General features: G+C 44.5%; 2 protein-coding genes, 1 long non-coding RNA gene and 2 other non-coding genes across 8 annotated transcripts; 1 reads left to right on the forward strand and 4 right to left on the reverse strand.

The window, feature by feature from the left end:
• Positions 1–40,908: 40,908 nt before the first annotated feature.
• CAMK1D (calcium/calmodulin dependent protein kinase ID) lies at positions 40,909–459,048 on the reverse strand. Of its 4 annotated transcripts, none has more exons than XM_049706161.1 (11): positions 458,931–459,048; positions 291,806–291,937; positions 198,643–198,717; positions 102,723–102,861; positions 98,230–98,356; positions 77,779–77,854; positions 55,905–56,017; positions 54,350–54,428; positions 49,452–49,539; positions 48,412–48,529; positions 40,909–46,780 (listed from the first exon to the last, which is right to left on the reverse strand). In XM_049706161.1, exons 1-11 carry the CDS (start codon positions 459,041–459,043, stop codon positions 46,662–46,664), a joined length of 1,179 nt encoding a protein of 392 aa, XP_049562118.1. In that variant the 5' UTR covers positions 459,044–459,048; the 3' UTR covers positions 40,909–46,661. The 4 variants fall into 4 exon arrangements, with proteins under 4 accessions (XP_049562118.1, XP_004275913.1, XP_049562116.1 ...); XM_004275865.3 differs by lacking the exon at positions 458,931–459,048 and adding an exon at positions 457,258–457,393; XM_049706159.1 differs by lacking the exon at positions 458,931–459,048 and adding an exon at positions 372,824–373,065.
• On the reverse strand, positions 66,432–67,168 carry LOC117203681 (adenosine 5'-monophosphoramidase HINT1-like). The gene has a single exon (XM_033439232.2). The coding sequence runs from the start codon at positions 67,095–67,097 to the stop codon at positions 66,585–66,587; it is 513 nt and encodes a 170-aa protein (XP_033295123.2). The 5' UTR covers positions 67,098–67,168; the 3' UTR covers positions 66,432–66,584.
• LOC117203699 (U6atac minor spliceosomal RNA) lies at positions 373,694–373,824 on the reverse strand. Its single transcript, XR_004486566.1, has one exon. It is a non-coding gene; the product is annotated as a U6atac minor spliceosomal RNA (small nuclear RNA).
• LOC117203683 (uncharacterized) lies at positions 387,515–390,292 on the forward strand. The gene is made up of 3 exons (XR_004486542.2): positions 387,515–387,797; positions 389,152–389,216; positions 389,813–390,292. It is a non-coding gene; the product is annotated as an uncharacterized LOC117203683 (long non-coding RNA).
• Positions 459,049–527,407: 68,359 nt separating the features above from the next.
• Positions 527,408–527,480, reverse strand: TRNAG-UCC (transfer RNA glycine (anticodon UCC)). The gene has a single exon. It is a non-coding gene; the product is annotated as a tRNA-Gly (tRNA).
• Positions 527,481–529,253: the final 1,773 nt, after the last annotated feature.

Consider the following 529,253-nt stretch of genomic DNA (forward strand, 5'->3'; position numbering starts at 1 on the left):
TTAGAAATGAATTACAGGGGAAAAAACATAAAAAACACAAACACATGTAGGCTTAATACTACGTTACTAAATAACCAAGAGATCACTGAAGAAATCAAAGAGGAAATTTAAAAATACCTAGAAACAAATGACAATGAAAACATGACAATCCAAAACCTATGGGATGCAGCAAAAGCGGTTCTAAGAGGGAAGTATATAGCTATACAAGCCTACCTCAAGAAACAAGAAAAATCTCAAATAAATAATCTAACCTTATACCTAAAGGAACTAGAGAAAGAAGAACAAACAAAACCCAAAATTAGCAGAAGGAAAGAAATCATAAAGATCAGAGCAGAAATAAATGAAATAGAAACAAAGAAAACAATAGCAAAGATCAATAAAACTAAAAGCTGATTCTTTGAGAAGATAAAATTGATAAACCATTAGCCAGACTCATCAAGAAAAAGAGGGAGAGGACTCAAATCAATAAAATTAGAAATGAAAAAGGAGAAGTTACAACAGACACTGCAGAAATACAAAGCATCCTAAGAGACTACTACCAGCAACTCTATGCCAATAAAATGGGCAAACTGGAAGAAATGGACAAATTCTTAGAAAGGTATAACCTTCCAAGAACCAGAAAGAAATAGAAAATATGAACAGAACAATCACAAGTAATGAAATTGAAACTGTGATTAAAAATCTTCCAACAAACAAAAGTCCAGGACCAGATGACTTCACAGGTGAATTCTGTCAAATATTTAGAGAAGAGCTAACACCCATCCTTCTCAAACTGTTCTAAAATACTGTGGAGGAAGGAACACTCCCAAACTCATTCTATGAGGCCACCATCACCCTGATACGAAAACCAGACAAAGATACTACAAAAAAAGAAAATTACAGACCAATATCACTGATGAATATAGATGCAAAAATCCTCAACAAAATATTAGCAAACAGAATCCAGCAACACATTAAAAGGATCATACACCAATACTAAGTGGGATTTATCCCAGGGATGCAAGGATTCTTCAATATAGGCTAATTAGTCAATGTGATAAACCATACTAATAAATTAAAGAATGAAAACCATATGATCATCTGAATAGATGCAGAAAAAGCTTTTGACAAAATTCAACACCAATTTACGATAAAAACGCTACAGAAAACAGGCATAGAGGGAACCTACCTCAACATAATAAAGGCCATATATGACAAACCCACAGCAAACATCATCCTCAATGGTGAAAAACTGAAAGCATTTCCTCTAAGATCAGGAACGAGACAAGGATGTCCACTCTCACCACTATTATTCAACATAGTTTTGGAAGTCCTAGCCATGGCATCAGAGAAGAAAAGGAAATAAAAGAAATACAAATTGGAAAAGAAGAAGTAAAACTGTCACTGTTTGCAGATGACATGACACTATACACAGAGAATCCTAAAAATGCCACCAGACAACTACTAGAGCTAATCAACAATGAATTTGGTAAAGTTGCAGGATACAAAATTAATGCACAGAAATCTCTTGCATTCCTACACACTAATGATGAAAAATCTGAAAGAGAAATTATGGAAACACTCCCATTTACCACTGTAACAAAAAGAATAAAATACCTAGGAATAAACCCACCTAGGGAGACAAAAGATCTGTATGCAGAAAACTGTAAGACACTGATGAAAGAAATTAAAGATGATACAAACAGATGGAGAGATATACCATGTTCTTGGATTGGAAGAATCAATATTGTGAAAATGACTATACTACCCAAAGCAATCTACAGATTCAATGCAATCCCTATCAAATTACCAATGGCATTTTTTACAGAACTAGAACAAAAAATCTTAAAATTTGTATGGAGACACAAAGGACCCCAAATAGCCAAAGCTGTCTTGAGGGAAAAAAACGGAGCTGGAGGAATCAGACTCCCTGACTTCAGAGTATACTACAAAGCTACAGTAATCAAAACAATATGGTACTGGCACCAAAAACAGAAACACAGATCAATGGAACAAGATAGAAAGCCCAGAGATAAACCCACATACCTATGGCCAACTAATCTATGACAAAGGAGGCAAAGATATACAATGGAGAAAAGACAGTCTCTTCAATAAGTGATGCTGGGAAAACTAGACAGCTACATGTAAAAGAATGAAATTAGAACACTCCCTAACACCATACAAAAAAATAAACTCAAACTGGATTAGAGATCTAAATGTAAGACCGGACACTATAAAACTCTTAGAGGAAAACATAGGAAGAACACTCTTTGACATAAATCACAGCAAGATCGTTTTGATCCACCTCCTGGAGTAATGGAAATAAAAACAAAATAAACAAATGGGACCTAATGAAACTTAAAAGCTATTGCACAGCAAAGGAAACCATAAACAAGACGAAAAGACAACCCTCAGAATGGGAGAAAATATTTGCAGATGAATCAACGGACATAGGATTAATCTCCAAAATATATAAACAGCTCATGCAGCTCAATATTAAAGAAACAAACAACCCAATCCAAAAATGGGCAGAAGACCTAAATAGACATTTCTCCAAAGACATACAGATGGCCAAGAAGCACATGAAAAGCTGCTCAACATCACTAATTATTAGAGAAATGCAAATCAAAACTACAATGAGGTATCACCTCACACCAGTTAGAATGGGCATCATCAGAAAATCTACAAACAACAAATGCTGGAGAGGGTGTGGAGAAAAGGGAACCCTCTTGCACTGTTGGTGGGAATATAAATTGATACAGCCACTATGGAGAACAGTATGGAGGTTCCTTAAAAAACTAAAAATAGTATTCCATATGATCCAGCAATTCCACTACTGGGCATATACCCAGAGAAAACCATAATTCAAAAAGACACACGCACCCCAATGTTCATTGCAGCACTATTTACAATAGCCAGGACATAGAAACAACCTAAATATCCATCGACAGATGAATGGATAAAGAAGATGTGGTACATATACACAATGGAATAATACTCAGCCATAAAAAGGAACGAAATTGAGTCATTTGTTGAGACGTGGATGGACCTAGAGTCTGTCATACAGAGTGAAGTAAGTCAGAAAGAGAAAAACAAATATCGTGTATTAACGCATGTATGTGGAACCTAGAAAAATGGTACAGATGAACCAGTTTGCAGGGCAGAAGTTGAGACACAGATGTAGAGAACAAACGTATGGATACCAAGGGGGGAAAACCGCGGTGGGGTTGGGATGGTGGTGTGCTGAATTGGGCATTTGGGATTGACATGTGTACACTGATGTGTATAAAATTGATGACTAATAAGAACCTGCAGTATAAAAAAAAAAACAACTAGTAGTAAACTTTCTTTGGGTTATTTGTATGCAAATATGTTAACATAAATGGGTCAGACATTACATGAAATTTCTAAAAATCTTATATGTTCTGGTATAACGTTATAAGTCATAATTCTAGTTATTACTTTAAAATGTATATCTCAGAAATAACTAAATTTCCTTGTCAATTGCAAAAAAAAAAGAAGTTTGTTATATTTGATGCTATTGTAAAGGTTTTTTTTTTAAATTTCTTTTTTGGATAGTTTGTTGTTATTATATAGAAACACAATTGGTTTTTGTATGCTGATTCTGTATCCTGCAACTTTACTGAATTCATTTATTAGTTCCAACTGTTTTTTAGTGGAGTCTTTGTGTTTACTATATTTAAGATCATGTCATCTGGAAACAGAGACAATTTTATCTTTTCCTATTTGGATATCTTTTATGTCTTTTTTTTTCCTATGCCTATGACTTCCAATACAATGTTAGGTGTGAGAGTGGGAATACTCCTCTTTTTTCTGATCCTAGAAGAAAAGCTTTCAGTTCTTAGTGTTGAGTATAATGTTAGCTGTGGGCTGGTCATATGTGGCCTTTATTATGTCCTACTGACACATTTTTTTCACTGTTTCCACCATTTCCATGGCTGGGTATTTTTATGAAGGACAACTGGTAACCTTGGAAGTAGCTGAAAGTCACAGAAGCACTGAAAACACATTTATTGTCCGTTGATGTTATCCAACATCCAACAAAGAATCTGTAAGATTCCATTAAAAGCACATAGAAATCCAGGGTAAAAGGGAACTTAAGATTCTGGAGGTCAACTCCATATTCAGAACCCTTCTTTAGCTCTCTCTTACTTGGGCCTATAATAGCAGAATACTACAGACTATGGGGCTTAAACAACAAACTTTTTCTTTTCACAGTTCTAAGAAGCGCAGAAGTCCAAGTTTGAGGCCCTGGCAGATCTTGTGTCTGATGAGGACCCTTTTTCTGGATTGCAGATGGCTGTCTTCTCATATCCTCAAGTGACAGAGAGCAAAGAGAGAGGAAGCAAGCTCTCTGTGTAACTTATTACAAGGGTACTAGTTCCCTCATGAGGGCTCCACCCTCATGAACTAATAACCTCCCCAAGACCCCATCTGCAAATACCATCACAGTGGGGATCAGAGTTTCAACATATGAATTTGGCGGGGACACAAACATTCAGTCTATAGCATTCTCCACTGCTGTCCAGGATCCACGGGCAAACTTCCAATGATGGAGAGAATGCTTCCCAAGCAGAAGGCCATCGTTGTGAGAGGCAAACCACAATGCTGAGGTTAATTCTTGTTCCTCATAAATGCTTTCTCTACGATGTTGTGGAGATGATTCAGCTTCTCTGTACTAGTGTCCCCATCAGTAAATTTAAAAATCAATCTATCTATTATCCTTATATCTATTATTTGCTCTCCAGCATAGCCACTGGAAAATACATCAAGACGACTGTTTTTTTTTACACTTGCTCAAGTACATGGATCTCTTCCAAAGAGCAGTTCTACCTACACCCCACCTTGCCGTCTGCAGGCAGCACTTAAAACAGGCTTTCTTCATTAAGTGTGACTTTCCTTTGGATCCCCCAAGGCAGTTTTTTACTTAGAGTTTATGTCAATAAAATAGACCCAAGTGTTTAGTTTGGAAGATGGAGGTTATTGTAAATCTCTGGGTTACCGAATCCAAGGCCAAGTGCAAAGTTTTTCTAAGCATCAGATGGAGGGAGGGGACCCTAGCCCTTCCATTGACAGCCCTTCCATTGACAGGTAACCCCTGTCAATGTCCCAGAGGCATAAGCCTTTACACCCACCCAGTCTGCCTGCTTGCCAAGAAGTGTACATCACGGGGACTTTGGAGAAGAAAACGACACATCAGTTTGAGAGACATGATTTTTTTTAAATCTCCATAAATTTTTTCTTGTTTTGGTCATGAGCATCAGTGATGATGAGTAGAATATTTGTCCTGCCGCCACGACAGAATGTTTATCCACCCATCATCCACCCCAGCAAGCAGTTTGAGGCTGGACCTTCAGCAGCCCTACCCTATCTGCACACCATGACGGATGGCCCACCAGTGGCACGGAGTGGGGTCACTGATGGGGGATAGGAGGCCTCAGGGGTGGGGGGAGCCACAACTGGCTTTCAGCTAAGAAAGAATGGGAGGATTCTCCCACAGTCTAACTCGCATCACCTACTTTTAAAATTGTTAGTTATGCTTATACATGTTTTCAACTCATGCTGTTCGTCACTTCTTAATTTTACTTTTTCACTGCGACCTTCAAGGGTTGGATTATTGTTCCTTTCTTTGGAAGGTGGTGGTGGGAAAAAGAGGGAAAATTATAACCCACAAAGTACGACAAACAAAAATTAACCACAGGGCATTTCACAAACAACTATTCTTACATCTCTGAAGAAAAGGCGCTGTTCTCAACTCATTTTTACCATTTTGGTGTCAAACACCAAGTGCCAACAAGCCAACAGGTTGTACACTTCAAGTGCTTCCCATTTTCTGGCTGTCAAATAATCAAGTATCAGCAAGGTTTTGGCTGGGAAGGTCACCAGCTCCTCTTTCCTAGAAACTCAGCCTGTGAAGATTTAAGCCCTCCCTTTCCTTATTTTCCCTTCCAAAATACCGCGATTGATATATGCAGGTGGTTCCAGCTCTTTCTCACTAACTGTTTAGTGAGAAAGAGATAGTTTTTCATCAGACTAAAAAGAGACATAAACAATATCTCAAAAGGAGAACAAATTCTAACATCTCCCTGAATAGATCATGATTTCTCTCACCCTATGAACTCTGACCTCCTCTAGAATAATGGAAAATTTTGACAGTTTTCCCTTTGCCTCCATGCCTCCCTATTGGCTAATTCACATGCATAAGTTCATACTCTTAAGAATACCCTTTAGGAACCCTCCTACACTGTTGGTGGGTCACATGGAAAACAGTATGGAGGTTCCTTAAAAAGCTAAAAATAGAGTGGCCATATGATCCAGCAATCCCATTCTTGGGCATGTATCTGGAGAAAACTCTAATTTGAAAATATACATGCACCCCAATGTTCATAGCAGTACTATTTACAATAGCCAAGACATGGAAGCAACCTAAATGTTCATTAACAGACGAATGGATAAAGATGTAGTACGTATATACAATGGAATATTACTTATCCATAAAAAAGAATGAAACAATGCCAACTGAAGCAACATGAATGGACCTAGAGATTATCATACTAAGGGAAGTAAATCAGAGAAATACAACTATCATATGACCTTGATTATATGTGGAATCTGAAATATGATACAAATGAACTTATTTACAAAACAAACAGACTCACAGACACAGAAAACAAACTTATGGTTACCAGGGGGGAAAGGGGGTGGGGGAGGGATAAATTCAGACTTTGGGATTAGCAGATACAAACTCCTATATATAAAACAGATAAACAATAAGGTCCTACTGTATAGCACAGGAAATATATCCGATATCTTAAAATAAATCATAATGGAAAAGAATATGAAAAAGAATCTATACATATGTAACTGAATCGGTTTGCCATACACCAGAAACTAACACAACATTGTAAATCAACTATACTTTAATTAAAAAGAAAAAGAATACCCTTTAGTTTAGATTAACAGAAGTCTATACCATTTCAGGTTCTCTTTATAATTTTTCTGTCACTTCTCTTCACTGTGTATTTTCCTTACTGGACCCACTGTCCCTTCTTCCCATCTCTCAATAGATTTGGAGGACAGACGTTGCTGGGAAACACAGAGCTCCGTGATATTTTCAGCCTCCTCCTTAGGAGGAGAGCTAGCACTTAGCTTCTCATTCCAGTCCCTCTCATAGAAGCTGGATACATGCTGCATTCCCAGAACTCTCCAGTGTGTTGGGATGGAACATAAAAATAACGTTTTCCCCTGCAGGGGACAGATCTTGATTAGAAATCTTGAAATATTTTCTCAATTTCGTTTTCCATGAAAGGGGCTAGACCTTAAACTCTGCAGCTGGCAAATAGCCAAATGGGTTTTCAGTGTGTAGGTCCTGACATCTCATGAGAACAATTCAAAATGCTCACAAAAATCTTTCGTTTCAGGAGCTTAGTTTAGGGAGTTGGAGCGGATCCACCCATTCCTGGGCCATGATCCTGCTAATAAGAGTGCACATGTCATCGTGCTCAGTGATTGATGCAAATGGAATCCAGCACCTAAAGGTGTTGGAATTCCGCCACATAGTTTTCCTTAGACCTGATTCATCTTGCATAACCGAAAGTTTATACCCACTGAATAGCAATTCCCCAGATCCCTTTCACCCTGCCCCTGGCAAATACCATTCTACTCTCTTCTTCTATGAGTCTGACTATTTTGTTAAGAGGGTAAATCTCATGTTAAATGTTTCTATCATAATAAACAAAATAAAACCCATTCCTTGTCTTGGACAGAGGGCTTGGTGATCTGGAGTAAGGCTACACCAGCCCATGCTTAGAGCATCAATTAATCCACTCATGGTATCTCAGGCAAGGGCAGCTTGTTCACTTCTTCGAGTATTTATTGAGCACCTATTATGTGCCAGGCACAGTGCTAGTTCTGGCTGAAAATGATGACCATGCAGGAAGGTTCCCTTCCATAACAGAGTCTAATTCTCTCTCCAGTGGAAGGGAGAAATAAATAATTTATTTTAGTTAATAATAAACTAAACATAAACTAATAATTATAAACGAATGATATGAATAAAATTAACAGTGTGGGGGATGAGCAAATACCGCAGTAGGGGTGGAAACCAAGTGAGGAGACCTATTTTAGATAGGGAGGCTAAAGAAGGTCTTTCTGAGAAGGTGCCTTTATCACGAGACCTGGAAAACAAGGAGTTAGAAGGAGTCTGAAAATGTATATGATCCCTCAGGAAAGGGAATTATTCATTGGAATGTGGTGATTGGCTATCAGTGTCTACTGAGAACCATCTCTATGCCTGCCTCCTCTTCCTGGCCCCTATACTTTGCTCCCTGTGGGTCTAGTGTCTCGTATTCGGCACAGAAATGAGAGGTTCATAGGCCCTACCTCAAACTTTCTCAATCAGAATTTTGGGGGTATGGGGACAGAAATCTGTTGTCTTATTTAAGCTTCTCTTATGGTTCTGATGCCACTGTTGGGGAGGCCAGCTTTGAAAGCGTGTCTGCAGAGTCACAGCCGCAGTGAAAACTTTATGTATCATGCAGATGAGTCCTGAACAAAAATTGTTGACATTTGTGTCTCTGAGTTACCCAGTGCTGACTGCATGTTAATTGTGTAAGTGAACATTGTGCCTTACTATTTCTTTAGAATATATAATAAAAGTTATTATATAACTGAAAAAAAAATCTAGAGACACTGAACTAGACTTAGAGGCAGGAGAGATGGGAACCACTGCAATTTCAAGGAGACACAATAACAACACACTTTATGTTGCTATGGACATTTCCTTCTATCTTTAGCCTCAACTTGCCCCTGAGCTCCAGACTCTCAGATCCAGCTGCATACATACTATTTCCATATGGCTGTCCAATGTACACCTCCAATCTCTCAGGTCTAAAACAGAACTCTTAATTTTCTGTCTGAGATTCTCTTACCTTGTAAATGACACCAACTCAGTAGCACAAGCCAAAAACACAGAGTTATTCTTGATTCTTTTCTTTTTCTCATTCCCTTCAGGCAATACATTAGCAAGACCCTATCACCAGTATATATCCAGAACCACCCACTTCTCTCCTCCAAGGCCACCATCATGGTACAAGGCCAACACCATGGTCCAAGTCCTCAGTGCCTGTACTGCTGCAACAGCCTCCTACAAGCTTCCTTGCTTCTATCATTGTTTCCTCTACAACTACTTTTCCACAGCATAGAGTGATTGTTGTAACATTAAACCAGGTCTTCTTAATCCCCTTAGTAAACCTTCCAAGGGCTTCTCATGGCCTTCATAATCCCTGAAAAGCCACTGATCCATGCCCTTCTCAGACCTACCTTAGACCATTCTCCTTGTTCCTGACACTCAGCTTTTCTCAGTCCTCTCCAGTCATACTGAGCTTTTTATTCTTTATTACTCAAGCTCATTCCAGCTCCAGGGCCTTTGCACATATTATTCCTTCTGCCTGGAGCCCTCGTCCTTCAGAACTTGGCATGGTCTTTCTTCTCCTGCTTTTCCCACTTCTCCTTTAAAACTTGGTTAAATCACCCCCTCAGGAGGCTCTTCCTTGGGTACACTCTCTAATATAGTCCCTAGCTGATTGCAGAACCTTGTTTAATCTAATTCATACAATATATTTCCACCTGCAGTTATCTTATTTTTTTTTTTTTTACTTGTCAATGGTCTCCCCCGACCCCCATTAGAATATTAGCTCCAAGAGTACAGGAACCCTCTTTTGTATACTGCTATACCACCCAGAAGGCTGGGTCCATCCTTCCTGCTTAGAACAGTGCCTGACACATAGTAGGGGTTCATTATACATTTGTTGGATGAATGCACAAATGAGTAAAATATACTGTAAAATATTTTTATGACAGTCTTAAAATATATATTAAGAAGACATTCTTATCCCCATTTTACAGATGAGGCTGAGAGACCCAGAGAGATTAAGTAATTTGATTAAAATCACACAGTGAGTCTGTAATGAGGCTGGGATTCAGACCCAAGTGGTCTGACTCTAGTAATCTTTTTTTCTCTTTAATAGCAAGTACATTTTATTTTTCTTAAAAATTTCTCAATCATTTTTATCAAGTTATAAATTACATATAATAAAATGTACCCATTTTAAGTATATAGTCCAGTAAGGTTTTTTTTTTTTTTTTTTTGCGGTACGTGGGCCTCTCACTGTTGTGGCCTCTCCCGTTGCAGAGCACAGGCTCCAGACGTGCAGGCTCAGTGGCCATGGCTCACAGGCCTAGCCGCTCTGCGGCATGTGGGATCTTCCCGAACCGGGGCACAAACCTGTGTCCCCTGCATCGGCAGGCGGACTCTCAACCACTGCGCCACCAGGGAAGCCCAGTCCAGTAAGTTTTGACAAATATAAACAATCTTGGAACCACCACTACCATATAAAACAAGATATAGAATATTTCTATCACCCCCAAAAGTTTCCCCTGTGGCCCTTTGCAGTCAGTCTCCACTGTCCTGGCATCGGGAACCCACTGATCTTCTTTCCATCGGTATGTGTGCTTTTGTTTTTTTTCCTGGTGCCTGAAGTACTTTTCACCACTAAGGTATATGGCCTCTCTAAGCTTTAGGCTTCTCGTTTGTATTATGTAGATGATGATAATGCAGTACCTTCCTCAGAGGTATACGTCAGAATAGTTGATGTATATAAAGTGCTTATAATGGTGTTAGATATTGTATTAGTCTGCTTAGGATGACACAGCAAAATACCACAGAGACTGGGCGGCTTAAACAACTGAAACTTATTTTCTCACAGTTATGGACACTAGGAGGTGCTAAAAGATTTATTTTCTGGTGAGGGCTCTCTTGTTGACTTGTAGAAGGCTGCCTCCTCACTGTGTCCTCACATGGCCTTACCTCTGTGCAAGCTTGAGGTGAGAGAGAGCTCTCTGGTGTCTCCTCCTCCTCTAAAAAGGACATCAATCCCATCAGATTAAGGCACCCATCCTTGACCTCATTTGGCCCTAATTACCTCCCAAAGGCCCCATCTTCAAATACCATCAGAGCTTCAACATACGAATTTGCGAAATGCGGGTGGGGGGACATAATTCGGTCCATGTAAGCTATTATTATCAGAGTCATACAACTAGTAAATTTCAGAGCTGAGACTTTTGCCCAGGGCCCTGGGGGCTTGCTTATTCCATTACTGTAGTCTTTCTACCTTTTAACCAAAACTATCAGAATGATATTAATAGTGACAATGGGAGATGCGTGATCTTAACTTGCAGAAGCGGTGACTTTCCTAGTAGCCCTGCATGGTTGTAGTCTCACCTTAATTCTAGAAGAAGGCAGACTAGAGTAACAGAAAGGGCAAGGCTTTGGGGACAGAGAGTCCTGGAATAGAATTTATGAGATGGGAATAATAATAGCTGCCCATAGCATTGCCTCAAGAGTCCATGAGTTCATGTATGTAAAGAACCTACCACATGCCTGACTTTTAGTAGGTACTCGGCCAATGATTTTAACCTTTTCAACAATACATTAAAAGGATCCTACACCATGATCAGGTGGGATTTATTCCAGGGATGCAAGGATGGTTCAATATCCACAAATCAGTCAATGTGATACACAACATTAACAAATTGAAGAATAAAAATCATACGATCATCTCAATAGATGCAGTTTTGACAAAATTCAACATCCATTTATGTTAAAAACTCTTAACAATGTGAATGCAGAGGGAATACACCTCAACATAATAAAAGCTATATATGACAAACCTACAACCAACAACATTCTCAATGGTGAAAAGCTGAAAGCATTTCCTCTGAGATCAGGAACAAGGATGCCCACTCTTGCACCTTTTATTCAACATAGTAGTGGAAGTGCTTACTACAGCAATCAGACAAGAAATAAAAGGAAATCGAATTGGAAAGAAAGAAGTAAAATTGTTACAGTTTGCAGATAACATGATACCAGATATAGAAAATTCTAAAGATGCCCCTAAAAAACTATTAGAACTACTAAATGAATTCAGTAAAGTTGCAGGATACAAAATTAATATACAGAAATCTGTTGTGTTTCTTTATACCAACAATGAACTATCAGAAAGAGAAATTAAGAAAACAATCCCAATTACATCAAGAAGAATAAAATACATAGGAATAAATTTAACCAAGGAAGCAAAAGACCTGTACACTGAACTATGTAAGACACTGATAATAGAAAATAAAGACACAAATAAGTGGAAAGATATTCTGTGCTCCTGGATTGGAAGAATATTGTTAAAATGTCCAACTATCCAAAGCAATCTACAGATTCAATGCAATCCCTACAATGGCATTTTTCATAGAAATAGAACAAACAATTCTAACATTTGTATGGAACCATAAAGACCACGAATAGCCAAAGCAATCTTGAGAAGGAACAAAGCTGGAGGCATCATGCTTCCTGATTTCAAACTATATTACAAAGCTCTAATAATCAAAACAGGATGGTACTGGCATAAAAACAGACACATAGATCGATGGACCAGAATAGAGAATCCAGAAATAAACATGTGCGTATTTGGTCAGTTAATTTATGCCAAAGGAGCCGAGTATATACAGCAAGGAAAGGATGGCCTCTTCAAAATACGGTGTTGGGAAAACTGGACAGTCAACATGTTAAAAGAATGAAACTAGATCACTATCTTATACCATACACAAAAATCAATTCAAAATGGATTAAAGATTTGAATGTAAGACCTGAAACCATAAAACTCCTAGAAGAAATCATGGGGTAAGCTCCTTGACATTGATGTTGGCAATAATTTTCTGGATTTGGCAACAAAAGCAAAGGCAAGAAAAACAAAAATAAAAATGTGGGACTACATCAAACTAAAAAGCTTCTTCATAGCAAAGAAAACCATCAACAAAATGAAAGGCAACCTATTGAATGGGAGAAAATATTTACAAATGATATATCTGATAAGGGGCTAATACCCCCCAAATACAAAGAATGCACACAACTCAATAGGAAAAAAAAAAAACCTCAAAAATATCCAGTTCAAAATGGGCAGAGGAACTGAATAGACATTTTTTCAAAGAAGACATACAAATGGCCAATAGGTACATGAAAAAGTGATCAACATTACTAATCATCAGGGAAATGCAAATCAAAACCACAAGAAGATATTACATCATACCTGTTAGAATGGCTGTTATCAAAAAGACAAGAAATAACAAGTATTGGAGAGGTTGTGGAGAAAACGGAACCCTTGTACACTGCTAGTGGGAATGTAAACTGGTGTAGCCACTATAGAAGTTCTTCCAAAAATTAAAAATAGAACTACCATAAGATCCAGCAGTTCCACGTATGGGTATTTCTCCAAAGGAAACAAAAAACCTCTCTGCACCCCCATGTTCATTGCAGCATTATTAACAATAGCCAAGACAATCAAAGTATCAAAGTATGGAAACAAACAATCTATCAACAGATGAATGGTTAAAGTAGATGTGATGTATGTATATGTGTGTATGTTTATTGTATAAAATTCAGCCATAAAAAAGAAGGAAATCCTGCCATTTGGGACAACACGGATGGACCTTGAAGAATTTATGCTAAGTGAAAGAAGTCGGACAGAGAAAGACAAATACTGTATCATCTCACTTATAGGTAGAATCTAAAAAGAAACTGAACTTAGAGAACAGATTGGTAATTGCCAGAGGCAGGGGGTGGGAGGTAGGCAAAATGGGTAAAGATGGTTAAAAAGTACAAAATTCTAGTTATGAGCTAAATAAGTCCTGGGGATGTAATGTACAGCATGGAGAAATAGTTAACAATGCAGTATTGTACATCTGAAAATTGCTGAGAGTAAATCTTAAAAGTTCTTATCACAAGAAAATAATTGTAACCATGTGTGGTAATGAATGTTAACGAAACTTACTGTGGTAATCACTGCACAATCTATACCTATATCAAATCATTATGCCTACACCTAAAATTAATACAGTCGACCCTTGAACAGCACAGATTTGAACAGTGCAGGTCTAATTTTAAGCAGATTTTTTCCATTAAATATATACTACATGATCTGCGGATGCAAAACACATGAACACATGAGTGCAGAACAAACCCACAAATGAGAAGCGCCAACTGTGAAGTTTCATGCAGATTTTCAACTGAGGGGAGGTTGATGCCCTCCATTAGGCATGTGGTGCCTAATCTCCATGTTGTTCAAGGTCAGCTGTACAATGTTTACGTCAAATATCTCTCAGTAAAAGAGAAAAGGTGTAGAGGTTCTTTTGTACCATTGAAATAGAGCCTAGGTTTCGATTATTGAATGAAAAAATGCAAGGTCTCATGAGTAGCCAACCTCAGGGCATGCAGAGGACAAAATGGTGCACTTTCAAAACACAAAACAAAAACTTCTCCAGGTATCAGAGAGCTCTTTGTAGACATTTTGTCCTTTTCAGTATAGAACCAAATTAAACGTTTAAATTTTCAATTTAGGTTGGGAAAGGGGGATGGGATGAATTGGGAGATTGGGACTGACATCTATACACTACTATATATAAAATAGATAACTAATGAGAACCTACTGTACAGAGCAGGGAATTCTACTCAGTGCTCTGTGGTGACCTCAGTGGGAAAGATATCTAAAAAAGAGGGATATATGTATATGTACAACTGATTCACTTTGCGTTACAGGAGAAACTAACACACCATTGTAAAGCAACTATACTCCAATAAAAATTAATTAAAAAAAAAAGAAAAGAAAATATGGGCCCTAGTCCTGTTGGCTTCTAATATTAACTAGATTTTTATTACTGGAAAGCAAGGTAGTCATCATTTAAAAAAACTATAATAAGTGATCATCAATAAAGATGTTAAAAAAAAGAAATGTCATCATAAAAAAAAGTGATCATTTATAGGACCTATAAAAATTTCCAAAGTGTTAAAATATAAAACCACTTATTTAACCTAACAACCCTGAGATAACCATTGTGAACATTTTTCTAAATTGATTTCCATTCTTACAATTATTCAAAAAATGTTTAAAAAATAAAATAAAATTTCAGTTTAGGACAGCTAGCCTCATTTGATACTGCCAAGTAGTTCTTCCCTTAAACGGTTATTGTGAGATGGAGAAAATGAAGGCTAGGCTATGGGGAGCATGGTTATAAATCCCATGTTATTAAAAAGAAGATGTTCAGCACCATTGAAGAGTTGCTATCTGAGTGTCAGACAACGGTCCTACGAATACAGAAGTATGCCTAATGGTTTGTGACCCACATGGAGAGGTCTTGCCAATGTGAGGACTTGGGCTGTTATTTAATCTGTACCAGACTCTGCGTTAAGTGCTTTTCTAGTCTCACTGAATCCACACAACCATCCTGGAGCAAGTACTTTACAAATATAAAATGGAACCTTATTTTACGGATGAGAAAAATAAAGGTCAGAAAGGCTAACTTCCTTCCACTTACAAAGCTAGCAAATGGAGTCAGGCTTGTGAACTTTGAGATATCTGACTTCCAGCGATCGTCTTAGCCATCAAGTGAATTGCAGAGTAGGAATACTAATAAGAGCTTCTATTTCAGGAGCCCTCACGTGTGCTAAGGCATTGCAACACACACTCTAGGCAAGCGGAGATTCCCACATGTTGGAAGACTGCAGAGGGATTGCATTCCCTCTCTGCCTAACTGAATGATCTGGGACATTGATGTTCTCCTGCCCTCAGCATTCCTGGTTTTCAGGGCTGCAGACCTGGACTGGAATCTTCACTATTACTCTCTTGCCATTGAACTACACCACTGGCTTTTCTGGGCCTTCAGCTTCCAGATGGCAGATCATGGGACTTTTCTGCCTCTGTAATCACTTGAGCCAATACCTTACAATAAATTCCTTTTTAAATAGATCTATCTAGAGCTATATAGAAAACTATATACAACAGCCAAGACATGGAAGCAACCTAAATGTCCATCAATGGAGGAATGGATAAAGAAGACGTGATGCATATATACAATGGAATATTACTCAGCCATAAAAAGAATCAAATAATGCCATTTGCAGCAACGTGGATGGACCTAGAGATTATCATACTAAGTGAAGTAAGTCAGAAACAGAAAGACAAATATCATGTGATATCACTCATATGTAGAATCTAATTTAAAAAACGATACAAATGAACTTATTTACAAAACAGAAACAGACTTACAGATATCGAAAACAAACTAATGGTTACCAAAGGGGAAACATGGGGAGGGGGATAAATCAGGAGCTTGGGATTAACATACACACGCTACTATATATAAGATAGAGAACCAACAAGGACCTATTGTATAGCACAGGCAACTCTACTCAATATTCTGTGATAACCTATATGAGAAAAGAATTAGAAAAAGAATGAATATATGTATATATGTATAACTGAATCACTTTGCTGTACCCCTGAAACTAACACAACATTGTAAATCAACTACACTCCAATAAAATTTTAAAAAATTAAAAAAATTTTTAAATGCTTTAGAAAAACTATATATCTATATACTGCGCTCTCTCTCTCTCCCTCCCTCCCTCCCTCCCTCCCTCCCTCCCTCTCTCTCTCTCTCTCTCTCTCTCCCCCCCCATCCATCTATCCATCCATCCATCCGTCCATCCTATTAGTTCCGTTTCTCTGGGGGACCCTGAGTAATACATTCACAAAGCCCACAGGCCCACTTCTTAGTCATTCTCATCTCCTAGTAGAACCCGTACTGCTAAGTTAAGAAAAAGAGGAATTCGCATATTTGTAAGTCTCCTTCTACCAAATACAGTTTAAATAAAATCCAAAAGAAAAAAAAATCAGGGAAAAAAATGCAGAGAATCCTGAAGTCCTAACTCTGTGGCTTAATTCTGAGTCAACCCTGATTTCTCTAAAACTCTGGCCACAAATTGCTCTCTCTTGGAATCACTTCTCTAGAAATGAAACAAGGTTTCACCCCAGATGCAAATTTCTGCATCAGGTTCACCAGAGCTTCACCAGCCTCAAGTTCCATTGGATCATCTCTGTGTGTCCCTCTAATTGCAAGATTTAGACTGAGAATCATGGCGCTCTTCCACCACCAGTTTATCTGATGCTTTGTTCCGCTGCGTAAAGATTTCGAGCTGGGCCTGCCAGCAGCACAGAGCGCCGGCCAAGTTCAGCAAACATTAAGGGCTTCAGGTTCTTTTCCATGTTCTCAGCTCCAACATGGCTGTGAAATCTCTAGTCCCCAAAGCCCACCAGGCACTCAGCCATTCCTGCCTTGTGTCTGGCTTGCTGATAAGCCCTGCATCCACCTTGACCCTGGCTGCCCTGTTTGGGACCAGGGCATTGCTTGCACCAGCCCTCTGGATGGCCTAACAGCTCATTTCAGCTCTGCTTCCCTCATTTTGCCCAAGTGGAAAAGGACTTGATTCCCCAGTTCAGTTACTGGAACTAGGGCAATTTGGGGGGAAAGGATCAGGGTCAAGAAATGTTGATGGAGATCTCCTCTGCCCCAGAATTTCAGTTAAAGGCTAAATATGGGAGAAAAAACAAAACGCTGTGCTATGTACCCTTTGTACTAGATAGAGCCATCCATAGTTAGGTACCACAACTTGGGACCAGTCACTCTTCAGTTCAGTTAACTAGGACATGTCCTTCCCTGGAAGATGAGCCCAATGGAAAGCAGAACTTTTGGTCTTCCTTTCTGGCTGGCACTCCATTCTTTGCTACTTGGCCTCTGTGAAGGGAGGGCACCCCTCTTCACCCCTATAGATAGTCCTCCCCCGTAAGCACGCCTTTTCCCACCAAGTTAACCACAACTTCCGTTTCTTCCTCTTCATTTCTCTTTCCATGGTGATAAGATATAGGTGAAGGGGGTGGAGGGGTATTTTGAATCAAAGCTTCAAGCACTGGAGGCTTTCTTTGTTTTAACTCTGGACCTCAGCTAAACTTCTGAGAGATGAGGAAAGCCTCACTCCGCATCCTGTTACACACGGGGACCTCAGGCCAGTGATGTGCTCAATTATGGAGTAGAGAGGATGCCTCCTCGCCCCCTCTCTCTGCTACCTAACAGTCTCCCACTATACCATCACCCGTGTCTCTGCTACCTAAGTCTCCCACTATACCATCACCTGCATCTCTGCTACCTAACAGTCTCCCACTATACCATCACCCGCGTCTCTGCTACCTAACAGTCTCCCACTATACCATCACCCGTGTCTCTGCTACCTAACAGTCTCCCACTATACCATCACCCGTGTCTGGACGCCCAGGTCCTGCCTGCTTCCATGCGTGGAGTAGTGCCCTGTTTTTTGACTCACATCCCTCTTTAAATGTCCTGTATCCCTGGTGTTTGCATTTTAACAAAGATCTGCTCCTAAGTTTAACAGAAAGAGTAGCTCCGAAGGTAAGAATTTTAGATGTAGTAACAGTTAAGGGCATGCATTTGTAGACAAGTTGGACTTTCAGTGTCTTCCCAATGCGGGACCACATAGGCAGTAACTACAGGTTGGTACAAACCCATTTGTCATTTACAGAGACCATCAGTCAACTAAGAGTGAGAAGAAAGCATCCCCCTTGTCCCTCTCCTTGTACCCTGTGGCTCCTGACTCCTGTGATATCTCATCGCAGAAAGTTGCTTATTGGGCAAGGCTCTCCCCTCCCACTGGAGGGCTTTCTCAGTGTTGACTGGTGTATAACTCACAAGGCACCAGGAACATATAAAGTAAGTACTAGGATTAGATCCCTGAAGTAGAAACATATTTGAATTGGATGGGAAGTTTCTCTGGCCTTCTGTGAAATCACTGTAGCTGCTTATTATGGGATTTGGGGTGATGAGCTGAGGATGAACACAGAAGCCGTGCAATGAGGATGGAGATCAAGTAGAGTGACCATTTATTTATCGTCCAAACTGGGACACTTCTGAGAGTGAAAAGGGACATTCTGACATAATTATGCTGGGACAACGGTTATCGGCTGGGACTGTCCCAGGTGAACCAAGACACAGGTCATCCTGCTTCCTACATGTTGCAACCATAATGCAGTAAGAACCTGCATGGCACAGGGGTCATAATCCTCACCACACCACTTTAGCAAGTCCAGGGCCCATTTTAGCCACTGGAAGGGGGCTGGCATCTGGTACTAGCATGTAAAGTTCAAAATCACCCACTAGGATGTTGTGGCAATGTTAACTTGCTGAAAACTTTCTAGATGCTTATACTCACTTTCTGTATTTTTCTCTCATCACAGACCACACTTTGAGTAGCACTGAAGGCTACTCATGTCATAGATTTGAGGGTCCTTATTATGCAAAGGAGAGCCCAAAGCCCTTTTTAGTAGGGATTGTAACTGGGAGAAGAGGCACGAGGGGTGAGCTGAGCCTGGGGCTCTTGGGAGTGAAGCGACTGAAATGGGACAGATACGTTGCTTTCAGAACGATAGAAGGATGAATAAGAACAAAGATACAGAAGCCAAAAATTGAGACAATTTTTAGTGGTCACACCAGTCCAATGGGACATGGAGTTGGCATGGAAGGAACAAATGGAAATATCCAAATGTAAAAGGAGAGAAAAGCTATGGATTGGGAACACAGGTGTCCAGGGGAGGCAGGGTCTGTGGACGTTCCCCTCTTCTCGACATGCCCATCACCCCCCTAACATGATCACTCTCCTCACACACGACTGTTCACTTCAGCAAATGATTCCCTTCAAGATTTGTGCCTCCCCCTCTACAATTTTTTTACAATATGGTTTTATTCTATTTAGGAGTAGATCTGTAATTTGAATAGCTCTAAGTCATCTAGAGACACTTTTCATGTCTCTTGTGAAATTCCCTCTTGTGAAATTCCCAGAACTGGAAAATTCTGTGAAAAATGGGTGAATCGACACCCAGTTTTCTAAGAATTCCCAGAGGAAGATCCTTGGGTCACTCATCTTCTGCTTCGCTCTGGGTGCCCAGGGCAGCTCAGCCACGTTCCTGCAGATGGGTCCAGCTCCCTGAGGTTCACATCACCGCTCACTGTCAACCCAGAGCCACTCCTCTGTCACACAAGGGGGGGTGTGGGGCAGGATTGGGTTCCCTGCCTCTTTTTCCTACTCTCTCCTCTCTATGTCTCTCCCCCAAATCTCACCCTGTCTGTTGGGGTCTTTCAGCACAACAGCGCCCAGCGTGGTGCTACAAGAAGGAATTCTCCTTGGTAGGTGAGAGGTCTGGGTCTTAAGGGTGCTCATGACTGAGGGGGCTCATGATGGAGGGACAGTCATGGTCCTTCTAAGATGGAACTAGCCATGGGTGGCCTAGACTTGGACACAGCAACAGAGGCAGATGGGGTCTGGGATCAGGTCAGGTGCACAGAAGGGACTAAGGGAAGGAGAATGAGCAAGAGACCAGGAAGAAATGGTTTCCGGGAGCCCATCTAAGAGGGCACTGTGCGTATAGAAGGTCACCTGAAGAGAGCAGTGATGGGGAGCCTTGCACTGTTCTCTGAACCCCCTGTGCGCCTAGCATCAGCCTGTCCTCCTTCTGGTGGGGTTTCAGCTGCCAGATTACAGCAACTAGCTCCGATTCTAGTGGACTTTAATATAGCAACTTTCTGCCCTTCTACCTGTTTATTCCACAAGGAGAGGGACTCCTGAGGCCACAAAGCACACAAAGGGACCCACTCCAGGGTGTTCCCATGCCCCTCGGTAAACCAGCCCCCCAATTCTCCACCTGTCCTCTCCTCCCTTCCTGTTGTCAGCAGTATTGGGGCATTAGATCTGGCCCCAGGGACAAGACAGTCTGCTCAGAAGAGGGAGCAGAGGGGAAGCTATGACAGATGTGGCACCGGAAACAGGAATCAGAGTCACTGGTGTGCTTTTCATTCCCGGGTGGCTGGACTGTTTCAGAGGATTCTGGCTTCTAGCTCACACCCTGAATGGTCTTTTAGGATGCACAAACACTTCTAGAAGGCTCCTAGGGTGGGGTGACATAGTTCTAAGCAGCCAGAGTTGACACATAGTCACTGATGGGCCACGGTGACCCCTGTCACCCCATCTATGAGCCTGTGAAGTTGGGTTTGCAAAACACGGAGTGCGTGCTCTCCACAATCTACACCAGTGTTCTCAGCCTTGGCGGCACCTTGAAGCTCCCTGGATGACCGTAACGTTGAGAACCCATGTTCTATACCTTCTCTTGTAGGTGGGCCGGCCCCATTCTCTAGTCTCTCTTCCCTTCGCCCAAGCAGCTTCATTTCCCTAGGCCCAAACTCAAATATCAGAAAAATTAAAACAAGAGTTCTGATGGCTCGCTATGCAACCAAAGGATGACGTTCACAGAACATGATGGGTATAACCTGCCTCAAGAGGTCCTTAGGTTTTTCATGGTTCCTGCTTTATGGAGCCTTTGGGGCTCTGATAGAACTCACCTGAGCTACTTCTGAGGGCCTGATATCCCCAAAGGGCTAGCAGAATCTGAGAAGGAAGTAAGAGCAGGTACAGGAAAGGAAGAAGAAAACTCACAAGGGGAAAGTGAGACCAGGGGTAGAGGCAGGATGAAGGCACCTTCCTGGTGATCTCTGAATGCTTCCACCAGGCAGCCTGGCTGAGGACCTGTGGAAAGACTGTTACTTGACAGACCTTCCCCCCTTCTTCCTTTCATTACTAGAACCCCTCAAGTTTTAGCTCCCCAACTAAAGACTACAATTCCCAGTGTCCCTTGCAAGAAGGTGTGACCATATGTCTAAGTTCTGTCTGATGGGATGAGTGCAAGTGATGTATGCAATTCTGGTTGGGCACTTACATGGGAGCTGTATGCCCATCACTCCTTTTCCCCACCTCTTATTGGCTGAGGGTGGTGGTGTTGAGCTCTTCCTGGCCATGCAGGTATTCAGAGCATTAGTGGGATGGTGAAGCAACAGAGTCAGCTTAGTGCTCTGATAAGAGACCCCAGAGAGCTCTCTCGCCCCTTCTGCCATGTGAACACACAGTGAGAAGATAGCTGTCTATGAAGTGGGCCCTCACCAGACACTGAATCTGCCAGTGCCTTGATCTTGGACTTCCCAGCCGCCAGAACTGTGAGAAATAAATGTCTGTTGTTTAAGCCACCCGGTCTGTAACAGTTTATTATGGCAGTTCAAGTGGGCTAGGACATATGTCTTTCTATTATATGATAATATTTTGCTTCCTTCTCTCTCTGTACCATTAGCCTTTAATGGGACCCAGCAGATGTAGAAGGGTATTCAAGACTTGCCATCTTCCAGTGTACTGTATTGGGTTACAGGAAGTTTCCAGCATCCAAGAGAAGGGAAGACACTGGCTAGAAAGAGTGGGCCCAGGACATTCACAACTATTGGAGGTTGGAGAGGAGAGTACAGGACCCCATACACAACCCATGCAGAATTTCCCCTCTTCTTCCTACCTCTTTAAGCCTCAGAGAAATGGAAAGAATCTCGACACTCCATCTTTAAATTAGAGCTCAGGATGAAGAGAAGAAAAGTGATTCCAGAGAGGGTTAAAGGCTGTTAACCAAAATTCATGAGCAGATCACAGTAAACAGAAAGCCTGTACTAAGGTGCCCATATTAACCATAAACAATATTTTGTTAATGGCATAGCAACTATCCTAATAAACTTCAAGGAAGAGATAAAAAATTCAAATGGGCCAAATAACATAAGGAGAGGTGCTCAAGCTCACTAGTAATTAGGAAAATGCAACTTAAAACCATAATGATATATAAGTGTACAATCACTCTTTTGGCAAAAATTTTAAAGTCTGGCAATTCCAAGGGATGGCAATGATATTGAGTAATAGCAATTCTCAAACAAAGCTGCTAGGGTTCTATGTAAATTGATACAAACATTTCAGGAAATTATCTGACATTAGTAACTATAATTGAACATTTGCATATACTATGACCTAACAATTTTCCTCCTGAGGGATGGATAGTTTATCCTTCAGAAATGTGAGTGCATATGTACCAGTACACACGTAAGAGAATACTCATCAACAAAAACTGGAAACCAACCAAAGGCCCATTTACTCTAGAATGGATAAATGCATTACAGTATATTCAGTGGCATCCTGGAAGATGTTTACAACAGTGGGGGAAAGCCCTGGTTTGCAGCATTTGCCAATGTCTGTGACGTAAATACTCCCATCGTGGCCAATTTCAGGCTCCCAACATGGTTATCAACCAACTCGCAAAATTCCTGAACATTCAACAGTGAGCTCTTGTGAGCCTGTACAAGTTGGTTCCAGCACATTATTGAGTAGATTCATACTTTGGAATACGAGACAGCAGTAAAAATGAATGAACTCTAGCTCCATGCACCAGCATGGATAAATCTCACAAATATAACATTGAGCAAAATAAACAAATCTCAAAAGAATGCATAGAGTATGATTCCATTTATATAAAGTTCAAAACAGGACAAATTAAATCAGAATGTTTAGGGATGTATGCTTAGGTGGTAAAAGTATAAAGAATAGCATGGGAGAGATCACCATAAAAGGGAGGATAAGGTTAACTCTCATGGGGAAGAAGAGATTATAAATGGGAAAGGACACGTGGTGGACTTCGGGGGTGCTGGCAATGTTTTATTTCCTGACCTTGCTGGAGTTACATGGCTATTCTCTAAAAGAATTTGTTAAATTATACGTATATGTTGTGTGCATCTTTATGTGTACAGGTTAACATCACTGCTGTGCTAGAGTCTGCTGGTCCTGCCTCCTCATACCAACTTGTGCTATTTCTTCCCAACTTCGCATTCAGTGATGCGTGTTGGTAGCTAGAAATCAGCCATTTCTGATTTCTGGGACTATTTACACCACTGTAACTGGCAAACAAGTCAGGGTTGGTTTTTTGTTTTTTTTTTAAGAACTGATTTAACAGTTCACTACTGGTTAAATATAATAATATATTTTAAAAAGTATCTCAAGATTGGTTTATTTAGGCAGATATTTATTTTTCCAAGTCTGAATACCCTCAACAATCTCAAGGCAAAACTGCATTAAAAAATAAAAACTAGGGCTTCCCTGGTGGTGCAGTGGTTGAGAGTCCACCTGCCAATGCAGGGGACACGGGTTCATGCCCCGGTCCGGGAAGATCCCACATGCCGCGGAGCGGCTGGGCCAGAACCATGGCCGCTGAGCCTGCGCGTCTGGAGCCTGTGCTCTGCAATGGGAGAGGCCACAGCAGTGAGAGGCCCGCGTACCGCAAAAATAAATAAATAAATAAATAAAAATAAAAACTAAACTAAACATGACAAGATCTCTGCAATGAAAAAAGGCTTCAGAGTTAAAGAGAATGAACTAAGAGAATTATAAAGTGTTTGGGACTGTTAATTACTTGATGTGTAACATCACACTGGTAGTAAAATTAAGGACGCTATCTAAGGACCCGCCATTTTTCCTTAAAGAAAACGTTCTTGATGAATACTCTGCAATATGGTGAAAGATACAGTGGATCAGGAACTTTTTCAGTCTGCCATTCAACTTCACTGTCTGAGTAAATATATACTAAAAGTGGCCCCAAATGTTATACTATACCAATTCTTTGACACTATTCTGGGCAGCTCTCCTTAGTAATTACCAGTCATAACTTGTATAGCAGTGAGAAAACACTGTTATTTTCTACATATTTATGTGAGTCTATGTTCTTAAAAATTTTATAAGCCTAATATAGGGTTATATGATATCACTTACTGTTTATTTCAGCTTTCCTGACAGTTAATGAGTTAAAATCTTATTTTACAGTAAAATAAGCCCAGATCTATTATGACGTAGAATAAGAAAAATTTCAGTGGTTTTCAAGGTTAAGTCATAGGTCTTCAGAGAAATTTGGGGCTTGTGAATGGCTTCTTTGGACAATGACTTCAAATCCCTCGGGAGGGTAGGACACAGAAACCCTATAATTGTATTTCAGTGGAAAGGTTTCCACTGTTAGAGAAGGAATCCAATGGGAAAAAATTTTTTAAAGTATTATCATCATTTCAGTTCAAGTATGAATCTGAAAATAACGGATTTGGTTAGACATTAATGTCCTCATGTATAAACCTGCAATGTGGAAACTTAGCAACTGGAAAATACGGTTTTTATTTGATGGGGGAGGGTGTCAGGAGCAGGGGTGGGAGAAGCCCCTGACTTCTTGAATGATTCTGATTCACTTGTTATCATTTAAGACCTAAGCATTGGGACCAGATAACCATTGAATTTAGTAATGTTCCCACTGATTCTGGAGAGGAGTGGTTTACCTTGAGCTGAGTGGGACGGGGATGGAGGAGACTTGGGTGTGGGAAGCTCTTCTGTGGTTGCTGTAGCTGCGACACCGGAATAAGTTTGGAGTCGACAGGTGGAATCTACTACACAGGTGAGTCAGAGTCCTGGGTTTTAGGTCTCTCATCCACGAGCTCTTACTCAACCCTTTCCTTTCCTATTCTGCCAGCCTGGCAATCCCACACTGAGCCCAGCTCATGGAGATTGTTCGATTTTATGCTTCCCGGGCCCCTCTTCTTTTTGACATTATTGGGCAGGATTTGATTCTTATTCATTGTAACATGAAGTAAAACAAACAGAGCATTCATTCATCCCCATATTTAATATCCATGTTGCCAATGGTAGTTCTATCCCCAGACTTCGTGGGGAAACATGTCACAACCTGTTTTTCAGGAGCCAGAGGAAAAAGAACTTTGAGTTCCACCCTCAAGCTCTGTCGGAACTAAAGCTAAATCATGGTAAGAAGGGGAACCTCCTTCAATTAAGGAACCACTTTTTCTAGAAATCTCCTTTTTGTGCTTACAAGAAAGTACTTCTAAATATAAGACTAGAATTGGTTAGTGACATGCAATTCCACTTGGCTGACATTTCTACTAAATTATTTCCAACACAATGGTGGTATACCATAGTGTGAAGATGTGTTGAAATCGAACCAGAGGCATTATTGCTCCAGACTTTGTGTGTGTGCGTGTATTTTATTTATTTATTTATTTATTTGGGGCTACGTTGGGTCTTTGTTGCTGTGTGCGGGCTTTCTCTAGTTGTGGTGAGTGGGGGCTACTCTTCGTTGCGGTGTGTGGGCTTCTCATTGCGGTGGCTTCTCCTGTTGTGGAGCATGGGCTCTAGGTGTATGGGCTTTAGTAGTTGTGGCACACGAGCTCAGCAGTTGTGGCTCGCAGGCTCTAGAGCGCAGGCTCAGTAGTTGTGGCGCACGGGCTTAGTTGCTCCGTGGCATGTGGGATCTTCCCTGACCGGGGCTCGAATCCGTGTTCCCTGCATTAGCAGGTGGATTCTTAACCACTGTACCACCGGGGAAGCCCCAGACTTAGTTGTGATATTCTAAGCCACAGAAGAGAATTCTTTCAGAACTATTTTCAGTTGAAGGCGGCTTGTGGGAAGAAGAGAGCAGTTTATCAGAATTACTGGTAGACTCTTCCAAAACCAAAATGTACATTCCAATTCAACCCACTATCCCCACCTTCTCAATCAGAATTTCCTAAAGCATGAGATAGGCAATTTTGTTTGAAAATGTTGATTCTGATATGCACTCCCTGATGGAGAGGTGTGTTAAATGGCAATGCTGGTTTATGAGAACTGGGGACGAGGATAATGGAGCCTTCTTCCCCATCTTTCTAGTAACTTAATACATCCAACAAAGCGCCACACTGGACCCAATGAAAGAAGAGAAGAAAGAATCTCTGCCTTCGAGAAGCTTATGCTCTAGCAGGACAGCCGAGAACTCAAACGCGAGTCCCATGAACAAAAAGCAGAAGTGGGCAACTCCTAAAGCTCTCCTGTTTCCTCTGGAGCATAATTAACCAGCACCCAAAGGGCCAGAGAATTTTCAGGTGTCAGCTTGGTAAGATTACTAAGGCATAGTGCAGTCAGAATGTTGTGGATGAGCCATTCAGACATCAGAAGTGGGTGTCTTCAACCATAGCAGATTGAAAGGTTTCCCACTTTCACGGCCATAAGGGTGCACAAAGCTGGAGGAAGGATGCGCCCAGCAAAGGCAGCACTGGCCCTCTGGCCCCCGCCCTAAGTGACACACTAAAGACCTTGCTACCATGTGATCCAGCAATCCCACTCCTGAGCATGTATCCAGAGAAAACCATACTTTGAAAATACATATGCACCCCACTGTTCATTGCAGCACTATTTACAATAGCCAAGACATGGAAGCAACGTAAATGTTCACTGACAGATAAATGGATAAAGAATATGTGAGATATATACATATATATGTATATATATACACACACACAATGGAATATTACTCAGCCATAAAAAAGAATGAAATAATGACATTTGCAGCAACATGGGTGGACCTGAAGATTATCATACTAAGTGAAGTAAGTTAGACAGAGAAAGGCAAATATCATATAATATGACTTATTTGTGGAATCTAATAAATGATACAAATGAACTTGTTTACAAAGCAGAAACGCTCACAGACTTAGAAAACAAACTTATGGTTACCAAAGGGGAAGAGTGGGCAGAAGGGATAAGTTAGGAGTTGGGATTAACATATACACACTACTATATATAAAACAGGTAATCAACAAGGACTTACTGTATAGCACAGGGAATTCTATTCAGTACTCTGTAATAACCTATATGGGAAAAGAATCTGAAAAAGAATAGATAAATGTATATGTATAACTGAATCATTCTGCTGTACACCTGAAACTAACACAACATTGTAAATCAACTATACTCCAATATAAAATAAAAATTTAAAAAAAAAGCCCTTGGTCTCTTCTTGATGCAGGAGACCTTGCTGGATGGCAGAGAGCTAGCAAGGTATGCATGCTCTCCTGCTAGAACAACTGAGCAGCTGTGAAGTTCACTTAGAGACCGTCAGAGAGTCGTCCACTCTTTCTGACCTCACAGCCATCCCAACTAATTCAGACCCTCTTTTCCTTAGGCAGCGGATGCTCACATTTGGGACGAGCAAGAAGTGAAGATGAGGTACATATATACAATGGAATATTACTCAGCCATAGAAAGGAACGAAATAATGCCATTTGCAGCAACATGGATGGACCTAGAGATTGTCATACAGAGTGAAGTAAGTCAGAAAGAGAGAGACAAATATCGTATAATATCGCTTATATGTGGAATCTAGAAAAATGGTACAGATAAGCTTATTTGCAAAGCAGAAACAGAATCACAGACTCTAGAAAACAAACTTACGGTTACCAAGGGGGGAAGGCGGGATGGGACAAATTGGGAGATTGGGATTGACATATATACACTACTATATATAAAATAGATAACTAATGAAAACCTACTGTATAGCACAGGGAACTCTACTCAATGCTCTGTGATGATCTAAATGGGAAGGGAACCTAAAAAAGAGTGGCTATATGTATAACTGATTCACTTTACTGTACAGCAGAAACTAATACAACACTGTAAAGCAACTATACTCCAATAAAAATTAATAAAATAAAGAAGAGCATTTGCTCTTTGCATGGAGTAGATGTATGCTTGCTCAAAATACTTTCCCTTGGAAAACCACTCATACCCCAGTCTATCGTAATGCGGATCAGTCTCTGTGATTTGGAGTGGGAATGACCACCCCTCTAGCCCCAGGGGTGGCCATGGATAAACACAACAGCAAACCCACTACTCAACTTTCTTGGCCACAGTGGTTCCGGGGTAGATGTGTGGCTCGAGCCACAAACATCAGCCTTGCCTGTTTCTACAGCACTCAGGAGAGACTTTCTCTTGCACTGGGATCACAAGCTGTTAGGACTATGCGAGGCCAGAGCCCCTAAGGGCCTTATTTCCCTCTATTTAGGAAGACCTGGATGGAGAAAAGAAGAGCTAAGAAGTACAAAGAGAGCTCCCTGGACACATCTAAGTACAGCCCCAACACATGCACTCTTCAGTTACCTAACCCATTAATTTAGTTTTTTGCTTGAATTAGTTTGAGTTGGGTTTTTGTCATCTGTCATAAAAAGAATTCCATTTATCTATTACATTCTTCCAATTTATAAAATAAAGATACAGGATGCCAACTTGAATTTGAATAATTTCTTAGTATAAGTATATCCCAGATATTGCATAGGGTATACTTACACTAAGAAAATTCAGTGTTTTCTGAAATTCAGATTTCACTGGGCATACTGTATCTTATCTGATATATAACGTGTGTCAAAAGGGTTTTTAAATCCTTTACTCAAAAGGGAGGAGACTGGTCACCTGGTGGATTTACCCTTAAAGAACATGGAGAGAAAATAAGGAAGGTTTCCACAGAAGCATCCAGATTTAATCTTTCTTCTCCAAGTCACCCCTGCTTTGTACTAAGCAGATGAGGGCAGTTCCAGCGTCAGACTATTTAATCCTCATCAGATCCAGAAATGCTTCAGCTGGGCCAGTAAAGTCCCCTTTCCCCAATACTTGAATCATCTGAGGGAGCTTTAAACATTTCCACTGCAGAGGTCATACCCCAGACCAATTACATCAGAATCAGCAAGACTCGCACAGGCGATTTCAATGTACCGCCATGTCCGAGAACCACTGAGCCAGGTCCTTAAGAAATTCAACCAAACTGTAAGAGTTCAAACAAGAAATGAGGAAGTTCATCCTGAAATGTCCCCACCCTTCCAGCCCCCAGCGACCCCCAGGAATGAACAAATCACCGCAGGTGGGAATCAGCCAACGTGGTAGCCTGAAGGCTCGGACACCGTGGAGCCTTTATTCCAGGCTTGCCCACGCCGGGCCATGTGCCAGCAGGTGTTTGGGCCACAGGAAAGCAGATAGGGCGGCCCAGCCTTGCTCGCAATCAGCTCCAGAATAAACAAAGCGCCTGACATAGAGTTTCATGCCTCGCTCACTCAGTGCCTGTTCCCCGAGGGGGAGGGAGCGGAGGGGCAGGCAGGGTGGCGGGTGGAGGTGCCCTAGATGAGTATCCGTGATAAACCGACAACAGCCTCCCTTTCCTGCCCTCCCCGTGTGCAGACAAGCCACCCCTCACATCGAGATCCCCCAGAGGGCGTCCCCTGGGCTCCAGGTCCTAAGCCATGACTTTCTATTCCTGTACCTCATTCTCAGAGGAGCAGACCTACCTCAGAGCCTCAAAATCAACAAGGCACCCGGGGAGGGGGCTCCTCGCTCACCTCCGAATCTGCGCAGCCATTCTTCAGCTGCCAACCCAGTCTCTGCCCATCATACCCCTCCACCTTTGAGGGAACCCTGTCTATTAAGAGTTTTGTAGAGTGGTTTTAGGTTTACAGCAAAAATGAGGGGAACGTACAGAGATTTCCTATATGCTCCCTGCCCCCAGACGTGCCTCATCTCCCCCAATATCGACATCCCCCGCCAGAGTGGAACAATTGTTACAACTTCTGGACCCGAAGCCCACAGTCTACATTGGGGTTCACTCTTGGTGTTGTACGTTCTACGGGTTTGGACAATATATAATGATATGTATCCATCATGATAGTATCATACAGAGTAGTTTCACTGCCCTAAAAATCCTCTGTGCTCCACCCTTTCATCCTTCCCTCCAGGCTAACCCCTGGCAAACACTGCTAAGCATGTCTATTGTTGATTAGGTCCTCAGAGCTCCTGGCGTTCTCCTAGGCATCCTGAATGCATCAGATACACACAATTGGCCAACTGAAAGGAAACATCTGGAACTGTCTGATTAAATTGACTCGGAACATTGCGCCTTCCAGCTGTTATGAATACCGCTAGAGGGCCAGGCTCAGTGAAAATTGAATCCTGGGTAAACATCCATCCTAGTGGTGGGATGACCCTAAGACAACACGGAGGTGACACCAGACGAGGTCTAGAGCAGGCTAGTGACTTGTGTCCCCAGTGGCTCCAGGTGTGTTCTGGCCACTTCCCAGAAGCCATTGCTGCACTGACATGCTAGGCTGGGATGCTCAGTTCTGAACCAATACCTTTTCAAGTTTAAAAATCCCTCAGCCTGGGCGCAGAGGGAAGAGAAACAAAGGGGATAAGGCAGTAGAGGAAGGTTTTCAACTCTATTCCAGTTGGGCTTCAAGGTAAATATGGCAAAGCTCTACCTTCTGATGGCTCCCACGAGCCAGTATGACAGTGGTGCCTGATGAGAGAGTCCTAAGACGAGGCTCCTCCTGCCTGTCCTCTGCAAGCAGGGAAGCAGAGCTAGCGTCCGGGCAGTTTCTAAGAGGAGCCTGAGCCTACCAGGCTAATAAACGGCCAGAGGGAGAGCAGCGTGGCCAAAGGGAAAATGAACCGGCACAGCTGAGACAGCCAGCGCCCAAACACGCGGGCTCCAGGTGGAAGGACCCAAGGTGAGCGGCGTGGCGGGACCACGTTTATTTACCCAGACGTGTAACTGGCAGAGAGGCTGACCTGCTAGTTCCATTTACTAAAGCAGAAATTTGGCGATTCATGAACTCGTCCAATATTTATTTAGTGCTGACCGGTGTCCTGGGGATGAGAAGGTGAGCAAACTAGTCCTGACCTTTGCCCTCAATCATTCAGATCCACCCTCCACTATCGCCATTTGTAACACAATAGCCAGGGGTCGGTAAGGGGAAGCAAGAGGCTCCGGCAGCTCATCCTAAATGGGGAAATCAGCCTTGTAGCCTCCTAAGACGATTGACTGGAAAGTCAGCTCCAAGTGTGAATCTCTGAGCAGATGCCTTTAAGAGCATCACAAGCTAATTCACAGTTACTTTAGGAAACTTTTGAAGAAAACCCGTCTCATTTCCTCTTGGAAAAACAGGGTTGCACACATTTACCTGGGGGGTTAGGGCACTTGCTTTTGCTTCAGCGAAGTCTAACAGCTTCTCTTGCTGCTGAGGAGGGGAGACCCAGCCAGAAAGCGGATGAATCTTTTATCTCCTCTCTTTGAAAGACTACAGCAGTTTCTTGCCACTTCACAGCAGTGTGTGGGCCAGGGTATTGCCTTAAAATCACAGAGGGTAGCTTCCTTCAGAAAAGGAGAGGCCGGGGAAGAGCCACAGTGGTCGCGACAGGAAGAAATGGCTGCCCCTGGGGCTCCTGGTCTTACCTTCGAGGTGTGGGTGATGGAACCAGTCCTGCCCAGCACGTGAGAGTTGGCTTATTCCCACTGGAGCTGCATCCCTGGTGCCTCAGGTCACAGGGGGACTTTCTACGAAGAGCTACCCTGGAAGGGTTTTGTGCAGACAGCTGGAGCAGAGATGTAGCCTCCCTTCCTCTGTCTTTAGCGCCATCTTTGGCTGCTCAGCTGCTGCCTCTTCCCCTAAAAAGCATCCTGTCTCCTGCTGGGGATCCCTCCCGCCAGCAGGGCACGCTGCGGTGCCCACCTGCAGGGCTCTTCCTTGCTTGACGGCTGCATCCGCTCCTTGGAGGGGGATGAGAATTGGGTTTAAAGAAGTTTAACCCAAAGGTGCCGCCTGATTGGACTGGAAGTAATACTGAGGTGTGGTTAGTTGGTTGGGCAGTCAACCTCCTGATAATTAGTTACTACCTTAGTTAGTTACTACCTGTAGCTTCTGAGCTTTACATATAGCCCACCAATGCCGGCCTCTATTGGATTCCACAACTGTTGGCTGCTGCCAGCTAACTGAGAAAGGCTCAGGAAAGACTGGACTCCCCTGTTGAAGAGCCATAGATGGTAGGGTCTCATTACTAAGGGTGTGGTCTTGGACCAGCAGCACCTGTGCCGCTTGGGAACTTGTTAGCAATTTAGACTCTCAGGGCCCATCCCAGGCCTATTGAATTGTAATCTGCACTTTAAGGGTATGCCCAGGTGTTTCATATGACCAGTTAACTTAGAGAACCCCTGCAGGAGGGCATGCCCTAGCATCTCAGACCACGGATGGTTCTCTTTCAGTGCAAGCATTTTAGCTGTATCCCTCTCTACTGTACCTTGTTTTTTGCTCCACAAGGTCACAAGTGTCACTCAGCACACTGATTGGAACTAGGATAGGACTTATAATTTCACAATGCCTGCTTTACCACAAAGCCCTTTGGTTAGTGTAAGGTTTGTCACATGTAATAGGCTTGGATTTTTAAGACAATCACTAAGAGGTCTGGATGTTTATTCCCAAGCGCTTTTCCTCCCTCTAGGGGAGTGTTTTCATGGGGGCTTGGCTGTGGTCGAGGACTGCAGTTGCAAGGTTGCCTAATTCCTTGCCTGTCGACCGATGAGATATGTCTCCTACATGTATTTACTATTGCTCAACAGACATAGATGCCACTTGAAATAATAAAATACAAATCCAGTTTTTACAGCTTTGTTGAGCTATAATTGGTTTACAAAGAACCGCACATATTTAGTGTGTACAATTTGATGAGTTTGGACATATGCAAAACAACCGTGATGCCATCCCTACAATCAAGGCAATAGAGAGACCCAGTACCTCGCAGGGTTTCCTTATGACCTTTTGGTTTTGTTCGTTTTGGTTTTGGTTTGGTAAGAACACTTACTATGAGATCTACTCTCTTACCAAGTTGTGACATGCACAAGATTTTATTGTAAACTATAGGCATGATGTGCATGGCAGATCTCTAGACAGAATATATTCATCCAGCATAATTGAAACTTTGTACACACTGAATAACAACTCTCCACTTCCCAGACTTCCAAGCCCCTGGAAACCACTGCTGTAGTCTTTTCTATGATTTTGACTATTTTAGATACCCTATACAAGTAGAATCGAACAGTATTTTTCCTTCTGAGACGGGCTTATTTCACTTAACATAATGTCCTTCTGGTTCATCCATGTTGTCACAAATGGCATGGCTTCCTTCTTTTCTAAGGCTGAATCATATTCCATTGAATGTAATACCACTTTTTTTTTTTTTGCAAATTCATTTTTAAAAGCTATTTGCACTATCTTTTCTTAGTCAATTCTACTTGCTAGTGTGCTGAGGTTCATGAAACTGGGCCACATTGTTTGGGGACCATTGCTCTAGTGGTCTGAAGCCCCAAGCTCCCTGGAGTGTCTTAATCAAAAGAAAGACATTAGTACCTATTTCCTTTCAGCTGTGAGTTTTCAAAAAATTTAAGTTTTTTTTTAAGAGTTAAATATAAACATTGACCTATTGTTCTACCAAAAAATAGGGTCTTTGGGGGAACTGTTTGTATCTGGATTATGGTTATATATTTGTGTAACATGATTTAGTGGGGTACAGGGTCTTTGGCAGGAAGGGTAACAAATCTGACGCCATGTTGGATCTGTTTCTTTCACTTTAATCTCTGTATTCTATTGCTTTTGCTACAAGGTCATCACTAAAGGGATGTTGCCTTTAGCTTAAAGTATACACAATGGCCCATCTCCAGGAACCCCGCCTCCCATGCCTGAGCTTAACTAAAATACCTTTGTTTAGCTTCCAGGAAACATACTGACCTGGCCCACCTGCCGGTGGCTGAAGGAAAGAAGATATTAACACTTCCCCTCCAGTGCATGGCCGAAACCAGGAAATAGCTGCAACAACTTAAGGCCTTTTTAACTTTACCTCCCCACCTCCCCACTTTGCTCTATAAAAGAAACTAGCATCCAAACCCAGGCGAGACGGTTCTTTGGGACACTAGTCCACCATCTTGGTCTGCTGGCTTTTGAAATAAAGTCGCTGTTCCTTGCCCCCACAACTTGTCTCTCAGTTTATTGGCCTGTCATGTGGCGAGCAGCACAAGCTTGGGCTCAGTAACATGGTAACACCACCTTCAGTCTTGTAAGTTTCCAATTTAGATTTGGTCAAGTCCTCAATTACAAGCCCTCCAACAATAGATGTCTTCCATTTAGATCTACATATTTTTGCATTGCAACTTTTTCAGTTACAACAGATCTTAGAGACCAAGAATTTAGACAAACTAGACTTGGAATTGGACTTTCAAATTGCTGTATTACAAAAACAAAACACCTACTAAATTACATTAATGTGACAAAGATAATGTGTTCGGCTGACAAGAGTTTGTCTTGATCTTGTTCTTTTAATTTTCTTCCCCTGTGTATATTTTATATGTTCATCTGTAGGTATAATATTACATGCCTATAATTTCCAAATATATATTCATATATTAGGAATGCTTGCATGCTCAAAAACATTTATCAAAAGGGTACAGAATTAAAACTGTTTGGAGATCAGTGAACTAGATTAATGATCTCTTGCTGTCTTTTGTCAACAGATGGATCAGAAAAGTCCTTTTATTGCCATTCTTTAAAGCCAGAATCATGCTACCACATTCTCTAGGCCTGAGTCATCCTTGTTAACATTCATATTTGAGCTTGTTCATTTAACACCAGACTTGGAAAGAACTGACAGGAAGTGTGGGTTTCAAAACCATTATAACAATTCTAACTCACGCTCTTTCTTGCCTCTGGGCTGGGCTCCAAAGCTAGAAGAGCCCGAAATTCACAGATTCAACTGAGACTCTTTCCCATGTTTCTCAGGAAGCAAACAGGGTAAGCTGGACATGGCAACACCCTTTTCTAGGCAAAGAGCAAAACCCAAAGAGAGGCGTTGGCCCCCAGCACAATTATAACAGGGGGATTCAGTGATGTATGGGTGTCAGAGGGTTCTAGAGCTGGAAGCTACCTTGGGTACCCATCATGGTGTAAGTGAAGACAGAAGGCAAAGGTCAGAATGATTCACCCAAGATTACACAGGTCGTTAAGAGGCACATCCAGGACCATGACCAAGTCTTTGGATTCCATCTGGGCTCTCGGACTCTATAATATCCCCTCAGGGTTGATGTGGGATGGGGGGATGCCAGGAGGAACATGGAGAATTGTTGCCCTCTGATGAGACACGGCCAGATAATGCCTGGCGTTCAGCGATCTCAGTCAGTGTTTTAACAGCCATCTCCCAGGCACGTGGCTCAGCACACCTGTGTGGGGTCCATCATGAGAGGACCGTGGGGGGCTCCCACTGGGAAAGGTCCCTCTGCACAGCCCTGCCCCTGGAGAGGAGAAAGCTTACCTGCTGCTTCTTCAACACTGGATGATGGACTCACAGCTCCAGCTCTTCTGACCATGCCTCCACCTCCAACACACACCGAGCGGCGGTGGAGAAATGAGAGTGGGGGGGGGGGGATGGAACCTTGAGGAGGGCAGAGGCCTGCGGAGTGTCACTCACGGCTGTATCCTCAGTGCTAGGACGTGCCTGGCACACAGGAGGCACTCGGGAAATTTTTGTTGAGTGAAAAAGGCCTCACCTGAGAGAGTGGGACAGGACAAGTGAGAGGACTGAGTTTTCAGCCCTGACCATGCTGGGCTTGTGGGTGGCCACAGAGGTGAGAGCTGGGAGTCCAGCCTGGAGACTAGGTCAGGAAGGACCCAAGAGACATCCCAGTCAGCCTCCTTCTCTTACACTTTGACCTGGTCGTGTTATACTGCCTGCCAGCCCAGGAGACCCCTCAGGCCCAACTGTGCCCCTTACACAACTCACGTCCTCCCTCTAAGTCTCAGTTCTCTCGTGTACGAGGCAGAGATCAGGACCATTCCCACTCGCCTCACAGGCTATTGTGAGGACTGAATGGTAATTCACCATCAAGTGCTTCAGTCACTGTGAACCCCTCTGCACATGCGCGTTGGCGTTAGAGAGAAGGGACCGCTGGTGGATTTTGCCCCAGAGCACGTTCCTGCTTATCTTCAGGTGAAGCGGAGCCACTTGAACTGGTCCAGAGGAAGAGCCCTATCCAGCCAGTCTCTGTGCCCAGGTTTAACCTCAGTCATGAGGACCAGCCGCTGTGGGCATGGCTTCATTTCCCACCTCCACAGGAAGCATCAGAACTCCTGAGCTCTTTAAGAAGGACCACGTTGACACCGACTGGTAGATGGGGTGCACCTGTGGATTTGAGGCATTTGGCCAAAGCTTACTTTTTTTCTCTGAAGAGTTAAAAACGTCTCCTCAGGACACAGGAAATGCTGTGTCTTGAGGCTTGCAGCTTTCCCAGGGCAGTTTGCTAATGCTTTGGTATTTTGTGCTACATTCTTACAGCAAATAAAAGATTTTAAAGACATTACTTGGACGCATGTCATTTTGAGAACATCTTGGTTCTTTCCAGCATCCAGGGGCTCTCTCCCCACACTGCCTCTCCCTCAGCATGTGGACTTGGGTCATGAATCACAGTCTAGCCTCACCCTCTCTCTCCGGTCAGCAAGGGTGGCTGAGTGGTCCCGAGTGTGCTGACAGAGGGACAATGCTGTGGGGTGCCCCCTGCGGTCCCCACGTCCCAGTAGTCACGGCCACGGGTAGTCCTCACTTCTAATGAATAGAATACGGCAGGAGCAGTGGGGCACCATTTCCAAGATTAGGTTACAAACAGATTGTGGTTTCCATGCTGGGTACTTTCATGTTGTCTCCCTGCCTGTCTCTCCCTCTAGCACCACTCACATTGTCAGCAGTCCTAGAAGAGGCCCACCTGTATGGCCAGGAATAAAGCCTTCAGTCCATGAGCGCACCTTTTCACCAGCGATCCTGGTGCAGTTGGCCTGGACATCAGCATTTCTGAAATGTTCCCCAGGTGATTTGAATGTGCAGGCAGGCGTGGCAGAAGCTGCTTAGGGTCCCTGTCCAGGGATCCGCGGCAGTGGCACCGCCTGGGAGCTTGTTAGAAACACAGCAGCTCTGGCCTCACCACGGACCTGCTGACTCAGAATCTGCGTTTTAGCAAGATCCCCGGGAGAAGGAGTGAGAAGCCCTGGGATGCAGCTATTGGAGCAGTGGCAGCCTGGGGACTGTTTGCCGGGAGCACAGCTGAGGGAGCAGGGCTCCCCTTTAGGGCAGTCTGACTTACCTGAGCCAGAAGTGATGCGAAGTCCTCCCCAGTCACGGTGCCCTTGAGACATTCCTTCACTGTAGGGGGATTACCATCCAGATACGAGTCAATTTGTTTAAAAGACTCACCCCGGAGTAAGCTTTCTCTCCTCCCCCAGGGGTGCCCTGTGACAAGCACCTTGTGCTAGGTGGGTACAAAAGCCAGCAGCTTTCCATGTTCTTGCTGGGGAACCACTGGCCCTCGTTAGAGGGGTCGGTCAGGACGCGCTTCTGCATGATTACAGCCAGGTTGGCTGGTGGCGCAGCATGCCGTGTGTTTTTCTCCACGAGCTGATGTAAAACAGCCTGACTCAGCAAGGCCCACAGAAATGAATCCTGATGCCCTCAAGACAAATATCGTGCTGAAGCTAAAACAATGTTATAGGGAGGGGGAAGAAGTGGCCTGAGATGTAGGAAAGAGAAAAAGGGTTCATAAGTTGACCAAGAACTGCGTTTTTCTGGCCCACTGAGTCTTTCTGGACAGAGTCCGTGCTTGCTGGTGGAAACATATTAGGAAGATGAGCTCATGATAAACACAGTTCCTCCCGGGAGAGGCTGGAAGAGAACCAGAGATCTGAGACACTGTCTTGAAAATAAATCAGAGGTTTTGAAGGCGATCTGGAGAAGAGTAGATGACAAGGAAGCCTGTGTGTCAGGGATGAAACTCCGTGTGTATGAACAGAACTTTCCAGAGATATTAATCAGAGAAAGAAAAGAGGCTAATCTAAAACAAAACACAAAACAAAAACCTGGCAGTGTTAGGACTACTGTCTGCATCTCTGATTCCAGATCAAATCCAGCTTCTGTGCCATTCCTCCTGAGACATGGAATAACAGAAGAGCAGAAAACACATGGGCTGATAACACAGTAACGTCTGGGTTCTCTCTGCCGTTCCTCATTTATTGAACTATGTGTAAGGCTAGGCCGAGCTGCTAAGAGAAATTTCTCTTGGAGATGAAGAATGGAGCTTAGGAATAGTCATGTCCCAAAATGTTAACTGATTTGATTGTGTCATTCAACTCAGTAATGATCAGGGGCCCCCAGTTACTTACTAAGTAAATGAAATCCAGATGGTGTAGTTTGGAATTCATAAAATTCCAAACTACATAAAATTACGAGAGGTAATACAGCGGGATGACCTTTGGTGTTGGTCCAGCTGAGTTTGAAACTCTGCTGCCAGTGGGTAAATCATTGAATCTTCCTGAACCCATTTAGGCAATAAGGGCACCTTCCTTGTTGAGCTAATGGTTAAATGAAACATTGAATGGAATTCACTTAGCACAGTACCTAGAACACAGCAAACGGCTAATCCATGACATGATTGGTAGCAGTAGTTAATCGTTGCTGACAATAATAAGGCTATGGTTCTTTTCTGGGTGGACAGTTATCTATGCAGGAAGGCTTTTGTTTAATTCTTGGCTCCCTGAATGTGTTACGGCCAATGATAGATAATCCCAAGAGAATGTGTCAGACCAAAATTTATCTGAAAAATATAAGAAATGTGGGGTGAATTTCAATGCCTGTTGAACTTTGTTTGAGCCCCAGGGAGGTTTGGTGAATGTCTAAAGGATAGAGGTGCTGGCCTGGTCACTGTGACTGGAGCTCAGTCAAAAGTTTAGGTTTGACCTTAACATTTCAACTCTAAGGCCCTGATAAATCCCAGCTTTCTATTAGGAGCAGTTTTACACTTCTGTGCATCTGCTTTGGCTACATTTTCGGCCACAGTGGGGGAGACCTCTCTTTAATGACTCCTCACAAATAGTTTTCAGAAGTGGTTAGCTTACTAAAGTTCTTTTGTTCCGTAAAGTCTGCATTAAGTGTCACCTATGCACCCACTGAATGATCCCTTTGTTATGATATACTTCCTAACTAGGGTCTGGGTTGAGAGAAGCCTTGTCAGCTAAGAAAGGACTAGTCATCAGGTATCAGGTATTTCTTTGGGGCTCACTTATTTCCACTAAGGCCCATGCTGTTTTCACTTGATATTGGCTGTGTGGGATAGCGTTAATTCTACATTTCTACAACCCACGTCCAATTCATTTTTTCCCCTCTACTCAACAACTTACTATTTGGATTGGAGGAATTGTCTGGTGATCAGATCCAAACCCCACAATATATTTGATGAGGTATGAGCTGTAAGCACCCCCAACCAAAAACAAAAAGACACTATTCACTCTTCTGATTGAAACAGACAGGACCCTATGGTCCTTGTCCCCCACGTCCTCTGCCTGCATTTTGTTTGTAGAAAAACTTTAGCCAAAAAATAAGTTTAATCAGAGAAGTGAGAAAATGCAGAAACAAAGGAAAACAATCAAAGGAGACCAAATAATAATAGTTTAATCATTAAGCAAAGTCAAGGACCTTTGGTTCCTCCTCAAGGGCTATATTCTGAGCCATATCCCGTGAGCTGTCTTGTAGATACTGAAAACCCCACCAGGTGGAAGAAGTTAACTACACGATGACCAGACTGTAGCCATGACCTAAGCTGCCACAAGAACTGGCCTCAAGAAATGGGAACAAACTGACCTTGGAACTGAAGACTAACTGTACCTAAAAAAATCAAGATGATGCTGGTCAGACCACCGATGACCAATGTCAAGATGACAGTCAGAGCTGACTGTGCTGTTTCTACACGTAGCCCCCTCCCTCTGCCTGTAAAAGCTCTTGCCCCCCGATTGTCTGGGGCGGGGAGGTGTGGGAGTCGGGCTTTGGACAGGCGTCCCCTCCCCCCGCAACCCGGGTGCCAGCACCCAAAATGAAGCAAACTGTCCTTGCCACCAACCTTGCCTCTTTATTGGCTTTTGAGCGATGAGCAGCTGGACCCCACTTTTGGTAACGTGATCAGCGAAGAATCTTCCTTTGGGCATCGAGAATTCCAAGTGCTACTCAGAGACTTTTTCCTGGAAATCAGTGTTGGCTTTTCTTCCAAACAACTCAAGAATATCTAGTCAACATGATCTGGGTTTCTGGGTCTGCCTCTAGCCACCTTCTGCAGTGGCAAGGAAAAGGGCGGGGAGCCTGAGCGCCCACCACAAACCTCAATGCCACAATGTGCACGCCCTGCCCCCATCCCTGGCATCCCTGCCCATCGGGCTGGTGATAAAGTATTTAGGGGACTTTATGAGTTTCCAGGGGCTCAATTCAAACTCCTTCCTTCAAACCCAAACTTCAGAGAGAGGAGGAAAGAGCGAGCTGTTGAAACACCCCAGTCTTGCTTCTCATGGAGGAAACAAACCACATACATCTGAAGATGATTAATTGTCTTTATTGGAGGAAAACAAGAAGTCATCAATCTCATTGTCATTATGATAGAAATCTTGATATGTGTACATGATTGTCAAGGCAGAGAATCATTTGCTACACAGGCCCGTTAACAATTTTGCAGTGCCGCAAACCTACGTGGGGTAAATTTCTTGCAGAGTTTATTACATGCATGGAATAAATGCACAGTTTCCCTTCTTTTGGACAAGCATGGTTTTATGGAAAAATCAAACCAATTGCAAGCCTGGTAATACTAGACACAGGGACATTCCTGGGTTCGACGTCATAAGCTTTTGGAAAACGTGCTCACTGTTGGGAGAGCTGCAAGAAGGACTATGACATTATGTGTGGTGACCAGAGCCAATTTAGAAATTGTTCCAAATTCTATGCTGGACAGAATGTACCTTTCATGTCTTCCAACCTGATCGTGGGGCTAAGAGAAATGTCCTCTGAAACATGCCGCCTGTCTTGCAAAACAAAGATGCTGCAAGGTTGCCGCATTTTTGTCGCTGTCAAAATGTTTTTGTTTTTGTAAAATGTCCAAACCGCTGCCAGTCCTGCCCCAGCGCTCCTCTTCCCTCAAGTGCAAGGCTACCGTGAGGGCCCAGGAACCTCAGTCTGTCCAGATGAAGGTTTTCCTTTGAGAAGTAATTTATCTAGTGTTTGGGGCTTTTGAGTCCCTGGTCATACCTTATCCCTATGACTAAAGCCTCAAACACTCCTTTCATTTTCTTTTTTCCTGTCCATAAGAAAATAAAATCACCTCAAAGTAAACTAAGTTGGTAAATCATCAGAAGACATAATCATCGTATGAGAAGTTTTCTGGAGACCAAAAGATTCAAAATGGATGTGGCGAATGCAGAAGCGGCATTGGTACAAAGGGGGAAATGCAATAGTTAGTCCCTTTGGTGTAGAGAGATTCAGACACCGAGAAGCCATTCCACACTTTGTCCACGAAACCAGACCTGGCAGCCACATGCTGTGGGGCTGGCCGCCAAATGCACAGCCTTTGGATTTCCAGAAGCAGAGACCCCCGGAGTCACAAGCCCAGCTGCTCCTGCTGCAGGTGGCAGGGAAGGCGGGAAGGGCTGATGTTCCTTGCTGTCTGATTCGGCGCAGAGCAGGAGGCGGGCCAGGCCGTGGCCAGCACGCAGGGCCCACTTCACAGTGGGGCTGGGCTCCTGTGCCCATGCTCAGGCTGCAGATCACGATGCACTGGGACCACGACGAAGGGTGGGGCTGAAGGGGGCTTGGGCCTCTGTCTTCCTCTTTCTCCTCCCTGCCTGCTGTCCAGTGTAGAGGTTTCCAAGCTATCTCATCTGCAGACTAGTTTTCTTGGCATCTCTGTGAATTAAGTCCCCCTTTTAGAAATGTGCCCAATTTACCTTTCCTATCACGACATTTTCAATTCTGAAAACCAAAGGACTGGAACACTCTTTGGCCAATGTCAGGTACACCCGAAGCCCCAACCTACGGCCAGCCCCCTGCCCCCCGCAAAAAGTTGTGGGTTACATACAGGTATATACATTTTTCTTTAAACAAACTGAACAGTGTTTGGTCTGGAATGTGTTTACGGAAAAGGCCAACTCTGCAGAGTGTGAGTGGACAGAACGGGAAGCAGTATTGTTTCAGAAGAACATGCAAAGGTTTCGTGCATCGGTTGAATCGGAGGACTTTCATTCCTTTTGCCAGAAGTGACTGTGCAACCCTGGGAAAGAGTACATCTTATTTCTGTTTATGGAAATGGGAGGAGCTGCCCTTTGCTGCACTCTGCTGTTCCTTCTCACATCCAGAGGAAACCCAGCAGTGAGCTTGTGGAAATCATATGCAGTCGAGAAGTCATGAGTGCTGCAGGCAAAGCACAGAGGCCATGCCCTCCTTCTCCTGCCCTCAGCCCTGGAGTGATGGTTCCAGGGTGGCTTCTCCAGGGTGAAGAATCAACACAAGCCCAGGCTCTGGGTGGGCCAGGGGGCCACGGTGGCCAAAGCCTTAAAATGCAGAGTTATCTCCCCTGGGATACGCTCTTTTCTTTCTGTTTAAAATTGCTCACAAAATGTCAAACCCCAGGGCGTTCATCAGATTAAGCTGTCATTCCTCCAGAGAGAGGGTCAATCCCCCTTTTCAGGAGGGGTCACTTGGGTTCCCTCCCTTTGTCCCTGGTGTTTTTGGCCTTCGTTCTAAAGGGGGGAGGTCCTCCTCTCCCGATCACAATTCACCCAGGATCTGCTGGACGCCAAGGGAGACCAATGAACAGGATGAGGTTAGTGACAGGCAGGTAAACTGAGTCTGGGGCGCCAAATGCCAAATGCCTTTCTTCACCGGCTCATGCTCCCTAAGCGCCAGAGCCTTGCCTGGTTAACCCCAAGCCTGACCGCCCAGTTCCCTGGACGCTATGCTAAGAGCTGGCTGGAGAGCTGGGACCTTCTCAAAGGTCTGTTGGGGCCACATGCGGGTGCACGCTCTTTGTTTCAGACAAATGCTAGCCTCCCTGATGGCCTCACGGATGAGTTGAAGACCAGGGAAGTGAACGGGGACAGACAGGCAGCTGAGTGCAAGACCATTTGAGGACACTCTTTCAAATGACAGAAACAATCCACTTGCTCTGAGGATGTGAAGAGACCAAGCTGGGGGGCGGGGAGGTTGGAAGGCAGACTGTGCTGAAGTCCATGGTCCACTATTAGCCTCAGCTGCACACAGTGGCCTCCAGGGGGTGTGTAAGCTGGGGGCCCATATGAAATGCTCAGCTTCCTCGGTGGAATTTGACATCAGTGAGGGTCCTAGGACTTTGCCACTCCACTTGGCAGGCGTTACCAAAAGGCACATTCTGAGCTCTCTCCCCATGTTGTCATAAAGTGTAAATAATACTAAATACGGTTGAAAGAGAACCTCCATTCTTTTACCACTAAGGCTCTCTCAACAGAGCGTAAGTTCTACATGGGAGTTATCAGTATTTTCTCCTCCTCCTAAAACAATGGGAATACACACATCCAGACAGTAGAGACTCACTTGATGTCAAGTTCAACAGGGTCTACTTTTGGGCTGAAACAGTCACCATCTCCTGACGTGTTACAGGCCAACCATGCCAAGAGCAGACCCCCAACTGCAAAAAGGGGGTCCGGCCCATCTCTCAGCTCTTCTGCACTTTCCAGGTAAGACATACTTTCAAACTAATTGCATAGAACATGCACCCCACACATCAGCTCCAGAAAATAATTTATCATCAATAAATTTGGCTTCAGATGTTGCTTTCCAAGTGCAAATGACCGCATATAGCACACAGTACAAGGAGCTGATAACTATTCAGGCACACGTTCGAAGTATCAAAGTCAGGCAAATTATCACCCCTCCTCCAAAACATCTAGTTCCTTGTTTTCTTTTTTTTGTTTTTTGTTTTTGTTTTTTTTGGCCACGCCATGAGGCAGGTGGGATCTTAGTTCCCCGACCAGGGATCGAACCCATGCCCATGCATTGGAAGCACAGAGTCTTTACCACTGGACGGCCAGGGAAGTCCCTAGTTCCTTGTATTCTTATACTGTCTAAACTTGAATCTTCCATTACACTTGTTGGTAAGCAACATTCTAATAAACCCCTGGGAGAGATGCCTCAGTTTTCTGTTATTGTTTATAATATTCTTGCTACTGTCCTCCAACTCAGGTACCACTTGCTTCTTAACCGGGTCTACTGTCGTTTTATAGACATTTCCAGGCTTTTTACAAATTTTGAAGAGTAATAGCTTGATTTTCACTCTGGACGCTGGTGTGGCAGACACCAAGCGGGAATCCTGTCAAGGGGCTGAGTGCCTAGGACACGGTGGACACGGGGTAGACCAGATGCCTGTCTTTCTGGCTGCTCTCCTGCACACCTGCACTGCCCTCCTAAAGGAGGCAGAATGGAGTGCTGAGCCTCATAACACTGTGTGTGTGATGGGGGGCATTACTGAACATTCGGCCTGGACCTAGGCCAAGGTGCAGAAGTGACGAAGATGGCATGGCCTACAGGATCCACTGTGTCTGGTCAACTGTGGGAGAAGGGCATGAGGACAACAACCAGGAAAGTCACTGGACCATCAGGCAGATGAACGGGGACCCACTGCGGGCTCGAGGCTGACTGTGCGACGCAGACTCAAGGTATCACATGGGCACAAGGGCCGAGGGGGGGGTCTTCTGCAAAGTGGGCATTTGGAGCCACCTGCTCGCCTCTTCCAGACAGCATCCTTGAAGCCTCCTGGAGAAGCGCTTTTCCCTGGGTTTCATGCTGTGCTCACTCTATCCTGCACACCAATCCACCACGTGGGTGGACAATGTGGCCCAGTGGTTCCCGGACGTTGCTGGTTTGAAAGTCCGACATCCCAGGAAATCCTTCAGTCCTGGGCAAACTGGGACCTTTGGTGACCCCACCATCACAGGTCTTTGGTTTGGGGATTCCCTTGGTCAGAAGGATGGCGTTCAGCGCTGGCTGGGCCTGGCTGGGGTGGTCTCTGGCCGTCACTGCAGTGGCCACTGTCCTGCTTGCCGGGTCTCTGGCCATCACTGCAGTGGCCACTGTCCTGCTCTCCTTAACCAACCCAGATAAATGGAGTCTTTTCCAAGGCCATTTCCCTCTCCTCCCTTCTGGATCAGCCTCTAAGAACAGCGTAAACATTTGCAGAAACAACTGGTGTAAGCTGGAGGCCATTTTCAGTTGTAAGATTAGAAATGCATTTTTAAAAAACAGAGAGATTAATTTTAAAACTGCATAGCTGAGAGCAGGGCTTCCACGCTGTCACTCCCCTTGTGAGAAACGAGAGCTGTGTGGGAAATTCACTCCAAACAAAATGGCATTGTGCTCCTTCGGCCAGGGAGGCTCCTAGATCTTTGCTGGGGGAGCGGGGGCCCTCTCCTTCACAGCAAGTCTACCCTTTCGTCTTGGGAGAGCAGGCTTCTTCATTTCTGACCACTGATGGCAAGAGGCCCCAGGGTCTCCAGCTGGAGAGGGCTTTGCTGCAAGAGCTGCCGGGCAAGGTTTTCTGCAGGTTCCCTCCCACGGTGCCCGCACCCCCGGGGAGAAGACAGGCTGCAGAAGGGCTGAGTTGTCTTCTCAGAAAACTGCCCCTCCGAGGAAGAAGGGGAGAGAAGGAGAAGGAACTGAAGTAAAGTGCACTCTTCACCTCGGAAACAGATTCTTGATCGATCCTCTTATTAGAATTTTAAAAAGTACTTTTAAATCCCCTTCGGAAAAAAAAAAAAATCTCTTAAAGGTTAACATAAAAGTCTACTACTGACAAGCAAAAGGTACAGGGCACAGAAGTAAGAAGTATAGCTCAAAAGGACATATTTCTTAAAAGGAAAAAAAAACCCCTAATGCACAATATTTACCGATACTTAAATAATCCAGTTGAAACCTTTTTTTGTTATGAATGAAAAAATACAACATAGACGGTTACCTCTACTGAGAAGATCGGAAACGACAGGGCTGAGGGAGAGGAACTGAGAAAGTCCATTCTGTTAGGGCTTTGCAGACTCGTATGTACAGCACCAGATCCTATCAAATCCGCTCCCTTGAGCCAGTACACTTTGTGAGAAATGAACACTTCAGAATTGCAGTATAAAATATGGCCGTAAAAAACTTCTGTCTTCCAGTCCTGTGCAGGGAGGTGCACCGTGCAAGGTGGGATGGCTCTGGAGTGGCTGGTGGCGCTGGTGGCCCCTGGGGGCCCCCTTCCCTGGCCTCACCCCCTGGGCCCCACCTGTAGGGCCGGTCACTTGCTTCCAGAGTGCACTGTCGTCACAGTGGTGGGCCTCGGTCTCCGATCCGCTCCCATTCCTGAGACCCCTGATGAAGAGGACATGAAACTACAGAGCGTGGAGGGTGCCAGACCTGCAGGGGGATAGCAGACACGAGAAGTTCAAAGCTTCAGAAGGATCTACTCACTCCCTCTTCCCGCTGCAAGGGTTTGTTGCGGGGGACAAACTTTGATGCACTTGACTCCAAATTTTTCCCTATCCACGGGAAAACATTTGCAATGTATTCAAATTCTTCTTAGACCCAGGTCTTCCCTCCTTGTTTCATTATAATAATGATAACTGCTTTGTATTTGGATACAACGTGGTTTAGCCACCATAGTATGATGGGTTCCATTTACTGAGCACTTATTACATACTAGGCATTGGGCTAGGTATTGAATATATACCGTCCTCACAAGAACTGTTTATTTCTTACAATGGCAGTGAGAAGCAGGGATTTTAAGAGCGAATAAAGGATGTGATACCCCCTTCTGACCCCAGCTTGGTGTGTGGTCTGGACCCTTGGCTAAGAAGCATTTGTGACATAGGGCACATTGAAACGGGGCTGCTGATTGAGTCCTCTGTGAACTCGGCAGCCCCCTGGCCTAGAAAAATTCTTCACGGGCTGCACCTCCAATGCTCCCCAAGCAAATGTGTTGGCATCAGAACATTCTCACGTGGGATTATCTTCCTAGCTGCGGCAGTACACCCATCACCCCTGTCACTGTGAACTCCGTGGGCTCGAACATCGGGATAGCCATAAAGTAAATCACTAAGATGGCTTTGCTGTCAGAGCCACTGTCTGAATCTTCAAGTAAACGATAGATTGTGGGGTTTCCTTTGACCAGAGGGTGGAAATGATTTGCCCTGAGATGTAAATGTGGGCCTAAAGCAGCGTGCAGTTGTGTCAGGGGATGCTCATGGAGATTTCCCGGGAAAACTTAAGGGCTGGACATTCCGGAATGAGGTGGGAGGGCTATTTAAAGAGGAGGGGAAACTTTTTTGAGGCAAACAGGAAGGAGTGTGATGCTCAGAGTGAGACCAAACTGAAGGGTCTCAATGATTATGGAAATGAAGGCCTACCGGGACGATCAAGGCAACTTCTCTGCAGTGCAGAGGAGCCCATGGAAAGGCCTAGTATGAGATTAAGAGAAATATAGAGTGGAGAGTGGGAGAGAAAAATAAGGAGGGTGTGAGTGTGTCCCCCGTGACGTACTATCCCACGCACAGATGAAGGACAACGAAACATTAGTACTATTACTTTGATCCCAAAGCCAACGCACTTCGTATAAATTAGCTCAAATGATTATCAGAAAAAAAAAAAAATACATTTTAAAAGTCAATGAGATCAGACTGTCATATGAGTCTCTGCCATCCCTTCCTCAGTCCCTAAGGGTGATGCCCAATGAGAAGCAAATCAGAACATAAGGAGATGGATGAGGAAGTGTCGGGCTTTTGTCCACACACACGTGGCCGTGTGGGACTCGAGCCTCAGATGTCTTATAAATGGAAACAACAGTAGCTACGGTTGTAGAAATATGAAATAACTAAATTTAAAAAAATATTTAAAAAGTAGTGAATAGGATTGTTGGGAGTATTAAATAAGATCAAGTATTCACAGACCCGGACAAACAGTAGCTACTCAGCAAACGAGAGTCCCCCTCTCTCCCTACTAGATTTGTCTCCAACGCCAGTTGGAAAGTTCTGTTTTTGCTACATACGCACAATCTTTTTGGCTGGCCAGACTGAGGCTGCTCGAAACACTTGTATTTGAACTGTCCAGGCTGCTGCCAAGATGTAGTTTTCTCATATGTCTCACGACGGCCGTGGCATTAAACGCTTGCTGAAATTTAAGAAAGGGGAAAGGCAGACAAAATATTCCAGCTAATTAGAAAAGGCCGAGACTGTCTCCTATCATTTATCCTGTTACCCTAAGCAGGTCAAACTTCTGACAACGGTCTCATGATCCACTAGAAAGGAAACTGATGTTGCCTCTTCTTCCAAAAGTACATTCATCCTTTGACCCTCTCCCCCCAAGAAAATATATTTTGGAGATGAAAAGAGTATTTTTCTTCTGACATAATACCGTGGAATACAGAGTAAACGTAAGCCAATTCCCTCCATAATTTAAGAGAATGACTTCTAGAACAAAAGGTGTATTATAATAATAGAGTACCTTAAAATATATTTTAAGCGTTTTAATTTTCTGATTATTGGTGTTTTGTCCTAAATAAAGTAGGTCAGTGGAATTACTGTCTGTGTAGTCTCTAGTTGTTGGTTCTCATGCAAGAACAGCCAGCTCTCAATTACCCATGCTGTGAGAACACAGGGTAATGGATTAAATCCATCACATTTTTACCAGAATGTATTGATGAGTTCAACTGAAATTTCCTGGGTTTTTTTCCCCCTTTTTATGTCACTTTAATAATAGTCAATGCTTCAAGGTTCCAGCAAAGTGAAGGAAGACAACAGGGATTGTGTTCTTAAGAAACAGCAAATGAGGAAAAGCTGGCAATATTGCTATATTTTTGGATCACAGAGGGGAGATATTATTAAATCATACACTTTATCCCTCTCACACCACGATGCTCTCGTCAAGTCTTAATCCTCATTGGTTAAAATTAGCACACATTTGGGTGAGGCTATGGGGATTCTCATCAAACTTGGGGGATAGTAACACTTAGAAATAAAAAATGCTTGAACTGCAGGGCCAGTTTCGTTTGAGTGGTTAAGTTCACTGGGAATGTAGGAAACACAGGACTTACTCTCCACTTGCTTTTGGCGAAGTTCTTCCGGATCTGGGCGCTGACCGACTCGTGGATGTTTTTGCTGAGGGCTGTGTCACCAGCGATCCTGAAATGGAGGCAAAGATGCTTCTCAAGAGGGTTTCTTGGGGGGAGGGGGGTGTCTGACACTGGGTCCCAAGCTGCTTTCCTGGGGAAGCCATGTCCTGTCCCCTCCCACAGGTCTGCTGAGAGGATGGCGTGTCACTGCCCCTCCAGGCTGCTTATTTCAACGCACAGCTCTTGTCTGAACGTCCATGACCCACCACCACTGCACTCCAAGCCCGGTCCCACCTCCGTACCCTGCACCCCCTCCAGGATGGGTCAGCACCTTCATGGTGGGCCACTCTGCCCGGCTCCCCCTTCTTCCCCTTTTCACCCCCATTCCTGCAACATCAGAGTCCACAAGGACAACACAACCTGAATTCAGCTCTCCTCTTTCTCCCCTCCCCCAGCTTCCTACCCGCCGTGTCTCACCTCTGAGGTCTCAAGCGTGTCCCCCAACCTGGTCTGAGCACCAGACCCCTACCCAGGGTCTCCCCCCCAGCCCCTCTCTGGCATCCCCAGGATCTCTGGTCCATGGACCTGCTCACACCCGGGGCCCACTGCTCCCTTCTGGCTCCATCCCGGCTGACCTGAGCTCTGCCACGTTCTACTCCCCTCTCTCCCCCCGGGGCCCCTCACCTTCTCTGTGCTCAGTGACAGGGTTCCCAGCCTCAGCTCGGCCCTACTTCCGAGGCTACAGCTCGGCACACCTACTCCTGCATTTCCTAGAAAAGTTCTCAGAACCGCAAGAACCATGTCGCCGCTGCCTTCCACTGGGTCCTTTACAACACTGGGCAATCTTTTCTCTAGTTCTTGCTTGACCTTAGCCTTCTATTAGCAGGGAGGAAGGGAGGTTTAGCTTCGACCTCCTGTCCTCAGAGTCCCCCCTCATCCTATTACTTCCTCCCTCTGCTTTATCACACCTCTTCTCTCCCCCACCCCGCCCCGCCCCCCATTCGTTCTTACACCTCCCTCTTCTCTCTGGGCTTACAGTCGCCAGTCTCGTTGATGAGCTGGGGGTCCCTCCAGCCCTTTTTTTTTTTTTTTCCCCCAGCCCATTCTTCTCCCTCACATCCCTTCTCAACCTCAATGCCACCCTCGCTCTACATTTGACCGCTTGGCCTCCCCCAGTCTCACAGGAAGTTGCATTTTGCTCATTCTTTTCTGGGCTTGAAGCCATCCATCTTCCCTTTCCTTTAGCACCAAACTATTCAATTCTGAGCTGATGCCTGATGCCTCAGAAGTAATTTCTTGGATCTCGGAACTGTTAAGGGGCAGACAGATGCCGGGGACACTGACCATACTTTCTGGCTGGCAGAGCCCGTCAGGTCCCAGACTCCGAGGGCCCTGGACACAGACCAGACTGGGCACAGACTGCCGTGTTCAACCGATTTAGGACATGAGAGGAACAAGCTTGGGGCTTATTCAGATAGGAAACCAGCCCTGGATAAAAAATATGTTCCCACCACCAGCCTTTCCTTTTAGGAACCGAAAACATGGCTGGTGGACTCTGGAAGGTAAGTCTGTGCCAGGCTGGGCCTAAGTTTAGAATACCATAGAGTCTGCTATTCCCAGCTCAGAGCAAGACCCCCCCTAAATAGACTCCTCTAGTTTTCCCAGCAGGGCTGAAAATACACAGCTCAGAGGATACTCAGAAACGAACCAAGGCCAGGCAGGTTTCCATCTCCAACAACTGTCAATTGCCTGCTTTCCCCAGATGCACATCAGTGAAGAGAAACACGTGAATGAGCAAATCCACCTGAAAGCCCAGGCACGAGGAAGCTGGGGAGCAGATGTCGTTATTCAGCCTCTCCTCCTGGAGGCCTCACATGAGTGTTTCCTCCTGTTTGTAACAGCTGCATCCTCAGAAAAGGACGCCAGCTCCACCTCGGGGTGGTCAGCTCTTTCTTGGAAACCAGGGGGCAGAAGTGGTGGGAAGGATGGAATTCTCGGGCTGAGCACTGACGAGGGGGCAGAGCCCGCTCCAAACCCAACAGGCCGGCTGGCGGGGTGTCAGGGAGACCCCCTTCCCTGTGGGTGAGCAAAAGGCTGAGAGGGGAGGAAAATGCAAATTTTCAGTTATTCTAGGAACGTTCCGTGCTCACTTCCCACAGTGCCAGGGCGCGCTGCCGCTGGGTAAGGACCAAGCGGGGCACACGGTGGCCCGGAGGCCGCTGTTAAACACTCTTCTTGGAGGTAACGCCACCTCGGCTCACGATAGCTCACGACCTTCCTCACACAGGCAACTGCGTGGGGATACACGTATATGCAGAGCTGATTCACTTCGTTCTACAGCAGCAACTAACGCAACCATGTAAATTATGCTCCAGTAAAGGTGTTAAAAAAAAAGAAAGAAAAGAGAGAAAACAACTTAAACAAAAAAAAAATAGGCACCGCAACCACGCTGCTGCTCGCGTCGGCCAGGGATCACGTGGGACGCTCAGCGCCCCCAGGGTCAGCATCATTCACCCACAAGACCGGAGGCGTGGAGTCTCAGCACTGGAAGGGACCTTGGAGGTCACCCTGACTGTCCTAGGAACTGCACAACGCCCCTGAGACAGGAGACTTCCCTTATGAATCCGCACACACACACACCCCCGTTTCATCTGGGTCTCCCGACGCTCTCTCGCTTCCCTGTTGCTGCCTCTACACTAACAAAGGACGTGGCGTTTATATCAATTCCGCTCCATCAGGCCTGTCTGGCTCTTCTTCTCCACGCACACATCATTAAACTCTTCTCCTCGCCTTTGGGTGTTTTTGTGTTTTGTACACGGTCTGTTCTACCTGCACGGCTCTGGTTGTACACTTTTCTAGTCACTTGCTCAAAACACGCTTGGTGATGCCTGGTGTGTATCCCAAACTCCTGGGATCCATCCCAGTTCCTGTGGTCACCGCAGCTTGGCTGGCTGGAATCCGGGGAGGGGAGGGGTCTCCATGAACGCTGAGGAGGTGCAGAGTTGAAGCCCCCCTGGCTAGCCCAGCCTGGAATCCCCACCCTACCCTGGACGGCCCAGGGACAGCCTTCTCACAGCGCGAGGCTGGCATCTCCGTGAAGTCCTGCTTGACTCTGAGCCCACCTTGCCCCTCTGCCAGGCCCCTGACAGTGAAACTGACCTTTCTCTTCTTTGCTTTTTTTCAAAAATGTCTGGTGAAGGAGAGATGAGGTTTTAACTGGCCTTCCTGCCTTCCACAGAGTGAGGCTGGATCAGTGAACAAGTTCTAGGAAGCAAATCACTTCCCTTCTTTTGAGGTCATTTTCCTCCTCTCTAAGATAACCTCAAAAGCCTCCTACATGAAAGATAAATAAGTACTGGGGTTGTAATGTACAACCGGGTGACAATGGTTAACACTGCTTTATGGCATACTTGAAAGTTGTTACGAGTAAATCCTGAAAGTTCTCGCCACAAGGAAAATAATTTTTTGTAATTAACATATTAGGCAATGGATATTAAGTAAACTTATTGTGGTAGTCATTTTGCAACATATATGGATGCCAAGTTATTATGCTCTAACACCTTAAACTTATACAGTGCTGCATGCCAACTCTCTCTGTAAAACTGGGGAAAAAGTCTCATACAGCTGTAAAAGCCAACTGTTTATAAAATAAGAAAAACTTTCATATCTTCACTGTCACATACTTTGACCTATCATCCAAAGTGACTTATTAAAAAAATATCAGGCTGACACACAATCAAAACTGCCTCCTTTTCAGAAAATTCCTTCCTTCCCCTTTCCTTCTCCTGTCAGTTTGGGGTGAAGAGCATCATTTTGGAATCTGACAGTTCTGCCTGGAAACATTTCTGGCTTTGCTGTTAGCTAGTTGTGTCCTGTTGGCTAAGTTTCTTTATCTTTCTACATAGATTTCCTTATCTCAGAAATGGAGACAAAAATCTACCTTACAGGATTATCATAAAAGAAAAAATGCGGTGATATTTTAATATGATTAGCACAGGGCCTGGGACATCATAGATGATAAATGACGGCTGTTACTATACATTACAATACTGTGAAGCTGGTCAGGAAAGGACCTGGGGCAGGTCCCCTTTGGAAGGTTAATCAGCATATGAGCATCCGGAGAAAATGCTGCAGGAGACGGTGGAATCAACAGGGAACAGTGTTCTAGAGGACTGGTCGGGGCGGATGTCTCCTGAAGTCAAGGGTCTGCGCATTGTATCGGCTATTTTACTACTCTTGGCCTTTGTTTCAAAAAGGAGGCTCATGGTGCTTTAATAAGAGCTGAATGATGCAATTGCTACGTGCCAGATGCACTAAACCCTTTCTGTGTGTGCACGATCTCAGTCACTGCTTACTTCAATCCTGTAAACTAGGTACTGTTATGCTCACTTTAAAGATGAGAAAATTCAGGCTCAGAGAAGTATAAACCCAAAGTCACTGGGTTCAACCCTAGTAAGTGGCACAAAAACAAGGTGGCCTCGGGGCACCGCAGGAAATGTAGTCCAGGATGTCGTAAACTATCAACTCATCCCTCTGGAGGTGAAGAAACACTCACTTGAAAAGCATCTTAAAAGGAAAAGAACATGTGACCTCAATTCATTTACGGACTGAGTAATAAGTTCAAGGAATAAAACGCCACTCTTAATGCCTCCTTTGGGAATCACCCTCACTAAAAATGATCCTAAAATACTTCACATGAAGCAAAAAAGCTACAGCTATCTTTTGTGCATCTGCAATTAGTGCCTTCAGAAGACTGTGTCCTCGAGTGTTGGTTTGGGGAAAGGATGAAACCCATGGGCCAGACGGGATGCAAGCTTCACCCGTGGCTTTCACAACGAAGCCCCAGCTGACCGGCATCTCTAGTGGGTGATTCTTCTTACCACGGGTGCCGAGCTGCCTGCTCGCATGTGTATCTTTTATTTGGATCTTTCTCCATCAGGTTCCGAATGAAGTCTTTTGCTGTTCAAAAGGAAGGCACAAGAGGGGGAGTCAGTATGTGGCTTGAGATATGACAATACGATACCAGGGTGCCTCTGTGGGTATCAAGGTTACCATGGAAACATGAGACCAGCCTTCCACGGACACTCGGGACCTGGGACAAAAAGGCAGGTGGTACCAGCATCTGGGGAAAAGGGAAGACAAGGTTTGGGTTTCTGAGTGGTGACCCTGCCTTCCCAGCTCGAAGTCCCTTCCCGCCGGCAGCTAGTGGCGCCTTTGTTTCGGGGGAAAAGGTGAAATATCTTTGTCGCCAGGTGCCTCTCGCTCAGCTCACTGCTGCCTTAGGGAGCTGTTTTGCTGACGTCCTCACGTTAGGAGCTCACCGAGTCAACAAAGTCGCCCGAGTACCCACGGTGGATGCACAGCCCCCCAGAAGCCCCCTCTGCAGCCCCCGCGGATGACTACAACCAGCGAGCAGGAAATTATGGTGCAGGAGATGTGCCCCGGTGGGGAAGCAAAACTGCTTGGAGGCCCAGGACCAGGTATGACCCAGAGCAGGACACTGAGAACGGGAGAGGTTGGGACCCAGAACCAGAAGATGACACGTGCCAGGCGGGAAATCTGTCGCCCTGTGGCGTCCGGCAGCTCCCTGCCCACAGGGCTGGACTTCCGGGGGACAGCAGGGGCCCTTCCTGACTCAGGAGCAAACTACCCCCCATGTGGCTCTTTCCTGCAAGCCTTGGAGAACTACAGCCCGGTCCTAGGGTTTGGAAGATGGAGGAAGAAAGCAGGGCATTTCCAGTTAGGAGGAAATCACACAAATAATAAAATGGGATATTTTAATAGCTCATTCATTATTTCATGTGATCCTGACACCACCTACAAGGGTGGGAGTGGTATTATTACCATCTTCCTCTCGTCAGGGAGGAAACTGAGGCTGGAGACATTCCATCTGCTTACGTGGGCCTGGGGTTTGATTTTTATCCCTGAGGAGGAAATGGTGAACTTCCCTGGGAAGTAGCTGAGACTCGGGCTCTGGAGTGAGGGCGTGGGTTCAAACCCCAGCTCTGCCACTAACCAGCCGTTATTTCACCTTCTGGGGCCTCAGTTTCCTCATCTGTCAAATGGGGCTAATAGTAATCCCCACCTGATAGGCTGTCCTGAGGACTGGGTGGACTAGGCACACGTGCGGAGTTTAGAGTGCACAGCACACAGTAAGGAAGCCCAATAAACTCGAGCTAATACTGTCTCACTCCAGAGCACCCAGATCAGGGTACGGCCAGGAGTGGTGGAGAAGTGAGTCCCCATCTCTCAGCCTGGCTCGGGGCACGTGTCCCACACGTGTCCCAAGCCTCTCCTCGCTTCTCAAGTCAAGTCTAAGTGTGTAGCATCCTCAGGAGCCTCAGGACTGTTCTGAGCCCTCGGGGACCGCTGGAGACTCGGGTGGGCTGGGTGTCAGGGTCCCAGGAGCCACCCACAAGGAGCCGAGAGACCTACCGGAGTCGGAGATGTCGTCCCAGTAGGGGGAGTCGAACTCATATTCTGCCTTGAGAATCTGCTCAAAGAGCTTGGAGTCATTTTCATCATAGAAAGGAGGGTAGCCACAGAGCCTGGAAGACAAGAGGGTCTCTTGTGAGGATCTGAACCGGCTGAGGACCCAACACCACGTGGTGGCTTGACATCCTGCCTGGGAGGAAGAGCTGTCTTCCCTGGAGTGGAGGAAGCCTGCACCGTGTGCGCTACAGACACAATCTCAGCAAAGGACCCACACGTTCTCTGGGCACACGGGGCACAGAAGTAAAATCGTGACTTCACAGGTAGCTAAAAGGGTTAACCCTGGTGGCGACTGAGGGTCAACACATCTTAACGCTTTGCACGGTATTCACCAGAGTCCTGCACGCCCTGAACACCTACCAGGCCGCCCTCTGTGTATAAACGTTATTGATCTTACTGCCTGGGATATGGTCCCTAACAGATGATGGGTTAGTGAAACAAACAAAATATATGTTTGGTATACATTTCAAGACCTTTCCAGGTTCATTTTATTTAATAAATCATCAGAGGAAGAAAGGGAAATTTTATACACTTGAGTCACCAAATTGCCGCAAGTGGCCCCAGACTGCAGAGTATCACCTCCCGGGCCCGGTTCAGGTATCTGGAGGGTTACAGCTCTGCCCATTAATATGCAGTAAGCAGAAGTTGACATAAATCTTAATACCATGACCCTTTTTCCACTGAACTGTTTCAAAGTTGTTTTTTTTTTTTTTTTTTTTTTTGCGGTACGCAGGCCTCTCACTGTTGTGGCCTCTCCCGTTGCGGAGCACAGCCTCCGGACGCGCAGGCCCAGCGGCCATGGCCCACGGGCCCAGCCGCTCCGCAGCACGTGGGATCCTCCCGGACCGGGTCACGAACCGCGCCCCCTGCATCGGCAGGTGGACTCCCAACCACTGCGCCACCAGGGAAGCCCTCAAAGTTGATTTTTAAAAGATCATATGGGAATTCCCTGGTGGTCCAGTGGTTAGGATTCGGTGCTTTCATTGCCGAGGGCCTGGGTTTGATTCCCGGGTGGGGAACTTAGATCCTACAAGACGCATGGCACGGCCAAAAAGCATTTAAGAAAGAAAAAAAAAAGAGGATACTAGGATGTTGGTGCAAGAAACTTCTAGTTCTAGAGGTACTGACAGTCATAATAGAAGTAGGAATTTTTGTTAAATACCCCAAATACAATTCGTGCCATGAAACTGTGGGTTCTCACTCCCAGGTCTGCTCCGGGCTCTGAGGTGACCTTTACCATTAAAGGCCAATGATGCATTTTCTGGACAAAAATGTCCTCATCTAAACACGAAGAGGCCAGACTAGAAAATTCTTAATATTCTTTCTGGCTTTAAGATGCTGTGGGTCTATGCTTCCTCCCCCAATCTGTTTGGCCGGTCCACGCTTGAGGCCCATGGCGCGCAGGCAGGGGCAGCCTCTGGTTGGGACTGGACATCAGGGAGGGGTGAGATTGAGGCTGCGGCCATAAGTGACGGACAGAGTAGAAGGTAAGGCTGGATTCGGGAAGGCCAAGCACAAAGCTGGACGGCGCAGAACTTGGTTCCGGGCCCGAGACAACCCACAGGGCGGCAGCAGCCACAGTGAGAGAGTCCCGCCCCCAGACGAGCCCTGAATCTTCCCACGCAGCCCAACTTTGTTCAAAGCACAGCTACAGCCTAGAGACCAGTTTAATGAGAACAAGTGAACGGGAATCAACAGACTCCAGGCCTTCGAGGGATTTAGGCTGCCAGCAAGTAAGAAATTTAATGAAGGTTCAAAACACAGCTTTTAGTACAAATTTGCAGCCGCTCCTGCTGCCCTACACAGCATCACTGGTCGTGCTGCACAGGGGAACAGCCGATGACACTTTTAAAGGCTGTGAGACATTCTGTGGGCTGATAAGATTCAGAATCATCTATCTCTACAAGGTGGATTTAGGGGCTAAGTGCCTGGAAAATTTCATTTTTAAAGATTTGCTCCTTTTGGTGAAGTAAGAGCCAGTGCTTCTGAAACCACGAAGCACATATTTCACTACCCAGGAAAGCCTGCAGCTGAGAGATGGATATGGAAATGTTTCCCATAATGAGGATTTGGGCTACATGAAATGTGCATATTAGGAAAAGCAGACAGGGCAAAATGTTAGTTCATCTTGGAAAATAACGAAATTTTAGATGTGTGAGGTTTTTATTTATTAACTGTGTTTTACTTTACAGTTTGGCTTTCTTTTCAAGGAAAAAAAATCTTCAAGAAAATTCCAAGAAAGATTTAATCTTCTTGTGCCAATTTTCTTAAAGTAATCCTGATTTCTTCTGGTTTTAGCTCCTCTTTTGGGGGGGGAGGGGGAGTAAAGAACACTGTGTTTATGTGTCTGTACTGAGGATGGAAGGAAAGGAAACGGATGGAGTTTGGGGACTGAGTTAAAATGAAGAAAGAACATTTTTAAATAAGGGCTGAAACAGAACAGAAGGGCAAGGAGAAGTTGTAAAACCTTCCTCAGATCTAGAAGATTCGCAGAGTTCCCTGGTCAGGCTATTTCGTGAGCAGGTTTGTGTGGTGGGTTCGCCTAGGAGAGATGACTTTGAGTTGTTTCTATCTCCACATACAGAATGCTGACTTCCGTGGTCCTGGATCACCCATTTGCAGATTTCATCTCTGTGTTCATATTTCACGTTATCAAACCATTTAAATAATCTACAGATGATCTCACTGTGGGTGCTCAAAGACGATAAAGCCACTCCCAATTGTTCTAGGCCTAAAAGCCCATGGTTCAGAATAACATCTAAACTTGACAACCCAACAACAGATGGTCACGCCCAACACGGGCAACTCGCCTTCATGGGCTCATCCGTCACGTCCATCCCAGCCTCAGGATGGCCATCTGGGGAGAATGCTCCCACCTCCCTTCTTCCCTTTGCTGCTTAGTCTGCCATCTCATCTACCTTGGCACACTTACACAAACATACTACTAGATTCTAGTGTAGCTTCGACTGAGCACTTATTTGGGGTCAAAAACTCCACCAAGGCGCTTTGCTGTATTATCTCACTTAAACCTCACTCTCCCAGGCACTTCCTTGGCGGTCCAACGGTTGGGACTCTGCATTTCCATTGCAGGGGGCAGGGGTTCAATCCGTGGTCGGGGAACTAGATCCCGCATGCCGCGTGGTGCGTGGTGCGTGGTGCAGCCAAAAAAAAGGATTAAAAAAAATAAAATTAAAAAAATATCAAAAAAATGAAAACAAAAAACCCCTCACTCCCCCCGGAGGTGTGCTTCCCCAACACCTTCCCTGTGTCCTTCAGAGCCACCCTCCGCTCTGCTCTGTCCCCGGGAGGCTGACCTGTACGGAGGGTTGACTGAGGGTTGAACTCTCTGGCGTCTGGTAGGGGGTTGGCCAGTGGGGGCCCCAGGGGAGATGAGGGAGGAAGGAGGAAGTCAGGGCAGGGTGAGTGTTGCCCTGAGCCTTCCCATCCAGCGCTCAGGCTGGTTACAGCCCTGGGCTGAGGGCCAGGCTGCTCTCAAGGGAGGGGACTCTACCAGACTCCCTTGGGTGTGGTAACTGCTTTCTCCCTCCCCCAATCACCGAGGGTCTAAGGGTGCTTATGGCTCAGCTGCTATGAATCTCCAGGTCCCGGTGCTATTCCTTGTGGTCCCCTCACACCAGATCCGTGTATACAGTCCCTCATACAATCCTCATTTTAAAGGTAGAGAAACGGGGCTTCCCTGGTGGCGCAGTGGTTAAGAATCCGCCTGCCAAGGCAAGGGACATGGGTTCGAGCCCTGGTCCGGGAAGATCCCACATGCCGCGGAGCATCTAAGGCTGTGTGCCACACCTACTGAGCCTGAGTGCTACAACTACTGAAGCCCATGCTCCACAACAAGAGAAGTCACCGCAATGAGAAGCCCGCACACCGCAACTAAGAGCAGTCCATGCTCGTCACAACTAGAGAAACCCTCGCGCAGCAACGAAGTCCCAACACAGCCAAAATTAAATAAATAAATTTATATTAAAAAAATAAAGGCAGAGGAACTAACTTGCAGCAAAGTCAGGACGCCAGCCCTACCTGTCTGATTCCGGGTCTGTGTTCTTAACTGTTTTGCCTGTTCACTAAAGGGAAGGAGGCTTGAGAACTGAACCTTATGTTTCAGTCTTGACTTTGCATCCTCTCTGCAGGCCATTTCATTTGCCCACCGGTCCCTTCATCTGCAAACAGAACCTGGCGACTGAACGCTACTTCCCCAACCTCATTTCCCACACTCTGGGTCTAGTAGCTAAGATGCTTGGGGCTGGTTCGCTGCCCACTGGGCACTTTTTGTTTCTGGACCAAGGTAAAGGTATGCACTCTACCTGGGCTGCCCTCCCCTGGCCCCTTCCATCGACTCTGGCACACCCCTGGAGACCGGCTGCCGTGTTACTAGTAAGACCCAGTGCCCTGCTGCCAGGTGGGGTCGGTGCCCTGCTCTGTGTCCCCACGGCAGCGGACAGAGCTCCGTGGTGACACTTCCTACACTGCACGCTGCCCTGACCTGTCCACAAGCTCCTTAAGGCAGGACCGTGTCTTATGTCTTACTTTTGTCTTTGGATTTTCAGTGTCCAGCCCAGGGTCTACCCATGGCAGATCCTGGGTAAATGTTTGGATGAACAAAGATGCTCTTGAAAAAGAGGCTTCATCGTTGGCTGCTGAGCCCCCGGATGGGCTCTGAAACAGAGACATGGATGACGGATGAAGGATAGCCCACCACTGCCCAGCCCAGGTAGCTGTCGAAGTTCCCACCTACCCCGACTCCTCCCTCCTGTACCTCACCCCTCTCAGGAGGTGGCAAAAAAGCAATGCTCTGTGTCATTGACAGATGTTCCAGAAGAACCCAGTGTGCAGGGCCAGGTGCTGGGGGCAACCTGGCCTGTGTTTGTAGAGAGAATGCAATGGGTTATCTGAAATGCCACTTTCGTCTTGTGGACAAGGTTCATAAAGGAGAAGGTTTTCCATGAAGAGCACTTTTAACATAAATGAATGCGAAAATTGGCCATGGCCAACCACGGCTGATTCACCAGGGCACAGTTGTTCTTGGAAAATGAAATGCTGTGATAGCATAAGAGCTCCTGCTGAGAGGTCCTGAGACTTGACTGTGGTAATTACGCTACATTAAGGGACCTTCTTCCTCCTTGCTTGCCCTCAGCCATGTATATGCATCCCTATAAAAATGGACACCTGCTGAAAAGATTTGCAAATAATGATCAGTTGTTACCTCTTTTCCCCTTTTATGTAACTTTATTATAATTCACCTCAACCTTCTATGTTCTTGCATATTTCTTGGACCTTTGAATTACAGATTTAAGGTTCTGCCTTTCCTTACGGCTTTTGGTACCAGAGACAGACACAGAGAAGACGGGAAGGAGCTGGTATCAGAAGTGCTGGTAGGCGATGAGATGTCACCTGTTAGGACGGCTATTATCAGAAAAATAGAAGTTAACAAGTGTGGGGATGTGGAGAAAATGGAACTCCTGTGCACCGTTGGTGGGAATGCAAAATGGTGCAGCCAGTATGGAAAATGTTACGGAGGTTTCTCAAAAAATTAAAAATGGAACTACCATGTGATCCAGGAATCCCTCTTCTGGATATATTCCCAAAGGAAATGAAATCAGTGCCTTGAAGAGTTATGCATGCTCCCATGTTCACTGCAGCATTATTCATTATAGCCAAGACATGAAAACAATCTGTGTGTCCACTGATGGATAAATGGATAAAGGTGTAGACAGGGAAGCCATACAGGCAGGCGGCTGGCTTTGCAGCTATGAGGAAGGTGGCTCTGAGGCAGAAGACAAGTTAGCAGCTGTGCTCCGGCAAAGGAAGGACAGGACGGCGCAGGTGGTGGTAGTTGGATCGGGGGAACAGATTCTAAAAGAGTTTAGAGGGAAAGCCGGGAAGATTAGGTGATCAGCAGCCTGGAGAGGGAAGGCCAGGATGCCTCCCAGGTCCCCAGCATGGACATGGGGGCTGCCGTCAACCGTGGTGGAGAACACGGGGTAAGGGTGGGTCTGAGGGTGGCCCCGACACGTCACTGTGGCACCTGGCAATTAAAACTTCTCTTTTCGGTGGACACGGTCCCCCCCTTGGGGAAGCAGCTCTGGGAAGTCGTGTCCTTACAGTTAGAAAATCAACACCTAATGTTCCACCCCAGCCTGGCTTCTGGAAAGACAGATGGCAGGAGCATGCTTGGGACCACTGTGGCCTGTCGGTGGGAGAGAAGGATGGAGAAAAGTGAACCTGGGTCTCTACTCAACCAAGTCCGACTATGGTCACATCCAGTAGCCTTTGTTCAGCCCTTTGCTCCACCACAGAGCTGCAAGGGGATGCAGAGGATAGAAAATCTGCTGTCCAGACCCTGTGGAACTTGGTAGGGCTGGGCAGAAGTTCAGGCCTGCCTCACTGACCCAGAGTAACTGCAAAATCAAGTAACACGTGTAAGCAAGTTTTCTGACCACCTGAAATATGCATCTTAAGTGCCCAAACATATGCAAGTATTATACATAAAAAGCATCTGAGCGCAACCGTCCACACTGATGACTGAATCATCGTTAGGAAACAGCAACCCAGACCTTGCCCTTTAGTCTAACTGGAAGAAGGGCTCTGCAGGTGAAGAGAGAAGTGATTTTTCAAGGGAAGGTGTGTTGCTGTTCTCTGAGGACTGACTTTGCTTTCGGACGAGTTTCGTGATGTGGTTTCCTCAGCCTGGGATTTAGAGAAATAAAGACACAGATTCAAATCCTGGCTCCAGCAAGTCCTGGTGGAGTGACTTAGGGGAAATTATATAGTGTCTCCCGGTCGCAGGTTCCTTTGTGAAAGGAGGATAACAAGGCCCACCTTATACAGAGATATTATAACATATATGACATACACTATATACTAATCTATACTACATATAACACACACACATGGATTGATGGGTGGATACAGATAAAAGATATACCATTTGAAAGCGCCTGTCACACAACAATCACTATATCCCAGCTGTCCGCCCTTATCACCACTTCTTCTCTTTTCCATCCCACCAACTCCATCTCACTTTTCAGGCTCCTTCAGCTGAAATACTGTGCACTGGGACCCCGCTCAGCATCAGGAAGGCCAATGGGAGGGGGAGAGAACAGACGAGTCCTGAGGGACTCAGTTTACATTCTAAATGTGAAAACAAAGCAACATATTTTAAAATTTTGTAACTAGTCTCAGAATCACCCACGAATGACCACACATCCCGACCTAAACTTCTAAACTGCTCTAGAAGGGAAGGAGAGAGATGTTCCCTCTGGTCATGATTCTGTGCCCTGCGTGATGGATATGAGGACAGGATGTCCTGGAGACCTGCTTTTCAACCTTAATCTTTGTGGGCCGGTATTTCCAAGCATTTTGCCAAGGAGCCCTCAATTCTAGGAATAGCTCAAGCTTCCCTGAGAACACTTACTCAAAGGTATATTTGTGAAAAAATATTTTTATGCAATTGAGCAAAACAACAAACCTGCACGTATATTGCAAACCAGAGGAGCCACATAGGGCCCACCCAGGCCCAACGGGTCTCTGAAAAAGACAAAATCAATCAAATCTGGGCGTCCCTCCTCTGGATGCTAGTCTGTTGGCTATGTAACAACCACTGGACAGCCACCAGTTCACCCTTTGTCTTGGCTGTCAGTAGTTATTCAACAAGTGTGTATTGGATGAATGTCTGGGACCCCATACTAAGGAATCTGGGTTGTATTTGTCTTACTCTGGTTAATAGGACAGACTTTTAAAAATAATAAAATAAAGCAAAGCATTTTAAGCTGACAAATCTCTGGCAATTAGCTGCAAAGCCCAGCAAAATAGATTTCAGCGTATTATTTGGATTTATAGACCAGAATGACCAATGAGACCCTAATGTTTACAAAAATGTAATGCAATTACTTCAGCAACTAGAGATTGGATTATGTGCATGCTAGAGCTTTCCCCTTACAAACTTGGAAGAGACAAGGGAAGGTTCACGTATTAGAACCACATGCAGGCTGACTTCAGCAAGGCATCGCTGGTGAAATGCAATGGATAAATGTCCCACGTCACCCCTGAGATTTAGTTCATACGTTGAACGCTGAGAAGGAGGAAGCGGATCAGGCAAAGACCTAGAGGAGGAAGGAAAGGGACACTGGAAGGTAGATGGGAAACACATCCCTTAGAAAGTTTATACACACCAGAGCTGAAGATTGGGAGCCAGGCAGGAGGGGAAGAAGAACAAACACTTCCCCAAGCGTGAGAAGTTAGCAGCATACTCCACTTGGAGTAAAATAGTTTAAAAAAATTCTGTACACAGTAAAGGGTTAGGCTGGACAAGACATCATGCAAAGCTGCTGTGTTGTGATCCAGGGTTCTACTTCCAAGTGTATAACTTTTTGATTCTTGCATCAGCCAAACGGACAGCACCTCCAGGAAGTCTGGGGGATGAGCACAGAGGCCCCACGCCTCCTCCTGCAGGTGAGGTACAACTGAAGGAGGTTCGGACAAACCCACTCCCGACTCAGCTCCCGCTGACAGTGGGTCGGAGGGCTTGGTGGGGAGGAGAGGGTGAGTGAGGGGAGCATCCAACAGCTGGGATGTTGTGTTAGGAGAAACACAGTGAGACTTTCAGCAGAGTGATGGACCTGCACCAAGGGGTGCAGACATCCAGTCTGGAGGCGGTTAACACGCGCACTAACTGATGGTTCTGAACCCCGGCGGATTCCCAGCTCGACTTTTGCATCTAGACTTTGCTTTTTTTGTTGTGGGGCTCTTGCTCCCTCCCTCCCTCCTCCATCCCCCCAGTGCCCTTCTCTCTCACGTTCTGCTTGGGAAGCAGTTATGAATCTGTGCAGACTAACAGCCGTGCTTGGGAGATGCCTTGGTACCTCCATCCTGTTGGCCTTGGCTTTATTTTATTTTATTTTTTTTGGTTATCTACCTGATTTATTAGCAATAGTTTGACGAAATCAATGGGAAAGTCAATAAGCCTAAGGAAAGTAGACTCAACCCTTTTATATATAATATATAATCCCTCCAAAACTCCTTCCCCGCCCCAGACCTTCCCTCATAAAAAAGTCATAAAAATATGTAAAGCCATAAAGTATTAGGGGAAAATTTTTTTTTATAAATCCTCCTAGGGTGGGAAAGGCTCTTAAAAATATGAATTAAATTAAAAATTGATACATTAACTATATAAATATTTTAAACACCATAAACAATGTAAAAAAATGACAGTTGGAAAAAACTCACTTGTAAGACATATACAGCCAATTTCCCTAATCCACTCCCCCTGAATTTTTTAAATCACTAATAAAATGAAACATTTAGAAGAAAAACAATTTACAATAAAATGTGTCAAAATCTACTAAAATGGTCTTAGGGATTAAAAACGGAAGGAACCCATGAACATAAAGAGAACGAGAGAAGAGACAAAGCAGGCAAGAAGTATTAAATAAATTTTAGAAGCTGGAAAGTGCCTACGTGAAGGAAAGGAAAGAAGCAAAACTATTTGCCCTGTGCAACCTTAGAGAGGCTAGGGTGCATGACAAGACCAAAAAACAAAAAGGTTTGCTGTCAGCCTATATAAGAACTCAAACCCTGAGATCTCCCCCCAACTCTACACAGCCAGAGTCATGCATAACTTAAAAATTTTTGCTAGTGTGCACAGACACATTCACAACAATGAGTTTTCAATTTGGAGAGTTAATTCTAAATAATATATTTTCAAGTCTTTATAATCAATAGCTTTAGGTAACAAGGAAACACCATTGGATGGCTTCACATGGTCATCAAAGGTTCTGTGACAAATCTACTTTCATCCCTTCCACGCTACCCAGTAGTCCAGGGGAAACATGTGAGCTGGACAAAAAGCATTTTTGTTACACCTACAACTGTCACTTTCTGGATCAATCACATCACATGCTCCTTTGTTCTTAGAAAAGAACTGGACTAGAAAATCTTCTCCTGGACTAATATTTGACCCTAAAAGGATATTTCAAAGCTAAAGCTAAATTTATGAAAATTTTAAATTTGTCTTCAAAGATCAGTCACAGCATTATTGTCACGTACATATGCTGAGTCCTCCTCGGGGAGAAAAAACAAAAAGCTCCCAAATTATGAACTCCACCTTCAAACATTCCAACAAATATTTTAAAAAAAGAAGTCAGGGCTTCCCTGGTGGCGCAGTGGTTGAGAGTCCGCCTGCCGATGCAGGGGACAAGGGTTCGAGCCCTGGTCTGGGAAGATCCCACATGCCACGGAGCAACTAGGCCCGTGAGCCACAATTGCTGAGCCTGTGCGTCTGGAGCCTGTGCTCCGCAACAAGAGAGGCTGCAATAGTGAGAGGCCCGCGCACCGCGATGAAGAGTGGCCCCTGCTTGCCACAACTGGAGAAAGCCCTCACACAGAAGCGAAGACCCAACACAGCCATAAATAAATAAATTAATTAATTAAAAAAAAAGTCAAATACAGAATTCAGACCATGCAACAATGTCTTTTATTATGTATGGGTTTTTAAAATTATTTCTGCAATCTCTCCATACACAGGCAAAAAAAGTATTATTTTGCGTATTAGAACTTGCAGACCTGATCACTGTATATAGAGAAGGGAAAATTATCCCTACAACATGCTTAGCCAGGAGGCCAATTCATCTGCCAACCTCCAAGAACATGGAGATGAACATGACAGACAGACCGTCCCCCATCTGAACCTTCATTCACCACCACTCGATAATGCTTCTTCAGGCCCAGATCAGCAGCACATTTCTTGCCAAAAATCATTAAATGTCCAAGAAGACTTTCATCGTCATCTTCTGCCGAAGAAATCTGGGATATATGTTTCTTGGGTATCACCAGAAAATGTGTTGGTGCTTGAGGGGAAATGTCGTGGAAAGCAAGACACTGGTCATCCTCATAAATGATTCTGGCTGGGATTTCCTTACGAATGATCTTCCCGAAGATTGTGTTGCCACCAGGCCGGGCGGCCTGAGCCCTAGCGATCTCATCTGCCATCTCGGCCTCCCTCCCGCGTGGCTGGCTGGAGAGAAGCTGCTCTTGGCTTTTGACTGAACTTTTCACTTGTCCCCTGGCCTCCGATGGCTCTCTCCCAAGGCACTTCTGAGGATGATTAGAAACTGTTTTCATTCTCAGAGGGGCATCGCTGGAAGTGCATTGTGAGAGCACGGCAAGGTGATCGGAAGCCGGAAAGCGGTCTTGTGTGTTGCTCGACTCCGGTGCACCTGTACTTGGCACTGAATCATGGGTTCCTGGTCCCTCCATCCGAACCACCTCCACGAGTGTTTCCAGACTTGCTGGTGTGAACTGGTACCTCTCCCCTTCCCACCTCCATCTCTTCCCCTCCTGGGCACAAACCCTGCTCAGACTAAGTGGTCTGAATTCATGACTCTTGTTACTACAGCTCCTGGCAAGCTGGCCATTTCTCTCTCTGCACCCCTTTTGGTTTTTTAACTATCTCTGTACTGCCTCCCTTCTGTCTCTGTGCTGCGGTGCTACATTCCGACGGTAAATCTTTTAAAACATAATAAAAGCCTCTTTTGATTCTTTCATTTGCTCAGTGTGGTGCTAGACGAATTCAACATCCTGATATTCAGAGATTATATTTTTCCCATTACTAAGTGTTGGTGATATTTATTTATTTATTTATTTTTGGCTGCATTGGGTCTTCCTTGCTGCGCGCGGGCTTTCTCTAGTTGCGGTGAGCGGGGCTACTCTTCATTGTGGTGCGCGGGCTTCTCACTGTCGTGGCTTCTCTTGTCGTGGAGCACGGGCTTTAGGCGCACGGGCTTAGTTGCTCCGCGGCATGTGGGATCTTGCCGGACAAGGGCTTGAACCCATGTCCCCTACACTGGCAGGCGGATTCCTAACCACTGCGCCACCAGGGAAGTCCCAAGTGTTGGTAATATATAAGTTCAAAGCCGGATCAAACCTTCCAAGTTCTATTTTAAAAATTACATCTCAAATTGAATGGGACATCTTTTATCAAACACAGTAAGCACATCATCTCCTTAGCTAATTGGGTCTTGGAGGATAAACCATCGACCTCCCCTGCCTGACAGCCTTGCCGATATTTGAAGACAGTACTTCCAAGCCCAGATCACCGTACACTGCTCTTACGGAGCCTTCTTCAAGTCCCGGGCAGGGTTCACCTCTCTCCCCTGGGAACTCACCCTGCTCTTGCCCCCCATCTCCGTGACAGCCAGCAAGACTGGATTGTAAGTTATCTGTTTACTGTCTGTCGCCACAGTAGCGACTCTGTGGCCAGGCAGCAATGAATCCAGCTCAGCAGCCCCATGAGATTGCCGGGCACATATTAGGATCAATAAATGTTAGTTAAGTAAATATCCCGATGCATTTAGATACTTAAATGACAGTTTCCAGGAGATGATGCTTTACATGAAATGTTTTTCCATTTGGCCTGAGGCGGCACCATTCAGTGTGTAAAAGGAGCCATTCCCTTCCTGCTTCTCCCACTGGGTGCCCTCTCTACCTGGGGCTTTGCAAAGACAAAGGCACAGATACGGGTGGATTCCACCCTCCACGAGGTCATGGGAAGCTGCTCCCACCACCACGGAAGATGCAGAACGTCTTCACCTCAGTGACACGGCTTGTAAAGTTTCCTCCATCACCCTGTGCCTGTCCCCGCACTCACTCCCTGAAACCAGGGAGTATTTCATGTTGGGCTCTTTCCTAAGGGTTAGAGGTGAACCAACTGTCAACAGACAGCCAACCGTCTTTCTTCCAAAGCAGCGAAGAGAGGGTCACAGGCCCATCAGCAAAGCTGAAATATGGTCAAGCAGGACTTGTAAACAAAAGGCGTTTAGGCAGCCACAGGGTCCACTCAGTATAGACTATGGTGGGGGACGGGGCGAGAACCGGGTATCTTTCTGAAAACCCTGAGAAAGCAGCCACACTGAAGTGCAGTTGGCGAAGTAAAATCCGTGAACCCGTGAATTATAACCAATCATCAACGCCTGCTAAAACAAAAACGGTGAGGCTGGAATGACAAAGGAAGGGCGCAGGGTAGTGGCTGGTCTTCAAGGCAGGAGGAAGGAGCAGCCGGTGTACGAACTGTCTGCATGCACCACTCTGACCGGCCGATGCGCACACCTGTGCGCCTTGTCAGAAATCACCTTTGGGAGAGAAAGGTGACCCGGAGCCCATGACAGCCTTTATGGAAACACCCAAGGCCATCCAACTCCACCCAACTCCACCCAACTCCACTGCTCTGATCCCTCATTCACTAAAGAAATTCCCCATTTGAATTTGCTTTCTCCTGGAGATTTCTCCCGGAACTTGCTAGTTTGATGACGTGCATATCCTATGAACTCACAGGGCACGCCTCTCATTATGATTTAATAAATGGACACTCTAATTGTGTGTGTGTTTTTTTAATCTCTTTGGAGTCTGGCTAGTGTGAATCAGTTCACTGGGATCACCTGAGCAAGATGAAGCAACAGATCTGATTTCGTTTCTAAACGTCTAAAGCCAAAGTTCAGACCATGAACCCATGGTGGCCGGAATGCGGCTACGTGTCCCACGTTGCTGTAGCATATGAATATCAGATGACTGCTGCCTGCTGACAACGCCAGTTCATTATTCCTGTTAGTGTTAACCACCCTCATACTGAGAGTACTAGTAACAACCATCACAATACCCCAGGCCTGGATGTTCACTGGGGTTCAGTAATTACAACGCGTTCTCTCCTGCTGAAGCTTGGGTTCATGCCGCCTCCCTGGGACATATGTATCCATAAAGAGGCAGCTGTCAGTGGTTGAAAGAATGGGGACTACTTTGGTGACGAGCATCTATTGTCTCAGAAAATGGATGTAGCATGCGGGTTAAGCATTCTTAGTTCCATTCTTACAAAGCTAATTATGCTCTGGACCTTGGCCAATTTAGTTCTGTGACCTAGTTTAGAAAACTGAACCATGTAGGAGGCCAGTCAGAAAGTAAGGGTGTGACCAAAAGTATTTGCCTGGGATTTCCTCTAGGCAGAGAGGTCGCAGGTCACAGCACGGGTAAGTCCCCTCACCACCCACGGGAAGTCCACCCTAACCGTCCAGCCTGCCCTAACGCCCTAATCTCCTTAAGATCTCAGTGTTTATACCAGCAAACATTCACCATGTTTCTCCACAACATGCTGTATCCCTGGGCAGAATGTAGGCAAGTGATCATTCAACAATCTCCTTGAATTTGTCAGTAGAAAGGCAGCCTACACGGAATCACAAGATCGAGTGGACAACGAGATGCTGATTCTCATCTTGAGTGGGGAACTTCATTGCCTTGGGACTTGGGCTACCTTGGCTGAGCCAACCTCATCAGCCTGGACACCAGCACATTCATCACGGTGTCCAGCCCACTCCATCCTCAATCCTTCCCAGCAGCTTCGGCTACTCAGGCAAAGATGTGTTTTGCATGCCCTGATGCCCAAAGGAAGATTCCTGGGCAGGGTAAGGACCTATCAAAATGGTTTTAAAAACATGAGTCTCCTTGTTAGGAAAAGATATCTCTCCTGCCAAATGATGGATGACAGAAATGAGTGTGGGGATCCAAAGAGAACCAATTCATCAAGGACCTGCACTGACAAAATGAAGAATGTTTGCATGGCACACGGAGAGGAGAAAATGCGGTGTCTGTCACAGCCGCCGTTGCTGCAACCTGATATCTCAGTGTGACAGGTTTATCAAAGGAAAATAATACCGCTGCACCCCCCAAATGGCAGAGACTAATCTCTTTCTCATTACAGGTGATGTGAAGAATGAGGGGCTCTGCACGGATCCCCAGGGGATAGCCGGCTTCCCCTGTGTGCTTCCTATTGGTCACGACCCACTCAGCAGCCTTCCTCACCAGTCTTCAGATCCAGGATGGGATGGGAAGACCGGGCACAGAGAATCCGTGGGAAGTAGCCAGAGTCTGAGGCTGAGGTCCACGAGTTCTAGCTTCTGACACTAGTTCAACCTGGAGCCAGCCTTGTGCTGGGAACACCAACCCGGCCGGAGCCTTTCACAGAGTATATTCGTCAGTCCTCAAACATGCCTCAGGCATCCCTGTTCCTGTGCCTGCATCCCTCCCCTGGTTGGGATGCTAACCTCTAGCTTCTCTGCTTATGTTAGACTTTTCCAACCTTCTAGACATCATTGGAATAGTGGTGCCCCCTTCCTGAATACTCCCATCCTCCTCAATGGTGGCTTCATCCTAGAAACTCCTAGAGCTGTACACAAGCCTTGCTGTCACTCAGTCTACTTAGGAAACTACTTGTCCCGCCGTATACGTCGTTAGTACTCTGATGAGAGGCATCATGTCTTTGTCATCTTGATTATCTTTAGCACCTACTGCAGTACCTGGAATAGAGAATGTACTCAAGAAATGCCAGTTGTTGACACTGATAATGGATGATTTTTCTTTTTTCTTTTTGGTTGCACCGTGCAGCATGTGGAACTTCCCCAACCAGGGATCGAACCTGTGCCCCCTGCAGTGGAAGCGTGAGGTCTTAACCACTGGACCGCCAGGGAAGTCCAATGATAATGATGAATTTGAGACCAGTGGTTCTCCAGGCATAGACCTATTATGTAGCAATTTATATCTAGGATTTGGCCTTTCACTCATAAGGATCTGAACATCTTGGAAGGTACAGATGAGACGTCCAAAGTCCATTCATTCTCTGCTTGAGACTCTCAGAGCTCTGGAAGGCACCAAGGAAGACAAAAACCCAGGCTGCCATTTTGAAATCTGACACAATCATGAAATCAACCTGAGACTAATCCCTGGGGTAAAGCTACTGGTGACCAGGTAACCGTCAAGTTTATGCTTATCAAGTTTGTACTTAAAATAGAAATAAAGAAATACAGTATTTCTTTGCTTGATGCTCTACATGACCCCAACCAAATATTGTATTGTACACTGCAATGATAAGGATTTGGATGTCCTACTGCTCAGATCATACCCAGATTTATATCTCCACACATGCTTACACTAGTCAGTGGGTATCCCAAAGGCGTCTCAAGTTCAACATGCCCAAAACGAAATTCTTGATCTCACCTACCCCCTAAATTTGTTCCTACACCACTCTCCTAGCCATCTGCCCCAAACTTGGGTTTATCCTTGAAACATCCCTCTCCTTCATTCTTCACATCCGAAGTATATCTACCACTCCTCCTCCATCCCTGCCCCACTGGTAGAAGCAACCATTACCACTCATCTGACCTAAGCCTGTGAACCAGTCTCCACACTCCACTTCTGCTCTGTCCAATCCCTTGTTCACAGAGTAGCCAGAGTAACACTTGAGTGAAAATCAGATCATGTCACACCTCTGGTCAACCCTTCTTTGGCTTCCCACAACACTTGGGTTAAAACCTAAGCTTTCTTCCAGGTCTCTCCTTCCTCTGGCTCTTGCTGATATCCTCCTGTCTTGATACTCTAACCATGTTGGCCTTCTGACATTTTCCTACCTATGGGCCATGGCGGACATGGTTTGTTACCTACTGCAAATCCAATTCCTGCCTTCTTCCTCACTAGCAGCACTGTGATTTCATTCAAGGGTGCACTGCACTGTCATACGAACGTTTGATATCATTGTTATTATAAAGTGGGTGCCATGCCCAACCTGAAGCATCCATGTTTTAAGGGGAATTTGCTGTAATACTTTCACTAAGCTTCGGTCAACCAAACCATTTACTATGGACTGACTTCTGTAATCCAAATTCATATGCTGAAAGCCTACCCCCCCCAACATGATGGTGTTTGGAGATGCTCCTTTGAGAGGTAATTAGGTTTAGATGAGGTCATGGGGGTGGGGCCCTCATGATGGAATTAGTGCCCTTATAAGAAGAGATACCAGAGAGCTTTCTCTCTCTGTCTCTCTCTATACCATGTGAGGACACAGCAAGAAGGTGGCCATCTGCAAGCCAGGAAGAGGGTTCTCACCAAGAACCAAACCAGCTGGCACCCTGACCTTGGACTTCCAGCCTCCAGAACTGTGAGAAATAAATGTCAGTTAGTTAAGCCACCCAGTCTGTGGTATTTTGTTAGAGCAGCAGGAGCTGACTAAGGCACCACTGCTTGGTTTTAAACTGCTTATCCCAATAATGCAGTACACACCTCCTCAAAGGTGTACTGATATATCATACCCCGATGCCAAGACTTCAGGGAGATAATTATATACACAATTATAGAATACAAAGGGAATCTATAGACATTAGTACAGATCAGAGCAGTGGTTCAAGATTCAGGACAGACGTAATGGAACAAATAAGCAGAAGGCCAGATAAGGGCTATTTTGTTTTGCTTAGCCCCATGGAAGATTTCTGTAGATAACACCCGCTTTGGTGCTTTGCTAGAAGGGGACTGGCTTATCATTCATTTCTCTAAGTCTTTCACAGTCAAGTTGGGTGAGGATAAGAATTTTAGTCGAGGGTTTAGGGAGCCAGGTAAATAACACAGGGCCCACGGCCAGTATCTGCTCACCCAGGACCCTCCAATATGGTATGCAAATTGTGTGAGTGTGAATTTATTAGGGAAGAGGGTCCACAGCTTTCATTAGATTCTCAAAAGGGTCTGTAACCCACCTCCCCCCACAAAAAGGATGAAACCACTGCAGAAGATGGCCAACGTGACTTGGAACTGAAAGCATTCTCTAGGTGCAGTGTGTTAGTTTTGCAGCTCAGATGAACCTGGTTTTTACCTAATTCCATAAGTGGGAGCCCTACAGGCCAAATATATTATAATGGATAAATTCTCCTGTGATAATGACAAGAATCTACAGGAGCTGTCAGCTAAATCCTCACTCAACTATAAATGCTGCCCAGTTGAATGTATGCTGTAGAAAGACCATTTGCCTCTCAAATAATGAGACAAAGCCAATACAGGGGGGACGTTTCCAGCATTCCCTGAGGATGCCACTGTCAGACCTTTCTCCCATCACAATCCCTCATAGCCTTTTTTTTTTTTTAACATCTTTATTGGAGTATAATTGCTTTACAATGGTGTGTTAGTTTCTGCTTTATAACAAAGTGAATCAGTTATACATATACATATGTTCCCATATCTCTTCCCTCTTGCGTCTCCCTCCCTCCCACCCTCCCTATCCCACCCCTCCAGGTGGTCACAAAGTACTGAGCTGATCTCCCTGTGCTATGCGGCTGCTTCCCACTAGCTATCTACCTTACGTTTGGTAGTGTATATATGTCCATGCCACTCTCTCGCTTTGTCACAGCTTACCCTTCCCCCTCCCCATATCCTCAAGTCCATTTTCTAGTAGGTCTGTGTCTTTATTCCTGTCTTACCTCTAGGTTCTTCATGACATTTTTTTCCCCTTAAATTCCATATATATGTGTTAGCATACGGTATTTGTCTTTCTCTTTCTGACTTACTTCACTCTGTATGACAGACTCTAGGTCTATCCACCTCATTACAAACAGCTCAATTTCGTTTCTTTTTATGGCTGAGAAATATTCCATTGTATATATGTGCCACATCTTCTTTATCCATTCATCCGATGATGGACACTTAGGTTGTTTCCATCTCCGGGCTACTGTAAATAGAGCTGCAATGAACATTTCAGTACATGATTCTTTTTGAATTATGGTTTTCTCAGGGTATATGCCCAGTAGCGGGATTGCTGGGTCATATGGTAGTTCTATTTTTAGTTTCTTAAGGAACCTCCATACTGTTCTCCATAGTGGCTGTACCAATTCACATTCCCCCAGCAGTGCAAGAGTGTTCCCTTTTCTCCACACCCTCTCCAGCATTTATTGTTTCTAGATTTTTTGATGATGGCCATTCTGACTGGTGTGAAATGGTATCTCATTGTAGTTTTGATTTGCATTTCTCTAATGATTAATGATGTTGAGCATTCTTTCATGTGTTTGTTGGCAGTCTGTACATCTTTCTTTGGAGAAATGTCTATTTAGGTCTTCTGCCCATTTTTGGATTCGGTTGTTTGTTTTTTTGTTATTGAGCTGCATGAGCTGCTTGTAAATTTTGGAGATTAATCCTTTGTCAGTTGCTTCATTTGCAAATATCTTCTCCCATTCTGAGGGTTGTCTTTTGGTCTTATTTATGGTTTCCTTTGCTGTGCAAAAGCTTTTAAGTTTCATTAGGTCCCATTTGTTTATTTTTGTTTTTATTTCCATTTCTCTAGGAGGTGGGTCAAAAAGGATATTGCTGTGATTTACGCCATAGAGTGTTCTGCCTATGTTTTCCTCTAAAAGTTTGATAGTTTCTGGCCTTACATTTAGGTCTTTAATCCATTTTGAGCTTATTTTTGTGTATGGTGTTAGGGAATGATCTAATCTCATACTTTTACATGTACCTGTCCAGTTTTCCCAGCACCACTTATTGAAGAGGCTGTCCTTTCTCCACTGTACATTCCTGCCTCCTTTATCAAAGATAAGGTGACCATATGTGCGTGGGTTTATCTCTGGGCTTTCTATCCTGTTCCATTGATCTATCTTTCTGTTTCTGTGCCAGTACCATACTGTCTTGATTACTGTAGCTTTGTAGTATAGTCTGAAGTCAGGGAGCCTGATTCCTCCAGGTCCGGTTTTCGTTCTCAAGATTGCTTTGGCTATTCGGGGTCTTTTGTGTTTCCATACAAATTGTGAAATTTTTTGTTCTAGTTCTGTGAAAAATGCCAGTGGTAGTTTGATAGGGACTGCATTGAATCTGTAGATTGCTTTGGGTAGTAGAGTCATTTTCACAATGTTGATTCTTCCAATCCAAGAATATGGTATATGTCTCCATCTATTTGTATCATCTTTAATTTCTTTCATCAGTGTCTTATAATTTTCTGCATACAGGTCTTTTGTCTCCTTAGGTAGGTTTATTCCTAGATATTTTATTCTTTTTGTTGCAGTGGTAAATGGGAGTGTTTTCTCGATTTCAGATGTTTTCATCATTAGTGTATAGGAATGCCAGAGATTTCTGTGCATTAATTTTGTATCCTGCTACTTTACCAAATTCATTGATTAGCTCTAGTAGTTTTCTGGAAGCATCTTTAGGATTCTCTATGCATAGTATCATGTCATCTGCAAACAGTGACAGCTTTACTTCTTCTTTTCCGATTTGGATTCCTTTTATTTCCTTTTCTTCTCTGATTGCTGTGGCTAAAACTTCCAAAACTATGTTGAATAAGAGAGGTGAGAGTGGGCAACCTTGTCTTTTTCCTGATCTTAGTGGAAATGCTTTCAGTTTTTCACCACTGAGGACGATGTTGGCTGTGGGTTTGTCATATATGGCCTTTATTATGTTGAGGAAAGTTCCCTCATAACCTTTTGTTGTGTGCAGTGGGCTCAGTTGGCGAGAAAACATTCCCCTCCTTGGGGTTGCTAACGAGGAGAAACTCATTTCTGATCAATTTCAGAAACGCATTGGCCTAAACCTATCCTGAAAGTATGTTCCATAGTAAGTGTTTGAAAATATGACTACAAAAAGAAATGTGGCTTAAAAAGTAACTTTACAGTGGACTTAAGCAAATCAAAACATAAAAACCAAAATTGATCATCTTAAAATAACTGCAACAAGCCTATGACCATGGCATTTCCTGGGTCATGGAGATAAGGCACCTGAGAAGAAATGAGGAATTCCAAGGCTAAATTTTGGTTTTTTATCACATTTTTCTTATTGTGACTTCTGTTGGACATGCCCTAATATTTTCATAGTGGTTTGTATTCCCAGCAAAGCCAAGGTGGCGCACGAAAAGATGCCTAACACATCACCAGCTGTGAAAGAAATGCAAATCTAACCCACAAGTTACCACTTCACACCTCTTAGGACGGCTATTACAAAAAAATGGAAAATAAGTGTTTGCAAAGATGTAGAGAAACTACACCCTTGTGCATCACTGTTGGGAATGTAAAATGGTGGTGTTGCTTTGGAAAACATGATGGCAGCTCCTCAAGTAGTTCAACATAGAATTACCATATGATCCAGCAATTCCGCTTCTGAGTATACACCCCAAAGCATTGAAAGCAGGACTCGAACAGATATTTGCACACCTGTGTTCGTAACAGCCTTATTCACAACAGCCAAAAGGTGGAAACAACCCAAGTGTCCATTGATGGATGAATGGACAAACAAAATGTAGTATATACACAGAATGGAGTAATTCAGCCTCAAGAAAGAATGAAATTCTGACACATACTAACTACAACATAGATGAACCCTGAGGACACTATGCCAAGTGGAAAAAGAAAACAGACAAAAAATAACAAATATCTTATGATTCCACTTCCATGAGATACCTAGAGAAGGCAAATTCATAGAGACAGAAAGCAGAATGGTGGTTGCCAGGGGCTCGGGGGAAACGAATGGGAGTTAGTATTTAGTGGGTTTCAGTTTGGGAAGATGAAAAAGTTCTGGAGATGGTGGTGGTGATGGTTGTGCCATACTATGAACGTGCTGGATGCCATTGAATTGTACTCTTAAAAATGGTTAAGGAACTTCCCTGGTGGTGCAGTGGTTAAGAATCTGCCTGCCAATGCAGGGGACTCGGGTTCGATCCCTGGTCCAGGAAGATCCCACATGCCGCGGAGCAACTAAGCTCGTGCACCACAACTACTGGGCCTGTGCTCTAGAGCCCGTGCTCTGCAACAAGAGAAGCCACCGCAACGAGAAGCCCGCGCATCGCAACGAAGAGTAGCCCCTGCTCGCTGCAACTAGAGAAAGCCTGCACGCAGCAATGAAGACCCAACGCGGCCAAAAAAAAAAAAAAAAGGTTAAAATGGTGTACAAAATTAAATGTATATTTTGTCACAATTTTTTTTTTAAAAAAAGGAAAAAAGAAGCCAAGGTGGCAAGCCATACTTACAAGATATAGGCAATCACCCCAATGGACCAGCAGTCGACAGCTTTGCTGTAGGGTTTCTGTGCGAGGACCTCGGGAGCTGTGAAACAACAAAGGAGAGACACAAGCCTGACAATTTAAATGATTAGGACATAAGGCGGGTTTTAGGTGCTTTTTGCTCTTTTTGTCTGCTACTTGGGCCGAACTTTCTGTGATTCTAGAAACTGAGTAGGCAGACACTATCTGATATATTTGTTGGCTTTTGTAACTAGACAAAAGGGGAGCATTTGTGTGTGTGTACAACTGGAGGTTATCAATCAATCAATACATACTTGATAGGAGGTATTTTATGTCAGTGCTGGGCTAAGCACTATAGCTCAGACCAGACTGACAGAGAGGAGAGAATACTCAGTCTGGGGCCTGGGGTGTGATTCACCTCAAATCAGTTCAAGGAAGCATTTCTGGCCCCTGTGTAGGGCCTTTCTAGGTGCTGTGGGGACAGGCAGGTGAAGCCCCTTCCCCCTGCCTTCATGGGGCTTACAGTCAAGTTCAGACCTAAAACCTTCTCTCCATGTCCTGCCTCAGGCCTGCTCCTGATTCCTTCTCTAAGGTTTTGGGCGGGTTATCTGTCACTATACTGCCATCCTGTTTTCTCATCTGTGAAACAGGAAAAATGCTATTGAATCTCACTTCCTTGGTTCTAACCCACTCTTCATCAAGCATCACCAGTCCAGGGCCTTGGCTTATTTTGTACTATTCCCATACTTCCTGTTCCTGGCTGTGGCTACTGCCCAGTGTTGGATACCCACCCGGTGTCTGGCACTCAGCAGGGTCTGCCATACATATTTGTGCAAAGAGTAAATAAACACAGGAAAGGAAGTAAACCTTCTTCACAAGGAAAACCTCCTTTTTATGCAAATACATCTGATTGAAGTGTCTAGGATAAACTCTGCAGAAAGTTTAAGAAGGTAGAGAAAGTAAAAAGAGCTCTAGCTTACAAGGCACTTGTCAGGCTAAGCTGTGTGTTCTATGCATTGGGGATGCATTAACTCACCACAACCTTTCTTGGTGGGGAAGAGCTTAGTTATTATTATCCTTCTTCCCAAGCTACAGGTGAGGGTGCACGGGGACTCAGAGATCAAGCCACTTATCCCCAGGATCCAGCTGCCAAGAGGCCTCTACACCAACTCAGTCTAACCCGAATTAAGTGCCTGTGTGATCCGGGTCTCGTCCTCGTCATTCGTAGACATTCTCTACTGTAATCCCTTCAACAACTCTGCCAATTAGCCATTATCTGCCCCTGATCCATAAAGAAAATGAGCCTCAGAGATGTTCCTTTTCTGACGCCACACAGGAGATATAGACCAGTTGGGATCTGAACACAATTCAATCTCACCCTTGTCCCAGCTCTTTCCACTGGAATCTACTGACTGTCAAGGTGAGTCTTTCTTCCGTCTCTAAGCAAAGTCCTTTTGTAGAAAAATGAACAGGGAAACCCTCTCATCCTGTTGCAGATAAGCACCTTCCTGAGCAAGAAGAGGGAAGGACACAAACTTGCTGGATGTTTCTGGTTATGATGGTAAGAAATACAACCCACAGAGAATCCTCAAATCTAATTAGGTTTCAGCCTCAATTCCTCCAAACTTCTGATGAGACTTTTTTTTTAATTTAATAAGAGCTAAATAAATACGTTTGTACGGCTTTGCTGTGTTTACCCTCAATGCAGTAGCAGAAGCAGAGAGCGCTACAAAGCTGGGGAACTCACAGACTGGAGAAGCGGCCCTTAGATAATGGGGAGTGACTGAATCCATCCTTCCTCTTCCCCAGAACTGCTAAGAGCCTGTTTCTCAGATGCTTCTATTATGGCAACTGACAAAAGGGAGCCATTGCCCACAGCCAACGTCCTGCTGATCTAGGAGGACGGTGCTCTCAGAGCTGATGCTTTGGGCTGACAGCCACACGAGCACAGGTGGCGGGAGGGGACTGGTTCTGCAAGGAGCATGTTTCTGAGCCTCCAGGGCCATCCTCGTAGCCTGATGGAAAGTTCAAGAGAGGCAGAAAAGGCTCGCAGAGCTACATCTGACCTGGCCCCTCCTCCCGGCACAGCTGACAGCAGGCATCAGGAGCGCCGCATCAAGCAGGTGGGCAGAGGCCCTGGCTTCCATGTCACGGGGTCTGCAGGGCTCTTCAGAGAGCTGGCGAGACAGCCTGGCCCAAACGCTCCACGAAACCAGATGTCAACTGACGAGGGGATAAGACCCGGCCCCTAGAAAGCAGGGTTGACTCCTAGGAAGAGCTAGCCCTCTGTGTTCTCCTGACCACCTCTGTGGATGGGGCAGGAAGGATTCTTAAAAGAACAAATCCTCCTCCTCGTCATCATCTGTTAGAAAACAGCAAGCGGGCTTCCCTGGTGGCGCAGTGGTTGGGAGTCCGCCTGCCGGTGCAGGGGACACGGGTTCGTGCCCCGGTCCGGGAGGATCCCACATGCCGCGGAGCGGCTGGGCCCGTGAGCCATGGCCGCTGAGCCTGCGCTCCGCAACGGGAGAGGCCACAGCAGTGAGAGGCCCACGTACCGCAAAAAAAAAAAAAAAAAGAAAGAAAAGAAAACAGCAAGTACTGGCCACCATCCACTGTTCAGCAAACAAAGGAATAAAGAACACGGTTCCCCTCCTGAAATCCACACACCTGGCGGCACGTGCACATCAGGCCCTTTGCCTGCAGTCTGGCAAATGCTCCAGGGCTCTGGAGAATCGGGCAGTGCGCTGCAGAGACTTGAAAAGCAAGCGGCTGATTTTTATGCAAGTCGGAGCTTGGATGTTACTTGGGACGTTTAGATTCTTGAAACCACAGATGACACAAATTTCTTAAAATATGAGATTTTTGTTTAACTAGTAAACTTTATAACATCAAGTATATGCTTTTGTATAAAAAGACTTCTGATTTAGATCAACAGTATGGATGTTAGGGAAAAGTTCTAAATGATTAACAAATACCAGGGTATCTACATTGGTGGTGGAACTCTATGTGCTTGTGCCAAACATGTCTTGTCCTCTTTGGTGTTGTGTCTTATCTGGGTCACAGCAACTGCAATGAAATATACACATTTTTAACCAATTGGTGGCAGGTGAACCATTTGCCCTCTGGTGAGGTCCTTAATTGCACTTGAACCCAATCCAGAGAGTGAAGCCAGAAGTGTAACGTCATGATAAAAAAGACAAAGCAAACTGATTTGGAAATAAAATTCTCACCAACCTGAAACATTTTAAACTTGTACGATGGCACACACGTGAATGGCTTCAATTCTATTTTCCTTTGTGATATGATTCCTGGAAACAAATGTTCTTCGGGACACTGTTTGAACAAGCCCACCTAGCTTTAAATAGCTAACTTGTCATCTCATAGTAATTCTTGAAAAAAATAAATTCTCAGACAATATTCAAAACCCTCCTGACGATTTGATATGGTGAACAAATCATGAACCCCTGAGGTCAGGTGGGATATTTTCTCTCCCACTGTCCGTCTGCGTCCTGCAGTTGGCGCTATCGTTTTGCCAACCTGTTGTACTTATCTGGTTTTTGGTCCTCCTTCCATTCCCTTGATCCCTTTCAGCTGGAGTGCTGGGAGAATCCCCTTCTTTCTGATCTTTTCATAGACCCGTTTTCACTTTGAGAACCAGCCAAACTCCCTTGTGTTATCAATCTTATACCACTGGCAAGAATTCAGCTGTAATTCTAAAAAGTCACAGCATCCAACTTACAAACTTTGGGACGACAAATGAGCTCCCAGGCTGAGGAAGCCCAGATTTTCTCTCCTAATTGTACCCAGCATAATTCATGTGTCGTGGGAGGTTGGCAGTGACTCTGGCCAACCCCACACCTTCTAACAGAGGGAGGCTTTGAATCGAAGTAACTTAATTGGAGCTATTGACAGAGAAAGCAGTCATTAAGAGGCACCCTGACTTGTCGGTGATGCCATCAACCCCAGGCAGAGCAGGAAAGGGCTCAGTTTCCTGGCACAGCCATAGCAGAAGGGAAAGACTCCAGTGGGGTGGGCATACACGTTCCTCCAGTGCATTTCAAGGCCTGGGCCCTGGGGACTGTCAGTGGCTATCAGTGGCAGTAGAGAGACCCACCCACCCGGAAGTGCTGAAGGGACAGATCCAAGATAGGTGGCTGGTCCAACCTCCCGACTGCCTCTTAGGCTTGGCTGAAGTCAGCCTTTTAGGCCAGAAGGGAGTGGCATGATATATTTAAAGTGATGAAAGGGAAAAACCTACAAGAATACTCTCCCCAGCAAGGCTCTCATTCAGTTTCGACAGAGAAATCAAAAGCTTTACAGACAAGCAAAGGCTAAGAGAATTCAGCACCACCAAACCAGCTTTAAAACAAATGCTAAAGGAATTTCTCTAGGCGTGAAATACAAGAGAAGAAAAAGACCTACAAAAACAAACCAGAAACAATTAAGAAAATGGCAGTAGAAACATACATATCGACAATTACCTTAAATATAAATGGATTAAATGCTCCAACTAAAAGACACAGATTGGCTGAATGGATACAAAAACAACACCCATATATGCTGTCTACAAGAGCCCCACTTCAAACCTAGGGACACATACAGACTGAAAGTGAGGGATGGAAAAAGATACTCCATGCAAATGGAAATCAAAAGAAAGCTGGGGTAGCAATACTCATATCAGACAAAATAGACTTTAAAATAAACACTGTTACAAGAGACAAGGAAGGATACTATATAATGATCAAGGGATCAATCCAAGAAGACATAACAATTGTAAATATGCATGCATTCAACATAGGAGCACCTCAAGGCAAATGCTAAGAGCCACAATAGAGGTGGAGAGAACAGGGGTGGGGTGGAGGCAGCTCCACCTGGGTGACATGTGTTGGGCCATGACAGTTGGGTTCCCAGGTCTATTCATCAAAACCCTGTAACACACTAGCCTCTGGTAGGCTCCTACTATACCTTATCCATCCCTTTACTGCTGTGTGAATCACACTGTCAAGGTCCAGACTTCATGCTGCTGGAGAACATCTCTAGACTGTATTTTCAGGGCTTAGTACATTCTGGTAGTTCACCAAATGGTGATGCAACTGAACCCAACCTACTCAACACACACGCCATTATTTCTATAAGAAAATGTTTTCCAAACGCCAGACAACTGATTTACAAATAAACTTAGCTGCCTCAAATATTTTTGGTGAGTACCTACAGGAACAAAAAAATGAGAGGGTCACAAATAAATTTTGGATTGCAAGCAACTGTCGTTTGGGAAGTCCCTGTATTAGGTACAAGTAAGATAAACTGCTGAATACATGCCCTGTTTCTGACATGAATCTGGGAGATAAAAGAACCAGAATTAGCCCTAATTCTCTGTGGGTGTCTGTCATTCACGTTGCTCTCCTTTTAAAAGCTTTTCTCAAAGGGATTTCAGAATTATTAGTTCTAGGGCTAAATGGCAGAAAAGATAGTCTGTTAAATGATCTCTCAGAACCTCCTTCCTGGTCAGATCTTGGGGACTATCAATTCAGGTTTTTTGAGGCTACTGCCGATAGAAACAGTATCCCATCAGCTTAATTTACACCAGTCAATAGAAGTGAGTTCCATATAAACCACACAGCCTCAGCAGAGCATCCCACGAGCTACTGGAGAGATCTGTGGACAGATGTTCCCTCCTCTGAGCCCCAGGCTTAACCCACGCTCTTTAGTGAAACAGTACGTTCAAAATTTAAAATAATTGAATTTACTGCTGTGAGACTCACTACCAACGCACTGTGGAAAATTCCACTTGGTGGGAAACGTCTTCTATAAACCGAGCTGTTTTATATTGATTCAGAGCAAGGTTTCCTGGTAAAGGGAAGGACTCCAGAGATTTCAGAAAGAAAAAAAACAGAATTTCAGAAACTTTTCATGTTGTTTTTAAAACAACTAAGTTGCCCATTTTCCTTACTGAAAGAGAGAGAGGAAAAAAAGGCTTAACCAAGTGGAATTGGAAACGAGGACAGTGGCTTGTGAAGGTGGGGGCCACAGTCACCAGTCCTCAGGCTCTCATAAAACAGAAAAGGAATTTTCCCATTTCCTGCGTCCAAGGATGTGCTGAGAACCGTCTCTGCAGAGAGCGGGGAGAATGTGATCTCATCGTGTTACCACGTTCATGTTCAAGGTGATCTGTTCCCCTCCACGGATGTTTGAGGACCACTCCTCTTCGTACTTCAAATATGACCCCTTCTACTGGGATAAGGGTGGGGACACAAGCAGGAGGGGCAGCCCTGGGTGGCAGGAGCAGCCCTTGATGCTGGAAAAGGAGAGCTTGTGGTCCAGAACCATGGTGGTGGTGTTTCTCCTTATTCAATCATTTAATGGGCTGCATCCCACTTCAGGCACTAGCTTTATGGGTGACGAAAGCACACCTGGCCCCTGCCCTCACGGCACACCTGTTCTCCAGGGCACTGAGGGTAGACACAAGCCACAGACGTAGTGCCAGCCTCGGCCGCCCTCCTAAGGACGATGATCAGAGTCAGACAAGATCATGGCAAGATGGGAGAGGTGGTGTTGATTTTTAAGTTTAACTCAGTCAAAATCCAACCCTGAAAATACTGAACTTACTCTAAATAAAACTCAAAAATATCCAAGGAAAGAAAATATTACCTCCAATAGTCAAATGATGGGCAAGGTGCAAACAGAATGAGAAAGATACAGCCGGGGAAAGAAATCGCTGTGGCTAGTGGTGCTGTTAATAAAAGTATATATATGCACGTTGTTCATGTTGTTTTCCAAGAATAAAGTAATAGGCATAAAGATGAAAGAGTAGGAGGGGTCTGAAGGATGTGAAATGGTTGCCGGGATTTAGGTTCTTGTTACTTAAAATGACTTTAGTTGTCTGGATTTAAGAAGTTTTAAATGGTCGGGCACATTGGCTTTTCAGTGAAAGAAACCTAGGCTCCACCACTTACTACATGTGTGGACTTGGGTAAGTCCCTTAATCTTTCTCAGCCTCCATTTTGTTAGATGGGAACATTAAGAGAGCCCAACTCTTAGGATTGTTATGAGGCTTAAAGGAAATATGCAGCACATATGTACGGGTATAATTAGTAGTTGTTATGTAAGGAGGAAAAGTTGGAAAGATCATAGGAGCAAAAGGAATGTAGGTTTTATTACTCTCTAGAATTAAGGCTGAACGGATTCTTGATATCATTTGGTACTTTCCTTCGATTCTAGCGTAACATGAAATGATTCATAAATGAAGATTTCCACCCTTTTGATGAAAACCCTCAGAAGTCAGGACAGAGCTGGGCCCACACGCGATGGAAGGGCAGGTCAGGAGAACTTGAATCTTAGAGCTGGAAGGAGCCAGTTGGTCCCTTTGTTCATCTAGTTCTTGATCCTTGTGGTCACTTCATCACCAACACGTTTACATCATCATCCCCCCTTGGTCCAGGCACCAGCCTAGGCACGGCAGCAGGAGCAGGTTGTTCGTCATGGTTGACAGACAGCGCTGTGGGCATCAGGACCATTTGTCCCGATATTAGAGATCCATGTGATGGCCGAGGACCTCTGGCTGTGCGTGGCCCCTTCGTGGTTCTGCATTTATTGAGGGGAGAGGCTGTGCTCCTTCCACATTTCCTCTCCCTGCCCTGCCCCCCTCCTTCCCCCAGCCCCACCCTCTCCTACCTCCAGGCCAGGTGTCATCAAGATTCCCATCCCCATTGTCCTGAGCTCTCCCCATCCTTTAAGTAGCTACAAGGGTGCAATGCCCAGTTCTAACCAGTTCTTGTTTTCATTGGCCCCAATTATAATTCTTTTTTAAAGGGGTGTTTAAAGATTATTCTGGAAGACTGGTTATAAAAATGGGCATATCCTAATTTTCTCCCTAATTCTTTTTCTTTTTAAATGAAGTATAGTTGATTTACAGTGTTGTGTTAGTTTCTGGTGTACAGCAAAATGATTCAGTAATATGAAAAAGAATACATATATATATTCTTTTTCATATTCTTCTCCATTATGGTTTATTATAGGATATTGAATATAGTTTCCTGGGCTATACAGTAGGACCTTGTTGTATATCTATTTTATATATAATAGTGTGTATCTGCTAATCCCAAACTCCTAATTTATCCCTCCCCACCCCCTTTTCCCTTTGGTAACCATAAGTTTGTTTTCTATGTCTGAGTCTGTTTCTGTTTTATAAATAAGTTCATTTGTGTCATATTTTAGATTCCACATATAAGTGACATAATATGGTATTTATCTTTGTCTGGCTTACTTCACTTAGTATGATCATCTCTAGGTTCATCCGTGTTGCTGCAAATGGCATTATTTCATTCTTTTTCATGGTTGAGGAATATTCCATTGTGCGTGCGTGTGTGTGTGTGTATGTCACATCTTCTTTATCCATTCATCTTTATCCAATGTCGATGGACATTTAGGGTTGCTTCCATGTCTTGGCTGCTGTAAACAGTGCTGCTATGAACACTGGGGTGCATTCCCTAATTCTCTGGAGTGTGTACAACTGCTGCCATCTGTGCCACCTGCTGAAACAGAGCTGACAAGACACTCAGATCAGCACCTCTACCTGTCTTTGAACAAGCTTCTGTCTTTGAAAATGAACTTGAAACTTCTAACCTACTATGTAGCCTATGATGTCAGCAGACAGACACGCAGGCAGATGGGCAACCTGCCAGCCTACAGCTTAGTCTCAGGTTCATCTGTTGACCCTGCTGGCTGGCCTCGCCTCCCTGAGGAGGCCACGGAGAAAGGCATCTGACTTGAACTTAATGCATGCCATGGTGGGGAGGAAAAGGCTCTGAGACACGAACGCCAGTCATGGTCAGAGGGAGTAGAGTCTTCTTTTGATATCATGGCTTTTCCCAAGTCGCTCATGAAAGGAGGTCAGGAGGCCTAGGGGTCAGGGGGCCTGGATTCAAGTTCCATTCTGCTGGGCAGGCTGGCAACGTGATAGCATCTTTACAGGAAGGAGCCTAAGAGAGGAGTAGGTGGTCTCATGGGAGAGCACCGAACTTCCATGTGGGTTTTAAAATCAGATTGTGCACCTGTAGGCTGGTGCTAGCATCTGTCACCTCTGACCCAGTACTGACTCAGAGGACAGAATTAGAGGCTGGGCTCTGCACCAGTGTACCTCGAATTCATCATCTTTCTGTGCCTCAGTTTCCTGTCTTGAAGGGCACCTGCCAGTCTGTCCCAGTGTTAGGCCTTCATGGAAAAGAATCTGTGCTCACCCGTAGAGCTGCAGGTGTCCCCTCATTCTAAGGCATATAGTTGTCCCTCAGCATCTGTGGGGATGGGGGTCCAGGACCCTCTGTGGACACCAAGATCGGTGGATGCTGGAGTCCCATACATAAAAAAATGGCACAGTATTTGCATATTACCTACAACATCCTCCTGCGCACTTTACCTCTAGATGACCCGTAACACTTAACACAATGGTAACGCCGGGTAAGTCGTTGCCGGTAAGCAGCAAATTCAAGTTTTGTTTCTTGGAGTTTTCTGGCGATTTCTGAAAAATACTTTTGATCTGCAGTTGGTTGAATCTGAGGATGTGGAACCCGTGGATCCAGGCGGCCAACTGTACCGTTAGGGATTTGTGTCCAAGGACACTTGATCCAAGTTTTCCTGTCCCTAAGGGATTTCCACAGGTAGTGAGAAGGGACAGAGCTCCTCTGCTGGAGGATAAGTGGATAGTCTTAAATCGAACTGTAGTATAGTTCCAAAGAGTTAGTGACACTGCGTGTCATCATTGTGGTGAAAAGGATATCACTGAAACAGTGGGAGATGCACACTACTATGTATAATAGATAACCAACCAGGACCTACTGTATAGCACAGGGAACTCTACTCAATATCTTGTAATAATCTATAAGGGAACAGAGTCTGAAAAAGAATAGATATATACATATATGTCTATATAGATATAGATATGTATGACGGAATCACTTTGCTGTATGCCTGAAAGTAACACAACATTGTAAAAAAAAAACAGTGGGAGAGAGAGAGGACCTTTCCACCCAGCAGTGGACTGTTCAGAGACGGTAAATAAAATTCTGAGATCAAGGAAAGTAAGATTCAGGCATACAGCTCAGAGGAGCATCCAGTCTCAGTAAGAGCTGCATTACAACGAGGAGGTGGTACTGAACGGGTTAACTCAGGTCTGCTTCCCGCCAGTAGAACTTTCAGCAGGAGAGGTATTGAAAAAGAAAAAAAAAAGCGCTGAGGGGCTTTACCGTGAGCATCTTAATAAGCAGGTGTTGCTTCACCTAGGTTTAGAGGATTGCAGCCTGGATTGCTGGCAAATAAAAACACAGCTGAGATACAGAATCATTCCTCGCCGGTGGTCTGTCCTCAGCCCGGAGCTGCACGCGAGGAGCAGAAGCTTCTTGGGACAGCTCTGTTCTCTTTCTGGGGGTTATAGGTTCCTTGGCTCCTTCTCACCCTCCCCTAGAGCCGTAATTTACTAAGAATGCATCGCAGATGAGCAGCTCACTTGGATTTTCCTAGTAGCTTCTTGAATTTTACCACAGGCATGAAGAGTCCCCATTAAAGCACCATCTTGCTTTCTCATTACCAGTCTGATCGGAGCTGGGTTACTATTCAAATGCCGCCGAAGCCAAAATGTGGCTGATGGGTGGTGGGGAGAGACTACAGAACGGGAAGGGAGTGGAAAACGGGAGGGCAGCTGGTATCTGGTGTTTTCAAATGTGGGAGAGACCTGGAACTCAGTGCTACAGAGGAAGAAAAATGTTCTGAGTAAGGCGTTTTAGAGCAATGTGGCAACGGATAACCCCGTAATGTGTTCCTTGCCGGTTGTCCCAGGATTCCACCTCCGCCCTAACGGGTTTGTGAACCGCAACCGGATGGTTACTTTGCACTGAAGCCCTCCTCACTTCTGAAATCTGATGAGCTACACTTCAACGTGAAGAATACTGTTACGGTCATTCCAGTGTTTTGGTTCATAAACATTAAAAGAAAAAAAAAGAGTAAGTTACAAAATGCTGCAGTGCTTCTTCCCTCTCCACCACCGCAACATGGTACCAGTTTAGAAACCATGAAACTCCATCCCAGGATTCAGGTACTGAGAGAGGAGCCGTCAGGAGTTCCAGAAGGTTGGAGAGTGCTCTACAAATAGTCTTAAGAGGGATTTAGTGGGGTGGGGGCTTTTCCAGGGCAGGGCTGGGTTTACTTGGCACACGTTCTGATCACGAGCTTCTGCCGTCGTCCATATTCACTATGTCCAGGCTAATACCAGGCCCTACCAGTCTCCCCACGTGGGGAGGCGCTGTTCTCTCTGACACATGGGGTCTGGCTGCAAGCGCCCAGTGTGATGAAACGGTCGCTGCTGGTTGTCACTGAGTCGCTGCTGAGAGAGAAGGAACGAGAAAGTTCTGATGTGGGTCCCCCGCCTACTCATCTGTGCCCTGTGTGACAATTTATCAGTTACATAAAATCCTGTTTCAACGCTAACAGTCTGAGAGGGTGAGAACAATGATGTAATGCTCAGAGCCGTGTACTAAAATATGGTATTTAAGTGAACAACAAATAAAAACCGAGCTCTTTGGGAGAAAATGACCACACAGAAGAGTGAAGATTAAAGCAGCAGGAACAGAGGATCTACGAGGAAAGATAAAAGGAACCGCGTGACTTAGCCCGCTCAGGAGGACAGAGGTGGATGATGTCAAGTTAACTGAATTTTTTCTTGTCTGTTCTGAGTGAAGATGGGAAAGAATGACAGTCAATATCCTTGACACACGAATATTTATACACTTGAAGGCTACTAAGTCACACATCTGTAGAAATACAGAACAGCAGAACCAGAAAAAAAATCATGGAGGTCAATGCGTAAGCAGCTCTTGGCAGGAAAAACCTCTGCGGGAAAGAGCTCTTTGCAGAAGGTGCCCCTTTGCCTTGTCACTAACCTTAAACCAGGCGCCCCATGCTCTACTCATCTCCAGCCCGAGCACACCTTTCATATCTTTTGATCACACAATACTTTGCCTAACTTCTTGGTTCTTTCATAGACCAGAGAAGCAGGAATGAAAAGTAAGTAACTGACAGATGACCAGATCTCTTCCTTAGCTTCCCTTCAGTAATCTTGCAAACTGTGTGAACAAGGTGGGGTCTAAAGAAAGATCACGAGGACTCGACCAGCCTGCACCCAGCCTGCACACAGTGGGGATGGCGACAACTCTGACCCCCTACCTCAAAGATTCACCGAGATTACTTCCCTGTTTCCCTTTAAAAGCTTTCATGGTGGAGCAGAATCTTGGGAGGTAGTTTTGGGGGGACGCTGAGTCTACCATCTCCCCAGATTGCCGGCATTCAGATTAAAGGCAACCTTCCTTTCTGTCAACGTTTGTGAGTATTGATTTTGTAAGGGGTAAGCGGCAGGGCCCGATTTGATGACCGATCAGTTCAGCACGCTTATTTTACGTACGAGAAACTGAGAACCCAAGATTTTAAGGGAAGGGCTCAGGCCTTCCTTGCACGTAAGCAATGGCAGAGACAGAATCTCACAGTCAAGACCCACTGCTGTGACTGCCACCAGCTACAGGCTGGGTGGCTCTGAGAACAGTCCCTCATCCCCAAACGGAACCCTGGTTCCTGGAACCCCTGGTTTCCAAGGTCTCATCCTAACCTCAAGCCCGTTATCAAGCTTTAAAAATGCGATGATCCCATGAATTACAAGTATTCCTTTAATGGTGAAAAAATATGCTGAGAACGTTGAACCAACTGTTCTCCATTTCCACTTAGAGGAGAACACAACGAAACTTGTTTAAACTATTTTAGACAAGTTAAGCCAGGGCTAGACCAAAGACTTTGGCAATGTCTATGCAGGCAACTAAGCTGCGAGAAGAAACTGGAATGCCTCCTTCTTCACAGTTTAAGTAATATAACAATGAGCTACCTTGTAAAGAACCAAGATGTAGCTCTGCTTATAAACACAATGATGGATCAGACAGAAATGCACCTTCCTATCTTTGAGGCACATTAAATAATGAAAGAGTGGTTTCCAGTATGCACTCCAAATGGAATACTGCCAAGGGATGTATCATCACTCAAAAAGGCTCGATGAAAAAAGCAAGTCTCATGTTGCTCAAAGGCAAACATCACAAAGCAGTTAGGAGTCCTGCCACCCAGCACCACCCCAGCCTTCTTGCCCTTTTTAAAAGTGCAGTTTGCAATCCCTGAATAAGAAAGACTACTCTTTGGAAGAATAAGTAAGAGCACAGGCTTGCCTTCCTCTGCTGAGGCACTCTGTCACTTCATCTAGAGACAAAGGTTCCAAGTTCTTTTAGAAGAGTTTAATTTTCCCATAGAATCTGAGAAATCACATCGGTGTGCAAATAGCAACATCGAGAAATAAAACGACAGGCTTCCTTCTACAGAACAGAAGTACATTTGTCATCTTGTAGTGTCTTGTCAATTACATGACTGACATGGGTGCTTTCTGTGACTTACGGTTCCTATTTAGTGATTCAAGAGAGCCCGTTTGGATATTTTAATTAACGCAGTGGAGCAAGTTGCATAAATCATTTCACAAACTTTCTCAGCTCTGACTTTCATCTCTTATTGGCGATGCCAAGGGGAATGTTATATCTGACTCAATTAAATGGATTCTAAATCCAGGTCAATACCACATTAACGGTCACCATGTTACCCTGAGGAGCTGACTGCCACCAGACGGCCTTATCATTTCTCCTCAATTCTCTCCAAGAACTTATTTATGCATGCCCTCCCTCCCCAAGTGAGTCTGCTCATTTCCCCCAGGCCCTCCATACCAGAAGCCATTCATGACCTTACCTTCGTTCTCCTGCTCGCCTGCATCCGTAAGCCCTTCATCTTGGCCCGAGTCCCACCCTTCCTTCAAATCTTGCCTCCTCTGTGAGTTTTCCCCTGCTGGTTCTAGCCCTTACTGATCCGTCTCTCGCCTGTATCTGTGAGGCTGCTTCTGAACTATGTCAGTTACTTCATACTGCAAACACGATACCTTACGTGGATCCGTATCACCCACTGGCCATACTGCATCAGAGGAGCCCCAGGTGTTGACAGAGCCCTAGGCGCCGCCTGCAGCAGGAACGCAATACACCTGGATGGAGAGATGCCCGCCATCTCCTGTCATCAGTGACCTGACACTCAGCATGGGCCCTGGTTCCTTATACGGGGTGTGTAAGGACCAGGCAGCTGCTAAGGGTCAAGCGTGAAGTTCAAAAGGCTCAGATTTCTTTGCTTTCTCCCAGGGTACCTTGTGCCTTGGGACACTTAGGATAAACAGCCCTTTTCCCACTATTTCTTCATTATTAGAGAACTCATTTAAATTGAAGTAGTAACTTGAGGTTGGTGAAACTAACTATTCAGCTGAAGAGTCATTTAGGTCATAACTGACACAACAACAAAACAACTGCGCTCACCAATGGAAACCAACACTGCCTCGAAGGAATCTGAACTAAAGCCAACAGCCGTCCTCTGCTCCCAGCTTGGGCTCTTGGGACGTGTGGCCCCCAGGATGGGCAGCAGGGGAACAGTACTCCCTCCCTTCTCTCCCGTAGATGCCTAATGGCTCTGCCCTGTTCAAATGAAAAACTGCCCGGCAAAAAGGAGGCCGTGGCTTCTGTGTCCAAGGTCCCAAATAGTGTCCCCATCAGACTGCTGGGGCGGGGGGAGTGGGCAGGTGGACGGGGCTGTGTCCAGCCCCAGGCTGAGAGCACACTGGGGTCCTCTGATGAAGACCTGTTTCATCTTCCCTGCAGCATTACTCTGACTACCAGGCTCCCACAGAAATAATTAGTTGTTCGATTAATCTATAATTTAAGGTTCCCCAAGCCAGTGGTCCCCACTCAGTCTTTATCTTACCTGACTTCGTAGCCACAGCTGACACAAGGCACTTTATCCTCCTTGAAGTGCTGTCCAGATGTCACACACCCCCCCTGGTTCTCTTCCTACGTCACTCACTGTCCCTTCTCTGTCCCTCTGAGTCCCCGGGACTCAGCCCTGGGACCTTTCCTCTCCTCCATCTACACCCGCCCCCCACTTGATGATTCCATCCAGGTTCATGGCTTTACAATGCATCAGAGGGGACTTCCCTGGAGGTCCAGTGATTAGGACTCTGCGCTTCCACTGCAGGGGGCACGGGTTCGATAACCCTGGTCGGGGAACTAAGATCCCCCATGCCGCGTGGTGAGGCCAAACAAAACAAAAACAAAAAACCCCAAACAACAAAAAAAAAACAAATAAAATGCACCAGAGGCTATCAGTTCCCAAATACCGTCCATCCCCACAGCTCAAGGATCCACATTTGAGATCTGCCTACTCGCTAAAATTCATTTGCAGCCCCCAAATCAATACTTGGGATGCTTTTGCGGTCGTTTGTAGACCTGCCCAGAGTGGGCAGGGAGTCACCCGAGTGCTCGCTCCCAGCTGAGGGCGAACACCGCAATGCTCTGCCCTCTTGTTTTGTCTCTCACAGTGATAAGAACTATAGTCTTTATGGTCCAGTTAGTGCCACATTTTCCCACACTTTTGTGCATTCTGTTGATTTCACTATTAAAAACGGCCCCCAGGGCTTCCCTGGTGGCGCAGTGGTGGAGAGTCCGCCTGCCGATGCAGGGGACACGGGTCTGTGGCCCGGCCCGGGAGGATCCCACGTGCCGCGGAGCGGCTGGGCCCGTGAGCCATGGCCGCTGAGCCTGCGCGTCCGGAGCCTGTGCTCCGCAATGGGAGAGGCCACAACAGTGAGAGGCCCGCGTACTGCAAAAAAAAAAAAAAAAACGGCCCCCAGGTGTCAGTGCCGAGGTGCTGTCCAGTGCTCCCAAACACAAGAAGGCTGCGCCTTACAGAGAAAACACATGTCCGATAAGCTTCACTTAGGCGTGAGTTACAGTGTTGTCAGCCTAAGCTCAACGGTAATGAATCAGCAACAATATTAAATAAAGTGACACTGGACAGAGATACACACATAACAAGGTCAAGTATCGACCAGCTGATGACAGTGCTGGGACTAGAGACCCGCAGGAACCCAGCCCTGTATTTCCCCTGGGAGTGGGGCTCAGGGTCTGCCCGTTCAGTGCTCACAGTGACTTTATAGGACAGAACTGCTGTGCAAAACAAGAGTCTCCCCTCAAGACCTGACTCCTATTCTAGCTGCCTTCCGGACCTCACAGATGTTATCAAATCCAAACCTGAACCCCTGGTGATACTTCTGCAACGTTCTCCCCCCACATCTTAATTAAAGGCAACTGCACCCTTCCAAGGACTCAGGCCAAAACCCTTGGAATTACCCTTGATGTCTCTCTCTTTCAAACCCTACTTCTGGGTTTTCAGAAAATCTTGATGACATCACCTGCACATCACATTCGGAATCCCACAGCATCTCATCACTTCCACTCTGCCAACCTGACCCAGCCCCGACCATTTCTCGCCTGGACGACTCCAGAGCCTTCTAGCTGGTCTCCTTCCTTCCACCCTGGCCCTGTCCCCCCTGCCACCTCTCCTTATCCCAGCCTGTCCCCCACAGGGATCTTGGTGAAAGTTGGATCATGTCACCCGTTACCTCAGATCCCTCCAGCGACTTCCAGCCACCCGTGGTCGTGACAGCGACTTCTAAGTCCTGGTCTGCACATGCCCTGCCCTCTGCTTCTCTGACTTCCTCCTTTCTCACCCTGCTCCTGTTGCTCCACCCACACTCCTGCCCCAGGGCCTTTGAACCATCCTTGGAATGCTCTTCCTCCCAATAACGGCATGGCTGGCTCCTTCACTGCAATCATATCTTTACCCCACTGTCACCTTCTTACTGAGGGCTGTCTTGATCAGTGTAGTTAAAATGACAACCCCCCTACACACACATACACAGACACAGACACACACACACTTCCTATTGTCTTTCCTGCCTTATTTTTCTGCATAGCACGCATGTCCATCTAAGATGCTAATTAATATATTTAGCTGTTTGCTTATAGCCCGTTTCCCTCTCACTCAGATGTAAGTACCACGAGGTTGAGGATTTTTATCTGTTGTTTTTTCTTTCTACTGATGCATCCCCAGTGCCTAGCACAGAAGGTAGGCACTAAATAAATAATTCTTGAATGAGGCATAATGTAGCACATTATTCAATTTACCTGTTAGCCCTCTCTCTCACAATACTGTGAACATTTTGAGGTCAGAGACTCTATCTAATTTGTATTTGTATTCCTAACACCAAACTCCTGTGCATGACACTTAACAGGAATTCAATAAACACATGCTGAATGAAGAGAAGGGGAGCAGAGAAATAAAAAATCGCTCATGTTTACGAAGCTTAGGTTTTTATTGAATTCAACAAGCATCTGTGCAAAGATGAGTAAGCCAGAGCCCCTGCTCTAGTGGAGAGGGGGAGAGACACGGATAAATATGGAAGCTGATGAAATGTGGTAAGAAAAGGAAAATAACCAGGATGACAAAGGAGAGGATGGATGTTGGGAAAGCAGTCAAAAGAGGGTCGTGTAGGGCTTCCCTGGTGGTGCAGTGGTTAAGAATCTGCCTGCCAATGCAGGGCACATGGGTTCGAGCCCTGGTCCGGGAAGATCCCACATGCCGCGGAGCAGCTAAGCCCGTGCGCCACAACTACTGAGCCTGCGTTCTAGAGCCCACAAGCCACAACTACTGAGCCCTCGTGCCACAACTACGGAAGCCCACGCGCCTAGAGCCCATGCTGTGCGACAAGAGAAGCCACGACAATGAGAAGCCCGCGCCCCACAATGAAGAGTAGCCCCTGCTCGCCGTAACTAGAGAAAGACTGTGCACAGCAACGAAGACCCAACACAGCCAAAAATAAAAACAAATAAATAAATTTAAAATAAAAACAAAAAAAGGGTCACGTAAGCTGGGCTTTAATGGTCGAATAGGAGCTTGCCATGCAGACTGTTGGGGAGAAACAGCCTAAGCTCAGCTGCTCACTGCCCAAGGCATGTCTACGTAGACACAAGCTCCCCAGTGTTGCCCCTTTCTTACTCTAAAAGGTCCCCCAAGAATCTTGGTGCTCAATAAATGTGAACAAACAGAATTGCCATATTCCCATAGTCCTCCTTTCCCGCTCTTCACTCCAGGAAAACTCTGTATCTGACAACAGAATTACCCGACGGCTCCACTTGCCACCATTTAGGGTAAAAGAGCAAAGGCCACATCCAAACCCCAGTCCCGGTTCCCAGACTCATCAGCGACTGACATCTAAACACAACCAGACCACTAGGATGGCAGCCACTTAGAAACCCAGAGAAACTGCCATTCCACAAGCTCTGTCAAAATGGAAAAAAGCGAAAATCCATTTAGAAAGTGCTGGAGCTTTCCAACATCAGAGCCAAATACGAGAACAGTACGATGCCTATGTAAATATGCACATTCTCTGTCAGAGCCCACGTCCTGAAGCAGCAGCTGGGCGGCTACAGCATCCGCAGCTTCCTCGCCTGGCGTGGCCTGGGCAGCAGCCCCTGCGGAGCAGAGCAAAGCCATTCCAGCCGGGAGACGGGACCCCATGACCTCATAGGCCTGTCCATTTTCTGATGCCTATGACTCACCACGGTTGGAACCGGCTTTTTTCCTCCCTGTCTTTTAAGAGAAATGAGAATAAGCTTGTCTCATTCATTTTTATTTGCCGCTTGCCTGGTGGCTTGGACTGAACTGGAGAAATTCCACACACACACACATCACACACACACCGCACACGCTCACATTTCCACCCACGGCCCCCCCCTCAGGGCACACACGTGTCTACACGTGCATCTCACACCACAGCTGCTGGTCCAAGTCCTCCTGATGGAGTCCAAGCTCTTCCCGAAACCATGACTTTTCTCTCCTAGAACGGGGACTGCTCACCCTGCCATGCATCTCCATCAGATGTGCTGGCTTCGCAGACACGATCAGAACCATCTCCCCTTCTATATCTAGTGCATACACACAACCCAGGGACAAAATTCCTGGGTACTGTGACAGTCAAGCGCTAACAGGTACTGACCACATCTTTTCCTCCCCTCCCACATTTATACCATCTTGATCTCCTCCTAAATCTGTGGCTTCCTTCCCTTCCCCTCATTTTAGTCTCTATTCCCCTCAAGTCTGTTCTTTTCTCCTGAGTTCCTTTAAAAGTGCAACAGCTGTGACATTAACAGTGATGACTTAATGCCCATTATCATGCAAGCACTTGGAGGGCCCTGAATTGCCTCTGAGGTCTTTCGAAGTTTCTGACCATGCTCTGGGCCCCAGACCCATTTAGCTGAGGCCTGCTTCCCTCAGCCTGCCTGGGAAGGTCACGTGGTTGTATCCCCAAACAAACAGGAATACCATTGGTCATATAACATCACCTCCTCTCCTTCAGGGCAGGCTTACTGTTCTCATTAAGAAAAGCCATCATGGTCTGTATGATGAGAATTCAGCTTTGGTCTCCATTTTCTCAAAGTCTTTTCCAGTCTCAGTTCTTCCTGCTCTTAGACCTTCCTAGCTTGTACTCACTCTCTCCCTAGCACAAGCTGATGCCTCCACCTGGAACTCTGTCCCCTGACTTTCCCCTGGTTGGGGCTGCTTCTCGTCATGAAGGCTAATGCCTGAGTCTCCTCCTGTCCCCTTAACTGTCCCAACCCCTCTTCACACCTGTCATTCTATCATACACTCCCGTTTTGTCTTCTTCATAGCATGTAAGATCTGAAATGCCCCTGTTCCCCTGTTTCTTTTCTGCCTGTCTCTCCCAACTGAAAGGTCAGCTCCACAAGGGCAGGTGTTCCGTCTCATTCACTGTCTTCACCCCAGTGCCTAGAACAGCATCTGGTACATAGCAAGTACTTACACAGTCATGCAAATGGAAGCCTCGATAACTTCGTACACAGTTCTGATGGCCTTTCTCTGGGCCCCCAGAAGATGGAAGTTGAGTCTCAGTATGTGCTCAGATCTGCCATAGCATTTTCTGCATTCTGAGTGTCAGGGACAAAGGATCTCTGGGGTTCTGATTTTAGAAAAAACTTTAATTCTTGGCTTCTCCAGGACAGATCAGGATTGGCTAATTAAAGAGAGTGACTTGGTCAAGGTCTGAACCAGATTCCTCCTATCAATATTTTCTTTCTACGTGTTTCTATCTCAACATTTTGTTTTATGTGTGTTTGCACCTTATTGTCATCCCACATGTCACTGTAAATCATTTAAAAACATAGATACACATGACATATTTCTGGTCTTAGAACCTGGGAATTCACCCAAATCGATTCCTGGCCTCCACACAGGCCCACGCCCAAATCAAACGGGATTTCCACCCAATTATTAAAAGGTTTCAGGGGAAATCACTTCCCTTCAAACTCATCCCAGTGTCTCTCAATCTTTTTATTCCTCCCTCAAGGGAAACGAAGGCAGCTGTGATCACGTGCCAGGCTCGAATGCTTAAGACAAGCGATCAGGTTGACAAGTGGGAAAACACACACGCGCAGTCCTTACCGACATAGCCTGGGGTCCCACAGGCTGTGGACATCACGTCTCCTTTGCCCTCCATTTTGGACAATCCAAAGTCACTGATCATGATTTTGGACTCTTCATCCTGACTGTAGTACAATAGGTTCTCAGGCTAAAAAGAAATGTAAAAAAAAAATCTGTTTTAAAAGCTGGGTTACTTGTGGGAGCCTCACCAAACCACCAAAACTTAATGACAATGGAAGAACAGACTTGACCTTTAGACACAGTAAATGCCTTAAGAAAAGCAGTGTTTAGTGAAAACAATGCAGGGTGCCTTATATAGTATTGGGCATTTACGGATTTTCAATAAATGTGAGCCCCTTTCCCTTATTAGTATTTTCTCTACTTAAGAACCATGAACCATATATTGAGGCAACTAGAAAGCAGATGTCTCTCAGATTTGTCAATTCATTTCTTGGGTTAGGGGCACAGAGATTCCCAGAAAGAAAACTGTCTTTGCAGGTGCTATTCGGTTTCTTTTTTCTGACCCTTGTCAGCAACCTGTCTCCAACCTAAGGGTCTCTCTCCCCGCCCTAAGGGACGTCCCGTGTCCATAGCTTGGGCACATGCACTGCACTTCCCCCTTTCCTGGGCCAGCTGATATCCGAGCGCTCCGCTCCCTGGGAAACAGGGGGAGGTCATCACGGAATGAATCGGAGGCGGAAGATCTAGAGCTTTCTAGCCATGTGTCCTTAAAAGCTCTGTTTCTGTAGAAGACGGGTCAAGATGGTTCCTCGTTTGCTTCCCTGACTGTAAAATGAAATGTCAGAGCTCAGGCAGCAGTAATGCACGACATGCAGCAAAGGTCCGATTACAGCTCCCGTTTCCACTCTAAGTCTGTATACATCAGTGGCACCTCCATGGTGTCTACATGGGAGGGGCTTACGGATGGCAATCCTGGGGTAAACCAGGAGACAGCAAAGTTTCGTTTGTATGACATCTTGTGGAAAATTGGGGAATCTGGTTGTTTCTGGCAAAAAATGGGGGCGGGGCTTATGGAGACGGAGGGAGATGTTGAGCAAGCATCCCCCCACCCTTGCTGTCTCTCACAGTAATTTTCCATCCATGACCCCTCACTCTGCTCAACGGCTATACATCCCCATGTGTCCTTGCCACATGTGCAGCCCAATTCTCTCCCCTAATGCAATGCCCCTCTTGCAGGAGTCTTGAATAAAGCCTTCCTTACCATTTTAACATGTGTCAGAACCATTTTTTTCTTTAACTGAACCCCAAGGAAAAAAATACTACCCTTCACTCAAAATAACATGATACATCATTCACAGTGACTTTAACCCTGTGGATGAAGCATAAAATTAGAAGAAAATCCAATGTATGCTTGAGGATGCTTTCAATTCCTTTTAAACTAGAATAAAATGAGCCAATCAATAGTAGAAACAACAACACTTAGAAAGCAGAGGGAAATAATCTAACCAAACAGTGCACGTGGCTCATGGCTTCTCTGAATGTTTAGGGATTCGCCTTTGATGAACAGTAAGAATCCAATCATGGGTGCAAAGAGAATTTTTTTTTTAAAGTTTCTGATTTTATAACTTCCTGTCCCAGTACTTCTACAGCTGTAAAGTCAAGGATCTCATGCTCCTAGACAAGGCTGCATCCAGGCAGGAGACGGCCTAAGAGCCCCAAATCTCTCCTGATACCTTCCTCCTACAGGAGACGCATTTGGATCAATGAGCTGCTCTTCTGAAGGGCAATCGTCAAGGAGGGTTCAGTGGACTGGTCATTCTCAGCTTAGGTCAATACTTCTACTTACCTCCAGACTTAGTAAGCACAGCAGGGCTTTACTTGCGGGGAGGGGTGAACAGGGAAAAAGTGGGAGGGAAGATGGGCTCAGGGATGATGTGGGTGGAGGCCCCCACTAGGCAGTAGGAGGGCTGTGAGGGGTGGAGGGGCAGGAGGAGGGAGGCGATCTTACGATGCTTCCTGGGATCCTATGAGGCCCAGGACTCACCGAAAAATGATTTTTCTGTATTTTACGGCATCTTCGCAAGACAATTTGTGGCCAATACTTGACTTGGGATGTCAATTCCAACGCTTGTTCACATAACAATCTTCTAAAAGATCTGAATCAACACTTCCTGTAAAGTTCATGTTACCTATAGTCATACTCCTGATCCAGTGTTCTCAACTGGGGACAATTTCGCCCCCCAGGAGACATTCGGCAATGCCTAGAGACATTTTTTGGTGGTCAAAACTTCAGGACTGGTACAGGTATCTAGTGGGTAGAGACCAGGGACGCTACTGAACATGCACAGGGCAGCCTCGCACAGCAAAGCATGACCCAGCTCCAAAGGGCAACAGTGCCTAACGGGAGGAGGCAACAGTGCCTAACGGGAGGAGGCAACAGGGGACGTTTCGCCTGTTTTGAAAAAAAGACAACTGATCATCGTTAGCAGCTTCTGGGGCAAGAAGACACAAGAATACCTTTCTGAAGGGAGAAAGAGGTATAGCCACCTGTGGGGGTAGGGCAGCATCTCAAATTGTGCTCTAATCTTACATGAACCCAATCATGTTCTCTATTGCTCTGGCCTCTATCACAGAGTTTAGTTTTCTTAGAGGTTTATGAAAATTTAATTCCTGAACCCCAACTTCCTCCACATAGATCAGACTTCTTTGTGCCTCTGAAAAGAGACCACAGAAAGGTCCTAAAATGGTAACATTCTATCCACAATTACAAGCCTGGTGATCTTAAAGTTCTACAGGCTGGGAGCTGCATGTACTTCTCCAAAAGTGTTACCTGTGTGTAAAAAACATGATCTCCCATAAAGCCAATCCGTCCATGACCCCTCACTCTGCTCAACGGCTATACCTCCCCATGTGTCCTTGCCACATGTGCAGTGGAGCCCAATTCTCTCCCCTAATGCAATGCCCCTCGTGCAGGGGTCTTGAATAAAGCCTTCCTTACCATTTTCTAAGGGGGAAATAAACATTGCCCATCTAGGAAGTGGCTTACCTGCTTAGAAATGATTTCTAGTAAGTACACCACATCACATCTCTATGGTCACTAAACTAACTTGTTCAGGAAGAGCTAGCTGCCTGCTGTGGCCTGGAAGCACAGAACCGGCATTTCGTGAGGGCACAAGAGAGCAGAGAAGGCACGGCTGCCTGGTACAGAGGCGCCAGGTCACCTTACCTAGCCCTTACCTGGCCCTCTGAAGGACCTGCAAGTCCTGAAGATGAACTACTTGTGCTCACAGCCCATTTCACCCATCAGGAGGCTAGCAAAGGCTGTAAGAAGTCCATCAACGTCCTCAAATACCCTCGTCCAGCAGTTCTCCAAGTGTGGTTCCCAGGCCAACATCAACATCATCTGTAAACCCCTTAGAAATGCAAGTTCCCGGGCCCTGATGCAGACCTGCAGGATCAGAACCTCTGGGGTAGAGCCAGCAATCTGTTTTTACAAGCCATCCAGACAGTTCTGATGTAGGCTAACATTTGGGAGCCACTGCCCTAGTCAATGGAAAGTGATTAACATGGAGAAAAGCAAAAACTTCACAGTGAATTCCTATGAAAGGCAAAGCCACACCATTTTATACCTTGACAGCCAGCACCAGATGACGGCCGGATGTTAACATTCTGTTTTAACACACGTTTACCATTTATTCCCTAAATTGATTTAGATTGCCCGTAGTTGTGTATAGCATGGCTTCAGCACAATATAATCCCTGTGTTTCTGATAGGAGTGGTGAGTATGTGTGCTGGGGTGAGATGTCTATCTTGACTGGTGCCACGAGTTCTGGGGGCTGGACCTATAACTGCTGTAGAATGAAGCCACTTTATAGCCTCGGGTCAACAGCGCAGATTTTTTCCTATTCCTCAAATTGATATGTTCGATACCTACCCTTGGTACTATGATACCTACCCTTCGGCATCCACAGAGACCCTTGGGCCAAGGTGACCAAGGCCCAGATCCTTCAATGCTACTGGTGAAGGGTATTTCAAAACCTCATAGGGAAAAGATAAGAATGGAACCGACAGGACATTGGGAGAAGGCTGTAACTGTATGTCATTTAACCCATCTTTCTGGATAACCTTTTATTTCCTTTCTCCCTCACCTCACACCCTCTATCTACTGCTCCCTTTCTTTCATATGGTGGGTTGCACTGAAACAGGGCTGGAATTGGGAAAAGGCTGGAGAACTGCACTGGGCAATCTTCACGGCATCCAGGTCTTGAACAAAATTACCGTTTAGATAAGTTTGAAGCAATACACAACCTACCTCCCCATGGCCCTTTCGCTGTACAGTGGTTATTAAATGTCCCAAACAATGGCCAGCCCCGTTGACCTTCATCATCTTTCAAGCTACCTCTGGGTCCCAAAGACCCTGATGACTAACAGTACACAAAGCCCACCGTATCTACATCAAGGCAACCTCATCCCTCCTCTGGAGCCAATCTGCTCCGACAGGTGCATTGTGGGTTGGAAAGCAACTGGAGGGTGTTGCTAAGCGACAGCCTCACCTTGAGGTCCCTGTGGACAATGCCCATTCTATGGAGATAGTAGACAGCATCCAAAACCTGGCGGATCAGAGTGCTGGCATCTTTCTCTGTGTAAAATCCCTTCTCCACTATCCGGTCAAACAGCTCTCCACCAGATACACTGTTAGAAAAAAAAAAAGAGAGAGAACCAATCAGTATAAGTTAAAAAAGACGTGTTAAATTTTTCAGTGAAAACTACCAATAAGACCTTTCAATATGGTGAAAGACCCAGACTTTATTTCAAAAATTAATCCAGGGCTTCCCTGGTGGCACAGTGGTTGAGAGTCTGCCTGCCGATGCAGGGGATGCGGGTTCGTGCCCCGGTCCGGGAAGATCCCACGTGCCGCGGAGCGGCTGGGCCCGTCAGCCATGGCCGCTGAGCCTGAGCGTCCGGAGCCTGTGCTCCGCAACGGGAGAGGCCACAACAGTGAGAGGCCCGCGTAACGCAAAAAAAAAAAAAAAAAAATCAATTTTCAGATTTAAATGTTGCCCCCTTATTCCCCAGAAGCTATATCAGGGCAGTGTTTCTATGTCATGATGGTACAGATGGTCCAGGATGAAATAAAGTAAATAAAAATCAACCAGGATCCATGGACTGGCCAGGCCTGAGAAGTTTCTCTTGGCCTTTGCCTCCATCCTGCTGGGACAGCATTAACTCAGGATAACCTTTCAGAATATCAGCATCATCAGTTATAGGGCGATGACACTGGATAAGATGCCTCCTTTGCATGCGAGTATAGCCTTAAAGGTTTGGGCGGTGGGAGGGGTGCTGTGGGCAAAGCAGGAAGCAGCCAACAGGACGTCCGGGTTCTTGACCCAGTTCTGCTCCTAAGATGCTGAGAGGATGGGCACTCCTGGAATCTTTGCACCTCAGTCTTTTAATCTGTAAAATGAGGTAGTTAATCTAGTCAACCACTCCCTGAGAGGCGTCAGAGCCTTAAAGCCACTTGTGATTTACAAAAAGAGATAGAAGAATGACACTCCATTATTGTTTTACTTTGGTTTTTGTTGAGAATATTTCATTTCAATTTCTTTGAATTTCAGATTGCATTACCATTTTTTTTTTGTATTTATCAAAAGGGGACCTAGCTTGCTAAAGGTTTTTTAAAAAGCCTTGGTGGACAGAGACCCTTTCAGGTCTGAGATTTGATGTTGCTCTGAGTTGAACAAAGTAACAGAACTGTTAAATCCTGAATAGAAACAATTCAACTGATACCTTTGCCTTCAAATTCTTGGAGTACAGACTTCTCTAAGAAAAACAATGCTTTGTGCAAATAATTAAGCCATTCCTTGAAATTAGCTTCAAGGGATATATCAGCACTATTTTAATAAAAGTGAAAAAAATTTTCCAAAAACAAAATGAAAAGGTGTATGTGAAATATTAAGATCATAAAAGTTTCACAAACAACTTTTACATCTTTAAAAGACAGGCCCCAGGAGTAACACACACACATACACTAACACACAAAGCTATGATTCATTTTCTTCAAGTCAACGCAATTAATGTTCAGTAACTGAGCCACTGAAATGTTCTTTTCAAAAAAACTAATAAAACACAATTGCAGCTATAAAAGGCCTATGTATTAGAGTCTTTCCCATTACATATAATCATTCCAAGCCATACTGCGCTTGCATAATGTCTCATTTCCAAAGCAAACTGAGCAATCTAGATAAAAGAAGAAGGACGCTCAGGAGAAATAAAAAGCAATTCAAAGGGTGAAAAGAAGTACAAACAGGGGAGCAACTACATCCTGATGACCATGTTGTCTACATTAACCATCCTTAGGTAAGCCCAGATCCCAAGACATTCCCTCTCAGCAACTCACATCAAGTTCTCGCCACTCTTCATTTTTCTGGAAGCTTCTTCCAATGATTTCAATGGAAGAACTTTGCAGAGCTTGAGGATGTATTACAGGAGATGCACAGTTGCCAGGGGTAGGGAGAACCTGCGTGCATTCACTTGGAGGCATTCACTTCACTGAATCATTTATTCAATCATTCATTCCACGTGTACTGGGCGCCCATTAGGTGCCAGCCACCCTGTGCAGCTGGTGCCAATCAAGGTGGCATTAGCTGCACCGGAGGAAAACCCTGTCTTGATTGTGCCCCTCCTCATTCCCTACATCAGCCCACCTTCAATAATGGTACCACTTACTAGTGTTCCAGTGCTTTCTTACCGCTGCACTGCCTGCTACTCACATCCTCTGCAAGGTGCTGGAAGCCCTCGAGCAACAATGCTCACCCCTGGGACTTCCCTGGTGGTCTAACAGTTACGACTCCGACTCCGCATTCCCAATGCAGGAGCAATCCCTGGTACGATCCCTGGTCAGAGAACTAGATCCTGCATACCACAACTAAGACCCAGCACAGCCAAATAAATAAACAAACAAACAAATAAATAAAGCTCACCCCTTCCTCCACCTCCCACCCTTAGCACTCTGTGACCTGCACTTTGCCAGGTCCCTTCCCTCCCTCAAAACTGATCTTTCCTGCTTCCCATTCTCTCAAAGTCCACCTCTCTGCAATGTGATATAAGGTATTAATAGCCATTGAATAATATTTTCACTGTGATAGGTCAGCAATGCAATAAGAATTGAAGCATCAGAGTTGAAGTTTAAGATACTCCTGTCACATGTAGTGTCACAGTCTCAATTTTCTGCACATTTAGTATTTCACTTCTTAAATTCCAAACTGCACCAGGGATTTATCTTTCTGAACATTGCTCAGAAAGAATGTCATTTCCTTAGAAACCAAGGAACAGGGTGAAAGTTTAAAAAACTTGCCAATAAAAAATGTAACAATACTGATAAAAATACCTTCAAGTTTGTAAATCACTTTATACTTTCCAGAAATCTCCTTAAGCACACATTTCAAAAGGCCATTCTTACAGACTGAACGTTTGTGCGCCCCTGCCCCCCAATTCATATGTTGAAGCTCTAACTGTCCCCCTCCCCCAAACTGTGTGATGGTATTTGGAGGTGGGAATTTACGGAGGTAATTAGGTTTGGTTGAGGTCATGAGGGTGGGGCCCTGATGATGGAATTAGTGTCTCCATGAGAAGAATAAGGGACACCAGAGAGTTTTCTTTCTCTAAGCCATGTGAGGACCTAGTGAGAAGGTGGCCATCTGTAAGCCAGGAACAGAGGCCTAACAGGAACCAAATGTGCCAGCACCTTGATCTTAGACATCTCAGACTCCAGAACTGTGAGAAATACATCTCTGTCCTTTAAGCTGCCCAGTCGCTGGTATTTTGTTATGAGCCTGAGCTAAGACACCCAACCATTTTCAAAATCACTTGTGAACAACCAGAATCCCAGAATCACTGATAAGGAAATAAATTTAGAATTGTGGCAAGGGGCCTGTCTCATTTTCAGGCTGGCAGGACACGTGAAGGTTGGGGTGATGGGCTGCTGAGCTGACAGGTTGTTTGCTTGAGTCAATATCCTTCTACGGCAAGCTTCCAATGTGTGCGGTTTAAAGGTCCTCTTCAGAAATGGAGTTCCCTAATGAAAACACGCAAAGCATCAGAATGTAGTTGGAAGGATCAGGGGTCAGGTGATTGGAGAAAAGGAATAGGACCATAATAACAGGTCAATAAATAAAATTACTTAATGGCAGCTATGGGAGAGAGGTTCAGCTTTAGGGGGATGTAGCTGTATAGAAGGAAACTGGCTACCAAAGACTAAGGGAGCAGAAGACAGGAATATGGTTTGAAAAATTCTCTACTCCTCTCAATTTGAACTTGGACATTTATTTAGAATAACCTGCCTTTGCAGTGAACTTGGGTTTGCTCAGTCTCTGATCTTCCTTGCCTATTACACTGCACTGCTATCACTGTATGTGAATCTTAACTATGCAAAAACCAAATAGTTGGACGTAATGATCTCAATAAAATTTGTTTACTTGCAAAATTTTAAGTAATGCAAATCTCTTCAAATTAAAAAACAGTCAAGAAACAGAATTTCAGAGTCGCTGGATCAAGTAAACTAAGCTTTGATTCTATACTGTAATATATTCTGTAATGTACTATTATATACAACTTTGTCAGTGTACCATGCATCCACTGTTAATACTGGGCAAACCATGTTGTTTTTTACATGCACTTGAACTTCATCTGATTTTGGTAGATATTTTCCTCTTATTTTAAGATTTACTGCTAATTACAGTCTAAAATGTTTCATATCTTACATCACCCACACGTTCATTCAAAAATGGTACTTGTGCTAATGCTGAAAAATGGGCTCCAAAAATCTATTCCTCTAGGAGTTACATTTAATAAAATATGAAGAAGGCCAGTGGAAACCAGAATATGTCACCCTCAAATATGCCTCTTCGACATAAAATTATTTTGAACTGAAGGCAGTTAAGAAGCAAGTAAATGTAAGAGAAGCTCCCACTTTTCTGTCTGAAGGCAGGAAATAAATTCTCCTTTCACTGGAGACAGACTCTTATCAGCCCAGAGTGAAACTGGCAAGTAAACCATGTTCAACTAACCCTTATCATCTTCGTTACACGTCTTCACCATTTACTACCCTTATTACAAACTACTTTGTCTTGTCCATTCTTCACAAATTTATTGTTTGCCTAAAAGGTATAAAAGCTTCCTGCCCTGGTCACTTCTTGAGGTCTTCATTCCCTTGTGAAGCCTCCTGTGGATATGTAAAAATTCGATAAAATTTGTTTGCTTTTTTTCCTATTCATCTGTCTTTGTGAGTTTCATCTTCAGATGCAGCCAGGGACCATCTGAGGGTTAAAGAAAAAAACTTCTTCCTTCCCAAAAAGGCCAAATAGTATAGTGCTGTGCTATTAATATTAGAGACAGGAGTCTGAGAAGTATTAGTGCTGATACTGGGGATGATAAAAAGCAGTGTTACAGCAGATATGGCCCGAAATTCACAAGAATGTCAGATAATTAGGCAGCGCCAGTGTTCAAGACCCGGGAGGCGTGGCTACAGCAGCCACATGGCTTAATGTGCCCCAGAGCAAGGCTGGTTAAAAATGCCTGTTTTCTAAGAACATTTCCCCTATTTAATCCTAAGGGGAAAGCAGTCCTGAAACATACAGGTTGTGATTGAGAGGCTGCAGACAAAGCAGTTTTCAACTGTGAAACCCCAAGGCCCAGATGACAGAAATTTCTTTTTCACGCAGCCTGGAGAAAGATAAAGACCATCAGTCTTTGCCTCAATCGAGTCCCGACTTGGCAGCCCCTGGAACTTCCTTCCTCCCATGCAGGGCACCCGCTGTCTCTCTGTCCCCTGATCCTCACGACTTCATGTGTCTTTGGTGCCCTCACCCTCTGCTCCTGGGGGGACTCTCTCACCCACTCTGGGACGATTAAGGGTTTGTTTCATGAAAACGTTATCCTCAATATTTCCCTCCTTCAACAAATCCCACTTTAATAATCAAAATACCTTTATTCTCAGAATTCAGCTTCGCAACATCTTCCCAGCCTCAATCTGTTCAGAAATTTCCAACACACAAACACACACCTCTCCGTGGAATGGGGCAGAGAAATGTAACCCCTTGTGTGCCACTGCATTTTGATTCTGGCCCTTTTCCCTTCTCAGTGTCTGGGTGTTATGGACTGAATTGTGTCCCCCAGCCCCCAATTTTTTTATGTTGAAGTCCTAACAGCCGCCCACCGCCGCCCCCCACCCCCACCCGCCCCAGCCAAAGTACAACTCAGAATGTGACTGTACTTGGCGATGGGGCCTTTAAAGAGGTAATTAAAGTTAAATGAGGTCATACAGGTCTAGTGAGAGAAGACACCAGGGATGAACACAGAGGCTGGACCCCGTGAGGACACAGTGAGAAGGCAGCTGTCTGCACGCCACAGAGAGAGGCTCCAGGAGAAGCCAAACATGCCCACACTCTGATCTTGGACTTCCAGTCTCTAGAATGCTGAGGAAATAATTTCTGTTGTTTCGAGTCACCTAGTGCGTGGTACTTTGTGATGGCAGCCCAAGCAGACTGTCCATATTTGTGTACTGTATCTTTGAATGTATACTCTCTTTATATTTTTTTCAAGCTTTATTGGGGGAAAACATTTTTGCTACTTTACTTGCATCGTATGCCTTTTTATTCACCTAATCAAATAGTCTTGCATCAAGTGATAAAATACACTGTCCCTGTTTCCAAGGGGTACACAGGCCAGTGTGTATGGGGGGCAGGTGACCAAGATACACAGACAAGAAAAACACAGTACGGGTGTTCTGATGGTGAAGGGAGAGGGGGTGAAGGTGTTTTGGAAGACCACAGAAGGCCAGGGGACAGGGCAGGAAAAAGTGAATTGGAGCTGTCTTAAAGGAGGAGCAGTATTTAGTCAAGTGGAGAAAAGTCCAGTGGGCAGGCAGAGTCCAGTCATTTGAACGATCATGAAAGGAGTTTTTGCTGAATTAATTTTCAGGGAAATAGAATCAATGAAAGAAGCATTAAGTGAGCACCTTCTATAAGCCCACCACGTGGCATGCAGTTAGTCTCTATTTGGGGAGCTACAAATTAAGTTCAAGTTGACCATCAAGACCACTAGCAACTAATGACTTGCCAGGCTGTGATCCAGGCTGGTTGACCACAGGACGTCGTAGACAGGAGAAATCCATGGTTAGAGAAGGTTCCTGAAGGAGGTATCTGAACTTCCTTTGTGTCCTCAGTCTAGCACAGCACTCACTGAATGGCATAAAAGTGCTGGCTGATTCCTGAAGGAAGGCGTTAGGAGGAAGATCATGACAGGCAGGGAGAAGAGGGAGACGCAGGAACGGACAAGATATGCAAAGAAGCCGGACTTATCTGGAAGATGTGACCAGTGAGGATGAGTCAAATCACGAAGGATTCTGGAAACCACGCAGCAGAGACTGGATGGGCTGCATTGGACCGCACTTAATTCTAAGCTGCTTGTGATCCAAGGCAACCCACTTCTGAGAGAGATGCTACTGAGAGTGTGACCATCTGTGCATGTGGGCGTGGAGGGGAGGGACATCTTGGAACCAAAGTCCTTTTGCAGGGTGTGTACCCTGTCCTCCAAAGCAGGTCTGTCCCTGCCATCCTGGAGGCCTACTGCTTTTACAGTCTCGGTCCTGCAGGCTTCCTACCACCTTTAGGTGTGCTCACAAGAGCACATCTAAAATCCATTCCTCCGACTCCATGTCAACCAGCTCTGTAGTGTGCACTGATCTTCCATCCATCCAGGCAACAACTTTCACTGCCTTTGGTGGGGCCTCAGTGATTCCTAACAATCACCTCTCCCTGTTTTCCAGCTATGCCCCTCCAGCTCCCATCCAGCTGCCCCTCAAGGCTGGCCAGGAAAAATGTGGTCACAGCCAAAACAATGGGTAAGAAAGAAGTGAAGGTGTTTTAATTTTGTATATGAAACGTGCTTGCTGAGACTCTGATAGAGAAATTCTACTTTTGCATTACTCAAGAAAAGGATGAAAAGATTTGCTGAAAAAAATTATTAGCATGCTCAAGATTAAAACAGTTAATCTCTTCCATCACCTGTCCACATTCCAAAAAAAGATAAGTTAATTACAAAATCATTTTTATGGGCCCAGCACGCTTCCACTGCACTGCCCTGCTACAAATCATTTTTAGATTTTTGTATTCTAAGATGGCAAAGCGTGTCTTATCCATATTGAATCCCCAGGATTTATGACTTATATTCTAGTGAAGGAGGAAGAGAAAGGAAATAAATGAACAAATAGGTAAATGTGAAACATTCAGAGAGTTCAAAACGCTGTGGGGAGATAGAAACAAGCCTGAGATGAGTATGTGGTGGAGTCACTTTTATGTGGGCTCCGAGATGGCCCCACTGGATGACAGGGAAGAGCCAGCCCAGTGATGATCCGGGAGAGCTTCTGGGCAAAGGGGTGAGCTTGTCCTAAGACCCTTAGGACAGCACAGGTCTTTCTTAAGGTATTTGGGGACCAAAAGCAAAGTCATGGTGACTGGAATCTGGTGGGCAGAGTAGAGTGGTTGAGAGAGACGAAGGCTCAGGTCATGCAGGGCCATGTGTTATGGGTTGAATGTTTATGTTCCCCACCCACCCCCACCAAATTCATATGTTGACCTAACCCACAAAGTGATGGTATTAGGAGGTGGAGCTTTTGGGAGGTAATCAGGCCATGAGGGTGGAGCCCTCATGAATGGGATTAGTGCCCTCATCAGAGACCCCAGAGAACTAGCTGGCCCTACTTCCACATGAGAACACAAGAAGTTGGCAGAACCTGGAAGAGGGCTCTTACCAGAATGCAACCACACTGGCACTCTGATCTTGGACTTCCAGGCTCCAAAACTGTGAGAAACAAATTTCTGTTGTCTATAAGCCGCCTGATCTATGGTACTTTGTTATGGCAGCCCAAATGGAAAAAGAGGCCATGTAAACTAAGATTTAAACAGGGGGGTTATTCTACATCAGATGAGGTATCATTGGAGGGTTTTCAGCCAGGAGACAGGGGAACTGGTTTACAGTTTTCAAAAATCACTCTGGCTGCCTGCAGTGTGGACAATAGGTTATAGAGCAAGAGTGGAAGAAGGCAGATCATTGCGGAGCCACTGTAGTGATCCACGTGACAGAGGCTGGTGGCTCAGCTTGGGGAACACTGGAGTCTAAGAGAAGTATACAGACATGAGGTATGTTTTCGAGACACAGTAGACAAGACTAACTGATGAAGATGATATAAGGCATGCTGGAAGGAGAGGAATCAAGAACGTCTCCTAGATTTTTGACTTGAGGAACAGCTAGATTATTTGAAAAGGGGGTCCCTGGTGAAAGAGCAAATTTGGAGGGGTTAAAAACAACTAGGGCAGTATTGACCACCAGAACTTCCTGTGATGGTGGAAATGCTTTTTCTCTGCAATCTGATGTGGTGACCACCACTCACAGAGAGCTACGGTGCATCTGAAATGTGGCTAGTGCAACTGGAAAACTGACTTTTAAATCTTATTTAATTTTAATTAATGTATTAACTAATGTAAATAGCTCCATGGCACTACCATAGTGGATTGCATAGATCTTGAGCCTTGGGTAGGATATGGAAGTCTGAGATGCCTGTTGGATGGAGATGTCAAGCAGGTAGCCATAGATACGAGCCTGAAGGTCCTGGGGAGGATCAGGGCTAGAGTTCAAAACTAGCAAGTCATCAGCATGCAGATGGTCTTCAAAGCCAAGAGGGTAGACCTGATCCCCTGGGAGAGTGTAGCTGGGAAAGGGAAAGGCGTTTGAGTGCTGGGGATCCAACACTCACATAAGGATGAGCCAGCAAAGGACCAGACAGCAGGAGGAAGCAAAGGAGGCGTGTGGGGCCATGGAAATCAAGGAGAAGGGTCTAGTCATCCCTGACAGATGCTGCTGAGAGATGAGGGCAGAGAAATGTCCACTGTATTTACGAAGATGAAGATCAGGGCTGGAGGCGAAGAGCTGGGAGTCATCGGCATATGAGATGCTTCTAGACCTTGGGACTGGAGATGTCCGAGTACAGGATTGGCCTATCTGAGCCTCATTTTCTCAACTATACAAGGGGGAATTATGCCTGATCTAAGAATTAAGTGAGGGGACTTCCCTGGTGGTCCAGTGGGTAAGACTCTACGCTCCCAATGCAGGGACCCCAGTTTCAATCCCTGGTCCGGGAACTAGATCCCACATGCATGCCGCAACTAAGAAGTCCACATGCCGCAACTAAACATGCCGCAGCAAAGATCCTGCATGCCGGTGCAGGCAAAATAAATAAATAAATAAATAAATTTAAAAAAAGAAAAAGAATTAAGTGAGACAATGAAGGGAAAATCCCTAGGCGGACTCCTGGTGTGCTGCAGTGTTTTGTAAATATCGGTGCCCTTCTCCCTTTTCTGCAGGGGATCGGGGGCAGGAGCCAACCACTGACTGACAAGGGATCGGTGTGAAGGGAGCTGCTAGAAACAGGGAGTTGCAGTGTGAGGAGGGTGACATAGGGCTTCAGGCTGAACAGGCAGGAGAGTCCCCTGCTCTCTTCTCTGCTCCGTGCAGACAGGCTGGACTTTTTGAAGATATCCACGCACTTGATTAGGATGGAAATCTGTGACAATGTCAGCCTTCTTACGTAATCTTACAACGTTGTATTGTGACTTCTGTCTGTATTAATTAGATGCATTTCTATAACCTTCTATAATGAGGACTCGCAATGTGAGGGTCGCAATGTGACCTCCGATGGCACATTTCCTGAGATGTTCTAGGTTAATGAAATACTGATAGATGTGCCACAGCCCCAGGCAGTGACCTTGTGGTAGAACGTACACAGTATGGGCTTTATATTAACAGATGTTCTTGAATATATCAAATATAAGTTTTGGAAAAATTCTGTAATGAAATGTTTGTTACATACTGGCCTTCCCACCATTAGTTCCAATGAGGAAAATTTCACTTGGCAACAATTTTTTTTCTTTTGCAATTTTCTAGTATTAAAATAATTTTGCATTTCTTGAGTAGATAACAACTGGAAGAGATTGGAGACGGCTCTGGAATAGGTCTGGAGGATGGCGTGGTTACAGGTAGTCCGTAAAATTGCTAACTCCCATGTAGGGAATTGACAGTTGGCTGTTAAGCACAGCTTTGCCTGTCTTGGGTGAGTTTGCTCAAAACTAACGGAGAACAACTATGCAATTTTACATATGCTCAGAGATTCAGAATCTGAAGACAACTTGATGGGGTCCCAATTTTATGACAAGCCTAAAAAAATGCAGTTAATTCCTTTGTCCAGCTTTAATTTATTATATGTATTTATATTCATTCTAGTGTTTCTCAGCCAATCTGTACTGAAAATCTTACAGCAGATGCATGGGACAGCCCATGCTTTCAGGTAATATGAGAAAGGTCTAACAGTGCCTTCAAAAAAACACAACCAAAATAAAAATGGTCTACCTGTTGTTCAGACTTCATTAAGTCTGCGGAGTTCAAGTTCACTTTCTATCAATAGCACTGACAAATGTACAAGATCACAGCTGCCCACTGTAGGGTTCCCTGGCTCTGGGCCACCTTTGTACCTGTTGAATCCTCACATATTTTTGTCTTTCTAATTCCCACTCATCATTTAGATCCTAGCTTGAATATCACTACTTCAGAAAGTAGTGATAGGTCCTCCCTTCCCCCTGCCCCATTACATTCTCTCTCAGCATCTGTATTTCTGCCCAGCACTCATCAGGTAGAATCGACTGTTGGCATATTTGTCTGTGTAATGCTTGTCTTCCTACTCTGCCCCTGCCTTTTCCAGACTGTGACGTCCATGAAGGCAGAGGCAATGTCAACCTCTTCACTGACACTGTTTTACCCAGGGCCTGGCCAGGTACCTGGCACAGACAAAAAGCTAACCAAACAGATGTTGAATAAAGAAAGATTTTGCATACACATACACAAAAAAACAAAACAGTGAGTGGGATCTGGATGTAGCTGGGCATGGCATACACAAGCAGTTGTGCAAATCCTCAAAGCTCATGCCACGGAGGGCACAACAGAAGTGTTCTGAGGCCCACCTCATCCACCAACCCACCCAGCCATCCATCCACAAGTCTCCCAGGCACCTAAACTTGCTACTGGTTTGCATGCTCTACCTACGTCTCTCCAATCATATCTCCCCTTGACCTCTTCTGCTTTGCGTTTTGCTTTTTTTGCCTGGAAGAGGCACCCTCACTGAAGGATGTTCTAGGGCCCCCGACGCACCCAGTGAATGGTTCTCCCACCTGGCTGGTCCTGGCTTTGCCCAGGTACCCTGAGCAGATGAGACTTCGTAAATTCCCCTCAATAGAAGATTACCTAAAAGCAACTAAATAAGAGAACCCTTCAGCATATTTTTATAACCATCCGTTTAAAAATCATGTCAAAAATCCATTTAGAATGATTTGCTGAAGGGTGAGTTATGAGTGATATAGAGCAGGGTGTGGGGACACAGTGACCCCCAGGGTGTAAGTGCCTGTCTGGTACTGTCATGACCTAATCTGTGCCCCAAGTACTGGATGGGGCAGATCAAAACAGACCAAAGCCGTTTGCAGAACGACAGCAGTGAAGCCATCAAAGTTTGCTGTCATTTACGAATTCTGATTGATAACTGTTTTAAACATTCCCTTGTAATTGCGCAAATGTACATTATACACTGAAATGGCTTCTTCAGTTAATTTGCTCTTTTAGAATGAAGATAATGAAACAGACCAGGTTCCAGACATTTCACTTAAGTATCCACTATCGCTCTCTCTCACTCAGGCCAAATTCCTCCAAGTCTGAGAATATATAACAAAACCTCCACTCATAGACTCACATATTTCCCATGTGTTCTAGTCCCTTATTGGGCAAAAAGAATTCTTGCTGATGGACTTCCATTTTTTTCTAGCACCCATACATTTACCCTCCACATGTAGCAGAGTGAAATAAGATGTATCACGGCATTGAATGTGATCACTGCAACATATCTGAAGATAACATGTGACAACCTACAAAACCTCATTATGGTTGTATTAAGTATGAGCCTTAACATAAAAACAAAGCAAGGTTTTCTCCAAAGTGAATAGGGCTTCTACAGATGGATACCACTAACCCCAAGGAATGAAGAGCAGCCTTGTGAAAACCATCCTGAATCTGGGTGGTAATTTACTACCTCCGAGGCACCATGCCCGAAACGTAGGAGCTGCCATTAAACAAAGATTGACAGTCGAAGTGTGGATAACTGGTAAGACCTAAAGTTCCTGCTTTCACACCTGAAAGTATCTCCTTATAAAAACAAATTGTTTGTTAAAATAAGAGTATGAAACTTGAGTTGCAATCAAATTTAATAGAGGAAACAGAAGTCATGGAAAGGATTCGGGCCTCTTCAGGCCACTCCTCGCTCATCATCCACCACCGCTAATGAACACTTGGGGCCTCTCCCTGCTCCGTCTGCTGCCAGCAGGAGCTTCGAGACGTGGGCGCAGTAAACAGCCCTTTCTGGTGGTCTGTGTATATATAGCCGCTGTCCTTGTCACCAGAAAAATCACTCTGGTCAGCCAACGACCCCAGATCAGAAGCTTGTAGCAACTACCAGTGGTGTTTCAGGCTCCAAAGCGAAAACTCCTTCCAGGAACTCTCTTCCTTCCCTCTTCACGTCCTCAGGGGGGACTCTGAGCCACACACCCTGCCTGCCCGTCCCTTTCCTGACCCTGAACCCGAGTCCCTGGGTTCCCATGAGCCTCCTACATCTTCCCCGCTCCGCTCTCTCAATGTCTGGGCGTGGATGACTCTTCACTGCTGCAGCTCCACAGCGGACCTCTGACAGAATTATTCCTTTCTCAAGATTATTCTGAAAGACACACCCAGCATGCTTGCTTTTGAACTGTTTAAAAAATACATTTAACAAATAAGAGAAGTTTAAATATCATGAGCTGTGAGGAGTGAAGAGAGGAATTAAATTGCGTTGTCCTGGGCCAGACCAGAAGCCAGGATAACGTCTTAGCTTCCCTTTGCTGCATCTCTGACCGAGGTTTTGATGGCTGATTTTATTTGTCAGTTTGACTGGAACACAGGGTATCCAGGTATGTGGTCAAATGTTACGCTGGGTGTGTCTGTGAGGGTGTTTGGGGATGCGATTAACATTTGAGTTGATGAACTGAGGAAAGGACATTGCCCTCCGCAATGCGGATGGGCCTCAACCCATCGGTTGAAGGCCTACATAGAACAAAAAGGTTGAGAAAGAGGAAACTCCTCCTGCCTGAATTCCTTCTAGTTGAGCATTGGTATCTTTCCTGCCTTTGGACTTGAACCAAAATGTCGGCTCTACCCAGGTGTTGAGGTTTTGAACTACAACTACACCACTGGCCCTCCTGGACCTCCAGCCTGCTGACCCTCCCCTGCAGATCTTGGGACTTGTCAGCCTCTAACAAAGTGTGAGCCAGTTCCTTACAATAAATCTCATGTGTGTGCACATCCTGTTGGCTCTGTTTCTCTGCAGAACCCTCATGAATATATTAACTAATACAGGGACTTTCAGCTTCCGGGTCTCGGAAGCTTCTGGGAGTTTACAGGACTCCTTGGCTTAACCCCAATGCATGGCATCACCTGCTGTCTGTATTCAGGAAGATACATTCCTGGTCTCCAAATGTAGGGACCTTGGAAGCCAACAGGTCAACCCTCTCCTTTTACCAGTGAGGGAAGTGATGCTCTGAGCTATGGCGTGACTCACCTGTGGTCACACGGTTCACAGACGGCACAGCCCCTCGGCACTGCCTCATGGTGCCTCCTGTGAAAAGACCCCTTTCTCAGCCAGTCTAGTCACTAACCTCTAAGAGAAACTGGAGAGCAGAAAAGACAGTGTGGGAAAGACTGGGAAATGAAGATTAGAATCACAGAGGTGGCCCGGATAGGAAAACAAGAAAGAGAAAGTGGTTTCAGGAGTTGTCCATCTATTAAGAGATCCCCACTCAAACATTCTCCTGAGTGGGAATGGACAGTGTGGAAAACTCACATTTCTAAGTGATTTACCACTGTTCCAACTTCCCCCTCCATTTCCAGCAAGCTTTTCTAAGATATATGAGCCCCAAGTGGGCGGATCTGAGATACAGTACCTTATGTTTTTACTTTTACAGGTAACACAGGCATCGAGCCAAATTCCAAGTGTATCTTTGATGACAAAAATGCTGCAAAGCCAATTAGAAGTCTAAAACGCTGTCCAAGTGCCAAATGGGCCCTAGGACACACCTTCAACAAAGCTGCTGGTTTTGATTTGTGGTTTTCTTGAACAAGGTTCCTTCTCAGCCTAAATTTGGCAAAACAAAGACACCAACGAAAATCCACATACAGCAACACTAAAACCCCACAACTGCCTTAGGTAGAGACTCACTTTCTTATTGTCTTCAGTACATTCTGTTTCTAGTGTTTTCACCTGGTGTGCGTGTATGCATGTGCATGCCCGTGTATTCAGAAATGACTATGAGCTCTGGTCAATCCGGGTCTTACACATCAGCAGGTCCTCGTCAATGAGCGAGACCGGGATGGGCGCCCTCTTGGTCCCTCAAGGGTCCAGCCCCTCAGCAGCGGCGGCCCCCAAACCTACTCATGGAGCATATACAATGCGGCCTGGCAGGCACAGAACTGAGAGTCTCAAGCGTAGAACTCAGCTTTTGTTTTTAATGTTCACATTTCTTTGCCGCCAGCATTTTTTAAAATGTGACCTTCTGTTTCATACATGCTAAGATGGCTACCATTTTAAAAACAAACAAAACAAAAAGATGGAAAACAACAAGTGTTGGTGAGAATGTGAAGAAACTGGCATCCTCAGACATTGCTGATGGGGATATAATGTGGGGCAGCTGCTCTGGGGAAAACAGTTTGGTGACTCCTCAAAAATTAAACATAGAGTTACAATATGACCCAGCAATTTCATTCCTAGGTGAATGGCAAACATTTTTCATATTCATTTATGTTCACATAAACACTTGCACATAAATGTTCAGAGCAAAATTATTCATGACAGCCAAATTTCCATCAACTGATGATTAGATGAACAATAGTGGGATATCCATGTAAGTCATACAAGGAAATATTATTCAGCCATTAAAAGGAATGCAGTACTGATACACAGTACAGCACTGCAAACACAGTGAAGACATTACACTAAGGGAAAGAAACTGGACACAAAAGGCCACATATTGTATGATTTCACTTATACAAATTGTCCAGGATAGGCCATTCTACAGAGATGGAAAGTAGGTGAGTGGTTGCAAAGGCTGAGGGGAAGATGAAATGGGAAGTGACCACTAATGGGTACAGAGTTTATTATGTGATGAAAATGTTCTGGAATTACACAGTGGTGACAGTTGCACAATCTTGTGAGTATACTAAAACCCACTGAATTGTATTCCTTAAAAGGGTGAATTTATGGTATGTGAATTATATCTCATTAAAAAAATGCCTTCTTTTCTTTTTCTAGACTCATTATTGTATCAGTAGGATGACACATGTGCACAAGACATTTATACCAACCCTAGAAATAGCTTAGTTTTTTGCCTTGGCCATTTAACAGACAGAATTTTCCACTCTGTCTTCGTTTTCGGTTGTATCTTCTCCACATGTGGTCTTTCTCTCCTTTCTGATGACATACAAAGGTGGTCTCTCATTGGAGCTGCCTACCTCTTTTAGGACAGCCCTCCTCGTCGACTGCCTGCTGCCTACACACACCTATACCCACTTAAACCAACCCTCTGTCTCGAATACAGATTCTTCTCTTGAGGAATAAAGCAGAAGAACTATAAAGCACACACCTTTGTCAGATGTGTTATTCTTAGACAACCTTTGGGAATAAACCACATTCTCTGGAAACAGCCTTTAGTTAATTACATCTCCCAAGGTCTCCTATCACGTGACCTCAAATAACTTTAATGGTACCTCACTCACTCAAAGGAATATGAATTTCTTTTTCATTCCTATCAATAGATCCCTTCAGCTAAAAACTTAATTGCATTAAAACCTCACCAAAGTGATTTGCTTCAAAATATACCAGAAGTCATTTTTAAAAGGGAATATGCTAATTAGGGTAATAAAATATTCTAAAAGTGGATTAGAGTGATGGTTGTGTAACTTGGGTAAATTTATTAAAAATCACTGATTTGTACACTTAAAGTCAATGAATTTTCTGGTATATAATTATACTTCACTAAAGTTGTCAAGAAACAAAAAAATAAAGAAGGCAGGGTGGTAGAAGGCAGGGGGGTGGAGCGGGGGGAAGTGGGTAGAGGTAGAGGGAAAGCAAGGTGGCCCTTAGGCTGACAATTAGAGGAGGCTGGGTGATGGGTAAATGCAGCGGATACTGCTGGTGTTGCCTCGTGCGCCCCCTTCAGGCCACCCTAGTCCACAGTTCTCAGAACTGGCTGTTGAAACTGCCTTGCAACTAACTCCCCTCTTCCCTCTGCCCTGTCCTGCTTCCTTCACTCCTGGCAGATGCTGATCCCAACAGCTCTTCCCAGAAAATCACCTACCCCCAGAGCTCTGCTTCAGAACCTGTTTCCAGGGGACCAGACCTAAGACAGAGGCTTATTATACATTCTCTCTACAGTTTTAAGTGTTTAAAAATTTTCATAACAAGCAGTAAAGAACAAAACAAAAAACATACACCTAGAAGTTCCCCAAAGTGAAGTACTACAAACTCCAGGAAAATTACACCTGCTATTTCACAGATGCTGTAGCCAATACTAAATCTGTCATTCGATGAACTCTGAGTCAGAAACCTGCTGCCCCATTATCAGTGTCTTCCCTGCTCTTTCATAAAGGACCGTGCAATGCATTCACCCATCTGTCCAGAAGGATGTGTTGAACTCGGAAGGGCTCTTCTTACCCTGTCTGCACTAGTTCCAAGAGTGTCTGTCCTCGTCAAACATGAAGAAGGGAAAACAAGGAAATCTGAGAGTATGAGACCCTCAGAAAGGCAAAGAGATACAGGAAGGTCTTGATTTTAGAGTCCAATTTTCCCCTACGTTTAATATAATTGCACTCTGCTAGAAAGCCTGCAGGCAAGAGGATAATAAGATTTCGGTGATTAAATTATTTAAAGTCTCTGATATTGTAGCATTTTGGACAGCATTCCACATATTTTGTCTGTTATATCAAAAGGATGATCTGGAAAATCCCCTTTCCTTAGGGAATCCAGGAGCCACCAATTATCTGACATTGCTTTGCTTAAAAGAAATCCCAAGTATTAGAAAGTGTTTGTTGTCTTACCATTATTAAATCCCATTGGCCTATTACATGAATGCCAGCACTATACTAAACGTTCTCAAACAAAGAGATGTAAATTACTGATTTACATGTGCAGGAGGTTCAAATAATACCTAGCAACCTAGCACCATGGAGTGTGCTGTCTGATGCAAAAACAGATCTTTCCTAAGAAGGCAATGCCTTCCAAATTCTTGCAATTTGCTCCAGAACTGCCTCAGTTTACCTATTCGTGCCTTGTCCAGTGTCTCATCTTCTCCAGTTGTAACCTCACCTATCTTCATCAGCCCATCCTGCCTACCTCTGGTTCCAGCTTCTGCTTCTGATCTTGACATGGTACCTACATCATGGTACCGACATCAATGGATCATTCACTTACAACACAGTCCTCTCCTACATGTGAATTCCCCCCACAGGGGGGCCCTTGTGCAAGCTGTCCCACAACCCCAAACCAGGAGTGGCAGGAAGTGCTGCCCAAGTGGAAAGAGTTTTGGGGCACAGGCACAGAAATGCATAGGGAAAAATCAGGAAAATTAAACCCCAAATTATGTGATGAAATACCAAACCGCACTACTCTGCTACCATGCTATTATAAAATATTTTTACAAGTTAGGAAAAATATTTGGCATAAATAATACCACTTTTCAACTCTTAACCACTGTCGATCTTTATTTTTAAAAAATATTTGTGTAATCAAAATGGCAATATGTGTTTTCTACTGTCTTACCCCCAAAGAACCCCCAATCCCCCATACTGAGAGTGCCTTTGTGGAAGTCCAGGGGTCCAGAGGAGATGTTCCAGCACATCACTGGAGCAAAATAAGATCTGAGATTGTACCCAGTGAAAAGGCGAGAGGAATAGTTTCAATTTACCCATGTAAATCTCCCCAGGTCAGCACAGCTTAGGACGAAGAGAACTTCTCAGCCTGTGATTTCTCCCAGGTGGTAAAGTGAGACCATGTGAGTGAGTCCCTGGCTTCCCCAGCTGTGCAGGACACTGTCAGAGAGACCCACTTCTTTCTCACCCTATCCAGAAAACTGTGGTGTGCTGTATGACTGTAGGACAAGGAGAGGCTGCAGGGCTCTTGGAGGGCAAAAGGACATGGATTCTACCAATTGCTTTGCTGACTCTATCAGGAAACCCACCTATAAGCCACTGGGGATACGATGCCTGCAGATCCATCAGTTCAACCATGAGTACTACCAGTGCTCCATGTACCTCACCCACACACCGCCTTACCCTGTGGCTGGCTCCCACGGGTGCACATCCCCAATGGTGGAGACAGCAAGACTTCGCAGATGGCTGTGAGCCTGCATGGGAAGCTGGCCCAACGCTGTGAGATTGGGAGAGAGCATACAAGCTTGAGGTGCAGCACCACCCTAGGGGAAGCTCATGGGAGGCCGTCAGCACCCAGCAGGACTTTGCAGGATCAAGAGAAGGCGTGCAAAGTTGAGAGTTCTCCCGCAAGGGGAAACAAGAGGTGTGAGGCGGGAGTGTCCACAGAAAAGGCGTGAGAAAGCCTCAGAATCCCTATCAGGGCTGATGGGAGGTATTTCTCTCCTGAGGCCAGTCAGTAAAGGCTGGAAACGACGACCAATTCTTCAAACGTGAACACAGCAGTGCGAGACTTCAAGGAATATTAAAAAATAAAGGAAACACGACACCACCAAAAACATACGATAATTTTTCAATAACTGACCCCAAAGAAATGGAGAGCTGCAATTTCTCTGGTAAAGAATTCAAAATTGTTGTTTTAAGGGAGCTCAGAGAGCTATAAGAAAACAGACAGTTCAACAAAATCAGGAAAACCATACATGAGCAAAATGAGAAGTTTAACAGAGAAATGGAAATTGAAAGAATCAAATTCTGGAGCTGAATTTGAATGAATGAAATTTTTTTTTTTTTTTTTTTTTTTTTTTTTTTTTTTGCAGTACGTGGGCCTCTCACTGTTGTGGCCTCTCCCGTTGCGGAGCACAGGCTCCGGACGCACAGGCTCAGCAGCCATGGCTCACAGGTCCAGCCACTCCGCGGCATGTGGGATCTTCCCGGCCCAGGGCACGAACCCGTGTCCCCTGCACCGGCAGGCAGACTCTCAACCACTGCGCCACCAGGGAAGCCCTGAATGAAATATTTTAAATGTCACACAGAACATCAACAATAGACTGGATCAAGCAGAAGAATCTGTGAACTAGATCACAGGTCCCTTGAAATGACCCAGTCAGAGGAGAACAAAGGAAAAAAAGAATGAAAAAGAGTGAATAAAGCCTACATGAACTATGGAATACCTTTAAGAGAAATAATTTTCACATTATTGGAATCCACAAGGAGAAGAAAGGGAGAAAGGGGCAGAAAGCTTATTTAAAGAAATAATAGTGAAGAACTTCCCAAACCTGGGGAGAAATTTGAATATCCAAATTCATTAAACTTGTAAGTTCTCCCAAAATTTCAACCCAAAATGATACTTTTGAAGACACCTTATAATAAAACTGTCTAAAATCAGAGAGAATTTTAAAAGCAAGAAGAGGGAATGGAAGAGATCACGGGGCAAGCGCAATGAACGGCCACCAACCACACCAAAGGCCCGTCTTCATCCAAAGAAGGTGATGTTGTGTATATGGTGGGTTTGGAAGGCAGTCCTCTATTATGAGCTCCTTCCGGAGAACCAAATGATTCATTCCAACAAGAACTGCTCCCAATTAGACCAAATGAAAACAGCACTCGACAAAAACTGTACAGAATGAGTCAAGAGAAAACACATAATCTTCCATCAGGATAACACAAGACCACATGTTTCTCTGATGACCAGGCAAAAACTGTTAGAGCTTGGTTGGGAAGTTCTGATTCATCCACTGTATTCACCAGACATTGCACCTTTGGATTTCCATTTATTTAGGTCTTTACAAAATTCTCTTAATGGAAAAAATTTCAATTCCCTAGAAGATTGTAAAAGGCACCTGGACCAGTGCTTCACTCAAAAAGATAAAAAGTTTTGGGAAGATGGAATTATGAAGTTGCCTGAAAAAAAAATGGCAGAAGGTAGTGGAACAAAAGGGTGAATGTATTGTTCAATAAAGTTCTTGGTGAAAATGAAAAATGTGTCTTTTATTTTTACTTAAAAACCAAAGGACTATTTTGGCCCACAACACTACAAAGACCAGTATAGCGTTAAATTCTGAGCAGTCTACCACAGTAATACGGCCTATAACAGAGGATAAGAAAAGGGGAGGAGGGAGGAGAGGAGAAAAGGGAGAGCATGGTCCTCCTCATGGGGAAGAAACTCATGGGTTACTTGGAGCACTAGAGGCTCCACAGAAGCCCTGGCATTTGGCACCATGATCACACTCTCGGGATGAGAAGAGGGCACGTTTCAGGACTTGCTGCAGACCTGGTTGTCCTCCGTAACAGCTCCCCCGGCAGCACAGCCTTCCAACCACTGCCAAATCTACACAAAGGGACCCACAGCGCTCACTGGCTCAGCACGTCTTTAAAATTCCTCAGCGTGCAGACAGTGGAATTTCAATCAGAGTCAGCTCATCCTTCTTTCCCCCATCCCTCAACCCAATAGCAATGAAATACTGGGTGGGGAGGGTATGAAAAATGCTGGGTTTTTAAAAAGCAGACTTTCTTTTAGTTTTAGGTGCACAGCAAAACTGAGGGGAAGGGACAGAGATTTCCCATTTATCCCCACCCTCACACACGCACAGCCTCCCTCATTATCAACACATGCCACCATTTGTTACAACTGATGAACCTACAACAACACGTCATCATCACCCGAAATCCACAGTTTACGTTAGGGCTGACTCGTGGTGTTGTACGTTCTACGTGTTTGGACAAACGTATAATGACATGTATCTACCATTATAGGGTCGTACAGAGTATTTTCACTGCCCAAAAAATTATCTGTGCTTTGCTTATTCATCCCTCCCTCCTCCTTAACCCCAGGCAAACACTGATACTTTCACCATCTCCATATTTTCACCTTTTCCAGAATCTTAGTGTAATCATATGGTGCGTAGCCTTTTCAGGCTGATTTCTTTACTTTCTTAATATGTATTTAAGTTTCCTCCATGTTTTTTCAGGGCAAGTATAGTCTTTCATTTCATTTCTTTTTCTAAAGAAAGACACTGACCGACTATGCCGCCCCACAACCTGTTGGTATTAGAACCGGCCAGGCTGCCAGCTGCTCCTTGCTCCAAGGTCAGAGCAGAGTATTCTACATGAGGTTTGGTGACCTGGACCAAACGGTGCAGAGAGAGGGCCACAGATGGATGAGGGTGTCCAGCTCCTTCTACGCAGACACACTTCTGCCAGTGTTATCGTGTGGGTGGTACACTGCAGGACAGTGGTGAAGGTTCCAGGCGCTGGAGGTTGAATCCTTATTCCTCAACTTCCAGCTCCTTGAATTTAGGTATCATACTTTACCCTCTAGATCTCATATCTGTAAAATGGGTGTGATAACTGTGTTATTGTACAAGATCATTAGGGGGATTAAATAAGATAATGTATGAAAGACAGACACAGAGCAAGCACTCTAGAACTACTAGCCATTATTATTATTGTTGTTGTTACTATTATTATCATCATTTTATCATTATTAGAAAGCACTTCTAAGCAAATGCTTGGGATCATATCTTCGTGTCACAAATAGGACTGAGTAAAATCTAACTGCTGTCACAAATGCTTACTGAATGCCTATTTTGTAATAGGTACCCTGTGAGGTGTGGGGAAGGAGAGATCCAGAGCCCCAAATCCATCCTCCTATGGAACTACTGCTTACGCACAACCCATTCCAGACAGCAGGCTTCAAAGTCCTTAGAAAGGATGCAGGCAATACAGAAAGAGAAAGAATATTTAATATGAGAAAAACAAAGCCGAAGAAGAAAATAAAACAAAGATGAGGGGAGGGGAGAGGCAAGCACGGGAAAGCCACGAAGTTCTCTGCTCCCGGCGAAAGCGGTCACAGATGTGGCTCTAAGATTTTTCGACAACCAAGTCCAAGAGGTTTGTGTCTAGAATAACATGAACCAATTGCTCAAGGGAAGCACGAGACACGTTGGACCCGAATGGAGGCCACTGCTGGGGGCGTCATCGCAGAGAATCTTAAAGAGGCTTCAGATCTGATCTGCTCACCTTTGAACCTCTGGCCTTTCAAAAATTTTAATTTAGAAACGGATCATACATACAACAAACGTATATATGGCTATTTACGGTTTTGAAAGTCACAGTAAAATGAAGGTTTCAATGAGTTGGCTAAAAGCAAGTTCAATTCAGGAACCAAGAGCATTTGAGCCAAATGATTCCAAGAAACAAAGGCGACTGAACCTTAATGTAGCAAACGGCTGCTGCTACCTGAGAAGAGAAAGACCAACAGCCACGATGCTCTCAAATGGAGGCACAGGGTCTTACGTGAAGATTCGGGGCAAGGGAGTGACACTGTAATGATATTTTAAGTAATTACTACGTGCCAGGCACTGTGCTTAACATTTTATCATGTATACATTATCTTATTTGACCTTCATGACTTCCCAGTTTTTGGGGTATGTGCTATCGTTGTCTCCATGCAACAGGTGACGAAACTGAGAATGAGAGGGTTTAGTACTTGCCAGATAGTAAGGGGCAGAGATGAGATCTGAAATGAGGTGCATTTCGGCTCCAATGCCAACGTCTTACGTCCATCCTAAGACACAGATGATCTCGCCAGATGCTAGCACCATGGTCCCTCATTGTTGCTGTCAACTATCGGCTCCAGATCACTTCCCCCTTACTTTTCAATGATTTTATTAGCTCTTTGTTCACTGTCTTCTTCTCCAACACCACGAATGATTGGTCATTTCTCTATGCACAGATTGCCCTGCCCGTGCCTGAGTCTCTTGGGTTCTTGAATGGAGGGCCTCTCGGATCCTTCAATGATTTAGTCCTGCACCCTACCTCACATGCATTCATGCTCCTGGTCATACCCTGGACCTTGTCATTACTAATAACTGCAACCCCTCCATAATCTTAACATCAGGCATCCTCCTCTCTGATCTCCACCCTCAATCTTCCCAACCTACTCCTTCTAGTAGCCGGGACCCAGCAATCCTTCAACCTCACTGGACCTCCAATCCACCTTTTCTATCTGTCATCTTTTCACTGTCCCCAGTCACCTCCACACTCTCCCTTTCTCCTTTAACCAGCCTCAATTCCATAGCCAATCATTGTAATCACCCCCTTCCACACTCCCTTGCTCCTCTCCTGTCTCAGTTACTTGGCAAAGCCATGACTCTGGTTGATCCAACTCTACCTACTCTGTGCCTGTACCTGTGCAGCTGCACATGGTGGTGGAAGACACACGTGATAACTGGTCCCACTTTCAATTCCTGACCATGCCTGGCAACTGTATTCTATTTCCCTACATTCCATTCCAACAGACAATCATTTCACGACTTCTTTCCTCCATTCTCTGTTTTACAAGACTTTTAGTAGATAGGATCTGGGTGGTTTCTTCCTTCCCTGACAAAACCGAAACAATCAGAAGAGAATTTCCAGGGACTTTCACCACCTAAAGCATCTGTAACAAGTTATTCTGCCCTTTCCTAGTCAACTATGTCTCATCCTTCTAAAGCCAATCCTCCTTCCCGTTCACCAGATCTCATGCCCTGGTCCAAGGACCACATCTGAACAATTCTCCCTAGTTCCCTCCATAGGATCAACTTGTCCTCTCTCTGCTGGATCATCCTCACCGGAACACAAGGATTCTCATTAAAACAAACAAAACTCTCATCTTGATGTTGCTTCCCCTGCCAGCTACTGTCCCATTTCTCTCGTCTCCTTGGTAGCAAAGCAAAATACACTCTCTGCACTTAAATTTAAATCCTCTCCCCACAGTTCTCTCTGAACCCTTTACCTCCCATCAGGCTTTCGCCCTAGCACTTCACTAAGAATGCTTTCATCAAGATCACCAAGGTAGTGATTCTCCACTGCTCAACGTAGCCATGAAGTCTCAGTCCTCAACCTACTGGACCCGCCAGCAGCATTGGACACCAATGGCCATCGCTTTCTTCCTGAAACACTTTCTGGACTCACCTTCCAAGGTACTGCTCTGCCCAACTCAGTCACTTCTTCCCAGTCTCCTTCTCTGACTCTTCTTCTTGCAGCCCCTAAATGTTGGGGAGCCCCAGGCCTTGGTCTTCCATCTCCTTTCTGTCCACCCTCACTACCTTGGTGATCTCACCCTGGGTCATGGACAAATTCAAATCAAAATGCCAGTGACTCCCCAATGTCTGTCTACAGCCCAGACCTCTAGCTTAAACGTACTGACCTGCCTATTCCAACTCTCCACTTGGGTACATCTCAGACATTTCAGACTCGGTACATCCAGGAGTGAACTGACTTTCCCTCCCAATCGGCTCTAACCCCAGCCTTCCCCTTCTCGGCTGGTGGCAACTCCATCCTTCCAGTTACTCAGGGCAAAGATCCTGGCACCATTCCTGACACCTGTTTTTCTCTTCCTGGTATACATCCAACCAGGGAGTATCATTGACCCTCCAAATATTTCCAGAATCCGACCACATCTCCCTGTCTCCCTTGCAGACCATCCTGGCCTGAAGCCCATCCTAACTGGGTCACTGTGGTAGCCTCTTAATGATCACAATTCACCTCTGCTAAAAATCTCCCAAAGGTTCCACATTCTCCTCGGAGTCAACCCAAAGTCTAGTCGTCCACATATAGTTACAGAGCCCTATAGGACCCGGCCCCTAGTGCACCTAGACCCCATCTCCATCTCTGCTCTCCTGCCTCACGCACACCAGCCACACTGGCTTCTGCGATGTTCCGCGGCCACACCAGGCACACGCCAGCCTCAGATCTTTCCACTAACCTTTCCCTCTGCCCCTAAATATCCACTATGTTTACTCCCTTAACTCTTTTAAGTCTCTGCTCAGATGCCACCTGCTCAATGAGGTGTATACCTGACCACGCTTCTCCTCCTGGGCCCCTAAGCACCCTATACCACTTCATTTTTCTTGAGAATTCACCACCTTCTAACTTACTAAAGAATATACTTATTATGTTTTTTGGTACTCTCTGTGTCCTCTGCTCTATAGAGACAGACTGTATTGTCTGTTGTAACCTATAACCATCCTTGGCACTCAGCACATACTTAACATACAAGATTTGTTGAATGAAAAACACACACACAGAAGAACAGCTCTGTCCCTTGTTCCAAAGCTCCATTATTCTGGGAATTCTATTACACCCAACTGCAACGACACGCAGGCACAAAGGATGGCATCCGTCAGGATACTGATAACCTGAGTGAGGAAGGAAGGCCGATTTTAATTACTTTTAAGGTTTTCCATGTGTTGGATTACCTTTAAAATCTTCTTCTCTTTGTGTATAGAATCTGTAGTTGTTGTAATTGCCCATCATCAGCAGAGATAGATACTGCAAATCATCATCTCCAGTACTGTCATATCTTCTAGGCTTTTTTTGTAGGTAAACAACTGACCAAAGAGCAACTGAGGTCAGAAACACGCGTGTACACACACACGCACACACATCCATGCACGTGCACATGAAGAGCCGAACCACAGTGGCAACTTCTATAGAGTCACTGACTTTGGCAGCCAAAGCACACAGCTCTGCAGCATGAAAAGGCCAGGGGGTCCACGGGGAGGGTGAGTGAGTGGAGTTTTAAGGGCAGATAGAGAAACCAGCCTGCTTCATCTCACGCAGCCATCAACGGCACAGAGATCACATTTCTTTATAATGATTTTAGAAGCCAAGTCTCTGGCTCAGTCCTATTACCACACCGATAATGCAATACTGGAACGCTTCTTCCCAAAGACTAACTCATAGCCTCCGGTTGCTACATGCAGACCACGTCAGGCCACTTAACCCTGCTCTGATGCCAATTCCCATCACAGGCTGTCTCCACCCTGCAGTGGCTATTACCCTTGGACAAGGGCTCTCCTAACGGACTAAAATTATAACACAATCCCAATGTTTGTACAGGTACAACCAGTCCTGCCCAGGATCTATACAAGCGGCCAAGTGGGATGACAAAGCAGATAGGGCTGTCCCTGCAAGATGTCAGCACAAGATGGATTGCTAGAAAAACATGCAGTATTTCCTTAGATCCTGAATTTTAGAAACTGCAAATCTACCGTATTTAGTAAGACAGGCAATATCATGACCGTATAAGCCCACTAACAGGCGATACAAGTCTGGAATCGCAAGTCAGCGCTATGAAGGCAGCTCTCTGCTTTGCTCCCAGGGAGGCATTTAAGCACATCTTCCAGTTTAAAGGGCTCTGATTTACTTAGAAACATGCCACATTTAAAAAATTCTGTGGACCTTAGATACATCGTATGATATACAGTGATACACCAGAATCTGACCTTGCACATAATCAAACAAAAAAATAGGTCTCATTGCCGTGATGTTGAGAGTTGTGTTTAAGGCTGGGATGTATTTCAGGGGCCCCCACATGGTACGGAAGAGTGCGACCTCAAAACACCCTCATCCCAGTGTGTGTAACTTCTGCCTCTGAACGTTTTATCAACCCAGTGATTATGCTTGTTCTATAAAATACAATGGGCCATACACCTCGTACACAACCTCAGTACCAATCTCCAGATACAGATTGCTTAGACATTCACATGCTGTCAGTAAAAAAGCTACTTGAAGCAAGATTTTAAGAAATCTCGAATATCAGAACAGACTTGTGACAGCTTCTTTGTCCTCAATGATTACTTAACCTCAGATGACACACAGACCCTGGCTGGATGTTTTCCAGTCTTTATCTTCCTAACATTTCTGGGCTTGAAGGGGATTATTTTGAAAAGTCTGCAGAAGGCTTTAAGTTGTAGCCTACGGTAATCAGAACGAGCCTGATTTTTGCTTCCCTTCCTTGGGTAATAAGTTTTTACAAAACAGCAAAGCCCCAGATGCTGGTATTTTGGGCCCCATGACCCACAGCCTTTCGCACGCTACAGAGGCCCTGGGTAGAACGGCCAGAGGACTGCAGAGAAGGAGGGTATGGATGTGATCATAGGCAGGGCTGTCAGGGGCATGAATTTAACACAACTGCCCTTCACCTTGGCCTCAGGTGGTCAGAAGTACAGCCCAGAGGAAACTTGGTTCCAGTGGCCTTTCACCTGGATGCAAAAACAAGCGCAAAAAAGTTTTTTTTTTCCGCTATTCTGGTGGAAACAAAAGTGGGAACTGGGAACTCAAAACCTTCCCCTTTGTTGAAAACCAGTCATCGTAGGTAAAGCTTGGGACCTGGGAGACTGAGAACAAATCCAAGCTGTATCACTCAGGCAAGTCACGTTTCTCTCCAAGTCTCAGCTTCCCCAGCCATCGCAGAATGGGTGTGAGGATTTAGTGAATAATATAAAGTGTTTAGCACAGCTTTGCTCTGTAACAGGAGGTCTATAAATAATTAGTACTCTAATAGCATGCTCTGATTGTGGCTTCTGTAGAATTGTTTTTCAGGACACGTCTCTCTGAATTCTGCTGAACTGGATCTAATTAATGTTGACTGTATATAAGTCTATTTCTATTAGCCTTCAGTATTCCCTTTATGACATTAAATGTCATCAGTTCCATTTTATAAACTAAGTAAAAATCCTGAAGAACTATTTATTAGCTAGGAAAAGCATATAGCATGTGCATAGGGATGAAATACTGAAGACTTCCACCCCGAGAATTCCTTTCCAATGTATCTGCAATACATCTGTGGGCAGAGTAGAAAAATTACTATTTATTTTTTCTTGAAGATTTTAAGCATTGCCTGTAAATACGTTATGTAAACAATGGGATTTAAAGAAAAACAAATGTTAAGATTTTTGTGGGGGGAAAATCATTTTAAATATACACAACATCCAATTTCAAAATTTCATCCTGCTATGGTCAATGACTGCGGAACAAAATTGGAAATCCTCCATAGCAAATGTTATTTTGAGCACGTGTCTTTGATACTAAAAGTACTCAGAAGTACATTAAAATGGTTTTGACCTTGAACATGGGTGAATCAGGAATATTCCCTAAAAAGAGAAATGGTCTATACAAACACCATACTATTCGTCAGCGTCTAATCTGCTAGGAAAGCATGACCCGTTTTGAAATCCTTTCTATTCCTTCCCTCTCAGAACAGCTGTAGACATGTCTTATGATATTAATTTTACCTGCTAGACTCCAAGACGAGAAAAGACGAATACTGAGAAGACAAAGTATTAACTGACATTGCCAGCGGGCACTTATGACTTTTTAAGGGAGTAGTTAAAAGTTGTCTGATTACAAACTACTCTGGATGAATATCCTTTGAAAAAAAGTTTTAATTATGTTTGGGTTAATATACCTGAGTTGAGGTTACATTTTTACTCTTTTTTGCAGTTGTGCCTTTTTGTTATTGTATTTTATAAATGGAAAATTTTTCTAAATTCAAAAGATACTTCCATTGGAGTAAAAAAATTCCAGTACGAGTTATTATCCCTTTTTACTGAGAATAACAAAAAAGATCCCGTTTTTAAGGTAGTTTACTCCATCAACCAAGATACCTCCACAACAGTTGGCAATTTATCTGACACTTCAGTATATTAATTTATTATTGCCTCGTACGTATTTTTACAAATTTTACACTTAAGTATGAGGTAATTGTGAAATCATTTGTTTACCTCTTGATAAGCAATCTGGAAAGACATCAGAACACAGGAAGCATGATTTGCTCACTATATATTCCACTTTTTCATACTTAAGAAATTTTTTAAACAAGGAAAATTGAACATAAATTTCACAGTGTAGCTTCTAATTTCTTAAAAGGAAGCAAAGTTGAGAGGTCAAAATTAGCATTTGAATGTCAACACTGAGTCACTATCAGTTGACTTTGACAAAGTTATTTAATGTCATATTCTATTTTTTAAAGATGAACCTATCCGAATTATACATTCTATTTAAAATTAATTTCCTCTCTACAACTGATAGCATATTTTACAATTTTAAACCCTCTCTAGTTTCAAAGATGGTGAGATGAAGTTCCAAGTAAGTACTCTTTAAAGCTGTGTGTTATTTAAGAAAATGCCTTTAAAAAAAAAGAAAATGCCTTGTATTCAAGGGTCAGTATATTTTCGTTTCTGCAGCATTGTTAAGTCTTTACACAACTGCTCAAAGCATTTATACGTTCATATATTTTTGGTAGACTTTTTTGAACAAAAAGACATAGCCAAAGCTAGGATACACTGCAATACTCAATGTTGGTGTAGCATTATAATTTATGAGGTAATAATCAAATCATGAAATTTAGCTACTGTGAACAAGACCCTCTGGGCTCAGGCATTTTAAGTACCTTTTTTTTTTTTTTTTAACCAAACAATTTCTTTTTGTTTTTCGTTGCTCAGTAATGCACCATTATTTTTCTTCTCTTTACCTTTTGAATCCCTTCACCCATTTCTCCCATCCCTCATGCCCCCACCCCTGGCAACCACCAGCCTATGAGCTAGATCCACATATACCTGCGTTGAGGTTACATTTATTCTCTCTTTAAAATGACTACTTCATGTCCTTTTGTTTAGGAAGAAAACACCCTACTTTTTAAAAATTCACTTTAAGTATAGTTGATTTACAGTGTGTTCATTTCTGCTGTACAGCTAAGTAGTTCAGTTATACATATATATATTCTTTTTCATATTCTTTTCTATTATGGCTTATCACAGGATACTGACTATAGCTCCCTGTGCTACACAGTAGGACCTTGTTGTGAAAACACCCTAGTTTTGAGCTGAGATGTACAGGAGCTTTGAGATCCCATCACACAGGAACACACTAATGCCTTCCATTGGTGAGGATTTCCACAGTCCTGACCACAAAGTGCTCTCACATGCATTTCTTACTCAGCCCGCGGCAACCTGGTGGGGAGCCAGGACAGGCATCTGCAAGCTGATCTCACGGACAGAGGACTGTGGATCCGAGGGGCTGCCCCCCAACCACGTGGCTCAAAAGAAACACGGCAGGGACACTTTTCTACTGCAAACTGCTGGACAAATGTGCTTACTTATTATTCAACACATTTAAATCTTTAAGAAAGTTGTGATAGAGGGAAACATGCCTTTAATACTTCCACAATTACATCAAGCAACTCGGGTGGCAGAAGCTGGGACGCAGATGGAGCATATTAGTCACCTCTTAGACCCGAGGGAAGGTCCTGAGGAGTAAGACTGGGCAGGGCTTTGTTCCTTTTAAGGCAGAAGGAACATCTCCTAAAATCCCAGGTACCAAGCTCTTCAAAGTACTAACAGTTCCCCAAACGGCCTTTAAATATGCAAGAACTTCCCAGCGTCTGTGACCGTGTACTCAGCTGCCTTCTTTAAAGCGGACTGACAAAGTTCTGTTTTTGTCCAGCAACCACACTCCATTCTTATACCCGAAGATGCGGAGGTATAGCTGTAATACAGCTCAAGCAGAGGAAAACCCTGAAGAAGCCATGTGACTACTACAGAACCCTCTCAGAGACTCGAAAAACCCCAGAACACAAACACCGAACCATAGGGTCACTTCTCTGTATACATGGATGCCATTTTCCTTATACTTTTAAAGTAAAAGATGACCGAGGATAAAAAGGTACAAACCCAGAAATCCATTTTAAAACCTTGCTTGTGTGCATTAAGACTACCTCAAGGACACAAACATGGTAATATATGGTGTATTTTAGTAGAAAAAATTACTTTCAGTTTACGGAGCAGTTGTGCTGCCCATAGAACTCTTGCTTCTTAAACATACAGGCTGATAAAGGATGAGCTTAAACTGTACCAAAAGACACAGGTCCCCCTGTGCTATACAGTAAGTTCCCTACACTCGAACCTTCGAGTTGCAAACTTTCAAAGATGCGAACGTTTTCGTATGTCCAATCATGTAAGTTGGTTCACGTGTCTGGCATACACTGTCATGTGCGTGCATCCTGTACAAGTGCTTGTGCTTTTGTGTACTTTACTGTATAGTGCTGTATGGAGTACAGCAGTACAATACCTTTATTTCAAGCCCAGGACATCTGGGAGCAAGCATAAAAGCAACACTGATGTAGCTGGTACTACTGTACTTTTCAAGGTACTGTCGGGTAAGATCAAAAATGTTTTATTTTTTGTGTTTATTCTTTATGTATTATTTGTGTGAAAAGTATTATAAACCTATTACAGTACCGTACTATATAGCCAATTGTGTTAGTTGGGTACCTAGGCTAACTTTGTTGGACTTACGAACAAACTGGACTTACAAAGTGCTCTGGGAACTTGTTTGTATGTAGGGGACTTACTGTACTGCTATCACAGCATGCTCTTATGTAACTGATACCTCTGTTGGTATTTTTAATCATTTGTTTCCTTATGTAGATAACCTTCCCCTTCTTTCTGAGATACCCCAAAACTGATGCCTTTAATTAGTTCTGGGTCTGTCATTGACCAGCTGTGTGAGGTTAGGGAAGCTACTTAACCTCTCTGAGCTATAGGTGCCCCACCCTTTCCTTTTTAGAGCTAAAATTCTACAATTGTCCTGCTTAGACTGTTCAAACACCTAATAATTCTCTTTTCTTCTGAACTGTAGGCCATCTCTTTCCAAATAATCATAAACTCTAAATGAGTTAAGTGTGACTCAGTGAGATGGTTTCATTAAGAAGATGTGAGGGCACACACACGTGTAAACCCACAAGATGATGCCCCGGAAGCTTCAGCTTAAGTACATCCTGTACTTAAGCTTTTTCTCCCACCACAGACTTTACAACACTCTCCTTTCTACCTTTTCCCCATCCACAGTCTACTCAAGTTCCAGCCCACCCAGTTTTTCACCTGTCTCAAGAGCCCCTATTATATGGCCATTAGAGAAATGCTATTAAACTTCCAATAATTCTGTTACTATTAAATAATATTTATTGACTGTTTACTCTGTTTTCTAATTTTTCACTCTTGTTTCAAGTGGTCCCTGACAGACTGCATTCATTCCCATGATTACATTTCTTGTTTCTGCCATAATATTGGAAACTCAGTAAGGACAAGTATTTTTAACTTACAGCTTTGTCAATTTTAAATAAAACCCTTAGCGTGCACCTGGTCCAAATCCCTTGGCAGGCAGCGGGGGAGGAAACCACCATCTGTCAAATAGAATGGTTACCGTCTTAGTTCGCTAGCGCTGCAACAAGACACTGTAGCCCGGGTGCCTTAAACAACAAACATTTATCACAGTTTTGGACGTCCAAGATCACGGTGTTGCCAGATCTGATGCGTGGTGAGAGGCTGTTTCTTGGTTTTCAGGAAGCAGTCTTCTCACTGTGTCCGCATAAGGTGGAGAACAGAGAGAAAGGAAGCGAGCTCTCACCTGTCTCTTCTTATAGATTAAGAAGCACCAGTTCGTCCGTGGAGCTCCACCCTCATGACCTAATTACCTCCCCAAAGATCCTACAACCTAACACCATCACATTAGGAGTCAGGGTTCCAACGTGAGTCTGGGAGGACACAAATGTTCAGCCCGTAACGACTAAAACGTGCCAGGCCCTTGGCTATTCCTCACAACGCTTCTAGGAAGGGCCCTTTTCTCCACCTCCAGATGAGGGTAACGAAGAACACATTTCTGTTACTTCCAGGAGATGACTTTACAATCTGTGCTAATTTCAAACCTCTTTGGGATTACATTAAAATGCAACCCAGATGTCAGCGGCTCCTGCTACCTTCCATTTCCTGTGTCCCCTGATCAGGCTTTGTCATAGCCCATTGCCAGCCTGGACATGGAACTCAGCCCATCTTTGAATTTACCCAAAAGAGTCCAGCCACAGAAAAGCATCAGTGAGCAATGAGAATCACCTGAGGTTTTGAAGGACCCACAGAGGAGGGAGTGCACCTCTCGATCTGCTCAGACAACAATAAAGAAGCAACTCCTCACAAGACAGCTTTGTTGCCGCGCTGAAGTTCTCCCCCATCCCACCCGTCAGCAGAGGTCCTAGTCTTTCACCAGTTCCTCCTACTCACAGGCTTCCGGCCTCCAGGCTCCTCTCTCCTGCATTTCTCCCATTTCTCACTCCCTCTGCTGTACAGAGCAATTCACTCTGCTCTGCAACTGCTTCTCCAACAACTTCTTAATGCGCCTCTGAGATCAGTAAACCCGGGGTCTCTCCAGGTACACAACCCGTTGCACTTCGAGACCAGCAACAGGTTTAATTCACTCCTATAAAAACTTCTGGGGCTTCCCTGGTGGCGCAGTGGTTGAGAGTCCGCCTGCCGATGCAGGGGACACGGGTTCGTGCCCCAGTCTGCGAAGGTCCCACACGCCGCGGAGCGGCTGGGCCCGTGAGCCATGGCCGCTGAGACTGCGCGTCCGGAGCCTGTGCTCCGCAACAGGAGAGGCCACAACAGTGAGAGGCCCACATACAGCAAAACAAACAAACAAACAAACAAAAATAACAAAAAAAACCCCTTCTGTTACAGAATGTTAAGTCTACACTGGTACTTCTGACGTGCAGAGTTGAGTACTGTATCTATAACAATACAAGTGTTTGTCTGCAGGAAGGAAGTCTTGGGTTCACCCAAACCTACCATCTCCCACCATCATTTCCGATCAGATCTTCATAACACTCATCACTATCTACATGGACCTTGAACATTTATGTGTTGACTTGATTTCTGGGTTTCCCTCTACTAGATAAGAAGCTCTGCGAGTGCAGGGTCCTGTCTACTTTGTTCACTGCTGTATTCCTGATGCCTAGAAAGGGACTGTCACCTAGTAGATGCTCAGGAGACATTTTTCGATGAATGAATGAACAAATATATGAATGATTAGTGGCTAGAGAAGGCAACATTCAATTCTGAGCTCTGAGCCGTCAACACCACGGATCCCAGATTTTGACCTGCGAACAACAGTGCAATATTGAGTGATAAATGATCTTCCCTCTCACTCCTCTTCTGATGAATTGCATTCTTCCCCGTATAGAGTTCTAGAAGGTATTTTCATAACCTGGATGTGGAGGGAGACAGAAGCAGAGAGACTTCTCACTCGCAGTGAGGATGAGAAAATGTACTGTCCGAAAATGTATTGTGATTGGTCTCAAATTACTTATTGAGTGACTGAAATGTGCCAGAAGCCGGGGTAGGCAGTGAGGCTACATGCGTTGCAACGTGGTCTCTGTCCCCTGTGCATATGTGCATACTTCTCCAGACTTTTCCCTTGACTCTGAAGATCCCGGTGTGCCAGGCAAATTCACCCTCCTCCCAGGCTCTGCTCACCTGCACCTCCCCTGGCGACACCAGCTCCTCCATCATGGACGCTTCCCAAGCATACTGGGGATGGCCCAATGTCTGTTACTCACGTGATGTCATTTAACCAACCTGTAATTATTTGTGTACATACATCTATACCTCACCCAAACATAGCAAGCCCCATGAGTCAAGGCCTATGTTATATGATCTCACAGAGTCTCACCAAAGATCTCTGTTGAATGAATTAATAAATTCCAGAAGATAGGTGTGCTGCTGTTGGCTTCAGAGAACTACTCACAAGCATGGTTCGGAGTACATCTTTGGGCTGCAACTGATTCTAAGGCTGAAAATACTGAAGGATGACTGCACACACAATAGACTCCTCAGCGTAACCTGTCAAGAACCACCACCTTTCCACAGACATGAAAAGTCTTAGATATAAATCCTTATTGATTCTTCAGGGCCATTCAAGAGAAAAACCATTTTTCTCCATTGCAGCATTTCATTCTCAGAAATGAAGGCTTCTCAAAAAAAAAGGCTTGAAAGTCTCCCATTTCCATGTCAAATCCCTGTTAAGACAATCAGGGCTTTGTGCCAGCCAGTGGTTTGCGACAATGGATCTGTGTTTAGTTGAGATTAGAGAATTTGTCAGCAGTCACCTTATCTAAGGCATCACTTTTGGGTCTCATTGCCATTTAGTAATGGCTGCATTGAAAGATTAGTAAGAATGCCTTGAAATGACTGGTTAGAGGCAGCAGGTCACAGACTTGCCATGTTTCTCATCACTCATCCCGTCTCTCCATGTTCAACAACAGGCATCCATTCTTCTGTGTTATTAATGGGACCATGTCTTGAGATTTGTCTCAATCATCTTCTTCTAGGTATAAGTGAAGACAAAACCAGTAGGGGCATTCTCTAGGTGATGGTCCAGTGCCCTTCCTCTTCTCTCATTGAAACCCCAAGAGTTATTTTTTGCTAGGAATTCTGGAGATGGACCAAGTTGGGTTTCTTACACCCTAATTGAAGTCATAAGTCTCAAGTCACATACAATCATGCACGGTTCAGATTGCAAATGGTTTGCTGTAGCATCGCTCTGTTGTTCATCTTCAAAAGCATTTCTCCTTAGAGGTGACAACAACTGATATTAGAAGCGTGTTCTGGAAGGTCTTGCTACTCAAAGAGGAACCGTTGGAAGAGCAGCATCAGTATCACCCGGGAGTTCAATGAAATGCAAGTTCATGCCCCCTTTTCCCACCCAGGTTTACTGAATCAGAATCAGAATGAAGGTGGGGCCGAGAAATCTTTGTTTTAACAAAATCTCCAGGTGATTCCGATGTGCACTAAAATTTGAGATGTGCTTTAAAGCACTCCCATGTAGATTTCTCAGCCATACTTCCCAGAAGACTGGAATCAAAAGACTGGAACAGGTAATTATTTTCAGGTTCCTGTAAGCGCTAACAGAGTGTTATACACAGGTTTTGCCCTAGGATAACTGCAAGAGAGACTTGCTAAATAAAACCCGTTCACTGAAGAAGGAGGAGTAAGATTGACAGAGGAGGCAGAGGGTCAGTGCTAGTGGTTAGTTCTTTTTATGTTCCTAGTGTTTTCTGGCGAGTGGTTTTGGGTAATGTCAATACAAAGTAGTTCTAAACCTAAAAAGAAAAGAGGATTATGGATGAGTCCTCTTGCTCAATTCAGCCTGCTTACTCCTCCCTGCCTCACATCAGGTGATCACAGAAACATTAGGTGAACTTCTCCTCACGGATTTCTTCATTACTACGATCCGCACTGTGAGACCTTGCGTGGTGCATCTATGAAAAGAGTGAAACTCTCAACAGTTCTCAGGGTGAATCTTCAACGAGAAACTCTGGAGGAGATATTACAACTGATGGAACTGATGCCACAGAAGTAAAAAGGACCCTAAGAGACCACTATGAACAATTATACACCAACAAATTACAACAAACTAGTGAATAAAACAGAAAAAAGCAGACTCACAGATACAGAGAACAAACTAGTGGTTACCAGTGGGGAGAGGGAAGGGGGCAGGGGCAATGCAGGAGTAGGGGACCAAAAAAAGGGTTATTATGGGATTATATGAAACCATGTGTCTAAAACTTTTGAAAATTGTAAAGCACTATAGAATTTAAAAAAATCTTTCATTCAATTAAAAAAAAGTTAAAAAAAACAACACCATGACAAGTAAAAAAGAAAACCCATTGTGTTTCTATACACTAATAATGAACCATCCAAAAAGGAAGTTAAGAAAACAATCCCATTTACAATTGCATCAAAAAGAATAAAATACTTAGGAATAAACTTAACTAAGAAGGTGAAAGACTTGTATGCTAAAAACTACAAACTAGTGATGAAAGAAGTTAAAGAAAACACAATAGAAATACATCCTTCCAATCTTCATAGATTGGAAGACTTAATATTGTTAAAATGTCCATACTTCCCAAAGTCATCTACAGATTCAATGCAATTGCCATCAAAATCTCAATGGCACTTTTTTATAGGAAGAGAGAAAGCAAGCCTAAAATTCATACACTCACAACAGACCCTAAATAGCAAAAGCAATCGTGAGAAAGAAGAGCATAGCTAGAGGCGTCACATTTCCTGATTTCAAAATATATTACAAAGCTACAGTAATCAAAACAGCATGGTACTGGCATAAAGCTAGACATGTACATCAGTGGAAAGAATCAAGAACTCAAAAATAAACCCACATATATATGGCAAGTGATCTTCCACAAGGGTACCAAGAATACACAATGGGGAAAGGATAGTTTCTTTAACAAATGGATTGGAAAACTAGATATCCACATGCAAAAGAATGAAATTAGACAACTTATTTTACATCTTACACAAAAATCAACTGAAAATGAATTAAAGACTTACACTTAAGACTTGAAACTTAAAACTCCTAGAAGAAAACATAGGAGAAAACTCCTTGACAATGGTCTTGGCAATGATTTCCTGGATATAACACCAAAAGCACAGGCAACAAAAGCAAAAATAGGTAAGTGGGCCTACATCAAACTCAAAAGTTTCTGCACAGCAAAGGAAACAAGCAACAGAATGAAAAGGCAACATACGGAATGGGAGAAAATATTTGCAAACCATTTACTCGATAAGGGGTTAATATCCAAAATATATAAGGAATCCCTACAACTCAATAGGAAAAACACCAAATAACCAGATTTTTAAAATGGGCCAATGACTGGAACAGAAATTTCTTCAAAGAGGACATACAAATGGCCAACAGGTATATGAAAAGGTGCTCAACATCACTAATCCTCAGGGAAATGCAAATCAAAATCACAATAAGATATCACCTCATACCTGTTAGAATGGCTGTTATCAAAAAGCTAGAACTTATTCAGCTGAAGATCTGTTGTACAACGTTGTGCCTATAGTTAATGATACTCTACCGTGCACTGAAAAATTTAAGAGAGTAAATCACATGTTTAAGAGAGTAAATCACATGTTAACATGAAAAAAAAATCCCATTATCCCTTTCCCTTGACTCGTTTTGATTAAAGAATCTATCCCATCGGGTTTTGGAGTTCTTGGCAGATGTGAAACTGCCCAATTGTGAGGATTCTGGGAAGCAAGTAGGCAAGGTCAGCAGAGAATACTGATGTCAGATGAGCAACACAACTTCCGCATTCCACTTTGCGTGTGAACTCCAACATCTTCGGAAGGCTTAGGGCCAGTTATGAGAGCCTTAAGGCACCATACATTCAGAAGGGAAAAGGGAGAAAGAGAAACAAGCTATGAGGCATTTCAACTTTGAATGAAAAAAAAAATCAAAAAGAAAAGTCAATGAAGAAGATAAGTCACGATGCATGTGGTAAAACCATCTTGAGGATCTTGTATAATCATCCCCTGACAGCTCTACACACAGCATTTCAGCTTGAAACTATGAACACCTGCTCATATTGTGACTTTGGGGCATTATTCAAAATTTATGTAAGTCGTTTTTTCAGGGCAAGTCTATTTATTTACCCAAGTGGAGATTTAAAAACCTGAGGGAGCCATCTGGTGGCTTGTGTGCCGACTAATTAAAATCCATCTCCTGGGCACAAGATTGCTGCCCTGTGGGTATTGTCATTGGAGCAAATGGCACAAGACAAACAAGAGCTGACAAAAAGCATTCTTATGCTGTATAAAAGCCAAATAGTGTAATTTAGACACAAACGAACTAAATTAAGGGTGGGTATGCTTAAGAGTAATTCTTATATTATTTTCTCTACCTGCTCTGAAAAAGAAACCAAATAATGGCTATGAAAAATAAAAAGCTGTGTTTTGAACTTTATTTCAAGATTGTATTTTCACACAGAGTAAGGAGACAATTCAATAATTAAAAAACTAGAAATCAAACCAAAAAACAAATCAATGGCTTGCTGAAATGATGCACAGGTTTAATTAGCTTTACAGCTTGTTCTGACTTTGTAAGAGAAGCAGTAGTATAAGATGGGAAGATACAGGTCCTGCTCAGAAAAATTAAAAATTCAAGCCCTGAGCATCGTTAATGAAAATAATTTAGTATTTAATACACCCTTTCTTTCACATCTAGAATGTTATGGTTTCAGTGCAGTGTCTACCTCTTCAAATACTGGAAAATTCTTTCTCTGCAATACCTTTTCTTTCATGTTGAAAAAAGCGTACATATTATGCTCATTAGGAAGGAGAAAAGATGACTTCCAAATTTCAGATAATTGCCTTGACTAAGAGGTGGTTCTTCGATAACAATACACTTTATAAACTTTTCTTCTAAACCTTCCGTTACTTCAACTTGCCCAGCACCAAATAAGTTACTGGAAATGATTTTTTTTTTTTTTTGCATGAGGAAGACCCAGTTCCTTACACAAAAGACAAATTACAGTGATTTCACTGGCAACTGTGAAGAAGAAGCAGTTAAGAGTTTCTCATTACTGTTCATTGTTAAAGTATAAACTGGCTGTAGAAACGTACCAGAAAGTTGGCATAAATGTTGAAAATCAAAATGTAATTTTTCAAATTACTTATAAAACCAGTACAAAGGCTATTTAAAAAAAGATATCTCCTAACCTATAATTTAAACCAAATATATTAAAAGACTATGAAATATACATTGTCACTGGACTATTTCTAAATTAATAGCATTCTTTTTTTTCCTTGCTTAACATCTTTGTTTATTATTGTGGTTGTCTTGGATAAATTGAACACTTTCTGAGGTTCATAACTAGATATGTAAATTATATGCTTGCTAATTTAAAATACTTTAATTACATTAAATGTATGTTCCACATTTTATTGAACTGTTTTCTTTATATCAGTTTTAACTCCAATTGTTATTGCCATATGTCTTTATTTTCTATGGATATTAAATTGTATCCTGTTTTTATTTTTAATTCATCTTCACCTTTGTGTTGTATTCAACATGAAACAGTTCAGTTTTTAAAACCCAAATGATTCCTTCACATTTAAATCAGAAATTCATTATTTTAAATGTAATGAAACACAGCCATTTTTGCTATAACACTTGCTTTGAAAATATGAACTTGTTCCAACACGACTGATATATCACAAAATTTCCCATTTGCATATACGCAATTTTGCCTGTGAGAAACACTCAGTCAGTTCTAAATCAGGGCAATTTTGCCCCCCAGAGGCCATATGGCAATGTCCAAAGACGCTTCTGCCATGACTTGGGCGGGGGTTGCTACTGGCATCTAGCGCGTAGAGGTTAACGATACTGATGATTATCCTACAACGAGCAAGACAGTTCTCCCACCACAACACAGAATTATCCAGTACCAAATGTCAGTAGTGAAAAGCGTGAGGAACACTGCACTCAGTGAACGAAGAACTGAGCCGGGTAGGGATATGCAAAATGCACACAGGCACACCCTTCAAGCATCTACCAGCTACCCTGGATTTCCCTGTGTGATGAGTCCTTCTCATCCATGTTGCGGTTACAGCTTTCCATCTGATTACAGATCATCCTTCTACCACCTCTCAGTAACTCACAAGCTCCAACCCTTCTTACACCCACTTCCACAAGCACACTTCAGGTTGCTTTTAGGGTAACTATTCTTAACCATTTAACATGCATAAAACTGTGCTGTCTCTAGCAGGTTCCCACCTTTTCTGTATAACACATCACTGATGAACTTCTGGAGTGCCGCATGCATCACGCCACTTCTCCCATAAGCTCTGTGGTTTTTATTGTGTGATTTTTGCCTCGCACGGGGAGTCTTAGAAATACATACGATAGTATTATAGCAGAATGGAATGCATGTTTTTATTTCTGTGTTAAATACGTTATTCTCCTCTCCTCTCTGATTAAATACCTTAATTGTAAAATGTTTTCAAAACATGCTCCCCTGGTCTAAAGAGATTTTAAAATGACTTCAAAACGATGATTTGTAAGCATATGTAAGGGCGTGAGAGAGGGCGTGTTACCCTCGTTCTACCACTACTTAGAACTTGAAAACAGATGCCTAGCACGTTGCCTGATACCTAGCAGGCATTCACTATTTATTGAATTTACTAAAATAAGCAAAATGCCTTCCGCTCTCCCTCCCCCACAAGATCTAAGTATAATCTGACAGAGGGTATAAACAACCCTAACATTCCTACATTTAACTTTTAAAAATACATTATACTCTCATATAACATACGGTGACACGGCCTTTTGCATGCGAAAGATAGATGCTCACACAATTAATTTCAGCTTTGCATTGCGGCCATGACTTCTAGCCAAAGTCAAGTTTGAGTTGAATCACTATGTTTGTCTACTATAGAACGGTGTTTCGTTGTTGGAGTATCTTTGACACTTTCCTATTATTATTCACAAAAATAGATGTTAAATGATAAAATGCACCTGAAGCAACTAGTGATAAAAATGAAGATCTCACAATAGTAACACAGGTGAGATGAGACGAAGATGGTACCCGTTAAATGGAGCCAAAGTGGCCAACTGGCTGCTTATTGAACTCTAGCTTGTCCACTGTTTGGGTTTAGTTATGAAAGGAAACAACAAAAGTCAAAGAACTATATGGAACGCTAGTAATATAGCATCAGAAACTGTGACTAAAAGATTAGGTGTAATGAGGGATTTTGTATATTTTTATATACCTATTTATATAAATATTAATGTATTTTTAAATCTCCCTGGAATAGAAATATGTGCGTGTATGGATCAAGTTTTGCAAATAAGTACCATGTTTTGGGGAATCCAGTATGTAAGAAGATAGAGGTTTGTTTGTATTAATACTCTAAAGAAGAAACACACCTGTGAGGGTGAGTGTGGCGTCAATCAGCACGGGAAGTGTAAAGAAGAGCGCGCAGTGCCTCCCAGCCCTGTCAGGGGGGCACAGAGTCCTGGCCCACTGACCATGACCGTGGACTGAGGCAGGTATGTACCTGCAATGGAGGTGAAGAGTTCAGACTATCCATCACAGCTTGATGGTAGCAACCATTAAAATAAGCCCATTCCCACCTCTTGCTCTGATTCCAAGCAATCTCCTGATTAGAGTCTGCCTTTTCAGGTATTTTTGACTAAAGGGAAAGACTAGGATGCTCAGCAAACATAAGCTCACTGGATAATTACACATTTCTTTATAAATTAATAAAATTGGCTTTCTCCCTGTTGATTAATGGGATTATGTTCTGACCAAAAGACCTACTCTCACTGTGTTGAGAAATCAGGGGAGGTCTAGATGTTGGATTGCAAGGCACTGATTCATCCAGGTAAATGCCACTCCTTGAGGGTCACCTATGTGTGTGGCTGACCTTCCCCGGATCTTCCTCAAGCCTAATGAGCATCTGCACCGGCATGAAGGTCAAGCACGGGGGTGGTCCAACCATCCTCTCTTCCATTCTCTCTACTCTGATTCCTACAAACGTTGATCAAAGTCTACATTCCTTCCCTGGTTGTTTTTTTTTTTTTTTTTAAACCAACAAGATGCGTGTGTATCCGCTGTACCAACACAGAACATCCAGGCCTTAAATGTCATTGCTGTGAAAAGCCAGTTAGCAATGAGCACCCCTGGAATTCTTGAGAACAAAGTTAACCTAATGCTACACTTCAACCAACCTCTGGGTAAAAGACAATTAATTCATGGAAACCCCAAAGCCAAAACAAGACCCACAATAAACCTAAGGTGTATTCCACAAGTCTCCTACCATTTGATTTCCTAAAGGAGGCACCCACTTAACGGAAGCCCTAAGGAGAGCTGAGGTAGGTTCAGTGCCTCCAGGAGTTTCAAAAGGATCTTTTCCGTACAGAAATGTATTTTGTCATGTGATTATGCTTTGCTCTTTCCACAGAGAGTGATCTCTGAAGCTCTTCAAAATGTCAGCTTGACAATGTAGCCTGCTGCTGCTAAGCTCCGTGCCCTTCCTCTCTCTGCTTTGGTTTTCTCATCAGTAAAGGGTGTGTGTGTGTGTGTGTGTGGTGTGTGCTCACATGCACGTGCATTGGATCTCTCTCCGTGGCACTTCCTGAGGCTGGCTATGAATGATATTTACGTGCATGTCTACCCTGTCCCCTGTGCCCTGTCTTCCACTTAACTCTAAATACGCTAGAAACAAGGGCTGCACCTTAACGTCCCAGAATCTGTCACAGTTACTGCTACACTGTGATGCTTCAACAAACGTCCCTTCCTATTGGCTCTGAGGATCCCCAGGTAAAGAAGAGAGGGATGTTCCTCAAGGTGCAACTAAACGCGGGCTGTTGAACTTCCCGGTGACATTCTTAAAAGTATCTTCTTACATCTGCTGTGTCTCCTGTTCGTGGCACGATAGCAGATGCCCAAAAGATAGGTACTGACAAGATGCATAAATCAGCGAATAAACCCTACTTTGCCCCTAGAAAGTAAATGTAAACGAAGCTAAAGGAACAGCAGCTGATGTGTGGCCGAGTATATGAGAAACGTGATCAGATAGCATGGCGCACAGAATATTTCAAATCAGGTCTGTCCAAGAAAGATGTGTCACCTTTAAGGGAAGTATGTATTTCCCCCCAGTTTAATTGAGAAATAATTGGCATACATCACTGTGTAAGTTTAAGGTGTACAGCGTGATGGTTTGACTTACAGATACTGTGAAATGATTACCACAAAAGGTTTAGCTAACATCATTTTCTCATAGATATATAAAAAAATAGAAAATAAAGAGGAAATGGAACAATGCTTGGAAACATACAGCTTATCAAGACTGAATCAGGAAGAAGATAGAAATCTGAATCTGAAAAGACCAATTACTAGTGAGGAGATGGCATCAGTAATCAAAAACCTCCCAATGAAAAAAACCCAGGACCAGATGGCTTCTCTGGTGAATTTTACCTAACATTTGAAGAAGAAGTAACACCAATTCTTCTCAAATTCTTCCCAAAAATGAAAGAGGAGGGAATACTCCCAAGCTCATTTTACACGGCCAGTGTTATCCTGATACCAAAACCAGATACTAGGAAAGAAAACTACAGGCCAATATCCCTGATAAATACAGATGCAAAAATTCTCAATAAAACACTAGCAAACCAAATTCAACAGCACATTAAAAGGATCATTCGGGCTTCCCTGGTGGCGCAGTGGTTGAGAGTCCGCCTGCCGATGTAGGGGACACGGGTTCGTGCCCCGGTCCGGGAAGATCCCACATGCCGCGGAGCGGCTGGGCCCGTGAGCCATGGCCGCTGAGCCTGCGCGTCCGGAGCCTGTGCTCCGCAACGGGAGAGGCCACAACAGTGAGAGGCCCGCATACCGCAAAAAAAAAAAAAAAAAAGGATCATTCACCATGATCAAGAGGGATTTATCTCTGGGATGAAAGGATGGTTCAGTATCTGCAAAGCAATCGAATTAGGAAAACTAATATTTTACAAGGACGCCAAGAATATTCAATGGAGAAAAGGCAGTCTCTTCAATAAATGGTGCTGGGATTATTGGATACCCATATGTAAAAGAAAGAAACTGGATCCATATCTTATGCCACTCACAAAAATTAACTTGAAGTGGACTGAGGCCTGGTAGTGGCTTTGCTCTGGGAGCCATCAGTCTGCCTGCCTACCTCTTAGCTTGAATGTCGCTGAGGCACACAGCTTCCGGAAGTTGTCACCAGCATGTTTTTTTTTATCAGATGGGGCTGGAAGGCACCCTGCACAGCAGTGGGGCTGTGGCTCCACACCTTGCCTGGACATGGGCAAACCGGGCTCCGGGGCCAGCAGAACTCCTCATATGAGGACCCCGATCAGGCAGATCTTTACCGTCCAGTTTTCCTGGTCTGAGTGTGCCCCGACTTGGTTCTGCTGGTTAGGACTACCTGGGCTCTGCAGGTAGGAACTCCGTTTCCAAGATTCAAGTGCCCGGTGTTGCAAACCCCTCCCCGCTTCTCTGTCACGGTCACATTCCCAGGGGTTGAGCCCCACAGATTCCCCTGTGATTCCCATTGTGTGAGATCAGAATAGGGGCTCCACAAAGTGACCCACCATGCTGGGGGAGACTAGATGTCTCCCCGGGTTCTCTTTTCCTACTGGAGGAACCAGAGGCTCAGGTCAGGCCTCTCTGGCATGGGGAGGGGCAGTGCGGTCAGCATGTAGCTTCTCCTCTTACCCTTCCAGTGCAATCTGTCTTGGTCTCTGTGATGCAGGGGGTGCTTCAGCCTCACCCCTGTGTTCTACGATGCTCTCAGTAGTGTCCTGTTCTTGAATAGGTGTTAGCTGTTCTTGTGAAGGGAGTGAAATGACCTATGTCGCCATCTTGGCGACATCTTACTTATACTTCCAGAGATACTCTTGCGAAGTATCAACAGAAGAATTCTGGCAGAACTTTATTCTGGACCAACTCACTTTTCATGGCATCTGGAAAAACTAATGTTTGCTAATCTTCATTGTCAAAGTTCTCTTAATTCTAGACTAGCAGTGCTGTTTCTGCAGGAACAGATGGGTGGGTGCAGGTGGGCCACATATTTAGATCTGCTGGAGAGGACAGACATCAAATGGTGTGACAACTGTGGGTCAAGGCCAGGATGTCTTTCCCTGCCTCCTACGGACAGAGTTTGCAGGGGCATTCACTTTGTCTTATCAAGCCAAACAATATTTGTGCTGCATTGCTTTTTATTTGAAAATCAGTCAGCAGCAGCATTCAGCAGGAAGTGCTCTGGGGGACAATTTTAGGGTCTCCACACTCTAAAAATGAAAAAAATAAAGTAAATAAAAATATAAACTTTTGGAGTTCTGAGAACTCCAAAAGGTAGGAATGAAGGGAATTTGTCGGAACTCTTGCAAGGATGCATTCTCATGAATATTTATCCACAAGCGATCCTGATGAGTTCTTTGCTATCTATCCTGTGGGACGACCTCCCTTTTACTTTTCCTGTCTTTCCTGCCAAGCAAGGTTTGGATGCTTCTCCCTGTGTATGTTTCTCCCTCAGCCCTGCAGGTGGTGCCTCTGTTCCAGGGCGCTCCGGCTGCCCTGCTAGAAATAGATCCAGTTTCCTCAGAAGCAAGTACTCTCCACGTCACCTTATGTAACTAAAACGGGTAGTTTTCTATTTTGCTTTTAGCCAGAAACCAACTGTTCCTGGAATCACAGGGCCATTAGATTTTATAAAACTGAAATGAATACAAAGAGGCAGAGAATAAAAAAGAGAACAGGATTTCATGATCGGGAGTTCTAGCCAACAGCTTTATGTGGGAGATGGATTTTGATTTCAGGATGAATCAGACAAGCAATACATACAAAAGCATGGTCTACCAAACACAAATCCATCTTCTGGTCTCAACAAATTGATGGAAATTCCAACTATGATGGATCAAACGTCAGTCAAACACAACATGGATTTGTGTAACTTTTTGTGTGCCGGGTGTGCTGACGGCTGCCTTGGTGTACCCTTGCGGGGGACACATCCCTGAGAGGGCTCTGTTCTTCCCGGGTTTCTCTGTTGTACTAGTGGTGTGTTGTGTGACTGTCAGTATTTGCTTTAGTGGAATTTGGCATCATTCTTCACAAAATCTCCCTCTGCCTGGGTCCCGACTCCCAAAGTATTGTGTTTTCACTGGCTGAGGTTGGACAGTGCTCCAGGCAGCTGTAGGTGGGTTCGTCCGAGCATGGTGGCCACACACGAGTCCAGCCTCCAGTCCACAACTTGCAGGACCTGAGTCCTAAAAAAAGCCTGTGTCCCTGGTCTTTCCAGTCATCATCCAGAATGCTAACAACTTTCATGTAAAAACCAAAAGCTGTCACACTGCATCAGAAGTACTGCTTTGTTGTCTGTCTCCACTAAACTGCAGGCTCTTTATTTTTCATCCACAGCGAGTATAGGTCCTAGTCCATAACAGGTGCTCAATAAACATGAATGATACACAGTGGAGAAAAGACAGCCTCTTCAATAAGTGGTGCTGGGAAAACTGGACAGCTACATGTAAAAGAATGAAATTAGAACACTCCCTAACACCATACACAAAAATAAACTCAAAATGGATTAAAGACCTAAATGTAAGGCCAGACACTATCAAACTCTTAGAGGAAAACATAGGGAGAACACTCTATGATGTAAATCACAGCAAGATCCTTTATGACCCACCTCCTAGAGAAATGGAAATAAAAACAAAAATAAACAAATGGGACCTACTGAAACTTAAAACCTTTTGCACAGCAAAGGAAACCATAAGCAAGACCAAAAGACAACCCTCAGAATGGGAGAAAATATTTGCAAATGAAGCAACTGACAAAGGATTAATCTCCAAAATTTACAAGCAGCTCATGCAGCTCAATATCAAAAAAACAAACAACCCAATCCAAAAATGGGCAGAAGACCTAAATAGACATTTCTCCAAAGAAGATATACAGATTGCCAACAAACACATGAAAGAATGCTCAACATCATTAATCATTAGAGAAATGCAAATCAAAACTACAATGAGATATCATCTCACACCGGTCAGAATGGCCATCACCAAAAAATCTACAAACAACAAATGCTGGAGAGGGTGTGGAGAAAAGGGAACCCTCTTGCACTGCTGGTGGGAATGTAAATTGATACAGCCACTATGGAGAACAGTATGGAGGTTCCTTAAAAAACTACAAATAGAACTACCATATGACCCAGCAATCCCACTACTGGGCATATACCCTGAGAAAACCATAATTCAAAAGGAGTCATGTACCACAATGTTCATTGCAGCTCTATTTACAATAGCCTGGACATGGAAGCAACCTAAGTGTCCATCAACAGATGAATGGATAAAGAAGATGTGGCACATATATACAATGGAATATTATTCAGCCATAAAAGGAAACGAAATTGAGTTATTTGGAGTGAGGTGGATGGACCTAGAGTCTGTCATACAGAGTGAAGTAAGTCAGAAGGAGAAAAAGAAGTACTGTATGCTAACACATATATATGGAATCTAAAAAAAAAAAAAAGGTCATGAAGAACCTAGGGGCAAGATGGGAATAAAGACACAGACCTACTAGAGAATGGACTTGAGGATATGGGGAGGGGGAAGGGTAAGCTGTGACAAAGTGAGAGAGTGGCATGGACATATATACACTACCAAACGTAAGATAGATAGCTAGTGGGAAGCAGCCGCATAGCACAGGGAGATCAGCTCGGTGCTTTGTGACCACCTAGAGGGGTGGGATAGGGAGGGTGGGATAGGGAGGGTGGGAGGGAGGGAGACGCAAGAGGGAAGAGACATGGGAACATATGTATATGTATAACTGATTCACTTTTTTATAAAGCAAAAACTAACACACCATTGTAAAGCAATTATACTCCAATAAAGACGTTAAAAAAAATAAATAAAATAAAGTACAGTCTTAAAAAAAAAAAACATGAATGAAATGAATGGCAGGGTACAGCCCAACTACAGAAAATTGTCAATAGATTGTCCAAAGTATTCTGGTGGAGGAGGCATAACACTGTTATTTATAAACCAATGTCATCTCATCTGCACCCACCTACTGTACCTGTTTGCAGAGATGTAACTTGGGTTCGAAGTGGGGAAACATGACAATAGATAATATATCTTTGAAAAATTATGTGACAGATACTGTGTTAAGCACTTATATAGTATCTCATTTAATGCTCACACCAATCTCTGAGATAAATATTGTTATTACATATTAAAAAGAAAAAACTGAGGCACAGAGAAGGTAGGTGATTTGCTCAAGGTCACACAGTAAGCTGCAGAGTCAGGGTACAAACACATGCAGTCTGACTCGAGAGCTGGTTCTCTGAATCATCACACTGTCCTGCTTCCCTTTGCTGTGTTGTGTCTCCGATTCTCTTAATGGAAAGCCTAAAGCAGCCACCACACTAACATCAGTGACTTCTTGCTTGAAGGTGGGTGATGGGGGGAGGTAGGCCTTATTCAACCTTCTCAGTAGCTGATCATCGTGCAGTTCCTACACATACATCATCATCCACTAAGGGGAGTTTCTAGCCCCTTAGCTCAGAATTTCTGTCGTTCTTGGAATTTTCAAGTGCTTCTTGCAGATCCCATTCTCTAATTCGGAGGAATGAAATTACCTAATGAAATTATGATGTCTAGCTCTACTGGGACAAACAAAGCCCTAAATTGTACAATGGCTCCAAGGCAGTAGACATTCATTTCTTGTGCACACAAGTTCACGATCGCTGCTGTCCTCCTAGGAGTGACTCCTGGACCCCAGATCCTTCCTTCTGGTCATTCCACCTTCTCCAAGAGGAAGGGTGTGCATCTCCTTCCATCTAGCGACAGGAGAAACAGCACAAAGAGTTTTGCATGGAGGTTCTGATGGGCCAGGCCTGGAAGAGCACATATCACTTCTGCTCACGTTCCACGGGGCAGAACGTAGTCATGGGGCTGAATCCAACAGCAGGATGAACTAGGAACTCAATCGAGCCCTGCGCCCAGGAGGGAAAGGAAATGGGTTTGATCAACAGCTAGGCAGCTTCTGCCACACAGGCTAATCTTAGAATTAACAGAAGATGAAAACAATAAAATTTCAAACCCCTTCATTATTTCAGTATATCGTGTATACTTTTCTTCTTTCTTCCTTTTAAAAGAGAGAACCATGACGTTGGAACTTTCAGGCTCTTCATTTTGTGTAAATAGATCACCATCCCTCTCCAAACGGGATACACGCAATCCATGAGGGGCTTATACAAAATAAAACAAAGCAAGAACTTGGACCTTCTCAATTTCTAAGGTGTTTTCATCCCCAAGGAGATCACTGCTCATGTCCTTCCACTGCTTATAGGTTATGGCATGCGGGCAGGAGGATGCTGCACCAGCAATTACTGACTTCTGCTTCTGCATTACCATTATAAGGGACAGAACCAGTAGTTCATACCGTCCTCTGATGAGAACGTAACCACAAGTGACAGATGGCACAGAGGCAAAGTGCCGGTGGTGGCAGAAATCACAAAAAGATGAACGTATTCTGCGGAAGCAGGGATGCAGGACTGGCGCCCACCCACTGGGCTCCTTGCTAGGCCCTCTCTCGACCCCAGGCTCCTGGCGTATCTTAGGACTCTGGGGGGCAAATCTGAAAACTACTGTTTAGAAAGCCGCGTCACCTGCTGTACAGAGCTATGGAGGGACCGATAAAAAAAATCTATGCTAGTAACCCAGGAGTCAGTATTCCCACATCTACCTCTACAGCTGTGTTTTCCTAGTTAATAGCAACTATGTGACATTGAGGAGCCCCCTTTTTTCTTTATAAATTTATTTATTTTGTTTATTTATTTTTGGCTGCATTGGGTCTTTGTTGCTGTGTGCGGGCTTTCTCTAGTTGCGGCGAGCGGGGGCTACTCTTCATTGTGGTGTGCGGGCTTCTCACTGCGGTGGCTTCTCTTGTTGTGGAGCATGGGCTCTAGGTGTGCGGGCTTCAGTAGTTGTGGCTCGCAGGCTCACTAGTTGTGGCTCACAGGCTCAGTAGTTGTGGCTCGCAGGCTCTGGAGCGCAGGCTCAGTAGTTGTGGCGCACAGGCTTAGTTGCTCCATGGCAATGTGGGATCTTCCCGGACCAGGGCTCGAACCCGTGTCCCCCGCATCGGCAGGAGGACTCTCAACCACTGCGTCTCCAGGGAAGCCCAAGGAGCCCCCTTTTTTAAAGATAAACACTAGCTGAATAAAAAATGATTGATGGCTCTGTCTGGTCCTGTAAGCAGATCACCTTTCTATGCAACACTGGAGTCTTCTCAGGGCTTAGGCTCAGAGAAGCTCACAAGCCTTTGGACCAACCACCAGACACCAACTCCTATGTCACTTTCCACTGCAAAAAATGGGTGTCTTGCTGCCTCTGCCAGAAACCCTGAGATTACCTTTGCTCCTGCCCCCATCCCTTTCTAACTGACCAAACAAACTAATTAATTACGTAGGATCCCAATTGAGCCCATGTCTAAAATTGGATATACAGTGACTGGTAACGTAAGGCAGCAAAGAAACTGGACTAAGGCATTTCAATTATTTGTAAGCCTCTGTGATGAGTTAGCACCTTAAAGGATTTATCTTTTAGAGGATGTCCATATTCTAATTCCAGAAGACAGAATGTCATTGCACTAATCTGTTTCTATTTCCCCCCCTTTCAGGTTATAAGGATAATGATGCAATCATGCTCTCTTTTTTTAATCTTCAGCACCTCTCCTGGTGGTTGGCAGAGGTATTTAACAAAGAGTTGGGGAAGCAAGATGAAAATAAGGAATGAATGAACCAGAGTAGGAAGAGGGGGGAGGGGGAGAGAGGAGGCTGTTTCGTAATACAATCTGAAATACTCTTTAAAGCCTTGCTGGATTTTCGCAAGAAGATACAAAATCAGATGAGCAGATACCCCTTTGCCCTTGACCCATGGACAAAATGAACGTGAACCCAAGCCCTACAGACAGTAGCTTCCCCAGGCCTGGTTTAATGGCTTAAGTCCTTGATTAAGAACCAAGAGATGGGGATTGGAATTTGTCTTCTTTGCTAAATAGCTCAAAAGTTCTAGGCTCTGAATAGTGTACATCTCTTCTGGGCCTCATTTTCAACATTTTAAAATGAGAATGGGACTTCCTGTTCTTTCTCCCAGAGAGGAGGTGGAAAGTCAGGGCAGGGGCAGGCTGTCAACAGGCTACAGGATAAAAAAAGGGTAAACTAATTGGGAAAATGAAAGGACTCTACAAATGCAAAGTACTGCTGATGCAAATTCAAAATTTAACAGACATCGCCTATGACATTTTCATTTGCAATTTGCCAAATGCATTACTTTGGGTGTTCCAAGTTTTACTAAACCAAATAATATAGGTGTCTGCGTTTGCATTTGGAATGACACCTCAAAAAGACAACCAAAACCACTGATGTCCCTGAAATAGGGGCTGACAGTTTCACGGATGGGGAAACAAAGGCAACAAGTTACTAAGACCGTTTGGCTAGCCTCACAAATGATCAAGTGAACAGAGCCAGAAAATAATGACAATCCCAGCCACTGTGGGAGCAGTACCCATCAGACAGCATTCTTTTTCCCACTGGGTAATGAGGAGAAATCATCTGTGTACCCAAAATGATTAATTAATGAGCAGACTCAGAAAAGACCACAGTGTGTCAGCCAGCTCTTATCTTATGCCTGAGTCAATCAGAGGAGCTTCCCTTAATTCTTCTCGACAGACTCTCAGTGCTTTTGTTTTATTTTTTGGAGGTGCCCTGAGTGATCTCTGTGTAAGTATGACAGGCTTAAAAACAAAAACAAATTCCAAAAAAATGTAAATATGACACAACATTGTAAATCAACTAAATTTCAATTAAAAAAATTTTTTTTAATGTAAATATGGTCAACTGTTCTCATAACAAGAAATTCTGGGCATCTAGTCCACTTTCTTATATTCCTTTTCTACTGGCTTCCTATCAAAAGTAACCTTTCCTTCAAAATGTCCCAACTGCTGGCTATGCCTAAAGCCTACAAGCTACTAAAAAATTAAAAATAAAATTCAACTAAACAAAGTGGCAAAACTCAACAGAAATATTTTCAAGCTGATTGAATCACAAATTCGTCTAATGCCCTCCCCCCAAGGTACTGGGTAAATAGATGTTTTCATGGACGCTGCTACAGGGAGGAAACGGGATCACTCAGTTGTACAGCCACTGAAGAAGACGCTCGCTGTTTCTGAGTTAGCAGACTCTGAGCTCTGGGCTCCAAGCCTCCGTGCTAGATATTTTTATCCCCGTAAGATTTAAGAATGCAGTCAGTTCCTTCTATGCCTCATATTTTCACTTTCCCTCCACTGACTCTTAACTGCACTGCAAAGTCTTCTTTTTAGTTTGGTCGTTTCCACAATGGCCCAGGGGTGGCGAGAGCTGGTCCCTTCCGAGCCCACATCTCCCTTTACCAAGAAAAAACAAACCAGAAAAAACCCTCCGGCAATGGCCTTAGCACTCTCCCCACACTTTCTCAGCCACAATGTAGTCCATCTTTACAAACCCTCCATGTCTTTTTTTTTAAAAAAACTTTCCATTTATATCACTGTGGAGGCCTTCCCTGGGCCTCACCATCAGGTTCTCACCCGCCCCCAGACAGGGTGACTCACCCGGGAGAAAGGTCTGGGGTGGGAGGCGGGGCTGGGTGGCTACCCGCCCCAAAGAGCCCTCCCCACACTACAACTCAAGCCCCAGAGAGTCAGGGTCCCTCTCTTGGCCTTGCCGCCAACTGGGACACTGCTAAGAGGTGGTACCTCCTCGCCCACAGGTTCACATCTAAGGTCAGGCACGCTTCCAGAAGCCATCTTAGCAGTGTCTCGGGAACCCTCTGGGCTTCAGGCCTCTCAGGCTCCTTCCTTCTGGTTTTCAAATTTCTTTTAAGGATATGCAGACCTGGATTTGGATCGCCGTTCAGTTCAAACCTGCGGGGTTCCCGTGAGTTAAGCATCACCCCGCAGAACCCTCGAGTTAGACACCTGTGTCAGTGAATTACATCTCAGGCCCCAAAGCACCTGTCTCTGCCGCTTCCACTCCTACCTGACCTCACCTGTCGTTTTATTCTGCCTCGTACACAGGAGACCATCAGTATTTGCTCGCTTGAGGGCCCAGATGTTCGATTCTACACTGCGAGGCACGTGCGCTTCTGTTCCGTCTTTTCGTTCTCACAACAGTTGAGCGAGGCCGGGCAGGCGCTCACCAATTTTACAGAGTCGCAACCTCTGCCCAGAAGCCCTGTGATTTGCTCAAAGGGCCTCCGCTAGTAAAAAGTAGATTTTTTGGACTGTAATATTTTGAACTAATTTCAGGACACAAGCTGTCACTCACCGTCTGCCTGTGGGTGTTCAATTTGCTTCACGACTTAAGGGGGGCTGCTGCGGTGAGGAATTCCATCTAAGAATTTCACAGAATCCGCGAGCCATGAGCCAAGGACTTCTCCCCAGGGAGTTCACCAGCCTACCCCACAATCAGCATCTCAACTGGACATCAAGACCCAACTCACTTCAGTTTTACAACACAGGGTTTTTTTGAAGGAATGTGCATCTGTGTGTAGTTGTATAGAGAATGTACTTGTCTCACATATGTCCAAAAAATCAAATATTTGTGTGTGGGGATTTAACACTGCATGAGAAACTCCCACAGGAATGGAGAGGGATGGGGGGGAAATTAACTCTGGAGTATGGAGTGTGGATTCCAGCTCAGCTTCTTATTGGGTGACCTGAGGACCTCCGGACCCTAACATATAATCGGGATCATTTAAAGTAAGCTCATCATACATCATACAAGATGTCCATATTCAATCCCCAATAATATCCCAGATTAGTCAAATCAGATGCAGACTCACAATATTACAAAAATAAGAAGGAATGAACAGCCCATCTGCCTGCAAGGCTGTTTTGATTATACTGTCTTGGGAGTTAATAGCTGTAAAATGATGGAGGAAATCGGTGTCACTGAAGAAAATAGAGACACGCAAATTGTTTAAACGAGAGGCAAAGGAAACGATCACCAACTCTTTTGCTGAGGTGACCTAAAGACTTCAGAGAAACACGGAACAAAAGTGTATGACAGAGTTTAACACAAAACTGACTGCATTTATGCTACCTTGATCAGAGTTTTATTATTCTAAGTTGACATCCAACTGGGATCAGGAATCAGGCAGAAGAGAAGGGAAGTAAACATACAGAGTATCTCTCATCCTTCTTATGCTTTTCTGACGGCCAGATTGAGCTAAATTGCTTCGTCCTACGCCTCACTTCCCTACCACCAGCACCTCCCAAAGTCAGTATCAACAACAGCAACAGAGCGTGTAAATGCATCCATACAGCCCTGGGGCTTGAAGGACCTCCAGGCTCACACTGGGGGAGCAATGCCAGCTTGCATCACAGGTGGCAGCATGCAGACTGCACAGATGTGGAACTTTGGGTGGGTTATCAAAACCACAGTTAAAGGGACTTAACTATTTGTGCTACACTGACATTGCCTCTCTTGTACAGACCTAATCTGAATTTTAGAGAGAACAGGCTAAACTAACTACAATGTGTGCCCAACCATTGCAGTGACCATGTCACCTTGTAATTCCTAGTCAAAGACTAACATAGGATCATATATGGGGTGAGCGATGCGGGAAGAGGAAAACGGTTTACAGAGCATCTCCTATACCTCAGACTACCTGCTAAGCAGACATAAATCCTTAGGAATCCTCATAAGAAATGGCATGAAGAGAGTCTTTTCGTGGCTGATTTTACAGCTAAGGAAGCAGGCCCAAAGGGGCTCCAGATCTGGACCTGGAAGGCAGGTCTGCAAGAACCCCTGTGCTTTCTGAAATGCCTTCCTTCCTTAGAGCACTTACCTGTGCCCATCAGACTCGAAGAACAGGGAATCCACGAGAGGTCAGACGCAGGAAACCATAATTCTGAATAAACGGTATTGACCTTTGTCCTCTGTGTTCTGGAATTCCCGCATCTGGCCATCTCTTCCCCATCTCGCGTCTGCTGTGTAAGATGCCAGCAAACACTTCCTGTCTTCCTCTGAAGGCTTTGCCATTTTCTCTGCTACCCATGACCCATCACTCGTCCCCTTTTTAATAAACACTTTATTTATTTTTTAGAAACTATTTTATTTATTTATTTGGCTGTGCCGGGTCTTAGTTGCGACACGTGGGATCTTTGTTGCGGCATGCGGGATCTAGTTACCTGACAAGGGATCGAACCCGGGCCGCCTGCACTGGGAGTGCAGAATCTTAACCGCTGGACCACCAGGAAAGTCCCAATAAACACCTTAAATTCGTGTTGGGCAGAGGATACAAGATGTCTAATCCTGCAGAGCAAAGGGAAACATCCACAAAATAAAAAGACAACCTACGGAATGGGAGAAAATATTTGCAAATTATGCAACCGACAAGGGCTTAATTTCCAAAATATACAAACAGTTCATATAACTCAACACCAAAAAAACAAACAACCCAATCAAAAAAATGGGCAGAAGACTTAAATAGCCATTTCTCCAAAGAAGACATACAGATGGCCAACAGGCACATGAAAAGACACTCAACATCACTAATTTTTAGAGAAATGCAAATCAAAACCACAACGACGTATCACCTCACACCAGTCAGAATGGCCACCATCAAAAAGTCTACACATAATAAATGCTGGAGAGGGTGTGAGTAAAAGGGAACCCTCCTACACTGTTCGTAGGAATGTAAATTGGTACAGCCACTATGGAAAACAGTATGAAGGTTCCTTGAAAAACTAAAAGTAGAGTTACTATATGATTCTGCAATCCCACTCCTGAGCATATATTCCAAAAAGATGAAAACCCCAATTTGAAAACATACATGCCCTTCAATGTTCATAGCAGCATTATTTAGAATAGCCAAGACATGGAAACAACCCAAGTGCTCATCAACATATGATTGGTTTAAGAAGATGTGATACATATATCTTTTAAAATCAATCATATATATGTATACACACACACACACAACAGAATATTACTCAGCCATAAAAAAGAATAAAATAGTGCCATTTGCAGCAACATGGATGGGCCTAGAGAATAACATACTAAGTAAAGTAAGTCAGGCAGAGAAAGACAAATATTACGTGATATCACTTAGTTGTGGAATCTAAAAAATGATATGCATGAATCTATATACAAAACAGAAATAGACTTACAGACATAGTAAACAAAGTTATGGTTACCAAAAAGGGAAGGGGAGGGATAAATTAGGAGTATGGAATGAACAGATACAAACTACTATATGTAAAATAGATATGCAACAAGGATTTACTGTATAGCACAGGGAACTATGTTCAATATCTTGTAATAACCTATAATGTAAAATAATGTGAAAAATATATATATAAAAAACTGAATCACACCTGAAACTGACACAATATTGTAAATCAACTATATTTCAATTCTTAAAAAAAGATGCCAAATTGGAGTTCTAAGGGAGAACTCATAATCAGAATTATACAGATCCAATTCTACCCTAACCAAAACAACCAAACTAACAAAAACCACCCAAAAACCTCTGTTAATAGAATTAAAACAAAACACGTTATTATAATCCTGCTTTCTTATACACGAAAGCTACAGTGAAACCTTACTTAACCAGATCTCCCCTAACTGGTACTCTGAATAACTACAATTTTTTTTTCTGAATTCAGTTTTTAAGAGAATGAAGCAATTGATACTCAAAACACATCAAGTGCTGACTAAAGAAAACAAATACCAGGCTATGTTCTGGAGTCTGGCTGTCCCCGACCCACCCCTCTAAAACTTCTATCTTTCTGCAGCTGGAGAAGTCTTATTTGCCTGTCAAATTTTAATTCCAAGATTCTGTGAGGGGTAATGTCTTCCCAAACTACATGGTCAGTCCTTCCTCTGTTAACATCCCAGATAATTTTATACACACCTCTCTCTATTCTAGCAGTTACCATCCTGAATGGCTGTTGTGTATCTACACATCTGTCTCTGCCTCTGGACCAAGGGGCAAGGCCATCCTCTTCGGGTTCCCCAAACACAGTGCACAGTAGATGCTCAAAAATTGCTTGCATTCAAAAATAAATAAGAAAATGCACGAAAAATAGCTGCTTCCCATCTTCTCTATCCATATCTACATTGCTGCACTGTGGTTCTTTATGTCAGAATGACAATGCTGTAATTTCCTAAATCGATAAAGATGAAATGATGTTCGTGTAACTTACTGCTAAATAAGGATGCTTAAGCATTATAATGCATCTCATAAAGATGTTCGACTACTGATGAAATCAGGAGTTTCTCGTTAACACTACTTTTGGTTAATCTGACTGTTCAATTAATAAAAGCATTCTCATCCTGGAGGCACTCCAGCTAAAAAACTGCTATTCTTAGAGCAGCACAGACCCTACACCATGTTTGGATGAGACTAAAAGAAAGGATGTCTCAACCCTTGGCAAGAGAAATGAACAACTGAATTCTGGCTTAAGTCCTTGTTACAACGAAGACCTTCATTCCTGGTTTCATTTACCTTGAACAGAGGTAGCTGTCAAATGGAAATGGCCAGCCATAGTCACAGTCAAAGACCAGACGGTCTTCCTAAACCAGCCTATGTTATGAACACACGCATGTTCATGTAAATAAAACAAAAGTTGCATAAAACAATAGTTTCTTATTCTTACCTACATATGGTAACTATCATTTTCTATTCTGTTGTTTTCTTTTTGTAAATCCACCAAACTGAATTCAAGATCAGATGGTGGGTCAAGACCCGAGTATGAAGAAATCTAATCTATAGTCAAAACCCACCAATTAAGCAGCGCACAAGTCAGCAGCCCTAGTTTATCCCTGATCCCTACTGATCACAAAGGATGGTATAGAGGAGACAGCATACTCAGTGCCTCTAAATTTTGATTATGTCTAACGGTTTTCACCAAGTCTTATTTCACACTTCTAGAACCAATATTACTACCAACACCACCACTGCAAGGGGATAATTTACTAGAACTAGAAGAAAAATAAGTGATATTTAACTCATGTTATAAATATACACTAAAAGTAGACCTTCCACGGGAGATGTATTAAAATGAATACCATCAAATATTTAAAGGAATTATACAAACAATGCTTGTCACCTGACAAACTTCACATCCTACCCCGCCTCCTACCCACAAATTTACAGAATCCATTGTATTCCCAGCTGCCATTTTGTCAATTGTCAATCACCCAGAACATGTACTTCACTTGAATTTCCACTCTTGATGACTCATTTCTGGGGAAATATCTCTACTTTTTGAGTTATCACCTGAGGTAAAGAAAATAGAGACTCTTGAAAATGTGACATCTTTTGGGAAGTCTGGCTATGTGGACAAAGGTCTCAACTCAAAACTCCAAGGGCAGGTTACAGGGTCTGAGGACCCACATTTTTCATTTGTCCCTAGCCATTTTCACTCAGTGTTTCATACAAAACGAAGATAATGCTATAATTGGTATAATTAACTCATGTTTCTATTCCAGCAGCGGTGGGTGACTGCTAACTGTAATCAGCTACATTGATAGCATTTACTGATAACAGCAAGGGGCTTTATATAAATACTGTTCTATTTTTAAACCTTGCCCTAATGCAGCTGCTTCTTAAAATTATATTTAAAAGGTTAAAAAGGAGGATGAATATAGCACAGCTCTGGGCATACCTGGGCAAGAAGAGTTCATTAATATCACTAATGGGAGGGGCAGTTGTATCCCTTATCATCCCACACACATCTACACACACACACACTCACACACACACACACACACACTCTTCAAAACAGCCAGGAAATAAGTCAGAGAACAATACTGGTCTATTTTTGGCTCACCAAGAAGAATGAATCAAGTATCAAACCTTGGATGATTGATCTACGGAATCTATACCTTTGAATAAATATGAGAGTTTACTTTTTGACAGCATTTCACTTTTTTTTTAACATCTTCATTGGGGTATAATTGCTTTACAATGGTGTGTTAGTTTCTGCTGTAAAACGAAGTGAATCAGCTCTACATACACTATTGAACTCAGTTGTCTCACAAGGTAGCTGGGCAATGGAGGGAAGACAGCTGTTTGTCATTTCCAGGTGGCTGCTATGCAGGCACCTTTCCTCACAGGGACTTGAGTCACCAGGAGACAAGAGCACTGCAGGACTTGACTCCCACAGCCCGTGGGCCTGGTTTACTGCAAGTTATGGGTTCAAGTTCAGCAGTGTTCTAAGTATTTTGAGAGTGCAACGATGTTTCTTAAAATCAAGGACAAATGAAAGACCCTTGACACAGGAGCACGTCCTGCATCTCCACTGAGTTAGCCTCTGGCTTTGGTCTGGATTTTGGCCACTATTTGGGGAAAAATACCTCATTTTTGTGCTTTACATATTTAGTAAAGAAAATGAAAATACAAGTACGGTCAGTCCTCATCATTTGCGGCGCTCTTGTGTCTCCCTCCCTCCCACCCTATGGGAACATATGTATATGTATAATTGATTCCCTTTGTTATAAAGCAGAAACTAACACACCATTGTAAAGCAATTATACACCAATAAAGATGTAAAAAAAAAAAAATACTTGCAGCACTTCTGTGGCCATCTGGGGAGATGAACAGAAGGGAGAAAATTTAAGTCCCAACTTGCACATTCCCAGCTAAGGTTGAACAGAGAAAAGCTCTGCCTTCTTGTTGCAGCTCTGACTGTAAACCAGTATCCTTTTGTTGCAGTCGCTTTACTGCCATGGTTTCCACATCTTTGTTGCCGATTTTGCTGTTGAAAAAGGCCCCCAAGCATAGTGCTGAAATGCTGTCTAGTGTTTCTGAGCTCAAGAAGGCCGGGATGTGCCTTATGAAGGAAAGACACGTGTTAGATAAGCTTGTCCAAGCATGAGCTGTAGGGCTGTTGGCTGTGAACTCAATGTTAATGAACCAACACTACCTATGAAATGAGGTCTCTTTAAACAGAAGCACACAGAAACCAAGGGTACGTATTGATGGGTTCATGGAAATGTGACCAGAGGCTCACAGGCACCTAAGCCTCTTTCCCCCCAGGAGCAAGAGCTCAGGAATGACTAAATCAGTGTTCACAGTGACTTCATACATCCCAAGGGATAAATTTCAGGAGTATCTACTGTTTCTGCAATTGAGGCACACTTGAAAACTGTATCAATAGGGTACTATTTACAAAGTTACTGCCATGAGAAAAGAGCAGCCATTCCAAGGCCATCCAAACTTTCCTATCAAACCAGCAACTCTTGCCAAATAATCCAAATGGGTTTTGTGAGATTTAGCGGGTTTGGAAACGACCAGAGCCACTTCCTACAGATTGTCTGCAAAGCTACCCACCTTTCACACCACATGGCTGCCTCTGCCCCAAACCCTGGCCAAAACAATGACTGACCAAAACCCAGACCAGAGCCGGAGGCTCAGTGACATCAGTGGAAATGCAGAAAGTGTGCCTGTGTGGAGGGTCTGGTCTTTCCCTTGTCCTTGATTTTTAAAAGTATCATTGCATTCTCAAAAAATTTAGCAACACTGCTTAAGTTGAGCCCAGATTCCTATTCTTAATCTTTGCTGCCTTTCCTGTGGCAAGAGATTAGCAAGCAGGAGGTTAAAAAGTAGAGAATCGTTTCCTGGTCCCTAGAGAATCCCAAATTCTAGTTCCAGTTCTAGGACATATGAAAGGTAAAAACATTTCGAGAGGTTTTAGGACTATTTAACCCAAATCTGATTCCATAATTTCCTCTAAATTCTGTGTGAATAGGTGTATTATCCTTACCCCTTACTTTGGGTTGTACTTTACATTTACCCTGGGGTAGCCTGTTTTTACTGCCAATTATGTTGAGTTCAGCATCATTGTTTTTCCTTTCTAAGTTCAGTGAAAAGTAATATTAGTGTGACCACAAACAAACTGCTTAGCTGGGAACTCTGATCCATTCTGAAAAAATCCAGGCAGATAAATATCCTAGAATATTAATTAACACTGCCAAGATGGAACCATTTCTAACCCCGAGCTGTGTGCATTTATATAAAATTGACAGAGCTTCAAGGGCTGCTTTCTTGGAAAGCCCCATTTTCCCATGAAAGCAAGAATTCGAAATTTATTACTAGATCTACTTGTTCTACTGAGTAGAAGATTCTTATGTTTCCAAATATCATGAAGAACATCAAGAATTACAAGTAGTATTGACTCAGTAAATGACAGCTTGTAGAGAATGACGTTTTCATCTATTAAGACAATTACTGCTGAACATGAATATGAATATATAACTTAAGTAGATGGATATTTCTTCAGGCGTTCAGACTCCTGAGATAATTTTAAAGCAGTGATTTTCAAGCTTTTCCACCCCCAGGACAATGACTGAAAAATATCTGGGAAATATTCAAGCTCCATGTCTCTTTTATAAGTCAACAGTATGGCAGGATTTCCAAAGAGATGAAATATTCCTTTATTGTTTTTAATTGACTACATTGTTACACAGATTATATTGCACACCGTTAAATTTTAGAGCCAGGCAGGACCACAGTACCTCAATTGGGGGTAATCAAAACATGGCCATAACTAACAAGAAGGGCGTCCATCGAGTGGTCTGTAAGCCCTTCTGTGTGAACGACAAGGCATTCCATGGTAACTAAAGCATGGACCCTACTATCTGATGTGAAACATCCCCTTTTACTTACAATAATGAATAATGCCATTGTCATTGTCATAATGCCTTGGCCACAGGACCGTGGAGGAGAGGGGAGGGAGCTGGGAATGGGCAGAGATGAAGCTAAAGGGAGGAAGGCCCTGAGGATGGACGGAGGTGGAGGTAGTCAGAACAGTGGCTCTCCAAAGCTGTCCACATCCTCATCCCCGCAGCCCATGGGTCTGACCGGTTACATGGCAAAAGGGACTTTGCAGATGTGGTTAAACGAAGGATCTGGAGATGGGAAGATGAGCCTGGAATATGCAGGTGGGCCCAGTGTACTCACAAGGATCCTTAAAAGAGCCAGAGGGGATTCCCCGGTGGCCCAGTGGTTAGGACTCCACGCTTTCACTGCTGAGCGTCTGGGTTCAATCCCTCATCAGGGAACTAAGATCCTACAAGCTACATGGCACGGTAAAAAAAGAACACTTATTAAAAATAATAATAATAAAATTTCTCTTTAAAAAAAAAAAGAGCCAGGGAAGGAGCTATAAATGGTAGAGAGACGAAGATGTTATACTGATGGCTTTGAAAGTGGAGGAAGAGGCTGGGAACCAAGGAGGGCAGGTGGCCCCTAGGAGCTGGAAAAGGCAGGGAAGCAGATTCGCCCCTAGAGCCTCCAGGAGGAGTGCAGCCCAGCTGATGCCTTGATTTTAGCCTGGTGACCCCCCATTTTGGACTTCTCACCTCCAGAACTGTAAGATAATACATCTGTGTTGTTTTAAGCTACTTATGGTAATTTGTTACAGCAGCGACAAGAAACTAATACAGAAGCCAACATCTAAATGTCAGTGTCTAAGGGACTGAGATAGTGAGGTGGGTCAGGATGCAGGCTGTTGTCAGTACTCAAGGGGTCCAGGCTGGGTAAGTCAGGGACCCCACCCAGTTGGAAGTAGAATCTTAGTGACTGGGGAAGGGTTTTGTCTGAGTCTCTGGGAACAGAGGTTTGGCAAAGGCTAGGCAAGTTCAGGCCAGGACCCTCGTCCCAACAGGGATGCCACCACACTGGTGGAAACCACAGCGGCTGCTCTGCCCCAGTGCCTGGGCATTCAAGAGGGCGACTGAAGCGAGTTCCCGCCCTGCCTTCTGCTGGAACTTTCGAGAAAAAAGGAGAGTTGCTTCCACAGGGTGAAGAGGTGAGTCTAGGGCTGTCAGCTGGAAAAACTGCCTAAAAAATAAAGAACTCAAGAGGACACAGAACTAAATGATGGATACAGATTTGGACTGAAATCCAGCTGTGTCAAGAAGCAAGTTTTACCCCCATTGACTTTTAGTGTTGAAGCAATACTTTGTGCTTAATCCGCTGTGAATTGGATTGGGTTGTTAGCTGAATGAGTCCTGAATAACAACCCAATTAGAATTGGGTTGTTAGCTGAATGAGTCCTGAATAACACACAATCATTACAAAACTTCTCTCTTTTTCAAATAGAAGACATTAGCTCTCTGGCATTTTAATGAGGGCAAATAAATTCGGGGGGAAGCGGGGATGGAGAGGAGAATAAAGTCTGGAATATATGAGCCACGTCTTTAGTTCAGCCAGCCCAATACTTAAAAAAACTCTCTGAAATATTTTTAAAAATTAAATAACACATGGGAATTGTATAACTATAGACAAATATATAAAGAAGAAAACACATCTCCTATTATTATAGGAGTTTCAGAAGGGAATGGGCAAGGTAGGGCAAGCAGGTTTAGCATTGGCTAGTCTGAATAATTTCAGTGACAATTTTAGTTTGAACAACTTCTAGGGTGTAGGGGCTGTCTTAAATTGTCTAGCCCTGGGGGATGAGGGGTGAGAGGAGTATTGTTCCTGAGAGTAAGAGCCCCACAGAGGAGGTAGTTAGGGTGTGGGCTCTGGGTTGGCCGGTCTACATACAGAAGGTGTCATCACAGGTAAGCTGTGTACTATCTCTAGGAACTGGCTAACGCTGAGAACGGCAGTCCCTCCAGGGTTAGCAAGGCCCCAAGATATCAAAACTTCAGAAACACATGGTTAATACACTGTCATACTACCCTATAATACTTTACCGGTGAGCTATTTTCTTGTTTGTGTATTTATGTTCTGTTCATCTTCTGTTAGCCCCACTAGAATGTAAGCTCCTTAGGGCAGGATGCTTATCTGCCACGAGCACTGCTAATTCCCAGCACCTACACCAGCAGACGATGTTCAGTCCGTATGTATCGAGAGAACTAATGAATTTCTCTTCCTGGAATTGCTATTTCTGTCCCTTGCCCATTTTCCTATTTAAATGGCTTGTACTTCTCCTGTTGCTTTGCACTCTAATGAATACAAAAATTAAAGCTTGGTCAGTTATGTGTTTTGCAAATATTTTTTCCTGTTTCCCTTTTTTAAAAAACTGTTTTTAGCCATAAAGAAGTTCTATTTTTATTTTCATGTAGTCTCAAAGTTATTAATATTATTCTTTATGGCTTCTGAGTTTTAGGTCAAGTGTAGAAAGATTGAAAAAGTAGTATGATATTACTATTTTATTATTTCATTATTTATAATTATATCTTTGGGACCACTAGAATTGATTTTATATTTATATAAAGAAATAAGGCAGAGATCTATTTTTTTCCTAAATTACTAGCACTATGTATTAAATAATCTACCTTCCCCACTGGTCTGAAATATTTTCTTTAACACATACCAAACTCTGTGTGTGTGTGTGTGTGCACATGTGTGCGCGCGTGTGTGTGTCTGTGTGCGTATGCTTATACACAAATATGTTTGTAATTGGGTGGGGGGAATGTCTATTTTCTGAACTCTCTTCTCTGAGCCTTACTAGTCTTGCATCAGTATCACATATTACATAAAACACTATGTGCTAATAGCCTCTATTCTAACCAGCAAGAAACAGGCCACACTTTACCACCAGATCACTGAAGGGGCTGGTTTTGCAGCTGAAATGAACAGCTGTATCAAAATACAGAAAAAGCTGTGAAGGGGAAATAAAACTACCAACACGTGAAATCAAACAGATGCTTTGTTAATACGGCCCCTATGACGGAGGAAAAGAGTTCAACCATTTGGTTTAAATCACTTCACCTTTAAAAAGAAAAACAACAAGCAAACTAGGAGCTGCTAGGCCTGTCTCATCTCTCTCTGGAGTCAAAGGTAACGCTACCAAACTGTGTCAGTCCAGGGGCCAAAGTGAGCTAGACAGGAAAGCCAGGGGTGGGAGGGCCCCACAGCTACGGGGGAGTGGGCGTCACTTGCCTTCAATGTTTCTGACAATCTAAAAATTGACACTTACAGGATGTAAATGTTGGTTTGGTTATGGAAGGCTTCCCTCTCCTCCTCTTCAGTTTATTCACAGAACTTAATATTGTAGATTAAAATATAAAGCAGCTGAGCCCCATGCCAAATATTTAACCTCTCTGTCCAGAGTCTTTCCATCCCCATCCACAAATGCCCATTCACACTGTTGCTTATCACCTTCCCATCTGTTCAACTTCTCTGCTTCTAACACCTAGTTCATGCATCAGCCCAATTTCTGGAAGGCCCTTACCCACCCTGGCCCTTTGTCAGTTTCAAGCATCACTCTGAAGACGGGTTTCAAGAATCTGGGGGCAAGGAAAAGGAAGTATGCTGACACCCTCTGTGTTGTTTCAGGAATGAGGTCTTCAGCCATACATGTGTGTGGGGACCTCTTATCGGTGGGAGCTGCGACTTGAGTTGCCTTCAGCAATCAGCACTGAAATATTAAAGGAGTCAGGGCACTAACAGTGCGTGGAACAGTGGCTGGCACGGTAAGGGCTCAACACATGGGAGCTCATCAATATTTCTGCCAGTTCTCCGTGACTCTCGTCAAGTCTGTGGTCATGTGACATATGGTCATGGCAATGTTTGAGTGAAGCTGACAGGTCCAAATGGACATCAGAGAGAACCGACCAGTCCTCAGTGCATAGATTATGGGTCAGTGCTACTGTCAAGACCAAATCATAAACCAATATAAATATCTCTCAGCATCCATGATCCCTGAACATTGGAGAGCTCTCTGTGTGTTAATGTCTTGTTTACTTTTAATCCTTCGATGAAATTGTGAACCCCGGAATCAGAATGAACCATAAAAATGACAAAATCTAGGGACTTCCCTACTGGTCCAGTGGTTAAGACTCCATGCTCCCAATGCAGGGGGCCCGGGTTCGATCCCTGGACAGGAAACTAGATCCCAGATGCTGCAACTAAGAGCACACATGCCACAACTAAAAGATCCTGCGTGCTGCAACTAAGACCCAGTGCAGCCAAATAAATATTTTAAAAATTAAAAAAAATAAACAAAGACAGGATCAAACTACATATTTATTGTAAAAAAAAAAAAAGACATAATCTAAACCTTATTTTGTTTTCCATTTAATGAGAAACTGAATATAAAGACTTTTATAAATAGTAGGCTCAGCTCAAACCAATTTCTAATATCTACACTTTTGTGAGAAAACCAGTTTATCTATGCTTTTAACTGAGTTTCCTGTTCAACAGTACTTTAAATTTTAGATGAGGGGTGAGAAAGAAATGAAACCTCTTCATGAAGCAGGCTGTCCAACTGCCATGAGGAGAAATAGGTTGTTATTAAACAGTATACTTTGTTTAGTTAATGAGTCTATTTAACCAACTAATAGAGATTAAGCTCCGTTTGAAAGGGAAGGGAGCGGGGAGGGGAAGAAAATTGAGTGAGTTATGAAAGCTGGTTGCTATGGAAACCTCCCGCCGTGAAAAAATACAGTCACCCCATAGGGTGGTCATAATCTCTCTTCTTTTCAGTTTAATCCAAGTTGCAGGAAGCAGGAAGGCAATGGTGGGACATTAATCTCCCTCTTCTAGAGGCTTATATAAGACGGCTGAGAAGGGAACTCAGTACTTCCTTTCTCAGGAGCATAAACAGCCTTCTAAAAAGTCTGAAAGAATATAACTCATTGCACAGACGTCTGAGGATAAGTTAAAGCTGTAAGCGGTTTGGAAATTAAAGGAATTCTAGGCCCTTGAAGGATCTACACCACCTCACTGACTTGCAGATCCCAGGGATTCCGGATGAGTTTTCTACCCAAACATGGCAGGAAAAAACTGCCAATATTGTAACGGTAATATTAGGGCATGGAATCCTATTGAGTTGTTTGTAAGCCTTTAAATCTTTCTCTCCATGATTCATCTTTGAGAAGCTAAACAGAGGTTAGTAATTAGCAACTGGTTTGCATTTTTTCTTGTTTCAATCAATTACTGCTTCTTTACGGATGAAAGCAGACTTGTGTGGCCAGATGCCCTCACACTATGATTGAGTCATTCATACCAAATGAAGCTTTGCCAACTGAGCCACAGGCCACTCAACCACCTGGTGGCCAGGAGGGATGTCAGGCCTGGAAAGAGCTAAACAGCCCCTGAAAGGCTACTCTGGAAAACAAGAGGACACATGTCACAACGGTATCATCTAAACTTACAAAACAAAATTAGAACATGGAAATACTTTCTGAGCAGAGCTTGGATCGAAATAGTATTTCATTCATCTTAATCCCCGGCTGGTTTTCATCATGTCCACTTCTGGGGAGCAGGGATGATTTGTTTTCAACCAATTTGAACAGACCAGAGACCTGCACAGATATAGGTCATTAATCAAATGTATTTACAGCCATGCTCAAAGTCACAAAAGTCTCAAAATCACAAGAAGTGCAACACACCATTCTTGGGCTTCCAAGCTGAGATGTCCCTGAGATGCTGTCAGGGAAGAACGTGAGGGTAACTGGCAGAGAAGCACAGCCTGTTACAGCCACACAGTTCTTCAGGGGGAAAGCCACGCTTCCCAGCTACTGCAACCCTCATCTGCTGTGAACTTCAGTGTTCCCCTCTTTTTTATTTATCTCCAGAATTGAGAGAAGTGGTCTTTATTTCAGTCAACTGCTTGCTCTCTTGCTTGCACTATGGCAAACGTTGCCTCCTGTTCTAGCCTGATGCCTAAGCCTTTGGTTTGGACACTCCTATGCTGTACACACACAGAGGCCTTCAGTTGAGTTTAGTGATGTGATCATGAGAAAACGTAATTCTGCTGGGATTGAGGTACCAGTCCTGGTCACCCATCAACCATTTCACCTCACAACAACACGAGAAGCTCAAAAATTCACAAAGGTTCCATAATCATATATTAAACTCGCAATTAAACAGCACCTTTACTGCAAACGTACAACCCAGTAGGGAGAGAACAGATGTAAACATTTCTGGCATACAATTCTGGGGGCACAAGACAGGCAGCATTGGGTTGAAAGGCTCTTTGTCAAAACAGACTGGGCAATATTTTTTTCCTGAGCGTCGACTCAAAAAAATCAAAGGTTACGGGTGATCCTGAATCAACATGAATTGTTCAGTGAGATAATTAAAGGCCCAAATCATTAAGGACTCGGTAGGAAGGACGATAATAAAAATGAATCTGTTCTGAAAACGCACCACATCAGACCTTTTCTCATTTAGAGTCTGATATTACACATCAGTGGAACTACCTCTCTCTATCACATCTTCACTGAGGAACATTTAATCTCTGATTATGCCAGCAAAGTGGAATTCTGTGTCATATTGACAATTGACTCTCAATGCTTTGAAAATTATTGATGGAAGCAAAATAATTACTATTCAAGGTTGGCAGTGAAAGATCCAGTCTGCTGAAGGACCCAAAGGCTCTTAAAGATCTGGTAAACGGAGGACTTCCCTGGTGGCGCAGTGGTTAAGAATCTGCCGGCCAATGCAGGAGACAAGGGTTCTATCCCTGGTCTGGGAGGATCCCACGTTCCACGGGGCAACTAATCCTGTGCACCACAACTACTGAGCCTGCACTCTAGAGCCCGCGAGCCACAACTACTGAAGCCCACGCCTAGAGCCCATGCTCCACAACAAGAGAAGCCACCAAAGTGAGAGGCCCGTGTACTGCAATGAAGAGTAGCCCCCGCTCGCCGCAACTAGAGAAAGCCCACATGCAGCAACAAAGACCCAACGCAGCCAAAAAAAAAAAAAAAAAAAAAATCTGGTAAGTGATTTACAATGAAGGTTTAAAACCCTGGGTATAACTACAAATGGGGCCCCTTAACTTTTTAAAAAATACGGTTTAAAAAAAGAAAGTCTAATAGTATAAAAGGGTATATGTTAAAACTGCTTTCTTCCTATTCTAAATACTCATGCTTTCCTCCAAGAGTCAACTCTTGGAGGAAACTCTTCAGTTTTCTGAATATTCCTCCAGACAGTTCCTGTACATGTAAGCATATATGTGTCTGTATAACCTATATAACTTTGTTTAAAAACATAAATAAGACTACATGCTACATAATGTTATGCATGATGCTTATTCATTAACATCATATCTTCAAAACTCTTAAAGAAAAATATAGGAAAAACACTCTGACATAAACCACAGCAAGATCTTTTCTGACCCACCTCCTAGAGTAATGAAAATAAAAATAAACAAATGGGACCTAGTTAAACTTAAAAGCTTTTGCACAGCAAAGAAAACCATAAACAAGAAGAAAAAACCCTTAGAATGGGAGAAAATATTTGCAAATGAAGCAACGGACAAAGGATTAATCTCTGAAATATATAAACAGCTCATGGAGCTCAGTATCAAAAAAACAAACAACCCAATCAAAAAATGGGTGGAAGACCTAAACAGACATTTCTCCAAAGAAGACATACAGATGGCGAAGAGGAACATAAAAAGTTGCTCAACATCTGTAATGATTAGAGAAATGCAAATCAAAACTACAATGAGGTATCACCTCACACGGGTCAGAATGGCCATCATCAAAAAATCTACAAACAGTAAATTCTGGAGAGGGTGTGGAGAAAAGGGAACCCTCTTGCACTGTTGGTGGGAATGTAAATTGATACAGCCACTATGGAGAACAGTATGGAGGTTCCTTAAAAAACTAAAAATAGAACTACCATATGACCCAGCAATCCCACTACTGGGCATATACCCTGAGAAAACCATAATTCAAAAAGAGTCATGTACCACAATGTTCATTGCAGCTCTATTTACAATAGCCAGGAAGCAACCTAAGTGTCCATCAACAGATGAATGGATAAAGAAGATGTGGCACATATATACAATGGAATATTACTCAGCCATAAAAAGATTCAAAATTGAGTCATTTGTAGTGAGGTGGATGGACCTAGAGACTGTCATACAGAGTGAAGTAAGTCAGAAAGAGAAAACCAAATACCGTATGCTAACACATATATATGGAATCTAAAAAACAAAAAAAAATTGTCATGAAGAACCTAGGGGCAAGAGGCGAATAAAGACACAGACCTACTAGAGAATGGACTTCAGGGTACGGGGAATGGGAAGGGTAAGTTGGGACAAAGTGAGAGAGTGGCATGGACATATATACACTACCAAATGTAAAACAGATAGCTAGTGGGAAGCAGCCACATAGCACAGGGAGATCAGCTCAGTGCTTTGTGACCACCTAGAGGGGTGGGATAGGGAGGGAAGGTAGGAGGGAGACGCAAGAGGGAAGAGATATGGGGATATATGTATATGTATAACTGATTCACTTAGTTATAAAGCAGAAAGTAACACACCATTGTAAAGCAATTATACTCCAATAAAGATGTTAAAAAAAAAAACAACTTAAAATAGAACTACTATATGACCCAACAATCCCAATCCTGGGCATATACCCTGAGAAAACCATAATTCAAAATGACACATGTACCCCAATGTTCACTGCAGCACTATTTATAATAGCCAGGACATGGAAACAACCTAAATGTCCAACGACAGATGAATGGATAAAGATGATGTGGTACATATACACAATGGAATATTACTGAGCCATAAAAAGCAACAAAACTGGATCATTTGTAGAGATATGGATGGACCTAGAGTCTGTCATACAGAATGAAGTAAGTCAGAAAGAAAAAAACAAATACCGTATATTAACACATATATGTGGAATCTAGAAAAAGGGTGCAGATGAACTTATTTCCAGGGCAGGAATAGAGATGCAGACGTAGAGAATGGACATGTAGACACGGCTGGCGTGGGGGGAAGGGGAGGGACGAATAGGGAGATTAGGATTGACATATATACACTACGATGTGTAAAACAGATAGCTTGGGAACATGCTATAAAGCACAGGAAACTCAGCTCAGTGCTCTGTGATGACCTAGATGTGTGGGATGGGAGTAGGTGGGAGGGAGGTCCAAGAGGGAGGGGATATATGTGTACATATAGCTGATTCACTTCATTGTACAGCAGAAACTAACACAACATTGTAAAGCAATTATACTCCAATAAAAAAAATAAAAGTAAATAAATAAAATAAATGAAAAAAAAATCATATCTTCAAAAGCACCCCATATCAGCACATAGAAGTAACCGCATCTGGGGCATAATATTTCCACATATATATGGCATACATGATGGAACTTTCAAAGTGTGAACAATGTTGATTTCTAGATGCTGACCTGAGCATCTAGAACTTCAGAAACAAGATACTCCTGTGCAACTATGTTGTTTTACTTGCAGATGCCACTGCAGGGGTCTGGCTGTTACTCACTGTTACTCATTGTTACTGTAATCCAGAAAACTGTTTCCTTCTCTGCACAGTAGATGCATCAGCTCTCTGGGTCATATGCAGAGTGGGTGGGTAGCTGTAGCTGGGAGATGATGGAACAAAACAAGATACATTTGAAGGGCAGAAGCAGGCTAGCCTTCAAAATCTCCTGCAAAACTTCCCTAGAGTCCAAAATTCCCATTACTGTCCACTCAGTTGTTCTCAAGATGCAAGTCCATCCACCTCCGGGCACTCGCCAGTCCTTAATCTTCCATGACTTCGTTTGCACAACCCAGAAACACCATCTCCTCTCTCTCTCTATCAAACCTGGGATGACTGAGAACAGGAGACAGTGAGTCACCACCGACAGGGGCTGGGGATGACTTTTCTGAATATAAATATGCATAATTCTGTGGCTGGAGAACTATTCCTGGAAACGGATAATGAGCCACTCAGGCTCTTCATAAGGGGTCCAGGTCGATTTACTCAGTTAAGCAAACTGCGCTTCTCGGGAAGGTAGATAGTTGAGCAAAGTTAATACTGTAGTTATTATTGATTTATGGTGGCTCTTCCTAATATAAGGGGACAGTCCCTTAGCACTGAGTCCTTGTAAAAGATGCTAAAACTCAGGCTTGTCTGGTGTTTCTAAATAGTTCTAATACATATCTACACTAAAGGTCACAGCTCTGGTGCAGTGCAGTTGGCAATGACTATCGTTAGATATTGTTAGATAACGTTTGGAAGACAAGGCTTAACTCTTCAGGGGCCTCTGAAAAACACGATTCACTTGCAGTCCTTGCTGGAATCTCAGGAGGCAGCTACTCCATCCCCACTTCTATCTGGGATATTAAATATTAACCACCCTAGATGAATGTTTATTTTACAAAGTAAAAGGTAACCTATTTCAGGTTGTCTATTTGTAGCCCAGCTACAAAATATGGTTTATGAGAACAATCTCTATAAATCCTTTAGGACCTCTATCTATATTATAAATAAATACTCATATAAAGTTTGCCATTTTACAGTCTTAATTGAGTAGAATTCTTAACTGAATAGATTACACTGTTATAGAAATTATAAGATTATGAGGTTACATTTCTTCAATTATCCCTTATTTCTTGTTAACTATTTTAAAGACTGTGGAAAACTCCGTGGATATTGTCAAAATTTGGGTTTGGTTTCTGGTGTCTGTATGATAATAAATTTGTGGTATTACATGTGAAAACAAACAATCCCTATTTCCAGGGTTCAGAGCTCTTAACGCCAGAACCAAAAAACCCAAATAAATAAAAAGGATCATGACTGAAAAACTTTTTGCCCAATTCCCAATATCTTCTGAATATATTCTCTCTTAGTTTTTTCTTTTCATTATAAGTATTATAAGTGAGAATGATTTTTAAAATAAGCAGTCATTTAAACATTATTTTAGAACAATCCAATTATCTGCATGCTTTTTAGTATTTAGATACATGAATTAATAATCTCCTACTATCCTCAGGAATGGCTAAAAGATTTAGCTACCTCCTTCAAGGACCTTTACCGAGGGTTTATAACCTAAAATAGCTGGAGTCCTTTCTTTCAAATAACTTGGCATCCACTGGCAGGAAATGTTCTAGTTGGGACTTCCTCTGCACTGACCCCATGTCTGACCCAACACAGTTTATCCCCCTGCCCCGCCCCCATCCCATCTGAGCCTACAAAGATGCAGTTCGGACAGATGTCACTGATCCGTTGAAAGCCCCTGGCGACTCAAGGAACTCCACTCTTCCAGGGAGAATGATGGTTTCTTAAACCATCAAGATGTTAGAAAACACTTCCTGCTGCAGCCCGGTCCCTGCACGGGAGCCTCTCTGACTTCCCATAAGCCTTACAAATCGGCCTACGGGCTCTGTGGTTTGTGCCCCAGTGACATCTGTGTACACCACCCTCTCGCAGACAAGAAATTCCCCTTCTTTAATGATGCATCTTCCTGATGCTTCACTGGTTTGTTTTAAAGGAACCAGATGTCAAATCTGTATGCAATGCAACCTCATCCCTCTTAGAGGGCACTCCTGCATCCATTATGAGTGAAAACACCATGTGTAGCTGCCCTGAAATGTTTTCAGTCTCATGTGCTTGTCACTAGGGGTCTGAACAAATGGTTATTGGAGGGGAGATGAAAAGAAAGGTATGATGTTGAATGAAAATGCTTACGGACAGGTTACCTTATTAGAATGTTCTACAAAAAAAAAAAAATCCTAGATTCCTAAATTCATTTGCTTAATAATCATTATTACAGACCTATTAGGTTCCAGGCATTGGGATAAATCTTGAGGATGCACAAATAATAAGACAATGTTTTCAAGGCACTTCCAGTTAGAAGAGACAGATGTGTGGGCAAGTAAGAGCAGAAAGAGCACAATGAAATCATTTACAAGAAGTGGAAAAAGACAGGGAGGATTGGTTTAATTCCTGGAGAGAAGCAGGCTAGAAAGAGTATCACAGCTAGAACTACTGTATAATTTAGTATCTAACTAGCCTATTTAGAGAATGAAAGAAGCTACCGAAGTTAATAAAACCATACAATGTCTGAAATTTTTATTTATGGACTGACAATTGGTTTATCACATTGGTAGGCCTATGAAAATAATTTTAATAACTATTTTCAAAAATAAACTTATTTCCAAAAAATTAGAATAACCTACATCCATGTATGGAAACACTTTTAAAAACTTTTTTGTTGCTTGTCTGAATATCAGAAAATACTGTAAGTGGAATAATTACTCTTGGAACATAGTTACATATTTTAATCAATTGTTAATTCATATCTCTCTCCAAATCCATATCTGAAGAATTCATTTTCTCCAATGTGGATTTGTTATTTTTAATTTTTTCATAAAATCGCTCACAATCTTCTACACAGATTGCCAACAAACACATGAAAGGATGCTCAACATCACTAATCATTAGATAAATGCAAATCAAAACTACAATGAGGTATCACCTCACACCAGTCAGAATGGCCATCATCAAAAAATCTACAGACAATAAATGCCGGAGGGGGTGTGGAGAAAAGGGAACCCTCTTGCACTGTTGGTGGGGATGTAAATTGATACAGCCACTATGGAGAACAGGATGGAGGTTCCTTAAAAAACTACAAATAGAACTGCCATATGACCCAGAAATCCCACTACTGGGCATATACCCTGAGAAAACCATAATTCAGAAAGAGTCATGTACCACAATGTTCACTGCAGCTCTATTTACAATCGCCAGGACACGGAAGCAACCTAAGTGTCCATCTACAGATGAATGGATAAAGAAGATGTGGCACATATATACAATGGAATATTACTCAGCCATAAAAAGAAACGAAATTGAGTTATTTGTAGTGAGGTGGATGGACCTAGAGTCTGTCATACAGAGTGAAGTAAGTCAGAAAGAGAAAAACAAATACCGTATGCTAACACATATGCACGGAATCTAAAAAAAAAAAAAAATGGTCATGAAGAACCTAGGGGCAGGACAGGAATAAAGACACAGACATAGAGAATAGACTTGAGGACATGGGTGGGGTAAGGGTAAGCTGGGACGAAGTGAGAGAGTGGCATTCACATATATACACTACCAAATGTAAAATAGATAGCTAGTGGGAAGCAGCCGCATAGCACAGGGAGATCAGCTTGGTGCTTTGTGACCACCTAGAGGCGTGGGATAGGGAGGGTGGGAGGGAGACGCAAATGCGAGGAGATATGGGGATATATGTACATATATAGCTGATTCACTTTGTTATACAGCAGAAACTAACACACCGTTGTAAAGCAATTATACTCCAAATTAAAAAAAAAAATCGCTTACAGTCTTCAAAGTTGCAATTTACAATCACTACGTTTGAAACTGCGAACACCTCCAAGTGGATCTTCTCTATCAACCATAATATTTTTAACTTGGAAACCACTCTGTAAGTTGCTTTAATACCTAGTACATTCAGAGCAAATCCTGCTAAACAAAAACATTCTAAACTGTAAATTTTAAATCGAATATATAAATACTCCAGCTCAAGTATTTTTTTATAGTTACTGTCATTTTGCTACCTTTCTTGGACAAATACTACCTTTCTTTGATAAATACTACCTTTCTTTTAACAGACAAACCCTGTCAAGTAAACTGTCTCTATTGATGATTTTTACAATGTTTTTCTGCGTGTGAATGCTGCAAAACGGTCAGCCTTCCCAATCTCAATCCACTGCAGAACAGACAGAAAATTATCCAGTTGAAAATAGGAGCTCCACCAAGACACTGCCCACAGATTGAGTTATTCCAAAGAACAATCACAGAATTTCAAAACTCTTATACATTATTTGAGCTCTCATCAAGAATTTGTTCCATTTCTTTCTTTCACAGGGATGTGTTTCAAGTTTTGTTTTCAATAACTGCAATTTGCTAAAAACGTCAAAAGCTGCTGTTGTTTTGCACTTAAACTGTTGAACATTTTGATGAAAGATTTCCAACTGCTTTTCAACCAATGCAGCCAAACTCTGGGGGATTTGCTTACAGAGAAGTTCGATACCATTTTAGTATCCTTATGTTGATTTACAAAGTACCATCCTTAAAGGCTCAGACAGTTCTAATATCCAATCGTTGGAGCAGGTAGCTTAGAAGAGTGATAAACGTATAGAGTTAAGTGGAAAACAAGAGAATGGAAGAAGAATCTTGTCAGAATCACATGAAAGGAGAGCTGAGCAGTGCTGGGACTGGGCTGGGATTGGAGACCATTTAATTTTCAGCAGCTCCAAGCCACTCACATGTGTCCTATCCCCCAGCAGTACCCAGCAGCGCTGATGTAGGAACAGAGGATGCAGGCAGTTACAGTGATGTCGAGTTTTGCATCTGCAAGATGGATACAGCAGGCAAAGAAGGAAGGATGTTGACCGCGGGGATACTGAAAGGGTTTACACTGGGTAAGGAAGCCCAAGGAGGGAGGCGCTGGGGGGCTCTCCATAATGCCAAGGAAGAGACAAGAAATAAAAAAAATTGAGGGATTATTGTCAGCAAGGCTGAAAACAGACATAGAGTGGTGAAGATTAAGATTAAGATTAAGAGCTGAAGCAACTTCGGGGAACACCATTCTGGAAAGTGCCCAGGGGGTTGTGTGGTAGGAGAGGAGCTGGCTGAAAAACACTAAAGGTTTATCATGTGGGTTGTCCACAGGGACACTGAAGGTACCACACTGATCATCCCAAGCACAGACATTGGGGGAGGGGGTAGAAATCGATGGATCAGACACCAAAGTCTTCAATGTATAAAAGAAGGTTGGGTCAAACAGTACAGAGTTCCAGGTATAAGATAAATAAATACCGGGATGTAATGTACAACACGGTAAATACAATTAATGCTGCTGTGTGTTATGTATGAAAGCTGTTAGAGTAAATCCTAAGAGTTCTCATCACAAGAAAAAAATTTCTAGTTTTTAAATTTAAAAAATTTCTATTTTTTAAATTTTGTAAATGGTGGATGTTTACTAAACGTATTGCGATATCACTTCATGATATACATGAATCAAATCATTGTACTGTACACCTTCAACTTACACAGTGCTGTATGGCAATTCTATCTCAATAAAACTGGAAGAAAAAAAAAAGATGATGGGCAGCTGGGAGAAACAAGGATGGGTGGAGGAGAACAGAGCTTCAGAGTCTGAGCCAAAAAGGAGCAAGGATTTTTATTTCACGATGTAAAGTTTTCTCTTTCTGGCTTACTTCACTCTGTATGACAGTCTCTACGTCATCCACATCTCTACAAATGACCCAATTTCATTCCTTTTTATGGCTGAGTAATGTTCCACTGTATATATGTACCACATCTTCTTTACCCATTCCTTTGTTGATGGACATTTAGGTTGCTTCCATGTCCTGGCTATTGGAAGTAGTGCTGCAATGAACACTGGGGTGCATGTATCTTTTTGAAGTAAGTCAGAAAGAGAAAAACAAACATCACATATTAACTCATATATGTGGAATCTAGAAAAATGGTGCAGATGATCTTATTTGCAAAGCAGAAATAGAGACACAGATTAGAGAACAAATGTATGGATACCAAGGGGGAAAGAGGGTGGTGGGAGGAATTGGGAGACTGGGATTGACACATATACATTATTGATACTATGTATAAAATAGACAACTAATGAGAACATACTGCATAGCACAGGGAACTCTACTCAATGCTCTGTGGTTACCCAAATGGGAAGGAAATCCAAAACAGAGGGGATATATGTATATGTATAGCTGATTCATTTTGCTGTACAGTAGAAACTAACACAACATTGTAAAGCAACTATACTCCAATAAAAATTAATTTTAAAAAATGTAAAGTTAATCATCCAGATCTAGCAGAATTGTAAACGCCTGCTTCCAAAGAGCAACCTGAGAACATCTCCATAATCCCAGCCACTCCCATTCGCCCTGCCCTGTAAAACATCAAATTTCCTACATTCATCAGGGCTGCCGAACCAGCTTCATCACCAACATGCCTTATTTATAAAGCCCCATGGATTCAAAGAGATAAGACACGGTTTTAAAAATATCTGGGAAATGGAGTGGCTGGGCTAGCAAACGCAGAAAACCCAACTACAGTACTGGATTTCTAACGTCTGCACTTGTTTCATGGAGTTTTACACCGAGAAAATGGAAACAGCAAATGAAACAGACTACAGAACTTTAGACCTGAGACCTTAGGCTTGTCTAAAACAAGTAAACAAACAACAACAATAAGAACCCACCACTTTATAGACAGACCAGGGAGGGCAGGCGCTGGGGTGTCACAGGACTCGTCAGGGGCAGGAGGGAGCCTGGCACCCGTGCCTGCCAGCTCCGGCCCCGTGCTCTTTCCATTCGCAGCATCCCTAAATGAAGTCCTTAAATAAGCCCTGTGAGATCGCCCCCAAATCTCCTACCAGATGCCTGACAAAATCTCCCAATGGGACCGTGAGGGAGTTTACACCGAAGAGCCTCACCTTTCACCATGAAGTAATCTGAAAATCGTTTGAATTTCCACAATTCCAAGGAAGGGGCAGTGATTCCCTCAAAAGGACAGAAGTTGGGGTTGGATAAGATTATTTCCAAGGTTAGCTTAGGCTACATCCCATGACTCAATAGTCTCTGCCCTGCAGGGGCTCAGATTTAAATTGGCAAGTCAGGATATGATCACTGAATAGTAAATGCACCACAACGTCAGTAAACTGTGGAGTGTTCTAGAACTCCCCCCTTAGACTCTTCCCTGCTACCCCCTTCCTCCTCCTGAACCCAGGCCGCACTCAGCGTGGCCTCCCACTCCTCTCAGGGCCCTTCTGTTGAGTGGCTCACCTGCCCACTGGCTCTCCTCCGGCCTCTCAGGCCCCCTGATCTTCCTCCACCACAGGGCGCAGCTGCTCACCCCCATCCTGTGCCTGCGGTTGTGCTGCCAGGATGCTTTTTCTGACAGCCACACACAGGGCTGGCCACAGCATTTGCTGGGCCCGGTGCAAAATAAAACTGTACATCCCGTGTTCAAAAAACAGGAAAACCTTTTTTTTCCTTTCTTCTACTGTCTCGCACTCAACCTGTCATGGTGGGTTTTTTTAATCTGTTATTTAATGTCACACTCCTTCAGTCGCAGGGATACTCACCTGCGGGGTGAGTGCAGACCCTATAGCACCTGCGGTTCTGCCTACACTGGCGTGTGGGGTGCAAACATCTGAGCAGACCCCCCTGCTTATGCCCAGACCCCCACTGGGTGGGAACAAGGGACAAGGTGTCCGGTGGGAAGGTGACAGGACTTGGAAATTGATATGAGCCAATGCTCCAAGTCCCTCCAAGGGACTTCGCTTACAAAACACAAATTCAGAGTCAATTATTAAGAATTTTAAGATGGCAAGTGCAAAGCACTGAACCCCAAGAATGGGACCCTCCTGGGCATGGGGCTCTGTGTGCCCACACTGGGCACACACCCATGAAGTCAGGCCTAGCCACGAGGCTCATTACATCACTTTCTTCGGGTCTTTGCTCAAATGTCACCTTCTCAGAAAGGTCTCCCCTGACTGTATATAAAATAGCAAACCACTCACCCACCTTCCAGCATTCCACATGCCCCTGACTTTACTTTTCTCAATAAACTTTGCCACTGTCTGGTATATACTAACTTGTTTATGAAGTGAACTGTTTATCTGTTGTCCCTCTCTTCTGCTGTAATGTAAGCTCTCTAGGGGAAGGGAATTCGTTGTATTCATTGCTGTATCCCCATGGGTTAATAAAGCCAGACACATGTCAGAGGCTCCAGAAGTACTCGCTGAGTAAATGAATGAATGGTTATCATAATGCATAATGACCGGTACACATTTAAAATGTTACAGCATTTCAGGAAAGAGTGAATCTCTGTGGGCTGGTCCCCTGGGACCACAGGGGGTGCGCATCTTACATTGAAGAGGAGCAATTTTATACAATGATTTCTTTCTGCAAGGTTTGTGCAGAATGCTCTGGGGTCACAGGTCACTTCTAGTGGAGGTGACACCCTTGGGTGGAGTGTGATTAGGACTTAGCCAGATGGATGTGCTGGGCATGGGGTGGGCTGGGAGGCTGTACTCCAAGCTGAAGGGCTGGTACAAAAAGAGGCATTAAGGAGCCTGGGCAGGATAATGAGGGGTTTAGTCTGATGGTCTAAAAGAAAAGAGAGGGTCTAGATGCCTGAGAAGAGGAGAAAGAGCATTTTAGAAACTGGGAAGACATGAGAGAAATCCTAGGAAATTGGTTTGCCTGGAGTAGAGAGCCTATTTCTTTTAATAAGTCATCAGATAGAATTGTAATTCAGGGGCATTTTAAACCAGAATGTCTAATCTGATGTATTCAGAAATTTATTACTGCATATGCACACTTTTTACAAGCTCCAAATGTTTATATACTAGGGAATTAGAAGCAATGAAGTCCACAGTGCTATCTCTATTTTTTATTTTATAAGCTCCAATTGCTGACTCTACAGCATTACATGTATCCTTAAATCAAATAAATATGTGTACAACATGTAAGTTAATCAGCGGATAATTTCTGAAATTGATGTTTTATATTCTACACATGCTCTACTCTTTATGTACGTTTACGGATTCTCAAATTTGAGTATAGTGACCAGATGTTACCTACCAATTATTGTACAATTGTTCTATAACGTATGGGATTTTTAAATTGTGCATACTTTAAAGAACTCATTAGATTTCATGAAAGATGTTCAATTTCATTCAAATTGGATAAAATGGGTAAGATGTTGTTTAGAAAAGCACTATAAAAATCTTTACAACAAATGTGATTGCATTAAAAACATGGTTATAAAAAGCCAAAACTGTGAGAGGACCTTCAAGATGGCAGAGCAGTTAAGACGTGGAGATCACCTTCCTCCCCACAAATACATCAGAAATACATCTACATGTGGAACAACTCCTACAGAACACCTACTGAATGCTGGCAGAAGACCTCAGACTTCCCAAAAGGCAAGAAACTCCCACGTACTTGGGTAGGGCAAAAGAAAAAAGAAAAAACAAAGACAAAAGAATAGGGATGGGACCTTGCACCTCTGGGAGAGAGCTGTGAAGGAGGAAAAGTTTCCACACACTAGGAAGCCCCTTTGCTGGTGGAGACAGGGGTTGGGCTGGGGCGGGAAGCTTCAGAGCCATGGAGGAGAGCACAACAACAGGGGTGCAGAGGGCAAAGCAGAGAGATTCCCGCACAGAGGATCACTGCGACCAGCACTCACCAGCCCGAGAGGCTTGTCTGCCCACCTGCCGGGGCGGACGGGGGCTGGGAGCTGAGGCTCGGGCTTTGGCTTCGGAGGTCGGATCCCAGGGAGAGGACTGGTGTTGGCTGTGTGAACACAGCCTGAAGGGGGCTAGTGAGCCACTGCTAGCCGGGAGGGAGTCCAGGAAAAAGTCTGGAGCTGCCGAAGAGGCAAGGGACCATTGTTTCGGGGTGCTCGAGGAGAGAGGATTAAGAGCACCGCCTAAGTGAGCTCCAGAGACGGGCGCGAGCCGCGGCTAAAAGCGCAGACCCCAGAGACGGACATGAGACGCTAAGGCTGCTGCTGCCGCCACCAAGAAGCCTGTGTGCGAGCACAGGTCACTATCCACACCTCCCTTCTGGGGAGCCTGTGCAGCCCGCCACTGCCAGTGTCCCGTGATCCAGGGACAACTTCCCCAGGAGAACGCACAGCGTGCCTCAGGCTGCTACAGTGTCATGCTGGCCTCTGCCGCCGCAGGTTGGCCCCGCATCCGCACCCCTCCCTCCCCCCGGCCTGAGTGAGCCAGAGCCCCCGAATCAGCTGCTCCTTTAACCCCGTCCTGTCTGAGCGAAGAACAGACGCCCTTCGGCGACCTACACGCAGAGGCGGGGCCAAATCCAAACCTGAACCCCAGGAGCTGTGCGAACAAAGAAGATAAAAGGAAATCTCTCCCAGCGGCCTCAGGAGCAGCGGATTAAATCTCCACAATCAACTTGATGTACCCTGCATCCATGGAGTACCTGAATAGACAACGAATCATCCCAAACTTGAGATGGTGGACATGGGGAGTAACTGTACACTTGGGGTTTGCTGTATGCGACTGACTAGCTTCTGATTTTTATGCTTATCTTAGTACAGTTTTTAAGCACTTGCTATCATTGGTGGATCTGTTTATTGGTTTGGTTGCTCTATTCTTTTATTTTTTTTATTACTTAAAAATATTTTTATTTCAATAATTAAAAAAAAATTTATTTTATTTTTTAATTATTATTATTTTTTCTTTTTTTTCCTCCCTTTTCTTCTGAGCCATGTGGCTTACAGAGTCTTGGTGCTCTGGTTGGGTGTCAGGCCTGAGCCTCTGAGGTGGGAGAGCCGAGCTCAGGACACTGGGCCACCAGAGACCTCCTGGCCCCACATAATATCAGTCGGTGAGAGATCTGCCAGAGGTCTCCATCTCAATGCCAAGACTCCACTCCACTCAACGACCAGCAAGCTACAGTGCTGGACACCCTATGCCACACAACTAGCAAGACAGGAATACAACCGCACCCATTAGCAGAGAGGCTGCCTAAAATCATAATACAGACACCCCAAAAAACACTGCCAGACGTGGTCCTGCCCACCAGAAAGACAAGATCCAGCCTCTTCCACCAGAACACAGGCACAAGTCCCCTCCAGCAGGAAGCCTACACAAGCCACTGAACCAACTTTAGCCACTGGGGACAGACACCAAAAACAATAGGAACTATGAAACTGCAGCCTGTGAAAGGGAGCCCTCAAACACAGTAAGTTAAGCAAAATGAGAAGACAGAGAAATACACAGCAGATAAAGGAGCAAAGTAAAAATGCACCAGACCAAACAAATGAAGAGGAAACAGGCAGTCTACCTAAAAAAGAATTCAGAGTAATGATAGTAAAGATGATCCAATATCTTGGAAATAGAATGGAGAAAATACAAGAAACATTTGACAAGGACCTAGAAGAACTAAAGAGCAAACAAACAATGCTGAACAACACAATAAATGAAATTTAAAATTCTCTAGAAGGAATCAACAGCAGAATAACTGAGGGAGAAGAACGGATAAGTGACCTGGAAGGTAAAATAGTGGAAATAACTACCACAGAGCAGAATAAAGAAAAAAGAATGAAAAGAACTGAACACAGTCTCAGACACCTCTGGGACAACATTAAATGCGCCAACATTCCAATTAGAGGGGTCCCAAAGAAAGGGCATGAGAAAATATTTGAAGAGATTATAGTTGAAAACTTCCCTAATATGGGAAAGGAAATAGTCAATCAAGTCCAGGAAGCACAGAGAGTCCCATACAGGATAAATCCAAGGAGAAACATGCCAAGACACATATTAATGAAAATATCAAAACTTAAATACAAAGAAAAAATATTAAAAGCAGCAAGAGAAAAACAACAAAAAACATACAAGGGAATCCCCATAAGGTTAACAGCTGATCTTTCAGCAGAAACTCTGCAAGCCAGAAGGGAGTGGCAGGACATATTTAAAGTGATGAAACGGAAAAACCTACAACCAAGATTACTCTACCCAGCAAGGATCTCATTCAGATTCGATGGAGAAATTAAAACCTTTACAAACAAGCAAAAGTTAAGAGAATTCAGCATCACCAAACTAGCTTTACAAAAAATACTAAAGGAACTTCTCTAGGCGGGAAGCACAAGAGAAGGAAAAGACCTACAATAACAAACCCAAAACAATTAAGAAAATGGGAATAGGAACATACATATCGATAACTGCCTTAAATGTAAATGGATTAAATACTCCAACCAAAAGACACAGACTGGCTGAATGGATACAAAAACAAGACCCATATATATGCTATCTACAAGAGACCCACTTCAGACCTAGAGACACATACAGACTGAAAGTAAGGGGATGGAAAAAGATATTCCATGCAAATGGAAACCAAAAGAAAGCTGGAGTAGCAATTCTCATATCAGACAAAATAGACTTTAAAATAAGGACTATTAAAAGAGACAAAGAAGGACACTACATAATGATCAAGGGATCCATCCAAGAAAAAGATATAACACTTATAAATATTTATGCACCCAACATAGGAGCACCTCAGTACCTAAGGCAAATGCTAACAGCCATAAAAGGGGAAATCGACAGTAACACAATAATAGTAGGGGACTTTAACACCCACTTTCGCCAATGGAAAGATATCTGAAAGGAAAATAAATAAGGAAACACAAGCTTTAAATGACACATTAAACAAGATGGACTTAACTGATATTTATAGGACATTCCATCCAAAAACAACAGAATATACTTTCTTCTCAAGTGCTCATGGAATATTATCCAGGATAGATCATATCTTGGGTCACAAATCAAACCCTGGTAAATTTAAGAAAATTGAAATTGTATCAAGTATCTTTTCTGACCACAACACTATGAGTCTAGATATCAATTATAGGAAAAAATATGTAAAAAATACAAACACATGGAGGCTAAACAACACACTACTAAATAACCAAGAGACCACTGACGAAATCAAAGAGGAAATCAAAAAATACCCAGAAACAAATGACAATTAAAACATGATGACCCAAAACCTATGGGATGCAATAAAAGCAGTTCTAAGAGGGAACTTTATAGCAATACAATCCTACCTCAAGAAACAAGAGAAATCTCAAATAAACAACCCAACCTTACACCTAAAGCAATTAGAGAAAGAAGAACAACAACAAGAAAAAAAAAAACCCAAAGTTATCAAAAGGAAAGAAATCATAATGAGATCAGAAATAAATGAAAAAGAAATGAAGGAAACAATAGCAAAGATCAATAAAACTAAAAGCTGGTTCTTTGAGAAGATAAAATTGATAAACCACTAGCCAGACTCATCAAGAAAAAAAGGGAGAAGACTCAAATCGACAGAATTAGAAACGAAAAAGAAGTAACAACTGACACTGCAGAAATACAAAGGATCATGAGAGATTACTACAAGCAACTATATGCCAATAAAATGGACAACCTGGAAGAAATGGACAAATTCTTAGAAAAGCACAACCTTCCAAGACTGAACCAGGAAGAAACAGAAAATATAAACAGACCAATCACAGCACTAAAATTGAAACTGTAATTAAAAATCTTCCAACAGGGGCTTCCCTGGTGGCGCAGTGGTTGAGAGTCCGCCTGCCAACGCAGGGGACGCAGGTTCGTGCCCTGGTCCGGGAAGATCCCACATGCCGCGGAGCGGCTGGGCCTGTGAGCCATGGCCGCTGAGCCTGTGCGTCCGGAGCCTGTGCTCCGCAACGGGAGAGGCCACAGCAGTGAGAGGCCCGCATACTGCAAAAAAAAAAAAATCTTCCAACAAACAAAGGCCCAGGACCAGATGGATTCACAGGCGAATTCTATCAAACATTTAGAGAAGACCTAACACCTATCCTTCTCAAACTAATCCAAAACATAGCAGAGGGAGGAACACTCCCAAACTCATTCTACAAGGCCACCATCACTCTGATACCAAAATCAGACAAAGATGTCACTAAAAAAGAAAACTACAGGGCTTCCCTGGTGGCGCAGCGGTTGAGAATCCGCCTGCCGATGCTGGGGACACGGGTTTGTGCCCCGTTCCGGGAAGATCCCACATGCTGCGGAGCAGCTGGGCCCGTGAGCCATGGCCGCTGAGCCTGTGCGTCCAGAGCCTGTGCTCCACAACAGGAGAGGCCACAACAGTGAGAGGCCCGCGTACTGCAAAAAAAAAAAAAAAAAGACAAGAAAACTACAGGCCAATATCACTGATGAACATAGATGCGAATATCCTCAACAACATATTAGCAAACAGAATCCAACAGCACATTAAAAGGATCATAGGCCATGATTAAGTGGGGTTTAACCCAGGAATGAAAGGATTCTTCCATAAATGCAAATCAATCAATGTGATACACCATATTAACAAAGTGAAGGATAAAAACCATATGATAATCTCAACAGATGAAAGAAAAAGCTTTCAACAAAATTCAGCACCCATTTATGATAAAAACCCTCCAGAAAGTAGGCACAGAGGGAACTTACCTCAACCTAATAAGGGCCGTATATGACAAAACCACAGCCAACATCATTCTCCATGTTGAAAAACTGAAAGCATTTACACTAAGATCAGGAACAAGACAAGGTTGCCCACTCTCACCAGTATTATTCTACATAGTTTTGGGAGTTCTGGCCACAGCAATCAGAGAAGAAAAAGAAATAAAAGGAATCCAAATCGGAAAAGAAGAAGTAAAACTGTCACTGTTTGCAGACGACATGATGCTATACATAGAGAATCCTAAAGATGCTACCAGAAAACTACTAGAGCTAATCAATGAATCTGGTAAAATAGCAGGATACAAAATTAATGCACATAAATCTCTTGCATTCCTATACACTAATGATGAAAAATCTGAAAGAGAAATGAAGGAAACACTCCCATATACCACTGCAACAAAGAGAATAAAATACCTAGGAATAAACTTACCTAAGGAGACAAAAGACCTGTATGCAGAAAACTCTAAGACACTGATGAAAGAAATACCAACAGATGGAGAGATATACCATACTCTTTGATTGGAAGAATCAACATTGTGAAGATGACTATACTACCCAAAGCAATCTACAGATTCAATGCAATCCCTATTAAACTACCAATGGCATTTTTCACAGAATTTGAATAAAAAATTTCACAATTTGTTTGGAAACACAGAATAGCCAAAGCAATCTTGAGAAAGAAAAATGGAAGGGTTTCCCTGGTGGCGCAGTGGTTGGGGGTCCGCCTGCCGATGCAGGGGACATGGCTTCGTGCCCCGGTTTGGGAGGATCCCAAGTGCCGTGGAGCGGCTGGGCCCGTGAGTCATGGCCGCTGGGCCTGCGTGTCCGGAGCCTGTGCTCCATGGCGGGATAGGCCACAGCAGTGAGAGGTCCACATACCGCCAAAACAAAGAAACAAAAAAACATGGAGCTGGAGAAATCAGGCTCCCAGACTTCAGACTATACTACAAAGCTACAGTAATCAAGACAGTATGATACTGGCACAAAAACAGAAACATAGCTCAATGGAACAGAATAGAAAGCCCAGAGGTAAACCCACACACATATGGTCACCTTATCTTTGATAAAGGAGGCAAGAATATACAATGGAGAAAAGACAGCCTCTTCAATAAGTGGTGCTAGGAAAACTGGACAGCTATATGTAAAAGAATGAAATTAGAACACTCCCTAACACCATACACAAAAATAAACTCTAAATGGATTAAAGACCTAAATGTAAGGCCAGACACTAGAAAACTCTTAGAGGAAAACATAGGCAGAACACTCTATGACTTAAATCACAGCAAGATCCTTTTTGTCCCACCTCCTAGAGAAATGGAAATAAAAACAAAAATAAACAAATGGGACCTAATGAAACTTAAAAGCTTTTGCACAGCAAAGGAAACCATAAACAAGACGAAAAGATAACCCTCAGAATGGGAGAAAATACTTTACAAACAAATCAACGGACAAATGATTAATCTCCAAAATATACAAGCAGCTCATGCAGCTCAATATCAAAAAAACAAACAACCCAATCCAAAAATGGGCAGAAGACCTAAATAGATATTTCTCCAAAGAAGATATACAGATTGCCAACAAACACATGAAAGGATGCTTAACATCGCTAATCATTAGAGAAATGCAAATCAAAACTATAATGAGGTATCACCCCACGCTGGTCAGAATGGCCAACATCAAAAAATCTACAAACAATAAATGCTGGAGAGGGTGTGGAGAAAAGGGAACCCTCTTACACTGTTGGTGGGAGTGTAAATAGATACAGCCACTATGGAGAACAGTATGGAGGTTCCTTAAAAACTAAAAATAGAAATACCATACGACCCAGCAATCCCACTATTGGGTATAAACCTCAGAAAACCGTAATTCAAAAAGAGTCATGTACCACAATGTTCATTGCAGCTCTATTTACAATAGCCAGGACATGGAAGCAACCTAAGTGTCCACTGACAGATGAATGGATAAAGAAGATGTGGCACATATATACAATGGAATATTACTCAGACGTATAAAGAAATGAAACTGAGTTATTTGTAGTGAGGTGGATGGACCTAGAGTCTGTCATACAGAGTGAAGTAAGTCAGAAAGAGAAAAACAGATACCGTATGCTAACTATGGAATCAAAAAAAAAAATGTTTCTCATGAACCTAGGGGCAGGACAGGAATAAAGACACAGACATAGAGAATGGACTTGAGGACTTGGATTGGAGAAGGGTAAGCTGGGACCAAGTGAGAGAGTGGCATGGACATATATACACTACCAAATGTAAAACAGATAGCTAGTGGGAAGCAGCCGCATAGCAAAGGGAGATTAGCTCCGTGCTTTGTGACCACCTAGGGAAGTGGGATAGGGAAGGTGGGAAGGAGACGCAAGAGGGAGGGGACATGGGGTATATGTATACTTTTAGCTGATTCACTTTGTTACACAGCAGAAACTAACACAACATTGTAAAGCAATTATACTCCAAAAAAGATGTTAAAATAAAGTCAAAACTGTTGTAAGAAGCAAAGAAGGACATTATACATTGATAAAAGGATCCATTCACCAAGAAGATACACACATCAAACATGTATTACACATCAGAGCTCCAAAATATATGAAGCAAACATTGAAAGGATTGAAGGAAGAAACAGCTCTGTAAAAATAGGAGGAGACTTCAATATGCTACTCTCCATTATAGACGGAACAGCCAAACAGAACATCAATAAGGAAACAGAGGCCTTGAACTACAAGCCCATCGGATCAATAGACATACACAGAACAGAGCATCCAACAACAGCAGAATGCACATTTTTGTCAAGTTCATATGGAACATTCTCCAGGATGTTAGGCCACAAAACACAAAAAAACTGAATAAATTTTAAAAGATTGAAATCATACAAAGTATCTCTTCCTATCACAATGAAAGGAAAGTAGAAATCAACAGTGGGAGAAAAACTGGAAAATTCACAAATATGTAGAAATTCAACAACACACTCAAGCAGCCAATGGGTCAAAGAAGAAATCACAAGGGAAAGGAGAAAATATCTTGTGACAAATGAAAATAAAAACACAACATACTAAAACTTATGGGATTCAGGAAAAGCAGTGCTAACAGGAAAATTTACAGTTTTAAGTGCTTACATTAAAAAAGGAAGATCTAAAAAATGTGATTGTATGTTGGCAATTTCAAACAGCTGAACCTGGTAAAATTGGTTCATGATTATCTTGGACCTTGGCTTTTCTCTTTTCTTTTCCTCCTTAACTCTCTAGACTCTTTAACTCTCAGTAGGTTTTCCAGTGGCAGGATAAACAATAAAAGCATATTAAGTAATTAGCCTGGAGGATGACAAAGAAGCAGCAGCTGCAGTATTGGCTTTGCCTCTGCCCAGGTCTCCAGCCATATCTCCCACCAAGATGTCACACAGTCCCCCATCCTAGCCAGACTGAAACCCCACAGGACAAAACCGCATACAGGCTGAACCCCCAAAGGCAGACCCCAACAGATAGCACTTTACGGATGGTGCCCCTCAAAGACTGAACACTCCACAGACTGGACCTTCCACGGATTAAACTCCTCCCAGACTGGACCGCTCACAACAGACTGGATCCCCCATAAACTGAAACCCGCAAAGAACAGATCCCCACAGACTGGACCCCCCCCTACATTCTAAACCCCTCACAGATTGGACCCCTCGTAGACTGAACCCCTCACAGACTAAACCTCTCACAAACTGAAGTCCCCACAGACTGAGCCCCACACACCCCACCCAGGCTCCTTAAAGCCTCTCTGCGTGACAGCCCTTCAGCCTGGAGCATGGCTCCCCCCACCTACACCATGCCCAGCACAACCATCTGGCTACGTCCTAATCACCCTCCACCTGAGGCCGTTTCCTCCACTGAGGACTTCCTGGTGATCCAGAGCTCCCTGCGCAAACCTTGAGGGGTGCAGTGCTGGTGGGTTATGATTGCTCCTCCACAAAGAGAGTCATGGAATCCCCCGACTGCACCTCACGTGTGTCCCCCAAGCCCCTGCCCACCCACCCAATACTGAACAGAGGCCACAGGCCCTCTGGGCTCTCAATTAGTGCCTGTTGTGAACAGAGAGAAGATTTTGGTAAATTATATGTAAATATATGAAGGTGTCATAGTCAGAAACACTTCTGTCTTCATTATTATGCTTGGCTACTTACAAAAGACTTTCTGTTGGGAGTCATAATTTGTGTTCTAATTAAAACTGTTTCTGGGAACACACAGTATGAATTATGAATACAATATCCACATGAAATAACACTGGCAACCCACAAATAGGGAACTGTTCAAACAGATTCATGCACCAGCTAGTGGAGTAGATAAATCAGATTTTCTCTTGGAAGCTGCATATATTTTTGTGTCTTGGACTGCTCAGGAATCCAATTAACATTCTTGAAAGAACGTGTGTTTAATCATTAGTTTTCAGGCTCAGCGGGCCAACTAGTTGTACATATCTTAATGCTGTCCTGGAATAAAAGGACTATCAGAAATATTAGCAATCTCTCTGTCTCGCATGGAATATGCACAATGCAGCAAGTCACAATACTGGTAAAACACGTTCATCCATCCCTTCATTAGTTGAAAAAATTAAGCAAGAAACACAATCACTGCTGTGAATGAACTGAGGTTGGTTTAGTGACTTTCTGTGATATTATGCAGTAAATTTTATTCCCCTCACAAACCACTACAATATACAGGGCACTTTATAGTTAGCTAAGCATTTACGGAATCATAAGCAATACATTTTTCAAGGTAAACTGAACTATTCACATTAATATTACCTACAAGATTTTTTCCTAGAAAATGTCATCAGTGTATTGTATTACTTTCATTAAGTGTATTCACTGGGTCACTTGCTGGCTTGGATAAATGATCCAAGTTTTCTGCTCAGGTCCTTCATGTAAAATTGGGATAAGAGTTGCTCCTGAGGATTTCCATGGCAGTCCAGTGGTTAAGACTCTGCACTTCCAGTGCAGGGGGCATGGGTCTGATCCCTGGTCGGGGAACTAAGATCCCATATGCCACACGGCACGGCCAAAAAATTTTTTTAAATTAAAAAATATATATGCTGTATGCAGTTTAAGTTAAAAAAAAAAAAAAGAGAGAGTTGCTCCTGAGTTTGTGATAGGATTAAATGAGTGAATAAATAAGTGTTAACCACTATTCCTATTATATGTAATCATTAACGGAACAAATATTTCGTAAGTGCCTACCGTAATGTACCAGCATGCTTCTAGCAGAGAACAAAGCAGAGATACGTTTTCTGACGGTGACAAGTGCCACAGAGAAAAATCAAGCTGGGCAGGGGGCCAGGAATGAATGTGTGGCAAGAGACGGCAGGGAGAGGCGCTATTTCAGGGCGTTGGGGAATAATATCTCATTGAAACGGTGACATTTGGCAGAAATTCTAATATTTCTAATATTTCCATGATGGCATGAAGATATCAAAGAGACAGTGTTCCAAGCAGAACAAAGGTCCGTGGTGGCAAAGGCGTGGTGTGTCTGAGGACCAGCAAGGTGAATGAAATAATGAGAGAGGAGTGGGGGGGTGAGGTCAGAGAGGTGACCAGGGGGTCTGGACACGGAAGACCCTGGAGACTGCTGCAAGGACTTGGTCTTTGCACTTCCCTGGTGGTCCAGTGGTTAAGACTCCCCGCTTCCACTGCTTGTGGCTTGGGTCCAATCCCTGGTTGGGGAACTAAGATCCTGCATGCTACACGGTGCGGCCAAAAAAAAGGGACTTGGTCTTGTACTCTGAGATGGGAAGCCAGTAGGAGTTTTCAAGAGGCATGACAAGGTCTGGCTAACATGCTGAGAAAGACCAGTGCAGTGGGGAAAGGATGGGGGAAGAAAGATAAGTTTTATCCATGATGGTGGAGATGAAGAGAAAGTGGCTGGATTCTTGAGATAGTCTCGAGTTGGTGACCACAGGGTTTGCCAATGGATGGGACTGTAGGGCCTAAGAGAAAAAAGGTGAGTCAAGGAAGACTTTGGGTTTTGGCCTGAGCAACTGGAAGAAAGAAGTTTACCATTTGCTGGGATGAGACAGACAGCAGGAGAAAGCAGATTTTGTGAAACGTTCAGGAGTTTACTTCGGATCTGGTGAATATGATAACCTCAAGCCCAGCTTGTGGGCTAACACCCCACAAGCAAAGTCAGACCAGAAATAAACTTTAAACAAACTGACCTTTCTTCTGTAATTTACTTCAATGTCATTTTGATCTCACACTATCTAAGGAAGAATGTTCCCAAAAAGAACTATTCATTATGTTGTACACCTAAAATGAATAAAATGTTATAAGTCAATTATCTCTCAATAATAATAAAAAAGAACTGAAAAAAGAGAAGAATGCTCGAAAAAATAGCACTCTGGGGAAAAAAAGATATTTGTCCCAAACCCCGAATCAAATTTAAATATAGAACTCTATAAACAATCAAATTTCCTTTGCTGCAGTAGCGAAGGAACAAACATGCTACAGTACTCAGAGTCGAAATAGCAATTAGCTAAGTAATAAAATTACTACTGAGCATCCCCTATTATATCTGAGTGTCAGTGCCCAAGACGATGTTTCCTAGGAAACCAGAAACCTCCCAGGCACAAATACTGTGAACTAAAGTCCCTCTCAAATGCTGTGTTCTAGATCATCCCCAAGTATTTAGGAATCAAGGACTTTCTAAACTCTTAAAAAAAACAAACCAACCCATGTTCCGCTGACCCAGGCAGAAAAAATACAGGGGTCTCACAAGCGAAAACTATTGAGTCTTACTGACAAAAACTAAAACACAACAACAAAAATAACAATGAAGCCCACAAAATTCTCAAACCAGACCAAAGATTTTCTCAGGATTATATTTTGATCCATTAAGGGTCTCCTTCCTTCCTTCCTTCCTTCCTTCCTTCCTTCCTTCCTCCCTCCCTCCCTTTCTTTCTTTTTTGCCATTGCTTTTTTAAAAATCTCACTGATTAAGATAACGAATGGAGGAGAGGAAGGAATAAGAGGGAGGTCAATTTGAATTTTCAAAACATCTGACATAAAACATTTTAAAGGAGTATAATTACGACATTCAAATACACTTAATATTTAGGACTAAACTATCAGTGTTTTACCAAATAGAATTCCTTTGGGGACCAACCAGAATCAACGTAAATTGCAGATGACATGATTGTTTAGATAGAAAATGCTAAGAAATCCACAAAACAACTACTACAAACAATAAGTGAATTTAGCAAGATTGTAAGTTAAGGTACAAAAATCAACTGTATTTTTATAACAGAAGCAAGTCACTGGAAAAATGAAGTAAAAACCCATTTACAACAAGATCAAAAAAAATAGTTCAGAATAAATTCAACAAAGATATGGAAGACTTACACACTGAAAACAATAAAATAGTAAGAGAAATGTTCTAAAGTTCATTCCATTCTGGACACTTTCATGCTCTCCTGCCAACCTATCTTTATATACACTACTGCTCATAAGTATACGATCAAGTTGCTTAGAAAGGTAGAATTCAAATGTACTTGAACTTTATCTCATAAAATTAAAGACCATCTGCAGAGACAAACTGATAAAATAATTCCATAAAGAAAGTAGAAAGGCCCAGTTATTTGCTAAAGTTCACCCAGCCAGTAAGAGGCAGAGCTGAGACGTACATATTTGGGGTGTTTCCTCTTATTTAGTGACGGTTTCATAAACAGAGAACTTAAAGCAAGTGAATGCATATAGCTTTGGATTCAAGTATTAATATTTTGCTTTTTGCATTGCCAATAAAAAAGCACACATTTAAATGTACTACAGACATTTTGTGGGGCTTTTTCTTGTCCCCAAAATGTTCTGTTTTTCCTATTGGGCAGTCAATATTTGATGGGAAAGTGATTCACCTGCTTCTTTAAGAGTTGATTCTGCATAAAAGAAAGTCACATGAGTTTCTAGGAAGGATATCAGATCTGGGGGGAACTAGAAATGTGGTGAATCATAAAACGAACAGAATAGCAAGGAACTAGGAAAGATCGCACTTAGGATACTGAAAATTAACATGGAGTCACCAGTCACTGCCTAACGGCCGACGACGACACACAAACCTGTAAAACTGCTGGTCATCACCTAGGACTGTCATTTGTCAGAGAAAAACTGCCCACATGCTTCCAACTTGGACACTTTTGTAAGTGTTTAAAGTGTCATAAACTACTAAAAATACTTTAAAAATAATGAAAGATTAAATAAATGCATTGATGAAAACTTATTTGCATCCTAACATGATTCCAAGTTAATGTGTTGTTTAAACATTCATAAGAAAAAGGAAAATTGACGAAAAAGAAATTGTTAGCCTGACCCTCAAATCTTCTAAATACCTTTGGAAATTCAAAGTCTGAAAATCATTAATAAATAATGAAATTTAAGTATATATTCTGACCTTCAGCAAAAATCCTCTTTGGTCATTAAGCTCAATAACAAAGTGTTCCAGAATTTACTCAAGTCGCGGTGAACATGTAGCATTCTGATACAGCTTCCGTCACTTAATTATAACAAGTTTAGTCCTGGAATACTCCTACGAATTACATCACTTAGAATAAAGCATTTGTGTATGTGGGCAGGCTAATTTCACCTCACATAAAAAAACAAAAAACAAAAAAACACCTGTTCAAGTATAGCCTCTACCTAGATATTCGGCTTTCTTATTTCTTCCACCTTCTGGTAAGCTCCAGTTACTGGAATGCAGAAATATTCTAAAGGGGGACTATGCTAATGGCATAGTCCAACTCCAATTATACGTCTCGTATGTTTGGCATGAATCACATGTGCATTTATCTGCCAGCAGAAGAGGAGAAGGGAAGGGACAGAACACACAGCTACCATCTGCTGCCATCCCCCAGCCTCCCTAGAAATGAAGACAAGGGTGGGAGTTTCTCCTGGAGACAGGAGCAGAGTGTATTCACAGTGGGCCCACTGAAGTGCTTTCAGGAAGCAACATTTGGACCTTGCACATTAAAAAAGCAAAAGAGACATCATCCTAAATAGAGCGACCCTGCAACAGTAGCATTGGATTCCATTGTGAGGACTCCAGATTTTCGGTCTGATCCAGCAGCTGCAGATGAGATCAAGTGAGGTCTAAAGACCACTGTTCTTAGACAGACACATTCTTGCCCACTGCCCTACAGTTCTCACCACTCCCTGCTGTCTTGCCCCGCCCACTCCATTAATGTATTTTACCACCTGGCCCTTTAGGCATTTGAGTTTGCAACCCCTGGTCTGCACTCATCAATTAAATCAGGTACTTACAGCTGCATGACCAAGTACAAGTGATTTGGGCTTTCATAGATGTCCTCCAGGGCCACAATGTTTTCATGCTTAATCCTGAAAGAAAAAAAAAAAAGCACACACACAGAATGGTAAGTACGAGACATGCAAACTTTTTTTTAAAAAAAAAACAAACAGATGTCATTATAGCAAAAAATTCTAAGACAGAATCGAAACTCCTTAAGGTGACATTTTTAAGACACCTCTCCATCTTGTTCCCAAACTTTTTCCCAGACCCATCTCCCATGCTCTCTGCTCTTCTTCTTTCTGGAGGCTCTATGTCTTACAATGTAGCAATACTGGATTGACTATCACTGCTTCATGTGTATCCCACTCTCCTGGCATTTATTCATATGAATCCCAGGAATGGGCCAAAATCCTATTATCTTGCAGGGCCCAACTCAAATGGCTCAGCCCCCAAGGAGAATTTAATTGCTCCCTCTTCTGTAGTCTCACAACAGCCAGAACAGACTGGCCTGAATAGTCCACTGTATGCAAATCCATCCCCACAACAGATTGGAATCAATCACATGGGCACGAATATTTTCTTTCAGGGAACAGTTTCGTCCTCATGTTCCTGACTCCAGTGTAAGCAATGGAAAACCAGACTGAGCTCCTCACTGGGGCTCTAGTCACCATCGCCAACAAAGGTCAGTTCAATACCCCAAGCGAGCTAGACTGGTGCTACCCCAAGAGTGCTTCCCAAACAGGCGACACCAGCATCTCCTGGGAGATTGTGAGAAATGCAAATTCTCAGGCTGGGCCCCGTCATACAGAATCAGAATCCCTGAGGCTGGGGCCCAGGAATCTGCCTCAACAAGATCCTCAGATGATCATCCCGCACAACGTGGAGCTGGAGAAATTCTGTATCAAACCAGGGCTTCTCAAACCTCAGGGCCATGTGCACATGAATCACCCGGGGTCCTGGTTCCACTGCACACTCTGATTCAGTGGGTCCAGGACAGGGCCCGAGAGTCTGCATTGCTAACAAGCTCCCAGGAGATGCTGATGCTGCTGGTCTGCGGGCCACACTGAGAGCAGCAAAGTCCTAACGACTGAACAAAGGGAGAAGGAACCAGTCCAAGTCTAGCCCTTGGAAATACCGATTAGGAACAGCCTCTGCTCGGAATGTAAGGTTTGGTATTTGTTGAAAGCATTTGAGAGAAGAATCATTTCATTATGAGCTAGTTAGCTCTTACTACACACTTTTTCTCTGAAATGACTGCCGAGCCATTTAAAAGCAAGCACTGAATGGGCAGATTCCTGTGAACCCTTGAAAGCAGGGACTACATCTTACTCATTCTGTTTCCACTTAGTACCTAGCATAGAGCTGCTTGATAAAGGTTTGCTGAATGAATAAATGATACTTAAGGCTTTTGCTCCTGAACGGCAAGTCATTATTTATTTAGGGAAAATGGATGCAACTTTCCTAAGTGTGAGCTGTCTTCCCCTCAAAAGAAGTTTATAAGGAATATTATCTTCCCTTTGAGCAGATGAAAGAAGAGAACAGAAGAATTAACCAGGAGAGGTAATGTTTTGCTTTGATTGCTGCGGCTCTTATTAGCCAATGCAGTTGATGTGTAGGAAGTGAGAAGACAGAGTATCCCAAATTCACATTTCACCCGCTTCTAACGTGGAGAACCTGATTATTTGTTAGCAATGGTTTCTGTGGTGTCTGAGCAAAATAACATCAGGAACATATCATGTGAACCAACGAAACTATGCCACCAAGGAAACCATGAGAGATTAATTGGGAACTGCTGAGACCCTAGGTGTCTGTGGAAGTATCATTATTGGACACACCTGAAAGAATATGACAAAAACAGTATACAGCACGTGGATTTTCCCTCTTTTCAATTAAAAAAAGTTGCGATTGGAATCAATCACATGGGCACGAATATTTTCTTTCAGTTAAGTTAATTTAGGGGTTAATTAGCAGCTTAGATTCACGGGAACACGAAAAGAATGGGGTCTATATGGAGAGTTGCCAGATAAAATACAGGGCACCCAGTTAACGTCTGATTCTAGATAAACAATGAACACTTTTTAAATATAAGTGTGTCCCAAACATTGCATTGTTGTTTATCTGAAATTCAAATGTAACTGGGTGCTAGATTCGGCCACCCAAGTACATGAATCCCAGTCAATGAGCCTCCAAGCTGGGCTTAGGGGTTTGTACCTGGAGTCCCAGCTCCCCTCGGAGGTCCAGCCAAGAAGACAATCTGAGCCCTGGACTACAGCCATTAATATTCAACTATATACAAAGAATCAACTACGTACAAAGCACATGCCCGGCCAGCGTAGGAGACGCTAATAAATTAAGAACATAAATCCCTTCTTTGTATGCAGGGGCTAGAGAAATTAAAGTCTATTTAACCGTTATGTCTTACATGAGTTCTTACAGTGGCTGAAATGCTATTGCTACTGACTCTCCTTCTTAGCGGATGAATCAAGCAAGCGAGTCATTTCCTGACTTTCTGCTCTGTGTCTGATAGAAGAAAACTATAAAATAAGGTTTTTCCCTCCAAAATCTTATCACCTTGATGGGGAGACCCATGAAGCAATTAGGGAAGAATTAAACGTTACGCTCTGCAGAATTGTTAAATTCAGAGAAAGCAAGGCCCTGGGTCAGAGTTATGGGGAAGCTCTCAAAAAATGATGGAGGTTGAGCTGGGTTGGGTAATGTGTGAATAAGCATATTAGAAATTTCAAAGAAATCTTAAAATGGCCTCTTAAATGTCTCTTAAGAAAAGTGGTTTAATTCACTTGTAAATGTTAGAACGTGATCAAAGAAAACATCCTGATCCCTCAGAGCTGTTCTCAGGTACTTTATTCCACCCTCAGATTCCTTAAGATATACAAAAACCGAACTTAGGGCTTCCCTGGTGGCGCAGTGGTTGAGAGTCCGCCTGCCGATGCAGGAGACACGGGTTCGTGCCCCGGTCCGGGAAGATCCCACATGCTGCGGAGCGGCTAGGCCCCGTGAGCCATGGCCGCTGAGCCTGCGCGTCTGGAGCCTGTGCTCCACACGGGAGAGGCCACAACAGTGAGAGGCCCGCGTACGCAAAAAGATACACAAAAACTGAACTTAAATTTTTTACGTTATTTCAGTACGTTATTTCATACCTAGGTTATCTTCACAAAATGCCATGTGAATATCCATCCACACATCTCTGGGCGCCCACCATGTACCAGGCACATGACTAGGAATCACAGCAGCAACATCTCAGCCCTCACGGAGCTCTATCTTTCTTCTGTTTACCAGAAATCATCCTCGTCATAATTAGTATTGACTCCTGGGAGCCACACGGAACAAGCTTACATATCATATAAACTCGTCTCACGTATCTTGCAAATATTTGAGGGCTATAATTTCCCTACTTAGTTTACTCTTCCTATCATCGACCAATTTCCCTTCAGCATGGTTTATATTCCTACCATCATGTTATTGTCACTCTTGTTTGTCCAGACTAGAGCATTCAGAACTGAGAGTAATGATCCCAGTGTAAGATATAGCACCAAGAACAACATATTAAATAACAGAGTAGAACTATTAACCATCATGAGCTGGATATTATACTATTTGCAAATAAAGTCTAACATTCGGTTCACTTTTTCTAGGCAGCTGCACAACTGTTGGCATATGAAGAAGATAAGCTCCATGGGGGTAGGGATTTTTGACTATTTTGTTCACTACCATCTCCCCAATGGTAAGAAAAGGGCATGGCAGGTAGTACTTTCAATACATGTTAGAGTGAATTAATGAATGACTGGATGGATGAATGGAAGAATATAAAGTTTAGGGTCAATTAAATGACCAGATCATTTTTACCTGAACTTCTGCCAAACAAGATCTCCTTTCTTACTCAGGCTTGACCTTTTGAGCTTAACGTCTTCACTTTAGCTTCATTCGACTCAATCTTTTGGGTTCCGTGCAATGCTTCAAATGATCAGAAATATTCTGAATTTTGATTCTCTCTTCTGTTATAGTTACCACCCCTCTCCACTTTGGGCCATCTGCATATTTTGTTGGTACACATTCATACCGTATGTCTTCATCTACATTCCTAGTTAAAGTCTTAAGTGAGAGAGTTACATGCCAGAACTCCATGGTATTCCACCAGAGACCCCATCAAGAAAACCAAGACGTTAATCAGCTGGCTTCAATGGCTGCTGAGTTACAAACCCAGCAGTCTTAGCCCATATTTTACTGTACTAACCGTAAGTAGACAATTAGATTCTCGGCTGAAATGGCATTTCTCACTTTTACACAGCACATAATACTATTTGAAAGAGAAATGGAATGTTTGGGAAGTTTTGTTCTTAGTAAACCCATGGTGACTTCTAGCAACTACTACAGTCTTTACTAAATGATTATAAACCATATGCTTAATTTACTGTTCCAGAACTTTGCTGTGCATTGGAGCCAAATTTCCCCGTCTATACATCTCACAGTCTACCTTTTTCATATTTGGAAAATTTGCCGACATCTCTTATATTGTTTTCTCAAATATTTCAACTGTGACTTTTTTGCGATAAGTGCGATTTCCTTAGTCCCCTGGGATGTAACACATCTAAACCTAGTGAACTAATTTTATAACTTTCTTTAGGCCCCACTTACATAGCTGTTTTATACATACCATTTACTGAGTGTTAAGTCTGTGTCAAAACTATACTAAGTATTTTTAAGGATTTCATTTAATACAGCAATCCTACAAAGTAGCTATCATTCTCCCTATTTTTAAAAGAGGAAAACTAAGACCCCCAGGAGGCTAAGAAAGTGTTCCAAGGTCATACTACTAGTAACTGGAATTGCCAAGATTCTAACTCCCAAGACCCTGTTCAAGCACTTATGTTATAATTTCATATTAACTAGTAACTATGAGAATACCTAACAGTTCACATAAATTCAGTTATTTGCATATAATTACCACACCTAAAGCATTAAATTTCATAACTAACAATATGATAGCCACTTCTGAGGGGAGTGGGGCAGAGATTTGTTCTACTATCCTGAACTCTACTGGAAGCTCTCAAGATACTTGGTTATACACATCCAGACAGATGAAATCCCAGCGGGTCAAAGGGAACCAGAGGCAGAGATATTCAGAAGCAGAAGGAACAGTTAGGAGTCCAGAAATTACAATTAGGAAGAGCCTTGCATCAGCCTACATCTGCTGGTATCATCAGAAGGGGGAAGAAAATGGACAGAGAAAAGAGGTGGGGCATCTCAGCTACAAGCAAATGAAAACCAAGGTTCTGTTAACCTTGCATAGCTAAATACCTGTAGGTCAGTACTCGGTCTCTCCAAAACACGGCCAAGAGGACCTCCAAACATGAGGAATGTCCACCCCCAAACAGCAATCCTTTCTAAAATATGCATAATTCAAAAGAATAATGTCACTGAAAGCAACTCTGTGATGAAAAGAACCTCTTAATTTTTTTTTTTTTTTGTGGTACGTGGGCCTCTCACTGTTTTGGCCTCTCTCGTTGCGGAGCACAGGCTCCGGACTCGCAGGCTCAGCGGCCATGGCTCACGGGCCCAGCCGCCCCGCGGCACATGGCATCCTCCCAGACCGGGGCATGAACCCGCGTCCCCTGCATCGGCAGGCAGACTCCCAACAACTGTGCCACCGGGGAAGCCCCTCTCTTAATTTTAATCACTTATCTACCAGGCCCAAAGTAAGCACTGTCTGGTATATCTATGTACAGAGGGTAAATGGTTTAGGTGGTAATCTTCTCTAAAGTCTCCATAATCTACAATAATGGACAGAAGAGGTGGATAGAGGGAAGTGGGCCCAGGCAGAGAGAGGGAGAGAAAAGTTGAATGGGAAAACAGCATATGGGCACTGAGGCAGACTTCTGCCTGCATGGTAACTGACAGCCAAGCAAGAAAACCCTAGAAAGAGCCAGGAAAACATTTTAAAGTTAATTCATGCAAAAAATCATGCCAAATGCACAAGTAGGCCCCATTCCAAACCCCCAGGCTGGAGAGAACATCAGGACCCAAAGGACGGGCATCCTATTGACTACACATGCTCCTATGAAAATGATAGTGACATCATTTCTCCCTCTGGTCTAATTCTCCATGGTCCAAGGAGCCACACATTTTGAACTCCATATGAACTGAGGAAAGTTAGAAAAACACAAAAGAGAAGAGAAGAGAAAGGAAAATCCAACATTTTTTGCTTGTTTTCATCCTATCATGGTTCACTGATCTGGAGGGCGGGGGGGGGGGGCATGGGGTGGGAAGACCATGGCAGTAATTATGAGCACTAAGAGAATTATCAGAAGGAAAGGCAACAAAACACCTTTCCTTTGGGTGGTCCTTGGAAAAGGTCACTTATCTACTCAACTTAAAGAGGCCACAAGGAGGGTAAGAGATGGAAGGAAATATAATCAGAAGGGGCAGACAGGAGACACGGTGATTACCAGTGAAAGCAGAACAAATATGGTGGAGGAACCAATCTCGGCGCAGGTGCACAAGGCAGGAGTTACGTCAATGAGCCGCCACCAGCTTCCTGTCCTCCTCCCACAAGCACTTCCGGGTTAACAGTCCAGTCCAAGGAAGTTCTCCCTCAGGGGAAAAGCAGGTCCCTCTCAGGCAAAGACCTAAAGGACCAGGTCTTTCACCACCCACCACTCTTTATCTTTTTCTAAACAGCCCAGAAAGTTTAAATTTCATTCACAGAAAAGACGCTATGGTTCTCTGGCATGGCAAATGGCCTCAAAAATATTTGAAGATTTAAAAAATCACTCAAAATCCTTTCTTGGGTCAGATTTTTCTCTCCCTCTTGTTACAAGCAGTACAGGAAACAATGCTGAGAAAATCAGTATATTGTCAGTCACAAGGGAAAGTGATAAAGTTGAAATATTTGCCAGGTGGTATTAAAAAAATAATACCTTTCCTTTTTATAACTTAACAGGCGCATTCACAGATGTTATCGCATTTCATTCTCCCAACAACGCTATAAAGCAGGCATTATTATTCCTATTTTATTGATGATCACTCCTACTTTATAACCACTTAATCATTCTCCTGTGTTCCCTCCGGTCTGGCTCTCTTTCTAACCATCCTCCATGCTGTTTCCTGAGCCATCATTCCACAATATAGAGTTGATCAAATGTCTTAGAATGAAATTCATCAATGGCTCTCCACAGTCCAGAATAAAGTCCAAACGACTTGACATGACCTACAAGGTCCCATATTGCTTGGTCCTCACCCGTCCATTCCATCTCATCCTCCACCGCTGCCCCATACCAGAACTTTACTGGACCCAGGCAGTTCTCAAACACTAGTGCACACCTTCCTCTCTGGCCACATAGGTGTGCTCATTCCTCTCTTATCTTCTTATTAAACTACTCATCCTCCGAGACCCATCACTTCCACTGTGAATCCCTTGCTACCCCCTACCTCTTGCAGGACTGATTCCCTCTCCTCTGGGCCACCCCAGTTCTTTCATCCCTTGTCTTTGTACATACTGCATTGTATCCATCTGTTTGTATGCGTATGTGCGTACATAGTTAAATGGTTTTATTTGCAGAGAATGAAAGTCTAGAAGGATACATGTTAAACCAGTAAATGAGTACCTCAAAAAGTGTGCTATAGGATGGGAGGAAATTTTCACCCTCCAGTTTTTCTTAACTGAGGTTCTTCATCTGAACAGAACAGAGAAAACTGATTTGAGTGACTATTTTCTCAATTCTCCCAAGGATGGCACAGGGGAGAAAGTGAATTCACTATATACAATAAATGCTTTAGGGAATTAGGGCCTGATTCTCTCACTGAACCCAAGTAGAGAAAGGTTGATGGACTGTTGTACTGCCAGACTTTTACAAAGAGGTAATTTTTAAAAGGCTCTTGATCAAAATCATCAACACCTGATTCACCAAAATGTATCCATAATGCTGGACACAAAGAAACACATATTGATTAGTTCAAGCGCTCAAGCAATCAAGCGATAGGTTGGGTCTCAGCTCTGACACATTTAACTGCAAGATTCTGGACAAGCCTTTAAATACTTTCTGACTTGATTTCCTCATTTGTTAACTGAACATTAAATTATGTGGTTTCATTATCTATGTATACACACACATATATATACATGTATAGAAAAATATTATATATATATACATACATGTATCATGTTACATATATAGAGAGATCTTGTCTATTAAAAATATAGGGGGCTTCCCTGGTGGCGCAGTGGTTAAGAATCCGCCTGCCAATGCAGGGGACACAGGTTCGAGCCCTGGTCCGGGAAGATCCCACAAGCCGCAGAGCAACTAAGCCCGTGCCCCACAACTACTGAGCCTGCGCTCTAGAGCCCACGTGCCACAACTATTGAAGCCCAAGCACCTAGAGCCTGTGCTCCGCAACAAGAGAAGCCACTGCAATGAGAAGCCCACGCACCACAACGAAGAGTAGCCCCCGCGCACCGCAACTGGAGAAAGCCCGCACGCAGCAACAAAGACCCAACGCAGCCAATAAATAAATTAATTAATCAATTATTTAAAAAAGAATATAGACCCCTCCAGGAAAGGCGAGGATTCAAAATCCAAAGCTTCGAATCATCTTTTTTTGATGCCAGCAGATGACGCTGTAATCAACAGGACACCAAGAGGCAAAAGACTGGTATCTGAATCAACTACATCTTAAGAACGCAAGCCAATTTGTTTGTTTAAGGATTAAGTATCACATGTGATATCTCCTCATTTTGAAATGAGTTTTGCTTTGAATCCTTCAAAACAAACAAACAACAATTAAAACCTTGTGCACTGCTGACCACATGTTCAAAAAAGCATCTCAGGCATCCTTAGTACAATGCAGGCTACACAGGGTGGAGGCCTGGCCAGCATTTGTACAGAAGGAGGCAGGGCTGGAGCCTGTAATGGTACCACGGGAGGGGCGCTAACTAGGCTGGCTCTGTCTCTAGGGGAAAATGATGGACATTCTCTCTAGGACAGAAAATGGTATATGTCAGTCACATCATTTTCCAGAGTCTTAGTTTCCTCATCTAGAAATTAACTAGGCAAACAGGAGGCTCCCTCAGGTCCTTTCCAACTCTAACAATCAATGAATTCAAAATTAAGGAAGCAAAGCATATTGAGGTATAAAGGATCCCACAATGCTCGATTCTAAGCCAATATTCAGTGTACCAGAATACCGCTTGCTACACAGAAACCTGGATAACGAGTCATGCTTCAACAGGTTCTTTTGCGTGGGTAAGTTTGTCAGTTAGACGTGGAATAGAATTTATTGAGATAAGAATCCATTCACATGGAAAAGACCTTCTTTTCCCTCTCCCAAAGTCAGCTTCTACAAGGCCCTGAACCAACAGAGAAAGGACCAAGTGATTTGTTCACGTCTGGAATAACTCCAGAAGTTCCAACCAAGGCCTGGTTAGCTTTAGTCCAAAGGAGAAATGTTAGGTCCAAACCAGTGGGAAAAACCCAGTGCCTGGCACATACCAACACTCTGCGAGTATTGTAGAAGAACGGATAAATGAATGAACAATGAACTCCAGCCTTCCTCAAGTCTTACAGACCAAAGGCACTCAAAAGCTGGGCACCGGAATCAAAAAAGGTTAGAAGATTTGACTCTCTGTAATTCTTTCCTACTCCTATTACCACCCATGATAAATTACAGGTGGGTCTCAAAATCGGCTGTATGTTAGAATTACCAGAGGAGTTTTAAAATATATGACACCTGGATCTAGTCCCTGGACATTATGATTAAATTGGCTTGGGAAGTAGCCTAGGCTTCTGGATATTTTTGGGAAAAAAAAAAAAATCGAAGTGATTCAAATGTAAAGTTTGAGAACCACTGGTAAGTCTTTGAGTTAATGAAAACCTTAGATGGTGAGGAAGGATTTACCTTTAAATACTTGGCCGAATACGTTTATTTCATAATTGATCTGATTTAAAGGTAAGATTCAGGGTGTCCTGAGACTAAAGGTTCAAGGCAACTTGCCCAACGTATTAGTCGTCTGGGAAAAAGAATATGAAAAATTAACAATTTTCAACCGGTTAACCATAACATTTCTAGTATTTCTTAGTAAGGCTTTGAAACACTAACACATTTAAGGGAATGTTGTGGTTTCCTTCTCTGGATTTTTGGGTAACTTTCCATCAAAGGGTAATATACATTTCTCGGGATGTTTTAACATGAGAATAGATGCCTTGCACTCCTGGAGAACATAAGGCACACACCTGCCTGAAAACAGAGATAAAGTCTTGTAACTTTCTAGCTCCACTGATACGAAAACACAGTCTCCAGAGGCACCTTAGAAGGAGAATCTCAGAAAGCTCGTTCCAGGTTCACTGCAGGTAATTCCAAGGCGAATTCAGAAGCCACGCCCATGTGAGTTCCTGTGATGACCTATAACCAGGTGCCAATGGCCTGGGCTCCATCCTGCAGCTTCATCACAAACACCCTGTGCCCCAGACTGAAGACACTGGGCTTGCATTCAAGAAGCATCTTAGAGGCTTCTAGCTCTGAACACTTCCATTCACGTGCGTATAAAGGAAAGGGGACCAAGACAATGCACTGGAATCTTGGGAAAAGGCATCATATCCTTTTTCTTTCCTATCGTGAGAGCCCTGTGTTTTCTCTGTGCTGATACCCACAGCGAGGTCCTGTATTTCACAGCTTGAATCCAGGACTCTGCGAAGTCCGTAGGTGCCCAGAATGGCGCAGGGGCATGGCCCTGGCACAGCACAGCCTGCACGTGGACACAGAGCCCCGGGAGCACGGGTAAGAAACGAAGAGGCACAAGTCTGCTGCCTGTTCTCCTTGCAGATAATGAAGCATCAGGGCCACCCACGCGAGCACGATCCTGGGCAGCTCCCTCAATCTGCTGGAATATTGTGCTGTTTATTGATAAAGCGAGAAGCAAATTATAAAAGAAAAAGTTGGGATGAAAAAGGGTAAGAAGGAAAAAGGGAGATGGAGAGAAGTCTGCTCTGAACAACTGTCTCCCGTCAGCTCCATTTCAGACTTAGGAGGATGGAACTTAGGCTGTAAAACGCTCCTCACCGTTCCAGGAAAGTGCCCACGTTCAGAGACAACAAACACCAAACTAAGCGTTCTTTAGCTTTTGCACATCAGTAACTAAAGCCGTCACACAGCTCGCTTAGGTCAGCCCCAGGCTTCAGAAAATCAAGTGCATTCAATGGAAAAAAACAGTGTTCAGGCACTTACATGGTGGGAATTCATGAGGGTGTTTGTGGCTGGTTGTGTGCTATATATATATATATATATAATTTTTAAAAACACAGAGATAATCGCTATGAGTGTCTAATAACGGCAAATCTGTGTTCTTTCTTGAGAAAGCAAGAGCAAGTTTCTTCATACCTGAGATTAGAGGCACGATTAGAAAGAACAGCATGTTGGACTTCTCTAGTGGTCCAGTGGTTAAGATTCTGCGCTTCCACTGCAGGGGGTGCGGGTTCCATCCCTAGCCAGGGAAGTTCCGCATGCCGTGCAGTGCGGCCAAAAACAACAAAAAAGAAAAAAGAAAGAACAGCATGTTTTGCTTCGTCGATGATCTGTTAAGAGGATGTGTCTGATATATGCATCGCCTCTCCAGATCGCAGTTTTATGGTAGATGGGTGTGAAATGCCGAGACAGTTCGGAGTTTATAGTTATATGATGTCCTGCTAATAAAAGATGATGATGACCCAGGGGATGAGCGCCAGGGCTGTGAGCAAATTCTCAGGAATGATACTGTTCACAGATGGTGGCTCATAAACTAATCGCTATTCACCCAGTTTTCTATTCAGAGTTTAAAGGAGAATTAGGAAAGCAATTGTGCTGCGAGGGAGAAGGGGATGGGAGAAGTCCAGCCACACAGATTGTCCCTGACAGCTACACAAGGGTAGCCGGGGAGGGGAGGGGGGCCGTCCCTGGACTCCTCGGCTCAAGCAGAGCGGCTGAAGTGCTCAGGCGATGGCCACGGTCTGCGAGCCAAAGAGTGGGGAGGGTAGGCCAGGCTGAGGTCATACACAGCCCGCCGGGTGCATTTTAGGTGACTGCCTTTTTCAGAGCAAAGCCATGGAGACTTTTTTCCTCCAAACATCCAAGCATCTTAGTCCAACGGCCAGACTTCCTTGAGGTCACTTTGGACCCATGCTTTCCAATCTGGTTTCTCCCAAATCCTCCAGATTCTCAATAAATATCTTAGAAACCATCATGAAATACAACTTTCACAGATCCAACTCTAATAGATACCAAATGTGAACACAGTGGAAACTACCAGCACGTTCCCTCGTGTTCTCCTTGAAAGCCTCTGTAATAAATAAAAGTTATAAAATTGGACTTATGTCATGCTGGTGAAATACTATTATTTCTTACCTGTTTGTGTACTGGGGCTCTATACGTATAAGAAATTATTTTTTTATTTTTTTCTATATGTATAAGAATTTATTCTTTTTCGTTTTTTAAAAGAACTTATTTTTTTAAAAAAGAAGAAAAGAAAACGAAAAAGATAGGGAAAAAGGAAACCAGTGCACTAAATAATACGAAAGTGAATAAAAAAGTTTCTTCCCTACTCTACCTAGAGAAGACGAGTATTATGAATATATTTTCAGATACAAAGGGAAGACCTGTCCTCAGAAAGTCATTCCGCAAGATGCTAATATTCTTCCTGAATCGTTGGCCTCTTTAGAGTTATTTCTTTTAACTTACGTTAAAATCAGGAAGAAGCCAACCATGCAACAACAGACACAGGAAGGGGGTGAGGCGCTACGTACACACGTACGTGTACACGTGCACACAGGCATCCACGCACACGCACATGCATATACACACACATACATACATTGTGGGGCCACTCTCCTTAAGCCCAGTCTGAAGTCACACAGTGCTGGATCTAACAGCATTGCAGTTGCTATTCCACCAGAGGCTGGGGGGCAGTCAGCACTGTGGAAGACACTCTTGCAGGCACAGAGCCTGGCAGAATGATTTATCTCAGGGAAAGGATGCCAAGGACATCTGAGGGGTAAAGGAACAGAAAAAATAAGGGCCTGGGTGGAGGAAGTGCAAAGTGTGGTGCCTCTTGAAAAGCATGCACAAAACTGAGTCAGGATGATTTCCCACCCTGTGATGCCGAATCAGAAGGCAGAGGAAGCCCCGGTGTGGACGTGAGCTGGTTAATTCAGGAGCCTTAGGGGGAAGCAAACTCCAACGTGGGAATGCAGACTGTCAGTTCTAGGATCTTGCAATAAGGGTGTGGAGTCAGATGAACCATCTGGTAGTGCTCCCTCTTTCACGGTTTTTTTTTTTTTTTCTTCCCTCTTTTCTCTGCAGGGGGGTGAGGGATGGGGCTGGTGGCAAACGAAGCATCTGAAGCTCTAATGTGACCTGATGACAAAGAAACACCCAGAGGCCCAGCTTAACAAGACAGTCCATCAGCTGTCATGATGAACCCTGCACAAGAATGCCACCAACTGCACTGCAGGTGGGGCAGCAGGGGAAGGGAAGGGAAAAGCACGACCTCTTACTGTCACCGCCACTCTTCCTCAAAGTTCACTGCATACAAGAGCCCTTGGAAGAGCATCAGGGCACATTATTTCCAGAAAGCTTGCATAAAACTCACAGACCTAGACTCCATCAAACATCCAGAGAGTACCTATGGGTGCCAGACCTGAGGCCAAGCAGTGGGGTTAGAAAGATAAATAAAACAGAGTCCCTGAAACCCAGCGGCTCCCTCGCCAGCTCAGGAAGACAGGTGTGTATGTAAACATCAGGATACAGCACAGCCAACCTCCTGCCAGGGAGCCGGACGCGGATCATGGAAGCACAGCCTGCTCCCATGTCTTATTCTGCCCGGGCACTCAGCAGGGCTGCACCCAGGGAGCTGACACGTGCTCTGGGTTTTGGCAAGTTTGCCAGGCATAGAAAAACAAGGAAAAGGGCACTCCAGAGAGAGGGAACAGCATTTGCAAAGACACAGAAGAGTGATGTGGACATAAGGATACTCAGATGGATGGGGAAGAAATCGATGAGAGTAGATTGGGGAAAATTATGAGAGGCTTGCTTGCCAGGTTCAACAGAGTGGGTTTTATGCCAAAGGCACTAGGAAGCGGGATACACGTGTCAAACTCCAGCTCTGAAAAAAGTACATGTAGTGTTTTGTTTGGCAGGGATATTTAAATATAGCCAATATTTCATAATAACTATAAATGGAGTATTACCCCCTAAAAATTATGAATCACTATGTTGTACACCTGAAGCTTATAATATTGTAAATACCTCATTTTTTAAAAAGAGCAATACCAAAAAGAAACACATTAATTGCTTAACTAAGCCATGTGACGTAGTTCCTTACAAACCATGCCTGAAATCCTAACCCTCTCTCTCTCCTACTGATGTTGTCACTTTAAGCATGAAATTTCACTTTCTTCCGCTTTTAACCTCCCAGGTGGGAAGTTCATACGCACTTTTCTCTTTCGTCATAAACAAGTAGAAAAGTCAACTTGACCACAGTGTAAATGTCTAGATGTCCTTGGGGACCGAGGTCAATGCAAGAGCTCTTAGTAAGTAGTGATGGAAAGGTTGGAATCCTGCAAAATGTCAAGTTCATGACTCTTTTTACCAATAGTTTTTTTTTTTCTTCCTCTGAAAGAGAAGAGAATTGTGAGAAAGAAAACAATATTTGTCATGATCTGGGGTTTTGTTCTTCAGAGTCTTCCTACATCTCTAGGATCGGGATCCCACTGATGGAATATTTCTTATTATTTTCAAAACCACACTGTAGATGTTGGAAAGACCTTTTCCTCTTCATCAGCCACCAACACTTGCCAGCTACTTGATGGGATTTCTGGGCTCCACGAGCCCAGAACACAGTTTCTATGGGCTCCAACACACAGCCTCTGGTCATCTGTCAGGCCAGCCTCTCTCTCCTTTTAGAGACATACCTATCTGCTCTATTTTTCTTCTTAACTGTTGTTCAAACTTAGTACCTAATAATAACACAGAATGAAAGTCAAAGCGGCAGACCTCACAGCTGCCTCTCTGGATGAGTGTGAACTCAAACTTGGCAAAGCACAGATCTTAAGAGATACTGAATAGACACAGGGTTTCAAAGTGAACACTAGCCCCTCAACTCCAGATATATAGGACAAGACTCTGCTGTGAGATTAGATCAAATAAACAGACCAACACTGAAATCTGTCTCTGGGAGTGGTATGATCACCAAGACTCCCATGCAATATAAGCACGCACATTTGCAGCTCCTACCCAACTCCCCGAAAACACCATTACTAGGCTCGTGGAACCTGGGAATGATGTATATATTTGAAAGTTTCTGGCAACTCTGATGATTAGCCAAATTTGGGAGCCAGTGTCTCAGCCAGCCCTCCATTTACAGATGGGAAAATTAAATGACTACTTCACAAATGGTCAGCCGGTTATGACGACAGTATGTCCCAGGGTATAACTCCTTTATATTCTATGGGGAAACAACTTTTGCATAAATGAAGTTATAAATCAAAACAACACACTCTGAAATAACACTTGTTCTACCTCCTTCCAGATTTGAAGTTTGCATTCTGGGGCTCCTTTCACGGTGGTGGCGTGGGGAGGATTCCTGGGGTCAAAGTCTAGGGCACACACCCTGGGCAGGACATCTCCTAGGTCACGTGTCCTTGACCCTGCAGTCTCCCTCCCTCTCCATATAGGTATATATTCATATACATAAATATGTCCATACATTTTCACAGAGATGGATTTTCTACTAAGCATCGCCAAACAACATTTTTAAGGAAACTGCTATATGTTTCTAAAGTAAAAGAAATCAGCATGACAAAGGATAAAGAATTGCTAAAGTTTTAAAGTAATAATTTCCTACAATTCAGTTGGACTTTGATTTTTTTTTCCTTGTTCACTTCCATATTTTTTTGTAATAACTGTCATTTACTTAGAGCTTTCTATGTGCAGGACCCTGGGCTGATCACATTTCATTTCAATAACTGAAAATGCTAGGGGATGGACCTATTATCCTTATTTTATAAGAAAGGAAACTGAGATTTAAGGGGATTGGGCAATTGGCCCAAAATTAGTTCACTGGAATGTCCTGAATTCAAACCCATGACTGCCTTATTGGGAAGGAAAGTCTGGGTGTAGTCCCCTACATTTCTTTAAGATAAGTAAATTTTTCCAGAGAAAGAGAAGTCTTACTATTTCTGTAACATTATAACAATATTAGTTACATAACAAGATTTTTTTTTTCAAATTTCTATTACCTGTAATGGTGGTCAGAGAGGGTTCTTTAGAGATCCACAAGTCAGACAGGGAGAAACTCTGAACATTCAAATGAAACAATATTAAAAAATTCTCACTGATATTGCAGGAAATTACTCTCCTAATATCCTTGAAAAAAATCTTTGGAAATCAATTACAAGAATGCTTTACACTTCAGAGATCATCTCCCATACTGAGACTTGAGTTTTTACCCAGCTTCTGGATAAAAATAATTAACAGAATAAACCAGAGAGCAAGTAATTCTTCTCATAGAAATTTATTTTCTGTTTCATGTTAGACACGAAACAGAAACTATTTACAATGTTTCAATCACTTACTAAAAAGCTAGACATGTATAAAAAAATTACAGAAATTCTCCAAAAAGTATGAAAATGATTTAAATAAAGTCAGAAAGCCTCATGATGCAGATGGACAAATAAACATTTCCTTAGGAACGTTTACAACATAGGCAGCATTTTTAGATAAACTGCTCAGAAGTTATTTTTTGGAAACTCCGATGATGTCCATGTAACCCTCTTCCTTCGTGAAGTTCTTGAGTTTTCACTCGATCTACATCATTCCCACACAGCTTGTGCTTTGGGGAAGGTTAACTCTACCCCTGGCAGTAAGATTGGGGCATTTGGCTCAGACCTTGAACAAGGAAGCAACTGATCTCGAAGTTGCTGGCAGCCATCACGGGACCACAAGAAGGAACTAACAATAGGATGACATTGTGGAGAACAGAGCAAAGAAACTGATAGAAACCAAGGTCTTGATCTCAGTATCGTTTCACTGAATGAAGCCAAATGAAAGCCAGCCCTATCTTTGGAGAATCAGACACATCAACCAATTTCCCCCCTTGACTGTTTAAGCTAATTTCTAATACAAGCTTTGTTTTCTGTTGCTTGCGATCAAATGCATCCTAATGGATAGAGAGGGTCCAAAAAGTGAAGTTCATATATTTCTAACTTATGCCGTAAGTGTGAACAAAAATAGAAGTCTGTTTCATATCTAGGTTTAGCAATAAATTTGAAAATGATAGCATCGCCTTAATAACGAATATAACATTATTATTAGTCCTGACTAAAAATAGCAGGGGATAAATGGTTGCTCCTGTCAGAGTGTGGGAAAACGTTCACTGCTCTTCATATACTTCACAAAAATGTGCAACCACTTAAAAATGTGAAAAGAATAAGGAAGACAGAGAAGGATACAAACTTTGGAATGATTCTCAGAGATGTGAGACACATGGTAAAGGTCAGAGGTTAAGAAAACGAGAGTTTCACAAAAGAAAAGGAATGGATTTAAGCCATTTGTGAAGATTTTCTAACCTTCACACAATCCCACTTGGATTTCTGCGTATTTGAAATCCAATCCTAACATAGGAAATTTCTACAGGAGCCATTTGACACCCATCTCCACTTTCTTCAGAGATAAGGAAGAGGTCCCCTGAATGCAGCCTTAGAGGAATATTAACATGAAATTGGTATTAACTTGTAATGGCTTATGAAAAAATAATGAGGAAAGTCATTTCTCTGTGGAGTTACACAAGATATGAATCAGAGCTTTCAGTGCCTGTAAGGAAAAATGTGTAATTTAGCACAAAAGGCCTGGAGCCCCTTCGGAATCAGAGGGAAGACTGCACAATGAGGGGGTCACTAAAATTCCAGGGGAAGCTCCAAAGCTCTGATGGCTGAGAGCAGCCAGGAACCCCGAGGAAAAGGTGAGGGGAGCCGCGCACTGAGAAAGCAACAACCGAGAGAGGAAACGAAGGCAACATCTAAGAAGGTCATGGAGGTTTCCAGGGATGCGGCCAATGCTGTGGGTAAGGAAATATTCAATCTGGTGGCCTACTGAGATGAGATGGTGTTATCTGATTTGTCACAAACATGGAAGGAATTGAGTTTGGGTGTCAAAGGTTTGGTCATTTGGCACAGTCCTCTGTTTTGAGCTGTGTTTATTTTTTGACTCACACGAATGGAGAAGAGAGACATTTCTTGTTGTTGGGAAATTCAGAGAAGTAACTCTGTCCTGTTTTACTCAGGCAGCCCTAGGGCAAGAAGTAACAGGGTGAGAGCCTCCTGGCGGGGGGGACTTTAACACCCCAAAGAAGGCTAGGTCACACAGACCGCATTAAATATAAATATATAAATATATATCTGCATATAGTTTGGTGAGGAGAATAAATATGTTATGTCTAGTTTTTATAGTCATTTTGGGGAAAAGAAAAGAAAAAGAAGTTATGTAACTCAGTCTCTTCCAAGACTACTTTTGACTCTTTATTTTTATATTTTACCTCAAATATACTAGGAAAACTGTTAAGTTTTCTTCACAGAATATTCCCCTACACTCACTGGAAATGACTACACAGTCTTCTTCTACATTGTCAAGAGCCAATCATAACTCGAAACCCTAAAATAAACTAAAGAGAGTGGGTGGTAAAAGTAAATGAAAAGCATAAAAAACATGGGAAAAAAAAAACAAAAAGAAACCAGTGTTAGGGTAAATTTAATTTATTGTGTCATTTATTATTGGCAGAATTATTTTTGAATCTAGCTTCTGGCCATGTGTAAATTTAATTAGTATGCCTTCCATGTCCTCTTTCAAGCTATTTATTTTTCCAGTATTGGAAAGAATATGTTCTGAGCCAGCCCTGGGGAAAATCTCCAGCAATTTCCTTTCAGGTCTATATTTTCAACTGCCTTTGGGTGTGCCTCCTCGACCAATCATCTGTCCATTTAACTGTGGTATGATTTAGTTCACACTTTCCCATCTCACCTACAAGGATATGCATTAATTTATTCAACAAACGTTTATTGAAGCCTTATTATGTGCCAGTCCCTAACGCGCTGGACTAAATGACTCTTGGCTTCAAGGAAATCACAGTCTAGTCCATTGATGGGCCAGTGAATATTTACAACACACTCTGGATAACAGGTACAGCATCTCCAAGCACATGAGAGTTTGTCTGTGTCAAAATTTTGCTGAAAATCCTATGCTGACTCAAAGTGATTCCTGCTTCCTCTTCTTACGGTGTTCAAAGCCCATCTCTTCCATGGTATGTTTTCGAGTCTGTCCAGGATCAACTTATTCCTCATAGTCCTAGATTTACATGTTTTGATGATTTAAATATTGACTTTTTTATTTTAAGTCAAAATAGTTTATCAAAATTGTATTTTGGGCTTCCCTGGTGGCACAGTGGTTGAGAGTCCACCTGCTGATGCAGGGGACGCGGGTTCGTGCCCCGGTCCGGGAGGATCCCACATGCCGCGGAGTGGCTGAGCCAGTGAGCCGTGGCCGCTGAGCCTGCGCGTCCGGAGCCTGTGCTCCGCAGCGGGAGAGGCCACAACAGCGAGAGGCCCGCGTACCGAAAAAAAAAAAAAAATTGTATTTTAAGCCAAAGAATATCCATGATGATGGATAAATTATTCTTTAAAATCAGTTTGAAAGAATTTAGTTAGAATATGCAGTTTAGAGATTCCTGATCTTTTTCATGTCACCACAGGGTGAAAAAAAGATCATATTTGTAGAGCCCTGAAGTAAAGACAGATGTAGGTCACGAATGTACTTTTTACCAATTACAGAGAGATGCAAGTAGCCTGATTCCATCTCATGAAAGAAAAAATTTGTATCTGTTTATATCTATTTCTCACATCCTCATGGTTTCCACAGAGAAAACAAACTACTACTTGCTTTGTGAAATTTACTAGCTGATCTGTCCACAGGCTTACAAATAAGATCCCCCAATGTGGCTCAGTGCCACCCATACAACCTACACTTGAATCTAATACGTGGAAAGCTCTGTACTAGCTTCTTGAGGCCCCACCTGTGAGACAGACAGAAGAACCCCTATTTCTACAGTGAAGGAACCTGGGAATGGAGAGATGCCCTAACCTGCCAAATACCCTGGAGCTAGGTTTTCCTGATTCTAAAATCCTTTTCCTTTCCACCATCCCTACTGGCAAAACACGTAACTTTGGCAAAGCCTTGCTTAATTGCATGGGGTGAAGGCAAGCTGACAGCAAACAAAACCCCCAACTGGGAGAAATAGTCTCATGTGCAGAATAAATGAAAAGAGTTTTCTAGGAGTAGAAATTGCTGGGTCTAGGAACACAGATTCCTCCCAGTGAGAGGAAGGAACCGTTCTGCAGAATAATAATAAGGACATCTGTCGGTTTCTATCATCCAAAAGGGGAGTTTCACAAAATGTTATATTATAGGGTTCCTTCCCTCTTGTTAGAGTCTCAGAGTTTGAGGAACTGGCACTGTAAAAAAATCATCGATTATTCTAGTAGATCTACCAAGAGAGTTTTCCTGTAAAATTTCAGTTGCATAGAAGTCTCCAACTGAACAGTGGGAACATGGATAGACTCTCTAAAATAAGGAATATATATCCTTAACAATTTAACAATCAGTGGATCGTTAAATAGTAATCCTTTTCCAGAGAGCACTGCAATGAAAAATGCCTAGGGGCTTAGATGATCTGGTAATGAATGCAAGAGCATGCAAATCAATGTAACTGAACAAATAATAAACAGATGGACAGTGGAAAACACAATGTTAATTACAAAGTAAATAAACATTAGATCTCCTTTAGAGCAAGTTTTCACATGAATGTGTCCTAGAGAAAATGAAGATGAAAATTCTCCTGAGGTTTCCCTTCAGATGAAGGGCAGATGAACAAGATAGTTAACTCTTAGAGCACTTTCTGGTTCTGAAAAGCATGTTTTCCGTATTTGTAAGGCAAAAATGGGAGAGAGGATTTTCTGCTGCTGAAAGTCCCGTATGTGGCTGTCAACTGAATTAATTCATTCCTACAATTCAGCAGATAGGTACTGAATATTCTGTATGTCCCAGGAAGGAGCTACGTGGTAGAGCTAAAGAGGGAGCCAGAGGGATGAGGTCCCAGTGCTTGTGAAGAAAACAGTCCAGAGAGGGTGAAGAAGGACAGCAGACAAGTAAGATCATTTATGACTGTAACGAACACTGGAAGGGAGGTGGTGGGACAAGAGGAACAGTGATGGAGATGACAGTGGCCAGAGAACGTGTCCCTGAGGATGTGTTTTCTACCACAGCAGAGGGAAGGGAGACAGCTCACCTTCCTCCATCCTGCTCTTCTTCCACATTTACAGACTTGATGGTACAAAAAGAGGGATGGGCAGGGATGGCTGCACAGCCAGTGTGGGACAGAGTTCACCCGTTCCTTCATCAGACGTTTACTGAGCTCTGAGGATATTACTACGTGTGAGCTCCTCGGGTTTTCCAAGGAGACTCCAGCGAGCAGGCTGTTCTGATGCCGCATGTTATGTTAACATAGGGGTTATGGGATCACGCAGGAGGGGAGCCTGGCCAGTTGCAGGGGCTCAGAGAAGACTTCCTGACGGAAATGCATGTGGCAGATGAAGGATGAGGAGAATTCATCCAGGAAAAGTGGTGTGTGGGTGGGGGATAAAGGGGACAGAGTCTTCCAGGTAGAGAGAAGGGCCTTTGCAAAAGGCCCGAGGTGCCCGAGATCACAGTGCGTGGCGAGCAGCAAGGGTTTGCAATGGTCAGATTATAAAGGGCTGGGGGTGAGGATGGGGAAGGCTTGGTGGACGCAGTGGGATAAAGCCAAGAACAAAGGTTGGATCTTGGAGAGCAACCAGGCTAGGAGTTGGAACTTTATCCAGATGGCAATGCAAAGCCATTCAAAGCAGATCTGAGGAAGGTCACGGATGAGAGTTTTGGATCTGAGAATGAGAAAAAGTGAAACATTAGCTAGGAGCCTAGACTTCATCAATCCCCACCCCAACTTTGCAATGAACTTTCAGTCAATCAATGATGGAGGTACGTGAGTGTGTTTGTGTAGAGGGGGAGGGGAAGGAGAGGGAAAAGATGAGATGTAGAGGGGGGCAGGGGGGATGGAGAGATAGAGAGAGAGAGAGAGGAGGAAGAGAGACGGTTCCTGCAAACACAGCAGCACCCTCTTTCCCTGCCGTGAGGTCCTTCTCACCACAAGTATGTCTGGAACCCCACCCCACCATTCTGCTGCCTCTGGTCCCTGGAGGCACAGGCTGGGAGGAGCCGTGGGAGCGGGGAGGTGGAGAGGAGATATTATGAGGCTATGGGCTGGGATGCTGGGTGGCCTTCCCCTCCTCTCTAAGATTAGAAGCCAGCCTGTGCATCTGTGATGTCTTCCCTCTTGTTTGCATGTCAAACCAGAGAAGCAGCGCGTTTCTTTCCGTCTTGTGCCATATGGTTCATGTTCCCATCTGAGTGATACGCCTGAATATATAGCACCACAGCCTCACAAAGGGGAAAGGAACCGAGGACACTTTACCACTACCAAGGATGCTTCACCGCTAGCTCCTAACCGTGTTCTCCAACAGACTGCTTCTTCCAAGGATAAAAAAGATTGCCAACACTTGCGCGATTTTTGCAGCTGACATGGCTTCCCAACAACGAGGGCACCTGTATATCAGCAGGTCCAGTAGCACCAACATCGGGACTCTTCCTGGACCTTCTACAGTATTAATGTTGCCTCTACCTCCCTCTACACACGGGCCAGCCAGTGATGAGATTAAGAAGGAAACTTAAGTCATATGTCCATGTGTTTTCATAAAAGAAAGACACAAATGCCATCATCAATGGGCAGGAAGGTAATGTAACAATGAGATTCACTTCCTCCTATTAGAGTTAAAAAAACAACGCTTAACTTTTTAGAGGGGAGAATACTCTAAACAGAGGTATATGCAGTCATCACGTTTTAGGGATCCAAGTTTCCAAATCCTCTTCAAAGAGAGTATGGTGTTGATTTCTAGCTGCTTTTGCACACGCCTGTTGTGTTGGCGCTCACGTGTGCTGATCAGGAAGATTAGAGAACAAAGGAAACATGCCCAGTATTCTGGGAAAATGTGACCAGCGCTCTGACCTGTGCTGCAACAGTGACTGATGGAGGGGCAAGATGCCAGAACCAAAATTTCATACTGAAAATCACTGTGAAATAGTAGGAAAAAACTTGGCTTTGGAGAAACTTGGGTTCAAATTCCCATTCCAACATCTACTGACTGTATAATGTTAAACAAGGTACTTGACCTGTTTTCTTATCAGTAAAAACAGAGTACAGGCACACCTAGTTTAACTGCACTTCACTTTATTGAGCTCTGCTTTACTGCGCTTCACAGGTACTGCGGGGGTTATTTTTGGGTTTTTTTTTGTTTTTTACAAATTGAAGGTTTCTGGTAACTCTGTCAAGCAAATCTATCAGTGCCGTTTTTCCAACGGCATTTGCTCTCTTCACGTCTCTGTGTCACATTTTGGTAATTCTCACAATATTTCAAGCTTTTTCATTATTAGTATATTTGTGATGGTGGTCTGTGATCAGTGATCTTTGATGTCACTACTGCCAGAAGATTATGACTCGCTGAAGGCTAAGATGATGGTTAGCATTTTTTAGCAATGAAGTATTTTAAAATTAAGGTGTATACATTTCTTTTATACTTAATGCTACTGCACATTTAATAGTCTACAGTATAATGTGGACATAACTTTTATGTGCACTGGGAAACCAAAAAATTCATGTGACTCACTTTATTATGATATTCGCTTTATTGCAGGGGTCTAGAACCAAACCTGCCACATCTCCAAGGTATGTCTGTAAATAATATGCCTCTTATAGGATTATGGTGAGAATTAAATCAAATACAAATGTGATTACATATCAAGTATACGTTATACATTTTACATATATAAAATACCTAGTAATAGTGCCTTGACTAAATAAAATACACCTATCAGGGCTTCCCTGGTGGCGCAGTGGTTGAGAGTCCACCTGCCGATGCAGGAGACACAGGTTTGTGCCCCGGTCCGGGAAGATCCCACATGCCACGGAGCAGCTGGGCCCGTGAGCCATGGCCGCTGAGCCTGCACGTCCGGAGGCTGTGCTCCACAGCGGGAGAGGCCACAGCAGTGAGAGGCCCGCGTACCACACACACACACAAAGATACACCTATCAGCAAGGGAAGCTGTAAAAACTCCAGTCTGTCCTCAAAATGAAAAGAGGTCTGTAAGATGGACGGTGGTGCCGGCTGCACAGAAATGTGACGTACTTACTGCCACTGAATTATACACTTAAAATGGCGAAGATGGTAAATTTCATGTGCATTTTACCGCAACTTAAAAAACCTCCAAGGACAATTTGGAAAGTGTTTGAATGTCCAGATGGAGAAACTCACAGTGATCAAGAGGGAGATTTCTTCCACTTTAAATTGGTTGCTTTTCTTTCCAGCCCAGGGGATTGTTAAGTAGCGAATTGTTAGTAGTAAAAATGTTCAATGGGGCATCATTTAAATATAAAATGAAACACTGGGTTTTATCAGGAGTCACATATTTTAGAAAAGAAGAAAGAGAAAGAATTAACCCTTATAAGATAAAAGCTTTAGTTCTGCAGATCACTGCTCCCAATTTTAACTTAGATTTAACATTTATAAATAAAATCAGTTTTGCTGCATTAAAATATGGAGGCCTCATTTCCAGTAACTATGGACATTTGAAGGACCATGAACCAATAGATCTGAAATGCAGAGGGGCTTCCTGCATCCCTGGGAAGGTCCCCTGGGTTCCTCCTCTCTATCAAGGGTGCATTTATCCCTTCACCCACCCCCAGACTGGAGTTCCTTGAGGGCAGGACCTTGTCCTGTGCTCCTGGTCGATGCCATGGGCTCAGAGGGCACTCAGTAAACTTGTGAGTGAACACAACTTTATACTTCATCTACTCCAAATGGTGAAGTCTGAATAGTTTTACACTAAATCAGGTGTTTCACTGATTACAGGTCTTAAAGCAAACAAACAACTGAGAGAGGCTGTTGGGTTTCCGGAGAGAAGTGAAAAGCACCCACTTGACCTGGGCTGGAAGTCGCAGGAGGTGGTGGTTCTTGGTCTTCTGTCCAGCACAACCAGATGGACCAGGCCTGGATGGTCACGGAGCTGGGACAGCCTGGCACTCGGTCTGCGGCGCCCAAACCCTCACCCTCTCATCGTCCTCTCCCATATCCTTCACGGTGTGTATCCACTTCTGAAATTATGAGGTTCACTGTCTATGTCCCGTACCCTTTCCCCTCCAGTGTAAACTCCATCAAAATGGAGACTGCATCTGTCTTGGTTACTATTGTATCGTATCTCCTAGAACAGCATGTGACACATGCCAAATGAATGAATGAATGAATGAATGAACAGCTGCACAAAACAAATCCTAATCTCCTGCTTGTGCTGTCACCCAAGCCCTGCTGAACATGGCCAGAACCCTGGCCACCATCATGACCCCTGGCTCATGTCATCATGAGGTCCCCAACCAGGGAACCTTGAGATGTTGCCTCTTGGTGGCAGGGAAGGTGACAGGGAATGAGCTGGTAGGAAGAACAACCAAACTAGACTCTAGCTGCAAGGACAGGAAACAGCGGCAAAGAGTCAAGAATCATAGTGATGCTCAGTGGGGAAGTTGCAGGTGGCTCTGCAGGGCTGGCCAGAGTGTCCCTGAATGGAATCCACAGAAGAAAAGGGAGGTGCAGGGCCAGCAGGACAGGGGACACGAGTTCCTGGTCCCCATGCCACTGAGCTAGAGGAGGAGGTGAGAAATCTCCCACCCAGAGCTCTGCCCCTGTAGAAGGACAACTGACAGGACAAGAAGACGGTCACTGGGGGCTGTCTTACAGCTGAAAACAGCTGCCGGAGGGGAACCTGGGGGCATCTGTCTGTTTGGAGGCGTCTCCTGAAAAAGCAGATGGGTTTTTAGGTTACGTTTTATTTTTTCTCTCCCCAGCCAAGCAGCGCACATTCGACGCTGTGTGGCCAGAGGAGATGACAGTACAGTCGAGAAGGGGGATGCTAACGCACAAGGACCCATCAAGGAGTTACTTCAGCAACAGGGCAAACAACTGTTTCCAACCACGATGGGGTTGAAAATCATCCTTCAAGAAACAAAAAGCTCCTACTCGGACCCCAGGACAACCCAAGCCCGTCAGCAGCTGGCCTCAGGCTCTCCCAGTTCCCACAGTGCCACTGAGTGGCCCAGAAGGAATCCTCCATCCGAGGTCCAGTTGAGCCAAGCCTGAGAAATATTCTTTCTGTGCAGACTTCCAACTACCCAGATCAGGGCCTCGAGAGCCAAGTGAATGTAAAAGGTCAGGGTGTCCAGGACAAAAGCCTGTGCCCAGCCTTTTCGGAAGCATAGCTTTGACTTTTCACACAGTCTTAGGGACCAAGTTTCTACAATCACCCTGAGCGGCCTGTGTAGGTATCTGACAATGCTTACTGTTAGCAAGCTCGTGAGGCCACAACACCCTCTGTCACTACACTTGAAGTTGACCTTCTCCAGTTTAACCTTCTGCCGAGATGGAAGGAACTTGCCAGAAACCTCAGTTATTTGAGCATTACTGTTGCCTCTCAACTGCATTAACCTTCTCCCGTAAGATGACTAAGGCAGGCTTTGATCTATTTGCTTGTTCCTCTCAGGCACGGCTCCAATCTCCCCTCATTCTCCCGAAGTGTGGCGGCCAAGACAGAACACACCCCTGCAGGGATGGGACCCGTTGTAGGAAAGGAGTGACTTCTTAGCTCACACTCAGCTCCCAACACGCATGTTACTACCTTTTTATCTACCAGAGGAGGCCCGACTCACTCGCTGTGGGTCAGCCCCTTGGGGCCTGGCTAGAGGAGACCCACCAACTGGGAGACACCCCACCTTTTAGGCCAAGCACGAGACCACAGACAGAAAGAACTCCCAACGGGCCATCAGAAGGGCTGGGTTGGGCTTCCCTGGTGGTGCAGTGGTTAAGAATCCGCCTGCCAATGCAGGGGACACGGGATCAAGCCCTGGTCTGTGAAGATCCCACATGCTGCGGAGCAACTAAGCCCGTGTACCACAACTACTGAGCCTGCACTCTGGAGCCCGCGAGCCACAACTACTGAGCCTGTGTGCCACAACTACTGAAGCCCGTACGCCTAGAGCCCATGTTCCGCAACAAGAGAAGCCACCGCAATGAGAAGTCCGCATACCACAACCAAGAGTAGCCCCCGCTGGCCGCAACTAGAGAAAGCCCGTGCGCAGCAATGAAGACCCAATGCAGCCAAAAATAAATAAATTAATAAAAAAGAAAAGCCAGAAGGTCCAGAGGCAGAAATGAGCTTGCCAGTGAGAAGAGGATACTGGGGAGAAGAGGCGGTATTACAGTTATGTAAGAGATGACCAGGTGATAAACAGTGTCAAAGATCAGGGTGAGGAATTTGGGCTTAACTGTTAGAATCCTATACCCTTAGGGTTGGAAAGGGGTCATTAGTCCAAACTATACCCAAAAGCAAGATGAAAAGCCCATGTTGGAAGCATTAAAGCCCTTCTGGCCTGAGGTCCCTCCGAACTCACTAAAGATCAGGTGATCAGTACAGAGGGACACAGCCCCACCTCTATCCACCCTCATTCTATGACCATAATAACCCTGAACTCATAACCTTCTCAATAGACGGTCCCCTTCCTTCTGTACCTGGAGCCTCTCGCTTGAGAGGATGCTACCAGCAAACACTGGTTCAAGCCCAGAGAAATGGATCATCCTAACAAAATCGAGAACTCTAAAATTAAACAAATAAACAAAAAATGCCATTCGGCTCTTCTAAGAGTTACCATGTGGCACTTTTCTGCAAGATACTGTGGAGGTTGAAACAAAACCAGAGGTAGAGAATGTGTCCCGTCTCTAATGCCTATAATCAGATCTTCCCACACAAGGAGCTCCTCCCTTCCCAGCCACAAAGGCCTCTAACTTTGCTCCAGTGATGTGCTGACAATCTCGACATGGGATGCACACTAGAGTTCTGGCAGGAAGGACAAGTCTTTAGCTCTGTTTCTGTACTGCTTTTAATTTCTATTTATTTATTGTCATCTTGGGCTTTCAACACCTTGGAACAAGATGTTTCCACGGCAGCAGGTGGAGGGCAAAGTTGATTGCATAAAGTTATCATTTTCAAGATCATGATAAAATAAATCCCCTGGTAAATTAAACAAAATGGTAATATTTGTCATATGCTTTTTAAAAACTAACAAGCAAGAATTGAGCATCTAATAAAAACATCCCCTTTAAGTGCAGACCATTAATGCTCTGTTGTTTTATCTTTGCTCTGTAGCTTCATAACAGTTTTTAGAACAGACTAAATATTAAGGTGTTGAGACCAGGAAAGTTTGCTGCACCCCTGAGTATGATGCAAAGCCTTTTACTTTTTCCAAGGTTAACCACATTTCAGAGCAACGTCCCAACGCCAGTGGTGCTCAAATGAAGGAATGCATCAGAATCAAGGAGAGAGCTTCTACAAACACAAATCCCAGGACCCTGCCCCAGGCTTAATGAGTCAGAATCTCTGCAAGGGAATCACGGGTTTTCCTCAGTTACACCCACAGTTAAGACAATGAAATTACTTTCTAACTGTGAATTTTCTCCTTTAATAAGCTCTGTAAAGAAAAATGCAAAGTATGAAAACATTCTAGTATTCCTAGCATAGGTTTTATATATGAAGCTCTCTTTTCAGAACAGAAAAGATCCATCAATGCACTCCAAAGGGGAAGAAAGGGCCCAGACTCTCAGAAGGAAGGTGGGAGACTGTTACCTTTCCACAAGCATCTAGGTGAGTCCACATTAGCTAAACTGGGTTCATTTCATTTCTTCCAACAAAAGCTGCTCAGGACTTGTGCCTCAGTCTGGTTCTCTAACAACGAGTGGTGAGAACATTCCTCAGTATATCCCAAATAATCCATAGCACATGCCCTAAATCAAACAACATGTCCTGAATCAAACACAAGAGGAACAAACACTGAGCTGCCGGACCCCATACTCTGATTTGGTATTAAAGGGATGTAAGGGCTAAAAGAGCAGCGATTAAGGCTGACTTCCTGGATGTGAGTCAGAATAAAGTAAATTGGGGAGTGATTCTGAAGGGCTCTGAAGGTCAGGGAAAAGGACCTGAACATCTCTTAATTAACAAGCATGTAGCTGCCAAAGACTTCTGATCGTACAGAGTTTGGATTCGGAATTTCAGAGCCAGATTTCCAAGATTTGAATCCCAGCTCTACCGATTCCAGCTGTGGGACCTCGAGCAAGTGGCTCACCCTCTCTGGGCCTGAGCTTTCTCACCTATAAAATGGGGATAAAAATAGTACCTCTTCCACTGGGTTGTTCTGAGGACCAAATGACTTTGTGTATAGGAAACAGTATGTACTTGTTAAATTAAGTAGTTCTGGAAGATGCATTTAAGGGAGAAAAACTGGATGGAGAGAAAAACAGTGGGGAGGATACAGCAGGATCTGAGTCTATTGAACTGTATTTGGTTTTTAAAATGGCTTGAAGCATCAGCGGGCATCACCCTAATAAACTAGATTAAGGAGGAGCTTCAAGGGACCATGATGATCTCCTGTGATGTGACACCGAGGGAAAGGCTGTGATGACACCATTGGTCAAGGGAACGAAGGAGGGAATTGGGGGTGAAGGAGAAGAGCTTGGGCTGTGGATCCAGAGGCTGGGTTTGAATCCCAGCTGAGAGTTGTCGGGCAAATGACTTAACCTCTCTGGGTCTCACTTTTCTCAACCGTAAACATGGGAGCACTTTCAGGATGCCTCATGGAGCTGCTGTGAGGAGTAAATAAGCAAATATAAAGTTATGTGCTATAATAAGAATTGTATAATAGTAATATAATAGATATTGTCCATATAATCATGTCAAGCGCTTAGCAGGGATTCTGGCACAGAGTGAAAAGTCAGGAACACCGAGGTCATTGCTATGATGATGAAGAAAGTTAAATGTCTCCCAGGGTTTTAAAAAAGTCACAAAGGGTGAGAGGAAGCCAGCAACGTGGTTTTTTTTAATTTATCTTTTGCTCTCTCACTAAGTACTGTGGCAGGTGCTGGCGAGCCAGTGGTAAGTAAGCAAAGGAGAGCCGAACTTTGCCTTCACAAGAAACAAGTGATGCTCCAGGAAAGGTAGGATTGAACCTGGAAGGTTCTGGAAGGAAAGTTGCAGGGAGAATGTGTGACCTGGCTCTGAGCTAGCACATGGGTTTAGTCTTACAGACATTATAGATACAGACAAGATGTCATTATCACTGCTCTACACGTGGCCCATGTGATGCTTGAGAAGCTGGGCTGCCCTTGGCCACAATGCTGGAAAGCTCCATGCTGGACTCAGAACCTGAAACCAAGCAGAACCCTGCAGGGTTTTCCCAGGGACCGACGTTCCTCCCCCGCCCTCACCGTGCCATGTGCCCTGCCTCTTGCTTGTAGAAAAGCTTTAGCCTCCTAGGCCTTCCCAGTGTTCCAAAGAGCAAATTTAACCAGAGAAGTGAGAAAATACAGAAACAAAGGAAAATAGTCAAGCAAGACAAAATAATATTAGTTTAGCCATAAAACAAAGTCCAGGACCTTTAGCTCCTCCTCAAGGGCTACAGATAATATCCTGAGCCATATCCCTGACTTGTTTTGCAGATACTGAAAGCCTCACCAGGTGGAAGAAGTTAACTGTGTGTTGACCACCAACACACAGACCCCAGATTGGTTGGAGCCCGAAAGTTGATAACTGAGATTCCAGAAACATCACCCTGTTACCTCACCATTGACCAATCAGAGACCTGTGCATGAGCTGATCAGTCACCCTGCAACCCACAGGGTTAAGGAACCCTTAACCTTCCCTTTAAAACCCCTTCCCTGAAAGCAATCAGACAGTTCAGGTCTTTTGAGCCTGAGCTGCCCTTTCTCCTTGCTTGGCCCCATGCTGGGTGCCTTGCAATAAACGCTGTACTCTCCTTCACCACAACCCAGTAGACTGGCTTTGCTTCCCATTGGGCCAGTGGATACAAGTTTGGTTTGGTAACAATCCCAGTCCCTCCGCCCCGGCAGGCTGAGGCCACCTGCCCCACTCCAACCACCTCCTCATGCCTCCAACTCTGGGGCACCACATTCTCCCCAGGATCAGCCCCCGTGAGCCCTCCGTGCTGGAGGCCTGGAACCAGGTGGCAACCGCTGCTCACAGAGGCAGGCCTTCCACCGTCCAGAGATGTGAACGTGTTAGAAGTAGCTAAGTTAAAATGAGAACAATAAAAATCGACAATCAGAGGGGTCACAATGCTTAATAAGACCAGTTTGGGTCCTGTTCACTATGGTCCAGAGAAGAAATGCACTGAGCCTCTAACGGCCTCAGAAACAGAACACTTTGCTCCTCAAAGAAAAACACATCTCAGATCAGTCAGGTAAACAACACCTTAAGTCCTCCTCTCCAGGGGGAACGAGCAGTGTCCCTGCCGGAGCTCCCATGGGGCACCAGAGGTGTTCACAGCCCTTCACTGAGGACAGGATGACCTCTGCTTCATGAGGAGTTCGGGGATAGCGCACACATGGTCCAGTCAAAGCTGTTGGTGCCGCATGGAAAATTAGGACATGTTCCTATGCCGACCTGAGGACCTTTGGTCACAGTCCTATTCTCCCCCTTACTTAAAAAAAAATCCAGCATTTGTTTTTAATTAACCATTAACCATTTTATTTTATTTATTTATTTTTGGCCATGGCACGCGGCTTGTGGGATCTCAGTTCCCCGACCATGGACTGAACTCAGGCCATGGCAGTGAAACCCGGGAATCCTAACCATTAGGCCACCAGGGAACTCCCAAAGTCCAGCATTGTTATCAAAACTTACTACTGAGGGCTTCCCTGGTGGCGCAGTGGTTGAGAGTCCGCCTGCCGATGCAGGGGACATGGGTTCGTGCCCCGGTCTGGGAAGATCCCATATGCCGCGGAGCGGCTGGGCCCGTGAGCCATGGCCGCCGAGCCTGCACGTCCGGAGCCTGTGCTCTGCAACGGGAGAGGCCACAACAGTGAGAGGCCCGCGTACCGCAAAAAAAACAAAACAAAACAAAACAAAAAAAAACTTACTACTGAAAAAGTAAAGAATAATCATCTAATTGCAAATACTCTGCTTAAAATAATGCTCAGCCCTCCTGGGATCCTAATTTCCTCACTTGGAAAGTGAAAGGGACTCCAGAGCTTGTGGGAGTGTAAACTGCAACCAAGTTTTGGAAAATTAATCTGACAACGTCTATTAAAATGGAAAACATACGCAACTTTGATCCTGCAATCCCACTTGGGGGAATCTTTCTATCAAAATAAAAGAACCCAGTATGACAGGCTACATAGAGGAGGATGTTCAGGAGATGGAGGCAAAAGCAAAATAAAGACACAGAAACAACCCAAAAGTCCATCAACAGGGAAATGGTTCAGCAAGTCATGATAAAGAGGGCATCTGAGAGGGTGTGGTCCAAAAAAAAAGGACTGTCTCAAAGTTTAATATACCACCATCATATATTGTAAGTATTTACTGAATTAATATATGAGTGAATAAATGAATGAATGGGGGAAAAGTCATGATATATTCATATTATAGTATACGATGCAGATATTATAAAAAAAGAATGAGTTTCATTAGGCACAGCAGGAAGAAAAAGAGATTAGGAGGAAAAATGACTTAGGACAGGTTAACCTGTAACTGGCCTGACAGATCAGAAGACCCAAAATGTAAGCCTGAGGGTGGGATGGAGCGAGGGATGAGTAAAAAGCAAACAAAACCAGGGCTGCTTTGCATCTGAGCCCCAGAAGGCTCAGGAATTCAGGATGCCGGATATCTCAGGTTGGACGGATCAGACCCGCGATTCTCTCTCCTGCCCTTAGAGCAAACCCAGGGGGAAAGCCTGAGATTCACCCTGCAGACAGATTGAATCAGGCAGCCTCAGACGTGGCTGAGGGGTCAAAGAAGCACTTCAGAGAAGACAGGTGACTGAACAAAGGCCCTGCCTAGCTCAGCTCCAGAACACTGACAGCCAAGCTCTATCCCCACCCAGCAAAAGACACACAGAGGTTTACAGCAGCTTTATTCATCATTGCTGCAACCAGGAGGCAACTAAGATGTCCCTCAACAGATAAATGGACAAGCAAACTGTGGGACATCCAGGCAACGTAATGTTATTCAGCATGAACAAGAAATGAGCTATCGAGTCACAAAAAGTCATGGGGGAACTCTAACGGCATATTGCTAAGTGAAGAAGCCAACCTGGAAAGGCCTGATTTCCAAGCCTTCCAATCATGGACTGCGTGATTCCAACTCTATGACATCCTGGGAAAGGCAAAACTAGGGAGACAGTGAAAAGATCAGTGGTTGCTGGGGTGCGGGTGGAGGGAGGAAGGGGGGAGGGAGAGCTGAACAGGTGGAGATCAGGGCATTTTTAAGGCGGTGAAACTACTGTATATGATACTGTAATGTTGGATACATGTCATTACACATTTGTTATCGATAAAATCCATAGAATGTACAACACAAAGAGTAAACCCAATATAAACTATAGACTTTAGCTAATAATAATGTGTCACTATTGGTTTATCAATTGTAACAAATGTATCACACTGAGGCAAGATGTTAATAATAGGGGAAACCGAGGGCGAGGGTATATAGGAATTCTCTGTACCCTGCACTCAATTTTTCTGAAAACCTAAAACTGCTTAAATAAATAAGTAGCTAAATAACTAGATGAATAAAGTCGGTTAATTTTTTAAAAACCTGCAATGAATCATGCCTACACAAGCACTAAAATGGCTAAAATTGTAAAAATACTGACAGCACCAAACATTGACAAGCAGCTAGAATTCTCTTACATTACTGGAGGTAGTAAAAATGGTACAATCACTTTGGGAAACAGTTAAACACACTACCTATGAAATTACCCAGCAATGTCCCCCCTCAGTATTTACACAAGAGAAATGAAAACACACATCTACACAAAGACCTGAATACAAATGTTTATAACAGCTTTAACATAACAGCTGCAAACTGGAAAGAACTCAATTGTTCATCAATAGGTGAATGGATAAACACTTTGTATATGTTTATACAATGCAATACTTCGCAGGCGTGAAGAAGGACTAACATAGCAGCATAAATGGAGCTCAGTAACATGGTGCTGAGTGAAAGATAGCAAACAAAGATACCAGACATATTGGATGATTTCATTATGTGAAGTTCTAGTACAGGCAGAAATAATTATAGTGAAAAAAAATCAGATCAGTGATTGCCTGGGACAGAGTGGAAGGGATTAACTGGGAAAGGACATTGGAGGTTTTCTGAGCTATGGAAACGTTCTGTACCTTTATTGGGCTGGTGATTATCTGGATGTGTACACTACTCAAAAACTCATAGAACCATACATTTTAAATGGATGCATTTACTGTCTACAAGTTGAACTCCGATAAAGGACATTAAAATTTAAAAGAGAAACAAGGTACTTATTAAATCTAGGGAAAACCAAAAAGGTACAAGACAGAAAATGTAATCCTAATATACTTTATGATTGTGCTGTGAATGTTATTCACAGAGTAGCAATAAGCAATAATGTAAGCACTGATCTCTGATTTAATCATTTAAGATGTGTGTGTGTGTGTGTGTCTGTGTCTGTGTGTGTGTGTGTGCGTGTGTGTGTGTGAGAGAGAGAGAGAGAGAGAGAGAGAGAAAGAGAGAGAGAGAGAGCAAGCATATGTATGTTTGTGGGATTAGATAAAACAGCTGAATCCTCTAGTTGGTACAATGTCAATAAATGATGTTCTGAAACAAACGAATCAAGAAATAGTAATAGAGATATTTTGTTTAGAAACTTGGAAGCAAATACCAGAAGAAACAGTTCAAGGAGTTTAAAATGTATCCTCTTTGGAAGAGAAAATCAGAGTACTGGGGGAAAGGGACAAATGAAAACTATTATTCATTTTAAACCTAGTCTTACTATTTGATCTTTGAAACGACATAGAAGTATCCTGCTTTGATAAAAGTAAAGTTAAATTTAAAAATAAAGGGCTTCCCTGGTGCTGCAGTGGTTAAGAATCTGCCTGCCAACCCAGGGGACATGGGTTCGAGCCCTTGTCCAGTAAGATCCCACATGCCGCGGAGCAACTAAGCCCGTGCGCCACAACTACTGGGTCTGCGCTCTAGAGCCCGCGAGCCACAACTACTGAGCCCGTGTGCCACATCTACTGAAGCCTGCACGCCTAGAGCCTGTGCTCCGCAACAAGAGAAGCCACCGCAATAAGAAACTTGCGCACTGCACCGAAGAGTAGCCCCTGCTCGCCGCAACTAGAGAAAGCCCGCACACAGCAACGAAGACCCAATGCAGCCAAAAATAAATAAATAAATTTTTAAAAAAATAAATAAAAATAAAGACCCATAAAAATGTTCATGATGTACTACTAAGTACAGGAAGCTAGTTTCAGTGTAATGTGAATATGTTGTAGCTTTCATTTAAAACATAAAAACAAAAACTAAGCATATACGTATATGAAATTATGAGTGGAAAGAAAAGTGAAGACTGGTAAACGACAAAATTTTAACATTAGCTACACCAGAGGGAGAAATGAAAGATTATCAAGGTGATGCCATAGATATTAACTTTTTCCATATTGTACATTTCTATGTCACTTGATGTGTAATAATGAATGTATATTAATTTTTCTATTAAAAAAATTAACAAAAACAGCAAACACTGAATACAAGGGATTAAACAGGGTAACATCTACGGATCCTACAGGTCTAATATTGTAAGAGTGCATGACTCCTGCCCAACTTCTACTAGAAGTCCAGACGTCCCTGATTACCGTAATGTGACATGTATCTCAGATGCGGCCACATGCACTCTTGGCAAATCTTTTAAAACCTCAAGTGAAGACATCTATGGATTCTAATCCAATTTGACTGACCGTATACAAGCATGTAAAAAGCAACCGCCTTGGCTTCCCTGGTGGCGCAGTGGTTGGGAGTCCGCCTGCCAATGCAGGGGACGCGGGTTCATGCCCCGGTCTGGGAGGGTCCCGCATGCCGCGGAGCGGCTGGGCCCGTGAGCCATGGCCGCTGGGCCTGCGCGTCCGGAGCCTGTGCTCCGCGGCGGAAGAGGCCACGGCAGTGAGAGGCCCGCGTACCGCAAAAAAAATAAATAAATAAAAAAAGCAACCGCCTCCCAGATTTCCATGAGCTGAGAAACAGAGGGCTGCTACAGAGCAGACACCAGCACACAGTGAGCCGTGAATGAAGGGAAGGAAGGTTCTGGAAGCCAGGAAAACTAGGCACAGGTCATGTGCCCATGTAGGCATGGCCCTGGATACCCTACCTGCTATGCTAGTTAATTTTCACAACCATAAAGAGTGTGATGAAGGCTCAAAGGAGTTCGAGATAAGCAGGAAGCCCCCATCTCTGGCACTCTCTCCTCCAAGAGAATTCACTGCCAGCAGCATTGGCCTCCCCTGGATCAAGAGAGTCGGTTTTCTAAGCGAGATAAACTCCCCTGCACAAAAGGAAGGGAAGAAGGCAGGCACATTTTGGCTACTCCCATCTTGGGTTCATCATCTCTGAAGCAAGGAACATGCCAGCCTGACGGGCGCCCTGATGGTACCTGTCCCCTGCCACAGCCCTCACTGCTGTGGGCCAGGCTCTTTCCTGATCTTTCCAACACATCCCACTCCTGTGTCCTCACCTCTCGTCAGGCTAATGCAGGAAGAGAAAGCTCCTTCCTCCTTAGCTTTCCAAAACCTAAGTTTTCTGGCCAACTCAGGTTTAACTGACTTTACAAATGCCTCCCTGACCACTCTGGCCACACGGCTCTCCCTTCCTCTCTCCTTTTGGGGGTTAAGTACAAGGGCCCAGGAACCAAATCCAGCTCGCCACGTCCACTTGCAGGAAGATGGAGCAGACATACTTTTCCCTACCCCTCCTGCTGAGTATAACCAAAACCCCTGGACATCTGATAGAAAACGAACATCAGAAGATGCTGCAGCGGAGGGGGGATGCAGGCTGGAGAGGGACCTTGGGATCCAAGGAACATGATGGTGATGAACTCCCTGAGTTTTCTTTATGCCTCATCTATCCCAGATATAGAGCTGGAAAAGGTGGCAACTGGAAACGCCAACAGGTGCAAACTAAAAAGGCCCGAGGAAAGCCTGCTTTCTCTCTTGCCAGAGGACCAGGAAAGGGTCCTTGGCAAGACAAGACATGCAGACAACAGCCACGCAACTCCAGCAAAAAAGCACAGGATAAATGGTGGCCTACCATCGCCCACCCCAGCAAAAACCGAGTGAGGAGCCTGAACGTCCATCCTTGCAAGATTGTCCCAAGATGCCCCAATACATGAACCAGGTTGTGTCACAAAAGGCCAGGTGGGGAGTTGAAACTTTTGTCCCTGCTGGCCAGTAACAAGGCTTGTCCCCGCCAGCCTCCACCTTGGGCAGCTCAGTGGAGACCACGCAGGAGGCTACACTTTTCCCCCCACCTGGCAGTAAGGGCAGCCGCCTCCCAGGTGTCAGTGGAGGCCCAGTCCAACCTGGACTTCTCCCTACAACTGCCAATAGTCAGGCAGCACCCACCCCCTTCTCCTGCCAGAGCAGTGTCAGCAAAGCCATCTAAAACAGAAGGTTTAAATAAGATCCAAAGTCTCATAATATGAAAATGTCCAGTAATCTAAACAACCACCACAACAAAACAAACTTCTAGAACTCTAGGGAAGTTCAGCCAGGTCGCAGGATAAAAGAAATACTTGCAAAAATCAATTGTACATAGTCCTACTACCAGTGAATCCACGGGCACCAATAATTAAACTACAATACCATTCACAGTCACACACAAAATGAAATACTTAAGCATAAATCTAACAAAACATGCGCAGGGCTTGTATCGTGAAAACTACACAATGCTGATTAAAAAACTCAAAAAAGAGCTCAATACATGGAGAGACATACCATGTTCATGGGTTGAAAAGTCCACATGGTAAAGATGTCAATTCTCCCCAAACTGATACGCTGGTTAACACCGTGCCAAAATCCCAGCAAGATTTTTTGTAGATGGAAACAAGATTATTCTAAAATGTATATGAAAGGGAGCAAAGGGACTAGGATACAGCTAAAAACAATTTTGAAAAAGAAGAAGAAAGAGGGAGGAATAACACTTGATTTGAAGGCTTACTGTCTCGCTGCAGAATCAGAACGGTGTGATACAGGCGGCGCTGTAGGCACGCAGATCCACGGAGGACAGAGAATGCAGGGATAAACCCTCACAACTGATTGTTTTAAACAAAGGTCCAGAAGCAATTCAGTGGAGAAAGACAGTCATCTAAACACATGGCACTGGTGCAACGGAAGCGAAAAGCAAAAAAAAAATCGAAGCAAAAGGCAACAACAACAAGGTGAACCTTGAGCTGAGTCTCAACATTCTACAAAAATTAACTCAAAATGGATCATGGAGTTAAATGTGAAACTTAAAATAGAAAACTTATAGGAAAAAAAAAACAACAACAACAACAGGAGAAAAAACTTCAGGAGCTAAAGCTAGGGAAAGAGTTCTTAGACGTTACAGCAAGAGCATAATCCATAAAAAAAAAAAAAGAAAAAAAAATATAATTTAGACTTCAACAAAATTAAAAGGTTTTGCTCTGTGAAAGACAAGCTACAGAGTGGGAAAAAAACATCTGCAAACCACATATCCAACAAAGGACTACTATTGGGACTATACAAAGAACTTTCAAAACTCAACCAATCCATGGGGGTTTGGGATTAGCAGATGCAAACCAGTATATATAGAATGGATAAGCAACAAGGTCCTATTGTATAGCACAGGGAACTATATTCAATATCCTGTGATAAACCATTATGGAAAAGAATATGACATGAAAATATGAAAAGAATATATATATAACTGAATCACTTTGCCGTGTAGCAGAAATTAACACAGCATTGTAAATCAACTCTACTTCGATAAAATATTTAATAAGATTTCAAAAATTACTTCTTTCCTCAAAGTTAATGAACAGATCTCCCAGAAGCAAGAAACGCAAATTGCCATGCTGTGGTGTTCCTCATCTTCTGGCCATCACAGCCCCAAATCTGCCTATCACGCTAGCCGCTCAATCTCCTACTCCACTGAAAGGCTGTTGCTAATTAATATATTCTGGGGGAAAAAAAAAGGTGAATGGTAATATTTAACATAAATGATGCCAATGTCAACAGTGGGGATTTCTGGACAGGTGGGATGGTGAGTGTTTTTCTTCCTTTTGCTTATATACTTTTCCTAATTTGCTTTCTGTGAGCACAGATTGCTTTGGTCATTACAAAAAGAAATAAAACATTTCAAAACAAAACAATAGCACCAGTTAGTCCAAGGACTTAAAAATTATGTTTCCTTTGGTGCAAAAGTAACTTTACTGCAAAATACAAATATATTTTCAACTAATAACTTTATTCCAAATCCTACTGGCTCCATGTTGCCATTGAGGGAAAATATCTTCCAGTCACACCATGCTAATGAGAGGCTCGTGGTGAAATGCTTAGGTGACTATTACACACCTTGAACTCCTGTGACCAAACAGAGACAATTTTGAAAAAGCAATCCCCAGACTAAATGTCCTGCTCCCACCTCCCCTGCCCCACCCCCCAAACACTCATTCTATGTATTACTTAGAGGATTAAATGAGCTCATATGTGTACAGAGTTTAGACATTTCCAGTGTCTGCAGAACTGGAAGCATCATTAAACGATTATCGTCATTACTGTACAGGATAATTGAAGTGTTGTTATTCACTCAATTTTGAAACATTATGTAAGAAATACAATCTTTCAGTTTGCTCATAATCCCTACTTTGCTAATATGAAAACTAATTTCCCTTCTTCGTATCTCCTTACCAACTTTTAACTATATCGTGAACACACAAACACACATTTTTCTTCAGAGAATCCCCTTTCCAAAGAGGAGCAAAGAACTTGAAACATTTCCTTCTGGAAACCATACTTGACAGAATCAATTACTCAAATATATTTTCGTACTCAGATTGAGATGGAATACAAAAAGTGAAGAACCTCAATCAAGTGTCAAAAACAGTGAGTTGAGTTCCTTCTGCTTAAAACCATCGATGGCTCTGGTCACCTGAGGGCATCCTGCCCCATCCTCTTCTGCCTCTGCCCTCCCACCCTCCAGGGACACGCTCTCTTCGCTCTCAGGCGTCCTACAAGCCAGTCCTGCTCAGAACACCGTCTCTCAGTCCCCTCTCAGCTGCTTCTACGAACACTTAAAACCCACCTCAACCGCTGTCTCCCCCTGACCTCTTGCCTGAGAACCCCCGGGTCTGGGCCCTGCTGCACTGATGATTCGTCGGGAAGGCGTTGACCTCACTGCGCTGTGTTTTAATGATTTGGGCACATGCCTTTCTTTTGGTTGATTCTCCCTGGTCAGTAGTTTCCAACACAATAATGCCATGGCTGGCACTCGAAGACATGAGTCACACATGTCTTCCCGTATTATCAGAGCAGTAGCCCGAGAGCACGTCCATGTTGGTTTCTGCATGGGGAACGGGCCACGAGGGTGTGAGGACCACATAAGGTGGGGGGGGATGCAAGGTACCACTGCTTTATCACGGTCTCTATGTAGGCTAGGTTAAAGCTTACAAAGAGACTAGGATCTAACCTGTAGGGAAAAGCAGGTGCCCAGCTACCTTTATTCCTGCCAGCCATCAAGGACGGAGGCACCAATGCCACACACCATCCTAGTCAGGCCTCGAGACAGAAAGAGGGACACTCATTCTATATAGTAACCACATCCCCTAGAGATACCATCTCCAAAGATGAACTATTGTCATAGATTTGCCTTACAGGACTCACGTGGCCAAGACTAGACTAATTATAATTTTTTTTTAATGCAATGACACTAACCACAAAGAACCTCTATAAAAGTTTTCTTCTGTCAACAGAATCACGGAAATTTTAGGTCTATAGGTGTTTTGGAAATCAAACAGCTCCAGCCTTCCACTGCACAGGGGATGAACTAGCGTTCAAAGTAAATGGAGCTGCCCAAGGTGCTCCCACCATGTCCTGAACAGAAGAACCACCTTCCTCTCTCCGCCAAGGTCGTCGTCTTCTTCTACTAGGACGATGGGAGGAAAGCCAGCTGTCTCTTGCCCCTGATCCAGTGAACTTCCTGATACAGCCAGGGCATGATTAAACTCACAGGTTAAAACTCAACTTCAGGGCTTCCCTGGTGGCGCAGTGGTTGAGAGTCCATCTGCCGATGCAAGGGACACGGGTTCGTGCCCTGGTCCGGGAAGATCCCACATGCCGCGGAGCGGCTGGGGCCGTGAGCCATGGCCGCTGAGCCTGCGCGTCCGGAGCCTGTGCTCCGCAACAGGAGAGGCCACAACAGTGAGAGGCCTGTGTACCACAAAACAAAACAAAACAAAACAAAAACCAAAAAAACTCAACTTCAAACAGCAGACGTATGAACACACCAGGGGAGGCCAATCCTTCCCTCTGCCCAGAAGTTACTTCTGTTCCTCAATGAGGCTTCTCCATAACCCTTGAAGGTGCTTTGTCATCTCTTTTCCAGCTCAGAGTTTTGCAGTGGAAGCTCACTGAGAAGAGCTCACAGGGGCATCTATGTGAGGTCCAAGGAGGAGGGAACATGGAAGGCAAAAGGCCACCATCTTGTCACAAAGCATCGAAGAGCTAAGGAGAGTCTTAAGATGAATAACATCATTTTCACCACTGTATCCGAGTTCCCTTTTTATCAGCCTCTTAATGGTCCAGCCTCAGACATGAAGTGCCCAGTAAAGTGGGGAAACAAGGCATTATCAGGATAACCTGGGGCAAAAAGAAACTCAAATGACATTCTCTTGAAGCGTCCAGGGAATTGGGGGTGCAGGGAGAATGGGGTTCATTAGTTGGGCAGGTAGCAGAGATGTGTTCTCAGGGGCAGGGCTGAGCCTCCTCACCAGGAAGCAGACATGTGTGGCCAGAGTAATCACGGATTAGTTTCCAGAAACCAAAGAAACAGGTGAGGGCAGGGCAGCTGCAGGAGGGGGAATGGTAGAGCTTCAAAGTGGGAAGGAAGCTCTTCAAGGCCCCAGGAAGCCTCTGTTGCATTCCTTCCAGGGATGGGCAGAAGCCTGCGGCTAGTAGTTTAGATGGTATCTCCCAGGTTCTCTGCACTTGGATGGGGTCCAAGGGTCCAGGGCCTCATTCTCAGCTCTGGAATGCACCACTCAGCAGTCAGCAAATGGTAGTGGTTAGGACACTGGGAACCGATGCCTACATACCAACTTCTGGTCCTGATACCTGGACAAATTACTAAATATCTCTGTGCCTCAGTTTCCTCATCAGCAAAATGGAGATCTCGTAGGTTTGTTGTTTGGATTTATATACAAAGTACTTGTGAGAGTGTCCTGTATATATTAAGTGCCACGTAAATCTTTGCTCTTATTATCATTTCCCTCAGGGGTTCTCAGGTCTTGACTCCTATTAACCAAACTCACAGGAAACTGATGTATAAGCCAGAAAGTCAACACATAATTTTGAACTGAGACTTATAACCAAGGAGATGGAAAAAGTCAGATCAATTGGCTAGTATATTTTCATTCAAGTAAGAAAAGTCTACTTAAGAAACCAGATTAAGATTAAAAGGTTGCTTTCTGAGCCCAAAGTCAAATCATCCAACTGAGTGGTCAAGCAGAAAAGAAAGACTGAGTCACCTTTCCAGACCTGAGATGTCCTTGCCAAGAGGACTGACTCTTTACGCTCAAACTCCTCCTTTTTGATATTCCATTACATGTTAAGGATTGGGAAAGTTGGGGGTTCAGCTTATTCACAGTAAGATAGCAGATCTTTCTGACAGGAGATGACAGAAAAGGGGACTCCTCAGCACGGGGAAGAGAAAGCACCCAAGAACCAGGGGGGTGCCCACGGAGAAGGGGAGAACACCAAGATTCTCCAAGAGCAGCTGCACTGAGCACAGCACACATAGTGCCACACTGCTTACAGCAGTGCTACAGGAAGTTTGTGACCTTGAAACCGGAAGCCATCTGCCCATCTCCGCTTTGGCAGCTGGCCACCCTGCCATGACCCCTGAGGTCAGGCTGATGAGCTTCTCTTCCCAATCGGAATTCAGGGACCTCAAGTTGGTGGCTTTACATCAGCCGTGTTGGGAGTATCTACCCCACAGAAGTGGGTAAAGGCTACAAGAGAGCCGGTTGTTAAACACTGGCCAGCACACCACTGGGCTGCTTCACCACCACTTGCTGAAATAGCCCTTATGGAAGCCAAACGACTTCACTGTCACTAGATCCAAAGGATACCATCTAATCTTTATTTTTCTTGAACTCTCCAGCGTGTTGACAGTCAATCAATCACTTCCTCCCTCCCAAACCTCCTCTCCTCCTAGATTCTGAGACTCTCTGCTGACTTTTCTTTTGTTTCTAAGCACATTTTCTCAGGCTCTACAAGATTCCCTTCCCCCACCAGGCCCTGTCATGTTGGCGTTCCCACAGTTCTCTCCCTGGTCATTGCACTGTGTCCTTTAAGACACAGCTGGGCCATTGCTTCCTCCAGGAAGACCTCCCTGAGCGGTCTGGTCTGGGTGATGCCCATTTCTAGAACATTCCTGTCCTTTCCGCCATCACAGGTGAATGTCCGTCTACTTGTGTAATCCCTCCTGCTGGAGGGTAAGAACCTGGAGGACAAGGACTTGGAACCACAGCAAGAACAATAAAACCAATAATGACAAACGGCTGTTCCTGGCGTTCATGCTCTACCTGGCACCAGCCCAAGGGCTTTGCATAGATTATTCCATTGACTCTTTATGCCAACCCTATGATTTCTCCCAGGAGACACCTGACACGCGCAGAGTTGGAATAACTTGCCGAAGATTACACAGACCGATGAGAACCTTGACGGGCAGGCATGGAAGCCGATGTCCTCAACCATTGCCCCACGGTGGCTCTTCCAGTTGGTGCAGCCCAAGAATTTGATTCAACGTATGTATGAGGAACAAAGAGAAGAACGGAGAGGCAGGGGATCTGGTAAAAGTAAATGTCCTGTTATTTCAATACAAGTTTATGTTTATAACATTGTTGAATAAATGAAATGGCCCCTAACTCCAATTGACTTGGTTCTTTACAACTGCCATTTTTCAGGCCAATGGGGCTGGATTTTTATACAGTAAAACACAACCGATGGTTCCTTCTTATCACCGGCTTAGTGAAAGTATTAGTGCAGCATGGAAGAAGGAAAAATGTTACTGACAACATGATCTTAAATCTTTCGACACAAACAGCAAAACACTGTACACTACGAAAATGGGCTACGAATTCCATTGGTCCATTGTCTCCAGGTATTTTCTCTAGTGAGTCTGTTTTGTTCTGTTATTGAATCTCAGGTTACTCCCCCAAAAATAAAATAAATAGTGCCCTGTGGGTCTGAACTCCTGTTAGTTTTAAAAGCAAAAGCATCTTTGTGTTTGGGTAGGAAAGAGCCGTGATACACCAGAGCAATCTGCAAAACTGGACCTTGCTTCGGATCCTGGGGGTGACTACAGGCTGCCAGGCACTTGCCAGAAGGTTTGTGCTGTGTGTCTGCGGCGGAGGCAGCACGTGCTCCGGGCTGCTAAGAGAGCACACACAGCGCAGAGAGATGTGCCTGGGAAATTAACACAATGCTAAATGGCCCAGGAGGTTTTCCGAACTCCTCTCATTACAAAGCCCGCAATGTCTCTCAAGAGCAATCTTCCCTCTAAGGTGATGCTGTGGGATAGTTTACTAGAATGTGTACCATCAGCCCTGGAGTCTCCTCACCAATGGAGGGAACGGGACATGTGGGTGATGGGTTTTTACTTGGCTTTAAAGCCCAAGAGGAAATGGGGGGAAGGGAGAGAGGGAAGAGAGACAGAGAAGGAAGGAAGGGAGGGGAGGGAGGGAGGGAAGTGGAAGAGGAAGGAAGAAAGAAGGAAAGAGAGAGAGAGAGAAAGAGGAAGGAAGAAAAGGAGAAAAAAGAAAAAGGGAATGGAGAGAAAATAAAAGTCAAATCACTGGGAACGTCTACTCTGTCCAGGCTGAAGACCTTCCCACGCCAGCCTTGTGTTGGGTCCCAGGAATGGGGTCCCTGAGATGATCCCTAAAGTGTAATTCACCAGGGCCTTGACGTCAATCCCTTCCTTTAAGAAGAGAACGACTACACGCATCTCTTCTCACTGAGCACCACTTCACGCTCACTGAGAGCCGGGGTTTGTCTGTTTTTCCGTCTAACTGGGAAGACCCAGCTCACAGGGTTGCTCGACTCCCTGTGTCATACAGGTGAAGCATATTGAGTCACACTTCACGTGTGCGACGCGACCGAGGATGTGCTCTCGTATGGACAGCAACTCTAAGAAGTTCACTCCTCTGGCACCATCACCACCCGAATGAGAGTTAGTAGGTGCCAAGTGCTCTCTAAGCACTCCCGGGTTTTAGGGAACCAATACATAACATCTCTTCCTTCTCTTGCTAAGTTTAGAAACAAGAGAAAATGAGTCAGAGGAGACACACACCGAGGATGGAGATGAAAACGTGAGCTCTGTTCCTGAGAAGCGAACTGGACCTTGAAGGTGGCTAATACTGGCCCCTGAATTCTGCAGCCCAGCCCTCCGAGCACTGGCCCCAAAGCCCAGCGGCAGGCTCTGCTGAGGCAGGATCCAAATGCACGTCCCCTGAGGACGCATGAGGCCCAGATGGGGCCAGGCCAGCGCTCAGGCCCCCCCTCCCTCCGGGCTCTCCATCAGCCCCTCGGCTTCTTCTCCCAGTGGAAGGGCGTGGAGAGAGGCAGGGCAGAGCCTCAGGTGAGCAAGCCCCGGGGAGGCGTTTTCCCATGTCAACCTCAGAAACGCTCTACCAGGTAGGACTTCCAGATCTCCCTTTACTACTGACAGCAAGGCTTACAAAGGTGTGGACAAGGGTCCAAGGTCACTCAGGCAAGAAGGCAAGCAGGATCTGCACCAACCCTGCCCGACGTCAGCGCCTGTGCTGCCAGCCCTACCCCAGCAGTGAAACTGAGGCCCCAGTGATCAGATAGTTTGGCCAAACACCGCATATCCGTAGAAGGAAGAAGAGAAAAGACTAAATGCAATGCTATTTTCTGATCAATCATGTAGATCTTTTCACTTAATAGTTTCGTTTCTCTAACCTTCTATCATCCAAGGAGAAAAATGAGCCTTGACTCATCATTAAAGATTGCATTTGCAAAGTGATTCTGCCGTCATTAGAAACCATTCCACATAGCTGTGTATGACCTCTATGTATTTTCTCTCCCTCGGAGGTCAGGAGTTAGAGACTTGTCTGGGCCACAAAATTGTGAAAGGGCTCCCACACATCTAAACACACCTCAGAGTTTTCGGATTCCTCATTTTAAACTCCCCCAGACCTCCCTAAAAATGATCAGTTCACGAGATTTCACACTACTCTCCCCGTTGGCATAGGATGTCAGCAGAAGAGGTAGTGACTTTCTAGGACTATTGGAGAAGGTTTTGAAGGTAGAAACGTGGAAGGAGGGGGAAGAAAGATGAAGAATACACAGAAGATGGACCTAGAGATTGTCATACTGAGTGAAGTCAGACAGAGAAAGACAAATACCATACGATATCACTTACACGTGGAATCTAAAAAAATGGTAGAAATGAACCTATTTACAAAACAGAAATAGAGTCACAGGTATCGAAAACAGACTTATGGTTACCAGGGGGGAAAGGTGAGGAGGGATAAATTAGGAGATTGGGATTGACACATACACACTACTATATATAAAATAGATAACTGGTAAGCTACTGTATAGCACAGGGAACTCTACTCAGTACTCTGTAATGACCTATATGGGAAAAGAATCTAAAAAATAGTGGATATATGTATATGTATAACTGAGTCACTTTGCTGTACATCTGAAACTAACACAACATTGTAAATCAACTATACTCCAACGAAAATTAATTTTAAAAAAAAGAGTACACACAAAATGGAACTAATACAAAAAGGTAATTATTTGCTGAGCATATACCACAGGTCAAGTACTGTTGCTGCTGTTTTATGGGTATTAATTCACCTAATCTCACGCTAACCTTCGGGATAAGTGCTACTATTAGCCCATTTGTACAGATGGAGAAACTGAGGCACAGAGACGTGAAGTAATCTGATCGCTCGGTCTGTGAGTAGGTGAACCTGAATGTGCACCAGGCAGGCCTCAGGGCCTCCGCTCGACTACCAGGTCACACCATCCGACCACCAAGCACGGACACCCACCGGCCTTCAGAGGGGAAGACAGCCTCTTCCCTTAACCCTTCTTCCCACTCGTCTTCAAGGAAAGGAGGGCAAGTGAGATGGAAATTCACTGCCCTTAGTTGAGGAGTGAAGAGCAAGGCTCTACATTACTGCTAAGTTTCAGATATTTCTTCTCCCCTTTGTCAGTGGTCAGCTGGGTTACCAAGCCCTGGCCTGGCCATCAGATACATGAAAAGGTGCCCAACATCACTAATCACCAGGGAAATGCAAATCAAAATCACAATGAGATACCATCTCACACCTGTTAGGATGGCTATTATCAAAAAGACAAGAGATGACAAGTTCTGGAGAGGATGTGAAGAAAAGGGAACCCTCATACACTGTCGGTAGGAATGTAAATTGGACAGCCGCTGTGAAAATCAGTGTGAAGTCTTCTTAAAAAACTGAAACTAGAACCATCATATGATCCAACAACCCCACTCCTGGGCACGTACCCAAAAGAAGTGAAATCAGGATCTCGAAGAGCTATCTGCACCCCCCTGTCGACTGCAGCATTATTCACAACATCCAAGACATGGAAACAATCTAATGTCCATCCACGGAAGAATAGATAAAGAAAATATGGTAGATGTGTACAACGGAATATCATTCAGCCACTAAAAAAATAAGGAAATTCTGCCATTTGCAACAAGATGGATGCAACTTGAGGCCACTCTGCTAAGTGAAATAAGTCAGACAGAGAAAGACAAATGCTGTGTGACCTCACTTACCTGTGGAATCTAAGAAAAGCTGAACTCATAGAAGCAGAGACTACAATGGTGGTTGCCAGGGGCTGGGGGCAGGTGGCGGACATGGGGAGATGTTGGTCAAAGGGTAAAAACTCTCAGTTATAAGATGAATACATTTGGGGACCCAATGCACGGCACTGGAGTGTAAGTAAAAGGCTCTATTTAATAATACTCTATTATATACTTGAAAGTCGCTAAGGGAATAGATCTTAAATGTCCCCACTACAACAGCATAAAACCTGGTAACTACATGAGGTGATGGAGGTGTTAACTCACCTTATCGTGGTAATCACTGCACGATATATACGTGTATCGAATCACCACTCTGTACACCATCAACTTACACAATGCTATATGACAATTATATCTCAATAAAGCTGAAAAAACAAAGAACCGGCCCATCCCAAGAGTAAACGGGCATTCGGTCTCTGGGGTGGCAGGCAGGAGTCTGACTTACGGGGACAGCACTGGGCTTGAATGTTTGCAAAAGGAGCCTCAAGTTCCTCATCTTCAAAATGAGTGAGATATTATCTAACTCCCAGCATCCTTCCGGGGATGAAAAGAGCTCATTTATACAACGCGCTTAGTGCTCAGTACTTGACATGCTGCAGGGAATCGGTGAATGGGAGCCGTTATCATACAAACCGCAGGGATGACACAGAATGTGTGTATCCTCTGGGCTGGCTCGGGTCTAGGAGTAGATCAGGGGCTGGATGGGCAGGACGTTTCCCACACTCAAACATCGAGTTAAAACCCCTGCCTTCCAGCAGAAGCCTCGCCCTGGGAGGACCGACCACGGTTTTCACAAGTATCTGGAATTGGAGCCGAAGCCCTCAGCGACTGCTGTGCTGTCTTAAGAACCTCAGGGCGAGCTCAGCCAAGCACGTTAAGGGAAACGGGCAGAGCAGGGCAGTGTCGAGAAGAGCTGGTTTATTTATGAATTATCCCACATCCTAGTCTCTCTGAGACCCAGATCTGCCTCTGGATGCTCTTCTATTCGTGAGGCATCCCCGGGGTAGAGAGAAAGCAATGCGTGGGTCAGAGGACCCGGGATCCGAGGTCTAGTGGTCCCTTCCCTGCATGACCCTGGTTTAGTCACAACCTCTCTGCTCAGCTGTGAAATGAGGAGAAAGCACCTGCTTTCACTCGGAGTAAAGAGCTATTCTGGTTACTTTCCACTCCAAGTTGCACGGCTGAGAAACAGAGAAAGCGTTTCCGTTTGCCCTTTTCTCCACACTTCCATCTGCCCCTAGCAGTCAGGACTCCGGCTACCCCTGCGATGCCCACGTCTGCCCTGTGGCTCCCAGCCCCCTGCCTCTGCTCAGATCCCTGCAGGCTGGCCGAGCACAGCTGCTGGAATCAGCCCCTCCAGTCCTGGGCCCCAGGGAGAGGCCAGGCTGTTTTCTTTCGGTTTCCCAATAACTGCCGTTTCCAAGACTTCCCTGCCAAAGGGAGAGGGAGGGAGGCGGCCACAGAGAGCCATGGCCAAGGGCAGCCCAGGGCGGAGGCAGAACTGCGGGCCACAGGCCACGTGCTCTGCACCTCTGCCGGAGGGCCTCCCCACCTTCACCGCCGCCCTTCATCAGCTCCCTCCTGAGAGCTCCCTCATCTGAATCGCTCCTCTGAAGGCAGTGGACGGGAATCACATTTGAGAAGTTCTGCTTGGGACACAGCATCGGGGATGGACAAGAGCTGCTGGGCGTCAGAGGGGGCGCCCGTGAGTGGCCTAGAATCACCAGGTGCTGGAAAAGGAAGGGTGGCCGGGAGCAAAAGGATGTTGACAGGTGGGCAGGGTGAGCAGACACCAAGGCAAACACTACCTTTTGCCCGGGGCCAGTTCTGACCAAGGCACGTGTGTCTGTCCGCCTCTCTCTTATACACAGACACGCACACGCGCACACGCGCTCACACAGCTTCTTCCCACTCTCTCACCCTGCATTAGAAGCCACGTGGTTCACAGGGAGGGGCCCTGACCTACGAACCCAGGCACCTGGGTTCTGGCCCCAGGTCTACCACGTCCTGGTCCCATGGCCTTCATCTGTCCAGAGCTCAGGGCTCTTTTTCTCTGTAAAATAAAAACATTGCACCGGATCAGATCGGTGTTCTCCAGAGTGGAGCTCCATGTACACTAGTGTCCAGGAAAAAGGATTCTGAGATTGACGACGCTTGCAAGCCCCTCGCACTCCAGTACCGGGGCACCCCCTCCTGTTCCTGGAGAGTCACGCCCTTCACTTCCCTGTACCCCTGACACGTGATACGTGAATATACATTTGGACAGTTATTTAGAATCTGAATCCCTAGAAAGGCTCACCAGTTATAGGTGGCAAATTATTACTATTCTCAGGAATGAGTCACCTGGAGATCATTAAGACTGACGCTCAAATTCCTGATACCCCCTGAACAGCAACAAACAAGAGCTTCTAGAAAGTTCTCCCGAGAAGCTAACCACACAGATGATGTCACAGGTGAGGCAGAAATTCAGTTTCCCGTGTGCCAAGCACTCGGCTCACTAGTCAAATAGTCACTGTATGGTACATATTTTAGCTGATTACTGATTACTGTCCACCGTCCTCAAAGATACTGGCACTTGTACTATTCCCTGCACCCAATTTCCACCAGCCTCCGGGTTTTTACCCAAGTTGTCTGCACAACACCCATCTCATAGCATCTGTGTTGCTACATTCGTTCACCCTGAGAAACAATTCAGTACCAGACACTGGCTTGACCGGGTACGAGGACTTCAAAGATACGTGAAAAAGGATCCGGGACTCAGAAGGTGCACCTTCCACCTGAGGAGACAGGTAGGTAACTAGTACTCCTGACGGAACGTGATGGCTGGCAGGCACCTGAGGCACGCAAGGTGAACCGACGTGACTTAACGAGGTCAGTGATGCTGAGGGTGAAAAGAAAGCCCTTCTAATGCTTGAAAGTAGTGTTTATACCCTGTATCTTTGAGGACTGAATTAAGACTCCCAAGTAAGAAGTCACCTCACTGGGAATGTACATTGATGCAACCACTATGGAGAATAGCGTAGAGGTTCCTTAAAGAACTAAAAATGAGAGTTACCAAATGACCCAGCAATCCCACTCCTGGGCATATAACCGGAAAAGATGAAAACTCTAATTTGAAAAGATACATGCACCCCAATGTTCACAGCAGCATTACTTACAATTGTCAAGACATGGAAGCAACCTAAATGTCGATCGACAGATGAATGGATAAAGAGGATGTGGTATATATACACAATGGAATATTACTCAGCCACAAAATAGAATGAAATAATGCCATTTGCAGCAACATGGATGGACCTAGAGATTATCATACTAAGTGAAGTCAGACGGAGAAAGACAAATACCATACTATATCATTTATATGTGGAATCTAAAAAAATGATACAATTGAACTTATTTCCAAAACAGAAACAGACTCACAAACATAGAAAACAGTATTACGGTTACCAAAGGGGAAAGCAGGGGGAGGGATAAATTAGGAGTTTGGGATTAACAGATACATACTACTATATATAAAATAGATAATCAACAAGGACCTACTGTATACAGCACAGGGAACTAGATTCAGTATCTTGTAGTAACGTATAATGTAAAAGAATCTGAAAAAGAATATATATACGTATAACTGAATCACTTTGCTGTACCCTGAAATGAACACAACAACAACAATGTAAATCAACTATACATCAATACATTTTTTTTTAAAAAAAAGAAGTTACCTCACTCCACACACCTGCCAGGTCAGGGACACCATGAGATTTAGAGATTTAGAGTGTCACGTGTCATTGCCATGTGTTTTAAGATAAGGACAAACCAGAACAGAATGGGACAAAACTTGTCTTAAAAGAAAAACTTGCTCCCACTGTTTACAGGACACAGAATGCTTGTGGGCAGAAGTTCAGGCCACAAAAGACTGATAAAGGACTTAGAGATCTCTGAGCAAACAGCCCGTCTGGTCAAGTAAATGAGAGGGAAAATTCTTTCATTATCGGACATTTCAGTTGCTGAAAGAGAGACATGACCACACTTCACCAGATCAACATTTGGTAAACAAAGGAGCCTGGAATTTCCTAGGAAACAAAACACATGCTCACTGACCACTCCATATTCTGTTTAGAAAACAAAATAAAAATGTGAGTGGACTGCAGAGTATAGACTCTTTTGAGGTTTTGCCTGGAGTTAAACAAAGCATTTGAGTTAAAACGCAGGGGCCACTCTTTTGGTTGTTTGTTTCTGAAGTTGCCCTTGAGTGGAGGAAGTCTCAAAGAGCGTATTTAATCAGAACTGGGGACACCCACCCAGCCTCCCACTTAAGCAGCAGGAACTGGAGTCAAATCGACTTCAGTGAATAGTCCTCCTCTTTTTATTTTTCCAGTTGGGTATTTTTACAAATTTCTATTGTTCTGTTTGTTTGCAAAATAAGGTCACTTGTTCAAAACAGGCTTTTTGCCTAATGTATGCACAGCCAAGCATCCTCTCATTGGTAGTAAGAGATTTATACAATCCTGGAATTCGTCTCATCTCCAGAGGCTAACACTGGGGAAGCCCCAAGCCCTCCCACTAGAGCCCGTCGGGAAACTGTGTTAATACCTATGGGTGGGGGCATCATATGTCAGTGCCAAGAGCTCGCAAGTGCTCATAAAACACCAGCATCTCTCGGCTGGAGAGATGAGGCCAAAGTGTCAGGATTCTCCCAAATCTGATCATGTTCCTGTCTCTACCAAGTAATAGGCTTGTCATGAAAGGGACTCAGTGGGAGGGAACAGAGAAGCTTGCAAAGCAAAAAGGTTCCGTCTTTTCTTCTCATGCTCGGTCAGGATGACCGCTCCTTTGAGGCACTGCACCACCTACTCCCGTGATGCCAGCTGCGAACGATGAAGTCATGGAATCACCCAGGATCCAGGAAGCCAGACGTTCTCTCTTCTCTACACTCCACCCCACCCCCTCCAGGCTCCAGGAGTCCACAGTGGTTAAATAAGGACCTAGAGGCCTCAGCACCTTGCCTCCCTGAACTGACTGAATCTTCCCCCATCAACTCTCAAAATGCAGCAGGGACAGCGAGACCCTCCTATGTCCAACACTCTAACCCAAAACTTGACCCATAATTTTACAACGCAAGAAAACAGAACGACTGGTCCAAGTAATACCAAAAAGATACTAAATCGCTATCACTGCTCAATTAATAATGATGAGAAACACTTATTACCATGTGAACCCAGACAACCCCCAGACACATCTCTGGCCTTCCCTAATTTATGGGGAAATTGCCTCCCCTTTCTCAATTCTATGACTATCCACGCTTTTTTTTTTCCAATGTATTTTATTTATTTATTTTTGCCTGCGTTGGGTCTTTGTTGCTGCATGCAGGCTTTCTCTAGTTGCGGTGAGCAGGGCCTACTCTTCGTTGCAGTGCGCAGGCTTCTCATTGCGGTGCCTTCTCTTGCTGCAGAGCACGGGCTCTAGGTGCACGGGCTTCAGTAGTTGTGACACGCAGGCTCAGTAGTTGTGGTGCACAGGCTTAGTTGCTCTGCAGCATGTGGGATCTTCCCGGACCAGGGCTCGAACCCGTGTCCCCTGCATTGGCAGGCAGATTCTTAACCACTGTGCCACCAGGGAAGCCCTATCCACGCATTCTTTTGAATTACTAAACAGTGTACACATTTTTGCTAATTCCAAAGTAATTGTTTTCTCAATCCTCTCCCTATGCAACTGCCCCCCCTCAAATGCAGAGATTACAACACATCACACGTATTGAAATATTTTGGACTGTGTAGCCCTAATGAAAATAGATTTGATATATCCAGGCATCGCTCATAGAGCAGACAGCATGTCATTCACAAGACACTCAGGAAAAGATTAACCAGCCTCGGTTTACCTTGCTCCCACCCAGGGGCCATCTCTGGTCTACAGAGGTCCAATCAATCGACAACCTACATGCAAAGAAAGTTTCAGGAACCCATAGGTAACGAATCCTTCCATCTTGTCTTCGGCCCTATAGCCCAGACCATATTACAAAGATCGTTTGCATTCAGCATTGCTCTATGACAACAAGCATTTCGTAGACTATGGCAGAAGAGCACCCAGGGATTTAACTTCTCAGTGGGTTGTTCTAAAATCTGCAGGAACTAGACTATCCCCAAGCACATTCCATTTTCTTCTGAAAACGAGTTTGCTTCCTGAGATATGAAGAGGGTGCCGGGGACAGAGTCGGTACTCAATAAACCTTAGTTCAAACTACTTTGGATCTCAGGACGCTTCTGTTTCCTTTGGTCCCCTCTTTGGATAAAGCACACATTGATGCATCTTGGGAGGTCTTTATGGGCAGAATATCTGCATCATTCAAATGTGATCCTGCTGGAGAGCAGCTGTAGGAAATGAAACAAACAGGCTGAAGTGGGAGCCACACGGAATCACACGGTCCGAGCAGATGAGCTGCCATGATGGTAGACCACGGGTGCACATGAATAATGGAAAAGCAATCAAATATCCTGCAGTATTTTCATTTTCACAGCAGGGACCCAGGTTCAGCTATTGCTTTCATGTGGCAATACTGAGAATCAAAGCATGAATGAGGTCTTTCTGAAGCTAATAAGCAATTATCTTTCACCAAAGAAATGTGATTAGAGTGTCTGCATAGGAAGACGTTCTGTAACTTACAAATGCACGTGTTTCACAGCATCGTCTCTCTTAACGGGAGCTCTTCCTCGGCTCCTGGACTGCGCGGTGTTTCTCTTCTGCAGCATCTAGTACAGTGACATCCGCAGGTAGTGCTGGCAAGTACTTGTTGCTGTTGTTTGATAATGATGCCAACACCGGCATTACATCCAAGTAACCGTCCCAGGTGTTCTGATCACAGAACAGACCTCCCAGAGATCTGGTTGGAGTAGAGATAAGGCTACCCGGCTCACAACCACAAACATCAAGCTTTCTTTGTCTTTGGAGAGAGAAGAACAGCTGAAGGTAGATGGTGAACACAGACACTCCTCTGGGCAGCCCAGGAGAACAGGCAAATGGGTGCCAGAGAACTGGACAAGGATATGAATGAAGCAATCATCTAAAGCCAGAATGGCTACAATTTCCAGGAAGAATGTGGCTCTCTCCACATACCACCAATTAGGAAACACCTGGGCCATAGATGTGCCTCCCTGTCAGAAGAAAGGTACCCGTCTCTGCTTATGGTTTAGCTCATGACCACCTCCTTCCAGGGCAATAACTTCACAGCTTCCCCATCACTTACTGACGTGCCTCCCGGAAAGGGAAATGCTGCTCCCTCCAGATGGTAAATGCATCTGTGGGAGGAGATTTTAACCCCGGAAGGCCAACGACCTTGAGTTAGAAGAGCTGTGAACTCCAGGACACCCCCTCAAAAATGCCCTGGCCTCCATCCCTGAAAGTTCAACTTGAAGTTTCCACAGCTGGAACATCACTGCTGGATTCAGTTCTCAAGGGGGAGCCGCAGATGTCCCACCGACCATCAGGGCATTACAGAGTCAGCTCAGCGCCTTGTGTTCAAGAAATCAAACAGCAGTCACCACAGAACCCAAGTGTGATCTGCAAAACGGTTGTTTTGTTGTTTTCTTCCAAACAGACCCTGTTCCCCTGACTGCTTGAACCCTAGGGAGGAGAAGTGCTAAGCTTCCCCGCAAAGCTGTGAACTCCTATGGGGCAGGGGCTGTGTATTTATAATACAGTATCCCCGCAGATGGGCGCATGGCAGGGGCTCAATACATGTTGAATGAAGTCGACCCCAAACCCCACAGATAACTCAATAGCCTCATCTTAACTTAGCATTTATCTTCAACATCCTAGGTTCACTAGAGTACTCATAGGAAAGAAATAACTCTGTTTTCAGTCCCTTTACCAATGAGAGAGTTAATAAAGACAGATAAAACAGCGCCCCCCAAAAAATGCAGAAAACGAAAACGAAAATGCCAGATGTGAAAAAAATGTGGGTGGGACAGGCGGCCTCGAAAGCACAGGATGGGATACCAGCAGTGGATCTGAAACACATCTTAAATAAGGGCTCCAGAGAACCACCCCCCGCCTTTCAATGCTGGATCTCACAGGACTTCAGCACCACCATCTTTGAGGATAAGGGTCCGTAAATCCTGATTTTTAAACATGCTCACCTACTGCTTCCTAAGTTTGAACAACACTGATCTACACGTTACAGCGGGAGGCTACACCAAGGAACAGGTAGGTACCTAGGAGTAGCTCAAGGCAGGAGCTTTGGGGATGAATTCAACCCCTCCCCCAAATCTCCCCACACTCATCTCACCCCCTGTTCCCCTATCCCTGCGGCTTACTGGGTCATCTCCCTTTTTAGGACAGCTGGATCCCTCATCTCCACCCCTTCACAGGGTGTCTTATGCCCACCCAAGGGCGGAGCCCTCCAGACTATGTTTCCCAGACTCCCCCACGGCTGGCTCTCCTCCAGCAGCTGCAGGGGTGACAGAAGTGAGACAGAGGCTGCTACACACTGTCCTGAAGGTATCAGACTTAGCCACGGCCGGCTACACAATCTGCAGAGTCCACTGCAAAATAAAACTGCAGTGTACACACTGCTATATTTAAAATAAAGGGACTTCCCTGGTGTTCCAGTGGTGAAGACTCCGCACTCTCAATGCAGGGGGCCCGGGTTCGATCCTGATCAGGGAACTAGATCCCACATGTCGCAACTAAGACCTGGCGTGGCGAAATAAATAAATACATATTTTTAAAATACAATAGATAACCAACAAGGACCTACCATACAGCACAGGGAACTCTGCTCAATATTCTGTAATAACCTAAATGGGAAAAGAATTTGAAAAAGAATAGATACATGTATACGTATAACTGAATCAGTTTGCTGTACACCTGAAACTAACACAACATTGTTAATCAACTATACCTCAATATAAAATAAAATATTTTTTAGAATTTTTAAAATAAAAAAATAAAAATGCAGGGCTCCTTGCTCAGAAAAGCAGGGGGGGAGGTTTTCCCCTTGCTTCCACAGTCTCTTTCTCAATCGGACACAGCATTTTTTATTTGCTATTTAATGTCACGCTTTGTTTGGGCACAAAGATGCAAGGTCAGCACACCGTTCTACCCCCTCGGCAGCAGTCGCGACCCTCCGAGTATCCATGCCCGGGCCAGCACCAGGCTGAGGGTGGCACTGGTTGCTGGAAGCGGGGAGGGGCATGTGGCTAAGAACCCACCCTGGAGAGGTGGTCAGGCAGTGGGGACAGAAACTCATATGACCAGTCCCTCCCATCAAATCTCTTAGATAGCCTCATCCACCAGAGGGCAGACAGCAGAAGCAAGAAGAACTACAATCCTGCAGCCTGTGGAACAAAAACCACATTCACAGAAAGATAGACAAGATGAAAAGGCAGAGGGCTATATACCAGATGAAAGAACAAGATAAACCCCAGAAAAACAACTAAATGAAGAGGAGACAGGCAACCTTCCAGAAAAAGAATTCAAAATAATGATAGTGAAGATGATCCAGGACCTTGGAGAAACAATGGAGGCAAAGATTGAGAAGACGCAAGAAATGTTTAACAAAGACCTAGAAGAATTAAAGAACAAACAAACAGAGATGAACAACACAATAACTGAAATGAAAACTACACTAGAAGGAATCAATAGCAGAATAACTGAGGCAGAAGAACAGATAAGTGACCTGGAAGACAGAATGGTGATATTCACTGCTGTGGAACAGAATAAAGAAAAAAAGAATAAAAAGAAACGAACAGAATAAAAATAAAACAGAAATGAACAGAATAAAAAGTCCAGGACCAGATGGCTTCACAGGTGAATTCTATCAAACATTTAGAGAAGAACTAACACCCATCCTTCTCAAACTCTTCCAAAAAATTTCAGAGGAAGGAACACTCCCAAACTCATTCTACGAGGCCACCATCAGCCTGATACCAAAACCAGACAAAGATACTACAAAAAAAGAAAATTATAGACCAATATCACTGATGAATATAGATGCAAAAATCCTCAACAAAATACTAGGAAACAGAATCCAACAACGCATTAAAAGGATCATATACCATGATCAAGTGGGATTTATCCCAGGGATGCAAGGATTCTTCAGTATATGCAGATCAGTCAATGTGATACACCATATTAACAAATTGAAGAATAAAAACCATATGATCATCTCAGTAGATGCAGAAAAAGCTTTTGACAAAATTCAACACCAATTTATGATAAAAACTCTCCAGAAGGTGGGCATACAGGGAACCTACCTCAACATAATAAAGGCAATATACGACAAACCCACAGTAAACATCATTCTCAATGGTGAAAAATGGAAACCACTTCCTCTAAGATCAGGAACAAGACAAGGTTATCCACTCTCACCACTATTATTCAACGTAGTTTTGGAAGTCCTAGCCATGGCAATCAGAGAAGAAAAAGAAATAAAAGGAATATAAATTGGAAAAGAAGCAGCAAAACTGTCACTGTTTGCACATGACATGATACTATACATAGAGAATCCTAAAGATGCCACCAGAAAACTACTAGAGCTAATCAATGAATTTGGTAAATTTGCAGGACACAAAATTAATGCACAGAATTCTCTTGCATTCCTATACACTAATGATGAAAAATCTGAAAGTGAAATCAAGAAAACACTCCCATTTACCATTGCAACAAAAAGAATAAAATACCTAGGAATAAACCTACCTAGGGAAACAAAAGACCTGTATGCAGACACATAAGACACTGATGAAAGAAATTAAAGATGATACCAAGAGATGGAGAGATATACCATGTTCTTGGATTGGAAGAATCAATATTGTGAAAGTGACTATACTACCCAAAGCAAACAAATTCAATGCAATCCCTATCAAATTACCAATAGCATTTTTTACAGAACTAGAACAAATCATCTTAAAATTGTATGGAGACACAAAAGACCCCGAAGAGCCAAAGCAGTCTTGAGGGAAAAAAACGGAGCTGGAGGAATCAGACTCCCTGACTTCAGACTATACTACAAAGCTACAGTAATCAAGACAATATGGTACTGGCACAAAAACAGAAACATAGATCAATGGAACAAGATAGAAAGCCCAGAGGTAAACCCACGCACCTATGGTCAACTAATCAATGACAAAGGTGGCAAAGATATACAATGGAGAAAAGACAGTCTCTTCAATAAGTGGTGCTGGGAAAACTGGACAGCTACATGTAAAAGAATGAAATTAGAACACTCCCTAACACCATACACAAAAGTAAACTCAAAATGGATTCGAGACCTAACTGTAAGACTGGACTCTATAGAACTCTTAGAGGAAAACACAGGAAGAACACTCTTTGACATAAATCACAGCAAGATCCTTTTTGATCCACCTCCTAGAGTAATGGAAATAAAAGCAAAAATAAACAAATGGGACCTAATGAAACTTCAAAGCTTTTGCACAGCAAAGGAAACCATAAACAAGATGAAAAGACAACCCTCAGGATGGGAGAAAATATTCGCAAATGAATCAATGGACAAAGGATTAATCTCCAAAATATATAAACAGCTCGTGCAGCTCAATATTAAAGAAACAAACAGCCCAATCCAAAAATGGGCAGAAGACCTAAATAGACATTTCTCCAAAGAAGACATACAGATGGCCAAGAAGCACATGAAAAGCTGCTCAACATCACTAATTATTAGAGAAATGCAAATCAAAACTACAATGAGGGATCAAAACTACAATGATACCTCATTGGGCATCATCAGAAAATGAATGGGCATCATCAGAAAATCTACAAACAACAAATGCTGGAGAGGGTGTGGAGAAAAGGGAACCCTCTTGCACTGCTGGTGGGAATGTAAATTGATACAGCTACTATGGAGAACAATATGGAGGTTCCTTAAAAAACTAAAAATAGAATTACCATATGATCCAGCAATCCCACTACTGGGCATATACCCAGAGAAAACCATAATTCAAAAAGACACATGCACCTCAATGTTCACTGCAGCACTATTTACAATAGCCAGGTCATGGAAGCAACCTAAGTGTCCATCGACAGACGAATGGATAAAGAAGCTGTGGTACCTATATACAATGGAGTACTACTCAGCCATAAAAAGGAACGAAATTGGGTCATTTGTAGAGACGTGGTTGGATCTAGAGACTGTCATACAGACTGAAGTAAGTCAGAAAGAGAAAAACAAATATCATATATTAACGCATGTATGTGGAACCTAGAAAAATGGTACAGATGAACTGGTTTTCAGGGCAGAAGTTGAGACACAGATGTAGAGAACAAACGTACGGACCCCAAGGGGAGAAAGCTGCGGGGGGTGGGGATGGTGGTGTGATGAATTGGGCGATTGGGATTGACATGTATACACTGATGTGTATAAAATTGATGACTAATAAGAACCTGCAGTATAAAAAAACAAAGAAAAAAAAAAACAAAAACTCATATGAGCCAAGGTACCAAGTTCCTAGAACATGTTCATTGTACTGAACCTGCAAAACACAAATGCAAAAATAAAATGATTAAGAATTTTAAGATGGCCTGGATTTATCACCCACCAAGATGGCAGAGGTCCCAGGGAGCAGACCCTGGCTCATGTGTTTAGCGTCAGGAGGAAGGGCTTGATTGCACTGCCAGCAGCATCTCAGTGATCCCTCAGGTTGTGATCATTCTCCAAGTTCTGATCCTCCTCTACCTCCTGACCGTGGCGAAAGGGGAATCTTCTTGGAATCATTTTGAGAATCATTCCTGGCAGCCCTTCCAGTAACTGTGGCAGCACCCAAATCCCTCTGTTACGGGCTGTTTGTCTCCCTGCAAATTCATCTGTTGAAGCCTTAACTCCCAATGATGGTGTTTAGAGGTGGAGCCTTTGGGGGTGATTAAGTTTGGATGAGGACATGAGATTGGGGCCCTTATGATGGGATTAGTACCCCTGCAAGAAGAGGAAGAGAGACAAGAGCTCTCCACCATGTGAGGACACAATGAGAAGACAGCCATCTGCAAGACAGGAAGAAGAGCCCTCACCAGCCTCGGAATCTGCTGGCACCTTGACCTTGGAGTTTCAGCCTCCAGAACCATGAGAAATAAATATCTGTTGTTCAAGCCACAAAGTCTATAGTATTTTGTTAGGGCAGCCCCTGCTGACAAAGATGCCCTGGACTACTGACTTTGTGCTTAAAACAGGAGTTTCTGCAACTGAACCCTGACAGTAAACTCTGTTCTCCTACCCAGCCCTGGTCCTGGGCCCCTAGGCAAGCCTACACTGTGGCTTCTGTGCCTCAGTGAACCACGTCCTGGGACCTCTTCAACACCAGCAGGATGGAGCAGCCGAGAACCACAGGTTCAACCTTCTGGAAATAGATTTTTACCAGGAAAACATGTGTCTAAAAAATATACATATATTATGCATTTCCCCATAGAAACACTGCTAGTGACGTAAACTAGCCTTGAACTTCCCAATCATGAGAAACGTTTCTACATTTGAGACACTGAGAAATGCCTGAGTTCACTGACTCCCTGAAAATCCACTGCAGGAAATAAGAAAGGCAGAAAATGCAGTCTACCAGCATTGGCTCCGCTGGTGGGTGATTCCACATTCCTCCTGACTTATGGCTCTGTGGACTCTGAGAAGTGTTGACAGCCCCGACTACAAGCCATTTAAGAGGCAAGAAAAATACAACCAGGATCAGCACGTCCCAAACCATCACTTTGAAAGGAGACGCCTATAAAAACAAGGCTCACACCTATAGACTTAACTGTAGTTAAGCAAAACAAACTCATTTGGTATAAAAGAAACGACTACATCTTGAAATGCTTGGGGAAGGGTTGCTAGGTGGTGGCTGGGTTTTTTTTTCCTTGCCCCAAATCACGTTAATGACAATTTGACATGGCCAAGCATTCCTCCCTGTAATACGAATGTCATCAGGCTCTAAAATGAGCTCACCACTCCTAATGACACACACATAACTTCACTCCCATGTTTTAATGAGAAAAGAAGGGATCGCAAATTCCCATCTGACAACAACTGCCCGGCCAAAGATAGTTACCAACTGAGTGGCCCAAGCTTGGGAAGACAGTAAGTCCAGAAGGATCTAGATTGGGGAGAGGAGGAGGGGATAAAGGCCAAAGACCACTGAGGATTTTATTTTAAAGAAATATTCAGAGCTGGAAGATAAAAATGTTGGCAAACAAACTGAGGACAGTGGGAGAAGGCAGAAGGCAGACCTCAATGCCTATTGCATTTCCACCTCATTCATTCATTCATTCATTCAGTAAACATTTACTTAAGTGCCTGCTATATGCCGGCCCTAGGCTTGTCCGATAGATACAGAAAGACACCAATTAATCCCTGTATTTAACAAGCTTCAGTTCAGAGGAAGAGAGGTAAGAGACAATCACAAGATCACACTGTGGGGAAAAACTAGGGAGTAATCTAAAACAGAGGTTGGTAAATTACAGCCACAGGCCCACCACTTGTTTTTGTAAATAAAGTTTTACTGAAACATGGCCCACCCACTCATTTACATACTGCATTTGGCTGCCTTGGCATGACCACAGCAGACTTGAGTAGTCACCTGCATGGATGCAAAGTGTAAAATATTTACTACTGTATCCTTTAAGAAAATATTTACTGAGCCCTGGCCTAAGAGAATAAAATGCAAACCTTCATTTAGACTGAAGTTTAGGAAGGCTTCCTGGAGGAAGTGACATCTAAGAGGCACCTGAAAGATGAGGACGAAAGAGGCAGGCAGAAGGAAGAGAAAGGGGTCTTAAGCAGAGGGGGCTGTGTGGGTGAAGGCAGAGGTGGAAGAGAGCTTGGCAGGTTCAAGGACTATAAGGGGTGACGCAAGCAGGACAGAGAGATAGTAGCAGCTCCACAGATTCTATCTGATCGAAGCAGGAGTAACAGCAGCAGACACAGAGTATTATGGGCCAGGCTGTATTTTAAGCACTTTACACACATTAACTTTTTACTCCCTTAAGGAGCTTATGGAGCCAATATAATTAGAAATGAGGGGCTTGCAACTGTATTTGCATAACACTTCCCTTCATGTTGGGAAAATGCCAATTGCTCACATCAGAGAATCGGGAGGTAGGTGTGGGCTGACAGACACTCCAAGTGCCGCCGTGGCAGCGTCACTGTGCAGAGGGAAGTGACATACACGATAATTTCATCCTTTGAATTAAAGTGAATTATTAACATTCTAAAGAAGGATATCCCTGGCTGGTAAATTACCAACCTTATTGGTGGTTTCAGACCTTTAAATCTTTACTGAGAAATCCTGGAGAATAAGAAAAATACTGAGCTTCAAAATGAGAGAAAAGGATGGATTCCAGAAAAAGGAGAGATGATGCCTGACATCCTCCTCCTAGTGAAATTCTAGAGAGATTATGAAATGGAAATTTTATAAACATTCAGAAAACACTGAGGTGAGGACGCGGCGCCACGCTAAACTCCCGCCCTGTCTGGGTAGGTTTACGGGGCTGACAGGTCAGAAAAACGCCACAGAGTGTACGTTGATTTCAGCCAAGCAAATGACCAAGCCTTTCCCATATATTCTTTTGATAAAGGAGAGACAAATAGGCTTTTAAAAACCCCACGATGCAGATGTACAGCTGGCTGCACAATGAGAACCAGAGAGAACACTGAAGTAGGCAGGACTGGTCTTCTTTCTGGGTCTTCCTCCATGAGGGTAAAGCCCACGCAAATGACAACAGGTAAACATTATTTAATCAGAGCCAGCTAGAGCAAGGGAGTCACCCACCATCACTGGCATTGGGGAGAGACTCAAAGCAGGCAGAGTGGGAAAGTCTGTAGTGAAAAAAGGGAAGGTTTCAGGGATGCCCTGATTGGGGGCTGTCGGCATGGAGAAGCTATAGGCAAACTAGAAGCAGGGCATCCTCTGTGGCTGGTTTGGAGAATATACGGGGCTTTCTCAGGCTGGTCCTAAGACAAAAATTAGGGGAGTGTCAGTGACGAGTTAAGTCCTGGTCATTTAGGGCCAGCTGCCCCAGGGGTTACCGTTCGGCTCCCTGGGCTGGGTGTTTCAGATCAGAAGGCAAAGTTTTCATATTCTATGTGGTCTGGCCACTTTCTGTTTACATCATGTCTCCCACCCACCTCTGCTCTGCGTCCAACATGAGGAGAACAGGCAAACCATTCAAGTCAGTTTCCTTGAAAGTGGCATGAAGAAATTTTAGAAAGTAGACAGGGAAAACAAAGCAATTGATTAGCCCCAAATTCAGAGGAGATCAAATTAAAAATCAATTAAATATCTACCCCAAGGAAACTCAGGGGCACACAGAATGATGAAGCTTAAGTGTACTATAACAGGTGGCTCAAATAACTGTCAGCAATGTCAGTTTATATGTGGCTTATCAATGCCTGAGTAAGATGAATGGCTGATTCATCCACAGCTCTGCAACTCTGAGCAAGAAAGTCACTTGATCTCTATCAGCTGTAATTGTTCATCATCTGTAAAACAAATAGATTGAAATAAAATCACTCAGGTCCTTTATGGCTGTAAAATGTTATGGTTCTATGATTCCGGTCACTTGGAGAGTTCTTTTATTCCACATGCGGCAGCGTTATGTCTGCCCAGCTAGATATATTAATTCATCAGGAGCTGAGTTGGAAAAACAAAACAAATCACATCCATGTTTTGTAGAAGTGCAGCCACATTCAGCAATAATTACTGAACAGCAACTGTGAACGAAGCACTCTCCTAGGAGCCATGGGGGAAACAGAGTAGAAACAGAGACCCAGCACTAAGGGACTCTAGTTGAGAAGTGAAAACATGCCCAGAATTAACTCTAAATAAACAAAGTACTCAGTGCCCTAAAATGATACCAAAAGTGCTCTAGAAAATGACAAATACTCTGTACACTCTGAATGGCTTCCCTAAAGGTTGCAAAAAGAATGATTAGCTAGTGGTTGTTATCTTTTCATGCACACTGTAATTTGCATATTGTGACTTGCAAAATAATTTGTGTTTGCTTTAAGTTTCATTTGCTCTCATTCCTTTTCCCCTCGACTTTGGGGTTTGGCACATCAGAGTTATACTAGCTGGTCTCTACTGCAAAGGGCATTTAAAAGGAGGGTTTATGGCAGAATAATGGCAACTCTACATGTGACAAGATGTTCTGGCCAGAGAAAACCCAGTCTCAGAAATTACTAAATAACTGCAATGAAGGGGCAATGAAATGTTCCCATGAGGCCGGTTTTCTTCAAAGTCCCGTTCCTAGGAAGTGGTAAATATTGAAAATTACCATTTCCTGTTCCCCTCCACCCCTGCCTGAAAGTACTCGAAGTTGTGGGGGGGGGGGTACGGGTTTTTTAAAGATGCAGTTTCATAACATTAGAATGCCTTACATTTTCACTGGCAAGAGAGGGGCTAAGGGAGATTTTTCACTTGCCCTTTCTGGCTGGGAAGCCTGATCTTTAATGTCTGCAGCTCTGTTGCTGCCATCCAAAGACACTTCAATTTTCTCCAAATTAAGAGAAACATGCAAATCACAAAATAAAAAGTGCTCTCTGCCCAGGAAGTACAGCCACTGCCTGCAGGCACGCTTTTCAAACTGCCTCTGTAGTCTGCCACAGTAAACAAGTCAGCCTCTCTGACACACCGAACAATTCTTGGTTACATTTTACAGTCTGTTCCCTATGGAAAAAACAGACAAACAAACAAACAAAAAAAAACGCTGATACAAAAAGAGGCACTTCAGATGGACACAACTCTCTCAAGTTCAGTGCAGAGCATCCATTACTTTCTTGAATAGAAGTTGAGAATTGCAAATTGGTTATCTGTTTTGTTTTGTTTTTTTGGATGTCCAGTGCAATGGAAAGGCTTTCTTGTTCTATAACTTCCTCTCCAGGGTGAGAGACAGCCCTGAGCAGGTGCACTGCAGCGTGGAGAGAGATCTGAGGGCAGGACACAGGAAGTTCTTGGAGACCAGTGGCTCCTGGTTTGTCAATTACCAAAAGCAAGCACCCAAATACTGACTCAATATTTACTAAATCTGATGAGGGATCTGGAGGTCCCATCTGATGCTGACTGTATTTACTGCACATCCCCAAACAATCAGCAGGCACTTTCTGAAAGCAGGGTTTCTCTTTGTTTTCCTGCAAATTCTCCTGGGTGTGCCTCCTATTTAAATTCCGTGACGAAAAGCCCTGGAGGATGCTGCTAAGTGTGCAGTCAGCGTGTCTAATCGTTATTCTTAACAAGTTCCCCCTCTTCAGGTGGCCAAACCAACGATGGGATGCTCCCCACCCAGTCACTACGGCACGCATCTGGCAGAACCCTGTTTGCAAGCTGTCACCCACATACGAGATACAAAGGGACACAGAGCAGCTGCGGTCCCCAGGTGCCCTGCCAACTGCAATAAGTACACTGAACCACCCAAGCTTTTTCCCACCCCCTTGGGAATAGTCACTTCAGATTTGCTATAAACTGACTCATTTCAACACGACATAAATGTGTACTCCCTTACTTAATATTCACGTTCTCCTGCAAAGCTGCATGTAAATATACCCTTTAAAAACAACAACAAAGTCACTATTTAAAAGAGCTTGAAGGCAAAATTTTCAATGACTCATCCTTTCTACAGTACAGACGTTCCTTCATTTATCTCGGGTTTACTGATGACAGAGCCACACATCTAGAAAAAAATCTACGGAGATGCTAAGGCAAACCCAAATAGTCATTCTTTTTTTTTTTTTTTTTGCGGTACGTGGGCCTCTCACTGCTGTGGCCTCTCCCGTTGCGGAGCACAGGCTCCGGACGCGCAGGCTCAGCGGCCATGGCTCACGGGCCCGGCCGCTCCGCGGCATGTGGGATCTTCCCGGACCGGGAAACGAACCCGTGTCCCCTGGATCGGCAGGCGGACTCTCAACCACTGCGCCACCAGGGAAGCCCCCAAATATTCATTCTTGAGCATCGAATAAGAAAAGGAGGGTGAGCATACTTCTCTAAAATGATATGTAAAGGTGAATCGTCTTATTATAGAAACCATGTCACCTGCACTTTCCTATGGAGTCCTCGCTGCTCTGTCCTTCCTGCTGTATGTGTTACTCTGGTCTAAGGATTCTCAACCCTGGCTCCACATTAAGGGAGATTTGGCTGTTTTGTTTTGTTTTTACCATTTTTAAAAATTGAAGTATAGTTAATTTACAAGGTTGTGTTAGTTTCAGGTGTACAGCAAAGTGATTCGGTTAGACATATATATACAATCTATTCTCTTTCAGATGGGAGGTTTGCTTTTAAATACTCATGTCCAGACCCCAGTATGGACCCCAAAGATTCTGATTTAACTGATGTGGAATAGGGTCCAGTGGTTTTAACACACAGCCAGAGTCCAGGACCACAGGCTATAATCAAAGGCGGTAAGTCACTGCAATCCATCACCTAAGCCTGAAGAGATGTAGATGAGACAACCAGTATGCTGCTAGTTCCAAATCTCCCGGAATTCTGTATACAGGATATTATTAGAGGGACTTCCAAACTGTTGTTTGTGTCAGCCTATTTTGGAAATCAGAGCATATTTTAGGAAAGCGGTTGTGGGCTAGCTACTCCCCAGTTGTTGCTTATTAGTTTTAGGTTATATACTGTCAAACCTCTCCCAACATTGCAGAGAACTCTGTTTCCCTTTAAAAGAAAAGGAAACCATAATATCAGAACATGGTACTCAGAGATCATTTCCAACTAGACAATTAACAGAGGAGAAAAGTGAAATCAAGAGCGAATAAAATGAAAACCACTAACAGAAAGATGCCCAAGTCAGAGGGAACCAAGAAAACAAGACCACAGTCCAATTTTCTGGTAGGAGACAGGGTGAAGACCAGTCTCTGCTGCTGGGGACTCCTGTGCCCCTGTGCTAAGGACTCCTGCTCCTTACCAGTAAGAGAAGGCCCTGAGAACAGCTATTCTCAAAAGCTGCTCTCAGTACCAGAGTCAGGCACGTTCTCAGCTGTCAGTGATGGAATCAGAAAAATAGGTATAGGAAGGAGTGTTTGGGGAGTTTTGTTTTGTTTTTTATTCATTTATCTTATTTATTTTATTTTTGGCTGCATTGGGTCTTCGTTGCTGAGCGCAGGCTTTCTCTCTAGTTGCAGTGAGAAGGGGCTGCTCTTCGTTGTGGTGCCCGGGCTTCTCATTGCAGTGGCTTCTCTTGTTGTGGAGCACGGGCTCTAGGTGTGAAGGCTTCAGCAGTTGCGGCTCTGGGGTTCTAGAGTGCAGGCTCAGTAGTTGTGGCGCACGGGCTTAGCTGCTCCGTGGCATGTGGGATCTTCCCGGACCAGGGCTCGAACCCATGTCCCCTGCACTGGCAGGTGGATTCTCAACCACTGCACCACCAGGGAAGCCCGAGTTTTGGGTTTTTTTATTTAAAAGACTATTCTTTCTTCTGAGATGGTACCTTTCCTGTGCGTTTAGGCTATTAACTTTATTTCTTTTGCAAAATGATTTTTACAAAGGATTTAGTTGGTTCGGATGTGTGTATACAGAGTAGCTGCTCAATTAACGTTTCAGGAACAACTGAATTGAAAGCTCGTGTACACACAAGTAACTCCCTACTGTGTGAGGCCCTGAGTACATTTTTTTTAAGCAGCAAACGGGCAGATAATGCCCTTTGGCAATCAGCGTTAGATCAGTACTTCAAAGAAGAGAGGTATCTTTGTCTGATCCACAATAGATTTCAATGGTTATATCGGATCAATGATTCAACCTTAGGCAGTCGTGAAGGTGAGGCAGGGGAAAAAACACTTTTCCCACCAGACATGCAAATCTCTGTTGTATCAACGCTGTTGCTCCCCTTTTATGTTCTGGTACAGACACAACTATCGAAGACCGTGAGAAAATGGGCAGAGGTAAAAAGCCAAATCCTGCCTGAAAAGTGTGGCTGGGTTTTGGTGCCCATCCCCTGGGGCATGGGATGGCATCCTCCAGAGACAGGGAGTGGGATGGTGGGAGTGATCAGGGAAGGCAGAAGGGAAATCTGGATCTTTCTCTTTTGGCCTAGATGCCAACACCCAGCATTTTCCTTCTACCTGGCGAGTGAGAGATGGTGGAAGCAACCTGAGAACTAGGAAGGCAGATCCCCAAACGGACCCACACGGACTGGACAGAACCCCCTTGGGCTCTGGAGAGCAAAATACTGTGTGTCCCTTGAAGGACAGAAGCGTCTTGATTTATGGAAGCCTCCATGTTTGATTTGTCCTTTGTAATGCCCTAGCATTGAGAGTCTCAGGAGTGCCAGAGGTAAGCAAAGGAAGAGACACCAAAGAAAGCTTGTTTGCCTATGTCTGAGCCTGGGTGTAAAGGGACAGAAACAGGTGGTCACATTCCTCAGAATGAAACTCAGAGAAGGTGACTCTTGGGGCTGAGGGGAGGCTGGGGGGTCAGGCTCCCTCTCTTTACGGGGTCTCCCCTTGGAACTAACTTTGGAGAGCAGGTGTTGTCTTTAAGCAAGGAAGTCAGATTTCCTAACCACGTGAACTGTATCTTTACTGAATTCTTTCATTAGTAGATTTCATTTGCTATCTTACATAAACATCCTGACTTTTCAAATATATACTTGGTCTTACTTGAATTCTCTTGGGCTCTTTCCTTCTCCACTTGGAGTCTCAGAAGATGGCGCCCATCAGGGGCTTTCCCAGCTTCCCCTGGCCCCGTCCTCCCATTTCCTTCCCCTGGTTCCTAGGACCTGGATGATGGCTTTCTCAAATGGAGACCAGCCTCTAGCCTTGAGGAGGCCTGTGGCTCTCAGAAGAGCTCTAAGGGAGTTAGAAGCCAGGGGAGGGTAAGCACTCTATGAAAAGAGGGCAGAAAGGGGGCCATCTGGAGCCTGGGGACTTGCTGCAGCTCCTGCAAAGCAGAGCCCTGGACAACTCTGGGAGAACCACACTTCAGAAAGACGCGTCAAGGCCAGTATATTCAGGCCACGTGAGCGTCAGCTGTTTACGTGTGTATTTAACTCTGTTGGATGCAAAACTATCCAGGCATTTCACAAAGGATGAAAAACAGTTACAAACGAAAGCAAATCTTCCTTGCTAAAAGTCAGCCACCAGGATGCCCTGCATCTCTCTGGGGGCTCAGTCCCTCCTTACAAGGCACCCTGTAAGCTAACAGTGAGTTGAGGATTTAAAGTACAAAACAGGACAAGTTCTGGACGCCACTTCAGTGGTAAGAGAAACACTCCTCTTCTGAGGGCTAAAACCATGCATTTTTATTTTTTCTTTTTCTGTTTGGTAACTTGATTTTTTATTTATTTATTTATTCTTTATTGGAGTAAAATTGCTTTACAATGGTGTGTTAGTTTCTGCTGTATAACGAAGTGAATCAGCTATACATATACATATATCCCCATAGCCCCTCCCTCTTGCGTCTCCTTCCCACCCTCCCTATCCCACCCCTCTAGGTGGTCACAAAGCACTGAGCTGATCTCCCCGTGCTATGTGGCTGCTTCCCACTAGCTATCTATTTTACGTTTGGTAGTGTATATATGTCCATGCCACTCTCTCACATTGTCCCAGCTTACCCTCCCCCCACCCCGTGTCCTCAAGTCTATTCTCTACGTCTGCATCTTTATTTCTGTCCTGCCCCTAGGTTCTTGAGAACCACTTTTTTTTTAGATTCCATATACATGTGTTAGCATACAAAACCATGCATTTTTAATCCCCTGACTTCCATTTCAGTGTGAACACACCTTTGAGAAACCCATATGACAAACAAGTTAGGGTGGGGTGTTGGGTTCACAAGGATGCCCCCTCTTCTGGGCACAGCTATGAAAGCACCAACATGGGGCCCCCCAAGGGTCACGTTCATGCCGTGTGAGCCTGACCATATCTGTTTGATCCAAAGATAACTCTTGACCCCAGATAGGTCTATGCTATCCCTGGAATCGGACAGTTGGAAAAGAGAAGGGAGAGAGAGAGGAAGAGAGGGGGAGAGGGAGGGAGACAGACAGAAAGACACAGACAAACAGACATGGATGAGACTTGTCCAACAGACAAGGGAGGAGACTTGAGGTTGAATTACACCAATGGTTACACCCTAGAAAAAAGATCATGAATTCTTAAGATGACGTTTCAGGAACAGACCTGATTGCCTCTGCAGGAGAATCTTGGTTATTCATTTTTCCCTTGGATTAGCTCAGATAAACCAGTATTCTCATGATAAACATCATCTGCTTGAGCCAACTGGAGTTGGTTTTCTTTAGCTCATGCAGGACTTATAGGGATATGCTAGGCTGCTATTACTGAAAAACAGAGGAGGAACAATTCAAAGATATTTGAATATTTCTCAAAATGTTGTGCGAGACTTCATATAGGTTTGGTGGGAGAAACCCACTGAGTTCTTCATCCCTGTGGGCCGTCCATGAGCACTGGAGGCTATGAAGACTGTTCTGAAATGTGAGATCCATGAGACCACTCGTCAGAGCAGGGACCCTGGCAAAACCCCTCTGGTTTCAAAAAGCTAAAAGAAGCTGATGGTGGTTTACCCACCACAGCTGGTCCTCAGCGAAAACTTGCACAGTCATGCTTCAGAGCATCCCACTCAGTGAGGGAGAAACGCCCTCTTGAGCAGGATAGATGATGCATGCTGTCCCAAAGCCTCCCGCAGGCCCAGATGGCAAGTCACCGGAGACCAGCCTTAGCAGCCCGGGCTGACGTCAGAGCCCCCAAAGGCTCTGCACTTGGTCACCATGTTTGAGAAGCAATGGCAGGGTCAGAATGGAGCCCCTGGACTGAGCCAGCTGAGTCAGTGCTTTTCAAAGTGTGGTCTCTGGACCAGCAGGACCAGCATCATGGGATAACAGAAACATAAATCTGGGGCCCAGGATCTGGGCTGGCCCCCGCAGTCTGTGTTTTCCCAAGCCCCCTGCCCCAGGTGATTCTGATGCCTCTCAAATTTGGGGAACCACCAGCTAAAATCTCCAATGAGTTCCCAGAAAGACTGGCCGAGTTGTGAAGAATTTCTCAGCAAGGATTTATCCTCACTTTACATCTACGTAGGGAAAGCGGCATATTTGGTCTGAATATCAGCTCCCAGCCTAATGACCAAATCCAGCTACCCAAGAGGCCCCAAAATCTACCAGTAGTATTTTCAGGTTATCTGTGGTTTTCCTTGTTGGTTAGTCTTTTTGAATCCAGGAACTGTACTACGTGTTTGTATTAGGAGGCCATGTGATACACACACAAAAAAGGCTTAGATTCTAGAGAAACCTACATTTTAATCTCAGCTTTGGCCGCTACTGAAACTTTCTGAGTCTCAGTTTCCTCATCAAATGGAGATTCAATACCTGCATTACAGTGTTGTTATAAAGTCTGGAGATAAATATGCACAGCAGCAGGAATATGTGTGCTCAACAATGGACATGCTCATCCCCATCACCACCACCACCACCATCATCACCATCCTCCTCCTCATCACCATCATCATCCTCCTCATCACCATCATCACCATCATCACCATCACCACCACCATCATCACCATCCTCCTCCTCCTCCTCACCATCATCATCCTCCTCATCACCATCATCATCACCATCACCATCCTCCTCCTCCTCCTCACCATCATCATCCTCATCATCACCACCACCACCATCATCACCATCCTCCTCCTCATCACCATCATCACCATCTTCCTCCTCATCACCATCATCATCATCATCACCACCATCATCATCATCACCATCATCACCATCCTCCTCCTCATCACCATCATCATCATCATCATCACCATCATCACCACCATCATCACCACCATCATCACCATCATCACCACCATCACCATCCTCCTCCTCCTCACCATCATCATCCTCATCATCACCACCACCACCATCACCACCTTCCTCCTCATTATCACCACCACCATCATCACCATCCTCCTCATCATCACCATCCTCCTCATCATAGCCATCACCATCCTCCTCATCATAGCCATCCTCCTCATCCTCACCATCCTCCTCATCATAGCCATCCTCCTCATCATAGCCATCCTCCTCATCACAGCCATCATCCTCATCCTCACCATCCTCCTCCTCCTCTTCCTCATCACCACCACTACCATCATTATCATCTCCAAGTCCTTTCGCAGATATGGCTTACTTCTTGAACAACAGCCTCTATGGCTTTGGTGAAGAAAGTTCAATTTTTTTCTTCCGGTAGAATTGACATGTTACTCATCCTTAATACTCCCTTAAAATTTACTGCCACTTTTCCAAATGAGAGCAATATACCTAGTAGAAGCTTCTTCCCCCATTAGCTTTTTATTTACTTACATAAATCTTAGGGTTCAGCATCATTTTAAGAATCTACACTCACAAGGTATTAACCAGAACCTGAGCTATCTGAGCCCAGCTTTCCACTCTCCACACACACAAAGACAAAAAGGAAAATAGGTACTCCCGGGAGTGCAGACATTGTTTCCACTGAAATCACGTGGTCACTGTGCCTGAGTGCTGACAGCTACTTTGCCATCATAATGTTCTGATTACTCTAAATCTAGTTAGTACAATCACACTCATGCAGTCCTTGAAAAAATAAAAACTCAGGCTTCCCTGGTGGCACAGTGGTTGAGAATCTGCCTGCCAATGCAGGGGACACAGGTTCAAGCCCTGGTCCGGGAAGATCCCACATACCGCGGAGCAACTAGGCCCGTGAGCCACAACTACTGAGCCTGCGCGTCTGGAGCTTGTGCTCCGCAACAAGAGAGGCCGCGACAGTGAGAGGCCCGCGCACCGCGATGAAGAGTGGCCCCCGCTCACCGCAACTAGAGAAAGCCCTCGCACAGAAACGAAGACTCAACACAGCCAAATATTAATTAATTAATTAATTAATTAAAAAAAAAAAAAACTCAAAGTGGAAATGCTACCTGAAAGAAAGAGCAAAGCATGGAGTATATTAGAAATATGGAGATACTCAAAATGATTCACAACCATTGACAATGTCAGATAAAAATCTAAGTGTCTTATTGGGAAACAGCATCATCTTTGCTGTTTATCTTAAAACATGCCTGGCAATGGGATAGGCCATTTTCACAATGGCAAATATCAAACTGTATGTTTGCCAGAACAATTTCTCTTATATTAGATGCTAAAGAAAAACCAACTCATATAATTAGAGCCATCAAATTAAAGACATTGAGACATCAGCTCATCTATTCCCCCTCTAGGCAGAGCTATAACTGCCCCAGTGTAAACAGTATTTTCTAAGGTCTCCAGATAAGATACTGTAGTCCCACATTCCCATATTAGATAATCTTCCCCTAGCAAAAAATTGTTTTTATTTCATCTATGAAAAAATTTAAATTTCATCTATGAAAAAAAATTTCATCTATGACTTCTGAAGGAGTTCAGAACATGCTACCCCAAAATGTGTCATGTGGGCATACTGAATATTTTGAGTTAAAAACAACAAATACAAGAAAAACACTCCGACCCTCCTTGTTTTAGAACAGGAGATGAAATTCCCATTTGAAAGACATCTCCTCCCTGTAGCAGAAGGAAAGTAACATTCTTATCATTAAGGACTAGAAGTTGAAACTGAGAGCATTCTAAACAAACAGACCTTGTTGAAATAATTATTACCTTCCTTTAGTTTCCCCACATAGTCCCATCACTTTTCAACAACTGTCTTTTTTTGTTCAACCTCATATAAAAGCAAATCAATCGTTTTCACCATTGCTTTGGGGCTTCATTCCTTAGGAAGGTTCCCGTGTCATGTAAAACTTGCATTAAATCCATCTGTATGCTTTCCTCCTACTGACCTGTCTAAGGTCAGTTTAATTCTCAGGTCCAGCCCCAAAGAACCCTAAGAGAGTAAAGTAAAAGTCTGCCTCCGGTACACCCCTGTGTCCTCAAATCCCATGTCCTGATCTGTGCCCAGCCAACGGCAAGTGGAGAACTGCGGTACTTTAATTTCTCTGGGACTCATTATCTTCACTGTAAAATAAATGATATGGAATATTAGGGCTACATGTTATGATTCTAAATCTTCACGAACTTAAAAAAAAAGCACAGTGCCCTCACAGAATGCTAGCCACTCTCATACAATAATAAATATGTGTGAACGGATGCCAGTTGTCAAATTTGTCCCGGTAAAATAATACCAGTTGCTCCTGGCTCTCCTCCCAGAACCTAATTTCCAACCTCTGACCAATCCAGTGGCTCCTGGTGGAACCTTCCCAAGCACTCTCATATCCTTCCTTAGGTTGGTACCCAGATAAGGAGACACAGTATCCCATGACTCTTGTTTTCCTCTCCAGTGGGGCTTAAATGATACAGTCATTTTGTTATGATTTACATTCTACTTTTCAAGTACAAAGTGAAATCTCAGCTGGCTAACAAGCCCTGTTTGAACAGTAACGCTTCTGCATACAAAGTGCATTTCCCACCGTCATCTGAATCAGAGTTCTCAGAGGGCTTAATATGCAACTAATTCAACACTTGCAGAGTCACTAGCTTTGCACCCCAAATACTGTGACCTGGGAGGCAAGCGGCTGGCTCAGCAGGCTCCAGTCTTTCATTGACGCTATATATATATATATACATACATATATATATATATATGTATGTATCTCTACATATATAAAATATATATTTTAGTCTGACTACATTGATACATCCTAGATTTCCAACTCAGAAACATCTGTTAATTAAATTACTTACAGATCACACTGAAGAACAAACTGCAGCCTTAAGAAATATCTAGAGACAGGAGAGGTCTGGCTCATGCAGCCAGGTTTGGAGGACTAAACCTTCAGGATCCCCTTACTGGGGAATTTTGCCTCTGCCCAAAGACCCTCTGTGGTTTCACAGGGCAATCTCAGCCTCCACAGAAAAGATGGGATCGCTGGATGCTCTGCTTATGGAAAAAATGCCCAAGGGAAACACAGGATAAAAAGCTTAGAGCGGACACCTTTTTAAATGACTCTACCATGTGAAGACACAGCAAAAAGACGCTGCTGTGAACCAGGAAGCAGTGCCTTGATCTTGGACTTCCCAGCGTCCCGAACTGCGAGAAATAAATTTTCTGTCATTTATTAGCCACCCACCTGTATTATTTTTGTTACAGCAGCTGAACAGACTAAGACAGAAGGCAACTGTCATGTCATAATTAAGCTCTCTGAGAGTTTTAAGAAGACAGCATTGGTCAACAGGGTCTAGTGTTTCAGAAAAATTAAAGGGAATCTATACTTTGAAAAGGCTATGGTGTTTGGCAACTCAACATGAATTGGGGCTCTTTGAGGAAACAGCGTCAATATCACGGATGGGCGGAAGACGTGTTGTAAAGAGCTAGTAAGTGAGTTGATGAGGGAGGAAGTACAGCAGTCGATGTAGAAACACAATTTAAAGAAGTCTAGTAGGGGAAGAAGACAAGAGGAAGGAAAGAAAAGAAAACAGAAGAAGGAAGGAGAAAACGTGGGGCATTCTGAAACCATCAGAAGCTACAGGGTGAACCCACTGTTCTAAAAGTCAGAACTTCAGAGGAGAAATGATCCCACTATATGCTGTCAATAATATCAAGTGTTGGCTTCCTTTGGTCCATCTTAAAAACCCAGACTATAATTATGACCTACCTCAGGGGCCAGAATTTTTGTCCTAATGGGTTTATGCATCTCGACAGTACTAACCATCATACACCATCATGATATCCAGTCTCTTCATCTATGTAAATCAGCCCCTCATCAGGGTAAAAAAACGGTCCAAGGACGTCCTCTCTCTCTCTCCAACCCTGCCTTAGCCGTAGGCCATCACTCACTGAAACAAGCACCATTTTCTTTTTGTTTAGGGCTCCTCCCCTCTGGCGGGGACTTTCACAACCATACCCCAGATGGTCCTCGGTCTCTCTTCTGACATTGCTCTAATCCACCTTCATCCCCTGCAGCATCACAGGAATCATCCTTCATCTTCCCAACATTCCCTCCCTATCCTCCTCTATGCAGAAGTCTTTAGCAGTTACTCTGCCGCCCAGCAGATGAAGTACAAACCCTTTATCCTCCTAGGTAAGCACCTCTGTGCTCTGAGCCATGCCCCCACTCCTTCTCACCTGCATCTTCTCAAACGCTCCCAGCCACATTTCCAAACTCAGCCCCAACATCATCTCTTTCTGTCCACACCTGTTCCAGTTGTACCATCCACGGAGATGTTTTCCCTCCCCCCTGCTTCCCCACCCACGAAAAGCCTCCCCATCCTTCAAGGTCACTCCAACACCACCTGCTTCTGACTCGCCCAATGGCTATAATTGGTCCCCCTTCCAAACCCGTCTGCCAAGCATCTGTGCCTCTCCTACAGTACGCTCAGGCCACTCTTACGCACACTTGTTGGGTGCTCTGGGAAACCCCCTTGTCTCAACTCTCAGTTCCTGGAGGCGTGGACTGGATTTTGTTCAGTTTTGAAAGTGTGTATATAGCGATCAACAAGGTTCAAGAAATGAAATCTATTAATTCAGTGCAAAACTGTGCTAGTTTCTTTACGGAAGGTAGTTTAGTCATTGAAACGTTAGAGCCATTGATAGTATCTTTCCATATTTTAAATTTTGGAAAAGCTATAAACAGGAAAGGAAAATCTCAACCAGAATTATTTAAAACAATAGGGGTATGTCTTTGGTATGCCATTCAAACGTTTCCCTCTGCAGTCTCCATTTTAAAAGAGAGGATCGTGTGTTCCATCTGAAAAGAACTGACCGCAAAACTGGAAATTCTGTGCCAATTCTTCTAGGGATTTAACGTACTCTATCAAGCCTTTTTTTTTTAAGTTCTTAGTTTTTTAGTGATTTCCATCTTTGAAATGAATGCAAATTTGCCACTCTCAAAACATTTTGGTTAGGATACACGTGCTTATGTTTTCAAAATATTTGAAGATTCTCTTCACTGAAGGAAATAAAGCATTTTGATTTCTTTTTAAGAGGGAAGGGAATACGCATTGTCTTCTTCAATCTTCCCTCCTGTGACATTGGTATAATTCAATTCAATAAAACAGAGGAGTACAGAAGCAGGGAGTTTGCCAGGCACTAGAAATACATGAGGGTCTCAGCTCTCATCCCTATCCTCAAGGTGCTTTAAATGTAGCGGGAAAGGGCTTCCCTGGTGGCGCAGTGGTTGAGAGTCCGCCTGCCGATGCGGGGGACACGGGTTCGTGCCCCGGTCCGGGAAGATCCCACGTGCCGTGGAGTGGCTAGCCCGTGAGCCGTGGCCGCTGAGCCTGCGCATCCGGAGCCTGTGCTCCGCAACGAGAGAGGCCACAACAGTGAGAGGCCCGCGTACCGGGGCGGGGCGGGGCGGGGCGGGGCGGGGGGGGGGGGGGGGGGATGTAACGGGAAAGAAAGACCAGGAAATGGGCAATTACTCCATATTGTGATAAGTGGTACAATGGAGGAAAATACTCCATGTTACTGGAGCACACAGAAGGGGCAGCTATATCATCTTCTTTTCCAAAGGAAAGTTTCCTAGATCAGTGTTTCTCACAGGTAAATGTGCAAATGAACCACCTGAGGGTTCCGTTACACTGCACACTCTGATACAGTGGGTCCAGGGCAGGCCCTGAGAGTCTGCACTTCCAACAAGCTCCCTGGAGATGCTGCTGGTCTGTGGACCACACTCGGAGTAGCAAGGGTGCAGACCAGACCCCAGCGGAGGCGAGACCAGGCAGAGGAAATGATGCGAACACAGCCAGAGGGGAGACCACGACACAAACCTCTCAAAGAGGTAAGTGAATGGGGAAAAAGCAAATTTAAGACTAGGAAAATACCAACCATCCTGGAAGTGTGCTATGGCCTTCTTAAATAGATTTAAGAACTCTCCAACTCAGAGTAATTGTAAGAGGACAAATCTAAATATTTAAAAGCCTGAGCTGTAAAATATTTTGAAATGGACTTGAGTTATTTCGAGTTCCTGTAGAATCTTGAACTCACAGCTACACAGGATCACTGCCCCATCTACTTAGGTGAAAAGGTAATTACCAACATTTAGCACACTGGGGTCAACAACTGAAAAATATTCATTTTCCTAGCAAGCTTTTATAATACCTTCCTAAGAGTTTTTTATTGTCATATGCTCACCACACAATTTTTGAGAGTCGTAGAAAGGATGCATTTCAAATGGATCTGTATCCTGAGTAAGTCAAGTTCAGAATAGCAAGATTTTATATAATAAATGTAATAGATGATTGTCATTTTACAAAAAGATGCAATGAAAAAATGCTGAATGAAATATTGATATTATGGGTTATTTTGTTAAAAATTATAGTTTCTGCTAGTAAGTGAATGCAGCTTGTTACTGCAAAACAAAAGATTAAATGTACACACTAATTGAACCCTTGAGAACAGAGAATACAGAAGTCTGAAATCTCTACTCTGAAAAGTGTCACTGCCATCTGTTCATCCAACTCAGCACCAATATTGTGAAAATATTCAGGCATATTTCTTGTGTAAGTAGTTTTTGCAGAACAAAATTACCACTCAGAAGTTTGTACTATACTGCTTGACACTGTGGTCTTTATAAAGAAACAAAACCTCTCATTCTAAATTATTTTTTTAAAGAGGAATATCTTTTTGGAAAAATTACATTGACTGAAGAATAATACCAGACTGAATAATAATAATAACTTAATGACTGTCCCCTCACCACCTATATGAGCTAAAGCATCCAAGTCTGTGTAGTGAAATTCTGTGTCACTTAATTAAATGATGATGTTTTGGAAAGTGAAACCACTTGCCATATTCCTCCAGGTAATTATACCAATAAACAACTTTTCATTTCAGCTTTATTGAGATGTAAGTGACCAGAAGCAACTTCTGCATGGATAGTGTTCATGAGTTAAATTTAGCTTACTGACCTACTCCTACAAGCTTCATAAGGTTTTAAGAAAAAAAAAAAGGCACTCCAAACCAAAAAAAAAAAAAGGGAAACACAAAGGGAAGGAAGGAAGGGAGGAAGGGAGATGGCAGGAGGGAGGGAGGGAGGGACTCGCTCTGGGTAGAAGAACAAGTTAATCCAAGTTTCAACCATTCTACTTACATCTTTAAAGAATACCTGAGTAAAAGCAGGTGTGGGAGTTTCTAGGGCTCACTGACAATGTGCTGTGTTCTGAATCCAAGAGAAAAGGGGACCTTTACTGAGTTAAACAGAAAGATGCGCTCACAAACGGATTTGCCTCCCAAGTTTTAACGTTCTACAAGACATTGCTAACATTCAACCCAAGACTGGGCACTACCTGAATTTTTACTCTGCCATCCCTTTGGGTCACCTCCCAGGGGCTGTATCAAGCAGCTCTAGAATCAAGGTTGGATGTGTGGAAATACAATTCACACCAACCACCTCAACTCGACCCAGGGAAGCACTGGTTTTAAAGAAGTAGCGACATTATCCCTTACTCTCCAGCAAGGAGACTCACTAGAAAGGATATCTAATGCTGAGTAAATACTTCTTTCTGTAAGTTTACTTTTTATACCTAGAAAAAGTTACCTACTGATGTATAAAAACTTGCCATTGAGGAAAATTCTGTGGCTTTCTGAACTGGTGGGCTTATCCCGCCAACGGTACCTTTCCTCTGTGGTCAGCTCTTCAGCGGCCTCCCCTTCCCTGTGGCACTTACCCTGGGCCACCCGTAAGATGACCCATGTCCCTCAAACCCACTCTGATGTCCAGTCATGGTATGCAAGAAGCCACCCCTCTCTTTGTTTCTACAACATTCCAGAAAGGTACAGCGAGGGCAAAAGTTCCAACAGAGCAAAGCAGGAACAGGAGCGGGGCCTGGGTGTTCAGCACGCCTCCCTGGCCTGTGGCCAGACAGGGAGGGTGAAAAAGGCTTCCCAGATTACGTGCCCCCTGCCACAGCAGCACTCTGCATAGTTTCCAAATTATTCCACCGTCTGCAGCTGGCTTCTTCCTACTGCACTTCTGAGTAGTGGTATCGTCATTCTATTGCCAAGAAGCTGGCACAAAGGACGAAGGTCCTCAAACACACCTGAAATGGGAAGGAAGTATTCCTAGTGGTTCATCTTTAACACGGGCTCTGAGCTCCTTTCTAGCAAATTCCAGAGAACCAGAGACAGCTGGAGGCAGAACACGAGAGCAATCACGGCAGCCTGCGGCATCAGTGCATCACCACCAAGGAGGGGAGGCAGAAAGAACAGCACATCTAACTGAAATCAGCAGGCGGTTCTGGAACCAGATCCAATGTCCCACACTGGAATCTGGCCAAGCTACCGGGGCAGGGTCTTTAGTCCTTGCCAGACATACCATGGGGCTCTTTTTTTTTTAATAAATTTATTTATTTTATTCTTGGCTGCATTGTGTCTTCGTTGCTGTGCACAGGCTTTCTCTAGTTGCGGCAAGCGGGGGCTACTCTTGGTTGCGGTGCGCAGGCTTCTCATTGCAGTGGCTTCTCTTATTGTGGAGCACAGGCTCTAGGCGCGCGGGCTTCAGCAGTCGTGACACACAGGCTCAGCAGTTGTGGCTCGGGGGCTCTAGAGCGCAGGCTCAGTAGTTGTGGCGCATGGGCTTAGCTGCTCCGCGGCATGTGGGATCCTCCCAGACCAGGGCTCGAACCCGTGTCCCCGGCATTGGCAGGTGGATTCTTAACCACTGCGCCACCAAGGAAGCCCACCACGGGGCTCTTAAAGATGAGGAAGAGTCACTTGCTTGCACTCTACCAAAGGATGCTCTACAAGAGGGCCAGCGTGGTTATGTGGAAAGAGCTCTGAACGAGGAGGCCAGAAACCATCGCTCTGGCAGCACATCCGCGTAAGTCAGCTCTGTGACCTTGGGCCACTCACTTAACTTCTCTGGACCTGTTTCTCCATCTGGAGGTCAAGAGAACTGGACCAAGATCTCTAAGTTCTCTAAGATCTTCCAGTTCTAATGCCCGGTGACTCTCATGTTAGGGAAGCAGACAGTAAGACAAAGAGAGCAGCAGCTTTCAGAGTTTTTTTTCAGCAAGAGAAACAGTCAAGCTAATGCATTCCTAACAACTCTGCAACCACGCCGGGCATTAGCACTGTGGCACCTTCTCCGCTGGATGAGGGCAGCCACCTCCCTGCGGCTGCTCCCACGGGGAGGCCATACTTGTGTGATGTGATTTCCAGGAAGGCACCTCCTCCCCATTCCCGCTGTCTAGCAAGATGTCCCCCGTACACATAGTAATAACTAAACAGCAAACATTTGGAGAGCTCACATAACATGCCAGGCACTGTTCTAAGTGCTTTGCGTGCATCGGCTCTTTAATCCCTACGAGAAATATGTGAGGTAAGTACCAACAATATCCCCATTTTCCTGATTTTTCTTCCGGCCACACGGCGCGGCTTGTGGGATCTTAGTTCTCCAACCAGGGATCGAACCCGGGTCCCCCCGCCCCTCCCCAGCAGTGAAAGCGCCGAGTCCTAACCAATGAGCGGCCAGGAAGTTCCCCCCATTTTCCTGATGATGGAGGCAAAGAGTTGAAATCATTTGCCCAAGGTCACACAGCTTCTAAGTGGTATAGTCAGATGAAATCTCAGGCAGGCAGGTTCTCAGGTCTTCACCAATATTTTACACTGCCCCTCTGATGGCAGGATAAGATAGACAGAGATTATTTTCCTTCACTATTAATGAGCACCCCCATGCAGTGGGCTGTTGTCTACATCAAGAGTATGTGGCCCTGTCTTAAACAACGTGGAAACACCAGACGGATCAAATCATGATGGAAAAGACAGACAGACCCGGGTCTGACTTCCTGCTCTATCTACTTACGTGGTCTCCAGAAATTTCTTATTTAAGTCCCAGCTCAACTGTAAAACGTGAATAATAATAGACACTTCAGAGGTTGACTGTGAGGATTACAGAAAACAAGGCTCCTAGAAGTCCCAGCTAGTTTCTAAATTATGACAAAGTGAGAATAAGTATATTTAAAGTCTCAAGGGTAGCTACAAATGGCTCTAATTTTCAGGTTCTGGTTTTAGCGTTATCAGTCTATTAATTTAATTAATTGACATCTATTTCAATTAAACTATTTAGCATCTACTGACACCTATTATCTATTGAAATCTATTGCCATCTATTTCTTACTATTTGTTGGGAGTCATGAGACATTTTTTTTTTTTTTTGGCCACGTGGCTTGTTGGCTCTTAGCTCTCCGACCAGGGACCGAATCCAGGCCCTCGGCACTGAAAGCGTAGAGTCCTAACCACTGGACAGCCAGGGAATTTCCGGGAGTCATAAGACGTCTGATTCCTATAGGCTGTTTCTAGATTGAACGAAGTTCCCATAACAGTCTCCTAACAGAAGGGCAGGCTGTGGACCCTAAAAGATGGGGAACAGCTCCATAAGTGAGACTCTGCTGTCTCCCTAGCTCCATCACTCACCAAAATTATACCCTCTGCACCTCAGTTTCTCCTTCCACAAAATGGATACAATTTCTGCTCTTACCTCTTCCGCCAACATATTCTGAGCTCTTACAATAGCATGATGAGAGTGGTAATGCCTAACATTTACATAATCCCTAACACTGGAGCATTTCAATGTAATTTAAAAAGGCTTTTCATATGCCTTATGATCTTATTTAGGCACCCAGACAGCAGATTTTTGACAGCCTTGAGGGTATATTGACTAAATTAAGCAAAAAGAATTTTTTGCTCTTCAGTGGAAAGATATAAAAAAACTGAAATGTATTTTAAAATGTGTATATACATATGTGTATGTACATATGTGTCTACATATATGTGCATCTGTTCCCATTTATGCACATATACACACATATAAATGTATGCATTTAGCGCATCAGTTCTGTAGGCTTCAACAAGGACGAAAACACCGCAGCCATCACACCACTGTATTTGTTTACAAATATCCTTGCCTGTGTTTGGATTCCCCAATGATACCTACCTCATATCTGAATCCTATAGTCAACCCTATTTTTAAAATATTTATAAAAGAAAAATGTAAATGGCTAAAAAAATGAATATTAAATCCCATTTACCAAATTCCATATATATCACTATTTTAGAAAAGATTTCTTTCACTGTATATTTCCTAAAAACTTCAGACCAATCTCCTAAGACTCTGACCTCAATTTTTTTTTTCTTCTTTTTTTTTTTTGCGGTACGCGGGCCTCTCACTGTTGTGGCCTCTCCCGTTGCGGAGCACAGGCTCCGGATGCGCAGGCTCAGTGGCCATGGCTCACGGGCCCAGCCACTCCGCGGCATGTGGGATCCTACCGGACCAGGGCACGAACCCGTGTCCCCTGCATCGGCAGGTGGACTCTCAACCACTGCTCCACCAGGGAAGCCCTGACCTCAATTTTTAAGCTGACTTTCAGGACAAAAGTCAGTGATATGGCTTTAAAATGGTAAGTTTTTAAACCACCCAAGGATAACCCTGGACTTCAAATATGTAAAATAAAATCTATTCACCAAATTTTATAGAGTTTAAACTAGATAATGAGTCATAAATAAAACTTCACTGAAATCATTTATCTACCCATACAAACAATGCCAAAACCATGTCGAAAATAGAACTGACACAACCTAAAGTTTAACAGAAAAGAAACAGTGAACCTTTGGGGTATATTTATTTCTTTTTCTGTATTTGCCATCCTGGTCTATCCTAGGACTCCTTGTACTTAATCTTTCATGCTGTGAAATACCCTCCAATATAAGGCTATTCTGATTTTTTTGAAATATCAGACAAGAAATACATATACACACACACATATATATTCACATACACATAGAGAGATATATACAGATACAGATATCAACTCACACAATCTGCTGGAATCATTTAAATAAAATTTATATAAATCATTAGCTAAGTAAGTTTACTGAAGAAGGGAGAAAACATTTGCCAAGATATATTATTAGAGGAAATTAAACCACCAACTAATCCACACAAGGGCTGAACTGCCCAAACACAGAACCAGATTAGCTGACAGAGAGCTAGCAAACGGAAATAAGCGTGCAAATAACTAACACTAACACAATGTTTCTTCAACTACTCTAAATATCTACAGAGTAATACATACAGTATAAAAGGTGGTAGGAACAGCCAGACTGGATGAAGTCAGCCTTGTTGTTATAGGAGAATCATCTTCGCCTCTGCCTCGTTTTCCAGGATGCTCCCTGCCCCCATTGGCTGATGGACCCGTGTGCGCTGGGTCACGAAAGCCCACTAGAAGTCAGCAGAGATTTCTTCTTCGCCCTAATCTCTACTGAGTCAGCTCCTAAGCCCAGACTTCTAACTCCGTATTATCACCTGAATCTCCTCCACCCACTCCTCCCCTCCATGCTCCCCACCATGCCTTTAGCTCCAGGCTGGACTCAGGAAATCCACAGGAAGCGGACCTCACAGTCAGAGTCAGGAGGGATAGAGGTAAGCTTGGTGCCGTGGGGTCTCAGAGGGAAGGGCCCCCACCCCCAGCAGGGACAATGGAGGGGGGAATCCTGAAGGAGGGGGCATCTCAAACTGAGGCTTAGCCTACTGTAGCAGGAAGGAGAGGGAAGGTGAGGCAGAGGCCTGAATCATCTGTGCAGCAATCATCTGTTCGTTCTGGAAGAATGAAACTGAACTTGGGGGGTGAGGAGGTGAACGCTACACAGCAAGATGGCAAAGTGGAGGGGAGGGGCTGTTTACAACGGAGCTTGGATTCCATCAAGCAGGTGACTTCCCAGAATTAAGGTGGGGAGGGTCAAATCAGACATGCATTTAAAATCTCAGTTGCACAGTGTTACTGGAACAAGGCATGAAGAAAGGGAGTCAGTCTGATCATGAGAGCCATACTTCACATGATACTTGGGAAGCAGAAACCGCAGGCAGGGAGTGGCCCCAGAGGTTCACGGTCACTGGAAAGATAAGCCAACATGCCTGGTCAAACTAGTTTGAATATCCCTGTTTTGTACTAAGGGATACCACCAATTCCCTTTTCCTCCCATTCATGGCATTCTGTAAGCAATGCCCAAGAAATTGATAAAAACTCATAAAAGTGCATTGATTCTGGATCTCAAATCAAATTTTAAAAATGTGGCTGGATTATCAGCTATGGACAAAGCACCATGGGAAAGCCACTTGGAAGCATCAAATGTATCCTGTTTTGGCTGTAAAGTCACGTTGGCATGAGACCAGTTTTATTTCTTATACACATGCCCACTGTTAGGATGAAGTAAACAACGACCAGCAAATAGTGGTCTGAACAAAGCGGAGTTTACAGTCAGATCCACGGGGCTCAAAGAAATGGAGAGGCCGAGGTATAGCGCGAAAGAGGAGAAAGTCCACCAAATTCAGCAAGATTCCAAGGTCAAATCTCTGGTAGGGCCAGAGGGACGAGCGTCAGCTCGTGCGTGTGTCTGATGCTTTCACTGAGCCTGGCGTGAACAGGTCCAGGATGGGCTGTTGTCAATTTTCCAACAGGACTAGGGGCCTTCGGCAGATACACCCACCCGTGCATGCTCCAAGCCTGACAAGACTGTGACTTTAATCACACACACAGCACAATAACCACCACCAAATAACTTAACCGCATCCCTCAACCTGTTTTGCTCGAACTGCACATTTTTCCCAGAATTAAGGGAACTTTCAGCAAGGCTTTTCCAGGGGAGCGAAGGGTTCTAGGATCCTAACAGATAGACCTGCCTCCCTGTTTGTTATCACAGGGCCTCCAGCCATTCCTCTTCTTACTTCCTGCCTGTGTCCTTAATACCGACACTACCTTTCCAGACGAGAGGTCTCTCCATGTTGGAACATCATCTTCTAGGCAGATCAGATCCTTCAAAAGCTGAATTGGTGCCTGAGAAACTCAAGTATCAGCTTTACCAGCTCAGCCATTTTCAGTCATTGGAAAAGTGGTTTTGTTCGCCCTGAATCGATGAATTTCTATTGATGCGTCTGTTCCTCTAACACACACAATAAACTGTCACTTGGCAGTGATTTAAAGAAGCAAACGGGCCAGGCTGCCATCAGAACAAAGCTGCAGGAGCAGAAGCAAGCCAGATTTAAATGCGTTCATTTACAGAAAAGCCTTTCTCTGAAGGCTAATACTTAATTCAAAACCAGCTGTCCTCTCCTTTGGGGGCTCAAGCTGCCTGCCTTCCCTCTACTTAATCTGTACGAGAGAAACATGTCTGTCCAAGATAACCAGGGAATCAAGCTACTGTAAGAAGTGCCCAGGCCTCTGGAGCCCGGCTGTCCCCTGGTTGAGGTGCTGACTCACGCTCCCCCCAGAAGACCCAGCCCCACCGCCCTGCCCGAGATCCATCCTGACCTTGGCCTTAGCGGATCCTGGGCTTTGGCGTCTGCTGCCTTCGGCAGCCCTGACCCCCTTCAGATAGTGGCCTTGTCACTGAGTCCTGCTGACTTGACCAACCCCTACGCCAGCCTCTCCAGGCCAGGAATGGCCATCACTGCCCCTACCTACCCTGCTGCCCTCAAAAAGCCAGGTTCTCGCTCTTGAACCCAGCCAGTGGCTGGTGCCCACTCCCCACTGATGGGAGGATGGGGTCAAGTCAATTCCCCTCTCTTAGTATAAAACCCAGCTCTTCAAAAGGGACCACATTTGAGTTTGCTTCTCTAAATGAAGCCTCTCATCTAAAGGAAACGTCATCTGTGTGCGTGTGTGTGTGTATGTGAGTGGGTGAGTGTGCGCGCGCACACAAACACGTGTGTACACATCTTTCCCTACTCCTGGACACATGAAGAGCATCTCTACCCCGCTGGGAGGTGAGACCTTGAGGCCCTAGAGCAGCTGTTCTCAACACTGACTTGAATGCATGTAAGAATCCCGGGATGGAGAGGGGCTGCTTTTCAAAATTTCCCAACGGCCACCATAACCTCCAATTCTAACTCAATCGGTCTAGGATGGAGCCTGGGTGTCAGGATGTTCGGAAAAGCTTCCCAGGTGATTTCAATGTGCCACCAGGGTTGAAAACCACTGCTTTAGAGAGAAGGCGGCAGAGACCGTCAGCTGAGACTCCTCAGTGTATTCAAGATGGAGAACATGCAATTTAAAAGCAATCGCTACCCAGGCTCCTCCCCCAGGGAAGATCATCTCTGTAGCCGACAAAGTAACCATTACAACAGCGTGTGGAATCCTGGTGCCATGTTTCATAAGCACAGTAACTCTTTTACCAGTCTGAGCCTCGGTTACCCCAACTGTTAGGAAAAGGGCTACTCTAAATACATCTGTCCTGTTTCTTCCATCTCCCATATTCCAGCTTTATGCATCCCCTTCATCCCCCCATTTCAATACAGACTGTCTATATATTTGCCTTTCTACTTCTCCAAAAATACTTTATGTGTTGCCTTGAAATTGGATTTGGGTAGTGCCTGCCCTCTAAGTAAACAATACTACAGAAACGATAAACTCTATAATCCAGTGCAGGGGATGTAACACTGATGATGTGATATTCCATAATGCAGAGAACACTCCCTGCGTGGGACCTGAGCTAACCATTCCACCAGGGAAAGGTGGTGCTGCGCCACACAGACCCTGCCCCTGGCCAGTCAGACAGCGTCTCTCTCTGCTACATAGTAACTGTCTACCATGAAGCCAGCCTCTTTTTATTCCCTCTGAGCTTGGTTTAATATCCACTTTCAAGGAAGAGATTCATTTCGGAACTATTTTCAGAGCAAGAAAAAAGACATCCTTAAGGATATATTAGCTACATTACTTAAATCCAATGAAATATATAAATCTTTCACCCTGCAATAAACGCAACACGTAGGAGGGCAAGCAGTCTCCCAGATGGGCCTCCCTGGATGAAAAATAGCCTGGAAATATACAAACGACCAGGGTATATGACAGAATTTGGAATAATGCAGGCCTGTCTGGGACCCTATCTACAATGATTTAGCTGTGGAAAGTACCAAAGGATTTTTTAATATGTGTTTTCAGAAAATTTTAATATCCAGCAAGCCCAGATCACAGCTGAGCTGCTGAGCTCCAGACCTCCATGGTCAACGGGTCAACTCCACCCAGCCATTCCCAAGACCAGCATGTCTGAATCAGAACTCATCACCTGCCCTCCGGCTCCTGGATTTCTGATCTCAGCTAATGGGGTCGTTACCCACCCAGGTATCCAATCAGAAACCTGATAGTTATCCTAGAATCCACTCTCCCCTCAATCCTCCCCCCATTCTTCCTGAATCCCTAAGTCCTGGAGATTCCATTTTGCCCCTTGCATCCCAACACACACCTCCTGTTTCAATGCATTGCTTCCCCGACGCCTCCAAAGGCTGCCTAACTGCTCCCCCTAGAGTGAGTCTTGCCCGCCCCCCAATCTATCCTTCCAAGTTCAGCAACAATAATCTCTATGAAACAATCCTTCAAGGCTCCCCTCTGTCTAGAGGATAAACTGGGGTATACAGCGCCCCCCCGATCCAGCCTCCCCAACCTCGGGTCTCCCACACCTCGCCTTGAACCCTCCACCTGGTCCAGTGAGCTATGTGGAGTTCCCAGCACACCAGCCTGCCTCCCCATCTCCTTTCCTCTGTTTGCACTGCTCCTTCCTGGTTGGAATATCCCTCTGCCTTTCTGTCCTCAGCAAAATATATTCATTGTCCGGACCCACCTCCTCCAAGAAGCCTACCCTCACACCCCACCCCAAAGGGAAAACTGAGCCCCTGGTCAGACCTCTCACACAGTATCTGCGACGTTACTGCACTTATTTAGCTCCTGGAGGGCAAGGATTGTATCTTGTCTTTTCAACCTCGGTTCCAACTGATGCGTAGGAATTTACTAAACATCGGTGAAATGAATGAATGCTTCAATGGTGGCTTCTAACAGCAGGTTCAAAACTATCTTCTTTACAACTCACATACTTTGCTTCCGGCTGCTTATAACCTGGAACGGCTTCTTACTCCACTTATAAATCCTTTGCAGGGGACCGAAACAATAAATCAGTACAGGAGATACAGCACCTTTTATCCCCTGAAAAATCACTTCTTTGTTTTCCATTCCTGAAAAGAGGGTCACACTTCAAGGCACCCCAACAGCAGAGAGTGAGAACTATCAAAATAAGTGATTCCCAATCCCTGGTCCTCCCTTGCTTTTATTTCTTCTTAATTTTTATTTTTTATTGAAGTATAGTTGATATATTTATTTTTTAATTGTTTTTAATTGGCCACACCGCACAGCATGCGAGATCTTAGTTCCCCCACCAGGGACTGAACCCACGTCTCGTGCATTGGGAGCGTGGAGTCTTAACCACTGGACCGCCAGGGAAGTCCCCTCCCTTGCTTTTAAATGCCCTCTTGCTGGAAGTGTGTATTATTTGAATGAGGCACAGGGTGGAGACACTACTTAAAGCAGAGGAAACAAGGCATGAACGAAGACTGGCTTATGAAGTCTACACTGCTGCCCTTGCCCATGTAGGTGCAAGATAACACTGAGAATAAAACTGACTTCCCCGGCTTTGTGGCTTCTAAGCCCATAAGGGAGACACATGAAAATAAAGGCACCATCCTTGACTCAGCATCCAGCAGCCCCTGTGCCCCAAGGTAGGCCCTCTGGGGAAGCTCTGAGCCCACCCAGAATCCCATCTCAAATGCCAAATATCTGCAATGTGGCTACAACTTCATACACAGCCAATATCCTCTTCTCTGAGTGCCGATTTCATATTGGAAAATGAACAATTTAAATAAATGTTTCATTAACATACTGTTTTCCGGCCTGATGCTAATGTACTTAGAGTAATTTGTTTTCCCAAATTCTCCGCCACAGAATTATTTCATGCAGTCCTCACAGGACAACCTGAAACTCTTCAGGTCCCTAAGAGACAACCTAGAAACCAACCAAACAAATAACAGAAAACCCTTGGACTTAAAAGCCATCGAGACCCACTTGTTCTAGAACACACATCACACATGCTGCAGAACAGGAAGATCCGGACCACCTCAGTGGCGCTGGGTTTGTATTGACGGCAACAAAGCACTGTTCCGAGGGCACTGTTGGTCCCCAAGACACAGAAGTGGGAGACGTGGCTTACTCAGGAAGAATGCAGAGAGTGTGACATCTTGTTCTGAGGCCCTGTAAGGCTTGTTCCCATTTTTCTTTGCTTATCTGATTCTTACTTTGTGCTGATTCCAAACCCCCCAAATCTCAAGGATACTTTTAACATCTTTCACTAACAGGAGAGCTTAAAATCTTCACAGCACAATGCTCAGATACACCCCAATCACGCAAAAGCAGGTCCCATATAAAGGTTTGTTCCCCCAAACCTTGTGAGACACGGGGGAATGGCTCGATCATGAGGACATGGGAAGCAGCCTGGACACCACGCTAACGGGGGGCCATCTTTTGGGTGGATCCAGCCACATCAGAATGGTTCTCTGTGGCACCAGTGGGCTGGAGGCATGATTTTGATTTGATTCTGCGAAACTGTGATTTATGAGAAATATATATTTGGTCACTGAGATGACCAAAAAATATTTCTCATATATATATTTGGTCTTGTCCACAGTTCCTGACTCACGGCTCCCAAAAACCTTTGGAGTTTCCTAAGTGTTGAGAGAGACAGAAGTTTCTTTGTTATGTGAATGAGATGACTTTTAGAAGCACCTAAGCATGGGGGCTGGTTGCCAGGAGAACCAACCACGTGACTAGAGGGTTGGGACTTTCAGTTCCATCCCCCTGATTTCCGGGGAGGGGAGAGGGGCTGGAGGTTGAACCAATCACCAATGACCAACGATCTTTATCAATCACGACTATATAATGAAGCCTCCATAAAAAGCCCAAAGGACAAGTTTTTGTCCCTTTTTGCAGAGCTTCCACATTGGAGAACCAGAACGCTTCTGCATGCCACCGTGCTGCCCCACGGTCCCAGAGGACAGAAGCTCCCTTGTTCGGGACCCTGCCCTGTGTATCTCTTCCATCTAGCTGTTGGTTCGCATCCTTTAATATCCTTTCAGGATAATTCGGTAATCTAGTGAGTAAACGGGTTTTCCTGAGTTCTGTGAGCCATTCTAGCAAATTGATCGAACCCCAGGAGAGGGCCCTGGGAACCTCTGACTTATAACCAGTTGGTCAGAAGTACAGGTAACAACCCAAGCTTGAGACTGGAGCCTGAAGTGGGGAGCGGTCTCACGGGACTGAGCCCTTCCCCTGTGGGATCTGATTCTGTCTCCGGGTAGACAGTGTCAGGACTGAGGTGAACTCTCGGACACCCTGCTGGCAACAAAGAATTGTTTGTTGGTGTGGGAAAACCCTGAGCCACACACCTTGGAATTGGGTCCAGGAACCCCATCCAGGTTCTATTACACGGGAAGCAAAATCAGACTCAGTGAAGAGGTGAAGCAGGTAACCAGTGAGCTCTGGCACTCTCTGGGTGCCAGGTGCCAGGTGTGTGGCAGAGAGCAGGAGACCCACCAAAGACTGGAAATCACACTGGTGGGGCGGGGGAGGGGGGTTACCTCCCTGACTGTGCCACATCTGAGCTGCAAAGCGATGGACAAGTGACTTCCATTTCTGAGCTTCACCTCCTTCTTATAAAATAAAGCAACAACAAGAAGAAAACAATAATAGTAACTGGGGGCAGTGGCAGCGGCAGCTACCCTTTCACTGAGCACTTACTATGCAGCAGGTGCTGAACAAACACTTGCTAAGCGCCATCTCACTTAATCCTGAGGACACCTGGGAGGATATTGTTAACTCCAGTTTATGGAGGAGGCTCAGAGCTCAGGAACCAGCCCAAGGTCACCCAGCTGCAGGGGGTGGCGGGGTCTTGGTTCAAAACCGAGTCCATCTGACTGCCATGTTCTTTGGAAGGAATAACAACCTAAATGACTGGCACAGACATTAGGAAATGCTATATAATGTGAAAAGTGCTCTGGACGCCCTGCACGAAAGGCAGTCAGGGTTAACAAGCCCACCCCTCACTGCGGGCCAGCATCCTGGTCACCCTCTCCGACCACTGGGCAGCCAGCTCCGGGCAGCCTCCTCCCTCCTGTGGGCCAGAGGCCCGATCATCCTGGAGCATCATTCACTGGGCGGTGGGGGAAGGAGGCCGTCCCTCCTGGTACTTACTTTCTCAGGACCGCAATCTCATTCTCTATGCTGCTTTCTTTGCCCTTCAGTGCCTTCTTGGGGATACATTTCACCGCAAAGAGTTTTCCAGTTGCCTTCTCTTCAGCTAAGACCACTTCGGAAAATGCCCCGCTGTGAACAAAGAGGGAGAAAAAGAAGCGGCTTAGATTCAGGAGATCTGGGCATTCCCGACAGCTCCTCTGATCCCACTACCAAAATCTGAGTAACAACAAGAAGAACAATTCCCGGCATCACTGTGACTTTTTAACCAGCCACACTCCCAACCAAACTTCTTTGTGCAGAGGGTAGACAAAGGCAAGTGTGACCTCTTGCAAAGGGACACAGGAATGCCCACGTGGGTGTGGGCACCTGCCATCCTGCACAACAACCAAGCAGCAGTCACTTGGGAGCAACAGAAAAGCTCCAGAAAGGTTCCTGCGGGAAAGATCAGGTCCGTCTGAAGCTGTCAGCACCCACACACCCCCAAGCAGACGAGAGGATAACACCGAAATGTCTAGATTCCTCCCAGGCCCTTTCATTCCCAAGAAAATTTCAGAGCACTTGGCAAAGCCGTAATTAATTCTCACAGATAGGTACGGGTGTAATTAACGTGTGTGACGCATGGTACCCACACAGGTTAATTAAATTTCAAGGCCATGCAGGGCTGCAGCAAGCAGCTTGTTTCTTTTTTCAACCAAACAAATAAAAAGAAACATGATGCCCTGAGTGGGGAGAACTTCCTGCCGGAAAACAGAAATCTAACTCTGTGAGGCCACATCACCAAACTGAAAATGTAACCAGAACATTCGGGGCCAGAGATTACATTTCTTCAGAGAGGTGGTCTGCGAGCCCCAGACGCTGCATTGTCCCCCCACCTGACACCTTGTCTGTTTCCAGCAGACAATGCCTGGATGCTGCTCCTGTACTGGGGCACAACTTCTCTAACAACTCAAACAAAAACAGACACCTCCACTGCCCGCTGCAGACCTCTGTAACCTGGGCTTTGTGCTCGCAGGCCGCGGAAAACCACCAAGTCATTCTCTATCCCTACACTTTCAGGAGCGACTCATTTCCTCTGAGACACACCAAACATGGCTTCTAAACAGTTATGACTAGAGACAAACTCTCCTACATCAAAAGAAACCACTAGAAGGACCAATGTCATCCCAATATTGGTCCCTCAGGGCCTTTGTTCTTCAGCCAACATCAAAGAGATGCCTAAGCAATGGAGGAAGGGATAAAGAAGATGTGGTACATATATACAATGGAATATTACTCAGCCATAAAAAAAGAACAAAATATTGTCAATTGCAGAAACATGGGTAGACCTAGAGACTACCATACTGAGTGAAGGAAGTCAGACAGAGAAAGACAAATATCATATGATATCGCTTGCATGTGGCATCTTAAAAAAATGGTACAAATGAACGTATTTACAAAACAGAGAGTCACAGATGTAGAAAACAAACTTATGGTTACCAAGGGGGAAAAGTGGGGGTGGGATAAATTGGGAGCTTGGGATTGACATACACACAGTACTCTATATAAAACAGATAATAAGAACTATGGTTGGAGGCTTCCCTGGTGGCGCAGTGGTTAAGAGTCGGCCTGCTAATGCAGGGGACACAGGTTTGAGTCCTGGTCTGGGAAGATCCCACATACCGCGGAGCGGCTGGGCCCGTGAGCCACAACTACTGAGCCTGCGCATCTGGACCCTGTGCTCCGCAACAAGAGAGGCCGCGATAGTGAGAGGCCCATACACCGTGATGAAGAGCGGCCCACCCTTGCCACAACTAGAGAAAGCCCTCACACAGACATGAAGACCCAACACAGCCAAAAATAAGTAAATAAATTTAAAAAAAAAAAAGAACTATGGTTGGCACAGGGAACTCTACTCAATACTCTGTAATGACCTATATGGGAACAGAATCTAAAAAAGAGTGGGGAGACTGGTTCAAGATGGCAGAGTAGAAGGACGTGCTCTCACTCCCTCTTGCAAGAACACCTTAGCTAACTGGTGAACAATCATCAACAGGAAGACACTGGAACTCACCAAAAAAAGATACCCCACATCCAAAGACAAAGGAGAAGCCACTATGAGATGGTAGGAGGGGCGCAATCACAATAAAATCAAATCCCGTAACTGCTGGGTGGGTGACTCACAAACTGGAGAACACTTGTACCACAGAAGTCCACCCACTGGAGTAAAGGTTCTGAGCCCCATGTCAGGCTTCCCAATTTGGGGGTCCGGCAACAGGAGGAGGAATTCCCAGAGAATCAGACTTTGAAAGTTAGCAGGATTTGACTGCAGGACTTCGACAGGACTGGGGGAAACAGAGACTCCACTCTTGGAGGGCACACACAAAGTACTGTGTGCGCATCAGGACCCAGGGGAAGGAGCAGTGACGGCATAGGAGACTGAACCAGACCTACCTGCTAGTGTTGGAGGGTCTCCTGAAGAGGTGGGGGGGGGTGGCTGTGGCTCACCATGAGGACAAGGACACTGGCAGCAGAAGTTCTGGGAAGCACTCCTTGGTGTGAGCCCTCCCAGAGTCTGCCATTAGCCCCACGAAAGAGCCCAGGTAGGCTCCAGTGTTGGGTCGCCTCAGGCCAAACAACCAACAGGGAGGGAACCCAGCCCCACCCATCAGCAAACAAGTGGATTAAAGTTTTACTGAGCTCTGCCCACCAGAGCAACACCCAGCTCTACCCACCACCAGTCCCTCCCATGAGGAAACTTGCAAAAGCCTCTTAGATAGCCTCATCCACCAGAGGGCAGACAGGAGAAGCAAGAAGAACTACAGTCCTGCAGCCTGTGGAACAAAAACCACATTCACAGGAAGATAGACAGAATGAAAAGGCAGAGGACTATGTACCAGATGAAGGAACAAGATAAAACCCCAGAAAAATAACTAAATGAAGTAGAGAGAGGCAACCTTCCAGAAGAAGAATTCAGAATAATGATAGTGAAGATGATCCAGGACCTCGGAAAAAGAATGGAGGCAAAGATCAAGAAGATGCAAGAAATGTTTAACAAAGACCTAGAAGAATTAAAGAACAAACAAACAGAGATGAACAACACAATAACTGAAATGAAAGATATACCAGAAGGAATCAATAGCAGAATAACTGAGGCAGAAGAACGGATAAGTGACCTGGAAGACAGAAATGGTGGAATTCACTGCCACGGAACAGAACAAAGAATGAAAAGAAATGAAGACAGCCTAAGAGACCTCTGGGACAACATTAAATGCAACAACATCTGCATTATAGGGGTTCCAGAAGGAGAAGAGAGAAAGGACCAGAGAAAATATTTGAAGAGATTATAGTCGAAAACTTCCCTAACATGGGAAAGGAAATAGCCACCCAAGTCCAGGAAGTGCAGAGAGTCCCATACAGGACAAACCCAAGGAGAAACACACAGAGACACATAGTAATCAAATTGGCAAAAATTAAAGACAGAGAAAAATTATTGAAAGCAGCAAGGAAAAAATGACAAATGACATACAAGGGAACTCCCATAAGGTTAACAGCTGATTTCTCAGCAGAAACTCTACAAGCCAGAAGGGAGTGGCATGATATACTTAAAGTGATGAAAGGGAAGAACCTACAACCAAGATTACTCTACTCAGCAAGGATCTCATTCAGATTTGATGGAGAAATTAAAACCTTTACAGACAAGCAAAAGCTAAGAGAATTCAGCACCACCAAACCAGCTCTACAACAAATGCTAAAGGAACTTCTCTAAGTGGGAAACACAAGAGAAGAAAAGGACCTACAAAAACAAACCCAAAACTATTAGGAAAATGGTCATAGGAACATACATATCGATAATTACCTTAAACGTGAATGGATTAAATGCTCCAACTAAAAGACACAGGCTTGCTGAATGGATACAAAAACAAGACCCATATATATGCTGTCTACAAGAGACCCACTTCAGACCTAGGGACACATTCAGACTGAAAATGAGGGGATGGAAAAAGACAGTCCATGCAAATGGAAATCTAAAGAAAGCTGGAGTAGCAATACTCATATCAGATAAAATAGACTTTAAAATAAAGAACGTTACAAGAGACAAAGAAGGACACTATATAATGATCAAGGGATCAATCCAAGAAGAAGATAAACCAATTATAAATATATATGCACCCAACATAGGAGCCCCTCAATACATAAGGCAACTGCTATCAGCTATAAAAGAGGAAATCGACAGTAACACACTAATAGTGGGGGACTTCAACACCTCACTTACACCAATGGACAGATCATCCAAACAGAAAAGTAATAAGGAAACACAAGCTTTAAATAACACAGTAGACCAGATAGATTTAATTGATATTTATAGGACATTCCATCCAAAAACAGCAGATTACAGTTTCTTCTCAAGTGCACACGGAACATTCTGCAGGATAGATCACATCTTGGGTCACAATTCAAGCCTCAGTAAATTTAAGAAAATTGAAATTATATCACGCATCTTTTCTGACCACAATGCTATGAGATTAGAAATGAATTACAGTGAAAAAAAACCGAAAAAACCACAAACACATGGAGGCTAAACAATACGTTACTAAATGACCAAGAGATCAGTGAAGAAATCAAAAAATACCTAGAGACAAATGATAATGAAAACACAATGATCCAAAACCTATGGGATGCAGCAAAAGCAGTTCTAAGAGGGAAGTTTATAGCTATACAAACCTACCTCAAGAAACAAGAAAAATCTCAAATAAACAATCTGACCGTACACCAGAAGGAACTAGACAAAGAAGAACAAACAAAACCCAAAGTTAGCAGAAGGAAAGAAATCATAAAGATCAGAGCAGAAATAAATGAAATAGAAACAAAGAAAACAATAGCAAAGATCAATAAAACTAAAAGCTGGTTCTTTGAGAAGATAAACAAAACTGATAAACCATTAGCCAGACTCATCAAGAAAAAGAGGGAGAGGACTCAAATCAATAAAATTAGAAATGAAAAAGGAGAAGTTACAACAGACACTGCAGAAATACAAAGCATCCTAAGAGACTACTACAAGCAACTCTATGCCAATAAAATGGACAACCTGGAAGAAATGGAAAAGTTCTTAGAAAGGTATAACCTGCCAAGACTGAACCAGGAAGAAACAGAAAATATGAACAGAACAATCACAAGTAATGAAATTGAAACTGTGATTAAAAATCTTCCAACAAACAAAAGTCCAGGACCAGATGGCTTCACAGGTGAATTCTATCAGACATTTAGAGAAGAGCTAACACCCATCCTTCTCAAACTCTTCCAAAAAATTGCAGAGGAAGGATCACTCCCAAACTCATTCTACGAGGCCACCATCACCCTAATACCAAAACCAGACAAAGATACTACAAAAAAAGAAAATTACAGACCAATAACACTGATGAATATAGATGCAAAAATCCTCAACAAAATACTAGCAAACCGAATCCAACAGCGCATTAAAGGGATCATATACCATGATCAAGTGGGATTTATCCCAGGGATGCAAGGATTCTAATATATGCAAATCAATCAATGTGATACACCGTATTAACAAGTTGAAGAATAAAAACCATATGATCATCTCAACAGAAGCAGAAAAAGATTTTGACAAAATTCAACACCAATTTATGATAAAAACTCTACAGAAAGTGGGCATAGAGGGAACCTACCTCAACATAATAAAGTCCGTATACGATAAACCCACAGCAAACATCATTCTGAATGGTGAAAATCTGAAAGTATTTCCTTTAAGATCAGGAACAGGACAAGGATGTCCACTCTCACCAATATTATTCAACATAGTTTTGTAAGTCCTAGCCATGGCAATCAGAGAAGAAAAAGAAATAAAAGGCATACAAATTGGAAAAGAAGAAGCAAAACTGTCACTGTTTGCAGATGACATGATACTATACATAGAGAATCCTAAAGATGCCACCAGAAAACTACTAGAGCTAATCAATGAATTGGGTAAAGTTGCAGGATACAAAATTAATGCACAGAAATTTCTTGTATTCCTACACACTAGTGATGAAAAATCTGAAAGAGAAATTAAGGAAGCCCTCCCATTTACCACTGCAACAAAAAGAATAAAATACCTAGGAATAAACCTATCTAAGGAGACAAAGGACCTGTATGCAGAAAACTCTAAGACACTGATGAAAGAAATTAAAGATGATACCAAGAGATGGAAAGATATACCATGTTCTTAGATTGGAAGAATCAATATTGTGAAAATGACTACACTACCCAAAGCAATCTACAGATTCAATGCAATCCCTATCAAATTACCAATGGCATTTTTTACAGAACTAGAACAAAAAATCTTAAAATTTTATGGAGACACAAAAGACCCCAAATAGCCAAAGCAGTCTTTAGGGAAAAAAACAGAGCTGGAGGAATCAGACTCCCTGACTTCAGACTATACTACAAAGCTACAGTAATCAAGACAATATGGTACTGGCACAAAACCAGAAATATAGATCAATGGAACAGGATAGAAGCCCAGAGATAAACCTACGCACCTATGGTCAACAAATCTATGACAGAGGAGGCAAGGATATACGATGGAGAAGAGACAGTCTCTTCAATAAGCGGTACTGGGAAAACTGGACAGCTACATGTAAAAGAATTAAATTAGAACACTCCATAGCACCATACACAAAAATATACTCAAAATGGATTCGAGACCTAAATGTAAGACCTGACACTATAAAACTCTCAGAGGAAAACACAGGAAGAACACTCTTTGACATAAATCACAGCAAGATCTTTTTTGATCCACATCCTAGAGTAATGGAAATAAAAACAAACGAAACAAATGGGACCTAATGAAACTGAAAAGCTTTTGCACAGCAAAGGAAGCTACAAACAAGATGAAAAGACAACCCTCAGAATGGGAGATAATATTTTCAAACGAATCAACAGACCAAGGATTAATCTACAAAATATATAAACAGCCCATGCAGCTCAATATTAGAAAAACAAACAACCCAATGCAAAAATGGGCAGAAGATCTAAATAGACGTTTTTCCAAAGAATACATACAGATGGCCAAGAAGCACATGAAAGGCTGCTCAAGATCACTAGTTATTAGAGAAATGCAAATCAAAACTACAGTGTGGTATCACCTCACACCAGTTAGAATGGGCATCATCAGAAAATCTACAAACAACAAATGCTGGACAGGGTGTGGCGAAAAGGGAACCCTCTTGCACTGTTGGTGGGAATGTAAATTGATACAGCCACTATGGTGAACAGTATGGAGGTTCCTTAAAAAACTAAAAATAGAATTACCATATGACCCAGCAATCCCACTGCTGGGCATATACCCAGAGAAAACCATAATTCAAAAAGACACATGTACCCCAATGTTCACTGCAGCACTATTTACAATAGCCAGGTCATGGAAGCAACCTAAATGCCCATTGACAGATGCATGGATAAACAAGATGTGGTACATATATACAATGGAATATTACTCAGCCATGAAAAGGAATGAAATTGAGTCATTTGTAGAGATGTGGATGGATCTAGAGACTGTCATACAGAGTGAAGTTAGTCAGAAAGAGAAAAACAAATATCGGATATTAATGCACATATGTGGAACCTAGAAAAATGGTACAGGTGAACCAGTCTGCAGGACAGAAATTGAGATCCAGATGTAGAGAACAAACGTATGGACACCAAGTGGGGGAAAGCGGCGGGGTGGTGGTGGTGGTGGTGTGATGAATTGGGAGATTGGGATTGACATGTATACAGTGATGGGTATAAAATGGATGACTAATAAGAACCTGCTGTCTAAAAAAATAAATTAAATAAAATTCAAACAAATAAAAAAGAGTGGATATATGTATAACTGATTCACTTTGCTGTACAGCAGAAACACAACATTGTAAATCAACTAGACTCCAATAAAAATTAATTTAAAAAAAAAGAGAGATGCCTATGCAAGAATGGACTTTTCTCTCCCCCTCTTGTGCCATCTGACAGGGACAGGCATCTGTCCTGGACCAAAGGAAGACGAATATATATATTTTAAATCCTTTCCAGTGAGAGGAATTCACTCCACTTAGTGCAATTAACTGTGAGTCTTCGGGGCAAGTGTTCCTCCTGAACCCTAACTCTGGAGAGACGAGTCTGTCTATCTTCAAGGTCTGTATCTAATTATAGATACTGGAGGGGCAGAAGGTAGGCATTCAACGAAAGAACCAAGTGGAACATGTCAGAACAAAGATCCTCTGCTCACAAGCATTGGCCAAGTTGGAGTCTCCCACCACATGCCTCACATTTGACTCAGCCAGAACAGCAATTATGAACTAGAAATACATAAAACCCAGGACAGATTTATCACAGAGTGATATACGGCATCAGACATTCCCAGTGGCATTTGGTCACTGCCAATGGCTTTCGCCCAAAAAAGCCAATTCATAACAACTTGAGGGAATCCCCAGCCAGGAGCTTCCCCTCTCCCTCACGTCTGTCTCGGGGATGGACTGAGGCGGATTCTTCTCCCAGTGAGGGTTCTTAGATGGAAGGAACATGGATGGCTATGGACCTGCTCCCTTTCGCTGTCCTCCAGGAAGTGGAACAAGATCCACGTTAGAGACAAGAAAAAATCAGTGAGGAAAGACCAGGATTCTAGCACCACGGGTGATTTTTTTTTTTTTTTCACTGAAGTATAGTTAATTCACAAGGTTGTGTTAGTTTCAGGTGTACAGCAAAGTGATTCAATTATACATATATATATTCTTCTTCAAATTCTTTTCCATTATAGGTTATTACAAGGTATTGAGTATAGTTCCCTGTGCTATACAGTAGGTCCTCATTGTTTATCTATTTTATACATAGTAGTGTATATCTGTTAATCCCAAACTCCTAATTTATCCCTCTTCCCTCCTCCCCCTTGGCAACCACAAGTCTGTTCTCTATGTCTATGAGTCTGTTTCTGTTTCATAGATAAGTTCATTTGTATCGTATTTTAGATTCCACATATAAGTGATATCATATGGTATTTGTTTTTCTCTGGCTGGCTTACTTCACTAAGTATGATAATCTCTAGGTCCATCTGTGTTGCTGCAAATGGCAGTGTTTCATTCTTTTTTATGGCTGAGTAATATTCCATTGTATATATGTACCATATCTTCTTTATCCATTCATCTGTCCATGGACCTTTAGGTTGCTTCCATGTCTTGGCTACTGTAAATAGTGCTGCTATGAACATTAGGGTAGCACCAAAGGTGATTTTATGCCATGGATTCCATGCATTCATTTCCAGTTGCCCCATTTGTCTCTTGGGTCCCTGATGCTGATGACACTCCAGCAGTTTCTCTCCTGAGTCTGTCAGATTTACTGCGCCCATTTTCCAAAAGGTGGAGAAGCCCCTTAGCAGCCAGAAGTTGAGCTAAGAACTGCAGGCAGACCTCTCCCCCTTGGCTGTCCCCTTGCCCTCTCTGTGTCCCCCTGAGCTCCTTCCTCTTCAGAGTCTGTAAAAATAGTAACAGACTTTGGCCAATGCAGAGGAGGTATTCTGCTGAGCTGTCGGGCACACATGAGAGAAGTGCTTCCTTGCTCTGCAGATCAATCCCTCCCAGAAACAGAGTGAGAAGTGCGGTTTCTCCTGAATCAACCCCTTGGCCCATGACAATGGGGAGGGGGCTGGAGGTCTCCATCAGAGCCAGTGCTGGTGGGCGGCTGCGGGCAGCTGAGGCCAAGGTGACACATGGTGTTCTTGGATCGAAGGCTTCTCTGTCTTTGTCCCTGATGTTGAGAGGGAGGGATGAACTGTCTGTGACCCCACAGCGAGGGCAGGACAAGGGGACATAGACACGCAAAGGGCCTCGTGAGCTAAGCAGCTGGGACTTGACAACGAACAAGGCCCCTTGTGACTCCACGGTTACTAAGCAGAGTCACAAAGCCAAGGATATATTCCCATCCTACCAGAATGAAACTCAGCCTACAGTTCCACTTCTGTATATACACCCCAAAGAATCAAAAGCTGGGACTCAAACAGTATTTGGACACCCATGTTCATAGCAGCATTATTCACAATAGCCAAAAGGTAGAAACAGCCCAATTATCCACTGATGGATAAAAGGATAAACAAATTGTGGTATAAACATACAATGAAATATTATTCAGCCATAAAAAGGAATGGAATTCTGACACAGGCTATGACATGGAGGAACCCTGAAGACATTATGCTCGGGGAAACAGGCCAGAATCAAGAGGACAAATCCTGTACGATTCCACTTATACAAAGTACCTAAAATAGGCAAATTCACTGAGACAGAGAGTAGTATGGTGGGTGTCAGGGGATGGGAGAGGAGGGAATGGGGAGTTATGGGGACAGAGTTTCCATTTGGGAAGATGAAAAAGTTCTTCAGAAGATGAATAATGGCCATGGTTACACAACAGTGTGAATGTCCTTAATGCCCCTGAATTGCATGCTTAAAAATGGCTACATTGGAAACATATGATAAGCTTTTTCACTCATTACCTCCCTAAAGGAGAGAGAAGTTATATGAGTAACCGGAGGTGCCGGATGCTGTGTACCACTTGGCATTTACAAAGTGCTTTGGCCCCTATCAACAAATCCAATTCGTACAGCAGCCCAAGAAGTTACTGTCCCCTCTGTTTTACAGATGAAGATACTGAGGCTCAGGTAGTAAGGGTCAGAAAAGAAAACGTACGCTTCCTAACCCTTCCCAGGTCCTTTTCAAGACACTCTGCTGGGCTGCTAGCAGGCGGTCTTCCCCACAAGCGTGGCAGGTGACAGCAAGGGAGGGTCAGAAGCTGCCTTTGGGTGAGCTGTCCTCCCGCTCTGCCCGGAGAGTGCAAATCCACCTCGCTTCCTCTTTGAGCCAATGTGTGCATTTACCCCGGCTTTAAGCTTTCCAAAGACAGAGGTCTCTAGTCTTCTTAGGGGGATATAAGATTAGCATAAATTGTTATTGTTCCCGCAATAAACAGAAATCACTGGAAGATACTTTCCCTGTTCTAAGAAAGCTAAATAAACATCAGAAGCAGAAACTCAAGAATGGAGAGCTAGGGCACTTTCAATGTAATTACACAACAAAGTGATGTGTGTGTCTGCGTGTGTGAGGTGGGAATAGGGTAGCGGGGAGGGAGAGAGAGGGGGCTGGTCGTAGGAGGGAAGACAGCAAGAAAAATTATCTGGGAGCCAGAAAGCCTCCAGACAACCCAAGGAAATAAACCCCTAAGAACACAAGCAAGGACAGAGAGTTACCACGTTATAAAAATACAAGGAGGTCAAAGCACGTTGCACTCCCTGAGCTGAAAAATACAAGCTTTGGGCATTTAAACCTGAGTGGTAGAGCCTTCCAGCCAGACTGAGCCACACTTGCATCTTTTTTTTTTGCGGTACGCGGGCCTCTCACTGTTGTGGCCTCTCCCGTTGCGGAGCACAGGTTCCGGACACGCAGGCTCAGCGGCCATGGCTCACAGGCCCAGCCGCTCCGCGCATGTAGGATCTTCCCAGACCGGGGCACGAACCCGTGTCCCCTGCATCAGCAGGCGGACTCTCAACCACTGCGCCACCAGGGAAGCCCCACACTTGCACCTTGAAACGCAGTCTGTGCAGTGGCCGCTCCTGCCTGGCATCCCCCACATCCCCCTTCCACAATCTGACTTCTCCCCGTGTCATCCCTTGACTGGAACCAGGAGGGCTGGGCCCCTGGGAAGGGGAGGGGGTTCTCCCAAATGCTAAATGCGGCGCCTTCTTCTTGCTGCTCATCCTGTTGGTCTCTTGTGTGACCTCTGATGGCCTCGGCCTCCTTCCTAAAACTCCCTTCTTCTTGGTTCTACGGCAGCTCTCTCCTTCCACCTTTACATCCAGCTTCCCTCCATCGCCGCCTCCTCCTCTTCTTCCAATCAAACATCAGCGAGCTCCGAGGCTGCATCCTCAGCCCTGCATTCATCCTATTCTACACCTACCCCCGGGAAATCTGGTGTTTGCTGTTTCCACACCACCTATCTCCTCATGGCCCCCTAACCTTGGTCTAAATTTGAACATCCCTCATCTCATCTCCTGTGCAAATCTCATCTTTCCAGCTGCCTACTTGGGTTCTCCAGCTGAAACCCCCGAGCAGCCTCTCGAGAGCACCATAACCAAAGCAAAACACAGTATCTTCATCCCCAAACTTCTCTCGCCTATATAGTCTCTTCTCTATAGATTCAGGAACCCAGCCTAGAACTCTATGTCATCCCTCTCTCATTTCCATCACCAAGTATATCCAGCTTTCCGCTAAAATGATTCTCAGATGCCTGTCTGTTGGTCCATCCCTACACCACTGCTCTGGTTCGCATTCCTTTATTCACTCAGGACTGCTCCCAGCACTCTCTCCTGGCCCCTCTGCCCTCAGCAAGCCTACCTTCCACCGTTATCTCCTACCTGCTCCTGGAATTACTTTTCCAAAGCAAAGATCTGACTATGTGGCTACCCTACTTAAAACACTGAGGTTTTATGTCTACACAGGATAAAGCTTAAACTCCTTTGCAAGTTTCCACGGCATTCAAAGCTCTCCCCAAGCTGACCCCAACCTGAAGGCTCATCTACCACCAAGCCATCCTCCCCAACACAAACTCGCCCCACCATGCACACACACATCACCTCCACCCAACGGCAAAGGTCAGCTGGCATTTCCCAAATACACCCATGCCCTTTCACACCACTGGCCTGGGTTCGATTCCTCCCCCACCTCCCCCTTTCCTTGAATGCCATTCCTTTTTCTTTCTGCTTGGCACAATTCCATTATAAATAGAAGTATATTCCATTATAAATGTTGAAGGGCCTAGCTGATATATTATATATCCTAACCTTTGAAGGCTTTCTCAATTGTCTTCCACCAGACAGAATGAGGGTCACACACTTGGCTTATACCGTCATTGCCCTACTTACACATGCCGGGGTGGTCTTTCGTGTGCTTGCCTGATGCGAGCAGAAGTCCTAAGTCATTCTCTTCTGTGTCTCTATTCCTAACAATATTGGCACCAACTGACGTCCAGGGCAGTTTGATCACCATTATCTGGGGCTCTCCTTGGATTCCTCCCTGTGCTATAGATCCACAAAGTAGATGACGTGCGCCAATGACCTTGCACTCAGTGTAGAGGAAAAACTACTGTCCCTTTCCTCCTTCACAATGCATTCCTCTAAACTTCTATGCAAGCCTATGCAGAAAGATCCTCAAAGGTTTCTCCTGAAGCGTAAAAATTCTTAGAGTCTCTCCAGATATACTTTAAACTGTACACTATGTACCTTAATGCTTAAGTCATATTTTACAGTTCGATAATCCTGACGTCACTATTTGTGAATTTATGGTATGATACTTCTCCCCCTTATCCTGGTTATAGAAGTAAAATTTGGTAGGAACAATAAGCAGATTTTTAGATGAAGGACTCTAGGAAATGCATAATCGTGGGAGAAGTAAAAATTCCAGTGACTCGAAAATTGTATTGTTTCACGTTGTGACAAGATATTTCTTTGCTATTTAAAGAAAACTATCCTATTTTTAAAAAAACACCAAGTTTCCATCTAAATTAAACCTCGGATGAATTCCTAAAAAGGTCAAAGAAAAAATTCTTGAAATGCTAAATATTTTCATCACCTGAAGATAAGCTGTACAAATTACAAAAGCTGAATCCTTCCCCCTTTTCGTCCACATTTCAGAGCAAATCACATCATCAACTGGAGGCACCTTGCTTTGACTGTAAGCCAGGAACCCAGGAGAAAAGAAACAATCCTTTGAGAGCAGAATTTCCAAGACTCGAGGAAAATGTCACATTTTCTATATTCACTAAAGGATTCTAAGCAACTACTTTTGCTTCTCACTTCATAAATGATGGCTCTGAAAAAAGGCTGCTTCGTTTTTTGCTTTATCTAGTCAGTTGTAAGAATGGAACCCTGGCGTAGTAATGAACTATCCACGCTGTAGACGATCCGTGCTATGAAGCCCAGCTGAGGACCGGCACCCAACCCTCCATGAGTGAAATGATCCTTACTCTCAACTTACCAGCGGAAGGGCAAGCAAAGAAGTGGGTAGGGCTCTGGAAATTCCTTATATTTCTGAGCTCCCTGGAAAAGCAGCACAAAATCCATGTGTGCTGAGGATGCCTTGGCTTAAAACAGACATTTAAGGGTTTTGTGAACCACAACTAGAAATTTACCTTCCAGTTGTTAAAGAAAATTCCTAGAGCACTTTACCTCCAGATCCGCTGCTATATATTGTGGGCAGAACTCAGAGCTAAGCCACTCCTACAGATAACGCTAGATAACACAACTACTCACTACCACTTATGATCATAAAAAGTAAAAACAAGAGTCTACAGGGAGGAGGGATAAATTAGGAGTAAAGGATAACAGATATACACCACTATATATGAAGTAGATAAACAAGGATTTACTGTAGAGCACAGGGAACTGTAGTCAATACCTTGTAATAATCTATAATGGAAAACCTCTAATGAAGTAATACGTACATATGTACAACTAAATCACTTTGCTGTACACCTGAAACTAACACAATATTGTAAATCAACTATACTTCAATTTTTTTTTTTTTTAAAGAAAGGATCTCTGGATTCTGCTTTCCCTATTTCTATGATCTACAACCCAAAGTTGCTAAGAACAAACATCAGTTAGTATCGAAGAAGAGTAGCTGATGTGCCGGCTCCCCTAAGTGCACATAATTTTAAAATAAACTCTTCTGTCAAACGAGAGCAATTTAATCACAAAATCTACAAACGCTGAGTCTCTGACCACCTGCTGTGACTTGCACATTTTTGGTGCTCCCCAAATGTCCGTCCAATTGAACTGGCAAAACCTCCAAAAGACGACTCTGATTTTCAGGCAGAATCAGGAATTCCAGAGCTGTCTTTCTGACTCACGACAGTACACTAAAGCGGTCGCTTGATAAAATTATATCCATCCCAAATTAGACCAAGACGTAATCAGATGGTGCTGAAATGATCTGCCCTATTACCTTAGAGTCAGCTATTATTGTTTCACTGCCTTTCCATGCTTTTGAATCATTCTACATACAAATCAGATTGGCTGTGTTATTATCTTTGTTAATAGCATCGCCTCTAACCCACTGCCACTACTGCGACGTGCAACTGGACAGACAGACGTTATGCCAGGCTTTGGACCAAAAATTAAAATGTTCTTTTCCATTAAGCCTACTATTTTCCCCAGTGTCAGGCCAGGACAATATTAAGGGCTGATGGGGAAAAAAAACCTAAACAGCAGAAAATGAAGTTGGTAATATTTGGCTTCAAACAATAAAGAAACTGACAGGTGCCTTTGAGACCTATTGTTCCAGAGCAGAATCAATTCTTAAAATAGGAAAACCTGTCTGCTCACCCCAAGAGGAGTCGTACTGACCCCAGAGAATCCAAATAGATAATAACAGTAGTGGAGTCAGATGGTCTCAATGTCTAAACTCTCCAGCCAGAAATTCAGCAATTTTAGAAGTGGCATTAACTCTTTCTGGTAGAATCTTCACTTAAATATCTTCATTAATTCATATACCACTCAAGACATTTTGTACTAATTCAGCCCACTGGCCTGAAGAAAGCCATGCCCCATGTGAATAAAGCTCTGACTAGCAAGCAAAGCAAAAAGTCTCACTTCCTCCATTTTTTTTTTTTTTTTGCGGTACGCGGGCCTCTCACTGTTGTGGCCTCTCCCGTTGCGGAGCACAGGCTCCGGACGCGCAGGCTCAGCGGCCATGGCTCACGGGCCCAGCCGCTCCGCGGCATGTGGGATCTTCCCGGACCGGGGCACGAACCCGTGTCCCCTGCATCGGCAGGCAGACTCTCAACCACTGTGCCACCAGAGAGGCCCAAAAAAGTCTCACTTCAAGAACAAATATGTTTGCATGAAAATTGGCATCCCACTTAGATATAACGTCTATTACGTCAAGTGTGTCTTCTCAAACCCTCCTCTTGACAATTACATAGTAAGTCATGTTAGTTCATGTAGATGCTTGAGCTAGAAATAATGCAAACTTTCTTTAAAAAAATGATGTATAACCCCAAGCCCTTATTATATTTTTTTTTTCTTTTTTTTTTATTTTCCGGTACGTGGGCCTCTCACTGTTGTGGCCTCTCCCGTTGCGGAGCACAGGCTCTGGACACACAGGCCCAGCGGCCATGGCTCACGGGCCCAGCCGCTCCGCGGCATGTGGGATCCTCCCGGACCGGGGCACGAACCCGTGTCCCCTGCATCGGCAGGCGGACTCTCAACCACTGCGCCACCAGTGAAGCCCCCCAAGCCCTTATTAATTGCAACCCGTGTCTCACCAACCAGTTCAAATCAGAGACATCTTAACTTTAGTAAATCACGCATAGGAATAGGGGGATTCCTACTAAAAGCAGCTATTCTTTTTCACCCAGAAATCCCCTCTTCAACTGGCAAATTCCGCAATGATTAGCCACCAGATTCTATAACAGCTTCAAGAACCATGATGAAATGTTCTTTAGCATTCTTCACTTGATTAGCCTGATTATTGCCCGGATCAATTCTCTCTCCAAGTATTACATCCCTGCCTCTAAAACCACTGGAGCAAGTGATGACAATGCTTGTCCCAGGGGAAGCTGCAAAACACCAGCACAGTCTTGCGGGTGACATGTTGGGTTTCTTACGGTTTTTCTGTGGCGGTAAATCTTTCCCGCTAATTGCGTCACTGATCCAAATGAGGAAGAGAAATAAATTCCAATTGAATGCCTCCCGTCATATTTTAAAGAACACGCTTCATTTAATAGCACAACTTTTCCCCTTCACTTCTTTGCTGCGGTCCCATATTTTCTCTCTGCTCTTCTCCAGTCACTTGTGAAAGGTTGATCTGGAACCCTAGTGAGTCGGGCACTTTTTCTCAGCACATCATCCACAGGGAGTATTCATGGAAGCCTGGTTTTTGAAGGTGGTGGCATTACTTCCGGAATTATAGAGCGTCCTTGTAGCCTCAGCTAAAAGGCTAGCAACACTAAAAGGCACATAAGGTGTCCTTGTGGGGCATGTATGCATCTGTTGCAAGAATCCACTTTACTTGGACGATAGGCGTGATGACTTGGATGAAACTGGAACTCCCAGTATATTTTCCAGATTCCTTTGTCAACCATGCAGACCTCCTAGACCTGCAGCCTTCACAGATCTCCTGTTTGACCAAGATTCTCCCTACAGGGGTGGCTCTTTAGAATGACCCTGCCCTTTCTCACTCCCACCCATCATGGCAGGGAAACCAGAACTAGCGGACTTGTGTCCCCTGATCCTGTGACTGCTACGAAGATCCAGCATCCTCCTGACGCCAAATACACAGGCTTTGGAGAGGCTGGGGGACATCATCATCAAGTGGTGGGCAAAACCGCAATCCCAAAGCCGGGATGGACATTTATGGTTAATCCCAGCTGGCCATCCCTCACATGGCCATTTCTACTCACTGGGACCCCCTGGTGGGCTCATAGTTTTAAACCCTCTTTTAAACTTCTTTTAATTCTTGTTCAGGGCAGACGTAGCACTTGAAGGGAAATGCCTTTGAGCTCCATGCCAACCAAACTCACACATCAAGGTACTCATTCTTTCAAGCTCCCCCATTAAATAATAGAGTCCTTATTGGAATAATAATTACTATGTGAAAGGGATATTTGGCTGTATCTACAGAAAGAAAATAGGAGGCTTATTATAATCTGGTTTAAAAAAAATCAATAAAAGTTTGAAGTAGCGAAACACTGGAAATATCCTAAATATCGTCACACCTCAGAGATATTGCGGGTTTGGTTTGAGACCACCAAACTGAAGCGAAAATAGCAATAAAGCAAGTCATACGAATTCTTTGGTTTCCCAGCGCACGTAAAAGTTATGTTTACTCGGTACTGTAGTCTATTAAGTGTGCAATAGCATTATGTCTAAAAAAACAATGCACATACCTTAATTGTAAAATATTCATTGCTAAAAAATGCTAACGAACATCTGAGCCTTCAGTGAGCTGTCATCTTTTGGCAACGGTGACATCAAAGATCACTGATCACCATCACAAACACATTAATAGTGAAAAACGTTTGAAATATCTTGAGCATTGCCAAAATGTGACACAGAGACACGAAGTAAGAAAATGCTGTTAGAAAAATGGCGCCAACAGACTTGCTCAACCCAGGGTTGCAACAAACCTTCCACTTAGTAGAAAATGCAGTGAAGCACAATAAAGTGAAGGGAAACAGAATGAATTCTGCTTGTGTCCACCAACCGGGAACTGATGAAGTAAACTGCAACCTAAAAATAGAATGGAGTACTATGCAGTCATTTAAAATAATTAAGTAGACTTATGTGTGCTGATATGGAAGTATCCCCAAGATACATTGTTAAGTGAAAAAATAAAGGTGCAAATTGTCTACTGTGTTCCTGTTTGCATAACACGTAGGCGCACGTGCACGCACACGCAATCTCTGAGAAGACAGACAAGAAGCAAGTAAAATTATTGCCTCCAGGGAGAGGCCCAAGAATGAGGCTGGTTGGGAGTCTTCTTCCTTTTTACCCATTTTACTATATACCCAGTGCATGTACATGCACTGTTTTTCCATTAAAAGTTATTTAATGAAGCAGAGAAATTTTTGGAAAAGGACAGAGAATAACCAATAATCATCTATGCAAAATGACTATCCAGCTAATTGAAGGCTTGTCCTAGCTATATACCCTACTGACAAAACGTCAGCTACAATCCCATTACAGAGCCAAGTTCACGCCTGTGCTGGATGGATAACCGTCCATCCAAATAGGGCTGGTGTGAACTGGTGACTCAGCCTCTCTACCTGGCTCACCATTAGCCTGGACACCTTCACCAATGCAGAAATTCAATGGCTTTTTGAAGAAAACCTCTTCTTCATAGAGATCATTCATACATAACACTAGGGAACTCATTCTGGGGGAAGGGGGAATTGAAGTATGAGTGTGTTTCAACAGACACAAACGTCAGGGAAATGGAGGGAGGTCAAGAAAGGCAAGCAGACAAAAGCAGAACAACGCGGCAGCTGATACCCATGAGGGGAGTGCGGGAAGAGGGTAATTTATGGGGCACAGCACAATGGGAAGAACATATGTGTGTGAGGGCGCGTATAAAGCTACAAAACACATCATTTCTACTCACAACACTGCAGCCTCCTTCGATGGACAGAATAGTGTCCCCTAAAGATGTCCACGTCCTAACCCCTGGAACCTGTGAGTATTAGCTTCATAGCAAAAGGGACTTTGCATCTGTGATGAGGTGAAGGGACTTAAAACAGGGAGAGTACCGTGGATTACCCGGGTGACCCAGTGTAATCACAAGGGTCTTTATAAGAGGGAGGCAGGAGGGTCAGAATCAGAGAAGGACATGGGACTCCAGAAGCAGCGGTCAGTGATGCCAAAAGGGTCATGAGGCAGCGTCTAGAAGCTTGCAAGGGAAAGAACAGGATTTCCCTGAGACGCTCCAGAAGGCACACAGCCGTGCAACATCTTGATTTTAGCCCTGTAAGACCCACTTCAGAGCTTTTCACCAGAACTGTAAGATAATAAATTTGTTTTGCTTTACGCCACTAAGTTTCTGGTACTCTATTACAGCAGCAATGGGAAACTAATACAAATCTACGTTATTAGTATTTATCCCCAGTTTACAGATGAGGAAACTGAACTCAACAAGGTTCAACAACTTGCCCAACTCTCAAAGCCAGGGACTGAAGGAGCCAGGATTCAAACCCAGATGTGATGAGGGGTGAATGGAATGCAGCCACTGGACAGGTAACTTAAAATCACACCGTGGACATCATAAAAGGCGATGGAAGACTGTCACTTCATGCAGTGGGCAGTCAGAAGGCATGAACAAACAGGGGAAATGAACATGGCTGATTAATATTCTCAATCCAATCCAATGTGTCACAGGTAATTCTTTGTGTCTTTTTACATCATTTTGAACAGAAACAGATACGTGTCCTCCCGGTCACAGTGATATGATAGAACTTTGCCCTGCAGGAAATCCATTTACGGCAAACATTTCTCTATTTATAGCTGTGAATGATATAAAAACAATTTCTACATTTTCACCAAGAAAATTCCCTTCTCTTTCTTTTAGCTTTAGTGATTGTTCCTAACTGGCTGCATCTCCCTACCTTAAGCAGATGAAATGGTCTACACATCTTCCCATCATTGAGCTGCACACGTTGGACAGATAAATACTCAAGGCTGGAGACAGAACCTGGCCAAGATGTAAGTTATTCTGTGCTTCACTGTAGGTGCAAGGTTTCAGCCTAGAGAACAATTCCCTTCCCCGGAAAGATGGGTTATTGTGAAAAGAATGAAGCTTCCCTAACCTAGATAATCACCGCCGCCATCATCATCTACATTGCTTAGGAAAGCCTTATTAAAAGCTTACTTTAAAAACTATCTGACAACAGTTTTCTAATCCTACCAATAACCCTGCATGACAACATCATGCCCACTTGACAACTGGCAAAACGGACGTTCCAAGAGGTTCAAATTTTGCCAATCAGTTAATCAACAGACATGCGAGAACTCTGGTTTGATGCCACTGTCATGCTTTTTCATTTTCAAAACTATGCCACCTCCTTGGGTGGAGTTAATTTCATAGTTCAGAAAGAGTAAGAAGAGTGGGTGGGTTGCAGAGGTCCTTCTTACTGTATTTCCCCCCACGAAATTGTCCAAATTCTCACCCATACTGTGTCGATGACGATCTGGGTTCTGATGGGTAAATTCATTGAAACTTTCTTAACCTGCAAACCTGCCAATAGAACCCCAGGAACTTTGGTTTCCATGTAAGTTTCTGACAATGTTTGTCCATTTCAATCCCAAGGGCTGAGGCAGAACTGTGTTCTCTTCCTTCCCACTTCCAGGAACCCACACTCCCCATGAAAGGAGGGTGGGTGAATTTTTAACTTGGATTTTCTGTTCGTGCTCCTAAGCTACTCCTCCGTGTTTTCAAATTAGGTCCCCTCCTTATTGCCTTTATATCTTAAAATTCTATGTACTAATTTTCATTCCTTTCAAAAGTATAAAAACTCGGTAGACTCAAGATTGACCTTTGCATGGTCCCACCTACTGATCCTTCTTTTTCTAAACTTCCCACACACCCATTCTTCATCTCCTGATGAATGGAACCGAGCTAATCTTCAAACGCAACTGACAGTTCTCCACTTCCTGAAGCATAATCACATTAACATTGTCCCATCTCAAAGAAAAGTTCACATGTCCATCTGCAGGCACTAGTGTCACTTGCTGGAACGCTTGCTGTTCAACCATACACACACGAACTACTAACCGATTTGTTGTGAGGCTCTGATGACGACATTATCTCTGGCCAAAAATGAGTACACCTGCCTGGTGGCTACCCACAAAACCAAAGAGCATCCTGTGAGATGCCTCTGCATGGAACATGAAGGCTGGAAGCATGGGGATATGGTTCATTGGGCTTTTCTCAACTACTTGGCCATGGAGGTTATGACCCATCACAGAGACCATGGAAAGGAATGTAGGGTCTACTGTGCCCCTGCCAGCCCTCCCCAAGTCTCAATGATAGGAACGGTGACTTGGATGCTCTGATGCCCAGAGAGGCCACTGGTCCTTTCTGCTTGGCTTCTCCCATAGGGCCAAGAGGCACGTGTCTCTCGCGACGCAAGGTGGATGCATCCTTTAGAAACTCTACAATCCCCTTCCCCTGACACTGCAATATTCCGGTCGGGGTCCTCTGAGATTTATGAAAGGTAAAACAGGTTCAACCTCTCAAACAGTGAGACTCCCCAGAGCTGGGGAGGGGTTCCAAAAGGCTTGTCTGCCCCAAAATATCTCCCCACATTTGCCCATTAAGGAGCCTGACCACTTCTTTGGTAAAGGGACGTACCTCCTGCCATCCCCTCTGAAGCAGAGGTACATGGCCTGGGCGCGTGCCATGTTCGCACCTGCTCAGCAGGAAGTCCTTAATGACACTGGGGACAATCTTCAGTTTAAACATTAGTCAGCTCTGGCCTGTGACAATGAACTTCACTCTCAAGAGAAACCGGAGCTACAAGCTGTCACTGACCACTGTACACGGCACTGCTTCCTAGAGGTGGTGAGGGACAGGGGCAAGTGTCCCCAGGCCCTGCTGCTGCCTGGGGAGCAGGCCCTATATCTGTGAGCCCCCAGAGGGGACAGAGCCCAGGCTGACTGGTCGGCGGGCACGCAGTGAACATCTGCCTCCCTCCAAGGGAGGCGGATGGAGCCAGCTTTCTGCCCCAGGAAGCTCCCAGGCCAGTGAGAAGAGAGGCAGACCATAAACAAATATATATGTCATGTGTCGGTGAGCGCTGGAAACAAAGATAAAGTGTGGGTCAAAAAGAATCGCATGGACATTTCTAGATGGGGTGGCCAGGGCAGGCCTCTTTGCTGAGAACTGAATGGAACAAGGAAGCGGGCCCTAAGCATATCTAGAAGACTCTTCCAGAAGGAGGAAACCATTAATGAAGGCCTTGGGCTGGCGAGGGCCCTGGTGTGGTAAAGAGCAGGTGGCCAGGGTGCCTGGAGCTGTGTGGGAAGGAGGAAACAGTGGGGAGGGCTGGGAAATCCAGACAGAGCATTAGGGTCCATGGGTCATGGCCAGGGTTTGGCAGGTTGAGGGTTTTTCTCTGAGAGATATGCAAACCCACCAGTTAGAAGACACATTTTTTCTTCTGAGTGAGAACTTAAAAGAAAAAAAAAAAAAAGCACAAAGAACTGTGCCAAGCCCAGTAGTGGCTTCAAAAATGCCATTATTTGAGCTACATTAACTAGGCATTCTCATGCTCCCTAAAAAGTAGAATTCATACCCATTTAGTCCAAGTTCCTCATGAAACTGTGAGCAGGCCCTTTGTACTTGCCTGAGTTATTTCAGGAAGCTGCTTAGATGTGCCCTCTTTTGGCCTCACTTTCGCCATCCACACAATGGGGATGACACTCTACCTTATGCACCAAATAAAAGTCGTAAAGGCAATGCACACCAGGCCTGCCCTCAGACCCCACTGTGAGCAGAGGCGCAAACCCCAGCGCTCACAGCTCCACGTCCCACACCCTGTCTGCATGCCCGTCTCCTGCCCAACGCTGGCTGCACGGAGAATAAATGTGCCACTCTGCATCTCATGGATAATCTGCCAGACACCTAGCAACTGGTCTGCACCCCCCCAGGCCCTTCCTGGAACTGGCATTTCATCCTCATAATGGCTCGAGTCGCGTCACAGATCAACAAAAGAAGGTTATGGAAATGTACGGAAACCACACACACACACACACACACACACACACACACACACACACACACAACGTAACGCTAAAATGATTTAACTTTCTTTTTTCATTTGCCACAGACCTGAATGCTTCTGAAAAGTCGGCTTAAAAATAGAAACTGGATCCACAAATTGTTTTCACCATTAAATCAGATCCATCTCGCAAGCAGCAGCAAAATGAATTCCTTTCCTCTCTCCCGGCTGCCTTCCTTTCTTCTCCAGGAACAAATCACTATGTCTCAACCTTCAAAAATGACAGGATGGCAGAACGAAAGAGATCGCCTGTCAGTCTCCAGGAGGCTTGAGGGCCAGCGTTTTCCCAAGGGTAAACATCAGGGACAATTTGGCCTTGTTTTTTCCTCTAAATTTTATTATTATTAATTTTTTTGTTTTGGCTGCGTTGGGTCTGCGTTACTGCACGTGGGCTTTCTCTAGTTGCGGCAAGCAGGGACTACGCTGCGGTGCGCGGGCTTCTCACTGCAGTGGCTTCTCTTGTTGCGGAGCACGGGCTCTAGGCACATGGGTTTCAGTAGTTGTGGCGCATGGGCTTAGCTGCTCCGTGACATATGGGATCTTCCCAGACCAGGGCTCGAACCCGTGTCCCCTGCGTTGGCAGGCAGATTCTTAACCACTGTGCCACCAGGGAAGTCCCCTGATGGCCTTGTTTCTTTACTTGATTTTAAAACACAAATACCCATCCAGACCTTCCTCCTAAGTGTGCACAGCTATCGGCTGGCTGGCTGTGCCTTTCTCCTTCTCCCTGAGCTTCACCGCATTTGAACAGGAAAGATCAAAGTGTCAACTTGAAAAAGGAAAAGATGAAAGCACATGTCATGGCACTGTTCTTCAAAAGAGCATCTGATACAGCATCCAAGCAAATGCTGTTTAGTAAATGAGTTCCCAGGCCTTAGCCGGGCTGTGCTGACATATCAAGAAAATCTGAGTTCTTTAAAGACGTTGCTTAAATTTCCCAGTTAAAAAATATAATAACAATGTTGGATATGTTCTAGGACAAAAGAATTGGAAGGTATGCATAAGTTAACATTTTTACATCAGGGCACAAAACCCCAAAAAGCAAAACTGGAGAAGAGAAAATATTCAAGTCTTATGAATTAAAAATGGGGGAATAGGGCTTCCCTGGTGGCGCAGTGGTTAAGAATCCGCCTGCCAATGCAGGGGACGTGGGTTTGAGCCCCGGTCCAGGAAGATCCCACATGCCGCAGAGCAGCTAAGCCTGTGCGCCACAACTACTGAGCCTGTGCTCTAGAGCCTGCAAGTCACAACTACTGAGCCCGCGAGCCTAGAGCCTGTGCTCTGCAACAAGAGAAGCCACTGCGATGAGAAACCTGAGCACCTCAACGAAGAGTAGCCCCCGCTCACCACAACTAGAGAAAGCCCGTGCGCAACAATGAAGACCCAACGCAGCCAAAAAAATAAATAATAAATATTTTTTTTAAAAAAGGGGGGAAAAGTAGAAGATACTGTAAGCAAAGTAAAAAAAAAAAATGACACGGTGGGGTGGAAACACAAATTTTCAGAAAAGCTGGAATGGTGTATCCATACCATGGAATTCTATACGGCTACTGAAAAGAATGAGAGTTATATGTATTTATCTAGAGGGATATAATAACCCAATTTATCTAAAGGGATATCATTGCAACCCATAAGACAGAGTTAATATCCCTCTGATAGCAAGGGCTTCCTACTAAGACAACTCCAGGGGGCGCTGCTCACAGAAACCATGCCCAGCGGAGATGCTCTAGTCCTGCAAATTGATGTGAACCAGGATACAAATATGAAGTTCACAGAATGGTCGATGAACATATTAACTGATGCTCAATCTTCCTAGTGGTCCAGAAAAGGCTAAATAAAACCTCAACAGAACAGCTTACTTCTTATCAGGTTGAAAAAAGGTCAGTATATGTGGGAAAGCAGCTGTCTGTAAACTGCTACAACATTTTTGGAAACGAACTAGCTATCCCTGTTCAATTTCATTTTAGGAAATCCATCCTATAGAAATAAAAGCATTCTATAAGGATACAGGTATAAAGGTGCCGATTGTAGCACTATAAGAAATGGAAAATAATGAAAACAACATGAATTCCCAGTAATGCTGGAATGGTACGTCCATACCATGGAATGTTACACAGGCATGAAAAAGAATGAGTTAGAGTTATAGGTATTTATCTAGAGTGATATAATATTAAATTTATCTATAGAGATACAGATGCCTCAACTAAGAAATAGAGATGTTCAGTGAATATTCTAGCAATTAAATTAAATGATGAGATCTACTTGAATTAATACGGATAAATCTCAAAAACATAATAATGGGTGAGAAAAAGCAGGTTACTAAAAGATACAGTATTGAGGCCATTTATGTCACTCCATAAAACACACACACGTACACACCAACAATACGAAGTCCTACACTGTAGGACGTACAGTATGTACACATGGAGTAAAAGTATAAAGACACACAATAAGAACTCACACATCAGCTTCCAGTACAAGTCGTTTGTGGGGTGGGCAAAAGAATGAGACACATGTCCATAACTGTGCCCGCATCCATAACTTTTTAGACGTCTAAAGTAAACATGGCAAAGTGATAATTAACATTTGCTCAATCTGGGTGGTGGGTACATAGTAATCTGTTCATTTATTGTTCTGTGCTTTTTGGTAAATTTGAAATATTTCATGGTATTTTGAACATTTAACCAAAGGCGGAGTAGACAATGGTGGCTTAAGGAACTGCAGAGTTGGGGACAGATAAGGAAGGAAGCCCTGGGCCCCGGTTTCTTAGGACAGACCCCGATGCACCTACCAACCTAGCATAGCAATGACAGGCTTCCACTCGCGGTAGCACTGGACCCCATGATGTAAATAACCTCTCATTTCTCCCTCAGTACAATAGAGATGGTGACACCCCATACCTCACAGGGCTGTTGGGACGATTAAATGAAAAGATGGGAATTATACCCTCACTCCCTGGTGTGATCCATACATATTAATTGTTCTGATGAGGCGATAGGCCCTAAAACAAAAACATGCACAAAAAACGTTACCAGAACTCAGAGGAGGAAGAGAACAAACGTGGTCTGGCCAGAATGAAGCGTCATACTTTTACAAAGCAGGGGCATGTGAGTAACCTTTTAGGAGCGGGAGTTTTCTACAATAAACCCGGACCTAGAGAAGGGAGGGCCTTCTCCAGGTTGAGAGGATGAAACTGACAGCGGTAGAACATGACTAAAGAGGCCTGGAGGCCCTCGGAATGGCCTCTGGATGCTGGCCAGAAAGTTTTAACTTTAACTCCTGGCCTCGTGATCTTGGATTCCACAGAGGACTTCTTGTTCATTCTCATGAGGGGGACACATCACTTACCAGGGCATCGCTACCCACTAATGACGGTGGAAGAAGAGGTTAAAGTCCCTGCTTTCACAGGTTTAAGGAACAAAAATCAAGATCCAGGAAGCACTGAGCAAATAAAAACAAGTCACTGTGGAATTTAGAGCTAAATTTGGTGGGATGGACAAGAAGTTGGAGAATGGAGAAAATATCAAGTGCTGGTGTCATCAGACAGACCCGGAAGGGACAGGGCCTGACCCTGGTGACCCCGTGGGAAGAGTCCCCATGGGAAAGAGGAACAGGAGTTTGTGTTGGGCTGTGGCTGGGACTGTTATCGTTTCACGAATCTCTGTGTGTCTTAATGTCCTGACATCACGGGGGCAGGAACATGCCCAGTGGCTAACTGTTCACCAAGCCTGTTTCCCTTCTGTCCCAGACACACAGCTGGACTCTAGTTCCCAGCCTTACAGGGACACATGACCAAGTGACAGAGCTCTGGCCAATGGAGCATAAGTAGATGCCTTGGGCCCCTTCCAGGCTGACCCAGAGACATCCCACACGGGACTGTCCATCCGTGTTTGCCACCTGCGCACTCAATGCAAAGGGCAGCAGGTCCTAGAGGAGGGTAGTGCCACAGAGGCAAGGAGCCCGGGTCTAAAATTTGGAGGCTGGTTTGTTCCAACAGCTCACATAACTCTAATACACCAGGCTGCAAAGTTACAATCCCCAACCTCCCTTTCAGCTAGAGGTGGTCAACGAGATTTAAACCAAAGTGATCATGTGAGGCTTACAGAAGACTCTTTAAAGGGGGCTGACCTGCTGTGATGCATATATTTTTGTCTCTTGCCCCTCCTTTGCTTCTAGAATAAGGACGTGACAGCTGGTTCTCCAGCAGTCAGCTTGTGAACTTGAGTTCTTCCCAGTGGTGACAGAATAGAGAGACAGAAAGAACCTAGGTTTCTGCGCCTTCATAGGGCCAGCACGCTAGTCTTGGTTTCCCTATTTTTTTAAATTCTTTTACGTGAAATAATAAACCCACAATCTGTTCATACCATGTTCACAGGAACTCTGTCACTATCTGCCAGGTCTACTTCTTTACTAATAAAATGGCCACAAGAACCACCCAATTAGAGTGGAGGTCTGCGTCCCAATGCAGAGTAGTGAGCATAAACGAGGATCACAGCGATAATACAGAGCCGTTAAAATAAAGGCATTGAAGATAGAAGAAGCGGGGCTTCCCTGGTGGTGCAGTGGTTGAGAGTCCACCTGCCGATGCAGGGGACACGGGTTCATGCCCCGGTCCCGGAGGATCCCACATGCCGCGTAGCGGCTGGGCCCGTGAGCCACGGCCGCTGAGCCTGCACGTCCGGAGCCTGTGCTCCACAACGGGAGAGGCCACAAGAGTGAGAGGCCCGCGTACCGCAAAAAAAAAAAAAAGATAGAAGAAGCAAGGAAAACTTTAAAAAGCAGAGCATGGAGGACACTGTGACTTTACAGTAAACACAACTGGAAGGTTACGGCCTGAAAAATCGGGCTTTCAAAGGAAAACTCACAGCTGGTCAGTCTATGAAGGAGTACTGTATCCCATTACGGGATATGGACCAGGAGATGGGACATGGGGTGATGCGTGGGGCACAGCCAGACAAACAATGCAAGGAGGAGATGGCTCAGGGCAGAGAAACGCCAACCACTGCCCATAAACAGTGATGTATGCAGCAAGGTCAGGCCTGAAAATAAAACGAAGAGAATTAAACGTGACTCTTTTGGTGATCAATAAATACCTGTTGAATGAATGAATGGAGACAACATAAACTTTTTAAAAGCCTACACAACAAAGAAGAAAAAGCACAATGTGGACTTCCCTGGTAGTGCAATGGTTAAGAATCCGCTTGCCAATGCAGGGGACACAGGTTCAAGCCCTGATCCGGGAAGATCCCACATGTCGCGGAGCAACTAAGCCCGTACGCCACAACTACTGAGCCTGCGCTCTAGAGCCCGCGAGCAACAACTACTGAGCCCGTGTGCCACAACTACCGAAGCCCGTGTGCCTAGAGCCCGTGCTCCGCAACAAGAGAAGCCACTGCAATGTGAAGCCCGCACACCGCAATGAAGAGTAGCTTCCGCTCGCCGCAACTAGAAAAAGCCCGCGCATAGCAACGAAGACCCGATGCAGCCAAAAATTTAAAAATTAATTAATTTTTTAAAAAGAAAAAGCACAAGGTTAAGGATTAAATTAAGAAAAAGAAGCCCAATTATGAGTGGAGAAAATTAACATTTTTTTTTTCTCTTCTAGGAATGGTTCAATTGCTCAATAGTGTACCCAGGGAGAGCACTGTAGAGTGGAAATGATCAGCAGATCTGGCCAAAGCTCTCCACTGGGTAGCATTTGGAACATCCTCTATTGGGAAGAGCTGGATTAGGGACCTGTTAAAGATGACCTATGAAAGAGTTCCCTGATTCCTAGATTATAAATCATTGTAATTAGAGACAGAAAATCTCCTTTGCCTTTATTATCAATTCCCTGGCCTCAGCTACTAGACCCAAACTCATCATTTAGCAGTTATTTACGACATTAACCACCCTGTGAGGAAAGCCAGCAAAAGTTATTTATCGGTTTGTGACCGACCCAGACAGTACATTATGAGAACACTATCGCGAGGAAACAAAGAAAGGAAAAGCAACGTGTAAGTCTTGCTTCAGTTATAATCACTCTGCATTCGACAGTTTATCATTTCAACATGGAAGACGCATCTTGAACTAGTAGTGCCCTACCATGCTGTTTTGTGCAAAATGGGTTGGGTTTGGTTCAGTTCTGATGACTCCCCGTCAGCTCTCCTGCTCTGTGGAAGTTTACAATGACAGCCACTGGAGCCATTGTGTTTATCATTAGGAACTTGGTTCCAAATAATTGGACTTTGCCTGCAGACAATCCGTTTAAGCAAATGTGATGCATACAGATGAGAAAGGGGCAGGGCACAAGGAAACTTCTAAGGTTGGTAATGTCCACGCAGCCCCAGCAACCATTAACCTATTTCAGCACAAAGCACAGGAGGATGAACGCACTGGGGGTGGGTTGCTGGAGGGAGCCTTGCTTTTTTTCCCTGACTGGGTCCCTAAGATACACTACCTCCTCCTGAAGAAAAACAAGTATCAGAGACTCATCATCAAATTGTGATGGTCTCGCCACTAATGTCCAAAGCAAGACTACTGACATGAATGTAAACCTCATGCAACTTCCACTTCCTGTTCTATTTGCCAAGGGGAAGCCTGACATTTAGGGTCCTTTAAGCCTACGCTCTAATTATTTGATCCTGGATAATCTCAGACTTCTAATCATCTCAGTCTCCAGACTAACAACGGAAGTGAAGGGAGGAAGCTTGGAATTACAATGCAGAAAGATGGATGGGGTCCACAAAAGTAATGTACAAAAACGGCCCCTGGCAGAAAATACATGAGAACCACTGCTACCCCTAGACCCCCAAAGCCACGAGGACACCCCTCCTGTAAACTCTTCTAAGTCCTGTATAAATCGCAACAGGACTTGCAGCCTCTCCATCTGTCAAACTCTTAGCATGCAAATTAGCAAGCTGCATTCTCCCACCAGAATGTCCACCATGATGAATGGGGACCCCAGTCAATTTCAGACCGCAGACTGTCAGATGAGCCACACCAATCATTAAGTTCAATCCCCTCACCTCCTAGAAAATGAAACTGAGCTCAGGAAAGGTTGAGCAACTGGCCCAAGGCCCAGGCACTTACAACACTGGGGTGATAATTCAGTCTAGTGCCTTCCTCAAGCACGATATTCATATTCACCCGGGAGGTCAGACTGCCCAATACTCCCCATTAACAGCTTGAAGGGAGCGAGCAGCTTCACCCTGTTCCTCGTTCTGATGACAAGAGCCTCCCAGTTCATCACAGAGAAGTGTTTAGGAGCACACGGCCTCCGGAGTCAGCCAGACCTTGACCCAAATCCCTACACCAGCACCAATCAGCTCTGCAAGTTTGGGGCAGTAACTTAACCGCTCAGAGCCTCAGTTTCCCCATACATAGAACAGGGATATGAGTCCCTTCCTTAGAATGGCAATAAGCATTATATGCTTATGTATATTACAGGCACATTACCCAGCTCGATACATCACGACCAGTTGGATAAATATCTTTTTCATGAGAATAGAAGAGAAAAAAAATCACATTTAAGTCATTTCCATTTCTAAAGCCTTACCTCCAGGAAGGATCTACCCTCATCTCAGTGTAATATAGGGGGAAGGAATCTTATCTACTCCCATCCATACTTAATAATATTCACCTTGAAAGGCTCATGAGTACCTAGCCCTAGAGAAAAAAATTTTAAATATATATTAGCTTAAGGGCTTTCTTCATGACTTTTCACAGCCCTTGCATTTTAAAACTATATTGGCTTAAAGAATGGCCTCTCTTAATCCCCAAGGATGAGCAAATTTGTAAGTGGCCTCTGTCCACTGCATAAAGGAATACCCAGCTCCATGTGGCTCACCTCTAATGGCCTTAGGAAACAGAGAGCCACAGACCTATTAATACACACTCACGAACACTGGCCATCTACAGCATTTTGTATCTGCCCAGGACAGTCCCAGTATAATGACTACTCGGTCTCCCTTGCACTCAGAAAAGTATCCCAATCAGGACGACGTATTACATGATAATTACACATACGATTAGTACGTGTCAAATACTTATAGGTAGGAAGTACTCAGTAAAGACACATGGACGAATACTGTGGGGCACCTTTGTTGGACAAGTTTCCTATCATCTCTGAGCATTCATTTTTTTCATTTTTAAAAAAATAGGGACTATAATACCTATTCTGCAAGGTTATTTTAAACATCAGAGATGTGTTCTGCAGAGTTCCTGGGACATTTGTGTCCTATAAATGCAGTTATGATGATGATAATGAAGATAAGGATTTAATCAGTTTAGCTCTCCAGAACTGATTCCTTATGCAAACAACTAACATCATATATCATTTTACCTTTGACAAGATGCTTTCTCATACATCATGATGTGTGATTAATAAAATCAGGACGTAACTTTAGACCATGTGAGTCTCTTCCAACTTTAACCTCCTATGATTCTATTTCTCCAAGATTTACTGGCTAGGAATATACGGTACCTTCCAGAGAGGACAGCAACAATCATTGAAAATACCACTTCTCTATTCTAGAGAATTCTATTGCCACCCCTCTGGCAAGTCACCTGACTTTTCTCAGATTTCCTACATGCAGAATGAATGTACTTGTTACCTTAGAATGAGAAATGTGTTCACAAAGACATTTCATTCTGAAGGTGATCTGTACATTTATCACTATAGCAATGTTCTAGCTAGCATGTGATAGGTAAGTGTTGGATTTTATCATCATTGTCATTATTATTATATAACTGGAGTTATGTGTAAGGAATTTTGAACCAAACAGACCAGGTAGCTCCTCCATTGACTGCTATGTCACCTTGAACAAGTTACTTAATATCCACAAAGAGGTATCATTCCATTGTAAAATGGAAATAATACTCCCTACTTAGTAATACTACCTACCTAATAGGGTCACTGCAAGGATTAAATAGGTTAATATATGTATCATAATTAGAACAAAGCCTGGCACTTAAAAGTATTCAATAATGGTTGTTTTACTGTCACTGTTAATAGCATCATTGTTATCTCCAATGTATACTAACAAGTAAAAACAAGTGCCAAGCAAAGAGTATGCTACTGTTTGTTTTTTGGAAAGGGGATGTAAGACTTGTGGGACTGGCCAGGGTGAAGAAAAGCCTCACAAAAGCCTCTCTCTCCCACTGATGACAAGTAAAATCTCTGCACGGAACATAAAAACCAACTTCTTGAGGCCTCTGATGAGCAAACAATATCAGATAGAGAAGGAAGTTAAAAACTGAAGAAACACACATTGGCAGGTTTCCTGGATTAAATTTTCCTCCATTATCTCTTGGCTTCGATTCAAAAGTGGGCCCAATCAAAGAAATACACAGTGGGAGAAGAAAACAAAAACTTCAAGAAAAATCTCCTCTTTCTGGCCAGATGACTAGGAAAAGGAGCCTCTAAAAACCGAAGAGTGTGATGGGATATCCCAGGTATTTCCTCTTTTTTCTCCTCCCTGCCCTGATCTAAGGCTGGACCTTGTCACGGCACTGCACTGCTGCTGCACATCATGAGACCCTACGAGCCAAAGAAATAACCCATTTCTTTGACCAAAGGAACTGAAAAAGGGGGTCCCTGTGGTCTGGAGAGTGCAGGGGATGCTGGTTACTTCTGTACTCTCTCTTTTCTCTCACTGCTTTGCCCTGAGGGCAGCCCCAGTTACACAGAGCTGCACAATAGCTTACGTGGGGTGCACAATAGCTTAGGGGAAAACTCTAAGACACATCCACCTTTCTGACCAGAGAACTGGGAAGGACTGCTGAGACTGAGAGTGTGAGGAAAATCCCAGAGAGGGGAGGGCTGGGGAAGGAGATCTTGTAAATCTATATATGAATCAACACAAGTTCCAGGCTACCCATGAGACGCACAACTGTGAAACACACCCAAAGAAGCAATGGCTCTGAGAAGTAAATTTTGATATAAAGAACCACATTAATCCAAAACTAACTCACAAATAGCACAAATGTGGGGCAGAGCCAAACAACATAGCAAAGACTTTGAAAACTGAACTGGCATGGTTGCTACCACCCCCAAAAGGTGAGACAGACTTGTCATCTGAGCCCTACCTGGTTGACTTCCTTCTTTAAAAACAAAAAAATAATTCTCCAGCAGCTTTGATTAGGACCCAGTGTCTCACAACATAATGTTCAAAATATCCAGGATACAACCTAAAATTGTTAAGGAAGGAAGGAAGGAAGGAAGGAAGGAAGGAAAGAAGGAAGGAGGGAGGGAGGGAAACACAATCAATAGATCAATAGATACTAACCCCAAGATGATTCAGATGTTGGAATTATAGACAAAAATGTTAAAGCAGTTATTTTAACTATATTCCATAAGTAAGCTTGAATACTGTTGAAATTAATGGAAAGACAGAAGTTCTCAGAGCAAAATAAAAATTATGGAAATTTAGACTTGAAAAATATAATAAATTATATTTTTTTAAAAAATCCACTAGATGCATGAAATAACAGAATGGAGACGACAGACGAAAGTGTCAATAAACTGGAAGACAGAGCAACCAAAATACTGAATATTAAGGGTAGAGAAAAACAGGTTGAAAAAAATTAACAGAGCCTTAAGGACTTATGGAACAATATCAAAAGATCTAATATTGGGGCTTCCCTGGTGGCGCAGTGGTTGAGAGTCCGCCTGCCGATGCAGGAGACACAGGCTCGTGCCCCGGTCCAGGAGGATCCCGCATGCCGCGGAGCAGCTAGGCCCGTGAGCCATGGCCGCTGAGCCTGCGTGTCTAGAGCCTGTGCTCCACATCGGGAGAGGCCACAACAGTGAGAGGCCCGCAAAAAAAAAAAGAAAAAAAAAAAGATCTAATATTCATGTCACTACACTCCAAAAATGAGAGAAGAAAGAGATTGGCGCAGGAAAAATGTTTGAAGAAAGAATGCTGAAAGCTTACCGAATACGGTAAAAGACATAAATTTACAGATTCAAGAAGCTCATCAAACCCCAAACAAAATAAATTCAAAGAGAAAAACACAGAGACAATATTCAAATTGCTAAAAAACCAAAGATAAAAAAGAATCTTGAAAACAGCCACAGAAAATCAACACACCATAAAGGAAACAGTGATTAAAATGAATACAAATTTCTCATCAGAAATGATGGAAACTGGAAGACAGTGGAAGAAATCTTCAAAGATTTTTAAATTCTACATCCAGCGCAAATCTGTATACAATAAAATACCATTTAGGGGCTTCCCTGGTGGCGCAGTGGTTGAGAGTCCGCCTGCCGATGCAGGGGACACAGGTTCGTGCCCCGGTCCAGGAAGATCCCATATGCCGCGGAGTGGCTAGGCCCATAAACCATGGCCACTGAGCCTGCGCGTCCAGAGCCTGTGCTCCGCAACAGGAGAGGCCACAACAGTGAGAGGCCCGCGTACCGCAAAAAAAAAAAATAAGAAAACATGTGTTTACACAGAAACCTATATGCAAATGCTTATAACAGCTATATTCATAATCATCCAAACTGGAAACAACCCCAAAGCCCTTCAACTAGTGAATGATTCAAACAAACTACTGGACATCATGCAATAAAATAATACTTAGAAATATGGAGCAAACGATTGATACATGCAACGACATGGATGAAACTCAAATGTATGAGGCTAAGAGAAAGAAACCAGACTCAAAAACCTATATACTGTGTAATTCCATTTATATTACATTCCAGCAAAGAAAAACTATAGAGAAAGAGAACTATAGGAGAAGGTTGCCAAGGATCAGGGCTGGGGGAAGTTTCTGATGACAGAGAGGTAGCACAAGGGAATTTGGTGGTCATGGAAATGTTCTGTATCTTGATGGTGATGCTGGTTACATGATTTCAGGCACATGTCAAAACTTATAGAACTATCCACTGCAAGAGTGATTTTTACTGTCCATAAATTAAAAAGCATTTTTTTAAAAAAGGGTTATAAACATACACCAATAAATGCACAGCACTAGCTATGAACCAGGCGCTTCTTATTGAGTGGGAAAAGTGAAATATACAGTTTCTTCTCTCAAGTTGCAAACCAGCTTTGACAAAAGCCTATGGTAGTCTAGCATTCTCTGTTGAATCCATGCCCTAAGATCCCACAAGCCGAGTGGCACAGCAGAAAAAACAAAACAAAACAAAAAAACATACTTACAGCCGTCCCCCCTCATCCAAGGTTTTGCTCTCCATGGTTTCAGTAACCCATGGTCAACCACAGTCCAAAAGTATTAAATGGAAAATTCCAGAAATAAACAATTCCTAAGTTTTAAATTGCAAGCCATTCTGAGTAGCATGATGAAATAACGCCTTCCCTCTCTGTCCTGCCCGGGACGTGAATTATCCTATGGTCCAGCATATCCCATCCATTAATCACTTAACAGCCACCTTGGTTATCAGGTCAACTGTCTTGGTATCACCGTGCTTGTATTCAAGTCATCCTTATTTTACTTAATAATGGCTCCAAAAGCGCTAGACTAGTGATGCTGGCAATTAAGATATGCTGAAGAGAAGGCCATAAAGTGCTTCCTTTAAGTTAAAAGGTGAAAGTTCTCGACTTAATAAGGAAAGGAAAAAAAAATTGTATGCTGAGGTTGCTTCGGTCTATGATAAGGAAGACTTTTCCGGGACTTCCCTGGTGGCACAGTGGTTAAGAATCCACCTGCCAATGCAAGGGACACGGGTTCGAGCTCTCGTCTGGGAAGATCCCACATGCCGCGGAGCAACTAAGCCCGTGCGCCACAACCACTGAAGCCCACGTGCCTAGAGCCCGTGCTCAGCAACAAGAGAAGCCACCGCAACGAGAAGCCCGTGCACCACAACAAAGAGTAGCCCTCGTTCACCACAACTAAAGAAAGCCCGCACGCAGCAACAAAGACCCAACACAGCCAAAAATAAATTAATTAATTAAGAAAAAAAGAGACTCTTCCATCCGTGAAATTGTGAAGAAAAAAGAAATACACGCTAGTTTTGCTGTCGCACCTCAAACTGCAAAAGTTATGGCCAGTGTGTGGTGAGTGCTTAGTTATGATGGCAAAGGCATTGCATTTGTACAATAAGATATTTTGAGAGAGAGCGAGTAGAGTTATAATTGTTCTATTATTAATTATTGTTCATCTCTCACTGTACCTAATTTATAAATTAAACTTTATCATAGGTATGTATATATAGGAAAAAACAAAGTATAAAGAGGTTTCATTACTATCCCAGGTTTCAGGCATCAAAGGGGGGTCTTGGAACGAATTCCCCATGATATAAAGGGGGACAACTGTATTAATAATATAGACTTTGAAGCAAGGCAGACCTATGAGTTGAAATCTTGCCCCACCTGCTTCCTATGTGACTTGAGACAAATAACTTCAGTTTTCTTATCTGTACAAGGGATATAAAAGTCCTACCTCACTGTGTCACTGTGTCGATTAAATCAGCATGATCCCGCAGGGCAGTGTCTAGCATATGGCAGACCAGGACTGAACGGACGTTATTATTTTTATCATAATAAATTTTTATTTATTGATGCAAACACTCCAGGTGTGATCCAAGACAGACCTAAATTGCTATGAAATCTGCATAATGATGGATAGAGCGCTAAATACAAGCAATAGATGTGGGTGCTGGGTGACCCTTCTGCTAATCAGCCAGCCTGCGCCACATCTCCTTCTTGCCTCATGAGAGCAGGCTGATGAGATAACTGTTATGAGTATTAGCATTCATGAAACTTTAATGTTTCCACACTGCACACTTTAATGTTTCTCCAGCTGCAAAGCACTTTCGGAGCCTCTTATGTCATTACCTCATCACAACAACCCAGGGAAAGTCTGATCTCTCCAAGACAGCACAGCAACAAGGGCCTGGGTGCAGAAAGCGTCATTCATGATGCTCTCGGGATCAAGCACGGCCCACCACTGCCACGGAGTAGACCGCGAGATGAAAAAATGTTCGATCTGAGCACAGGAGACCAATGTGGACACACAACACATCCATCACTTGGGCTTTCACTACTTTTTCACTTGAAATAGAGGATAAAGCATCATTGGTTCAACAAACATTCATTAAGCACTGTTTAGGAAGAAGTCAAGGAGCCTGACCTCAAGAGGCTCACATCCTCCTAACAGGCCTTCCTCTGTGGGGCTGTGGCTCCTTCTGTGACTTGATGAACCAACCAGCGGTTCAGGCTCAGAATTCCCAGCACTTACGGTAACACAGCACCCTCCTGCAAGAGGCTCACAGGATTTATTTACATCCAATTCCAAGAACTCAAAAGCTTCACATAACAACTCTCCTGCAGACAGCATTTAGGAAGGAAGGCCAGGAAAAAGACCTTGGACAGGCAGAAAAATGAGATGCCCGTCAATAAAGCCAGCAAAACGCCCATCCAAGCAGCTGCAGCCAGAAACACGTGATTGGGAACACTGCCCACATGAGCCGCCATCAGAACTTCCTCTTCTGGAGCGGGACTGGGCAGGAAAGCCAAACCTTTGCCACTCATCATGGGGTGAAAACACAACCCCAGCTGTATTCTCTAGGGTCTGTGCTCTTGATTCTGTTCAGGAAAAGAAAATACAGTCCGTATGGGAGGGCTCTGCATCCTCAGGTTCAAACAACCATGGATGGAAAGTATTGGGGAAAAGAATTCCAGAAAGTTCCAAAAAGCAAAACTCCCATTTGCCACACACCGACAACTGTTTACACAGCATTGACAATGTTTTTTGTGAGTACCCTAGAGGTGATTTAAAGTGTACAGGAGGATTGCGTAGGTTATACACAAATACTACACTGTTTTACATAAAGGACTTGAGCGTCTGTGAATTTGGTGGCCGTGGGGTCCTGGAACCAATTCCCAGTGGATACCCAGGGACCACGGTAACTGAAGCAAAGTTAAACAAAGCCTGATCACGTTGGTCCTCTATTACGGGAACTGTCAACATCAGCCCCATGGCGGTTTGCTTGTTTTTCCCCTGCTCTCTTTGAACAGACTGAAATCACCTGGACCAGGAAACATTTTTCCCTCGGACAGAAGCAAACGCCCCTATGAGCTTTAGTGAGCTTTTATGAGCACAACCTTTCTCCTGGGTTTAACAAAACGCACAGATACTGCCAAGCCCACTTTCAGGCTCAAAGACATGGAGAAAGCAGCAACTAACTGGAAACAAGGAATAAGACACAAGGGTGGCAGCCAGGCAGTCTAAATCCTGGAGGCCAAAAGGAAGCCTTATCTATTAAAATGAGGCGTACTATATTTAATTACAGCCCCAGGAATCAGCCTTGAATCTCTCGATGGGCAGGTGCAAAAAAAAAAAAAAAAAAAAAAGGGCTTTTCGTGAAGCTGGTGGTGGAAACTTCAAGGTGATCTGAAACCAGGGGAGCTTAAGGCAGTGTCTTCTGGGGCCTTGGTGGAGCCCACCTGAGTCCCTCTGTTGGAAAGGGTTTTATAAATATCTGGGTGACTTGACACATTTTGATCCTTCTTTGTACCCTCCAGCCACATGCTAAGGGTTTAGACAGAGTTATAATCCATTGGGTATCTCATTACACCAAAATATGCCAGGGGATAATGACAGCTTCCTCTAGCATGTGTTTCATTCTCTTTACCACTGTGCTTTCCCGGACATGTATGATTTGATTACATCCTTTCCAACAGCCCAGTGAGGAACACGGGGCAGGGATCAGCTCGATTTCACAGATGAAGACACAGAAAAAGAAAACCCAGACTTTTGAGTGAATTCATGCAGGCTGCTAATAGATGAGGCTTTCCACCTGCATACTTGCTCTTCCTGCTTGGAGATGCTGCTGGCTTGGTGAGAAATTAGAGACGGTCCATTCCTAGGTTCTATGTAGTGGAAACAAATCCCAATGCCCATCCTGGAATGAGGCTCCTTCTGTGTGGCCCCAGGGTTCTCTGTACTGTTGCCCAGTGGAATCACCCAAAAAGTTGATTTTTGTAAATACCAGTGTCTGGGCACCACCCAGAAAGTCTGATCCAACTGGATTGGAACAGGGCCTGGGTATGTGCATTTTTTTAGAGTTCCCCCAGGAGATTCTCATTTGCAGCCACAGATGAAAACCTCTAGCCGGTAGGCCCTACCAGGTCATAAATATCTGAGTTGACTAGAGAATTGAAGCGACGATCCATGAAGGCCAAGGAAGGGAGATGTTCAATTCCAAAACCTAGACTCCCTGCCACCTGAAGTGCACTGAAATGGGGAGACAGGGCAGGTCCCGATGATGAATAAGTCGAGCCTCTTTGCAACAAAGTGGGACATCAACTGCACATTTAAGCCATGCACACAGTATAACTGCTGAGGGAATGAAAAGTGAAGGTCAAACCATCCTGCTTCAGAATCCAGGTCTTCTGCAAAGACCGAACAGCCTAATCCTCTCCCTCCCTCGGTCTCTGCTTCTTATCAGAGAGCAGGGACCGCCTTTAAGCAATGAGAAATCTAGTGTGTACACACCGCTGCTGAATTAATAAGGCTTCTCAAAGCTTGTGGGCACCACCTTTCTGCACTCATCTGCATTCATTTCTACTGTCTTCCTGCAGAACGAATGCACAGCAATTCAGAAAATGCCAAGCTTGTACATCCACGTCCCCTCTGCGTCCTGCAGGAGGGCCCTCTGATTCACTCAGCGATGACCAGAATGAAATCACATGTGTCGGTGACTCTGCAGAAGGGCTGAGTTACCGGGTGGTCCCGAGGCTGCCCTGGCAGCTGGCCTAGAAACTAGGACCACACTGCTCTCAGCAAACGATCCAATTCTGCTTCACCCGTATGCAGCCACCTTAGCGAAAATACAGTCAATTCTCAGCTGTGCGTCTTGAGGGAAAGAACGCTTTTGTGGTGGATAACAGGACATGATTTAAGGAGATCTTAAGACAGCTTTGGAGAAGGTTTCAAAAAGCTTCCCAAACCATCCTAAAATGAACAGTATGGCTCTGCATTTAGGCCAGCAGGACACACAGATGCTGAAGGCTAGGGCTGGGGTTCATACTCAGGTTTTTCTAGACCCACACCACGATTTTTGTTTGAAAGTCTAAGGGCATTTCCTCCCCATAAGAATGAAAGCAGACAACAACGGAGAATGTTCTTTTCAGTGATTCCCGGTCCCCAAATGGAAACATGCATCCAGCCAGGGGGCCTGGAGGGAACAAGCAGTGTAACCCAGGCCTTTGTGTAATTCACCTTGTGCCCTGTGGCTACTTCTGAATCACGGTCACTGACAAAGTCCCCGGTGAACGGAGGACCAACCCCAGCGTGTTAAGTGCAGCAGCAGGGATCTGCCAGCACCTGTCTGGGGACAAGGTTCACTTAGAAGTCACATTCTCAAAGTTCTGGATGAAAAGAATGCCATCACCCCACCCATGTCAAGACACGCAAATTCACATCTAAGAGGAAGGTGACAATCCATGTTCACTCGTGTCGTGATAAAACCACACTGGTCCAGTCCAACACTTGTCTCTAATCACTTTTCCTCCAAGAGCGGGATTCCAGGTCAGGAAATAGCTGTGTGTGTGCTGGGCTCAGGGTAGCTATCAGCGTGCTCACCAAAGGTAGGTGGTGCCTTTGGCCCGCGGCCCTTCCCGTTAGCAGCTGCTGAACGGAAAGACTTGCAATGAACCCAGTGAAGGCTCTCGCCAACCCCTGCATTTTGGCGCAGGCCGCTTCCTCTTCTGAGATACCTTCCTGCATCTCAGAAAATGTAATAAGATGTGAATGGTCACAGCCTCTGTGCCCACACCCCCTCTCAAAGGTGACCTCGTACTCCGCCAGAATTGCCAACCCAGTCTTGGGTGGGGAGACTATTTTCCAGAAGTGTTAATGTTGCTTATGAATTCGTTTTCCTTTAATAAACTTACAGAGTCTAAGGGCCAAGTATAGTTCTGATTTTATTACTTTGGTTTAAATGCACAAACTAAGTGAAGTGGGTTCCTCCCAGCTTTCTCCAGGTTATATCAACTAAATAGGCATTGATATAAGGAGTTCAGTTGGTGGGGAGTGAGAGGGGAGATAGATGTGTTTGGGTTTTTTTAATTGCAGGAAAATGCATGTAACATAAAATTTACCATCTTAACCGTTTTTAAGCGTACAGTTCAGAGGTATTAAGTACATTCACCTCGTTGTGAAGCTATCACCATCATCCATCTCCAGAACTTGTTTCATCTTCCCAAACTGAAACTCTGACCCCACTAAGCAGTAAGAGTCCATTCCCCACCCCCCAGGCCCTGGCAGACACCATCGTACTTATGTCTCTACAAATTTGATGACTCTATAGGGACTTCATATAAGTGGAATCAAGCAGTGTTTTTCCTTTTGTGACTAGCTTCTTTCATGGAGCATAATGTCCCTAGGTTCATCCATGTTGTAGCCTGTGTCAGGATTCCCTTCCTTTTTAAGGCTGAATAATATTCCATTGTATACATCTTGTCTATCCAATCATCTGTCTACAGACTTTTGGGTTGTTTCCACCTTTCGGTTGTTGCAAATAATGACATCTTTAGTTCTGGAAGGATTCGTCTGAGGTACCAAAGAGATAAACAGAGGGAAAGGGCACAGAGTTGAAAGTGAGGATTTCTCGCTGAGGGCAGGCAGCCAACTGGAGATCGGGATTTGAGAATCGTCATCCCAGAGCTGTTTCGCAGGGTGTCTTGGGATGCCTGTTAAAAGGTCTCAACCCCACCAAGGCCCAGGGAATCAGACAAGCTGGAACAGGACCCAGGGCTCTGCATTTTGCAAGCTCCCCAGGAGATCAGACAGATAAGGTGAACACGGGAGATGCATAAAGAGAAAAGAGGAGCAGCTCATTCTAGAAAACAGTCTTGAGAAGCATCTACGTTCACATGAAGGAAGGACCAAAATAATCCCAACTGGAAACGGGAAAGATAAATTCGTGATGTGGAGAGGCAGCAAGGGAATCAGTAAATAAAAGAATCTGAAATAGCAATAAGGGCCCAGCTGAGGGGGAAAGAGCCTGAGTCAAGGGGGACCTGATTGGTGGATTTCTAGAAACTGAAATTTCAGGGTGCCACTAGCCCATACACGGTGCCAATTTGCAAAACCTGCCTTTCCTCTGGGTGTCCCCTTGGCCAGCAACCTACAGAAATGGGAGCAGCTGCGGGGCTTAAATCAATGACTCCCCTTGTCATTCCTGGAAAAGGAACAATAGGATTTCCTGGTGTCAGTGGCAAATCACTGTCTCAGTGGAAACCAGGAGGTGAGACTCCCTCTTCAACACAATATGATTCATCTCGGTAGGCTTAAGCCTCTCCAACCTGACGAACAGAAATTAAAAAGAGAAGGGATGCCTCGCCGTGGCTGGGCATCCCTCATTTCTCAGGATGGAATCCTCAGAGCCACCACCTGCAGGAGGCAGATACCAGCTGAGCTGCCGAAGGAAACCTTATTTCCACTGGACCAGGGTTTTCTTAGCCTCTTGGTTTCCTCCATGGTGTCGATCAGCTTGAGGGAGACTGTGCACACGACCCACTGGAACAAAGAATCGTGAGGAAACAGGGCTGCGAGAAAAATCCAGGCTGTAGCCTTACTCGAAACAGTAAAGCATATTCAAACAGTAGCTGTAAGTCTTTCAACACGTTCAAAAATTCATCCTCGCCTATCCTTAAAAACTGTGTTTCTGGTACTTCCCTGGTGCGCAGTGGTTAAGAGTCCGCCTGCCAGCACAGGGGACATGGTTTCGAGCCCTGGTCCGGGAAGATCCCACATGCCGCGGAGCGACTAAGCCCGTGCACCACAACTACTGAGCCTGCACTCTAGAGCCCGTGAGCCACAACTCCTGAGCCCGCGTGCCACAACTACCGAAGCCCACACACCTAGAGCCCGTGCTCCGCAACAACAGAAGCCACCGCAATGAGAAGCCCGCTCACTGCAATGAAGAGTAGCCCCCGCTGGCCGCAACTAGAGAAAGCCCATGTGCAGCAATGAAGACCCAGTGCAGCCAAAAAAAAATAAATGAGTAAATAAGTTTAAAAAACTGTGTTTCTTTTGAAACAATTTTCAAAGAAATTTTCAAGAACACTTACCACAACCAACATGAGATCTAGCCTCTTATATTTTAAAGGGCACCATACGGTGTTGTTAACTACAGATGCAATGCTCTAGAACTTATTCATCATGATAACTGAAACTTTATAACCACTGACAAGCAACTCCCCATCTCTCCCTCCCTCCAGCCCCTGGCAACCACCGTTCTCCTCTCTCCTTCCATGAGTCTGACTATCTTCGACACCTCTATACATAAGTAGAATCACACGGTATTTGTCCTTCTATGACTGGCTTATTTCACTTCACATGATGTCCTCTGGGTTCATCCATGTTGTCACAAATGGCAGAATCTCTTTCCTTTTTAAGGCTGAATAATATTCCATTGTAGGTGTATACCACATTTTCTTTATCCATTCTTCTATCAATGGACATTAGGATTTTTTAGTCCATGTTGTGGCTGCCGTGAATAACACTACAATGAACCTGGGGGTGCAGATAGATCTGGGAGACCCCGATTTCAATTCTTTTGCTATCCTCAAAAATTTTAATGAGGTGCTCAGCACTGTAACAAACAACCCAATATCGTTTCCTCTAATTAGTGCAGTTCCTTTGGAAAACGTTCCCAGCTCTGCCTTTCTATGCGGAATATTAAAAGACTGTTTTCTTGCTTCCTTTCATTAATTCCAAAAACATTTATTGAGCTGTGCTAGGAGCTAAGGATACAATGTGACCAGAAGTAGCAGGGTCCCACCCTCCTGCCTATGGCTGGTGGTACCCAGCGCCGGATGAACAGAAGAGGGATGGCCTGGGTCCTTCCATTTACTCCTTTACACTGTGTAGAGAATCTTAAATGTCCCAAGCACTGGCTCATACACTGTTTCCTCTGATCCTCACAGCAACCCCAGGAAGCTGGCTAGACAGGCATAATATACCCATTGCACAGATGAGAAAATAAAGGCTTAGGAAGTTAAGTGACTTGCCAGCTCTCACACATTTAGCATGTAGCAGAGACTGGAATCCACCTAGATCCCCCTGCTTCTAGTCTATGCCTCTTATACAAAAGGATGAATTCTGGGGTGCCCCTTCTTTTGGGGGAAATGGTAAATTCTCGTATACATGTGATGTGATGTGATGTGATGGGGGCAGGAAAGGTCGGGGGGAGGACGAGGAAGAAGGCAGCTGTCTGAAATCACCTGTTCCATCAGAGCAGCCCTCCTCGTTCTATCTTGTTAGTACGTGGTATATGCCCGAGATCGCAGGGCCGGCCTGGATAAAGAACAAACAGCAATAAAGCCTCAAAGCACAGAAAACCCCCAATCTTGCCGTGAGAAGCATAACTAAATTCTTGTGAAACAGACTCTGATGCGGCCCCATTTGCTTCCACTATTATTTATTTTTGGTTGCGCAACTGAGCTGAATAAACAAATAAAGGACAGACCCCGTTTGTAAAGGGCACAACTTCAGGCCAAGGAAGTCGTCAGATGGACCACTCAGGCCATGGAAAGTCCCCTCCAGAAAGTAAAGACCAATCTTCCTGATATTATAACATGTGGAAGCTTTGGATCCACCTTCGAGAAGCTTCTACATCACAGTTTTATCGCCTTTAAAATTATACAGCAGGGCTTCCCTGGTCGCGCAGTGGTTGGGAGTCCGCCTGCCGATGCAGGGGACACGGGTTCGTGCCCCGGTCCGGGAAGATCCCACATGCCGCGGAGCGGCTGGGCCCGTGAGCCATGGCCGCTGAGCCTGGGCATCCGGAGCCTGTGCTCCGCAACGGGAGAGGCCACAACAGTGAGAGGCCCGCGTACCGCAAAAAAAAAAAAAAAAAAAAAAATTATACAGCAGGTCTTAGACGATCTGTGCCTTCCTATTCCACGCTGGGTGTTTGCAGAAGAATGTTCATTTCTCTGGGGCCTTGAGAGAAAAGAAGTCCAGAAGCTCTTAACAACAACTTCAGTTCTTGAAGACTCTTGGGAGTCCTCCGTCCTCGTGTCCAGAGGGCGGCCACACAGGTCCCACCATCAAGGTTCACCTTAGCACCCTGCAATCCTGCACCCGCTCCACTAACACTTCTCACACTCTCACTGCCTTTGCACCAATCAGGGTGATAGGGGTAATAATGATCATAAAACACCTCAAAAACAAACAGCAAGCCAGAAAAAAACAAAAACGAAAAACACCTAAGGAACAAGGTAATGTTGGTCCATGACTGTTCTCTCTGTTGGAAGCAGGAAGAGGTGAGATGCCACTGCTCTGTTGCCATCAGCCACTGAAATTCCCCAACCAGTGAGGCTTCAGCCCTGCCCCCGAGAGATGTGGGTCACATCTCGGGAGACAGTCAGAGGGGACATGGATGCAGAGCAGGGACAACCTGGGAGAGCAGCCACCTCCTGGGAGGGGAGAGAAGGGGACAAAGCGCCCATCGGGGTCTCCAGTAGGACACGTACCCAGCGGCTCGCAAACCCAGCCTTGCCAGGTCTGGCCAATAGGCTCCCGATCTGATTACCATGCTCCAGCGAAGGCAGGAAAGCAGGACACCTATGGGGTCCTCTGTCCGTAACAAAGCCGGCCAGGTGCCCTCAGAAGGAGGTTCAAGTCTCCTGAGAAACGCTAACTGTCCTAAGGCCAGTGTTTTGCCTGCTTAGGAGCTTGGACTTTTAAACCTGGCACCTTTAATACCACCACAAAGCAGGATGCCCAGAGAAACGTTCTAATATGATCTTCCATCCTCCAGACCACCCTGCAGGAGCTGCAGACCTAGCTCGGAAGGACTGGCCCAAAAACAGAGGAAAGAAGACTGCTGTGTTAGGAAACACAAAACAAAAATATCAGGCTAAGTCATCACTGTCAGTTAATCCTCCATCAAATGCATTCATTCATTCATAAGGGTGGAGCCAGCCCAGCTCAGAGGGGCCTGACGTGAATGTTCTGTCTCGTGATAAGATCTCTGTTTCCAAGTGCCCCCGCCCCGCTCCCCAACAGCCTGCTTCTGCCAACATCCCTTCTCTCCTTCTCTCCCCTCTGCCCAGCCACTCTCTCCTCACCTGTTAAAAGTAGCCCAGGCTGCCAGATGGCTGTGACACACGCCACCCCAAGGGACCTGCCACCGGGCTGCAACCTGTCTCCCAGGAGTTGTTTTTGGTTCACACATCTCATTGAACGTATTTAAATACATTATGTGCGGGCACCTGGCGGCACAAGCAGGGGGAGAAGGGCTCCTCCCACAAGCCCAGCAACACACACACACAGAAACATATACACACGCACACACAGTTGCAAACACACACGCACACACATATACACATGCACATTCACACATACGCACAAACACACATGGCGTGTACACATACACAAGGCACACCTGCACATACACACATATACAGATATACGCATACACACACCAATACGCTTCCCTTCCCCTCCCCTCTCCAGGAGCCGAAATTCTACTACGGTTCACATTCACAGCCGGTCCAGCGTGCCCTGATCTCTCCCCTGTGACTTCCGCTCAGGGGGCTCCCACCCCCCAACCCCCCACGCTGGTCCTCAGCATTATCACATGCTGCCCCTTGGGACACACCAGGGCTCCTCAGTGTCGGCACGACTGACATTGGGTTGGATCAGTCTTTGTCTTGGGGGCCGTCCTGTTGTTTAGCAGCATCCCTGTTCTCTACCCACTAGATGCCAATAGCAGCACACACAACCCCCGAATGTCCCCTGGGGGCAAAATCACCCCCAGGTGAGAATCTCTGCTACATACTATCTCTTTAATTAAACCATTAGCTCCTAAAGAACAGGGTCCATATTATTTCTTTTTTTTTTTTTTTTTTGCGGTATGCGGGCCTCTCACTGTTGTGGCCTCTCCCGTTGCGGAGCACAGGCTCCAGACGCGCAGGCCCAGCGGCCATGGCTCACGGGCCCAGCCGCTCCGCGGCATGCGGCATCCTCCCAGACCGGGGCACGAACCTGCGTCCCCTGCATCGGCAGGCGGACTCCCAACCACTGCGCCACCAGGGAAGCCCCATATTATTTCTTTTTATTTCCTCCCCAGCACCTAGCACAAGGCTGTGCACACAACAATACCATGAAGTACTTGCTGGAATGAATACAAGACTAGGCACACAGCAGGATAACGGCACAGAATAGCATTTTGCACAGGGCAACCCATGTCCCCAGGTAAACCTAGGCTTGGGCATACATAAAATCCCCCCTGTTCCTTACTATGTTCTAAACAAGAATCAGATTTTCTGAATCGCTCTACCCCTTAGCGAATTTTAGCCAGCAGATAGTGTTCTGAATACACTAGGGCACAATAAAAAACTGAAGAATGATAAGGGCAGACCCAGGCCACTGTTCATAGAAAAAAAACTATGAACTAAAACAAAAAGGGCACTGCTACTACCCACTGGGCTGGGGCTACCAGGTTTCCATTTTCCCTTCATTGCTGAGTAAGCAGAATGGCTTTGAGCTGGGAAACTGTGTAGGGTAGAGAGAAGGGTATGAGCTGGGGGTGTCAGGTGGGCATAGATGTGAATGCTGGATATGTCAACTATTAGCTCAGACATCTTTGGCGAGGGGCCTCTAGGACCCTCAGTTTCGTCGTCTGTAAAGGGAGAAATAGAATGCCAACCACAGAAGGTTACTGGGAAGCTTCATGGAGGGAATCTATGTAAAAGTGTTTACATAGCAGGTATTTAATAACAGTACAGTTTCCTCCTCTTTGTACTAGCCAAAGAATTCAACGATATTTTTCATCAGCAAAACATGAGGTACAGAGCATAGCATGGAACTTCACTGAGAAGCCCTCATCAAGAATCCACACCATGGTGTCTTCTGAAAGCGAGACTGACTCCATGACAAAATGGTAGAATGTCCCAAGCCATTAGAGGACAGACAATCCTTTAACGTGTCGAAAGTCACAAGGTGAAGGGTGGTACCAGGCCTCAAAGCCTGGTCTTTTCTGCTATACAGGCTCACCTCAGAGATATTTAGGGTTCAGCTCCAGACCCCGAAATAAAACGAATACTGCAATAAAGCAAGTCACTAAAATATTTGGTTTCCCAGTGCATATAAATGTTATGTTTACCCTATACTGCCGTCTATTAAGTGTGCAAGAGCATTATGTATAAAAAAACAATGTACATATACCTTAATTTTAAAATACTTCCTTGCTAAAAAATGTTAACCATCAGCGGAGCCTTCAAGGAGTCATAATCTTTTTGCAATAGTGATATCAAAGATCACTCACTGGGCTTCCCTGGTGGCGCAGTGGTTGAGAGTCTGCCTGCTGATGCTGGGGACACGGGTTCGTGCCCCGGTCCGGGAAGATCCCACATGCCGCGGAGCGGCTGGGCCCGTGAGCCATGGCCCCTGAGCCTGTGCGTCCAGTGCCTGTGCTCCGCAATGGGAGAGGCCACAACAGTGAGAGGCCCGCATACCGCAAAAAAAAAAAAAATCACTCACTGATCACAGATCAGCATCACAAATACACTAATTATGAAAAAGTGTGAAATACTGCAAGAATTTCCAAAATGTGACACACAGCCATGAAGTGGAAAGATGGCTCTGACAGACCTGCTCTGTGCAGGGTTGCCACAATCCTTCAGCTTATAAAAAACACAATGAAGTGCAATAAAGCAAAGTGCGATAAAACCAGGTCTGCCTGTACATCAAATATATTCTCAGTCACTAGGAAGTCAGGTCACAGCAACGGCAGTGACAGCAGGGGCTCCTCCAGTCCCAGATGAGAAAGGCTCCCAGGCTGACTGCCCAGCCCCACCAGAGCAGATGCACACTGATAGGTGATGCTGGGCCTCGTCTGCCTCCTTCCTCAGTGAGGTCTAAAAGCAGGTGAGCACACCTGGACAGGTGCACACAGCGAATGACTCCGCTCTGGGAGAGAAAGGAAAAAGTTACATAGCTTTCTTCCCCCTTCCCCCCACCCCATCCTCCATCCTCCACGTAGTCAAAACCACCTCCTCTCTGAGCATCCCGGCTTTGCGTGGTCTTACTAAGTGACCCATGCAGGGTGCTTTTCCCTGTAATTCCTTTTCCTCAAACAGACCGTGGGCAGTGTCGGTCTGTCCCGGCGCCCTGGGAAGGGTTCTGGAACTGTAACGGTGCTGCCAACACCCGTCAGTGCCCCGTGGAAGAGCTTCCTCAAAGCCTAACCCCTAAAGGGCAGAGAACTTGCCTGTAATTCTATGTTCTGCTCTCCACGGTCTGCTCTAAGGGGAAAGCCCCACCTCTTTCAAGCCCATCTATTGAAAAGAGTAGAAAAATAGCCCTTCTTTGTGTTGTTCCAGCCAAATCCTAGCATAAAACCCCATGTGTGCCGCTCCCTAGACGGAGTCTCCTGGGGAGGGACTCAGATTTGTGGGGGAAGATCCATCCTGATGCCTCAGGGCCAGTGACAGCAAAGTGTTTACTTCTGCTCTCGCCTCTGATGTGTCTTTCTCTCTTTTTTCTTTTTTTTTCCAGAAGCCACTGGAAGGTAAGAAAATCATGAAATATGCATGTGGATACGGATTGTGGGCAGCAGAGATAAAGCAGTCCGGTTCTTACCAGAATGCGAAGAGGTGTAGGTTCCTGGCCGTGAACCAAGACCCAGAATCATCCACCCGCATCTTAGCCAAGGTTGTCCGTCGCTCCAAATGACCCTGTCCGTTCAGCTCTAAGTGCTGAGCTTGATTTTAAAAAGACAATCTATGACAGAATTGCTGGGGAGATTTTTATTTACTTGATCCCCTTTCCATCCCAGGTGCATCTAGCCCATTATTCAACCAATAATATAAATGATAATAAAGCACCAAGTTTGGTATGGATGCAAAAAAAAAAGGAATTAGTAGAACCAAGAACATAGATTTCAAGTATGGCCCAAGGCAAGTTTTTCTGCAATCAATGTCTTAATTTATCCACTGCTAAAATTGGGCGTGAATATCTGCTACCTAAATGCTATCGTGAAAATGGAGAGGAATCCTTAACTTGGGTGCCATTTCATGGAAGGAAAAGGTTCTACATCCAAAGCAGGGCAGTATCGTTACTGCTTCTCTTTGCTACTTCTTTTTTTTTAAGCATTTTTTAAAATTTATTTATTTTTGGCTGCGTTGGGTCTTCGTTGCTGTGCGCGGGCTTTCTCTAGTTGCGGCGCTCGGGGGCTACTCTTCGTTGTGGTGCGTGGGCTTCTCATTGTGGTGGCTTCTCTTGGTGCAGAGCATGGGCTCTAGGCACACGGGCTTCAGTAGTTGTGGCACGCGGGCTCAGGAGTTGTGGCTCGCGGGCTCTAGAGCGCAGGCTCAGTAGTTGTGGTGCGTGGGCTTAGTTGCTCCACAGCATGTGGAAGCTGCCCAAACCAGGGATTGAACCCGTGTCCCCTGCAGTGGCAGGCAGATTCCCAACCACTGCAACACGAGGGAAGTCCCTCTCTTTCTCTTATGGGGAGGAAGCCCCTGATTTCAAGCCCCTATGTCTCAGAATGAAGACTCCATTTCCCATCCCCCCTTGCATTAAGGCGTCGCTAACCGCCTAAGCTCTGGCCAGTTCACATGCACCTTGGCCCCTTTTTCTCTGTCTCTTCATCCATTTTGCTGCCTGGGATATGCACACCCCATTTTGGAGCATGAGCTCAAGGCCACACAAGGCAGAGCAACAAGCTACAAGGAGCCTGGATCCCTGACACCATGAACCCACGCCAGCCCCAGACTACCCACCAGAATTTGTACAAGAGAGAAACAGCCTCTATCCTGTTTCACTCATGATTATCTGTAGTTTTCTATGACTTGCAGCCAACCTTAATCTTAACTGATATATTAAAGTTCAACAGTCTGAAATTTTAAACCTGAATATGAACTTCAAAAAGACATTAACAACCAAGTTAATTTACTAAGACACCTGTCTACATCCTTTAGTGAACAAAGGAACATTTAAGCAAACACAGACGTTTAAAAGAACATTTAAGGAGAAAGAAGCTTTTTCTACAGTAAGTGAATATATATCTCCAATTTTTCAAATCTTTCACATCATTAAATCCTTGACAGACAACAATACGTTGTCCTTTACATTCAGAACACATTCATTCTTTCTGTGTTCTGCTAGTGTAACATATTGGCATCTTGCCATCCTTTCAAAATTGCCTAAATATTTATTCCTTAACTTTCCAAAGGACATAAAACCTTAAGTGAGTAATACACCCAAATGAACCATTCTGGCTTCCTGCATTTCTTGGAGAGCTAAATATTTTGCTCCCTTAACTGGAAAAAAAATCTTTGATTTTAAAAATTAAGACTTTTTTTTTTTTAAACTGGAAAGAACTGACCCGTTAAAGCCTTGGATACATGGAAAAGGCATATCATTGTTTGAACTAACTGTAAATATTCTTGATAACATTCAGTTCGTTCTAAACAGTCACAAAATTGACGTCATCATTGTATCCTGCATTATCGTAAAGTCATGTGTACACATGACAGTTAGAAGAAAAAACTATTTGCTTCTGGGAATGTTTTAGGCTGTAAAAAAGTTGAAGGCATTTTCCTTTCTCAAAAACAGCATGGGCTTTCACTGCAGCAGCAAATTTTGTTGTGAGAAATACACAAGAGTGAAAAAAAAATGTGCTTCCTTTGAAAGGAACCAGGATCTAAGTTCTCAGCCCATTAGTTCACAGTTTATTTATTTATTTTTTGGCCCTGATGTGTGGCTTGCAGGATCTTAGTTCCCCGACCAGGGATTGAACCCGGGGCCCCTTCCCCGGCAGTGGGAGCACCAAGTCCTAACCACTGGGCTCCCAGGGAATTCCCAATGTTTTTTTAAATTGCAGGATTTTGACAGTGGTGTCTTTAATCCTAAATGAGATTTTCTCCTGAAACAGATTCCATCTCCAAGACACCCTTATCCCACTGACTTCTAGTGTCTGTTTAGAATCAGCTTTTTTTACTAGCTCTCAAACGGGAAACAATGAGATAGTTAGCTCTTAATCAACCAAAACAATAAAGGTGAAAAGTGACAAGAAAATCCGAGGCCACGGAGAATACAAAAGCAAAGGCAAAACTATCAGGCTTGGTGACACACCTGGCTGGCATGATAAGGGTGGGGGAGGGGAGACAAGGAAGCAGGTCTGCCTTCCTCTGTATAACTTTCTCGTATAATATGTGTGTGTGTATAAAACTAACGTTAAAAATCAGCATGTATTTCCCAAGCACACACCAACTGAGAAGGAAAAACGGCTCAAAAATAAGCTGCATGCCAAAAATACTCAGAGTGAAGCTAGCCTGGGATTGAACCTTTCCCAGAGATAATCCACCCTTGATAATCTGGTTCTATAACTGAATTTAAGCTTCTTCTAGTACTTGCCTTCGACAGATGTACTATTCATGGCTGAGGTTTTTTGGTCAGTACTGACACGACACCTGTCAGTCCTGGAACACCCCACTTTGCTGAGAAATTCATAGCTCCCCTTGAAGACCCCCGGCAGGAGCAGTACTTCCCCTTCCACAAGCACTGTGCTGAAAAGATCTTCATTATGTTAAGCCATGTCTCAAGTCCAAAGATAAACCTCCTGTAATAGTCCTTCAATGACTCTCACACAGTATTTTCCCTCCCCGTCCTAAATTGCAATTCCTGCATTTTAAAACATTTCCCATTTGTCCTTCTAAAGCTCAGGTGAGGGGTGGGGCTTCCACCAGAAAACAAGTGTATCCTCACTGGCACCTAATCTTCAATCCACTTGATCCCGCCCCACATAAAATGAATACCTTAAAACAGATATACAAACAGGCTGATGTCACAGGCACTATTCTAGGCTAAAAGACATCATCTTTTCTCCATGAGATATTATAATATTTATGAATTCCTCATCTATTTATGCTGGTGGTGGTGTCTTTAATTTCCTTTTGCATTCATTCTCTAAGAGCGTGATTTCTCCACTGCCAAAGAAACGTAATTGACACCATTTATAAAAATGAATTTCCAATGGCAGGCTCATTCTCACTGCCCATAGGACAACTGGGATTGGGTCTGAGCAGACAGATGCTTAAAAACAAAGATGTGATGCTCCCTGACTTCAGACTATACTACAAAACTAGAGTAATCAAAATAATATGGTACTGGCACAAAAACAGACACATAGGTCAATGCGCCAGAAGAGAGAGCAGGCACTTATGGTCAATTAATCTATGACAAAGGAGGCAAGAATATACAATGGAGAAAAGACAATCTCTTCAATAAATGGTCCTGGGAAAAGTGGACAGCTACATTTAAAAGAAGGAAATTCAAACACTCTCTAACACCATACACAAAAATAAACTCAAAATGGATTAAAGACCTAAATTTAAGACCAGATACTATAAAACTTCTAGAGGAAAACATAGGCAGAACACTCTTTGACATAAATCACAGCAATATATATATATATATATATATTTGGATCTGTCTCCTGAAGCAAAGGAAACAAAAGCAGAAGTAAACAAACGGGTCCTAATTAAACTTAAACACTTTTGCACAGCAAAGGAAACCATCGACAAAACAAAATACAACCTACTGAATGGGAGAAGATATTTGCAAATGATGTGACCAATAAGGGGTTAATATCCAATATATATATAAACCGCCACAAACTAGCTAGGTAGACAGAAATGAGGGCACCAGAGTCTTTTCACCAGTGAATAAGGGAATAGGGCGACCCAGAGTACCCTGGCTCAGTTGTCTCTTATCTGTGGTCCATATATAAATTTCAGACAGTCGGTGAACTCCTGAAATGGTCTGCAAAATTGCAGGGGTGTGTGTGTGCATATGTGCCTTTTTCTTGTGAGAACATGCACAGCTGGCATCAGATATTTCAGGCAATGTGAAAAGGTGAAGACCTTGCACGGGAGGATCTTGAAAGGTTCCTTCTGACCCTAAGACTTCATAAGGCGGGTTGGGCTGTGTGTGCTGGCCACATCTCCAGCAGGGCCACTCTGTACCCCAAAGGCACCTGCCCACCTCCAGATGTCAGCCTGGGCTCCTCAACCTTCACAGAAATCACTGCCGCTGGCCCCACTGCCACTTGCTTCTAGGAGACACCAGAAAGACCTGTTTTCAAGCCAGCCCAAGTGGCAGACTGGAGATGGCAAAACGGCTGTTTATAGAGATTCTGTCTACGTGTGGGTCAGTGAACATGTCACAATGCCGTGTTAAGTTACTGACAAAAATATATAAGCAAGTGTTCAAGGGTTTCATCCATTGATAAACCACATTGCGCCTGTCAGACTGGCCACCAGGGAACCACACGGGCAGCACTATGGATGGGAGTATGCACTCAGCCAAAAACAGGCAGGAGTGGGGCCATAAAATCCGCCCCAGAAGAGGAACAGTTTGGGGTCAACTGCAGGGACAAGAGTAGCCAGGTCCTGGTGTCCAGCTCAGAGAGCTCCAAGCCCTGTCTCTACCAGGCCACTCATATGTGCCAGTGGGCAGGCTGGGAGACCACATGACTGTGGGGGAGAGGCAGCCAGCTCCCCTTATGGGAAAGGTCTTCCTACTGGCCACAGGGCCCTTGCACAAACGGATATGATTGCAAATGACAGCTGCTGGATGTGCATTTTTGTTCCTCCAGTTTCCTAGTGAAGGGAAGCCATCATGATGATGTTCTAGGCTCTCTGCTTCCAACCTTCCACCTTGGAGAACAGCCCCAGAGCAGGAGGACACAAGTCCGGGGCCTGCAGACATGAAATCCACAGTCGTTGCTGTCCAGAATGATCCTTCTCAAAGAGGTCACATATTTTTTTTAAAAATGAAGCCTCCAGCTAGAAATGTATTAAACAGAGGATGGTGGCAAATCACTGCTACAGGGCTTTGAATGATTTTTTAATGAGTGGGTGTCTCTCTGTGCCATCATCTCAGTGAATCTGCTCACAGTGTGTTACAGGTGAGGAAAGGAGCCAACTCACCAGGTTCTCATGGCTGGTAGGCAGCAGAGAGGGGATATAGAGCCAGCACTCATTCTGAAGTCAGAATTCTTCTACTACTCAGCCTCTGATGGTGGAGTCTGGGGATCTTTCATTCCAGTGAGATTTTCTTTTAGAAAAAGGAATTGTCCTTCCAGATGCAGAAAAACATACATATATATATATATACATCTCCTTAACTTTGCATCACCTCTGAAAGTAAATTTAAAGTGAACTTATCCCATGAGGCTGTATGACTTTAAAACAAAAACACAAGTTAATAAAATAAATCAATGTGTTCCCGAAAAAAGCAACATCACCCGATTTAACCTCTGCCCTTAGTTTGGTGACTACTTTGTCCAGCCTGATGAGCTCAATTACCTGCCATCAGTTACAAAGCAGAACATCATGGCCCAGACATGCCCAGATATTTTCTATCAGAGCTTGAGAGTCTGTCTTTAGACACCTGACACTTAGTTCTTTCAGGCTGTTACCACAGGACACTATAGACTGGGTGGCTTCTCAACAACAGACATTTATTTCTCCAAGTTCTTGAGGCTGGAAGTCCAAGGCGCTGGCAGGTTCAGTGTCTGGTGAGAGCCCACTTCCCATCTTCTTGCTGTGTCCTCACATGGTGGAAGGCACAAGGAACTCTCTGGGATCTCTTTATAAGGGCACTAATCCCATCAAGGGGGCTCCACCCTCATGACCTAATCACCTCCCAAAGGCCCCAACTCCTGACACCATCACATTGGGGGTTAGGTTTCAACATATGAATTTTGGGGGGACACAAACATTCAGTCCATAACACACACACATGCACAGCCTCCAGTGACCCATAGTTACAATCGAATGTGCGTGGGGCAGGATGATTCTGCAAAAGGCATGGAAATGGGCCATGGAAATCTGACTGTGTCCAACTCAATAAGTATTATCAGATCCCCAGGGTCTGCACAGCATTATTTCCTTTTCATTACAAAATGAATGAAGCAGGAGAACCTGGCCTTACTCCCTTACACAAAGAAAGTAACAACGAAGGGGCAGTGGGAATGGCATCCTGATATTTTTCTTCAACACCCATCCCATTTCCTCCTTCTGTCTTAATGCCTCTTTCCCTCTCCATCACTTCCCTGACTTCCGATTAAGCTGGGGTGGGCCCCCAAATGCCCGTTCCACACCATAGGAACCTAACAGCCACGGGTGGCAAAAGCATCTAGCAAGTCAGGGTGTCAGAGCGCCCTGCCAGCAGCTGGCTCTGATGGCAGCTCCACGGGCCGTATTGCTGTTTCATAACACATATCGCACTCTAATTAATTTCAGAACAACGTCTTGACATCGTCCTCTGCCTCCACCTACTAGGCAGAGAGGGGACAACCCTTGAGTGGTTTCCTAGGCCCAATTAAGGCTTCACAGCAGAGGCGAGGGCTGCAGCACAGGAGAGCCTGCTCCCAGGCAGGGGCCCCTGGAGATCGCACCCAGAAAACATTGGAGACCCCCTAGGGAGGCGCCGGCCAGCTCCCTCCTATGCCCTTGCTGGGTGTCACCCACACCTTTCATGCATGGGTCTGCCCCATTCACGGCTGTACCACGCTATCTAGAGCAGGGGACACAGTGTTTACCAGCGCACTCCGCTTGTACTGAAGGTAGGAATGCACCCCTGAGGTGTCGCCTGGCAGCACATGGCTCTCTGCAGAGCTGGCCTCTGCCTGCAAAGAGCTACCTGCAACGTAGATGGTCAACCTGAGGCCAGTGAATGTGAGGGCTCGAGATAAAAGCTCGGGCAAGAGGTGGTGGAGATGAAAGGGAAGGGATAAATAGCATGAGCAGGTACACACTGCAGGAACTACCACAAAAGGGAAGTGTGGGAAATCCCTCCATTAATTCACATCATGTGGACGACCTCTATCAAAAAATCTACTCGGGGGACTTCCCTGGTGGTGCAGTGGTTAAGAATCCACCTGCCCATGCAGGGACAGGGGTTCAAGCTCTGGCCCGGGAAGATCCCACATGCCGCGGAGCAACTAAGCCCGTGTGCCACAACTACTGAGCCTGCACTCTAGAGCCTGCGAGCCACAACTACTGAGCCCACGTGCCTGGAGCCCATGGTCCGCAACAAGAGAAGCCACTGCAATGAGAAGCCCGCACACCACAACGAAGAGTAGCCCCCACTCACCACAACTGGAGAAAGCCCGCGCGCAGCAATGAAGACCCAACGCAGCCAAAAATAAATAAATAAATACATAAATGTATTTTTAAAAAAATCTCCTCTGACACCTGCACCGTACAGAGTCCCTGCCGACTGCTGTGGTCTGATAAGTCGAGTCCACACTTCATTTGGGGCTTCGTAGGAGACTCTAAAGATAAAGTCATTTTCTCATAGAACACTCATCCAGGGCCTATGGAAGAATCACCATCACATGAAGGACTGGGGTACCCACTCTGTGATTTGGGTGAGTTTGGGAGGCCTCTATCCTCAGAAAAAAAATCTGCGCCCTTTAAAGGGTTATTAACATCATTAACTTGACGTCGCACTTGCAAGTCTCTGAAGCATCCTACTAAGTTGTTATCCGTCACTTTCATCTTAGGGTGAATGATGTGGTGGGAATGAGTGTGGGTGACATCTGGGAAGGGAGGGGAGCTTGGGAAAGGTTTCCTGAGAGCCTAGGAGGGGTGTTTCCCAGGCTTGTGCTGATCAACAGAGACCCTGAAATGCCCAGGTTATTAACACAAGAATGGAGGGGCCAGGGGCCCATAAGCTTTGCTTACTACTGAATAAGCATCTATGAATAGATATTTTGACACTTCTATTTCAGATAATACTGACATTTGCTGACTCCTGCCAAGGGTCTGTGTTGTCAAGACAAACAGAAAAATCTCCATCCCATTGACTCTTGAGAGCTCTTTTGAGCCTGATGCCACTTTCTGACGACAGGAATCCCTGGTAGGACCCATTAGAAATGATTCCAGTTCCCTGGCGCCTTCCCTCTGGGATACGTGTCATTGCAGTGGTGAGCCGAGGCTTGCCGCAAGCCCTTGAATGATGAGAAAAGGACTCAAATATTGATTCGGGGTCAATCCAATAAAATCAAACCCAAACAAACAAAAAGGGTACAAATCAACCAAAGCTCTCTCTGCCACGGGGCAACTCCCAGGTCCATGCCAGTTGTTCGAGAACAGGCTGTGAAATAAACCATCATATTATTAACCTTGTGAATTGATCAATAAGGTCACTCAAGGTTCAGCAGGAGAGAGGCTGGGAGCGGAGGGGTGGGGAGCTCACTGGAGGTAATCCATGTGCAAATCAAAATCTTCAATAGAAAAGAGGGAGCTTGTTCATTAAAGGGACCTAGTGGAGAAACCTATTTTTCAAGTGAAAAATTAGCTCCTAACTTCTCCTTTTGCACCGGTTTAAATTTTTACGCACTGTACTTTCTAAAAGTAAAGCCCCTGTGACTGTAAGTCTCTGACCCACTAGCTGTTACATGAAGACTAGACCATGAGACCCCAACCTCTACTGCTCTGCTCACTCACTGCCTTCCTAGGAAATCCTGAAACAGAGCTGGGGGCATCTGGGGTGGGCCACAAAGTATGACTGTACTTGGCAGATGGCTGTATTAGTCAGCATTCTACAGAGAAACAGAAGCAATAGAACCAGAGAAACAGACTCAATAAATAGACTTAATATAAGGAACTGGCACACACAATTACAGAGGCAGAGAAGTTGCAAGATCTGCAGTGTGAGTAGGCAAGTGGAGACCCAGAAGAGCCGATGGTGTAGTTCCAGTCTGAACGCCAGCAGACTCAAGACCCAGGAAGAGCTGCTATTTCAATTCAAATTCAAAGGCACGAAAAAGCCAATGTCCTAGTTCAAAGGCCATCAGAATTATATATCACAGATTATATGATCTAACAACTGAATATTGTAAATACACTTGTCTTACCTCTCAATAAAAGGGTACTTTTCTATTTTTTTTTTAAAAAAAGGAATTCCCTCTGATTTAGAGGAGGGTCAGCCTTTTTGTTCCATTCAGGCCTTCAGCTGATTGGATGAGGCCCACCCACACTAGGGAGGGCAATCTGCTTTATTCAGTCTACTGATTTAAATATTAATCTCATCCGAAAACACTCTCACAGACACACTCAAGGGTAACATTTGACCAAATGTCTGGGCACCCCAGATCCCAGTCAAGTTGACACATAAAATTAACCATCACAATAGGAATGGCTGTTTTCTACAAGGGGAATCCAGGGGCAGATGTCAGGGGTCCATGCAAAGCTGAGGATCCCAGAGTGAACTTGGCCAACATAAAGAAACCAGACTTCAGGGTTGGAACACAGCCATGGGACTCCAGGGTGTGGAAAGTGTCTTAGCATCAGGCCCTCTGTCCAGAGGCCCACAAGGACACCAGAAGGACCCACCTGGGGTTGAACTTTGTTCTATCATGAATCGTGCCATTACAAGAGACAGTGACATACCCATATTGCTGTCAGGTGTTAAACACAGCTAATCTGCAGGGGAAGAAAACGACATCTTGGAATTTTGAACAACGTTCTTGTCAAAGATCCAACGTTCCCTGGTCTGTGACCCTGTTGGGACTCATGAGTCTCTGAGACAATGTTAACACCCTCTGTTCGCAGATAAAGAAACTGAACTAGAGAGAGTCTGGGGTGCTGTGGCCGGAGCTGCAAAATTGGCCATCACAACCTGAGACCCTGCCTTCCCTCCCAGGACCCTGCGGTGCTCCCAGCCCCGCCAACCACTGCCCTGACCTCCCCCAGCTTACACGGCTCTGTGTGACCGGGCCTCTCCGTCCTCCACCGAGTCAGAGGCGGATGGTGGCCACCGCACGTGGGTGGTTGAGCCCCTCCGCCGAACCTGGGGGGATCACTGCCACTGGCCTTTCTGGACGTGATCCACTGGCTTCACCACAGTCACGCTGCCTGTCTCTAGGCAGAAACAGGAGCGCAGGGGCTCCAGAACCAGCACAGGGCCCTCAAGAGGCCCTCCATCCTCCAGGAGCCGCCACCAGTAGTCCAGGCAGACTCAGGCCCCATCAGTGTTTCAGCTCCGGGGGAACAGGTGAGGCGGCCATGACCCTCAGCCTCAGCGCCCAGCCCTCCCCTCGCCTCCGTCTCCCTCACTCACTGCAATAATCTGCTTTAGCCATATCTGCTAAAAATACATCTCGCTTCTCTGTGACACTTACTAATACAGTCTATTTCAGGCCTGTTCGCATTCTTATGTACAAATGCCCGTATGGGTAGCAGTGAGTATGTTCAGAACGTCAGAGCATTTCCTACAGGAAAGCTCCTCTCGGCTCTCCTCAGCACATACATCCGAAAAGCAAAGCTTTCTGTACTGGGTGGGAATTGGATATAAAACCTTCCCACGCTGGATGGGCACTGAGGATATAAAAGAAAAAAGGCTGGGGTCAGAGGAGAAAGGAAGAGGCCAAGAAGGAGACAGCCGTGCACGCCGTGAAGTCCACAATTCCTTCTGCCCACACCTGCTCCTCCCTCACGGGCACACGCCCGGCCCCCAGAGTCACGGTCACCCCAAAAGCAGCTGCAGGATGGCCTCTCCATTGAAGCCGCAGGACACGTGCTAGAAACCGGGGGAACATCTAAAAAAAAGGCACAGACCAGGCTGAACTCCGCAAGCCGTCCCCAGGAAGCTGTCTGCCATGGCTGAGGCCCGGGCAAGTTAGCACTTCCACCGCACAGTGGTCCCCTTGTATAAGCTCAACCTCCCCTGAGCGACGACCCTGCTGGCTTCCCTCAGCCGTCTTGGAAGGCTCCCTGACTTTCCTGGCGTCTCCTAGAACTTTGGCTCTCTCCTCTCATACACGGGAGATAATGACAGCTCTCCGTCTCTGATTTTGCCTTCCCGGAGGAAAGGAGGGAGAAGTCTTGTATGACCAGTTTTCAAAGGTCTTCCTGCATGCTGCTTCCTTTTTCTTGTTTTGTCCCAGATCTGACATATTTAATTCATCTGCCTTTATTCGGAGGTGAAACACCAAGGCAAACAGTGACTGGGTGTCACTGGCTGCAGAGAAGGTACTTGAGGAAGGGAGAGAAGAAGGACCCCAGGGCTGGGGCCAGAAGAGGGAGGAGGATGCCTGGGGGGAGCCGGAGCTCAGAACCCAGCTGGTGCCAAGATAAGCACAGAGTGAAGTATTTAGAATGCCAACTCCACCCTGCCCTTTTCAGCTCCCGGGACCTTGGCTGGGTGCACCGACCTGAACTTGGAGCCGCTGTTCCCCAGTTAAGAAATCAGATCCTTAAAAAAAATTAGAACATTTTAAAACAAAAGCGTGAGACCGAATGATGGCCTCTCAACCAACATAGACCGGAGTCTCCCAAAGTCTGGAATTCGGGGCTTTGCCAGCCCCACACACACAGGAAATGGCCGGACAGAGATGCTTAATGGTAGGAAGGAGGAAGCTAATCCGGCCAGAAATTGTCAGAATGAAGGATTACAAAAAAAGCTAAAGGTACTTCTCGGACTGTATTAGCTCTTGAACACTTAGCTAGCTAGCACTGTGATCTGGCCAGGAAAATGATTATTAACAACCCTGACATAGGAGATTCTAATGTCTGAAAACTTCATGCACTCCAGCAACAGCAGAATCTTATTTATCTAGGCTTGATTCCACCCTCAGTCATGGAAAACATTGGGATAAACAAAGAACCCTCCAGCACCAATACGGCACCCCATCGGTGAGTTCAGATGACCAAAATTAGTCTTATCGCCTTAGAGTCTATCTTCAGGTGCTGCCGCTGAACCCAATTACATCCGTGTAACAAAAGACAGTCACAATCACAAGCTGTTTATCATGCATGCCCCGTGGGCTTGTCTTGGAAGCCAGCACAGATGCCAATGTGTGTGTGATATACACACGAACATGGAAAAAAGCCACTAACACTGAAGTTTCCCAGACCTCATCCCTTTTTATTTTCTCTGCTAGTCCTCTGAATAGCTCATCTTGAAAACCGTAGCTGCCAAGACAGAAGAATTCACTGCTTGAGAAGGAAAAACAATTCCATTATTCCAACTTTCTTTCCTTGAGCCTGAGGAGAACAGTGATCGTGACTGGTAAGATTTCTTCAGCGAGAAGTTTATTTCTCCAGTTTAGTTACCACGTGGTACAAAGGAAGTGGGAATGCAGGTGAGATGACCTCAAGGCCCTCACAAGTGGTCCCCACACATCCACCCAGCTCTGAACGTGAACTGCAAGAAGTGCCTTTCCCCCTCCAAATGCCCCATCACTGCTCAGTGCGTTCTGTGGACCACGGGGGCAGGGGTGGAGACGAGAGGGGAGAGGGAACAGAAGCAGGCGGCCCCAGTTCGCTTCCCGCTCTCGAGATGCTAAAAGCGTGAAAGAGGCAATGACTGCTTCTGGAGCTCTTCAGCTAGAAGATGCTCTATAAATACCAATAACCACCCCCTCGAGGGAAAACACGTTTCGGTACAGCGGAGGTAAAGGCTGCAGCAGCCTGCAGAAAAGATGGGCTGCATCTCGGAGGGACCTTCTGGCACCCTGAGTGCACTCAGAGTAACCACCAAGCAGAGTGGGTGACCCACACAGCATCCTGCTTTGACCGGAGAATGGTGCACCCCAGACGGCTGGCATCTCATACGTCTATCCATTTTGACTTGTCCATCCGATGCACACTCGTTAGGCCCCCGCTATCTGCCTGAGGGGCACTATGGCATTGTGGTTAAGTGCCTGGGCTCTGGAGCTGGGCTGCCAGGCAGGAAGGCCGGCTCTGCTCACACACCAGTCGTCTGACCTCAGGCAAGTTACTGAATCTCTGTGCAGTGAGGACATGGGGGTCCTCACTCATCACACGGGGATGATAACAGAAGCCACTTCACAAGGTCATTGTGAGGATTCATCCGGTTCACCCGTGTCCAGGGGTCAGACCTCTGTCTGATACACAGGGAGGGCGAGAGAAGGGACCGCTTCAGAACGTACCTGCCAAATGCAAGGGTCTGTAGTATTTCATTTCTTCCTTGACTATTTTAAATTCGATTATTTTAGCATCAAAATCAAGATGAAAAAGGAAGGAGTTAGCAACTAGAAGTGGACCCAGCACTTAGCCATGTGTGGAAAACACAGAAGCAGAAGATGAGGTCCCTGACTGGGAGCCTCCAGAGCCCCAACAATGAAGGGGATTCAGGTGTTTTAGCTGCCAGGTGGCAGCATATATAGGGCGTGGGGAAAGGAGCATCACCCAGACATTGTTTAGAACTGCCAGCTCACAGCAATCATAAAGCAGACAGGCTTTTGGTCCATGTTATTATCGTCTGAAGTTCTGCATTGGCAAAGCCCTCTCTCAGCTCCTGTGACCATCCCTTCCCTTTGCCTCGTTACCCCCGTGCATGCCAAAATCTCACCTAAAAGAGAAAGAGCCGCCCACCTGAATCTTCCGCCAGGAAGCCCTTAGTCCATCCACCCTGGGCAGTGAGCACTGTCCCTCCACTGTAGGGGACCCAAGGTGCCCTTACCATCAAGCAGAGGGCACACCTGCAGTCGGACAGGCCCAGGTGTGAAACCCTGTCCTGCCGCTTAGCTGAATGGCTCTGAGCAGTGGTTCCCAAAGTGCAGTCCCTGAAGCGGCAGCAGCAGCAGCAGCTCCCAGGAATCCGTTAGATATGCAACTCCTAATGCTCCATCACAGACCTGCTGAATCAGAAGCTCTGGGCATGGGGCCCAGCAGCCTGGGTTTTAACAAACCATCCGGGGATTCTGATGCCCGCCCAAGTTTGAGAACCACTGGCTTCAAGAAAGTGACAATTTTTTCTGGGTCACAGTTTCCTCACTCAAGAAAGGGGGTTAATAGCACTCACCTCATGAGGCTACCATGTAAGAATTAAAAGAGATAGATGAGAGACCACAATGTAAGAATTAAATGAGATAGATGTTAGATGTCAAGCACTGGCTACGGTGCCCCAAACACGGTAGACACTCAATACACTCTACTTATTATTATCATTATCATTATTTTATTATCATTATTTTATTATTATTACTATCAAAGTCAGTGGAACAGATTCACAAAACAGCAGAAACACCTAGAGTAAATAAGATTGGAATCCATGACAGCCCTGCTTTTCAGGGGAGTCGTTTAAAGGACAGTCCAAGGACAGAAGCTAAGGTGAGTTGTCAGATACATCCTACCTTGCCCAAGGTCGTCCAAGGGCCCCTAGGATCCCGGGGTCACTCATACACACTACCTGTGAACCACGGAGATTCCCACTAACTGACTCCTCAAGCATCTTGAGGGCTGGGAATCTCAGAAACCAAAAGCATTCCCCATTTTATTGTTAAAATAAGGATAATATGAGTTTTGATGCAATGCCACTGGAGAGAAAACTAGACGTATCTGAGTTCAAATACTGGTATTTAAAATGTATAATGGAATACTAGCACATTAAAAGTATCAACAGCACATTAAAAGTATCATACACTATGATCAAGTGAGGTTTATCCCAGAAATGCAAGGATTCTTCAATATATGCAAATCAATCAACGTGATATACCATATTAACAAGTTGAAGGAGAAAAACCATATGATCATCTCATTAGATGCAGAGAAAGCTTTCGACAAAATTCAACACCATTTATGATAAAAACCCTGCAGAAAGTAGGCATAGAGGGAACTTTCCTCAACATAATAAAGGCCATATATGACAAACCCACAGCCAACATCATCCTCAATGGTGAAAAACTGAAAGCATTTCCACTAAGATCAGGAACAAAACAACGTTGCCCAATAGTGCTCTCACCACTATTATTCAACATAGTTTTGGCAGTTTTAGCCACAGCAATCAGAGAAGAAGAAGAAATAAATGGAATCCAAATCAGAAAAGAGGAAGTAAAGCTGTCATTGTTTGCAGATGACATGATACTATACATACAGAATCCTAAAGTTGCTACCAGAAAACTACTAGAGCTAATCAATGAATTTGGTAAAGTAGCAGGATACAAAATTAATGCACAGAAATCTCTGGCATTCCTATACACTAATAGTGAGAAATCTGAAAGTGAAATTAAGAAAACTCTCCCATTTACCATTGCAACAAAAAGAATAAAATATCTAGGAATAAACCTACCTAAGGAGACAAAAAACCTGTATGCAGAAAATTATAAGACACTGACGAAAGAAATTAAAGATGATACAAAGAGATGGAGAGATATACCATGTTCTTGGATTGGAAGAATCAACATTGTGAAAATGACTCTACTACCCAAAGCAATCTACAGATTCAATGCAATCCCTATCAAACTACCACTGGCATTCTTCACAGAACTAGAACAAAAAAAAATCACAATGTGTATGGAAACACAAAAGACCCCAAATAGCCAAAGCAATCTTGAGAATGAAAAATGGAGCTGGAGGAATCAGGCTCCCTGACTTCAGACTATACTACAAAGCTACAGTAACCAAAACAGTATGGTACTGGCACAAAAACAGAAATATAGATCAATGGAACAGGATAGAAAGCCCAGAGATAAACCCACGCACATATGGTCACCTTATCTTTGATAAAGGAGGCAAGAATATACAGTGGAAAAAAGACAGCCTCTTCAATAAGTGGTGCTGGGAAAACTGGACAGCTACATGTAAAAGAATGAAATTAGAACACTCCCTAACACCATACACAAAAATAAACTCATAATGAATTAAAGACTTAAATGTAAGGCCAGATACTATAAAACTATTAGAGGAAAACATAGGCAGAACACTGTTTGACACAGCAAGATCCTTTTTGACCCACCTCCTTGAGAAATGGAAATAAAAACAAAAATAAACAAATGGGACCTAATGAAACTTCAAAGCTTTTGCACAGCAAAGGAAACCATAAACAAGACGAAAAGACAACCCTCAGAATGGCAGAAATTATTTGCAAATGAAGCAACTGACAACGGATTAATCTCCAAAACATACAAGCAACTCATGCAGCTCAATATCAAAAAAACAAACAACCCAATCCAAAAATGGGCAGAAGACCTAAATAGACATTTCTCCAAAGAAGATATACAGACTGCCAACAAACACATGAAAGGGTGCCCAACATCACTAATCATTAGAGAAATGCAAATCAAAACTACAATGAGATATTATCTCACACTGGTCAGAATGGCCATCATCAAAAAATCTACAAACAATAAATGCTGGAGAGGGTGTGGAGAAAAGGGAACCCTCCTGCACTGCTTGTGGGAATGTAAATTGACACAGACACTATGGAGAACAGTATGGAGATTCCTTAAAAAACTAAAAATAGAGCTACCATATAACCCAGCAATCCCACAACTGGGCATATACCCTGAGAAAACCATAATTCAAAAAGAGTCATGTACCAAAATGTTCATTGCAGCTCTATTTACAATAGCCAGGACATGGAAGCAACCTAAGTGTCCATCAACAGATGAATGGATAAAGAAGATGTGGCACACAATACAATGGAATATTACTCAGCCACGAAAAGGAAAGAAACAGAGTTATTTGTAGTGAGGTGGATGGACCTAGAGACTGTCATACAGAGTGAAGTAAGTCAGAAAGAGAAAAACAAATACCATATGCTAACACATATAAATGGAATCTAAAAAAAAAAAAAAGAATGAAAAAAAATGGTCAGAAGAACCTAGACGCGAGATGGGAATAAAGATGCAAACCTACTAGAGGATGGACTTGAGGATACGGGGAGGGGGAAGGGTAAGCTGGGACAAAGTGAGAGAGTGGCATGGACATATATACACTACCAAATGTAAAACAGATAGCTAATGGGAAACAGCCGCATAGCACAGGGAGATCAGCTCGGTGCTTTGTGACCACCTGGAGGGGTAGGATAGGGAGGGTGGGAGAGAGGGAGATGCAAGCGGGAAGAGATATGGGAACATATGTATATGTACAGCTGAGTAGCTTTGTTGTAGGGCAGCACACAATTGTGGAGTGATTATACTCCAATAAAGATGTTAAAAAAATAAAATAAAATAAAATAAAATAAAGATGGTTTCAAAAAAAAACAACAACCTCCCCTGTAGATCTTAAACAATTCCTGGTAGATGTGTGGGGCAGCACAGGCAGATTTTGTATAAAAGATTATATATACCATCTTCTATAAAAAAGTATACCTTGTATAAATAGTATAAAAGAGAACCTGTAAAAATGATATATTAAGAACTGAGGTGTCTCCCTTTGTGTTTTGTTGATTTTTTGTATTGACATGCTTTGATTCCTTTCTATTTATTTTTGTGTAAATTCTAGAGGTATTTTTGTTTTGTGGTTACCTTGGGACTTACATATCTTATAACAGTCTAACTTAAGTTGTTAACAACTTAAGTTCAATCACATACAAAAAGTCTACATTTTAACTTCTCTCCCACTTTAAGTTACTGTTGTCACAATTTACATTCGTTCCTAATATTTGTCTTTAAACATATTTTAGTCATAACTATTTTAAATAATTTCTTCTTTTAACTTTTATATTTGAATTAAAATAGATTTACCTACACCAAAAATAATAATAATAATAAAATAAAATGTATAATGGAAGTCCTTAGAACATGTTCTGAATTGCTGAAGGGTGTTTTTAGTAAGGAACGGTGAGAAGAAGAATCATGTCCAAACTGACAGTGTCTGGAATCCAAGAGCTAAGGAGAGAACAAGCTGGAAGAATTTCATCTTGGATTAAACACCACCATTACCTGAAACAACTCTGGCAGAGGTCACAAGGGCCTCCTAACAGCCACATGCAGTGGACACTGGTCAACCACTGTCCCCTCTGGAATCTAACAGTTGATGGCTTCCATCCCCCTCAATCTCCTCCCTTTGACCTCCAACACACCACCTGTCCTAGTTCTCCTATCCTCACCCTTACCTCCCTCTTCCTCCTCCTCTGGGGCTCCTCCCCCCACCCACACAGCTGCCATACCTCCCACTTCTCTTCCAGCCAACCCACTGAAATCCCATTCTTCCTGCTCTGGAGTTTGTGTTGTGCACATGAAGATAATGGAATGAAAAATCCCTAGGTCAGGCACCATCTCTTCATCTTGGTCTATCATCTACTCTGTCCCCTAATATGGATACAGAGGTGAACAAAGAAGAGGCTGGTCTGTCTTTGGTCTCCTCTTCTTGTGCCTTTTTTTTCTTTCTGGCGATCTCATCCCCCAGGGCATTTGGATGACCTACCTCATGGCCACCTCCAGCCCCAGATTAATCCTGAGCCCTGGAACTTCACACCCCACCACTACTTCCCTCCACCTGGATGTTCCAGCAGCATCTTGAGATCAGGATATCTGTAAGTGAACCCATTACCCTTCTCATAACATCCATTATGACTCACCCCAAGTTCAAGTTCAGAGTTGGGTACACAAATTCAGGTGGGAAAACTTATGACACTGAATATCAATTTACTCTCCTAGTTTCATCTGTCACCTTTGAAACAAACCGAGACGATATTAACCTTCACAACAGATGTGACCAAAATAAAAAATCCTGACACGATAAGAGAAACATCTATAAAGAAATATAACCATCCTCTTTGAATAGGACTCTAAATTCACATTAATTATACTGTATCTTTATTTCATTTTCTAGTTCCATTAGACAGTTGTGAAGTAATTATCCCCACCTTGCAGAGCATTCACAGATCCATGGAGTTTCTTCTCCTTGTTTGGAGAAGCCCGAAGTAGATGTACTATCTGTCATCTCTCAATACCCTCCCCATTTGCCAGTCCTTCTAGGTAGTAGGGTCATGCGGTCACCCAAGCTAGAAATATAGGACTCCCTCTAGACTCTCCTCTCTTCCTCATGCCCCACCATGAAGTGCAGACTCGTGAATGCCCCTATTTCTACTTCCTAGACTGTGCTCAAATAAGCACTGCTCTCCTTGCTCCTCCCCCCACCCCCCATTTCTGCCAGCACTTCCACAGCTCAGGGAGCAGTCATCTCCTGCTTGGAACTTGTCAGTAAGTGCTTCCTGTCTCACGTCCACTATGCTTCCTATTTCATAAAAGTGAGGAGGAGAATCCATTCTAAAACATGCTCCTCCTGAAATCTGCAGCTAATGTTAAGTATGATTCAACATGGTAGGAAAGGAAGGAAAAGAAGGAGGCAATTTTCATGCCCATAAACACAACTATACCATAGTTCCCAAACCCAGAGCTAGGAGGGGTTAAAACTTTATGGAAGACCCAAAAGAACTGAAAGCAGAGAACTGAACAGATATTTGATATATATTCATAGCAACATGATTCACATTAGCCAAAAGATGCAAGCAACCCAAGTACCCATGGATGGATGAACGGATAAACAAAATGTGGTCTGTCCACCTAGAGATTATCATATTGAGTGAAGTCAGTCAGACAGAAAGACAAATACCATATGATATCACTTATGTGTAGAATCTAAAATATGACACAACTGAACTTATGTATGAAACAGAAACAGACTCAGACATAGAAAACAGACTTGTGGTTGCCAAAGGGGAGGGGTGTGGGGGAAGGGATGTACTGGGAGTTTGAGGTTAGCATATGTAAACTATTATATATAGAATGGATAAACAACAAGGTCCTGATGTATAGCACAGGGAACTATATTCAATATCCTGTGATAAACCATTATGGAAAAGAATATGAAAAAAATGTATATATATGTATAACTGAATCACTTTGCTGTACAGCAGAAATTAACACAATATTGTAAGTCAAATACACTTCAATAAAATAATTTTTAAAATGTGGTCTATCCATATGGTGAAATATTATTCAGCCTTGAAAAGGAACAAAATTCTGTCACATGATACAACATGGGTGAACCCTGAGGACATTATAAGTGAAATAAACCAGACACAACAAGACAAATATTATATGATTCCACCTGTGTGAGATACCTACAGTAGTCAAATTCACAGAGACAGAAAGCAGAATAGTGGTTGCCAGGGGCTGGAGGGTTGGGGGGAAATGGGAAGTTGTTGAACGGGGTGTACAGTTTGTTTCAGAAGATAGAAAGAATTCTGGAGGTGGATGGTGGTGATGGTGGTACAACAATGTGAATGTACTTAATGCCAATGAACTGTATACTTAAAAGTTGCTAAAATGGTAAAGTTTATGTTATATATATATTAAAAGTTTATATATATATAAAACTTTATACATATGTAAAGTTTATTTTATAAATATATATAACCACAAAAAAATGCTTTAAAAAAAAAAACAACCATCACGGACGAGGTACCAGTTAGGGTCACTGTCAAAGAGCAGCTGCTTCCCCTGTCTTCCAGCAATTCCCTAAAGAAATCGCTGTACCCAAAGGTAGTGTCAGCAAAACTGCCAGCCTCCCATCCAACCCAGAGATGGAAGGAAGGTCCAAAGAGACTTAAGAAAAGCATCTAATAAAAGCAAAATTCCTTTTATTATATAGCAGAATACTTTAAATCCTATCAGCATCTTTCTCATTTAAGTCAAACATTAAGTTCCATTAGCATATAGGGTATGTTTTATTATAAACGAATGTTGGTTTAAAACATAGGTTCCAGAATTGCCTTTTCAGTATATATAATTCTGAGAAAGTGATTCTAAAAAGGTTGTTCCACCAGATTCCCCCACAAAAATTGCAGGGACTTCTAAGCAGCCTTCCAGAATCAAGTCTCCATCTGTCTCCAAAGAGAAAGAATTATCTACACAAACCTCAGGTCCTTTCCCCCATGACTTGACCCCTTTCCACGGCCCCTCGGGGCCAGCACGGTAACGTCCAGCTCTAGAGTATGAGAGGCAGCAAGCCGAGCTGTTAGAGAATGACTTCTGGGCTATCTGGTCACCCAGAGTTGACTCCTGACTTGAATCCCAGTTCCACCCTCTGCTGTCTGAAAGACTTCTTGTAAATCTCAGGCTCTCCAGCCTCACTTTATTTATCTGTAAACTGGAGACGATAATAGTTCCTTCCTCTTAGAGTTGCCATGAGGATTAAATGAATTAATAGCTATAAAATGCTCAGTGTTGTACACATAATAAGGATCATGTAAGTGTTAGCTACTGTTATCATTTTGATCTACAAGAATCTCCATGATGTGGCCACAGCCTCTTTTTCCAAGTGCAATTTCTGCCCTTGATTCCTGCACGGATCACCCTGCTACCTGATCTTCACCAACACATCACACCGTTTACGCCTCCAGCCTCACATGTGCTGTTCCTTCTGCCTGCACGCCCTTCTCCCTCCGCCCCTCGTTGACCTGGCAAACTCCTGAAGGGGTGTCAGTTCACCGTGGGTGGCTTTCCTGGCTCCTGGACAGACTTATGCCCACTTTCCTTTGGGTTTCTGATGGCCCTTGCCCACCATCAAAGCAATCCCCACCTTGGACACGTGTCTGCTCACCTGGCTCCCTAGGTGAGGGGCAGAGGGAGAGGCTGTGCTACTGATCCCTACACACGCGGCCTCAAGCAGAGGGCCTGGCACATAGAAGACATCCAATCAAATATGAATGAATGAATGCTGAGCAAAGAAAGAACGAGACTAATACTGGGAATGAAAGAAGAGGAAAGAATGAGACAGGCTGGACCCAGGACACATTTCATGTGGTCACCTGATAGGCAAAGCCAGCCCCGCACTGAAAACTGGGTTCACCATCTTGAATGAGATGCTTTTCCAGCTAGAAGTCAACATCGGGACGAGTGAGCTCAGGCCCCAAAGTCAACATGAAAGAGAATCAAAAGAAAGTTGCCCCATTTGTACCCAGGCGCAGGGAGGCAGACCAGGGCTGGTGCCCACTCTCCAAGAGGAGCAAGCCTGCTCCCACCGCCGTCAGGGAGCACGCGCACAGGCAGGGAAGCAGGATCGATACGCAGCTGCTCTACCTCCGGCTTCTGATCTACACGGGCCAACGGGGAAGGAGAACTAAAAATAAACGTGCAGGAAACAGACACAGGGTGAAGGAAGAAAGGGAGCAAGAGAGGAAAATGAGAGGGCACTAATGGTACTCTGACTGCAAGAGGGTGGGTCAACCCCAGCCCCTACACACACACACACACACACACACACACACACACTCATAAATACATCACACACACCACACACATATACACACACACACATACACACACGTGCATACACACCACACACACACCACACACTCGCACATACATCACACACATACATATACATACACACACGTGCATACACACACCACACACTCGTACATACATCACACACATATGTGCGCGCACACACATCACACATGCACATACATACGCACGTGCATACACACACATACATACACCACACACTCGTACACACATCACACCACATACATACATACACATACATACACCCACCCCACATACATATACACACACACATATGGGGGCCCTGTTTAGTACAGACGCGGCAGTGCACTGGGCCATGATGCTCACTTCAAACCAAGACTGGGTTTCTTGGGATTCAAAAGGCATATATAGTATTTTAGGGGAGATTTATATGAAGATGCCCAGATATTTCATTTAATGAGAAAGGGAAGAAACAACATACAATATGAAAGTAACTGTGTTAACTATTTATGCATAGAAAAAGCCTGGAAAATACCTTAAAAATTTAACAGTGGTTATTTTTGAGTGGCAGGATTAGAGCTGAGTTTTACATTCTTCTTCATGTCTTTATATATTATACAAAATATGGGGAGCACTTTCCTTAATTTACAAAAGCAAGCTTAGACATACTATACAGAAAGCCAAGGTTTTCAAAGCATCAGAGAAAATCATTATGAAATCTGGGAGGCAAACACTGCCATCGAGGCTAGTTGTGTTTCTGTAATAATGGGCATTTTGACACAATCTGAAAAACCTAACGATCTGGTTGCTTACTAATATGTGAACATTTGGAACCACTGAGACGTATCTTTGAATACAAAGGAAAATCTAAAGCAATCAAGCAGGAATTCACCATCCTTTTTCTGATTTTCATCCATTTACTTAAATATCAGAATATGCCCGTAAGAAAATGTTCAATACTTAAGAAGAAGAACCTAATAAACCAAAAAAAGTGAGGACAGAGAAAAAAATCTGCCAGGAATAGCAAAGTTCAGCGAGAACTGATTACGTCAAGGCTTCAAAGAATAATTTAACACGCGCACTTTCCAAATCCCTTGAAAGGGTCATTTCAATGAAATGGTTCCCCAAGTAAAATATAACATTACTTTCTCCAGAAGCTGCAAATTTGGAAACCAGATTCTTAAAAACGTACTAAATGATATTATACTATATTTTCAAAAGCATATTATTATATTAGCTTTTCCTGGGGAAAAAAGTTCTCAGCGTTCCCACATAGTAAGCTGTTGTTTACACAGTTATTTAAGAAGTAGTAATTCCTGTGAAAGGCGTGTCTTTTATTTTCCAAATCTATAGCAGAGGATGGCAAATCAAATAAGGGAATATTATACAAATGTCACCTCCCTTAATTACTGCAGGCTGTCCACACACCCCAGAGGGAAAGCCTGCCTTAGAGGCAAGAGTTAATTCCATGAGTTAGTTACTTGGACAGTCCGAAATGCAGACATTTACAGGTCTACATATGCAAAGGACGGGGGAGGGCGGAACCTCGATCTTCTAACCTAGAACACTGAATTTAATTCTGGAGTATAAAAATGCTGAGAGTTTTTTTCTCTCCCTAAATAGAAACAAGACCACCTTCCCACTTCAGAGAAGCCCCCTTAAGCTCAGGGGGGCCATGACATCCAGGGTCCCAGGAACAGAGCCAGCTCTTTGCCCTACACTACACCACTACCCTCCTCTTCTCTCCCCATTTCCTCTGTGTCAGGGGAGCTACAGGTCTCCCTCTGTGGAGATGCTGACTTCATTTCCATTAGCCTTAATGATCCACCTTTCGGGGGCAGGATGCTGTGTGGGCTGCTGAGGGCAGATGAGACTTGGGAAGAGACTGCTAAGTAATGCCTAAAAAGAGGCGCTACCAGCCCTCCAATACCTAATTATTTGCTTGCCTGAATTCAATAAGAAAAACAACCCCATGGAAGGAAAGGATGACAAAGACAGAGGCTCACTCTTCTCAAACCCTTCAGGAAACTCTGGTTCCAAAGGGGGAGGGTGTGGTCTGGGATTTGGGTGCAGACCAGACTTGGAGCTCCCGTACCATCACACATGATCCTGCCACGTGGACTGGAGGCTGGATGGAAAGGGGGGTCCGTGTGGCAGGGGTGCCCACCAGGGGGACAGCTCATCCCTGGACAATGCTCCCTCCTTGCCTTTGGGCTGCCAGACAGACTTTTTCGGTTCTCAAGTCCTACACACGCCCTGGGAAAAACCTCTCCTCATCGACTGGGGACTCCCCCAGCCCAGTCATCCTACCCTCAGCTGTCCTCCACATCTGGGAACCAGCCTCATCCCAACAGCTGTCTACAAAGTCTGGTTCCATCTTTGCCACGGTAGCCCACAGCCTGGCTTTTATTCTCCCCAATCATACGTCGCCACTTTAAAATCACTTGAAAAAAACGTATTTGAATAAAATCAGCAGACCATCCGAATGACACGGATGTACTGTCAGCATGTCAGCATCCTGGTTGTGATACTGGGCTACAGTGTTGTACGATGTTGCCATTGGGGAAACTGGATAAAGGATACACGAGCTTTCTACATATTATTCCTATAATATATTACATATGTATTATTCCTGTATTCATGTAAATCGACAATTACCTCAATTAAAATGTCCATTAAAGTAAACCCAAAGAACGTATTTTATAAGCTTCATGTGAATAGAGACCAACCAAGAGGTCATCCTACATGAGGATCAAGATGGTCATACAAACTGAGCCTGGCTGCTGTCCAGACTTCTGTCATTCAGCAAATACATATGTCAGCCCTCAGTGTGCCGGTTACTATGCCAGGTACTATGACAGCTGCCTCACCTGATGTTCTCAGAAAATGAACAGCGATGAGAGAAAAATCACTGAGGAAGGCCATGTGTGCCTGACAATTTCAATTTTTTAACGGGGGCGAAAATATTTAGACACTCATGAAATAACCACCCTATTTACGACCGGACATTGCTCCAGTAACAATTCATCATCTCCCACAGTTCCAGCTGTCCAGAAAACATGAGGGTGGATTCCCCACCACCAGCTCTGACTACTGACTACACGCTTAACCATGGCAGCATTCTTCATCCTTCTGCTCTTCACCTATTTAGAAGCAAGTTTCTCAAGGGACTGCGAGAGAGAACCTGGTACTTGGTTTGCTTCAAAATGAGTTCTCAAATTCCTAACCAAAAATAAATTCAAAATGGATTAAAGACCTAAATGTAAGGCCAGGCACTATAAAACTCTTAGAGGAAAACGGAGGCAGAATACTCTATGACATAAATCACAGCAAGATCCTTTCTGACCCACCTCCTAGAGAAATGGAAATAAAAACAAAAATAAACAAATGGGACCTAATGAAACTTCAAAGCTTTTGCACAGCAAAGGAAACCATAAACAAGACGAAAAGACAACCCTCAGAATGGGAGAAAATATTTGCAAATGAAGCAACTGACAAAGGATTAATCTCCAAAATTTACAAGCAGCTCATGCAGCTCAATATCAAAAAAACAAACAACCCAATCCAAAAATGGGCTGAAGACCTAAACAGACATTTCTCCAAAGAAGATATACAGATTGCCAACAAACACATGAAAGGATGCTCAACATCACTAATCATTAGAGAAATGCAAATCAAAACCACAATGAGATATCATCTCACACCAGTCAGAATGGCCATCATCAAATAATCTACAGACAATAAATGCTAGAGAGGGTGTGGAGAAAAGGGAACCCTCTTGCACTGTTCGTGGGAATATAAATTGATACAGCCACTATGGAGAACAGTATGGAGGTTCCTTAAAAAACTAAAAATAGAACTACCATATGACCCAGCAATCCCACTACTGGGCATACACCCTGAGAAAACCATAATTCAAAAAGAGTCATGTACCACAATGTTCACTGCAGCTCTATTTACGATCGCCAGGACATGGAAGCAACCTAAGTGTCCATCGACCGATGAATGGATAAAGAAGCTGTGGCACATATATACAATGGAATATTACTCAGCCATAAAAAGAAACAAAATGAGTTATTTGTAGTGAGGTGGATGGACCTAGAGTCTGTCATACAGAGTGAAGTAAGTCAGAAAGAGAAAAACAAATACTGTATGCTAATGCATATGTATAGAATCTAAAAAAGAAAAAAATGGTTCTGATGAACCTAGTGGCAGGACAGGAATAAAGACGAAGATGTAGAGAACGGACTTGAGGACACGGCAGGAGGGGGAAGGTAAGCTGGGACGAAGCAAGAGAGTAGCATCGACATATATATACTACCAAATGTAAAACAGATAGCTAGTGGGAAGCAGCTGCATAGCACAGGGAGATCAGCTCGGTGCTTTGTGACCACCTAGAGGAGTGGGATAGGGAGGGTGGGAGGGAGGTGCCAGAGGGAGGGTATATGGGGATATATGTATATATATAGCTGATTCATTTTGTTATACAGCAGAAACTAACACAACATTGTGAAGCAATTATACTCCAATAAACATGTAAAAAAAAAACCAAACAACAACTATTAGGTATAAAATATGCTACAAGGATATACTGTACAACATGGAGAATGTAGCCAGTATTTTATAATAACTGTAAACGGAGTATAACCTTTTAAAATTGTGAATCACTATATTGTACACTGTAATTCATATAATATTATACATCAACTATACTTCAATTTAAAAATAAAAATAATTTCACCTTTAAAAAAAAAAACCCTGTGTACCTTTTAACCAGAAAGTTCTGGAGATCTTCAACAAACAGGCCATGCATGACAGGCCATGACAACCCTCGTTTAACATGCTGCTTTGTTTGGTAACTCTTATTTATCCAGACTACATGTAGCTCTCAACTAGTTTAAACAGCTACCATGGTGACCTTCCCATAACTCACAAGGACCAAAGGCACAGTCCCAGGGAACAGACTCTTCCCAAGGGATGGAGGTTTCAAGGACCGACAATCTTCCTTGGCATATTTATTGCTGCTTGTAACATATCAAAGTATTTTTAATCCATGATCTCATTTGCTTCTTATGATACGTATCAATACTTTTACTTGATGAAACTGAAACTAACTCTCTCAAATATTTATCAATTCTTGCTTACTCAGGAATTGACGGTTCAACATAATTTTAGCCTTTTTCTGGCCTTCTCCTAGCTTTTGGGACATTTTACCCCATTTCTACCAGGGAGCAGGCAATAGTTTAGGAGAGAGAGAATGGGTCTTGAGTCTGGGAGGTGAAGTTACAGTTCAGCTCCATAATTCACCGGTGACCTTGCATTTAGCTTCCCTGAACCTTAGTCTCTTCATCTGTAACATGGGGGTTAACATCCACACTGCAGGGCTGAAGGGAGATTCAATGTGACAACGTGAATAGTCTAGATAGTGGTTGCTCAAAATGTTACCCCTTGTGTCAAAAGTTGTTTTTTGAAGTAAGATTCATTCAACAGAAATAAGAAACTAACAACCAATGTGAAATTTCAGGGTTATCAGAGAATTTTAATTATCTGCATAAATTGCTGGGTAATTGAGAATCGTCCATAATAAGTCGCTGCCTCAGAAATGCCCAGATGAGCAAGAGGATTTTTTTTCCTTTCGTTTATCTGAGCTGGTAAAGAAATGCCGCCCTGTTATCTTATCCTTCAATCAGAGAGCCCCCATTAAAGTTCTGCATATAACTAAAATCCACAGAATTCTAAGTACTTTACAGGTGTGTCCTCGTCGGATTTCCACATTATGGCTGTATACACAAATGCAGGGTTTAGGAATGATTATTATTCCCTGCCGATGCCCAGAATGACTGGGAAACAAGTGTGTGCTTAGCCTCTGGCTGAAGAGAATTGCATTATGAACTACCTCTAAGTGGCCAAATTTCAAAGAATATGAAATATGATGGACTTCCCTGGTGGCGCAGTGGTTAAGAATCAGCCTGCCAATGCAGGGGACACGGGTTCGATCCCTGGTCTGGGAAGATCCCACATGCCACAGAGCAACTAAGCCCATGCGCCACAACTGCTAAGCCTGCGCTCTAGAGCCCGCGAGCCACAACTACTGAGCCCACGTTCCGCAACTACTGCAGCCCGCACACCTAGAGCCCGTGCTCCGCAACAAAAGAAGCCACCACAATGAGAAACCCGCGCACCGCAACTAGAGAAAACCCCTCCGCAGCAACGAAGACCCAATGCAGCCAAAAATAAATAAAATTAAAAAGAAAAAAAGACATATGACAAAACGCACTTGGAGTGAATATACTGACCACTCCTTTCTGCCTTGTCTGACATTAGCCATTAACACTAAACTTCTCAAATTATAGTATGGGTGCCAGGGGGGTGGGTGAGCCGCAAGATTACAATGACACATCTTCCTGATGCACCAGTGTCCTCAAGGAGAGTCCGTGAACCATCCAGAGATGCCTGAGTTCTTGTGTTTACTACTCTCTACACTGGAGAGTCCTCGGGGGAAAGGTTGAAGAGCACTTCTGAGGGTGAAGGAAAATGCCAATTTATGGAACACCCATCTGCTAAGGCCTGGGCCAGGTGTCTGCACACCATCACTTTGGTTAATTTCTTACTTAGTCATTCAACAATCATGGGAAGAAGAGGGAAGAACAGTCACAGACTTATTACTGTTTTGAGATACGTTTTAACTGGGTTTTCAGAACCCAGCTCAGCATTTATATCACATCTTTGAGTCTCAGGCCCTAGGTGAGAAAAAAGCACCAGGAACTTGGTAGTGAAAACACACCAGCGGCAACCGCAGACATGAGAAAATTGGTTGACATAGATACAGATGTGCTGGAGGGGTATTAATTCTCGTGGTTTACTTAAAAAGGTCAACTTTTGAATATAAACAAATGATCAAATTTACTAACAAACACTCATAAACACCAATACATGATACATTTATAAATATATATACATACTTTTTTAACTCTTAGAGTTTAATTTCATTCCCTAACCCAGCTAGTCAGGAAATAAGTTTGCTCCCAACACGAATTCCAGCCACTGTCTGCTCGACAGAATGTTGCCAGAGATGCACCTTCTCTAGCATAATGCTCCTTTCTTCTTCCCAGTCCACTCAGAATGGTCCTGTCCATGCTACTGTTAAGTGCTGTCCTCTGAATTATTCTCATCAACATGATAAGACCCTCTTACCTTAACTGGTTAAAAATAAAAGCTTCCTGAATCAAATCAGTCCACTGAGCCTGTTTCGTCTGTCCTTGGATCCCTCTCCTTTCTAATAACACATAGGACAAAGAAATCTCAGTGAGTGAGCGCCAGTGAAATATACAAACGTCAACTCTATTTTTGTTGTCCTTGTTCCTACTGTCATTTTACACCCATCGTGCCGGGCTGCCCTGAGACGCTCACAAATATGGTCAAATGCTTATCAGCAGTTAAAAAAAAACTCTTAACAGGCCAGAAATACAAACTGAACATTCAGGAAAACATGCCCATAAAAGAATCATTTATTTTTCATGCAATTAACAGAACTGGGGTTTACCCCTAAAACCACTGTGAACACACACACGTCTTCTTTCGTTGACTCACACAGGAGCTAAGGCCCTTGCTGTGTGCAGAAGATGCAAGAGGGGTTGGATGGGAATATTCAGGGTGAGTGGATAGCAGAGCATAGCGTCTCCTGTGTACTTAGGAGACAGAGATGCTCCCAGGAGAACAGTCTTCAGGTTCTGTGACAAGCAACAAACTTCTGGCTCCAAAGATGTTTTGGCAAAACAACACCGTCTCCACCTGGGGCTGCTCATCTGCTATTAGGACCATGTATCGACTACAATCCTAGGGGAAGAATGCCTAAAGCTAACTGTGAAAGATTTCCACTGCTTCGGGTTACGTCTCTCGCTGAACTGCTGCCCCAAAGAGCAAAAGGCATTAGAGAATCAGCCCACCTTCGCTGAATTTCCCCATTGCCCTATCTCACCTTTGCATCCTTGTCTTTCTTATTTCCTCTTTGAAAGCTGAATTCAGTAGTCACAGATGTAGAAAACAAGCCTATGGTTAACCAAGGGGGAGAGGGAGGAGGAGGGATAAAGTGGGAGATGGCGATTGACATATCCACGCTACTATATATAGAATAGATACCTAATAAGAACCTACTGTATAGTACAGGGGACTCTACTCAATACTCTGTAATGAACAATATGGGAAAAGATCTAAAAAAGAGTGGATGTATGTATTATACGTGTAACTGATTCACTTTGCTGTACACCTGAAACTAACACAGCATTGTAAATCAACTATACTCCAATAAAAATTTAAACAAACAAACACACAAAACCTTGTTAAATGGGTGAAACCTCTTCTCCAGGCCAAGCGATTGAAAACCAGAGGAGAAGCCAAATCATATAGATAACATTATCCCCACTACAGCCCCACTGCTGTGAAAACAAACCAGAACGGTCAAATCAACTTTTTATTTATTCCACTAACTTCGAGTCTCCTGCCAACACAGCAGTAGACTGGGGTACAGTGACTGCTCTAATGTGTTTATGTTTGAAACTTAAGTGATACTGACCTTACGGTAAAATGAAATCCTGACTGCTACAGCAAAAGACTAAAAGTGAGAATCGACCCCACTGTATTACCCCATCTGTAAGAATACTGTTCACAAAGGCACCACAAAGACGTAGGGACGTAGATCAGCAATGACCCTCCCTTCTGACCTCCGCACGGACCCCTTTTACCTCCTTCCCTGGACCCCAGCAGTAGCAGGCTTCTCTCCCTCGCTCATTACCTGCTTGTTGTCTGCCTGCTCCTTCAACAACGCCAGCCTTATGAAAGCCTGGACCGTAAGGCGCCTGCTGACAGCGCCTAAAATAGCGCCTGGCACGTCGGATTGGCAGATTGGCTCAACAAGCACTGAATGCACTGACTTAGCTTCTGAGAAATGAAACGGAGCCCATGGCCTCATCTTTTCATGATGCATTCAACCAGCTTCACGCCACCTACTCTTGGTCTGGTTCAGTGTCAAAGGGCAATGCCCAGACAGATTCACTTCCGCTGGTTGGTTGTTTTCTACATCATTCAAAAAGTCAACACGATATAAAAAGATACGCACAGGAGCTGTTCCTGTATCTATTCCCGATCGCTCTGTTCCCCTCTGCCTGCTCCAGATACACATTTGTATTAGTTACCTGTTTATCCATCCAGCATTTCTTTATGCAAATATTAGCAAATTCACCTATATATGTTCACAACCCAATCTTTCTTACATAAAGTTACCACACTGTCTACACTACTTTCCACCTGTTTCTTGTACTTGGCAATGTACCCGGACATCATCCTACATCAGAATGTAGATCTTCCTCACTCCCTTTTAACAACTGCACAGCATTCTACTGTACACATACACCATCCCTCAACTGCTCCCTGATGACTGATGGACACTGGGTGGCTTCTGATGTTTTGGTGTTACACGCAAAGTTTCAGTGATAACCGTGTACACATGTCATTTCATTACATGAGCAGGTGTATGCACAGGGGAAGATTCCCAGGCCAGGACTGCATATCTTTAATACTGATTCACACTGCCAGATTCCCCTCCTGTAGGTTGTTAAAAGATATTGTTAGGTGGCTATAAAGAGGTGGTGATGCCTTAAAAGTATGCGTGCAGCGTCAGTCACTAGAATTTTTCCCATTCTTGTCAAGGGGAATGCTAACCTAATTCTTCACTTTCATTAAACCCAGGCTCTTTTAAAATTTAAATCAATGCAGCATCCCCTGATGGTGGTCGGTTCAGTTTTCCTATTCTACTTCTACCCATCAATTCTCTAGGCTAACAGATTTTCCCTCTAGCAACTTATTAGAGGAAAACAGGCTTTCTAAAAAAGCCTAGTTAATATGGGGGGGAATTAAATTTTTATAAGTGTATTCAGGGGTTCTCAATCAGCAGCAAACTTTTTTCTTCATCACAATATCCAAAATGACATGGAAAGAAAAACATAAATGAATATTTAAAATCTTTATTCATTCCAATTCAGGGGACTCCCCTCAAAACTAGTTTATAGTCTCAGAGTTTTTAGTAATTCATGACTCTTTTTCACAGTGAGAACCTAAAATTAGAAAATGATGGCTATTTGCAGAATTAATGAAAAGGTCCTTTTCCCACTCCTTTTTGGTTTTTTTGTGTTTTTTTTTTGCAGTATGCGGGCCTCTCACTGTTGTGGCCTCTCCCATTGCGGAGCACAGGCTCTGGACGCGCAGGCTCAGCAGCCATGGCTCACAGGCCCAGCCGCTCCGCGGCATGTGGGATCTTCCCAGACCGGGGCACGAACATGTGTCCCCTGCATCGGCAGGCGGACTCTCAACCACTGCGCCACCACAGAAGCCCTCCCACTCCTTTTAGAGACAGCATGAGGAAACAACATACTTTTACATGAGAATCTCGGCTTTCAGGAAACTGATCCTCTAGCTTAGGATATTCATCATGGTCAAGGAGCACAACAGCAATAATCTGCTTTCGTACCAGCACGGTTTGCTAAATACAAGTATACTAGACTAAATTCGTTCCTTTGTTTGATATACGGTTGACCCTTGAACAACGTGGCAGCTGGGGTACCAGTCCTCCCGGAAGTTGAAAATCCAAGTATAATTTAGAGTGGCTCTTCCATATCCAGAGTTCTGCATCCCAAGGATCAACCATCCACAGATCAAACAACTGCAGATGACGTAGTACTATAGTATTTACTATTGAAAAAACATCTGCGTAGAAGTGGACCTGCGTGGCACAAACCCATGTTGTTCAAGGGTCAACTGTACTTTTGCGCCATGCCGTCGACACACTTTAAAACCATTTGGCACGGACAGTACGATATCCTTTCCTGTGCTAGTGACTGTGAACTTCAATTCCGGGGACAGTTTGTTAACCTTAATCAGTAACTCATACTCCATCCACCAAAGACATGCACAAGAGTATTTTTAGCTGCTGTATTCGTACTAGCCCCAAACTGGAAACAAACAAATGTCCATCAAGTGTAGAATGTGTATCTAGATTTCATACAACCGAACACTACACAGCAACGGGGGAAAATGAACAATTTATATACGCAACATGAATGAATCCCACAAAATGTAAGTATGATTCCATTCACGTGGAATTTAAATCAGGCAAAACTGCTTTATGGTGACAGAGGTCAGAATGATTACCCTTGGGGAGGGGGACGTTGTTCCAACTGGGAAAAGGGGACCAGGGACCTTCTAGGGTGATGCAAACGTTCTACATCTTGACCTAGGTGGTCATTACACGGGTTAAAATTTTTGAGGTTTGTGAACTTTACTCTATGTAAATTATACCTGAGCTGGTCAGCTAGCATCCTAACCAAGAAGTCCTTACTCGGGCTTCCCTGGTGGTGCAGTGGTTGAGAGTCCGTCTGCTGATGCAGGGGACACGGGTTCGTGCCCCGGTCTGGGAAGATCCCACATGCTGCGGAGGCCCGTGAGCTATGCGGCCAAAATAAATAAATAAATGCTCTTTTTAAAAAAAAACAAAGAAAGATTTATCTATTCTAGGAGTGCCTGTCATAGGAATGACAATATTTACTGAAGGATACTCTTATCAGAACTTACCTCTCTCACCCCCTCTAAATCAATTAGTCACTGAGGCTAAGACAGAGGGAAGAACCCAGGAGGCACCCATGATGCTGGGGAACACCCAGCCCCGCAAGGGGAAGGTCAGGGTAAAGGGGGAGGAGTCATCCCACAGCCCTGATGGCCCTTTCCCAGCAGTGCCCCCCACTGCGTCCCTTCCCTCCTCCTCCCCCCGTGCCAGGCTGGCCCAGAGGAGCAGAAGGGGTAAAGCCCCCTCTCCCTCCCGACTCCTGGGAACCTGCTGGAAGCCCACCTACTGCTTCTCTCCCCTAAACCAGCATGGCCTGAGTCAGAGGTTCAGAATGAGGAAGCCCTTTATTACCACATACTACAGCCCTCAATTAGCTTTTCTCAGGAAAAAGTTAATATCTTAGTCTCCGTCTATCTGAACCCTCAGCCCAACTTCTCAACTGGTTCAGAGCTCAGGTGGGAAAGGCTGTGTTGTTAATGGGCCCGCACGCTTCACACACGGCCCCCAGGGGCCTGAGGCACGAGTGGTGAGAAAGCAAAGAAGCTGGGACGAGGCTTTACCAGGGCTCCTGCATGATGCAGAGAACGCCCCATCACAGGGGCCTCTGGGGATGGAGCACCTGATATCCACCCATAGGCGGTCCCTGCATGACCTTTCATTCTTTTGTTCTGGAACAATAGGTATTTCCTAGATAGGTAACCTGAGAGACCCAGCATTTAGTCTCCTTGAATAAAACACTAGAGTCTCAAGTAACAAAATGAAATCAGGAGAGGGCTTCCCTGGTGGCGCAGTGGTTGAGAGTCCGCCTGCCAATGCAGGGGACATGGGTTCGTGCCCTGGTCTGGGAAGATCCCACATGCCGCGGGGCGGCTGGGCCCGTGAGCCATGGCCGCTGAGCCTGCGTGTCCGGAGCCTGTGCTCCACAACGGGAGAGGCCACGACAGTGAGAGGCCCAGAAAAGAGTGTACCGCAAAAATAAATAAATAAATAAAATGAAATCAGGGGAGAGGGATAAATTAGGAGTTTGGGATTAAGAGATACACACTACTATATATAAAATACATAAACAACAAGGACCCACTGTATAGCACAAGGAATTATATTCAATACCTTGTGATAACCTATAATGGAAAAGAATCTGAAAAAGTACATATGTATGTGTGTGTGTGTGTGTAATATATCACTTTGCTGTACACCTGAAACTAACACAACATTGTAAATCAACTATACTTCAATTTAAAAAAAAAAAAAACACGAAATCAAAAAGACTCTCAAAGTCCTCAGCTAGCTCTAAATGGCATTATGAACATTTACGGAACACACAAAATGCAAGCTTAAACCCAAACCTGCTGGGTTTAAAATGAATTGACTGCCTCTTTCTCTCTGGCAAGTGTACAATTTTTCTAACCAGTGTCAACGCTCAGTCTGCCCAACCTACAGGTTGACCTACAGGTCAAGGCCAGTGTGAGGCGACCCCAAACTGCCTCAACGGATCCCGTAAACCAAATCATTTCCAAATTTCCATCTCATCCTGCTGTAGAGCCACAGTGTATGTCTATAAACTTTGAATCCTCCTCCTCCAAGAAGGAGAGGGAAATGAACAAAATCAGAGCAGCTCCCTAAAGGTATTAAACATAAAGCAATGCGCCTTAGCGATCATTCAGTTAGTCCTTCTCCCTCGTTCCTCGTATGAAGCAACTGTAGTGACATAAAGTAAATTCAGTATATGACCTGACCACACATGGGGAAACCAAACAGTAACTGGTATTAGAGGATATTAAAAAATTATTGTGTTAGTTGTGATCATGTTATTTTAGTTATATGGGGAAACTTCCTTCCTTCCTTCTTCCCTCCCTCCTTTCCTTTCTTCCTTCCTTCTTTCCTCCCTCCCTCCCTTCCTTCTTTCCTTTCTTCGCAGGATGGGATTAATACTTAATCCACACTAAGTATTATTAGGGGTGGAATGTCAAGATACCTATTTTTGAAGTTGAGAGGTAACTGACATATAACATTGTGTAAATTTACGGTGTACAACATGTTGCTTTATGTTGCTTTGATACGCTTACATACTGCAGTACGATTACACTGCAGTGTTAGCTAACACCTCCACTGCCTCACATAATTACCATTTCTTTCTTGTGGCGAGAACATTTACCATCTAGTCTCTTAGCAACTTTCAAGTACATAGTAGAGTATGTGAGCTAGAGTCACCATGCTGTGCATTAGATCCCCAGAACTTATTCATCTTCTAACTGCAAGTCTGTACCCTTTGATCAACATCTCCCCAACTTCCCCACCCCCCAGCCCCTGGTAACCACCTTTCTACTCTCTGCTTCTACAAGTTCAGCTTTTTTACATTTCACATATAAGTGATATCATACAGTATTTGTCTTTGTCTATCTGACTTATCTCTAGGTCCATCCATGTTTTTACAAATGGTAGGATTTCCTTTTTTCTCATGGCTGAATAATACTCCATTTTATCAATACCATATCTTCTTTATCCATTCATACGGTAATGGACACTTAGCTTGTCTCCATGTCTTGGTTATTGTGATTAATGCTGCAATAAGATATCTTCAATTTACTTTAAAATATGTTAGCATTTTTTACAAATGGAGCGAGTTAAATAAGCGAATGAATGAATAGCTGTCTGACCCAAGGGACACACACCTGGTTAGTGGAGGAGCTGGGTAATAGCCAAGCATCCTTCCTCTATTGGTTTACAAGAGACCCTTTACAGTGTTTTATACTCTCAACACCAGAGCAGCTACTCAAGGTGACCGCAGCCTTTCAGAGGCCCATTTGGGCTCCGCCCACTCAGCTTTGGAAGGGCCCTGCACCGTCCAAATTAGTGTGGCAAACTGGGCTTGGATGAAAAGAGTAAGCTGCTAGATTGGGCTTCTTCTCAGATCCAAATGACCAAGGCATGGCCAAACAGTCATTGAACACTGGCCTGAGGAGACATCTGTTCCAAGTTTCTACAACCATATCAGTGTACCAAGAAACTAGAATCTCTCATCATGTAATAACATGACCTAACAGCATTAGGGTATATTCATACAGTAATAACCAGGAACTGCTTACTATGTACCAGGGACTATTCTAAGGGTTTGACAAGAACGATCTCAGTTAATCACTGCAATACCCAAAGAGGCTGTTGTCTCCATCATACAGAGGAAGGAACCAGAGCACAGAGAGTTTGAGAAAGTTACCACGACCACAGAGCCCTAAGGGTCAGCATCACCCTTTAGGATGACTCTGCCGTACGTTCTCCTTGTGCCACACTCCATTTCCACATAGTCACAGCCGATGTTTTTCTCTGGGAGAAATGGTCCAGGGATACTTCTCATTTCTGTCCTTAAAAACAGTACAAAAGAATGAAAACAAAAGGTAAAAGAGAAAAAACAGAATCCGCCCCACAGGCCCAAACAAAATGTCCGATGTCAGAAAAATCTTTCACTTTGTTTTTCTCATGAAAAATTCAGACCTTCAAGTGCCCGCCTAACTCTCTTCTCCAAACAAATCTGGACTAGAAAGGCAGGCAGCTCTGTGATTTCCCCTCTAGAGAACTATCTGAAGGCTCCCCACTGGACAGCAGAGACCCAGGCTGCCCACTGAGCCTCTCATCCCGATGTGATGGGCAGCTGCCAGTCATTCCCTTCAAGGGCTCTGAGTGAGCTTCTGCAGAAAAGTCTTCACACACACGCACAGCAAAGAAAGGAGGATGCAGTCAACCTTCCAATACCTTCTCTAATGCTTCCAGTACTGACAATGACTTTGAATGAACCTTTACAGTCAAATTACATCATTAATGTTGTGTCTTCAAAGCTAAAATGAGATACAAGACTAAAAAAATCAATTTGAAACAACTGATCCTAGAAAAAGTGAGGTGTCTTAGGATGAAATGGGGATACTGCCTGTTGGAATGGTCCCATTCCAGAGCCCTTTCTCTCCATTAATCCAACAGGAATAAGTTAAGGGTGTCTGGTGTAATCTTAGAAGTCATCACAGAATTCTCAAAGGATGTCTTCAATTCTTTGAGGATTCTCAAAGAATTCTCAAAATACAGCACATGTCGCATCTGAAAGCACAGAGGGGAGGGTAGACTAAAAACCAGATCAACAAGAACCAAGAGTTCTAACTCCAAAGGGTTCAGTAATTATTGGCATGAACGTTTCTGCAACGGGCCTTGATCACAAAAAGAAAAAGGATTTTTATCTTGGCTACTTTCCCTATTTGAAAAACCTGAGTTTCCTCAAAAATTAGTAGGCTGAATGAGGAAGGTAATAATTAAGGCACAGAGGCCATATTTCCTATCTGCCATGGAAATGAACAGCGGTATCTACAAATAACAAGAGCCTCTCACATGAAACAGCTTCCTTTCACTAGCTGGGAACTTCTCGTTCCTTCCCCAAATTCATCATTGTGAAAATTAGTATTTGACATTCACCAAATGCCAACAGCAGGCCTCTATCTGCTATTATGACTACATCATTTGTTCACCTCTGAGCTGACTTCCAAAACATGGTTAACTTCGGCCCAGAAAACAACCGTCAGGCAAGAAGATAAGGAAGGCAATTTGAAGTTATACTAACAATAAAAATAAATTAGTGATATAATTTTCAGCCGTTGTCAAGGGCATGCTTTATGGTTTTTACATTAAAAAGACTGGGGACTCTTTTTCTTTCTTTTTTTCTTTTTATGACTTCAGACAGTGCAGATGTGACAGTTATAATGGCTAAAGGCTAGTCAGGAAAAGACCTTGGGATAGTCTCCTGTCTAAAAATGTGTGTTGACATGACTAAGCAACGAAACTTTGAAAACCCAAAGGCAAGTCTGTCTATTCTGCAGCCCAGTCGTGTGTCTTCCCTTTTCTCACCCATATTTTGGTGCTAAGTATCTCACAGTTGGGAATGGCAAGGCCAACATGGAAGCCAGCCAAATAACAAGAGACAGAAGGCCTAGGCCTGTCTTTCACCCCAAAGAAGCTACGACAAAAATGGCAGAACCAGGGGCTTCCCTGGTGGCGCAGTGGTTGAGAGTCCGCCTGCCGATGCAGGGGACACAGGTTCGTGCCCCGGTCCGGGAGGATCCCACATGCCGCGGAGCGGCTGGGCCCGTGAGCCATGGCCGCTGAGCCTGTGTGTGCAGAGCCTGTGCTCAGCAACGAGAGAGGCCGCGGCAGTGAGAGGCCCGCGTACCGCCAAAAAAAAAAAAAAAAAAAAGGCAGAACCAAAGCTAATTCTAACTAAACTCTAGCCGTGCAGTATTTAAACCAGTTCCAAGGTGGTTTCATTTCAGAACTCTCACATTAACTCAACTAGCATATTCTCTTCCTCAAAGTCAAAGAGACCAAGGAAACGGAGATTTCCACGGTCCTTCTCATGCCTGACTATATAAGCACAACCCATGGTTCATGCCTCCAGGAAGGTAATTACAATATTATATTGTAACCACTAATTTCTCTGCTTGTCTGTCCCTTCCCCTCCATGACAGGGCCCTCAAAACGCCAGCACACCATGTATTCATCTGTTTGACAGCAGCGCCTGGCTCTGACTGGACATCTGTCATCTCTGTTCCATAAATACTGAATAAATCTTTATAAACACAGAATCTCTGAGAAGACTTTCTGCTCAAAAATATCCTTCCAACTCAAGCCCGAATTTCACTATTAAAGGTTAATTTCTTTGGCTCTGTCTTCCAGAGTTTTTAAAGTAGATCTCTGTGAAGGGTGTCACTGTCTTCTCATCTGCTGTGAGCTAATATATAAAGGGAATAAAAGAAAATGGCTCAAAGGGAAAGATTAAAGAGGAGAGAAACAGTGAGGAAGGGGTGGTGGAAGGAGTGAAGGAAATGAGAAGAAAAGATAAGGTGGGAAGGAGGCAAAGACACACCCGCCTTCTTCAGTTCTGCCTGGAATCCATCATCACAGCCTCCTTTCCTGGAAGAACTGTGGACGTTCCTGGGTGTACTCACTCCTATTGTGCCTCTTCTTACAAACGAAATGGAGGAAACAGGTTTTCACGGTCCCCAAAATGCTCAACAGTGGTTGCAAGTTTCTTTTTGATTTTTTTCTCCTTTTTAGAAAAGAAAGCAAAACAAAAGGAGAGAAGAACACTCCACACACCACCTTTCACGACCTCAAAGAGCAACATCATTAGACTCTGGACATGAAAACTCTGCCTGCAGGTCAATGTTCAAGGTTTGGGGTGACAACTAAAAACAGTGACCAGGAAAGGAAGGGCTTTGCAGATCCAACTGAAATAAAACATTAGGAGAATGAAGTTCCGCTTCTGTATAACGTTTACAAGAAATCAAAGTTTTAAGAAAAGCGAATTACTAGGAAAGACTACTTTAATAACTCCTTGAGCATATGGTTTAAATTTTATGGAGTTTTTGGTCCATTCTAATTCATTAATAACACCTGGAGAATTATTTCTGCTGCGTTTTTATGCCGTCAAAGAGACTTTTATAACTTTAAATGCAAATTGCAAATTTACATTTTTTCACCTTTCTGTGCAAGAAAATTCAATTTATACAATTTCCAATCTATTCTACGTTCTAGAGATTTTACTGAATCTGACTATTAGCAAGTGCTTCTCGGGTTATTTGAGGGTTTTAGTTTCCATCTTTGAGTACAGCGTAGAATAAAGAAAAGTAAGCTTAGATGAGAGAGGGGAAAATAGAGTTTGCCATTTGTCACATCAAATTAAACAAACCAAAACAAACAAACCAATGTATATCTATATATCCAAAAGGACTAAAATACAACAAGAGTATTAGGAGGGAAAAAAGGGGAACAGCTCTACTCTTTCATAATTACTACATGTTTTAAAAGAGACTTTTATGAGGAGTTACACGGAATAAACAAACCCCAGGCCAGGGAAGCCCCATCTCTGCCTTTCATCAGATTTAAAGAGAAGTTCCTGCTATAAAGTAAGACACGTCAGGCCACTAAATTCTTCTCCATTTTGTTTAGACAAACAAAATCTCCTCAGCCTGCCTGGTACCAAAGATACAGCAGGAGAAAAGAAGGAATTGCAGGCCCCTCTCAGGACTCGGGGACCGTCAGGTTCAAGTGCAAACCACTCAGAACACAGCTCTGCAGCTTGTTCATGCAACAGATGTTGACACCGACAATGCTAACAGAAGGAGGGAGGATGAACAGCAAGAGGAAAACTCCACAGCTGCCATCACAGCCGAACCCTCACATGCAGGCAAACAATACAATGCACATTTCAGGTGTATCAATTTCATCTCCACAGCTCACTGAATGGTGATAAAGCTTCCAGCAGATATAAAGGGATGTGCATTCACAAAATAATTGTAAAAACATGTGGCTCTTGCTGTCTGGCCTTCAGTGAATAAATGCACCCACATACGAGCACTTTCAATCCACGTGAAACCACAGCAAACAACCGTTCTGGTCTCTGAGACACACGCAGTCTTTTTACCCACAGAAAGCACCTGTCATATAACTTCAAAAATGAGTTGCAGAAAAGAAAAACAATTTTAGCCTGTGCAATACAGAACAGTAAATAGTCCTCTGACAGTCAGGCACTGGGCTTGGGATAACAGCTCCTGGGAGATGTAGACAAGGGTGCCTGACATCTGTTCTACCCAGACAACAGTCTCCCACCCACGAGGGCTGCATGACTCCGTTTTTAACAGCTGGGAGGGGAAGATGGGAAAGATTCCTGCACCAGAAGTCTGAGGTCTGGGGAAAATTCCAGGGAAAGCCAAAATCCGATGCAAGTATTATGTCTTTCTAAAAAAAAAATGAAAGTAACATAGTACTGTTTGAGGATACGGTTTATACTCGGTGTCCAAAGGCAAGTCTCTTTATTTTTGGTTGTCTACCTGAAGTCAAAACTATTAACTGTATGGTAGAATGGGGCAAGGCAGGAAGGAAAGAGGCAGGCTTCCTCTACGCTACGGAGAACAAACCCATCACATCTCTACCACGATACCTCAAACTTCAGAAGTTATGGCGAGAATTTTAAACCTCAAGGTTAGTAATCCCTAGCACGACTCCAAAAATGCAGACCCACTACCCCTGGTAAGAGATCAGCAGCAGTGGACAAATTTCCTTACAATATTGAAGTCCCAGACCAGTGAAATGAATAGAAAGGAGGTTCCAGCAAACAGGAAGGTGACAAGGCAAAGATGTGCCCAGGAAGCCCTACTGATAGAATAGCCCGGGCTTAGAAATAGGGTTTTCTTAGAAGCTGAACATGTCATTTAAGAAAGGAACGGAATTAATGTCCTGGGGAGTTAAGCCTTTTCATCCTTCCAATTCAGAGAGGACAGAAGCCAAATATATAATTCCATCAGGGCAGAGGACAAACGAGGCCGTTACCTGATGTGAAGCAAAGGACCAGGGTTGGAGAAAAGAGGCCAAGAACTGCTCTGAATGAGGATTCTTCTCCAAGGCAGATCTGAGATCAGGGGTCCAAGGTGAAGAGGATGAGGACCAATGCGCAAGGTGCAGGGCAATGACTTCCGCTGCCGGAATCCCTCTATAAGCCTAGCGGGGTATGCAGGAAGTGATCACAGCAGGCCTGATTTCTGTCCTTGGAAGGGGCTGCTTCCAAGGCTGGCCCTTGACGGGCACCTGAGAACTTGGATGTGCAAAGGGTTCCCACCATGCAAACTGCAGAGACTGGCTCCCTGTCCGACCCTGTTCATGTATCAGTGTGGTTCAGGCCTGAGTAAGACAAAAAGGTGAGGTAAGGGAGAATTTGCTCTCCACCTGATTACTAAGCTGGGACACTGGTGCTGGATGTCCCTGCCCTCAGACTGGGACGGACACCACTGGCTCTCCTGCTTCTCAGGCCTTCAGACTCGGACTGGAATCATACCACCACCTCTCCCGGGCCTCCAGCTGCTGACTGCAAATCATGGGACTTCTCAGCCTCCATAATGACATGAGCCAATTCCTATCTATCTAACTGTCTATCCACCTATCTGTCTATCTATCTATCTCCTTTTGGTTGTTTCTCTGCTGAACCCTGAATAATACAGGAATATTATTTAATAGGTTTGAGGCTATTGCAAGGAATTTTTTTACTTTTCAGTTATGGAAGGAGATTTGCTAATTTACGTCCTTAAATTTTTGGAATCATTAAGCAATAACCTGTTAGGTGCTATTATCCCTAAAGCCGCCGGTTAATTCAGGGCTAGTAAGGAAGGCTCACAAGTAGTGGAAGAACAGCCTGGAATATAAAAGCCAGGACCCCAGCCTACTTCACAGCTTTGACTGGACCCAGCCCTGCTCCAGCCCCTGATAACTACAGCAGTGGATAGCTCCGGGGCACCCATCATCTGGCCTCAGTGCCAGGCCTTTCACACACATGATCACAAAACCGCAAACCTGAAGGACTCTCCCATTTTACAGATGGGATTCGGAAAGGCAGAGCAATGTGTCAGAAGTCACAAGTCAAGGTGTGTCTGGTTCCAAACCCCACACACTCTATATCATCGCTCTGTGGCCAACTACAGTCTGAGAAACACTCCAACGGACTGGGTTTTATTCAGAAGAAAAAATAATTTAGGGCTGATTATTCAAGGTAAGACAACTACAGAAAAGCAAGAAAGCTTTTCCCTGTTGGCATACACAAAAACACTCAGTATCACCCTAGGCCTTTGGAAGTACTGAGAGCACGCTGAGAAGAACATACCCAACCCAGGTGAGACGCCAAAGACTTAAGGAAAAGTCGCTGAAATTCAGGGCACCCGCTGCCCCTACGGTGGGCGCCCACATAAGCGTCTCATTCCACTCGAGCTGAGGATAAAACTGTACTACGCCTATGAACGTTTCCACGACGGGTGAAAGGTTTACGTTGAACATCTGCTTTCCTTCTGGGAGTCTGGAATTGGGGCACAGCCAGGCAGAGGTGCCTACGTGGTCAGCCCCAGTAAAAACCCGGGCTGCTGGGCTTTAACCTAGCTTCTCCAGGAGACACCATCTCACACACAGGGTCACAACTTACTGCTGGGGAATTAAGCTCATCCTGTGTGGCTCCACAGGGGAAGGACCCTGGGAAGCTCGCGCCTGGTCTCCCTGGACTTCGCCCCACGTGCCTTTTCCTTTCACTGATTTTGCTCTGTATCCTCTCACTGTAATAAATCACAGCCATGAGTGAGACGATCCGCTGAGTCCTGTGAGTTCTCCTGGCAAATCATCAAACCGTGGTGGTCTTGGGGACCCTAACCCAGGGGGCTTCATACCTACCTTGTGAGCGACCCACTAAGCCGTGGTACCAGATACTCAAGATCCAACCCTTTGCCGTGTGGACCAGGAACGCACGTCTCCCGTCCCCCTGCACCAAGGAGGGATGATACTTCAAACGCAGAGGCACTCACGGATCCGCCCAAACTTGGACCGCAGGAAGCGTGGCATCCTGAAATGCTGGCCTAACAGACAGGTAGTCCTCCCACGGACACTGGGACTCTAAACACAACCATTCACCAGGTGAGGCTTGACTGCTCGTAGTACCCGGATGAAACGGAGCTGAGCGTCGGCCAGGAGCAGGGCCGCAAACGTGTTATCTGTTCTGCAGGTTCATCACTCTGCGTGTTAGTCAGGGTTCTGCAGAGAAACAGAACCAGTAGGAGATAGAGATACAGGAGGAGATTTATTATAGGAATTGGCACGCAGTTATGGAAGCTGAGAAGCCCCACAGTCGGCTGTCTGCCAGCTGAAGAACCAGGAAAGACAGAGGTGCGATTCAGTCTGAGTTCAAAGGCCCGAGAACCGGGGAAGCCAATGGGTGAAGTCCCAGAGTCTGAAGGCCCAAGAACCAGGAGCCCCAATGTCCCAGAGCAGGAGGAGATGGACGTCCAGCTCAAGAAGAGAGTGAATCTGCCCTTCCTCTGCCTTTTTGTTCTACGCAGGCCCTCGGGATTGGATGAGGCTCCTGCATGTTAGGGAAGGCTCTCCGTTATGCAGTGCACTGATTCAAATGTTAATCTCCTCCGGAAACACCCTCACAAACTCACCCAGACATAATGTTTCACCAGTTATCTGGGCACCCCTTAGCCCAGCCAAAACATATTACTGCAAAAAACGCTCTGAACCCATGGCTTTGTTTTTCCTTCGTTTTTGTGGGCTTTATTCCGTGAATACACAACAAGTGCCCACTTCTTGGAGAACCACATGTAAGGCATTTTGGGGAGACACTACCAATAAGGTCCTGTTCCCCTTCAAAGCACGTGAACCTTGAATAAGTGTTCCAAAATTCCATGAGTTGGAACTACCAGATTCTGCTTCCCTTGGCCCAACTTCATCCTTCTTTTGTTGACTGAATCATCAAGGAAAATTGAGGAAGAGAACCGTAAGAAAACCTAGACTATTTTCTTTGAAAAAGCAAATATAAAAAATATCAAACCCTTCAATCTGAGAAAGGGGCAAAAAAAAAGAATACCATGCAACCTGGAACAGGAAATGAGGGCAGAAAGAAGAATACCAATCGTTGGTAATCGAATCCTGTGGTCTGCAGAAGGGCACTCTGTAGTGATGAGAATAAGCAGCAAATCTCCGGGAAAGCGTGAGGCATCAAAGTAGCTGAGGCTAGGAAAGGTATTCAGCTGGGAGACCAGGGGATCTCCATGCCCCTCTCATCTCTAAGAGGAGAACAGCACAAAGAGGGTAATTCTGAGGCTGGCTGAGATGAAACCTGACCGAGCACCTGGTGTGTGGTCTGTGGGTTTCTCCCTGGTGATATGATGTCGTCCGTGCCCCACCCATTCCCCGCCCCCTCCCCAATGCCCAGAATGCATCTGGGCACAGTCAGTGGTTCTTTTCAGTTATCCAGTGAGAGCTCAGGGATTGTTCAGTGGCTACATAGCATCTGCATTTACTTTAATTGAGTGGGCTTCACACAAGACTCTCTCCAAGGGTCTCCCCTTGCTGTGCAGGCTCTCGCAATTACTAATGTGTCTCCATCCTGGGAGAAGATGGCTGGAATCTGGGCTTCAATGGCTGCCAGCGTGACCTCTCCCCCAGTGACAGCAGAGCACAGGTGACAAGGAAGCCACGGGGCTGGACGACAGGGAGTCTTCAGGGAGCGAGCCATCCCAGCACCTCCAGCAGCACAGGTAAGTGCTGGCACCTGACACCGTCCATCCATCCGTTCATTCATTCATTCATTGCCACTTTGGAGGGAAAGTAAAAGACTTCAAACCTGGCCCCAGCCCCCCAGTCGGACCTGCCACAGACCCAAGAACACTGAGACAGCAGACGAATGAACCCCGGAATCACCCACAACATTGTCTGCAAACGACCGTGGGCTGATGGAAAAGGCTCAGAGTCACAGCCTCACACGGCTGGGAAAACTCTAGAGCTGTCTCCCCCCACCAACAGGGGCAAGTTCCAGTCGGTCTCTGTGGGCCCAACAGCTCCCCACAGCCCACTGTCACCAAAGGGGAAGAACTGCCCCCGGTCGCTGGGAGCAGCTTTACCCCCTGTCCTCAGAGAGCCTGCAGAATCTGGAAACCAGCCTTCCTCAGATTCACCCCAAATCCTTCTTCCTAACGCAGAACGCCAGGCCCAAAGGGTTCCCACAGCCAGCTGTGCTCAAGGAGATGTGCTGAGCCTTCTCGGTCATCTTTTCCCAGGCGTGACCTGACTCTCCAGCCCCCAACTCGTGGCTGAAAAGAAAGTCACAGTTGGGGGTCGTACAATGTCAGAAAAAAACAGTGGAGAGCTGCAAGGGGCTGCAGAGAACATCTCCAAATCCTCACTGAAGGCGAGGGAGTCGTAAATCTTCTTTTTGTGTGTGTGTGTGGTACGCGAGCCTCTCACTGTTGCGGCCCCTCCCGCCGCGGAGCACAGGCTCCGGATGCGCAGGCTCAGCGGCCACGGCTCAGGGGCCCAGCCGCTCCGCGGCACGCGGGATCTTCCCGGACCAGGGCACGAACACATGTCCCCTGCATCGGCAGGCGGACTCTCAACCACTGCGCCACCAGGGAAGCCCCCCCCTTTTTTTTAATTGAAGTATAGTTGATTTACAATGTTGTGCCAGTCTCTGCTGTACTACATCTTAAAATGTAATATAGAAAAGATGGATAATAGCCATCAGTCCTAGCTTTCCTAAGCAATCCCTTCGGGGAAGCAGAAAATTAGGCGAAAAGTTAGGTGTGGTCATGCAGGCAAGACGAGAGGCCTGCAAAGCCGGGACATTTCCCCACGTCCCTGCCCTGGGGGGAGGGAGAAACACATTCCACCCACTGGCCCCCTGGCTACTCCCCACCAGCCAGGCTGGCTCTCTGAAGAGTTACACCGGCTCTTCTCGAGTATTGGTGAATCTTTTAAGCAAGTTATTCCTTGTGGAGATGGGGACCTCTTGGTGCTGTGTGATTAACCGGTTCCCTTGGGGGTGTCTGAGGATTGGTCGTGCACCCCACTCAGTACCTGGGTCCCAGGTCTCTACATTATCTCCTTTCATCCCAGTGACTGAAGGATCCCAGCCTCGGATTCACTCGGACCCGACTGCAAGCCCAGCTCCCTCCCATTCGGTAAGCAACCAGCTAAGAGCTGATCCCCGGTGTCCATACCGTATGCTAACATATATATATGGAATCTAAGAAAAAAAAATGTCATGAAGAACCTAGGGGTAAGACGGGAATAAAGACACAGACCTACTAGAGAATGGACTTGAGGATATGGGGAGGGGGAAGGGTAAGCTGTGACAAAGTGAGAGAGTGGCATGGACATATATACACTACCAAACGTAAAACAGATAGCTAGTGCGAAGCAGCCTCATAGCACAGGGAGATCCGCTATGTGGTTTGTGACCACCTAGAGGGGTGGGATAGGGAGGGTGGGAGGGAGGGAGATGCAAGAGGGGAGAGATGTGGGAACATATGTATATGTATAACTGATTCACTTTGTTATAAAGCAGAAACTAAGACACCACTGTAAAGCAATTATACTCCAATAAAGATGTTAAAAAAAAAAAAAAAAACCCAGGGATGACAGCACAGTTGTGAAAAACAGCTCGGGGGCTCTAAGCGGCATATTGAGGTGATGCGTGTTTGATTAACTTTCCCACAAAACTCCCTTCACCATTTTGGTTTACTGTTTTCATTTGTTCTTCCTTTCTCTACTACAGTAATAAGACACCGAGACCAAGGTGGAGGGAAGATCCATTTCAGCAAATAAGAAAATGAGACCAAGCTCCTGATTTGTTATGCAAAAGCCCCTAAAAGCATTTAAAAATATGAATCACACAGACACAAAAGCTCCAAGACTGCAAAGCTCCAGAGGGAAGCAAGAGAGAAATCCAACACTCAAGACACGTGGGCTCTGGCTCCAGCTCTGCCCCTGGGGAGGCCTGTGGTAGTTACAGCCTGAGCAGCTCTTCGACCACCGTTTCTTCATCTGCAAAGCCAGCAACATCTTGCCTCATTCCCAGACTACTGCACTTGGCCCGCAAGTAGGACCAGGGGAAAGTCGTGTAATTAATTCAAATGACTTGGGGGGAAGGCTAATTTGATTTAGTGAAGCTCTCCATATTCTAAAGCAATCTGATCCCTTTCATGTTCATCAGAAGCAAAACCTCAGGGCTGAGGGGCGCTGCCCCACCCCCCCACACCCCACCCCCACCCCCATCACACTGACATCAACCCTCCTGCCAGCAGGGCTAACTGCCCCACAACACCTGGTTCTCTTACAGAGCCGACAGCTGCCCTGGGGGCCACATTTATCACTTTGCTTTGCCGAGCAATCCCTCTCTCTGTGGGGAGTACCAAGGTCAACATGAGGTTAATCCTCTCCAAATGCTCACAAATTCGAAAAGAGGCTGATCTGAAGTGATAAGAGTTGGGTTTTTTTTCATATGGTAATTGTATATTTAAAATTTTTTTAACATCTTTATTGGAGTATAATTGCTTTACAATGGTGTGTTAGTTTCTGCTTTATAACAAAGTGAATCAGTTATACATATACATATGTTCCCATATCTCTTCCCTCTTGCGTCTCCCTCCCTCCCACCCTCCACATCCCACCCCTCCAGGTGGTCACAAAGCACCGAACTGATCTCCCCATGCCATGCGGCTGCTTCCCACTAGCTATCAATTTTACGTTTGACAGTGTATATATGTCCATGCCACTCTCTCGCTTTGTCACAGCTTACCCTTCCCCTCCCCATATCCTCAAGTCCATGCTCAAAAAAAAAAAAAAGGTCATGAAGTACCTAGGGGTACGACGGGGTTAAGGGGTTTTGACGATTATCCTGGCTGCTGACTTGTGTCCGAGAGAAAAGGGCAAGAGAGAGAAGGGACGTGTATGTGTCTTCATCACTGTGGCTGGCGGTTAAAATGAGGCAAGAAGTCAGAGGCTGCTAAGAGTCAGAGGAGAAAGCAAGCAAGCAAGACAGAAGGCGGGAGACAAAACGAAAGTAGGTGACCCACGGCCACTTAAGGGACCCCTGCACTGGGGGCGGTGAGCTGTTGCTCTGGGAGCTGCCTGCCCTTGGTCCAGGTGGCCCACGGGCCACCAAACCAGTAAATTAAATCCAGTGAATGCAAACAGTCGTGCACACACAGCCCAGGGACTTGCCAGAAGGGAAAGCTCAGGAGACTTGCAGCTGCAGACACAACTTCCTCTGCCCTGTGTTCCAGGTGCACCTGTGTGGTCACCTTCCTCAGACCTGAACTTGGTGCCGACAGTCTGCCAGCCCCTGCGCTAAGTGCCGGGCACACCGGGATGGATGTGTCGAGTTACAGGTGTCAGGAGAGAGACAGCAGGGCTGGGAACAGCCACTGTGACACTGGGTGGCCGGGAAAGAGTGCTCCGAGGAGGTGACATTGCAACTGCGTGAGGGCAGCGAGTGAGGCCAAGAAAGGGGTGGGGGGAGGAGGAGACAGAAAAGAGGGAAGAGTGAGTCCAAGGCCCAGAGCTGGGGAAGCGCCCGGGTGCCGGAAGTCCGGGGCTGCAGGGGCTGGTGAGGGATGCATAACTGCAAGAATGAGAGGGGGGCTGGGGAAGGGGGCAGAGGCCCCACATCGGAACCCCTGGGCCAAGGTAAGGAGGTTGGGTTGTGTTCTACACGCGGTGGGAAGCAGATGGAAGCTTTGGAACAGGACGTGCCTTGATCAACTGCCGTCTTCCAGGACGGTGATGATGCTCCCGTGGAGGAGGTGACATCGAAGAAGGACAAAACAAGGGACTTCCCTGGTGGTCCAGTGGCTAAGACTCCGTGCTCCCAGTGCAGGGGGCCCGGGTTCAATCCCTGGTCAGGGAACTAGATCCCAGATGCCGCAACTAAGAGCCTGCTTGCCACAACTAAAGATTCTGCATGCTGCAACTAAGACCCAATGCAGGCAAATAAGAAATAAATAAATAAATATTTTTTAAATGGAATAATTAAAAGAAGAAGAAGGACAAGACAAAAGTGGGGGAAGCATTGGGAAGTTACTGCCTCTGCCCAGGAGAGAGAGGACAGTGCCTGGGATTCAGGCTGCGGAAACAGAGATGGGGAGGAACAGACAGCTCTGAGGGATGACACGGGGCAGAATTCTGAAAGTGGAATAAGAAGCTTCAGTGAGAAAGAACGGTGAGGTCCGGGTCTTTAGCGAGTGTTTACTTGCAACGACCTAAAATCCCTCAGTCCAATTCCCAAATCAGAAGCCCAGGTGAGACGGCTCCCAGGAGCCAGCAAGGGTGCTCAGCAGGTTGGACAGAGCCCAGCACCTTCCTGCCAAGAAAGCGTGAGCTCTGTAAAGCTAGGAGCGTCCTGCTAGCCCTGTGACAGCTCCCAGAAAGGAAAATAAGTGAAACCGAATGAAGGAAGGGGAAGAGCCTCCAAGGCTGCCGGACAAGGACAGCCCAGGCTGGCTCTCCCTCACCTCCCAGCTCTGCCTTCCACCCCGCAGTGTCCTGCCCTCTGCCCCATAGGACAACTCAGCAAGTGGCACCGTAATAGGGAAGAACAAATCTGACTCCATATTAGATCTGTTTCTTTCACTTTAACCTTTGTATTCTATTGCTTTTACTTAGAGTTAAGAATGCTGTCTATAGCCTATTCTCAAGGCTTTGACCTTTAAGAGTGTAACACTTTTCCATTCCTATAGAATTAAAAAATTGCAGAACAGAGAATAACATTTGTTTTGTTGGACGTTTACAGGAACATCGTGACCTGACCTACCTGGACCGAAGACTCCTGGATCAAGAAGTCTGCAACAACGAACCATGCCCCTCCCTCATCTTGCCCCTCCCTCACCTTGCCTTTAAAAATGCTTTGTTGAAAGCCTTCGGGGAGTTCAGGGTTTTGGGGGCACGAGCCACCTGTCTCCTTGTGTGGACCTGCAGTAAACCTTTCTCCACTCCAAACTGTGACGTTTCAGTATTGTTTGGCCTCACTGTGCGTCGGGCGCATGAACTTGCATTCGGTAACAGCATCACCCCGGCTGCCGTGGGTGACAGTCAGAAGAGCAGAGAGCAAAAGAGAGAGGTCAGGGTATCACTTACCTGCCCCCTCCATGCTTCGGTCTGGGGTTCCAGCAATGGCCTTCTCCCCACAACCATGGTTCCCTCTGGCATCCATCCTCCAGGGCTCGTGGCCTCCTCTCTTTGCCCTTTTGCCAGGGGAGGGGGGAAGGGCACTAGACCTTGTGTGGGACTCGAGGGACATTGTTCCAGCTAATGATTAAGAACTCTCCAGACAATAGGGGCTTCTTAGACAATGGGTGAATTTCCAGGATGTCCGGCCCCCTTCCGAGAAGGAGGGAGATAAACAAAATGTAAAAAAGGTGTCTGTCAAAGACCAATCAGGAAGCTGGGGACAAGTTCCCTCTCTGGTCCGAGCCTAAGCCGGGACCAATCAGCAGGAAAACACAACCAAATCTATAATTTACATACGGGGAAGTGGGAACCTATAAAACTGACATATTCGCGCCCAAAAGGGGTTCCTTCTTCGACCTCCTGCGTGAGGACCAAGGAACCCCGGTGCACCGGCCTTCAATAAACCTCTTGCGTTTTGCATCGGCTTCCGGCTCTTGTTGTTTCCTGGGCGAGTCGAAACTCCTAGGAGACCGCGTAGGTCTAACACTTGGGCGCCCAAATCTGTTGCTGATTCCCTCCCCCGCCCACTTCGGTCACGAGCCCTTCCATTAAAGTCTCCTCACTGGAAGCATCTAGAGTGGGTCCCCTTCCTGCTGGGATTCCATATGAAACATGAGGGATGCCCAGGTGCCTGGAAAACCCTTTAAACCAGAAACACAGCAGCCCATCTAGCACAGGGACGTGCCTTCCCGGTATCAGGGGTTGACTCCCCATCCAGTCCAACTATTCCAAAGCGCAAAGATGTCTCATTAAAGAGGAGTTGCTGCAGTGCTCAAACTAACAGCTTCTCACGCCTCGTGTGCTGAAGAGGAAATTGTAAAGGAATAGCAGGGTCGGCTAAAGTTAGCTAAAGTTAAAGAGCTGACACATCCCTGGCATGGCCTGGGCCCCAGTACAATCACAGCGAGCCTGGATTCTTTAATAGCAGGAGGAGAATTTTCTAGTTATTATTTCCAATTCTTCCACCAACACATTCAAGAATATAATTCTTAATGCCCAATTTTATAGTCTTCTTGTCGTCCTACACAATTCGGGACAACTGGTACATGACATTTGCTTATTTAGGAGGAATCCTACCTTAATCTTGCCACTATTCACTCGTTTAACAAATCCTTATCAATATTTGTTGATACTGGCAGGCACTGGGCCAACCTCAGAGAGAATGCAAGGTACAGTCCTTCGCCCTCAAGGAGATGAGAATCTAGTTTTGAGGAATGAGATAAAGAAACACACAATTAGGGCTTCCCTGGTGGCGCAGTGGTTGAGAGTCCGCCTGCCGATGCACGGGACACGGGTTCATGCCCCGGTTCGGGAAGATCCCACATGCCGCGGAGCGGCTGGGGCCATGAGCCATGGCCGCTGAGCCTGCGCGTCCGGAGCCTGTGCTCCGCAACAGGAGAGGCCACAAGAGTGAGAGGCCGGTGTACCACACACACACACAAAAAAAACAACAACGAAACACACAATTAAATGCAAGGCAATAAGAGGAGCTGAGAGCTCAGTAGGCAGCTGGGGGAAACTTTAGGAGGGGCGTTGTCTTATCTAGCGTGGGGAGAGAACAGGGAAGGTTTCCGGATGAAATGAAATCTAAGCAGAGGCCAAGAGATGGGCAGTAGCCAGCCCGAGAGAGGATGGGGGGGGTCAGGTTGGACCCACATGTGTGAAGCGGAAGAGGAAACATGACACGGCTCTAGGCGTTCAGAGCGGCTGAAGCAAAGTGTGAGCAGGACAGAGGCGAGCAGGCTGGGGGTGTGGGTGACACCCTGTGAACGGCCTCATCCGGAGGGAAACCATACAGTTTATCATCCAAACCGGGACACATGTGCGCTGGGAAGGCCCACCTAAGCTGGGACCGTCCCAGACACGGGGTCACTCCACTTACAACAACACGTGAGGCAGTTCACACTTCACACGGACAAGTGCCTGATGGGGTCTGAGCAGAGAAGTAACACGAGCAGATCTGTGCTTTAGGAAGATCACTGTGGGCCCCTCGTGGACCACAAGCTCGAGAAAAGCTGACGGTGAAGACGGTGGAAGCGGTGAAGGTGCTGCTGGAGAACTTCAGGAAGGAGATGGCGAGGGCTCACTGCATGGGGGTGGGGGTGGGACGGTCACTGTTCACAGAGGAATGCAAGACATTTACACTGAAATTTATGATGTGGGAGAGGGATCAGAAGTGGGCGTTGGCAGGAGAGATGCAAGGTAGAGGAAGGAGCCCAACTGATCACTGGATGTCTGGCTGGGGCAAAGAGAGGAGGATACTGGGGCCACTGGAAACCAGGGGACTCAGGTGGGGAGCGAGGGCAGGTTCACTCGAGACGTGCTGGGCTTGATTATTCAGGGAGCCGCTGGATAGAGGGGCCAGGGCTCCGGAAGGAGACCCGGGCTGGAAATGGGGACTTGGGACTTGCCAGCACACATGTGATGATCCAAGTGCCCCTGGAATGGGCAGCCGTGACCTTCGGGAGAAAGTCTCCATGGAGGCTTGGGGTGTACAGGCTGCAGTGAGCTGGAGAAGGGAGGGGACCAAGAAGCAAACTGGGCGAGATATTTGGTCCTGGAGAGTGTACTGTGTCGCGGGCTGGGGGACATCAAATAAGAGGGATCAAGACTTGAAGCAGGAAGCTACCAGGCGTACTTGAATAGAGCAAATGTCATCACCTGGGTGTTGGCAAAAGGCCTCCTTAAGTCCAAATACACACCATTCAGGATCTTTTTTATTTTGGTTCCACAAAAAATGAACCCTAAAATAACCAAATTAGTCAGGATACAACATCTACGTCTGTCTGAACGAACCTTGAGGGAAATGTTTCTTATGCTTAAGTCTGAGACACTCAAGTTATCATTTCAAGCCGGCAATCTGATGGGAGAGAAGATGAAATTTCTGTCACTGATGCTTCCAGACAAACAGAGGTGCTGGGTACCTGGTATTCCTCAGTACCTCACTCAGCAGCCAGAGGTAACAATTTACTTGTCACAGGGTAGGATTTAAGGGACCTCTCTTTTTGATACAGTTAACTAGTCATTCTTATAATATTAGATGAGGTCCATGGAGAGTGGAAGATGAAATCTCTCTCACGTGCCTAGAAGTAAACGGAAGGGGTATAAAAATCCCCCTCCTTCCTCTGTTTTTCTGGACCATAACAACATCCTTGCTTTCTAGATCTCATGGACATAAGCAATCCCCTCAAAAGTAATAAATTATAACCACTATATATTACCCCCATACTTCCTAAAGAGAGCTCAGAGTGGTGAAACAGTTCCATAAGCCAGATCATTATTTTCCATTTATCTGTAAGATCTTTTCTTCTTTGGAAACTCCAAGATTCTCTCTTCCATTTCGGCTGGGTGTTCCCATGGCATGCTGGCACCTGAAACACAGCAGTTATTCACATCCAAGGAATCGCGTCCCCTTTAATACCTGTTATTATGTGGTCATGCCTGTGGATTTGGGGCACCTTCAGTCAGAGCTAGTGAGTGATCTTTTGATCATTGTGTAATTATCTCATTACCAACACGGGCTGAAAACCAAGAATAACCAGAGAAAGATAAGATCGTCTTCTTTAACCCTCCTGTTACACAACTAAAATATCCTTACTAAAGGTTCATCCTCAACAGATTTATCTCCTCCTCAGTATCTGTTAGGGCTTGAAACCAAGGAGGAATTTTCATATGGTTTAACTACCAAATATCAGTGAGAAATCGTTCTGAATGCCTGGCTTCAATAGAATAAAATTAAGCTGCTGGGGCATGACTGCGAACTATCAAAAAGTACCCAGGCAGCAACTTCCCTGGTGGAGCAGTGGTTAAGAATCCACCTACCAATGCAGGGGACATGGGTTCGAGCCCTGGTCCGGGAAGGTCCCACATGCCACGGAGCAACTAAGCCCGTGTGCCACAACTACTGAGCCTGCGAGCCACAACTACTGGGCCCACACGCCACAACTACTGAAGCCCGCACGCCTAGAGCCTGTGCTCCACAACAAGAGAAGACACCGCAACGAGAAGCCCGCGCACCACGATGAAGAGTAGCCCCTGTTCACCACAACTAGAGAAAGCCCGTGCACAGCAACGAAGACCCAACGCAGCCTAAAATAAATAAATAATTATTTTTTTTAAAGTGCCCAGGCAAAATGGCCTGACGTAAACAGTGGACAGTGAACTAAGGCACAAATCAAACAGACTGAAGGCGATGGCTGGGGCGTGGGAACTGGCTGTACGTGGTTATAATGTGGGCTAGGAACACCGGGTCTTAAGCTCCCTGGGATCCTGATGGCAAGCACAGAGGGCACAGCTCTGCCCACAAAGCCTCTGGCCCTTAGAATCCGTAGTATAAGCGAGATGCTTTATCAATGGGATTTCACTCCTCTCATTAGGCTCACAGAGCAAAGCCCAGGCTGATGCAAGCTGGACGGAAAGTTCTTCCTACGCTTGGATGTGAAAGTGGGAAGCAGACGAGGCTCAACCACCTGAAGCCCACACCTGCCTGGTCTTGGAATTCCTTACCCAGAGGCACGGGCTGGGGCTCAGGGCCGTGATGCTGGTCAGGGCCTCCTGCCTCCCCCAGAGGTCCAAGGTTGGAGATGATGCAGAAAACCTGCAGGGCCCTGAGGAGGTAGTTCCAACCAGAAAGAGGGACTTCTCCAGGCCTGGGGGAAAGCAGTGTGTTCATCTTTTTACATGGAGGGGCTGCAAGCCCCTGCAGCAAGATGCTACAGTGATGTATAAGGGGCCTGTCTGCACCCTGCGACCCCCCTCCTCATCTGATGGCCAGAGCACCGAACTCCTCTGTTGGCCCAGATACCCAAGTGAGCCCACAGAAAAGATGGCAGCCCCCTGGAAATGCAAGAAAATACATCTGATACTTTATTTTATAGGTGGCAGCTTAGACACTTGACATCGTCTATAACAGCCCTGATAGAATCCAATTGGTATTCTCCTGAAATATTCAGTCTTCCTAGATTCCATGACAACCCTTTGCAAGAGAGAGACTCTTAGAAACACCCAGAAACTTCAGGCCATCTGGATACTGCATTTTTCTGGATAACTCCCCAAAAAAGAATATATTGGACTAAGATTTCCACCCAGAATTCCCAAAGGGTGAATTAAATGAGGAAGCCTCAATTACCTCAAAATCTTACTAATCCAGAAAATACATTGCCAGTAAGGTCTTGTTGGAGTTCTAAAAACAAATATTATAATTTGTCGAACAATAAAACGAATTATATAATGTTCATTTGCCCGGAGTGGCCCATCAGTGTAAAATATTAAAAGGACTATTATATCATCCCTCTGTTACCTCTATCAAAAGTGTTATTTGGGGGACTTCCCTGGTGGTGCAATGGTTAAGAATCCGCCTGCCAATACAGGGGACACGGGTTCGAGCCCTGGTCCGGGAAGATCCCATGTGCCACGGAGCAACTAAGCCCGTGAGCCACAACTACTAAGCCTGCGCTCTAGAGCCCTCGAGCCACAACTACCGAGCCCGCGTGCCACAACTACTGAAGCCCGAACGCCTAGAGCCTGAGCTCCGTAACAAGAGAAGCCACCACAGTGAGAAGCCCGCAACAAAGAGTAACCCCGCTCACCGCAACTAGAGAAAGCCCGTGCGCATCAACGAAGACCCAACACAGCCAAAAACAATAAAATCAAAATAAATAAATTTATTTTTTAAGTGTTATTTTTTTTTAAGTATTGTGTCCAATTTTTCATTGCTTACTAAAGAAATTTTTAAACTCAATTAATTTAGTTAGTTTACTAACGTCAGTAAGAAAGTAGGATCCAGCAAGGGTCAGGCTCCAGGTGAAGCAGTTGTGGTGGTCATGACTTAAGTACGAAAGAAAACCTTATTTTTTAAAAACCCAATATATAAAATAAAACCCTAGGAAGCTGAAAATGGTTTTTCCAATACTAATACTTTCTACAACCTGGAAATAACAGGAACTCTTTTTGCTTTTGGTGTCACGAGTGTGCGTGTGTTTTCTCTTTGGATCTCAGGCTGACTCACTCTCTGGCTTCATTTAGAATAACTGAGGCCCAGTGAGGACTGGTTACTTGTTCCCAGTGCTTTATGCCCCAGGAAAGCCATGGGTCTGACTCATTTCTAATGTGTGCCCTGTGTTTCGTTAATAAAGGCTGTGGAAAAGTCAGGAAACAGGACTTGGCTCTCGCATGGATTTCCCTGGGGTTTTTTTCACAGTAACTTAGAAAATGTCACCACCCCAAATCAGTGGGTGTCAGGGAAACCCCCTTCCATTCTTGGAATCTCTAGTGAGTGCTGCAGGGTAGCAAACCTACCTCCTTGGGATTAGTTCTCTCAATTTTGCATACTCATTTAAAAAAAAAATTTTAAATATGGGAGGTAGGGGTAAATAAATATTGATGAGATTACATGTGCCAAGTTTTGAGGAAAATCATTAACGCTTATGAAATCTCCTGTCCCTGGGGTTTTAAAAAGCAGGATGGATTTCCATTTATTTGAGATGAGGTTTGAAATGGATGACCTCCCAGGGACCTTTATAAATTTTCAGTCAAAAATAGAGAAGTCCATTCACTGAGGAAAGGCAAGCAGAAAAGAAGCAGGCAGCTGTTCTAAAGTTTCCTCTGCCCGATGCCCTAACCACAGCACAGCCTCAGCTGAGGTCCTTCTTCTACAGTAAATCTGTGGACATCTCCCAGCATGGGGAGACCATCCTTCTCCACCTTCCACCCAGGTCGGGGTTGGAAACTCCTGGACAAACACAGTAATTGGGACCTTCGCCCACATGAACATCGAGGGTTTTCTTATAATACCTTGATTATCTTTTAAATAAAAGTTTCATTTTGAACTTTCACAATGGCCAAAAAAATTTTTTGTTTTATGATCACTGGCAAGAATGTGATAAGATGGATATGCTCAAACAATACTAATAGGAATGTAAATTAGTAAAAAATCTTTCTGAGAGCCATTATGGCATCATGTAAGCCCTTACAACAAATATCTATCTTTTAGCTTAATTCCCCATCTCAGAATCTATCACGAGACCCATGTTTACTGAAGCATGATTCACAGTTCCCAAGATATGGACACAACCTGTGTCAGTCAACAGATGGATGGATAAAGATGTGGTTCACATACACAATGGACTATTACTCAGCCATGAGAAAGAAGGAAATCCTGCCATCTGTGACAACATGGATAGACCCTGAGGGCATTATCCTAGGTGAGAGAAGTCAGATAGATGCTGTGTGGTATCACTTATAAGTAGAATCTAAAGAAAAGTCAGACTCATAGAAACAAACAGAGGGTAGAAAAGTGGTTGCCAGGGGTTGGGCGTTGGGGAGAATAGGGAGAGGCTGGTAAAAGGGTACAAACTTTCAGCTATAAAATGAGTAAGTTCTGAGGCTCTAATGTAAAACATGGTGACTACAGCTGACAACACCGCATTATATACCTGAAATGTGCTGAGAGAGTAAAACTTAAACGTTCTCACACACGCACACACAGGTAAATTTGTGAAGTGACGGGTGTATTAATTAACTAGATGGGATACGTATATTAAATCACCACAACGTACACGTGTATACTTTAAATATCTCATGACTTTGTCAATTATACCTCGAGAAAGCTGACAAAGATCAAAACCAGGAGGGGAAGAAAGAAAAATAAGCAGGATTGTGAAAGAGATTTATGCACCAGGATATTCTCCACATACGTCTTTCTAACAGTAAAGAAAAAAAAAAACAAACGGAAATAAGCCAAATGTCGAACAACAGGAGAGGAGACTGCAATGAGATATTAAAATGTCACTAAAAGGCATATTTGCAAACAGCTATATAATTCATGGTAAATTACTCTAGGGATCATGTGTGTGTTGGGAAGAAAAAGTCAGGTGTAAAGCTAGACAGTAAGGATGCTACCAACTTAGATACATGTACTTTTGCCCATGAGGACAATAATTATGGTGAGTCAGTGATGAAGCAAGTCCTTCTCTAACGATCAGATAGGTCCATCTGCATCTCGAATCTGTCAACAGCTGGCCAAGCTTTTATCCTCCATACGGCATCACGATATGATAATCATATGCCTCTTTGGATGACATGTCATCTGCCACAGCTGACCTATGAATGACAGCTCCCTGCAGGCAAGGAGTGGACCAAACATTTCTTTGGATACCAAGCAATTTACACTGCTCTGACACCCTGGAGACGCTTATTCATTCCTGCTTCACTTGCTAGGTGTCAGTTAGCATGGAATGCCCAGACGGCAGGAAGAAACCGTCTTTGAAAGAAAATACGCCCAGTGTCTATTTGATGTCAACATTAGAGCGGGACCACCACACCAGAGAGTCCGAGCTCGCCCCTCGCGGGAGCCAGAGCAAAAGCCAGGAGGCCTGCAAGTCACTGAGGCTGAAGCCCTGGTTCCCAGCCCACAGCCCCACAGAGCCTTCCTCCCCTGGGCCCCAGGACCACCTTCTGAGCAATCCCCCTGGCTGAACGCTGCAACGTTTTCCCACCTCCTGGTCTGCAAGGGATCTCTCCTCTGTTTTCTTTCTCAGGAGCCTGTTTTCTCTGGCACGGTGGCACACCTCCGCCCCCAAACCGACATTCCTGGCTCTCTCTCTTCAAAGACACAACATTGAAACTCTGTTCAAATATCTCCCACAGTCCATGAAGTAGTTGTGCTATTTGCAATACCACCCTCCACCCCCGTCTCTCTCTCTCTCTCTCTCTCTCTCTCTCTCTCTCTCTCACACACACACACACACACACACACACACACACACACACACACACGAAGAAAAATCAGAAGGTCACATCCATCACCCTGTGTTCAGGCAGTACTAATAGACACTATTTTTTGAAAACTGATTATATTTCGGCACGATGCTATGTTCTTGCCATGGACTGCCCTATGAGCCAAGTACTGTTACTGTGCCCATTTCACAGATGAGGAAACAGAGGCTTCAGGAGTTTAAATGATTCATCCAAAGTCACACAACCAAACTGGGACTCAGCCCCAAGCAGTCTGACTCAGGAGCCCCAACAATGTTATATGAACTAACCAGTCCACAGGCCTCAGCAGCCTACGGCATCTCCGGCATCTCAGACCCTGGAAGATGTTTAGGGAGTCCGCCAACAGACCCGGACACACCCGCGATGAGGCTCACTTCTGGCAGAACAGCTGGGGATGCTGGGAGTGCTGGAGCAGGGTGGGCTGGACCAGTAAGGAAAGAAGAGATGGGAAGGAATAGGACTTTGAGGGCAGCAGAAGCCACAGGCAAAGAGAGTTTCACTCGCCCTGGAAAAACTGTGACACGGAGTAAGGCAAGTGGCTTCTAGGTCTCTCCATTGCCAAGTATTGAATACTAGTCAGAACCTCCCCTCTGGTGCCCAGTGACATCCTGGCCGCACGGCCACCCCGCCCTGCAGACAGAGCCTTCTGACCTTCAGTACCGCCAACACACAATCCGTGGGGTTGCCGCCCGACCCCCAGACTCACAGGGTCCTGGATTAGCTTTGCAAGGCCCCATCCATGCAGTCTGGAAATGAAGGCCTCTAGCCAAAGGGGCTGTAAGAGAAGCAGACATAGGACCCTGGGGGTCTGGAGTCACCCCTCCTCCACCCTTCCTCTGTGCACTACACAAGTCTTCCTTTTCTGAATTTCATGTGCACCCAGCAATCAAGGCAGGAAAAACAAGCAAGTCTTACACACCCGAGAAAATGCTGATCCGTCTGTTCTATGAATAACACCAAATCTCAGCAAATCAAACGGCATTACATGCCCAATTCCATAAAAAGTTCAATCCAAACTAAACGTTTTCTTTTGAAATGACATTTGCAGAGACCTCTCCATTCATATACTTAACACTGATTTTTTTTAAGGGACTGTCCTATTACCTAAGGAAAAAACTATGTGGACCCTAAGAAACCCAGAGATAAGATTTTTTAAATGAATTGAAATACTGTCCTTTATGCTGCTACACGACACAAGTCTTAGAGTAAGAACAGCCACAATCACACATTAATAAATACTTTGGCTCCCACAGTCAACTGCCTATTTGAAAGAAGACAAATAACTGTCCGTGATTTCAATCTGCTTTGAACGGGGAAGTGATTTCTTAGCGCTGAGCTAAGAATAAAGAAGTAAAGGTAAGAAGTAAGGAAGACCCTGAAAAAGAGCCATGGACATAGAATGCTCGCAAGAAATAATTTTTAGAAAGTATAAATACTTATAGACTAAATGTATCTCACCAATAGGTACTCCAAGATACTAAAAGAAATGTCTAGGGAAGGAAGTAACTTTATGTTTGAAAGGGAAAATCACATACGTTTCAAGTTTAATGGACTAGAAAATCTTGGGAAGCTTGCAACACCATTTTTCAAGAAAAGAAAACTTAGTAAGCTAAGAAACGGTGTCCTAACTATAATAATGGGACTGAAAATGGCAAGAGCTGGGGCGGAAGCTATACACGTGGGAAGGTAACACAATCAAACAGGGAAACAAGACAGACTCACAAGGGAAAATCAAAGAGGGTTCACTCGACGCCTTTTTCAGTAGAAATTCAAAATGAACATTAATGGAAACTTTTGAGCACAGAAGAGAAACTGACCCTCCATCACCTACTTCCTAAATCTGAACTGAATGTGGCCGTAAAGCTAGATCAGAAAGGCTTCAACTACGATGACGTCTACACAGGAAGCCAAATGGAGAAATAAGCTAATTAACCACCTGAAAGCTCAAGGCAAAAAGCCGGACACTGTGAGCTAGAAAGAGGGTTTGTTGAGACTTCCCTGGTGGCGCAGTGGATGGGACTCCGTGCTCCCAACGCAGGGGGCCTGGGCTCGATCCCTGGTCGGGGGACTAGATCCCACATGCACGCTTGCACTGGGGAGCCTGCCTGCCGAGGCTAAGACCTGGTGCAACCAAATAAATGAATAACTAAATAAATATATTTTTTTAAAGTAATGCATTTAAAAAAAAAAAAGAAAGAGGGTTTTTCAAGGAAACTATCCAAATTCAAATTCACCGGGAATAGCTGCTCAAGTTTCTTCTACACTTGGCCTAAAATATTCCAAAACCATAGGGAAAGCTTATCAGAACACTTCCAGGAAGCAGCCTGCAAACGGGCTTTATTAGCGTTAGATTTCTTCAAAAGCGAGGCTTGAGAAAGCTGTAAAAAGTTCCCAAAACACAAGATGTTTGTACAAACCGTAACATCTCCCGCCGAACAGGAAGATAACGAGGCACAACAGATAAAACATCAGCTCAAAAACCCTCGCCGGATCCTCACCGTGGCTGACCCCTCTCCCAGCTACTTCTGAAACCACAGAGGAAAAAGATGATTTCCAAGATAACACACATCACAGCTAATGTATATCACTGTACCCGGGCCACTGTCTGCTTTGTACAGTGAGCTTGCTGCAAGAGACAGGGGTTTTGTAAAACAAACGGACAAAAGAGGAAGTTTAGTGTAATTATCTCCAGAAAATAACAAAGTAACAAACACAAATTTCTTATTTCACCACCTCCATTCTCCCCACCTCCTGTTCAAAAGGAGAAAATTTTTAAATAAAGGAACTAAACTACACATACACGTATTAGATTATCGTTGGCAGAATTTTGAGGTTCAGAAAGCTGCAGAATTTTCCCCCCAATCAAGGAACTTGAGGAGAGTTGCCAACTCTTAATTTTTCCAGTAAGGTCAGTACCTCCAAACCACCAACACGGTTACCATCATTTCATGACAGAAAGGGTATTGACCATGAGAAAATAGGAAAGACAAAATTTCAAGGAAAAAAAGGATAATTCTGTCCACTTAACATATCTGGATTTCTGGAAACCCCAGTACATTATTATGAACCCGAGAAAACTTTGTCTTGAACCAGTGCCCAGAAAAAGCAGTCCAGATGGTACAGAGTAATGCTTCTCAAAGCATGGGCCACCCACCACCAGCATTGGCATCACCCGGGACCTTGTCGGAAAGGCAAATTTTCAAACCCCAAGCAACTCAGGGGCTAACACCTAGAATGGGTGTTTTAACAAGCCGTCCAGGTGATTCTGACGCTGGCTACAGTTTGAAGACCACTGGCAAAAAGCATGTGGACTTCAGAACCGGGAAGGGAGCACAAGGACCCCAATTCAAGGCTGGCCAGCCAGGTTTCCCATCATCAACCTCGGTGAAAACAGCCCATCTTTTCCAAATAAACAAGGGCATGATTTTAGTCTGAAATATACAGTATGACCATGGAACAGGGCATTTGAAATCAGAACAAGCCCACATCTAGGGATTCGAGATCCATAAACACCAGCAAACCAGAAACTTCTCCTTCAAACCACAGTTCCATGTCCTTCTGTTCCGGGACCCTGCATCGTCACCACCTTCCTCACCATCACCGTACAACGCTCACACCGCGTAAGATGTGAAGGCAAGTTTCAAATTCATGATTCCATTTTTATTTTGATCAACCCAGCAAACCTGTGGAGTAGGTGTAGTAATAGATACGATCACCCGTTTGGCTGGGTGAGGGCACGTCAGCTACCTCGAGCATTCACTCTTTGTTCTTAACAGGGGTCTTACATTTTCTGTTTTTACAGTAGAGATCCTCCATTCTGTCCCTTGCAATTCAGCACAACGAGAGTCCTTCCCACGGTACAATTCCCCAATTCATAACTGCCTAAGCGGGTTGCCAATCTGCTGTGGTGATATGTGGCACACAGAGAATGCTGCAGAGGTTCTGGAGGCTTCCCTAGAAGGCTTCCCCAGGCAGCTTCAGCCCCTCCCCACACAGGTGGGACAGACATTCCACTCAGAATCTCACACCTGGTGACCTGCATCTAGGGTCCCTGGGGACCACTGTGTGCTACCTGGGATTTCCCTGGGTTCCCCTGCACCTCAGCCAGGCTGGCCTTCACCTCAGACAAAGGCACGGATGGACCTTTCTCCCCAACCCTTGAATGAGCCTTCCCACCTGCCAAGAGAGGCGGGCATCACTGCTAGAACCTCAAGACAGCAAGGCCCCTGGGAGAAGGGAAGGGGCCTGTCTTCTATCTAAGGAGCTACTCTCAGAGCGATGGCTGAGCACCTCCTTCGAAAGTCCCAGAACCAACCCTGTGACACAAGGCAGCGTGGGCGAGGGCCGGTGTGAGTCAAGCAGAAAAGGACAGCAGGGATGTTCATGACCTCTTGCCAGGGACAGAAAGGGCCCAGGAGGACCCAACACAGATGAGCATGTGATTTGATTCACCTAAAGGAAAGAAAGGGGGAAAAGAGGCTAGAAAATTCAGTGCCAAACACCCGCACTTCACCCCGACCCATTTCTGCTACATTCAACCCCGGTACCTGCTACCCCTTACACTTGGTTTCATTTTTAACAGACGCCATTGCACTTTTCTTTCTTGAATGGCTATCGAGAGGCGGGGCGAGCATGCTGGAGTGGGCTGGGGGAAAAAGCAGACAGTCGCCGGCTTCCCTCCGGTCATCCCATCCAGAGCCACCAAGGCCACAAGCTCTACTTCTGCAACACGCCACAAAACGAGCAACCCAACATGAACTCATACCCATGAGCACAGCCCAAGGCGCTGAGGTCAAGTTGAAATTCTTTTTAAACTAAAGCCAGAAACTTATGAGCTCAGGTTCTTGGCATCCTCCTCACACGCACCCGCCCCAAAAATAAAACCCGGCCAAGGCTCAGCTGTGCCACGGGATAAGAAAATAAGACGCAGAGGCCTGGCCGAGGTCATCTCGTCCGGAGATGGTTACTCAGCACCCAGACCGGCCCAAATAAATACTCCATGAGTCAACGTTTAGTGAGGTGGTGTCAGAGGATAGTAGAGGCATGAACGCACTGGATTTTCCAGCACGTCTTGCAATGTGAGATGGGATCTACAAGCATTCTAGAAAGGTCACAGACACACAGCGGCCACTACAACAAAGCACGATGCTCAGACACCTTTGGCAATTGGTACAAACCCAAGACGAGCAGAAGCACTAAGTATATCTGCGGAGATGGGTTAAAAATAATCAATAAGAGAGGGCAGGGGAGAGAATATCCTTCAAGATGAAACCGAAGCTCAACAAGGGCGAGGCCCCAGGCTGTCCCTAAGATCTAGAATTGCCTTGCTTCTGGTCACCTATTAAAATGCGTGTCATTCCAGCTCAGAGAGAACTAATATCTGTTATCAAACGTATTATATATTTGCCCCACTGCCTTATCACACTCCACGTGTCCTCCTTTGATGTGTGAAACCGGCAACAAAAAGATTTATCAGTTCACTTTCTCCGGGGAGCAGCCTTCCAGAGAAGTACTTTTTTTTCTTTTCTATGTGTTTCTTCAGCCTTTCGAGACACATTTATTACAAGGAGACAGATATAAGTCTATTTTGAGCAGATTGTAAATCAGGACAATATTAAGCTTCAAAGAAACTGGCTTTTCCTTTAAACACTTTCGGGGCAGGGGGCAGGGCGAAACTGCTCCAAGTTCTTGTGATTCCACCCCTGCCCCCCAATATCTTCCTCAGACACGTTTACCAACTGGATGACCTCACTTATGAGAGACAGAAAAATATACACATATCAAGAAAATGCACGTAGTTGCACACATACCAGGAAATGGCATTGCTGACTTGTCACCACCATCATCTGGTTGGAAATTGTTAGTAAAGTCAATCAAGAAATATTTACTAGGGCTTCCCTGGTGGTGCAGTGGTTGGGAGTCCACCTGCCGATGCAGGGGACACGGGTTCGTGCCCCGGTCCGGGAAGATCCCACATGCCGCGGGGCAGCTGGGCCCGTGAGCCATGACCACTGGGCCTGCGCGTCTGGAGCCTGTGCTCCGCAACGGGAGAGGCCGCAACAGGGAGAGACCCGCGTACCGCAAAATAAAAAAAAAAAGAAATATTTACTAATAATATGGCAAATTAATCTGACAAGAATTATGGGGAAGCCCTAAGAAAATAAACAGCATTGGGACTACCCTGGTGGCGCAGTGCTTAAGAATCTGCCTGCCAATGCAGGGGACACAGGTTCGAGCCCTGGTCCAGGAAGATCCCACATGCCGCACAGCAACTAAGCCCGTGCACCACAACTACTGAGCCTGCGCTCTAGAGCCCACACGCCACAACGACTGAGCCTGCGCTCTAGAGCCCATGAGCCATAACTACTGAGCCCGTGTGCCACAACTACTGAAGCCCGTGCACCTAGAGCCCGAGCTCCACAACAAGAGAAGCCACGGCCATGAGAACCCTGCGCACCACAACAAAGAGTAGCCCCCACTCACTTCAACTAGAGAAAGCCAGCGCACAGCAGCAAAGCCCCAACACAGCCAAAAATAAATAAATAAATAAATTTATTAAAAAAGAAAAGAAACAACATATACCAAGATTTCAAGTGACCTGGATAAATGAAATGTGGTATATCCATACAATGCAACAATATTCAGCCATAAGAAAGGAGAAGCTCTGACACATGCTACCATACGGATGAAATGTGAGAACCTTATCCTAAATGAAAGAAGCCAGTCACAAAAGGACAAATATTGTATGATCCCACTTATATGAGGAACCTAGACTAGGCAAATCTGTAGAGACAGAAAATAGATTAGAGCTTCCAAGGGCTGCAGGGTGCGGCAATGCTATTACTGCTTAATGGTTACAGAATTTCCATTTGGGATAATGAAAGAGTTTTCGAAACAGGTAGTAGTGATGGTTGCTTGACATTGTGGATGCAATTAATGCCACTGATGTACAATTAAAATTGGTTTAAATGAACAAAGAAATGGTTAAAATGGCAAACTTTGTGATGTATATTAACCATACATATACTCATATATTATCCACAATTTAAAAAGGATTATTGAGGGACTTCCCTCGTGGTCCAGTGGTAAAGAATCCGCCTTCCAATGCAGGGTACACAGGTTCGATCCCTGGTCAGGGAACTAAGATCCCACATGCCGCAGGGAAACTAAGCCCACGTGCCACAACTACTGAGCCCGTGCGCCTCAACTAGAGAGCCTGAATGCTGCAAACTACAGAGCCCACGTGCCCTGGAGCCCTCACACCACAACTAGAGAAGAGAAAACCCGCATGGCGCAACTAGAGAGAAGCCCCCGCAATGAAGAGCCCATGCACCGCAACAAAAGATCTGGCATGCCTCAACAAAGATCCCACGTGCCACAACTAAGACCCGATGCAGCCAAAAATAAAATAAATAAATAAATAATAAATCTTAAAAAGATAAGATAAATAAAATAAAGAGGATTATTGATATAATTTACCAAAAACCATTGAATGGTATAGTTTACATGGGTGAGTTGTATAGTCTCTGAATCTGTATCAATTTATATGGTCTCAAGGAAGCTGTTTTTTTTTTAAAGATTTCAAGTAACACAAGAGAGCTTCCTGGCCACCCTGTCTGAAAAAGTATTCCCTCTTCTTTCACCTTATTTTCTATCACAGCATTCATCACAAGGTGTAGCTGTTTTATTTCTTTGTACACATTCATAGCCTACATCCCATTTCCCCTCCTACCCATGAGTGTAGGGACCAAATACACAGAGACAGGGACCAAGCATTTGACTCCCCAGCACCTAGCTTGCTGCCTCACATTTATAGAATAAGTAAACAAAGTAAGTAAGTAAGTAATGGAATGAGACAAAAATCATAAAAGAGAAAAAATACCTGTTTTACTTTGAAAGGACGAGCACAGGAAAGTACCATGACGGAGAACACCACTGGACCATGCACTATGTGACGTCCAACTTGAGAAAGGGCAACTGCTTACATTTCTGAGCTCCTGAGTCACCAACGCTTTTGCCACATCACCACCTGCCCCACCCACCTGAACCTGAGTGCCCAGTCTGCACTGGATAGAAACAATTCTCAAAAGATAGATCTGAGAAGGCACCTCTCCTTGGTTCAACCATTTTCTCAAGCAAAGGAAGCTGACTGCGCCATGTGCATACCTGGATCAGTGGTTGTGGAGTTTGAAATGGGGTATGAGAAAATGAGAGTAAGCAAACTATGTCCCTGGGGAAAGAATCTGTTTTTATTTCCCCCAGAAGATACGCTTGGCACTTAGACCATGAACCACTGTAACACATTCAAGAACATCACCTATCTGGATGATGTCTGTCAACTTCTAGCACAGCTAGAACTGGTGGGATTGGACCCACCATCTCCCTGAATGGATATTCATTCAACCGGCCATCCCTTGGCCAACCTGTCCACAGGTCCCGAAGCAGCCTCCTCCCTGCCTTCAGGAGGTGCACCGTCTAGTGGGGAAGCCTGTAGGACAATGTGCAGGTGCAGAGATGGAGTGGGGGAGGGGTCTCTGGGAACCTTCCAGAAGAAGGGGCTGTTGTGAAATCATGAGCTGGAGTCACCCATGGGGTGGAAGGAGGGATCTGGAAAGCAGACAGCCAGACAGAAAAGACCCATGTGGGAAACAGCAAAGCAGAAAGGGTTGGGCGAGGAGGCGGGGATGGGGATGGTTTCCATAAACAGCCCAGTGGGACTAAAATCTGAAGTTGGAGGGAGGGCAAGGGAGGTTCTCTCCCACTGGCAATGGCAAGCTTCTGAGGGGTGCCAAGCTGGGCCACAATAGGATCCTGTCTGCATTTTAGGTCCCTCTCTCGTGGGGATCCTTCCTTACAGGGAAGGCATCTTCATCCCCATTTTACTCATCAGGCTCAGCGTGGTCAAAGAGGCTGGACTGTGCTCTGGGCTGCTGAACGCAGGACCCATGCTCTTTCCAGCAGGCTAAGGAGAATTTATTGAGTGGTTCAGCCATGAACATAAGGACCAAGGTAGGCTACTAGATGGTGGTACAGGAAGATGGATGTTAAAGATTTATTTTAGAATTTCGGGACACCTGAGAAGGTTTAGAGGCAAAGTGGAAAGAGACAGAGGAGAAAATAAAATGGAAAATGCTAGAGGTAGGGGGAGGGCTGAAGAAGCAGCAAGCTAGGGCACTGAGGCCCCCTCAGGAGTCTTCCTTACAAAGAAAGGAGGGATTCTGGGCTTTGGAGAAGTGCAGTTTCCACAAGTCACTTTGGCTGGCGTCAATCTCCTCTGTAAAGAGACGGAGAAAATCAAGAACAGCATGGGAAAGGGGTGGGAGAGCCCATGAGAAAAGCAAATAGACAATTGGAGAGAAGGACCTGCTAGGCAACAGAGGAGGCCCAGGTAGAGTCAGAAAGCATGATTCTGCAAAGAACTCAATTTTTAAAAATCCTGTCAGATATTAATTTACATTGTCTTATTATTTCTTATGTTCTTATTTACATTTAACTTTCTAGTATCAGGAATTGATTTTGGTGTTTGGGGAGAAGTGGTGGTCCCTAACTAGGGATGCCCCGGACAGGGCTCAGCTAGGAAGAGGCATCTTGGCCACAGAACCAACAGAGCCCCATTGAAAAACACTATGTGTTATTTTTCCCAACAATCCCAGTGTCATCGATGTATTTGCATACAATTATCCATTTGACAAATGAGCGCTGAGCGGCTCCTGTGTGCCAGCACTGTGTCAACCACAGGCAAAGCATCACCACTGGGGCACACAAGTCATAGACTTTCACCTGCACTTTCCCCACTGATCTTAAGACATCCGTAGAGAAATGCACTTCAAATGCTTTGAAATTCATAAACGACTTCAAAGGGCTGGCAAAGTACTGCTAGGCAGGAGTCCTGTCGGTCCTGGTAAGAATTACTTGTCATAAACATTTAATTACATGTGTAAATGCTAAAGCTAAGTGGTTAAACACCGTGACCACACTTGTGTTGATGCTGTCTGTGTGCTCAGCAAATTCCTCTTTCGTAGATACCAGCCTGCTGGTACCACTGGGCATTCCAAACGTGTGGGGGTCTCCGTGAATGAGGTCTTACTGGGGGTTAGGGCGCACAGTACATACTTACAGAGCAAGACCATTACAGGTGTTAATGATTCTGTGTACGATCTGACAAACTGACTACTTTTTTAAGATAGCTGCTTAGGACGGTGGGCATGTGAGTCAAGATGCAAGACACTAAGCAAACAGTTGAGCTGTGTCGCTGGTTTATTGCCTGCCTTCCAAGGGAACATAAAGATGGTGTATATTACAATTTAAAAAAATGGTGTGTACTACAACCCTTGTCATTGCGTTTTCTACAAAGAACATCAGCGATTCGTCCCAGTTTTCTCGGCACTCTATCTGCACTGGATACAATGTATTACCTTCCAAAGTCCCTATGCTTCTGACCCTAGGCAAGTGACTTACACTAATGAAGTCTGTGAAATGAGCTGGCTGGACGGGAGATGGCTGTGGATGTCCCCAAAGGGAGTGATGGGGACACCAGGGTTATATTCAGTATTTCAAAAGTCCCAGCAGAGACCACATATTACCCACACTATAATGGCACAGGCCGAAACATATTTGCTTTGGCCTAGGATTATGTCAACTCAGCGTGCAGTGGCCATGGGGACAGCACAGGGAAGTGCTGGCACCTAGGCCTGTCCTATATTAACAAAAACACACAGACAATGAATGAGTGCCTCAAAAATACAGTATCCAAAAAAATATATATATATATACAGTAACCATGGGCTTCCCTGGTGGTGCAGTGGTTGAGAGTCCGCCTGCCGATGCAGGGGACGCGGGTTCGTGCCCTGGTCCGGGAGGATCCCACATGCCGCGGAGTGGCTGGGCCCGTGAGCCATGGCCACTGAGCCTGCGTGTCCGGAGCCTGTGCTCCGCAACGGGAGAGGCCACAGCAGTGAGAGGCCCACGTACCACAAAAAACAAACAAACAAAAAAAAAAAAAAACAATACAGTATCCTTCGTCCTTGTGATGAAAAACTTGATCTTTAAGATTCCTTCTGCTCCACGATCCTACGGTTCTAATTTTCACAGGAAGTTCTTCATACCAAGAGTAATCCATTCTCAGGGCAGTCCCATCCACTACATAATTAACAATAACAAACAGCTCTCTCTCTTAGCTTCCCTACACTCGTCTATATCTTTTCAACTAATTAAGGGCATATTTATTTATAAGGGGTGTGATATTTCCAAACCGAATTAGATGCAACTGTATATTCTCTGAAATGTTAAGGAACCATCTGGATTTGCTCGATTAGCGGTCTCTTCCCCAATTGCTTCGTCTTCAAAAAGCTCAAGAAACTAGATGCTCATTTTTTTCTCTTTGATCCTTTTTTTTCCCAAAGAAAAGGCCCCACTGCTGTCACCTGAGTGATGTCCTTGGAGCTCCCTGGCCTCCACACTGTCACAGTAGAGTCGGGACCACAGTGTTGCCCCGCTGTGAGGGAGTCCTGTGACGGAGCAGCAGTTGAGACAATGTTGGGGGGAAGAAAGTAAAAGTTCAGTGCATTATGTAACACAGTTTATCATAATTTAAGCATGATTAATAACAGACTATGATTTTAAAGCACATGGAATTTTTGCAAATCAGGTATTCTTAAATGCACTAATAAGAAGGTTTTCTATAGGGATTCTGTGGTGCATTCTTGCATAAATGGAGATTAAATCTTTTAGAAAATCAATCCTGATCCCCAGGTTTATGTTTGTGAATTTACAGTCACTCCATAAAATCTGTTCTGGTAATTATTTCAAGATAGGAGTTTTTTCAGGACTCACTGTGCCAAGAAATGGGCTAAGAAACGTCATCAATTAGCTCGTTTAATCTGCACAAATAAAGCAGCTTCTATTATCATCATTAGGCAGGAAAGATGTTTAGGCACAGAGCAGGGACTTGCCCAAGGGAGGGATGAACTAGGTCCACCTGAAACCAGAACCAGTGTTCTGAGCCACTGTGCAATTCCACAGGGCAGAGGTGAACACAGAATGGCCGGGAGGGGACAGCTTGTCCTAAGTCACTTTCCAAAACCAGCCCACAGCCTCCCTTGCATCTGGTTTCATGTGCCCACGTTGGTGTTCAGACCACACCAGTAGAGATTTTTCCTTCCTCCCAGGTAACTTCACACATTTTGCTCCGTGCTCTTTTTCTGCTAACAAACAGATCAACATAAATTCCTTACGTAGATAATGCAGGCAAAACCATGCTAACAACACAAAAAGAAAACACAAAACCTGGCTGCCGGGCTATAATCCTGGAGCTGAACTGATGCCATAATGATGAATCTATTCACCTGTGTAATGGATCACTCCATTCTGGGGTCTCATGGTCCGTGCAATTCTACTCACTACCTTTCCCCCACAGCCCTCTCCTGTGGGTCCTCAGTAGAGGGCACCATCTTTTACCCAATTGCCCAAGCATGAAACCTCTTAGCCCTTCTCTCCTTGACTGAGGTTCCGAAACCCAAAGAATTAGACTTGACTACCTCAGCACATCTTCTGTCCATTCCCATCTCTCCACGCCCCCTGCCAGTTAGGGCACTTACGTCTCCCCTAGTTCCCCCACCCATGAGTCCAAGGGCAATTTAACTGGTCTCCCTGATGCCCGTCCTCAATTTCCCAACTTTCTCTCCAAAGTGGTCTTTCAAACACACACAAAGGCTGATCACGTTTTCCCTTCAATTCCCCCACCCTCAGGGTAAAGTCCAAACTACTGAGTGTGGCACCAGAAGTCCTTGAAACCAAAGCCCTAAGTCCCTTTCCAGCCTCCTCTCTCATCACTCCTCTTATTCTTGCCTGCACCCCCAAAATAGACCCCATGCCCTTTCATCCTCTGGGTCTTAGGACCACAGCGGGGCTATCTGCCTGGAAGCCCTCTCTCCCTTGCTCAGCTGGTAAACTCCTACCTGTCCTTCAAGCCTCAAACCTAGCCCCAACTCCTCTGTGAAGCCTTCTCTGATGCTCCCAGGCAAACTCTGAGGTTCCCCCGAGCTCAGCCAGGAACCTCCCCTACCAGCCTCTCCAGGCTATGATACGGATGCTTCTCCCCAGCAGAGAGTGGGCTCCTAGGCCCCAGGGCTGAGCGCTAGCTGTCTTTGCACCCCCAGCACCCAGCATAGGCCCAGGCACAAAGCAGGAGCTCAGCCATATCTGCTGATTCCATAAATATGAATAAAAACAGCATGCATGGCTTTATAATGTATTTGGGGGGATCAGACTTGGAATCTGATTTCAGCTTATAAAACATTCTATAGGGCTTCCCTGGTGGTGCAGTGGTTAGGAATCCGCCTGCCAATGCAGAGGACACAGGTTCGAACCCTGGTCCAAGAAGATGCCACATGCCGTGGAGCAACTAAGCCCGTGTGCCACAACTATTGAGCCCACATGCCACAACTACTGAAGCCCGCGCACCTAGAGCCCGAGGTCCGCAACAAGAGAAGCCACCACAGTGAGAAGCCCACGTACTGCAACAAAGAGTAGACCTCGCTCACCACAACTAGAGAAAGCCCGCGCGCAGCAACAAAGACCCAATGCAGCCGAAAATAAATAAATAAGTAAATAAATTTTATTTAAAAAATAAATAGGGCTTCCCTGGTGGTGCAGTGGTTGAGAGTCCGCCTGCCAATGCAGGGGATGTGGGTTCGTGCCCCGGTCCGGGAAGATCCCACATGCCACGGAGCAGCTGGGCCCGTGAGCCATGGCTGCTGAGCCTGTGTGTCTGGAGCCTGTGCTCCGCAATGGGAGAGGCCACAACAGTGAGAGGCCCGCGTACCGCCAAAAAAAAAGAAAGAAAAGAAAAAATAAATAAAGTAAAATAAAACATTCTATAAAGAGGAGTCGGTGGGGCGCAGAAAGGATCCCTTGGACCAGAGATCTGTCCCAGAAAGAGGAGAGAATTAGATAAGGACTCCTGAATGCCCACGTCACACTCTGGGTAAAGGCTGTGAGTTTCCCTCCACTCAAACGCCAAGCTCTCAAATGGGGATTCCAGCAGGCTCAAGCCGCATCTTAAAACACACTCAGCTCCTCAGAATATAAATGTCTCAAAACCAGGACAATTACTTTTTATGTACTAGTTAGTAGGGATTAGTGGTTGTGGGACTCACAGGTATTAAAAAAAAAAAAAAAATAGTGGAAGCCATGTAACATCAGAAGCTAAATGATGGTTCTAAGTGTAAATCAGGAGGTCGGTGCAGCCTCCAAACTCCAGGCTTCTTTTCTCAAGTCTTTTATTCCTCCAGTGACAGAAGCTTTAGTCAAATAATAAAAGAGTAACTCAGATGCTGTTCCCCTCACTCAGCCTCTGTCTGACTCTCAGACTTTAAGTTCGAAGCGAGAAGTAGGTTCAGAGTTAAGTTTAAACAGCAAAGCCATTTCCCATCATTAGAACACTTCTCCTTTGGGTGAACTCTAAAGACCGGCTAGCAGATGCCACACATGTCAGGGAACCGCTTTAAAAGACTATCTTGGGGCTTCCCTGATGGCGCAGTGGTTGAGAGTCCGCCTGCCGATGCAAGGGACACGGGTTCGTGCCCCGGTCCGGGAGGATCCCACGTGCCACGGAGCAGCTAGGCCCGTGAGCCATGGCCACTGAGCCTGCGCGTCCGGAGCCTGTGCTCCGCAACGGGAGAGGCCACAACAGTGAGAGGCCCGCGTACTGCAAAAAAAAAAAAAAAAAGACTGTCTTGTATGAAGTAGGTCAGACAGAGAAAGATAAACATCATATGATATCGCGTATATGTGGGATCTAAAAAAGGGTACAAATGAACTTACTTACAAAACAGAAACAGAGTTACAGATGTAGAAAACAAACTTATGGCTCCCTGACCAGGGCTCGAACCCAGGCCCCCTGCATTGGGAGCACAGAGTCTTAACCGCTGGACCACCAGGGAAGTCCTCTGGGCATCATTTTGAACAGCGAAGTCACCGACAAAAGGCACAAGAATGTGAAAAACACAGCCCTAGAAGAACCACGAAAGGGACCCATGTTACACTGAGAACCAGACCCACGGCAGAGCCTCGCCTTGTCCCACCTGCCCCGGGAACATGTACAGCCAGCGACGCAAATTTCTCACTGCTCTGCTCATGGCCTTGAACAGTCACACAAGCGTCTCAGGTGTTGCTTGGCGATTCAAATACATTTGAGTGAGTCAATGAATTCGCAGACACAGAATCTGGGTATGACAAGGACTGGCTGTCGTCTGCATTACACTTCAAACGTTACTGAGACTAGGTTGGATGTTGGGGGAGGGCCCGACAGAACTGAGCCCCTCCCTGCCGGTGTGGTTCCTGACCTTGGGGAGCTACAGCACCAACCCTCAGCTTGCATCCTCCTGAGTGTACTTGGGGGTACCTCCCACTGCCTCACACCAGAGCCTCAAAGAGACACATGTGGACAGTCGGACAGCACCCTCCCCACCCCCAGCCAATTCCAATCCTCTACCTGCTGAAAATGAAGACGCTAATGACAACAACTAACTATGAATGCAGCAGAGTAATAACCTGACGTGTAACTCAGAAAGAGTTCCCCCCCAAAATACAGGGCTGCTATAATATATGACATAACCCCTGATCCCATCTACCTATTCAGTTATATATGACTTCTCTGTGCTGACACCTGTTAAAACACACAAATACAGGAATGAGCCAATATTGAGCCTTCTTATTCCAGCAATAAGCAACATGCATCCCTGGATACAGAAAACAACTGCAAAAAAGACAGAAAACAAAGACCTCCAAGCATTTCATTAGGAGATATACTTCCAAGTAAACTTTACCTTTTCCTTTTAGTATATTTATCAAAATCTGTAATATATTAATATTTCACTCAAATGTATAATAGTAATCAATCATAGTAACTAAACACAGAAACTTTATAGGCCCTTATAGCCACGGGAAATTTAATTGACATATATAGACATATTTTTTTGCAAGGACAAATATTATACCCAAAGGTATCATTCTGTGGGAATAGGATATGAATTCAAAAATAAAAAGAGAATAAGGTAGAAATTCCAATGGTTACAGAGGAGTCTGTTTAAGCATTTTTTACGTGGATGACAATAGGTATCGTCTCTATTTAGATCCCACTGGTTCTATTTAAAAGAATGATGTAACTGTTTTATTTCAAGATGTCAATATTTACAATAAGCTGGATATAACATCCTTTGAAACTCTTTTTTTAACCTTTTTTTTATTAAAGTATAGTTAATTTACAATGTGTTGGTCTCAGGTATACAGCAAAGTGATTCAGTTATACATATATATATTCTTTTTCAGATTCTTCTCCATTAGAGGTTATTACAAGATACTGAGTAGAGTTCCCTGTGCTATACAGTAGGTCCTTGCTGTTTATCTATTTTATATATAGTAGTGTATATCTGTTAATCCCAAACTCCTAATTTAAACTAATGAAACTCTTAAATTATGATGAAAAATCTTCGCTATCAACTCAAAGTGTGTGAGGGGGTAGATGGCTTTACCAAATTATTTTAGGGATTCGGGGAGCAAAAGGCAGAGTACAGACCCCTCCAAAGGAAGCCCGCCCCTCAGTTCCAGCGTAGTCTGAGTCTTAACATTTTGCAAGAGAAGCTGGAGATCTGGATCTTCTATGTACAATTGATCTTTTTTTAAAATACTGGTTTGGAAATTTTATAAACAGTGTGCAGGCCAAACAAAACATATCTGCAGGCCAACATTTTTTCTACCTTGACTCTGAGCAATAGTTAGTATCCTCTGTCAACGTTTCCATATACTTAAACGAGATCCACTCATTCAAACAACCCTCACTGAACATCTCGGGCTGGCAGGTGCTATCCCGGGCCCTGGGGACCCAGCGATGGCAGAAACAACACCTGCCCTCAAGGAAGACACCTTAGGGGGGCCATCGACCGGGAGACAACCTTTTGCAATACCGTCTATTAAACCTAGTGCTAGGGGAATTCCCTGGCGGTCCAGTGGTTAGGACTCCACGCTTCCACTGCAGGGGGCATGGGTTCGATCTCTGGTCAGGGAACTAAGATCCTGCAAGTCGCGAGGGGCGGCCAAAATAGATAGGTAGGTAGGGAGAGAGAGAGCGAGACAGACAGACAGACAGACAGAGAGACAGAGCAGACTATTTCATCCTAAAAAAAAAAATCCAGTGCTACCATTAGACCCTGGGTGCAATGGTCAAACACCTTGTCTTGGGTGGGTCAGGAGTAGATGGTTTTATTTGCAGAAGCTTGAGACTAAAGAGAGGCAGGACTAGAAGCATCCCAAGAAACCGACACAGGTTTGACTTCAGTGCTGGGGATCGGACTGGCTACCTTGGAAAGGCTCCCTGGGAGATGGCCAATCAGGCAGACAGGAACTAAGATCATGACAGGACGTCCGAAAGCTATGAACATCCAGAGGAGACGAAAACCAGCCCCTCTCCTCATTTCCAGTTCTTCAGTTAAAAACAGGCACAAGATGGAAATAAACCATTGAGACAAGATCCAAAAATAATCTTAACTGGGCGTCCAAGCTCCTAAAAAATTCTTCTTTTAATCACTTCTGGAAGGCAGCTGAAAGGTACGTACACCAAAACTCAGCTTGTGAAGCAATCAGCTTAATCTGCTTCTTTGAAAGATTAATTAAAACTGAGATTACCGACGGCAGGCAGATGAGCCCGGTCAGCCGACGGGGCACATCTGAGATGAGACAGAAACTGGTTCACCATCATACAAACACAGCTGAGGGCCAAACGCAGAGATGCTGCACAAAACCTGCTTCTTCCTGGGCCCATAATTCAATTCCTGGGGGTGACACGAGTTAAAAATGCAAACCTCAGGGACGGCGCGAGGCGGGCACACAGCCCACGCCGTGGACAGGGCCGGCGGGCAACCTCTGTGGCCTTGAACTACGGAACCAAGCCAGCAACAGCTGTGGACGGAGAAGGCTGGGCACAGGAACCAGCAACGTAGCAAGGAACACAACTCCAGCTCTGAACGCAAGCAAGATTTTTAGTGCTTGTTTAAGCCCATTTCAAGGATCTGCTCAGCTGAGGCCTAGCTCAGGAGAGATAATAAGAGACCAACGCAAGAGAAAACTCTGTCCGCACAGCCCCTGCTCCATGGGGGCGTGGGGCCTGTAAGGAAAGGAATGTTCTCTGATAGAAGGATGCTTTTTTCACAGATAGTAAAGAGGAGATTAAGTGGGAGACCCTTCTGGAAACCCTAGAGGAACCAGAATTGACAAAACCTCAACCGCGCTCATCACAAAAAGAACAATTTGGGCAACAGTTCCCGAAGTTTTCATTCCAAGAGGAATGGAGGAAGACAAGGAGGACACAGAGTAAAGTACGGAGGACGGCAGCAAGGAGGAGAGGGGCCCTCACCGGGCCGCACAGCCCCCCGGGGCTCCGGTGTCACCGCCAGCATTCCCCACCCGGAAAGCCCACTCTGGACGCCTGTTTAAGCAGCCCTGGTCTGCAGGCTACGGAAGAGTTATTCTTCAGGAAGTTTCCCCAAACATAATAGAGCATTTCTCGGTGCACTAGATGTCAGAGCCCTGAATCCCAGCCCTGCCCCGATGGCTGCCCGCCCCCCACCTCCTCTCCCACCCACACATTGAAAAGGCTGGACCCAAATTCAGTCGTCTTTCTCCCTCCAATATCCTCTCATTCTAGGTGCTTCCACCGTGCAGATTATGTAACCATGGACACTACCATCGTTTTCTTTTAGGATGAGAAAAGAGTCGCAATTCAGGGAAATACACTAAAATTTGAATCCCCATGGTACTATGAACACCAAAGGGAGGGTCAGGCTTCGTGTAACGGTTAAGAATACAGATCCCAGAGCCGCCTTCATTCTCTCATCTGTAAAATGGGAAGAATAATAAAAGTCTACTTTACAGGGTAGTCATGAAGAATAAACAGGTTTTTGTAAAGCGCTTAGAACGAAATGTGGCACCAAGCCCTAGGCGTTCAAATGAAAATACAGAACCGTTCTAGCCACCATCAGGAAGCAGCTACAAACTACACCCGAGTCAAATCGGAGGGGCGCTGTGCTACGATGGGGAGCTCCCGAGGCAGCGCCAAAACCCAGCCCCGTTCTCCGAGCTCCCAGGTGAAACAGCTCTCTCACCTGTGTCCCCCGCTGCGCACCTCATCACCAACTCAGGCCCGCCTCCTTGGGACCCCTGTGCCTGCCTCCCAGCCCCCTATGCCCCAGGCACTGAGGTCGGTTCCTCATATTCTAATATTAGAATGTTGTATTCTAGTAGCTTCTATCACCACATCCTAGATACTCTAATGGCTGGTATCACCAGCTAAAATTATAAACATTTTAGCCTAGAACTCAAGACACATCATGATCTGATCCCTTACCTACCCCTATGGTTGGTTTACACGGCCGTGTTAGTTTCAGGTGTACAGCACAGTGATTCAGTTATACATATATACATATATATTCTTCAGATTCTTTTCCCTTATAGGTTATTACAAAATACTGAGTATTAGTGCCTTGTGCTAAACCGTAGGTCCTTACTGTTTATCTATTTTATATATAGTAGTGTATATATGTTAATTCCAACCTCCTAATTGATCCCTCCCCCCACCAAAGAATGAAAAGAAATGAGGACAGTTTAAGAGACTTTTGGGACAACGTCAAATGCACCAACATTCGCATTACAGGGGTCCGAGCAGAAGAGGGAGGGAAGGAGCCTGAGAAAATATTTGAAGAGATAACAGCTGAAAACTTCCCTAACATGGGAAAGAAAACAGTCACCCAAGTCCAGGAAGTGCAGAGAGTCCCACACAAGATGAACCCAAGGAGGAACATGCCAAGATACATAGTAATGGAATTGACAAAAATTAAAGACAAAAAGAAAATATTAAAAGCAACAAGGGAAAAGCAACAAATAACATACAAGGGAATCTCCATAAGACTATCATCTGATTTCTCAGCAGAAACTCTGCAGGCCAGAAGGGAGTGGCATGATACATTTAAAGTGATGAAAGGGAAGAACCTACGACCAAGAATACTCTACCCTTACCTACCTTCCTAATCTTACTTCCTACTGGTTCCTTCATGCCTCCTTCATGCCCACCTGAGCCCCACCCTCTATGCCAACCCTACCATCTCAGTCGTGCTTTTGGCCTGGCATGTTTGACCTGCCTGTGGTACCCGCCTCCAAAGCTGGACATCCCCCCAGTCTTCAAGGACTGGCTCATGCTTTAACCCAACCTCCCTCTTCTCCCCCACAGATGGAATTAATGTCTCCATTTCTGAAGTGACACAGCTTTCATGGCTCTACAGGGAAGGCAGAGGAGTGTCCTGTCAGAAGTTTGAATCCCAGCTCTGCCACTTACTAGCTGAACACCGCTGGGTCAGAAAACTAAAATCCCTGAACCAATCTCACCATGGTGAGCAGGAGAAGTGGGCATAATATATGGAAAAATTCTTGGTTTAAATTCTCCTCGCCTTCCCTCTCTCGTGAAATTTATTACTTCTCTAAATTTTATTGCAGTAATTTAGGCTTATAAGTTTTCTTCCTACTAACGATGTAAGTTCCCTGAGTGCAGTATTTTTGTCTTTCTCAAAGGAACAAGCACGAGGCCTGACGCGTAGTGACAGCTAAACGAAAATGTACTGAGTGGATGAAAAGGTGGACCATTTTATACTTGCTCTTTCTATTATTTTTTTATGGCTTTTTTTTTAACATCTTTATTGGAATATAATTGCTTTACAATGTTGTGTCAGTTTCTGCTGTATAACAAAGTGAATCAACTATACATATACATATAACCCCATATCTCCTCCCTCTTGCGTCTCCCTCCCACCCTCCCTATCCCACCCCTCTAGGTGGTCACAAAGCACCGAGCTGATCTCCCTGTGCTATGCGGCTGCTTCCCACTAGCTATCTATTTTACATTTGGTAGTGTATATATGTCCATGCCACTCTCTCACTTCGTCCCAGCTTACCCTTCCCCCTCCCCACGTCCTCAAGTCCATTCTCTACGTCTGCGTCTTTATTTCTGTCCTGCCCCTAGGTTCATCAGAACCGTTTTTTCTTAGATTCCATATATATGTGTTAACATACAGTATTTGTTTTTCTCTTTCTGACTTACTTCACTCTGTGTGACAGACTCTAGGTCCATCCACCTCACTACAAATGACTCAATTTTGTTCCCTTTTATGGCTGAGTAATATTCCATTGTATATAGGCGCCACATCTTCTTTATCCATTCATCTGTCGATGGACACTTAGGTTGCTTCCATGTCCTGGCTATTGTAAATAGAGCTGCAATGAACATTTTGGTACACGACTCTTTTTGAATTATGGTTTTCTCAGGGTATATGCCCAGTAGTGGGATTGCTGGGTCATATGGTAGTTCTATTTTTAGTTTTTTAAGGAATGTCCATACTGTTCTCCATAGTGGCTGTATCTGTTTACACTCCCACCAACAGTGCAAGAGGGTTCCCTTTTCTCCACACCCTCTCCAGCATTTATTGTCTGTAGATTTTTTGATGATGGCCATTCTGACTGGTGTGAGGTGATACCTCACTGTAGTTTTGATTTGCATTTCTCTAATGATTAGTGATGCTGAACATCCTTTCATGTGTTTGTTGGCCATCTGTATATATTCTCTGGAGAAATGTCTATTTAGGTCTTCTGCCCATTTTTGGATTGGGTTCTTTGTTTTTTTGATATTGAGCTGCATGAGCCGCTTGTTTATTTTGGAGATTAATCCTCTGTCAGTTGCTTCATTTACAAATATTTTCTCCCATTCTGAGGGTTGTCTTTTCGTCTTGTTTACGGTTTCCTTTGCTGTACAAAACCTTTTAAGTTTGATTAGGTCCTATCTGTTTATTTTTGTTTTTATTTCCACTTCTCTAGGAGGTGGGTCAAAAAGGATCTTGCCGTGATTTATGTCATAGAGTGTTCTGCTTAAGAGAAATTAAGGAAACACTCCCATTTACCATTGCAACAAAAAGAATAAAATACCTAGGAATAAACCTACCTAAGGAGACAAAAGACCTGTATGCAGAAAACTATAAAACACTGATGAAAGAAATTAAAGACGATACAAACAGATGGAGAGATATGCCATGTTCTTGGACTGGAAGAATCAATATTGTGAAAAGGACTCTACTACCCAAAGCAATCTACAGATTCAATGCAATCCCTATCAAACTACTAATGGCATTTTTCCCAGAACTAGAACAAAAAATTTCACAATTTGTATGGAAACACAAAAGACCCTGAATAGCCAAAGCAATCTTGAGAAAGAAAAACAGAGCTGGAGGAATCAGGCTCTGTGACTTCAGACTATACTACAAAGCTACAGTAATCAAGACAGTATGGTACTGGCACAAAAACAGAAACACAGGGCTTCCCTGGTGGCGCAGTGGTTAGGAATCCGCCTGCCAATGCAGGGGACATGGGTTCAAGCCCTGGTCCTGGGAAGATCCCACATGCCGCGGAGCAACTAAGCCCGTGCGCCACAACTACTGAGCCTGCACTCTAGAGCCTGCGAGCCCAACTACTGAAGCCTGTGTGCCTAGAGCCGGTGCTCTGCAACAAGAGAAGCCACAGCAATGAGAAGCCCATGCACCGCAATGAAGAGCAGCCCCCGCTCGCCGCATCTAGAGAAAGCCCACGTGTAGCAATGAAGACCCAACGCGGAACAGGATAGAAAGCTCAGAGATAAACCCATGCACATATGGTCACCTTATCTTTGATAAAGGAGGTAAGAATATACAATGGAGAAAAGACAGTCTCTTCAATAAATGGTGTCGGGAAAACTGGACAGCTACATGTAAAAGAATGAAATTAGAACACTCCCTAGCAACATATATAAAATTTAAGATCTTTCTATTATTTTTAATCATTCCCCCATTTTTATCTATATCGTTGTCAATGACAGCAACCATCCCATGAATTTAGTATAGACATCCAGATGGTTCCGAGGGAGACACTCAATTCTGAGTCTTGAATGACTCAATTCCATTCATTCACATTTGCTTATTTTTTACTGGTTCCTTCACGGACCCTACTACCAGAAAGCACTGTGCCTGACACTCTGTGGCCTACAGAAGGACAGAATTCCTGCTCCCAAATATACCCACTGGCAATGTGAGGCCATTTTAACAGACCTCACCAGTGTAACCAACTGGGGTGTTTTGTTTGTCTTTAAAAAAAATTTGAAAATCATCATCCTGAAAAGGAATATTTTATTCATGCCGGTTTAAGTAGTGACGGGAAAATATTCAGTACTCAGAATGGAATGAAAAAAAAGAAAAAAACTGTCAGCATGAATTTCCAAAGGCATCTGGAAAACTGGCAAAAGAATTAAAAATATGAAAGCAACCGGTGATCCCAGCTGGGGTGAAACTGCCTTCCTGTGGAAACCCTGAATAGAAAATAAGATTCTAAGATGAATTGCTTAATGCATTTTCTTTATATGTGTTACCAATCCTAAGACTGCTTTAGGAATTCCCAAAGACAATCCTCTGGAAAGTTCATTTACATAGTGATTCCAATTGATTCAGGGCAAAGCAAACCTACAACTTGTCCCCAGGGCCCCAAAGGCTTTAAGTTCACGTATTGGATTTTGTATTGAGAATAACAAGAATCTCGGCAGAAATGTGACTTAGAACAGAAGTTATTAAATCTTCCCCCTATACCCACTATGATCAAAAAGACTGAGATTCCAACACACCACACCTGAGAACAGGGCTTCGCACTCTTAGCAGAAGAGAATGAATGATGGCCCAACACACCCACTCTGGAGGCAGCCAAAACTGATCGTGAACCAACCCCCGCAACTCGGTGCCAGATTTTGAGCCCATTAGTGACCCCCAACTGAACCCCACCAATTTAATTCATACAGTCAAGACTACGTAAGACAGCATTCCATAGTCACGTACAGAGTACATGCTGAATCTATGGGCTGGAAGGACACCCGGTGGGCAAAGCTGGACCCGCATTTCAGACCAGGATCACACTAGCTGTGTGACCTTGGGCAGGTCACTCAACCTCTCTGGGTGTCTGTTTCCTCATGTGTCACTTACACATTGGACCAGATGCTCTTGCTCTCACGTAACCTGAGTGTCAGGGGACCAAGAGACTGGAAATACATGAGTCTTCAGAAGCACTTCCGGAGGCTGTGCTTGCCCTGGCCTTGCCCTCTTAACCCATTTCACTCTAGCATATTGGGCCCTGTTCTATCCCTAGTTGTGTGATCCTGGGCAACAGGCTTCGCTTTTCTGTGCCAGGTTTTTATTTTCCTCTACAAAACATGGGATTAAGCTGTATCTAAGTCCCTTCTAGCTCTAGAATTCTACTTATTGGAGAAATCCCTTCCACTGGGGAGTAAAACAGAGGCTCTGAACCACTTTATCGTTTTTCAGCCCCTTGGTGCAAATCACCAGAAGGACTATAAAAATTCTGCATCGGCTTTGAAAATGGACAGGCCACAGGGGACAAGTGCTTTATAAAATGTCATATACAGTATAAACATTATGTATTTGCTCCTCCAGCAAAGCCAGAACAATCTATTGGTTACACCTGTGACTCAAAATGATATCTGATATCTCATCCAGGACCACCAGGCACCTCCCAAAGTTCAAGTCACTGTGGACGGCAGCAGGGTGCATCCCACGACCAGCGTTAAAATCACCTGCAAGAAAAGTGGCCTACACGCTGGGGCTCTGGGAGATCTACTACCAGCACGGATGCTGAATTCACCCCCCTCCCTTGGCCCAACTCCACATCCCCCAAAAAAAGCAGAAGACCACAGGTAACGATTCAAAGCCACGGATTGCGTGACCACTTTGCTCTCAGCCTCTTCCCCAAGAAGGAAAGGGCTTGAGACAGAATAACCGTTGACAAGGACACCAGGGTCAAGAAGGACAGTCTCCTTATAAATAAAACTTTCAAACTCATGGCCATTAACACTCACCCGAAATAACTGGACGGGAGCCGACCAGGAAAGGGCATGTTACTAAAACCGGCCCTCCAGCCTCCAAGAGGCTCAGCAGAATGACTGCTGATGTGGGGAGCGGAGGAAGGCAGGTCTGGTCATTGTGCCAACGCACCGGGAGGCACAGTAACTAGGTCACGTTCCCACTCGGGCGTGGACGAAGCCACTCGGCTGCTTGGTGCACCGGGCAAAGCCGGGTCGTGCTGTCGAGCTCAGCATCTCTCGGGGAAGCCTGAGGAAGGCACTTCTGGCCACACCCTCCCCAGGGGAGCAGTATCGGGACATTTCTCCGTATCCTGAAGAGCCTGTCCCCAGAGCAGCGCCAGAATGTAGCTAGAGGTCTAAGCCACGGCTGACACGGCATGAAACACACATGAAACATGCATGTGGCAGCACCCCTTCCACCCAAAGCCTCAGCTCGCTTCGGAACCACACACTGATTCAACAAATAAAGAGCCCCTTCTCTAGCCAGAGGATGTTGCCTCCTCAGCCAGATCCTGCAGAAGGAAACCACACGGACGAGAAGCCCCTTCGGTGAAACGCAGCCACGTCTCCCTGGCACGAAAATCATGCAGACTTAATGGAAATCTTGGCAATTGCATCACAAGCTTCACCTTTCTCGGGGCTCATAACGCATTTTCCTCCAACAACAGAGTTTTCGGGAGAAGCCGGGGAGCATGGAAACACACTCCATTCATGCCAGAGCCTGGGGCTTCCTCAGGCGTGAGGTTTCTCTTTTCACAGCAGACAAACCTCTGCGTTGGCACAGCTTATCTGAAAAATGGTTGGAACCTCTGGCCCTAGGCGATCCCAGAGCTGCTGACATGCCCCTCGGAAGCCTCGCAAGTGTGTGTTTTTCACGGTGCATTAATTCAAGCGGCACGTTAGATGAGATGTGTTCTAATTTTTGCTTTTAACCTCTGCAGTTAGCGGATCGGCCCCTTTCCTTTGGCCTCTGAAGAGCACAGAGCAGAGCACAAGCACAGAGGGAAAGAAGGCACCCCAGAACGTCCCAGGGCTTTCTTCTCCTCTGCTTTTACCCAGTTTTACTGACACCATTTATTTGCAGACAAAGGACCTAGAAGCTGGAGTCTGGGGAAAAAGCGGAAAGTGAGAAAGCTTGTAAGTTTCAAGGTTGACACATGTAAGATTCTACCGTCACCAGGAGGGCTGAGAAGTCTCCTGCCAATGCGGAGGGGAAAACAACCCAGTGCCCCAAAATATCAGTGAAGGAGCCACTGTCTACAGACATCACTGGAGAGTGAACATCTCCTGAGAATCACTGCTCCGACCACACAGAGCACTGGCCCCAGGTGAGAGGCTAAGTGGCGGGTGCCAGAAAGGAGGGACGCTCTAGGGAGAAACAGAAAAGGAAATATCTGAGGTTTCTTCTCTCCCACGAGAGGCTCCATTGCCTCACTCACTCAATGAAAGCAACTCGTTATGGGAACGGAGGCGGGGTGAGGGGAGGCAGGTGTGAAAGAGATTTTTTTTTTTTGGCCCCGTGGCACAGCAAGCAGGATCTTAGCTTCCTGACCAGGTATCAAACCTGCGTCCCCTGCAGTGGAAGCGCGGAGTCTTAAATACAGAACCGCCAGGGAAGTCCCAAAAGAGAGATGGTTTCATGGCCCAATTTTTTTTAAATGAATAAAATATTTTAGAACCTACCCTCCAACAGATATAGCTGGAATTTACTAAGCAATTATTATGACATTGTAAGATAAACGCATGTAACTTTTAGAAAGAGCTTACAATCTATACATATATTTTCTAAGCTCTCAATAAGGTAGCTATTATATACTATGTCTATAATGTGTATATATGTCAAAACATGGAAGAACATTATGATCCTGAGAATGGTAATAATTGTAAAATGAAACATGTGAGGGTAAGGTTATCTTCTTAGTTCCTTCTTATTTCATTAAAGTATTAAACCAGTCTATTATATGTAAGTTGTACATAAAATTCCTTTTTCTGATAACTAATATCTGATTAGCATAGAAAATCTAGGAAGGACTTCCCTGGAGGTCCAGTGGTTAAGACTCTGCTCTTCCAATGCAAGCGGTACGGGTTCGATCCCTGATCGGGGAACTAAGATCCCACATGCCATGCAGCACGGCCAAAAAAGAAAAAGAAAAAAAAAGAAAATCTAGGAAATACAGCAAGGCAAGGAGAAGAAAATTAAAGTTATTTGTCATTTCCACACCCAAAGATGAGTACTCTCATTATAACTGACGTAGCTACTTCCAGCTCTCTCCCTCTGCATATAATCACAAATGCTCTTCCACAAAATTGGGGTGTTACTTGATAGCTTCTTTTTCACATTAAACAGGATATCTTCTACCCACACCCTTAAATGATACTCTGCATCATGAGTTAAGCCTGCAGTGTGTTGCATTCTATCGATGTGCCACAGTTTACTTTGTAAATTTTGTATTATTAAATGAGTTGTTTCCAACTCATTTACTATAGGAAATCAATTACTACAGGAAATACTAGTGCATAGATGGATAGGTGATCGATCGATCGATCGATAGATAGATAAACAGATTTCTTTTTTGTAAAATCTTTATTGAACTATAATTCACAATTCACCAACTTAAAGTGTACAATCCAATGGTTTTAGAATACTTATAGAATTGCACAATGATCACCACAATCAATTTGAGAACCTTTTCCTCATCCCCACCAAAAATCCCATGCCCTATAGCAATCGTTCTCCATATCCCCTCGAGCCCTCCCACCCACAGTCCTAGGCAACCACTAATTTGCGTTCTGTCTCTACAGATGTGGCTATTCTGGACGTTTCACACAAATGGAATCATACAACATGCAGTTTTTTTGTGACTGGCTTCTTTCACTTAGCCTAACGTGTTCAAGGTTCAACCTTATTGTAGCATATATAAATACTTCATTCCTTTTAAATGGCCAAATATTATATCATAGTATGGATATACGACGTTTTGTTTACCCATTCATCAGTTGATGAACATTTAGGTTATTTTCTCTTTTTGGCTACTATGAATAATGCTGCTATGAACATACACGTACAAGTCTTTCTGTGGACACATACTTTCATTTCTCTTGGATATACATCTAGGAGTGGAATTGTTGGCTCATATGGCAGCTCTATCTTAACCTTTTAAGGAACTGCTATCCTGTTTTCCAAAGAAGCTGCACCACTCTGCATTCCCACCAGCAGTGTGAGAGGGTCCCAATTTCTCCACATCTTCACCAACACTGTTGTCATTTGTCTTTTCATTATAGTCATACTAGTGGGCATGAAGCGGTATCTCACTGTGAGTTTGGTTTGCATTTCCCTGATAGCTGATGATGTTGAGCATCTTTTCATGTGCTTATTGGCCATATGTATATCTTCTCTGGAGAGGTGTCCATTCAGATCCCTTGCCCATTTTTAACTGAGTTGTCTTAATTATTGAGTTATATTTTAGACCGAAGTTCCTTACCAGATTTGCAAAAAAAAATTTCCCATGCTTTGGGTTGTCTTTTCACTGTCTTGATGGTGTCCTTTGAAGCATGAAAGCTTTTAGTTTTGATGAAATGCAATTTATCTATTTTGTTGTTGTTGCCTGTGCTTTGGGGGTCCTAAGAAAACACTGCTTACTCCAAATCATGAAGATACATGCCTGTGTTTCTTTCTAAGTGTTTTACATAGTTTTAGCTCTGATATTTAGGTCATGGAACCATTTTAAGCTAATTTTGTATACAGTATGAGGTAACAATCCAAATTCATTCTTCTGCATGTAGATATCCAGTTGTCCCAACACTATTTGTTGAAAAGACTATTCTTTCCCCCCATTAAATTGTCTTAGCACCCTTGTCAAAAGTTAATAGACTGTAAACGTGAGGGTTTACTTCTGGACTCTTAATTCTAGTTCATTGATCCAAATATGTCTGTTTTTACGCCAGTACCATGCTGTCTTGATTATTGTAGTTTTGTCGTAAATTCCGAAAGCAAGAAATGTGCATACTCCGACTTCATTCTTTTTCAAGACTGTTTTGGCTATTTTAGGTCCTCTGCATTTCCATATGAATTTTAGGATCAACTTGTGAATTTCTAAACAAAGGGCAGCTGGGATTTTGATAGGTATTGTATTGAATCTGTAGACAAATTTGGGGACTTTGGGGACTTCCCTGGTGGTGCAGTGGTAAAGAATCTGACTTCCAATGCAGGGGACGCAGGTTCGATCCCTGGTTGAGGAACTAAGATCCCACATGCTGCAGGGCAACTAAGCCCGAGCGCCACAACTACTGAGCCCGAGTGCTCTAGAGCCCGTGCGCCACAACTAGAGAGAAGCCTGCGCGCCGCAACGAAAGATCCCACATGCCACAACCAAGACCCAACGCAGCCAAATAAATAAATATTTTTTTAAAAAAAATTGGGGGACTTTTGCTACATTAACACTATTAAGTCTTCCAGCCATTAATACAGAATGTCTTTCCATTTATTTATGTCTTCTTCGTTAATTTCTTTCAGTATTTTGTAATTTGCAGCATATGAGTCTTCCACTTCTTTGGTAAAATTATTCCTATTTTATTCTTTTTGATGCTAAATGGAATTGGTTTCTTAATTTCATTTTCAGATGGTTCATTGCCAGAATGTGGATATACAACTGATTTTTGTATACTGATCTTGTATCCTACAACCATGGTGAACTCATACATTGGTTCTAATTGATTTTTAGTGGATTCCTTAGGATTTGCCCTCTACAAGATCATGTCATCTGCAAATAAAGACAGTTTTACTTCTTCCTTTACAATCTGGATGCTTTTTATTTCTTTTTCTTGCCTAACTGTCCTGGCTAGAACCTCCAGTACAACGTTAAATGCAAGTGGCAAGAACAAACATCCTTGCCTTGTTCCTGATCTGAGGGGAAAGCTTTCATTCTCTCACCATTAAGTATGATGTTAGCCCTGAGAGTATAATTCCTAACTGTATTTGTCACGCAAAGATGAAAAGGCTATTTCAGTATAACACCGATTCATAAGAGATCCTAAATACAACCATTTCCTAATATGCAATATCTTCAAATTTTTTCCCTAAACCAATTTCAACATTCTTTGTACTTGTACTAGGTAGGAAAAGCACAGTGACATGTTAAAGAAAATCTCAAGTAATTCTCAAGTTCAAGAAGACTTGAAATGGACAGATTTAATGAAATTCAATGTCTGTGTCTGGTGAAATAAACAACTGCTAATATAAAGCCCAAACAGCGGGCATGAAGTTAAAGTCAATTTGACGTTTCCCTGAGTTGTCAGCTACTCAATTCCCTGCAGAAAGGAAGACTTTATTCTGAGCATGTTCTGAAATTCTGTGTCAATTTCCACTTTATTCTGAGCATGTTCTGAAATTCTGTGTCAATTTCCCTGCTTGAATGTTCCCTGAGTTCTCATTCTGCTGCTCTCCAAAATTAGTTCTACCACAAAAGGCTAAAAAAAAACATTTGGCAAGATCTAGTCTAATTGTATTTAAATCTGTAAATCCTAGAACAAAGAGGGATTTGACAGTTACTTAACTTGATTATTTAGTCATACCAAATACTTCAGATTAAAAACTACACCCTGAAACCTGGATTATCCAGTTTGACCCCTAAACAAATTGTATGAGAGCAACATCTTCGTTAGCCAGGACACATAGACAGAGGTACAGGGGGAAACATCTGGACTTCAAAAGACCTGGCCTCAAATCCCAGATCTTTCCATTCTTACCTGTGCATCCTTGGGCAAGATATTTATCCTCTCTGTGCCAACTGTTAAAAAAAATTTAAGGATAAAACTCCTTCCTTGGGGCTTCCCTGGTGGTGCAGTGGTTGAGAGTCCCTGCCTGCCGATGCAGGGGACACGGGTTCGTGCCCCAGTCCGGTAGGATCCCACATGCCGCGGAGCGGCTGGGCCCGTGAGCCATGGCCGCTGAGCCCGCGCATCAGGAGCCTGTGCTCCGCAATGGGAGAGGCCACAGCAGTGAGAGGCCCGCGTACCGCAAAAAAAAAAAAAAAAAACTCCTTCCTTGCAGGGAGGCTGTGAAGATTACGTATTACTCATAAAGTGCCTGGAACACAGTAGGTGCTGTTATTACTAGTAGTGGTAGAAGTATTTCTTAACTAAACTGTTCAGGAAATGGAGTAGTCTGGTCCACTATAATTTCTGGTTTTCAAACTTGTGTGGCTGAAAACCCTTCTCAACAACATTACTATTGTTCATCTCTCTGTATTACGGTAGACAGACAGGTACATCTTCCATTTCATTTCTGATACTCTGTCAGTGACCAAAAAGTGTGTCAGACTCATCCACAAGAAGTTCAGAAACTGGTATAAATGAACGAGATACACACCATAAGGCTGTGATGTGCATGACCATTTCACAGTCTTATAGAGATAAAGGTGCAGGATACTGGGCTGGCTATACAGTGAGTGACCTGGCACACATCCTGAAACGTGGTTTTCATTAATACATTCCAAATATGAGCTTAGGCAACTGTTGTTTGCCTGTTTTCCTTAAAAGGGGAGCAGAGAAAAAGAGGCAATGAACTGAAAGCTTTACTCTTACCTTGTATCCCCCAAAAGGCCACGTCTACACTCTGGAAACTAATCAGCGATGGCACTGCCAAACCCCTCCCTTCTCCCACATTAGCATCCTCCCAACCCCGGCTAATTGGCACATCTGAAACTGTCCAATCAATGAGCTAATGAGGACGTACCAGCACCGAGAAGGGGAAGCCAGGCTGCTCCTGGACACCACACCATGAGCTTCAGAAAACTCAGGCTGAGATTCTAAGCAATTTGGAGAGGTTTGCTCTGTCTTCTTTGAAGCCTTCTTCTAGACAGTGGATTTTTCTAGCTGTGAAAATTGTACGCACCGGGCTTCCCTGGTGGCACACTGGTTAAGAATCCGCCTGCCAATGCAGGGGACACGGGTTCGAGCCCTGGTCCGGGAAGATCCCACATGCCGCGGAGCAACTAAGCCCGTGAGCCACCAACTACTGAGCCTGCACTCTAGAGCCCACGAGCCACAGCTATGGAGCCCGCAACCCACAACTACTGAAGCCCACGCACCTAGAGCCCGTGCTCCGCAACAAGAGAAGCCACCGCAGTGAGAAGCCCGTGCACCACAACGAAGAGTATCCCCCGCTCGCTGCAACTAGAGAAAGCCTGTGCGCAGCAACGAAGACCCAATGCAGCCAATAAATACATAAATAAATAAACATTTTTTAAAAAAAAGAAAATTGTAGGCACCTGACAACAGTTCCTGTCTCAAAAAGCTTAGCATGTTGGCACACAGCGGTAAAAAACAAGGGGGAGGGGCTCTGTCCACCGGGCAGCAGTTATTAAGAGAAGAACTAAACCCAGTACCCAGTTTGTACTCATTCCACAATCACAGCCAGGACACCTCCCCTGGTCCAGGTGCTGGGCTTAGCTGAGCCACGAAGACAACACAAAACAATTAAGCCAGCATAAAATGCCTACCATATGCAAACAGCACACACGCATGCACGCACGCACGCACGCGTGCGCGCACACACACACACACACACGTGTGCATGCCCGGACGCAGGGCCGTCTTGTAATGAGCAAAGTCAGCCAGAGAAAACCATTCATCAACAACTAAAAATCATCAGGCAACAAGAGAAATAAATCCAACAATAATCTGGCAGACAGGGGCTCCTCCTCCACATGGTCTCCTGAAATAAAAGTTGTCCCGTCAAAGCACACAGCCAGGCTGAAGGCCACGTGGTCATAAAGCACAGAAAACTACACCCAGTCCCCAGTGCACTCCTTCCTCACATGTCTCCCGCAGCTCTTGACAGGGAGAATTGGTGTTGAATGAGCACTTACGCTGTAGCAGGTGCTGGCTAAAGACTTTATGTGTCAGTGCACTTAATTCTCACCACAGCCAGAGACAGGGTCCCCAACTACTACACTCCTGGGCCTCCCTGAGATCTGGATAACGAATCAGAAGTAGGACAAGAAGAAGGAACACTGAGGTCATTTTTATCCATTTCACAGGAGAACATACATGTATTTCTGTCCCCTAAGTTAGTTTAGCATCTGGAATCCCAATGCAACCTTGCAAAGAGCCCCAATGTGCAACGCACAGAAGCTCTGGGAGGTGGCACTGACCCAGCCACCTTGCGCGGTGTGGCCCTGGAGAAGGCCCCCAGCTGACCCTTTGGGGGCCTTCTGCTTTCTCAGCCTGATCAAAGAACCAGATGTTCGCCAGGCCCTCTCCAGAGTCAATGTGCTGAAGCTTGAAAATCTAAGACGTCCTCGAATGTGCTCACGGCCACACGAGTGAGGACTGCAGGACACAGCCCTGGGCTGGGCCTGGTTGCCAGAGGGATGGGGTGACGTGATCCACCATAAAACCTGATGTTGTTCTACTTCTTCTGATCTCCATTGAAGAAATGCTACCCCAGACCTCTCCTTGAAGTGTTCACATTTTCATCACATTTGGCCAAGTCCAGCTGTGCGCACACCAGGAAGGGGGTGGCATTAACTCTGTGACTCCGTAAGTCGCCGATCCCATTGTTAGTGCTCCATGTATGTACAAACCTGACCTCCTTTTACAATGACTTTAAAGGCACAGCGGGTTCTTTTCACTTCCACCTCCTTTTTATTTATTTAAGTCTAATGGGAAGAGGAAGGCTTTCAACAAAATCTAAATGGATGAAATTCATAAGATGCACCAGCGACTTCACACAGGTAGTACCTAGTATTGTTTCCACCGGAACCTCTTACCATTCATTTTAACCCCAAAGAGATGGATAAATGCCCAACTAGCCAATTATATCACTACTGACTATGTGAGCCTTCAATGAGTTGAGAAATGCTCTTTTAAAGTATGTTGATCCGGATGCGAAAATCAATCCATGTTATAAGGGCAGCATCACACGAGAGCAGACGTGCCATTATCTTACCTGCTTCTGCAAGGAAGGATTTTTTGGCCTCCTTTCTGTTGTCAAACTGAATCATTATTACATAAAAGAGGCGACAAGTGTGACTGAAACCCTGAAGCACCATGAACCGTTAGCTCGTGTTTGAAATCGTGTATCCACTTAATCAGAAGCTGAAGCAGTATCATGGTCCGTGCTCTGCAAGATTCAAACCCGAGGAAGAAGAGGTTCATCTGAAACCCTGAAATCAGAGCTTTCCCCTTCCTCTTGACCCCATTCCCGTCCCACTCCCTGTTACAGTTATGCAGGCCAAACACACTTATTAACACATCCACCTTCTCCCATCATGCCTTGCAACCAAAGCCCTAAGACCCTGCAGGTCTTACATCAGAGAAAATCCACAGGAGCAAATGCCTCCCTTTTTCCAGCTCTGAGGAATCATGTAGCAAATATCATGAAAGAGTCCCTTCTAATTGCTCCTTGAGGAGAGAAGTGACGGGGACTTTTTCATTTCGGATTTTTGCTTTTGTTTCTTAGTTTTTTATTTTATATTGGAGTAGAGTTGATTTACAATGTTCTGTTAGTTTCAGGTGTATAGTGAAGTGATTCAGTTACACATATAGATATATCCATTCTTTTTCAGATTTTTTTCCCATGTAAGTTATTACATAATATTGAGCAGAGTACCCTGTGCTGTACAGAAGGTCCCTGTTGATTATGTATTTTATAGATCATAGTGTGTATATGTGACTTTTTCATTTTGTATCCATAGGGCCTGTAATATAGTAGGGTGGTGTGTGTGTGTGTGTACACACACACACACACACACATATATATACACACACACACACACACACACACACGCACACAAGGAGCTGCAGTCTTACCTCTTTTCAATTTGATACCCCGAACAGTATTTCTGGCTACTCTCTGACTTAGCAACTGCCAGGAAACTTATCAATCCCTGCCTTTCACATGCAGGGAACGACATCTCAAAATGACACTCCCTTTTTTCAGGCTCTCCTAAAGGATTCACGCCGATCCATCTACTTGACGACCCATTTTTTTGAACAATCTCTCACTGGGAGTCAGAGGTATCATATTTGGCCATGAATCAGAGTGGCAAAAACACGCCCCAAATGAAGCGACGTCGCTACCATTTACTAAGCATTTGGTATATACCAGACACTATGCAAATAAAAAAAAAAGTACATGAGTCATCTCACCAAAACCTCCAAGCAATCCTATACAGTGTGGGCCATTATTATCCCCATTTTATGAATTACAAATAGAGGCTCAGCAGTATACACACACACAGCTGGTGAGCAGGTAAGCTGGGCAGAGAATGCTGTCTCCCCCTCCACAGACCACGACCTACTTACAAGATCCCTAATAATAACAAGAAAGCCAGCAGGCCACAACATTCTAGGAGCACCTCAAATTTTTGCGAAGTAGTGCCTCAGAGATTTTTTTAATACTAAAAGTGGTATGCCCATACCCAGGTAGTGTTCATTACCCAAGATATCACAATATCACAAGGGTTTCCCAAGAATCCAATGAACTTCAGTATTTGATAAACCTTAACAACTAGCCCTAAGAAAATTTTAATCAATCAGTAAAAGACCTTTGATATTAGGCTGAAAGGAGTGGAGAGGAACGTTTTATTATTAAAAGGGATCAGACCAGTTATGTAATTTGCAGAACCCAGCACAAAATGAAAATGGTGGTGGGGGGGATCCTTGTTCAAAAAATATTAAGAATTTCAAGACAGCGGGCAAAGCTCATTAAACGAAGCCTGGGGCCCTCTGAGCACAGGGCCCCGTGTGACTATGAAGCTTGCACACCCAGGATGCTGGCCCCAGGAGGGGTGGGCGTCCAGGGCCCCAGAGGTCACTCTGGACTCCAGAGCAATGAGGCCAAAAGGACTATGAACTGGTCTGTGAGCTCAGCTACATGTGTCAGACGCTTTCTCCAAAATTAACCACATGCAAAATCAGAATCTCAAACTGGAACGTTAAACAGTTTGGCTCCTAATACCTCTGGATGTGAACTCAATACAAGATCCAGTGTTAACTGCTTCTTATGCTAAGAAGTTGCCTGTGACAACAGGAAAAGGTCATCTTGCATAAAAATCATTAAAACAGAACCCCGGGCTTCCCTGGTGGCGCAGTGGTTGGGAGTCCGCCTGCCGATGCAAGGGACACGGGTTCGTGCCCGGGTCCGGAAGGATCCCACATGCCGTGGAGCGGCTGGGCCCGTGAGCCATGGCCGCTGAGCCTGAGCGTCCGGAACCTGTGCTCCGCAACGGGAGAGGCCCGCGTACCACAAAAAATAAAAATAAAAAAAAAATAACCTGAAAAGAAACAATGAGTAACGTGGCATACTGTGCTGGTACGTCTTTCTTAACAGAGCAGATGTTCAACATGTTTAATATTCCTATTGGCTCTCTCCTGGTGTTTTCCAAGTAATGAAAATATAAAGAAACCATGTGAGGTCCATCATATATGATGAGGTCTTTATTGCACAACTAATAGTCATTTTTTTTTAATTAACAAGCCCTGAGAAAAAGTAAATCTGCTCTAACACATTTTTGAAAAGCACTTACAATACATTGCAATAAGAAAACAAAGCTAATTATTTAGTGTGAGCAGAACATCAACAATAAAAAAAAAGAAAAAACCCTTCAGTGAGGAAAACAGCACTGAACTGGGAGTCAAGAATATCTGTCCCCTTGTCACTCAACTGCCACTAAGAACGAGCTCAACGCCAGCTCATAAAGGAGAGCCGGGGCTAGAATCATACTCCTGTACATATTTTAGCCATTTGAGAAAATCAACCAGACTTGGTCTGAATTTCTGGCTATCTGCCTGTGTTTTCCACGACCTTTTGCTAATGGATATCTATGCTATAAATGATGTGTATTTTTTTAAGTTCCAAAGCATTTTGTTTGCCAGAACCCTGAGGTGAGTGCTCTGTCTTGGCTTGGTTTTGTTCTTTTTGGCAAATAGTCTGATTTAAAATCTCAGGGTTCTCTCGATGTTTTCAATATGATTTTCTTCATTTTGCCAGTACGGAAATTGCCACGTGATAACAAAATCTAACCTCAGCCTGTAACATTGTGAGGAGGCCCACTTCTCTCTCAGCAGAGAGGTTTCTTTTTTTCTTTTAAGGGTTTTTTTTTTTTTTGATGTGGACCATTTTTAAAGTCTTTACTGAATTTGTTACAATATTGCTTCTGTTTTATGTTTGGTTTTTTGGCCCAGAGGCACGTGGGATCTTAGCTCCCTGACCAGGGGTCGAACCTGCACAGCCCTGCATTGGAAGGCAAAGTCTTCACCACTGGACCTCCAGGGAGGACTCCAGCACAGAGGTTTCTGACGAGCCTGAGCCAGGGCACGAATTCCAGGTGGCAGTGTCCTCACCCGCACGCTGAACATCATACCACTTCCAGGCTCCAAGCTCCAGAGCAAGGCTCTGATGGGCCCGAGGAGAAGGGTGGCCGCGGCGACATTCTGGAGACTCAGTGACAATGGTCATAACACACAAGGACACAAGTCTCCCTGTCAGAGCCCCCAGGACCACGCCAGGACACACCCTGGAGAAGCCTGCTTCACCCCAGTCAACACAGCTGTGAGCTGGGCACAGCCTTCCAGAAGCTTCTTCAGACAGATCTAGGTCCAAATCGCTGTCCTGTGACTTACGAATCACGTGCCCTGGGACCAGTAAGCTCTCCTCAACTATCAAACAGTACTTAATTCACAGGGTTACTGACGGATTAAATGACCCTTCAAGTGGCCAAGTGGCCAGTGAAAGACCTCAGACCTGGAAGATATTCAAATACTGGTAGCCATTATTAGGTTTTTTCAAGCCACCTCCACACCTTCCCAGGGACACCAGCGACCTCCTCAGAAAATAGGTTGGCAAAAGAAAAGCTGCACATTTTTGCACTCAGGAGGTTTGGCCCAGTCACTGAGAGCAAGGAAAACTTTTACCTCCAAGTCAATGAATCTGGGACTTTGAGACAAAGAGTTTGTTGAATTTTGAAGGAAAGAACATCAGGAAAGACTACTGTAAGTGCCCAGAAATTTCTCATCCCATCATCAGTTCCACAGACATCACACCTTCAGAAGAAAAACAGCACAGTTGCCAACTACCCCTTGGATCGCCCCTGGGTTTGGACACACTAGCATGCAGAAAAAAGTCATAAAACTAAGAAAGGCCTGATTGCAAAGGAAAAGATGAAAAAAGCCAACTACATATTGCTTCCATGAGTACCTCAAGACTGCAACAAGCCACGTTTGGGGGGAAATTCCAAAATGGAAAATAATAGAAAGTAGAGGTATTTAACAGGATACCACAGGACACAACCAACCGTGGCCGCAAAATGAATAGAAGGGTGTGATGATCCAAATATCACTTCTATTTAGCGTTGGGCCTTCCTATTGAGGAGGACTCTTTTTTGGAGCCTGACGACCAGTTTTCTTTCTCCGAGCGCAGCCCCACGGCGGCCAAGAGAAAGAGGCTGCCAAAGGGAGGAAGCAAGCAAAGCCCCACAGATTAAAAATTCACCGCAGCTAATCCACCGGCTGAGTAAGCCACATGTGGAAAAGTGGTGACGATCTGAAGATGAAATCCAGGGGGAGAAAATACGGGCAGAATGTTCGGAAGAGCTTATCAGTAATGCAAACATTTAGAAAAGCAAGCTTCCTAACGGACCATGGAGACAATTTTATTACTTGGGATTTTTAACGCTGAACCAAACACACTCTCCACCTATTACTCAGGGTGCAAGGCATTGTGGGAAACACCCGGGAGGGAAACCACGTGTGTGAGAATGTCCCCAGCGAGCAGCTCTGAGCTGCACCAGCTGGAGAAAATTCTCACAAAGGAAAAAACCTGCAATGGCTGGCCCTCAACAGAATGATTCTAAGACTGGAAAGAACAGAAGCAGAGAAGTCCAAAGTGGGTTGCTTATGTCTGGGGAAACTTGATGGAAGAGAGCAGACTTAAGTGATCTTAAGACCCTGGAAAATCAGTGGGGAGCGATGGCAATAGGAGGACCTACACGAGCAGGACACAGAGGTCAGAACAGGTCTAGCATGTCTGGAGGACACAGCAGGGACCACTCCTCTCATTTGCCACTGAATCTCCAGTTGGTACAGCACCAGCCCTAAGTGAGAGCTTAACCACCACTGGTTAAATGAATACACGGCTGCCATCTGGGAAATGGGCCACTGGAGAAGCTCTACTAGGAAAACAATTCAGTTACCTGCTCTTATGATTCGTCTCCATCTATTATTTCTGATAAAAATTACTTCCCTTCCCTTGGAAACCCCAAAACACTTTGCCCCATGCTTATGTCACCATGTGCTGTGTTAAGAGTTCAGGGGACAAAATTTGCCAACCTATGAAGTCGGTAGAATGTTAGTACAATGATCTAATAGTTAAGGGCACTGGCTTTGGCCCCAAACAGATAACCTAACCTAAGCTCAAATCCCAATTCTTCCACATAGTTCTGTGTGACCTTGGCCAAGTTACTTAGCCTCTCTGGGGCTCAGTGTCCTCATCTCTAAAATGGTGATGACAGTGGAACCTATTATATTGGGCTGCTATGAGGATTTATTGTGAAAATTCATGTAAAATACTGTAGTTGGCATAGTGCCTAGCATCTAGTAAGTGCTCAATAAATGGTTGCTATTATTATTATTAAAACTGTATGTTTCCTTTGTCTTACAGAAGCCAGCTTTCTCTTTGGCATAAAGCAGGAGCTCTTTAAGTAATGAAGAATGCTAGATCTTTTCCACTCCTGACTTTTTAGGCAACAGCCCAGCTCACCGTCCCTGAGCCCCAATTCTGGCAAGGTGCCCCTCTTTGCAGCTTCCATATTGTGTCCCCACCATGCAGCACTATCACACTGAAGTGTAATTACATGTTTGTCCCCCCCAAAAGTTCCCCAGGGACAAGAACCACATTTTGTCTTATCAGCACTTCCGTAGTGCCTGGCACAGAGCAGAATCTCGGTCTATAATATCTGATGATTTTTTTTTTTAAAAGAAAAAACTGTGGAATCAGTCTCACAATTCTCCAAAGTCTTATCTGAAGCCTGACCGAGGCAACTAAATGAAGGCACATTTCCAGATGGCTTTGGCCAGACAAACCCATTGGAATTTCTAGCACCAGGACTAGTTCAAGTTTCCCTCATTCCTATGGGGCAGACCTGGCTTGTAGAGAGGGGCCCAGTTTACTCAGGGTTCAATGAACCCAGAAGTTTTCTGCAGGGTTAGGGCCTGACCCCCTGGCCATGCTAGAAGAGACCTCAAACTCCCAATTCCTGGAAAGCTTTGGAAGGACACCCAGCTCTTAGTACCTTCACGATTAACCAAGCTTTTTGGAGGCCCCTGCATCTACCTGGACCATTCCTGCGATCCTAGGATGAGATCACACTTAGGGAATATATTATACATTCAAGAATTCCTACAGGAAAGGAAGGCCACCAGGAACAGCCTTGAGGGGTGGGGAGAGCGGCCACACTGATCCTGAAGACTCAGAGGCTGCCACGTCCATGCCCCATTGGAACCCTGCCTGGGAGCCTCACCAGCCAAGCAGGGCCCCCAGAAGTCCAAGATGAAGACATGGGCAGAGCTGGGGTGTGGTAAGAGCCCACTTCCTAGTTCGAGAAGGCAACTGCCTTCTCGCTGTGTCCTCATATGGTGGAGGGGGCAAAGGAGTTCTCTGGGGTCTCATTTATAAGGGCACTAATTCCATTTAAGAGGGCTCCACCTTCAATGACTTAATCACCTCCCAAAGCCCAAGGGAGGCAATTTTAACACATGCTACCGTGTGGATAAACCTTGAGGATATTATGCTAATATCCACCTCCTAATACCATCACATTGGGTGTTAGATTTCAACACATGAATTTGGGGTGACACAAATATTCAGTCCAGAGTGAACAGTAATTATTTCATGCCATGAAGTGACTGAGAATCTAGGTTCCTGTGTCCTACGCCAACCGAGGGGAGTCAGGCACACTTGGATGTGAATATTTTTTTTACCTCCTTCTTCTCACATAGGTGATTAGCCCATTGGAAGCCTGTTGAGCAGGGTCTCCTGTTGGCACCTGGTTCTGTCCCACTGCTGACTCTGTAGTTGTTTAGAGGTGGTGATGAGAGTAGAGAGGGTAATCATGGCAATAATCCCAATGATGGCATCACCACCAGCACCAAACTAACACAAACTACCGGCACCCTGAAAAACATCGGACACCCACCGCATTCAACAAAGACCACCACTCCTATTTCCAGAGCCGATACTCAACCGGTGTGCAGTGGTCCAATCAGACCAGTTGATAAAATACTGGAATATCTCCACAGCAGTGAGTGAATAACCACAGCCCCACCCCACCCCCCCAGAGACCCACCCCCAAACGCTGACCGCTGCGGTCTCTCCTGAGATCTCCCCGCCCCCTAGAGGGACTGATGACCCAAGACCCATCCAGCCACCTAGTTCTCATCATCTTCCTTATACTCTTCCATATTTTTTAAATTCTCTACCAGGATGACATGTCCTTTTTATAATTTTTAAAGAATTTTTCTGAACGTACCAATTGCTTAAACACTGAGAACAAAAACAACATACACTTGAACAGGTCTAGATAAAATATACTATGAAACTTTGGGTTTTGCATTGATGCTTTCAGCGTCAAGGCTGACCATGGCCCAACTTCTCGGGAACCGTGCCCAAAAGATGATAGCTAGGTTCCAAAGAGTATGCATGACACCAACATTTATGAGAAAGAACTATTTTAAAGCTATAATCTTTGCAACATAATAATATCTTCTATTTGTATAAAGCCTTACTGCACATACCTTATCTCATTCAGGCCTTACAACAGGTCTGTAATGGAAGCAGGTGTCATTATCCCCACTTAACAAACAAGGTAATCCAGACATAGAGAGGATATGACCAAGGTTCCACACTTCTGAAGCTACAGAGCCAGAACTGAACTCAGATCTCCTGACGTCAACTTCCTCCAAAGGTGTGCTGAGTCAACTCACACGTGCTCACAAGAGCCTCATTCAAGAATTTTGGAGGCTTCCCCCTGGTGGCAGAGTGGTTAAGAAACCGCCTATCAATGCAGGGGAGACGGGTTCGAGCCCTGGTCAGGGAAGATCCCAAATGCCGCGGAGCAACTAAGCCCGTGTGCCACAACTACCGAGCCTGTGCTCTAGAGCCCACGAGCCACAACTACTGAGCCTGCAAGCCACAACTACTGAAGCCTAGAGCCCGTGCTCCACAACAAGAGAGGCCACCGCAATAAGAAGCCCACGCACCACCATTAAGAGTAGCCCCCGCTTGCCGCAACTAGAGAAAAGCCTGCACACAGCAATAAAGACCCAACACAGCCAAAAATAAATTAATTAATTTAAAAAAAAAGAATTCTGCAATCGGTTGTTAAACCAGGGGTAGCTTTAAGTGGTTCCAGTGGGAGTAGTTACACCATGGAATCAGCAAGGTTACAAACCAGAGCTGGTTGACAGCACACAACGGGCTCCGATGGTCTCCTAACCACACCACATCCACAGAATGAGGACGTACCTTTTTCATCCATCAGTGTTCTCTGTTCCCACTGTCCCCACTAACCAGCTTGTAAGCAGCACGATGGGGGAGAAAGAGCACTGAGTTCAGAGTCGGAAGACGCTCCAACCTCCAAGCGCCACTGAGCAACCTTTTCTCCTGACTCATCTCCTCTCAGAACCTCCATGTTCTTCTCTGTAAAATGAGGGCAATGATTGCTCTCCACTCGCAGGGCTGTCCTAAGGAGCAGCAGGAATCGTGGATGTAAAAGTATTTTGCAAACTGCAAAACACCACAGAGCTGCACAAAACTGTCTGCGAGTACTTCAAAAAATAAGGCACAGAATTACCACATGACCCAGCAACTCCACTTCTGGGTATGAAATGAAAGAACCAAAAGAATTGAAAGCAGGGACTTGAAGAGGGACAGCCATGCTCATAAAGCATTATTCACAAAACCCAAAAGGCAGAAGCAGCCCCAAGTGTTCATCAAGAATGGATAGGGCTTCCCTGGTGGCACAGTGGCTGGGAGTCCCCCTGCCGGTGCAGGGGACGCGGGTTCATGCCCCGGTCTGGGAAGATCCCACATGCCGCGGAGCGGCTGGGCCCATGGGCCATGGCTGCTGGGCCTGCGCGTCCGGAGCCTGTGCTCCGCAACAGGAGAGGCCACAAGAGTGAGAGGCCCGCGTACCGCAAAAAAAAAAAAAAGGAATGAATAAACAAAATGTGGTCTAGCCATACAATAGAATATTATTCAGCCTTAAAAGGGCAGGCAAAAACCCTGAGGACATTACGCTAAATAAAATACACTAGACACAAAATGACAAAATTGTCTGATTCCACCTATAGGAGATACCTAGAGTAGCTGAATTCACAGAGACAGAAGGCAGAATGGGGGTTGCCAGGGGCCGGAGGGAGGGGAAATGGAGAGTGAGCGTGTAATGGAGATAAAGCTTCACTTTGGGAAGATGAAAAGGTTCTGGAGATGGATGGTGGTGATGGTTGCGCAACAACGTGAATGTCCTTAGTGCCACTGAACTATAGGCTTAAAAACGATTAAGATGGGGGCTTCCTTGGTGGCACAGTGATTAAGAATCCGCCTTCCAATGCAGGAGACATGGGCTTGAGCCCTGGTCCGGGAAGATCCCACATGCCGTAGAGCAACTAAGCCCGTGCACCACAACTACTGAGCCTGCGCGCCACAACTACTGAGCCCATGCACCACAACTACTGAGCCTGCGCTCTAGAGCCTGCAAGCCACAACTACTGAGCCCATGCACCACATCTACTGAGCCTGCGCTCTAGAACCCGCGAGCCACAACTACTGAAGCCCACGCACCTAGAGCCCGTGCTCGGCAACAAGAGAAGCCACTGCAATGAGAAGCCCGCGCACCACAACAAAGAGTAGCCCCCGCTCGCCGCAACTAGAGAAAGCCCATGTGCAGCAACGAAGACCCAACGCAGCCAAAAATAAATAAATAACTAATTTTATTTTAAAAAAAAAATGGTTAAGATGGTAAATTTTAGGTTATGCATTTTTTTTAACCCCAACTTAAAAACACACACACTCAAATACGAGGTCTTCTAACTCCCAACTGTCAAAGGAGCCAAAAGGGCCCTAAAGACTTAAGAATTGTCAAGATGGTAAATTTTAAGTTATGCATTTTTTTAACCACAATTAAGAAACACACACACCCAAATATTATGTCTTCTATTTCCCAGCTGTCAAAGGAGCCAAGAGGGCCCTAAAAAGTCAACATCAGAGTTTTTTTATCATGACTAGGACCACAAATTCCATTGACAGTGGCCATGCTAACGCAGGCAGAGCGAATCCCAGCAGCATCGTTCCTGTACACGACGGCCAGATACAGGCTGTCCCCAACTTTTATACAAGGTCTGCCCCCGAAGTTCATTTTCACCTTTTGGGTGTGGTGGTTGTTCAAGGCATATTTTTTAAGGAAAGTGAAATGTCTCATGGGGGTAAGGAGCCCGCTCACACCTAGAGAAGCCTTGAGTACCAATGCCCAGTGAGGCTGAATTACAGTGTGAATGTCCCAGCCGGGTCCTGGGAGCCGGGGCTGTGCTGGGGGAGGAGGGGAGGGGGGAGGTCACAGAGGCAGTACCACAGCAGCCTCCCTTTCGGAGCCCGGGCCAGTCTAGGACCCAGTTTTGTTTGTTTGTTTTTGGCCACGTAGCACATGGGATCTTAGTTCCACGACCAGGGATCGAACCCGCACCCCCTGCAGTGGAAGCACAGTCCTAACCACTGGACCACCAGGGAGGCGTCAGAACCCAGTTTATTTAATCAGTCGGTCGGCCTGGGATCCTTCTCCCAGTTGCCGCACTTGGCCTTCAACTTCCCAGTTTGGAACTCATTTGCACCTCCCCACTTCCCCCCCGCAGAGCTCCAAAACCACAATTACCTACTTTCCTCCCGTCTTCCAGCCAAACTGCTAGTTCTTGTCAGTTTCACGTGGGAGGAAAAAGCACTTTCTTTAAAATCACTTACATCACAGATGGCTGGTCTCTCAACCTATTTCAAGGCATTCGTATCTTCTAATGTTTTAAGGCAAATTTCGAGCAGCCATTTTTATGAAGGTTAAAGAAATGGGAAGAGCCCAGGGGGGCAGGGGGCAGGGGCCCTGGGGTGTCTGCCCCCCCCCATCCCCACCAGATCTCTCCACTTAGCACAGCTTCATTTCCTTCTTGGTTTTTTTCCCACAACACTGTGGGCCTTGGTGGGAGGGGACGGCATTGTGTGCAGGTATCGTATTTGTTGAATATGATACCTTTAGGATTCCACTTACAGCCCCTAATCCAGTTTGGAGTAAAAGCAATTTCAGTGATGTAAGCCGTGGTTATAAATGTCAGAGAGGGGGCCTCTCAACCAGTAAAAACATTGACTCTGTCCAGTTGGGAAGCCTCTTCTTCCCATGCTCACTACACTGCAGAGGTACCAATAATCTGTGACCCCAGACCTGGTCAGGCCATGGAAAGGTCTAACATGGAGAAGCCAAGATGAGGGATTTCACCCGATTCAGACATGAGCTCTCCGACTGTTTTATCTACATGCTGCAACCTGGGAAATTAAACTTCTGAGATCTCCCACCCTCCATCACACAATCCCTGATGAGGTTATTTTTGAGTAAACTGTGATGCACGTTCATGCAGTCTATACCTAGACACGTTGCCATTTTTGAAAACTCTAGCATTAAAATAAACTCACTACCTAGAGAATTTAAACTCACAAAAGTCAGTGACGTTTTGGAATACTGTAATCAACAAGTTACTTCAGTCCTCCAAGCCAAACGTTATTTTCAACCAGAAACCAACACAGGTAAGACTGAAGCCATTCCCAGAAAGAAGCACGTTTCAGCTTCAAGAAGGGCCACAGCTGCACCAAGATCTAAGTGCTGCTGGCGACAACAGAAACTGCAGTTAGAAGAGCGTCTTGCACAAGCTGATGTAGAGATAGAGTGAAGAAAAAAAAAAAAGCAGCTCAGGGTGCAGGGAGAGGTGCAGAGAGACAAAGCTGATGACATAACCCAGGGAGGGGATGAGTCTATGTATGCAGCAAACTAGGTCACTCAACATGCGAGCTGGCCTGGAGGACGTTTGGGGCTAAGGCTCTTGGTGAACACCAGCGCCAGGGGAACCAACCAGCCTCCTGTGGGAAGCATGTGTTGGATGGTGCAATGGACCCCCCAAATCTGGGCACGTGGCCTCTGAGGAGCAGGGTGTCAGCCCCGCAGGGGCTAAGGAGAGAGAAGGAGCATTTCCTGCACACAGATTCACAGCCATGTCCATGCACTAAGGGGTTTCCACGCGCCCTCATCTAACCTTCATTGCAACCCTTAGACCGGGTGCTAGTGTTAGCCTGTCGTGCAGATGAGGGCACGAGGCCGAGAACGGTGACATCATTTGCCCAAAACCTAATAGCTAGGAATCAGTGGACCCAGGATGTGCACCCATGGCCTGGTGACCTCAGATCCTCCGTTCTTAGCAGCTCAGGACTGCGCCCCGCGGAATATCCAGCGAATGTTCTTCCCTGGTTGACAGAGGACTTGTTGACGGTCTCTTAAATCAACTTTGCGGGGGGGAGGTTAAGTATGCACTGTTCTGCATCTCTGCCCCAGGAGCCTCCAAAAATCAATTTCCAACAGACACTGACATGTTCCTCCTCACAGCGCTGGCCCTGAATATCTGAGGGTAGCTATCCTCCACCACAGCTGCTGAAGGCAAGTAAAACCTGACAGCAGCTGCTGTTTACTCAATCCCAGTTATGTGCCAGGCACCTCAGAGATGGCACTGAATCCTTACAGGAATCCCACAAGCGGCAACTTCCATCTGCATCTTAACTCAGAAAGATGAAGGATGGACATCAAGAGGGATGCAGCTATGAAGGGTGGTGCTGGAGCTGCCTTTCTAGTACGGTTCATTGCCTCCTGATGCCTCCCCTGCCTGGCCTCAGCCAATATGCTGTCTTTAGGCTTATCCTCAAGATCTGGTGTTAACCAAGAAACGCATTCCTCCATCTCTGAATCCTGCTGAAATACTAGGAAAAACAGCAAGAGACCCACAGCTGACCACTGGAGACAGGGAATGAACTTGGTCTGCCATGGAATGAACTTGGCCTGTGGCATCCATCTGGTCTGATTCGAACCTGAAGAATCCACATACTGCATCATAAGCATTTTGAAAAAACCAAGAAGGGTCTAACAGAAAACTAGCCCAAGGAAAAGGTGATCTCCTGCACCACAGGGAGTCAAAGGGAGGCACCCAACGTGAACTGCAAAAGAAGGTAATGCTGGCATGTCTCCCAGGGTCCATGTGTCCCTGTGCATTGGATCTTGAGTCAGGCTCCAGGCTTCGTGCTGGCCACCCATAAGTGGTTCATTCTTCAATTAAAGAAATGTGTCCCCAGGGGCTGTGGGCTCCCCGGCGATTCCTGCAAAATCTCATGAGGACTGGAGGCAATGTGAGGTCCTGGGGTCCACCCTGTGGATGTAAGCTGTCCAATAATGTGACAGTGCCCTGCTGGACCAATGCTAAGCCCTCCCAGAGGGGAGAGGCAGAGAAGGAGAGAGATTGAAGGGGATTTACGGAGATTTATTTGGGGAAAGGAAAGATTAAAGGGATTTATGGAGACCCAGCCAAAAAAAAGCTCAACAAGTTAACCCCTAAAATCCTCCTCTGAGAGGACAAGGAAGTCCACCTGCCAAGTTTAATTATTGTCCACTCGGTTGCCAAGTTTGATCCAGAAATTTCTACTTGAGACCTAGTCTTCATTAGCCCCTCTGGGACCAAGCTCTAAAAAGTGCAATTTCCCAGATCCCACCGTACTAATCAGTAAGGCCACGAGGGTTTATCTTTTTTGCAACCAAGAAAAACCTCTGGCTTTTTCTCTCCAAACATAAAACATCCTATCAAAGAAAGACCTAGCAGGAGTTTGCATGTTTATTATTTTTCACAGAACGTCTGCGCTTTAATTCCCAAATCAAGTGGGAGAGTTGTAGGTAACCTACAAACCTGTCAGAGTGATCTTCCTGGTGATAATTCTGGAGGCAAAACCCAGCATTTTCACAGGAAGTTAAGCAGTTTGTCCAGCTGCTCAAATGTCCAGCCTATCATGACTTCCCCCTGTGACAGAACAGGAGATATTTCAAAAGCCCATCCCAGACACAAGCTCTCGGAAAGAAAGAGATTAGCCTTAAAATCCAACGGTCCCTTGGGACTTCCCTGGCAGTCCAGTGGTTGAGACTCCACGCTTCCAGAGGGTGTGGAGAATAGGGAACCCTCTTGCACTGTTGGTGGGAATGTAAATTGATACAGCCACTATGGAGAACAGCATGGAGGTTCCTTAAAAAACTAAAAATAGAACTACCATATTACCCAGCAATCCCACTACTGGGCATATACCCTGAGAAAACCATAATTCAAAAAGAGTCATGTACCACAATGTTCACTGCAACTCTATTTACAATAGCCAGGACATGGAAGCAACCTAAGTGTCCATCATCGGATGAACGGATAAAGAAGATGTGGCACATATATATATATATAATGGAATATTAGCCATAAAAAGGAATGAAATTGAGTCATCTGTAGTGAGGTGGATGGACCTAGAGTCTGTCATACAGAGTGAAGTAAGTCAGAAAGAGAAAAACAAATATCATATGCTAACACATATATATGGAATTTAAAAAAAAAAATGGTCATGAAGAACCTAGGGGCAGGACGGGAATAAAGACACAGACCTACTAGAGAATGGACCTGAGGATATGGGGAGGGGGAAGGGTAAGCTGGGACAAAGTGAGAGAGTGGCATGGACATATACACACTGCCAAATGTAAAACAGCTAGCTAGTGGGAAGCAGCCGCATAGCACAGGGAGATCAGCTCGGTGCCCTATAACCACCTAGACCAATGGGATAGGGAGGGTGGGAGGGAGATGCAAGAGGGAGGGGATATGAGGTATATGTATACATACAGCTGATTCACTTTGTTATACAGCAGAAACTAACACAACATTGTAAAGCAATTACACTCCAATAAAGATGTTAAAAAAAAAAAAAAAAGACTCCATGCTACCAATGCAAGGGGCGCAGGTTCAATCCCTGGTGGGGGAACTAAGATCCCACATGTCACGTGGTGTGGCCAAAGATTTTTTTTAATTTTTTTAAAATAAACAAATAAATAAATCCAAGAGTCCCTCACAAGGAGAACCCAGGAGCCCAAAGAATGTTGAGTTTTCCCTCCAAACTCTTTCCAAGAGCTTCCCAGAACATGGACAGCCCTGCTGTGCCCACAGAGCAGGTGCTCAGAAAATCCTTGGAACAAAACTGACCAAAAGCAACAAACAGCATCTTTCTTCCAACCCCAAATCCCTGGCGAATCTCACATCCCACACCCAATCTACCAGCAATTCCTATCGGCTCTCCCTTCCACATGTTTCCATAATCCAACCACTTCTCATCACCCCCAGAGCAGCACCCCAGTCCTCCACCACCATTCTCTCTCCCCTAGATGGTTTCCATAGCCTCCGAGCTGGTCTCCCCGCTTCTGCCCTTGAACCCGTCCATTCATTCTCAACACAGCAACCACAGCCATGACGGAAACACCTGAGTCAGGTCAAGGTACACCTCTGCTCAAAACAGCCCTTGCTGTTCCCTCCGACCGGAACATTTTACCTTCAGCTACCCCAATGCAGCCTCCAGATCTTTATTCAAATAGCAGCTCTTCAGCCAGGCCCTCCCTGGCTACCCTGCTTCAAGCCACCATCACCTCCCCCTCCCAAAAATCCCCGTTCCCTGCTTCATTTCTCCCCTAACGTGTATACTAGATAACATACTCTACATCTTCCTGATTCATGTGTTTTTTTTTTTTATTTTCTGGCTTCCTCACCAGAATGTGAGCTCCAGGAAAGCAGGCATTTGTGTCTGCTTGTTCGCTGCTGTACTCCCCGCTACCGTGCACCGGTGCCTAGAATATAGCAGGTGTTCGATAGATATTTTTAAATGTACAAGAGGCTGAATTTATATCACGCCTCAAACAAAGGGCTGAAAAATGCAAACTTCTAACCAATGCCGCAGCTGGGATACCCTCGGGGGGCACTCTGGGGGCTGCCCACCTCTCTGCTCCTCTGGGTAATATTCTTTTAAATGCTTTTCACAGACTAAAATTTTGAGTAGTCTCAGAAAAATTACTCTTAAATCAGTCGGTCAAACACACAAATCACCTCGGGTAGCTCTGCAATCTCCCTCTCCCCCTACACCCACACACACACCTGCCTCCCACAAAAGAACAGGTGAGTCTGTGTTCTACCCGGGCTTTCAGATAAATCAATAATCTGTGTCCTCAACAGGTGTCCTGATTGAGCAATTTCAGAACAAGGCATGTAAGGAAGATACTAGTGGGAAAAGACAGCGCTGGCCCCACAGAAATTTCTATTTATACCCCTCCTAAAGCAGCACCCAGCAGGCACTCATTTCATGAAAAAGCAAAGGCATTGTGCTACTGACATCAAGTGGGATAACACTTCCTGTCCTGAGCTGTATCACTTTGCTACTAGCCTGGCCATAAAAATGTCCCTCCAAATAGGGCTAAGCTGCTCTAGCTACACACGAAAGCTCCCGAAAAATTATAGTGAGTGCCTTCGTTACCTAGACAAGCCAAAAAAATCTTAGGGTTGTCAGGGCACTTGACAATCATCCCATCTTCCTTGCCCTCCCCCTGATTTTACAGGTGAGGAAGCTAAGACCAGGTCATGTGGAAAAATGACCAAGCAGCCCACAGGCCACACACCCCAGCAGCGGCTGACTCAGACCTTGAGCCCAGGCCCAAGACCTCCATGGTGCCCGCTCCAGCCCCCCACAAACAGCAATTACTTCAACACAAAACATTCGGTCTGTAAGAAAAGCGTGTATTCATACCCTGCAGAGATGAAGATCTATTTTCCAGGACGTGCCATTTCCATACTCTGGGGGAAGAAATGAGGTATATTGGGAGAATCATTCTGTGTCAACTCTCAGGGCCTCCTCTGTTCAGATGCCTTTCATGGCGTGGCAATTACAGAAGCCACTTCCATGAGTCTGGGGTACTTCCTGGACACCACGGTCAAACCTTTCTTCCCATCTGTATCTTTCTCCAAATGGCCTATTTTCATTGTCTTGGTTCAGAAGACGTGGAAAGACACCTACGGTAGAGATGGCCTGAATGGCCTCGGCAAACACTCCACAGAAATGTTTACGACTCCTAATTGCTGTTACACAACATTTATTTGATCCCACATTAATCTGGCGTGCCAGGCAGGGATCTGAAAACACGGCGTTGATTAATAAACAGTAATTAAGCCTTCCCACCCTGTTCAGAGCCAGGGTTAGGGCCTGGGATTCCCCTTCAAAGAGAGCCACACTGAAGGTCATAAGTTGAGAGGTTTCTCCTGAGGCCTGACTCAGGGGTGCATCAGAAAACCCAGGTCCAAACCACCCAGTGGGTTCCTTCCCCTATGCTGTCCTTTGCTTCCTCCAGCTCTCTTCCCACACTTCTGGGCCACCCTTCACTCCCATTTGGCTCCCACCCTCCAGCAAGGTCCCGCTGACCACATGGTCTAAATGGCTTGACCCTCTGGCCTTCAACAGTAGAGGCTGTGCTCTGCATGGAAAGGTACCGGGATCAGGCAGCCAGATATCAGATTACAAGGTTTTGCCAAGTGAGTGCTCCTTGAGCCTTCACAGTGCTTTATTTTAAAAGCATTTTAACACTGTGGGCTGACAATCTGGCTCCTGGCAGGGCTTTCCTGCCTTAGGATCCTAAAGGCATATGGTAAAAGTGTGACAAACAAAATGATTGGGCCTGCAGAGTACCTTGGAAATGAATCCCAATTGTAACTGTTGACACCCTTGACGGATGCTAGGTTCCACTGCAAACAAGTGTAGAGCCCAAAGCCAAAATCCACACTAACAGAACCAGAAATGACCTCTATTTAGACCCAGGTCAGGATCACTGGACTTGGCCCAGGGCGAAACAGGCATCCTGAACTTTGGACCACTTCTAGAAAGTCCAAGAGACAAAAAGGTGTTGATAACCCAAAAGCTTTCACATGTTACATGTTTGGATAATTAGGTTTTCTTTACCTTAATATGAAAATTAGCTTTCCAAATACTAAAGTTAGTCAAATTATTATTAACATTTGCTGTTACATAATCCACAGAGGGGCTCAACCCCACATGCATAATCACAAGTTGTTCTGCCTAGATTCGAATATCAGCTCCACTTAATAAGTAGCTCCGGTTTGGCAGGTCACATAATTTCTCTGCTGCCTCAGTTTTTCCATCTGCCAAGTGGGGATAAAAGTAAATACCCACTTTATCAGGTTAACGTGAGAGTAAAATGAGTTACTATACCTAAGGCACTTAGAATAACAACTGGTTCTTGGTATTCATTTAATAAAGTCACCTACCTTTACTACTACTACTATTATTATTATCATGCTATTGAGTGAAAACATCTTTTTTTACATCTTTATTGGTGTATAATTGCTTTACAATGGTGTGTTGGTTTCTGCTTTATAACAAAGTGAATCAGTTATACATACATATGTTCCCATATCTCTTCCCTCTTGCGTCTCCCTCCCACCCTCCCTATCCCACCCCTCCAGGCGGTCACAAAGCACCGAGCTGATCTCCCTGTGCTATGCGGCTGCTTCCCACTAGCTATCTACCTTACGTTGGGTAGTGTATATATGTCCATGCCTCTCTCTCACTTTGTCACAGCTCACCCTTCCCCCTCCCCATATCCTCAAGTCCGTTCTCTAGTAGGTCTGTGTCTTTATTCCTGTCTTACCCCAAGGTTCTTCATGACATTTTTTTTCCTTAAATTCCATATATATGTGTTAGCATACGGTATTTGTCTTTCTTTTTCTGACTTACTTCACTCTGTATGACAGACTCCAGGTCTATCCACCTCATTACAAGTAGCTCAATTTCATTCCTTTTTACGGCTGAGTAATATTCCATTGTATATATGTGCCACATCTTCTTTATCCATTCATCTGTTGATGGACACTTAGGTTGCTTCCATGTCCTGGCTATTGTAAATAGAGCTGCAATGAACGTTTTGGTACATGACTCTTTTTGAATTATGGTTTTCTCAGGGTATATGCCCAGTAGTGGGATTGCTAGGTCAGAGTGAAAACATTTTGATCATTTTATTGTTTGTGTTTCACTCTTCTAGAACCCCTGTCAGCACTACAGGACCACAGTGGGAAGCTTCTTTTCAAAGAATTCTTTCCAAGACAGAAGGCAAAGCTTTGGAACCCTAACAGAGACCCATCCCCAGGTTCACGGGGAATGTGGCCAGAGTCCAAGAGGTTGTTCTGCAAGAGCTGTACAGTCTCTCCGTCACCATGAGTCAAGTCCCCATCCTGCCCAGAGGTGGAACCACCAGCAGTCATACCCAAACAGCACCTGCCACAGCAGGAGCCACTCAATGAAGTCACAGCTCATGGGGCTGAGCAGCCCAGCCACGGCAGAGGGGCAGCTACCCGGCTCTCCGGGGAGCAGGAGGCAGTCAGGGGAGCTGCATCCGTCTGCTTGGAGGCTGCAGGCAGAGGGACCAGCTCGAGGGGCTCGGGTGGAGATGCGCCTGGCAAAGGAACGCATTCTCTCATGATGGGACTCCACTCTCTCCCATCCCCTCATCTGAGGCGATTGGTCTCAGGATGACCAGCAAGCACACGCTTCTTCTTTCTCGGCAACTTAAGCACCTCAGAGTCACTACCCCAAACCCAAATAAACCTCAATGATAATTTTCTAAAGTTATGGACAAAACCTCACCCCTTAACAGGCCATGCTAAGAGGCAGCCCCAAGCCCCTCTCTATGAAAAGGCTAAGTCCTTTCTGTTTTTTTCCAACAGACAGAAAGTCTACACCCACAGGTAGACTGTGTTCCTGAAGCGAGCACAACGGCTGGGAGACCCTGTTCTCATCCTCGGCAAGTGTGCGTCCCCAGGATCAGAAGCATGGCAGGGATGCTACCTTCACAACTTGGGCTCTGGGGGACCACTGCAGATGCGCGGCTCGGGGAGGGAAAATGACCAAACAACTCAGTGGACCCTGAGTATGGGACAGAAAACAATCTGGGTTTGAAAATGTGGTCCTGGAAAAGCAAACCAACCACAATAGCAAGTAAAGTGGGGTTAAGGAAGACAGGAGAGAAGAGCACACTGATTTCTCTTATGAAACACCTCGTCTATCTCTTCCCAGCCTAATTAACACCTCCATGAACCCCTGCAAAACGTTCGGTTCATACAGCACATATGTGTATGAATGTATATGCTGACAGATACCGATCACATGAGGGGAGAAAATAACTCCAATTTCAGACTCTTCCAGCAGTGCCCGATTCTCTTTCACTATCAGCCTCCCTACCTATTCTGAGGCACTCCACAACAAAACAAACAAAAACCAACTCCTGGGCAGAAAGGGAACAGCAGCTGAATGGAGCAGCACATGCTCGGAGCCTTCCTGCCATGGACTTCTGGTTACTCCGCCACCAGCCTCGGACTACACACAGCCCTAGAGAGAAACCACCGGTACAGCGACCCTCGCAGACCCTCCCTTGGCGACCCGCACCCCAGCGTGTGCTGCCGAGCCTGGTGAAATGGACAGACGCTCAGGTAAGGCTCTGCCCACACGTGACCCTGAACACTGCGAAATTCCTCCCTTCCTTAATTGCGCGGTCATCCAAAGTCTTGCCTACACCTAGTACGTGAAGATGTCAATTCTATAAGGATACATAACGGAAGGACAGAAATGGGAATGCCTGGAGCCCGATTTTCTCGTGACCACGTCTCTCGCGGACACGGTGCACCCATGCACACGGTGAGTAGACGCACGCAGCCAGTAAACAGGAATATCCACCATGCTCAGCCCACAGTCACGCATGGGGAGAAGTCGAGAGGGCGGCGGTGTCAGGGAAGTGAAAAGTCGCCCGCCTGCGACTGACCCCTAAAGCCCAGAGCCTCCCCCGCCCAGGAGCGGCTCCCACCCGGGCCCGCGGGGCGACCCACGCGGCCGGCACGCAGGGGGGCACGCAGAGCCGAGAACTGGACAATGAGGACGCGGCGACCCGCCGGTTCCTACCGCGGTGGCGGCGGCGGTGGCAGAGGGAGCCACCTCTGCACCCGCGGCCGCTGCCATCTCCACCCTCTACTCCCCGGTCCCCACTTACGTTCCGAGGGTCTCCTTAAACTCGAAAATTTTCTTGATGTCTTCAGCTTGCTTTTTCCAGGAGGAGCTGCTCTCGCCGTTCTCCCGGGCCATGGCAGACGAGGCCGGCGTGCGCAGAGGGCGGCGAGGCGGAGCGGCCGGGGACGCGGGGGGCCGGGGTGGGCGCGCGAGAAGGGGACGCCCGAGCGCGGGGGCGCGGGCGCAGCGGGGGCGGCGGCGGCGGCGAGCCGGTCCGGGAGGGCTGGGCTGGCGGCGCGGGGATGCTCGGCGCGGGAGCCGGAGGAGACTTTGTGCTGCGGCAGAGCTTCCTCTTCTGCAGTTTCCTCTTTCACTCTCGCCGCCGCCGCGGTCCCTCCCTGGCTCTTATTTCTGCGCGTCTCGGGCACAGACTTCCTGCCGCCGCCGCCACTCGCCCGGCTCCTTTGCAGCCGGCTGCCAGCCTCACTTTCTGCTACTTTCTTGCCTCCCTTCTCCTCCCTCCCAGCCGCCCGCCCTGCTCCCTCCCTCCTCCTCCTCCCGCGGGCTCCCCGCCCTCCCCGCGCGCCCCGGCCGCCTCCCGCCTCCCCGCCTCCCGCGTGCTGCCGCCTTCGGGGATGTCCTGCTCCCCGGGAACGCCGTGCCCCGGACGCCGGGGCACCGCCGTCGCCGCCCGGCTACGCTCCCCGCCGCCGCGCGCGCCCTGGAGCCCAGGAGAGGGCAGGTGCGGGGGACCCAGGCAGGTGCGGGCGCCCAGGCGCGTGCTGGAGGACCCCGGCCCCCCGGGGCTGCTTTATAATAAATTCCGCAAAGTCAAGTCTCGGGGGCGCGAGGGCTTTCCTCTCCGGCTGCGGGAGAGGGCGCTTCTGCGCTGCGCTAGGACGCTGCAGGGCGGGGGCGAGGGCGAGGGCGGGGGCGCGAGGCCACCCGGATGCCGGGCGCCGAGGGCGGGGGCGTCCTCCCCGGGCGTCCGGGCGCTGCGCGGGGTCGAACGCGGGGGCTGGTTGTTATGGCGACGGGAGGCGGCGGCCGCGGGGATGCTGGCGGAGGTGGGCGTTGACTCGGGCGGCGCGGCGCCCGCCAGCGGCTGGCGTTCCCCGAGCCTGCCTGGCCCTCCCGACTGGGCGACTGGAGCTAATTCGCATTGCACCAAAATCGGCGCCCGTGTCCAATTATGGCTGGGGGAGGGGGCCTCGCGGCGAGGAGGGAGCCGGGAGCCTCGCGGCCGGGGACGCGCAAGACGTGCCAGGCGCTGCCTCGTTTTCTCTTTGGGAGCTTAACTCCCAGGGTTATCTGGCGGCCGAGCGGCGGGTGGATTCAGGGCCGGGCTCTGTGCGCCTCCCAGGCTGCTTCAGCCCCAGGGCTGGAGCGGCCTTCGCTCCAGCTCGACCCCTCCTGGTTTCTCCCTCTCTTCGCCGGCCGAAACCCAGAGACTTCGAGCAAAGTGAACCTCTGCCCCACGCTCTCTTCGCCAGGGGGGCCGCCCCTCCTCAGCCCAGCCGCAGTGGGTTTAGTAGGGCACGCTGTGCCAGGGAAGGTACCTGGAAATAGCCTTTCTAACAGATTGGAGAAACGCACCCAGAGTTCCCTCTGGCCTCCCATTTCGGAGGCGCATTCTGACTGCCCATCCCTCTCCCGTGTCCACCTGTCAGAGGGCGATCCACGTACAGACGCCCATTCCCAACCTGCAGGGACTACCTCGTGTTTCGAAAAATTGTAGTTTTCTTCGTATCAAGACTCTCTCTTCCTGAGGGCCCCTCGGCTGAGTTGGGTAAACAGCCCTGTGTCTTGATTGGTGACACCTGTCCCATTTTCCCAGGACTGTTCCAATTTCACTGTAAAAGGGGGAAAAAAATATTCTACTCCCTGAAGAGGAAACTTACCCAGCACCTTCTTCCTCGTTCTGACAGGCTGGACGCAGGCCGACTGCTCTCCCAGAAGCCGTCTGTACCCACCCCACACTGCACCCTGCCGCCCTCCACCTTTTTTCCCTGACCCCAAGGAGGTGGAAAGATAATCTGGCCTGCCCATTCCTCCACATCTGCGTGCTGGATTCCGCCTTTCAGGGGCTGTTAGCTTAAGGCTCTCCAGGCTGAGGAGAGCAAACGGGGGATTTGGCTGTTAGAAACTGACTAAATTGACAAACCCAACTTCCAAGATGGATGACTAGGGAACCTCTCTCAAAGTTGGGGCACGTCACCAAAAGCAAACAGCACCACTTCAAGAAGGAATACATTTGCACAGCATTGTAAATCAACTATACTTCAATAAAAAAAAGTTTTTTTGAAGAACTATACTATTGTTTATTGGGGTCAAAGGTTAGGCAATATGAAGAGTAGGAACCAGGTGTGACTAAGATCCCAGCGGACGCTCCCATGCCCGCCATATGCATCTGCTCATCTTTTTTCCCCTTCCCCTTCCTTCCACTCCTCCTTATCCCGTTCTTTCCTCTCTATTTCACCCTTGCTTCTAGCCTATGGATCAAACACCGGAGCTCATGATAACAATTCTCAGTCTCAGCTATTGTCCCCGGAAATAAAGAAGTGGTGATGCTAAAGAAGTTTTCTACGGTTGGAACTGTAATGGGGAGTTTTCTTTCTATTCCAAATTTTCCATAATGATGTTCATTCAGAGCATTATCAAGTTATCCTCAGCTGGACTAGGTCCTAGAGAAAAGACTCAAACTAATGGGGAGTTGAAGAGGCCAAGCCCAAAAGCATGGATCCCATGACCCAAAGAAGGAGGTGGAAATGTCAAAGACAATTCAGTCTGGCTTTAGCACGGTCATTCCTCCCTTACTGGACACCATGTAAAGTAAGAGATCTTGACCTTGGAAACTGCGATAGAGAACAAAGCCATCATTCCCAAAGAATGGTTAAACCGTAGCCTGTTAAGGGCTTAATCCTGTTTGCTTGAGGACTCTTGCTTGGACTGTTCTCCAGTAACAGACCATTTCTTCCAGCTGCCGTGTTTTTCTAGCGGTGGTGGCTGCCACACTCTTCTTCCCACCCCAACTCCGTTGTCAATCAGTTGTTACCTATCGGTCAAAAGCTGTCTGTTCCCTAACAGTTCCACTCCAGAGAGCTCTGCAGATATTCCAGATTACTAAAGTTTAGGTCCCAAGTCTTTATATTTCCTTTAAAGCCTTTAATTTTTTTAATTAAAGGACCCAAAGAACACGCTGTTTAATAACCCATCATTAAAGACTTACTAACCTTATGCCCATCAAACTCTTTTCCAGCCAACAGTCCTGCCAGTAGGTCAGGTTTGTGTGGCCCAGGTTCAGAGCTGGGCAGGTGGTGTGGGGGAAATATATACTATCTAAAGCAAATGCATAGATTATAATAGAATATAGATTAATATATTCTATTATAATCTATAATAGATTATAGAATAGAATAGATTATAGATTATCTATAATCTATTATAGATATATAGATTATAGATCTATATAGATTATATAGATATATAGATTATAGATCTATATAGATTATATAGATATATAGATTATAGATCTATATAGATTATATAGATAGAATAGATTATAGATAGAATAGATTATAGATTATCTATAATCTATAATAGATTATAGAAAATTTCTAAATTACCTCTATTCAGCCTTTAGTACCTAAAGTGATAAACCAGGAAGGCAAGCTGGGGTGGTAGACAGAACTAGAAATCCAGGAAACTAGGCTCAAGTCCCAAGTCTGTTGCTAAGTTTGTGTTAAAGACACTTTACCTCCCTGAGCCTATAAAACCCAGGTTGTAGGAGGGAGAGTGGTATGTAAACTCAATGATTTTAGGATTTGTAAATCAGTGTGTTTTTTTCATATGATGAAAAGCTTATCCAGAATATCATTACTCTTTGAAAACTTAAGAACTCTTTGGTCTAAAAATGTATTAATCAAAAATGTTTTATTAGGTGACTTCATGTAGATACACTCTACACGAAAAACTTATTTAAATCTCAGCCAGAAATATTGCAGGGAAAAATGTTTCATTATTAGAAGATGAGCATCGGGACTTCCCTGGCGGTCCAGTGGTTAAGACTCTGCACTTCCACTGCGGGGGGTGTGGGTTGGATCCCTAGTTGGGGAACTAAGATCCTGAATGCCGCACTGCACAGCCAAAAAATAAAAAGTTGGGCATCATCCTTTCCATCAAATGGATTGTGTGACAACACTCTGATGCTAGAGGCCTCTTCTCACAAACCCTGTGAAAGTTTGGTTATCTTAAATTGTGTATGTAGTTCCTAGAAATAGTTAAAGAGAGTTACTAGGCCATATTTCCTAGCAAGGCACACCTCAGAGATACTGCAGGTTTGGTTCCAGACCATCGCAATAAAGTGAGTCTCACAAGTTTTTTGGTTTCGCATTGCATGTAAAAGTTACGTTTACACTGTCCTGTAGCCTATTAAGTGTGCAATAGCGTATGTCTAAAAAAAATGTATGGACCTTCATTAAAAAAAAGATGCCAATAGACTTGCTCGACACAGGGTTGCCACAAATCTTCAATTTGTGAAAAGCTCAATATCTGCGAAGTACAATAAAATGAGGTCTGCCCATGTGCTGATGATCAGCGTAAGTTGTTGACTGTGTACACAACGATGACACCTAGAAAAATCAAAGCTGAATGAGGAATCACACATAATTGCCACCGTTGCAAAAAAAAGCAGCCTGGCAGGGAGGCAGGGTTGAGAAGAGGGACTCAGTGTTTTTGTTTCAGATCTCTATCCAAAGACGTAAAGACAAAAGAGCCTTTAGTCAAAAACCTGGGTTATAAAGAACCTGAGCATGATTCAAAGATAATTCCAGCTAGCCTGGAAGATGTCTAAGTCTCACTCCTTGCCATGAACCTCTTACAAATAGCTCTTCGTAGAGGAACCCATCTAGTTTACACGAAAAATCAAGCACAAGAACAAGCACAAAATCTTTACAAAATTTCTCCAATTTAAAAAGAGAGAGTGAAGAAGTAGGAAGAACAATAGAAGTGAAGATTCAACACAAGAAAAAAAATCTGGGGCTTCCCTGGCGGCGCAGTGGTTGAGAGTCCGCCTGCCGATGCAGGGGACACGGGTTCGTGCCCCGGTCCGGGAAGATCCCACATGCCGCAGAGCGGCTGGGCCCGTGAGCCATGGCCGCTGAGCCTGTGCGTCCGGAGCCTGTGCTCCGCAACGGGGGAGGCCACAACAGTGAGAGGCCCGCGTACCGCAAAAAAAAAAAAAAAAAAAAAAATCTGCTATAGAATAGATAAAATTTGTGTTCAAAGTATCAAAATTTATTTTGAAAAATTGTATAAGACAAGAACTTGCTCAGGGAAGATAGGGCAAGACAACAACAGGACTTAAAACATGAGCTGGAAAGCTCAGGAAAGAATCAGGAAACAAAATGAAATCACCATAGGTATAAAACTTTTTAAGGGATATAGAAAACAAATCAAGAATAGTGGGAAAATAAAATGGAAATGAGTAAAGGTTACCTAGAAAATTATATGAAACATGAAGTTCAATATATTCATAAATGGTATCCCTTCTGAAGAGACTGAAATAATGGAACAAAAAATATTTAAAGATATTATTCAAGAAAACTTTCCAGGGAATTCCCTGGTGGTCCAGTGGTTAGGACTCAGAGCTTTCACTGCCAGGGGCCCAGGTTCAATCCCTGGTTGGGGAACTAAGATCCCACAAGTCACGCAGTGTGGCAAAAAAAAAAAAAAAAAAGAAGAAGAAAACTTTCCAGAAATGAAGAACTTAATCTACAGATTGAAGGGGCACATCAGGTATCAGAAAATATATGGATGATCAATATCAAGACATTTCCTAGTAAAACTACTTAACTCCAAAGAAATAGTCCTTTGGTTTTCTCAAAAAAAAAAAAAAAATCAAGTTACATGTAATGGGAAAAATAAATATCAGCCTTTCATAGACTTCCATAGCCACATCCAATGATAGAGGATATGTTTATAAAGTCCCTGAAGAAATTAATTGTTATGTAAGAATTTCATAATAATAGATAATACTTATTGAGTTCATATAATGCATTAGACCCTGTTCCAGGTGCTTTACCATATTTATTCATTAATCCTCACATCAATTCTATGAAGTAGGTAATATCACTATTCCTATTTTGTAGTGGAGGAGACCAAGATTTGGAAAGGTTAAGAAACACACCCCAGGGCACACAGCATGAATGAATAAAACCCAAGCAGCCTGGCTCCAGAGCCCTGCCCTTAACTGTGGTACTGTAGTCCCCCCGTCAAAGTCCCTCCGTCAAATAAAAGGCATCAGACAAACACTGAGAAGCTGTTACTGAAGGAGGAGGGATGGATGTTGAGCAGGCAAAAGTGAGAGATCTCCCCCACCATGTAAACATCTTTTCCATAAAGAAAGAGAGGAGAATGATAGTTGTTCAAAAACAAAATAGGATAATCAAATGACTGCTAAATCCAGAAATGTATCTTTTGTTTTTTAAGTTTCTTTTCTTTTCAAACCTCAAGGGACTTTTAAATGAACACACCCTCCTGGATCTTTACCTGGTGGACATAACCTTTATCTTCCTACCTTAGACCTGAAACAAGGGCGGGAACTTTCCCAACATTCTCCCAGACCTGGATCTTGCTTCTGCTACAACTGACATTGCAACACAATCTTGTCAGTTCATGTTAGAATTAAGAGTCTATTCCTGGGCTTCCCTGGTGGCGCAGTGGTTGAGAGTCCGCCTGCTGATGCAGGAGACGCGGGTTCGTGCCCTGGTCCGGGAGGATCCCGCATGCCGCGGAGCGGCTGGGCCCGCGAGCCATGGCCGCTGAGCCTGCGCGTTCGGAGCCTGTGCTCCGGCAATGGGAGAGGCCGCAACGGTGAGAGGCCCGTGTACCGAAAAAAAAAAAAAAAGAGTCTATTCCTAACTTAGCGAAGTGCATTTGGCAATATGCACAGGTGCATTTATAAAATTGAGGACACTGAGAACAAGGAAAAAATAATGGGGATTCCCTGGTGGTCCAGTGGTCAGGACTCAGCACTTTCACTGCAGGGGTCCGGGTTCATTCCCTGGTCGGGGAAATAAGATCCCATAAGCCATGTGGCACAGCCAAAAAAATTAATAAAATTGAGGACACTGAAAGTAGTAAATATGTTTCCTCTTCTATGGGGAACCAGGCCTAAACAAAAATGGTACCTCCCCTGATTTTCTACCCAGAACAGGATCTACAACAGACACTGAAGTAGAATCTCATCAATTTATATTTAAACTTAATGCTATATTCCAAACAACTGAAGGAGGTACATTGGATGATACACATAAATGCATTTATAAAATTTGAGGGCATTTAGTCAATAAATATGCTGTTTCATATTAACAAAGCCAGGCCTACACAACTAACCACCATGGCCTCCAAAAACTGCCCATAAAGTTGATTTTCTCCAAAACCCCAAATCTTTTTAAAAATCTTTTCCTGTAAAGATAGTAATTATCAAAAGATGGGAGCCTAATTGTAAGATGATCTTTCTTCCTTTTCACTAATTTGAACCACAAACATTTTTAAGATGTAACAGTCAAATAATGTTGAAGAAGGAGAGGGATCAATCTTAAGAAATGTCTTCCAAATAGGCCCAGGAAAATATGCTCATCATCGCTAATTGTTAGAGAAATGCAAATCAAGACTATCAATACAATGAGGTACCACCTCACACAGGTCAGAATGGTCATCATTAGAAAGTCTACAAATAACAAATGCTGGAGAGGGTGTGGAGAAAAAACCCTCCTACACTGTTGGTAGGAATGTAAATTTGTGCAGCCACTATAAAAACAGTATGGAGGTTCTTCAAAACACTAAAAATAGAGTTGCCATATGATCCAGCAGTCCCACTCCTGGGCATATATCCAGACAAAACTATAATTCACAAAGATACATGCACATCTATGTTCATAGCAGCACTATTCACAATAGCCAAGATAGGGGAAAAAACTAAATGTCCATCGACAGATGAATAGATAAAGAAGACATTTTATAGGACTTCCCTGGTGGCACAGTGGTTAACAATTCGCCTGCCAAGGCTTTTGGGCTCTACGAAGAGGCTTGTTTTCCATTCAGTAAATGTACGTGTTTCTCAGAAAACAAAAAAAAGAATCCGCCTGCCAATGCAGGGGATGCAGGTTCAAGCCATGGTCTCGGAAGATCCCACATGCCGCAGAGCAACTAGGCCCGTGCACCACAACTCTGAGCCTGCGTGCCACAACTACTGAAGCTTGTGCGCCTAGAGCCCGTGATCTGCAACAAGAGAAGCCACCACAATGAGAAGCCTGCACACCACAACAAAGATTAACCCCCACTCACCGCAACTAGAGAAAGCCCACAAGCAGCAACGAAGACCCAACGCAACCAAAAATAAATAAATTTATTTTAAAAAAAGACGTGGCGTATGTGTATACACACACACACACACACACACACACACACACACACACAATGGAATACTGCTCAGCCATAACAAAGAATGAAATAATGCCATTTGTAGCAACATGGATGGACTCGAGATTATCATACTAAGTGAAGGAAGTCAGAAAGATAAAGACAAATACCATATGATATCGCTTATATGTGGAATCTAAAATACGACACAAATGAACATATCTATGAAACAGGAACAGACACACATACAGATAACAGACTTGTGGTTGCCAAGGGGGAGGGGATGGGGGAGGGAAGGATTGGGAGTTTGGGATTAGCAGATGCAAACTATTATATACAGGATGGATAAACAAGGTCCTACTGTATGGCACAGGGAACAATATGCAATATCCTGTGATAAACCACAATGAAAAAGAATATGGAAAACAATATATATGCATGTATAACTGAATCACTTTGCTGCACAGCAGCAATTAACACAATACAGTAAATCAACTATACGTCAATAAAAATTTTTTTAAAAAGAAATGTCTTCCAGTGTTTGGTAAATTACCAGTTCTGGTGCATCTGGGGGCACTGGGAAGATGAATTGTAACACCAGTGAACTGACCTGAATTCTGTCCATCAACCATTCTGAGCAGCTTAATTTCTCTGTGAGATATTTGTTGAGCTTGTACTTTGAAATAGACACTTTGAAAAAAAAAAAAAGAAATAGACACTTTGGATTGAAAAACGAATGAAAACACAGTTCCTGCCCTCAAGACGTTCCAAGTCTAAGAGACAAAGGCAGACATGTAAACAGGTAGTAAAAATGAAATGTGATTGAGGCTATAACGGAGGTTTGCACAGAGAGGGGTGGGGAAGCACAGAACAGAAAGGGCCAAAGTTCCTGGAGGTGTCAGAAGAGACTTCGCAGAAAGGAAGACTTTCGACCTGGGTCTGGAGGATCAGTAAGAATTTGCCAAGGAGGGAAGGGAGGGTGCATGCAGATTTCAAGCAGAAGGAAAAGCATGTGTAAAGGAACAAAAACCAAAGAAAGGTATATCCATCAGAATAGCCTGGTGACAACCCCAAAATCTTAGCAGCATAGGCACAAAGGTTTGTTTCTCACATTCATCCATTGGTCGGGACCTGCTGGCAGAGTAGCCGCCATCTTGAACTTTGCTGGTCCCTGTGGCGGAGGGGAATCAAGCCAGGTTTGCACAGCAGTTGGTGGATTGCTCTGTCCTGGAAGTGACACACATCACTTCCACTCTGGCCGGAACTGATGACACAGCCTCACCCCACAAGGGGGCCTGGAAATGCAATCTTATCATGCACCCAGAAGGTGGAGAGCTGCAGTGATTTGGCAAACAGCGCTAATAACCACACCAAAGGCACTGCAGAAGGCTGTGTGTTCAGGAAATGGCGCTGGAGGTGCTGGTGGTTAGAATGCAGGGAGCAGAGACGGGAACACAGAATAGGCTGGAAGAAATTGAAGGATCTGTTTGTGAAAGGCCTTCACTGTCCTTCTTTGGGCCCCAAAATAAAAATTTTAAGTGCTTCAACAAGTGTGACAATCAGGGTTGAAAACAGCCACACCCCACCTTGCAGTTCAGGAATGGCTGTGTCACCCACAGATAGTATATGGGCTTGTGGCTGCTTTTCTGATCCTGGTGGAACACAGCCTTAAGCACGACGGAACCCTGGACACCTTTGAAGGAGTTCGAACCAACAACTCCAGAGGTTGCAGTATTGCTTCCTACATTCCTACTTTTGATGTTAGTAATGTATTTCAATTTCTAGTCTTTAAGGCATCTTGAGGTCTGGGGTGAGGTCCTACGTATGTGCCAAGGATGGACTGATTAGCTCGGACTCTACAATGCAATCTCCTTTTGGGGCATCTCTGCAGTCCTGAGTCCCAGAAACAGTCAGGAGCATCACTGAATCTTAATTCCAGTCCAATAGACTATTAGCTCTAGTCCAATAGAATCTTAACTCCAGTCCAACAGAGCCCTAGAGTGCTGTTATTGGTGAGTGGGTGGGTACTCCATGCAAAAATGACTTTGCAAACAGCCTGACGCAGAAACCAAGCCAACAAGTAATCAGGTTTGTCAGTCGGTCTGGTGAGAGCTGTTTGCAAGTTCAGGCTTTTCCCTTAGTGCTACAGAGAAACAACGGAGTAGGTGCAAGAGTGGGGTTTTCTTTTTAAAACACAACTGGTGTGAAAGGCATCTAGCTTGTGTTCTGATATTGGTCCACTGAATTCAGAGCACAAACCAGAGCAAGGTGTTTGTGTGAAAAGAAAGAACCCAGGTCTCCTCTGATGTGTAACCCACTCCCTGACTTCAGGCATTTTCCAGTCCTTTCTCCAAATGAGGGTACCATACGGGTATGGAGAAGAAAACACCAGCAAAGCACTCTGGACTTCTCAGAAGAAAGCCAGTAGGTAAACATAAGGTATTAACTGTATGCACTTTTACTTTTTAATAGCTGTTACATCTGGCTCTTTGTTTTCTGCCCAGATTATAAAATGAATGGTTTAAGAATTTAAAAAAAATCCTACCAAAAACACATCCACCCACAAGACTTCCACTAGATGGTTGCATTTTAGATTCAATGTCAGTAGTCTTGGAATGTCTTGGATTCTTGTCTCCGGCAGGGGTTTTCTAGCTGCAGGAAACCTCATTAGCCAGACCCTGCCAATACCTTATTCCCTAAGAGCATCGCGGCATTGTGGGCATTAACTCTTCGAAATCAAAACTTTAAAAAATCTGTAAACAGCAACATATGAGTATTTTTGTATAAACCATAGACCTACAAGTGGAGACCAATAGTTTTTACAAAAGCAAATGACTTGTCACTTAATTTTTTAAAAAGGATATGCTCCTTCGAGGTGACAGAGTGCCCCTGGAGGTCTTCATCGTTCTATTTCTCCAAAGTGTTTCTAAAAACAGAGGAAACGTGAGGGGGAAATATTCACCCGAAAGTTATGGGGAAAAAAATCATTTAAGTGCTTCTCAGCATTCCTGGTCCAACGGCTTTTCCAGAGTTCACAGACAGAGGCAGGCGTGGCATTTATACCCCAGATGGACATAAACCAGACTGTGGGATTATTGGGGCATTAACTACACCCGTGACAAAATGTCTAAAACTGACATGTTGAGGAAAGATATTTAAATTACCACCCAGAAGAAGAGCCTTTCTTCTAATTGAATTTAGACAGGAACTAAGAAGGGGGCCAAGTAAGGAACTCGGGCCTGAATAGCCCTGGAGCGCCCCTCCTTCCCCATCACTCTCCTCCCAGGAGACGCCCAGGCTTCCAAATCTCAGACAGCTCAGCGGTCCCCTCAAGATTAACAATGCTGTTTCCTGTTGAACCACCCAGAAACAACACTGGAAGTGGGTTTATTTTTACCCCAGGCTTTGTCATCTATCATTACTGAAAAACTAAGAGAGAAAAGTCGGTTTGGGCCGAGTATCCTGTAGAATATTCAAGATCTCTGTGCAGAATCTGGCCCTCCATCTGCCGCGTTCATCTTATTTGGAGTGTCCTCCTTCTTCTCCCTGCCAAGTCTCCTCATTAGCAAGGATATCTGTATTCCAAACAAGAGGCCGTCTCTCTTGGTCTGGCGCCCAAGAGATTCTGTGATGATGTCACAATACAGCCCTTGTGATATCATAGCTTCTTTCACGGAAACAAATGCTTGGTACCCTGGATGACATGGTATATTTAACCAGAAGTTTGGGGGTAATAAACGTAGAGATCTCTTGAAGATTTCTTCAGCACACATACAGCAAAAACTCACTTTATTGAAGGGCCTTCTCTCTGGATTCAGGTATACTTCATGGCTGGAGAGTATCTTTTCCTTGGTCTCCAGGATGGCACTGTGATGACCCCAGTCCCACTCCCTTTGCTCTCTTGTTTCCATTTAATTTCCAGCTCTTTCCTATTTCCAGTGGATTTTTCCCAAGGTAGGACTACTTCCTACCTCCTCTTCTCAAACCCGACAAATGCTCCTTTCCGTGTTTTTTGACAGATAAGGAAACCAAGGCATCAGATCTTGCCCAAAGGCACACATCTATGTGGAAAAGAAGGGAGCCCACAGTTCAGTTCTATCTGAAAGCAAAACCCAGTAGGTTGTACTTCCTCTGAGCAAATAATTGAAAGGAGGGATTTGGGTGATTGTCAAGGGTCAACATCCATGACCTTTATGTTTCTCATCACACGACAACTCTCATGCAAAAATCCTGGCAACAAAATCTGTTTCTCACATCCATACACTTATTTATAAATAAGCAGTAAAGCCACATTCAGAAACGAACTACCCGGGAAAAGCTTTTAAGCCTGTAGTGATCACTATCTGGTCCTGAGAATGAATGGTGCCATGACCAGGGGTCCTGCCCAGGGGGTTCTATTCAGTTGCACAGGGTGGGGAAGCGGTGATAGTTATTTACTGATAACCATACAGATGTTTATGCTCAGCTGTCTGCCTTATGTTGGGAGAGTGGGGTTTCCTCAGCTCCCCGACGTGCACTGACCCCTAACACACCTGTATAGATCTGACTTTTGCCCATGGCATTCCCGGAGGAGGTTTAAGTCACCAGGCAATTAAAACCCAAGGTGCTGGGTTTGAAGCAAGGCAGCTTTCACCACGCCCAGTTAGAACTCAGAAGTCCAGCCTCGCTCTGGAATCCCTGGGGTTGCTTCGAGATGTCTCCGGCATGACCAGGCACAAAGCTCCAATTCCTTCCCCATCACCGTACCAGCAAATTTCACCCCAAGTCAACAAATGCCATGTAAGAATTCTATCCTAAACCCTCCTACGGATCCCTGGCAGAAGGTCAGTGGGGCTTTTTCCTCTGTTGCTTGGCTCACTCAGATCTCTCCTCTCCCTGTGGCTGCCTTGAGGAGGCCAAGGTTCCAGGTTTTCTGGTTTCAAAATAAATTGGCAGAAATCTGAAGTGATGCCAATCCCGCCCTCCTGCCCTCAGGCAGCTGGGTCCCAGTGGGAGGTCTCTTAGCAACCAGGCTCAAGTCAAATATTTGGGCGTCTGGACACATGGATCGGGATGAGCTCATGAACAAAAACTCTCAACCCAGCTACCGAGGGTTAGGAAAGGATGCCGAGCCCCTCAGTCACCTCCCTGCACTGGGTGAAGCTGTGACTCACGAGGACCGTTCAATTAGAGGCAGCCCCAAGCTGGCAGCCCAGGCGTCCGACTTCTATTTCTGGCTTGATATGTATCCTTGGACAAGACACTTGAACTTTTTTGCTGCTGTGCCTACATAAAGCCCAGAGTTTTCATGTGACCCTCTGCATGCAGTCTTTGAGCCAGAAATCAGAATATTCAGACTCACGGAGGGCATGAGCTCCAGTTCAACTCAGAAGTAAACCAGGAGGAAGGAGGCTTTCAGAGCCCTCTTCCCCCCACCTGCATCCTCCCCACAACCTTCCCTGCCAGTGACAAATGGTGAATGGGCGGGAGAAGGGGGCATATGGGTGCTAGCCAAGAGAGTTTCACATCTTTTACTTTCCAGCCCCAAACCCCAGCTTTATGCTACTCTTGTGTACACATCAAATTTGGCTTCGGATGTTAATTTGAATTGATATCCTCATGCACAGGGAAGGCTGTATCTCAACTTTTTACATCTATAAAACAGAGCTTGGGACTTCCCTGGTGGTCCGGGGGTTAGAACTCCATGCTTCCACTGCAGGCGGTTCAATCCCTGCTTGGGAACTAATATCCTGCAAGCCATGCAATGCAAACGAAAGGAAGAAAGAAAGAAGGAAAGAAAGAAAGAAAGAAGAAAGAAAGAAAGGAAGGAAGGAAGGAAGGAAGGAAGGAAGGAAGGAAGGAAGGAAGGAAGGAAGGAAGAAAAAAACATGGAACTTTTAAATCCTAGTCTCCTGATCTTTTGAGAAATGGGCTGGTCAGTGCTCCCCTTCCTCAGCCAGCATGTGCCCGTCGTAATTATCCATCGTGCCACGCCATGGGACATTTAAGTTGCTTATTTCCGTGTGCACAGATGTCTAACCTCTTCATTGAGTTCCAAAAGACAGATGCCGTGTCTCATATTCCCTTGTCATCTTTTTTTTTTTAACATCTTTATTGGGGTATAATTGCTTTACAATGGTGTGTTAGTTTCTGCTGTATAACAAAGTGAATCAGCTCTATATGTACATATATCCCCATATCTCCTCCCTCTTGCGTCTCCCTCCCACCCTCCCTATCCCACCCCTCTAGGCGGTCACAAAGCACCAAGCTAATCTCCCTGTGCTATATGGCTGCTTCCCACTAGCTATCTATTTTACATTTGGTAGTGTATATATGACCATGCCACTCTCTCACTTCGTCCAGGCTTACCCATCCCCCACCCTGTGTCCTCAAGTCCATTCTCTACGTCTGCATCTTTATTCCTATCTTGCCCCTAGGTTCTTCATAACCAATTATTTTTTTTAGATTCCATATACGTGTGTTAGCATACGGTATTTATTTTTCTCTTTCTGACTTACTTCACTCTGTATGACAGACTCTAGGTCCATCCACATCACTACAAATAACTCAATTTCATTTCTTTTTATGGTTGAGTAATACTCCATTGTATACATGTGCCACAACTTCTTTATCCATTCGTCTGTCAATGGACACTTAGGTTGCTTCCATGTCCTGGCTATTGTAAATAGAGCTGCAGTGAACATTGTGGTACATGACTCTTTTTGAATTATGGTTTTCTCAGGGTATATGCCCAGTAGTGGGATTGCTGGGTCATATGGTAGTTCTATTTTTAGATTTTTAAGGAACCTCCATACTGTTCTCCATAGTGGCTGTATCAACTTACATTCCCACCAACAGTGCAAGAGGGTTCCCTGTTCTCCACACCCTCTCCAGCATTTACTGTTGTAGATTTTTTGATGATGGCCATTCTGCCCGGTGTGAGACGATACCTCATTGTAGTTTTGATTTACATTTCTCTAATGATTAATGATGTTGAGCATCCTTTCATGTGTTTGTTGGCAATCTGTATATTATTCTTTGGAGAAATGTCTATTTAAGTCTTCTGCCCATTTTTGGATTGGGTTGTCTGTTTTCTTGATATTGAGCTGCATGAGCTGTTTTTATATTTGGGAGATTAATCCTTTGTCAGTTGCTTCATTTGCAAATATTTTCTCCCATTCTGAGGGTTGTCTATTGGTCTTGTTTATGGTTTCCTTTGCGAGCAAAATCTTTTAAGTTTCATTAGGTCCCATTTGTTTATTTTTGTTTTTATTCCCATGTCTCTAGGAGGTGGGTCAAAAAGGATCTTGCTCTGATTTATGTCATAGAGTGTTCTGCCTATGTTTTCCTCTAAGAGTTTGATAGTTTCTGGCCTTACATTTAGGTCTTTAATCCATTTTGAGCTTATTTTTGTGTATGGTGTTAGGGAGTGTTCTAATCCCATACTTTTTTTTTTTTTTTTTTTGCGGTATGCGGGCCTTTCACTGTTGTGGCCTCTCCCTTGCAGAGCACGCGCAGGCTCAGCAGCCATGGCTCACGGGCCCAGCCGCTCCGCGGCATGTGGATCTTCCCGGACCGGGGCACAAACCCGTTTCCCCTGCATCGGCAGGTGGACTCTCAACCACTATGCCACCAGGGAAGCCCTAATCTCATACTTTTACATGTACCTGTCCAGTTTTCCCAGCACCACTTATTGAATAGGCTGTCCTTTCTCCACTGTACATTCCTGCCTCCTTTATCAAAGATAAGGTGACCATATGTGTGTGGGTTTGTCTCTGGGCTTTCTATCCTATTCCATTGATCTATATTTCTGTTTTTATGCCAGTACCATACTGTCTTGATTACTGTAGCTTTGTAGTATAGTCTGAAGTCAAGGAGCCTCATTCCTCTAGGTCCGGTTTTCTACCCCAAGATTGCTTTGGCTATTCGGGGTCTTTTGTGTTTCCATACAAATTGTGAAAATTTCTGTTTAGTTCTGTGAAAAATGCCATTGGTAGTTTGACAGGGACTGCATTGAATCTGTAGATTGCTTTGGGTAGTATACTCACTTTCACAATGTTGATTCTTCCAATCCAAGAACATGGTATAGCTCTCCATCTGTTTGTATCATCTTTAATTTCTTTCATCAGTGTCTTATAGTTTTCTGCATACAGGTCTTTTCTCTCCTTAGGTAGGTTTATTTCTAGGTATTTTATTCTTTTTGTTGCAGTAGTAAATGGGAGTATTTCTGTAATTTCTCTTTCAGATTTTTTCATCATTAGTGTACAGGAATGCCAGAGGTTCCTGTGAATTAATTTTGTATCCTGCTACTTTACCAAATTCACTGATTAGCTAGTAGTTTTCTGGTAGCACCTTTAGGAATCTCTATGTATAGTGTCATCTACAAACAGTGACAGTTGTACTTCTTCTTTTCCCATTTGGTTTCCTTTTATTGCTTTTTCTTCTCTGATTGCTGTGGCTAAAATTCCCAAGACTGTGTTGAATAACAGTGGTGAAATAACAGGGAAGGCTGTATCTCAACTTTTTACATCTATAAAACAGAGCTTGTCTTTTTCCTGATCTTAGTGGAAATGGTTTCAGTTTTTCACCATTGAGAACAACGTTGGCTGTGGGTTTATCATATATGGCCTTTATTATGTTGAGGTAAGTTCACTCTATGCCTACTTTCTGGAAGGTTTTTATCATAAATGGTGTTCAATTTTGTCAAATGATTTTCTCCATCTATTGAGATGATCATGTGGTTTTTCTCCTTCAAGTTGTTAATATGGTTTATCACATTGATTGATTTGCATATATTGAAGAATCCTTGCATTCCTGGGATGAATGCCACTGGATCATGGTGTATGATCCTTTTAATGTGCTGTTGGATTCTGTTTGCTAGTACTTTGTTGAGGATTTTTGCATCTATGTTCATCAGTGATATTGGCTTGTAGCTTTATTTTTTTGTGACATCTTTGTCTGGTTTTGGTATCAGGGTGATGGTGGCCTTGTAGAATGAGTTTGGGAGTGTCCTTCCCTCTGCTATATTTTGGAAGAGTTTGAAAAGGATAGGTGTTAGCCCTTCTCTAAATGTTTGATAGAATTCACCTGTGAAGCCATCTGGTCCTGGGCTTTAGTTTGTTGGAAGATTTTTAATCACAGTTTCAATTTCAGTGCTTGTGATTGGTCTGTTCATATTTTCTATTTCTTCCTGACTCAGTCTTGGCAGGTTATGCTTCTCTAAGAATTTGTCCATTTCTTCCGGATTGTCCATTTTGTTGGCATATAATTGCTTGTAGTATTCTCTCATGATCTTTTGTATTTCTGCAGTGTCAGTTGTTACTTCTCCTTTTACATTTTTAATTCTATTGATTTGAGCCTTCTCCCTTTTTTTCTTGATGAGTCTAGCTAATGGTTTATCAATTTTGTTTATCTTCTCAAAGAACCAGCTTTTAGTTTTATTGATCTTTGCTATCATTTCCTTCATTTCTTTTTCATTTATTTCTGATCTGATATTTATAATTTCTTTTCTTCTGCTAACTTTGGGGGTTTTCTGTGCTTCTTTCTCTAATTGCTTTAGGTGTAATGTTAAGTTGTTTATTTAAGATGTTCCTTGTTTCTTAAGGTAGGATTGTATTGCTATAAACTTCCCTCTTAGAACTGCTTTTGCTGCATCCCATAGGTTTTGGGTTGTCGTGTTTTCATTGTCATTTGTTTCTAGGTATTTTTAAATTTCCTCTTTGATGTCTTCAGTGATCTCTCAGTTATTTAGTAGTTTAGCCTCCCTGTATTTGTGTTTTTTACAGAATTTTCCCTGAAATTGATATCTAGTCTTATAGCACTGTGGTCAGAAAAGATACTTGATACAATTTCAATTTTCTTAAATTTACCAGGGCTTGATTTGTGACCCAAGATATGATCTATCCTGGAGAATGTTCCATGAGCACTTGAGAAGAAAGGGTATTCTGTTGTTTTTGGGTGGAACATCCTATAAATATCAATTAAGTCCGTCTTGTTTAATGTGTCATTTAAAGCTTGCATTTCCTTATTTATTTTCATTTTGGATATCTGTCCATTGGTGAAAGTGGGTGTTAAAGTCCCCTACTATGATTGTGTTACTGTAGATTTCCCCTTTTATGGCTCTTAGTATTTGCCTTATGTATTGGGGTGCTCCTATGTTGGGTACATAAGTATTTACAATTGTTATATCTTCTTCTTGGATCGATCCCTTGATCATTATGTAGTGTCCTTCTTTGTCTCTTATAGTAGTCTTTGTTATAAAGTCTATTTTGTCTGATATGAGAATTGCTACTCCAGCTTTCTTTTGATTTCCATTTGCATGGAATATATTTGTCCATCCCCTCACTTGTAGTCTGTATATGTCCCTAGGTCTGAAGTGGGTCTCTTGTAGACAGCATATATATGGGTCTTGTTTTTGTATCCATTCAGCCAGTCTGTATCTTTTGGTTGGAGTATTTAAACCATTTACATTTAAGGTAACTATCGATATGTAAGTTCTATTACCATTTTCTTAATTGTTTTGGGTTTGTTATTGTAGGTCTTTTCCTTCTCTTGTGTTTCCTGCCTAGAGAAGTTCCTTTAGCATTTGTTGTAAAGCTGGTTTGGTGGTGCTGAATTCTCTTAGCTTTTGCTTGTCTGTAAAGGTTTTAATTTCTCCATCGAATCTGAGTGAGATCCTTGCTGGGTAGAGTAATCTTGGTTGTAGGTTCTTCCCTTTCATCCCTTTAAATATGTCCTGCCACTCCCTTCTGGCTTGCAGTTTCTGCTGAAAGATCAGCTGTTAACCTTATGGGGATTCCCTTGTATGTTTTTTGTTGTTTTTCTCTTGCTGCTTTTAATATTTTTTCTTTGTATTTAATTTTTGATAGTTTGATTAATATGTGTTTTGGTGTGTTTCTCCTTGGATTTATCCTGTATGGGACTCTCTGTGCTTCCTGGACTTGATTGACTATTTCCTTTCCCATATTAGGGACGTTTTCAACTATAATCTCTTCAAATATTTTCTCAGTTCCTTTCTTTTTCTCTTCTTCTTCTGGGACCCCTATAATTCGAATGTTGTTGTGTTTAATGTTGTCCCAGAGGTCTCGGAGACCGTCCTCAATTAGCTTCATTCTTTTTTATTTATTCTGCTCTGTGGTAGTTATTTCCACTATTTTATCTTCCAGGTCACTTATCCGTTTTTCTGCCTCAGTTATTCTGCTGTTAATTCCTTCTAGAGAATTTTTAATTTCACTTATTGTGTTGTTCATCATTGTTTGTTTGCTCTTTAGTTCTTCTAGGTCCTTGTTAAACATTTCTTGTATTTTCTCCATTCTATTTCCATGATTTTGGATCATATTTACTATCATTAGTCTGAATTCTTCTTCAAGCTGACTACCTATTTCCTCTTCATTTGTTTGATCTGGTGGGTTTTTACCTTGCTCCTTCATCTGCTGTGTGTTTCTCTGTGTTCTCATTTTGCTTAACTTACTGTGTTTGGGGTCTCCTTTTCTCAGGCTGCAGGTTTGTAGTTCCCATTGTTTTTGGTGTCTGCCCCAAGTGGGTAAGTTTGGTTCAGTGGGTTGTGTAGGCTTTCTGGTAGAGGGGACTGGTGCCTGTGTTCTGGTGGATGAGGCTGGATCTTGTCTTTGTGGTGGACAGGACCATGTCCCGTGGTGTGTTTTGGGGTGTCTGTGAACTTATCACGATTTTAGGCAGCCTCTCTGCTAATGGGTGGGGTTGTGTTTCTGTCTTGCTAGTTGTTTGGCATAAGGTGTCCAGCACTGTAGCTTGCCGGTCATTGAGTGGAGCTGGATCTTAGCATTGAGATGGAGATCTCTGGGAGAGCTGTCGCCGTTTGATATTACATGGAGCCGGGAGGTCTCTGGTGGACCAATGTCATGAACTTGGCTCTCCCACCTCAGGGGCTCAGGACTGACACCCAGCTGGAGAACCAAGACCCTTTTGGGAAGTCTGAGGTCTTCTGCCAGGGTTCAGGTGTTCTGTAGTTGTTCCACATGTCGATGTATTTTTGATGTGTTTGTGGGGAGGAAGGTGATCTCCATGTCTTACTCTGCCGCCATCTTGAAAGTCCCTCTATTTAGTTATTTATTTGTTTATTTGTTTGTTTGTTTACTTTTGGCTGCATTGGCTCTTTGTTGCTGCATGCGGGCTTTCTCTAGTTCAGCAAGTGGGGGCCCCTCTTCATTGCTGTGCACAGTCTCCTCATTGCGCTGGTTTCTGTTGTTGTGGAGCACGGGCTTTATGCACATGGGCTTCAGTAATTGTGGCTCGTGGGCTCTACAGTGCAGGCTCCATAGTTGCGGCACACAGGGTTAGCTGCTTTGCAGCATGTGGGATCTTCCTGGACCAGGGCTTGAACCCATGTCCTTGTAGACAGCATATATACGGGTCTTGATTGTTCCCTAATGCCCCTGGTAGAAGTAAACGTCCTATGATTTCCCCCATCCCCTCCATATCCTGCCTCTCCCCCAACTTCTGTTTCTTAGAATCAGGAGAATCTCCGTTTATACAACAGATCCCTCTGGCTCTGGCCCCATGTTTCTCAAGCTTAGTCACCACAATAGATTAATTGAACACCGAGCTGGCCCCCAAAGCCATTCTGTAGCGAAGCAGATCCCACAACAAGCTAATTAGAAATCAAGATGCAACCACTGGGGGGACTTCCCTGGTGGCGCAGTGGTTAAGAATACCCCTACCAGTGCAAGAGACACGGGTTCAAGCCTTGGTCCGGGAAGGTCCCACATGCCACAGAGCAACTAAGCCCACGCGCCACAACTACTGAGCCTGCGCTCTAGAGCCCGCGTGCCACAACAACTGAAGCCCATGTGCCTACAGCCTGTGTTCCGCAACAAGAGAAGCCACCGCAATGAGAAGCCCACACACCGCAACAGAGAGTGGCCCCTGCTCGCCACAACTAGAGAAAGCCTGCATGCAGCAACAAAGACCCAGTGCAGCCATAAATAAATAAATAAATAAATAAATAAAAACATGCAACCACTGGAAGCAGCTTTATCACCCATCGGAGCTGACAGCAGAGAGATGCCCACAGGGCTGTCAATGGCTCTCCTTGTTCCCATCAGCCTGGTCCTTGTCCTAAAGCCGTGACTGCCATGTTCTGCCTCTAGTTCCAGCCCACAGCCCCATCTGATGATGTGATGTTCTCATCACACTGGGAGGTTGTAAGAGCGCCCATGCACTGCACAGGAAATGGTCCCCAGAAGTAATTCCTTTCACTGGGGTCGGGTTGTGGGGAGGCTCTATAGATTCTAAAGAGTGTTCACACTGAAGAAAGTCTGCAGTTCTGGAATGCTGGGCTGCCTAGTCTCAGGAGGATTGGGGGATACAAAGAAGTGACTTGCTTCCCATTTAAGAAATTACATAAATCTTTCCTGAAATCATTGGCGGCCACCCTGCAGAGGAGCACAGAACAATTCCTTACCCGCCTATGAGACACATTAGTGCCCGGGGAAGAATTATAGCCACCCCTCATTATCTTTGGATGTTCACAAGGTGACTTTGCTGCCACATCACTGTCTGTGGACCACGTGCTTCAGTTCGCTTTGCCGGTTGTAAGGATGAATTTATACCCATTCATCCATTTACACTCTTGGCCATCTCCCTGCCCTGTGACCAGTGGCAGACACTTAGGGAATGTCTGGCTGTGGGCTGCAGCCATGGAAAAGAGCAAAGCTCGCTGGTTTAGACCTGGTCTGACCTGTTCTTAATGGTCAGGGGACCAGGAGGGCAGGTGTACCTGCCGTGGAGCCCTTCCCGGCATCTGGCAATTCTGTAATTCCTACCGACTCCAATAACCAGAAATCATAGTCTGGCAGCCCATGGGCTCAGTCAAGCCTCTATATATGATTTGTTTTGGCCAGAGAAAGTTTGATTTTTGTTTTTTAAGTTGCCAACATCTAAAATGTAAGAGATTTCATACAAAAATCTGGATTCCTTGCTGCCCTTGAAAAATCAGAAGCTTTAGCAACACTTTTTTTTTTTTTTGCAGCTGTCTTTTTTTTTAAACATCTTTCTTGGAGTATAATTGCTTTACAATGGTGTGTTAGTTTCTGCTGTATAACAAAGTGAATCAGCTATGCATATACATGCATCCCCATTTAGCAACACTTTTGATTAGCTGTCATTACTTGGAGCTGAATAGTCCTGCTTGTTTAGATAGAGCCCTCCAGCCACCGGAGTTCTACTACCCATGGAACCAGGTATTGTGGGGCCTGAAGCTTGTGTAATTTGGGGTGACGTCTCTAAAAAAATAAATCAAAAATTTAACTAGGGGGAGGGATAAATTGGGAGATTGGGATTGACATATATACACTACAATATATAAAAGAGATAACTAAGAACTTACTGTATAGCACAGGGAACTCTACTCAGTACTCTGTAATGACTTATATTGGAATAGAACCTAAAAAAAAGAGTGGGGACTTCCCTCGTGGCGCAGTGGTTAAGAATCCGCCTGCCAATGCAGGGGACATGGGTTCGAGGCCTGGTCCGGGAAGATCCCACATGCCGTGGAGCAACTAAGCCCGTGCACCACAACTACTGAGCCTGCACTCCAGAGCCCGCAAGCCACAACTCCTGAAGCCTGGGCACCTAGAGCCCGTGCTCCACAGCAAGAGAAGCCACCGCAATGAGAAGCCCGCGCACCGCAACGAAGAGTAGCCCCCGCTCACTGCAACTAGAGAAAGCCTGTGCATAGCAACAAAGACCCAACACAGCCAAAAATAAATAAATAATTTTTTTAAAAAACCTTAAAAAAAATAAAATAAAATAAAAAACAGTGGATGTGTGTATATGTATAACTGATTCACTTTGCTGTACAGCAGAAACTAACACAACATTATAAAGCAACTATACTCCAATAGAAATTAATTTAAAAAAATTTTAAATAAAATTAAAAATTATTTTAATTAAAAAACAAAAATTAACTAGAAAATTGTTAGGGCCTCTCCAAGGGCTTGAGCAAGTGAATGGTCAGGAAGCACGAAGGTCTTGAGCCTCCACAGTAAAGCCAGCTCAGGTCTCCAATCCTGGCCTCTCCTCCCCAGCCCAAGGCCTGCGAGAGCTGCCCGTCCAGCCGTGTAGGCCTCTGAGCCCGTGACCTCTTGCTTGTGCGTTGTTGCCATCCGCTCCTGCCACCATGTTTCTTTCCAGGCCTGATTTCCAGTATAAGCACAGCTGGGCCCTGGCCCTGAACGGCTGGCCCCGCCTTCCCTAAAACTCCAGCCACTAAAAGAAAGGATAACTTCATTTCAGGTCATAAAAAGAAGTCCTCTGCTTTGTGAGGTTAAAAGGAGAGGAGAGCCCAAGCGTTCCCCTAGACGTCACATAGAAAGTGACTCCTTAGCAGCAAGGAGGTCTGTGAAGAGCCACACAAAGTTGGGGGGGCAGTGGGAGCGGGTGCAGAATAAATGTCTGTTCGGTCTGCAAACTCGTTTCCCTTACATCTGGGATGCTCATTTGGCTCACGGATGGTCCATGGTCTCTAAATGACCTTGTTTTGGGGGGCCGGGTGAGGGGGAGACATTTCCCCCATAAATGTTTTCCAAATGGGTGGTGGGCTGTATTACCACAATTAGATTAGCAAGGAGACAACCTGCAATACTGACTGAGCATCTACTGTGCACTAACCCTACCTCTTGTGTAACAAGTTTTGTACTAGACACATGCTGGGCTGCCCTGTGGGTATTTGTAACCTAGTTTCAGAAACAGACCCACAGAGAACAGTTAGGTCACAGGGAAATACAATAAAGGCTTGTAGGAATTCAGAGGCTGGCCTGGGAAGATGTTCCTGGAATAGAGGTGAACCCCAGGGGCCCTGAATGTGCAAGGATCAGCAATGAGGAAATTCCAGGTGGTGAGAAGGGCTTGGGAGACCAGGAGGTCTGGGCTCTGGAGGACTAGAGGGTGGGCTGGGAGGAAAGAGAAATAAAAAGGAAAGAAGGGGGGCTTCCCTGGTGGCACAATAATTAAGAATCCACCTGCCATTGCAGGGGACACAGGTTCGATCCCTGGTCCGGGAAGATCCCACATGCCGCGGAGCAACTAAGCCCGTGCACCACAACTACTGAGCCTGTGCTCTAGAGCCTGCCAGCCACAGCTACTGAGCCCACTTGCCTAGAGCCCGTGCTCCTCAACAAGAGAAGCCACCGCGATGAGAAGCCCGCAGGCACCACAATGAAGAGTAGCCCCCGCTCACCGGAACTAGAGAAAGCCCACGCGCAGCAACGAAGACCCAACGCAGCCAAAAATTAATTAATTAATTAATTAATTTAAAAAAGAAAAGGAAGGAAGGCAGGGAACCTATCAGGAAGGGACTGAATTCTAGATAAAGGTCTCTGGATTGTGCGACTCATTGATAGAGTACAATAAATAAAAATGCCTGTGGGCAGTGCTTTTCAGTTTACTGAAAATAAACATTGCAGTTTATCCCACTTGACTCTTAGGTATACTCTGTGTTACACAACAAAGGTTTATTAGAAAATCCAGGCGAGCGCCAAACCAAAAAAACTCAACCATCAATAAGCGCTGTTAAGATTTTGGCATGTTTGCTTCCATGTTTTATTTCTAAACATAATTTTTCTTCAGAAATGGGATGAATATTTTTCACTAAACACCATTTTATGAGACTTTCCCCATGTCACTGAATATTCTTTGAGGACCAGATGTTTACCAGCTGCATGCTATTCCTTTTTTTGGTGTACCAAATGTGATTAATGATTGTTTTCTGTTAAACTTTTAAGTTGTCTCCTATTTTCATTAGTATAAATAATGCCTCAGTGAGCATTCCAGTATATAAATATCAGTCTGCACTTCTCTGATTACTTCATGATATGAAATTACTAGAGCAAAAGGTATAAGTATTTTGAGAGCTCTGAATATATACTGACAAATTGTTTTAAAAAAAGATTTACACATTCATCAGGAGTACGTGAAAGGGCTTGTTTTCCTGCAGATACACCCTATAGTTAAGTACTGTTTTTTAATTTGATAAATGGAAAATGGAATTTTTTCCGAATCGCATCTAAATAATTATTTTTGTTAATCATGTATTTGAATTTTTAATGCGTTTTTCATTAATGTGTACCTCTATTTTCTAATAAACCTGTATTGTGTTCATTTATCTTTTGGATTTTTTATGGTTTGATTTTTACATTTCACTCTTAATCCATCTGAAATTCACTGTGACATGGCTTCACCTCCAATGGTGAAAAGTATGTAAGTTGAGACTTCTCCCAGATAGTCTGTTTTTCTACCATCATTCATTAAATAATTCATTAAATAAGTTCAATAAATAAATCCCTTTAGCAATGATTTGTAAAGCTCCTTTGTCATATACTCTTATGTGTCCTGGGACCATATTCTATTCATCTGTGTTTTACCATCTATGCCAATAACACACTACTTTAATTATTGTAATCTTATGATACACATATAGAACATTTTGCTGTTTCAGAGATCTTTCATGTGTGTACTTTTATAAATAATAATTCTACATGGAAACAAAGATAACCCATTTCTCTCACTTCTTTTCTGCTAGTTATTACTCATTTAAAAGACAAATAGTCGGGCTTCCCTGGTGGCGCAGTGGTTGAGAGTCCGCCTGCCGATGCAGGGGACACGGGTTCGTGCCCCGGTCTGGGAGGATCCCACATGCCGTGGAGCGGCTGGGCCCGTGAGCCATGGCCGCTGAGCCTGCGCATCTGGAGCCTGTGCTCCGCAACGGGAGAGGCCACGGCAGTGAGAGGCCCGCGTACCACCAAAAAAAAAAAAAAAAAAAAGACAAATAGCTACATAAAAGACAAATGTTGTGAGAAACGGGTATCTGGACTAAACCTAAAAAGGATTTTGGAATTCTGTGCCTTTTCTTTGAGGAAAAATAAAATAGAACAAAAAGCACAGTCTGGTTATTAAAATGGAACACTTACTAAATTGGAAAAATCAAAACAAAACTGTAGTGAAATCTGAACTTAAGGTTTTGATTTATTTTTCTAAATTGAGAACGGGTCTGTTCGCCTCAAGGAAACCTGGATCCGTAAAGCAAGCCAAGCCTCGGAGGTGGACAGTTATGATGCCCTGAGCTTTGCTTTCCTAAACAGACACCTTTGGGGATGAGAATCCTTAGAGGTGGAATTGAATTCACTTACTCTACTCTTTAGAAGTGACTCGTGAATCCTTGGCTTTATACTGCACTTGGTCTACGGGGGCTCAAATTCTTCTCTAAAGCAGGTCTATAATAATAGGCACCTACCACCTACACAGCACCCTCCGCGCCTTCCTTGAACCACCCCCGCCCAACTCAGCTAGCCTGGGAAATGAGTGCCCTGGTTCACAAGCAAACTCTGGGTGAGCTGTGATCAGTACGATCCATTGCCATCACTAGAAAGCAGTCAAGGTGCTCACCCTCTTAGACACAGGTCAGTCAATCTACCTCACCTTCTGGGCTGTGAGCTCCTACAGGACAAGGTCTGTGATTCATTTATTGCTCTACTGTCAATGGATGGCATCTGACAGTCAATCAGTGCATGCTTCTTCAATGAATGAATGAATGAGTGAATTGCGACATTCAAAACAGGGTCTGTTACCACTGACTTGGGCTCAGTAGTAGTCAATACTGGTTAAACTCATGATCTTAGCAATTTGGAAAATTTTACATGCCTGAATATCTATGTGACTCCTCTATCTATCCAGCCAGCTAAAAAAGAACGTCAAAAAAAAGGTATATGTGATGAGCAGCATCATGTCCTTGTCTTCTTAGAGCTAGAGAGGGAGACTTGCTTTTTTTTTTTTTTCCTGTAGGTGGGTAAATAAGAATGGGATGACGAGGAGAGGCCTGAGCATGGAGGCAGGTACGCAGATGCAGCATTAAAAACAAACACCTCACAGGTCCAGGAAGACAGACCCATGCCGCATGTGATTTTATTCACGTTTTTCTGGGCTGTGTTTTCAAGAAAATGGATGTTCCTAAGGAATGTCTGAAAATGAGCGAATCGGCCACACCTAAGCTCCATTCTTGCCCTAAACTTATATGAATCTAGGACAGCTCATCTTTTCCAGAAATGGCCATAAGAAAGAAGAGAGTCCTGAGTGGGGAAACCAACCCCTTTCTATTATAATTAATTGGTTTTCCTTCATGCGCAGCGGTTTACTTACTGCTCTGTACACAGAATAAGTATGTACTAGGCAGCACTACACACCAGATAGTGACTGTAACTAAAGTATTGTGGGTGCAGAAATGGACATTTTCAGAGACAAGTCAAGCTTCATTAAATCCAAAGGAAGACTATTCACAATCTGAGCTCAGAATTTTCTAGAAAAGAATGACAACCCCATCTAAAAAAGGTTGCCTAATAGAGGGAATAATATTCCCTAATAGAGGTCTCTATGGGGGTCACTTTAATAAACTGGGAATAAGACATGTACTTGATATTTATTGCCATCTAGAAAAAAATGCATCTAAGGCACTGAAAACTCACCAAAAGCAATTTACCTTGAACAGCCCAGGTCGTTGTTTCTCTTAGTCATGTGTATGATCTTTAAAGAAATTGTTTGGCTAAGTAAACACAGGAAAGCTTCAACTCAGCTGCAGCCCAGCCATTGTGAATTCCAAATTAGAGGTGTCTAAACTTAATGAAAATGCGTGACAGATTGAAATTCATCATTTTATAATGTACCATAAAACTCAGGCAAAGGGCCCACCACCCTCGGTTACCTACTTCTACAGCCACTGTTTGTTGGTACCAGGACGCTCATTTTTAACCTCAATCTGTTTTATTTCCCCTTGATTCTCAGGCTCCCAGGCTGCAGTCCCATCCCTCCACACGCTGAACTGCTATACCCTCGCAAAATGCAAATTAATTTTCCATATTAGCCTGAAGAAGACAAGGAAATCCCATGAATAATGGATTCCATAGCAAACAGGAATTTTTTTAAGTTGCTTGTCGTTTGGATGAGCCCTACAGGCACCCCGTTTATCCCTATAAAGGACTGCAAGGCAGCTATAGGCCAGAGAGCCTAGTGGTTAGGAAAATAGGCTTTGGTGCTAGATAGAACTGGGTTTCAACCTCAGCTCTGCCTATGGCTGAACTTCTCTGAGCCTTAGTTATCTCATCTGTGAAACTGGGGAAAATATATATAAAGAGCTGGGCCCACTTCCCAGGACACAGAAGAGACTCATGAAATAAGAGCTATTATTAATCATCAACAATAAAGAATTCCTTCTAAACAGGCACTAAACAAAAATAGGTAACTAATAAGGACCTACTGTATAGCACAGCGAACTCTACTCAATACTCTGTAATGACCTACATGGGAACAGAATCTAAAAAAGAGTGGATATACGTACATGTATAACTGATGCACTTTGCTGTACACCTGAAACTAACACAACGTGGTAAACAACTAGACTCCAATAAAAAGTAAAAAAATCAGGAACTAAACAGACAAGAGACAGAAAAGAGGAGACCGCTAGTCCATCTTCCTGCTGCTAAGGTGTGAAACGACCCTAGAAAATGTATTCCTGCATGTGACAAGTTATAGTTAAAATAGTTGATAACCCAACGATCCATTTTGTAAATAAGACCTCCCCCAAGGGAGCCAGCACGTGAAACACCATGGCTGTCTCTGGAGAGTTATGTGTAGGAAGCTACTGGAAACTAGGCCAGTCCATGTGGATTGTCCAAAAGCATAAAGTCATTGCTGGAAGCCTGCCAGACCCACTGACTTAGAAGAATGACACCCCGGATGTGTGGAAAATGAGCATCTGAGTTAAAGCTCTGGGTGAGGGCAGGATGACTACCTTTCAACACAGCTCACCCCAAGCAGACAGCCAGGGACCCCACTCTCCACCCCATTACCAGCAGCCTGGACTTGACAAAAGAATGTCACTCCAAAAGTTCATGGATAAGTTGGCTTTTGGAACTCAAAACACACATTACTCAAAAAAAGGTGGTACGAATTGTTGTTAGGTTTTTTTTTCTGATCAGCTCCATGAAAGACTCCACAGTTAAAGGTGGCACTGGAGGGGTACCCCAAAGCCTGACCCCCGAGGCCAACGGCTTACTTTCTTAGCTGCGACAGCTAAACAGCCAAATAAAGCATCCCCTGCCTCAGTTTCTCATATGTAAATTAGAAATAATACTTCTGTCTTGTTGCATAGTTGCAAGGATGAAGTAAGTGAATGCTTATAAAGCATTTAGATCACACCTGGTACATAACAGGTGTTCAATTAACATTAGCTGTCATTATTTTTACCATGAAGGCTATGAGGTCTCAAAGTAGGATACCCAGGCACAGTGGGGAATTTCAGCCTCCAAAAAGAGTGAGGAGTTGCACAAGAGCCCTGTGACAAAGAGAAAGGACTTGGGGGAACCAGCTCCGAAGGCAGCTGTTCACTGAGCACCTAGTATGTTCCAGGCAGGGTGTGACGAGATTTACACGCACCATCTCTTACTCCCCCTAACATGGCTTTAAGCAAATTATTAATGTGATCACTATCACCTCTAGTCTGTCCATGAGGAAACTGGGACAAAGGAACTCATTGAACACCACTGGGCTCATTCCATTTTCCTACCATTACATCTCTTCCATTGCCTCCCTTCCAGTGCCCTGCCCAGAACATGTGAGTAGCCTTTGTAAGAAGAATGTTTCTCAGTAATTTTCACGTTAAGAGAAAGGCCAACAACCTTCACGCACCTTAAGAGGAAAAGGCGAGCCTCAATGATCATCCTCGTCTCACTCTCCGAGAAATGTTCATTCCCCTAGAGCATATATGCAGCGTCTCTTGGGAAGGGGTCTATTTTGCCCTCTTCTTTACTAGAACATTCTCTGCACAGTGCCACTCTGTCTCATTAGTTCCTAGGTCCGTTTGCAGTATCAAAAGCAGTGGGAAGTATGCCGAGGCCACAGGCGGGGTAAACTGTGAAGTGGGAAGTGGACACTGAAATCTCTTGTGCTTGTGAAAACTGGGTCTACTTCTACTTACGAAGACAATTCAGGAAGGAAGAAGCTTTCATATCACAGGCTTTTCAAGGGAATAATCATCAATTATTGCTCTATTAAGAGACAAGATATAAAGCTGGTCAGTGCTGAACCACTGCTGGGACAGAGGTAGAAAGGAACACCTATGGGTGTTCACCATGATTTTTTTTAGCCATCAGGGCTGGAAAGTTCAGCCGAGAAAAGTTGAATGGAGTTGGGGTGGAGAGATGGGCAAGAGCATCTGAGCATGGAGGAAAAGTCCCATCAACTGCAGGGGAAGCCGCAGAGCCAGGCTCAGCCGACCCCTTGGGGTTTAGTGTCAGCAAGAATCTCACTGATCAAAGAAGAGAGAGAGGGTAATGACAAAGAAGCATCAGATACATTGAGACTAAAGAGGGTGAAATCCAAAAAGTTAAGAAAGTAAAAATCCTAGCTTTTTTTGGTGTCACACAGGACATCTGGTTTACCCAAGTTAGCTATTATTTATTGAACACCAACCAAGTGCCGAGCACTTGGAGTGTTAGGAAGAGTTTATTGGCTGTAAACACTGTGATTCATTGAAACATCATCACCCTGGAACAGAGACAGCATCTTCTTCAATGGCTAGAACAACTTATTTCAAAGTCAAGTTCTGCTTAGAAACAGAGAGGTGCCCTTTCCAGTCAGAGTTTCTCCAAAGTCAAAGACTTTGCTGTGGGGATTGCAGTCTCAAAACTACAGATTCTGAGGGGATTCAAATGTTGACAAATGGATATATTTTGCTCCTAATGAACATATCGTTACTCTTTTTGAGGTTTAATTTGCCTCTTAATAGTTTCCAGTTTTGTCCATTGCCATGGTTGCAAAGAAAACACCTTTAAATCCTCGAGAATCAAATTAAACTCAAGTCAGGAAACTTTTTCCTACTTAACATCGTAAGAACATTTGTCAGGGAAGCGCCTTGGCACTCAGTCAGAACACCCCGTCATAAATCGGAGAATTTTCTCGAGGCCCATTACTATATGTTGGACAATAAAATCTCTACCTTTTGCAGGCTGTTTCTTTTTCTTAAGAAGAATTCTCCGTTCTTAGATGCACTTTACAAAATCTACAACTGATTTTGCAGGCATAAGTGCACCAAAATTCCTATGTATAATACTAACAAAAGGGTTTTTTTCCCAGTAGAAAGAGCATATCAAATACGCACCAAGTTCATTTAGGATCATTTCTATTGGCAAAATACTCTATATTAAATATAATATAATTAATAAATAAAAATAGTTGTTAAAGAAAATTTGTATTTAAATATGCAACATCTCAAGATTACTCTATCAAATCACTTCATAGCATCATCAGCCAGCATTTGGGTGAGGAAGGGGCAATAATAAGGTGTAATCCTTGCCCTCAAGGATCTAAATTCTGTACTTGGAACCCAAGCTATTCTAATGAATATGGTAAAATAATACACACCTTAATTTTAAAAACTTCCTAGGATTAGTCTTATTAATAAAACGAACAGGAGGCTTACTTGCTTAAAATTGTATTTGTTTTGATCCTTCAAGAAGTTGTCCAAATGGATCCACTGGGCATGCTGTTTGGTTGGATTTTTGAGTAGATAATTCATCCATTTATCTACTCAACATTTATTGAGTCTTTATTATGGACAAGGAACCACACTGAATGCTGAAGATTTCACAGCAAACGAGTCATCCTATGGCTTGTTCTGACGAGGGATTGTGCCAGCCTCCTTGGTAATGAGGGTGGGGGTAATAACATGAGAGCTAAAAATAGAACGTTAGGAGAATTTCTCTTCTCTTCACCTTAGAGTCAATCATGGGTATGAAAGATGCTCAGGTGCCTGAGATGGGACAGAAATGAGACCATTTCCTTTCATGTCAGCTTCCCCAGCCTTCTTTGACAGAACCTCTGAACGCTGAAAGCAGTTGGTCCTGCCACTGCCTTTAAAAGCTCCACGTTTCCTCCTGGTGCCTCCACGCAGTGCAATCCCTCTCTAAAGACCAAACGCCCCTTGATGAAGCCTGATGCAGACCAAGTTTAAGGTTTGGAGCCTTCCAAAGAGAGTAGTGTCCCTTTGGGAGGGGCAGAAATATCCTGAAGAGGCTGCCCCTGGAGACGGCAGGCTGCCCTGATTCAGCCCAGGGCTTTGTGCTGCCGGGTGCCCGTCCTCTTCACCACCAAGCCTGATAGCACTGGAACATTCTAGAGCACGTTGTACTTACAAGGACCCTCCTCTAAAAGTAAGTTGGCTACTTACTCTCCTTCAACGGCAGTGAAAGAACGCTCCTGAAGGGAGGCTGCAGACGTAAATGACTGCCTCTCTTAGGACGCGTGTCTGATACTACTCTCCCACTGGAGCTTTCAGCAGAAGCCCTAAGCTGCATATCATCAACTCCATGCAGCTGATGGTACTGAGTACCTACTGTGTGCAGGAAGTGTACTAGGGGGCTGACAAATACAGAGCCCCCGATTAGGGCTGAGGAACATAATCAGGGGAAATTTGTGTGGGTTCTGTAATATGAGTATATGCCAAGTTCTGTGGGAGCACAGAGGAGTGAGACCTTTCAAACAGGTCTTAAAAAGTAAGTGAGGGGCTTCCCTAGTAGCACAGTGGTTAAGAATCCGCCTGCCAATGCAGGGGACACGGGTTCTAGCCCTGGTTCGGGAAGATCCCACATGCCACAGAGCAACTAAGCCCGTGAGCCAGAACTACTGAGCCTGCACTCTAGAGCCCATGAGCCACAGCTACTGAGCCCGTCTGCCACAACTACTGAAGCCTGTGCACCTAGAGGCTGTGCACCACAACAAGAGAAGCCACTGCAGTGAGAAGCCTGCACATCGCAATGAAGAGTAGCCCCTGCTCGCCTCAACTAGAGAAAGCCTGTGTGCAGCAACGAAGACCCAATGCAGCCAAAAAAAAAAAAAAAAAAGAATAAATAAGAGGTAAGTGAGAATCCCATAGGCGGTTAGAGTGGCAACATTCCAGGCAGTGGGAACATCAAGAGCAAAGAACAAAGATGAGAATGAGCATGACACTGGGGGGAACCTCAAATGTCTACTGCCTTAGTCCATTCAGGCTGTTACAACAGAATAACATGGACTGGGCAGCTTAACAACAAATTTACTTCTCACAGCTCTGGAGGCTAGAAGTTCAAGACCAGGGATCCAGCAGATTCTGTGTCTGCTGAGGACCCCCTTCCTTGTTCATAGATGGTCATCTTCTCACTCTGTCCCCACGTGGTAGAGGGACAAGGGAGCTCTCTGGGGTCTCTTATAAGGGCACTAATACCATCATGAGGGCTCCACCCTCATGACCTAATCACCTCACAAGGACCCAATCTTCTAACACCATCTCATTGGGGGTTAGGTTTCAACATATGAATTTTGGGGGGACACAGACATTCCATCTGTAGCTTACTGTGACCATGTATAATGTGTCGGGGGGACATTGTAAGAGATGAGAGTAAAAAAGAAGATGATGACAGATTACAAGGCTCTGTGTATGTCATGCTAAGGAAGGATTACAAATGGGGAGACTGAGGTTTGTAGTCATTACATTTATCACCTAAGGTCACTCTCACAAGAACAGGGTTTGGGGAGGAAATCTACCTTTCTCTTTCCTACTAGAGCAGGAATGAGAAAAGAGGAAATACCCAGAGGCAGAAGAGATTGAAGTCTTCGGTGATAAGCTATGTGGTCACCCCTTGCCCCTGCAGCCTACTCCTTGCCCCACTAGACTGAGAGCAGAACTGCCTTTGGGAGGTTCTTGTTCACACACAGCCCACCTCCATCACCAGAATGGCTGGAAATCCAGCTGCTTCTCACCATGGACCCCATGTAGCTAAGCTGGTTCACAGGTTAAAGCCCATCTGTATCACCTACATCACTGACCTTCCACCTTGGGATCTGGGAGGCCCTCTCAGTAAGGAGGTGGCAGCATGCGCTGTGTGCCTTTGCAGGCTGGGACCAAAGAGAAGTACTCCCTCTGCGCTAGCCCTCATTCTGGGAAAATGAACTCTTATGAGAATGACAGAAATTGCTCTCCAGTCCTTAGGGTCTCAACCACATTTACAATTGAGTTGTAGTCAGTAGCCCACGTGCCCTGGTGAGACCCTCGAGAACAGTCGAGCATGATGGATTAGTGAGGTCAAACAAGAAGACAGAACCCAAGTAGGGTTTATATGTGGGTTCCTTCCATAAGCAAAATTCTCCTTGGTTTCACCAATACAGCTCTACAGTATCTGTGACCACCAAGCCACCTCCTGCCCTGGACTGTTGAAAACAGTGCTCAAATCTTAACTCCTTCTCTGCTCCTGTAACTTTAGACAGATGACTAACTATGTGTTCCTGGGCAAGCACATACCCTTTCTGAACCCAACAGGAGGATGCTAGGACTCACCTTCAGGGGTTTTGTCAGGACCACATGAAATGATTTAGACAGAATAACTTGTAAAATGTCAAACATGCTGTAAAGTGTTACTTATTATAATAATTAATAATTATTGCCTTTGGTTCAAATCTCATCAGACACCTAGTGTTTTCAGTTTTGTGTGAAGGAAAGGACCCATTCTCATGCTCACCGGTGGAGTCTAGAAACAGTACAGAAAAGCTTGTTTCTGATTAATTGTCCCAATCTCACATCGGATGGCATTGTCACAGGTTTTTTTGGCAGAACTTCTGAATCCAAAGTGCAATTCAGCATAAACAAAGACCTGGCTCTGACCAAGCGTGCAAATTAATGACTTAATTTTTCCCCCCATCCATTAACTTTGGGCCTGAAGCAGTGACTTAGTGTTGGAGGAAGCAAGAATTCTCAAGCTACTTGAGATGCTTTGAGGACCAGCAGAAAAAAAGCAGGTAGCCCTTGGTCTCCTGAAAATGTAGTGGCCAAAATGACAATGACCGCACTGCTATCTGGCCACCTTACTTTGTCTAGTCTTCCAGCAGGTTCTACAGATCAAAATGATGAGAGAAAAAAGGACACAGAGAAAAAAACACAAATGAGAGAGAGAGAGATGCTATTGGTATCATTATATTCTGGATACAGGTAACTCTATTATAATACTTCATTTTAAGCATTCACTTTCCAGATACGTGTTCCCCTCTCCCATCCTTCCTCCCTTACCTTTCTCAGACTCTTTTTTCTTTTGTCATGTGGTGGAAAAAAAAAAAAAAACTAGAAAAACACATAACATTAAATTGACCATCTTAACCATTTTTAAGTGCACAGTTCAGTAGCGTGAGATAAATTCACACTGTAGTGCAACAAATCTCCAGAACGTTTTCATCTTGCAAGACTGACACTCTATACCCATGAAACAACTCCCCATTTCCCATCCCCCCTTTCACAGACTTTTAAATCTCTAACGCTTCCTTCCAACCATTTAAAAATATATATATATATATTTATTTTTTAATGTATGTATGTATTTATTTTTGGCTGTGTTGGGTCTTCGTTTCTGTGCGAGGGCTTTCTCCAGTTGCGGCGAGCAGGGGCCACTCTTCATCTCGGTGAGTGGGCCTCTCACTATCGCGGCCTCTCATTGCGGAGCACAGGCTCCAGACGCGCAGGCTCAGTAGTTGTGGCTCATGGGCCCAGTTGCTCCGCGGCATGTGGGATCCTCCCAGACCAGGGCTCGAACCCGTGTCCCCTGCATTGCCAGGCAGACTTTCAACCACTGCGCCACCAGGGAAGCCCCCATTTTGTTTTTTAAGGTATCTTCCACCAGTAGACCACTCTGGCCTTTTTTAAGAAACCACAGCTGGCCTCGTGATAATTGCTTTATAGTTCTAGAATCATCCCTGTTTGACTCAAAAACAAAACAAGCATTTCTTTCAGTGGTGAAGCTTTCTCTTTCAGGGAAGACAGAGGGTCAGTGTTGGTGTCGGCAGGTAAAACTGAGCCCCTCTGAGACGAGAGGGCCATTACCGGCGCTCAGGGGAGGCAGGTCTTGAGCACAGCCCTTTGCCGATTTCTAACAGACATTATTCAAAATGAAAAAATTAAAAGGGAGGGGCCCTCTGGTCAGATTGACTGAGAAAACTTGGATGACTCAAAGTTGAAAGGGACTCTTTAATGGGAAATAGCTCAGAGCCTTGGCCATGCCAGTGAGGTGGGCAGCATTTCACAGGGCGCTTCAGACTCATGGCGTTTTTCTAGGGGTCTACAGAGGAGTTTGCCCACCCCCATGAGAGCGAGGTGATAGGCACAGAGCTCATGAGCTGGGCGGAATTTTGTGGCTCTTCTTTGTGTGAGGAAGGATCGCGCTTTCTCCTGGGACATTTGCACACCTAGGAAACTGCATTTGTCAGAAAAAGCCACAGAGACCAGTCGCATTGTGAGTAGGTAGTGTAAAAGTTAGACTTGCCCAGTTTTAGAAATCTACCCTATCTTTCCCCTTGTCAGACAAAGAGCAGCGAAAACAGAGCACTGGGTCTACAGTAGGTGCCCATAGATGCTGTTTATTTTAGCTCAGGCTGCCATCACAAAACATCATTGACTGGGTGGCTTAAACAACAGACATGCACTTCCCACAGTTCTAGAAGCTGGGAAGTCCAAGACCAAGGTGGGGGCCACTTAGGTTCTGTACAAGAGCTCTCCTCCTGGCTTGCAGATGACCACCTTCTCACTCTGTCCTCACATGACTTTTCCTGGGTGTATGCAGATAGAGATCTCTCTCTCTCTCTCTTTCTCCCACCACCCCATCCAGCCCCTAGTCCTTCCTCTTCTTGTAAGGCCACTAACTGCATCATGAGGGCCCCACCCTCATGACCTCACCTAACCCTCCTTCTAACTCAGTCTAACCCACCTTCATGACCTCACCTCATTACCTCCCACAGGTTCCACCTCCAACTGCCATCCTATTGGGAGTCAGGGCTTCCACCTGTGAATGTAGGGGGGCATGAGCATTCAGTCCATGACAGTGTTGATGGCTCATATGGTCAGCCCTATGCTGATGAAGGTAGGATGGAAGGGAACTTGAAGTTAAAAGACAAAAGAAACGGTGGGAAAACTGTGTTATGAAGTCCTTTACTAGGCTACAGCTTTGGATATACCAAGAGATAAATTATGTCCCTTGTTACTATAATGATATCTAACAGATCTCTCTCTGTTTCATCTATTTTTTGCTTTGTTACACATTGTGTACTTCCAAAAAGGACTTAAGGCACCTTACAATAAAAGCTGAGACACCAGAAACTATGGAGAAAAAGGCAGTCGTAGTTATACCAGGAGCCCAGGGTGGGCAAGTATTGTTATTAAACACTAAATTCAGTCCATTCTGACATCTTAGGGGCTAAAAAAATGTGATGACTCCCTCTTCAGATATTGAAGAAAGAAGACGTTTTCCCCCACTCAAATTAAACTCTAAAAGGAATTTATTATTAAATCTAAGTATGAGCAGAAACCTACATTTACTTCATGTGACTGGTTCTTGTAATTGGCCTTTGATAAAAGGCAAGGGCACGGAATACTGATTTGCAGCTGAGTGAGGAGGAGTCTATAGGTCTGAACGTACTTGTGTCTGATGACCAACATTAGCACAAGGGTGAGAGTTAAAGGAGGGGAGACCAGGGCCTCCAAGTATGTCCCCCTCACCCCCACCCCACCCCCACCAGAACCTGCTTCACATTCAGCTGAAGTGCTGATAAAATGTAGATTCTGGGATGGACGCAGACCTACTGAATCAGACTATTGAGAGGAGAGGGTAGAAATCAACATTGTTGAAACTCCCTCGGTGGTTCTCATGCCACTAAACTTTAAGACACCGTGATCTGGAAAAGGATGTGTGTGTGTGATCTCACAAGCATTTTCTTTCATATTGTCTGCATTGCTAGATAGAAAGACTTCCCTATTCTTGAGTTACCTGATGCCAGAATTGACACACCAGTGTGAAAATTAAGGGGTCTGACATATATTCTCTTTCTCAAAGAAAAGCCACTGCTCCCAAAGCAGCAGGACACCCATTTTTCTTAACAAAGAACGGTGAGCTTGCCTAAAACCTCTCATGAGCATCTAGTTACAGCCCAGTGTCATTCACCATCAAATACAGAAGAGATGATGTAGCCTTACATCTCAGACAGGTGTTATTTGTCCACTGCTATGATCACAAAATGATTTCATGGGGTGTCCAACATATACCTAATATTGAGAGGCAATTCCTCCAGTGTGCCCATCATAATAAACAGGTGAGATGGGGTGAGGAATAGCAGCTTTAAAAGAAAAGTTGAGGGCTTCCCTGGTGGCGCAGTGGTTGAGAGTCCACCTGCCGATGCAGGGCACACGGGTTCGTGCCCCGGTCCGGGAAGATCCCACATGCCGCGGAACGGCTGGGCCCGTGAGCCATGGCTGCTGAGCCTACACGTCCGGAGCCTGTGCTCTGCAACGGGAGAGGCCACAGCAGTGAGAGGCCCGCGTACCACAAAGAAAAAAATAAAAAGAAAAGAAAAGAAAATTTGATTGTAAAAGCAACCACTGAGACTTTCGTGATGAAAGAGCTGATGGCTAAACAGTCAGGAACGTGGTGAGCCAGTCATTAAACTGTTAGTAACTTGAAATCTGCCATGGAAACCAGCAAATGCTACAAATCAGGCTCATTTTGCCCTTTGGAGAGCTGGTTTACCAGTAGACCACAAGTGTGGACTGAGGAATGGATCTGAAACACGCAGAGCAGTCATGTCACTTTCTTGAAACCCGTGACAAGGCGACTCACTTGTCCTTCCCGCAAGGTCACTCTCTCTGTTGTCCCTTGCCCAGCATTAACTCGGGCAACCATCTGTGTTGGAGGTGGCAATTCCCCAGGCAGTCAGGGGCAACTTAATTCTACTTAGATAGGCTCGATGGAGTTGCTTTTTTTTTTTTTTTTTTTCTGTACACGGGCCTCTCACTGCTGTGGCCTCTCCCGTTGTGGAGCACAGGCTCCGGACGCGCAGGCCCAGCGGCCATGGCTCACGGGCCCAGCCGCTCCGCGGCATGTGGGATCTTCCCGGACCGGGACATGAACCCGTGTCCCCTGCATCAGAAGGCGGACTCTCAACCACTGCGCCACCAGGGAAGCCCGATGGAGTTGCTTTTTAAGAGTTGCTAAAAACAAAGAAAGAAAAAAGCAGCCCTTCTGTTATAAATTTCTTTCATTAAGAACAGTGCTCTTTTTGCACCATTAGGGATAAATTTTAAAAGCAAACAACTAGAAAAATGAGCTTGTTGATTCCAATTTATACCAAGGTGGGACTCACTGATACCACATCTTTTCCTGAGTGCAGGTTTGTGGAGGAAAAGGATGTGAAATGCAGTCGAGTTTGGGGTGTGAAGAAAGTGAGGAGCAGAATGGACAGTTGGAAGCAAAATACTGCAGAGCAGGTAGGCTGGGACGTGGGTTAAGTGTGGCTGGCTGCTTCGTTATGTCCAGAGCATGTCCTATGGAGAAGCTTTTCTTCAGGGCACAGAAGCACAAATCAGACACTGATTCCCACAGCTCTGCACCCTTCTACACTGTCTCAAGAGGGTGATGCCTGTCACAGTTTTCTCTCTTGGGACTGCAAACCAATAGTGGGCTATTCTGTGAACCTGGATCTAGTTGTTACTGCTTTAAAAACACTAGTTTGTATCAAAGTAAGAATGTGTCAGATACAGTAAGAATGTATCAGATTAAAGAGGAATAGTTTATTGTTGGCAAGAACCTTAGGAATGGACACTTACAGAGAGCATTTTGGCAATCTGTAGGACAACTCTTTTTTTACATTTATTTATTAGTTTATTATTATTATTTTTTTATTGGGGTATAGTTGCTTTACAGTGTTGTGTAAGTTTCTGCTGTATAGCAAAGTGAATCAGCTATATGTATACATATATCTCCTCTTTTTCGGATTTCCTTCCCATTTAGGTCACCACAGAGCATTAAGTAGAGTTCCCTGTGCTATACAGCAGGTTCTCATTAGCTATCTGTTGGATACATATTAGCGTATATATGTCAATCCCAATCTCCCAATTCATCCCACCCCTCCTTTCCCCCCTTGGTGTCCATATGTTTGCTCTCTACGTCTGTGTCTCTATTTCTGCCTTGCAAACAGGTGCATCTGTACCATTTTTCTAGCTTCCACATGTATGCATTAACAAACTATATTTGTTTTTCTCTTTCTGACTTACTTCACTCTTAATAGAATGCATACTCTGACCTAGTAAGTCCGCTTCAAAGGATTTAATCCAAAGAAGATCATCACACTAGTATCCAAAGATGTCTGTATGTAAAGCATGTTCACTGAAGCTTTATTTATAGAAGAAATGTAAGATCCTAAAAACTATCAATTGACAAAAATTGTTAAAACATTATGGTACCTCCAAAGGAATTATTATTAGCCATTAAAAATGAAGATATAGGGCTTCCCTGGTGGCGCAGTGGTTGAGAATCTGCCTGCCAATGCAGGGGACACGGGTTCGTGCCCCGGTCCAGGAAGATCCCACATGCCGCGGAGCAACTGAGCCCATGCACCACAGCTACTGAGCCTGCGCTCTAGAGCCCACGAGTCACAACTACTGAGCCCGTGTGCCACAACTACTGAGCCTGCGTGCCTGGAGCCCGTGCTCTGCAACAGGAGAAGCCACAGCCATGAGAAGCCCACGCACCGCAACGAGGAGTAGCCCCCGCTCACTGCAACTAGAGAAAGCCCACGCGCAGCAATGAAGACCCAACACAGCCAAAAATAAAATAAAACAAAAAATTAATTTAAAAAAAACAGCAAACGATTAAAAAAAAATGAAGATATAGGGACTTCCCTGGTGGTGCAGTGGTTAAGAATCCACCTGCCAATGCAGGGGACACGGGTTCGATCCCTGGTCCGGAAAGATCCCACATGCCATGGAGCAACAAAGCCCATGTGCTGCAAATACTGAGCCTGTGCCCTAGAGCCCACGAGCGACAACTACTGAGCCCGTGTGCCACAACTACTGAAGCCTGCGCGCCTAGAGCCTGTGCTCTGCAACAAGAGAAGCCACGGCAATGAGAAGCTTGTGCACTGCAACGAAGAGTAGCCCCCACTCACCACAACTAGAGAAAGCCTGTGCGCAGCAACGAAGACCCAATGCAGCGAAAAATAAATAAATAAATAATAAATTAATTTTTAAAAATGAAGATATAGATGATTATGTGAAAATAGGATTAAAATATATTGAAGAGTGAAAAACTTTGTAACATATTTATTGTGATACCACTCATAAGTTTACATGTCTGTGTATATACATTCATGGAACAAAAAAACTAGAATGCATCTGGCAAAAGAGCAAGCGTGGTTATGTCTGGATAATGTGATTCCAAGTGAATGCTTTCTTTTTGTTATCTACATGTTGAATATTTGTGAATTTATCATGCTATCTGCGTAACAAAAGTCATATAGTTTTTAATACATCTTCACAAATGCAAAAGAAAATGCGGGGCAAGAGCAATCTTTGTTTATGACTGATTGTGTTTTCAATTTTGTCCTTGTCAAACAGAGGTGTGTGCAGATGTACACACACCAAAGTTGGTCGAGAAAGAGTACCAGTTTCTGGGGTGCCCAGATTTTTAACTTTCTGTTTGTGTCCTCATCCATTAGCCCACGCACCTTCTATACTGGCGAGAGCATTCCGACTTTGTTCATGGGTAAGAGGGCAATGTTATCTGAAGGGTCAGCTAAATACATAAGACCATAATGGACCACATGTGTGGTCCCAACGAATGGACTGGAAATGGCCAAGTGAAAAAAAGGCAGGCCCCCTAAGAAAGTCAAACTCTCTTTAACGCCCTTCTCTTTGTGCATCTTCTTTCCTCCCCTTTCAGCGTGTTTTAATTAACTTATTCCTCATGTTTCTTTACATACTCCCCTCAAAGGACAAAGCACTGAAATTTAAGGAGCAAGAATAATAAAAACGCCCCCTCCCACACTCCGCTTTCATTCTCCTGCCCTGTTTTTTAAAAAGGTCTTTATTGAATTTGCTACAACATTGCCTCTGTTCTATGTTTTCGTTCTTTGGCCTCGAGGCATGTGGGATCCCAGCTCCCCAACCAGGAATCGAACCCGCACCCCCTGCAATGGTAGGCAAAGTCTTAACCACTGGACCACCAGGGAAATCCCCTCTTTCCCTATTTGAACAGTTGTCTTTAACTTAGAACAGCACTGGTAGCAGGATGGAGCTGCTGCCCCTGGGGTGAGTGCGCCATCTAAGATGGTAAGAGGCATATATATGGTGGTCAGAACGATGAGCACCATACCCAGCTGGTGTTCCCTGGAACACAGCTGGGAACCCCTCAGTTCAGTTCATCAATACCTAACGTACCAGATCTCTACTCAAGCAAACAACGATGCAGTCTGTTCATTTTCCCTGCGACCAACCCCAAGCCAGCGGCTCTCATGGAGAATCCAAAGGAGGTTGACCTCAAGCTTCTTTCTTCCATGGAACGAGCCAGCTAGAGAGCCATCGGTAAAAACCGCAAGACAGTGTATACTTAGCCACTAAATTAGCAGCAGGGCCTACAAATATTGGAGCTGGGGAAACAGAGCCTAGTGTGACATGGTATAATCAGGGAGGGGGTTCCAGATCAGGAAAGATGGATGGTTTGACTTGGGGAAGAGAGAGGCACTACAGGGAGGCAAACAGGCTGAGTGGGGCATGGCGGTGAGCAAGAGGGTGGTGTGAGCTGGGAGACTGCCTGGTAGAGGCAGCGCTGGTGTTGGTAGGAATTCAGAGATGAGGTTGGAAAGGTGGGATTGGATCAAATGAAAGAAGGAGGTTAAAAGTCAGGGAAAGAGCCTAGGCCTGAGGGTGTGGCAAAAGGCAGACTTCACAGGGCAGGCAGGAGTGAGGTCTTGGGCAAGAGAGTAATGCAATGAAAGCACTGCTCCACCACGTAGCAAGAATGTCTCCACAAGGCGGCAAGCACAGGAATCCCTAGGAAACCAGTAAACATATGAGAGCATGTTTCTCCCTCTCCCGCACAAGCCCAAGTACCTTGTTTTACCAAACCTACTGTGGTTTCAAACCATCTAAAACAAAGACTCTTTTTACCTTAACCATTCACCAGCGTTCCCTTTTTTTCAATCCACATGTGTTTGCAATTGCTTGACAGAAGTTGGCTCCATTTCCCTCTGGCCAGAGAAATACCTCCATTGTTGTCTCCTGTTAGGAAACGGAACGGTTGGGCTTCATGTACTCCCAAGCTTACACATGCTGTGTGCTCCAAGCCAGGTCAGCCTAACCTTCCTGATTTCTCCTAGAACTACTCACCCAGCCCCTCCTGGAGGCCGGGTGACCACACTCAGGGCACCACTGAGGCAGTGGGCTCCACGAGGTGCTAATGGGATAAACCCGAACTCCTAATGGGACCAACCAGCACCAAACCTCTATCCATACCGAAGCCAGTGTGACTGCAGGGCAGCCCTCTTGACGCACTTTGGCCTTCAGAGAACCAAAGAAGCTGGTTGGTTTGGAGAGAAATGACCTGGAGAAAATCCTAGTCGGACTCCTAGGCCATATGGTTCTTGCCTCAATCCTCTACTTCTCAAAACAGCTCAAATATCATCCAAAGAAATGCCACCCACTCTTTTTTTTTTTTTTTTTTTTTTTTTTTGCGGTACGCGGGCTTCTCACCGTTGTGGCCTCTCCCGTTGCGGAGCATAGGCTCCGGACGCGCAGGCTCAGCGGCCATGGCTCACGGGCCCAGCCGCTCCGCGGCATGTGGGATCCTCCCGGACCGGGGCACGAACCCGTGTCCCCTGCATCGGCAGGCGGACTCTCAACCACTGCGCCACCAGGGAAGCCCACCACCCACTCTTCTGAGCGACCATTTTCCGAAGACCAAAATAGACTCTAGTTTCTGTTTCTAAGAGTAAAAGCGAAACATTCCTCTGTATGGCTTTACTGTTGTCTCCCATCCCCCGCCCCAGGCCCCGTTCCGTGTTCCTGCTCTGTTGTATCACACTCCTCCACACCAGTTCTCAGTCTTGAGTGTGCATTGTAATCACCTGGACCTGCCGAGCTTGTTAAACCTACAGTCCTAGGCCCCAGCCCCGCCTTTCTGCTTCAGCAGGTCTCAGGTGGAGTCAAAACTTTGCATTGGTGATGTATTTCCAGTGCTACCAACTTTCTCTGCTGTTTGACATTCTCCATCCATGCTTCTACACACAGACGCTCTTTCCAGGTCAAAGGTACCTTCCTCCTGAGATAGGGGAACAAAAAGGACTGCAAAGATGAAGTCCTTTTTGGATGTGTAAGTGGAAGTTGGCTGCTTGCATTAGCAAGGGAAATCACCCAGGCAAAACTGCTCAGAGGTAAAGGGGGTACTCAGTCAGCAGAACTTTGAGGTGAAAGAGTTAAAATTTGGTCCCCAGCACCAGTGCTTGAGTCTGAGGACCAACACATTATAATCATAAAATCTCCAAATCGTAGAGTTGGAAGACACCTATTCTAATCCCTCATGTTAAATATGAGGAAAATTTTGAGGTTCAGAAAAGTTAAGTAACTTGTCCAAGACCCTGGAGCTAATGAGTAGCAGGAATGGGATTAAAACCCAGATTTTATGGCTTTTGTCTTTGTTTTTTGGGGGCTTATTTTTTGGCTGCACCACACGGGTTCTTAGTTAGGCAGTGGAAGTGTGGAGTCCTAACCACCGGACCACCAAGGAATTCCCCAGAATTTATGACTTTTGAAAATCACTTCAACTTGTTTAATGTTAAAAAAATGAGTGGAGAGAAGTTCTGCTACCAGTAACTTGCATGGAACTCAGCTTTCTGCCAATAAACTCAGAGAAAAGAAAAGTTACCAGACAGGAACATGTATAGGAAAAAGTGTACCCATTGGCACAGGAAGAAAGACAGCTAATAAAAGTAGACCTGCAGATGACCTATTTATTGGAATTTGCAAACAAATATGGTAAATGTTGTGAAGGAAAAGGTAGTTACAAAGAGGAAAGAAATGGTGATTTTTTTTTTTTTTTTTTTTTCAGTACGCGGGCCTCTCCTGTTGCAGAGCACAGGCTCTGGACGTGCAGGCTCAGTGGCCATGGCTCATGGGCCCATCTGCTCCGCGGCATGTGGGATCTTCCCGGATCGGGGCACGAACCCGTGTCCCCTGCATCGGCAGGCGGACTCTCAACCACTGCGCCACCAGGGAAGCCCAGAAATGGTGAATTTTAAGAGCAATATAGGGGCCTCCCTGGTGGCGCAGTGGTTAAGAATCCGACTGCCGATGCAGGCGACACGGGTTCGAGCCCTGGTCCAGGAAGATCCCACGTGCCGTGGAGCAACTAAGCTTGTGCGCCACAACTACTGAGCCCACGTGCCACAACTACTGAGCCCACGTGCCACAACTACTGAAGCTCATACACCTAGAGCCCTGCTCCACAACAAGAGAAGCCACTGCAATGAGAAGCCTGCGCACTGCAACAAAGAGTAGCCCCTGCTCGCCACAACTAGAGAAAGCCCGTGCACAGCAACGAAGACCCAATGCAGCCAAAAATAATAAAATTAATTAATTTTTAAAAAGCAATATAGACGCTCTAAAAACAGAACCAAATGGAAACCCCAGAACAGAAAAATATATCTGAAATAAAATTTTATCACATGGGATTAATAGGAGAGTGTTCACTGTGGAAGAATCAGTGAACCTAGACAGATAAGCAGAAATATTCTAAACTAAACAGCAAAGAAAAAAGATTGGGGGAGAAAGATGGCCTGTGGGGCTGCAACAAATAGTCTGACATAAACCCTATTAACTAGCCTATGGCATTGCAAATTAAAAGTACCGACCAATATCCTTCAAGAACAAAGATGCAAATATTGACAAGATACTAGCAAAGTCAATATATATACATATATATATATATATATATATATTTGCTTAGAGCAGATATATATACGATAATATATCATAACATAATGGGGTTTATTCCAAGAAGGCAAAGTTGATTTAATATTTGAAAATCAATTAAAGTATTTCACCACATTAACAGAATAAAATATGAAAACTCATACTGCCTTTGTGGATGCAGAAGCATTTGACAAATTTCAACATCCATTCATGACAAAAACATCATACTTAAGGTCGAAATATTGTCTGTCTTCTCTCTAAGATTGGGAACAAGGCAAGAATGTCTGATTTCACTACTTCAACATTGTACTTGAATTCTAGCCTATGCAATAAGGCATTACTTAATGCCTTATTAATTAGCCAATTAAATGGAGAGATATGTCATATGCATGTTCAGAAGACTCAGTTTATTTAGATGTTAATCCTTCCCAAAATGATCCAGAGATTCAACATGATCCCGATCCAGATCCCTCCAGGCTTTTCTGGTAGAAATTAGCAAGCTGATTCTAAAATATGAAGACATAGAACAGCCAAAATGATCTTGAAAAAAAGAAGTGCTGGTTTAGAAGGGTTACACTACCTGACATCAGGACGTACTACTATAAAGCTACAAGACAGTGTGGTATTGGGGCAAAGATAGACAAATACATCAGTGGAGCAGAATAGGGAGTCCAGAAATTGTGTGTGTGTGTGTGTGTGTGTGTGTGTGTAAAATGCGATCAATTGATTTTCGACAAACGTGCCCAAATAATTCAGTGGGGGAATTCATTTCAACACATCTTGCTGGAACTACTGAATATCCATATGGAAAAGAATATACCTTGACCCTGCTCATACCACATGCAAAAATTTTATTTGAGCTGGATCTTAGAACTAAAGGTAAAAGCTAAAACTATAAGGCTCCTAGAAGAAAACATAGGGGAATATATATGTTCATGACCTTGGAAGTAGGCAACAATTTTCTTAGGACACAAAAAGTATTAACCATGAAAGAAAAGATTGATAAACTGGAAATATTGAAAAGGCAAGCCATAGGCTGGGAGAAATACACAACATACACATCTGACAGGGGTCTTATGTCCAGAATATATAACGTGCTTCTATAAACCAAAAAGAAAAACAACCCAATTTTTATTTATTATTATTATTATTATTTTGGCCACACCACGTGGCATGTGGGATCTTAGTTCCCCAACCAGGGATCGAACCTGTGCCCCCTGCAGTGGAAGCACAGAGCCCTAACCACTCGACAGCCAAGGAATTCCCAATAACCCAGTTTTTATTTTTTTATTTTTAATTTTTAAAATTTATTTTATTTTACTTATTTTTTGGCTGCGTTGGGTCTCTGTTGCTGCGCGTGGGCTTCCTCTAGTTGTAGCGAGCGGGGGCTACTCTTTGTTGCAATGCATGGGCTTCTCATTGCGGTGGCTTCTCTTGCAGAGCATGGACTCTAGGCACGCAGGCTTCAGTAGTTGTGGCCCTTGGGCTCAGTAGCTGTAGCTTGCGGGCTCTAGAGCGCAGGCTCAGTAGTTGTTGTGCACGGGCTTAGTTGCTCCGCGGTATGTGGGATCTTCCCGGACCAGGGCTCGAACCTGTGTCCCCTGCATTGGCAGGTAGATTCTCAACCACTGCGCCACCAGGGAAGCTCAACCCAGTTTTTAAATGGATAAAAGATTTTAACAGACGTGTCACAAAATACGCTCTACAAATTACCACTAAGCACATAGAAAAGTGCTCAAAATCATTAGTCAGTAGGAAAATGCAAATTAAAACCAGCATACATGTTACTTTATATCCATTAACAATTAAAATGAAAAAGACTGGGGCTTCCCTGGTGGCGCAGTGGTTGAGAGTCCGCCTGCCGATGCAGGGGATACAGGTTCGTGCCCCGGTCCGGGAAGATCCCACATGCCGCGGAGCGGCTGGGCCCGTGAGCCATGGCCGCTGAGCCTGCGCGTCCGGAGCCTGTGCTCCGCAACGGGAGGGGCCACAACAGTGAGAGGCCTGCGTATCGCCCCCCCCCAAAAAAAAAAAAAAGAAAAAGAAAAAGACTGACCATATTAAATGTTAGCAAGAAGGTGAGGCAACTGGAATTTTCTTGCAGTGTTAGTGAGAGAGTTTAAAATGGTACAACCACTTTGAATAACAGCTTAGCAGTTATCCAAATCCAGTTTTTAATAAGGTTAAACACACACCTACTGGGCTTCCCTGGTGGCGCAGTGGTTGAGAGTCCGCCTGCCGATGCAGGGTACGCGGGTACGTGCCCCGGTCCGGGAGGATCCCACGTGCCGCGGAGCGGCTGCGCCCGTGGGCCATGGCCGCTGGGCCTGCGCGTCCGGAGCCTGTTGCTCCGCGGCGGGAGGAGCCGCGGCGGTGGGAGGCCCGCGTACCGCAAAAAAACAAACAAAAAACATACACCTACCATATAATCCACCAATTCTACTTCTAGGAATTTACCGAACAGAAATGAAAGTGTAGGTCATTGGCAAGATGAGAGAGAGACAGAGAGAGAGAGAGAGAGAGACAGAGAGAGAGAGAGAGAGAGAGAGATGGGATAAGGATTTTTGTTTGTTTGTTTGTTTGTTATGAAACAGCCTGGAGCATGTTAGGCATCTAATCACACCAAAAATCAATATAAATTCCAAATAGTGCTGTTTAACCGCACAAAAAGATTACAGAAAAATAAATTAAAATATTTCTGAAATATCTGGAGAAGAGTTTGGAAGAGAGAACTTTGTCTAGAAGCAGTATATTACATTAAAAAGTTAGAAATGGCTATATCTGACTAGATAAACTTTTGAAAATATGTCAAAATGAATAAAACAAAGTGCAAACAGACCAGGAAAAATATTTGCACCAAATCTGACAAACGGTTAATATCTTTCTTACTAGTACGAGAAAAGTCCTTATTAATTGATTTTTTAAAAAATGTCTCCAATGAATAAATTGAAAAAGTATATAAACCTATGACTCAAAGAACTATAGCAGCTGGACAAATACGTGAAGTAATGTTTAATTGTTCAAATAATAAAACAAGTTAGAATACTAAATTTTGGGGAGGGGGAGATGGGGAGGAAAGGATTGGGAGTTTGGGATTAGCAGGGGCAAACTATTACATATAGAATGGATAAACAACAAGGTCCTACTGTATAGCAGAGGGAACTATATTCAATATCCTGTAATAAACCATATTGGAAAAGAAAAAAAACTAAACTAAATTATCATTTTGCTACTAAATTAGTGAAACAAAATTTTCAATTAACATAACTAATGCTGGCAATGATATACATTTATAGATAGATGGATAAAAAATATATATCTATAATTTATGTATTATAAAGTGGCATAATTTTTTCAGTCATTTTGGCACAAGGCATCAAATGTCATCAAAATGTCCACACTCTTTGACTCTGTTGTTCAGTGTCAACAACATTACACTGCAGATGGTCTGGGGATAAAGCTGTTCGGTTGTACGGTGAGTTATAATAACAAAAGAAAATAAAAGGAAGCAATTTAAATGTCCAACTAGCAAGAGGAGTGTCCTGGAATCAGATCAGGACCAAACCCCAGCTCTGCCACTCATGGGCTGTGCTACCAAACTCTCTCTAAAACTCCTCATCTGAAAAAAAAAGAGGTAAATAATATCACCCATCATCCTACAGCTGTGGGGAATAAATGAGATAAACATTAAAAGCTCAGGGCATTCACCTTAGCATATAATAAACATAACACATGTTAGATACTATTTTTCCTTCCACGTGACAAAATACCATTTAGCTGCAAGAAGCCAAAAGTGTGAAATAAAAGTTGGGAGAAAATATTTAGCAAAATACATATGATATACTCAGCTGGAAGAATAGTCCAATTACACACATTACATTGGCACTGTGACTGTCATAAACCATCCATCTCATAAACTATATGTGCCTGCAGGGAGCCTAGAAGGTATTAAACAGGCTTGAAAAAGTCACTGATAAGACTATGGATAAATTAGTTTCTTTTGCATCTTCCTATAAACCTGTAATACTATTTTCGTACATAAAAATAAACTCACAAAGGAGGAAATATCCTCTATCAGACTAATTTTTGAATTGGAAACCAGCACAGGCGAAGGCAGTCTGCCTGGGCGGCCAGGTCCCTTCCTTGCCTGTTGCCCTTGACTGTCATCTGGTCACGCGTGCCAGTCTCCTCTTGGTGTTGACTTTGTGATGCTCATATGGGCAGCCTCTCTGAATCCTATCTGAAAGGCTCCATCCTTTCTAGCTTTCTCACTGAATAGATGGGCACGAACACCTGTGTCTCTACCGTCCCCACTCTTACAGATTACTTTCCTCACTGCACCGCACAAGCTGGTACACAAAAAAAGTGGCAGATCTTCTTCAACCCTCATGGACAAGAAAAGCTATATTTTCCAGGCCAAGTGCTGCCTGGAAACCTCTTCACTACTATTCAAAAGCCTTAATCCAAACAATTAAGTAGGGCTTTGCTGTTTAACTGTTTGGTGCCCTGTGCATTGCTTCTGTCTACACGATACCAAGTTTGTGGTAGGGCCATAAATACTTCAAGCAGGAGAGTGCTTGGGGCCAAAACTGAGTCCCCAGTTCAAACTTGGCCACTGTTTGTGGAAAAGGCTCTTCTATTAATGTTTCAATGTAGGTAGCTCATGGTAGCTGCAAACTACATCCTGTTTAGTGTGAACTCGAAATAGCAAATGAAAACAGGGATGCTATTCGCCTCGGCAGCTGAGGCATAATGCAGTCCACAAACATTTTATTTAGCATTTGTTGAGCATCTACTGTGTGCCAGGCATTGCGCTAAGCACTGCAGACAAATGTTCGTGGTTGAAAAGAACTTAAAGGTCATGAATTCCAACTGTCCAGTAGGTTCTTGGATCTGATTTACATTATCTCCACTCAGAATAACCCTTAGGAAGAGCTCAGGGGTTGGCAACGCTGCCCATCCCACTTTTGGTCAGCTCACTTTTTGCTAGGTTCTCCCTGGGGTTATTTCATCATTCATCCGTTATGCAGAGGGAACTATCACCAGCTATCACCTCTTGCTAAGAACGTGAATTACTCCCGTCCCTTGTACGGGCATCTAAGTGTCCCAGCCATCTCTTACCCTGTGACTCAGCAAAATAGCAGATGGCTCGTTAGACCTGGAAGTTGACAATTCACCCAACAGGTGTTCTGTATCCTGACACCAATCAGAAACAGGTAGTTTCCAGGTGAGTTAACATGGTGTCTTGGTGCTAGACTTTAGACATCTCGGTGATGTTCAGCCCATGCAGTTAGGGCCCAACAGGAACAAATGAATCTTTCAGGCTCTCGCATGAGTCACAAATTCCATAAAAGGCCTGCTTCCAGCCCCTGGCACTAAAGATTAATAGCTTTTCACCCTGACTATAAGCATTTGATCCCCTTGAGACAGACGCACTCTCAGAGGGAGTTCTGACCAAGTGTTCTGACCCCACCCTGGCTATGAGGAAAGGCTTGGCCTAAGAAGCAGAAGTTAATAGGGGTGGAGAGCCTTGATGGCTGACGGAAATGGCCTGAGAGAAAAATCTTATTTAAAAATTTAAAACTTAAAATAATTATGCTAGAAGATGATAAAGCAGTGTGTTCAAAACATGTACGGGAAATGGCTCTGAATTTAGAGTTCTCAGCTCGCTGAAATTATCAGTCAGATGTGAGGAACAAAAAGACACTCTTGGGCATGCATGCGGGAGCTCAGAAGGCTTACTCCGCATGTCTTCACCATGACGCGATCGCTCAGAAACTACTCTGGCAAAAGGAAAGAGGAATTTAAGAAAGGGAAAGAAATGGGATAGAAGAAACAGGGGCTGCTAAATTTGGCCAAGAGTATGTGCCCTTAGGTTGGACAATTCAGAGAGCCTTCTCTCAAGCAGCTAAATTCTAGAAACAAAAGACTGAATTTCTGTTTCCATAGGTCCATTCACACTTTGAGAGGACCCTTCCTGAATAACTCAAAGCTCTCTAAAAATAGGTACCTCCATTGAGCCTGGCCTTTGACCCGTCTCATCTTCCCCCTCAGTGACTAACTCAGTTAAGCATCCACAATGGCATTCCACTGGAGTCGACACAAGCAATGTCCCCCCCCCCCCCCCCCCCCCCGCCCCGGGCCTGGCAGTTTTCCAAGTGATCCACCTCTGATCATCTCATAGGGGATTTCCTACTGCAAGAAAAGAAGGATGGCTGAGCTCGAAGTTCTTGAGTCTGTCTGTGGTGGCTAAATTTCTGAGGCCAAAATCAGGACATGAGACTTGAGGGTCAAGTTAAAATATACTTACCTGAACAGAATGGACAGAATATTTAAAACCAGAAAATTTGGGATATACAGCTCTCATATTGTCCCAAGATGCTTGTCTGAGAGACAAGGCAGGTGTGAAAAGGTAAGGTCCTGACCCAGTGGGCACTTGGATAATAATCCTGTAACATGAACCTCTTCTTACGTTTCTCTTTTTTTTTTTTTTGCTGTACGCGGGCCTCTCGCTGTTGTGGCCTCTCCCGTTGTGAAACACAGGCTCCGGACGCGCAGGCTCAGTGGCCATGGCTCACGGGCCCAGCCGCTCCACGGCATGTGGGATCTTCTCGGACCGGGTCACGAACCCGCGTCCCCTGCATCGGCAGGCGGACTCCCAACCACTGCGCCACCAGGGAAGCCCTGTGCTCCTCTCTGAGGAGTGCTCCCAGTGACCCTCTCTCACCTGGGAGGGGGAAGACATTTGGTGCTTTAACAGGCTTGTACCTGGGCACGCCTTTAAATCCACAGTCTTTAGGGATTTGTTTGATGATTATGAGCGCCTGTTGGTTGGGGGATAGGGGAGAGATAGAAGGAGAAAGTATCTGATAACTCAGTCTCTTCTCTTTTGTCCCTAAAAACAGGCCCCATGCTGTGTATCCCACTTAGCAAACAAGTTTTTCCCTTAGAAGGCCGTTAGGCAGATTGCCGCTGTTACCCTAGCATGACCTCTGGAGTGGCTGGGTCGGGGCTGGCGATCATAACTTCGCCTTAAACCACTTATCGAAGTGTTTCTTCCTACTCCTTAGAATATCCTACCTCAGAACAGTTCTGAAAAATATGACTTTCCATCTCATTACTTTTCCACATGTCAGTGTTTCTTAGTGATGGCTGCCCCTAAGAACCACATGAGCTCAGTGGTCTACCTACCCGTCAACGCCCTCCGGACACAAGCCCTGAGGAAATACTACAACTCTAGGAAGGAACCTCTGGGCCTACCTGCCGTCTCCAGGGCTCCTGCAAAGGACCCACAGGTCTTGGCCACCAGAATGCTCCAGTGCCAGCTGGGAGAGAAGAACTAGGAGTTCTCCCTTTCCTCTGGAGGTCGTGTCATATTCGATGAACTCTGCTGCAAGAGAGGGATAAAGGCTGGGAAGGCTCGCTTCCCCACAGAGATTGTTTCATACCCGGTAGACACATGCCCCAAATCCAGAGAGGCAGTAGGCACTTTGCAAATATTTACCTAGCAACATGGCAACAAGGGAGTAGTAGTTAAAGTTCTATTTAACTTCAAGGACACACACCCTGCACTTCATTCTCTCCTCCCATTTAAAAAAAAGGCTACATCCTTTCCTGTGACTATCTTTCCAAGTGTTAAAAACCATGTGGAGGTTGGACCCCTTTAATTTCCAAATCATCCAGTTATCCAGGATTTGAACATCCGATGGAGACGTTTGCTTTCACATGTGAAGGGAATGGCTGTCACTCGGCCTTGGAGTTCAGACTCATCCTTGCATTATTGGAAATGAGAATCACAAGCTCTGCAGACTTTTCTAGATCTGCTGCTGATCTTCTACAGAAAAATTAAGGACACCAAGTGTTTGGTGCTTACGGAAATCCACGACAACAAAACATGATAGAGAAAGGAACCAGAACATAACCTTCCTGCATTTTCCATCAGGAGCTGAGGGGAAAACTTAAATGCCTTCAAAGACCCACCTAACTAAGTCACCTTCCCCTCAAAATATGTAACTGTGGGCTTGGTGTCGTGGCAATAGCATGTTAGCAGAAAAGCTTGCTGAAAGGTAGAGCTCATATGAAGAACAAGGGGAAGATCTTAGTCACTAAAAACTCACATAGCAAGACAAGCATTTGCCTCTGTGTAAACCGCATTCTCAGATGTGCCATATGCCACAGCGCTTAAGGATAATATAAAGGCCTCGTGTAAGATGAACGGTACCCACAGGGGAAAACATTTTATTAAGTAGCACTTGCATGGCGCCATCTTGTGGTGAATCCCTTCAGCAACTTGAAAGAAACAGGAAGCCCATTTTTCTCACTTTATTAATTTTGTGAAGTGCAGTATTTAGACTATTTTTGACAAGTTTAAGAATACCTTGAGCTTCTACTTGCTAATAATAAAAAAGGGCTCAGGATACATTTTCCATTGGATCTAACAGTGAAAAAATATTGATTGAGATTTCCCCATCCCAAAGTCAGCGATTACAAAATCCAGGAAACAGATACACACTACTATATATAAAATAGATAAACAACAAGGACCTACTGTATAGCACAGGGAACTAGATTCAATATCTTGTAATAACCTATAATGGAAAAGAATCTGAAAAAGAATATATATACATACATATATACAAAGAACTGAAACACTTTGCTGTACACTTGAAACTAACATAACATTGTAAATCAACTATACTCCAATAAAAAATAAATATATAAAAAGTAAAAAATAGAATCCAAGAAAATTTTTGAGGAAGAAATTTGACTGTTTAACAGAAAATTATTTTTTAACAAGTTACTTTTTAATTAATTAATTTATTTTTGGCTGCATTAGGTCTTCATTGCTGCACACAGTCTTTCTCTAGTTGCAGCGAGCGGGGGCTATTCTTTGTTGCGGTGCACGGGCTTCTCATTGCAGTGGCTTCTCTTGTTGCAGAGCATGGGTTCTAGGCACGTGGGCTTCAGTAGTTGTAGCGCATGGGCTTAGATGCTCTGCGGCATGTGGAATCTTCCCAGACCAGGGCTCAAACCCGTGTCCCTTGCATTGGCAGGTGGATTCTTAACCACGGTGCCACCAGGAAAGCCTGACAATTACTGTTTTATTTGAGAAAAGAAATTCTCAAATCCCGAGGTTCAGGCTCTAGATTAAGTTGTACTATCTCATTTCCAAACAATTTCAAAGATAAGGGGATTTTTCTAGATATGGTCATTGATGGATTGGTTTTAAACAACCTGAAAGGAAATTAATGGCCCGAGCACATGGACTCTGTATTTTTCTCTTTTCCTTTTTCAACTCGAGAAAGGGTTAACCAGTGGTGTCTCCCTAAAATTTACATGTAAATGATGCAGGGCCTCCTGTTCACTTATGAAAACTTCACACAATTGAATATGCAACTGAAGAAGCAGAACTGAAACCAAGGTTCCCTAATTTCTAGGCTCACGGTCTTCACTGTAGCTCTCAGGGCTCTGCTTAGATAGTGAACCCACACTGGTTAGGAGTGGTGTGAAGTTCTGCATTTTGTGTGGTGATGAAATCAGAGCTGCGGATCTGTGGCCAGGTAGCTGTGGGGAAACACCTAAGCGAGATGGCCAGACCGGTCAAGTTGGGGACTGGAAAAGCTCCAGGCCACATTCAGGATTCTTTATGTTGCCAGCCCAGCCTTACAGCAAACACCGCCCCCCCAAACCCACCAGCCCGTAAGACTCTCCCCGCCACCAAAATCTTCTTCAGTCCTGCACTTACTTCATGGTGATACCACAGTGCCAAGTTCACAGAAGGCACTCAGTGAATGCTCTTGATGGATTACTCATGACATATCTCATCATGATGAATATCAGAAGACCCCCAATGCCTGAAACATATTGGCCATGAAATAAATACTTGGTTGACTGAATTTTTTAAAAAAATTTAAATCAGAATTCTTTCTGAAGCCACTATGGAGAACAGTATACAGGTTCCTTAAAAAACTAAAAATAGAGTTACCATATGATCCAGCAATTCCACTCCTGGCCATATAGCGGGAGAAGACCATAATTCGAAAAGATACATGCACCCCAATGTTTATAGCAGCACTATTTACAATAGCCAAGGCATGGAAGCAACCTAAATGTCCATCGACAGATGAATGGATAAAGAAGATGTGGTGTATATATACAACGGAATATTATTCAGTCATAAAAAAATAATGAAATAATGCCATTTGCAGCAACATGGATGGACCTAGAGATTATCATACTAAGTGAAGTAAGTCAGACAGACATATAATATCACTTATATGTGTAGTCTAAAAAAGTGATATAAATAAACTTTATCTCGAGCAGAAATAGACTCACAGACATAGAAAGCAAACTTGCGGTTACCAAAGGGGAAAGGGGGGGGAGGGATAAATTAGGAATAGGGGATTAACAGATACACACTACTATATATAAAATAAACAACAAGGAACTACTGTATAGCAGCGGAAACAACAATACTCAATATCTTATAATAATCTATAATGGAAAAGAATCTGAAAAAGAATATATATGTGTCTATATGTGTATGTGTGTGTGTGTGTGTGTGTGTATAACTGAATCACTTTGCTGTACACCTGAAACTAACACAACATTGTAAATCAACTCTACTTCAATTTACAAAAAAAAGAGAATTCTCACTTGCCCAAACTCTGAGTTCTTTTGTTCAGATTAAGCTTAAACACACATTTATTGACTGCCGATTGGTATGGTCCAGGCATGGTGATATATATGCTCATTGTGGCTAAATTTGTACAGCCAGCCTGGCTGACTGAGGCCACACTTTGGTAAACATGGATCGTTGTGGTGGGAAGTCCCTCTACTGGAAGAAATAAGCGGTGATGGGTGCGAATTATCCCAATTAGCTTCCAAGGAACTGGGGGGTGAGGGTGGCTGAAAATGATATTGGGGGTCAGGAGGTCATCTAACTCAGCTTTCTGGAAGCCAGGTGCTAGGCACGGCTTGAAAGGCAGGACAGAGTAAGCCACAGACAACACCATCGGCCAGGTGAGATTTGGAAGGAGGATGTGGCTGGAGGAAACTGAGATCAAAAGTAATGTGGTTGGAAGTTGGCCATCAGATTCCAGGAAGGGAGGACCATCAAAGGAAGCTGCAGGGAGCCCAGGAGCAGAAGACATTTTGGTGAGAGTCTTAAAGTGGAATAAAGGAGAAAACAGGAGATGGGAGATCGACTAGATCGATGAGTTTGAGGATTGTGTAGCTCCCATTCCTGTCCTCCCTCCCTAGCTTCACTGCTCACTCACGGAGGGGACAGATTAAGGGTCTAAAATGAGAAATGTTCATTTTTATTGGTCTTAACAGGCAACATAAAATGTTAAAAGGAAAATAAAATGAACACCCGTGACTAAGGAGAGTAGGGGTGCGATGGTGACCAAGTATGGATCTCAGAGATCCATCTCCTTCTTTTCTGTTATCAAAATACTCCGGGGACATGTCTGTGATGCACTAACCTGGAAGGAAGGGAAGAGATCCGAGAAGATACAGACATAGATGAAAGGAGAGATGCCTAGGGCATAATTAGGCGGTGAGAGGCAACCTGGGGAAGGGAAAACAGATTTGGGAGAAGTCGTAGAAATAGTTGCAAGGCCCTAGAGAGGAGCTGAAAGCAGCACTTATGAAGTCATTTTGGGGGAGGAGTGAGACAGCCATGCGGGAGGACAGGGGGGAAGGCAGGAGGTGTGGGGCAAGGATGGGCAGGCAGGGAAATTACGGTGGGGAGGGCACCAGCGCACCCCCGAGGGAATCCTGACCCTCCCAGGAGACCCGTTCCAGCTGCCCCACCTCCAAATGCCCCTCCTTTAACTGCAGGCAGGGTCCTTGCTGCCACCCTCTTCATCAGTCAAAAACTCAGCTTCAGATGGAGTAGCTGCAGCTAAAACAGATGACACTCTGTAAGAGGAAAAATATAAGGACTCTGCTCCTTACTCTCCCACCTTCATTCCCCCCAGGAAGAACATCCCCTATCCCGGGGGCATCTCGAATAACAAACTTGGAGGAAAGACAAAAGGGAAAACAGAAGCAATGCACATGTTTTTCTAAGAGGTGAATTTCCCATGAGGTGACAGTTACTCCTTTCTCTGCTGCCCACAACCCACCACGTATAACATATTTCCTGCCGGTGTGGTGGCAGGGAAGCCTCTTGAGATGGAGGGCTGGCTCTCCCTGGTCTGTTGAGGTCAAGGCCACTGGGTCTGAGTATCCTTTGGGAAGTTCCTTCTCTGTGGCCTCCCCACTTCCTCCACCCAACCCTCTAATTCCACTCTGATGGAAACACACACCAAGGTATACAAAGAGAGAGCAGAAGTAATAGAAGTGGTCTGTCTATAGCTGCTTCTCGTGCAAATGTCCACAGATATGAACGAATAATATTCAGGACAAATTATGGAGAGGATGACAAAGTAAGGAGTCAATGAACTTCAGGATAAATATATCCAATCTGAAGAATAGAGAGAAAATGTGTTTTCTTAAAAATGAACAAGACCACACAAGCCATAGAATAATAACAGAAGGTTTTAAATCTGTGTCATTGGAGTCCAGAGGAAGAGAAGAGATTGGTATGGGAAATATTGAAAAAAATGACCCCGAATTCCCTAAATTTGGTGGAAGATATAAACTGGCAGATTCAAGAAGCTCAGTGAACCCCCAACAATAAGTTCAAAGAAAAGCACACGCAGACACTGAAACTCAAACTGCTGAAAGCCAAATAAGGAAAACGAAAACAATTTCAAAAGCAGCTAGTGAGGGACTTCCCTAGTGGTCCAGTGGTTAAGACTCTGCACTTCCACTGCAGGGGGCCCGGGTTCAATCCCTAGTTGGGAAACTAAGATCCTATATGTCATGCGGTGTGGAAAAAAAAAGGCAGCTAGTGAAAACCACCTTACCTATCAGAGAACAATGAATGGAATTACTGCGGAGTTCACCTCAGGGACTATACAGACCCAGAAGACAGTGGAAGGGCATCCTAAAACTTCTACAAGGAGAGAACTCTCAATCCAAAATTTCTTATCCCATAAAAATATACCTCAGGAGTGAAGGCAAAATAAAGACATTCTCAGATGAAGAAAAACTAAAAGAACTGCTAAAGGAAGTTCTTCAGACTGAAGGGAAATTATACCAGAGGGAAACTTGAACCTTCAAGCACAAAGGAAGAGCTACAGATATGACTGGTATCTGGGTCAACATGATTCAGGTTGGCTACTTCCATATGCGATCCACAGAAGCCTTCCCCTTTCTCCCAGGTATAGTTGTATGTGCACATCTAACTCTTCATCGGGATGTGTTTCTCCAAGGTCTGCAAATGCTTTTTGATTATTCTCGTATTCACCTACAGTGGTTCCCATTGTTCTGTGTGTGGGATGTAGGAAATTGGTTCAAAGGCTCAGGAACCATGATATCTGGATTCAAAGCCTACAACTTCGCCTTACTAATAGGGTGTCCTTCAGCCAGTCACTTAACCTCTTTGTGCCTCAGTGCTCTCATCTTTAAAATGGGAGGATAATGTATTTCCCTTACATGTTATCATGAAGATTAAATTAGTTAATGCAAACAGTCATTAAATGTTTGTCCAGACATTCTCTATTATACAAATTTCACAATATAAATCCCAAAAGATAACATTCTCTCCTGATAAATTAGTATGAGCGCTTTTGTTTGATAATAAAAATTGTGTTCAGTGGTTTGCCACCCAGGCCGCACACCAGAATCACCTGAGGCAGGTTTTAACCCCTCTTTGTCCTAGGGCCTTACTTTGTACCAATGAAGCCAGAATCCTAGGGAATGGGACTCAGGCTTGATGGTGTTTTAAAAGTTCTCCAGGAGATTTTAATATACACCTAGGCCTGAGAATCCCTGCTATAGTTTATCATTTTACCCTTTTAAAAATATCTTGACTTCTGAGAAATTCAAAGCTAAATTCCTTATGATACTTAGCCAAGATTTTTTATATTGATCATTCCTCATCCTCCGTGGTTTATTATTTTCCACGTGACTTTTTAATTGTCATCAAACATGCCTTATGGAAAAAAAAAGTGCCTTATAAGTCACCTCAAATCATGTTTGGAAACAGGTAGAGAATAAGCTCTAATTTTTAAAAAAGGTTGTCCATGATTTCATGGACATCCTTCTAAAACTTGCTTATTTTTTAACTGTCAATTCTTTGGGCAACAGTTTCCATAAATTTATTCTTGGGTGTGTGAAGTTGTGCTCACTTTTAACTTTTAGGTTCAAAAACAAATTTCCTTTGGGCTTGAAATGATGGGCCCTAGTTCTAATGTTCCCGGATTTAGAAAATAACTGCTGTATTCGCTTTCTATTGCTATGTAAAACATTGCGAACAAATTTATGGCTCAAACCAACACACAGTTGTTTTGTCTGTTTCTGAAGGTCACAGGTACCGTCTGGCTTCTCTGTGTGGGGCCCCGGGAGGCTGAGATTCAGGTGTTGGCTGCGCTGCTTCTCACCTGGAGGCTTGGGCTGGAGAAGGCTCAGCTTCCGAGTGGTGCCGCGTCTCCAGAGTTCATGGCGGCTCCAACTTCAAGGCCAGCAACAGAGACAGAGACGCTGCTGCTTCAAGTCTCTCCCTTCAGGAAAGGCCCACACCTTCTTGTGAAGGGCTCTCCTGAACTGTGCATACCGCACCCCCCCCCACCGAGTGTACTTGTGTGGGTGTGCATTTGTGTGTTTCTAATACCCTTTGGGAAGACGTCCCAGCATTTATTAGTGAGTGCATCATGATGTCACCTACAGTGGTCTCTGACTCTGTTAACAAGTGGTGGGATTTCCCTGGTGGCACAGTGGTTAAGAATCCGCCTGCCAATGCAGAGGACGGGGGTTTGAGCCCTGGTCGGGGAAGATGCCGCAGAGCAACTAAGCCCGTGCACCACAACTACTGAGCCTGTGCTCTAGAGCCCGCAAGCCACAACTACTGAAGCCCGCGCGCCTAGAACTCGTGCTCCGCAACAAAAGAAGCCACCGCAATGAGAAACCGAGCACCGCAACGAAGAGTAGCCCCCGCTCGCCGCAACTAGAGAAAAGCCCGCGTGTAGCAACAAAGACCCAACGCGGCATAAATGAATGAATAAATAAATTTATTAAAAATAAATAAATATAGATTGTGCTACATTCCTTTAACCAAAAAAAGTGTTATCTGACAGCTCAGAGCTTGTTACGTATATAGTTTAGGTTATATTATCTAAGCATGGGATTTTAATTTGCCCACACCTTTACTTCACAACCCTCTCCAGGTGATGAGAATGTGTAACTGGGGCTGAGAACGGCTGGTTTCAATGGATGAATGAGAGAAAGGAGGGCTTTCCAGGTGAGGAGGAGGAAGAGAGGCGAGGGGCATGAAGGTAAGAATAACCTGGTATATTTGAAGGGTTGTGAGAAGGCTGACCAGCCTGGAGCTGTGGATATGCTTTAGAAGTAAAGGAAAATAAGGTCACAGAGGTCAGAGTGAAATTACTGTAAGGCTTCTGGAACCTGTATACAGACAGGAAAGACAGGAGGGATGTAGAAACCAAGTCCGCAAGCTCAGCTAGCTGGTTATTACAGAAAAATAGTGTAAGATAATGAGGACTTTGCCAAGTGGTGGCACTGAAACAGAAATGCAGAAATGGGCGAAAGGATTCAGAGGACTTGCTAAATGGACAAGTTGAAAAGAGATATACGTAAGGGAGACTAAGGAAAAGGTTGAGCTATAAATGATCGCAAGGTTTCAAAGCTGATGGTCTAGGAATACACTGTTAACAAAAAATAAGTGAATACAAGAAATTGTTGGCGAGGAGTAAAGAGCATGAATTTGTCTAGATCATGGGCTTCTCTATGAAATTTTAATCTTCTAAAGTCAGGGATAGCATCTCATTTATTCACACTTAGCATGATGTCTTGTGTGTAACATACACTTTGGTTGGCTAGAGTTAAATGAGGTGGAATTGGAACACCTAAGTAGACATCCAGGTATGAAACTGCATGTGACAGAGAAGAGAAATTAACAAGGAAGAGATGAGTTGGAATTGAGGCTTTGCGCATAGCAGAGCCCTCTGGGAGACATCCTGGATATCTAATAAGGATTTTAAGCATCTCTGCAGAACAACCCCATCCTGCATCCTCTTTCTCTTCCCCGCGGCTCACCCACTGTAAGAGACACCTGCTGATTTCATCATCCAGCATTCACTCCCTTTGCTGGTTCCTCAATTTCCCTTTGGAGAACTTCCCGCTCCCAGGGTACGCAGTCTGGTTGGGACTGTCAATCTCGGTGCCCTGCCCACTCCAGCTAGGGTGTCAAACCACTCACTACATAAATTTTGGGCCAGTGCATTATATTCAACCTCCTCTTCCTGGAGGCCTTCCTGGACCACTGCACAGTCCGTCCCCCTCCTCCTTTGAATGTCTACAGAGCTATAGTTCACATTGTTCAAACTAGCAGCAATTGCCCTTTGACCTAAGCTAGGCCAATCAGACTCTATTCTGGGATTCTGAGTCTCCAGCGGAGTAAACAGCTCAGGAGCCAGAACCTCCTTAGTGGCTGAGTCCTGGTGACACTATCCATTGGGTCTCTGAAATTGCTGGGGTCTCTGTCATCTCTGTGGCCTGTCTACTCAGCTTTGCTGTGAATTACCCTTCCATTATAACCCCTTTCCTGTAGTTAACCGGAGTTAGTTTCTGTTGTTTGCTACTAAACCTTCTTAACTGATTGACCACTTTCCTTCCCATTATTCAAATTTTGCACAGCTTTGCTTTGGGTTCAAAATCCAGAAGTGAGCATATCCTCTCCTGTGGACTTTCTCCCTCCTTTTCTAAGGCTTATCCCAGGGATTCTCATTTTCATTTCAAAGAAGACAACTTCGTGACAACAAATGCTGATGGGAAACAGCCAGCTTTGCACCTTCTAATTTTCATACCTACTAACTCATTGAGAGAGGTGCCTGTGATCCTTCTGCCCTGGACTGGATCTTAAGGTGTCTGTTTAAAATTCTGTCTCTCTTCCGACTCCATTTATTTCTCCAACTCTAAATCCCCTCCCAATCCATGTCAGATGCCCTTCAAGAGTATTTGAGAATATGCTTCTCCAGCCCTTCTTTCCTGTGTCTCTACCCAATGTCCTCTTTCTTTGAGTGACCACTTTTTTTTAAATAACTAAAAACCGCAGTGCTCTCAGTATAACCGATATGCATACAGGAGCTCCGCTTCTTTCATATGTGAGAGAAACAGACATAGATTCTGGCCGTGGAAGTTTGGGCTTCCATTGGACCCAGAGATCAACGCGTTTTACTACACTCAAAACGAACAGCCCTCACAGCGATAATGTTACTTGGTATTTATGCAACACTTCTCATCTCCAAGCAATTCATAGACATGAATTAGCTGTCAGTTCTTCCCACAAGAATAAGTGTGTGATGCTGGACCCGGTCTGTCCTGTTCCTCAGACCTAAACAAAGGGCTCTGCCTATAAACTGTGGCTGAGCGAGACGCCTTCTCACGAGGAAAAGAGGGGAAATGTGGGGAATGAAAAGAGTAAGAAAGAAAAAAAGACAAGACCTACCATTCATCTAATGAATATTTTGAGTCTGGGATGACAATTTGAAGATAAACACTCCAGGGTTCTGGCTGGGCTCCATTTCCATTTATCACACTTTATGACTCCACAGAGGAGTTTCCACAGAGGCTAGGTCATCCCCAGCCATCCCTCAAACTGTGGTCTTACATGTTTGATGATTCTTCCTTTGTGTTACTGGCCCACTTCCTGATACCAAATTCAAGTGTTGCCTCACTTATCAAAGCAAATCAATTTTAAACTAACACATGTAACGTGTGTTTGTGTGGGCGTACCTACACATACACACGTAACATCTGTACTCTTTTTCCTCTGTTCTCCCCACCCCTACTGCCCATTCTTATTCGAGGCCAAGGATTGGGGAGGGAGGTAAAGAATGAACCTTGCCTATTAGCCCGATGTTTTGCAATGATGTGACTGGAAAGAATTCAATGAGATTAGGGACCAGCTTACTCCTTTTCAAGGAACCCTGCCGTCAAAAGGAAGGCGAGCCTTCACCTGCTCAGAGAAATGGCTGGCTGAACTTCTTCACAGTGAGGCACCCTATGAACTGCAAATAAATGCAGGGCGTGAGGGCGGAAGCCAAAGCCTTTCCACGGCTTTGCACACAGGTCTTCCTTAAAGATCACTCTATCTCAGAGTTCTGTCATGCACAAAGGATCCTCTTGCGCCCTGATTCTCCCGTCTCAACCAATAATCACTCAGGTCTGAGTCAGGGAAATCTGACACAGCAAGTACAGTCCCTTCAACAAGCCCCCTTCTCTCACCTCTCAAATGTCACCCTGGAATAGATGGAGCTGTGTGGCATTAAAGAAAACAGATATGCAACAAACCATGTTCAGGACTGGTCATCTGGTGGGTAGGTATTTGCATAATGGGACAAAATGGGAGGCTTTTTCTTTTTACTGTAGAGTCTTGTTCTCATAAACTCAATAAATTATATTAAAACAACTTTTAATTTATAAAATTTCTATAAAATTTAAAAACGTTTTACATGTTATAAAACCAACTATAAATCAAGGCATATCTTTGTTTATTGTCATCTGTCAACACATATGTGTATCCACCTATCTTAGACATTCTACTTGTGTGTGCGTGTGTGTGTCTATTTCACCACTGGATTGTAAATCTCAAGGTCAGGGACAATTGCCTCCTACCCATCCAGGGCTTTCAGAAACCTAAACTAAAGGAATCAAAGAATCAGGAGACGAGGAAAAAAACAGAGCAACCTAAGACCCCCAAACAGGTGAAATTTCTAAAATATTGTGCTGCGCCTGGGGCTCCTTCCCAGCAGCCTCAGAGCTGCACTGTGGTTATTATATTCCAGGGTGGAGAGGGACAAGAAAAGAGTACCCTCCCATCAACACATAAGCTTTCAGGGATTTTTTTTTTTTTTCAGATTTGTAGTTATCTTCCTCAAAATGTAATGAAAGCTGAGTGACCTGTTCAGAGTCCTTGTCAAGCAAGAACACCAGGGCACAACGCCCAGCCACGCGGCTCCACTCTTGCTTTGGTAGAAGAGACCCCATTAACCAAAAGCTTAATGAGGGCACAGGATAAAAACGCACACACGGAACCGGGAGCGTCATCACGAAACTGCAGGGCCTGCAGCACGAAGCAGAGGGCGTGCGGGGGAGCCCGGAGCAGGCGCACATGCTCTCTGGCAGGCTCTCCCGGGCCACAGGGAAGAATGGTCGGCCTCTCAGAATTCCACTGCGGACTAAAGCGAACCAACGTGACCGGCTTAAGCGGGTGGCGACTAGAATGGTGAGAGAATCATTAACTCTTGAAATGGGACAATGAAAGGAATCTGTTCTTGAAGTAGGAAGGAGGTTCCACGTCTTATTTTCTATGCTTCCAAGTTTGCTCCTGTACTTGGTCTCCAGTTCACAAAAATAGAAACCACTTGGATTCGTGGCCTCCACCGGAATTATTCGAGAAGGCTATATATATTTTACTTGTAAGGGAAACTGAAAGGGCCACAGATTAATTGAATACAGTCCACATAAACCCTCATAGATTTCAGGTTATTCTTCTGTGGTTTTTGAAGTCTTCTGAGGTTTTTGACACATAGGGTGAAAAGCATAAGCTTTGAGCTTGGACATATCTGGGTTTGAACCCCACCTCCGTAATTTACTGTTTGTTATCTAGAGCAAATTAACTGAGCTGCAAATTCATCTTCTATAAAATGGGGGAAATTATTGCTTAACTCATATAGCTATAGAATTAAGACTCAGGTAACTTACATCAAGCAGTTGGCATTCCCTATCCTACAATTTTTGTATTACCAGGCTGGTCATTTCTTGTGTCTCCTGAAAGGATGAATTTTTTTCAGTCTCCAATCTAATTCCTGATATACTGGATTTATTTTCAACTAAGCATTTACCTGCAGGCTGCTCCCTCCTGGTCCCAGGTCAAGTGGGGTGGCTCTGGAAAGGCACGCATTGTATCTCGGGCAGGAAGAGTGAGCCTTGGGGGGGATGTTGGTTCCACTGCAGGCAATGCTGTGGCAGGGCAAAGGCCGGTTATGCAGGTAGGATTGGGGAAAATAAACACAGAGGGATCTCCTATGAAAACCCTCCCCAGTAACACAGAGGAAAAGCAGAAGGCAGAAAACACTGTTCTATCATAGATGTAGACAGCTCACTGAAATCACACCACGGTAATGATATAGTGTAGCAGGTAAGAGTTTATATTTACCAAGCATTCACTATGATGCCAGGAACTGTCCTACACTGACTTTTGGCGGCAGCCCTGTGACATAGGGACTATTGCCATCTCTGCTTTACAGATGAGGAAACACAGGGACAGAGGGATGCAATACCTTACCCAGGACAAAGCCAGTCCTAATGCAGGCTGCCTGGCTCTGGGGCCCATGTGAGAAGGCTATGCTGAGATGCAACAGCAACAGAAGAGCCACATTTTCCACTTAAAAGCAAAACCAAACCAAACCAGAACTACCTCCAAAGAGAGTATCATTCAGAGTGTTTGGACACATAAGTAAGGCAGCGAATCCCAGGCAGTGGTCCTGTCTGTGCCTGCCTGGGACGGAGACCCTGCTTGCTGCGCTGGGAAGGGGAGGGGGAGGGAGGTGTGTCTGAAAAGATGAAAGGCAGACAGGCAGAACAGACTGAGGTTCCATAGAATTGTTTTACAACAACCAGGCAGAAGTAATTAGTTGGGGTTTATTCCCAGTTGAAAGGGGAGTACATGTTGCATCTTGAAGGCTGTGGGATAAGATATTAGCAACAGACTTTGGATGGTTTGGTTCAGTTAAAGAAAGACAAGAGCTCTTTTTTTTCTTTTTTGGTGCCTCGCGGCTTGTGGGACCCTAGTTCCTTGACCAGGGATCGAACCCTCGCCCTCGGCAGTGAGAGCGCAGAGTCCTAACCACTGGACTGCCAGGGAATTCCCGACAAGAGCTCTTTAATAACCTTTTCGAGTAGTGATTCCATATTGTGAATAGAAAGGACAGATTAACGTATGTAACTGAGTGCTGTGTTAGTCGAGTTGTGGATTTTGAGAGTGATGCGTTAGTTTTGGTGATGCTAATGTGCTGGAAAGCGTTTGGGGGACTCCTTTTGAATTGCTTCTACGTCACAACCCGTCCCTGATGTGAAATCACATTCATTCGGCCCCGAGAGGGCACCACACCAACTGCTGTGAGAGCAAAGCTAGGACACCAGTCTCGCCCTAAATTCACTATTAGCAGTCCGATTACGGCACCAACATCCTATACCACTAAGTTCTAAGTGTGAAAGCGACAATAACACAAAAGTGCTGTAAACATCCCAGCACAGAAAGGACTCTGTGCCACTGGAGCCGGGCCTTGAAGGCTGGCTTTGAACAAGCAGAAGATGGGGTGGGGGGAGTGGGGGTGAGGGGGCAAAGCACAGTCAGAGGAACAGGTGAGAAAGATAAAGATATCCTCGGCTCCCACAAGTAACCGAGGTTGGCTGGAGAACAGTATGTGCTGGCGGGCACGGAACTGGGCCGTAGAGACAGACTTGGGGCTACACTGCTCTGGGCTTTGAACGCCTATCTGAGAAGTCGGCACATCAACTTCTAAGAAATGGGAAACCTCTGAGAGGCTTTAAGCGTTAGAATGACCGGAAATGTGCTTCAGGAAGATTAAAGTCCTAGTGGCACATAAAATGCATTAAGACTTCTTGAAGCTGACATCTGAATTTTGGAAGAATTCTGAACCAAGTCTGATGAATAAGAAAGAAAAATGATACGGAAGTGTGTATCAGTTTCAATCAAAACACAAGGTACTAAATAAAATAGGATAGACAGATTAGAAAAGAATCTATAGATAGATTGTAAGATAGATTTTCTTCTGTGGCTTATACATGGATCTGAAGGCACTTCCAAGAAGATTCAAGAGAAGATTTTGGAGTGGCGGCAACATCACAAAAATAAGTGTTTGGTCATCCCTAAAGCACCTGCTTTCAAGGAAAACACCCATTCCAGTGCATAATCAGTTTGCTCCTTTTAAAACAATCGGAATTAGTCACAGTTACTCCTGAAATAATCCATCACCAGAACTATAGCTTCTGTAAGTACAAGGAGACCTTCTTCTCTAGTATGTGTGTCAACATGGCAAGCAAGGGTCCATCCCCAGTTAGTCAAATGCTAACCTAGGTCCTGCTGTGAAGGGAATTGTGTAGATGCAATGAAAGTCCCCATCTGTTAAATCTAAGGGAGAGGATCCTGGTGGGCTCATCAGCTGGAGGGCTTTGAAAGCAGGGCTGAGCCTTTCCAGAGAGAAAGACACTGAATTCCACCTGTGGACAAACAGTTTCGTCCCGTGCCTGGAGTCCCAGCCTGCCCGAAGGCTTCAGACTTGTGTAGCCAGCTCCCCTCAACTGAATAAGTCAGTCCCATGTAATAAATCCCTTATTATACACACACACAGGTGTGTATAACAAGTGTACATATATACATATATATGTCATAGGGCGATTTTACATATACACATATATGTATGTATGACTCATACTACTTCTGCTTTTCTGGTGGAATTCTAACACTCAGTTTACTTTGTTTATGAGAGCTGACAATCTGAGGGGAATGTACTATAAATTAATTAATTACAGAAACAACGCTGTTGGAAACTACTTGAGTTAAAAGGGAAGCCGTGTGCGTTACTTCTCTGAGGCCCACTACACACTATGCAATGGCTCCACTCTTACAAGTGCAGAAGCGTTGGCTTCTAATCTGATCCCACACAGCTTTAGTGCGGGGGTCTTAATCTGAGGTCTAAGACCCCCTGAAACTGTGTGTAAAGATTTTCCTCAGGTGAGCCTATATCTTTCACCAGATTCTCAAAGAAATCCATTTCTCCTCACGCTTATTTGGAAGATTATTATGTTATTTACACTCAGTTCCCCAATGACTGCTTGTTCACACGCTATGAATGGGTAGTTGACGCCCCAGCTGCTTGCCTTGTTCCGAAATTAGTGCTGACATTTTACAGACATTTTTCAAGGTGGGGAGAACCACTTGCAACTAGTTGGGGAAATTCAGTTTAAGTCTTTCCTTGATTAAAAGTTTGTAAGTACATGGTGAGATAATCCACCTAAGAACTCTACCCATTAAATGTGAGTGTCCAACAGTCAAAAAAATCAGTGATGCAGAAAACCCAATTTAAGTCATCTTAGTTCATACTGAGACTTTAACAAAATTAAATGATCAATTAAAGAATCTCAAAATAATTATATTGCTAAATATTAACTTCTGTGGTGGGAAGAGAGATTTGTACTTTATACATAAATATCAGTAAGAATCACCAGTCTAAATTTACATTAAACACCCACATTAGGTCTTCCAACAAATTAAAAGATTTCAACCTGTAATATGTAAGAACTTTTTTTGTTGCCTTATCTAATTTTTTTTTTTTTTTGGCTGTGCTGGGTCTTCATTGCTGCACGCCGCCTTTCTCTAGTTGCGGCAGGCAGGGTCTACTCTTTGTTGCGGTGCACAGGCTTTTCATTGCAGTGGCTTCACTTGCTGCAGAGCACGGGCTCTAGGTGCACTGGCTTCAGTAGTTGTGGCTTGTGGGCTCTAGAGTGTGGGCTCAGTAGTTGTGGCACACAGCCTTAGTTGCTCTGCGGCATGTGGGATCTTCCAGGATCAGGGCTCGAACCTGTGTCTGTTGCATTGGCAGGCGGGTTCTTAACCACTGCGCCACGAGGGAAGCCTGCCTTATCTAACTTCTTAGCAGTGTCCCACAGAGCTGGACATAATGCCACCCCCTGGCTTTCTTTCCCAATTTGCCAGGCCTTTTGATCTGCTCCCACTGTTCCACAGAAGTTCCAATTGTTTTTGGGGGGTTGTTTTAGCCGCACTGTGTGTCTCGTGGGACCTTAGTTCCCCGACCAGGGATTGAACCTGGGCCCACAGCAGTGGAAGTGCCGGGTCCTAACCACTGGACCACCAGGGAATTCCCCAAGTTCTAATTGTTAAATCCAACTGTCTCTCGACGTGTTTACTTGGTAAGTCACTGCAATCTCAAATTCTTCATGTCCAAGACGGAGGTCTTGATTTCCCTCCCTAACCTGGTTCCCTTTTATTCCTTCTCATGCTTAGAAAACTGCCTCCCGTCCACCCAGCAGCTCACACCCTCCTTCTCCTTCACGCCCTACATCCCATCAGGGCTTCCCCTTGGCTGTATCCCCAATCTTTGCACTTCATGTCCTCACACCGCCTTCCCCCGCAGCAGGGGCCACCCTGACCATCACGAGTCACTGTCTCCTAACTGATCGCTCCGCTTCCCACCCAGAAACCAGAGTAACACCTCAAAGCCCTAAATGAGATTATGTCTCTCCTTTGCGTAAACCTCCCAATGGCCTCCCGCCTCACCTGAAAATGAAATCCCAACATCTCACCTGGATGAGGCCCTGACCGCTCTTTCTGCACCCATAGAGGTCTTCAAGTTGCTGCAACTCATCAAACCCTCCTTCTTTATGTACAAGTCTATCATGGTGTCCTGTATCCTGTTAGGTCTCTGAAGGCAGGACGCTTAAGATGTACACACAGCATCTAACACTGTCCTGGACCCGAAAAATGTCTGCTGGATGAACAAGTCGCTGCCTCAGCATCTTTACCTTAATGTTCCACCTCTGTTAATTTTTCTGTCTATATGTATTTAGAAGCGTCATTTTATTTGGTTTCCCTGGTTAAAAAAAAAAAAAGACACATTTGAATGCATTCTCTCTTCAGGTAATTAATGCCAGACTCACTGCCTAAGCTCATGACATGGGGCATTTAGCTGCTGCTTCAACCACTTTTTTGTTACTAGGTCTTATATTGTCATTCCTCAAGCCTCTTCTTAATGTGTATACATAATAGAGCTGCAGTGCATATGGAGGGTGCGTTTATCACTATTTCTTTTCTTAGAACACTTACTGAAACTGTTTTCTATGAGCCAAGACAACACATGAATAAAACGTTTAGTTAAATAGGAATTCTGTCTTTAAAATGTTTAAAGATGGCTAAGTCTCCTCTCAAGATCAGCCTAGTTAATACAAACATGAAATTGAATTAAATCTTTCAGTTATTTCTTCATTTAATTTCTCTATATTTAGTATCTTTTTATTTAATTCCTCTGCACAGAGATGTGTGAAACGAATCTGTACTTACTTTTATTTAAAAAACAATTCTTTTTGAAAATTTTATTATTAAAATAATAATTTGTTCTGGTTGAAACTTATCTACAAAAAATATTAGGCTACAAATCCTTAGAGAGCAGCATTAGACTAGAGGTTCTTTTGTGGTTCTGATTCTGCTACAATTTTGGACAAGTCTTAACTTCTGTGAGCAGTTTTCTGTAAAAAAGAAGGAAGGGAAAAAGAGAAAAGGGAAGGAGGGAAAAAGGAAAAGAAAGTGGGTTGAATGATCTCTGAAGTCCCTTTCCACTCAAAATTTTTTTGGTTCTGTTAAGAAAGAATTTGCCTTTAAACTACAGAAGTCTGCAAAGCAGAATGGTAATAATAGCTGTCATTTCTTAGGGGCTTGCGTACGATGCACTACATGAAAAGCTTTACATCTCATTTAACGGAGGCATGAGTTTATTATTCTCCCAATTTATAGGTAAGAAAACAAACTTAAGCTGAAGAACTCAGTCACACAAGCTTTGTTTGCTTTTTAACAGACACGATCCTCAATTTCCAAAAAAAAAAAGCTGAGTAGATGGGAAAGATCTATGAACTCAGAA

This window comes from Orcinus orca, chromosome 2 (assembly GCF_937001465.1).
Source record: "Orcinus orca chromosome 2, mOrcOrc1.1, whole genome shotgun sequence".
Taxonomy (NCBI): domain Eukaryota; kingdom Metazoa; phylum Chordata; class Mammalia; order Artiodactyla; family Delphinidae; genus Orcinus; species Orcinus orca.

What these genes read in the sequence shown, in the direction of transcription:
- CAMK1D (XM_049706159.1), bottom strand. Translation starts at nt 373,065, where the DNA reads ATGCATCATGAAAAGATGAGGCCATGGGCTCCGTTTCATTTCTCAGAA. An exon ending in GCTGGGGTCCAGGGAAGGAG is followed by an intron (nt 291,938 to 372,823) that starts GTAAAAGGGGTC and finishes CTTTGTTCACAG; the next exon opens with CGGGGCATTTTCCGAAGTGG. An exon ending in GAGATTGCGGTCCTGAGAAA is followed by an intron (nt 198,718 to 291,805) that starts GTAAGTACCAGG and finishes TTTTTCTTTCAG; the next exon opens with GATTAAGCATGAAAACATTG.
- LOC117203681 (XM_033439232.2), bottom strand. Translation starts at nt 67,097, where the DNA reads ATGAAAACAGTTTCTAATCATCCTCAGAAGTGCCTTGGGAGAGAGCCA.